Here is a 528,191-nt window from a genome sequence, read left to right on the forward strand (position 1 = left end):
AATAAAAATCCTTAGATAAATAAATAAATAAATATTTTTTAAAAATTACATATTTAGAACTTATGTGCAGGAAAGCTTGTTAAAGCATTATTTAAAAAGCTTTTGCCATAAAGAGAGTGGGGAAGATATTTGCCACATATGTAGCCAACAAAGGACTGGTATTCAGAATTTATAAAGAATTCCTACAAATGATGAGAGAGAGAGAGAGAGAGAGAGAGAGAGAGAGAGAGAGAGAGAGAAATGAATAGACAAAAATGGGCAAAGAGTTTGAACAGACACTTCCAAAAAAGGGGGGAAAATGACTGATAAACATGTGACAAGATGCTGACAAGATAATCAACCTCACCTGACAGGGAAATGAGAACGAGAACTTGTATTCGAGACCCTTATTCACCACCAGTGTGGCAGAATTTACAAAGCCTGGCCTGTAGCAAATCCTGGGAGGGAAGGAGACTCGCCTCCCAGAAACCCCCTGAACTCACAGACATTGCTTGCTGGTGGGCGTGCACACGTTTCAGCTGCTTTGGAAGGCACATCTGTCAACCCGGCACTTCGACTCATGCACATTTGCATTGGCATAGGTTCCAGAATGTTCTCTGCAGCATTATTCTTAATAGCGCCAAGAGGAAGCACGCTAACTCAAATGTCCATTGACTAGATGAGGGATAAACCAGATACAATGTTTTGGTACGATGGACTAACAGCAATGAAAACGAATGAGGCAGAATTAGCTGGATGGTCTGTACAAACAAGGAGGTGGAATGAAAGACAACAGAACACACGTAGCCAGATTCTAGTCTTAAAAATGTAAAACCAGGCAAAAATCAACTATGTAGCCTAAGGATGTACGCTCTGGTGGCAGAGTCCCAAAATTCAGAACCCTCAATGCTGTGATCTTGGTCTCCAATATGAGGTATTAGGACTCCTTGGAGACATGGCTGATTCTGGGAGGGGCAGGGAAGATACAAGATAAGCCTGGAGCGTCTTGGGGAACCAAAAAGTAAGAAAGGGGCCGAATATCAAACCAGTGGGGACACATATGTCAAAGGAAGATTTTTCACTGCTTTGGTTCTGTGTAGGGTCAGGCAGCTTCTCACCATCGTTTGTTCTTTGCAGCGAAATCTCAGCCTGTTCCAAAGGCATCCTTAATCCCGTGGCCCTTCAGGACAATTACAGCTACATCATCGAGAAGTAAGCCAGAGATTTTCCTTCGCCCCTCCCTCCCATGACCACCCACCTTACAGACCCTCCCCAGCCTGTGGCCGGCTCTTGGAGCTGGGCCACCTGCTTATCTCAGCTACCAGAGTTGGCCAGATGCTGTCAGCCAAGGCAGGAGCAGGTGGCGGGCCAAGGTGACCCTCTATGCCCTGTGGCTGGTCCCACATGCCACCAGTGGGCATGGGGTGGAGCTTAGCCCTTCTTGGCACCAGGCACGGGGAGCCCCTCCCACACTGGTGTGTATCCTCCCCCTCCCGTGGGAAGACAAATGTGTGTTTTATACATGGCCCCTTGGATACAAGCCAAGAATCAGCCAGCTGTCCAGGGCCACAACCAAGGCCAAAATTGGAGCTGCTGGGCTTACTGACCAGTGAGGCTACAGTCAGACCCATGGGGGCATAAAGTGTATGAGTCAGGAGTTTCCAGGGAAAGAGAAGTGACAGGATGTGTGTGAGAGAGAGCCAGAGGGACAGAGAGAGAAAGGGAGAGAAAGAAAAATAGAAAGAGGGAGAGAAACAGAGACACAGAGAGAGGGAGAGAGAGAGAGAGAGAGAGAGAGAGAGAGGTCATACTTTTTTCTGTTAAGGCCTCCGACTGCACCTACATTAGGGAGGCACTCTGGTTTTACTCAAAGCTCACTGACTTAAATGCTAATCTCATCCCCCCAAAAACACCCTCACGGAAACATCCAGAATAATGTCTGACCATCCAGGTACCGTGGCTCAATCAAGTGGACTCAAAACTAACCATCACAAGGGGCCCCAGGGTCATTTTGACCATGGGTCTGGACTCCCCCCCTCAGATGCCCCTCCACGGGAAGCAGCCGAGGCTGGGAGGTGTGTGTTGTGAGCCCTTCCAGGCCGTCCGTTGGGGCCTCATGCCCTGCCCCCCTCCCTGCTCAGGGAAGCCTACGACCCCAATTTTCGGCGGCAAAGGGCTACCAAGGACCTGGTGGTGTACTACCCTTATGAGAAGCTGGGCTGTCCCCTCCTCGTCTACTACGACACCCCGTGGAAGCCTGTGGTGGAACTGTAAGCTCCCTGTGGGGCTGTTGGGGTGGCAGCCTGGTCCTGCTCTCTGCTCTCCAGCTCCCAGCCCTGCCCGTCAAGGCCCCCCCCTCAGATAATGCCCTCTCCACCCAGTCTCTCCACACCTCCGACCCTCCCCAGTCCCTACCAGCCCTTTGCCACGCTGTACCCTCCCCTGCGATACTCGTTCTTGCCTTTTCCCTACTTAGCTCTCAGCTCCCACTGTCTTAGCTCAGACAGCCATCAAAACATATCGTGGACTGGGGGACTGAGACAACAGACGTGCATGGTTTCATAGTCCTGGAGGCCTAAAGTCCAAGGTCAACGTGTCAGCAGGGCTGGTTTTCCCCAGGCTCCCTCCTTGGCCTGCTGACGGTCACCTTCTAGCTGTGTCCTCTGGCATCTCCTCTTCCTGTGGGATTGGGGCCCACCCTCATGACCTCATTCAACCTTAATTACCTCTTTAAAGAGCCTACCCTCAAATACAGTCGAAGTGGGGGTTAGGGCTCCAACATTGGAATTTGGGGGGACCCGTTTCAGTGTTGTTTCTACATTTTCATGGTTGGTTGATGTAGGTCCACTTCACATGGGCCCTTGGGGGCTGGAAGCATGGCCCCTGACCCCACTGTAGCCCCAGACCACTGGGGCTACCACTGGGCACTGCCTAGAACTTTCTGTAGTGGTGGAAATGTTCTGCCACTAACAGAATTATGGGACATTTCCATAATTCTGGCTTTTGCATTTTACTTAACGCGAATTCATTTAAATGAGCACATATAGGCCGGTGGCTCAGCTTAGCGCTTGGCATATCGTCTGACGAAATGGTTGTTGACTGACTGAGTGTGGCAGGAATCAGCTTATACCTGTAAACATGTATGTTACGTCTTAGTTCCACCTGGCCTCAATGCCATGCCCTGGTAAAATCACGGGCCAGGCACACAGCACTGAGGTTGGGTCCAATGGCCAACCCCCTCATTTGGAGCTGCCATGTGGGGGATGCATGCCGAGCTGGAGTGAGGAAAGAGGAGAGGGTCCCATCGGAGAAGGGGTGTAAGCTCCAACCTGGCAGGAGACAACAGAACATGAATCACAACAGTATGGATTTAGAACATCCCTAATTACCAGCCCTAAATGTACACCTTTTGCATGTTTGCAAATGTCATCAGAAAAATATTAGAGGGAAGGTGTGGAGGGTTAATTTGTTTATTAGTTTATTTGCTTATTCATTATGTCTGTGAGTGACATTATTCAGTTATAGGACATCACATCAGTTTTACCCAACCTCTGCTCTTTTGTCCCCTTCTCGGAGAGGCCGCCCCATAGAAAAACTCAAGGTCCAGTCCCGCACCCCTCCTCCTCTTCTCCCGCTCTGTCCCCGCCTGCCACTGCTGCATGTCCACGTATTGACCATCCGTGAAGTGTCAGCCTGGTGAGGACAGGAGGTCTCTGCTTTGCTCTGCTGCTCTTACCGCCCCAGAATGGTCTCCTAACACATCAGGGCTGCCGTGTCTCTGCCCAAAGCTACATCCTGTGTGTGTGTCATAGGTGGCGGGGAGGAAAGTTCCAGGAGGTTATCGAGGCGGAGTATGTCTTGCTGGAGGTGAACGGGCTGTTCACATACACGTACTCCCTGACAGCCCGCTCCGCGCTCTGCACTTCGCAGCCACAGAACTGGACCACTGTCATAGAGAACGCCAGTGACAATGGGCCCTTCACCTGGGACCGAGAGGTAACAACACTCTTCGATCATTTCCAAAACAGGTCACCAGTCAGACGGTGACGACAGTGTTTGTGTTTGCGGCTGTTTCAGTTTGTTTGGGCTGCTCTCACAGAATACCAGAGACTGGGAGCTTATAAACAACAGATTCTTATTTCTCACGGTCCTGGGGGCTGGAAGTCCCAGACCAAGGTGCTGGCAGATCTGATGTCTTGTGAGAACCGCTTCCTGGTTCATAGATGACTATCTTCTCACTGTCCTCACGTGGCAGAAGGGGAGCGGGGGCTCTCTGGGGTCCCTTATGGGCACATCTTCACAATCTAATCACCTCTCAAAGGCCCCACCTCCTAATACCATCCCTTTGGGTAACACAAATTTGGGGTGCGGGGGAGGGGGACATCAACATGCAGGCCACAGCAGGGTGTCAGGGGATAGGAGTACACTAGGACACCGCGGGCCAGGTGGCCGCATCTGGGAAGGTAAGACGTGTGAATCCTTTGGGAATGTCCCCCAAGGGAGATGGCCAAATGTTCGCAGCTGTGGGCTTTGCTGATAAAGGGCCAAATTCTAGAACCATCCAAATGCTCATTTCTAAGGGAAGGATTAAATTCACTGTCTGTTCTGCTTAGCGAGCGTTGCTATCATGAGCATTGGTTTGGACACCAATGCCAGTAAAAGGAAGAAATTGCGTTAGTCCTCTTGGGAGCCTCTGTGCACGTTAGTAATTTCCATCAACTGCCACTCAACTTCGAAGGCACGAACGCGGCGCAATGCCGCAACTCCGTCAGCAGGTGGCGCTCGCTCCCCGAACCTGAGCCCATTCGAGCTGCAGACTCTTGGCTGCTATTCTTTTTTCAGATTCCCTGCAATCGGGCGAGTTTGATCATCTATTTGGCTGATGACATTGGTTTTACTTGTTTTTAAGCCGAGGTGAAATTCACATAACATACACTTAACCGTTTTAAAGAGTACAACTCCCTTCTGCATCTCCTACATTCACAATGTCGCAGGAGTGCCAGGAAGGAGGAGGGAGGGATGAAGGCCCAGGGGTGTCCAAGGCCTCCTTCACAGTCATCACGAACGGGCCTATCCAGCGGGCACTGAGTCCTGACCCGCACCCAAAGATGTTTGGTGAGCGGGTGGGGCGGTGCTCGTGGTGGAGGGCATCTATGGGTGCTGGCACGGCCCTCCCCAGCCCCAGGGCTAGTGGGCATACCTCTGTCCCTTCCCCAGAACTACATGAGCTGCCATGACCCCAACAACGACGCTCCCTTGAAATGGCCAAATGTCCCATATCAGATCTTGGGAGGCCGAACGGCAAACAAGGTCACTTTCGAGCAAAGGAACGGAATCTATGTCTTCTTCATTTCTATTGTGGACCCGTACTACAGGTGAGCAGGGGCCTCTGTGGGGACAGCCCACTCTCCCAGGGCACATCGCACACGTGTGGGGGACCCACTTCCCTCCTGGCCTCAGCAGATCCTACATAAACCAGAATTCTCCCAACAGCCCAGAGCATCCCTGGAAAGAGAGATTTTAAGTCCTGGATGACATTGGTTCACTCGCTAAATAAATCCTAATTGGAACCCATGATGGGTGCTGCAGGAGCAGAAGTGACCAGCAGCCACATGCCTGCCCTCTGGTACCAGAGTCACCCTCTCATACCACGTCTGATTGATGCTGTGCAGGAGCCAACTTGGAAATATTCAGGGATCCTGCAAGCCAGTTAATCACGGCAGGAGTATTTACACCAGGGGAATTGACACACGCTACAAACCAGGCTCCCCTTGCTCCTGCCCTGAGAGCTGCTTTTTAAATATTTACCACCCACGCGCACTGAGAGGTTCTTAGGTCACGTCCAGTGTGCTGGTCTAGAATATCAGCGTCTCCCATTGGGAGGAGAAACATGGGGGAGCCATACTCTCCCCCATCATCTATCCCCTTCAGATGGGTACAAAGTCCACCGTCAAAGGCACATGGAGACCCTGCCTTCTCAGAGGTCCCAGACCCTGGACTACAGGGACTAGCTCTGGGATGGCCCTGGGTAGAAGGCACAGGAATGGGGACATCCAGAGAAGAGAGGGGACTGCCTGTGAGACTTGTCTGTCACCCCCTCTCCCTGTATGCTACTACCAGCAGAACCTCCAATGAGTTCTCCCATTTCCTTTGTCCCCTCTCCCCAGAGGCCCTTCCTGCCCATCCTGCTACACCTCCCGCTGGCTGCCCGCCTCATAGGTGCCTGTGGCTGTTGCCCTGCCCCCACTTTGTTTCCACGCTGTGATGGAGCCTAAACATGGAGGGGGGAACCCCTTGTCCCCACAGGAGGGGACCCTAGGAGTCCTGGGGAAAAAATATGACCGCTGCCAAAATACACAAAGTAGAAGGCACATTCAGAATGGATGAAAGTTGAAGTGGGTATAAATGGAACTCGGTATCCTGAGTCACGGGCCTGGGTCCCTGATCTCTGTTTTAACCTGTTTGCTGGGTGAATGTGAGGCCCCCAAAGGGGGTGCCCCATGGCCTCTCCCCTCCTGTCCCTTGCAGCTACTGTCTCCTACAGACCACGTTCAGCATCTATGTGTACGGGGCCTTCCCGCTGCCCCTCATCCCACCGGAGATCACCATTCTCCTGCTGACGGTTGCCATCCTGCTGTCCGTGTGGCTGGCCTACATCATCCCCCAGGTGCTACGCACAGAGCAGGGCCACAGGATCCAGGGCTTCTGGTCCAGCCTGTGCAGGAGGTACAGAGAGCGCTGTGCATGCTTCCGGCGCAGGAGCTGAGCGTGCACTGGAGGGGCCTGGAGTTTTTAAAATAAAGTGTATGTGAAACAAGCGGGTGGCCGTGTGCTTCAGTCGCGGGCTCGGCCTCCCTTGACGTGCTGGTGTCAGAGGGCCTCTGAATGACAGCACCCCCAGCGGCTGTAACAGAAAGCAGTGGCCGAAGCACTACTTAATAGGAGATGGTGACACAGACCAGCAGACAGTGGAGTGACAGGCAGTCCTTGGAAAAGGGTAAGACAGTGACGTGTGCTGTTAGAGAAGGTTAAGACCTGAGGAAAAGCGGGGGAGTCTGTAGAAGACACATTGGTGGGATCCCATCTCTGTGTTTATAAACCCTAACACATGTGCAAATGAACACATACATATGTGTTTGCTATGCACATGAATAAAAGTTTGGAAGCATATATTTTCCGTGCATACATGTTATTCATAAATGTGCATATAGATAATATGTATACATGTCTGTATACACATGTATACACATGTATACGCATGTGTGTATGCTATGTAGGCATGTGTGTATACATATATGCACATGGCTAATGGGCACACATGTACATGACGTGTATACATGTGTGTGTACCTGTGTGTAATGTGTACATACACATGTATATATAGTATGCACACACAAGTGCAGGCATATGTATACACACATATCTGTGTATGCATGTGTATGTGTATATATACACATGCACATGTTTATGCCTGTGATATAGATATATATATACATAGGTAAGTAATGTGTACATATGTGTACACATGTGCATGTGTATAGATCATGTGTGTATGAGAATACACATGCATGTATACATATGTATATAAAGTTTGCGTATCTACATGCATGCATGTGTATAGGTCGTATGTATACATATATACAATGAATATGGATATTCTTTCCGTCCATCCATCAGGAGGACTTCATTCTAAATCCAGGTGGCATGGAGGCAGCCATCTACCTCATCCTAAGTGAAAACTTGGGGGGGGTCCCACGACTTTCCTGATTACTCTTAGGTTAAAAAAATAAATACCCTGCCATCATTTAAAATTGTCCAGTGCAGTCTCAATCCAGTCCTTGAAACTTCTACCCCCAAGTACAGTGCGGTGACCAGTTTCCCCACCCGTCAGGGCTGAGCTGGCTGGGCCCCACCGACCCTCCAGCCTCTTAGGTTGTTATCTAACACTGGCTTCCTGACCTTCGTCTGCAATCATCTTCAAAAAAATGAGCTCATCCTCCTGGGTCCTCCCCCTCCTTTGCCAGGGCCTTCCCTTCATCAGGGACATTTGATTTTCACCTCAAAATACCCCAATGTTACTTCAGGGAGAGGGGCTGAGAGGGAAGCCTAGGGAAATGGGCTCCAGGCTTCTCCAGGCCATGCGCGGTTCAGAACAGAGATGTGTGGGGACAAATGTAAGCGATGCCTGGGATGGAGAGATCACTGCCTGGACAGCACACGCATCTCCACACCGCTTTGGAATAAGGGTTCAGGGAGATAAGCCACGTAGGCCAGTGGCACCATAGGCTTGTGGCTTGGTGCCGGGCACATGGGAGGCACCAGGTTTCAGCTCCCGACTCTGCCCTCCCCACGTCCAGCCACCTCCAACCCAGCCCAGGGCCTGGGGCAGGAGGGCTCCTTCCTCCCCTGCAGGAGGAGAGGCGGGGAGGCCTCCTTCCATCTCTTTTTGATTCCTGATTCCTTACATGTTACCTGGGAAACCAAGTTGCCCCTTCAGAGTCACCTTGAGCATTTCAGGGTAGGCCATAGCCGGCAGCTGCCCCCGGAGCCCTCCCTCCAGAAATGTCGAAGAGAGGCTGGACCAGACACGACCCCTGGAAAGAGGAGCTGTGTGGGCCTGAGGGGGAGGAGACAGGGCAGGAAGCAGCAGGTGTGAGCAATGATGGACACCCACACTGGGGACTGTCCTGTGCCTGCCACCTGAATGCAGAACTCCTGCGTGGGGCCCAACGGAGAGAACTGGTGCTCGGGGCCCAGCTGGATGCCCTCACTTGGTGCACTCTGCACACCCCCATCACAGGTGGGCCTGTTTCAGGTCACCTGTGTGCCAGGTGGGACCTGCCTCCCACCTCCCTGGCCAGCCCCCACCCTCAGGCCATCAGGTGCCTCCACCTCCATCCAGTACCTGCCCCCATGGCCCCCATGTCTGCCTGAATCCATGTGGTCTTGCCTATTCACCATGGCAACCCCTCCCTACTAAGCCTCCCCCACCCCCTCCACTAGGGGGCAGTGGCTGAGGCAGAGCCCAGGCCACAGGCCCCTCAAAGGCCTCCCCCTCCCTCAGCCAGTGGTGGTTTGGACTGGAGAAGTGGAGGTGGGGGCCACTCCCAGGGCCCACCCTGCTTGCTGTGTCTCTAGGAAAGTTCCTGCCGTCTCTGGGCAGCCTGACTTTCCTCACCAAATATTGAGGAAACCCTTCCAGTGCTGGAGTCTGGGTGGTCTCCCCACTTTCCAAAAGCGCCTTCCCTGCTGGCCGACTGATTTTCCAGAGCTAAGACACGTGGGATTTAGAATCCCATGAGTGGAGGGCTCCCAGCCTCAGACTGGTAGCCTGGCAGCCAGGAGGCACTGGGGTCCTGTGGGGCCTCCCCACATGGCCCTGGGCCCACTGGACAATGCGGTGAGTGTCCCCAGCCCACTGCCCCCCAATGCACCGAGTGGACAATGAGCTGAAGTCAAATCCGCTTTAATGGGGGGGTGGCTTCCAGGTCCTGCCTGGGTCCCGAAGGGGTGGCGCTGGCCAGGCCCAAGGCCTGCCTGCTCTTGCCTCCCTGCCTCCCCTTCTTGGTGGCTGAGGCACCAGCCTTTCTCTTTCTCTCAGGCTCAGCCGGAGGGGCTGTGGTGGTGGCGGCGGGGGGCCCTGGGCGGGGCGGCGGCTCCTCATCCAGCGCCTTGAAGTTGAAAAGGGAGTCCACGTGGGACACAGTGTCCAGGATCTCGGGCACGCTGTAGTCGAAGGACAGCAGCTCATCCGGCAGGCACAGCGAGCGGATGTCGCCCAAGGAGTCGTCCCCGCCGCCCCGGTTATTGGGTAGGGCCGGCCCGAGGGCCTTGTACAGGGACCCCTCAGGCTCGGCGACCCCTGGCAGGCAGTCGAACAACTTCATGGCATCTTCCAGCAGCACCTTCTCAGGCAACATGAAGGTCCTGGCTGCCTCGGGGTGTCTGGCCTCGCCCGCCCCCAGTGGGGCTGTCTCTGCCTCAGCCGCCTTGGGCTCCCCGGGGCCCGGCCCAGTGCCACTGCCCTGCAGCTCCTTGGCAGGGAAGGCCAGGGGCTCCCCGGGCCCGTGGAACTGGCTCAGGCGGCCCTTGAGGTGGCCATAGGTGACAGGGGGCAGCACAGCCTCAGCAGGCAATGTGATGTGCAGAGGGGGCAGCTTGTTCTCCTTGGGGGGCAGCAGTGGTGGCAGGGGCACCAGGCTTTCCTTGAGCAGGGGTGGGGGCAGCTCTATGAAGGCGGGGGCCCCCCCATCCCCCACGAAGCCCAGGGCCTCAGGCCCGGGCCCCTCGGGCGGGAAGTAGGGCATGAGGTACTGGGGGCCCCCAGGTGCTGGCTGGAAGTGGGGGTACGGTGGGGGCAGTGGGGGTGGCACCGAGGCCTTGAGGTAGTGCTGGGGCTCTAGGAGGTAGGTGCCTGTCAAGGCAGGGCTCCCTGCTGTCCCCCTACCACCTACTGCTGCCAGCTTATACAGGGACGACTGGCTGAAGTCGGTGGTAGCCCACTCAATGCGGTAAATGCGGGGGTCAAAGAAGCAGCCGCAGGGTGCCATCTGGAAACCTGTGGGCCGGGGAGGGGCAGCCCTGAGAAGGGCATGGCTAGGACCCGCCTGCCTGGGGAAGGCAACGTGGGACATGGTGATGGTGGGGACACAGCCAAACCATGGGAGCCCAGGGACACAGGCCTGGTTTTGGGGGACCTGTGTGGGAGACAAGAGCATGGGCCTTGTCTGGATGGGGGACACAGGCCCCTTTGGGTGAGAGACACAAGCCCTGCTTTTAGGGGACTGTTGAGGATGGGGTGGAGGCACGATGGCCCTGCCCACTCCAACCAACTCCCAGGTCCTCATCAAGGGTTGGGCAGAGGCTGGTACCTGCCGGAGGGGCTGGAAACACCTCTTTCTCTGGGTTTGGGGGGTGGTACAGGTTGGAGGAACCTGTGAACAAAGGCAGGTGGGTAGGTGGGGTCCTGAGGCTGGTGGGCAAAGCCCTGGTCCCCCACCCCATCAGGTGCCCCCAACCACTGCTCCCCGACTCATACCCACAGTGGGAAGAGGCTCCATGCAGGTGGGAGTGGGTTGGCTGCCCAGCCCCTCGGTGCCATCCAGGCCCCGTGGGCTGAAGCCTTCTTGGGAAACTGTAGGAGCGTAGAAGGGTTTGGGGTGCTGCATGGGGAGGTGGGGGGCCCAGCCCAGGCAGGCCAGGAGGGTGGCAGATGGGAGCACAGGCAGTCCACCTGGAGAACAGGCTCAGAGTCCCAGAGTTCTGTTTGCCTGGTTACTCCGGGTGGCAGATTCCAGCCTGTAGCCCACCCACTGGTCAGGGTTCCGGGGGTGGGGAGTGAGCAAAGACAGAATGGGAAACCAAGGCAGCCAAAGACAGATGTCACAAAGGGTGGGGTGGACCCTGGGCCTAATCTGCTGCTCTGAGGCCCCTTCCTCCAGGCAGCCTGCCCTGAACCACACCCACACAGGCTGAAGACCATGCCCCTCATGAGGCCTGGTGGCTTCTTTGTGGTCAAGGCCTATCTGGGTACCAGCAGCGGTCAGCATGGGGCTAGGACCTTGGAGGTGAATGAATCAGGAGGGAGGAAGGGAGCTGTCGGGGACAGGGTGTCCAGGGAAAGCTCCCAGGAGTAGGAAGGGGCAACCTCAGAATCACAGGCCTGGATTTTAAAAAGAATAAAATTTATTGTCTTCTCAAGCACTAGGGCCCCCCCCCCCCCGATACCCCTCCTACCCCCACAGCTACTTGTATGCATTGGCCTTGTGTTTTGGCAGGAAGACGAAATTGGGCGGCACGGGTCCCAGCAGCATCTCACTGTGAGGAGGGGGCGGGGGGCAGAGTCAGGCCTGAATCCCGGGCCACCCTGCCCAGAGCGCCCCCGCCCCCAGTGCCTCGGTTCCTGGTACCTGATGCGAATCCAGTCGGCAGCCTTCTGGCTGGCCATGAGCGTCTCCAGGTAGTCTCGGCCCAGGTAGTAGGGGGGCCGTTCGTTGATCCTCTGCGGCAGCCGTTCCAGCAGGCCCACTGGCACATACCTGTGGGCAGGTGGGGGACAGTGTTGGGCCAGGCTGGCCTGCCACTGACACCCCTACAGCAGACGCCCCGTACCTACCTGCACAGGAAGGAGAGCCATTCGAGGAGGAAGCGGCGGGTCTTCTCCACGCCCTGTGTGTCCGAGCCCCAGTGCTCCAGGCCGTAGTGGGTGAAGTCCCGCAGGATGTCCAGGCGCTCAGAGGACGAGATGTCCCAGTGTCGCTGCTCCTTGATCTCCGTGAACAGCCACGGCTTGAGCAGGGCGCCACTGTGGGGCGGGGGCAGTCAGTGGCCCCCAAACCCATAGTCCCAGACTCTCCAGCTGTGTTCGTACAACCTTTGAAGCCAGAGCTCCAACCCCCAACTCCAATCCCACAGCTGTAGAAATTTCCAGTCCTCCTGGCCCCTGCCATCTCCGTGTATCCCTTCCTGACAGAGCCACCCACTGGGGACAAATGGACCAGGGGGTGAGGCAGTTGGGCTGGGGGGTAGCACGACAAAAGTGACAAAGCTCAGACACACCTCACCCTCCCTGAACTGCAGGCTACACGCTCAGGGGCAGCTCCAGACAGTTCTCTGTAGCCCCCCAGGCACTGGGCACACTCACCGGGCAATCATGACCCCAGCGACACCAGTCTGCAGGGCACGGTTAGTGTCCTCATACGACAAGATGTCCCCATTTCCTGAAGGACAGAGATGGGGCCTCAGGGAGCTGCATGCAGGCAGCTTGGGGAGTTCTGCCAGCCCAGTGCTCCCCACGGGGGCAGGGAGGGGTGCCAGATGGGAGGTGGGCCCAGGTGTGCGTGGCCTTTGACGGCAGGGCTGGCAGGTAGGTCTGAGCTGAGTGGCAGGGGACCCACCAAATAGGGGCATGGGGCTGGCCGCCGTCACACACTGCTCGATGTACTGCCAGTCGGCCAGCTTGGTGTAGCGCTGCTCTCGAGAGCGACCGTGGAGCTGGAAATGTGGCCACATGGGGAAGGCAGGCAGGTCCGGGGAGGGGGAGCATCAGACAGAGAGAGAGAGAGAGCGAGACCCAGAGAAACCCAGGCTGAGACAGACAGAGACAGACAGAAAGAGAGACGAAAGGAGGCAGAGACGGAGAAAGAGCCAACATGGACAAGGAGGGGTAGACAGAGACCATTAGAATGGGTCGCCGAAGTGCCCCCGAAGTCCCAACACCCGCTGTGCCCCGAGACCCACCGTGACCAGGGCTGCCCCCCAGTCCCGAAGCTTGGGCAGCAGCTTGTGTGCCAGGTTCACACGTTCCTGGACACCTGTGCGGATCTTCACGGTCAGGGGCACGTCCAGCACCTGCAGGAGTGGTTGTGGTCAGCACGGCCCAAGGTCAGGCAGGGAAGGCGGGGACATTGTGGGGCGTACCTGGTTCATGCAGCGGACAATCTGCTGGAACTTGGCCGAGCGGTTCATGAGGGCACAGCCCCCACCCTGGGAGAGACAGGCAGCTGGAACGAGGAAATGTAGGACCCAGCCTGGGCCCGACACCCCTAGCTGCCCTTGCTGTATATGTGGGGAAACTGCGGCACGGAGAGCACGTAGGTCCGCAGTGACTCGGGCAGGAGCAAGTCCGGGTCCCAGGCTTCCACCCCACCCACACCCTGCCCACTCTGGGGTTCTGGAGCCAAGTGGCTGCTACCTTCTTGTACACGAGGTCGATGGGGCAGCCAACATTGATATCCACAAAATCCACCTCAACGGTGCGGTTCAGCAGCTCGGCACACTTGGTCATGGTGTCGGGGAAGGCGCCCTCCAGCTGTGGCAGGTGGCGGGGGGGGGGGGGTGAGGGCCAGTGCTGGCCGCCATGCCTGGCCCCATGCCAAGGCCATCAGCCCTTGGAAGTGCATCAGGCTGGTGCCCCGGCCCATGGCTGAGGCAAGAGGGCCTTGGAGGAGACTGAGCCAGCCCTGGGAGCCAAGAGAGAGGATCCCGAACCTTGCTCCGAATCTTGGCAGCCGAAAGCCCCTCCTCCCTCTTCCTCCCTCCCTCTAGGCGGCACCAACCTGGACACCAAAGATATCCTCACACGGGTGGCGTTTGAGCAGGGCCCACTCAGATGTCTGGCCCTGCAGCAGGTTGGTGCAGACGGCCATCTCCCCACACGTCACATCGGCCCCAAAGCGTTTACAGATCCGCCGGAAGGGCAGGTTCCCACACTAGGAACAGCGGGGACAGACACACTTGAGGGTGGGACAGGCAGGGACCCCAGGCACCCGCCCCAACCCCAAGACCAGCAGACACTGGGCACTGTTTGGGTGATCACACTGCCACCACCCAGCCCACCCCACGTGGGTCCTACCGTGGTGAGGGGCGCCAGGTACAGTTTGCCACCAATGTCAAGCTGGAGAGAAGGAACACGCAACAGTGAAGCTCTACCCTTCAATCTGACTTTCGGGGCCTCCCTTCTCACCACATTATAGAACATGTTTTGCCCTGCCCCACCAGCCTACCACCTTTTTACATCTGGGCCTCTGCACACGTCAACCAACCCTCTACGAGAAATGTTCTTTTCTCCATGGTCTCTATTAGAGAACTTCTAGTCAACTATCAAAACCCCAGTTCTAAAGCCCCCTCTTCCAGGAAGCCTTTCCCACTGCCTTCCTCCGCCCCAGTCCTGACTCTGCGACTGGGAGTGTGTCCAGCTCCTTCTGCCCCCCACACTACTAGTGTCAACAGGAAGCCTGTGACACGTACCCGCCTCTTCTCACAGGGCCGCAGCCTGACTATGTCCTCATCGGTCAGGGGCCCGCAGGTTTGCTCAGGGATGCTGGGAGGGGTGCCGGCGCTGGGCCCCCGGGGGGCCTGCTGGGCATCACAGTTGTCCTGTCTTGGCGTACCCTCAGCCCCCGTGACCTCGGGGACAGTGGCAGGCGGGGTGGAGCCTGGCTGGTGGCCCTTTCCTAGCTGGTGCAGGGCCTGCTCTGCACGCTCAAAGTGGATCTCGCGCTTTCGCAGCTGCTGCTGGAGGGCCTTGTCCAGACTGTTGCGGATAGGCAGGGCCGGGACCACCTCCTTTTGTACCAGATTCTGGCCCTCAGGCCCCAGATGGGCCCCGGCAAAGCGGCAGGTCACACCATATGGGCACCTGCCGTAAGTCTCAAATAGTACACAGCAGGGACCCAGGTCAGCTGGCTTGGTCTCCAGGTAGAGGCCCACATCATGCAAGAAGCGGCAGCGATCACCAAAAAAGCACTTAGCAGCTGATTCCTGCAAGGAAACAGGGACGCAATGAGGGAAGACAGGGAGAGGCTGGGGTGGTCAGGCTCTGAACCTCAGATCCCTCCCTTCCTGGTTGCGTGTCCGTGAGCAAGTCAGTAACCTCACTGTGCCTCAGTTTCTTCATCTGGAAGATCAGAATGATGATGATATTTATATCATAACATCATTAGGATTAAATGGGGGACAGAGAGGCTCAGACTGAAGACCTCTGGGACTTGCTTGTGACAGTGACACTCACCTGGACCAGGGAGGGGCAGAGCCTGTTCTTGTCATAGTGGTTAGGCTTCAGGTGGGGCCGGCCCTTGTTCTGGCCCCGGGCTCTCTTCTGAGCCTGAGGCTGCTCCGTGTACTCAGCTGCCTCCTCCGTCTGCCCGTCTCCATCCTCCAGGCGGATCCGCTTGGCCTCAGACCCAGCAGGGTCATGGCCACCAGGGTCTCCTGCCTTGGTTTTCCGGCTGGACTTTTCCTGCCCTCTGGCTTCCAGGAATTCGTGGAACTGCTCCTTGGTGGTAAGGTATCTGCCCGCAGAGAAGGGAGGGAAAGGTGGGCTTGTCTGAGCTCCACTGGGCTCAGACTCAGTGAACACTGGGAAAAAGGACTAAGAACACTTTTCTCTGCTTACATGCTTCTGCTGATATGGAACTCACTACTTACAACTGGCCAGGTGCCAGCCTGGGAGCACCTCAAGGCCACAGACAGGACATATTTTGTCCCTGCTGAACGTTGAGCCAAATTGCAGGTTATCGTATGAATACCTCTGGCCACATTAGGCTAAAAAGAACTACATGACCCAGCATGCCTTACAGTGAAGACCACAGCTGCCACATTTCCCAGCATGCCTTTCAGCCCTACAAGTCCCAGCCTGCATCGCGGTACTCGCTTCAGACACAAGTCTCAGCCTGTGTAACTGGCAGCTTGGAGTTCAACATGCACTATTCCCGCCATACACGGGGACTACAGACCCCAGCATGCACTATGCCCCTCGTCTTAAACCTCGCCCACGCTAGCATGCCCATATGCATGTGACAGCCCCCAACATGCGCTATCTCAGGTACCGCCGCTGAGAAATGGCCCAGATTGAAGAACATGGGAGATTCCCGTCCGTAGACTGCCCCATCTCCCGGCATGCACCGCTCGAGCCACGCCACGAGTTCCCCGTGCGGTTCTCCAACTGTCCCGGCGACTCACCGAGATTTAATGGGCGCCACTCCTCGTTCCAGCGTGCCGGCTCCTGAGTCGCCACCGCCACCATTCTCTCCTGAGGCCTCCGCTGCACCCTCCGCCATCGGCCACTCTCACTCCCGCTTGGGACTGTGGCGGGAAGGCCTTCCGGGTCGCGTGTGTGTCTTACCGGCTCGTACTAGGAAAATGCGCATGGCCAGGTCCCTCCAAGTGACGCCATTGTACGCGCGTCGACGTAACGGGGGCGGAGCCTGCGTGGGGGTGGGGAGTCGGGTTCCGTTTACTACTGATCCCTCTTCTGGGAAGCCGGAAATGTTCAATGATTATCCAGGCGTTTGCCAACTGTTTTCCCGCGGATCCCAATCGGCCCACAGAGATGTTTTGTTTTCCTGCTGGGTTTCTTTTTTCTAATTCCACTACATTTATGCGGTGCATTCATTCAACAAATAATTTGTTGAGCTCCTGTGTGGTAGACGCAGCCCTAGATGCCAGGGATGCAGCAATGTATAAAACAAACAATCCGTGCACGTAAGAGCTTGCATAGGAGAGCGGAAGGCAGGCAGTGAACATAATACCTAAGTAAATGGTACCGTATGTTGAATTGTAATGCAGCAAGGAAGGGGAAGTGGGAATGCCACTTGGTTGGTTGCAATTTGAGAGAATGGTCAGGGAAAGCTTCACTGAGAAAGTGACATTTGAGTATTTTTTAAAGAAGTGAGAGAGAAGCATACGAGGTGTTATCAAAGAATATGGTGGATGTTTAAAAAATTGTTACAGTAAAAGACACATTGCCATTAGCTCCTCAAAATATTCCCCCTCGCTTCAAACACGTCCCATCCTTCTTGCCACTTTCTTTTCTTTAATTTTTATTTGGGAATATTGGGGAACAGTATTTTTCCAGGACCCATCAGCTCCAACTCAAGTCATTGTTTTCAATCTAGTTGTGGAGGGCGCAGCTCACTGGCCCATGTGGGAATCGAACCAGCAACCCTGTTGTTCAGAGCTCACGCTCTAACCAACTGAGCCATCCGGCCACCCCATAATGTTTTTATTTGACAGAAATCGCCATACTAGAAGCAATGTGTGACATGGAGCCTTTGCAATGAGTGACACGGAGCCTTTCCGTTGATCACAAAATACAGTGAATGCTGCTGCCAAGTGCCATCCAAAGGAAAGGCAGGGAAGCAGCGAATCGAACCTTAGTAGCAGTGCGTGACAAGTTTCAACTTGTTAGCTGCAGTCAGTCAGGTGTGAGCTATGGTTGAGAGAAGGTGTGTTTTAAAGTGTGCCATAAATCATCCTCCATTATGTCAACGCTCCGTGTCCACATCACTTCTGGTATAAGGCAATTTCCGTCAAATAAAAACATTATGAGGCGACCCGGTTGGCTCAGTTGGTTAGAATGCAGTGCTCATAACACCCAGGTCGCCGGTTTGATTCCCACATGGGCCAGTGAGCTGTACCCTCCACAACTAGATTGAAAACGGTGACTGGACTTGCAGCTGAGCTGCACCCTCCACAACTAGATTGAAGGACAACTTCTTGACTTGAAGCTGATGGGTCCTGGAGAAACAATATTCCCCAATAAAAAACAAACAAACAAAAAAAACATTATGGTGTGTTCTCATTCACCTTACTCACTGGATCTGGCCCCGTGTGACTTCTGGCTCTTCCCCAAAGTCAAAATGATTCAGGACATCGAGGCAGCCACCATAGCATGACTAAAGACACTCAGGAAAGACTTCCAGAACTGCTTCAGAAAGTGGCAAGAAAGATGGGATAAGTGTGTTCAAAGTGAGGGGGATGGTAATGTGTCTTTTATTGTAATACCATTTTTTTTAATTTAAACATTCACTGTATTATTTGATCACACCTCATAGGGATAGTCATGCCATGCAGGGTGTCAGGCGGGGTCTCAGCTACCGCTCCCCACATGAACGCAGAACATGGTGAGGCCAAAAAGGAACACCCACGGAGCCATAGATAGGGGACTCATACCACTATAGTCTCGCTGGCAGCTGGGTTGGAGACACAGGAAGCAGGAGCCACACTGTTGCAACCCGCCATACTAACTGCAATCTGCGCTTGCCAGCCACCATCTTCTTGCTAGCCCCCATTTTCTGCTAGCGTAGCCACAGCAGTTATATTAGTGGCCAATGGCTCACTGGTTACAGCTGACGGCCAACTAGCCACAGCTGATGGCCATCCAATCACAGTTGATGGCCATTTACTACCTGAGCCAGCACCCTTTAACGTGAGGCCGAGAGCCTGGAAACTGCACTCCTGGCTCTGTCCCCACAGGGATATAGGGGGCAAAAGTGTTCCAGGTGGAGGGAACAGCCAGTGCAAAGATCATGACTGGCGTGTTGGAGAAACAGCGGGCTCTATGTGCCTGGAGCAGAGGGAGGGAGAAGGAGAGAGGGAGGAGGGGGCAGGAAGCGGATGGGGAGCAGGTCATACTGGGGCTTGTGGGCTGCCAGGAGGACTTGGGATTTTACCCTGAGGGAGGTGGGAGAGATATGAACCATGAATCTATTCACTATTTGTGACGGTCCCCACCATACCCTGCTGTGCCCCCCTTAAAACTGTTCCCGGACAAGGCCTCATGCAGCTCGGGGACATCAGGGCTCTGGACAGCCTGTCAGGTTTGAATCCCAGTCCTTCCACTTGACAGCTGGGAATATTGTTTCGCTTCTCTCTGCCTTGGTCTCCTCATCAGAAAAATGGGGCTGATAAAAATATCTCTTGTAGGTACGGCCGGTTAGCTCAGTGGGTTAGAGCACAGTGCTCTTAACAACAAGGTTGGCGGTTCGATCCCCACATGGGCCACTGTGAGCTGCACCCTCCACAATTAGATTGAACCAACTACTTGACTTGGAGCTGATGGGTCCTGGAAAAATACACTTAAAATAAATTAAAGTTTTAAAAAACATTTTTTCAAAAAATATATATATATCTCTTTTGGAAGGAAAGAATTTAATGAAAAACAATAAATGTTAACAACTAGTGTCGTTATTACTTTATTACTGTTATTTGCCGGACTTACATAAGCATAGTGCTGGATGGGAGCAACCAATCCCTTAGGTGTCCTTGCATATCACTGCTAAACTTGACAAAGCTTTCCCTGGGGAGGAACATGAGGTGAGGAGTGTGCTCCTTGTATAACAGATGGGGAAACTGAGGCCCAAGGAGGGAAAGGATTTGTCTGAGGCCACAATAGGATCAGAACTAGTTTTTCCAAGGCCTGGGAGAAAATGGAAGTGGGCGGGGTTGGGGTGGGAGGTGGAGAGCAGTTTACTTCCATGTCTCTGGCTTCGGCTGCCCTCTGTAGGATAATCTGGGAATAAAATGGTGGAATCCGGGAATCTAAAACTGGAAGGAACTGCTACAGTTCTTGTGAAACTTCTTGCCCAGCCCCCCTTAACCCACCTCCAGGGACAGGAGCTCACTTCTTCCCGAGATGCCCATCCCATTGCCCTCTGAGGTTGTCCTAGTAGTCTCCCCCTGTCATCCCACAGGCACCCCAACCAGTCTGGGGAGACAGTTGGACAGGTGGGGAAACAGGCCCACAGAGGGCCACCTCAGGAATATGGCCTCCTGTCTCTGGGCCTCAGCCTCCAAGGGGAGCTCTCCCAGGGCTCTGGGGTGCTGCCCTGTGCTCTGTGCTGTTTGTGTAAGGCAATCAGGAAGGCTTCCTGTAGGAGGGGGAGCTGTGGACTGGCCCTTGATAACTGTGCTATTAACATTAACGACTATATATATTTAAGATTTTATTGGGGAAGGGGAACAGGACTTTATTGGGGAACAGTGTGTACTTCCAGGACTTTCTTCCAAGTCAAGTTGTTGTCCTTTCAATCTTAGTTGTGGAGAGCACAGCTCAGCTCCAGGTCCAGTTGCCGTTGCTAGCTGCAGGGGGTGCAGCCCACCATCCCTTGCGGGAGTCAAGGAATCGAACTGGCAACCTTGTGGTTGAGAGCCCGTGTTCCAACCAACTGAGCCATCCAGGAGCCCAGTGGCAGCTCAGCTCAAGGTGCCGTGTTTGATCTTAGTTGCAGGGGGCGCTGCCCACCATCCCTTGAGGGAGTCGAGGAGTTGAACTGGCAACCTTGTGGTTGAGAGCCCACTGGCCCCTGTGGGAATCGAACCGGCAGCCTTCAGCGTTAGAAGCATGGAGCTCCAACCGCCTGAGCCACCTGGCCCTATTAATGACAATATTAATTGCTTATTATGTATTATATTTTAACAGTATAATATTAATTTTTACCAGTAGTTGAGCCATTATGGAGTGCTTACTGTGTACCAGTGAGCCTTTTTCAGGCATTAACTCACTTATTCTCTCTCTGACCTTGCATGAGGGAACAGGCATTCATCACACCTGCACCTGAATCCACAGGCTGCAGGGATCCCTTGTCCAGGGACTGCCACACCATCCTGAACAGAGAGCAGGCTCTCAGTCTCTCCTCCTGACTATTCCCCCCCCCCCCCCCCGCAGCCTGTCAGTCTGCACGTCCTGCCTACTTTCCCTCCAGTCTCTCCAGGCAGTCCCCTCTCTCGTCATCCTGCCTTCCAGGACTCCTCCCATTCTGCCCCCAACACCCCGCCTCACACAGCTCCTTCTAAAACACAGATCTGACCATGGCCCTCCCCTGCTCCCATGGCTCCCTACTGCCCCAGCCCTGGACCATGGTCCCCAAGTTCCTGTATGACCCAGCCCCTGCTGTCTTCCCCAGCTTCACCCCTCATCACTCCCTAACTCCCTAAACTCAAACACCAAATTCATTCCAGACTTCCTATGAGACAGTCTGATCTCCTAGCCTTTGCATATGCTGTTCCCTCTTCCAGAAAGTTTATTCCCTATTCCCAGTCACCTTGCTCATTCCACTCACACTTTGGTTCTCACCTCCTCTTCCTCTGGAAGCCTCTCTGAGGGCCCCTTGCTGGGGATGGGTGCAGTGCCCCCTACAGGCTCTGCAGCTGCCTGAGTGTCCCCAGTCACCACCCTGATCATTCTGAAGCGACCTAGCCACACACCTGGCTTCCCCACTAAACTGTGAACCCAGGGAGGTGGGAGTTGGGTCTGCCTTGGTCACTCTGTGTCCTCGGCACCCAACACAGGGCCTGGCACACAGTGGGTGCTCAACGAACATTTCCTGAGTGAATACATCTTATCATGGCTGGGGAAACTGAGGCACAGAGGGGGCACTGTTCTAGGGGTTCCACCTTCATTGAGGCTGTGGTAGGGACCTGAAGCCTTCCCGGGGTCACACTGGAGAGTGTGGGGACATTGAGGAAGGTGTCCTACCGCCCTGAACCAGGCCTGAATCATTCTCCAAAGCAGGAAGGTAGCAGGTGGCACTGGGGCCCCTGAGCAGATGGGATGACTGAGGCACCCAAGTGGGGGTGGGGCAGGGCCTGGGGAAGGCGCAGCTGGCGCTCTGCTTTGTCACTAGTTCTTTCTCCACCTGTCTCTTTTATTCTTCCTGTTTCTGTACCAGAATGTGTGTGGGGGGGTACTCTTTCTGTATTTTGTTCTCTGTGTGTTCTGCTGTCTCTTTCATACCGTTTCCCTGAAAATAAGACCTAGCCGGACAATCAGCTCTAATGCGTCTTTTGGAGCAAAAATTAATATAAGACCCGGTCTTATTTTAATATAAGACCTGGTATAATATAATATAATATAATATAATATAATATAATATAATATAATATAATATAATATAATACCAGGTCTTATATTAATTTTTGCTCCAAAAGACGCATTAGAGCTGATTGTCCGGCTGGGTCTTATTTCCGGGGAAACGCGGTGTGTGTCTCTACATTTCTCTTTCCCTCTATGTCGCGTCTCATCTCTCTCCACATTTCTCTTCCTCTATGTGTGTCTCTCTCTGCATCTCTCTGTCTCTCTCCCCCTGTGTTGCCCCTTCCCCCTCGCCCTCTCTCCGTCCCTCTCAGCCATGCGGGATGGGGTTGGCAGCAACGAGGCAGGTGTGGCCCGGGCTCAGTGCCCACTGCTGCTGGGGCCGCCCCGGATTTGTGGCTGTGCCTCCTTTATCTGGGGCTGCAGCTGCCCCTTATCTTCTGGCTTCAGGACACGAGATCGGGATTAGGGCAGCCCAGGGCCAAGGACATGAGATGGCAGGGCGGGCGGGCGGGCGGGTGACGAGAGCCAGGTGCCAGGGTGGATGTGCTGCAGGGCTGCTGTGTGTGTGTGCGTGTGTGTGTGTGTGTGATGGTGTATACACATTTATAGCTGTGACTGCTCAGTATGAATGACTTTGGGGGGGTGTCTGTGTATAACTGTGTCTGTATGAATGTGTGTCTGTGAGTGTGTTTATGTGCCTATGAGTTTGTGTGTCTACTGTATGTCTGTGTGTGTGACTGTGTACATATCTGTGGCTTTTGTATGTGTGTCTGTGAGTGTGTGATGGGGTATGCATATTTGCCTCTGTCACTGCTGAGTATGAGTGACTTTGGGGTGTGCCTATGTGTCTTTCATATGTCTGTGTGTGTGACAGTGTACACATTTGTGGCTTTTGTGTGTGTGTGTGGGGGGGGGGTCTGTGCCTCTGTGAGCTGGGGAAGCTCCTCACCCCAGCCCCCACAGGTGCCCGCACAACCCCAGGCCCAGCCCCCACCTGGGTCCCTCTGGCCAGCCTGACCCAAGGACAGGACCCTCAACCTGTGACCTGTGGCTGTAAATGGCCCTGTAGGGACAGCCAGTCCTGCTTTTCCCATCCTCGCCTGGAACCAGCTGGCTCCTTCCTGCCGCCTACATGCCTCGAGGGCCCCATCCCAGCTGAGGCCAGCCAGCTCCTCCTGTGGCCCCTGAGACCCTTGCTCTGACCCCGGTCGGGAGTGTGTGTCTAGCTGCGTCCCCTGTCAGCATGCTGAGGCTTCTCTCCCTGCTTTTAGCATGGTCCAGCTCAGGGCAAGGATGACGGCCACATCAATAGCCCGACACCTAGTTAGGGGGAGTCTCTTGTAGAGTGATGCTACCCACCGCCGAGGCCCTGTGCTGGGCACGAAACTAATGTGGGAGCCATTTCACGGATGGGGAAACTGAGGTCTAATGAGCTTGGCTACTAGCATGTTGGGGGATAAGGCAATGTTTGGTGTGTGGAGATGGGCAATGCTCCAGCTGGGGATAGCTGGAAGGATAGAGGACACAGAGGGCCACCTCCACCGCTGCAGGGCTGGTCCCTGCAGGTCCTGAGGTGCAGCCTTGGGTCCATGGGGTCTGGACCAGCTCCTGGCACTAAGATGGAAACTTCTGCACCGGCCAAGTCCATGTGTTGGCCAGCAGCCGCCAGCCTCCCACAACCTCCGCCTGGGCCTTCACTCTCGAACAGAACACTTCCCTTGGGAGCAGCGACTGGCCAGGGAGGTCAAGGGGCTAGCCCTGGGGGACAGGGGTGGAGGAGTGGCCAGGGGCAGTGGCTGAACATTATAGAGTCATCCAGCCCCAGGTTTGAGCCTCTTCCTTACTGTGTGACCTTGGGCCAGCATCTTGACCTCTCTGGTCCTCGAGTTTCACAACTGCCAAGTGGGCACAGAGCAGGCTGGGGAGGAGGAGACGTTGCTTGGAGTTACCTGGGGGCGACATCACAGGAGGCCGTGAAGGAGTGGAACTAATTCCTGGGCAAACACCACGGACAGGTGGCAGAGACTGGGATCCAGCCACCCCGGCACTGTCCCACCCCTGTCTCGGCCTTGACCCCGGGGCCAGCAGGCTCGAATCAGCCAGAGGAGCCAGGTGTCTGTGGGTGCTCCCTGCTCCTCTCCTCATTTTCTGCACGTTGGTGCTCAGGAGAGACCACAGCCCCGACCCATGGGCTGCACTCAGTGTGGGAGGCTCAAGGCTCAGTTCTGCCCATCCTGCCCCACAGCAGCCTGTTTGGGACAAGGAAGGTTTAAAAATAAACTATTGTAAATACTTGTGTTTCCTGCATATAGAACCAACCCCTGAGTCCCCTCGGCCTCCTGGGCGGCAGGGCACAGATAGTTCCTTTAGGGGGGTGGGGCTGGAGGCGGGATTGCCCACGTGTTCCCCAGTTTCTGGTGGCAGTGTGAGTCAGCTGGTGTGACAGGGTAACTGTCTGTCACTGCCTGTCCAGGGGGTGACAAAGTGTGTGTGTTGGTGACAGAGAGTGGCTGTTGGTGCTGGGCTGTGTGAGGTGACACACTGGTGTGTGAAGGCATCACACCTGTGTCTCATGTGGCCATATGGGGCTTGCCCTGAGTCGGGCTGGGTCTCTGGGGGCCTGAGAGTGGTGTGTTGTCGTCCACATGTGTTTGTATTCGTGTGTGTATCCCTGAGTATGACACATACGCCCGCGGTGGAAGGTGGGCACGAGTCTCACCTGTGATGGAAGGTGGGCGTGGGTCTTGGTGTCTCCACCTCCTGTCTGCTTTCCCACCCACCCTAGAAGAAGAACCAAGCCTTTCAAGTCGCTGTTGTCAGGGCAACCGTTTTATGAGCGTTCACATGGTGGGCACATGTGCCTGTCCTGCTCCCCATGTGTCTGCATGGCCCCGCCCTCAAAGCCCCCAGCCATAGGGGGAGGGGGCATAGGCTGTGTGGGTGAGCAGGAGGCAGCCGAGGGGCAGCTGGTGACAGCTTAATGTGGCTGGCCCGGTGGGGGTGGACTCCCGGCAGGGCTTCGTGTGTGCAGGGGGCTGTGCCTCCCAGATCAGCCCCGTGTGTGTGCACACATGACAGTGTCTCCGTGTTTCCTGTGCGTGTGTGGCTGTGGTGCTCTGAAGAGGGTTTGTGTGAGCACTGTGTGTGTGGTAGCGTGTGTACCAGCACGAAGCAGCTTGGGGGAGTGTAACGATGTGCCAAGTGTGCATGCGTGTGCACCAGCAGCCCTACTCCGCAGCCTGTAGCTACTCTGAGGGGCAGTGGGCTGGCTGATAAGCGTGTGAAGGTCATGTGTGTCTGTGTCTCTACAGAAAACTGTGTGTGTGCGCGTGTATCAGAGGCAGTGTGAGTTTCGTGTCTGTGTGCATGAGTGTGTCTGAATGGGAGGGAAGTTACGGACACCTGTATGAATGTGAGTGTCAGCACGGGGGAGGGAGTGGGTGGCTGTGACCGATGTGTGTAAGAATAGGGCTTATCTCATAAGGGTGTCCTGGTGTGAGAATGCGCTTGGTGGTAGATGTGACCCTGCCTGAAACAAAAGTTTGGGGATCTGTGTGTGAATGGCCATCAGTGCCATGCCATTCCCTCCCTGAGGGTGTGCGTGTCACTGGGAGTGAGCACGTGGCAACACCAATGATGAAGGACACGTGAACATTGCTCACCACGTGCCTGGCACACGTCCTTATGCTCACTCTCAGTCCTCAGTACAACCCTGTGAGGACCTGCTGATAATACAGATGCAGAAGCTAAGGAACGGAGAGATGAAGTATTGGTCCAAAGCCACACAGAGCACAAACCCCTGTCCTTTCTATTCTGGACTGAAACCCCACAGCTGGGGCGCTGCTACTTCTCTGACCCACGCTCACTCTCATACCCCCCCAAACAAAGTCGCATTCCCGCCTACACCCAGCTTGCAAGTGCACCGCGCCGAGCACACATCCAGCCATTCCACACCCGCATGAGCCGGCATACAGCGGGTGAGGCTGCCCAATTGTCCCCCATCACCGTGAACACTGCACAGTAGTGCAAACTGTACAGGTCACAGGGATGTGCGTGTGTGTGTGTGTGTGTGTGTGTGTGTGTGTGTTTGGGGTGGAGAGTAGGGTTCTAGGAGAGCGCAGTGCTCATATAAACCCCCGGGCTGCTGGGATCATTTGAGTGCAGACAGGCAGCCTGGGCTAGAGTGAGGAGGCTTCAAGAAATCAGGCGGCGGGAGTGATAAACGCGGGCAACCGGCCTCAGGAACGTAGGCGGCGGCTGGGACTGCGCAGGGAGGAGCCTGAGTGCGGGGGCCGAGGGCGGGGCTACAAGGAGATGTTTCTCAGTAACTAGGCCGGGGTGGGGCGGGGCCACCGCGGTTCCAGCCCCACCCACCCAGCCCCTCCATCCACCCCATTCAGCTGGGGCCGCCAGGGGGCGCTTTGGGAACGCCTAGCCCTCCGTAGTGGTCCCAGGGGGTTTAGGCTCACTTGCTGTTAGGGAGCAGCGCGGGGTCGTGGTGCCGAGGAGGATGCCTTCGGGAGCCATGGGTGGGAAAGGGATCCCCTGCAGGGCTCTGAAGCCAGATTGGTGTGAGCTGCCATTTGATGGGACCATTGTGGACAGCGGGTATGGTCGTTAGTCTTAGGGTGTCACTTGCTGTCTTAGGGAAAATCTTCGCATCTCAGGTCTCCGGAATGGCTTTCTCAGGAGGGGTTTCTTTAGCTTTCTGGAAAGAGGACCTGGAGCGGGACTAGGGAGACCCCAAGTCCTCAGTGGGGTGGGGAGATTGTGGGCCGCTGTCACCGTCGTCGGGGGGAGTATTGTGACTCTCAATTGCACGGTGGGTCTGGGGGGGGGCCGTCTTGGGGCCCTGGATTTACGGTAAGATGAGCCGTCTGAGTTCCTGGAGTGGGGATGGGAAACAGCTAATTGAGGGGGTGCTGCTCTGGGAGTTTCCTTAAAGGGCTTCCTCGATGAGGGAACTTCTTGGGGCCTTGCTTTCCGAAAGGGGACCAGGCAGGACCCGGGGGTCTGACAGTAAGGCCAGATCCTCAGTGCAGTGGTGGGCGCTGAGTGGCGCTGAGTGGCGTCGGGGCGCTGTGGCTCTGATCCTAGGAGGGGCTCTTGGGGAGGAGGAGTCTTGGGGCCCCTGCTTTCCCACTGGAGCGCCGCCGGCTTCTCCCGGCCCGGGGAGATCGCCGTCTAGGGGGGCGCTGTGGCCCCGGCACCCCTGCCACCTGCGCTTCTCCTACCCCCTCGGGCGGGGGCGGGGCGGGGGCGGCTCCCGTCCCGGGAAACCCGAGCCACTGCCCTTGGCTCCGCCCCCGGCCCCGCCCCCGGCCCCTAGCCGGCCGAGCTGTCTGCGGCGGGAGCGGCCGAGGCGGCGGGAGAGCGCGCCGTGGAGCCGCTCCGAGACCCGGGACCCTCGCACTACCGCTCCGGAGACCCGCGCCGCGCGCCGAGGCCGCCCGCGCCGTCCGTTGCCCTCCGCGCCCTCCGAGTCGCCGGCCGTCCAGGGCACCCCCAGCCCCCGACCCCGCCCGACAGGCATGGCCACAGCCCGCCGCTGAGCGAACCCCGGGGGACCCCATGGGCCGGCCCGCGCCGCGTCCCCACCGCGGCCGCCCCCTCCGGCCCGGGCTCCCCCGGGTGCCGCCGGCCCAGGCGGCCCGGATGGCGGTCGCGGCGGCAGGGGCAGGGGCTGGGGCCGGCGCGGGTGGTAGGCGCCACCGCCACTGACGGGTAGTCGGGCGCCCTAGCAGGTAAGCAAGGGCGAGTGGAGGGGCCCACAGGGTTTGGGGTGGGGGCAGGATCAGCCCCATGTACGGAGGCCTGGGGGCATTCCAGGGACTCGGGGTAGACCAGATTTTCTCCTTGAGCTGAGAACCGGCGCGCGTATGGGATCAACTGGCGACAGGTCCGCGTGTGTCGGGGAGCGGGGTGGGGAGGGCGATCTTAAACTCCCTTTCAAGTCAGGATCTGTAATGGGGGGGGTTCCCTGTCCGACGGGGCGGGCGCGCCTCTGACTCTTCCGACCGCCATGTGTGCGTCTGAAGAGGGGTGGGAGCGAGGGAGGGCAGCCGGAATCTTCTCCGCAGCCTCTAGGAGGGCGAGCCCCAGAGACCCCTTTTGCCTTGTGGTCTACGAGGGGCCTTGGGGGGCATCCGGATCCCGCAGACCCCGGGCGGGGAGCTGCCGTCGCGGCCCAGCTGCGCGCAGAAGTAAACATCTGTCAGTGGCGCGTTCCAGCCGCGTTCCCTGCGCGCCGCCGCCGCCGCCACCGGGGACACGGTGTCCTCCGGTAAGGGCCTGGCTCTCTTGGCTCCTGGAGCCGCCTGTTCAGCCACAAGAGGGCGCGAAACCCTTTTCTTTGGGGGGGTCCCTTAAGGGCAAAACCCGGATTTGAAGGAGTGGGGGCTGTGCCTCACTTTCTTGCTTTGAAAAAGAGGCATTCTCTTGCTCAGGATAGTCTCAAAATTCTTCCAGTTGGTGCGGTTTGGGGATTAGAGGTCATCAGGCTGAGGGGCTTGCAAACAGTGGGCATATTTGGCCTGGGATTGGGGAGGGAAATGGCCCCTCTAGGGACTGTTGTCACTGTTGCCCCCTCCCCAGGAAGCACCTGTATGTACTGTGGTGCCACTGGCCCTGGTCAGTGGGCCTGTGGTTACCTTCAAGGCTGGGCCACCAGCCCAGATCCAGGGAGCAGGGCCAGGGACCTGGGTTGGGGCGCCAGAGGCTGGACCCCTGACTTTCCTCATTCCTGCCTGCCCTCCCTGCCCTCTCCCTGCCCAACATCCTTCTCTCTGTGTTCCATGACACTCTTTGTCTGTCTCCAAGCGCCCGGGGCTGAGGAAGCCCCAATGGGGCGTGACTGGTCTAGGCGGATGTCAGCAGAGGGAAGACTCCTGGCTTTGCCAGCTTCTCCCCACCCCCCAGCCCCTTGCTTTGGGGCCCTTTGGACACCCCTCCCAAACCTTGGACGCCTGAGATTCAGGTTTCCAAAGCCACTGCTGGGCCTTCCAGCCCATCCTCAATGAGCTGCAAAGAGCTGGTTCTAGGGGTGCGGAGAAGAAAACCAAACATTGCCCCTCTGCAGCAGGGCACTGTCTGAAATTCCATTAGCGCTTGTCCCTCAAATTTCAGGCCTCAGTTTTCAGGGAGGAAACAGAGGCTATAAAGAGTCCAGGGCAGGAGAAGGAACCAGTTTATAGCCAGGCACAAGCACACAATCAAAAGATTGTTTCAACAAATGTTTGTTGGATAGCAATGGTAGTACTGCCTGTTTGGTATCAAGGCTACTGTCCTTCAAGGGCGACAGACTTAGACCCAGGGTGGAGGCCAGGGTGAACAAAGGCTCTACCTCAGGGTACGGTGGTCAAGGAAAACTTCCTGGGGAGGCTCATTGGAGCTAGGGCTGTGAAGGATGAGTAGGAGTTTTCTGAGTGGGAAAAGAAAGGGCATTCCAGGTGGCAGAAAATGCACAGGCAAAGATCTGGAAGCAGGAAAGAGTAGGATGGCTGGCTGTGGTAAATCCAGGGTGCCAAGGTGAGTATAGGTAGGAGAGACTGTTCTGAAAGGTTGTCAGAGGGAGCAATGGGCTGGGGCATTCAAGGGCAGATTCCTGTAGGTGGAAACTGGAAATACAGAGGAGAGAGGAATGGGTCTTTAACTCATCTGGTGTCACTTGTCCTGGCCGTCTTTGCTGAGGGACTATGGGAGTCCTCTGCAGATAGATTTTTCCTGGTCCCAAAAGGTGGGGCAGAGGACCTTGAGCAAGTAAGAAATTAGAGGAGGGGCCCCCGCTGGCAGCAGGGGGATGTCACTTCCCAGTTGGCGAAACAGGCCCAGAGGGAGGACACCATTGGTACCTAAATAGCTCAATGTTTCTGGGACCTGAGGCAACATTTGAACTTGGGGAGATGGAAGAGGTGACTCAGGTACCCTGGTTCCCAGGAAACCACTGTTAAGGTTTGAGTTGGACCTGGGGTCTGTGCCTTGGTTTCCCTTTCTGTCAACTGGCCAGCTTTGTGTGGTGTCGTCCTGGCAACTCCCAGAGGACCCACATCCCTCACACCACCCGCTGGGCCCCACACCAGCTGCTCAGCTATGCCAGGCCTCATTAGGCTGATCCTGTTATCCCACCCCAGGGAGCCCTCTCCCGCCCACCCAGATGCCTGCAGGACCAGGCCCAGACCAGCCTTGTGTGGTCAAGGTGGGAATTTTACAGGCCAGCAGCAGAGAGCCGGGCCAGAAACTGTGGCTCCGAAAAGCTGGTGGACCTGCCACACACACACACTCCCCGCCGCAGCCTCCCCAAGACTACGACTGTGCAGTGGCAGGTGCAGGAAGAGGGCTCCAGGCACCGATGGGGAATGGAGGACTGACCCTGCAGGTGACCTTTCCTACCTCTCCTCGTACTGTCCCTGGCTCTGTTGCTCCCGTCACACGTCACACGGGTCACCTTGAACAGGCACAGTCCTGCCTCCTAGCCTTTGCTCCTGCAGTTCCCTCCACCTAGAATGCCCTCTCCAGAGCTTCCCTTGGTCTCAGCTCAAATGCTGCCTCCTCTGAGAAGCACTCCTTGGCCACTCAACCTCAAAACAGCCCCAGTCACTATTGCTTCACCTCATTTTATTTTGTTGTTGTTTTTGCACTGTCAACATCTAAATTACCATATTCATTTCTTATTTATCATCCCTTTCCCTGATTGGGCAATGAGTTGGCAAGGGCGGGGCCCAGGTTGACCTTGCCATCCTGAGTTCTGTGCCTGGCCCAGCACACAGTAGGTGCTCAGTAAGTATTTGCTGAGTTAATGTGTTGGGGGCAGAGCCCAGCCTGCTGTCTGGGCTTTCTGCCATCTGGCCCTTTATTTACCTGCTAGTTCTGCTCTGCTGTATTGTCTTTGAGGAAACCTCTTACTTCCCTGGAGCTTAGCCCCACTTTCCCCGCAAACAGCAGAGCCTATCACACCCTCCCTGGACCTCTCCTCCCCCTTGGCATTACTCAGAATCCAAGGGTTGTGGAGACATTTAGAAAAACCCAGTTTCAGACCCAGGTTCAACCACAGCTCAGCCACTTGTTTGAGCATGTCACTCTACCTCTCCAAGCCTCAATTTCCCTGTGTGGAAAACGGGGCTAATAATAATAACATCTTCCCAGGAACTGGGGGGAGAATTAAACATGCAGAAAGCACTTAGCACAGTGCTTGGCACTAAGTAAATGGAATAGCCAATATTTCCAGGTGTTAAAGTTACTGTTGTTATTGTTACAGAGGCCATATGGTACAGTGGTTAATAATGTGGAGGGGGGGGTGTTGGGGCTGGGGTTTTGAGGGATGAGTAGGCGTTTGCCAAATCACTTGAATTCAAATCCCAGCTTGGCCATTTATGCTCTGTTTGACCCTGAGCAAGTCACTTCACTTCTTTGGACCTCAGTTTTCCCATCTACAAAATGGGGATAAAATAGTCCATAGCTTGCTATGAGTCATACACCAGTGGTGTTATTCGCTAGGGTTAGTATTAGCTATTATTATTTTACTATTATAACCAGCACAGTTGTCCCCAGAAGTCACTCTGTCTGTTCAGCCCTCAGCTGCACTTTGATGAAGACAGACCCAGTGCCGCTTAAGACAAGCTCGGGAGCTGAGAGACTCGCTTCTCAGAGTATCAGGGAGCCAGCGATGGTGCTACTGGTTGGGCAGCAGGCAGCTTCTGGGTTGGGGGAAGAAGAGGAGAGGATAGGCCCCCACTTCTGGCCAGACCTGGAAGGGTCGGAGAGGGGTGTCTTTGTGACCCGCCATGAGGCTGTCCCACAGGCTGGCCCCTGGCCCATGCAGATGTGGCATCAGAACCAGCTGTGCTAGCCAGATGTTCCTGATTTACCCCCAGATGTGCGTCGCCAGCTTACGGCTGCCCTGGTCTCCCCGTCCCCACCATGGGGTGGGGCTGGGTTCTGGGGCCCTCCAACGGAGGGGGCACATTTTTGTGGGCTGTGGAATTTGTTTCTTGTTTTGCAGAACCATTGAATCTTTCCTTGAGAGAGGCCCAGGTCCCGCCTGTCATGGGGCCTCAGTTTCCCCCATCAGTGGAACCCCAGGAAACCCCCATCAGTGGAAGCCCAGGGAGCCCCTGGGGGAAAGGAGACAAGTAGGGCTGCCCTAGGAACAGGCCCAGCTATCAGCCCTGGGGCTCTCAGCACTGATGGGTGAAACAGAGGCATGGGTGTGCAAGCACATGTGTCTGAGGGCCGGGCTCAGCAGCTACCATCAGCCGGCTCTGAAGGACTTTACTGAATTAAATGGCCCTGCAAATGAGGGAGGGTATCCTGGGCAGTCTGTTGTACAGATGGGGAAACTGAGGCTCAGAGAAGTGGAGGAGCACATGTTACCCCACCAGGAAGAGGCAGGGCAGGAACTCAAACTCAGTTGTTTGGAACCCACGTGCTGCAGCATTCACAGACACACGCCCTTCCTCGAGTGTGCAGGCCACCCCCACGTCTCCCCATGTGGCTTCACAGTCTGGCTCGCTCTGCCCATGGGCAGTGATGACAGCCCCACCAGCCACCCAGTCAAGCTGTCCCGTGCCCTCCCTAGCATTCCCACGGTGCTGGGCGGCCCCTTTCAGAGACTTCCTGAAGGTGGGTAGACCAGGTGACAGGACCAGGACATGTTGAGTGAGGTGGAGAGGAAGGAGAAGGGTACACGGGCAGGAAGGCACCACACAGCAAAAGTGTGGAGACTGGGGAGCTGCAGCCAGCTCAGGCCTCTCTGAACAGAATGATTGCGATAATCCAGCCCAACCTGCCTCTCCAGAAACCCACAGTCCAGAAAAGACAGACGTGGACATAGACACCATGCTGCAGGGCTCGGCAAGAAAGAAGGACCTGTGGCCAGGGTGCTAAGATAGGGAGCAGTGAACGCTTCCTAAAGGAGAGGCTTTAGGGGCTTTGAAGGATGAGTAGGAGTTTGCCCAATGGGCAGGCCCCAATTCCAGACCTCCCCCCACTAGAGGGATGAATGGATCGAGGGAGGAGGAGTCCCCTCTTGTTTTTCCTCTCCCTGGGAACAAGAATGCAGCAGGTGCCTTCCTGAGGCCAGGAGCTCTTCAGGACAGAGGTTGTTCATCCTGGGAACAGGTATGCCTGGTAGGTGTCCCCTGGGAAGCTCTGTGGAAAGGTGGAGCCCCAGGGCGTTTCCTGGGTACCAAGATAATGAGCAGTATTTCTTGGCACCACCAAGGAAGCTGCCAGAAACACCTACACACCCTCACCCTGACTGTCTGCTCTTTGGATGATTGGAAAAATCTGCCTGGCTGTGTGACTTCAAGCTATTCATCACCCCTTTCTGAGCCTCAGTTTCCCCTCCCTCTCCGCCCTAGCCCTGGGGATTCTGTGGCCTCTAGCTAGAGGTGGAGGTCTACCCTTGATCCCTCTTGCTGCAATTCAGACTGGCATGGCCTCCAAGAAGGGAGAGTGCTCCCTTGCCCCGGCAGTGAGGACTCTCCAGGGTCTGGACATTGTTTGAGGGCTGGGAAGGGACCCCTGGCCAGGCCCTGTCTGAGATGCCAGCAGGTGTGGACCTGGGCCAGACACCAGTGGTCAGGGTAGGGCAGTTCTCTCCTGGGTCATTCTGCCTCCTCTGCTTCCACGTGCCTTGCTCTCAGCCCACCGTGTCTATGCCGTTCGCTGTTCCTCCGGGGTCTTTGCAGCCAAGGGCCCTACAGCACTTGGGGTGTGTTCACATGTGTGCCCCCGTGTGTGTGAACATGTAGCCAAAATGTGGGTGTCACACCAGTGTGTGAACATGGTTGTGTTCAAACGGGATCGTGTTTGAGTACAGTGTAAAATGCCCAAGTATGAAAGTGTGTGAGTGTGTGAAACACACTAGCATAGGCACGTGGTAGTGTTCAAGTGTGCAAGTGTCAAATGCATGAGTATAAACATGCTCAAGTGTGTGAGTACAAATCGCTGGTGTGTGGTAATGTTCAAGTTGGTGGGTGTGAGTGTGTGGGTGTAATCATGTTTGTGTGAGAACTCCCAAGTGTGTGTCATAGTGTTCAAGAGGGTGACTGTGAGGGTTTCAGTGTGTGTGAAAACGTCCAAATGCATGATTATATGAAAATACTTAGTATAAATGGGATAGTGTTTGAGCGTGTGAGTGTGAAAACACCCAAGTGTGTGAATGGGGTACAGTGTGTGCAAGCGTGAGAATGCTGGGTGTGAGTGAGTGTGAGCCCCAAGTGCACTGGGAGAGAACCCACTTCCCCAAGTCTAGAGTCCTCCGTGACACAAGCACACCTGGTCCCTCCCCTGTGCCCTCCGCCACACCCTCATCACCCCCTCCCGGTCAGGTCTGTGCCAGAGACAAACCAGTTGGGTGACCCCCTAACAGAAAGGCCCATTGTTAACCAACAAGCTTATCAGCTGGCTTGCTGGGCCCCCTCCACTGTCAGCCCCTCTGCTTTCCTGCCCCCCATCAGAGCTGGAGGGGGGGGTCTGCTGTTCCAAGGCCACCGGGAGCTCCTGTGGCCAGGCCATCTCTGGGCTGGTGTCTCATCCACACTGTCAGACCCCTCTTAAGCCCTTAGCAGAGACAGAGGGCCACAGCCTGGTACCGTGCAGGGGCCCTGTTCCAGCCTATGAGGGAAACCGAGGCACTTGGGTGAGGGCAAGCAGGGTGCTGGGGTCCAGAGAAAGCCATGCCCTATGAGTCTTGGGCCTGGGTGGATTTCCCTGCCCATCTCCCCCTCTCGGGTTGAGGCTACCAGAGTTTCAATCTCAGCTCGGTGACCTTGGGCAAGTCATGTCACTACTCTGGGCCTGTTTCCCCATCTGTAAAATGAGAATAAGGACTCCTGTGAGGTTGAAATGACTTAATATGTGTTGAGTTTGTAGAAGGGGATCTGGCATAAAGTAGGTGCTCACTAAGAATAAAGGGTGTGGGTTTGGGCACCTGCAAAATGTAGGGCTGACCTCTGTTTGTTTCACAAACTTGAGAATGAAATATTCTCCCTGCAGCCCACGAGGCCCTGCACGACCTGCCCCAATCACCTCCTTGCCCTCACCTCTTCCTTCTCTTCCCCTCCCTCACTCCGCTCCAGCCCTTTCCTTCAACAAGCCAGGCCTTTGCACACACTGTGCTCTCAGATGTCCAGGCCAGCCCAGTGTTTGATTACAGGCCCCTAAGTCCAGGAGCTCATTCTCTACCACCACCACCACCACCAGTAATAAAAATTGTGATATCGAAGAGTGGCAAGTGCTCTGGGTGACTCCACAGCATTTGCTCCCAAGCACAGCCCAGGTGTGCAGCGTGTGTCGTGTCAAAAAACCCAGGCTCGAATCCCACGTCCTTGTCTAGCTAAGTGCCCTTGAACAAGCCCCTCCCTATCCGTTTTGTGCCTCGGTTTTCCCAGCTGTAAAATGGAGATATTGTGCCTCTCTTGTGGGCTTAGCACCGGGTCTGGTACACAGCAGGCGCTTAATAAATGCCCAATGTTACTGTTTGGTGGGTGTCGGTCCTGTGCCAGCGCATTCATGGGCATTCATGGGCGAGGGAGAGACGCTACGACTAATCCACACAGGGTCTGGCCTATGCAAATCGCAGGCAAATAACTGCTCTGCGTAGCCGCAAGCAGCCTGCTCCGCCCGAGTAGCGCGCCTGGGGGCGCCAGGCACCCCGCGGACGAGCCCAGGCGCTGACCCACGTCCAGCCCGGCTTTCAGCGCTCCGTGTAAATGTTTACACCGGGCGGGTCGCCAGGCCCCGCGCGCAGGCCGACACCAGGCAGCCGGTTGGGGGAATGTAAACGCGGGCTGGGGGCCGCCCAGCGGTAGGGAGCTGCTTGGACACGGTGGGGGTGGGAGTGCGCGTGGGTTATTAAACACCTACTGTATGCACTGAGCACGAAGCTCCCAAGCAGTCACAGCACCTAATGGGGGATGCTTAGGGCCTGGGGTGGGGGTGGGGGCGGGCAGTCAGTGAAGGCTTCCTGGGGGAGGCGCCTTCCAAGCTGAGACTGAAGGGGGAATGGGAGTGGGGAGGGAGAGAAGAGTGTTCTGGGTGGTAGGACCGGCTTATGCAAAGGCCTGGAAGTGGATCGAGCGCAGCTTTGGTTCATCGCTGCCCATTTCTGGGCATCGGTTTACTTGTCTGGAGAGAAAACCCAGGCTCTGAGAGAGGCAGGAACTCACTCCCAAGGACCTGGATATATAGGGAACAAAGTCTCAACCCGAGTTCCTGCCTCCCAGACTGTATTCTACCGTGTTTTCCCTAAAATAAGACCTAGCCGGACAGCCAGCTCAAATGCATCTTTTGGAGCAAAAATGAATATAAGATCCGGTCTTATATTACATTATATTACATAAGACCGGATCTTATAGTAAAATAAGACAGGGTCTTATATTCATTTTTTGCTCCAAAAGATGCATTAGAGCTGGTTGTCCGGGGAGGTCTTATTTTAGGAAAAACACAGTAAGCACCAGCTCATTCACTACCCTCGTCCCACAGTGCCCCCTGCTGGCAATGCCCTCATCTTTCACTCTTCCCCTAAAATCACTGGGCTGCAGTCACCCAGGCTGGAATTGCCAAGCTTGGTTCAGCCTCAGTACTTTTGCACTGTCTGTTCCCCCTGCCTGTGATGCTGTTCTTTTCTGCCTGGCCAACTCCTACGTTTGTTTAAGTCTCATTCAAGTCTCAACTTTTCTCAATCCTCAGGAAAGCACTCTGGGACCCCCCAGATGAGGGCGGTTCCCCTGTTACCCCTGGCACAGTGCCCACCCCCTTTTGGCAGCATTTTTCACAACCATGTTCGGTGGTTCCTTGATGAATCATGTCTGTTATTATTGACCATTAAGCAGGAGTGGTTCAAAATCAGGGGCCCCACTGTGTCCCCAGTGCCTGGCCCAGTGCCCCATGCCCGTTTGTTGCCTGACAGAGGGAGGCCCTGTGGCTGACCATCCCGTGCCAGCAGGCCAAGGATGCAGCGCTGGAAGGCGGCGGCCTTGGCCTCCGTGCTCTGCAGCTCCGTGCTCTCCATCTGGATGTGTCGGGAAGGCCTGCTCCTCAGCCACCGCCTCGGACCCGCGTTAGCCCCGCTGCGCCGGCCACCTCGCACCCTGGACGCCCGGATCGCCCGCCTGGCCCAGTGTAAGCCCTTTCCCCAGTCTTGGGTCAGATACCCCCGACACAGGGGCGGCCATACTGGTGGAATTTCAGGCAGTGGAGCTGGGCCACAGAGGCTTTTTTTAGATGGGGTGAGGGGAGGGTGCAAATCCCCCCAACAGGCTGGCAGGGTGGGGCGCATAGCTCCTGGGAACTGGGGTGTCTCGGCTCAGCTGTCACAAGGAATTAGGCTCTGACCCTCAAGGGCCAGATGGAGATTAGACTTGGGAACTCTGCCCGGCCCGGTGGCCCTCGCATCCTGGCAGGGGGTGGGGGGAGAAGGAGGCTGGACCTGAGGTCCCAGTGACCTGCCCGGGTAGACAGGGTCCAAGAAGAGGAGGAGACAGAGACCTAGAAACCGTTAGATAAAGGCACAGAGACAGAGACAAGAGTGGGAGAGACGTGTGGTGGGGGGAGGGCAGGGAAGTAGAGAAGTGCAAACGCTCATGGGGGCGTGGCTACCCGGTCCAACTCCCCACTCGCCCCTGGAGCCTGCCCTCTGCAGGTTCTGCTTGGGCCCCGACATCGTGTGCGTGCTCACGTGTCCACGCGTGCGCCAGCGCGGGTGGCTGAGGTGTAGGCGCACGCGGGGTGTGTGCATGGCGCCCGCGGGTGGGGGCATGCGTGCTGACCCACACAATCCTTCTTTCTTGTCTTCACAATGGACAAGGGTGGCCTCCGGCATGGGCTTCACTTCCGCCCCCACTGCTTCCCCTAGTAGGCGGCAGTCCTTCCCAGGACACTGGGTCCTAGAAACCTGGGTGGGGCCCCCAAAAGTCAGTGCTCCAGGACCTGGGGGCAAGGCACCAACAGGGTAATTCACCAGGGTGGGTCCCGGCCTATGGCCCATGGGCGGGTGCCTGCTTGCCCTGTATCCTGTCCCTGGGCCCAGTGATACTGGGGGAAGGGAGTGGCCCCTGATCCTCCAAAGGCCTAATGTTCTAGGCCCCGGGACTAATGTGCTGATGGTAGAATTTCAGGCTTGGGAAGGTGGGGGTGGGGAGCAGATCTCATCTCTTTGCGTTCCAGACCCTGTGCACGTGGCCAGGCCTGCTGGAGGGAGGCAGGGACAGATACACTAAAAGATTATTCACTGTTTATCTGAAATTCAAATTTAACTGGGCATCTGTATTTCATCTGGCAACCCCCGGAATAACTCTCTAGATGCACATCTTTGGGGTGGGCACACTAAATGGTAGAATTTTAGGCACCAGAAGTGAGCTAGGCTCGAACCTAACCCCAGAGCAGAGACAGAGTTGGCCATCCCAGTCCTGCCCTGGGCTGTAAGAACTCAAAGGAGGCTGGTCAGTCTCCTCCCACTTCGCACCCTCCTAGCCTCAGCCCCAGCCCCAGCAGGGACTCTGCAAACTGCATGGAGCATACAGGGAAACTGAGCCACAGAGCAGGGCCATCACCTGCCTGAAGTTGTACAAGGCTGACAGTGGCAGAACTAGGAACAGATGTTGCGTTTGTCTGCTTTTTGAGACCCCCTACCGGAACAGACAACCCCCAGGGTGACACACAGCCCCACCCCGTTGGGCCTCCCAGTAAGTTATTTGACAGCCAGGTGCGCCAGCCTTGGGGGCAGGTGGGGGCTAAACTCAGGATTTCCTCTCCCCACTACAAGGGTGACTGCAACCTTTCAGGGGCTGGGAGCCCCCTGCCTGCCATTCCAATGTGTGCACCTCTCTCCTGGGATTGCTGAATGCAACAGGTCCTTAAATAAAATCATTCGTTTCCTTGAACATGTTGATGAGATGCTGTAGGAACCTAACTCTTGTTTGTATCAGTTAGCCTTTGGTAAAATTGGTTTTGTTATTCGTCGTCTCGCCGCAGTTCCAAGAATCTATGGACAATGTTAAATGAGGACTTATTGTACTGGGGCAGGGCCAGCCTCTTGGGAAATGAACTTAGGCTATGGGACCCTGGGAACCTGTGACTCCAGGCACCTCCTGGCAACTGTGGGAGAAGAGGGCTGGACTTGGGCCAAACTTGGGCGCTCAATGGAGGCGAGAAGAATGCTGTCTGGGTTTGTCTCTCTTGTTGCCTCCTGCTACTAGTGTGCTCTTGGCCCAGTCTCTGATCTTTTGGGTGCCCAGTTTCCTTACCTGTAACATGGAGATGGCCCTGACAATAGCTGCTGCCACCCCATGTGTTGGGTTCCCCACACAGGCCTCACACGTGGCCTCAGTGCCTGCTGCTCCTCTTCTGAAAAGTACAAACACCCCGATTTGGGTCTCTGGATGGAGAAACTTGAGTCCCACTGCACAGTGGAGTAGGAGGGTGGGGCCTTATGACAAGCCTAGAAGCTCAGACAAGATGTGGGGACTTTGGGTGGGGACCTCAGCGTGAGCTAGACACCATATTGCCCAGCTAAAGAGTGAGGGAAGCAGCCCTCCAACATTGCTCAGAGTGAGCAGCACAGTAGAGGGGCAGGGTCCAGAGAGGGGTGTTGGTAGTAGCGTTGGGGGTCTTGCATGGGGGGGTCTGGATATGCACTCTCCCAACACCAACCAGAGAGGGTGCATGGGCGGAAATATGGTAGATGCTCTAGCGCCCCAGCTAACCGGCAAGGGGCACTTTTTGCAGCGAAACAGCGAGGGGAGGGGACTCCCACCCACCCACTCACTGATCCCCACCCCGTTCTTTCCCTCCCCTCGCAGACCGTGCACTGCTGCAGGGAGCCCCAGACGCGGTGGAGCTGCGCCAGCTAACGCCCTGGACCGGACGGTCGCCGGGTCTGCGCCGTCGGGCGGGGCCCAGACGGCGGCGCGCGCGTGCGCGGTCAGGGACGCGGCCATGCGGGCTGCACGAACTCGAGGTGCGCGTGAGCGAGCTGGGCCTGGGCTACACGTCGGACGAGACGGTGCTGTTCCGCTACTGCGCAGGCGCGTGCGAGGCGGCCGCGCGCGTCTACGACCTGGGCCTGCGGCGCCTGCGCCAGCGGCGGCGCGTGCGGCGGGAGCGGGTGCGCGCTCAGCCCTGCTGCCGCCCGACGGCCTACGAGGACGAAGTGTCCTTCTTGGACGTGCACAGCCGCTACCACACAGTGCACGAGCTGTCGGCGCGCGAGTGCGCCTGCGTGTGACCCTACCTCACCCGACCCTGGCCAGACGGCGGCCACGCCCCACGCCCCGACGGCACCCCTCCCCCCGTGCCGCCAGACAAACCGCGTGACAGACTGCCCTTGCGCAGAAGATGCCGTCGAAGCCTCGGGACTCTCGCGATAACTGTACAGAGATAAAGTGTGGAAAATCGAGCTGGGTTGTGATTCTGGGCACCGGGCAGTATCTACGTATTGGTGAGGCATGAGGGCGTGTGGGGAAGTGGCACCATCTCCACTGCGAAAAGGGGGATGGATTAGGGTACCACCTGCAGGATGGTGGGAAGATCCCGTTTGCTATGGGGGAAAAGGAAAGTAGATGCAGAGAGGGTCCTGTTTCCCAGGTACAAAACGGAAAGTGGGGTGAATGGGGGCAATGTCCGCAGGGACCGTCCTCCTGTTCCCCCTCCCTGCAGGTCCCTGCGCTCATCCCCAGCGTGTCCCATCCCAACTCCCAGCAAGATGTGCTTCTGGGGAGGGAAAGTGGAGCCACAATGTAGATAAGGAGACCGAGGTCCAGGTGGTCCCGGGCTTCCCTCACCCTCGGGCCCCCACCAGAGTGAACTCTGAGCCACTGTCTTGTTTCACTAGCTAAAAATACACGCGCGCTGTCCATCTCCCTGTGGGGATAGGTCTGGGGCGGGCGCCAGCGCCGTCCAGCCTTGAAACCGGCGCCTGTTGGGGCAGAGCCCGTCCCGAGGGATCTAGGTCCTGGGCCCATAAAAGCCCTGGCCGGAGCTCCAAGGGGGGATTTACGACGAGCCCCCGCGGAGGATGGAAAAAGCGCGGCTCGGTGTTTAGATTTGCCCGCGGTGTCACCTTGATGCTTGGCAGGCCCAGTACTGCCAGGGGTGTTGAGTTCCCAGAGCGAGGGATCAGCGGGTCCCACGGTCTGAGGAGGGCCGGGGGTGGGAGCGGCGCTGGGCTGGCATATGAAAGAAAGACCAGAGGCATGGACCCCTCCCTTCCCGCCCCTCATACTGGGGGCTCCCAAGGGAACATCCTTTACGGTTCCCCTAGATTGGCCCCTCCCCGCTTTCCCACACATCTGAGTTCAGGACCACCCTCTAACTACCACATCCTTTCCAGACCCAGTCTACGTCCAGAAGCTAGAGGGCTTGAATCAGAAGCTGCCCCCAGGGAGGATCACCTAGCCAGGCAGGAATGTCCCCCAGCTCCCTGCTCCCCAGGCCCCAAGTTGCAGCCAGAGAAACTCAAGGCCGCTAACAGGCAGGACTTCCAGGGAGCCCTGAGAGCAGGGCTTGGTAACCAGGCCACAGCCAGTGAGTGGTCTGTTTGGAAGGGGTCCCCCTCCCACTCCTGCAGTATTCTGACTCTGAAATTTGGGGTGGTGGAGTCCTCCACTGTTTGGGCTGACAGCGCAGTCATGGTCCGAGTCCCCAGACACTGCTGAAGCCGAGCCTCAGTTTACCCATCCTAGATGGCCCTGAGCCTCAAACAGGGAAGTTGCTGAGCCCAAGACACACAGTAGGAAAATTGGCTTTGAAGCCTGGGTTTGTGGCCCCTGAAGCTTGGCTGCCTCTGTGTGTGTGTGTGCCCTCCCTGGGCCTTCTGGGGCCTCGGTCTCCCCCAGATCCAATATCCCAACCACAGGGCTCTGGCTTAGCCCGCCAAAGAATTGAAACGTAAACAGAGCTGTCCCCGCAGACTCCAGGGCCTGGGGTTCTCAGCAGCACATGCCCCCCCCCACACCCACACACACACAGGGCACAGAGACTGCCACCCACATGGGGCTTAGACAGGGTCACACACAGACCCACATCCCACATTTCACATGCTCAGCCATCTTTCACACTTGGAACTGCACCCTCCGAGAGGGGCACCCTCAAAGTCACCACTCCTGCAAAAACAAAAGGACACAGGGTCACACATTCCGTCACACACAGCGACGCACATCCACGCTGATGGTCACGCTCCAAGCTCCACATGATCACCTGTCACACAACATCACACGCTCCCCCTCTCACCTTCCTTTGTGGGGCAGTCCCTGCCCTCCCTCTCTGTCCCCCGCGCTGCGTGGAAAGTCCCCCTACCCCACATTGACCCCAAGACAGCCTGGTCCCCACTTTCCAGCCCCTCAGGACCATGCCTTACTCACTCTGCCTGAGGGGCTTGACTTTGAGGGGTTTTCTCCTTGACATTTGGGGCCAGGCCATTCTGGGTTTGGGGGGCCATCCTGGACACTGCACACTGCTGAGCAGCATTCCTGAATGCGCCCACCACTTGATGCTATCAGCCTACCTACAGTTGTGATGATAACAAATGTCCCCAGACATCACCAAATGTCCCCTAGAGAGAAGAGTCACTCTGGGGTGAGAACCACTCTTCTAGAGTAAGGACAGACACATCCGTTTTCATTAGCACCTTCTCATCCAGAAAATAGTGCCACTATTGCCTTCCTGCCTGCCCCACACAGTTACACCAGCAATAAAAATTGTACGCAAATCCACCAGAACTATCCCCAGTGGGTGGGACCCTGAAGCCAATTCCCCACGGGTGAGTGCCTTGGTGGGTGAGTGCCCCACTGGCCAAGGTCCCCAGCAGGTGAGACGCCTCCCCCCAGTAGGTGAGGCCCCTGGCAGGTAAAGTCCCCAGAGCCCAGATTCCTGACAGCAGAGGTGCCCAGATAGTAAAGTCCAGGTAAGTGAGATCTCCTGCAACCTAGGTCCCCAGAAGGTGAGATTCCTGAAAGCAGAGGTGGCTGGCAGGGGCGGCCCGAGGCTGCTGGCTCACGTGAAGCCAGAGGCTATGCTGGGCACCCTCTGGTAGCTGGATTCCTGTGGCAGCTGCCAGCAGGTGTTGCAGAACATCAGGGCCCCGCTGGACCAAGGCCGCAGTGCCTCCCTCCAGCAAAGTAACTCAGATAGCGGGCATGGTCCTTGTCCAGCACCAGCACATACAGGGCCAGCTCCTTGCAGCTCTGGAAGTTGTGGAGGTGGATGAAGGTGTGGGGAGGTAGGAATTGTTTGTAGTTCCTCCCTTGGGGCCCAGGCCTGCACAGCCCAGCACCATGGCGTTCTCCCACAGCTTCTCTGTGAGCTAGTCTGGGTGTAAGGAATTCTCAAAAGCCAGTTCTCGAAAACTTGTACTGGGACAGCCCCTCGGTCATGACTGTGCAGGGTGGCAGCTTGTGGGAGCACTGGGACACATCCACTGTGAGATGAACGTGAAGCATCTGGCAGTACCGCACTCTGACCGAATCCTCCTTTCCGTTGGACACCACCCAGGCCTCCAGCTCGGTCTTGGCCGGCAGGTTGCCAGTGCATTGGCTGGCTGGCTGGGCCATGGCTCAAGCCAGCATACGGTATGAAGATGTCTGAGTCTCTGTGGTAGGACATGGTGAGATTGAAGTACCCATCCAGGGCTTGCAGCTATGGGGAGTGGCCAGGTGGTTCCATGTTGAACCAGACGCAGTGCTGGCTGAGCGGCCTCAGGGATGGCGGGTAGCTGACCTCTCAGTGATGCATGAGGACTGCATCTGCCCGAGGGTACACGCTGCGACATGCTGCAATTGATGGTCAGCTGGCACTCAGCTGTGCCGGGACACAGCTCTGAGCAGCGGGACAGAGCCACAGGGGTGTTGAATGGCCACATCCACAGCAGGAGAAGCAGGGGCAAGTGGGCAGGGGCCTCACGATGGCCTGGCAGGGGGCCCCCTAGAAGACACCGGCCCTGCCCACCCATTGGGAACTGTGGTGAGAGAGTCCACTGCAGTGGCCCCCCGACTTAGGGGACCACATGGGCTTGACGTGGGACACACAGAGATAGGAGAAGAAGCACAGAGCCAAAAGCAGTTGCAACAGAAGCCCAGGGAGATAATGGAGCCAGGGACATCGTGTCTTGGCCCACCCTTTGGTCAGAGTAGCTGGGAGGAGGGAGAGTGGAGACAGTGTTTTTGATAAAAATAGTAATAACCCACACCTGGGGACACACATGGGTTACCAAAGTTAGCATTCATGAGTTCCTGAGGTAGGCACTGTTTTCATTCCTGTTTTACAGATGAGAAAACTGAGGCTAAGTGACTCAGAGAGAGAAAACAGCAGAACTGGAATTCCAACAAGGACAGTCTTTCTCCTAGCCACTAGGCAACATGACCTCTTTACCTGGGGAGGGGTCCCCAGGGAAGGTGGGATAGATCACAACAGCTCTCAGGTCCCACCTTGACCCTGCCCTTTCCCAACTTACCCAGACTGTTCCCCAGTACCCTGGAGTTGAGGCTGAAATCCGGGGCTCCGTCTCAGAAGGGTATAATGAGATTGGGTTTTGAAGGTTGTGTAAGAGCTCACCAGATGGAGTAGGAGTCAGAGGAAAGGGTGTTTCTGGCAGATGCAATGCAAAGCCCTGGAGGTGAAAGAGAGCCTGGTCTGTTTGCTGGGCGAGCAAAGGAAGTGCTTGGGGATGCCACTGTGAACTTGAGTTTATATTTACTCAGTGTTTCACACTCACTAAGTACTCAAAGATAACCCCTCTGGTTCTGCATGGGGGGATCCTGGATATTTAGAGGTCTGACTGATTTCCCTCCATTCTGGGTCCTTCTTGTCCCCGTAGGTGGTCCCAAAGTCCTCCCAGACCCCAGACCCAAACCACTGAGTGGAAATCTACAACCTTGGCTCTGCTTCTCTATACTTCCTGCATCCCTGGAGCCCCCCCATTTCACATATGAGAAAACTGAGGCCCAGAGACATGTCTGTCTCTTGCCCAAGTCCACACACCTCAAACCATTATGATCCAGAACCTCAACTCTCCCTCTTAATGTAACCCTGAACTTCTCTCCCACTTTGCAGGTGGAGCTCAGATCTACAGCCCAGCACTGTCCACTAGAACCTTCTGCAATCAGGGAACTGTTCTACCTCTGCAACCCCAATTCAGGGGCCACTAGCCTGGCATGACTACTGAGCCCTTGAAATGTGGCTGTTGTGTCTGAGGAATGGACTTGTTAATACTCATTTAAATTTAAAAACGAATACTCTCTTCTGTAAATTGAAAACAACGTCAAAAGGAAACCAAACCAAAGACGAAGGCTGATTCTCAGTTCAACGAGTGGAAAACTTGTAAGTACACTTGGAATGCCTTGGACGTGCAGGTCTGCTTCTTCCACTGCATGTTCTATGGCGATGAAAACTGACCATCCTTATTGGGTTGCTGCCATAAAACACATCAGATTTCCAAGGCTTAGGATGAAAAGGAGAGTGTAAAGTATCTCCATAATTTTTATATTGCTCACACATCGAGCAATACTAGTTTGGATCTATTGGGTTAAAGAAAGTATATTATTAAAATTAATTTCACCTGTGTCTTTTACATTTTTTAAAATGTGGCTACTAGAAAAATATTAACTATATGTGTGGCTTGCATTGTATTTCTATTGGACAGCATGTGTTGCTCTAGAATTTCTATGAAAGGGAAACTAGTGATATGAATTGTAATTTAAATACACCGACCCTCAGAACATACCCCCGACGTTAAGAGGCGCATGACTATAGTTTGGTCTAAACCTACGCTGTCCAATATGGGAGCCCTAGCCTCACGCGGCTACTGACACTTGTCATGTGACTAATACAACAGAGGAACTGAAGTGTAAATGTTACTAAATTTCAAATGTAAGTTTTAAAACTGGACCGCATAAAGATTTTTTAAATTAAGTACAACTTCACTGTTCGGGTAGGAAGCCATTTCACTGTAGCCGTTGAAAGTCCAGCGTCCAAACAGATGTGCTTAAAGTAAAAAATATACTCCCGATTGCCAAGACTTCATATGAAAAAAAAAAGTAAAATATCTCATAAGTAATCTTCTATATTGATTATATATTGAGATAATGCTTTGGATGTATTAGGTGAAATAAAATAGATCATTAATTTTACCGGTAACTTTCTATACTTTTTAATGTGGCTGCTAGAAAATCGAAATTACATACGTGTCAGAAAACAGTTTGACAGGCTCCTCAAAAAACTAAACATAGAATGACCATTTTGCCCAGCAGCTCCGCTCCGAGCTATGCACCCAGGGGCACTTCTATACATACTGACACACCCGTGCTCACAGCAGCGTTGTTCACAGGGGTCAAAAGTTGCAAACACCGCAGAGATGGATAAATGTAATGTGGTCCATCCAGACACTGGAAGATTACTCAGCCTTAAAGAGGAAGGACATCCTGACACCGGCTACAACGCGGATGAACCCTGAGGACATGATGCTCAGTGAGACAAGCCAGACACAGGAGGACAAACATGGTGTGATTCCCTTATATGAATAGGTGGATTCACAGAGACAGGCAGTGGATTAGAGGTTATGGGGCTGGGGAGGGTCGAAAGGTGAATGAGGAGGTTTTGCTTACTGAGTACAGAGCTTCTGTTTGGGGTGATGAAAAAGCTTTTGGAAATAGATAGCAGTGATGGTGGCACACCACTGTGAATTACTTAACGCTATTGAACTGCATACGTAAACATGGTTAAAACGGCAAATTTTGTGTCATATATATTTGGCCACAATTAAAAAAATAATATAATATGGCAAAAGCCATTGAATTGTATGATTTAAACGGGTGAACGGTGTGGGATGTGAATTATATCTCAATGAAGTTGTTTTCAAACCTGACGTCTGAGGCTGGCAATGTCCTATTGGGCACAGCTGGTGTGACCCTCCAAGTGCAGAGTGGAGGACGTGGCATGTGGCCTTGTGTGGTAAAAAGGGAGCAGAATGTGGAATGACATGTTCACAGCAACGTTTCTGGAAAGAGACCCAAAAGACAGTCCTTTGGGGAGACAGCTCGAGGCAGGAGGAAGAAGACTGAACTCAGAGCACCTGCTACACAGCACAGCCGGGCTTTTGGGCTGGCACATAGAAATGGAATTAAAATAAATATAGTTTCTCCTTTTTAGTATGGGTCCTGGGTTCATGGCAGCTCCTCCTAGGAGACATAGAAGCCCTTGGCAGTGACCTTGAGGAGCGCAGATTTGGGGTGGGAGGAGGCCAGCGCTGAGATCCCACCCAAGTTGAACCCAAAATATTTGTTTCTAGAAAAGGCCTGAAAAATGCCATGGTGGTGAGGCACCACAAATGTCAGATTAAAAAAAAACAAAAAACCAAAAACCCCACTGCATCCCAAGTCTTCTTTTCCCACCGGACACTGGTGGGGAGAACCCAAACTTGGGAAAGATGAGGGTCTAGGCTGCTGGTGAGGGCCAGGAAGCAGTGGGGTTCCTAGTCCACGACTTTGCCAGAGAAATGCTCAGTTCCTCCTGGTTTGGCAAGTGAGTCGAAATTTCCCACACCCCACTCCACCTCTGCTCTACCTGGGACCCAGAAAGACCCTGGGAGTACAGCCAGGAGCCCTTTCCCAGGGGGCATCCAGTGCGTTTGCCCCAAGAGCCTTACCTGGGGGACAGCATGTGGGGGCAGCGGGCTGCTGACCAGGAGGTTTAGGACGGAGCACAGCTGGTCTCCCAGGGTGTGGATAAGGTGACACCAGGGAGGAGAAAGAAATACACCTGTAGCTGCAGCGCACAGCTCAGTCCAGCCTTTATACCTGTCATCAGGTGACTTAGGGTGTCTTGTTCCAGGAGCCAGGCTATCAACCAAAAGCAAACTGGGGGGCTCCCCTTAATCTCCACTGTAAGACCCGATGGTGTGTTGCAGGAAGTTGGGTACTGGAGTCACTGCCCTGGCCTCACCTGTGGCCTCAAGTCTTGCGTGACTTTGGGCAGATGCTGGACTCAGCCATAAGGTGAAAAGGCTGACCTAAGTCACTGGTTCTCAAAGTGGGGTCCATGTGGTGGTGGTGGGGACACTAGGGGTCCCTTGGGCGGGGGAAGGGCAGGTGAGCCAAATTTCAAGCTTCCCCACCTCTTCCCCATCGTCACTTCCACCAAATCCCACCCCTTCGTTCAGTCTGTCAGTCAACAAACACTCCTTGAGTCCATGCCACATGCCAGACCCAGGGATAGTGATGGAGCAAATGGGTGAGACAGACACAACACGTACAGAGCTCATAAGTGGAAATAAAATTATAATTTGGATAAAGTCAAGAGAGTATGACCTGGTCTGGACTCCTGGACCTGTGAGCTGTGAGCTAAAGCCCCGTAGAGTTCTCCAAGTAAAAGGAAGAAGGGAAGAGCTTTCCAGGCAGAGGGATCAACCTACATGCAAAGGCCCTGAGGCAGCAAGAAATGGGGGAATTGGAGGAAATTCAGTGATGTGTTCATGCAGGAGATGAGGTCCAAACTGGCGCCAAGGCCAAGCCACAGCAAGCCACGTCTGGGGTATTTAGAACAAGGGCAACAGGGAGCCATGCGAAGCTTTAAACTGAGCAGTCTAGTGGGGGCAGAGCAGAGGCCGGGAGGCCGGCAAGGAGAAGGCTGCTGCAGGTGGGCTAAAGCCCAGGGTCCAGGGCCCAGGTATCCCCACTTCCCTGTTCCCAAACAAGAAATCATGTCTGTGAGGCTGCTGCACGCTGCCAGAGTCCCACCATCTGCACGTCCAGCTAGTTCCAGGACGGCGGAGGTCCCAAGGGGCTGGGAGTCTTTCGGGGCAGGGGCGTTCACAGCAGATGCTGACCCAGATCTCCTCGTGGCTCCCTCCTTGGCAGGTGGATATCTGGTGACTTACTAAAATCTAACTCATGGAGCCGTCAGTCTTCATGTCACTGTGTCCTAGGCCTTCAGCCTTCCCCCAGCCACCCCGCTGATATGGAAACTGAGGTGTAAAGACAAGGTCCTTGCCACAAATCATTTGGAGTTTCAAATACATTAAGGGGTCTCTAGCGACACAAGCTGCTCTGCCAGGAACGCTCTTTGCCCCCTGCCACCTTGGTAATTCCCTGTCATCCTTCAGGGCTCAGTAGAGACCCCTCCCCCCCAATACCCTCCTCCCAGCGGGATCAGATCCTTCCTCAGGCCCCTTCATAGCTTTGGCCACACTCTGTCACGTCCCCTGCTGGGCTGTCAGCCCCTGTGGACAGAAAAGCTGGAAGAGCAAGAGAGCCAGGAAGAACTAGGAATCAGATTGCATCTCAAGGATTTCAACACTCCCCCCAGCCCCCGCTGGCCGGTCTCTAGTTGGGGGCCACAGGGCTCTGCCTAGTCCACATTTGTGATCAAAGTTTTGCTGGTTATGTCCGGAAGTGTGTTTGGTTGGGATCCCAGTCCTGCCTTTTACTGAGGGATCTGAGGCTAAGGACTGCCCTTCTCAGAGCCTCAGTTTCTCCTCTCTGTAACAATGGGCTTGTGCTAGCACCACTGGGAGCACTCACTGCTACTGTCCTCAGAGGGAAAGAGCTTCCTGTGAAGGGGAGGATTCAAGCAGGATGGCTCTGCTGTGGAAAGAGTCGCCGCTCAACACCATTTTGAGATGCCCCAGAGGAGTCAGGAGGGGCTTTATCTGCCCTGGGGCCAGGCCAGGAAGGTCCCAGGAGGCCTCTGCCTGAGCTTCCGATGGGCCAGGACTGCAGCCAGAGGGAAGGCCCCAGTACCGCCCACGTGCTTCTGGGCCCTCTGGGTCAGATCCACTGATCCCCATATGGCCAGATGGGTGGTGCTGTCCACAGGGAGTCCCCACACACAACTGTACCCCTGTGGTCCCTGGGAGCTCTAGCCATCTGTCTCCAGGTCACGGGTGGGGTGTGGGCTGCGACAGGAGCAGCCAGGCCGGGGGCACTGATGGGGATTTTCCATATACCAACCTCCAACCCAGCCTGACTGGGCCTCTTACAGGCCTGCTGCGGCCTGAACTCAGGCAACGGGGCTGGATGACGTGGCTGGCCCTGGGATGGTACTCCTGGGGTTAGTGACGGCTTCCAGGCTGAGCCCTGACTGCAAGTGAACCCCTGACCCTGGAGGAGCCCCAATCCCAGCTGTGCTCTGATCCTGGGCTGAGGCCTCCGCTGCTGAGAAAGGGAAGTTAGTGAGCGGGGGTCCATGGGGGGCCTTGAGGCTTCTACCCACCCAGATCCCTGTTAGCAAATCCTGCCCCTCCACAGGGACCGGAAATGAAATCATGTGTGTAACAGGGATTAGGGAAGTTAGGCCTCCTTCACACCAAAACAGCCCAACAGGCCCCGTGGCCAAGCAAGCGGTCGGCACCAGCCCAGTTCTGCCACTGAGCACGCCCCTCCCGGCCAGCCGCAGACTCCTGCCCCACGCCCTTTGCACTGGCACGTCATGCCCGCATTCGGAGCCCTACCCTGCCCCTAAGCTCCCCCTTCCAAGTGCCACCTTCTTCAGGCGTCCTCCTGCCACGGTCCCTCCCATCATTTAGTTTTATGGCCTCAAACGACCTACAGTTTTATTTCAGACCTTATTGACATTTTTATTGTCTGGTCACACAGTCAGGAAGTAAGGAGAAGGTGGGGGTGGGGGTTTGGGATTTGAACAGAGGCCTCCTGGCCTCAGGATGTGCCGCTGGACCAACCGCCAGCCTCTGGGGTTCAGCTTTTGGGAGTCAGAGGACACCTCCCCGCCACCTCACCCAAAGCCAGAGGGAGCCGGTGCTGAATTTGCTGTGTGACGCGAGAGTTTCCTGACCCTCTCTGGGTCAGGCTTGCCTAGAGATGCCAGGTGGGACCTCCCTGGAAAGGTGCTGGTCCCAGAACGCAGAACGGGGGACCCTGGGGATCCCTGCCCACAGGCTGAGGAGGAGCTGGGACCAGTGCAGGGTGAGATGGCTCTCTGTGCCCCCCAGCCAGGGTCTCTGCCTACACCAGACCCTCAGAGCCTTGTTCGGCCTGGGCTGGGTGGTTGATAGAGCAGCCAGCCCACTGGAAATTTCATTCCCCTTGGAGCCTCAGGGCTTCAAGTCAAGGGGTGCTGGCAGCTCAGGAGGAGGGCAGGGGCCCCTGCCTGGAGTGGGTGAGAAATTAACCACACATGCAGTCTGGGGTATATGAGAAGGGGATGGGGGTGGGGGGATGGTGCTTGGGTATAGATGGGGTGGCACCCTAGCATCTCTCGAAGTTAACCCAGGTGGCCAGGGCTCAAGGAGGGTTCCCATTCCCTTCTGACCCTTAGAGAAACTTCCAGAAAGCGGGAGAAAAAGAGAGGGAGAAAGGATGAGAGGTTCATCTGTCAGATGTTATTAATTCAGTTGGAGGCCGTGACCACAGGAACAAAGGAACTCTAGTCTCCACCTTATGTCTTCTCCTGAAGACTGGCCCTGCCCCAGCCTGCAAGGAGCCCTGGCCTGGCCTCTTGAAGGCTCCTGCCTGCTTCCCAAGACCCCTGGCTTGCAGCCAGCTGGTTAGGGAAGGGTCCCCAGGTGTGTAGTGTGGGAGACAGGTGAGTGATGGGCTCAGCAAGACTGGCTCAGGCCTGGGGTCACTGGCGGGTTTGGCAGAGACACTCCAGGTCCCCCACACCCTCACCCACTGGTACCTTCTCCATCCTCAGTCAACTCCAGTCAAAGGCATCATAGGGGTCCCCAATGTTCACTGCGTAAATAGGGAACCAGGCTCAGAGAGTGCCTGGAATTCACTGTCACCCCCAACTCAGTCTCCTTTGGCATTCTCCAGAGACCAGCAATTTCCCCCAACTCCAGAATGTTCTGGAATGTTCAACAACTCCTAATTTAATGTCAGAATCCACCTGGAGCCCCTAAGGAGTGGAGCTGGGATGGAACCTGGGCCTGTCTGACCTCAGAGCTCTTGATTGCAAGAGCTTCAGAGAACAGACTTTGACCTCTGGCAGCTGTGTGACCTTGGGTGAGTTATGTCACTTCTCTGGGCCTCAGTCATCTTGTCTGCAAAACAGAGGCAATGTCGGCACCCTCTTCAGGGGAACTGGCACATCATGATGATTCTCCCAGAGCCCTCGAGGGTCTCTGTACACCCTCTCTACAGGGCAGAATTGTGGGCAGAGGCTGGAAACCCACAGGCTTGGGCCCCTGGCCCTCTCTGGGCTTCAGTTTTTCCTCCTATGGTATTTCAAAGAAGGCAACCTCTCCCTGCCCAGGAGGTGGTGCGGGGGCTGCTGTGTGGAGAAGCGGGAGGTGACAGAAAACTGGCACCCTTATGCTGCCTGTCCCCCACCTTTCTTCACCCCGGGCGCCTGGCAGGTTGGGGTCTGCCCGCCCCTGGCACCCCAGCCCAGCTGGGTTCACGTGGCTTAAATTTCAGCTCAAGGTAGGTGAGGAGGCGGGCGCAGGACACGCTTCATTTTCCAATTTCTGGAAATAAAAGCTGTGTGGGGCCATCTATTGTCGAGTGGAAAAAAGCCTGTTGCAAAACCGTGTGTGAAAAAACAACACAGCGTCTAGGTGCATGGCTGCTGCTGGGAGACAGAGAATTCCCGGGAATACTGGGGCCAGGGAACAAAGGGCCCTTTCTCTCTCTCTCTGGAGAGGTTTTGTGGCGCACGCACGCATGTGGCAGCTTTGGAATCAGAAAAGCCAGTGAAGGTATTTTGCATGAAAGAAAATGGTTCGGAGAAGATCTGTTGGGACAAGGAGATAGGAAAGCAGAGGTTTTGTTGGTTTGTTGTTGGAGGATGTCTTCCAGTTCTCTGACACACCTGTCCCTCCACTGGCAAAAATCTGAGCCAGACTGCAGGGGAGCTGGGCACCAGCCTGGCCCTGCAGGGAGCCTATGGAGATGCCAGGTGCGGAAGACATGCCCCGATTTTTGTTCCCCGCCAGCCCTATTGGCATTCTCCAGAGAGCAGCAATTTCCCTATACAGACTCTCCGAGTGTCTCGGAAGTCCTTATTTACAGTTGGAATCCACCTGCAGCCACTCAGATCCCCAGCCCAGCTGCAGTCCCTAGCCTGGCCCTTGGCCTGAAGAGTGACAGTTCCGGGGATTGACCTTGGAACAGGGGAGAGAGCCAGATGGGAGAATTTCTCACCCATCCTCTGCTCAAGACCCTCCCAGAGCTGCCATCAATCTCAGAAGCAAAGGTCCCTCTGGGCCTCCTCAGGATTGTACCCTAGGACCTTTGCACATGCTATTCCCTCTGCCTGGAACTTTCTCCCCCAATACCTGCATGGCTCCCTCAAATATCTCCCTCCTGAAGCACTTCCCACCTCCTTTCCTACTTTATGTTTCTCCATAGCAATTACTACCATTTAACCAGACCACATAGTTGACTTCTTGGTATCATTTATTGTCTCTGTCCCCCACCAGAATGTCAGCTCCACGAGGGATCTTGGTCTGCTTTGTTCCCTCCTGAGTCCCGAGCACCTTAAACAATGCCCGACCACAGGAGGGGCTCAAGAACCATACCTCGAATGAATGAATGAATGTACTAACGAACAAATAAATGAACAGTACCAAGCACACTGGACAATTCTCCTGTTTCTTGGCTTGCCATTGCCTTCCCCCAAGACAGGGAGCACCATGGAGCAGGGCCTGGGTCCCCAGTAGGACCTGGCACCAAGTAGGTGCTCAGTAAACAGGTGCTGAATGAGTCACCACAGACAGCAGTTGAGAATCTTACTTGGAGAATTATAAATGAAGATTCTGGGGGCCTCTGGACTTTGGGGCAACCATGACCCTCTTCCATCCTTGCCTCTGCTCCCACCCTGCCTGGCCTGGTCAGGGGCTGTCTCTGAGGGGCCTACAGGTGAGGGGGTCCTGACCCTGGGTGACACAGGGCAGGTGACAGGGGCTTGGCAGGCGTGCGGTGGCAGGCGCAGGCAGGCGAGGAATGCTCCCCGCACAGGAATGAATAAACAGGCTCCTTGGATGTCAGAGGTTGGGGGGGCGGGGGACGCTTTGAACCTCATGCTTGGCTGAGGATGTTTGGACAAGGCAGGAGGCCAGGGGGTGTCATCAGGGCTAAAATTAGCCTCTGGTTCCCGCTCAGCCCCTCCCTCCGGGGCTAGGGGGAGGCCGAATGGACCAGCCGTCACTTAAGTGAGCACTAACTTTGCGCCAGGCCAAGCTCCTCGAATGTATTAATGCATTTGATCCTCTCAATGACCCCGAAATTTCGGTACTATTATTATTAGTCGTATTATCCCCATTTTACAGGTGAGGAACTGAGGCACACAGGAAGCACTTAACTCAAAATTACACAAGGGGCAGGATTCGAACCCTGAGCTCAGGAGACTGTGTCCTCGCCATCGGGGTCTTGCTGAAGGCCAAAGACATAACAGACCCCATGCAGTGGGTACTTGAGGGAGGCAGGCACGTTGCCCTTCCTTTGCTCTCTTGCAGGGACCCCTTCAAAGTTACAGCATCAGCACCAAATTAACTTATGTCCACTGCAGTTGGCAGACAGATGCGACCTCAGCTTCCCTTGCGTACATCCCCGGGTCCCCCAGGAGCCCTGAGGTGCAGCACCTAAGGGGGTCACAGGTGACAGGGAGGCAGGCCCCCAGCATCCCGTGGGGACAGGGCCCCTGATGGGTTAATGTGGATCAGGATCCGGTCATCTGCCCACAACACAGGAAGGACAGCTGAGGCCCACCGTTCATCTGGCAGGATTAGAAAAGGGTGCCAGAGAGAATCCCGCTGCATCTGAACTTCACAAAAATAATGAGTCATGTCTTAGTTCAAGTATGTCCCACGTGTTGGATGGGTGTCATGTGGGGTGTCATGAAGGGTCTCTGGTCCTGCTCCCCACATAAGAATGCAGGACATGGTGAGGAAAAAAGGGAACACCAACATAGCCATAGATAGAGGAGTCATACCACTATATTCTCTCTGGCATCTGGGTTGGAGACACAGGGAGCAAACATCCGCCAGTACCCCAACAAGGATTCTTCCTGCACCCCAGTCTCGCTGGGGGCCGGGCGAGACACACGAAGTAGGATCCACACGATCCGCAATCCACCGTCCACTTTTCTGCCGGCCAACGAACCAACAAACCAACCCAGCTGTGACAGTTATATCAGTGGCTAATTGGCTAACTGGTTACAGCTGATGGCCAACTAGTCACAGCTGATGGCCAACTAGTCACAGCTGATAGCCAACTAGTCACAGCTGATGGCCAACTAGTCACAGCTGATGGCCATCTACTACTCCAGCCAGCACCTTTCCATGTGAGGCCAAGAGCCTAGAAACCGCTCTCGGGGACTCTGTCCTCACAATGGGACATATAATAAAATGTGGTTCATTGTTCATCTGAAGTGCAAATGTAACTGGCTGTCTGTATTTTTATTTGCTTAATCTGACAACTTTAGCTGGGGGAGGGGAGCCCCCGGGAGGGCAGGCAGGAGATGATGGCCTGCCAGCAAGGTGACTCCTAATGAGCTTCCCAGGGGCTGGACTGGAGGGCCGGGTGGTCTGAGGGCTGGGGAGGGATCGAGGGCCTGTCTGTCCTCACTCCACCGCCTCCAGGTCCCGCCTGCTCCAGCTCATTATTCATTTTTAATGGTGGTCACTGGGCCAGAGCGTGGGCCGGGACACCTGGGACTGAAGCTCTGCAGCAGGAGGCCTTGCTAATGGGGGTGGGAGAGCGAGTGTGGGGGGAGTGTCAGCCCACCAGGGAGCCGGTGCAGGGCAGGAAGTGTCCAGTTTGGGTCAGGGGTGGGAAGACCCCCACCTACACCTGACATTTACTTTCATGTTGAGACAGGCGGCCCCGGACGGCACCTCTGGACACCTTCATTAGTCCTCACTGCCACCTGTGCTTACTCCTCCTGGGCCCCCAGAGCCCCAGATGCGGGGTGGGGACTGCTCCGCCACCCCTGGCCTTCTCCCACCTTCTGGCTCCCCACATGCCAGCCTTGGCCTGAATATGTTAGCCTCAGGAGCTTACTGAAGCCTTACAGCCACACTGAGGAGTGGAAACTGAGGCCCAGAAAAGAGGCTGACTGGTTTACCAGTGGCAGAGCGAGGACTCTGGGCCATCCCCCATATTTACCTTTTAGCCATCCTCCATGCTGTTCCTCATGCCTGGGTCATTCATTCCCTCTTCTCCTGGAAAGCTCCTATACATACTTCAGCACCCAGTTATCCAGGAACCTCCCTGGCCAACCAGACCAGGTCAGGTGCCTCCTCTGGGTCCCCCTCTGCCTGTGTGACCCCACTGCAGCCCTGGTCAGCCTGAGTTGTAACTGCCTGATCATGTGTCTGTCTCCCCCACTGGACTGTGAGTCTTGGGAGGGTGGACTGGGTTTGTCTTGGTCACCACTATGTCTGTCTTGGTCACCACTGTGACTCCAGAGCCTAGCACAGGGCCCAGGATATGAATACAAAAGTGCTCTGGAGTCAGTCACAAGGCCCTGGCTCTACCCCCATTTGCTGTGTGACCCTGGGCAAGTAGCTATCCCTCTCTGAACCTTGTTTCCCCATCTGTAAAATGGGATACTAGCACCTCCTTCCTAGCCTAAATTACCAAGAAATCACGTTGTATGAAAGGTGTTGGAACCATGCTTGACTCCCTGGAGAGAGGCTCAACAAATATTGAAACATTTAAGCAAATTAAAACCACAGTGAGCTACTGCGGGGACAGAGTCCCAGAGGGCAATTTCCAGGCCCTTGGCCTCATGTGGAGGGGTGCTGGCTCAGGTGGTGGATGGCCGTCAACTGTGGCTAGTTAGCTGTCAGCTGTAACCAGTTAGCCAATTAGCCACTGATATAACTGCCATGGCTGCGCTGGTTGGTCAGTCGGTTGGTTGGCAGGCAGAGAAGCGGACAGCAGGTTGCAGGTTGTGTGGATCCAACCTCCAGTGAGACTATAGTGGTATGACTCCCCTACCTATGGCTCTGTGGGTGTTCCTTTTTGGCCTCACCATATCCTGTGTTCTTATGTGGGGAGCGGGACTAGAGACCCCGCAGGCTGCCTCGCACGACAAATGGCGCAACGAGCAGGGTCTCCCGCACGACAGCTACCGCTACACATTTAGTGGAATGGCCAATATCCGGAACAATGACAACCCCAAATGCTGGCAAGGATGTGGGGCCACAGGAACTGTCACTCACGGTTGGTGGGAATGCAAAATGGTGCAGCCACTTTGGAAGACAGTCTGGCAGTTTCTTACAAAACTAAGCGTACTATTACCATAGGCTCCAGCAACTATGCACCTTGGTATTTATTCAAAGGAGATGAAAACTTAAGTCCACACAAACACCTGCACATAAATGTTGGTGGCAGCTTTACTCATAATTGCCAAAACCTGGAAGCAACCCAGGTGTCTTTCAGCAGGTGATGGAAAAACACACTGTGGGGCATCCAGACAATGGAATATTATTTAGTGCTAAAAAGAAATGAGCTCTCTAGCCGTGAAAGAATCTTAAATGAATCTTAAGTAAAAGAAGCTGATCTGAAAAGTCTACAAACTGTGTGACTCCAACTGTATGACATTCTGGAAAAGGTAACTATGGAGACGGCGAAGGGATCAGTGGTTGTCAGTGCTTTCCAGAGGGAGGGGGGATGAACAGGTGGGGCACAGGGTTCTTAGGGCAGTGAAACTACTCTGTACGACACTGGATACGTGTCATTATACGTTTGTCCAAATCCATGGAAGGTATGACACCAAGAGTGACCCCCAATGTCAACTGCAGACTTCAGTTTATAACAATCATCAACATCAGTTCATCGATTGTAATAAATGTAACCATAAATGTAAGCTCTCGATGCAGTAATTGGGGAAACTATATGCGTACCTGTGGGGGGCAAGGTGGTATATGGGAACTCTACATGTCCTACTCAATTTTTCTATAAATCTGAAACTGCTCTAAAAATAGTTTACTAATTAAACATTTTTTTTCAGGAAGTTTGTGGGTATACTCACCCATATGCAAAATGACAATTTGATGCACTATTTATAATAGTAAAAAGATGGGAATAAGGGAAGGTATTTTGATGTGGGACAATCCCATCGCAGGATAGAATATTATGCAGCTGTTAAAAAGCAAGAGAAAGTTCTTTACAGGAAGAGATCCGAGATGTATTCTTATGAGGGAACCAGACTATGGTTTGCAAACAACCAGCAGAGACAGTGTGGTATGTTTCTGTAGGGGAAAAAGAAAATACACAGACATGTTTGTTTCTGCATGGAACATTGCTGGAAGAAGAAACTAGAAACCTGGCTGGTGGCCTCTGGGGAGGGCGGCAGGATGGGGGTGGCTAGGGAGGGCCGGTGGCTGAGAGTTCTTCTGAATACCCTTGGTATATTTTAAATTCTGTGGCCTGAGTCTGTTTTACCTATTGAAAAAAATCAACTGTACAGTATATTTTAGAGAGACGGCTGTGCAAAAAACAATGGGCAAAAGTGAAACATCTGGACAGGTTTTAAAAAAAGGAGAAAAGAGTTTAGGCCAGGACATAGGTCTGCCTCAGTCCCTCTGTTTGGGCTGAAAGCCCTCCCTGGCTCACTCACACCTTCCTTGCTCTGGTTCAGCGAATGTTCAGAGCCCAGCGGGGCCCCCTGGAGGTGAGACATGGTCTGGGCTGGGGCCAGGCCTGACTGAGCGAGCCCCTCACTGCTCCGCCGACCACCCAGTATTCCGGGAAGCCACCAGGAGGCTTGGCGGGCTGGGAGGAGGGACCTGTGAGCGCCAATATGGGGCTGGGGGCGGAGCCAGGCTTTGCTCTACGCCCAAACCCAAGGAGACCTGAGGGAAGGGAGGGAGGGAGGGTGACTGGAGGAGAGCTTGGCGGGAGTTGGGTGCGGGTGTGTGTGTGTGTGTGGGGGGGGGGCTGTTCTGTGCCTCAGTTTCTCCACAGGCAAAGTCCTCTCTGGCTGGGGATACCCGAGATGACCTGCATCCAAGGGACGGGGGACTTCTCTGGGTTCTGAGCTCTGAATGTCAAGTCAGACAGGGCGGGGGGGAGGGGGGGGCAAAGCTCCAACCCCCACACTTCCAGACCCTTGAAGTGACAACAAACATTCCACGCCCCCACTTTGGGCTTTGAGGGTCAGGTGAGAGGGTGGACTGGGGCCCCCACCCGAATCCAGCCAGAAGACCCATCAGTGCTCCTTTCCTCAGACGCCCTCCCCTCCCCTCTAGGATGGAGACCCTCTCCTCTAGGATAGCTTAGTGGTATGGTACCCCCAAGGCATTCTGGCCCTGGTTCCCTCCTGGAGCAGCCCTTCTGAGGGCGCCCAGGTGGGCTGGCACCGCTCCAGGGGATCTTTGCCAGGACAGGGAAATGTTTTCACCCAGAAGTGCCCACTACGGTGGAAGCAGGATGGATTTTGTGGTATCTGGCAGCTAGTGGTCCCCACAGCAGCAAATCCTGTCCTGATTTGCTGTGTCCACCTGGGCGAGATGCCCGAGTTGACCTCTCCTCTCACCCTGTGGTCCACTCACCCCACCGCATGGCCTCCTAACTGTTATGGGGCTACAGCCAGCTCGCTCCAGCCCCAAGGCCTCCATACTCTGTGATCTCTCTGCCTGGAACACCCTTCCTTCACAGTACCCCGAGGCTGGCTTCTTCTGGCCGCTCCCTGACCACCCCCAGCTAAGGAGAACCCCACCACCTCACCTGTGTCTTTCCTGTCACCTTGGTTTCTCTCTCAAGCACAGTGCTGTGTAAAACACTCTCGCCTGTTTACATGTTTGCTCTCTCTCTTTCTTTTCTTTTCTTTTTTTTAAAATTACTATTCTACTCTTTCTCCCTCCAGACCAGACTTTGAGCTCCAGGAAGGTGCGGATCTTGGTATCTGATGTGATTCCAGGCCCTACTATGCCTGGTCCAGGGAGGTGTTCAGTAAAACTAGTGTCGGGGAGTTTCGAGTCTTGACTTCAGGACTTGGGTATGGATGGTTTCTCTCCCCTGACCCCTCCCTGTAGCCGTCATCGGATGCGATGGTGAGGGGGACCCTGCCCAGAGCTGGCACCCAGGAAGCAGGGCTGGGTCACATATTGACGGAGCACTACTGTGTTCCTAGGCTGGGTGCTGACCTGAGGATGTAATAGCCAGGATATGGCCCAGCCTTCAAGGAGACGCACGTCCCATTAAACAATACATGCGAGGGTGACGTGGGATTTGGAAGCTAGTAAGTGCTTATGGGCAAGTGGAAGAGGGTAGAGGAGGTGTAGGGTACTGCTGGCCAGGGGCATGGCATGTCAATGGGGTGTCAGGGGGGCCTCAATGAGGTGACATTTGAGCTGAGAACTGAAGGAGGTGACAGGCAGGGACGGGGAGTGGGGTGGGAGCTGTGGGGACATTTAGGGGAAGAGCAGTCCAGGCAGAGTACACAGCCTGTGCAAAGTTACTGGGGCAGGACCATGCCCGGTGTGTTGGAATAACAGTGAGCAGGCCCGTGTGGCTGGAGCAGAGTGAGTGAGGGGGCGAGAGGGAGGAGGTGAGGGCGGGGGGGGCAGGTCGTGCAGGGTCGTGTGGGCATCAGGGAGGACGGGGTTTTATTCTGAGGCAGGTGGGAGCCCTGGAGGGCTGTGGGCAGAGGAGAAACCAAAATTACTCGTGTTCACAGGCGCCCGCTGGCCACTGAGGGAACAGATTGTGGGGGGCAAGGATGGCAGCTGAGGACTGGGGTGGTGAGCACGCTGGTCCAGGTGGGTCATGACAGGGGCTGGACTCGGGTGCAGCCATGGAGAGAGTGAGAAGTGGGCAGATCTGGGATAGACTAGTCATAAGGGCTCACAAGAACGTGAGACCTTGTCAAAGGACCAGACCCTTGGACCTGGTGGCAGGGGCAAGCCCCAACCCCAAGGGGCCTTATTGGCAGCCTCCTGTATCCTCACTGGATCAACAGACACCCCAGTCCACATCCAACATAACTTTGTAAAGGAATCTGTGGGGGATATAATTTTGCTTTTGAGATTTTGTCCTATTGGGTTGCTTTTGTTCCAATCACAGGACCACTTGGAAAGTCTTTCAGAGACAATTTACATGTGGTGTCCCAACAATAGCTAATAACAAAAGAACAATGCCAAATGCCAACTGTGATCCTGGCCCTCTGAAGTCACCTCTCTGGGCCTCAGTTTCCAAATCTGTAAAACAGGACTATGAATAGCTGGCAGGTGGGAAAGGCTCCAGGGTTTTTCTCCTTGTGTCTTACTTGAATTGCTCACATTTTCTTGGCCCACAAAGAGCTCAGAGACCCCCTGGCCGAACAGCCCTGGGAGCCTTGTCCGCACTGGGAAGTGTGTCTCCAGGGCTGGGATCCTAGGTGAGTGCCTGCTGGAGCAGGAATTGGAGGCCCTCTCCCCCACACCAGGCCTGTGAGCTCGCCTGGTCCTCTGCTCGTGCCCTTCCCCCTCACGCACATCTGGAAAGACCTCTTCATCCTCACCTGGGGGTGGGGGAGCTCTGAAAAGGTCCTGCACTGCCCCATGTGGGGGCTGCTGGGGCAGGAGGTGGGGTTACAGGCAACAGGGTGGGGGGACACAACACTCTGGACAGGGTCCTGCATGTGGGGTGGGGATGACGTCAGCTTCACAGCCTAGTAAATGTTTATGGGAAAGGGGGCCTGGGTTTTGGGGCTCCCTGGAGCCCGGGAGGCAGCTGCTCCCTCCTGCCCCATTCTGGGGGGCCTGGCAGGTCTGCTGCAACACTGGCGGCCAGCCCGGAGAGGGTTGGGTGGGCAGTGAGCGCAGACCCTCGCCTGAGCCAGCAAGAGGGGAAACTGAGGCTGGGGGAGAAGGAGCTGTGAACCTTCCCTTCCGCTTCATGGAGAGGTAGTGGGAGGCTGAGGGAGGGTCTGCAGGAGGGTGAGGTCTGGCTCTGGAAGTGGCTGTGCTGGGGGGACTGAGAAGTGACCCGGTGCAGGTCCTCGGACGGCTCCCTCCCTGCCCCAGCCCTGGGAATGGAATGCTCGGTGATCATAGGCCCTACTTCCAGGTCCGTTACCTACTCTTAGAATTTGTCACCCCTGCTGCCGCGGGCAGGGTGGACAGGAGAGGAAGGAGGAAGCGGGCAGTGGCTTGGTCAGGGATGCAGGGATGAAATGTGGCTCCTCTGCGGACGCCACAGGGCCAGTTGGCCAATCTGCTGAGCATGGTGCGCTCTGCCCCCTGCCGGCTGCTGCAGGGACAGACCAGGCTGGTGCGGGAGCAGAGGGCCCTGGTTCCCCCAGGGTGGGGGGAGGGTGCTACCCCCACCCCCAGGGGTGCACTTGTTTGCCCTCTTCACCGAACATCTGAGGGACCCTGTTACCCCCACTTGCCAGGTGAGGAAACTGAGGACAGAGTCAGGAGCGAACCAAGTGCTGGGGCTGGAACGAAGCCTGGGAGCCCACACCCTCAGGGTCCCTCCTAGCCCACAGGCACAGGAGTGGGTGGGTGGGGTGCTCTGCATCCTTTCTCAGGGAACCCCATCCAGGATCAGGGGCCCTGACCCCATGCGACGCCAGGGAGTGTGTTCTGGGCAAGGGTCCCATGTTGGCGTGGTGGGTGGGGAAGCTACGGGGGGGGGGGGGGCAGGGTGGAATAGATCTGGAGTTGCCTACAGGGGCAATAAAAAAACCCAGCCAGTGGCAGGCCAGCCAGGCGACAGCAGCAGGATCTGGGCTCTGTGCTCTGCACAGGTTTAAATTTAGCGGCTCAACACCCAGCTGAATTATTACCTGGGGTGGACTGAAGAGGAAAGAAAGCAAGGCTCCAAGTTTGGCTTTCAACCATGTATAGGCCCCAGGGCAGGCTAAACTCTAGAGAAAAGGGACTGGCTGAACACAGGTAAGGAGGGGGCCATGTCTTGCTCTTGCAGCCCCAGGGCCACCTGCAGAGCCCAGACCCCGCCAGGGCACAGCCCTGCTCCCCAGGGTGGGGCCCAGAGAGCCCTAATTTATGGCCCATCACGGCATGTTGGAGCAAGCCAGCCTTCCTCTTCAGCTGCCAGGAAGCACTGAGCCAGTTCTGCAGAAAGCCTGGGGGCCGGGCGGCCAGCATTCCGGGGCTGCCTAAATCACTGGGCCTGACAGGCAGCGCGGGTGAATCTCTCCTCTTGGTGCTGCCATGGCCATGCCCTGCAGGCTCCTGGTGGCCTGTCACTTACCTGTCGGAGGGGGACAAGGCTCTGGGGCCAGGCCATTTCGGGCTCTCCGCTCCAATGGCCAGGAATTTGGAGTCAGGCTGTGCGTGGGCTCTGGGTGTATTTTCCTCAAGCTGTTGGCTTTGGGGGGAGGCCCAGATAGGGGATGGCCTGTGACCTGCAGGGGGGTGGCAGGAAGGGCTGTGGGTTCCCACTTGCTGGCTGGCCACTGGCAAGCTCAACACACTCCCTGCGTCAAGGTTCCACTGGTGCCTCTGGCTCAGTAGGGGAATCAACCCAGATGCTTTATCTCCTGCTCCCTCCCCAAACCACCGAGCCGCCTTCACTGGCACTGGCCTGTCACAGGTCACTGTCACCCCCAAGAGCAGGGGAGGAGGAAAGGAAGACATGCACAAAAATATACACAGAATTTATTTTTAGGCGCATTTCCACCTGCCCAAGGGTGCGGGAGGCGGCGGGGCTCACACCTTGGGTTCTGCGAACACCTTCCAACCCTCCAGCTGGCCCATCTTGACCAGGGCAGCCATCATGCCCATGTACGCGCAGGCAGCAGCTCCGATCCCGTAACTGTGAGCTGTGGGGGTGGGGAGGGTGGCATTAGGCACTGTGGGGCTTGCCCATGCCCACTGTGGGCACTGGGCTTTGACCCCAAGACGGTGCCCCACCCTCAAGGGATTAAGTCATTGGACCCTCTGACTCTGAAAATGTGTGTAGAAACTGAGGCACAGAGGGAAGCAGGAATCTAGGCTGTCAGGTCTGGGGGTGGGAGGACACACTGGTGTCTCAGCCTGTGCCCAGGTCATAGGAACCAGGCCCCATACCTGCCTCGTGGTCCGTTAACCAAGGAGCACAGACTGTCCCTGACCACCTGAGAGCTGCCACCGGGGATGGTGGTCTGTGTGCAGGACACACTCCAGTCACAGGCTCAGGGGCGTGTGTCAAACCCAGACTTCACCCACTTGCCCAAGATCTCACAGCAAAGGAGCCCTCCCTCTCTGCCCGGCTGGCACCTTCCAGACACTTCCAGTCTTCTGGACCAGGGTGGGTTATCTGTGTGTGGCAGCCCTCCCTCCTCTCACTGGCCCCGAGGCTGGATGCGTGGCATCTGCTCCCTGTGCCAGGCTGGCCCGGCACGGCCCTTCCCACCAGGGAGCATGCTCTGCTTGGTCCCAGGTGACCTCAGGCCACCTCAGCCCCGTTTCTGAGCAGCTATAAAGTGAGAACGGTGAGAACAGCAGCCCTGCAGGGCCCTGTGTTCAGTCAACTAGGGCTCTGGGCGCTGGGAGACAGACAGCAGTGAAAACAACCAGCACTTTCTTTTCCGAGCTCATGGGCTGGCGGCAGAAACTGGCAGTGAAATCGAATTCTCTGACAAAGCGCACGAATATGGAGTGAGGGCGGCGGGGGTCCTAGATCCCACATAGCGGGGTTGGTGAGAGGAAGCTGTGCTGATATCTGGGGGAAGGACATTCAAGCAGAAAGAACAGTATGTGCAAAAGTCCTGAGGCAAGACGGTGCTGTTAGAGGAGGAGAGAGTGAGCAAGGGGGAGAGGGAGGAGGGGAGGGCTTGGTGAGGAGGGCGCGCAGTGGGTGCTTTAGCAGTAGCACCTGTTACTATTATTGAACTAGCTGGTGGTCGAGGTTCAAAAGCACTGGGAGCTGTCATGGTGACTGCCCGTCCTCTGCTGGAGCGAGCATCCTGCACACAGGCCCCGGGATGGAACCGAGAGGGAGGAGGTCAGCGGAGGTCGGAGTAGGGGCTCACTCACTTCGTGCTCCCAGGGTCAGGCCTCCAGCGCAGCCTCCGATGAAATAGTTTAGGGGGTCATCAGGCTTCTCTCGGACCTGGGCACTGACGCAAGATGTGATGCCAAATACGGCGCCGATGGCGGCTGTGGGGGCAGGCAGGGCGGTGTGGGCTCCGAGTCAGGGGCCGGGGGGCATGACAGCCAGGCCAGTGCCAGGAGGGACCCTGAGGAGAAGCAAGACACCCCCAGGCTCACTCACCTGCAGTAAATGTGTACCGTCCTGTCCTGGCCACTCCTTCCAGGAAGGAGCCGGGGGGGTTGAGTGCAACGCTGTAGGCAGAGGTGATCAGGCCTGCGGGACGAGAGGGGTACACGGTGGCTCAGACGTAGGCCTCCGCACCAAGGAGCGGCCCTGATAAACGCCCTCTCCCTTCGTCCCCAAGGCAGCTCAGCTGGGATGTGAACCTGGGTCTGCTGCTCCGAAGACTGGGCTCTCACCCTGCCTCCAGCACCCAGGCTGCCCTCCTAAGTCCTGGCCATGACAGCTCCTGCAGAAGGCCTGCCCTGTCTGCGTTACCTTCCAGGGCCCTGGCCCAGTATGCAGCAGCCATGAGGACGGGCCTGGAGCCTTGGTGGCCAGGCTGCTCCCCAGCTGAGCACAGGCCACCATAGCTGTGCCCCAGAGGCACTGGCACCCAGGCCCCGCTCCCATCAAAGGCTCCATTCTCATGTGGGGCCCGGGGCTCCCTGGCCTAGTCATCCTTGGCAGAGGTTTGGCTCCGAGGGCTGCCAACATCTCCCCGATGGCAGCTCTGGCCTGGCCCATCCCTCACACCTGGTTGGCTGAGTGACCGTCCACGCCTGCTCGGCCCACCATGGCAGTCAGCTTTTCCATCTCTGCCGTGGGCCTGACCCCCCTGCCCCTGCCATTGTTTTACACATGAGGGGCAGGGGTGGGGGCTGGGCCTGGAGCTGAGTGCCACGGGGGTGGCGAGGACCAAGGTTCTATACTGGAGCATCCTGAGCGAGCCCTGATCTGGGCCGTGTGGGTTTGGGGTGAGGCCGGGGCTGGCCCTCAGTCAGCCTCCCCCGCCAGACCCTCCTCAGTGGGAGGGCAGACCAGGGTGCACCGGAACCGCCCAACATGGGACTGCCCATCCTCCAGCTGACGCTGCTCAGGGCGCCAACACACCCATCTCCCCACAGACCCCCCGCGTGCCTATTGTAGGCAGGGACCTCCCTGGGCCAGACCATTCCATCCACCGTGCCGTCGACCAGGTGGCAAGCACAGCCATTGCCCCACTCACCCTCCTCAGGGCCCAAGGAGCTCAGTTCTCTTACATCTGTCGCTTCATGGGAGGGGAGGGGGCCTCAGAGAGGCAGAGGGACTTCTCCGAGGTCACCCAGCAGTCTGGAAGCCAGGCAGGTCTGACCCAAAGGCCAGGCTCCACCCCTCACTGTGGCCCCAGGGAGAGGGCTTCACCCCAGTCCCCAGGTCTCCAGCTTCTTAGGACCCACTCATGGGACCTTCTAGGTTGAGCAGTGCCTCCCACCCCAGCCTGGGCGTGGATTCAGCTCACTGGAGCTGCCGTGGGGCACTTTTCACACTGGACAGTGGGGTTAATCTTCACAGCAACTGTGAGGAGGGCCAAGACTGCCACCTCATTTCCCAGATGGGTAAACTGAGGCCCAGGGAGGGAAAAAGAGCCACATATAAAGCGGGCTTTAGTACACCTTGAATTCATACAATGCTACACGTCAAATGTATCCACTAAAACAACAACAACAACGAAGCAGGACTCCCATGTACAAGCACTGGTCTGAGGGTCCTCCAGGTCTTAGTTCTCCCAAGCCCACGACAGACAAACTCTAGTGTCTCCGCTCGACCTCGGAGAGGCTGGAGGCTGGAAGGGGGAAGTGGGGACAGACTGTTCCAGCCCAGCAAACATCCCCCCACCCCCCGCTTCCCAGCACTCTCGCACACACATACTCCCCTCATCCTTATAAAGAATTAATCAGAGGGGGTTCCCAGCCCTACCTGGGACCTGGTGAGTCTTGATCTGCGAAGTTGGGCCAGTAACGAGGGTCTTAGGATCCCCCTGACGGGGAAGCACTGACGAGATTCAGTGATGGCCCCCAAGCCCAGTCGTGCCGTGAGACCTGGGGGGCATCTTATCAACCCAACCCCCCATATGCCTGTGGTCCTGGCCACGCTGGACACAGAGTGCCCCCACCACCTACGTTTCCTCAGAAGTCCTTGAACTGGGAGAGGATGATCTGGGAGCCCCCTGATTATCCCAGGGTCAAGATGCCCGCCCCCCAACTCTCTTCCAGTCATTATCCAGTATGGTGACCTGCCACAGCCGACCCCTCCAGGAGCCCTCCTAACTCCTCAGATGCTGCAACCCCCAGCACATGGGGATCTCTGCTAACTCGGGTCTCTCTAGAGCCTCCTACCTACCACCCCCTCAAAAGGCCCCCTCCCCAACCCCTCTCAGCCTCCCATAGTGACCTTCAGACACAGAGCACAGAGTAACAAACAGTTACTGTGTGCCCTCATTCATTCATTCATTCACAAATTCATTCACTCACAAAGTTACTGTGTGCCCTGATTCTTCCCTCCCTCCCTCCCTTCCTTCCCAAACAGTTATGGTGCGCCTACAAGGTGCTGGGTTCTGCTGGCAGTAGGGCTCCCAGCCCTCCAGGGCCTCACCAGCTCAGGGAAAACAAACATTAAATTAATTGTCTTGGGTGAGGACTGAGGGGAGGCAGGGAATGAAGGAGGGGGGAGGTGAGGGAGGATGTAGGTACAGGTTTAAGCCAAGTCCTATATGTTGAATAGCACTGGCCAGTGAGAAAATGCAGGCAGGCAAAGTGAGCAACACATACACACACACACAGTGACATGCTCAAGACCCCTGGGCACCCTGGAGGGCTCACGGAAGCCAGTGACCACCCCCAAATCTGAGTATTCCAGCGACTGCCTGACATGGCATCTCTGTCAAAGTGTCCCACCCATGCCCCCTCAAATACCCTCCGGCAAGCTGCTCCCCACCCCGGCTCCTCACTCACTCGGTAGCACCCCACTCCTGAGACATACCTGGTCTCCCCCAAGAGCTTCCCGAGACTTCAGGCCACACCTACGGCGCATGCATTTGGGAGCTCACATGCACACTCCCACTGACAAACACCAACGTTAATGTCCTTCTCAGCTTCAAAAGTTAATGTCCTTCTAAAGCATCCACTTCTCCAAATCTTCTCCCTGAAGGTCCCACACACCACTCAGGCAACCCCCTCCGGCTTTAATTCCCCCTGAGACACAACCACCATCCTCCAGTTATTCGCCAATGTCAGCATCCCCCAGAAGAATCCACCAGAATAACTACAGTGACTGGTGACTGAACCTCACACTGAACAGCCCTCCCCGGTTCTCATAGACACCACCACACACCCTGAACTGTACTTCAGCCCTTTCTCCTGAAGACCCTCCTTCAGCCCTTTCTCCTGAAGACCCTCCTTAAGGACCCTGTGTGCACATTCCTTGCCCCAGGAACCCCCAGGATTAGACCAGCAGACCTGGATTTGCAGCCTCGCTTCAAAAGACCCTGGGGTAGTTAATACATCTCTCCGACCTTCAGTTTCCACCTCTCAGAAATGGAAATGACAATGGTGATCTTACTAAATATGTAGATAATAGTGATTATTAGGTCTACTCTAATGCAAATGCCTCCCTCTGCAGATTCAACTTCTGCCAGGCTGTTTCAGGAGCTGGATATGGAGGTGGCCAAAAACACCATGTCTACTTCTCAAGGAGACTGGAAGGGACAAGATTCTGGGGTCTCCCTTACACCCCCAAGGCTATCCTTAAGTAGCCCCTGACTCACTTCACCTACAATCTCCTCAGCACCCCAAGGATTCCTCTGGTGGCCCCAATAAAAACTGCATATGTCCCTGACCACCCAACTCTCCTGGACCCTAAAGAGACCTCATCCCACTCCAGAACTTTATCAAACTTCTGTATCCCCCTCAGAAACTCCAATAACCCATGATCCCCAAGTAACCTCAAGTTACCTGGCCAGAAAGTCTCATAACCCCCTTCTCTTTTGACCCCGATGATGGCCCTGTCCCACTCCACGTCTTCCCCATTTCCTAGCGATCGTTTCAACAATAACCCCCAAACTCCAGCATCCAGGGACCGCTTCTGACAACCTCAGTGATCAGCTTGTCACATGTGCCACGACCTCCCGGTGCCCTCCAACCCTGCCAGCCCCCCGCCCCACATCTATCTCATACAAGTTTCCCATGATCGCCCCAGATCCCCGTAGACGACGACCACGTACCACGCCGCGAAATTCCGACCCCATGTGCCCCCCCAGATAGCTCCCACTGATCCTATGACCACCCTGCACCCTCTGAATTAATCCGACACCCCACCAAGTTTATCTCGTACAAGAGCTCTCCAGAGTTCCAGGGCCGCTAAAGACACCCCGACGACAACCATATACCACCCCGCGAGATTCTCAGTCCAACAGGACACCCTCGGACATCCCCCAGTGACCCTATGACCTCCCTGCACCCTCTGCTCTCCGGGCCCAGCCAGTCGGGGCTCACCAACGGCACCACTGATACTGGTGCTGGCGTACGCCTTGCGGTGACACTCAGTGCCCTCGGGGATGTCCCAGTACCGGTGAAGAAGCATCCGCGCCATGGCTGCCCACCCCGAGCCCAGCACAGAACACCCCGCCGGCTTCCTGCGCGCAAGGGCAGAGGCCTGTAGCTCTCGCGAGATTTCTTGGTCGCGCGCAGCGCCCCTTGCGGACGGGCCGGCAACAAGCGTGCAACTTTATTGAGCTCCACGGATATGAACACGGGCTGTGGGCACACACGGATGTCTCGGGACTGGCGTAAAGGAAGAGCGCGTGCATCCCCAGCCGATTTCTGGAGGGGAAAACAGGCCAACCAGGATCAGAAAAGACAGATCTCACTAGCTCCAGCTCAGAAGGTCCTAGGTAAGGAATGGTTTGACTCCGGAGGTGGGGCCTAACCTAGGGGCGGGAGTATAATGGGTAGTCGGCCTATCCTCGTGCAGATTATGGCGCGGGCGGGACGCGACGGCACTTGACAGGAGCAAGATGTAATACGAGGCGGGGCATAATGGGGTGTGTGGCCACTTCTAGCGCTAGAATCTGTGTGGGGGCGTGGTCATGCGCTGTAGCCAGTCCCAAAACTGGTTAGAACCGCGTGCGACTATTTTGGGGCGTGGCCAGGACCGGGGGCGGGGCAACAGCAAAGGGGACCAATCCTAGTGCTAGGATCTTAGAGGGACCTGGCCTGTGCCCAATTTGTGGCTTGTCCAAGCCCTGGGTGGGATGAAGTACATGCTACGCTTGGGGGCGTGGCCAGAACCAGAGACACACCCTGAAGGGGACTTGACCAATCCGGAGCTGTACGATTGCCTCAGGGCGTGGGCGCAGCAAATTCCGGAGGCGTGGTCAAGATTGTTCGGTCGCGTGATCCAGGCCAATCCTGGTGTTAGTTTCTGAGCAAGGGTAGGGCCTATCTCCAAAGAGTGACCAATCCTATTGCTACAGCCTGAACGGGGCGTGCCACCAGAGGACAAGGCCCGGCTCAGAGGCGGAGTTTCGAGGTGCCGGAACCAGTCAGGGTGTTTGGGTTTGTGGAGGGCCGCGCGGAGGTCCTCAGAGGGCCTTTGGGGGCGTGGCTCGTTTCGGGGGTGGAGCCGGGGCTGGTTCCGGGCCGCCCGGGGGCGTGGCCGGGCCTGGACCGCCGCAGGGGCCATGTCCGCCCCGCCACCCCTGCAGATCCGCGAGGCGAACGCACATCTGGCGGCAGTGCACCGGCGCGCCGCTGAACTGGAGGCACGGCTGGACGCGGCGGAGTGTACGGTGCGCGCCCAGGCCGAACGCCTGGCCCGTCACGACCAGCAGCTGCGCGCAGCCCTGGACGAGTTGGGCCGCACCAAGGATCGGTGAGGCCCGGGGCCCACACGGTCGACTTCTCGGAGGTGGGCGAAGGCGGAGCGGAGATTGGAAAGGGAACATCAGCAGGGGGAACGGAGTGCATTCACATGGGGTCTGGATTACTGGAGAGATTGAAAAAACAAACACCAAAAAACTTGAATTAGTCATCAGCATGTAAAATTAAGAGATGTCACACAAGTGTGGATTTTTAAAAGTTAAAATCAGCTGGTACTGAGTGGTGCAAGGAGCACCGACCTGGTGTAGGTATTGGGAGCCATGTCAGGTTCTTGTGCAGAGGATGAGATCTATCAGCAATTTTGAAAAGTCCCTCTAGCAGCTGAGAGTTGCAAGGGATGAGACAAGTGCCCAAGGAGGTGGTAGGGCTCAGGTGGGAAACAATTCCGAGCCGGCTGGATTCATTCATTTACCTTTACTGAGCACCTACTATGTGCCAGGCACTGTGTTGGGTACTAAGACACATCTGTAAGACCTGCCCTTAGGCAGGCACATCACTATGCAGTTACAACATGGGGTAATCAAGGTTGTAATGGAGGTGTACACAGGGTTCTGAGGGGACCCAGAGGAAGTCTTCCTGGAGGAGCCATCTAAGCTGAACAAATAGGAAAAGGAGAAGAGGAAACTGCAGGAAGAGCTAGGGGGAGCGATGAGTCTGCTCAGGCTGCCATAACAAAATATCACAGGCTGGGTAGCTTAAACAACAGACATTTATGTCTCACCGTTTTGGAGGTGGGTAAATCCATGATCAAGGTACTGGCAGATTCAGTTGCTGGCGAGGACTCCTCCTGACTTGCAGATGGCCACCTTATCACTGTGTCCTCACACAGTGAGGGCAGAGAGAGCTTCTTGTAAGGGCACTAATCTTATCATGAGGACCCCAACCTCATGACCTTATCTAACCTTACCTCCCAAAGGCCCCACCTTCAAATATCACTCACGGATGTTGGGATGCAACGTATGAGTTTGGGGAGAACAAAAGCGTTCAGTTAGTAACACGGGGAGGCTTGAAGCAGTGGTGAGGAGCATGGCTTGTATCCTGACGGTGATGGGGAGCCTCAGAGGTGGGGAGTAGGGAGAGAACCTCTGGTCCTCCAGTACCATAACTGCCATGTCTTGCGTCCCTGCCAGCGAGATTGCCGCTCTCCAGGAGCAGCTGCTGACCTCTGAGGCCACTGTCCACAGCCTGCAGGCTGCTGTCCACCAGAGGGACAAGCTCATCGGGCAGCTGCAGCCCCGGGCAGAGTTGCTGCAGGACATCTGCCGCCGCCGGTCACCCCTGGCTGGACTGCTGGCTGCCCTGGCTGAGGCCGAGCGCCTGGGGCCCCTGCCAGCCAGTGACCCTGGCCACCCACTCGCTCGCGGGCCCAGTTCACCCCTTGCCAACAGCACTGGGGAGAAGGGGGACAGGGTCCACCTCAAGCCAGCAGTATTTGGAACCACTGTGTGAGCCCCAGAGTAGATTCCAGAATGGAGACAGAGGGTCCCTGTGGGGACTTTTTCCACTGCTGCGGGTGTCCTCAGGGCAGGGTGGGGGTGTCTCCAGTGTCCCAGCGGGGACCCCATGGCAGAGCCATAATCCTTTTCAAGCATTAGAACCTGCTAAAAAAGTCATAGGTTTCAAATGGATAGCATGCAGCCCAAATGTTTAGCCCAGTCAGAATTTTTTTAAAACAAAACTTTGAACCCATCACCTTTGTTGAAAAATTGGCAATGTTTACACACAAAATCTGGATTTCTGGCTTCAGACTTGGCCATGCTTGCCTGGATCTGAGCCCAGAATACCCTCTTTAGCCAGGGTGTGAGTTTTAATTAGCCCCCCTATTTGTATTACTGTCAGATGCCTGGTCCCCGAAGCATCTGAGTTTGAGACCTCTTTCTCTGATGGGGGCAGATGGCATCAAGTTCCACGTTATTTGGTTTTTTCTCCTTCCTTTCCCCCGGCTCTGATTTTCACTCCTGAAGCATCCTCCATCCCAGGCTAACGCTTTTTCTTACTCTTCATCCCAGACCAGAATTAAGAGCTTCAAGCTTCATGCTGTTTTACATTGGTTATTTGAAGATAAAATTTTAATCCTAGGTACTTTTTTCCTAACTCCATCCTTCCCTCAACCTTTAACCCAGAAGGAAGAGCATGTGTGTGGGACATACTGAGATGCTGGCAGCAGGCTGAGCTGCCCAGGAAAACTCAGGCATCCCTTAACCTTGATAATGTCCTGCCCCAGGACCTTTACATTGGCTGTTCCCTCTGCCTAGACTGCGCTTCCCTCAGATGTCACATGATTGGTTCCTTGTCACTCAGGTCTTTGCTCAAATGTCACCTCCTCAGACAGAGGTCTTCCCTGACCACCTTATCTAAAGTAATTCCTCCCCACCCTGCCATTACCCTGTTCATTATTTTTCTTCTTTGTGGAACTACTTACCATCAGAATGTAAGCTCCATGAAGGCAGGGTTTTTGTTCTGTCACCAGCACCTAGCACACCCTGAGACCCCAGCAGGAACACGATGGGTCTGTGGGCCTTGCAGGGAGCCAGAGATCCCCAGCACTTCTGACGACCCCCACCCCATCAGCCAGTCCAGCTTTTGTAGTAAGCAGCTGGCTCCTTTTCTATATTCCCTAGAGAATCTATTTTTTAACTCCTTATTTCTATGCTGCCCTTCTTGGCCCGAGACTGTCAGGACACTTTGCTTTTTATCAAACCAGAGAAACACCGTGCCCTTCTCTGTCCAGTTGAAGTGCCCAGCCTGGTACCATGGCAGCCATTTCCTGGCCTCCTTACTCAGGGAATTGTCATACCAGGAACTGCAGAGGGCAGGGCCCATTTCAGCCTGGAAAGGTTGGCACCCAGCCCCAGCTCTCAGGATGGTGCCGTCTGCCTGACTGCCTGCTGTCCAGCAGTGACCCCCAGTATAGCAACAATAGCGCGTTTTCTCCTCTGGATGAATAAGGAGGGGCTGTTTGTACGAGGGAAGGCAGGCTGGGGCCTGTCTGAGCTCAAGAATAAACCGGATGATTTCTCAGCCTTGGTCCTTCCTTTCTTCCTGGTGTGGCAGCTGGAGAGGTGGCCCCTGTGCTGTTCCTGGTCCAGGGAGGGGCTCTGCTGGGCAGGGAGACACAGGTTACAACCATGGGAGCTTGTGCTGGGCACTCTATACACACAACGGTGTCTCATTTTCCCAGCTGCCTACTGACACAGGCTGGGAAAGTGAGCTGAGAGGTCTGGGAGGGCCGGGCCACTACCCATTTTTGGAGGCGTGACTGCTGAAATTCTGATTCTCTTAAAGATGAGATGCCAAACAGCTACGCTAATTGTGGTTAGATTTTACGTTTTCTGTAGGAAAAAAATTCATTGTAACGCTCACAAAAAACCACAAGGGAGTATTTCTCTTCCTACCTGAAGACTTGAACTGCAGCAAGCCACCAGAATTTGTGCAGCAGAATGTCACTGCAGCTTCTCAAAGCTGACAGTGTGACATCAGCTTTGGCTTGAAGCTCAGCACTGGGTCAGTGGTGTCCCATGGGTTAGTTTCCCGAAGCAGCCATCTCCTGACCACAGCATCGTGCTGTGTCCAAGCCCAAGCTTTGAGAAGCCTCTGCCTATCTCTGGGTCTGTGCAGGCGGAGGAGGGGTCAACAAATGAGGCCCAAGTTTTAAGTCCTGGGAAATCCACTGTTCTTTTCTATCCTGCTGGTTGGCATAACACTGTTGGCAAAAATGTCCAAAGTCTCGATCGAAGGCCTGTGACAGCAGCCTCATTTCCTCTTAGATTATGTCAGAGGTCAGGGCCGCTTCTCTGTTCAGTACTGCAGCCCTGGATCACCAGCTTGTCACCAGTGAGCCCACCAAATGATGTTGAGAACTGAGAACCAGCCACCGAAAGACCCACATGACAAAAATACCACGACTGGCGCCTAAATAACTACCAGGAATTGCTTTGTCTGACTTAACGTTGAAACGTGTGTAGGGCTCTGCTGTGTCCTGGCTCAGCTAGCACCTGTCCCAGGCCTCTCAGTGGGCGTGGCGGGGCTACCTCCAGCCCTTCTGAACATAGTCCCTCAGCAGCTGTGACTGCTGCCCTGTGAAAAAGAGCAGGGAGCCAGTGAAACTCAGAGGGGAGAGGACCACGTCACGCAGGAATTGGGCCTTAAGCCTCCTTGGCCACAGCCGTGCCTCCTTCCATCTCTGCAGGGCTGTGGCCCACCCTCCTCCTCGTGGCCAGGAAGAGACCCCCAGCCCCACCCAGGTCTGGGCCTGGCTCTATCCCAGGCCTGGGCACTGCAGGGCTGGGAGTGAGCGAGCAGGAGAGTGGGTGGTGGTGCCAGCAACAGGCTGCCCTGTTCCTCTTGCCCGGCCCTGTCACCCGCCCGGCACAGTCAGGGTTACAGCTGGGGCCCCTCCCCGTCTCCAGAGCCACCGTCCCTTAGCAACAGTGTGCCAGGCAGGACGCACTGCCAACACAGGACAAAGCAGGCAGGAGCCAGCAGAGTGGCTGTCTGGAGGACTCTAGGACAAAGGCCAGGTGAGTAGGGGCGCTCAGCCTGTAATCTGGCCAGCTGAGCAAGAGACCTCTGTGACCTCTCTCCCATTCAGCTGCCCAGAGCACCCTGACCCAGCATGGACGCTGTGGACGCCACTGTGGAGAAGCTCCGGGCGCAGTGCCTGTCCCGAGGGGCGTCTGGCATCCAGGGCCTGGCCAGGTGAGCTGTACCCTCACACCTGTCTGACCACTCAGCCCCAGGGACCTCTCCAACTGCACCCCTTGCCCTCCAGGTTTTTCCGCCGCCTGGACCGGGACAGGAGCCGATCCCTGGATGCGAGGGAGCTCCAGGGGGGCCTGGCTGAGCTGGGGCTGGCGCTGGACATGGCCGAGGCGGAGGGCGTGTGCAAGCGCTGGGACCGCGACGGCAGTGGGACACTGGACCTGGAGGAGTTCCTGAGGGCGCTGCGGGTGAGGCCCAGCTACGACTACGACTGTGGGCGAGTCCCTTCAGCACTATCTGGGGGGTGCTGAGCTCAGTACGCTTGTGTGTCAGCATGGAGACATGGGACACCCAAGAACTCATCACTATGAGGCACCTGCTCAGGGATCCCCTGTGTTCTGCACTCTATGCCTGGAGGGGTTGGGGTCCCCCAGTTACCACTCCCCCTCCCCAGCCCCCCATGTCCCAGGCCCGGGAAGAAGTCATTGCAGCTGCGTTCGCCAAGCTGGACCGAAATGGGGACGGCGTGGTGACCGTGGATGACCTCCAGGGGGTTTACAGTGGCCGCGCCCACCCCAAGGTGCGGAGCGGGCAGTGGACCGAGGAGGAGGTGCTCCGCCGCTTCCTGGACAACTTTGACTCCTCCGAGAAGGATGGGCAGGTGGGTGCCCATGGCGTGCCCCACCTCCTCCCACCCTGGCCTCCGTCCCCACTGAGAGCCTGCCTGCCCCCAGGTCACGCTGGCTGAATTCCAGGACTACTACAGCGGTGTGAGCGCCTCCGTGGACACGGACGAGGAGTTCGTGGCCATGATGACCAGTGCCTGGCGGCTGTGAGCAGGCCCTCACTCAGCTCGCACACCGGAGTGTAGGACCCCCACCGTAGCACCCCTGGGCCTGGGCAGCCCTGGGGGTGGGGGCTGGAGGGGAGTGTGGGAGGATTTAGGCTGCAGAACCAGTTGGACCAGGTCTCCCAGGACCCTCTTGTCCACCAGGCCCAAGGAGGACAAAGGACCCCTGGGAGAAAGGTCCTACCTGACCGCACCGTGCTGTCCCTAGGGCTCATGAAGCCACTGCAGATGCCCCCACTACACCTCCTCCAGGCCTCCTGTTCTGCTCAGTGAATCCTTGGCCCTGCCAGCACTCCCCGCACCCTTTCCCTCCTGGTCCCAGGGAAGCCAAGACGCCCTGGGGGCAGGGAGCAAATGGCTCTTCCCGGAAGCCAGGCTCTGCATGGAGGGGCAGGTCTTAGAAGGCAGCCAAGTTGGGTGGCCTGTCCAGACGGAGAGTGTGGGGCAGGCGCCCAGGGCAGCAGGCAAGCCAGCTGCCGCGGAGCCTTCCCCCGGGAGGTAGAGGCCATTCCTGGCTAGGCCCACGGGCTTCCTGAGGCCCGTGGGGGCACACAGGAGGCCAGGGGTTTAGTTAAAAGTTTTAATGTAGTTCCCAAATACATTTCATATGACAATCTTACATAAATGTTCCAAAACACATGGGTGTTATCTGGTTTTACTTGTCACTAGTTGGCTAAGGCGTCTAAGCAGAGAAGTGTGACCGGATCTGCCAGGGAGCCTTGGGTGTCTTCCCATGGCTTGGGCTCAGGCCGCACACAGCCGACCCACGGTGTGGGCGGCACAGCTGCAGAGACCAGGCCTTCTCCTCCCCGTGAGGGTGGGCTGGGCAGCTTCCTCTGAACGCCTCAGAGCCCTGTGCTCAGGGACCTTCTCTGCAGCGGGGTGGTACCCGGCTGGCTCTCGGCCCTGCTCTGCGGTGGGGTGGGCAGTGCCCGCTCCTGTGCGTGCTGCATGTTGGGACCGCTTGTTGTCTGGAACTAGTCCCCTGCCCCCTCTTCGAGGGCCTTGCTAGGCTCCCCCTGTGCCTCTCCTGGAGGCCCCGACCCTGGACAGTCTTGGGGGCGGTGACGTCCAGGGCTGGGCAAGGAATAGCCAACAGCAGGAAGCAGGTTTGAGCTCGGGTGCCTGATGATGGGTGACCCACATAATGGGGACAAGCCAGAGGGAGATGGGGACTCCCAGGTCCAGTGACCCTTTTCAGATGAGCACGCTACAGGCATGGGCTCACGCTTCAACAACCCATGACTTGGCCTGGTGGAACCCCAGGGGGGGAACAAGTGGGGGACTGTCCCCCAGTGTCCGTTAGAACACCTGCACACCCCAGTAAGGCCCCAGCATAGAGGCTGGGACCACAGGGAGAATGAGGACGCTGGACCTGTGCCTGCTCAACACACAGGAGCGTCTTAACCTAAAACAAAAACAGCCTTGAGGAGAAAATCTAAAAATACACACTCCAAGTCAGAATGTGGGAAATGGGAGATGATAAAGATAGGAGTTAGCAGAACATCCAGGAAGCCCAGTGTTTACACTTATGGGGACAGACCTGGCGGCCTGGGTGGGTGGCGGGGACCCGTGAGGGTGGTGGCGGCGGTGGGGGAGGCCGGCGACACGAGAAGGGAGGGGTGAAGAAACCAGGCGTCCCAGTCCCAGTGAGAAGCCGTGACAAGTCTTAATGTGCCATTTCAATTCAAAGGGGAGAGGAAAGAAATGTTCTTTTTGTTTTGCTCATCAATATGATGAGGTCTCGTGTCCCAAACCACATTCAGGCAGCTCCCGAGTCTGCTTCTGAACGGGCCGTGCAGATCCAGACTGTGGCCAACCCAGCGGGGAGTGTGGTTCCCGAGCCCCTCGACGCTGCCGGGGAGGGGCGGGTGGGCGGGCGGACAGACGGAAAAAGCAGCAGGCTCGCGGGCAGCCGGCTCCCGGCGCTATGTGCTCCCGGCCGTCTGCCCATCCCCTTCGTCGCCAGTGCCTGTGGGAAGCAGCAGCCTCGCCATCAGGTCTCCAACCTGGATGGCACCCCATTCCCCAAGGTCAGGCCCCAACCCCAGAGGTCAGCCTTGGGCCGAAGGCAGGCGGGGAGAGGGGATCTAGGAAACCAGCCCCTGTGTGCCTTCCAGGGCAGGGACCTCTGGCTCACCGCCTGCAGTGGCCCCCGACGGAGCCAGGACGTCGTCGTCGTCACTGTAGTCCTCATTGGACGGGGCCACCCCAGGCTCGGGGACGGGCATCTTGGCCTCCTGCTCCTGCTCCACGCGGCTGCGCAGGGCCAGGATGCGGTGGTGCAGGGCCGCGTACAGCTGGCCCGTGTCCTTGGAGCTGGCCTGGGGAGGCAGAGGAAGTGCCGGTTATAGGCCTCGTGGGGCGGAGCCCCTGGGTGGTGTGGCTGCTGCCCTGCCTCGATGGAATGCCATGACCGCTGGCTTGGACTGGAGAGGAGCCCGACCCTTTCTTCTCACCAACCTGGGGACCACAGACCAAAGCTCCCATGACCCAGGGCCTGGCCCTCCAAGGGGCTCCCAGAACCCACAGCTGGAATGGCCCTCGGTGACACGGTGGCCTCTCGTTTGACTTCTGCCTCTCGTTTGAGGGACTGGCCCGCCTAGTGGCCTCCCTGCTCTCCCCGGCCCACACCCTCAGCACAGGGTGCCCAGTGCCCGTGGGGTGTGCCGAGGAGCCCCCCTCACCGATATCAGGAAGACCTTCACGCCCTGGTCCTCGGTATCCATGGCTGTGATGCGGATGCTCTTCTCACTGGCCTTGTCGATCTGCATCTGGGCCCACAGCTTGGTGTTGAGGATCAGCCTCAGGCTGCCCTGGGTCCGCATCACTGCAACCAACAAGGCCACTCAGCCCTGGTCCCGGCCCCGCCCAACAAGCAGCTGGGAGAAGACACAACAAGGGCGAAATCCCCTCTCTCTCCCAAGGTCTGTGAAAGCCGTCCACATGCTGGAGCCAGCCCGACACCATGTTCCCTGGCCCAGAATCACCAAGGCCACTGACAGGGTCAGAGGCCACATCTAAGTGGGATTTGTGGGTCCATGCAGCGTGAGCCAGGACGGCGGTTCCCTTGGGGGCATTCGTGAGCTGCATACTAAGGACATGCACACTTTCTTTAGGCAACACATCAACATGTCAGGGAAGTTGACATTCCCTGACTGTCCCCCACTCACAGGCCAAGACCCAGTGCCTGCTCTGTGGTATGTTTCAGAAAAAAGGTCAAGGCCAAGCAGTGCTCAGAGCTTCCATCAGGGGGAGACAAGGATAGACTGAGGGAGGTGTACAGTGGATAAAAACTGGGCATTGACCTTCCCTCTGGACGTGCACGTGACACCCCCAGTTCCACCCACAGTGGGCCCAGGGCCACAGTCAGCCTGCCCGATTTGTCAGAGCCCACACAGTGCACCTGTCCCCTGATCCCGTGGACACGGGTGACCCCTCACCTGCCTGCCAACCCAGCTTTCCCCACTGGAATGTGCCTGGAGAGGATTAGAAGGTGTCACTCCAACCCAGGGCCCCAAACGGCCACACACGACGGGGAGCAACCGGGCCAGCTTGGGGAAGCCTTTGGGGTCCTGGCCCCCAACCAACTGGATCTCCCCAAGTCCTCTGAGCCCAGTGAGACCACCTCCGAGGTAGTGGAGCAGCTTGGACAGGCTCGGAGAGAAGGTCTGTGACAAGCACAGAAGACTGTGTGGGGTGAAAGGCTAGGGTGCCTTGGATGGATCTCAACAAGGGAGGAGAGGGAGGAATGCACCAAGGTGGCCAGGCTGCCGACTGGAAGCGGGCAACGAGCTGCGGGCCGGAAAGATGTGCTCTCTGTCTGCATTCGCGTGAACATTTCCACAGAAAAACTGGAAGGAATAGAGGGGATGTCCATGGAAGAAAAAGAATGGTTCCTGAACAGAAGGGACCTTTTCATCTCTGTTCAACTCAGGGACAATTTTGAAGGATGCAATGTGAGCTACTACTACTGGGCCAGGAATTGCTGTTTCTGTAAAGGCTAGAGGACAATTTTAGTTTGGGAAGATTGAAAAAAAGTGAACATACATGTTTCACAATACAGACACGCACACGCTGGTTTTCTTCAAACATGTATATAATGTGTATACACACACACACACCACACATACACCCATTTTTGTAACGAGCATACTTCTTGGAGTAAGATTTACGTACAGGCGGCCCAGGAGCATCACTTATGAAAGGGAACAAAATGCGGAACAACCTACGTGTCCATCAATAGGAAAATGGTGACATACATTCATTGTCAACAGACTAATATAAAAGTTTTTCCAAAAAGTCATGTTTTTAAGAAAATTTAATGACATAGGAACACGTTCACAAAATAGTGAGTGAAAAGAGCAAGATACAAAATCACCCTTTTCCTTAAAAAAGAGCTACAGAACAGGAATGGGTCACCAAAACATTATTAGCAGAGATTTCTCTCTTTATAAAGAGGTTGCAGCTGATGTTTGATTTCTTCTTTTCCCTTTCTACCACGTAACAATTGGCACTTTCATTATCAGAAAGTAAGTTTAAAAATTATTAAGTGCTTTTATCTATTTTCACATTTAGAAAGAGGGGAGTCATGGAAGGGAAGGGCTGGCAGCTGGAGCCTCTGGGCCAGGCCGAGGTGTGGGTGCTGGGAGCTCTCCCGTGGGGACCCGTTTCCTGGCTCCTGGGGTCGAAGGTCAAGCCGGGAAGTCGCGCTTCTCTGCCTTAGGGAGCTGCACCATCCCAGGCCCTCCCCACAGGGGCCCACGCATCTCACCCAGTCGGGACTGTAATGTCCCATCGTCAGTCGATGCCATGTCGTTGAGCCTCAGCAGCCCCCGGCCTCTCTCCACCCACGACTGCGAGGTCTTGTCAAACACAAACAGCTTACACTGGATCTGGAACACAGGTGGCCCTCTGGGTGAGCAGGAATCCTGGCTGGGTGGACACCACTGCAGAGGGACCCCCTGGGAGCCTCCATGTAACTCCAGTGAACTACCAGGGTCAGCAAACTGTGGCCTGGGGCCCACATCTGGCCCTTAACCAGTTTTCTGTCCTATCCTCGAGCTAGAATGGATTTTACACTTTAAAAAGAGGGACATTTAAAAATGAAGGAAATGGAAATCAAAACCACAGTGAGATACCACTTCACACCCACTAGATTGGCTACAACCTAAAACACTGATAATAGGTATCGGAGAGGATATGGAGAAATCATAGGTGGCTGCTACAGATAACAGTTCCTCAAAATGTGAAACATGGAGCGACCACATGGCCTAGCAATGCCACTCCTCGGTATCCACCCAAGAGAACTGAAAGAGATGTGCACACGGAAACCTGTACACGAATGTTATAGCAGCATAATTCACAACAGCTAAAGAGTGGAAACAACCGAAATGTCCATCCACAGACTAGAATCTTACTCAGCCATGAAAAGGAGGGAGGCGCTGACACTCGCCACAACGTGGACGGACCTTGAACACACGGTGCTCATGAGAAGCCGGACACACAAGGCTACACAGTGTGTGGTTCCACTTATGGGAAATGTCCAGAACAGGCACATCCACAAGGACAGGAGGTGGTTAGTGGTTGCCAGGGGCTGGGGAATGACTGCTAATGAGTACAAAGTTTCTTTTTTGGGGACAAAAACATTCTAAATGAGATAGTAGTGATAGTTGTACATCTCCATGAATATACTAAAACCCACTAAATTGTACGCTTTAAAAGGGTGAATTTCACAGTGTGTGCAATGTATCTCAATAAGGCTACTATATATGTTTTAAAAAAACACATCCCACAGAGATCGTATGTGGTCCTTTACAGAAAAAGACTAAGATCTTTGTAAGTCGATCTCTGTTAACATGGACAGATTAAAAAAAAGGTGTTGCATGAGGAAAAGAAATACCACTAAAACCCCCCACTACAAACTCCCCTACACTACGTGTACGTGGTTTACAGACACACGTATGTGTGAGAGAATGAAAGCAGATGAATGGCACACGGAACTGGACGTGCTGCCCCAGGATGGGGAGGCAGACGGGGCCAGGAAGGAACAGGCCGAAGTCTGGGCTGCATCTGTGATTTTTTTCACCTAATAAACAACACTGAGGTGCCAGTGTGACCAAGGAACTACAGCTGTTAACTCTGGGGGGTAGAGAAGGTGTTTGTTACAAGTCCCTGAACTATGAGAACGTCTCAAAACAGATCATTTTGTTGGAAAACAAAGCAATATAAGAAGTTCCTTAGCACTGGCTAAGTTCTCAACAAAAGCCCCACCAACAAGGCCGCAAAGGGTGGGACGCAGGCCCCTCTGTCATTCCCAAGAGAGGTCTGAGCGCCTGGAGGATGTGGGTCGAGCCCTTGGGTGCTGGACCCCCAGATGCACAGAAGCTTCGGGATCTATGGCCCTCACACCTCCACCTCAGGGCCAAGAGCCCCACCTGTGGGCCACCTCACCTGTAACACGTTGCTCTCGGCCTCCTCCCCGGTGATGACTTCCACTTTTTCCAACAAACACTTCCGTGCTGTCGCCTTGGTGTAGGCAGCTGCCGATTCGGCCAGGGACTCTGCAATGTTATTAGCTAAACGACATCGACTATTTACTTGGTGGGGGGAGAGTGTGGACCTCACAGGAGACAAAAGGGTTGGCTTGGCCAACCTATGCCAGCTACCCTATGCCTGGGACTTGGCGTGGACCCCGAAACACGCCAAGTAATTTGGCCTCGGAATCTGCAGGGAGACCAGCTGTGAGCTGCCAGTGTGGCTCCAGCCCTCCCGCTTCCCACCCAGTGGAGGACAGACCTCCAAAGACACAGGGGCGAAAGTCCTTCTGCTGCCTCCGGGTGTGGAAGAGGCGACAACCACCTTGACTACCCTATCTCGTCACAACACAGCGCTACGTGCCGGCTGTTTTCAGATGAACACACCCCCTTTCTGCTCACTGAAAACCAGCGCCCAGAGCTTTCTGGCTCTGGCCCAGTGGCTTGCTCATGAGGTTATTACTGCCGTGCTGAGCTGGTCCCCACATGCCTCCCAGGCAGGGCCGTGGACAGTGTTCCTGTCCCGTGGTGCCCCCATCCACGCAGTAGCAGGACTGCAATATACCTTTCTCAGGGGTGGCCTCCTGGGACGAGGACTCGGACCCGGACTCGGCTGCCGAGTTCTCCCTGTTGACATCCGCAGTGACCTCATTTAATTTGGGGGGGCTCTGCAGGGAAACGAAGGCACACAAGGAGGGGATTGTTTGGGGGTCCTGGTGGACCAACTGCTGCGGAATGGAAACCCCTCAGCCAGGGCGGCTTAGCCAGGAGGAAGTATGGCCGGTGACTGAATGGAAACCTGTCTCAGGATGAGAAGAGACGAGGAGCGGAACCCTGATTTTAAGGAACCCCGACGTTAGGCTGTGTCCATGTTGGCTCTTACTTGCAAGTGGAAGCACCCTAACTTTATAGGAGACAACATGGCAGCCACACCATGCCCCTCTGACTGGGAGAGGGGGCTCTAAAAGCCTTCTGGGCCCCAGGAAGAAGTCCCCACAGGAGCCACTCACCAACACACGCTCGCTCATGTTCTGGCCAAATACGAATTTGTTGGTGGCGGCGTCGGCATTGTTGGTCGAGTTCTCTAAGCTGAAAAGGAGATGGGCTGTGAGTTTGAGGACAGAATCCGGTGGGTAACAGGAGGTGGCCACACTGCCCCTGGCTCACTGGGTTCTGCTTTGGACACAAGCTCTGGGTGACAAAGGTCACTCTGAGGGCCAGGCTGAACAAGCCCACTGAACTCAGGTCCTGCCTGGGGTGTCCACCTAAATCCACCGACCTAAGCGTTCTACAGCTGTGCCCAGAGTGGGAAACAAGGGAGGGGCTGGAGGGCAACCGGGACCCTGGAGCCTTACGCTCCCTCCCCTCTAGCCTGACCCTGAGGAAGGACCGGGCTAGGTCTTGGTCCAGGTGCTGCCTCCCCTCTGGGCCTGAGTCAGGGCTGATGGATGACCAGGCCCCTTGGAGGCTGAAGCTCTCCCTACATGACGCTGGGTACTGGGCCCGAGACACATACCTGGAGCTGATATACTGAAGGAAATAGTTGGTCGCGGTTGGCGTTTCTGAACTGGGGTGTCCGGCATTCTCCATGTCAGCTGCTTCAGTGTTCTCATTTATTAACTGGGAAAGAGACAGGAAACGCTTACACTCAAGAGAACGGTACACTCTGGACCTCTACAGCTCAGTCTGGCTGCACAACCCCTCTGCCATGTGGCATGGCTCCAACACACGGGTGTATGTGCACGCGCTGTAATCAACCCCACAACTTCTTGCTTAACGGTTAGGGTACAAAAACAATTTAAAAGGCTCCCTAATGGGAGCTTTTTCTACCTTGTTTAAAAAAAACGCAGTCAGCCTGGCATGTTGTTGGCATCTTCATCAATGCTTCTGCACCGAGACCACAGAACGCTTACAAATTTGCTATTTAAGGAGTTTATTATAAACATAACAAAAGCATCGCTTCTCGAAGGCTTCTCTGATGCCAACAGCCGTGCCTGCTCCGTGATCTAATGCACTACTCCCGGGAACCCTGAGAGGTGGGAATGAAGGACCTGGTCCTGCGAGCTCAGAGGGGCTAGGAGACCATGGCCTGCAGCTGCCCCCTACAGAAGTTCAGCTGTGACAGACCTCGAGATCACAAGAGCCCTGGACATGTAGGAGACACTGCCCCCGCTCCAATGGCAAGGCAGCATTCCCCTAAACTAGAGGAGCAGACTCAACCTGATGCTCAGCCAGGCCCTGCCCCCAGTGCAGGTGGATTTCAAGGCCCTCCCTTTGTTTGCATCCTCCTGCCAGGAGGGAACAGCCACCAAGGGCCTCATTATTTGGGCTAAAGTCGTGCAACATCAACACGTTTTTCATCTCTTGAGGCATCTGTGCTTCTCTTGGACAGCGACAGCACAGGAGAATACAGACAGCCCCAGCTGCTGTTTTCTGTACACCCAGAGACTTTTGTTTCCTTATTTCAGGGTCTGTCACCCTGAGCACCACTGACCCATATGGGGGCCGGACTATCCTGGGCACTGTGGGGTGCGGACAGCACCCCTGGCCCCTACGCACTTGATGCCAGGAGTACCCTCCCCCAGTGTGACAACCACACATGTCCCCAGACACAGCCACTGATCCTGCCTCAGGGCTCTAAAGGAGTTTCTTGCCAGATGAGCCGCTGGAAATGGCACAGGGGAGCATTCTGGCCTGGGGGCTGTGAAAGGCAGTGCCGCCTACTTTGGTGTTCCCGGGGCACCAGCACCTGGGGTGCACAGCCGAGAATCCCTGCCACTGCCAAATGCCTCCCACCCAGACTCAAAGTCCCCAGACTGGGCCCACCACCTGGGGGGGCAGCCAGAATGTGACAGATACTGCTGCTCCTGAGGGAGAGCAAATGGTAACTTTCCACTTGCCCTACTTTTGAAAAATGGGTGATGGCTCTCATTCAGGAGCGATTTGGTTGTCCCTAGGGGAACATTTGAGCACTATTTGGAGGCATGTGTGGTTGTCACAACCGGGTGTGCGCCTGGTATCCAGAGGGCGGGCCCGGGGATGCTGCTCAACCCCCCCCCCCAAGTGTGCAGGTCGGGCTCCACCTCAACACCATGGGTCTGAGTGCTGCTGGTGCTGAGACAGGGAGCCCTGCCGGAAACAGAAACCTCTCGCTGCTTGCCTCGCTGGCCCCCGCCGCCCGAAGCCACTGAAGAGTCCCACACTTGGGATGGAGAGATGGCCAGCGGGCAGTGTGCCAGGGCGAGCAGCGGAGTACGGGGTGTGCACAACAAGCAGAGGCCGGCTGTGTTGTGCCGGGAGTCACAGGACCACCCCACGACCGTCTCCGCCCCCCGCCCAGCCCTCGGAGCACATACCTTGACTCTGTCCCTCAAGTTCTGCCCGAACACAAACGCTTGCTGTGCAACCTGCTCTTTCTTCTCCCGGCTGTCCTCCTCAGACGCATTGCTACACTCATTTTGCTGGGGCTCTTTCTCCTAGTTAGAAACAACAACAACAACTGAAAAGGGACCTGTCAGCTGTGATGAGCAAACGGAGCCATCTCACGGCATCTCATTCCCTCACTGTGCCTCCCCTGGGACGTCCGAGGAGGTTAGAACCAACAGGAGGAGCACGCAGGCAGACCCGGGCCTGGACGGGGCACTGGGGACATGGGGAGGACGGGATGGCTGCGTCCCTTCTGGGTCTCCCTCCGGCGCAGAGCTGCGCAGATGACTGACTGCCCCAAGATCCAGGCATCAAAGTCTCCAAGAAGCATATGCTACAGAAACGATTTCTATTTCTAATTCCACTGACTGGTTTGAAGGTGGGGGGCTCAGGGAGGTTTCAAAAGGGAATGGCGGATGATCGTTTTCACCATCTGCGCCTGTACAACCACTGGAGGGTGGGGAAGGCGGAGGGTGGAGAAGCCCTGGCAGCAACTTAGCTACTGGAGTGGAAAGACACACAGATGCAGTCAGGCTTGTGCATGAAGCTTGTTGCATTACTGCCGCTCGGATTCCACACGTGCCTCTGCCAACTGCAAGAGCAGGCTCTTTAGCCAGTGCCCCTTATTTTCCAGCTGCTCTGCAACACTACTGGAAAACATATGCTTCTGGCCTGTATAATTCCAGAACCCCAAAGGACTGTTCTTTTAAAAAAACAGCAGACGAGTTCTGGGCTGACCCCCCCCTCCCCCCGACCCCGGCAAACTTCTTCAACTAGAAAGGGCACACGTATGAATCCCCGAGGCATCATTGGGGTGTGGAGCCAGGGAGGGGAGACATTTCTCCACGTAAAATAGTACAAGGCCCTCATCAATGAAAGCCATTTCTCCGGCCCCAGTGGCTCCCCAGGGCTCAGCGGTCAGTGTGCCACTGGCGGGAATCCTACCCTGGAACACGTGGAAATGATATGTTAGACTCGGGCAACGCAGGACTCTACGGCAGAGCTCTGCTCCTGGCACCTTTCCCTCAGAACCACAGAAAGACCCCCAGCCGCCCCAGTGCCAGCGTTCGCCAGCTGTGGTCCTGCACTGACACTGAGGAGCAGGTCCAGAGGCTGTGACGGGCCAACACTGACACTGCAGAGCAGGTCCCAGCCTCCTGCTCAGCGCGCTCCCTGCCCGGGCACACGGACCTCGGGTGCTGGCGCCTCATCAGAGGGACTTCTCCGTGCAGGGTTGTCGGGCAATGTCGATGTCGCTGCTCCTGTGCAGTCTGCTGGGACACTGAGCCCATTGGTGCCACTGCTCGGGACTGTGGGGACAAAAGGACAGTGGGGGATGGGAGTTCATTGTTGGACCACCTCCTGTGCTCCCTCCCACCACCGTCTGGACCAATAGCATAATCTCTCTTTTTTAAGAAAGGATCTGGCATCACTACTAAAAGTCGTAAATTCTTAGATTCTAAGACCAAAACCAAAACCAAAACCTCACAGAAATGAGACTATTTTATTTCTTACTCCACAAAGAACTGTGTGAATTTTCAGTGTATTTAGAAGCAATATTGCTAATGAAGAGAAAAAAATACTGGGGGTGCCAAAAAAATGTACACACATGACTTGTATTCATGTTTTGTTATCGGTATATGTTGAGTACTAGTTTTTTTCTTTCTTAAAATGTATATACATTTTTTTTGGCACCCTCTGTATATTGGGGAACAATTATGGGTTTTATAAAACAAGTTTCATAAACACCATCTTTATTCTATGCGTTTTTTCCTTTCAATAGTTGAGCTTACACGACATGCACAGTTCTAAACCTGGTTGTGACTGCTGAGCATTATATTAAAAAATTTCCCAATTAAAAACTCTTCAGAAATATTAACTATCTCCCTCATGTGGGATGTTGCGTTGCATCTGATGAAAAGTCTTGAATTACAGGGAAAGATCAAGACGAAGACAAGAAGAGCTCATTAGTACTAAGAAAATTAAAGATTAACTGAGAACCAGTGCCTGTGTGGATGTAATGGAAATAGAGTGTGAGAGTTATGTCTTCGGGCTGGCGACTGAAATGAAGATGCACGTGCAAACCCCCCTTGGAGTCTGACACGCAGGGCTGAGTCTCGCCTGCCAACACGCAGAGACGAATCTGAACCGCTCAAGGAGCGGGGGCAGTGTTTATGACGCCAGTGTGTGCACAAAGCACATGGGCTTCAGCAGTCATACTGGGCTCCCCAGGGATGCAGTGGGTTGTTTTCCCAGCGCTCTACTTCCGAGTGCATTCAGCAGATGTGACCAAAGCCACCTGTGCTGAAACATGGCTGTTCCACGCGTGACTTCAGAAATACTTGGCCCTGCCATAGAGGCCAGGCTCCAGGACCAACCACGTTTCTTACCGGTTGGTGAAAGTGCCTTTGGCTGTGGGGCTTGTAACACTGCGGGGCGAAGCACGCTCCGCTGCTGCTCCTTGGGCTTCTGGCTTGGCAGACCTGGGAACAGAGGTTGGTTTACTTGGGGTCCTTTGGGCCTCGGGCAGAAACACAACAGCTCAGGCTCTCGGGCATTTTATAGACAAATTAACCCCAGGAACCCATCTGATGTCCCTCATAGGCTGGACTCTGCAGGGAAGCACGTTTAACAAAAGAGAAAACCCAAGATATTTTCGTTATAGCTAGACATGCAGAGTCCGGCTATTGTTACTCTTATATGTGATCAGACGACATTCCCATGAAGCTGATCATGGCTGTGAACTAATCCAGGGAGCACAGTAATGCTACGGGGAGTCAAGGGATAGCCGTTCTCGGCTGCTGGCCCCCAGGGTCAAGCACAGCCGTGAGGGGAAAGCAGCGAAGCCACAGGTGACCCCCCTACCCCGAGTTTAGGACACTGCTTGAGGTCACAGAAAAGCACCCTTTGCACCTGCTTTTTAAAATGCCATATTGAGAAAATCCCTCTGCTAAACAGCTCGGGCAAGGACAAGAGAACACTTCTGGCCCTGCCTGGTCAGACAGCACCATCGCTAGGCCCTGCTCACTGGCAGCGTGCCACTGGATTGAGGCCACTCTGCAAATCAGGATTAATACCGTGGCATGCTGGGGCCGGAATGCCCTGGAGACACAGCCTCAGCCAACTGAGCCATCGCTTTGCTGGGCACAGAGCCTAATGTGCCACACCAAGCCAAGCCTGCTCCCCCGCTGCTGTCTCCACCTCTGCGCCATGGAAAGATGACAGGTGGGAGAACCACCCTGGTCTGACAGGCTCTTTAAAGCATCTTTCCAGGGCTCATGTGTCAGGGAACTGAACCCTGAGGGCACTGCTGGGGCTGCCTCAGGTGCCCATAAACAGACGCTGCCAGAGGCTTGGAAGGGTGTGAGAAAGCCATTCTACTCGCTCCTCCAAGGCGGCACCTACCTGCGCTGGGTGCCTGGCCATGGATCAGTGTGGGCGGCTTCAACCGGAATCCACTGCTCTTTTCCTCTACAAGAACAAGACAAACAATAAAGGCAGGACGGCCTGTGGTGGGTGGCGAGGCTAGGAGGGGGCATGTGCAGGAGAAGGCTGGACTGGGCCTCAGTGGCCGGGGGCCTGGACAACCAGGAAAATGTTTCCAGATGGAAACAAATGCAGAAGCCCCCTCAACCACCAAGGCTGTAAGCCCGCCCTGGTGAGGAGGAGGCAGGGGGCTGTAGGAAGTGCTGGCCCGGGGGCAAAGCGCTGACAATGGATGACCACAGGGCACTGAAGGTGCGAGACAGAGTGACGTAACCACTTCGCCAAGGAGCCTTCCAGCTGGAGGGTGAGTGCAAGACTGGTCAGCCCATGAACCACCTCACCCAGCAGCCTGCCAAGAATGTGGACGCCATGCTGCCCTCGGATCCTGGGGAATGTCAGGGGACCACCACATAAAGGTCCCCGGGACCTGACTCCCTTTCCTAGAGGACTTGTCAGAGATGCATCTGTAACTGGGAAACGCCTCTGTACTACCAGCAGATGTCTGGGAAATGAGACATGTTTTCTGTGGTGAGAGATCAAGGGTGGCAGACAGCGGGCTTGCTGTCTCTCCAGATGTGCCTGGGGAGCTGTGCCTCATGGCTTAATGAGCTCACCGGACGGAAGGCCTGGGAGAAGGAAAAGAGCTGTTTGTCCTGGCCGCACGTGAGGAGGTGGGGCCTCCGCCGGGACTTGAGTTTGGGTTGACAAATACAGGGCCTCCTGGTATGCTCAAAACCTGATTTCAGCTCAGCCACTAGTTCACCCAGATCCCTTAATCCGTGCATCTTGGTGACTCAATTGCAGAAGGGGGCATGGGGAACAGTGTACTGCAATCCTTGGTGGGAAGGATCAGCATAAAAAGCCTGTGACTCCAACAGGCCAGGACTGTCCCCGGGGAAGCACAGGGACAGCAGCATTTTGGGCCAACAGAGGCAGCCCGGCTTTTGTGCTAAGGTTCAACCCATCGGATAAAACCCTTGTCAGGTTGGCAGGGAACAGGATCACTATACACAAATTAGTTGTGCATTTCTATACACTAGCAATGAACAACCCAAAAATGAAGTCAAGAAAACAATTCCATTTACAATAGCACAAAAGAGAATAACACCCTTGGGAATAAATTTAACAGATGAAAACTACAACACATCATTGGAAGAGACTAAAGGCTTAAAATAAATGGAAGGATACCTCAAAAGGTCACATAGTGTGTGATTCCATGTATATGAAATGTCCAAAACAGGCACATCCAGAGATGGAAAGTGGACTCCTGGTTGCCAGGGGCTGGGGGAGGGGGATGGGGAATGACTACCAAAGGGCATAGAGTTTTTTTGGGGGTGATGAAAATGTTACAAAAAATTATGGTGATGTTTGCACAACTTTGTGGATATACTAAAACCCAACAACTGTACACTGAAACGACAACACAAATGCTTTGTTTGACCAGATTTTCAGGTAGGAAAGAAAATCAGAGCATACTTCCAGATGAAACAGAAGGGCCCTCTCCCTGCTGCCTACATGGTGGTGAGCCAAACTGCTCTCCTTGGGCAAAAACAGAACTGCAGAAACTCACTGCTGGTCTGTGAAAAGGAGTCGAGGCTCCTGAGAGTCTGCGTCCGTGGGCTGCTGTCTCTCCTGTAAGAGAGCTCTGGGGCATAAAACCACACTCAGGAGAATCAGACACCACAGGATGTAGAGGAAGACATGCTGTCAGATGTTCCTTTCAGAAGGAAAATACTGAATTACACTTCCAAAGCTCAGGGTTATGCAGAAGATGACTGGCAATTTAAAAACAAAAAAACTGAGCTACAGTCACAATTTAGATAGTTTTGCAAAGCCCTTCGAGCGGCTTGGCAATGCTCACACTGTCGCTCCAGACTGACGCCCACCACTGTGCCAACAGCCAGTGACAGAGGGGCCGGTCGAGGCTGAGCAGGGCAGTGGGCCCACATAATCGTTGGCACTGACCATCTACTAGCATTGGGCCTGGTGCCAGGCCCACCCTGCAGATGCCCAGGAAATCCACGCGGAGGCTGCAGTGAATAGATGGACAGATAGACAAGGTACGCCGTACTGCTAATGGCAACTGGGACTCAGGACAGAAGGGGCCCAAAGAGGCAGGGAGGGGTGCTTAGGGGGCAGTCAAACCCGAAACAGGCCTCCCCTTCCCTAAAACAAGTGAGGTGCCTTCTCATGGCCTCCAGAAACTCACTGTCCTGCAACATGGTCAGAGTACAACAAAGAGGCGCTGCCTGGAGGTCAGAGCCCCGCCACACACGCCAGGGTCCCGGGGGTACACAGACGGCTGCACTGCTGTCTTCTCGGCACACGCATGCCCCTCTGTGAGCTCGCTGGGGGAAGAGGTCACTCCCTCAGAGACCCTGAGTGATGTCTGACGGAGCAACGCTCACCCCCCAGGGAACACCAGATTTAACCAGGAAAATATATCAGAATTTAACCCGATATATACCAGATGGTGAAAAGATTCCAAGAGAAGGCAGCCCAGTGGGGACTAGGGCCTGCGCAAGGGTGGAGCTGGTGCAGGGTGGACAGGGGCCTCGGCCACGTACAGGGAGATGGAGCGATGAGTAAGTGCACTGAGGACAGAGGGAGCCAGGCTTCTCAGTTAGAAAAGAGGTAGAACCGCGAAGGGGGAGACTAAGATGAACTCTGCTGGTGCTGACTTGGAAGTACCCACGTGAACCTAGAGTTACCCACGTGTGCAGCTAGACAGAGCTATAGAAATACGTGTGCACAGCAGCACAGGTATGCACACAGGTGCGTGTGTGTGTGTGTTCCCAGCTCTGGGCACGGAGCGGGCCTGCGAGCAGTGACCGCCCAATGGCGGTGAGCACACCGAGCAGCCAGACCTTGGTCTCGAGACCACTGTCCACTAAGCAGAACCAGGACCGTCTGAGAAAAGGGGAGAGAAGGTGATAAGCCTGCAACCTCTTGTTATGACAGAAAGAAAGTGCTTAAAATGATGGGGACTTGGCAAAAGGACATAGGAACCTGGCTTGATGGGGCCCATTGGCCAAATCTGGGACAATGAAAATAAATTGGTGATTAAAATGAAATCTGAATGTGAAAATAAATACTAATAACAACAGATTATAACCCACTGACTAAATGGGGCAATGATGGGGCAGAAAACCTTCACCTGGCCACCATCAGAGTAATGATTACCTCAAACAAGAAAACACCAGTGGTCGCCAACACGGGAGGGCAGTGAGAGGAGCAATGAGATGTCCTCGTGTCGCGCCAAGTATCTCTCCAGAACACATTAATCACAAAGGGAAGAAATGATTACACAGTGGGGAGACCAGGCAGGTCCCCCCGAATGAGCGATCAGCCAACCCCCCAGCAGCGCACACCTCAGCGGGGTGCACCGGGACCGCATGGCCGCACTTCTGTGGTGCTCTAGCCCCACGCATGTGGGATCTGGGGGGCAGCGCCAGGAAACACTGACACATCAAATGACTTCTCTAAAATAACTGCCCTATAATTTTCAAGGTCAGAAAAGTCAAGGAAAGACTGAGGAACTACTCCAGATGGAAAGAGAGACATGGGCTGTGTGACTGGGATCTGATGCCTTTGCTCTGTGGAATGTCACTGGGATGACAGGGGAAATTACATGGGGTTTCTAGGTAAAAGGATCGAGAAGTGCTTTATAAAACTCTACTGTATGTTTTAAGTTTTTTTTCAAAATTAAAGCTAAAAAATAAAAGACAGGCAGGCAGACAAGGATATAAGATGGTCACTTTGCAGAGTTGAGATGCAAGTCTAATATGACTGCACGCTGTATCGGGGACCAGGGCTGTGTCAGGGCCTCTGGGGCAAGACCAGGCTGCCCCCCTTTACTCAGGGCTGCTCTGCTCTCAGTGCTGCTGGATAAAGGTTTTGGGGGCAAAGAAGAGGGGAGCGAGGCCATCACTCACAGACCTCAGAGGTGATTGTGAGATTCAGAAAAGAATCTGACAGCACAAAGGGATTGACACTTGGCTTTACTGACTGTCCCTAGACCAGAACTGGCACCCCACGGCTAACAACAACCCCACAGCTCAGAACACCACTTGCTAATCCAGTGCCTAGGTAAAACCAAAAACCACGCTCCTCTTCAGATGGGGGAGAGTCAGTGCCAAATAGTTTGCTTTTAGAGTCAGAATGAATTCATTCAACTGTTTGAAATGGTGCCATCAAATCAATCCTCAAAGTTATAAAAACTCGCCTGTTCCCTCTACATTGCCCTCATGCCAGAGTATGACTTCTCTCACAATGCTTTTGAAGTAGGCAATGAATTTATATAAGGTAGGTTGGGTTACAGGATTCGGGTGGTTAAACTTGCTCATTAAATCTTTTATGAGGAGAAACTTTCAGGAAATATTGGAGTTGGTTCTCAAGCGAAAGACCAAAAAAGGCAGGTTCCATATTCTTCAGAGGGGAGCAAGCTGTTTTCTTTAAAGTTTTAAAGCTGTGATTAAATATATTTATCTGACCACATCTAAGCAGTATTAATTAATGTGAGAATTTAATACACAGAAAAGGGGTCTGGAAAATTATAATTCACATTAGTTACCTTTGGGATGGTAGAGTGGGAAAGGGACAGGCATATTCTTTAACTCTGTATTTCTAATTTGCCTCTTTTTCATGATATGAACATATTAATTGCATAAAATTTTGAAAAATGAGTAACACACCCCTCCCTCCCTTCCTTCGTTCCTTCTATTTCCCTCCCAAAGGACGTAAAACTGCTTGTCACCAGGCCTTGCTCACAGAAGCAGAAGGGCTTATGAAGCCTATCCCACACGATTCCAAACGTACAAGCTGAAGCACAGGGAAAACACTGGGGCACTGAGAAAGACTCCTGATTTCAAATTGCCCGTTCCTGTTAAGACGTAATTTTACAATATCAACTGCTTTTCAGCCTAGGAAAACCCCCAGCGACTGGCTTTGAGAGGCAGAGGGGCATGAGGGCTCACCTGGTTCTGAGTCAGAATTGCCTGCAGATGGCTCGCAGAAGGTTGATGGCATAAAAACATTGTTTTTTGATACTGTCAGCAAGGAGGTGCAGGCAGGAGAGGGAACAAGAGGAAAAACAGAGTGAGTAGGCGGGGCCGCCCTGCCCTGGATCACCTCTCCCACCTGAGGGGTTGATCTCCGAGCTCCACTGTGGTGCGGGAGGTGGGGTGAGCGTTCTGAATGAGGCCTTTGGATACCCGAGACTCTCTACAGCAGAAGGGGGTCTCCAGCCCAACGGCTTCTCTCTGACATCTAGCAGTCAACTCAGGTCTATGGTGCCACTTCTCTCGTCCTCGTGCCCCTGGCCTTTCCTGCTGGGGCAGCCAAGAGGGAAGTAGAACACACCAGATGTTCCAAGTCTCACCTGGGGCCGAGCCGCAGCCCTGCTCCTTGTCACCAGTTGGGGCTTGAAGGTTGGCTGCACCCCCTCCCCTCACTTGTTTAGGACCTCACTGGTACCGCTCATCTTTCCATTCCCCCTGACGACTGGGAGCTGAGTATCTCCTAGGCCAATGCAGTAGAGAGGGAAAATGTTCGGTGGTCCTTTGCCCCTTCAGCCCAGGGCCAAAGCACAAATCACCTCATCTCTTCTCTGCTGCATCTTCCTGATGCAGAAAGTGGGGTTCAGCAGTAGACACTGAACGGGAGGAACACCATCATAGCCAGGAAGCGGACGCTCCCTCATTCCGTAGGAACACCTATGCAACAAGCGGGCAGAGACCCTTAAAAAAAGGCTGTCCACTGCAGCCTGGACTGCAAACCGACCGGACGGCTCTGGTGCCTGGTTAGCAAACGACAGTGTGCCATTCAGGGGGTCTTAGGCAGTCGTGAGAAAGGATGTGGCCATGTCCAAAAAAGGCGTGAAGGGAAACTGGCAGGAAATCAAGTGTATAATAGGGACAACCGTGAAAGGACGCCCCTATTTGCACAGGCCATTTCTGTAATGTTTGCATCACTTTTCTAAGCAGACAAACCTCTCAAGAATGTCTTTTTCCCTTAAAGTGATATCCTTAAGGTCCATATTTGTAAAATATTTTATATGAACTTCTCAAGAATGAACTTCAACTTGGGTAACTAGAAATCGTCTCCCAACACCCGTACATCTCTAAGTCAGCGCTCCAGAGACCAAGACAGAGAACATGGGACGATGCCAGAGTGGACAAGTCCAGATGAGCTGGAGGCAAGGGGGCCGCCCTGCGGCAGCGTTTACCCTCCAATCTGCAGGGGCATCCTTAGGCTTGCGAAGCCCCCACTAAGTAGCCCCAGCGTCTCTCTATCCCAGAACCTGCCCCTTCCCTGCACCAGCCTTGTATAAGCGCTGGCTGGACTGCTGGCCACCGTGCATGTACTCAGATCATGCCCCATCTAGTCACCTCCACAGAGTCCCAGGCTTCAAGGCTCCAAGTCCCCTCCTTCTAGGAGCTCATGGCATTTCACCACCAAATTGTCTGTTGGAGCCACTCAGCTCACTATGTACCGTGTGCGCGCGCGCGCGCTTCTTAACTGGACCACCAAGGTCTAGGCACATGGCAGAATGGTCAGAACACCCCACTTTGTACTTCCTACACCTTCAGTCTACAGACACAGCCAGCAGCCTTTGGAAGGTGGCATGTAATTAATGGTTAGAGCCCCAACAGGGCTCTGACAGTCCTTTTCCTCTCGTCCAGGGGGACGTTTTTCTTGGTGTGTTCCTTATCAGTGAACTAGGTCACACCCCTCTGTAAGTGTCACTGATCTCAGACTGGGGTACCCGGTGCTACACCTCAGGCAAGCTCCAACCTTATGTGACAGAGACCAAGTCTCAGATTGATTCTACCTGGATCTGGGCAGAAGATGACAACAGGTGTGAGACACTGGAGGGAAACAGTGGGCTTATCAACATGGATGCTTTTACCATGCAATACAGGTCTGTAACTGTTACCTGACTGTGAAGGTGGGAATTGGGTTAAAGAGGACGTCCTTTCTCGCTTGACAGGAGGGCAGTAATTTCCATCTTCTCGGTCAGAATCTACAGAAAATAATGAGGAGGAAAAAAAAAAATCAGGCTGCTTCCACGTTTACAATCCAAGATGGAGAAACGTTTTAGAGATTTCCTCACCTTCTCCACCTTCGGGGCTGGAGCCTCCAGCAGACCTCTGAAACGAGAGCACAATCAGGGTGGAAGAGCGGGCCAAGCTGGCCTCTCACCTACAGCTCCTGAGATCCTTCATAAACGGATCCTGAAACGCAGCGCTGAGGGCGAACTCCCTGAGCTCAGCCACCCGAGTGACTTTCAACCTAATGCTCAAAATGCCTCTGAAGAACCTTCCACATCTGGCTGACCAGGCCACGAGCCAAGGAATCCTCTTAACGACAGAGCGCAATTACAGCACAGGAACCGGTTTCTTTGTTTCTGCACAGGTTACAGCCAACTGGCGTGCCACTCCTCGATTCAAGCACAGTGAAACTTTATCTGACCCCAACTCGTTTTGCCAAGAGCTGGAAAGCGACCCTGTCTCCCCTCGGATGGGCAGCAGGACTGTTTAAAATGGTCACATGACACTGGCTCGTGGCAGTTTCCATTCCTTGCCCTGGCACACCCCACGGTTTGGAACCCTATTTCCAGCTGGGCTACCGTTTGCAGAGCAAGTCAGAGCTCTGACGCCTTGGACAAAAGTCTGCCGCAAAGCGCTCAGAACAGGACTGTCAAATGCAACAATTCAGCAGACTACAGACCCCATGGAACGGCACATGCGGAGAGAAGGCGGCTGGAATCATCCCCTTAACCTCGTTTTAGAATGTGAACAACTAACAATTAAGACGCCTTTGAGAGCCAAATGGGGCCCCTCCTACCCTGGGACAACACACAATCCCTCAGGTCCCTTTCTCAGGGCCTTGTCACCAAAAGCAAACATGGAGGTGTGAACAGCACTCCTCCCAGGGTGCTTTTTTAGAGCCAGCAGAGGAGCCCATTTTTTTAATTTTTTTTTTTTTTAGTTTCAGAAGAGCCCCAGGGTTCAAGTTCAGCCAAATGACGACCACCTGCCTGGAGGAGCGATTAGGGATAAAATGAGATGGGACATGTGAAAGTGCTTTGCGAGCCCAGAGCAAAGCCCAGAGTGTGTGGAGGCAGGAACTGTACGCAATAACAGAGCTGCTGAGGAGGGAGCTGGAGGGAACCTGGCGGCAGGACTCTGGCCAGTGACCCGGAATCCGCTCTCGGCTCTCCTGACGTCTGGGGCCTCACTGGTGAGAACTCCCTGAAACCAGGGGTGGCATACTGTTTCATAAAGGGCCAGAAAGTATTTTCAGCTTCACAAGCCACGTTATACATTGTTTGTTTTTTATAATCTTTTAAAAATAGAAATACCATCTTAGCTTGTGAATCCGTGTGTGCACAGCCCTGTCCTGAAGGCTGGCGAGAGCCTGGACAGAAAGAAAATGATCCCAACCTGGACTCTGCATCCCGTGCGAGCCGACGACTCAGGTCTGAGTCAGAAAAGCCAGCCTGGGTCTCCAGCTCCAAGCCTGCGATTTAAGAGCTCCCTGGAAGCGTCTGTGAAGGGGAGAGGAGGCCACTGTCCTCAGGTGTGTCTTGGGGAATTGGGAGGCTCAGAGGAGACCATCTATCCAAGTGCTTGGGAAACACAAACCCTCGTAACCACGGGGGTTCAATAGTCCTCGGGGCAGCTGTGAACATACCATGGGGCAGAGTGTGAGGCAGCTCGATGCCCCTCTCAAAGGCTTGTAGATCTAGTCAGTTTCTCCCCGACTGCCATTGTTTACACGGGAAACCTTGGGCAAACTATCTCATTTGGAGAATTAGGGTGCCAGCATCTCCCTCAGAGGGAGGTGGCAAGGGGTCAGTGGGATAAGGAGGTGACTTCTGCTTAGCCCAGCACCCAGCCTTGTTATAACTGTTCATGCCTCACCCCTCACCATGGCCACCCTCTCCCAGCAAGCTCACTTCCGCAGGACTTTACACCCTTGGGCAGGGCTCGAGCTCCGGGACAGGCATGAACAGGAGAGTCGGGATGTGGGGTAATGTCCTGGGGGCAGCTGGGAGGTGAGGGGCCAGATCTGGAGACACTCAGCGGGGGTTAAGAGGAGGGGCCTAAGACTCAGCATGGGGATGCTGAGAGACGCACTCCTGCAGGGCTGACTCTGCAGAGGTCAGGCCCTGGGGTGACACGTGATAAGGCAGAGCTGTCACCAGGGCGCCACACCTCCGCTCTGGGATCACAGCCTTCCTTGGGTGACATCGAGGTGCAGGCTCCAGGCACCGCTCCTATTCCTTCCCAGTGGGTCCGGCCCACCCTCCCCCATCCTCAAGTCCTGTGGCCCTGCAGGTCCTGCCACTTCCTGGATTGACTTCTGGAACCTGGAAATGGCCACCCTCTCTGGCCTCTGTCCACACTGCTCCCTCATCCACTGACATCCTCATGTCTGTTCCTTGACTTTGCCTGTGAAGACACACCCCTCGGTCCACTGGCCTCACTGCTCCCTCTTACCCCGATTGTGTGATCTGTGTCAGGGTCCCCCGCTAGCCTCTGAGTTCCAGGAGGGGACTGGCCCGGGGCACCCCACAGTAGGAGCTTGCGCGGTATTTGCTCAGCGAAGGACCATGTCCATCGAGTTATGCCAAGAGCAGCGGCCCATGTCCTAGTCAGCAGCCCTGAAAGCTGTTAGGCTCACGTTTCCTCATGTTTCCTCTGCTGCTGGGGAGGAAATTCCTCTAGCACCTCAATCTCAAGAGGCCTCCACACTGAGCTTTCCTTTGCCCCGCAGGCCACTCAGGTTAATTTCCACGTGTGTGAATCTCCTAAGGCTCCTTCTGCTATGGGTTTCTAATTTCATTCCACTGTGGTCGGAGAAGACTGCATGACTTCAGTCCTTTCAGATGTACTGAGACTGGTTTTGTGGCCTAGCACATGGTCTACCCTGGAGAATGTTCCACGTGCCCATGAGGGGAACCTGCGCTCTGCAGCTGTCGGGTGGAGTGGTCTGCAGACCTGCGAGGTCTGCGTGGTTCTGTGCTCTGGGAGTCCCCAGGGTCCTCATGCGTCTGTCTGGATGTTCCACTGACAACTGAAGGTGCAGTACCGAGGTCTCCAACTGTTACGATTGAATTGTCTTTCTCCCTTCAGTCCTGCCAGTTTTTGTTTCGTGTATTTTAGGGGCTTTTTTAACGACACCTAACTTTCTCACCTCTCCTAATGACACCGCAAAACTTCAGGCATCTGGATCTCCTTCAGAATTTGATGGGTGCTAGGAGACTCTCCCCACACCAGGAGCTGGGCCTCTGGGTCTCTCGGGGTCCAGGACTGCTGACCAGGACGCTTGGTCTGTTCCATACCGCCCCTCCTGCTGTCCTACTCCACGCTCTCTGGCTCCTTCCTGTTTTCTGAGCATGTCAGCACTCTTCCCACCTCAGTGTTTCCTCTCCATGTGCTACTCCCAAGGCCTGGGATGCCTTTCCTGCAGGTTCACTCGCTGCGGCCTCCCTGTCCACCTCCAGGGTAAACCAGTGCTCATGCCTCCCTCACTGCCCAGAAAGAGGAAGCAGCTCCTCTCCACCCTCCAGCCTCTCAGGCCTCTACCCTGTTTTGTGTATCACAGTCAGCAATGACCTAATGTGTCTGTCCCCTGCTTCAATGAGGCCCTACCCTGTCTGTTCTGCTCACAGCTCATATTCACAACATCCAGGACACGGTGCACAAGATGCTCGACAAATGTTTCCTTTACGAATGGAGACTGCATCCTCCACTACATCCCCTTGGGTGATCCGGAGAAGAAAGGGTGCCCTGCCAGACAGTATTCAGATACTCCTAAACCCCTGACTCCAGAGACCCTCAAATCCCACCCCAAGTCTCTTATAAGAACCATCCCACAGGCATGTGGTAGGCCTCTTGCTCCTGGAAAAGCTGGGACGCCAAAGCCTGGGAGGGACAACACAGGAAGACTCCCTCACTGGGAGAACCTTCCAGAAACTGCTGGAACCTCCTATGGGGTCTGAAATAGCTGACTCAGAAGCAATGAGGAAACTGACACTGGCAACTCTCTTCACGAGTACAGGGGCGGCTGGATGGCTCAGTTGGTTAGAGCGTGAGCTCTGAACAACAGGGTTGCTGGTTTGATTCCCACATGGCCCAGTGAGCTGCACCCTCCACAACTAGATTGAAGAGAAGGAGCTGCTGCTGAGCTTCCGGAGGGGCGGCTGGATGGCTCAGTTGGTTAGAGCGCAAGCTCTCAACAACACGGTTGCCAGTTCAATTCCCGCGTGGGATGGTGGGCTGCGCCCCCTACAACTAAACACTGAAAACGGTAACTGGACTTGGAGCTGAGCTGCGCCCTCCACAACAAGATTGATGGACAGCTACTTGGAGCTGATGGGCCCTGGAGAAACACACTCTTCCCCAATAAAATTTAAAAAAAAATAAAAAGACTCATACAAGGAAGCAGGAAGACAGGATATAAGATGAAGCCATTTCTGCGTGCCTTTGGATATGCTGACTCTTCTAGAAATCCTGTTACCCCACGTGAGGAGCAGCCTGCACCCCACACGCTGCTGGGGAAGGGCTAAGTTTGCTGTCCGGCTGCCTCATGCTGTCTTCTCGGGAAGCAGAAAAAGGTCTGGGGTGCAACTCCCTTCAAGCCTCCTTCCCCCTGTCCCACCCAAGGCCAATGCCAGCTCCACCAACACTTTCCTTACCCATGGCAGCTTGGTAGTCAGGATCTCTTCCTTGTCAAAACAGTCTGGGCCCCACCCCACCCCACTAAGGGAGCAGCTATTGATTAGCTATTCAGGAGTCAGTTGAGAACAATACTGGGGACTCCAGCTCCTCAGGTGCCACTCACGTGAGGAGGTTCTAAGAGCAGACTTTCAGGATCCATGCTTCTACTGAGGACAGACGCAGGGTGTGGGCGCCCTGTCCTCCTCCGTCTCTTCCCACACTAGAATCCACCCCAGCAAGGATGACACCCAGGGTCAGCACCCATTTGGGACACCAAGACGAAAGTATCCCCAACAGTGACATAAGGAGGCACAAGGGAAAGAAGAGCAAAGATACCCTTCCACTGATTTCTCTGGCATCAGGGCAGTGTACGAATGAAGCAGGCTCATGAAAGACGGAAAAGTCCTCTGAGATGGCGGCGGGGGGCGCAGACTGGGAGGCAGGCTCGCCTGCAGCGAGAATAAAGGAGCTGTTCCCCACGTGCTTCAGGGCGGCACTAGCAGCCCTGGCATTGGGGCAGGACAGGCAGCAGCCGTCTTCTCCCTCAGAAGCCACTGGATCCTTGGGGAAAGCAGCTCATTCTGGGAGGCGTGCAAGTTCCTGTCGTCAAGTACAACATCGGGGGTAATGTCTAACCCAGGACGGCACTGCAGGTGTGGGAAGCTGCTGTTCTTTGTATGAAGCATGAAATGATGAGAATTAACTATTGTTACATTCATCGAGGAGCCCCCTCTTCCAAAACAACATGGCTCTCGTGAGGCTGTCTGGCGTGGCCTTGAGCGGGAAGACGTGCCAGTCCAGGGAAGGGGATGGAGCTAGAGACTGTGTCTCAGGAGGTGACACAGGCACAGACACATAGCTAAGTATGCAGGAATGAAGGGCACTGCCTTCCTGATCTCCCAGAAAAGAGCAGAAAGCAAGACCAAGTCAGATAAATTCCTTACAGAAAACACTGGCTACCACTGGCCTGCCTGGACGGACCAGTTAGAAAGCTCGGCTGGCTGTGGGATGAAAAATCAATTAGGAGCGGAACCTGCTGACACGTCCTTGTCTTCATACGGACTATGGGCCAATTCGATGTTGTTTACAGAAATTCTTACCAAAAAGGCAGATACTGAAAAACCAGAGGTGGCCTCCAGAGACGTGAAGCTGGGTGGGGGTGGGGGTGGAACCAGGGTCGGCTCCCACACAGAAGCTGGAAGACGAGGGAAGCTGTCCAGCCAGGGGCTCGTTCCAGAATCTTTCTAAGCTTCCTGGTGGGTCTCATAAATGTATCTTAGGCTCATCAGTGCCTTGGCGCGGAGCTTCAGTCAGCAGACTTCAGCCAGGCTCGGGGTAAGCACTGAGCTGCTTGCTTTCTCCGGAGCAGAGAAATGAATCTGAATGTGTTTTGGTCTTCAAACTGCCTTCTGAAAGCCAGGAAGTCTGATATATAGACGTTTTCCTGGTACTGCGTCTTCAATGGCCAGAGTGCTGATGAGAATGAAAGACGATCAGGGCCCTTTATAAGCAACAACGCAGCAAACCACTATTTATTATAAAGAGCTGGTGCTTACGGTTGGGTCCCCGAGGGCTTGGATCGCAGCACAGAGCAAGACACTGAATGTGATGGATGAGACCTGCTGAATAACATGTGGGCGGTTTCCTGAACTCCGATGTCACACAGAGTAAGATCCAAATTTGTTCTGATGCAAAAGCAATGAGTTAACCAAGGAAAAATCTCAGCCTGAGGAGCTGGGATCGGGTTCTGTCCGCCGTGATTTATGCCCTACCTGACCTAAAAACAAAAGTGTACTTTGCCTTAAACATGCCCAATCAGTGGGAAAGCCAACTGACTGGAGCCATTAGCAACCAGCCAGGGTTTTCTCTGCTGAGAGCCCCTTGAACGAGCCCTGGGTGGGCCCTCGATGGCGCTGCTGGGACTTCTGACGAAACTGGGGAGTCCTAGTTATGAATGCTGAAACTGAACTGTGCACGTGTGTATGTCACACGCATGGCCTTTGTTGCTGTGCTGCCACACTCATAAACTGCTGCCCCAGTCCTGGCTCTCTCCCATGGCGACTTCACAACCCATCAGGTTCCCTGCCAGAACACTTGACCTTGCCAGTCCGAGGACTGAATTTCTCCAGATTAGAGCCTCCAACACAAAGTCCACAAGAACAGAGAAGCCGAGTTCCACTGGCTGGGCCTCAGGCGAAAGGTGAGGCCCCTCAGGGCACTTCCTGCACCAGCCTCTTGTGGGGTGGGGGCTACCAGTCTCACCAAGTGGACACTCGAAGCAAGAGGGCCCGAAACAGCCTGTGTGCCTCTGGAAGAGTAGCTGCCGTGACACAAGCTCTGTAACCCAGCCATCTGCCACTGTTGGTTGAAAACCCTCAACCACCCCAGTCGGAGACGTCTCCGTAAGTTGTGCTTTCAAGCTAGACAGCAGCAGGAGGCCGCAGGGCCTGGCAGGCAGCTCCACGTGAAGGTTGTCTGTTCTCAGGGCACCGAGACCACCGTGTCTTCTGCACGTGAAGGTCAAAGGCACAATAACTCACAACACCTGACTCAGGACAAGGTTCCAGGAGCTGCTCTGCCCCCAACCAAAGAGGTGTCACCTCCTCATTCTTGCTTTGTAGGCTCTTGTGTGAGGGCTGTGATGACAGAACAATCTGGTGTAGGTGTCTCCTGCCGGGAATCTGTATGGAGCTTCTGAGTATATTTAATTACCCAAACCCACTTCTACGCCCTGAACGACCACCTCCACGCCACCCCCCCCACCCATGGTGAAGGCTGGTTCTTTTCCCGCCACACACGGATTCCTCTGAAGTGTTAAAATGTGACTCTAACCTCACCTCGCCTGAACATGCTCTCTTCTTGCGTATCCTAGGGTTGGGGGTTGTAACTGAATTGTGTAATAGGCTCCTTCAGAACACAGGTGATGTGACAGAGGAACCACTGGGGTTGTGACACCCTGGAAGGCTGTCTGGTGTTCTGTGTGGCTGAGCGGGCTCCTATTTTAAGAGTCATTTTTCCAGGTCATGAGAATGGGGGACTCTGTCATGAGGTACCTAGAAGACGGAGTTTTCAATCCTGAATGTATGATAGTGTTTACTTTTCCCAATTTATCAAACTCCAAACACTCAAGACATTTAATGTCCTTGAGAGTTCACTCTTCTCCATCTATAATCTTCAAAAGTCTTCTTAATACAAAACTGAAGGACTCAGGCGTTCCTTCTGGTTTCAAAGAAGAGTCTTCTCTTCTTCCTGCTTTGATTGAAGACATGCAGTTCACAGCCTAAGCACAGTCCAGACACAATGGGCCTTGCAAAGGATCTGCGTTAGACACCTCCTCCTCCTACAGATGAAGGAAGCCGGAGCTACGTGTCTTTCTAAGACACTGCACTTGAAGGCCCAGATTCAGGGAGAGGAGGAAAAAAATGGAATGAGGGAGAAGGGATCGAATTTGATTTGGAAGATTCTACCCACTACTCAATTCCTCTTGTGACCCCTTGCGTCTCTTTCAGGAAACAGGATTAGCTTCTTGCTGTGGGTATATACTCCCTCAAGTAGAGAAGTCTCAGTTAAAAGGGGACCTAATCTTCCCTGACTTTTCCACAGAAGGAATTAAAGGGAGGTGGAGAGACCCTGGTCATCTTTTCAGTTGTCATCAGCTGCTTATGATCTAGGGTGTGGATCTGAGGGACCCGGAGGGAAAGGGGCCGGTTGGGGTGGGACCCCTGGGCCGTGGAATGCCAGGTGGAGGTGGACTTACCCCTGCCAGTTCTTGCGGAAAAGGAGGAAGCTGGGCTTCAGGAGCGCTGGCTGAAGCACTAGCAGGGGCAGGAGGCTCTAGGGCATGCTCACCAGCTGACTTGGGGTGACCTGTGCCATGGTGGGGGGCCTCAGCCTCCCCCTGAGGTTCCTCTCCCGAATCCGACAAGTCTTTTTGCTCTGCAGAAGACTGGGAGCAAAAAAGACAATTTTCCTTCAATGTAAGTAAAGGCTGCAACACGGGGCAGGGGACAGGGGCGGGGATTGAAGGGCTAGAGATGGCTGAACCTTCAGCAGCTCCTGCCCAGGAGGGCGGCCCGAGAGCCGGTACAAAGCGAAATGAATGTGGACTTGCTACTGTTTGAACTTGCAGGGAGCTTTGAGGAGTGCAGGAAGTCCAGACCTGCATTTTCAAAACTGCATGGTGGCCTGGCATGGAGCCACTCTGCTTAAGGCCCGTGAGGGAGGAAAAATACTCCTAGTGACCAAAATGGGGGTGGTGCCTCTATTAGAGGGGATCAGGGACGATGATGGTAAATTAGGTTAATAGCACACCCCCTCACAGACACTGATGCGGGAGCTGTTCTCAGCACCACTTCTGTCCACGAGGAAAGGTGGGGAAGCAGGCCTGGGCCACTACACAGCTGCAAAATGGGGCGTCCAGGGTCAAAGGCTTCTGCATCTGGCTCTAGTTCTTCCAGCATCTTGCAACTTGTGCTGCTTAAACCTGAGATGAAGGAAGCACTTTCTCATCTCAGTGAGTGCAGGTGTGGGGTGACCCAACGAGCTGGCAGAGACACGGAGAATTGGTTTTGTATCAATGGGCGGGCGGGTGGGTGGGTGGGAATTCAGCTGGAGGAGGGAGCCCCTTGGCCTGGATTCCCCCAGGCTCACCCCAAAGACCTCGGGCAGGGGCTTATTTGGAAAATAGCCAGGGTAAGAAAAAGCCGGCTCCGGGGGTCTTCATTCTCGAAAGTAAGACACCCCTGCCATTTCTTGAGGTGGTTCTTGGGCTTCCGGGGTTGGGGGTGGGGGTGGGGTTTCCATGGGCCGAGAGCTCTGTGCTCTAGACTCTTTTCTTGAGAAATGGGTTATACGGCTGGTGTCTTGGAACAGATGGCTCAGGTCCCCAGACCTCCCACTTGGCGTCATCGACAACCAGAGCCATTTCTCAGTTTGTGAACTAAATGACCAAGAGGTTGCATTTCTTCTGATTGTGAAATGACTGAGACCTTTTTAGATAAGGGGTGGGGCCTATTTTTTAAACATGTGAGCCTGTTGGATGACAGGAACTATATAAGGAAGATCTGAGAGAACTTGCAAACATTCTCAGGAAAGCAATAGCAATACAACGTTAACTCATCTGTACGTCTAAAGAGTCACCGAAATCGACTCTTCCTATCGAGGGCAGATCGGCCGACACAAAGGCTTTCTTTTCCAGGCTGTTCCTCAAACCTGTGCGGGGCACCGGGTCAGTCTGCACCCGTCTGCTGCTACTTTATGGCGAGAGATTTAACACCCAATGAGAGAGAGTGAAACCCAAAGCTCTATGGGAAACTGCCTACCTCTCTAATTGGAACCACTTGGATTTCTTTTTCAAAGCCCTGCTTTTAGAACATAAATGTTCAAATGCCCTCATAACATGGCAGACTCAAGATGAAGCCTAAATCAGACGACCAAAAAAGAAATACAAGAGCTATTCCAGTATTTTTTACTTGGGTCCAAGTGTTTCTGCTGGACAAGAAAAAGAAAAGTAAGCTCTAAAGACCCAAGACAGGGCCTGTAATTTTTCAACATGTTTGCTAAAACCAAACATCAAGATTTCGGCAGCCTCTGACGTCATCCTAAAATATATGTGGCCGACCAAAACAAACAAACAAAAATGTGCATACAGGATACACTTGTTACACTAATAAGCTTTAAGACCTAAACATACTCTACAGTGTTTTCAGCGACACCTGACTTTCATCAGTATTTCTGTAACTACTTTCATCAGTATTTCTGTAACTACTTTCTGTCTTTTTACCCAATGGGCATTATCCTGCCAGTGCAACCTCAAAGCCACCCCCTTCATATTAACAAACGTCTGGAAGATAAACTGACTGCAAGAAAGTCATCACAAACAATAAGACACCTACATGGGCGGCCGGATGTATCAGGTGGTCAGAGCGTGAGCTTTTAACAACAGGGTTGCCGGTTCAATTCCTGCATGGGATGGAGGGCTGCGCCGCCTGCAACTAAAATTGAAAACGGCGACTGGATTTGGAGCTGAGCTGCACCTTCCACAACTAGATTGAAGGACAACGACTTGACTTGGAGCTGATGGGCCGTGGAAAAACACTGTTCCCCAGTATTCACAAATTAAAAAAAAAAAAAGGCTCCCTAGATCTAAATGTATTTGTAAAAAAAAAAAAAAAAGACACCTACAAAAGGAGATTCAAATTCTCTTCACATTAAAGAGAAAAACAAAAAACAACCCTATCTCCATTCAAGCCAGTTAATAAAAAAAAGTTTCGTTTTTTGCCTCTAAAACAAATGTATGTAGTAAATGTGAGAATTTCATGAAGAGCGCCACCTTGAGGAAGCCTGGGACATGGGCGGAAGTAAAGACAATTCTGAGCTGTCTGTCAGTCGAGGCGTTAGGACCAGAACTCAGACTGTCCGAAGTTTTCTCTGACATGGGAGGAGAGGAGAATTTGAGAACTCATCCTGAGACTAGGTGACACCACAGGCTGTCACGTGGCTGGCCACGACCACCAATTTGTAGGTTGCTGAAAAAGAACGGCTGGTTAATGGGATTGACAGAAAATGCCACATGGCGAAGCTTAATTTTTTTTCCTTTTGTTTTTAGATCCTTTATCTCAATCGTGATTCAGTAATAACAGCTGGGGCTGTTGTGCACTCTCCCTTGAAGAGGGGACACGGGCTCTCTGAAGTACCTCTCACTGGGTGTTTTACTGACAATGAAGTTAATGGTCTGACAGTGACAATGGGACTTCTTGATCTTTGTGGATCAAGAAGTACCTCAAAATATAGCTATAAGGGACATTTTGGTGACATTTAGGACAATTAAATATGGACTATATATTGGAGGAGATTTCTGAATTAATGATCATTTTCTTAAGGGTGACAATGGCAGTGGGCCATGGAGAGGAACGGCCCTATTCCTAGCAGACACCTGCGGGCGTATTTAGAGAACCGTATTTAGAGAACCGTCCGATGGGTGCCACTTATACTCGAGTGCTTCCAGCATGTAAGACAAAAACAGTAACACTGAAGTCAGGTGAAGGACACCTGAGGGTCCGCACTACCATTTTCCTAACTTTTCTGAGGACTTGAAATTTTCCAAATAAAAAGCTGAAGAGAAAAAGGAGGAAAAAAAGTTCACTCGGAATAAAAAACGACAGCAGCCCGAACAGCCATTTCCCAATTCTGCTTCTGCAGCGTGAGGAGAGAATGAAACTGGCAGGGTTTCAAACTCGCACTTTTGTCAGAAGTACTGGGGCTGCTTCCTGAGAGTCTGCTCTCCCGTCCTGGTGGAGATGAGAAACCACGGGAAACCAGGCAGTGGTCTGAGTTACTGTTTACTTCCCGCCTCACTCTGGAGCTGTCATAAGCAACAGAGAAAGATTCTGTGTCCATTTGGCCACTGTCCACTGGCAGCGCAGAAAGCGGCGCTAAAGGACAGTTGCCGAGACTCCTTTGGCTTCTGCTGTTCAGCACGCAGGTTTTCCGTCCCCTTTGTGATCCTGTGGCAGAAGTGGAGAGCTGCACTCTGGAAAGCTGGAGAGCAGTTATTTGTAGCAGCCCATTTCGAGTTGGCTCCGAGTCAGTGCTGTGATAAGAATGACACTCGCACATCTGTAAGACGATCAGGACGTCTTCAAGCCGGTCTTTTGGTTCAATGTCACCTGCTTACGTAATGTGCATGGACTTTGTAAAGGTCATACACAAAAGTCAGCCTTTGAATTACAAACCAACAGAACTGTGAAAACAGTACTCAAATAGGAAATAGTAATTTTAAAAGCATTTTCAAATCAGCCAAGCAAATATTATATTTTAGTTTTTCATCCAGCTGGTTGTCTGAAAGTCTTTAATTTTAAAGAATCATTAATGCTTATTACTCATTTGAAATCTGGGGTTGGCAAACTTTTTGTGTAAAGGGCCAAATACTAAGTATTTCTGACTTTGAAGGTCATATGGTCTCGGTCCACATGACCTGCAAAAACAAAAAAACACTTCATTTCACTCTGCTGTTACAACCTGAACGCAGCCTCAGCTACTGTGAAGGAGAGGGGCATGGCTGTGCGCCAATAAAACTTTATTTACAAGAACAGGCAATGGTGGCGGGTCTTAGTTTGCTGACACCTGTTTTAAACTAAGAGTGGTTCAAAAGATGATGATGATAAAACTGAAAAATCTAATTGAACAGAAAACCTGAGAAGAAACTTTGACATCTACAAGAGAAGTCGCATACATCCATTTCTAACAGCTCGAGGCGCTGCATAGCCCTTCAGTGACTGGCCCTCTGGAGGAGGGCGGACACTGGGCTGCATGTATGTGTCAGGGCCTCAGGTAAAGGAGATGGCAGAGGCTGATGTACCTTGAAAGTACCACCTGGAAATCCAAAACAAAATGGGAAAAAAGTTTCCTCAGGCTTTGTGTTTCTTTCTTCAGCAAAGAAGCAACAACGGGAAAGTTTAATGTGAGAACAAGCCTAGTAGATAAGTCCCTGCCAGCACAGAAGGCTCCCTGCGACGGGGTTGGGGGTCGGAGTTGGGGCAGCTCCTTCTCCCTCCCGCCCCCCTTCACGCGCACGCACGCACACACGCTCCTCCTGGCACAGTACTTGAACGTTGCCCAAGAAAACTGGGCCGCACAGACAGGAAAGTCTCGGCTCTCTTCTCAGGCCAAGGGATGGAATCTACAAGCAGGAGCTGGGCTGCCAGCGTCCCAAATCACCAGACCAACAGCCGCCAACCTTGGAGCTGGCCACCCTGCACCCGGCCACCCTGCCGGGGACCGGGATCCACCAGAGCACCTCGCCTGTGGACCTCGAGCCCTGAGCCGCTTCTCAAATGCTGTTCTCATCAACCAGACTGCAAACAGATTTTGGAATACACCAAGTCCAGCGCAGCATGTGGTCACTCTGAAGCCTTTTGCGGGCACGAAATGACACCTGCTGTCCTGGGGCATGGGTGGCGAGGACCTATCCTTTTTTTTTTTTAACAAATAGAGGGAGTCCTCACACAAGCTTGGGAGACATCGCCACAGAACACCAACTAACTCTGGACACAGCCCCAAGCTTCCACACTGTTTTGTCAGGGAGGGAGACAAATATAAAACCGGTGACTTCAAGAAAAACAACACGCGGCATCGGAATGTTGCGGTGGCACGGATCAGGCTCGTCTATGAAGGCGTGCCTATGAAGTAGGCAAGGTATTTCCAACAACTGTGCCCAAGACATTTAAAATCCAAGAGAGGGAAGCAACCCGACAAAGATGGATGGTAAATATACAATGCAAGCCAACTAATAATTATTCTACTCATTTATGCCAAGTTGGTTAGGGCCAAAAAATCCCCATAAAAATCTTTAATTAAAGGTTCTGTTTTTCCCTCTTAACCACCATTGCTCTCTCCTCTCCCTACCCACCTTTTCTCTCCCTCCTGTCCCTCCTCCTTCCTTTTACCTTTTTTCTCCAACTCTTCTCTCCTACCAGTTTTCCTAATGTCCAGCAGTATTTCTAAATTGAATCATTAGGAATTAGAAGGAAGCTTTCCACCATCATTTTTTAAAGCAGGGTGTCTGAGCCCTTTCCAAACACCCAACTTAATCTTGCGCCGTGGTCACCTAAAGCCACTGGACCTTTTTTCTCTAAGCTCAATGTGAAGGCTTAAAGGGCAGAAGCATCCTTGGCCATGTGACCTGGGAGAGAGACCTCTTGGAGAAAACAAATGTGAAGAGAGAACACGCCGGCCCCTTACCTTTTGTCCTTTATCCTTCTGAAACACAAAGACGGGAGGAGCAATGGCAGGCTTTTCTGCAAAAAGAAAAATTGGAGTTTTTGCCCCCAACACTATATTCATACAGTAAACAAAGCTACATTTGTTTGTAAAAAGTTAAAAACAAACCCAATATGAAACTAGTAACTCCAAAGAAACATCAAATTATTTAGAAAATAGTTGCATGACGTGGGACCGTGGGGTGTTCAGTTTGTGACAACGCGACACTTAACGGGAGGATACGTGTACATGTTACACACCAACAAAAAGGCTTCAAGACTCACTTAGAACAGGCCGTGTCACTGACCAAGGGACGTGGTGAGGAATGCGGCGAGCTGCGGGTGTCCGAGCTGGCTGCTGTTCAGCAGCACCAATGGTGGCTTTGTAGAAACTTGGCCCTGAGCAGTCAGATCTTAACGTGGCACCTCCCCAATTTCAAATGTTGAAGACCAGTTTAGGTTTTTCATTTTTCTCAAATTTGTAGGCCAGTTGAGGCCAGGGGGCAACCAGGTGGCAACCTCTGCTCACACAGCCCTTTGGAGAGCTTACCCCGGCCGAGTCAGCCCAACGTTCCCCTGGGTCTCTAAGTGATCACCAGTTACTGCAAAAATAATTTATGGGGTTGCAAGTCTGAGAGTCCATCTTGCATGGCTGCTGCTGAAGAAGAAACCCTTTGGGGTGTCCTGTTACATGATGGGACCAGGGCGATGCTGCCTGTTGTTTTCAGGCAACACCATTTGTCTCCTATCCAGGGATAGCCCAGGATAGGAGATTCTGGACGAGGACCACTTTAACCCCCAGGGGGGCCCCTCATTGCCTCAGGCCTGGGCACAGTGGCTCTGGGTGCACTCAGGGACCCTGTGGGGTGTGCCCAAGGTCTCCTTCAGCATTCAGGGGAAGAGTGGACGGGAAGCCAGTGGAGTCATGAACTTGGGGAGCCCCTAGTCGTGGAAGGCTGAGATTACCCAGGAACCTGCACACACACACACACAGCAGTGCCCCAGCAGGACGCGCGGCATGGTTCATGTGGGGAGCTGCTCAGTGTCTGGTCTGGTGTGTCAGGGAACCGTCCTTGAGAAGAGGTGGCTGTGCTGAAGTCTCAAGGACAAGAGCCCGGCAGGGACAGTGGCAGGTGTGAAGGCATGCAGCCCAACAGCAGACGGTGGCCATGCTGAGGATTTGGGGAGTGTTGTAAAAGGAGTGGGGGAAGCATGGAGGTTGGTTTAAGTTTAAAGAGAGATCAGTTTGGGGAAGAGGGTGACATGGGCAGACTAGCTAGGAGGCCACAGCGATTACCCACAATAAAGATGGGGTGAAGACAAATTTTGAGGTGGAAAAGGGACAAGACTGAGATGATCAAATGGATCCTATCCTACTCCACCTCCCAAAACTCCTACTCCTTGGAGAAGCGGGACAGATGCCAGTCTTGACCTTGGGGCAATGGCCCCTGGTGGTGACCATTCCCTCCGCTGTGCTCACTGAGGCTATACCACACCCGGTTCAGTCACCTCAATGGTCCTCAGCACGTACAGTAAACACAGGTGAACAACACGTGTGAGACCAAAGTGCTAAAGGAAGAAGGGGGAAGGGTTGCCAGTGAGGCTTCTGTGCGTCCCTAAGCAGCCATCTCCCTGCACAGTGTGTAACTGCTGCCCGACAAACCACGACGAATGAACGAACGAACGAACAAACGAATGTGCCTATACCAGGCAATACATGACAGCCAAGGAACGCAGGATGGACTCGGGACAACAGCAGTTTATCCACACCACATCTACCACGGGGAAGCCCAGAGACCTTCTCACGCTGCCTTTACCCCACAAGCCCAGCAGCAGGGGCTGAAGGTCTGGGCCTCAGCCTCACTTCTGCGTTCGACTCCTGGCCAGCTGCACGGCGCTGAGGCACACAGGGAGGAGCCAGGGTTTTGGCAAGCCCGGCCCCCACCCAGCCCCCCTATTTTCTTTAGAGAACCATCCCTCCCCCACCTCCACATTTCAGATGGAACCCAGCCCTGGCTCCAGACCCGAGGAGGAGAGTCCTGCGTGGGGATACTGTGGCATGTGAATGAGGCCAGGCCACTGACTGTGAATGCGACTTGGGTCCAGGACTTTTGTGGGAGCTACTGGGGAAGAGGAGCTCTCTCTGCTGGGGTGGCTGAGCTGGTGGGAGGTAACCCTGGGGCTGCCAGCAACCATGTGTCATCACAAGGGACCTTGGACTGGCTGGAGACAGAAGAGAAAATGGAATCCTGGAGACACAGCTGGAGGCGCTGGGTCCGGCAGGCCCAAGGCTGACCCCGTCCCCACGACTTTTGAGAAAGTCATCAGATACTGACTTTTGCTTAAGGCACTGAGCTGGATTTACGCCCCTTGTCTCTAAGCCTCCAGCCTGAGAGGGGGAGACTTCATTAAACACACACTCTGTTCCCTAGAAGAAACCTTGGACGGGCCTCCCAGGGAAGCGGAGATGCTTTTTTCTCTTCACCACTTGATAAACTATGTATTTATGGGTTTATGGTCTTTCTCCCCTACTAAGATGTCAACTCCAGGAGATGGGAGACTGCCTGGTTTCCCTCTCTGCCCTGTAGGCTGAGAACAGTACTTGGCACCCTGCAGGAATTCAACAAACATTTGATGGAGGGATGAGCAAGGGGAAGGGGCACTGGAGAAAATGACTGCCAGGCTAGTAAGGAAGGACTAAATGGACTGGGAACCATTTGGATGGGAGAGGAAGAGCTTTCTGATCTGCAGGCACACAAGAGGGGCTGCATCTGTGGGAGGCCTGGCTGCCTGTGGGCGCCTGAGACAGAACAGGACCACATGGCATGAGTGGGGAGAGGTCCCATCTGAGGGAGAAACAATTCTGCACTACAAGTGAGCACGTTGTTCAGCTGGGGGCAGAGGGAGGCTACAGAGGGGACATGGCGGTCTGGATTCTGGAAGCAGCCACCCGAAGAACAGGAACACAGGGTGAGATGCAAGCAGATCCAACCTTACTAACTCCCGGCTCCCGCCCCCCCCCCCCCCCCCCAGTTCACACTTGCCTTCGTTCTCTGCACAGCAGCCAGAACACTGGTGCTGAACGCACGCTTAAAACTCGGCAATGCTCTCCCAGACTAGGGTTGTAGCTCCTTCAGCAGACAGGCCACCGCCACCTGACCAGTACTGTGCTGTGGCTCTGTCCCCCACACACCCAAGGCTTCTGTCACTCTTCTAGACCTCTGCCTGGTTTAGTCCCTCTGCCTAGAACACATTCTCACCTCATCTTTTATGGTCAACACTCACTCATGTATTGACCGTCTCCTTCAGGAAGCCCCCAAAGCATGCTCTGGCTTATATTCTGTATGGGTCACATGGAGGCCACCTGTCAGGGAGGCCGGGGGCCCACAGATAGGGCATTGAAAACAGCTCTTGCCCCAGCCTGTTTGCCACCCGGTGCGTCCCACTTAAGAATCATTCAGTAAATGTTTGAACTAAACCCCTCTGAGCTTTTTTTATTTTTAGGTATTTATTTATATTAATTTCAGGTACTCTCTGTACTTATTCACATGTGTAACACCAGCTGTTACGTAATCACATAAATATTTATTAGGCCCTTACTCTGTGCAAGGCATCACGGGAAAAATGGGACCAGGAAGCCACGGGACAGAAAACCTTAGGGCAAAACATCTGGTTAGAAGGGAGGGATGCGTTTGTATATAGCTCGTAATGGGCTTGTGTATCTGCTCAGTGGCAGCATCCGCCCCTGGAATATAAGCTCCGGGCGAGGCCTCTGTTGTATTCACCTCTATCTTTAGAGCCAACATGAAACACGGCTCAACAAGCAGTTACAGAGTGAATGAAAGGTCTTCCATTGCCAGGGCGCTGACTGAGGAGGCAAGGGCTCTGGCCGACCACCTCAGGTCCCACTGGGACCCCCACTGCGGGCAGGTTTAGCAGCTATGACAAACCCAGCCACTACACTAAAATGCAACAATGACCTTCAGTCAGCGTTCCACCAAAACCACAAAGCACCAGAGTTACACACAATTCATTTCCACTCAGCTCCAGACGGGCCAGAAGTCCATAAATTGCAAATTAGTGTCGGTATTACAAAATGACAACACGTACCCCCTTCCAAGTAGGATGGGCTTGCATTTACTGGAGTGGCCACAGATGGTTTTTTTTAACTATTTCCCACCACCAAACTGTTTCTGGTTGTCACTGAAGACCAGCATTTGCTCAGCTAACTGAAACCCAAGTTTGGGGAACGAACATGGGATAGAAGCAATGAGGCTCCTGTATGAACTGCTTGACGTCCCAGCTCAGCCTTCCTTTCACAAAGAGGGGAAAACCATCACCCGAAATTTCTAAAAACCCAGACCATCACAAAGACCTAAAATATTACAACGTTAATCAAATGTAGACTATTTGATCCAGGTTCTGCCAACCAGTGTTTTTTTGTTTTCTGGTTCTATGCAATGCTCTCTGATCAAATCAGTTTGTAAAAAACCAGCCAGCCTGGAGCGTTGGCTCACACTTCAGCATAGGAAGGGTTAAGGAAACCAACAGTATAGTAACCTGTTTCACCAACTGTTCCCCTAAGTTATCTAACCAGAGAGCCCCCTTTTCAGAACACCCGGGCTGAGGCCTGAGAACTGTGTTCTGTGGGTGACTGTGACCCACACTGGTGTGAAGCAGGGGGGATTCAGAGCCCCTAAGTCGCCTCTCACACGGCCCCACCTGCGGGGGGGGGACGACACATCAGGTGCTTTGATCTCACTGCAGCTTCCCAAGGTGCCACGTCCGAGTCAGCTACTGCCCGATCCGAGCCCTCCCCACACCCTCCCCCACAGGCTTCTCTTCAGCTCCTGCGCTCTGGACAGCACCCAGCCTGAGCCCAGCCATGATCCCAAATAAGGACCCAAAGTCCCAGCCTCCCGACCCCCGAGGCAAACTGTGTTGGGGGCGGGGCCACTGGCCAGAAGCTGAAAGGAGTGAGCCACTGATGACATCCCGGCCCAGAGCGCAGCCCCGCCCCTCCCCGTTCTCCTCCAACTAACTGTGAGGTTCAGATGCAAAACAGGACGGGACGGCCCAGCTGAGGGCAGGGCCTGTGTCAGGGATCTGGTCTTTGCAGCCCCAGTGACTAGCACGGACAGGTACCCCGGGCACGGAAGCTGCAAATCCCACACCTCTGCCAGATGTCTGGGTACCCCCCCCCAGCCCACACACACACCTGATCCCCCTTGCGGGCCCAGCTCCCAGAGGCACTGCTGGCATGGCCGTGACTGGCAGGGTGCCCTGCCCAGCCAGCTGAGCCTGGGACCCACTCCCCAGCTGCACCTCTTGCTACCTGGGCAGATTCAATCATAACATTCATTCAGCAACTACCACTGTCAGTAATTCCACACACCAAGTGTCCACTGTGCACCAGACATCATACTGGCTTCTAGGGTGTGGGGGGTGACACGGAGAGACATGTCCCCTGCCTTCCAGGGCAGGACCTCAGTCTTGAGTTGAACATTATAACACAGGGGAGGCACAGAGGGACCCAGTGTGGAGCTGGGCACCCAGCCTGGTGAGCCTGTGGAAAAGGAGTGAGCTGGGGAGTTTCTTGGAGGAAGTACCACTTAAGATGAGCAGCATTTAACCAGGTGACCAGGAGCAGGGAGGAGTCATCAGAGAGCAAGCATTGGAGGAACTCCACACGGCGTCCTCCAGACCCGTGAGGACAGAGAAGGAGCAGACCACCCCAGCCCAAGGAGACAGAAGTAGAGTGTACCCCTCCCCTCATGTTCACATCTGCATGGTCCAGTGTACCTGTTCCTGGAATGTAAACACCAAACACACTCAGGCAGTTCCTTTGTTGAGAAAATGAACCAAAGTTGGCACAAAAGAAGGCGGGGGAGCCTGAGACGCAGGCTCCCTCCTGACCCAAGGGGTCGCAGACCATTCTCCCCGCAGAGAGTGTAGGTCTCTGGGTGGGAAGGGGGTCTGGTCTCCAAGGTGACGGTCCGTTTTCCTAAAGCAGAAATTACTGACCTGGGGCCCTGGGTCCTAGAGAAAGTCCGCAGTTGGATTGGGTGCAAGTGTGGGAAGTTCTAAAAGCCCCACCCTGAAGTCATGCCCATAATTTGGTGTACAATGTCTCCGTCAGGTCAAAAGGAGGAGTTTTAAATGGCCCTGTGCTTGAGAGAATTAAAACAGTGGGCTTCTAGGTACCACGCCTACCAGGGTTTTATCTGTGTCTTTTCTGCTCAGAGACTGACTAGTGGCAAAACCTTTAAGACAAAATGAATTATGTGTTTATTTCAGAGGCCACAAGGAAGGGGGATGAAGAGAGGCAATGCCCGAAGTGAGTCTAAGAAGGAACTAAGAAGGAAGAGTTCCCAGGGAGAAGGTGGGTGAGGAAAGGAGGTGGAGTCCCTGCTGCAAGCAAGGGCAGGAGAACAGAGAGCTGGCCTGGACCCCACAGCTGGCCCAGGGGTAGAAGAGTGTTTCCCAGCCTCCAGGGTAACAGGTCTTGGGATTCCGTCTTTAGACTTCTTCCAGTCGCTTCCATGTTATTCACAGCAAGGACATTCCCACACCCGGGATGGAGTCCCCCCGGGGTCCCCCACACCCGGGATGGAGTCCCACATAGGCCAGCAGTCATCGGGCTCGCAGCATTTAGGGGACAGGCAGGTGCTCGGCACTGCATCTGCATCATCTTCCAGAATCTTCCTTCACAGTCACCTTAGGAGGTAGGTCATCCCAACATCTTTACTTTACAGAACAGGGGATGGAGACTCAAGAGAGGCTGTCTAAGCTGGGGCCGGGTCTCTAAACCAGGCGGGCCTGGCACCTGAGCCATCCATGCACCACAAGTGCAAAAGGAAGAAGTCATGACCCGTTTGCTTCTTCCCGTCTTTTCTGCTCAGGTGGGCCTGGGAGCTAAGAAACAGACACACTTTTCTTTCAAGAAATAACATCAGGAATAAAGCAGCTGTCAGTTACCATTCTAAACATCCGTGGAAGAGTATAAACGAGACTGGAGGGCGAGCAAAGGGCTTTGGGGTGGCCCGAAGCTTTCAACAAGGCGTGTGGTCATCTGCCTCGCTCAAGTGTGCACTTAAGCCGATAGCCGATCCTTTGGGTCCTCAAGGAAAAAATCCAGACACATTCCAAGGTGCATACTCAACGCAGAAACACACTGCGCTGTCCTCATTTGTCAAATGTTTAACCACATAGTGTACTGTGTAACACATTTAGGATCTAAGCTGAAAACATTCTCTCCACTGCCCCCTTTCACATAAACTTTCCTTCTTCACGCTGCGGAGGGAGTAATGTACACAAATACCAAAGGCAGGCCCTGTCTTGCAGCAAGCTTTGGCACCCCCCTGTGGCTGCCTCCAACCTTTGTCCCTGAGCAGCTCTGTTAAAATGAAATATGCAGACCTAGAAAAACACACAAAGAAGGGAATCTGGATTATCTTTCCTGTTCTGTTTATTCCCCTCCTAAGTGAGGACTCAAACACCTGCCAGGAAACGTCCCTCTTCTGGAAAGCCACTTGGAATTCCTGTCTAAAATGTCAGCAAGGTACTTGTGTAAAATGAGCTTTAATCCTGGGCTGATGTGTCTTCATCTTCTTATCTGTGTAAAAAATATGGAAAGCATCTTGCCAACACAAATAACAGTATTAATACATGGCAACTGCTTTAATCCTGCGACACCATCTCAGCCCTGAAGTTTTTCCTCAGGAATTATTATAAACAGTCCTGTGCAGCAACATAAAGGCGGATTCGTCAGTAATGTGTCAACTCTGTTAGCAAACGAATTCTTTGCTGAAGAATGACCCTGATCGCAGTCATGCTGTTGCTAGGTGACAACGCTCTGGATGCTAGTGTGTCACACACTCAGTGGCCGCCCAGCCCAGCTGGCGGAGGGTGACGGGCCCCTGAATTCTTTTTTTGGTACTCAAATATATTTCTCCTCAGGCAACTCTCAACTGGTCTCATGGACATCACAGGGGGCACAGTTTTGGGAGATGATGTTCTCTTTTATTTTATGCACGTTTTTTCCCTGGAATGCTCTTCATCCTGTTATCTTCACCTACTGAAATCCATGACAGTTTTCAATTATTTCTTCAATTTTCAATTATTATCTTACCACTGGACCCCTTATACTTCTCACAACACCGAGAGCGAGCAACGCACACTTGATTTGGTGGTGGATACTTCACACACCCAATCCCATTGAATGCCACGCAACTCCCACGGCAGATGTCACTTATCATCTCTAATCTGCAAATCATGAAACAACACTGACAGGCCTTTGGCAGATGGGTGCCTTGCCCAAAGTCACACAGCTGGTAAGTGGGAGAGGTGGGGACCAGAACCCTAAGTCTGCCTGTCCGAGCTGGGCACCTCATACCCCCACTCCCCCCCCCCCCCACCCGTTATCTCCCTAAGGCCAAGCAGCAGTCTGCCTTCTACTTATTGGCCCTGCAGCCAAACCCTCCACTCTGCCCACCCACCCAGACTATGCTTCTGGGGGAACTCTGTGCCGTGAATCCAAGAGAAACCCCATAAACCTATTCAATAGATCATACAAAGTCGGCGACTTCACCTAAAACTACTGAGAAATTTGGGGATCCAGCTTTGACAGCATTTTTCTACTCTGCTACCAGAGGGCGCAACCCCAGCACAGCCAAGGTGAAGTACAAGAGGCTAAAGACTGGAGAAAAATTCCAGTCAAGGCTACAGACATCCCCTCACGGGAAGGAAATCTAAGGACTACATAACTTTTGCTGAGGCTGCAGACCGAAAGTGATGAAATTCAGGAATGCGGGCTCTGGTTTTTGTGTGCATTCAAACTGGCCTCAACCACTGTGGCTGGGCCCCTGGGCAAGTTAACTCCCGTTCTCCATACACTGTCCTCGTCTGTTCAACAGGGATGGTTTGTCCCAGGCAGTTTTGGGAAGGACTGAATGAAGTGATGCATATAAAGTGGTTGGCACAAAATATGAATTCTACACTGGTGTCATCATTATTGTAACTACACGTAGAAAACTGCAAATACTTTGATGCCGCCTTAAAGTATGGGGCTTGGATTCAAAGACTGTCCCCAGCCCCTGGGCTCTCGACAGTGACAAATGCCTCATGTTTGAAGGAGGGTTTGGCCCTTCCAAGAGCTGCTTGGACGCTGGGACACCGCAACACAAACACTCAGCAGCTCAGCACCTCGCAAGACCTTCTGAGGCTGAGGGATTCACTGGGGCGAGATGTGATGGGGCCAACTAGACAAGCCTTGCTCCCCGCAGCACGATTTACTGAGCACCTACTATGTGCCAGGCACCCTGCTCAGCACTGCAGACAAAAGGCCCACGAGGGCACAGCTTTCTAGTGGGAAAAGAAAACAAACAAGTTCCCAGAGGCATGGGAGACAATCAGACAATTCTGGAGATGGGTGCTATAAGGAAGCTACAGCAAGAGGTGGGAGTGACAGGTAGACGGCACTGCAGGGAGAGGGGGAGGTAAGGCCTCTCCAAGGTGACAGCTGAACCTCAGACATAAAGGAGTGAGCGGGTAAAGGCCAAATATACTGGACAGAGGGAACCCCAGGTACGAAAGTCCTAAGGACAGAAAGAACCTGGAGGCCAACATGGCTGAGAGTTTCCACAGGAAAGGTGGGAGGTGAGGTTGGGGAGGGGGTGCCGTGATGAGGAGTCTGGCCCGCTCCTGTGTAAGCGAGACCAGGGGAGGAGGACAAGTGGGGGAGCGACGCGATCTGATTACATTTCTAACAGACCCACTGGCCATGGTCCTCGTGTGCTTCTTCCTCTTCGTGTGTGTTAGGAAAGTTCCGGAACAAAATGTTGGCGATTACCACCCTGGGAGAGGTGAGGAGACTGATGCCAGGGAGGCAGGAACAGAGGCAAGGGGACCAGGGAGTCTGTCCCGGTGAGAAGTGGCAGTGACAGTGATGGCTCAGGCGAGGCTTGTGGCCTTGGAGACAGGCCAGAGTGGATGGAGTGGAGGATTTTGGAGACAGAGCCTGTTGGCCCCTCAGGTGTGGGGATCGAGATGACCGTCATGAGGCTGTGAAGGTCTGTCAGTGGCAGATGCTGGCAGCTGAAATAATTCTCACTCCTCTGCCAAGAAGACTCCACAAGCAGGGTGCCCTCTGCCGTGGCACTGATGCTGAGTAACCCAGGCGCAGCCACCACTGTGAACGCTGTACAAGTCTTTCTCCTCCGAGCAAAGGGGAGTCTGTTTGCTCGCTCTTGCCACCTGAGAAAGCCAAACTTGCAAGAACTGTTTTTCCCACTCCCATGCTGCTGTGACAGATGCAACACAGGTATTAATTTTGGGTCCAAAATCTTCCAAAATTCTGAGTGGCAAACTCGGCCAAGGCATTTTAAACTTACTGCAGAAGCAAGGTCTGCTTTCTAAACACATGCATGGAGTACTTACTCCCTTCTCTGCAAGTCCCTATTTTTCTGTGCCACAGTGAGAGCAGACGTAGTGCCCTACATGGGTCAGTTTTCAGGAGGACAAGTGCCCATTAAGTTGACAGTACTGATCCACTAGAAAGGATGACCACAAGCTCTTCGACCCAATGGCTGGCGGTAGGCACGCTGGTACCGGCCGACTGTCCCTGCTTACATGGCCTTGGGCCCCAGCTGGCCCCCTCCCTCCACCCCTCGTGAAATAAAACAGCCTGGACCCGGAGCACCTCTGAAGGTGCTTTCCAGCTCCGACATTCGGTCAGGACCTCACCTTGGACCTGAAAGGTCAGGGAAAACACTGTTCCTCCTTAGTAACAGGGCTATGAAGCCCACGAAGCCTACTTAGTGGCCAAAAGGCCACAATGGAAAAGAAACGTCAGAAGGGTGAGTCCTAAGCTCTAGTTGGCAAACAATTTATTCCTGGATAGTTTTATTTAATCTTACAGCTCAGGAGTTCTCACTAGGGGTGATTTTGTCGCCCCCCCCCCCCGGGGCAATGGACAATGTCTGGAGACATTTCTGGTTATCACCAGGGGCAGCAATTGCTAATGGCATCGAGGAAACGGAGCCCAGGGATGCTGACTAACATCCTGTGATGCGCACGATGGTCCTCCAATCACAGAGAACGATCAACCCCAAATACCAGTGGTGCCGGGGTTGAGGAACCCTGCATTCATTCTCTGGAAGAAGACCGAGTCAGAGCAGTAACTCGCATCATACACCAGAATCAGTTCCCGATGTGTCAGATGGCACAAACCAGGGAGATCCCAGCTTCTCAGTTACCTCCTTTCTCCCTCCCCACTCAGTGTGCGTATTTAAATGTATGCAGGACTAGGATTTAGTAGATCAGATAATTACAGAACCCAGAATCTCCTGCGGTGGGGGTGGGGGTGGGGGCAATGGAATACCCTAAGCCAGGGCTAGGGAGTCTCAAATGGGGGTGATTCTGCCCCTGAGGAGACAGCTGACAATTATCTGGAGATATTTTTCCTTGTCATGACGGGGGTAGGTGGGTGCCATGGTGTCATTTGGTAGAAGTCAGGGATACTGCTAAACACGCCACAATGCCCAGGACAGCCCCCACTAGCACCCCTGTCAGTACTGCTGAGGTGGAGAAACGCGGCTACAACCCCAAAGGAGCTTTTTCTCTGCCCAGGCACCCAAGCAGAAGAGGAACAGCAGTCGTAACTGACATGGCCCACATGCCGGTGTCAATGACCCGACCTGTTTTCTCTCATACAACCCTCAGACTTGATCAGCTTCATTCCCGTTCCACAGATGCAGGAACTGAGGTCAAACAAGTAAGTGGCTGAGGCAAGAAACAAACCGAGGACAGTCAATCCAGGCACTTCCCACTGGGCCACAAATTATCTACCACGGCCTGCCACTCACTCCTCCCAGTTTAAAATTCCCCTGGAGCTGGAGAGACAGGGAAGAAACCCACGTGGGTCTCCCTGCAGGCCCCACTCAGGCCCTCTGCACTGGGGCTCCGCTATCACATGCCAGCAGTTCTCAAACTTGTGAATTATTGAGGATCTCTAAGAGCTTTTGTAAATGTGGGATACAGCTTCTGATACTTACCACATTAGAAATTAAAACTAAGAAAATGTCAACACTAGTTAACTTATTTAAGTCAGTAAAGGATTACCTAAATAATAGTTTTATGAGAAGTAACTATTTTTTGGGGAAAAAAGTGAGAAAAGGGGCATTATTTTACATTCTGACAAACCTGTCTAATGTCTGGCTTAATAGAAGACAGCTAGATTCTCTTATCTGCTTCTCCAGTCCATCTGTCGCTATTATAATCTCCGGAAAAAACTCCACGGCCCATTCACAAGAGAATGAGAGTGAAAAGGGCAAATGATGGCCTTGTATTGTTAGGAAAATAGTTTTGAACTCACAGTCCCCTGGAAAAGGTGGGGACACCTGGGGATCCTGGGCCATGCTGGAGAACCGCCACCACACGCTGCGCTGAGTACTAGTACTCGAGGCCACTGACTCCTGCATTAACTGCAGGTTGTCAGCTCTCTGCTTGGGTTCTTTGGTAAAACGTACCCTGAGTGGGAAGAACTACGTCTAGAGGAGTCCAACGGGGTGGAAACCCAAACGCCAACCCAGGTCAGGCAGGCAGGCCCCACACTCGGCAGGGACTGGGGGTCGGCGGCACACAGTGTACCTTAGGGGTAGCGGCTGCTCCTCAGCCCTGGCAAGTCATATTGTGCAGGGATGCAGGCCGGGGCTGGCCCTGGTTTTTCAAGAGAAGTCAGAAACCTGGTTTATTTTCCCCCCCAGAAACCTCAGAATTCTTAAGTGTTGGCTCCTAATTAAAAACAAAGAAAAACCTAAATGGGCCAAATTAAGCATGTCTGCTCACCCCTGAAACAACTTGGTAAGTTCTGCCTGAAGTTTTCGACTCTGGCTTCATGTCATAAAACACCTGTGGGGCTTTTTAAAACGACAGACCCCCTGGACCCCACAACAACCTCTGAGGGTGCGGCCCAGGCATCAGTTTCCAGTTTCCTCCACAACCTCCTTAAATAAGTGTGACGCGCAACCAGGGTTAAGACCCACAGTGAATGCTGTGCAATAGCATCACGTGCCAAGACAACCAAGTAAACTGTGCCCACGTGGGGCTGCCCTCGGAGGCACTGTGCATCTAGTTTGCTACCCAGCAGTACTGCAGTCACACTAAACGGGACTCCACGGGACCACAGGAAGGTTACTGCCCACAGGTGGCAGAAACAAGTCCCGTTCAAACAAAGAACTGCTTGCCGCCCACACTGCCACTAGGTCCTGAATAGATAACGACACAAACGCATCTGCCTCCTGACTGCTTCAAAGTACCATGGAGAGCTACCAAAGCTCTGCCAAGTCAGTACCAGCCACCTTTGCCATCAACAACATGAAAACTGAGGAAAGCCAAACCAGCCTTGAAAAATCTCTAGACGGACACTTGGTCAAGCTAGATCAGTGGTTCTCAACTGGGGACAACTGTGTCCCCCTAGGGGATACTGGGCAATGTCTGGAGATGTTTTTGGTTGTCATAACTGGGGGAGTGGGGAGGGTGCTATTGGCATATAGTGGGTCAGGGCCAGAGCAGCCCCACAACACAGACTGATCTGGTCCCAAAGGTCTAGTGACAAGGCTCAGAACCCACAGCTAGATGATTATGCAACGAAAGGCAAGAAGGAAAACTTGGGAGGTCCGCCGGCCCAGCTCCCGCTGACCTCCCATTATAAGCTCCCCCAAGGGCTAGCTCATTCAGTGGGGTAGACTCACCCACACTATTCAGACTCACTTTTTAACAATTTCTGCTGAGCTGAGCACTTAAGCTAAATGTGTCTACAATATGAGGCCACTGTAGTGAAAATACTACCATTTACTGTTTATTACTGTGTGTGGACACAGGCGCTAAATAATTTACGTGCATTAATCCATCCAATGCTCACAGCAACCATGAGATAGATGTGATCATCATTATTCCCATTCTACTGGTGAGGAAACTGAGGCTCAAAAGGGCTAAGAATTTGCCTTTTATAAGGCAGAGTCAAAACAAATCCTGTTTATAAGGCAAAGCCTGTGCCCCACCACTGCTTTATACCAGTGGGTCTCAAGTGCCGGTGGTTCTCCTCACTCCCTGTCCCCCTCACTCCCTGTCCCCAGACATTTCACTGTCTGAAGACATTTTTGGCTGTTATGATTGCTGGGGTAGGAGTGCAGGAGACGGTGGGTGCTACTGGCATCTTATGGGTGGAGTCAGGGATGCCGCTACGCTGCTAAAAATCCTATAAGGCACCAGGCAGCCTCATGACAGAGAATCACCGGCCCCAGATGTCAACAGGGCTAAAGTTTTTACCTGCTTTTACCATCTCTGATTTCTACCACGCATGTCCATAGGTCAGCAAGGCTTCATGTGGATGTGGTGCCTTTTAATGCTGGAATCTAGAGTCCAAGAATCCCTACAGCTCAAATACACTCTGCTCAAATACATTTTATTCACCCCCTTCCCATTCTTCTTTACTTTACCAGGGTCAAAATGCTGCCTTCAAATCCTGATGTTGGTCTACAATGCAGAATAACTCCAGAGATAGGATGAGTAATGAGTGTGGGATGTATCAACAGCGACATTTCAAGCAGAAGAGAATATCCAAAAAACTACAAGTGTAAATCTCTCTCTCTCTCTCTCTCTCTCTCTCTCTCTCCTAGGGGAGAAGCATTTCAACTGGACTTTAAAAGTCATGGGCTGCAGGGCTACCAAGGAAGGGCTGTGGGAGTTGCCGTCACCATCCCTGAAGAGATCACCAAGGCAATGAGGGCCATCAAGATGCTGCATTGGATACACCACTGGAAATGTTTCTTTGTACGAAAGAACTCCTAACCTTTCCCACTCAAACCAGTGGTTCTCAACCCTGGCTGCATATCAGGGTCACCTGTTCTGCTTTTTAACTGTACAGATGCCCAGGGCCCACCCAATGCCTCACAGAATCAGAACAGGTGGCTGTGAGGACTGAGCATTTGTGATTTTAAGGAAGCTCTCCAGGACATCCTAATGTCCAGCCCTGGTGGCCAGCTACTGCTTCGGACTCACACAGAGGTGGCAATAGCCCAGAGAAGAGAGGCCGAGGGTGTGAGGAGGGACCAGCTTAGGATCCCACTCTGGAAAGACATTAGCCAAGAGGGCGTCTGGAGCTTAAATAGCAAGCGGGAAAGCACACTGATGGGGTAGTCTCTAAAGCTTCAAAAGGCATGGCAAGGAATCTTAGCTTACACAGTGGATAAGAAATTAAACATCCAAGCCAAATCCACAAATGGAGTCAAGAAATGACCAATTAAAGGATGGCAGGGATATGTGAGGCACAAACATTTCCTGAGGACAACTATGCCACAACTAGTATCAAAGGCAAAGTACTACTGTGTTTCCCTGAAAATAAGACCAGACCTTATATTACTTTTTGCTCCAAAAGACACACTAGGGCTTATGTTCAGGGGATGTCATCCTGAAAAATCATGCTAGGGCTTATTTTCCAGTTAGGTCTTATTTTCAGAGAAACACGGTAGGTGAGTGAGGCCTTTATTAGGCAAAAATTTTAAGTACAAAGCATTCCATTATCTATTTTACACTTACTCTACAACTATGCAGTTTACAATTGACAGCTCATGTGTCAGTGTATATGCTAGAAATGGTATCCCTGGAAAATAGGAATCCGTAATTTTCCCTTTATGCTCAAAGTATACCTCACAATAAAGGTCCTCACTGATGAATTCATTCATTCATTCATTCATTCATTCATTCATTCATTCGACAAACATTTCTTGGATACTTATTCTGTGCCAGGAACTGTTTAGGTGTAAGGGATCCATCAGTGATCATGACAGACGGAAGGTTTTGCCCTCATGGAGCTTATATTCTAACAGAAGGGTAGTAGTTGAACAAACAAGTAAACTTAGCATGCCAGATGGTAATAAGTGCTGTGAAGTAAAATAAAGAAGGATAAAGGGGATAGGGAATGTGGATACAATTTAAAATAGGTGGCCAGAGAAAGTCTCAATAATAAAGTAATATTATTAAATATTATAAAGTGAAGGAGTGGGCCATGGGGATAAATGTCGTAAAACTGATTCAGGCAGAGGAACCAGCAGGTCCAAAGGCATAAAGGAGGGAGTATAGAGACCACTCAAGGGACAGTGAGAAAGCCAGAGTCAGCGAGAGAGTGGTGGGAAAAGAGGACAGGGAGGCTTGGAGGGGCCACTCTGGTTTTTGGGTTGAGCAATTGATAGGTGTTAAGGGTGGAAGGGAAGCCCAAGGGGCAGCAGTGTTGGTGGTAAGTGGTCACCCTCTGGAAATGTTTTGAAGGAAGAACTGACAAGATTTGCTGTGGTATGTAAGAGAAAGAGAGGAGTCAAGGGTGACTTCAAGGTGTTGGCCTGATTCAAAGAACGGACTTACCATTTACTACACTGGGGGAAAGACTGTGGAATGGACAGGTTCTGGAGGAAAGACAGGGATTTTGTTTGATATGCCTATTAGACATCCAAATGGAGATGCTGAATATGATGCTGGATATCTGAGCCTTGAGATCAAGAAACTGAATGGGTCGAAGATGTAAATATACACAGTTATGTCATACTGATTCCCATTCGTCCAGTCCCTCTTCTGCCTTTAAATGGATCTTATGAATGGAATGCTCAATCCTCTATGGGCTCCTTTATCTTACAAAAGATATGTGCATAAAATGACATATTTTATGCGCATATCTTTTGTAAGATAAAGAGGGTAGAAGGTTCTGACCTCATTGATTCACATCCCTGCGCCTTACTGTGTGGTCTGCCTTGGACAAGTAACCTAGTCACTCAGTTTTCTCACCAAGTGCACGGAACTACACTACCTACCTACTTCATGGAGTTTCTGAGGATGAGTATTAACCAAGGTAACATACCGTGATCAAGACTTGAACAATATTTGGTACCATCCCAAAAGCTCCACCAGGGTGAGCATTTATCACTATCATTCATGCATTCGTGCAGTTCAGTCTGGAAACCTCAGGATACCCTTGGATAGCTGGGAGCATGGTATAGGGAGGGAATCAGGACCAGGCAGGGAAATAGCGCGCCTGTCGCTGTGCACCTAGAAACGGAGGGAACTAAAAATAGGCCTCGGAAGTCCCGAAGCTACAGCGATACCAACACCACTGTTGATTTAAGCAGACATCGGCTTATGGAGTGCTTTCTATGAGGGATTCTAACTGTAACCTTGTCAAAAACGCTCAGGTGGGATGTCAGCGCTCCGCAGAGGAGGGAATCGCACAGTCTCTGTGTTTGTCTCTCTCTGCAAGCGCAGCAAAAAGGGCCAAAGAGAAACCAGGGCTTTCAGCGGCCCACATCCTGCGGCCGGGCCTAAAACGCAGGGAGGTGAGGAGCGACTCTCAGGTCACTACGACGGAACCGGGAGAACTGGGGGCCGAGTTCGGCGTGGGGGGTGAAAACAAACCTGGCGTCCTCCGTTTTGGAGTTGGGCAGGCCCGGAGAGGATGAGAACCCACAGGACTAGGGGGTGGGCCTGCTCGGCAGCCAGGCCAGGAAAGGGGGAAAGCCCCGGTCCCTGGGAACGAGGGGGCGGGGAGGGAGTGTGGCGTGCAGGGCCCACCACCAGGCCCAGAAGTCTATTTACATCGGAGACCGAGGCGCTGGCGCCGCGCCTCCCACCCCCTTCAGCCTACGGCCTGGTCCGCAAGGCGGAAGGGCCTCAGAGCCGCGGCCCCAGCGGCCTCCCCGGCTCTCTGGCCGGACCGTGGCAGGGTCGGGGCTGCCGGGAGTGATGGGCCGGGCTGGTGAGCCCGGCCTGAAGGGACGCAATGGGGGGCGGCTGCGAGGCCCGCTGCGCCACTATCCCAGAGCAGATGGGTCCCCAGCACTCCGGGGTGCTCACCCGTCGCACCTGTGGCCCCTGGACCTCCCTCCGCCCGTTCCCTGACCGCCAGCTGGCCCCCGACGGCGCCTCCCCTACCTTCGTTCGCCAGGTCCGCCATTTTACTTCCTTAAGCCCTCCCACAAGGCCCCGCGCCGGCCCGGGCTCGCTTGCTTTCTGCCAGAAACTCCCGCGCGTGCGCACTTCCCTAGCCGACTCCGAGCGAAGCGGACAGCTCGCGCCTGCGTGCTGAGTCGGGTGCGGAGTCGAGCTCCCGATCGCGGTCAGGCCTGGCCAAGCTTTGAGCACGCGCCTGCGCCCTAACCGTCCCCGCCTCCTTTTCCCGCCGATCGAGGGGTATGGACAGGGCAGGACGCATGCGCAGTGGCTCTCCCGCGCGTCGCGGGCAATACGGAACGAGCGTTCTGTGAGCGTGCACGGCGGGCACTGGGTCTTGACGCCCCTGCTTTTTGCTTGTTTACCGTGGGATCCCCGTGGTGGGAGAGTGAGCCATCTAGGGCGCTGCGATCGAGGCCTTTTTCTAGGTAAATCCCTGGGTCTGCGGAGGGGGTACTTTCCACACACGCAGGCTGGAGGCCAGAGGGGCAGGCCTGCCGGACAGTTTTGGGGCTCCCTGTCACCTCAGGCTTAAGCTTCCCCTTCTAAGGGGCAAGTACATTGGGCAAATGCTTTCTTGAGGCCACATGGGGGAGGTGGCTGTGGTTGAGGGGGAAGCAGAGGTCAGAGGTTAAACATTACTGACCAAAGGGGTTTGTGTCAGTGGGGGTAGTGGGGCACAGGAAGGGAGACCCAGCGCAAGGGACTTGATCTCTCTGACCCACCAGAATGAGAGTTCCAGGACCTCCAGACCCTGACGCTCTGAAGGGAACAACGCCTGCCACGGAGCAGGGCCTCGAGTTTTTTCTGTAAAATGGGCTGATGAATCCCACAGGCAGATGTGAGAATGTTGGACACCCTGGACTCTTTCTTGACTCAACCTGCTATGACTCTCTCAGAACACCCTGTGGGCTCTGCCTCATCTCCACAATCCAGCCCAGATCCACCCGTTCACCAGCTGGACTGTCTTCACCCCAGGCCAGACCATCCTCATCTTTATCCGGGAAGATTGGATGGCTCCCTCTCTCCTTCCGTTCATGCTTCCAGAGGTCCAGTCTCTGTTCTGCACACAGCAGCACGCAGAGGAATCTTTAAAAAATGTAAATTAGATGAAGAGCACATCTTAAGGCTTCCAAGGGGCTTTCTGCTAAGAATCAATCCTAAACCTCTTATTGAGGCTACACAGCCCCCTGGCTGTGCTTTGCCCTGGTGCTTCCCTTTGCTCATTGCGGTTCAGCCACATGGGTCTTTCCATCCTTGGAGCACACCAAACTCCTTCCAGCCTCAGGATCTTTGCCTTCGTTGATCCCTCTGTTTGGAACTGTGTCCCATGTCTCACCTAGATTTGAGTCCCAGTTCCACGCCTCCTCCAGAGTGATCTAAACCAGGAGATCCTATAGCTTATGGGCCACATCTGGTTTGTGAATGAAGAATGGTATTTTTAATTGTTGGAAAAAAAAGAAGAGTAATATCTCATAACATGTGAAAATTGTATGAAATTTAAATTGCGGTGTCCATAAAGTTTTATTTGAAAACAGCCATACTTAACTCAATTTACATATTGTGTGTGGCCGATTTCCAGCGGCAACAGCAAAGCTAAGTCCTTTTAATAGCCTCTGGCCAACAAAACTTAAAATTTTACTATCTGGGTCTTTATAGAAGTTTGCCAACCTCTAATCTAGGACACATGTATCTACATTGTTGTCCTGTAGAGATCTGTACAATCAGTGTGTGTGGGGGTGGTAAATGTTAAACAACTGCTCTGAGAGAGAATGTGTGTGCAGTATGTATGTATGTATATGTGTCTCTGTGTGTATAGTTTATTATAAATCTTACTGATATTCTCCTATCTCTTAAGTCTACAAGACAATAAAACAATAAATTGAACCCTGGTTTGTAGTGCTGATTTTCTTGGTATTGTTGGGGATGGGGGTATATTTAATAACTATTAAAATTCCCCTCAACTTTATTTAATAGACACCCGAATTCTGCTACCCTAGATTTCTCCACCAGGCTAGAAACACAAGCCACAGACCTTGAGTTAGAAATTCTCCAGGAATAGCTAGAAGGTCAATGCTGGAAAGGTCCCCGGGGATCGTCAAGTCCATCTGGTGGCCCGCAGTGCATGGACTTAGGTTTTCTCATTTCTAACTTGTTGGTTTCATTATATTCATTATATTTCATTACATGTAACTTCTCTTGGGTAAGTCTCCTTGGCCTTTGCTAAATCTGAACCCTCTGACCTTGAATGAACTTAATATTTTTCTTTGTCTTTTTATCGGTTTAAATTTACATTAAATAGATACTGTATGTCACCATTTAAAATAGAAAACCACACACAAAAAATAGGAAACCACAAAGCCATGAATAAGAAATCATTGTAGAAATAAACAGGAAAACAAAATAAGGTTTTTAAATTCTGGGTAGATACTGTATCTGCCAAGGTGCTGAGCCCCAAGCCTGCTTTTTCCTTGATGTAAAGAGAGATTAGCAAAAGTATTAGAGAGGGATTTAGGTATATTAGCAGTCAACTGAACTTTCTCCTTGACATGATGAGAAGGCGTGAAAGAGAATTGGAAATGGGATAACTATAATCCATGTGATCTGGTGTCATTTAATGCCATGTCTACATGTCTCCTAAAGTCATTTCATACGCCACAGTCATCCCACACTTTGGGGAACTCCCAGCAACATGTCATCACTTGCTAAATATAACCTAGTTGTGGTTTTTCAAGGCACATTAAGGGATGCTAGCAGGCCAACTGAATTTCCACTGGTTTCACAATTCTCGTCACAGTGCCAGCGGCGGCCAACATTGGGCCCCTTTGGCCTCCTTTGCTTTTTAAATCTGGTCTGTAACAATTTAGTCAATGTTTATTTATTAAGCAAATATTTATTGATCACCTGCTGTGGTGGTTTTAAAATATGGCCCCAAATTCTTTGACCCACTTCCCAGCAGGAGGTGAGGTCTCTGTTCCCTTCCCTTTGAGGCTGTGCTTGTTACAGGCCCATCAATAACAATACTGGAGAAATGACACTAACCTACAAGGTGAGGTCATAACAGGGACAGAGGATGTGACTTCTGCCTGCTTTGCCGGAACACATGCTCTTAAAGCCTTCAGCTGTCTTGTAAGCAGTCCAACTGTCCTGAGGCTGCCATGCTGTAAGGAAGCTGAGACCACAAATCCCGAGAGAACTGGCCAGCCTAGTACATCCCTTTCCTCACCCACAGGGACCATGAAAGATAAATGATGGCTGCTGTTATAAGCCACTAGGTTTGGGGGGGTATTTGTTATGCAGCAATATATCGAGCAGACCTGCTCTGCATCAGAAACTGCTTTACAGGTTGGGGCCCAGGACAAACCAGACAGCCTTCCCAGAGCTTTGCATTCTGCTGTGGGGAGACTGACAATAGACAGGTAAGCAAAATAATTAGATAGTGACTAGTGCTACAAAGAAAACAGCATTAGTGTGACAGTGACAGAAACGGGACACTTTCGATTGGCTGGTCAGGGAAGTTCCCTTGGGTGGTGACATTTTAGTAGATCTGCAGGAGAAACTTTCCAGACAACAGTGAGTGCAGAGGTCCTGGTGCAGGAAGCAGGTTGGTGAGCTGGAGGAGCTCAGTGTAGCCAGGGCAGAGTGAGGAGATGAGGTGAGGAAGGGGTGGGCAGGGTCTTGTAGGCCACCGCGAGGAGTCTGGAGTCTGTCCTAGGACAAGGATCACCAGTGGGAAGCGGAGGGATCTAAGTGGTTTACCTTACACTGCTGAGCGGCCTCTCCGCTGCCTGCTGTTTCCTTGCTGGGTTACCAGGAGACAAGTCTGAGAGCCCCTCAGCCTGAGCTGAGCTTTAAGAACTGTGAACTTTCTTTTCCACAGCCAAGGTGGAAAATGACTTCTGCAGTCAGGCTCCAGGAAAAAGGGCCCTCAGAGCTGTAATTCAGTTCTCATCTCCCCTCGTGGGCAGGGAGCCAGCATGTGAAGTATCTGCTCTGTGCCACACGGAGGTGGAGGACCCAGAGATGAATCAGATACAGTTCCCTCCCTCAGAAGCTCAGAGTCAGGCGGGGATGGAGGGAAGCCATGCTGGTTGCCTCCTCAGCTCAGCACTCTCCCCTGCCCTGCCCTCCCTCAGTCCTGACGGCTGAATGTCCAAGGTGGTCAGGGCTGGCACAGAGGGGGACCCCTGACTCCCTGGTTTCACCAGCTTCCCTCCCATATTTTGCAGCAGTTAAATATAGTATGGAATTGTGAGGAAATACTGTATATTTTGTAATTAAAAAAATTTTCAACTTTCAGTTTAAAATAATTTCAGACATACCAAAACGTTGCAAAAATAGTACCAAGCATTTCATATAGCCTTCACCCAGCTTCTCCCAATATTAACAGCTTACGTAAACAGCGCAATGATCAAAACCAGGAATCCACACCGATGCAATACCGTTCGTTCACTAATATACGACCCTTATTCAAATTTCATCCATTCATCACTAATGTTTTTTTCCTATTCCAGGAACCAGGCCAGGATCCCCCGTTGCATTTAGATGTTGTTTCTCAGTCTCCTTTAGTCGAGCTCAATTTCTCAGTCTTATTTTTTCTTGACCATGATACTGGTAATGAGTACTGCCCCGGTTATTTTGTCGAAGGCCCTCGATTTGGGGTTTGTTTGATGATTCCTCCTGATTAAATTCACATAATGCATGTTGGGCAGGAATAAGTTGCGATTGGTGTGTTTTTCTCTGTGCACCCTAGCAGGAGGCACGTGATGTCACTTTGTGCCATTACTGATGAGAGCTGAGCTCACTTGATTTTAGATGGTGTCCGCCAGGTTACTACTTTTCCTTTTGTAATTATTAGCCAGCAGCGAGACAAATAAACAGGGAATATTTGAGAAGGAGGAGGAGAGGCAGAGGGAAGGAAGAGGAAGCTAGCTTTTTCACTCTGTTTCTGGTGGTCTTTCCAGGCATTGCTGCAATTTAATAAACAAAACCACCTTAATTCTAGACAAAATCGGAGCCCGCGGTGTCCGCGCGCTGAGAGGAAGAGGCAGTATCACACAGGGACCACTGGGGGGCGGCAGAGGATTGGATGAGTTGAAACTGGCTCCAGAAGCAGCAGTTCATTCTTTCTCAGTAACTACACTTAACGGGGACTCAAAAGGCTCGGCATCAGTTGAAGTCTGGCATCCTCTGGGAACCAGGTCAGTAGGTGCTGGCTGCACCAACAGAGGTGCAGCGTGCGTCGGTTGCACGGCGCCTGCCCCGCTGAGGATCACGCTCCCAGCGGGACGGTTGCGCCGCCTCTAAAACGGGGTGTGGGTCCCAGGAGGGCTTCAGGGCGTTTGAGGATCCCCTCTGAACCTGCCTGCAAAACTCATGGATCCTGAAGGTGACCAAGAAGGATCCATGAAGGTTTGGAAACTGGTTGCAAACTCCAAAAACCACCTCTGGCAAATGTAAGCAAAGGGGGAATTTGCTGGAAAGTTAAGAGGGTGCTGAAAAGATCAAAGAGAAAAGAGGAGAAACTGGGCAGTCCTAGAGGGTCTTGGCAACAGAATCCATTAGCAGTATCAGCGGGGCACCTCCCCAGAGAAAGCCCAAACTTCAATTGCTTTCAGTCACTCAGCTCGCCTCCCAGAATCCAAGGAGAGTGTAAGATGGATCCAGCAAGGCAGGGCAGGGCAGGTATTTTCCTGCCTCTGTGTGTTCAGGCCTCCATCAGGTTCAGATGTTGATTGAGCAAGTGACTCCAGGTGCCCAGCTGTTGTTCTGATGCCATTTGAGACACCCAGTGGACATTTGAGGGATGAGGAAAGTAAGTTCTCAATCCATTTTGAGGTCATGGCCTCTCACTCATGGGCCACCAATCCTGGAATGAAACCCCAAGTCCTCTCCAGGACTCAGGAAGCCCTCCTTGTCTTGCCCCCAGTTGTTCCTCCAGCCCCATTCTACCTCCTGCCCCCTTGCTCACCTGTCTCCTCCACCTGGAACAGTCTCCTTTAGTACGTGAGACCACCCACATAGAGATGGTGTTTAACACCATGGGAGAAAGGTTATTTCAAAAGAAGGTGGAATGGATGCTGGATAGCAAAACCCCACAGACGGTCCTCACAGAGGATTCTAGAAGGGACCCATGACCTCAAAATAGGGTGAGAACTACTCTCTGGTATTGTGCTGTTTGATACATACGGGATCTGACAATTAAGTTCGGAAACTCACCTGGAAAAAGTGCCATATACCTCATTGCTGAATATCACTTCGGTCACCTTCTAAGTACTCCCCTACGGAAGCTATGCACCGATGCCAGTGCCTAGTCCACCCTTCAAAGCAATTTTGGAACCCTTTTCTGGAATGGCCATCAGCGCTGTCATCGTATTACCCTTGATGTCCTGTATGTCATCAAAATAGCTTCCTTTCAATATTTCCTTTGTCTTCGGTAAAGAAAGAAGTCATTGGGGGCCAGATCAGGTGAGTAGGGAGGGTGTTCTAATACTGTTATTTGTTTACTGGCTAAAAACTCCCTCACAGACAGTGCCGTGTGAGCTGGTGCATTGTCGTGATGCAAGAGCCATGAATTGTTGGCAAAATGTTCAGGTCGTCTAACTTTTTCACACAGCCTTTTCAGCACTTCCAAATAGTCAACTTGGTTAACTGTTTGTCCAGTTGGTACAAATTCATAATGAATAATCCCTCTGATAATAAAAGAAAGGTAAGCAACATCTTTGCAACAAGTTCGTGAACTTGTCACACCAAGTATGCATATTCACTACATTTCACATTACAGCCCAATACCATATATGTATGTATCATACATACATATATCCTGAAATTAAGAGTATACAAAGCCATGTTTATTTTTATTACATCAACACTCCTGGTATTTTCTATTTCTATCCTGGTCCATTAAAAAGAAAACTAAACTGGTTATAAGCCACCAACATGATTTCATAACCCTCTTGGCCTGCCTTTGGGCATACGGCTTTAGCAGGCCTCTCACCCCCTTCTCCACCTCACTACCACTTCAGTTCCACTCCCACTGTCCCCACTCACCTGATCTTAACAAGTACCTAATTGACCCCCTTGCTTCCGGTTCCTTCACCCACCTGCCAGAATCAGTCTTTCTAAAGTCCAGCTCGATGGTATCAAAAAATTCTGGTGGTGGCCTCCTGAATGAGTTTGATTTTCTTTACTCTGCCTGCTCCTCCTCATTCCTCCACGTTTTCTCTCCTCCTTCCCAGACCATTTCCCAGAAGTCTTTCTCATTCATTCACTCACTCATTCACTAGATTTTTGCCGAGTGTACACTGCGATAGGTTTGGGAAACATGGACTTGAGCAAGGCAGACGAGAGTTACGTCTGCAGCTGCTGTGTGTGTGTGTGTGTGTACACCTCATATTTTGCTTCCAGAGTCTGTGGAGGCAGGAACATCTATAGGTCCCCTTGCATATCGCCCCTCCTCCCCAACTGTGCCTATTGAACTCTGACAGGGGGCCAATAGGACTGTAATATCAGCAGGGACCCAGGCTTCTGTCTCATTGCTTCACCATCCTTATTATATGACATCTACCTCGAAGTCGAGGATGGCTGTTGGTGCTCCAGCCATCATGTCCGCATTCCAGCCAGCAGCTTCAATTTTTCCATGTGTACAATGGAGGTGACACCTATCTTGGAAGATCATCAAAAAAGAGGAGATGGGACCAAAATGTCTATCATGGAGCTCCTGTGATTAGGCAGAAACTCCCAGAGGCTCTTGGTGGGACTGCGCCCGTTGTGCGGTGCCTGTGCCCTGGGGGTCACCCAGTGGCCCCACTGAGGGACTTGACGGCCGTGGGCCTTCAGCAGGCTCCCCTCCTCATCTCCTCTCTGGCTCCTGGGACAGTAATCACGTAGATATTGCCCTGCTCACTCCCTCACCAGCCACTCAGGCCCCATGGGCAGGGCCTGGCTCTGTCCTCCAGGATCCTGCCTCCCTGACACAGGCCTGGCTCTCTGAGGGGGAGGGCTGCTGTTCAGAGCGAGGGCTGGTGCTGCTCAGGGGCTGCAGGGGACTGACATGTGAACCACCAGAGGGTGGGAGAGTCTGAGTTCCGAGAGCCTGGCAGGGAGTCAGTACAGAGTCAGGCCTGGAAGGGCAGGGAGTTCCCCAGGAGTGGCCACAGAATTTGTGGGGCCCAGTGGAAAATGAAAATTTCAAGATGGTGACAGCAGAGCATTAAGCCAAGCACAGGCCCTGGATTGCCCAGGCCAAGGAAGTGAGGTGATTTTAGTGTCACCTGGGGGTCCCAAGGCCTCTTCCTGGGACAGAGGGTCCTATGCTGGGGCTGAGGCTGAGCATCTCTGGGGGCATGTGGGGCAACGGCCTGGCAGCAAGAAGCAGCGTTTAGGAGCGGCTGACCAGGAACCGCATTGCTCTCCTCAGCAGGGTTTATTCAAAGTCCTATGAGTCTGTGTCACAGTCCCCTAGAAGGGGGTGGTCACAGCAATATGGATTCCTGGCTCCTACAATCCCACGAGGCAGGCTCTCTGCAGATGGGGCTCAGGGATTGGCGATTTTGGAACAAACTCAAGCCCTGCTTTTTAGGGGACTCTGGAGTTTGGCCCCACAGCCCTACAGAATAAACCCAAGAACTGGTGGGTTGCATCAGCGTCGGAGCGTGGCTTCATTCTGTCATGTCTGAATGAGCCTAGTCTCTTTACAAATGGCCTTGACCATCCTGGCTGAGGATTGTTTCTTGCCACTTCCGGCCCAGGGCTAGCCTTGCTAAATGAAGCTTGAAGAACCTGCTCCTTCTGGGATTCTCTGCAGAGAGTTGGGAGGGCAGTGCTGGGGGCCAGGCTGGGAAGGGGGGCCACATCCTGCAGAGCCACTGTGGGGGGGGTGTGGAGGCTGGAGTGTGGACTGTGACCCCCAAATGGGTACATTAAATGTGTTTATTGCAATGAAAAATGAGAACAGGCTTGGAAGGCTCGTGTCTTTACTGTCATTTGTAGTCCTCCTCATGGAATCGTGCAAAGGACCAGACAGAGCGTAAGGCAGAACCCAGCTGGTACTGGTTACCACATGTGGAAGCAAAGGCAGGCCATTACAATCCAAGAACGTCAATGCCTCCCCGTGGAGGAGATGGGTATTTAAAGACATTCTTTCTGTCTGATTTCATTTAAGTCTTGAACTCTAAGAGCAGACAGACACTGATCACCATGGACTTCTGGTTTCTAGAATCAGTGTATCTCCTGGTCCTCCCCCCAGCTGCCCCTGCACACCTGGCGAGGGCTGAGGCCTGCACAGCACTCCTGCTTGACGGGAAGTAAGGTTTTTAAAGGCCACGTGACTTTCCATCAGTACCTTCTGTGTGAACGAGAAAACAATATTGGGGACCGAATATACTGCAATATACACATTCATAAGAAACGTTCTAATAACAATTGGAGCACGAAACTATTCGTATAAACATATTTCCAAAAAGAGAAACTATTGCATTTCATAAGATGGCGCTTCCTAGACCAGAGGTTTGTCTTTCTTCTTTGCAGTTGTTTTGGGGACATAAGTCTTGCACTGAGCTAAACTAAGCAAGTGCACGTGTTATGATAGCCACAGATCTGGAGTTTGAAGGTCAGGTTTGTGCCAGTCCTTGGGATGTTTGTCCCCAGAGAAGACTCTCGACTTTGAGCAGTTCAAGATGGGACCTGTCCGGGGTTACACTGCCTCAGGATCACCAATTGCAAGGCAGGTGTTCTGGAAGATTCTGTGGAGCTGGCCGCAGGAACGGCTGTTTGTTCAGCTTGGTGGGTGGCTGCCCTCTGAAGGCGCTGCTGAAATGCTGACCGCCCTCCCGGCCCCCTCAGAACAGACACGTTCCAGACCCAGCTGTTTGGCTTCATGTTGGCTGTGACCTTGGATTGACCACAGTCCTTCCCATTGCTGATAACACGTCTGGTGTTGACTCTTAAAAGACACGAGTGGGCCTGTTTCTGTGACTTGTTTCATGAGCCACGTTGGGCCGTGGGCTGCCTGCCCACACTCTGGGGACCTTTGGCATCTGGAGCTGGGGCCCCTGTGGGGCGGCCTCCCTGTCTCAGCGCAGGGCAGGAGGTGCGGACTGGTTGTCTCCCAGGGGCCACGGGGTGCACAGAGTGTCCCTTCCCACCACAGGGGCAGCAGGGCGGGGGCTCCGTGGACGAGGCCAGCTCGGGACTGCCCAGCAGCTGCCCACACCCTTCCTTTACGGCCTCCGCCTGAATTTTAAACATCACGGTGAAAACTGGACCAAGCTGAATGGAGGAGAAGCCTAGTGCCCAAGTGCCGACCCACCCCGCACGGCCCTTCCAGCTCTTGGCGGGACGTGGGGACTCCATGGAAGGTCCCAGTGCAGCAGACGGGAGGACGAGGTCAGGACGAAAAGACAACCCGGGCACTCGGAATCAGGCGTGGCCTGTGGCAAGGTGAACAAGTTTTTCTTCCGGAGGAACAGCGTGACCTTCCAGGGCGTGCTGGGCCTCTGACAGCAGGAGTCAGAGGCAAGGTCACTTCACGGAGGAGGCACGATTGCGGTGGAGTCTCAGGGGGCTGGGCGGGGCCTGGGGAAGGGCGCCCCCTAGAGGCCCTGCAGGGCGTGGTTCGGGTCACTGCGCTCGCGCTTCACCAGGGGCTCGCCAAGGCTGCGGGCGTCCACATTGGCCTCACTGCCCCGGTCTTCACTGATGTCATCTGCGGGGTCAGCGGTGGGGATAAGGGGGTTGGGGGTCCACAGGACGGAGAGAAAGAGAAACACGTCTTCAGAGAGGTGCCCAAGCATGAACAGGCCTGGGCTCCGGTCTGGGTTAACCTGGTTCTCCCTGACCAACGCCCATTGCCTGGGTCACATGCCGGGCAGGTTCCCCCTTGGTGCTTCATCCTCCCAAACTGTGGGGCAGGGAATGGGCTGGGGGTGGAGGCCCTCTGCCCTGCCTGCCCCATGCCCCGGCAAATCCCCCCTCCTACCCCATTGCTGGCTGTGGCCCTGCTGCTCGGGGCCCCCATGGGGGAGCCCAGGATCAGGAGGTGCCACATGTGAGCAGGAGGGGCCAGTCCTGCAGAAGTACTACTGGGCCACCTGCTGCCACCCGGGTGTCACCCGCCATCTTGATGCCAGCTCCTGAGGCTCTCAACCTGCCCAAGAGCTAGGCCAACGGCAGGAGAAACAGACCCTGGGAGGCTCATGGGAAAGCCCCGGCCACACCCACCTTTGTCCAGCAGCGTCAGTGACAGAGAGGCGAGATCGTTGAACTGAAAGAGAGAAGCCCAGAGTCAGGGGCCTTTGCGGAGGGGGTCCTGGTGAACGTTAGCAATGTCCACCAAGTTACAACGGGCTTCTGCTTTGTAAGTGAGGGGTTCTGATACGAGAAGTGGCTCGGATGCTGTGTCCCCTCGGACACTGTCTGGGCTGTATCTGTGAGCTGCTGGAGGGTTGAGGGGGTGCTGACTGCTCAGACCAGCAAGGGGACACAGGCTGTGGCCTCTGAATAATGACAAGGAATAGTTGGCATTTATCAGGGGCTTATTATGTACCAAAAGCTATATAAGCATCAACTAATTTCTTCCTCAAAACAACCCCACGTGGCCCAGCAATTCCGCTCCTGGGGAGATACCCAAAATAATTGAAAACAGGTGTTCCAACAAAAACTGGTGCACAAATGTCACCGCAGCATGATTCACAACCACCAAAAGGTGGAAACAACCCAAATACTCATCCATGGATGAGTGAATAAACAAAATGTGGTCCCTCCACACACTGGGTTATCATTCAGCCATCAAAAGAAGGGAGGTGCTGACATTCGCCACAACATGGATGGACCTTGAACACACGGTGCTTGGTGAGAGAAGCCAGACACACAAGGCCACATAGTGATTCATTTTAGGTGAAATGTCCAGACCAGGCACGTCCACAGAGACATGAAGAGGATTCGTGGTTGCCAGGAACTGGGGTAGGGGATGGGGAATGACTGTTGAAGACAAGGTTTCCCTTTGGGGTGATGGAATATTCTGGAATTAGATACAGGTAGTCATTGCACAACACTGCAAATATACTAAATGCCACTGAATTATTCACTTCAGAATGGTTAAAATTGTAAATTTTATATGTATTTTACCACAATAAATAAGGTGTTTGAGGCCTCATTTTAGAGGCAGGAACAGATACCTAGGGTCGCAGTGGCAGAGGACCCAGAATCTGCACCTAGGTCTGTGGGCTCCCACCCTAAGCCCCCTGCAAAATGCTTGCTCTTTGGGGATCCACCGTCCACTGTGTCAAGCTCAGCGTTCCTCACTCTCATCCCTGCAGGCTGCCCCATGGCCCCCCACTCCCCTCCCTCCCCTGCAAAGTCCCACAGCCTGGGCCTTGCTGACACCCTCCCAAGGTCCTTGTGGTGGGGGCGGGGTGGTGGGGGCTCACCTCTCCCATCACAGCAATGGGTGTCTCTCCGGTTGCCTCAGCGACGCGGTGCTCCACCAGGTAGAACATATACTCATCATACAGCAGGCGGATCAGGTGGAAGGAGCCGAAGCTGGCGGCACTGCGCAGGGTGAGGTCGCGAATCACCATGGAGCTGGGGGATGGGCAGACAGATGCTGGGCACCTTCCAGAGAGCAAGGAGTCCCAGGCGAGCCAGGCTTTTCTTCAGCTTTGAGGTTGTCTGGGGACCCCTTAGACCTATAAGGGGCCTGCCAGCTGCCAAGACTACCCCCGCGTCCAGGTGGGACAGGCAGATGGGAGGTGGGCAGGAGCAGTAGCTCTAAGAAGAGGCCGCTGAAAACATAAACGTGATGGTCTCTGACACAGCCTTAGAGACCACCTTTGGTAAGGGTCTTTCAGTGCCATTACTGAGTCCCCCCCAGTGGGCTGCCTTTCCCAGCCTTCCCATATCCTTCCCTCCTCCTGCCACTCCTCCGTCAGTGATTTAGGCACCGAAAAACAACACAGAATTACAGGGTGCTTTCGCCTCTTTCATCTAAAGCGGGAGTTGGTAAACTACAGCTCAAAGCAGACCAAAACCCAGCTTACCACCAGTTTTTGTACAACCTGCGAGGTAAGAATGGTTTTTACATTTTAAATGGTTGAGAAAAAAGTCAAAAGAAGAATTTTATTTTATGACCCATGAAAAGTACCTGCAATTCACCTGTCAGTGTCTATAGTTTTATTGGCACACAGCCATGTTTCATTTACATGTTGTGTGCCATGTGCCAATAAAAGTATTACTCGAAAATACTTACTGATTCTTTTTAAAAAGGAAGTATATAACATGGCTCCCAACCAGAAACCCTGGCCTACAAACACAACTAAGATGTAGCCCCAAACACCCAAATGCCCCATCTCAGAGCTCACCTACTCTGTGCCATTCAATCACTATTGTAGCAAAAAAAGAAACAGGCAGGGGCAAGAGAGGAAAGGAGACACAATGTAAATACAAACCATTACAGTAATTAAATAAGGGGGTCATCACACTGGGGTAGCACTGGGGTAGCCTTGAGCCTAGTAAGCAAACCAAAATCTAAACTGGAGTCAATGCACTTGACTCTGAGAGTGAAACTTACAACCAGTCACAAACAGCGGGTTCTCAAATAAAGCTGCTGGAGCTGTAGCCAATCAAATTATGTCCCTGCTTTGCTCAGCTAATCAAATCATGTCCCTGCTTTTCTTAGCCAATCAAATTATGTCCCTGCTTTGCTCAGCTAATCAAATCATGTCCCTGCTTTGCTTCCTCATCTTCTCTATAAACACTTCTCCCTCTCCTGTGGGTGGAGGCCCCAACCACTTTGGGTTTGATGCTGCCGAATCTGAATTGCTGTTTGCTCAAATAAACGTTTGGAAATTTTAATGTGCCTCAGGTTAGCTTTTAGTAGGCTGAAAAATGTCTATAGTTTGTGTATTAACTGAGGCTGCAGGTGAGCCAGTAAAGACAGCTGATTACACATCAGTTCATTTAATTTTTTTCACATCTTCCTGGACCAGCATGTAGATGCACTCTGAAGGCACTTTTGTTCAGCTGTGGAAAAAGAGCTGGCTTTAGCTGGCTGTGACTTTGAGATAGCTTAGGAAGGGTAACCAAGGAGGGAACCCAGGAGGTGGCTGTTCAAATTGGCACTTTCAAAAGCAAAGGTCACTTGAAGAACATTCATGAATGCAAAGGCTGTGCTCATAAGTGGACAGAGTGAAAAGGCTCGGGATATGTGATACTTTCTCTTTAGCATCTTCTTTGGCTCTGCATGGGAACCCCCGCCCCCCAAAAGTAAATGGGAGAACATGGACTGTGGGTCCCTGGGAGGAGGCCCTCACTCCCTGCCCACCTCTCACTGTCCCTCTCCCCACCTTCCTTTCCCCACTCCCAGGAAGCTTGCTTGGTTTGACATTTCACCAGCTCCTTTCTCCTGAACATTGTCTGTCAGCCACAGGGTAACACAGGTGTGGACGCTGCTGACATCTCAGGCTGTTCAACCACTGTGTTTGCTGCTGCTCTGTTAGGGGACCCCAGGTCCACATGCTTTGGGTCTCATTGCCCCTCCGTGGCCCACCCAGCTCAGTCTCAACCCCCCTTTCCCTGAAGCCCCCCACTTCCTGTGGATCAGGCCCTGGTACTCTGCACCCCCCACCCCCAGCCTTGGTGTCTGGTGCGATGCTTCAGCTCAGGTAGCTTTTCTGAATGTCTCCGTGGTCGCTTGGTATATTTTGGGTCCTCCACATGGGCTTGTAGCTTCCTGCGGTAGGAACATCAGCGGGATTCTACTAGGAGAAGCTCATCCCGAGCGTGGCAATCCTCCACCAAGCCCCGGCCCACCTGTTTACCGTTTTCTGGTGGATGCTACAGAAATAAGTCCCTGAAACCTAATAAAAGGAAACTGGGTAGTGTTTCAGTCCTTGTAGAGAAAAGCACCCCGATCTCACAAGGCGACAACCCCCTGAGACTCTTAGCCATGTCTTTGTTTCCGCATTTCCACCACTCTTGATCTTGTTTCCCTGCAACCTCCTACCATGGGCATGGGATCGCACCCCTGTATGCTGTCTCTGTACCCACAGAATCAGAGGTGTACCCCCTTCCTCGTTTATCATCTCAATGTTGCTTTATCACACTTTTGGGCTAAATTAGTGTTCTCTCATGTGGCGATGGGGGGTTAAGTGTCCAGCTGAGCCACACAGAATATTAGGCTTACATTTCCTTCCTTGTTCATTCACTCAACCAACACTTAGGTGCTGGGGACAGAGCAGTGCACAGAAGCAACGTCCTGGCTCTTGGGGAGTGTGAGGCGAGGAGACATACAACAGATAGGCAGATAGAGAACGAAGTGACAGGTGACCATGGGAAAAAGCAGGGCCTGGGGGACAGGATGAGAAGGGGCATGCTATCACTTAGAGAGGTCTGGGAGCGCTTCTCTGATGATGATCAAGCCACGGCAGGGAGAGGGCAGTGCAAAGGCCCTGAGGTGGCGAGGCCAGGGTGGAGAATGAGGAGGGAGCTGGGAACATGGAGTTACTGGGCAGCTGGCTGAGGGGCCAGCAAACTTCTTTTCTTTCTTGATATGACCCAGAGAGTAAATATTTTCAGCTTTGTGGCCACCTACTCACACTTCTCTGTTTGAAACTGCTCAACCCTGCTAAGGATCCACAAACGAATGAGTGTGGGTGAGTGCCAATGAAATTGTATTTGTGCGGTCAGGTGGAGGGTGACCTGATTCACTGGCCATAGCTCACCGATGGCCTGGATCACACACGGCCTGAAAGCCTTGGAACAGCTTTCATTTTCCTGGGGTTAATTGCCTCCTTAAAACATGCTCAATTTTCCACGTGTTTGTCACTAATTAAAGGAGCACAGTCCGTGTCTTCTGGAAGGTCCCGTCTGCACAGGTTACAATCTCAGTGTGGACACTGTTTTCCTTCAGAATTCTGAAGACACTGCTTAGCTGCTGTCTAGATTCTGCGTAGTGGTTCAGTCAGGACATACTGTTCTGATTCCTAGGGCTTCAATGTGGCCTGTGGCTTTCTCGTGGAAGCTTTTCCAACCATCTCCTAACCTCGCTGCTCTGAAATTTCACAGGGAGGCTCCGTGGGGAGGGTCTCAATCATTGTGCTGGGAACTTGGTGGCTTCTTCAGTTTGGAGACTGGTGCTCTGCAGTTCTGGGATAGCTTCTTGATTATGTTTTTATTATTTTCTTTCCCTCCGTTTTCTCTCTCTTAAAGAAAAATTCGTATCAGCTGGATATTGAACCTTTTGGATCTTTCACTTTTTGTTCATGCGTTCTCTTTCTCCCTCTTTTCCTTCTTTCTCCTTATTGTTTTCTTTCTCATGTTTACTTTCTGTGATGATTAGTTTTATGTGTCAACTGGTTAGGCTATAGCACCCAGTTATTCAATCAAACACTGGTCTAGGTGTTACTGTTTAGTGGCTGTGGTTCACATCTACCTTCTGTTGACATTAAGTGAAAATCACCCTCCCTAACATGGATGGGCCTTATCTAATCAGTTGAAAGGCCTTCAGAGCAAAGCTGAGGTGTCCCCCAGGAAGAAGTCCCACCTGTGGCCTGCAGTGTCAGTTCCTGCCTGAGAGTTTCCAACCTGCTGGCCTGCCCTGCAGATCGCAGACTTTCCAGGCCCCACAGCTGCGTGAGCCCGTTCCTTGAAATAAATCTTGTTATACATATTAATACATAATAATAATTATTTCTATATTTATATGTAATTATGATTAACTATAATATATTTACTTACATACTTAAAAAATGTATGCCCCTGACACACCTGGCCCTTGCCCAACTCCATTCCATGGTAATACATGGACCGCAGGGGCACCGACGCCCATTTCTGCTTCCTGCTGCACTTGGCAGTGAACAAAGGCTGATGGCTGCTTCCCGTTTGGCTCACTGCCCTAACTGACCACCTCACACCATCTCCCAAACTCTTGCTCGCATCTGCCATCTGCCATCATCTGTTCTCCTGTGCTCCTTGTTCTGGGGGTTTATGCCTTTTAACCACTTTCTTTAAACCACTTTGTGGGGTGTTGCTAGGGAGCAGAAATAAATGCATGGGCTGAAGTTGCTTGGTTTTCCAGAAGGCCCGATGGCGATGATTCCTGGCTGTGGAAGCCCGCCACCTTCTTTTAGGCCCGGGGAGCCGCTCTGCCCCCCTCAAGCCAGGATGAAGCCCACCACTGATGGCAGGACAATCTCTGGAGCCCCCACCTTGCCCTCCCAGAGTTCCCTCGGTGATCAGATCAGGGGCACTTACCTATAAAAAGACCATTTTAGCAGGAACTGCCGGGCGGCCTTGGGGAAGCTGGGGCTGCCCGCATGCTGCTTCAGGACCTGGGTGACCACGTTGTCGAGCCAGCGGGCCCACTGGTCCAGGGAGCTCTGCTGCTGCAGGGTCAGCTTGAAGTCCTGCTCTAGCCGCTGCACAACGCTCTCCTCACACTGGCACACCCACGAGGCCTGCTCCTGAGGGTGCAGGGGGCAGTGGGTCAGGATGGAGTGTCAGCGACAGCCCTCCATACCAACGCTGTGGGTGAGCGCACAGGGACCCAAGCACGAGCTCAGGACCGGGTCTCATCCCGGCGTGCACACCATCTTGCCTTTGGCCTTTCCGACTATGGCCAACTACTGTTAGTACCACCCCACCCGGCAGGGATGGAAGGACCAGAGCCTGTCCGGCTTCTATGGACTTGAATCCAGGTCCTAGATCCAGAGCTCAGAGTACACAGCCATGTCTCTGTGTTGTTTTATTTTTTATTTTATTTTTTAATTCTTTTTTTTTTCTGTTTTCTTTTTTTATTGGGGAACAGTGTGTTTTTCCAGGGCCCATCAGCTCCAAGTCAAGTCATTGTCTTTCAATCTAGTTGTGGAGGCACAGCTCAGCTCCAGGTCTAGTCACTGTTTTCGATCTTAGTTGCAGGAGGCACAGCCTACCACCCCATGTGGGAATTGAACCGGCAACCTTGTTGTTGAGAGCTCGCGCTCTAACCAACTGAGCCATCTGGCCGCCCCTGTGTTGTTTTATTTTTGAGTGGTCACTCTTGCGAATGTGTTTTAGTGGATAAACTCAGGGCAGCACGACCCCATTTGCTGATGGCCTGCACTCTTCTAAGCCCAAAGAGAGAACTGTGAACATGGCAACAGGAAGGTCCTTTTTTTTTTTTTTAAGGAGGGCGCAGCTCACAGTGGCCCATACCGGGATCGAACGGGCAACCTTGGTTTTATTTTTTTATTTTTATTTTATTTTTATTTTAGTAGATTGGAAATATAATTTAACTTATTTACTAGTTGTGGCTAGTTAGGGTGGGAATACTAATTTTATTTGCATATAAAGGAGCACAAATTGCTATAACCAGAATCTAAAGTTACATTTTCTTTTTTTGCAACCTTGGTTTTATTAGCACCACACTCTAACCAACTGAGCTAACCGGCCACCCCAAGAAGGTATATTTTTAAAGGAAAAGAATCAAGGTGATGGTCCCACCACCTGGATGCCAGGGGGACCTGAGAGATCACGGAGTGGAAACATGGGGTCCCTTGGTGGGCCCACCCTGAAGCTGGTTCATGCGACACAAACGTGCATGCTGGCTCTGCTGTTGGATGAATTTGGGGGGTTTGCACATTTTTCTAGGCCAGTGGAGTGGGGGTCGCAGCTCGTCGCCCCTGCTCTGCAGCTCTGCTCTGCAGCCCTGCCCCGAGCCCCGGCCCAGGCGGTGGGGAGGGGAGCCTGCTTGGGAAAGTCACCTGCACGTTGGCGAAATCCACGCGGTTGAGGTCGCTGAGCATCTGGTTGATCTGGGAAGCGTTCTGAAGCACTGCCCGCGCGGCCTGCGCCAGGTGGTTGAGGGACGTGTACCTCCGCAGGGTCTGCGCGAAGGCGCTGACCACGCCCACCTGTGACGGAGGGTGGCAGGGGAGGATGAGGCTCGCGCATGCAGAAAGCTTGTGTTCTCTTCTTGGAGGGAGCAACTCAGGGACGGGGCAGGGGCCGGGAAGCGGGACCCACCGCTTCCGGTGACAATCTCAAGGACCCGAAGAAGGAGAATCAGTGAAGGACACAGACGTCACCAGGGCATCACGTGGCATCTATAGCAGACGCTGTGGGACGGGTGGGTTAGAACGCAACCCCTTTGGCCCTCTGGAGGGGTGGGTGAAAATACAGGGTGCCACTGGATCAGACTCTGTGGGGGTGGCCTGGGAATCTGAGATTTTTAACAACTGCGGTTCTCTGGCACCCTGAAGTTTCAGTCTCATCGGCCTAAAAGCGATTCCAGGATGTAGGCAGGTAAACCAGACGCCCAGAATCTGGCCTCGTCTGTACTTGGCCGCTCCTTAAGAAATGCTGGTGAGAACAGTCACAGAAGCTCATTCTTTTCTTTTCTTTCTTTTTTTTTTTTGCATGAGGACCTAATCTCCACATTTAAATTCTGATTTGTGGCTAAAACTATAGTAATAAGGGTAGATAGAGCAAGATTAAATTCCTCCTCTTTCATGAGCATAGAAACATTCAATCTGTGGTGAGTTGACCCAAATGGGTCCCATCAAATGGCCTCCTCTGTCGCATTTCCTCAGGCCCCCTGAAGGGACACAGAGGAGCAGGCTCCTGGTCCCCTCCCTTCACAGCACAGCAGGGCCCGAGGGGTCCCCAGCCCACGGCCTCTGCTCCCTCAGGGTGACCAGTGTGGTCTGGAGACCCAGACTCCAACCCCAACAGTTACCTTGGTCTGGATGACCTGCTGTGGGAAGTCGCTCATGGCGTTCGTCAGCCAGCCTTCCAAGCTCTTGGCAAAGTTGCGGATGGCCTGTGTCAGGGTGCCTGCGGGATCAAAGCACGACATTACCAGTGAGAAGGGCAGCGTCTCGCCCGTCAGGATGTGCACAGGGTGTGACAGGCAAGCGCAATGCAAGGTATCACCCCACACGCAACACAGGAAAAGCAGTGGACGGAGCGACACAAGGGGGGGGGAGAATTCAGGACACTCAGTGAGGGAGGCCTGCAGTATAAGTCGGCCTGTGCAGACTGTCCATGTCTCTTCATCTGTCTACACTAGTGGGTCTCACCCAGGGCCTTCCTGCCCCAGGGACACTGGGCAATGTTGGGACATCTGTGGTTGTCACGACTGGGGGGGTGGGGGGTCCTGGCATCAAGTGGGTGGGGCCAGGGATGCTGCTCAGCCCCCCACAGTGCCCAGGTGGCCACCCCCAGAGTCATCCAGCCCCACTGTCAGCACTGCCGAGGCTGAGAGCCCGATACACATGTATGTATGGAAATATGTTCTACCAACTTCCAAAATGTATTGAGATGGCTTACAATAAGAAAAAATTAAGACTCTTATAAAAGTCCCCAAAATGTAAAAGTAAATGCACCTGAAACTCAAACCTTAATATAGACACTCAGTTGCACACTACACGGAATAGTTGTCTGGCAGGTAAGGCCAGAGGAGAAATGCAGCCATCAACACTGTTTCCCATTTTCTGGCACAAAAGCAGCAGACCAGTTCATTAAGACAGACGGGGACTTCCGAGCGCTGACACAGGTATTTACAGTCACCTGCCAGGTGTAACCCGTGGAGCACACTGCAGTCATTGATGAAGAGCGAGGCCTCAGTGCCCAGCTTCCTCCCCCTTTACTAGGTCCACGCAGGAGGGCCTGGAAGTTAGGGCGCCGGCACCGCGGGCGCCCCCTGGTGGTGGTGGTTGTCACACCACGAGAGACCCTGGGAAGCTCCCCCAGCCGGTGTAGCCATCAAGGCCCACGATTTTGTTTTTTTCCCCTCCTTTGATCAATTAAGGTCGCTGGAATCTGGACAAAGTTCTGTAGAATCCACCCTTTGGCGCTAAAGAGTCGCAGGGTTGGGAGGAAGCGGAGCTCAGCATCAGATCAACCCCAGGGGAAGTGGGTTAAAACCCAATTCAGGGCTTACAGCAAATGCAGCCCCGAGGGGGAGGGACGTCCTGTGACCTTGACCCCACCCTCTAGAATCTCCTCTGGGGACATCTGAGACGGGATGTGACCTGGAACCCCACAGCTTTGGGCAGCAGCACCCACCTCTGAGCCCAGCCAGAGCCACTGCCTGGGCCCCTCCTAGTCTCCCAGGGTCAGTGAAAAAGGGTGAGCACCTTCCAGGGGTGCCTGAGCCGCTGCTCTCACTGGACTCTTGGTGCCCCAAGTCTGAGACGCCCCGATGAGATGGCTGCAGGGGCGCAGGAACAGGAAGCGGGGAGGCGGGAGGGGAGTGCTTACTGGGCACTGGCCGCAGCACGTCGGGGATGAGGACCTCCACCAGGGCCTGGTAGAGGATGTGGTCGCAGCTCCTCATCCACTTGAGGATGGGGTCACATTTACACAGAGACACCAGCTTGTCCTTCGGGAGGACGGCGACTTCGGGGTTCTCGTCACTGTGGGGGGTGGGCGAGATGAAGTGAGCTGCAGCCCCACAACTGCCTGAGGCCTGTGGAGTCATCAGTGCCTGTATTCCCCATGCGGGTCCACACGGTCCCTCCCCTGTGGCTACAGCCGAGGTGATTTCTCTTTGGCACATGGTCACCTCCAAAATCACTCACTCGAACCAAGGGACTGGGCAATGCGAATTACAATCAACCATCAGAGGTACAAAAAACAACATATGCTCAAGGTGGGGGCCAGCGCTATTTCTTGAAAAGTTGACGCGTTTGCCTGTGGGTCACAGTGGGGTGTCATTGGGCCTGTCTGGTGGGACAGCAGGTACCTGGCCGGTAGAGAGGCAGGGCCATCACTGGAGGAGGGTTTAGAATTCCAGAAGGAAAGCCACAGCTTTTCAATGTAGTGGAACTGGAGGTTCATCACGACATCTAAAGTTGCCTGGGAGTAAAAACAGCCGGTTAAATGCACGAATGTGTATGTTAAAAAGTTTACAGATCAAGTGTCATCAGGACCTGCCAAGCAAGCAGCCATGACACAGGCTATGGGGGGGGGGGGCTTTTGAAATCCAGAGACCACAGAGAGGATAGAAATGGACAGAGGGACACCGTCCAGGGGGGACATTTTATCTACTGCTTGGCCAGAGTGAGCCGGGGCTGCTGTGTCATCGGGGACAATTGGGGATGTCTGAGCGCTTGGTGGGTCAGCTGATGGGCCCGGGGAAGCATGCTTGGCTCTGCAGCCAGCGCCTGGGGGGCCCCGAAGCACCCGCTGAAGCCCCATGGCCCAGGCACGGGCTCTTTCCGGGGCTGCCCTGAAGGGTGTGGTCACCTCGCAGTGCCGCCGGTAGACCAGCTGCAGGGCCTTGACGTCATGTAGTGTGACACTCTCCTGCAGCAAGACGCTGCCCAGGTCAGGTGCTGGAAACTCCGGGAACACGTGGGAGACATCTGGGGGATGGAAACAGGGTTACCAGCGGCCCTGCAGAAGTTCTCCCCACAGAAGCCGGGTCGGGAGCCCCATGTGCTGTGGGACGCTGGCCAGACATATCAGCGACTGCTCCACAGCCCTGGGGCGGTGTCCTGGCTCTGCTGAGCAGTCACACGGCTTCTGTAAGCTTTGGTTTTCTCAGGTACAGATGGGGACAGCATTGAACATTGTCCCCTCCCCCCCCACACACACATACACACATGAAATATGCTGAGAGACAAAGTATAGAGCCCAGGGCCAAGGACACAGCAAGTGCTCTCATCACCCCAGATCACCCCAGCATGGGTGCCACCCAGGGCAGTGCATCTGGGGACAAGGCCAGCCCAGTGGTGACCTCCTGGGCTTGACAATCTCTCCAGAAGAGCCATCACAGGAGGGCTCTATTTAGGCTCTAAAAATACACCAAGGCCACTGCTGTCTCAATGTGTGCATGTTTCTGACACGGGTCCCAATAAGTCTCCCTGGGCGTGTCCAAGTGGCAGTCTCTGGGTGAGGACGCAATCCTGGAGCAGTGGGGTCATCTGGGATGGGACTCTCCAGAGCAGCACCCAGGGAACAGGGCCCGGCTGGCCTGTGTGGGAGCTCTGGGAGAGGAGAGACCCAGTTTTAGGGGTCCTGAGCATCTTGAATGTTCCAGTAAGCAAGGAAGACAACCCAGGAGGGCAGCCGACTCCTGCTGCTGCCCTCGGCCAACAGGTTTGAAAATAGGACATCTATCCTCTCTCTGATGGGCATTCCATTTTATTCACTTATTTTTCTGGTGGACTCTTTATCCACGAATTTGGGGGGCAGACGCTGATCTCAGGGATGTGGCATCTCAGGGATGCCACAAAGAAGTGGCGTGTGATTGAACTTTCTATGTCATTCAAAAAGTGTCATACAAGGAGACTCTTTAGAGCACCCATTTCAGTGCTGCTGGTGTTGAAACCCACAAGCACCCAGAAGGGCCGAGCAGACCCCGGGCTTTCACAGCGGGCCCTGCACCCAGGTGGGGATGCTCCCCGCTCACCTATGTACTGCTGGTGCTGCTGGCTCTGTGCGGCCATGGCCTGCTCCGGCGTGCTGTGGAGACTGCTGTGTGAGCCACTGTCCCCAGGGCTGTCTGTCTTCTGGGCCGGCCGGTACCTGGGCAGGGGACACATGTGCCACAATGAGGACGCAGCAACACTGCCCAGAATGGGCCTAAGGAGCAGAAGGCTGAGCAGGATGTGCTTTAGTGTGTGCGTGTGTATAATTTGTAAATGATTATGGTGAAATACACATAACAAAATTGATCATTTGAACCATTTTTAAGTGTTCGGTTCAGTGGCATTAAGCATATTCACCTTGTCATACAACCATCCCCACCATCCATCTCCAGAACATTCCCATCTTCCCAAACTCACACTCTGTCCCCATTAAACACTCACTCCCCTCCCCTCCCCCAGCCCCTGGCACCACCATCTACTTCCTGTCTCTGTGGATTTGACTCCTCTGGGGGACCTCCTGTGAATGGAATCACACAGTATTTGTCCTTTTGTGTCTGGCTGATGTCACTGAACTCAATGCCCTCAAGGTTCACCTATGATACGTTGTCACATGTGTCAGAATGTCCTTTCTCTTTATGGCTGGATCCTATCCCACTTCATGTATATGCTACATTTTTATCCATTCATCATCTGCTGTTGGATACTCGGGTGGCTTGAATGTGTATATACAGAGGGTGCCAAACAAATGTATACAAATTTTAAGAAAGGAGAAAACCTGTATTAAAATTATAATCCTCAATATACACCAATAACAAAAGATGAATACTAGTCACGTTTGACTTCTGCAATTACAAGAGGTGCTCAAAGTGGTTCCCATCAGCGTAATTTTAATACAGTTTTTTCCTTGCTTAAAACGTGTACACATATTTTTGGCCCCCTCTGTATATATCTGAATGCTTCTTCTTAGAAGACAAGTGAACTTCTTTACACAGAATCCCAAATACCTTACCATTATATGGTCTCGAAGGGAATTCTGAGACTGTCCCTTTCCCTGAGCAAGAAAGCAGTGGACAGTGTGTGTGGGCAGCAAACTGGGGGACATGAACAGAGAAGTCCTTCCGGGGCAGCATGTCTCTCAGAGCCCAGAGGGACGCTGCCAGGTGGAGTGTGCAGCAGGAAGGGTGGAGTGGGGGGCCCCTGTCTGAGCTGGGGGTGCCTTTCTTTGTGGAAAGGGGGGTCAGGCTCACTGTGAGGAGGAAGAAATGCCTCAGATGTGCACGGGCCACCTGACCTGGGGGGTGGTTCCATGTACAGGGTACCAGCCTGTTGCTATGAAATATGTGTACGTGCTCCTAAAATAATACGCTGCCTGGCATATAGATCCATAGGTGTTTGCAGGGGCCGAAACCAAACAAGAAGAAGCTGTCGAGTCCATGTCTGTGGAACAACCAGGGTCAGAGTGGACTGTTGGTTCCATTCTGATGTGTTGGCTCCGGGAGAACATTCCAGAGACTCTTCTGTGACCGCCACTCCTGTGATTGCCATGTGGTTAGAAGTCACTGGGACACTTTGGAGCAGCGGAAATGGGGTTTTCAGCCTCACAGATTGGCTGAGGCATGAAGGTGCCATGTGGGGGTTAAGGGGGCACAGTCCCTGCCCTGGAATAGCCTGGACTCTGGAGAGGGAGCCCGGGACACTGGGAGGCTGACATTCCAGTGGGAACCTCAATGGGATAAACTATGGCTTAGAGGGCTAGTTCTGTTGCTCGTTTTGTAAATAAAGTTTTGTTGGCACGCAGCCATGTCCACTTGTTGGCCGATTACCCCTGGTGGCCCTCGGCTACAGCAGCAGACCGAGCAGTCATTACACAGACACTCTGGCTTGCAAAGCCCAAGGTATTTGCTCTCCGGCCCTTTACAGAAAAGTTTGCTGACTGCTGCCTTAAAAGATGAGTAGGTTTGTGAGGGATAGAGAACATTCCAGAAAGTGCCCAGGCCTTTCCAGCCCTCAGAACAAAATGTCAGGAAGAAGCAACAACTTAAATCTATAGGCTTCTTTCTCCTGGCTTCTTGTGTTATTTTCAGTGCTCTCTCTCTTTTGTTCTTGGTAGTTGAAAAATTAAAGATCTGTGATACCAACTCTATGACACTCTGGAAAAGGCGAAACTATGGGGACAGTCAAAAGCTCAGGAATGCCAAGGGTTAGGAGAGGGAGGGATGCGTAGGTGGGGCACAGGGGCTTTTTAGGGCAGTGAAATAGTCTATGATACCATTCTGAGGGACATGTCATGATACATTTGTCCGAACCCCCAGAATGTAACCAGGATGAACCCTAGTGTAAACCATTGACTTGGGGTGACGTCGACGACGTGTCAACAATGCAGGTTCAATTGTAACAAATGCACTGCTCTGGTCAGGGATGTTGACAGTTGGGGGAGGCTGTGCGTGTGTATAGTGGGGAGGGGTCTATGGGGAGTCTTTGTACTTTTTACTCAATTTTGCTGTGACCTAAAAGTGCTCTAAAAAATAATGTGTATATTCTTTAAAAAACAGAACACTCTGGAAGCTGTTAGCTGGGTGAGGCTACATCCTCAGCCCCGAGTCCTGATGCCCTCTCTTCAGGCCAGTGGAGGTGAATGCCTTGGTTCTCCCAGGATGCTGGAGACCGAGGTTCATTGGTCTCCACTGTAGGATAGGAGTCCCCTCGCATGGATGACTTTAATGTTTGAGAAACCTCTCCCTGCATTCTCCCTAGGGAAACCCCTCCTCAGGCCGGCCTCAGCCCTGGTCACTCACCTGGGCTTCTGGTGCACAGGCTGTTGCCGCATGGCCATGTACTGGGTGTCCTCCTGCAGCCGGTTCAGGGGTGAGTCTGGCTTCAGACGGATCCCATAGTAATGATACTTGGAGTTTCCCCTAGAAACCAAACATCCGGGTCAGTGCTCTCTGCAGACATCCTGAAGGACAGGAGGTGCTGTCTGGGTCCTTCCTGTACGTTGGGCCCCAGGGTTCAGTATTCCCTGCACCATGTGGGAAATGTTCATGGGCTGCTTCATGTCCAGAGGGATTGAAGAAATTCTGCACACAACCTCCTGCTCTGGGAGGTTCTCCTCTTGCATTTTAGTATGATAAAGGCTCTGAAAAGTCCTGCAGTAAGAAAACCAGTCCCACGTCTATGTGCTGTAAGGACGGTCTCTGTCAAGGATCAAAGGTGGCAGAGTTAAGGAGGAGACCCACACATTCTCTCGGCCAGGATGCTGGCTTCTGAGTGTGCACAAATGAACCCTGACCCCTACTTCTGTGTGACCTCACTGAGCGTAGGCACCGAGCCTGGCCTGCCGCAGGTCACGGCCACATGCACTCCAGGCTACCCACTTTGAATAGAGTGTGACCACCTTTTTCTAGCGAGAGAGGTGTTCACATTCTTGCCTGGGATAAGTTTGTGGCACATGATGTTGCCTGGCTGCGGCAGGCCAATGGCAGGCCATGGCGGGGTGTCCAGGAATAGCAAAAAGCAGCAAGAAATAATAAATCCAACTGTCCTACACAATCCAGAGGCGGCTTTTTAAAAACCCATTATTATGGAAAATTTCAAACAAGGAGAGGGAGCTGGAGCGAACCCCCATGTGCCGTCACCAGGAGAGAACCGGACCACAGCCCACGCCCCGGCCCAGGCCAGGACCATGCTGCTGCCAATTCAGGGCAATTCCAAGTTCACCGGAGGCGTGCCAGCCGGGATGTGTGGGGAGGAGGAGGAAGCTGGCTTTCTGTACAAAGGGAGAAGAAGGACAGATGGGTGTGGGGGGCTGCTGGACACACCCCGCTACCCACCTGGTGCCCAGTCTCCGCGTCCTCAGGCCCATAAACACGGAGCGGATCAGTTTCCCAAAGGAGGCGGCGTTCACAGGGTCCAGCTTGTGCTCCTGGCAGTGTCGAAGGTAATGGTTGTACAGAGAGCTTCGGGGGAGACTGACACCTTCGGCAGTTTCATAATTATCTAGTAGCCACTGGAGCTAGAGAAAGAAAGACACGTTTCCGTTCGTCAAAATGCCCCCAAACACCAAAATGCTGACATTGGACTCATTAAGAGCATCACATGCTTCCCCTCCACTAACATGACGAGGAAATTCATTGCTATTGTCACCGATTTGGATCCAAGAGATTCTGGACATGTTACTTAGCTTCCTTTCACCTGCTTCTTTATTCTTTCAGTTTTCAGCCTGGTCTTCAGGCTCCTTGACTTAATTGAGAAAAACCTGCATAGATGGAGACTTCGTAGAATCTGTCTTTATATTCATGTAAACACCCACACGCCCTGCACGCTGTTGAAACGCCAAATGTCTCCTAAACCTATGGGAATGGAGATCAATTCTGATGACGAGTCAAGAAAACTCACGGGCCGTGAGCCCTGTGTCGTGCATCAGCATGGTGGTCTACGGAGACAGGCCACTACTTATCTCCTGCAGGCCTGGACCGAGCAGAGCACAGACAGAAACTGAGTACAATCCTTAAGAGGCTAATGTGCCAAGTTTTGTGCTCAGGCCAAGGCAGGAAAAAGAACTGAAGGCCAAATGTGCTGTTCCCAGAGGTTGGCACTGAGTTGGAAGGCCAGGAGCTGGCCTCGTAGAAAGCTAAGTCCCCACCCACGTGGGGCAGCGTGCAGATGGAGGCCCCCCGCCTGGGAACCCCTGAGCACAGTGCCCTGAAGGCTGTGGTTTGATTCTGGCTTCTGCTCTGTTGTGTGAGCACACAAAGCCTGACCCGTGCATCGGCTTTGGGGACAGGCAGGAGCCATGTGCACAGGATCCCAACTGGGGCAGGATCGCTGAGGGAGGCGGGTTGTCGAAGCCCCCCCCACACCCCACACCCCCGTCAAGAGCACTGCGGGGCTCCCTGCTGGCCCTGACCACCTCTGCGGTCCTGGCACGCAGGGCTCCTGCATGGCCCCATGCCCTTTGCATCCTTCCAGATCCAGAGTGAGCGTCTCCCCTGGGACATTGAGACCCCCCACCCCCACCCCCACCTATGGCCTGTACCCCACTGCACTCCACGCCCCTTTGTGGCCCCAACCAGGCAGCATGCTAGCTGAAAAGTCAGCCTACGCATCCCTTTGAAAAAAGTTTTATTATGGAAAGTCTCTATCATGCACAGAGGTAGTGAGAATAATTTAAGGAACTCCTGCCTCAACAGGCATCAGCCTGTGGCCATTTTATTTCATCTAAGCCCCGCCCACAGCCTTCTGCCTGTCCTAAGCCATTTTAAAATGAACCCAACGACCCTTCATTTCATCCCTGGGGCCTCGACGCTCCCACGTGGGCCTGAGTGACAGGTGGGTGGTGGGGCCACCTGGGGGTGGGGATGCCAGAATGAGGGAGGTTTCAGAGGCAGGGGGTGGGCACGCTGGACGTGCAGGATGAAGCCGTGGGAGCAGAGCAAAGATCCAGGACTGACAGAGCAGAAGGTCCTTTAATAGAAAGACAGGCATCGGGCACCAACAAGGGCTAGGTAGTGGGTTCTGTTTGGGGAGGAGGAGGTCTGGGCTGGTGTTTGGGGCAGAGGTGGGGACCAGATGTGTAACCCTGGCACCACGCAGCTGAGGACAGGGTCTCGGTGAGGCGTGCAGAGATTTGTCGCGCGTGGGCACTGCCCTGTGCAGGGGCCGAGGAGGGAGCGTGTGGCCAGGCCTGAAATGAAGACCCAATACGTGCTGCCTTGATACCCGGGGAAACCTCCCCACACTGCTCCTGCAGGGAAGTCTTTGAGCCACACAGCCATCCTCACTGCGGGACCGGGCACAGCTCCTGCGGATCCCTGAGGAGCAGGAGTGAAGCAGGGGCCATGCCACCCTCTTGTCACCACAAAGCCTCCCATAGTCCATTGCTCACTCTGTTCCTCAGTATACCCATGTGACCCCTGTGGTCGGCGCTGTCCTCCTCCCGTGGGCTGTGAGTCTGTGTGACTAATAACAAACAGCTGTCCACTCCGTCTGGTGCCAGGTGTCATGCGTTCAGCCATCCCTGTAACCCTAGGGTGGGAACAGCCCTCACAGACAGGCTGACGCGACACAATGACAACAGGGATACAAGAAGGAAGATGCAAAGCGACATGCAGGAGGGTGGCAGCCATCAAGGGCAGGGGGCTCTGGGCAGAGCAGCTAGCTGCGTGACACGGGCCCGAGCTCATGGGAAACCAGAAAGGCCCCTGAAAAAAACTGTCCCTTAAGGAAAAGAACATCACATTTTCTACTTTCCATCAAGTCATTCAGGCCTTTCATGTTCACACTTCCTGTAAACGTGCTTTTCTGCCATAGGCAGCACAAACCTCCCTCTCCTTCCAGTTTCGCTCTGACCCAGGCCTTGGAGCTTTAGGAGCCATCTCCTTGGGCCTCCCTTGTCCCTGACCTCTGTCTCCACATTTGCACCCCCAGGATCTTAAAGATGCCCCAAGAAACACTGACCAGAGAAGATGGGGTCCCAAAGAGCAAATGGGACCCCAGGGTGCCACTCCTTATGGAACCCTCCATGGGTGGGAGAAGCCAGGACCCACATGGGGACACTGACTGTGGTCCCCGGAGGAGAGGCGGATTCTGTCGGGGGGGTGCTGAGTGATGGCGGCTCATATCTGGCCCACCGCTTGACACGACCGGCTCCTATGTAAAAAGAAAGGTTTGGGAAAGGCAATTCCTTTCCCCCAACCTCGTGGTATTTAAATTAAAAGTAGCCATCTCTGTCTGGGTGAATCTGTTGAGTTGACATCAAGGTCATCATGACAGCAAGGACACATGGTCACCTTCCTCCTAAGTAGAAGTGACTACAGAGAGAATGGACACCACTAGCAGCCTCCAAAAGAATAACTTCCTCTTTTTTGCCTTGAGGAGTTACTAGGAAGGAAAACTGATTGAAGAAGCTGGGGGAAGGAGCCATTGGAGAAGTGTTTCAGGCAGACGGCACAGCCTGTGCAAAGGCCCTGGGGCAGGACCGTGCCTGGTGTGTTGAAGGAACAGTGAGGAGGCCCGTGTGGCTGGAGCAGTGATGAGGGGGAGAGAGGGAGGTGGTGAGGGCAGGGAGGGGGCGGGGGAAGTCATGCAGGGACCTGTGGGTCGTTTCCATGACACTGGCTACTACTTGGAGGGAAATGGGGGCCCTGGAGGCTTCTGAGAAGACAGGTGCCAGGATCTGTCTTAGGTTCTAGTAGGATCACTCTGGAGGCTGAGGGCTGGTTAGTAGGTGGACTCGACAATCCACGGGAGAGATGGGAAGGGTGGTGAAAGGTGGCCATGGTGGTGAAGGTAGGACAAGTGGTCTGATTCTAGGTTGTTCTGAAAGTGAAGTCAAAGAGCATGGGGAGGTGAGGAGCAGGAGGGGGCAGGAAGCAAGGATGAGAAGGGAAGATGGCAGGTGTGGAGTTGGGGGCGGGGTCCAGGCAGCCATGCCCTTGAGGAAACAGCTGCCCTGCCAGGGGAGGGCAAGGTAGTGAGGGGAGAGGGGATACTGAAGAAATAGCGGTCCAGCCAAGGCCACTGCTAGAGGCATTTGCCACGTAATTTGGAGCAACATCTGGGCAAGTGACCCATCCTGTAAGCTGCCGCTCTGTGCAAGCCCCAGCTGGTCTGCAAGTAACACCTTTGTCATCATGCCTGCCTATGGTGGGCCACCAACTGAAGGATAAAGGATCTTTGACAATTTGTGTTTCTTGATTAAAAAGCCATATAACCTGAATATAATTTAAAATCAGGGCATCCTCCCAGGGTTTGGAAATAATGAGTTTGTTTTAGTAGACAGTGGCCACCTCCCTGTGACAGTGACTCAGTGAACCACTGTGGGGTCCCTGAGTCTGCCAGGGTCGAGGGGAGGCTTCTGCAGCTGGGATCTGGGGACAGCAGGGAGGCAGCGCTGGGAGGAGCCCAGGCACCTCCAATGAGTGTAGTTGGGGACCTTGACGGAGGCTTCCCCAGGCGGGGCAGCATGGCTGCTACACCCAAGCGGAGGCCACAGCGACAGCCCGGTGGGGAAGGAGTTTTCACCCCCAGAACCAGTTTCTTTACCTCCTTTCTCTGAAATAACTATCCCTCGTTTTCATGCCACCAGATCACACCTGTTCCCATTTGGAAGACCACTTGAGGCCTCCTTCCTTCAGCGGGGGTTTCCACATCAGGCTGGAAGTTTCCTTCAACCTGCAGACCCCCTGGGTCTGAGCTCCCCAACTTGAGGGCAGCACGGGAAGCACCTGGGGGACCCCAACATCAGCTGGCTCTGGAGGGCACCATCCAGCCTTCCTGGGCTTTGGACATCACGCCACCTGCGCCCACCCCAAGAGAAAACAAGCCTCACAGGAGGCAGTAACGGATCCAGAGGTAACCTCTGTGCTGGGTTCCTGGGCAGACAGGTTTGCTCTGCGCGGCTTTTCTCATGCCTGTCAAACTCCTCACCACCCAGCTCCCCAGAGTGATTTCTTCTCGTTCCTTTTGTCTCCATGCTCAGCACAGCCCAGGGCTGGGAGGACACTGTGACTAGGGCCTGGGACGCCACCAGGAGAACCAGCCCTCAGGGCGCCCCCGAGTCAGACTCGTCTGCCCTGACGTTGGGCTGACAAAGAAGCCGGACTATGGCTGGCTGTCCGACACTAGAGCATCTCAGCTGGGGACAGCTCCAGTGACAACTGTCATGTGTGCGTATGGCCAGCTGGCCACAGGGTAAGCTCAGTCAGCTGTGACGGTGACAAGTGTCAGCAGGACACACTGCCCACCTGTGAGGCAGGTCACACGCTTTCTCTCTCCCCTTCCTCCCACTCGGTGTGCATGGTTGACTCTCTATAGAAAGATTCTCTTCCACTCCCTTTGACTCCAAATCACCAAGCCCCGCTCCTCCTCCTCAGCTCCTGATGGAAGGAGGAGACCCAACCACAGATCCGCAGGGAGAAAACTGACGCGGAGGTTTTCTGCTCGGAGAGTCAAGTCAGGAATGTAAACGGGCAGGGAAGCAGCCAAGGCTGCCTGCCTCCCAGAGCAAGTGTGAGAACACCAGAAGCAGCCCTGCAGCCATACACCAGCAGCTCATGCGTTTCCCAGACATTTCAAATGAGCCGGACATGCACGCTGCCTGCCTGGGGCGTGCGCCCCCATCCTGCCTTCCTTATACGCCTCTCCTCAGGGCTGACCAAGCGCCAGGCCACAGGCTGTGACATGTCCACGTGTGTCTGCTGACTGCCGAAGAACGCCTGTCCCTGTAGAAGAGACTGTCATTCTGCAGCTGTCCCTACCCAGTGCACTCTGAGTTTAAGACTGAGAAGGGGTGTCTTCCCTCTAAGCACTCACTGAAAACTTTTCCTCCCCAGATGGGCCATTTGGGGTGGCCACGATCCATCTAGCCTGGGCGTGAGGGGGGCACCTGATGTAGTTTTGTTTTTTCCCTCAGACAGGTGTGAGCCTGCGACCCCTAGTGAGAGCCTCTGAGGCTGAGAAGCGTACGGCCCGCATACATGTGCCTGGAGCAGCCAGCCATACCTGTGTCCAACCATAAACCCAGAAGTTTCTGGGCCTTTCCCTAGCTGGGCTGCTGCCCCAGAACCTCTGCCTTTTGAGCAACACTCCACTTTGAACATCAACCAGCACAAAAGTCTTCATGGGGTCACGGGATTGTGATTGACTAAAGGGGACTTCTTTTTCTTTTGTGTTTTAACTCTCAAGAGAATTGAAAAGATTTGGGATCAAATCACAACCTAAGTAGCTGCTTGAGAAGCATTCTGGCATCAGTGGCCTGTCCTCTTTTTAAAATGCCGAACAAATTTCCAGTTACATGTAAAGTTGAATTGAAAGTGTTTGGAGAAGGGAAAATGGAGGAGTGTGAGGAGACCAGAACTTTCCTTGTTAACTATTCCAGGAAATAGACTCTTAGACGGTTACCTCCTCCAGTGCGCTCCTGCCCCACAAAGCTGCTCAGAGACAAAGACGTTTGTCACCTCCTGGCATGGAACCCATGATCACAGTTTCCCCAGAAGGGGAAGGAGAGAGATCTCACACAACCCACATCAGTAGGAATGAGTTGCTTTGCACGTTTCTCAAGTTACCTTCCCCCCTTCCCCCCCAAATGCCGATCACAGTAAACTTCGCTAAGACTCTTTATGGTATCCCCAATCCTGCATCATCTTTTGTTATTGTTGCTTGTTTTAGTATTAATTTTGTTTATAATGCTTGTGATCCGCCAGGCATTGCTGGAAGTGTGTCATGTACGTTCAATAATCTCATCCCCGTAACACGCCCTGAAGGGGTAGGTGCTATGAGCATCTGTCTGCCTCCAAAGAGGCCCTCATGTCCCCTACACTGCACAAGGGCATTTTGCTGGATGCAGACCTCTGGCTGGGCTTCTCCCCCATTTTCAGCACTTCAGAAGTGTCATTTCATTGCCTTCGCTTGTTTTTATAAAATGCCTGTGAAGGGACACGCACAGCAGGGCAGACCACCGGGCCAACACACACTTACATGGCTGTTGAGTAAACCGCTTTTGTGTGATGTAATCCCTTCGCTTTTTTGGAGGTTTTCAATCGCCATTTCAAGCTAAAGAAAATGTGTGCAGAAACAAAACAAAACAAAATGAAAAAAAAAAAAAAAAGGAAATCAGATGGTTAGCATCAGCCAAGGTTTGTTTTTATTAATATCCAAATAATGATTCAAGCGCCTACAAAATAAAAACAAGGCTTGACACAGGCAGGGGGCGGGTTAAGTGGGAGGTGAAGCAGCAGCCGGGTGTGAGGTAGTTACATGCAGGTGAGCCCAGAGCTGAGGGACACGAGAAGCGGGAGGAAGCTGGACTCTGAACCCTGGCTGTTGAATTGAGCACGATGCCTGCACGCGCACGTGTACAACATCCACACTTAGTCGCTGCAGAAGTTCAAGTGTAAGCAGAGCCAGCAGAATAATCGCCCGCTGCTCCCCACACCTGTCGTCTGTTGCTAGGGACAATCAGCCGACCAAAAGACACCATGGACAGTTGGTGGCACTGACTTCCTGGCCAGCCTGTATCCTCCTGGATGCTTCGGGAATACACCAACAAGGCTAAAGACCCAGGTCCTGCCATCAGAGGTGTAAGACCATGGGGCCATTGCACATGTCACAGAGATAAGTTCCTGAATGTGTATGAAGCACGAGCAGTGCAAAGAGGGTTATAGAGAAATGAGAATGTAGTCACAGAGGAAAAGTCATGTGGCAGGCCTACCAGCGAGGCCTTCTTGGGGGAAGGGGCTTCTGAGTTGGATTTTAAGGACCTCATGGAGGTGGGGAACTGAGGTGGTGCCACAGGTCTACGCAAAAGAACAAACACCCAATTATGTGTGGCTACCATCACATTTGTATGTGCTGAATTTGACCCTGATTTGTACTTAGAAAATGGAAATTTAAACTCTGCTGCATTCCACCATGACAGAGAACTGCAATGGAAGGAAATGAATCTAAAGTATACGCCATTTGTCCTCAAACACACAAGGACTTCAGTGATGCTTCTGCAAAAAGCAGGCTGAACATGTATTCTAGAAAGCGCAGCTGGACTGGCTTCCCGGAGCTGAGTTCAGAAATGAGAGGGTTACTGCTTCACCCATCACCCTTCTGATTACTGTTGTATATGTCCACTCTCACTACTTCTATTCAACATTATACTGGAAATTCTGGCCAGGGCACTTAGGCAACAATAACAAATAAAAGGTACATGAATAGGAAAAGAAGAAGTAAATGACCTCTCTTTGCAGATGGCATGATCTTAAAGAAAATACTGAAGAGCAACAGAAAAATCAATTAGCACTCATAAATGAATTCACAAAAGTTGCAGGCTACAAGATCAACATACAAAAATAAGTTATATTTCTAAGCAATGAACAATGTGAAAAGGAAAGTAAGGAAACAATCCCATTGACAATAGCATCAAAGAGAATAAAATACCTAGGAATAAATTTAATCAAGGAGGTGAAGTACTTGTACACGGAAAACTATAAAACATTGTTGAAAGAAACTAAAGATGACCTAAATATACAGAAAGACATCCTATGTTCATGGATTGGAAGACTTAATATTATTAACACGGCAATACGCTCCAAATTGATCCCTATCAAAATTCTCTATTGAACTTCCAACTGCTTTTTCAGAAATGGACAAGTTGATCCTAAAATTGGTATGACATTGCAAGGGACCCCGGTGCCAAAACAATCTTGAAAAAGAAGAACAAAGTTGAAAACTCACCCTTCCTGATTTCAAAACTTACTACCAAGTTATAGTAACTGAAATGGTGCAGTACTGGGATAAGAACAGATATGTAGATCAATGAACTGAGAGTCTAGAACTAGTCCCATCCATCAATATGGTCAATTGATTTTTGACAAGCATGTCAAGACCATTCAATAGAGAAAAAGTAAACTTTTCAACAAACAGTGTTGGGATAATTGGACAGCCACATGCAAAAGAATAAAGCTGGATCCTTATCTTATACCATATTCAAAAATCAACTCAAAATGCATCAAAGAACTAAATGTAAGAGCTAAAACTATAAAGTTTCTAGAGGAAAACATGAGGTAATCATGTAAAACGAGGTTATCTTCGTGAACTTAGACGTGGCAATGGATTCTTAGAAATGGCACCAAAAGCACAAAAAACATAACAAAAGAAAAAAATTGAGATAAATTGGACTTTATCAAAATTAAACTTCATTGCAACAAAGGACACTATCAAGAGAGTGAAAAGAATCCCACAGAATGGTAGAACATATTTGTAAATAATATATGTGAAAAGGGTCTTGTATCCAGAATATATAAATAACACTCATAACTCAACAACAAAAAGACGAATGACCCAATTAAAAAACGGATGAAGGACTTAAATAGATATGTCCCCAATAAGCACATGAAAAGATGTTCAACATCATTAGTCATTAGGGAAATAGAAACTAAAACTACAGTGAGATACCATTTCATACCCACGAGTATGGCTGAGAAAGAAAGAAAGAAAGAGACGGAGGGAGGGAGGAAAAGAAGGGAGAGAGGGAGGAAGGAAGGAAGGAAGGAAGGAAGGAAGGAAATAACAAGTGCTGGTGAGGATGTGGAGAAATTGTAAGTAATCCTCATACACTGTTGGTGAAATGTAAAGTGATTCAGCTGCTGTGGAGTCTAGCAGTTCCTCAAAAAGTTAAATGTAAACCCAGTTAAACCATATGATCCAGCAATTCCACTCTTAGGTATATACCCAAGATAACTGAAAACGGGTGTTCAAACAAAACTGGTACACACATGTTTATAGTAGCATTATTCATAATGGCAAAAAAGTGGAAAAATCCAAATATCAATCACAGACAAACGGATAACACAACACGGTCCAGCCACACAATGGAATATTGTTCATTCACAGAAAGGAGTGAGGCACTGACAATTGCTACAATATGGATGGACCTTGAAAACATGCTTGGTGAGAGAAGCCAGACACACAAGACCACAGTGTGTGATTCCATTTATGGGAAATGTCCAGAACAGGCACATCCACAGGGACAGGACGTGGGTTAGTTGTTGCCAGGCGCTGGGGGAGGGGGGCATGAAGGGCGACTGCTAACTGGTATAGGGTTTCTTTCTTTCTTTTTCTTTCTTCCTTTTTCCCCCCTCAAATTGGGGAATATTGGGGAACAGTGTGTTTCTCCAGGGCCCATCAGCTCCAAGTCATCCTTCAATCTAGTTGTGGAGGGCGCAGCCCACCCTGCCATGTGGGAATCGAACCGGCAACCTTGTTGTTAAGAGCTCCCGCTCTAACCAACTGAGCCATCTGGCCACCCCCAGGGTTTCTTTTTAGGATAATGAAAATGTTGTGGAATTAGATAGGGTAACGGTTGTATAACATTGTGGATGTACTTGATGCCATTGAACTGTACACTTTTAAATGCTTAAAATGGTGAATTTTATGTTATGTGAATTTTACCTCAATAAAAAACATAACTAATTAAAAAACCATTAGTGTCTCTCACAATCTCACAAAAAGAATGGATCTTTTACTCACACGCATGGTTTTAACATCATGCACTGGTCACTTGGAAAATATTAGTTCACTGAGTTTGCAGATCTTCCAAATGTTGCCACATTTCATTACACAGTATTGAAAAATCACATTTGTTAATATCACTACCAACCTCATTGGAAAGATACCAGTTTCTCAAAATTCTTTTTTTTTTTGGTTGAAAATGTACTGGCAACAAAATCTGTCAGTTGTTTTCCTGGATACATCCGGCTCCCCCGTTCATTTCTGAGAAAGTGCCTGCCCCCTTTCCAAGTCTGAATAATCATAATTTGTCTGTTATTCCTTCAAGCAAGAACAGCGTTTGAAGAAAAACATGGCTAGTTCTGCTCACAGCTCACTTGTACAGAATCTTCTCCTCAAGATGGGCAGGCCGCTAAAGAGCTGTTTGTCACATGGAATATTATAAAGATGTGCACTCAGAGACTGAGATTTCATAAAATTAATAGTTTTTACGGCTTCACCAAGGACCTTCTTACGTGGAACAGGTGTTTGATTTCTCTGTTCTTTTTCGTTTTACTGTGAGCACATGCTGGTGAAGGATACAGTGACTTCCAGGAGAGCGTGATGCCTCTGCTTTGATTCCTGCCTTGACATGTGCCCACCTGTTTCAGTGATGCTCATTTTGCACAATCAGTGCAAGTGTTGATACTGGGAAAATGGCAACTAAAGGCTTAGTGTTATTATGAAAACAGTTTTGAGCTTGTGCAACCCCTGAAAGGGTCCTGGGGACACCCAGACGTTTGCTGGACATATTGAAGACTGCTAAAAATCATGGAGTTATGAATATTGAGAAAAAGAATACAAATTTGCTGTATAAGACCATCCTTAAAAACCCATAGCTATTAAATAGGATCTGAACAAAACCACTGATACAGAAAATTAACTTAATGTAAAGTGGAACCTCGGAAGGTGTTCATTGTGTTTTCAAATTAAAATATCACTTAAACATCTGAAAGCGACGAAGGTCAGGAAACCACCACCAACACCTTAAGGCCAGATGGGAAGGTTGATGCCCACAAGTCAGGACTGAAGGTGCACTGCGCACGCGCCTCCAGCAGAGGGCGCTGCGGCACCATCTCCCAACACGACTTGGAGGGCAAGCCCAACATCCTTGGAAAAAGGGGTATCTTGCACTTGAACTTGAAGTTTGGGGGCTTCCTTTCAGATCTGACAAAGGGATTCTTATTGTACAAGTACAAACGTCTTGCTCAGTCTTCTTGGTGGCTGGAGAAGTTAGGGTTAAATCGTTAAATATGCTTAAAATTAAAACTAATTTTGTATTTCACTAGAGTTTTTCTAATATTTAAAATTTTTTATCTAAGTGCTACATGCATGCGCACATGTCAAACAGCATGGAAGAGCCAAGGATGGACTCAGTGGTGCCCCATCCCCACCCCAGGCCCAGGCTGCTTTCCATAAAATAATTTCTGTCTCCTTCACATCTTGGTATTACGTATATGCTTGTGCACCTATTTCTTGACTCATAAGGCACTTAATTTTTCTTTTTGACTTGCTGCAATGCAGCATGTATTCCTTTTTATTTGGCCATTTAATATCATGTGTTTCTGCTACATGAATTAACAGAATGCCTGCTTTAAGAGCTCAGTTGGACGGAGGACAGAAAATGAATAAGGACTCTCTATCAAAGATACAGTGTCTCAAGAACCTAATGTAGTAACAGATAGCAGGTGAGTTTTAATAGCTACCAAGTATATTAAAATTAGCCAATTATTTTAAAAATTTTTAATAAAATTTTAAAATTTCTTTCATGTATAATCCTAGCAAGATTCTATCTGGCATAAGGATTACATTCATGCCTCTTAAGAGAGGGTGGAGGTTACTTCTCCTCCAAGTTCATTAGCATCTACCCAAATGGCCATCCCATATATAGCATAATAACCTTGTTAAAAGGACGTGCCAGACAGGGTTTGTCCCTGCAAAGGGCCAGGAATAAACACCCAACACCCGCATCTCCAGGCTGAGTCTGCCCTAATTGGATATCGGGACCATGTCTCCTGGGGCTAGAAGTGTGAAGGGGTGGGGGATATTCCCTGGAAAGCAGCGGGAGAAGTGGGGACAAGGGCAGAAACCTACGATAGCTAACCCTCTGTCCTAAAACACAGCTTAGTTATGATACCATAGAACAAGGAAGTAAAAGTTTAAATGTTGTATGAGCAACCCTTTTGGATCTTTAAAGAAAATGGAGAGTATTTTAAAAGAAGGGAAGCAGCCCATCTGGAATTCTGAAGGTAGGGACATAAATCATAGAATTACATCTGGAGAAAGGGCCAGGTAGGAAGGGCCACAGTTAAGGGCCAAACAGGAAGACGGGAAGAACAGTGGGCTCATTGCTGGGGCAAGGGGGAGGCTGGCTTGAGTAAAGGGGGCATTTTTAATGTTTGTCCATTTTTATTTTTGCTAATGAAACATTTTAAAATTATGTAAGTAATATTATATGTGGCTGCTGTACAAAAATCTGATTAGGTCAAAGGCATATAAGCCTCCGTCCTGGGCCAGGACTGGGATGTGGCTAAAGAGGCACGCAGGGCAGAAAACTTAAGGAGACGCTCTGCTCAAAGTTGGGCCAAGGCAGGATCGGCCCCTGAGATATGGCACCCTGGGCACGTTGTCCCCTGGGTTGTGTCAAGGAGGTTCAATCTGGGCTGAAATGACAAGAGGAAACGTCTCAGTTTAGTATCTCTGCTCCATGTAGTCCAAAAAAAAGTTCAACAAAAAAAGTTTTTATCAAAAACTCACCATTTGGGCAATTCACTTTTAAGATTTAGAATACTGATGAAAATTTAGCCACAAATAAAGACTCAAGAAAATCTGTCACCCAGTCTGAAATCACTCATTGAGGTTGTAAATGGCGATTCGCACTGGTCTTTATGCTTTCTTTTCAGGATTAACTTCAAGTCCCAAAACTCTGACATAAAAGAATTGGCAGATGTCAAATGTCAGATCCAGGAGCGATATTTTATTTCTGTTGCAGCCTCCGGACCGTTTCTGTTCTTGGCTCCTGGAAAGTCCCTCGGATCTCTGCTGCATCCTTGTGAGATGTTCCCACGCCAAAAACAAGCCGATAAACACCAACAGAGCGGATGGAGTCAGGGATCAGATTCTCATCCAAGATAACCATTCCCCAGGGGCTTTCATGGGTGCGTGTGTGTGTGCGTGCGTGTGTGTGTGCGCGTATGTGTGCATGTGCGTGTGTGCATGTGTGCGTGTGTATGTGGAAACACATCCCATTAATGGATTTCCAATTGATTCCAACACTTGATTCTTCAGAAGCATCCCAGATGACAAATCACAGTAGCCAGGGGGCCTGGGGTCTGAGCTGCACATTTGCCTGCAACCAAGATGGTGTGGACCAGAGAGAACACTGCTGTTTGTCAGTAAACTTGTTACCTGCAATCTTAGTATTTTCTACTAAGATTTGCTTGCATCAAACCTGTCATATTCATAAAAGTTAATGTAGTCTGTGAAAAACACTTTCTGATCAACAACAGCTCTAAACTTAGGTCGACCCAGCCAGTCCTCTGAGGGAGAAGCACGTCTGGTCCCTGTGGCACCTCAATCTGGCAAAACATCGCAACCTCTAGAAAGTAACTGATTTCTCTCCAGGCCTGTTCTTGGAGGCAGATCCTGGGGAATGAGTACTCTGGACACAGAAAGAGAGAGAATAGCAAGGCTTAGGGACCTCTCTGATGTCAGGGTGATGCCAAAACGCACCCAAAAGAACAGGGATGAGACTACAACATCACCTTCTATTTCAGGAGACTAACCCCACGCCAAAAGAGGAAGTTATTTTCTAACTGAAAATCAATCAATTAATCCATCATATTAACAGTCTAAGAAGCAAAAACTCATGATCATATCAACGAAGAAGAAGCACTTGAAAAAACTTAACATCCAAATGATAAAGACTCAGAAAACTAGGACTAGAAGGAACTTCCTCAACTGGAAGAAGGGCATGTATGAAAACCTACAGCTAACATCATACTTAGCAGCAAAAATCTGAAACATTTCCCCCTAAGCCTGGGAACAAGTCAAGGAGGTCCACACTCACCCCTCCTATTCAACATAGTATGGGAGGTCCAGCCAGTGCAAAAACAAGAAAGAGAAATAAAAGTCACCCAGATTGGAAAGGAAGAAATAAAATTATTCCTATTTGCAGACAACATAAAACTCCTAGAACTAAAAAGGGCATTCCACAAGGTTGCAGGATGCAAGGTCAACAGCAAAAAATCAACCGTAGTTTCACATACTAGCAATGAACAGTTAGAAACAGAAATTAAAACTCAATACCATTTACAATAGCTCCAAAACCATGAGATACTTAGGTATAAATCTAACAGAATATGTATAGGTTCTGCATGCTGAAAAATTACAAAATGAAAGAAATCACAAAAGATCTAAATAAATGGGACAGCATACCATGTTCATGGATTGGAAGACCCAAGTCAATTTTCCCCAAATTGATCTACAGGTTCAATGCTATTTTATCAAAATCTTACTATGAATTTTTTTTGTAGACATAGATAAACTGAGCTACAACTTACATAGAAAATTCTACATTTATAGAAATAGCTTCAACAATACTGAAGAAGAATAAAGTTGGAAGAACCACTCACTATAAAGCTACAGTAATTAAGACCATGGTACTGGCAAAGGGACAGGCACATAGATCAATGGCACAGAACAGAATGTCCTGAAATAGACCCACACGTAGCCAACTGATTTTTGACAAAGGCACGGAAGCAATCCAATGGTGGAAGGATAGTCTTTGTAACAAATGATGCTGGAACAACTGGCAGTTTAAATGCATAAAAGTAAACCTCGACCTAAAACTTGCATCTTATTCAAAAGTTAACTCAAAATGAAGCATATCCAAATGTAAAATGTAAAACTATAAAACCTTTCCCAGAAAACGTAGGAGAAAATCTTCATGAGCTGGGGATAAGCAGAGTTCTCCGGCATGACTGCAAAGTATAATCTTGTCAAAAAAGAAAAATCAACAAATGATTTGATCAAAATAAAAAATAAAAATTTCTCTGCAAAAGACACTCTTAAGAGAATGAAAAGCCATTATCAAGACTGGGAGAAAATATTTGCAAATCACATATCTGACAGGGGACTTGTATCCAGATACATAAATAATTCTCAAAATTCAACAGTAAGAACACAAACAACACAGTTGAAAAATAGGCAAACGACTTGAACTGACACATCACCAAAGAGCATGTACAAAAGGCAAATAAGCACATGAAAAGCTGCTTACCATTGTTAGCGATTAAGAAAATGCAAATTATAACCACAATGAGATACGACTTGCACACCTACTGAAATGGCTCAAATGGAAAATGCTGACAACACTGAGTGCTGGTGATGGGGAACAACATGAACTCCTATGCATCGCTGGGGGGACGTCACATGGTAGGACCACTAGGGAAACTGTCAGTGATTTCTGATAAAGTGCAACACACACTTACCGTAGGAGCCAGCAATCCGCTCGTAGGTATTTACCCAAAAGAAAGGAAAAGGTATGTCCATACAAGAACCTGGATGTGAGGACTTGAGCTGCTTTATTCATAATTGCCCCAAACTGCAAACCGCCCCAATGGCCCCCGACTGGTGAATGGATAGGCAGTGTGACGGAATCCTATTCAGACACGGAGGAGGTTCACGCTACAACTTTACTGGTTCTCAAAGACGCCACACTGACTGAAAGAAGCCGGTGTAAGAAGGTCACTACTTACATGACAGTCCGAGAAAGACAGAATTACAGTGATGGGAAAGGATCAGCAGTTGCCAGGATTGTGGGTGAGGACACGTGGTGATGGCAAAGAAACTCCAGTCGGGAGTTTGGGGTGAGGCAACCATCTGGATCCTGACCTCGGCGGTGGTTACCGGAACTCGCATGTGCACCCAAACCCAGCCCAAACTCAGGGCTGTGCACCCCCAAAAGTCAATTTTACTCTATGTTAATTTAAAAAATGAACGTAAATATGGAAACTAGAGTTTTGAAAGTGAAGTTTTTTAACCGGGTAAGGAACTGTTCTGGATGGAAGCATGCAGTAACAGTGTGGTATAGCTCTTAAGAGAAACTTCCTTTTAGTTCAGTCCCGCTTTCATAGGGATGGGCTGACCTAGGCCTCTAACAGCCTGAGGATGCAGCTGACGGCCATGACACCACCAATAGCAGCAGCAGCATCTACCAGTAGGGAGGTCTTTTTTTTTTTTTTTTACTCATAGGTAATGTTCACAATAGCCCGTGATGGAGAATTTATCCTTTTTCATCAACGAAGGAATGGAGGTCCAAAGAGGCCGAGACTTGCCCAGGTACAGCTGGCAGCGCTCGGGCTCCAGTGCCCCAGGCTGCCTTCTACTCACCGTCCCTCTGCTGCTGCCAGTCTAGTCGGGGTCTAACCTGCTGGCCCTGGGAGCCGAGTACCTACCGTAGCTGGCGACGACCGGGAGGTGTGGGCCAGCGTGTGTCTCGTGCTGTCCATCCCGCCGTGGATGAGATAGGCTCCCGCACTGGAGACGATGGAGCTCCCGCCGACATCCATGGTGATGCCCACCATGCTGTGTGAAGGGACCACGGGTGGGGAGGAGCCGGCCACGGTCACCTGGGCACCACCCGGGGCCTCGAAGTAAGACGCTGCGCTGCTTGGGGCGTACATTGGAGGCTCGGGGTTGTAGGCATAGGCCGCCCGCCTGTCAGAAAGAGAGAAGATGCCTCCTCTGAGTCTCCACGGAATCCAGGACAACTTCACAGAAAAGCCGGAGCCCCACGAGACTGAGCATATGCGCTAAGTCAGACACGAAACGGCCACGCAGCGCAAGGTTCAAGGTGATCGCCTCTGAAAATATTCAGGACCACAGGCTGACTCATCGAAAACTAATCATTTAAAAATTTTAAGTGTATAAAGGGGTCGTATAAGGGAGTTCCTTTGTGGAGATGGCACCATTCTGTATTTTATTGTGGTTATGCGAAATCTAGACACCAGATAAAACTGCATAGAATTAGGCAGGCACGTGCACAGATGCTTAAAGACTGGTGAAACTCAGGAAGGCCCACAGGCTAGTTAATGGTGCCACCCCAGTGTCACTTTCCTGGTATTGCCCTATAGTCACAAAGGATGTCACCACTAGGGAGGCTGGGGAAACGGTACATGAGACTCTTTTGTACTAATTTTTACTAACCCGTACTAGCCTCCTGCAAGTCTACGATTCTTTCAAAACAAAAAGTTTAAGAAAATGAAATTGCATAATAAAAAGAATTTCTAAGTAACACCAATAATTTGTCTAATATTCCTTTAACATCTGGATCAAATGATTAATCATATATGTTGACACTTAAATTTTTAGGTTCCACTCAAGTAACACCCACCGCCATAGTAAAAGGCAGTTGGTAACAGTTTTTCCTTGGTGGTGACTAAAGGTTAGTGATGTGCCTCTGGGTTCCTCTGGGTGGCAGGGCAACCCCCACCTCTGGGAGGCATGAACTCCAGTTCTGTTCCCCAGGGGACAGCCTCTATAACTGCAGTACAGTCAAACCCAGGAAGTTGACGCTGGTACAACCTACACACTTGCTCAGATGTCATGGGTTTTACACGTGTTCGTTTGGGTCTGTATCTAACGGAATCTTCAGTGTAGGGCTGTAGAAGCTCACACAACTCAATAAGCACCACCACACCCTCACACTCCATCCCTGAATTTTCAAAGGGGAGTTGTTGAAATCAAATGAGCAAAAGGACTTGTGTTTCGAACATAATGAGCTTCCCGGGAAATGTGTCCTTTTCTGCCCCAAGCATCACATAGTTTGCAAGCAGAAAACCCTAGTCCCTGATAAATGGAAAATCAAGGTGTATCAACATCATAAAAAGCTACAGGTGAACAAAGGCCAGGATGAAAAAGCAGAGATGAAATGGTTTCCAGATTGTGAATACTGAATCTTCAGACTTAGAAGTTGGATTAGGATTTGTTTGTTTGTTTAAGACTGCCTTTTCTAGAAGTAAACACTACAAAGGTCTGTGATTTCTGAAATCTTCACAGGCCTCTGGTGTTCTAACACCACTGTAATGGTTGCAACCTATCATCCAAAGGATAAGGGAGAGGAATTTGTGCAAACCCATCCCCAAACGGACAAAGGTGGGAGAGCTGTGAAGAAAGGTTCCGGACGTGGCCTAAGGTTCTCTGGGAAGACCCTTCCCAGGGGAGACGAAAGCACGTACAAGGCTCCATTCGTGTAGACAGTGTCTCCGCCCTCCACGTACTGCACTTGGGGGTACACGTGCTGCACGGGCTGGACCTGAAACATCAGACATTTTGAGTTACGCACAGTGGGCTTCTTGTTTGTGCTTCCATGTTATTCAAGGTGAAAGTAACTTCTATTGCCTTTTATAAACAGTGAGTACTACATTACAGTTTTCCCACCCACAGTTGGCACTTCTAGAAAGAAACTAGGAGAGACAGTCCCAGAAAGGCCATGTAGGAGGTGGCAGTGTATAGGGAAGCAAGGTCAGTGGCGCCTGTTCTGTGGGGGGAGGGCCCGGCCAACAGCCAGAGCAAAGCTGGGTAGGTCCCTGGGGCCCGCCAGCCACTGGGCAGAAGGTCGGTCCTGCTGGACAGCGGATGCCAGAGTTAACGGACAGAACGCCAGCCTCTGAGTGCCGGACCTGTGTCCCCTCCACTCAAGGGCAGGGCAGAGGGCTCAAGCTTGTCACACTCTACACTGTCCGATGATGCTCCCTTCAGGTGGCTCTAGTGCCCCTCCCTGGCAGAGGGGTCTTGGGAGCCACACCAGGGAGAGACTGTGAAGGTCTGAAGGGAGGACCCCAGCACAGCCTTCCCTGGTCCCCATCCATCAGTGCCCCAGCTAATGGCCGCTGAGGGACACTGGGCTGGGTGGGGAGGCCCAGAATCTGAGCCTCACTGCAGAAGGAACCTTAACGAATGCCTAATCCAACCTCATTTTGAGTGAAAAAATCGAGGGCGGGGTCCCATCGTGACCCCTCGGTAGGGCTTTGTGTGGAGCTGAGTCCCACCTCTAAGGACAACACAACACAGTGTATACGTGCACACGCTCAACCCCTGGGACAACAAGCGTATCGTGAGGAGTTCAGGGCTTACCAAGCCGAATGGGCTTTGCCTCAGGGGACCAGATGAAATGCACAAGTCTCACCCCACAAGTCCAAGTTACCCAGAGAGAAAGAGGTGGGGCAGGCCCAGCCCCACCAAGGAGGGGGTGTTTTGAAATCACGATATTGGTCTTGGCCTCCCCTCCCTCGAGGAGCTAAGATAGCTGCTCCTGCCGGCCCCGCAAGCCTCCTCCAGTTCTCACTGACACAGCCACCAGACAAACCCCTCTAAATATGCTACTCATCTGAGCAGGATTCCTTGAAGAGAGAGGCATGTCCTCTGGGGTCTCAGTCATCTCCACATATTTCTCGCAGTCCCTTTCAGGCAGGAGTCTGAACTATTTTTAATTTAAATTCAGCACCTTACAGAGCACGAGTCGGCAAACTCCAGCCCGTGGGCCAGATCTGGCCTGCCCATTTTTGTAAATAAAGTTTTACTGGCATACAGCCACGCCCCTTCTTTTATATCTATGGCTGCTTTTGGAGATAAGGCAGAGTTGAGTTGAGTGGTTGTGCCAGAGACTGTCGGGCCTGCAAAGCCAAAAAAATGCACCATTTGGCCTTTTCCAAAAAAGGTTTGCTGACTGCTGTCCTAGATCTCTCTGACTGAGCTGGTGGTGATCTGTGCTGCTGTTTGGCAGTGAGCCCATGCTTTCAAGCTTTGTTCCCAGATAATTTAATTTCATAAGAGGCGCTTCCTCGGTCATGACGCTCGTCTGCGGGTACAGCACCTGCCTGCAGAGAGGTGTGCCTCCCCAGGAGGTTCTGTGTTCCTCCAATCCAGAACCTTCGCGTCTGTCTGCCTGTCTACTTCAGCACCCATCGCTCTATGGAGGGCTTGCACCCCAAACCTGAATTTCTTGGTGTGCTGCAAAACTATCTGCAGTAAAAGATTTTTTTAAAACATAGCTTCAAAAGAACCTTCTGGTAAGGAACTGAAGACATCAAAGAAAAAGGAACAGCAATGACAGAAAAGAAAGCCAGTTCAGAGAGGGCTCCAGATCGCTAAGTGCTAATGTGTCCCGTGTCACCTGTGCTGTGGTTACCTGCTGTGGCACCTGCTGGACTCTGGGGAGCGAGATTTGCTGCATCTGAGCCCCTTTGGGAGCCGAGCCCGCTGCCTGGACCAGCACCCTCTAAAAGGGAAGGAGAGAAGGACATTCAGACTTGTCAGAGGTTAGGCCCGGAAGCAAACACAGATTACAACCTGAGCTACTGGGCCTGGGCTACTGTTGCTTTATGAAAATATAGGTGGGACTGATAGAAAAGGAGGGGAGGATGCACATATCACATGCAGGCTTACTCAGACACAGCAGATGCTGCTCCTGTGCACACAGGCACGTGCACACACACACACACACACACACACACACACAGACACACACACAGACACAGACACACACACAGACACACACACAGACACAGACTCACACACACAGACACACACACAGACACACACACAGACACAGACTCACACACAGACACACACACAGACACAGACTCACACACACAGACACACACACAGACACACACAGACACAGACTCACACACAGACTCACACACAGACACACACACAGACAGACTCACACACACAGACACACACACAGACACACACAGACACAGACTCACACACACAGACTCACACACAGACACACACACAGACAGACTCACACACACAGACACACACACAGACACACACACAGACACAGACTCACACACACAGACAACACACACACAGACACACACACAGACTCACACACACAGACACACACAGACACAGACTCACACACACAGACACACACACACAGACACAGATTCACACACACAGACACACACACACACACAGACACACACACACAGGCATGCACACACACACACAGACTCAGACACAGACACACAGACACACACACGCACTCACACACACAGACACACACAGACACACACATAGACACACACACACAGACTCACACACAGACACACAGACATAGACACACACAGACACACACACAGACTCACACACACAGACACACACACACAGGCACACACACGCAGACACACACACAGACACACACACAGACACACACACACACGGACACACACACACAGACACAGACTCACACACACACACACACACACACAGGAGCACATGCATCGCCACCCGCGCCCAGTGGCTTTGTCTCCTTGGGATCTGTAGTCAGCAAGGTGACGTGGGCTGTCCCTGGCACTGAGCCAAGAGCTGGGTGCCGCGGAACCGTCTGGACAGCCGTCCACACCACCTGCCCCTGGAAGAGTGCTAGGTATCACGTACACATTGGACTTGTCCCCATGTAATACATGAGGGGACAAATGAAGCCTGGAGTGGTCAAGCAATGTCTCTGGGCCTCAGCACAGTACATTCTAGAACCAAGACTCAGTCCAGGTTTCTGCCTCCAGGTCCCGCTCCTGCACTCCACGGCTCTCTGGGTTCCTGGGCCGAGTCTTCACAGTGTGGCTTTGTCATTGTGCTGTCAGAGTACTGATCGGACACAAAGAACTATGAAAATATGAAGGCTCAAATGTACTCCAGAGTCAAGAGAGAAATAGGAGAGTTTTGTTTACGTAAAGCTGGGGCTTTAGAAGTCATTGACTTTAATTCTGTGGTTTTCCGATATGGACCCTAAATGTCATGGGTTGTGGGGATTCTGCAGTGCTTTGCCCTGTAAACATCACTGTATAAAATGAATTCAACAGGGACCTGGCCCTCCATGAGTGCATGACCAAAAAAACAAAAAGCACGTAGATGGTACAAAATCAATAGGATGAATAGATAACACAGTGTGCCCATCCACACACTGGACTATTACTCAGCCGTGAAAAGGAGGAAGTGCTGACACTCGCCACAACGTGGATGGACCCTGAACACACGGTGCTCATGAGAAAAGCCGGATATACAAGGCCACACAGTGTGTGATTCCATTTATGTGAAATGTCCAGAACAGGCACAGTCACAGGCAGAGTGGGTTCGTGGGTGTCAGGGGCTGGGGGAGGGGGAATGACTGCTAATGAGAATGGGGTTTCTTTCTTGGCTGATGAAAATGTCCTGGAACTAGAGACGTGAAGGTTGCACAAAGTTGGGAATGTACGAATCATGCCACTGATTTATTTTCTTTCAAATGGTGAATTTTATGTTATGTGAATTTCACCTCAAATAAATAAATACATAAATAAATAAATAAATAAATAAACAAATAACAATATTAAGGATTTACACAAGCTGAGCTGTGAGATACAGTAGCTACTTGCTAAATAGCCGTGTGGCCATGTAAATTTCATTTGATTTAAATAAACTGCACAACTCAGTTCCTCAGGCGCACGGACCACATTTCCCCTGTGCAGAGGCATGTGGGGCTCGTGGCAGAGCACACCCGCAGGAGTGGGAAGCTCTGTTGGGCGGTGCAGGGCTGAGAAGGGCAACAACGGCACTGCAGCATGGGAACTGAGCCAGCTAGAATTCCTCTTTTTGGCAAGGAACCGGTCAGGAGGCCTGGGGAACACGGTACAGCCTGGGGCCAGGGCACTCAAGGAAAGGGAGTTTCCTGGACAGGCAGCGAGCAGGGCTGGGGGCAGACGTGCACCTGCCATGTGGGAGTGGGGTGCACCGGGATGGGGACACTGCCATCGAGGCTGTTTGGGGGGGGGGTTCTGGACTCATTTCTATCTAGCAGGGATGGGAGCCCAGGAACCTGGGAGGGACACAGTGGCCACAGCAAGACCCATTTCACTACCCCACCCCCACTCTGACAACCACCAATCTGTTCTCTGTACTCACAGGCTCGTTTTATTTCTTTAAGATTCCACATATAAGACAGATCATACACTATTTGTCTCTGTCTGACTTATCACACTTAGCATAATGCCCTCTAGGTCCATCCATTTTGTCGCAAATGGCAGGATTTCATTCTTTCTTATGGCTGAGTAATATATATGTACTGCTTCTTTTTTATCCAGTCATTTACTGATGGACACCTAGCTTGTTTCCGTATCTTGGCTAATGTAAATAATGCTGCAATGAATATTTCAGTTCCTCTTTTCGAGCTATTGTTTTCATTTTGAGAGAGCCTCAATATGAAAATTGTCTCTCCACAAATTTTAAAGACTATATCCATTCTAATGCTAGACTCAAGTTTTAACCAAATGCTAAAAATTCTCACTTATCTTTTGCCTTATCCATAAAGTCTTCCTGTGTAAAAGGGCCATTCCCAAGGTAGAAGAAAAGGTCCCTTGAAAGATAAGAAAAGACTACATGGGACTCGGATCTGACTTCGGATTTCTTTCTGACTTCAGATCATTGATTCCTTGGGTGGGGGTGGGGTGGGGGTGGGCAGAGGGCTTTTCAATTAGTGAAAAAGCCAAATAATGTGACATGGGGCAGACAGAGAAGGTGTGGCTATTTCAACAGCTGCAGCCTTGGGCCTGAGAAGGCAATTCAGGAACACACAGATTCCTCTCTCTACTGATTCAAGTGTTGTCCAAAACCACAGTTGGTGTGCGGCCACATTGGCCACACTGGTCTTTGGGGCTGGTCCGTTACCTGCGGGGAGGCTGGCACTGCCTGGGCCACGGGCGCCTGCGCAGCTGCCGACGAACACAGAGCCACAGACGCCGGCGAATCCGGTCCACCCTCTGAACTCTGCATGCTCAGTTCTGAAGAGAGGCGGAGAGAGGGCGAGCGGGCAGGGCTGCAACCGCCAAACCCAAGGAGGCAGCTTCAGACACAGGCAGGACAGGCGAGCGGGAATTCCCTACAGTCCTCAACGTTCAGAGGCAGGGACCCAGCCAGACGGGGTAAGGAAGAGGGGACCAGTTTGTACGGCTGTTTCCAAGAAAGGGAGAGGGGAGGTGGGAGGGGCTCTTCTTCCAAATAGAAAACCAAAAAGTAGTTCTGCAGGAATGCCTCAATGGCAGGCAGGGGACAATGGCTTGTCCCTGTTCCAGGCCAATCAGGCTGAACTATTTTCAAGGGCTCATAGAACTGTTTGCTCATTTACCCAGCAAGTCAAAAGCTCTTGATGGATGCCTGCTGTTTGGGGAACTGGGCAAGAGCATTCTAGAGCAGGTTTCTCCTCCTCAGCACTACTGACATTGGGCCTGGGTCATTCTCTTGGGAGGGGGGGAATGTCCTGGACATTGTGGGGGGTTGAGCAGCACCCCTGGCCCCACCCGCTCAATGCCAGAGCACGCACCCCCAAGTTGTGACAACCAAACCAACAATGTCTTCAGACATTGCCCAATGTCCCATGGGGGCAAAATCGCACCCCAGTTGACAACTGCTGGCCTAGGCAGAAAAAAGGTGATACACAGTGAGAGGAAAAAAAACATTTTCTCCTAGGCTGCAAAAAAGTCTTCAGGAATTTTAGCAGCAAGTCAAAACTACCTTCTGTTCCTAGGATGTTAACCCATGAGAAAGCACAAAAGTGTATTTCTTAGTGCCAAATGCATAGATCTTTCAAACAGGTACTTTTAAAATTCTCTACAAAAAGACTCGCTTAATATTAGAACAAAGTGGCAGATGATACAAAATCATTCTATGAAAATGCAGAAAGTCAAGCTGTCTTCACTTTAAGCAAACCACCAGCTACCTTAAGCATTTGGGAGGCAATGAAATACACACACTGCAAAGAGGAGGTGCTTTGTGGCCAGGCACATCCCTCCCTATCTGTCCTGTCCTGGCCCCACGCTGAGCATGTCACCCTAGCTTCTGCCTCACTGGGAGGCCCGAGGCACACACCAGAGTCCGCAGGACATCGTGCCAGAACGTTTCTATGTATATGCTTCTCTATCACCCTAAGAGTTCCCACCTGTATGAATGAGTGAAGAACTTTTTTAAAAAGCTTTTTTTTCAATGCAAAGAAAAACTGATAACTGGTTAAAATAATTTGCCTAAGGGAAGCAGAAAGGTTTGTGTGTGTTTGAACCTGAGTGTGTTCGTTTAATCCCATCTTCATTGATGGGGACAATTTCATGACCTCCCCCAGTCACCTCCCAAATGCCTTTGGAGCCTGACTCAGGTCTTACCACTAGATGTCCCCAGTGCCCCATGGTGACTGACACCTCCAACTTTCTTTGCCTCTGAGAGGAGATTGTGGATTTCCAATTGTGTATTTCCTGGGTCTCCAATTCTCTCTGCCTTCCTGTCAGAACCGACCTTTGGAATTTTCTCTTGGAAGTTGCTTAATCGAGGTCTCTTATACACAGTTTTCTCTAATGTTTAAATCAGTCATTTGCATACTAGACACCACTTTGGTCCCATTTGAAGCTAAGAAGTGGGTAACTTCAGTGACACTAGGAGCAAGTGGACTAGAACTCTTCGTGAAAAGAATCCACTAGCAATAAAATGAGAAAGCTGACTTCACTGAGACCAGTTCCTTGTTCCATGGGCAGAAATAATTTTGCTCCAAAGTCTAAGCCTTATTGAAGCAAGGAGAGCGGTGAGAGTGTTGGTGATAGACGTTGAGCCCATGATCAGCTTAGTGTGGCCAGATCGCACCTTCCAGAATGCAAGTTATTCAATATCACATGGAGTTTTCAAGCTAACATGTTCCCTGGTTTAACACATTATTTATCATGCACTGTCTGTGTTTATCGCACTATTTAGCTTATATTGTTTAAGGATCAGCAAACCTTTTCTGTAAAGGACCAGAGAGTTTTTGACCATCCAGTCTCTGGTGCAACTACTAGACTTTGCCATTGTGGCACAAGAGCAGCCTTTGCTGATATGTAGGTGAATGATCTTGGCTGTGCACTAATAAAACTATTTATAAAAACAGGCGACAGGCCAGGTTTGGCCCATGGGCCATAGTTGCTGGTGCTGGTTCATACAATCTAGGTTTAAATAATGATGTGGTTTTGGAAGGTGGGTAGAAAAATTACACTGTGTGGATTCAAAACCTTGAGGTCCGCAGGCCCTTAATCCAGTGCATAGTTCTTGGGGTCACTTCTCACTAACATGACAGGACTGGAGGGGGAAGCTGGGGGTGACTCAAATTGTTAGGAGGATGGAGGTGCTAACTGTTAAAGACAAATGGAAATGAGAACAATGGGCTCCTGAAGCTGATGAAGTCGTGAATACAAGTGGCTCACCAAATCCTGGACCCCGGAAGCCAGGTGTAACCCTTACAATGTAAGACAGGCATTGGGCACAAGGGAGAGATCACTTTGGGGAGATGAAGTGGGTTGAACAGTGTCCCGCCAAAATTCATGTCCACCCAGAATCTCATATGAATCTTATCTGGAAATACAGTCTTTGCAGATGTAATCACGTACGGATGAGATGAGACCATACTGGATTAGGGTGGATCCTAAATCAAGTGACAGTGTTCTTATAAGAGACAGAAAGCACACACATGGAAGAAGGCCACGTGAAGACAGAGGCAGAGACTGGAGCGATGCAGCTACAAGCCAAGGAAAGCCAAGGACTGCTGCTGCGAGCCTCTAGACCAGGGGTGTCCAAACTTTTTTCAACGTTTTTTACCAAGGGCCATATGCGGTAAAATACACAAACAGCCGGGCCACTCACTGGAGGTGAAGTACGTATTGCCTCACCTGGTTTATTTAAGTAAACTAAATATATTTTTGGAATTTGCTGCGGGCCAATTAACAATGGATCGCGGTCTGCAGTTTGGACACCCCTGCTCTAGAAGCTGCAAGAGGCAGGAAGGACCCGCCCCTAAAGGGATCACAGCCCTGCTGACACTTTCTAGTCTCCAGAACTCTGAAAGGATACATTTCAGTTGTTTCAAACCACCCAGTTTGTAGTACTTTGAATGGCAGCCCCAGAAACTCAAACAGGGTCCTTATGAGGGGCATGGGGACAAGTAGGGACCAGGGCATGCCACGAGTGGGTTTTGGTGCAGGGCTTCAGTGCCATGCACAACTCAGGCGGTGGATACATGTTTATCAAATGAATGAATATTTTAATAACTCTTTAGTATTAGAGCTGATACTGAATTATATAAAATTATCTGTAGCATTTCAGATAGCGAGACTCTCTGACAGTACTTTATAAAACAGATAATATATGGAATTTGAATTTCAAGAGTACAGATGAAAAATATAAATAGGTTTATAAAGGTTTCAGAAAATTTAAAATCTACCTGGTTATTTTAGGATATCTGAGACTATTCTGGGAAATGTAGAGACTAACTCTCTACTCCACCTAGAAACATCCCCTGATGTTGGTAGCAGACAGGCAGACTGACAGGCAATGTGTGGGCCAGCCTGGCTGGTCCGATATATTAACACGTAACTGCCTGTCTGCAGAGAGCATGGAATCCTTCCTTACCCATTTGAGATAATCGAGGTTGTAGGATACACAACCTGATCCAGTTTTCTGAATTTTTTTAAAAAATTCGGGTCCATTCATCAAGGGCTCTTAGCACATCAAAGTTTACGATTTAAAAAAAAGTTTTCTGAAAGGCATGCAACAGAGCACTGGCTTTCAGTAATGGTGGAGCAGATTGGTTGGACTAACCCTCCTGTAGATAAAAATTACAAAATTGGGAAAAATATTTTTTAATAACACAACTATCTGAAGTCACTGGAGGGAGACAAAAGCAGGCAGACACTGCCAGGAGTCCATCCTTGGAAGGCCACTGCCACAGGCAAGGCCAGTGACTCTGTGGCTTTGGGCCCTAGGTACACCCCAATCCACAAATACTCGGGTGGCAGAAAGCAGCAGCTTGTGTGTGAAGTGTCAGGAGAGAGTTTGGAATGTTAAGGGGGAAATCCTGGAAGAGAGAGCCACAGAGGGGGTGAGCCCCCAGATCTGCCTACAGAGTCCACCCAAATCTTTAAACCATGCATGTGTGGGGGAGACAACGGGTCTTGGAGAAAAACCATCAGGTTGAACATAAAAAAAACTAAGGTGATTTCAGTGGCTGCCCACTGTAGGAGGGACAGAGTTTGAGTCTAGCCAAGTTAAATGCCATCAGGGGAACACAGCAGACTCCAGAGATTCTATAACATCATTCATGAAGTCCAGGACCCAATAAAGACCATGAGCTTGAGAAGAAATGGGAAAGTGTCACCCATACTCGAGAAAAAGAAAAAGGGAGTTAATTACAACCAAATCAATCTAGGTGATACAGATAAAGCAACTACTAAAAATATGCTTAAGAACTTAAGGGACGTTGTGTGCACAATGAATGAATTATATAGGAAACTCAACCGAGTAAGAGAAACTATAAAGAGAACCGAATAGAAATTCTGGAGCTGAAAAGTACAATAACTGAAATGGAAATTTCACTGAATGTGCTCAACAACTGATTAGAGATGGCAGAAGGAAGAGTCAATGAACTTCAAGATAGAGCAGCGGAATTTACCCAACCCAAAGAACCGAGGGAAAAATTGAAGAGAATAAGCAGTCTAACATGAGTTCCAGAAGAAAAGGAAAGAATAAGATAGAAAAAAGATATATTTGAAGAATGAACAAACATCTCTTCAATTTGATGAAAGAAATCAACGTATAGGTCTAAAAAGCTCAGTGAACCCAAAGAAGGATAAACCAGTTTAGGTGTGTCATGGTTATACTAGTAAAATGAGAGAGAGAGAGAGAGAGAATTGAAAGCAGTCAGAGAAAAACTACACACATTCAGGGCAACAATGGCATGGATGACAACCAACTTCTCATCAGTAACAATAGTGACCAGAGGACAATGGAATGACATCTTTAACATGGTGGGGGAAAAAAACACTATTGCTCAGAATTCCATACCCAGCAAAACTATTCTTAAAAGGAAGGTGAAATAAAGATATTTTATGATAAACATAACCTGAAAAATTTTGCTGCTTACACTATGAGAAATGCAAAAGGAAGTTCTTAAGGATGAAGGGAATTAACACCAGATAGTAAACTTGGATCTACAAGAAGGAATAAAGATCACTTGAAATGATAAATATGTAGATGTAATCTACATAACAATAATAGCACAAAGGAAAGGAAGTAAATGGAATTACACATGCAAGGTATTTTATATCATACAGTAACATATTATTAATAACTCCTATCTAGTTTGTGATAAATTAAAACATATTACAATTCCTAAGCTAACCTCTAAAAATACAAAGAGATATAGTTAAAAATTAAAGAGGATTAAAATTAAATACTAAACATATTTGCATATCCCAAAAGAGAGCTGGGAATGAAGAACAGAAGAACAAAAAGACAGATGAAACAAATAGCAAAATGGCTTTCCTAAATCCAGACATATTAACAATTACATTAAATGTAAACAGATTAAACACTTGAATGAAAAAGCAGAAATGATTAGCCTGGATTAAAAAAAAAAGATCCTGTTGCCTAAAAAAATCCCTAAAGGCACACACAGATGTAAAATAATAAGATGGAAAAGGATATACCATGCAAATTTTAATCTTAAGAAAATTGGAGTGGCTACAATAATCAGACAAAATAGACTTCAAGACAGAAAATATTTCTAGAGATGAGGGACATTACAACATGATAAAATTATCAATTTATCAGGATGACATAATCATTATAAATGTGTATGAACCCAGTAAAACAGCTTCAAAATAAATGAAGAAAAAAAATCAACAGAACTAAGGAAGAAATAGATAAATAATCATAGTTGGAGATTTTAAACACCCTTCCCTCCCCTCAGTAATTTTGATAGAAACTAAACACAAATATCAGTAAGGATATAGAATATCTGACTGACACTATCAACCACATTGATCTAATTGACATTTATAGAACACAACAACCAAATCCTATATATTCTTTTCAGATGTACATGAAATATTCACGAAGATGAATCATATTCTGGGTCATAAAGCAAGTCTCAATACATTTCAAAATACTACAATTATACAGAGCATATTTGTATTTTGGCCACATGTACATCAATAAGATATCTAGAAAAATGCCAAATATTTAGAAAATTTACAATACACTTCTAAGATAACCTATGGGTCAAAGAATAAACCATAAGAGAAATTAGGAAATATTTTGAACTGAATGATAATGAAAATACCATGTATCAAAAATCGGGGGAGGGCCGGCCCGGTGGCTCAGGCAGTTAGAGCTCCATGCTCCTAACTCCGAAGGCTGCCGGTTCGATTCCCACATGGGCCAGTGGGCTCTCAACCACAAGGTTGCCAGTTGGATTCCTCGACTCCCGCAAGGGATGGTGGGCAGCGCCCCCTGCAACTAAAATTGAACACAGCACCTTGAGCTGAGCTGCCGCTGAGCTCCCGGATGGCTCAGTTGGTTGGAGCGCATCCTCTCAACCACAACATTGCCGGTTTCGACTCCCGCAAGGGATGGTAGGCTGTGCCCCCTGCAACTAGCAATGGCAACTGGACCTGGAGCTGAGCTGTGCCCTCCACAACTAAGACTGAAAGGACAACAACCTGAAGCTGAATGGCACCCTCCACAACTAAAATTGAAAGGACAACAACTTGACTTGGAAAAAAGTCCTGGAAGTACACATTGTTCCCCAATAAAGTCCTGTTCCCCTTCCCAAATTAAAAATAAAATAAAATTATGGGATGCATCTAAAGCAGTGTCTAGAGGGAAATGTTTAGCTTTATAAGCTTATATTAGAAAGAAAGGCTTAAAAATCAATCATTTATATTTTCAACCTGAGGAAGCTATAAAAAGATGAGCAAATTAAACTTAAGAAAATAATAAAGAAAAACAATGAGATAAAAAATTCCACAAACAATAGAGAAAATAAACAAAACCTAAATTTCTTCAAAATTGTTTAATTTCTTCCAAAAAGAAATGAGCTATCTAGCCATGAAAAGACATGGAGGAAACAAATAAAGACGCATTAGAGCCGATTGTCTGGCTAGGTCTTATTTTCGGGGAAACAGGGTAGGTGGAACACAGAGCATTTTTAGGGCAGTGAAAATACTCTGTATGATAATATACATTTTTCCAAACTCATAGAAAGTACAACACCAAGGATGAATCCTAATGTACAGTATGGACTTTGGGTGATTATGACATGTCAGTGTAGGTTTCATCAATTGTAACAAATGTCCCATCTGGTGGGGATGTTGATAACGGGAGGCTGTGCCTGTGTGAGGGCAGGGAGATATGGGAAATCTCTGTACCTTCCTCTCAACTTTGCTATGAACCTAAAACTACTCTGAAAAAAAAAAAAAACTCTTAGGGGGAAAAAGACAACAACACTGACAACCCCTTAAAAAAACACTGATAAGAAAGAGAAAAGAAAAAAAATCACAAATTGCCAATATCACTGAATGAAACAAGATATATCACTACAAATCTTACAGAAATCAAAATGATAATAAGGAACTATTATGAACAATTTTAGCTAATAAATTCAACAACTTGGATTGAATGAACACTGTTTTGAAAAACACAGCATACCAAAACAGATACAACATGAAACAAAAAATGTGAATGTCATATCTAACAAAGAAATTGAATATTATCAAACAACTCCCTACAAGGAAAACTGCAGGTATAGACAGTTTCCCTGGTGAATGCTACCAAACACTGAAAAAGAAATTAATACACAAATTCCATCAGGAAATAGAGAAAAGAATACCTCATGCCTCATTTTACGAGGTCAGCGAAACCCTGACACCAAAACTTGATAGTGATACTACAAGAAAACTATTTAGCCCAACATCTCTCATGAACACACACGCAAAAATCCTAATAAAATACTAATAAATAAAATCCAGCAATATACAACCAATATAACCCATACTTACGTTGTCAGTCAATTTTTTTTTTCCAATAAAGACTCAGCTCTTTTCCTCCTCAACTGATTTTTGATAAAGGTGTCAAGACAATTCAACAGAGGAAGAAAAGTTATTTAAACAAATTGTATACCATACGGAAAGAAAAAAAAAGAAACCCACCTCAATCCCTACCTCACACCATATAAAATATGGTTTCAAGTTAGACCACAGACTTACACATAAAAGCTAAAACTATAAAACTTCTAAGAGAAAACACAGAGGTGTAGGCAAAGGTTTCTTAGACAGGATGCAGAAAGTCATAAGCATAAAAGAAAAACTTGATAAATTAGATTTCATCCAAATTTAAATCTTCTGCTCATTAAAAGATTTCATTAAAGAACACAAATCCGTAAGCCACAGTCTGGGAGCAACTATTTGCAAAACATGAATCTGACAAAGGTCTTTTATTCACACTATATGGAAAGGTCTTACAACTCAGTAATAGGAAGACAAATAACCCAGTGGGCAGAAGACTTGAACAGGCACTTCCTGAAGATACAGACACTCAAAATGGATGTAAACTGGTGCGTAACACTGTCAGTCGCTAGGGAAATGCAAACCAAACCACAGGGACCATTAAACACTCACTAGAAAGGTTAAAATAAAATAATCTGACAACAGCCAATGTTGTCAGCACATGGAGAAATCGTGACCCTCACACACTCATGATGATGTAAAATGATACAACCACACTGGAAAAAGCGGTTTGGCAGTTTTCTAGAAAGTTCAACCTACCCCTTAACCCAGAATTCCTCCCCTAGATGTTTATCTAAAAGAAATGGAAATATATGTCTTCAAAAATACTTGTAAGAGCATGTTCATAGCTGTTTTATTCACAATTGCCAAAAAGCAGAAATAACCCAAATATCCATGATCAGGAGAATGGACGAGAAACTAGATTGTGGTAAACTACAAAGGCATATGGTAATTCCTAAAACAACTACTAAAAAATACAAACAGATAACGCTACAAAGCTAATAGGGGAATACTATCCGTTAATACAAAGGAGTGAACTCTGATAGATGCAACACCCGGCGGAATCTCAGTCACCAAGCTGAGTGAAAGAAACTGGACCCAAGAGTGCATTGTGTAGAATGGAGAAAACTAATCTCAGGTTTAACTAAAAATCAGAGCAGTGTGGGGGCGGGGATGGCTGGGAGGGACAGGCGGGAAATTCCCAGGGAGGATGAGAGTGTGCGAGTGACACAGAATATCCATTTGTCAATATTAGACAGCCAAGATTTGTGCATTTCCTGTGTATAAATTTGAGGCTGAAAAATCCCACAAACACAATGGAATGGCTGTGGATATAAGTGGTACAAGAAAGGCAGAAGCCTGGTAACTGCAGAGGCCAGTGTAGCTGAGGGCCACATGGGGCTCATTATCTGTGTGCTGATTCTGTTGATGTGTGAAATTTACATAATAAAAAGTTAAACAAACAAACCAATCTGGCTATTAGCTTTCCACCAAAAAGAGTAAGTACAAGTATGTTTCATTGCTGGTTTGCCATGCTAGCAATGCCACCTTGAAGGGTGGCAGTTCCTGAGATCCTTCCAGAAGGTGAGAGGCTGGATGCCAGTGACTCCTCCGTCTGGCAGAACAGGGATCGTCAGCAGGGAAAGGAGGTAGCCGGCCCGGGTCCAGGGCCTGGATCAGCCACATTCAGCGTGAAGTGTGGGATCCCTGAATTCAACACACATCCCCCTGCCTCCCCACCCTTCCCAACCCCCTCCACCTGCTCAGCTGGGGTCAGGTCTCTGGCGATCACAGTCACCTTAGATGCATTTCATAGGTATGAGTGCAGGTCTGTGCTTCTGCTCTGAGCTTGAACTTGCTATATGAACTGGGAACCATTCAGTCTCTGTCTGTCATATTCATTTGTCCTCTCTCCTGTTTTTCTTCCCGATGCTAGGCCCCATGCGTTCTTTCTCTGACTCCCTTCATCTGTGGCCCCTCTAGAGTGGGGTCCAGGGGCCTTAGCTGGCCAATACAAAGAAGAGGGGCCTCCAACACAACTCAGCCCGGCCAGGTCGGCCAAAAGCTCCCGGTAGCTCAGAAACTCGCCTGGTGTGTTGTTTATAAGCCAAGTACGTTTCATTTGCCATCTGATGCAAGGCAAGGGCAGACTGGAGAAATAAATAGGAAAGGACAGCGTCATTGCTGCGCCTTCCCCTTCTTGGCCAGCAGCAGTGCCTAGAAGGCACATGTGACCTTGTGGAGATGCTGCCAAGGACACTCAGCAGTGGGACATCTGCCGAGGCTCCTGAGTACATGTGCGAGGACACTGTGAGACCGCTGGTCAGCAGCCCTGGGTTATAGCCTCAGTGAATGAATCTGCCCAGGCACCAAGGGAAGACGCAGCTGTTTATAGGAAAATACTCTGGTTACCTGGTAACCAGTAATGACAGGAAAGGAAATGCAGGAAATGCTGAGGGCAATTTCTGGGCCTGCTCCTGGCCCTGCGCTGACTCACCAGGACTGAAGCATCTCCTTTCTATTTCTTCCTCCATATGCCAAGTGCAGGGGTCACCTGCCTAATAGAGGTCTGATCAATACTTAGAAAACATGTGGTCATCTCTGGGAAATTAGGAAAGGGCACACAAAATGTTATTAGCTCCCTTCATTGTGATTGGCTAATTACCTTCCACTTTGGGGAGACACACAGCCTTTTACTTTTACTTTGGGAGGAGACAGGGGCCTCAGGCCGTTGGCTCACGCTCTCCTGGTACTTGGTGGCATCTGGATGGCACCAGGGTTCATGTGCCCCAAGAAAGCAATGAATTTCTTCCACATGAACAAGAAGCAACAAGTCCAGAACACTCTCAAGAGTTCTTTCAAACCCTGGCTTCTGCCTGATGCTTGTGTTGCCATTCTGAGTGTTATTATGGTGCCCAGAAAAATGAGGTCCATTTCCTTCTCTTGGATCCCCTTCAATCTGAGGCCAGATCTAAGGAGGAGGTGATGGTCCAGTGGTTCAGGTTCTGTCTTAACTGTCCCTGTTGTGTGTGGCCCCCGCCTGGCCCTCACCACAGCCCTGCTCAGCTCCACGCTCCAAGAGGAGATCCGTATATTTGGAGAACTAAGTGTCCATATTTCCCATTGCCGAAAAGTGGAGCCTTTTACGTGGGAGCCATGGCAGAAACTACGTCCTTTCTCGCACTTGGATCACTCCCGACACCCAGTAGACACAAACGCAGGGATCTCAGCCCAGGCACTGCAGACATTCTGTGTCCTGGGCAATGTGGGGGGCTGAGCAGCATCCTTGGCCTCTGGGAGCACCCCCTCCCCCTGCCCACAGTCTCCAGACACTGCCGAATGTCGCCTGGGGAGCAGGGTCACCCGATTGAGAACCACTGTTCTAAGCAAACGTGCGATGTCTGAGAAATGAGCTGGATAAACAGCTGAGAGTGAAATGAACTTGCTGACAGGTTAAGAATAACAAAGAGGGTACTATAGTGACCTGGACACAAAATTGTCACAATTCTGTCAAACAAGGAGTGTGGAATTAGAGGGGGAAAAACAAGGGACCCTTTAGAGGCTCTCCGCTATTTCCAAAAGTATCAAATTCCAATTTATATTAAGGGAGACCCATTAGACTTTCTTTGCCTAAATTTTTTGAGCAACACGTTACTCCTCAAGCAGTTCTTAAATGTTTTCTTTTGCAGCAATGGACTTTGAAGGACCAGGGCTGGCTCGGAGTTTCTCTGGAATAAAGTATCTTCAGAGTTCAAATTCCTTTTTCTTTTGGTAAGAACTGGGCATCTGTTCCTGTTTCCTTTTCAGTAGCCAAACTCTCCCTCTTTCTCCAGCACAGGATCAGGCCTGAGCCCTGGAAACTGGCCGTCTATCCAAAGCGCTCTAGGCAGGACACAGGGGGCGGGAGGCACAGCCAGGCCCCAGTTGGCCCCTGAAGTCACAGGCTCTTGTCCTTGGTGGCATAGGACTGGCTACTCTGAACTCAAAAGACAGCAGCCTTTCCCTGTCCGAATGGGAGCACTCACTTACTTCCCTCTTTAAGAGACATGACTTCATTATCAATTTAAAAATTGTCCAAGCTAAGGTCTGGTTACCTTGTTTTGGATGTAAACTGATTTTAGTTGCAACTGACATCATGGATTCAGGGGAAAATGAGAATTAAAAAACCCTCCAGCCTTCCCCAACATTTTCACCCAGTAATTGTCTTAGGCAGGCTCCCAATTCCATAGCCTGAAGCATCACAAGACTTGGTTTCCAGGAAATGGCAATTCTCCCCAGGTTGAGGGGCAGGTGCCCCAAAGTTCACCACATCAGAGGGAATAGAAACTAGGTGCTGAGCAGTGCTGAGCGGGAGACCAACCGTTAGCACTTTTCTGCGAAGGGACAGTGGGCACGAGAAGTGTTGTACACGCACACATATACACACACGTACAAACACATGCACAAGTGCCCACACAAAAACCCACATGCACATATATGTACACACATGCATACGCTCACAAATACACACGTATACACAAACACACCCACCTACACAGGGCACAAAAACGTACATACGTGCCCACAGAGAAACATGCATATACACAAACACATATACACAAAACACACATGAATGTACATACACACAAAACACAGGCTAATTAGAGAAAAATGGCCCAAGCCACTCAGAAGACCCCACAGCCATGATCTTACTCCAGATAGTTTCTATTAAACTGAATGTTGACTAGTCCGGATAGGGAAAAATCAATGATTCTTAAAAGTAAACGGAGGCAGGGGGAGGGAGGGACCTATGTTTACATATTTGCACATATGCATATCGGAGAAAATCGCACAACACAGGTTTTTCGCCACAGATAACTTTCTCATCCTGGGTTTTGGCTCTGAAATTGTAACCCCATCACCCACTTTCTGACACAGCTTCTCCCCAGCTCTCAGCCCTGCACCCCACTGCATAATCCACCCCATGTCCTCTGCCCCTTGCCCTTAGCCCACCCGTCCTGGCCCAGGTCTCCCTCTGTCTGCCCAGATTCTGGTCCCCACCTTTCCACTCTTCTCTTCCTAGCATTCTCAGCGCCCATCACGCATTTTCTATGGCAGATTTCTTGCTACAATCGCAGGGCTGAGTGGCTGTGACAGAGACAGTCACCGGTTACTCTCGGGTTCTTTCCAGAGCCCTGACCCAGGTGTGGTGTGTGTCCCAGAGACTCCGTCTCCACAGAGGACCTGCATAGCAGGCTGTCCTCTGCCTTTTGCTTGCGTTTCATTCTTGCAGCTCACAGCTCATTCTGTCACGCCGGCTTCGAGTCACGCCCATCACCACCATGACCCCCCTGCCTTAGTTCCTTTGCTAGGCCAGGATCTGGGGAGGCAGCCTGTGTTATCTGGCATCTTAGCCTCTCTCTGGTCTCACAACAGCCCCACGTCTTCAGGGCCAGTTTTCAGGCTCATCTGAACTTCCTCTCCGTAGTGTTTGCTGTTGCTCGTTGTGATTCTATCCCCATTTCTGGTCTCTTCCTCAATCTGATGGTGGCTTCTCAGTTCCTGCTCTGGCCCTTCTGCATCCCATGCTGCACCGTCGGGCCTCCCCTTCCCGGGCTCTGTCACCTTGGCATGGGTGACGTCCCTACACCACGACTTCCAACACTGCCCACTTGCCCAGCTCCAGGCTCCATTTCCTGTTGCTTCCCACACCTGGGCGTCCCTCAGGTGCCACAATAAATCCAAAAGGGAACTTTTCCCGCCAAACTTGCCATTTGTGTGTTTCCTCAGCCACTGAGCTGTTCCAAATCGTCAGGGATCTCCTTCTGCCTCGGGGCCACATCTACCTGGTGACCAGCCCTGCTGTCTCTGCCAGGTGCCACCTCTCAGGGACCTAGTGCAGTCCCTGCCTCCTGGTCACACACCTGGAAGTCTGATCTGCCTCCAGAGTGGATGCATATTCTATGTCCATCAAAGGTGACTACCCAGGTGGGGGCCAGGACATTCTGAGGCCAAGGGCCTTGAGAAGCCTGAGTGCCCGGCGCCAGCCAGTTCCCGGCGTGCCCTTCACATTCACGGGGCAGCGCAGCCTCTGGGCGACCCAGACCTGCTGACCGTCGACGCCCAGCCAGCCTGACAGCCCTGCTCTGAGGAGCGCAGCAAAGAAAGGGACAGCTGGCTCCCTTCCTACCTCTCAACCCGCCCGTGGATCTTAGTTCTATCAGGGAAAAGACTTAACAGCCTTCCTTCCTCGTATGAATAAGAAACTCGACTTTTGAACACACGCTGAGGTGAGTGTCCAGCTGAGCGGGGGAGGGGCAGAATGGACTTTGGACTCAGATACAACCAAGTTCAGATCTCAGTTGTCACTCGCTGTGGCCTCAGTTTCTTTATCTGCAAAAGGGGTGGGGAGGACGTAGTGGAATGATGTACTGGACATGCCCGCCTCGAGCCTGGATCCCAGCCAGTGCTTGATAAATAAGATATAGCCAACCCTTGAACAACACGGTTTGAACTACACAGGTCCACTTATATGTGGAGCTTTTACAGTAAGTATGTTGGAAAAATATTTTGGAGATATGCGATAATCTGAAAAAACTCGTAGATGAGCCATATGATTTTCTTAATAACATTTTTCCTCAAGCTGACTTTGTTGTAAGAATCCAGTATCTAATACATGTAACTTACAAAATATGTGTTACTCAACTGTTTATGTTATCGGTAAGGCTTCCGGTCCACAGTAGGCTATTAGTAGTTAAGTTTTGGGGGGAGTCAAAAGTTATATGTAGATTTTCAACTGTGTGGGCGTTGGCACCCCTAACCCGTGTTGATCAAGGGTCAACTGTATGACCTAGTAGAAAGGAAGGGGGCGAGAACCCCAAAGACAGTCAGCATGGTGGAAGCAGTGCTTGTGCACCAGACTGTGGGTCAAGCATGTTCTCACTTAGTTCTGAGGAAGCTACTCCGATAGCACCCCCGTTTTAGAAACAACACACACGCTGAGGCTCAGAGAGTTCAAGCGACGTGCCAAAGGCCACACAGCATGAAGGGGCAAGCTGGATTTGCACCAGGTATTCCTCCTTTAACAGCGGGAGGCACAGGTTTGTAAGACCCCCCACCCCAACGTCTCCTGCATCTGTATCACGCAGAGCGCTGTTTCCTTCCCATATAAATTGCTCCTCAAACCCACGACCACGAGAACTCAAAATAATAGCAGGAGCTCAGTGTTTTGCTTGGAGTCTCCGCATGTAGTGTATGTCACTAGAGCTACGAACTGACTCCTAGGATTCATGTGAACGAAGGTTGGACTTGCACGTTCCGCCCTGTCTGGTTCACATTAAGAAATGGCTCTATCCATTCTCATAACTGGAGGGAGCGTGTAAATAAGGATGCCAACAGCCACTGTCCCCGTGCTTTCCCATAGGAGTTGTCCGCACAGATGAAGTCCAGGCTGGCCCCCTGACCAACCATGCACATGCCACACCTGCTTTTACTCCCCCCCACTGGAGGCTGGCGCCATCTGTTTCCCACGTCCCTCTCTGTCTTCTTCGAACCTCACAAGCTCATGTGCTCACATCCGCTCTCCATCAGGGCGTGGTGCATCTTCTACAACCTCTCCCCTGCTCTGTAAAGGCTTTCACTGTCACTGTAGGAAAGCCAGGCGTCCTCTGATTCCTGACACAGTGCTGAACTGGGGCGGGCACGCAGCCTCCAGGCTTGGCGCCGGGCCTGTGGGGTCCGCGCGTGGGCCTCCACACCGCCCTGTGCTGCTTCCACACACAAGCCAACATCTTGCAGAATCGAAGGTGGCCAGTGTGGCTCCAGAGGTCCAGGCCCGCAGTGACAAGGTGGGTGGCAGCCACTTAGCAGGGAGGGCCAGTGGAGGCTGGCCAGGAGTCTCCATCAGCCCTGCAGCCACCATGGCACCAGTCAGGATGAGGCGGATGGGCCCCCAAGGAGCAGGGCCGAGGCCAGGCTGGAGAGACCCCTGTCCCTCGTGACAGCTAAGAACAGAAGGGCTGCTCAGTTCACAGGGTGGGGGGCAGTAGGAAACCCACCTGCAGGATCAAAGTGGACAGATGCATGGCGGTGAGCATGTTACACCCTCCGTTAAATCACCTCAGCATCCAGGGCGTTTTTCCTGACCTGGGCACTGCTGACATGGGGGCAGGGTCATTCTCAGCTCTGGGGTCTGTCCTGGGCGCTGCAGGGGCTGCAGCGGCATCCCTGGCCTCCACCGGGGATGGCAGGTACCTCCGTCCTCCAGCTGTGACAAGCACAAACATCTTGAGACATCACCCAGTGTCCCTACTGAGACCCACTGGTCTAAGGTCAAGGCCTTAGACACAGGGCGTTTCTAATGAACAAAACTGTTCCCGTTGCTCGGTGCCCCCAGTTCTGCTCCATCACACAGGTGTCCTGGACTAGCCAGGCCTCCTTGAGAAAACCAAGTCTGGGTCTCAGTCACCCTGGGGTCCCCTCCCACTCCCTCTCCTCACTCCAGGCCCCTGGCCACGTTCCTCGTAACGACTCTCCAGACATGTTTTGAAGTGAATGGCGGTACAAGGGCCCTGCTGCCCTGTGCTGCCCGCCTGCACTGCCCACCTGTATCGAGCCAGCCTCCAGCCTCTGTCTCCAGTTGGTTACGGGTCCCTGACCCCACGTTCTGAGGCCCAATGTCACAGGTGTGTTGTTTTTGGATTATACCTCCTCCTCTTACCAGCCTTTCTTTTCCCTCACTTGCACCCTGGTTTCTGCCTTTTTTCCTCCTTTCTGCACCCTCTCCAGCAGGTGGGGAATGTGTGAGGCCAGTGAAAATGTGGACAGCTGGAGAGGCTGTCTGAGGCCAGGCTGGAGGCTGACTTAACTTTCCCCCTCTTATCCCACCTTCTGAGTCTTCAGAGTGCCCCAGAGAGCCAGAGGGTGGAGGAGGAGCAAGGCAGGACGACAAAGGATGGGCCAGGAGCTCCTTCCTCAACAGCATCTCCTGGGTGACAACCTGGCACAGGACAGGGTGGCCCAGTGTCAGGGGTCTCCTGTCCCGTCCCCCAGGGACAGCCAACAACTTCGGGCCATGGGCAGTACCTCCACTACTGACTCAGGCAAAGAGGAGGCTGGCTTTCCTCATCCTGCCAGCATCACACACGGGACCTTTCCAATTTACACGCTCTCTCCCTTCCTATCACCACTTCACTCTGGAATTTAAAAGCAGAGACATAGCCCCCTAAAAATCAAGAACTTCCACTTGAAATCACAGCCCAGGGGGGGCCCTTAAAAATCACTTAGCTCAGTTCTCTTACCGGACAGATGAAGGATTTACCAAGATGCTAAGTGGCTGACCCAAGCTGCAAAGCCTGATATGGGGTAAAGTATTTCCACGGGAAATTTTAAAAAGTAATAATCCATTTAAAAGAAAATATAATTCCTGAAAAACGACTTGCCCACACTGGGACTGGGTATAAAATAATTCCCTGGAACACAGGATAGCATTTCTTCTGGAAGAATTTATCTTTTTCAGTACTTAGCGACTATCTACCATCCCTCTGCAACAGGCTGCAGGAAGAATCATGAATTCGAATGAACCTCTGGGGAACCTTCGTGTAAATCAGAACTTATGTTGATTCCAGCAACACTCACTGTAATTGGATCTTAATTACTGCATCTAACAGGGCTGGTGGCTAATGAGTTTGCTTATTTTTTTTTTTAAAAACACAAGCTTGCTTTTACTTGTTTTAGAACACAAATGACACCCCATTATAAGATTTGGCTGCAAAAGTAAAGCTGGGAAACTTGTTCAGATACTTTAAATCATCCTAAGACATCAGGGGGAATGTTGGCACGAAAGTGCAATGAACATTTTCTTGGGGCTACAGGATGAACGCCCTTAAAAGATAAAAAAAAAAAAAGAATGCCCACCATACAAATAAAGCAAGTCTGACCAATGGGCTGTTTTACTGACCACGGGCTGTGGTGTTCTGACACGGGTGGCACTTTTGCGGCTGTGGCTGCGTTAGTCAGACACTGCACTCGAGGTGAATGAGGCAGAGTCAAGTCTCCACCAAAAAACCCTGCACTGCCTAATATTTCTCAATTTATAGCCCTGCTTGGTGGGCGGGGGCGGGGGGCGGTGCAGAGAGGAGGGAAAGTAATGTGTCACCACTGCCTTTGCATGACGTTCAGGCCGTGTTTACCTCAGCAACCAGCCCTGGTAAACAGCCCTACCTCTGGCTACCCCGGAGGAGGCGGGGAGTGACACTGTTTTGATCACAATCCACGCGGTGGCTGCAAAGTGCTCATCAATAGCTGAGGGTTTTCCACGCTCCTTTTAGTGGGAGCGCCCTTCTTCCCCTGATATAACATACACGTTCCCCTCAGGGTCACCAACTTCTCAACAGGAATACTGAAGAACGGGAAGGTTCTGGGTTCGGTCAGCCTTGCATGTGGATGTCTTTCCGTGTGAGCCATCGGGGTTCAGCTGTTGGCTTTTCCAATACTCTCGGGCAGCAGGATGAAAGCTTCATGCTGAGAAGCCTCCAGAAGTTGCAGCTCCTCAGGGACATACGGTAGTAGGTTGGCCGGTAGTAGGTTGGCCGGGTAATGATTTTACAAACACGAGAAATTAGATCAAGAAAGAAATTCCACTTAAGACTGAAATAAGTCTCCAGTTGAGAGCAGTGTAGGACAGATTCAAAAGACTAAAAGTTATTTTTCCAACATCCCTTCTTGGTGTGTATACAGGGTGAGATGTCAACATGACAATATGCTTTCTTCTAAGTAGACCCCAAGTGGACCCAGCTCTACCTGTCATTGCAGATCAAACTCAAACATAATTTCATCAGGGAAAAATATATGCAGATGTTCAATTAAAGCCTGGAGTCTGCAGTCCTGGCGCTGCTTGCTGGCCCTCATTGTTTGCTGAGTAACAACGGTTGCCAGGGACAACGCAGTCCACTCCCGTCTCCAAGAGCCTGTTGCTGGGCAACCGGGAGAATACTTCCCAAACCAAACAATGTCATCCTGGGAGCAATCCTCTCTATCTCACATTAACCAGATCTAAAAAAAACCCTCCCAAATATGTAATCTATTATTTTCAGAAGCCCTAAGAGAAAGGCAAATAATCTCTTCTCTATAGTAACCAAGGGGAAAACAGTTTACCATATTTGTTCTGAAATAACAAAACCCAAGAAGGACCAACTCTGTCCACATAAGCATCACAGGAGGGACGTCTTCAGTCTTTCCTAGTGTCTGGAGGAGAAAGTGCCTTTTTCTCCAAGAGGAAAGAATTTATTTATTATCCAGCAAACAGTGTGGGATAAATCATAGCCACACACGGGGTTTCTGGGCACTGATTAGACAAACTAAATAAAACAACCTGGAGATTAAGCTATTTGGGAAAAAAATGTAAGAAAAGAGAAATGGATCCTTATTTTGAAAACGTCATGTACATATGAAATAGGTGCAAACTGAATCGTTGACTCAGCATTAGAAATGCCTCCTGGGGCTTTGCCGGAAGGAACTTACAGCATCTGGTGTCCCCTTGCCTGCTTTTCCTGCCCCACTCAGAGAGGGGAGGACTCTTGGAAGAGGAAGTCAGGCCACATCAGAGAAGCCCAGATGGCAGGACGCACAGGGACACACAGCCCCAAAAGAGGCTGCAGAAAAAACAACCACAATTAAACTGAAAGCACACAGCCTTGGCTCTGTCTGGAGCAATGCAGGCTGAGTGGGTTCCTTATGGCTTTGGAACTGACACAGGGAGCGGGCAGCACCCCATTATATAAGGGGAGTGTAGAGTTCTAAGTGGATGGTCTCATTTGGGGGGGGGGGGCGCACGCATGTCCAAGGATCAGAAAACATTTTCATAGAATGGGAAGTGTGTGGCTCCAGCTGCAAGGGGTCCACGAGGGGTCCAGCTGCAAGGGGTCCACATCTTAGATGATAAAAGCACGTGACAAAAGATCGACAGGATCGGGCACGGAACTTTGTTTTCTTAAGACAGCCTCCAGGAGTTGCTCCTAGAATAAACAGGAAGGCTCAGGATGTGGCCCTGAGAACACAAGAGGTGGATGCCCTGCTGTTAGAATCTGAACCTGGACTCCAAGGAGATGAGGAATTGGAAGCCAGAGGCCATTATTTGAGGCCATTAACCCACGGTGAAGCAGTAATGTGGAAGGTGACATGTCTCTAGTCCTGGCGTTGAGATCACCGGCAGCCATAACCCTGGGAGTCGCTGCTCAGGCAATGACCTGGGGACACTGCTGATTTGGCTTGGACTCCCCATCAAATGGAGGCTCTGACATGCAGTAAAGACCCCAAACTCCGTCTCCAAAAAGAAGACTGACACGGGGGGTCCTAATTGCGTTATTCATTGATTCCAATACAAAAATATGTACTGACTGCCTAGCATGGGCCAGGCACTGGCTACCATGGTAATCAAAACAGATAAAATTCCTTCCCTCATGGAGGTTATATTCTAGTAGGTAGTGGGGGTGGCGGTTATAAACAGTAGGTAAAATAAATAAGAAAAATATGTAACATGTCAGATGGTGATAGACGCCAAGGGGGAAAGTGGAGCAGAGAGGGAGTGCTGGGGGTGTGTGCAATTTTTAAAGGCTTGTCACATGCCGCCCGGAGAAGACTCATTATAGTATAGACATGAAAAAAGTGAGGGACAGAGCCATTCAAATGTCTAGGGGATGAGAGTCCCGGTGGGGGAAACACCGTTCCTGTGGAGGGAACAGCTAGTGAAAAGGCCCTGAAGTGGGACTGTGCCTGGCTGGTGGCCCACGCAGACCCTCAGACGGACTCTGGCTTTTGCTCACAGTCAGACGGCAGTGATTAGAGGGTTTGAGCCCAGGACTGACCTGATTTGACTTGAGTTTTAACCAGGTCCCTCTGGCTGCTGGGTTGAGAACAGGCGAAGAAAGAAAAGGGTGGAAGCAGAGAGAGCAATTAAGAGGCTAATGTGATCATCCAGATGACACATGGCCTGGCCTGGGTGACAGCGGTGGGGGGAGCACAGTGGTCAGATTCTGGATAAATACTGGTGGTAAAGTCACAGGACTTGCTGTGGGTTAGATGTGGCGCATCAGAGAAAGGAGTCAAGAGTGTCTCAAAAGTTTTTGGCAACTTTTGATGTGGACCCCTTGCAGCTGGAGCTACTATGTTTCCCTTGGAAGATGGGGTGCTGCCCACTCCCTGTGTCACCACATCGTAGCTGGGTTACCCAACACCCAAAAGGCCCTTCAGGGAGCTTCCGGTCTCCAATCCCATTCCTCAGCCATGGGATCACTCCATCACAATTCCAAGGTCGCCCCGAGTCTGCTCCAGCCCCCAACAGCTGGCCCCTGTAGGGTTGCTGGAGGGCGCCCACCTCAGGGAAGTGCAAGGCTTGAAGCCACGGAGGAGCTGGGCACCACGCATGATGACGACGCAGGGCTGCAGGCCTCACACTGGTGTCTCCAGCAGACTCTGGGCTCCGAAGGCGAGCTGCAGCTGGGGACGCGCCCACACAAGGCCTCCCTGGGCACCATGACATATGGAGGCTTCAGGCTCCCTATAACCGAGCTAGGGCCGGAATGTCTGTGTTCCCCCTCCCCAAAGTCACATGACATGTGGAACACCTAATGCCCAAGGTGATGGTATTAGGAGGCGGGGCCTTTGGGAGGTGCTTAGGTCGTGAGGGTGGAGCCCCTGTGAAGGGGATCAGTGCCCTTGTAAAAGAGGCTCCAGGGAGCTCCCTGCCCCTTCTGCCATGCGATGACACAGCGAGAAGTCTGCCGCCCAGAAGAGGGCCCTCGCTGACCCTGCTGGCCCCCTGATCTCAGACTCCCAGCCTCCAGAACTAGGAGCAATACATTTCTGTTATTTATAAGCCACCCCGTGTGGTATTTTGTCAAAGCAGCTCACATGGACTAAGACAGACCAGGATCGCCCCCCCACCGCAGGATTCTCCCTCAACAGCCTACAGAAGCCCCGTCCTTCACGTTTATGCCCGCACACAATTTGCTCCTTTTACTGCTTTCTTTATGGTTACTATACACCTCTTTTACAATCCACCTATGTGTCTAACCTTTCCATGTTCAAGTATTACTAGAAATTAGTTCTAATACACCCATTTTTCCTGCCATATCAACGAACAAACACAACGTTAAATAAGAAAATGTTCTAGGGTCACATAGAAAAATAAAAGTGTATCTCTTGCTAAGTCATGCTTGAACTACGCAAGATTACCAAAAATTTACTGTAAGATAAACAGGGAGGCCAGGGACCTTGCTGTGCGCGTGTCAGAGGCAGTTCCCCTGTGCTGGCCAATGAAGGGACGCAGGGCCCTGTGTGCCTGTCTCAGGGAGGGAAGGAAGCTTTGGTTGCTTTAAGTGTTATCAGTCTCTGCAGTACAGATATATCTCGACTGGCCCAGGATGGAAAATCTAGTTAAAGACCCTTCCTTCAGCAAGACCCAGGGAGCTCTGAAGACATGAAAAGGAAGCAACGAAAGGCAAAATTAGAAATACTTATCCCATCATCTCCCCTCTGCTCATCTCATCTCAACCCCCGTCCAATCCTATGAGAACAAAAAGACATTTTTTCCCCTGTCTCTGTGAAAGTTTCAACCCCAAAGCAAAACCTCAGGATGCTCTGACAAAATGGTTTTAGCTGTTGTTGTTGAACTAATTATTCTAACTAAACACTAAGAGTGAAATTTTGGAGGTATTTTAGTTTTTAAACTAATTAATCCTAATTAATTCTTAGAAGATACACTGAAATTGATTCCATTTTAGGAAGGCATTCAAATCAAGAGCTAGGGGGAAAATGTAATTTTTTAAAATTTAAAAGGGTGCCAGAAAACATTGAAAATATTTTAAATGAATTTCCTATTCCATCAAGATTAAGATGAGTCTTCATTTTTCTCAGCAAACGCTTCCCACCAGCATAGGGTGGGGAGGACCCCAGAGTGTGAAACCGGTAAGCAGCTCACAATGTTCGGACAAATACCCAGCTTCATCCGGTTCTGTTTTTGGTGTCTCCGTTCCCAACTCCGTATTAAGCCACCCCCCAAAGCAGAGCAAAAGACTATTTTGGGAAAAAAAAGCAAATTGGAATAAAATGTTCTAGCTCTGTTTCAAAGGTGGAAAGAACAGCAGAGGCAAGGGCTGTGAGACCTAATTCAAGGAACTGTGAACGGCCTTCCCATCGGGCCTCCCTCTGCGCTCTCAGTCAGAATATCCACCTGGACAAGCAGCCACCTCTCAAACCCTCCTGGGTGTAGTACCGGTTCCAGGTCTCCTTGCTGCTAGAGGCCCCAGTGGGTGACATAACCTAGCTACCAGGTGATCGTGACCAGTGCGACATTTAACAGCATTTATTACTACCTCAGCATGGTTCTCAAGATACATATTTGAAAGATATCCATCCAAATGGAATTTGAAATGATTTCAATAAGGAAAAAGTAAGGTTGAACCGGTAAAAAGCCCACTAAAGCTTACTACAGCTTGGAATAATGAACAGACAATTGCATTTCTGGGTAAGTCAAATCCTCTATTTACAACACCAATTTCATGCTTAAGATTAGATTGAATGTGGATGGCTGATCTCAGTAATTTGGGCTAAACACTTCTCTTTAGGAAGTGAAGGCATCTCTCTGCCCAGGCTATCTGCCCACACTGTGTAGGAGAACATCTGTGAGGCTACAGGACACCGACAGAAAGCCATCAGAATCTTCTCTCCTCAGCAAATACAATGTGTATGTTTCATCCTTACACATGAATGACTGTGGACAACCACAGGACAGGCCTGCCCTCGGGCAGCAGGGGCTCTGGGCAACGCCCTGGTCAAGGTCAACTCTTGGAAAGATGGAAGATGAGTGAGGGGCAGCCCACCCAAAGAGGCTGACCTTGACCGGCAAACATGGATTTCCATTTCTTCATCCATAAATGGAGAAAATAAATTCTGTCTGCCTCTGTGGGTCATTGTGTTAAATAAAAGGAAGCCTCCCACGCATGGGGTTTGTGAGCCCAGCACACAGTAGGTACTCAGTGAATGCTAATTAGTGTCATGGTTGTAACCCACTCCAGTATAACGGAACCAAGATCACCTGCTGGTTTTTGCCTATTTAAACATTTGAAACTCTAAAAGCAGTTATGTGCTTTGCTAGTTGTGATTTCAGAAACAAATAAGCGTGATAAGTTCTTTGGGGAGTGCCTCATGCTCTGTGCTATATTCATTCCAGGGCATATTTGTGGGGTTTGTCATTTGGGCCAAATACTTAATACTCATTTCTCTCCCAGCATCACGCCAAATGTAGCAGCTCTCCTTCCAAATTAAAATTGCTGCATTACTGTCAGAGAGATTACATTTTATCACCAGCCCTGCATTTCCCATCTCAGAAATGCATGTGCAGTACACTTTCCATGGCCCAGCGTCTCATAAATGGCTTGACAAATGGTGACGGATGCACACTGTTTATTGCCGCCCTTCCCGGTGAGAGAGCTGGTGAGTTTAATTCCCCATAAGGAGATCCTTTTTGTTTCTCTCCTTTGCTCCAAGTTTCTGGGTTTTGCATCACTAAACTGCCGGCTTTGCCAATGCCTTCTTCAGTGCTAATTCAAAGGCAGGTGATGGTGGCTGCAATGTTCTGCCTGAGCGTGTGCAAGGGAGGCAAGCACAGTCACACAGCACTGGCCTCTGGCTCTTGCCTGGAGAGGGGGGATGCTCGAGACTCAGGATAGGTCTGAACCCACACAGTCAGAAGATGAAGAGCTGGCTAAACGAAGTGTCTTCCCCCCGTCCTCAGAATTTATCTTATAGAAATACACCTACCCAGAAGGGTGCACGGCCACACAAACACTGTATACCAGTGTTCACAACAGCATGGTTCACAATAGCCCAAAGTAGAAACAACCCAGATGTCTATCAGCTGATTAAACAAAATATGGCCCACCCACACACCGGAGTATTACTCAGCCATGAAAAAGAGGGAGGCGCTGACACTCGCCACAACGTGGATGGACCTGGAACACATGGGGCTCATGAGAGAAGCCACACACACAAGGCCACACAGTGTGTGATTCCATTCATGTAAAATATCCAGAACAGGCACATCCACAGACAGGAAGTAGGTTAGTGGTTGTCAGGGGCAAGGGGAGAAAGATGGGGAGTGACTGCTGAGGGGGACGGAATTTCTTTTTGGGGTGATGGAATGTTCTGGAATTAAGAGGTGATGGTTGCAAGGAGATAAAAGATAGTGGAGTAGATAAATCCTGTGCTTACCTCATCCCACGAACACATCAAAATTACAACTAAATTATAGAACAATCAACCTGGAGAATCATCTGAAGTTTAGCTGAACAGAAGTTTTATAACTAAGTATATAAAGAAGAAGCCATGTTGAAACTGACAGGAGGGGCAGAGATACGAAATGGACTGGTCCCACACTCACATGTGGTGGTTGAAAATCAGGAGAGATATCTCAACTACAGCAGTTCCCCATGAAGGAGCGAGGGACCCCAACCCCCACAACAGGCTCCCCAGCCCGGAGTACTGATGCTGGGAAGAGGAGCCCCCACAACTTCTCGCTGTGAAAATCAGTGGGGATTCTGACCATCTGGGTGGCACAGAAGGCTTCGGGAAACCCAGACATCCTCTTAAAGGGCCTGTACAGGTACTCACCCTGGGCTCCGCTGGAGGGACGGTGACTCTGGGAGCATCAGAGACATATGGGGAGAGACTGAGTTCTGTAACTTCAGGGCGAGGAGTGGAAGGACAGTCCCCATTTTCTCTGTGTGAAATCCTCCTCCAGTGTGGTCAGCAGGCAGCGCCATCTTTTCTGTGTTGAGCCTGCCCCCACCAGCCAAATCTGAATCTGATTGGCCTGGTGAGTTCCGCTGCTCCACACTGCTGACTCACTGAGACCCCCTCTCACCCAACTTTCAAACTGAAGGAGGCTTTATTAGCAGCTGAACCTTATGGGAGCCAGCAGGGGGCAGCAGGCGTTAGAGTGTCCTGGCTTTTTGCAGAGCTACCCCAGACCCAGTACTGGTGGCAGCCAGCCTCGGTTTGCAGCACAGCCTCTCTGACGCACCTCCAGGTTCAGCACAGGCAGCAACCAACCGTGGATCACTTTGTAGCTCCTACCAGGTAGTCCCCAGACAATCACAGGCAGTGGGTGACCTGGGCCTGCACTGGAGTCCCTCCCAAGAGACCCTGGAACCAACATACTTGAAGGGCGGCTTCAGACCATAGCAGAGCACAACCTAATTAGCCCCACAAGTGGCACACCCAAAGGGTGGTCTCAATAGGCACCAGAGTCCACTGGGGATAACCATGCTCCATGGGGCAAAGCCCCACACAGCAGCCCATAAGCTGTGGACGTGGCCAAATTCTACAGCCAGTCAGCCTGAAGGTCTATACCACTGCCTGACATGCCAACAGCAATCAAGGCTCAACTATAACAGGAGGGCACACACAACCCACACAGGGGACACTCCTGGAGCACCCAGCTCAGGTGACCAGGGAGACTGTGCTACTGGGCTCCACAGGGCAGCTACTACATAAGGCCACCCATCAAGAATGGGAGACATAGCAGCCTTACTTAATACATAGAAACAAACACAGAGAGGCAGCCAAAATGAGGAAACAAAGAAACATATCCCAAATGAAAGAACAGGAGAAAACTCCAGAAAAAGAACTATACAAAAGGGAGATGAGCAACCCACCAGATAAAGTTTAAAACAATGGTTATAAGGATGTTCAAGGAACTTAGTGATAATGTAAAAAAAGAGATAGCAAGCACCAAAAAAGACATAGAAACCATAAAAAACAACCAGTCAGAAGTGAAGAATACAATAACTGAAATGAAGAATGCACTAGAAGGAATCACCAGATGGATCGAATCAGGGATTGGAAGATAAGGTAGCAGAAGAAACCCAATCAGAACAGCAAAAAGAAAAAAAAAAATGAGGATAGTTTAAGAGACCTCTTGGACAACATCAAGCATAACAACATTCACATCATAGGGGTATCAGAAGGAGAAGAGAAAGCAACGGATTGGGAACCTATCTGAAGAAATAATGACTGAAAATTATTCTAACCTGGCAAAGGACATAGACATACAAGCCAAGGAAGCACAGTCCCAAACAGGTTGAATCCAAACAAGCCCACATCAAGACACATCATAATTAAAATGGCAAAGGTTAAAAACAAAGAGAGAATCCTAAAAGCAGCAGAGGAAAAGCAGTTAGTTACCTATAAGGGAACTCCCATAAGACAGTCATCTGATATTGCAACAGAAACTTTGCAGGCCAGAAGGAATTGGCATGAAATATTCAAAGTGATGAAAAACCAGGACCTACAACCAAGGGTACTCTACCCAGCAAGGCTATCATTTAAAATCGAAGGACAGATAAAAGCGCTTCCCAGACAAGAAAAAGATAAAGGAGTTCATCATCATCAGACCTGTATTATAAGGAATGTTAGAGGGACTTCTTTAAGATGGAAAAAAAAAAGATAAAAAATATGAATAATAAAATGACAATAACTACACATCTATCAACAATAGCTTTCAATGTAAGTGGACTAAATGCTACAATCAAAAACATAGGGTGGCTGAATGGATAAGAAAACAAAACCCGTACATATGCTGCCTACACTTCAGATTGAGAGACACACACAGACTGAAAGTAAAGGGATGGAAAAAGTTATTGGAAACAACAATAACAAAAAATCTGGGGTAGCAATACTTATACTAAACAAAAGAGACTTTAAAACAAAGGCTATAACAGGAGACAATGAAAGACCCAGTAATCCCACTTCCTGGTATTTAACCAAAGAAACCCAAAACGCTACTTTGAGGAAATGTGTGCATCCATATGTTCATTGCAGCATTGTTTACAATGGCCAAGATGTGGAGGCAGCCTGGGTGTCCATCGATGGAAGAATGGATAAAGAGGAGGTGGTACATGTATACAATGGAATATGCTCGGCTGTGAAAGGGAATGGGTTCTTGCCATCTGTGGCGGTATGGATGGACCTGGAGGGTATTATGCTGAGTGGAGTATGTCAGACAGTGAAAGACAGATGCAATGTATTTTGTTTATATGTGGGATGTAAAGAACAAAATAAACAAACAAAACAGAAACAGACTCATAGATACAGAGAACGTTTTGATGGTTGCCAGGTGGGAGGGGGTTTGAGCAGGTAGATGAAAAAGGGGAAGGGATTAAGAAGTACAAATTGGTTGTTACAAACTAGTCATGGGGATGGAGGGTACAGCATAAGGAATACAGTCAATAATATTGTAATAACTATGTATGGTGTCCGATAGGTACTAGATTTATCAGGATGATGGATGGGAGAGGGGTTGGGTGGCAGGGTGACAAAGGTGAAGTGATTAGGAAATACAAATTGGTAGTTACAAAACAGTCATGGGGAAGTAAAGCAAAGTATAGGGAATATAGTCAATAATATGGTGATAATTATGTACAGTGCCAGGTGGGTACTAGTCTAGTCAGGGGGATCACTTCTTAAATCATACAAATGTCTACCCACTATGCTGTACACCTGAAGTTAATATAAAGTAATACTGAATGTGAACTGTAACTGAAAAATTAAAAAGGAGGGAGAAGGTGAAGGGCAAGAAGTTGTCCAAATCTCCAGGTATAAAAAAAGTAAGTCGTGGGGATATAATTTACAGCATGGGGAAGATAGTTAGTAATATTGTGATAGCTGGTACAGTGTCAGATGGTTGCTGGACTTATCATGGTGATCACTACTTTAAGTATATAAATGTTGAATAACTATTGTGTATACCTGAAACGAATATAATAATATCATATGCTAACTATATTTTTAATATAAATCTTTAAAAATAAAAAATAAAAAAAGGTGAGGGTTGCACACCTCTGTGGATATATACTAAAACCCACTGAACTGCACACTTTAAATGGATCAATTTTATGGTACATAAAACATATCTCAATAAAGTTGTAAAAAAAAAAAAAAAGAGGTATATGGGCAACATGTCCATTGGGGCATTATTTGAAGTCACAAAAAACTGGAAACAACTTAAATGTTCATCAATAGGGAAATTGTTCAATAAATTATGGTACATCGTTGCTGTAATACTATGATGCCATTAAAAAGAATGAGGTACATTCTCCAGAAAGATCTCCAAGATATGCAGTGCTTGACACAGCAGGCTCTCAAATATTTGCAAAATTTATGCATGTGTGAAAACTAATACACCTCAAAAGGTGAACATGATTGTAGGTAAACTTAAACTAGAAATAAAAAAAAGGGAACAAAGTGAATTTACTGAGTGCCAGGCACTAGTCTAGACTCTGAGCATTCAAAGGTTAACAAGTCGGACGAAAGTCCTGATCTTGCTTCTCTGACATCCTCATGCAGAGGAGTCAGACAAATGACCAGTCACCAGACACATAAGGTGATTGTAGAGTGATCTGGGCCAGGATAAAAGGAGGCAGAGGGACAGAGCCAGAGAGGTGGTGGACAGGCCAGCTGAGACCTGACCCGAGCAGGGGCCAACCTGGGTAGATGTGGAAAAGAGCCTCCAGGCACAGGGAATAGCAAGTGCAAAGGCCCTGGGGCTGGGAGGGCTGGAAGGCTGGAGAGCTCAGCAGAGGCCCCGATGTCACGGTCACAAGTCTGGATTTTACTCTAGCTCCTGAGGGAAGCCCCGGGTCAAAGCATAAAATCATCTGACTTATGTTTTCAAAATAGCACTTTTTAGACTATTGGGAGAAAGAATGAAAGCAGGAAAACCAGAGAGGAAGCTCCCTTGGCATCTACTATTTTACAATTTTAATAATAATTAATACTTCTTAAGTTCTTAATTGACTTTCTTAAATGTATCATTTTATAAAAGAAGCCAAGGATAACAGGCATCGTAGTAAATGAAGGGTTAACTAATTAAGTATTTAGTTAACAGGAAAGTATTGACGGCCTCTGCAATTTTAATGCAGGTAATTATACAGTCAATCACCACAGCCTACAAGCATCGGCTTGCTTCCTAATTCAGTGTGAATTGTTCCTATTGACCTATAAATGTCATTATCCAAAAATTAAATAATTTACGAGTATACACTCATTTTTTAAGAGGGCACCTAAAAAAGTAGACAGAGGAAACAGACAGGATGTTGAATTCGTACTTTGGTTACACTTACTCGCTGTTAGGGATTAATACAGTAATTGATTTCAATCAGGGGCTGGCAAACTTTTTCTATAAAGGGCCAGAGGATATTTTTCACTCCATGGGCCATAGAGTCTGTCACGATTACTCTGTCACTATTTCTAGAAAGTCAGTATGGATGGTAAATAAGGAATGAGTGTGGCTGTCTTCATGCCCTTCAGAGCCTTACTGGAGCATGGGGCAAAGGAAAAAAGTCAGCAATACTGAATTTGTCTTTATTTAAAATTTTGACATTTAAAAAATGTTTTCATATTTTGCTTATAGTGGATTTTTTGGCATTTATTTTGATTTTTAAAAATACTGCATTAAAATATTATTTATCTCAACGGTTGAGTGTTTTTTGGCCCCACCCTCCTTAAATTTGTGCCCAAGGTGAGTATCTCACTTGCCTCACCCTAGTCCCAGCCCTAGAGCTGTTCCAAAAAAGCTTTATGTATGGGCACTGAAATTTGGTTTTCATGCAATTTTCATGCATCACACAATATTCTTTTGATGTTTTTTCAACCACTTGAAAATGCAAATAATATTCTCAGCTTATAGGACTTACACAAAAACAGGCATCATGCCAGATTTGGCCCCCAGGGTGTATTTTGCTGACCTCTGGGTTAGAAAGCCGTTTAGGAAGCATGTCTTATTCATCTTTATATTTGCAGAAAAATACCTGCTATCAAGTGGGCACTAAAAGGACTCTGAACAAATTAGTTCTATTGTCTCCTTTCTGAAACCCCTGCTAAGGTTGCTTCTCGTTCTTTGCTCACCCCCAGGTCCCAAAACGCAGCAGCACACATGAGAACATGACTACGTATAGAGAGATTTTTAAGGTTGATCTTATGACTCAACAGGAGAGGTGGCACTTACAAGAGCTAAACTATGAAAGAATATGCCTTCTTTAATATAACACTGGGAAATACAATCAGAATGTGATACTGAACTTGTAATTTTTAATTGCGGTAAAACATATATAACATAAATTTACCACTGACCATTTTTAAGTGTACAGTCACACTGTTTGGCAACCATCGCCACCATCCACCTCCAGAACTTCTTTCATCTTGCAAAACTTAAACTCTATCCCCACTAAAGAACAACTCACTAGCCCCTGGCACCATCATCTACTTCCTGTCTCTATGGAGTTGACTACTCTAGGGTCCTCCTGCGAGTGGAATCACACAGTATTTTTCCCTTTGTGACTGGATTATTTCACTTAACATAATGTCTTCAAGGTTCATCTATGTTGTAGAATGTGTCAGTATCTCCTTCCTTTTTAAAGGTTGAATACTATTCCATTGTCTGGCTGGACCGCACTGTGTTTATCCATCATCTGTCAGTGGACACTTGGGTCGCTTCCACCTTTTTGCCATTGTGAATAATGCTGCTGCGAACATGGGTGTGCAAGTATCTGTTTAAGTCTTACGACACCTAGAAGTGAACTGCAGGATCATATGGTTATTAATTCTACGTTTAATTTTTTGAGGAACCGCCAGACTGTTTTCCACAGCAGGTGCACCACTTTATATTCCCACGGGTGGTGCACAAGGGTTCCAACTTCTCCACGTCATTGCCAACACTGTTCTTTTCTCCTCTTTGGTTTTAATGATAGCCATTCCTAATGATATAAACTGCATCTCCCTGTGGTTTGGATATGTATTTCTTAATGACTAATGATGTTGAGCATCTCTTCATGTGCTCATTGGCCATTTGTATATCTTCTTTGGAGAAATGTCTATACAAATATTTGCCTATTGCTTAATTGAGTTGTTTGTTTCTTTGTTGTTTAGTTGTAGGAGTTCTCCATATATTCTGGATATTAACCCTTTATCAGATCTATACTCTGCAAACATTTTTTCCCATCCCATGGGTTCCCTTTTCATTCTGTTGACAGTGTCCTATGATGCACAAAAATTTTTAACTTTCATGAAGTCCAATTTATCTATTTTTTCTTTTGTTGACTCTGCTTTTGGTGTCATAGCCAAGGAATCACTGCTGACTCCAATGTCGTGAAGATTTCCCCCTATGTTTTCTTCAAGGAGGTTTATAGTTTTAGCTCTGATTATACATTGCGGTCTTTGATCCATTTTGAGCTCATCTTTGTATACGGTGTAAGACAAGGGTCCAACTTCACTCCACTGCATGTGGGTGTCCAGTTTCCCAATATCATCTGTTGAAAGACTGTCCTTTCCCCATTGAATGGTCTTGGCACCCTTGTTGGAGTAAAATATTATAAACAAGTAATTAAAGGTAAGTAACAATACACGAAGATCTAATCTTGCCAGAAGGGGCACTGAAAAGTGAATTTGTGAAAGCAGCTGACATAAATGACATGAATTCTACTTTTCCCCTCCAGTGGTAATGGCCACTGTACGTAACTTATTCCTGTTTTCAGTGGTGACTCCTTCCTATTAGCATCAAAGGGAATGTGTGCAGCTGACTCACACCATTCTACAGAGATACAAACATCATACAAGGACCCTGTTTAAGACAAAGCATTAGGTTTTCACCTAGTTTTTGCCCTTCTATTTTTAAAAACCTAGAGACTACTTGGAAAGTGGTTTAAACTCTGCAATTTTTCTGTTCAAATGTCTATAGCAGGATCCTATAACTGGGTCTGTGGATTCACGTGGGTGTACTTCTGAGTCTGTGAACCTGAACTTGAACATGAAATTCAAGGGGGGGGGGGTGCATGTGTCTATGCCTGCTCTTCTGGGAAGAAATTCCCAACTTTTAGGAGACTCTGAAAGAGGTCTGGACTGAAGAATGGTTAAGAAACACTGGGCTATAGTGCTATATTTTTGTAGGGATCTATTTTTAACTTAAGTTCACAAATTCAAGGATTCCAGTTTAGATGAGCCTCATTGTATCATCCAGGCCAGGTCAGTAAGCTTTAGAAGAAAGTGACACAATTAATTCATTTCCTGGAGGAAGGGTGCAATGGCAGCAGTGGACACCAGTCACACATGGCAGAGATGTGAGGCCAGGCAGACAGTCACAGGAGTGGAGTGGAGGCACACCCCGTCTCTAGTGGGAAGCCACCGTCCAAAGGCTTCTTTCCCACACCCCATGATTAGGAACTCAAACAGTTCAGGAAGGGATTATGCTGGTAATTAGCTATACCTTCAATGACCACCTCGGTGATAATTCACATACAGGCCACCAAGCCCAGGAATGCCGCAGATTTAAAGAAACCTGAGAGAGAAACATCTGCCAGTGGGGAGAAGGGAGAGGTCATGGTTTTTTCTTAAAAAATCCAGCTACAACAAACGATTTTGAAGTCACCGAGAATTCATTTCAAGTGGGGTTTTACCTCTATAAGAAAAAGACTGAAATGTGGAAGGAGTTCACTTTTTTGATCTCTAAACACTGATTTTTTTCTTCATGGATTAGCCAGTGAACATTTGTACTTCTTATGTGTCACTGCTACAGTGTGCTCCCACATGAAGCCAACTGGTTACAGATGTTGGTTTTCCCACACGGGAGCCTGTCTCCTTGCACCATCTGGAGCAGTAATTCATTTCTGAAATCACTGCTGGTGCCATGATTTGCACACCAAATTCCAGAGCTGGTACAACCTGCCCAGAGAAAGTGACAGACACCCGGAGCTGACTGTTGGTGAGCCGGGGACCACCTTCCCACCCCGGAGTGTTGGTCTAAACCTTACCCAGGTCTCAGGGGCGTGAAAGACAAAGAGGAAAGCCATGGAGTGGAAGGCCAGAGTGAGCAGAACAAAAATTCTGCCAGGGGCACAGGCTTACAGACATAAAAAGGCAAGGGGATTTCAGCCTGCGAGATGCATGTGGCCAGATGCAAACTCTTCTTCAATCACAGCAAACAAGAGAATAAAGTAAATTTCATTCCTCTTGCCCTTAACGGACGTGAAAATAATGTAAAGCGCTACTGAAGATTCCAAGGGGTTTCATAAACCTCTAAATCAGCACGGTATTCAACACGTGATGTTGTGCCAGGTACTAGTCACATGGCCAGTGTGTTCGACCAGCACTCAGCAAGCTCATTCTGTAAAGGCCCCAACAGCAATTATTTTAGACTTTATGGGTCAGACGGTCTCTGTTGAGACTACTCAACTCCTCCACTGCAGGACACCAGCCACCACAGATGACATGTAGACAAATAAGCGTGAGCATGTGCCAATAAAACTTTATTGATGGACACTCAGATGTGAATTTCATATAATTTCATGTGTTCCAAAACATTATTCTTTCATTGATTCTTTTTTAACTATTTAACATTGCAAAAAAAATTCTTAGCTCTTGGTCGTACAAAATCAAGCGGTGGGATGGATTCAGCCCATGCACTAGTTTGTGGACGCCATCCTAGATTCAAATGTATGATATCGCTAAACTAGAGTCCTAAAATAATTATGGAGAAATAAACAGACAGCTATTAAACAGCCCATATAATTACAGTTGACCCTTCGTATCTGCAGGTTTCATATCCACAGACTCAACCAACCATGGATCAGAAATATTTGAAGGAGAAAAAAAATCCCAGAAGGTTCCAAAAAGCAAAACTTGAATTTGCCACGCATGGAGCACTGCGCTGAGTCCACAAGAATAAAATGATGTGTGGGCAGCCTTAATGCAAATACAGGTTATATACAAATTCATCACTTTATATAAGGGACTTCAACATCCGAGAATTTTGGTGTCCATGGGGGTCCTGGAACCAGTCTCCTTTGGCTACTGAGGGAGAACTGTACAAAGAACATTCTAGAAATCTCCGTGTCCAGAGGGTCAAGGACACTCTGAGGGTGAGGACTGACATCCCTGCCATGTCTCCCTACTGCAGAGGAGGATGCAGGATTTCAGGAACTGTCTGAAAAAGGGGTGCCCACAGACCAGAGCTGGAGCCATGTCACAAGGGAGAGAGAGAGAAGACAGCCCTCACGTCCTATTGATTCTTACCCTCCCTTCCCTCCGCCCCCCACATAGCTGTGCTGTGTATGCCATGCACCTTCCTGATTCAGCATCTTTGGACATTTTACAGAGAAAGAGAAACTTGTGGATCCAAGAAAATTGTAAAAGATGACACCTTTGGATAGATACCTCTCTAGAGAAGACACACAGGTGGCCAAGAAGCACATGCAAAGATATTCAACATCATTAGTCGTTTGGAAAATGAAATGAAAAACTACAACAAGATGCCACTTCACACCTACTAGGACGGCTATAATAAAAACAAGGGAAAATAACAAGTGTTGGTGAGCATGTAGAGAAATTGGAGCCCTCCTATGCGGCTGGTGAGAAGGAAACATGGGGCAGCTGCCATGGGAAACATTTGGCAGTCATGGAGTTACCATGTGACCCGGCGATTCCACTCTAGGTATCTACCCAAGAGAAAGGAAAATCTATGTTCACGCAAAAACTTGTCCACAAGTGTTCATGGCAGCATTACTTATACTAGCCAAAAAGGAGAAACACCCCAAATGTCTATCAACAGATGAATGGATAAACAAATTGTGGTGTATACACACTGGACTATTATTCAGCCATAAAAAAGAATGCAGTGCTGACACAGACAACAACATGGGTGGACTTCAACACATGCTCAGTGGAAGAGGCCAGTTGCCAAAGGCCACGTACTATATGATTCCATTGATAGGAAATGTCCAGAACAGGAGAATCCATAGAGACAGAAAGTATAGATTAGTGGTTGCTGGGAGTTGAAGGAGGGGCATGGGGAGTGACTGCTAATGGGCACAGGCTTTGTTTGGGGCAATGGAAATGTTCTAGAACTAGATAATGGTGACAGTTGCATAACATTTTAGATATCCTATAAAACACTGAATATACTTTTAAATGGTGAATTTTATGTTATGCAAATCATTATGCAAAAAAAGACGATACAACAAGCATTGGCAAATGCCAGACAAGAAGAAAAACAGATGATATATAACCTAAAATGCTTCCTATATTCCTTACCTTGGAAGAAGTGAAACGTGACATTGATGGAAATAATAAAGGAGTTAGGCCAGAACTTACAAGGTCAAAATTCTTTTTAACATCTTCAGAAACAAATTTTGTTAACAAACAAAACACCCCTTACACACTATCCCTGAGACTTTCTGTTTGAAAACTTCCAGTGATGGGGGTGGGGGGGCAGGTGTAAGGAAGGTAAGGAAGTCTGTTTTAGAAATGCCCACACATTTGGTTAGACATGTCCCGGAAATAGAACCCACCAAGGACAATGAATGAGAAATGAACAGCTAGAGGCAGGCATTTCACCATCAGCAATTTGAAACCAGAATATGTTCTAGTTCGGGAGTCGCCAGAATTGTAGACTTTCTGGCTCAAGCCCTAAGTGAACATTACCACTGCAGAATAAAGAAGCAGGCAGTTTCTAGAAGATTCTACATTCGTGAAGCACTAAGAAGGAAAACTAGATTAGGTTAGTGTTTCAGAAGTCTTAAAGGATGCTAAAAAGAAAAATGTGATCCTTTGAATTTAAAGAGGGAGAAAAGTTCAGCTTAAGGACAGATGACTTTAGGTCATCGGAATTCTGGTTTTAAATTATTTAAGAGAAAGGATCTACACTGTAACAAGAAGGCATCTATGTGAGAGACAAAGGTTCGAGAACAGGATCAAGAGATGGCATGAGGGGGCTCCCTACTCGAGCTGGGGACAGCAGACACTGCAACCGGAGCTCGGGTCCCTTAGCTGGCATATGGAGGAAAATGACCCTATTTGGCAGGTTATGGACAGAGAGTGGCCAGATGTTGCATGCTGAACTGCCGGACAGGTTTTCTGGGAAGACAGCGGAATGAATGTTTTGGTGGAGTAGCAAGGTAGCAGAGTCGAGAGCCATATATCAACGCGAATTGAACGGGGTAGGAAATGCCATTGCTATGTGAGGATAGGCTCAGAGTCAAGGCAACAAGCTTGTACTTGTGTGGGCACAAACCGGCCGAGGGGCCGAGGCTGAGTCAGCCGTATATGGGCTGTGAAACAGGCAGAGCAGAGTTGTCAGGGTACAAGTAGGGGCTGGTCCATGGACACGACACAGGGGGTCCAAGAACCTGCAAACCCACAGGCAGAATCCGATGGATGCGTTTCTCATGCATTTTCTGGGGGGAAGAACGCACGTTTTCACCAGGTGTCGAAAGGTGTGACTCGCTATTCTATGAGTGAGACTGGGAGTTAAAGGTAAAAGACTGGCATATGCTAACAGTCCCATGGCACGGGTGGGAGTGGGAGGAGGTGGCAGCAGCTGGTCATGCTGGAGATGGTGTGGGTGCATCTAAGGACACGGATGGACAGTAACCCTCACTGCAGGCACAGAATGTGAGTGTGAGTGAGAGATCCAACACAGAGGCAACTCTCCTTCCGGGAACTTGCAAACATCTCATACACACGCAGATATGTTTGGATAAGGCGGTTGATAAAAGTGAAAAAGGATCAACGAAATGCCCTTCAATAAGGAGCTATTTAATGACCTCAGGGGTGGAACCTCATGCAGTTACATAGAGACAATGAAGTGGACATATGAATAGTGGTAAGAAAAGATGTGGACTTGAGCAGGTTGCAGGAAAGTGGGTGGAATATGATCATTTTTATACCAAAAAAAAATTACTCAGCCATGAAAAGGAGTGAAGCGCTGACACTCGCTACAATGGGACGGACCTTGAACACACGGTGCCCATGAGAGAAGCCAGACACACAGGCCACACAGTGTGTGATTCCACTTACGGGAAATGTCCAGAATAGGCATGTGCACAGAGACAGGAAGTGGGTTCGTGGTTGCCAGGGGCTGGGGGAGGGGGTAGGGACTGACTGCTGATGGGGGCAGCGTGCCTTTTTGGGGTGATGGAATATTCTGGAACTAGATAGTGGTGATGGTTGTATCACCTTGTGAATACACTAAAAACCGCTAAATTGTACACTTTAAAAGGGTGAATTTTATGACATGTGAATTATATCTCAACTGAAAAGATAATAAAGTATCAGTGTGTATATTTTATCTGCATTCAACATATTCTAAAGATTCCAGAGATCTTTACTAGTGGTGAGAGGGGCGGGAGGAGAAAGTCAGAGGCTCTTTTTTCCCTTTATATTTTTTGATACTGCAGTATTTGGAGTTGTTCCAATGAAAAGACGACTCCCGTGATGTAAAGAGGAAGTAAACAGATGCACCGGGCCGCCCAGAAAGATCCCAAAGTTCTGAAATGGTCACTGTGGCATTCTGGGATCAAACTGCTCAGGGGCCCAGAGTGCAAAGTCCAATCGGGATCGCTTTAGAAAATGGAAAACATTTGAGTCAGGGGGACCTGTGCTACTCACACCCTGTGAGTGACCTCCAACTGCAGTGGCTGTGCGGTACCTGCACACCAGTAAGTAGCTCAAATAGTGCCGGTGTTCTTACAAGAATAGGGACAACGGAAAAGTCATGCCTGTCTGCATTTTAACACTTTATCTGTGCTGTCCAACTCAGTGGTGCCGGCCCCCCATGTGGCTGGTCCAAACGAAGACGTGCTGTGCGTGTAAAATACACACAGGACTTCAAAGTCCTAGCAGACCAAAAAGAATGTGAAATCGCTCAATAAAATTTTTTTCATATGGATTCCGTGTTAAAATAACAATGTTTTGGATATATTGGATTAAATAAAATATGTTATACAAATTAATTTCACCCATCTGTTTTCACTTTTAAAAATATGGCTACTGGGAAATTTTAAATTACACAGGCAGCTCACATTATGTTTCTATTGGACAATCGTGACCTAGGAGAGTCCTAGAATAAATCAAACTGTGAATTCACAACTATCTTACCAGGCTCTATTTTACTAGAAAGTCAGGGACATGGTTTTTAGAGCTGGGTAAGGTCTCAATCTAATAAGAACTCGAGTCAATTCAACAAATAATTACTCTATTTGTTGTCCCACAAAGACAGTTAGACATGGTCTCTGTCATCAAGGGTTTTACATTGTGTGAGAGAAAAGGAGACACAAATAACTCCTTATGTGGCAAAGGTGACAGGTGCAGAATCGAGGTGGAACATGGTACCATGAACCATAAGATAGGGAATCTGGGAAGGCACCATCCTGGACAGGCAGGATCTTGGGGTGGGTGGTGGGGACAGAGAGAATGAACTAATTGAAGAGCAGGAGCTGGCACCATCAGGGGTGTGTGTGTGTGTGTGTGTGTGTTTGTGATTGGGGGTGGCAAGAGAAGGGCAAAGCTGGTTGGTACAGAGGGCCTGGGTTAGGGGCTCTCTGGGAAAACAGGCTGGGCCACTCAGAGAAAGGCTGCGAATCCCGGGGAACCCCTGGACTCCATCCTATAGGGCAGAGGTCAGTTAACCATGGCCCACGGGCCACGTCTGGCCTAGTTTGCCACCTGGTTGTGTATGGCCCACAAGCTGGGAATGGCTTTTACATTTTTGAATGGTTAAGAAAAATCAGTCAAAATATTCTGTGACACATGAAAATTATATGAAATTCACATTTCAGTTCCCATAAATAAAGTTTTATTGGCACAGGGCCACAGCCATTCATGCACGTGTTGTCATCAGCACAGTTGAGTAGTTGTAGTAGAGACCGTCTGGCCGGGAAAGACTAAAATATTTACTATCTGGTCCTTTATAGAGAATGTTTGCCAAACCCAAACCACCCCACCCCATCCCCTCCCCCCGACCACTACCCCACTTCCTTGGAATATTAAAACATTCTTCAGGCTTTTTTTGCCCAAATAAAATAATGGCACTTTTGCCTATTTTTAGAAAAATATGCAATAAATATGTTTCTCAAATTAAAAACAATTTGCCCTACAAAGATTCCTTAAACCCTTGGTACAGGTTCCCTCTTCTCTGTTGGTGAACAGCAGTGAGCAACAAAACAAATTCTCTGCAATTTTTGCAGAATTTGGGAAACCCTGGAGGAGCCCATCATGCCTGATTCAACAGCAGTTTATTCCACTATCATAGTTTATGATTTAATCGTTTTATTAATAAAAACATGATGAGTTCGCATGACCTAATTAAATGCCCTGGTATTCCGGAGTGTTCCACAAAGACGTCATGTGTCACCCCCCGGGCCCCCTCCCTCAACAGCTTAAGACCACTGTTGAAGGCAATGGAAACATCAAAGATTCATAAAGAGAAGGCAGAACGACGGCTCTGAGCCATACCCTTCCTGCAAGGGGAGAACCCCAAGGTTACGCCCACAGTCCTGAATAGAGGATCTGAACCAGAACAGCACATGCGGAGATGGGACAGACAGGATCAACACAGGCGACTTCTGGGTAGCGAGACCTATGGGAACTGGGGAGCAGTGGTTTATGGGGTGAAGGAGGGAGGACCTAACAGTGGCTACAGCTGAGAGCTGCTCTCCCCACCACACACCTGCTGTATTTAATTCCCTATATACAGTTCCCCACCTTTCTCGAAAAACCCTCCTTCCTTGGTCTGAAGCAGAAGCGGAACAAGCCTTTGTCAGAACTGCTGGGCCCGGCCCTTCCCACTCGGTGGAGAAGACAGTCTCTATTTACCCTTGAGACTCGTCGGGTCCACGTAAGACATTTTCACAGGAGCTTACTAATCACAGCCAATTGACCTTATGTTTCCACATTCAAATATCTCCAGTTCCTTCAAAGGAATCCCTACAGCACTGGACAGTCTTACATGGCTCAGAGACAGTGACTGGCTCCATAAATGATGGCACACATCATTCTAGATAAGAGCTGTGTAACAAGGCAACCGGACACACAATGATCTCAGTTTCTACTGGGAAACAACAGGGAACTTTACTACCCGTGAAGTTCATCTTAGCTTGTCTAACTGGTTTCTATTTTGACTGACATTGCCTCTATTCCCAATAAGAGTCATGACGGTTTAATTAGAAATCGGGGCTCACTGGAGGAACTTCAGAAATGGGGCTTTCCCTAGCCTTTGCAGTGCAGTGGTGCTTGGCTAATACGAACATTTCTAAAGAGCAAAGGGAAAGAGGTCAAGGGGAGATGAGCTTCCCTCAGAGCCTACCCCACACAAGTCCACCAGGACCCCCCAGGCCAGGACCTTGAACCAGCGTCTCCTTACTCTCCTTACGGGAGAGGCTCCTGAGCTGGGGAATAGCACTGGGGAAATGGATCTTTCAGGAAGGGAGCCAGGATGAGAAACATTTACCTACAAAGTGAGTAAATTTTACACAACTCTGTTGATCCTCTGTAACGACTTTCTGCAGCACTGTGGGCTTTCAAAACCTTTCACCAATTACAAAAGCTAAGGTTCTAAATACTGACAAGTTGCCCTATCACTTTGCAAAAAGAATTTGTTCACTCAACAAATTTCAAGTGCCATGTTTTGTTGATGAAACGATTCTAATAGACACAACTATACTTGTTTCAAATCTTTTTAACAGTGAAATCTTGGCAAAGTTCCAAAGCAAAACAAATATGAATCAAGCTGTTGTAACTGGCTCAGACACAGAATCAGGCATTTAATATTCTCCCCTGTGTCCACGGATCCTGGCAAGGGGACCCCGCAGCAGTTTGGTTACGAGACTTCATCTCAGACCCCTGTGCTTTCTGGAAAAGAACTTGATGTGCAATTTTGGCCAAAAGGGAAGTCAATTAACAGTAGAGGACTTTGATTAAAATTTCTTTTGGGATTTGGTAAAGGAAAATTACGTATTTGAAAGGGATGGAATGTTAATCTAGACTGAATCAAAACCATGGGGTTTTTAAGGCTATCAGGTCTCAGGAAAGGGTTTCATGATTTTTGCTTTTCGCTAAAACCAAAGGCTGCCATTACTGGCCGTGGGCTGCACCCTCTGGAGAGCACTCTGGTTGGCGTTCTATTCAGTCGTGTATTACATATTTAGCCCTGTGGGAAGTGTGGTATCCCTGCCCTCGAGGAGCTTACAATTCATAACAAGAAATAAGAGACATAAATCACTAGGGTAAGTCCACGTAGACTTGCGATGCTACATCTTCAGGATGTGCCAACTCAGGAGTCACTGCCACCTCTGGCTGATTAGTCGCACGGTCCCTACCTAGGAGGTGATTCAGACCCCCAGGGGGCATTTGGCCATGTCTGGAGACATAGTTATTGTTCCAACTTGGGGGGTGCTACTGGAAGGTGAAGGTCGGGGATGCCGCTCAACACCCCACAGGGCCCAGGACGGCCTCCCGCCCCTCCCCCCACCAAGACTGTTCTGGTCCCAAATGTCAATAGTGCTGAGGAGAAACCCCGCCCCAGTCTTACATTTGCCCACTCAGCTCGCCAACTAAAGTCTCAAGGCTCCATGGCCAGAGCGCACTGGAGAAGGGTTTTCAGAGAAGAGTAGGACTGTCATCGGTAGCAACGACATTCCAGAGAGAGGGGAGACAAGAGTATAAGGCCTGTTTAGGGGATGGCAAGCCCATTCGGAAAAGTAATGAAAGCCGAGGCAATGGAAAGGAAGATGGAGCAGGAAGGAGACAAGCCTTCAACACTGAGCTAAGTACAATGTGGTTACAAAAAAGGGGAGGGGCCAGTCCATCCCTTTGGCTAACAAAGCAGGTAAAGGTGTCCATCCCTTCCTCCTCCAGGAGAGACGAGGTGAGGTGGGTGGGAGATGAAGAGATAAGTAAGAATCCTGAAGCGAAGCAAGCCCCATCTATGCAGCACATGGAAGTGATACGGGGAGCACTACTTAGTGCTGAGCTGAGGCTGGGGAAATATTGCTCCTAGGACAGGAGAGCAAGGCTGGGCCCCTTGCTGGGAGGACAAAGGACTCTGGCTGCCACTGGGGCTACAATAAAGAGAGAAGCTAGGCTTGTGCAGACCCCACAAAAGGGAGGCGGGAGCAGCTTCCAACCCAGTCTGGATGTGGGGGAACCACCTGGTTACCTTGTGGCCACTTGTAACTCCACCATCCTGCAGTTTCTTAAATTAAATAACTGCTAACTGGTGACTCTTTTCTGTTGCCCCCTGGGGTCTCCCCAGTGATCACAGCCCAGTGGATGAATACGCCCAGTTGTGACCTAAGGCCAGCAATGAACCAAGTCACATGGGGTTTCCAGAAATAATTTCTACTTACTCCTGGTTGTATAACCATACCATGATTTACACGATTGACAAGCTCCTAAAATAATACACCCAGTTTATACTTTAACATCAGATCTGAATGTCAGTGGCCAATTGCTGTTAACAATTTTAAAATTTTCTAGCATCTTCTCTCCTCTTAACTTTCCACATGGTGATAGATTAATACACTTAATTATTCGACTAATTATAAGCTCCTCATCTGTTTGAGATTTGGGGCCCATAAATATTTGCTAAATAGATGGAAGCCCCAGAGAGCAACTCACATCAAGAAGTCCCTAATAAAGTGAATTCTAGAAAATGAAGAATTCTTTGAAAAATCGAAAGCACATCCTCTAAGCTGTTTTTTGTGTGTCTGCAGTTCCAATCCTATTTCTTCTCAAAGCGGGCTACATGTGCCTGTACATATGCTGAGAAGAATAGCAGAGGTGGGAACGCGCTGCCTGTTTTCTTTGGGTTCTCCCTGGCCTGGGTGGGGCTGGAACATATTTGTGGGCTTCTCATTTTTTTTGGACACTGCTTCCAAGGCCTTACCCCACGGGTCACCTTTTGGATAAAAACGTATCCTGGAAACACAGCGCCATTTCTAAAAAATAAAGTTTGCATTTTTTAAATGTAAGCATAATGAAGTGCTGTTGTGACTTTAGGAATGGACTTTGATATCATTGATTTCAACACATTTCTGGGGGGACAGGCGCTTGTGAGCCAAGCCTTCTGCCTTCTGCCTTTCTGTGGGGACTCGTCCTTCTCCCTCCTTCCCATGGGACTGCTCCCCGTCTAATCGTTCTGGCCCATCAGGCCTCACGCTTCCTGTACAGTCCCTGAGTTACTTCCCCTTTGCCTACAGAGCCCATTTCCACTTTCTCCTTCCACCTAAGAATCCCTTCAGGATCTCCTCTGTCCAGCATGGCCAAAAGGTGGCCCATCGAGGGATGAATGGATAAACATAGTGGTTCATCCAGACAATGAAAGATTACTCAGCCTTAAAAAGGAAGGACATTCTGACACCTGCTACAACGTGGATGAACCCTGAAGGCATGATGCTCAGTGACATAAGCCAGACACAGAAGGACAAATACTGTGTGCTTCCCCTTATACGAGGTCCCAAGAAGAGTCAGATTCATAGAGACAGAGAGTAGATGGTGGTGCCAGGGGCTGGGGCAGGAGGGTAGGGGGTTACTATTTAATGGGGACAGAGTGTCAGTTTGGGAAGATGAGAAAGTTCTGGAGATGATGGTGGGGACAGCTGTATGACAGTGTGAATGTACTTAATACCACTAAACTGTGTGCTTTAAATGGCTAAAATAGTAAATTTTATGTTTCAAAATTTTATATTTTACCATAGTTTAAAACAACCCACTTTCCTGTGATTTTTCATTGGTTTCCTGCTCCTTAAATGTTGACAGCCCTGCCCTTGGCCTTATCTGCTCACTCCCCACCCTCTCCTTGGGTGATCTCATCCATTTTCATGACTAAAATGACCAACTGTACTCTGACAGCTCCTAGACTCTGACCTCCAACCTGGCCTGCCCCCTCAGCTCCAGACCCCGAAATCCAGCTACCTACTGGGAAATGACCCCATTCAGATGTCCCAAGATGTCTAAAGCTGGCCAAGCCCACAAATGAATTCATGACTTCCCCGCCCAAAAGCAGCTTCTCCCCGGTCCCTGACTCACTGAAGTGACATGCCACCTGATTCTCGGACACCTGGGAATTGCTCTTGGCTCCTCCTGCCCACTGTCCCACAGCAAGTCACCAGGTCCCTGAAGCCCCTGAGAGCCCCATGGCTGTTTCCAGCACCCCCCAGCTGGGGCTGTGAGGCAGGCCCTTGTCACCTTTTGCCTGGACTATGGCAACAGGAATACTCCACTGCCAACCTCCAGACACCAAGCGTTCTGCCGCATCCTCTGTGCTCTCATTCACTGGGCCATCCACTGACATCCAGCATAGCCCTTTTCTGAAGCTGCCTTCCTCTCCTAGTCGATTTTGGTCTTGGTAACCTCATAGGATAGGGCTTGACTCAGGGAGGAATGAATGAATGAATGAATGAATGAATGAATGACAAATGTCAGAGGCCCAGAAAGCAGGTCTTCCAGCAAATGACTAGATACCGTGGCTCTGACAACTGTGGGTAGAGGAGAAGTCTACCAACAATCTAATTTATACTTAGAACAGCATCCAGACTCTTCTCCATGGCCTCTGAGGCCCTCTGCCTCTCCTTTTGCTCACCAAGCATTAGACACACAACAGGCTTTCTCTGCCTTGACCGGGCCTGGCTGATTCCTCTTGCCCCAGGACCTTTGCACCTGCTGCCCCTCTTCCTGGAAGGCTCTTCCCTCTGAACTCCACAGGGCTGCTCCCTCTCTTCATTTCAGTCTCAGCTCAGCTGTCACCTCCTCTGGACACCAGTCACCCAGTTCTGAAATTCTCTTTCACACACTCACAAGCTCAAAATAACTGCAAAGATCTTAGTAGAAATAGGCTTACTGTATATAGCACATCTGGGCTTCATTGCATAGTAAATAGCACATAGTCACCACATTGGGCCATTACACGTTCTACATATTTTTAATGGCTTTATAATTTTTTTTTCCATTTTTTAAAACATGGACTATGGCAGGTCTAATCTGTTTGGATCATCCGAAATCCACTTGCTGTATGTATCATTTACAGGTCTGGGACGTCAACTATATTTTTCAGAAAGTCATAGCAATCTCAAAAATTAAAAATAAGAATAAGGAGTTGCCAGGGCATAAAACAAGGTTTTGAAACATACCAAAACCTATGTATCATCAAACAGGAATGCACTTCAGGAAAAAAGAAGTGAGGTGCAGCAAGGAGCCCGGCCAGGCTGCCTGCCCCTGAGGGCCTAACTCAAGTCCTGGCACGAGGACCAGGCCAGGTCTCACCTCCAAGTGGCTGATTTCCAGACTTCGACCAGTTGGCACGATGACAGAGAAGGGAAACCAGTTTTTAAATGTTCTCACCTGGAAGTTCTGCTTGCTGGGCTGGCCACTGGGCAAAACCCACCCAAAAGTGTCACGCTTGGGGAGTAATTTCAGAAGCATCTATAGCAAAACCAAGATGTGGGACTGCGAGTGAGTTTTTTTGTTTTGTTGTTTGCCAAGCACTTACACTTGCAGGGTGACATATTTGTACCAGTAAATTTCTACGCTAATTGAAGGGCATTTCGCACCTAAAATAGACAACTTAAGGCTCACCTGCTCAATCAAGAATGCATGACATGTTCACGCAATGTCTCCTCAGCTTCTGGTACTGGGCAGGAAACCAAAATAAAAAACAAATAATCCCAGGCCACTTCTGCTTATTTACTTACTAGTAATAATAATAATTACTCTTTGCTCAGCACCTATTATGTGGTAGGCCCTGTGCAAACCAGTTTATAGGTATTATTTCTAATACTGCAACCGTACAAGCACAATTATCTATTTCACAGATGCCAAACCTTACCTGGAGTCACTGAGCTAATAAATGGAAACAGAGACGCCACACTTTACTTCCTCTGCCAGGCCCCAAAGCCCCAATCTGCAGCACCCAGTATTACGATACGTAAGTTTTCCTTTCCTCTTCCCTCTGCCCTGTTCATCCAGTCTGAGCTGTACCGAGTCACACAGATGGTGGCATGTGCCACACAGGAGCAACTCTTAGTTTCTACATATGCTTTCCCGCAGCTGTGCAGAAAACCATTTATTTATTCACTTAACAAATATTTATCGAGGGCCTACTCAGTGCCAGAATTATTCTCAGTCCCGGGGATATAGAATTTAACAAAATACAAAGAGCTTCTTCCCCACACCGTGCTGACATTCGAAGAGGGGACAGCGATAATAAAAATATACACATAATATACAGCCCTTTAAAGAGTGATAAATGCTAAAAGCAGGGAAGGAGGCTAAGAATGCATCACTTTCGAGTGGTGGTCTGGGAAGGTGACATCTGAAAAAAGGCCTGAAGGCAGTGAGGGAGCAGCCCCTCAAATGCCTGGGCCAAGTGCTTTCAGGGCAGAGGGTTTGGGGGAACTTCCGAGTGGCTAGAGGGGATGCAGTGGAGTGAGCACAAGGGATCGTGGCTGGAGATGAGACCAGAGAAATATTGGGGTGGGGGCCAGGGTGGGGTGGGAAGAGGCTTTGGCTTCTGCTCCAAGCGAGATGGGAGTCATTGGAGGGTTCTGAGTTGAGGAATAGACCACAGTATGATCCCCAGGTTAACAGGCTGGAATCACCTAGGCCACGGGTGATGGTGGCTTGGAGCAGGGGGCTGGCAGTGGAGGTGGCCAGGCGTGCTCAGAGTCTAGGTCCCCGCCAAAGGTGAGTGGGCAGGATTTGCTGGTGACTTGAGAGCAAGAGAGGAGTGGGGGACAATGCCCAAGTGTTGGCCTGAGCAGTGGGCAGAACACAGCTGGTACTGATTGTACTAAGTGAGGATGCAGCCTGGGAAGAGCAGATTTGGGGGGACTATCTTGAGCTCAACTTGGCCACCTCACGTTTAAATGGCCTGTCAGAATCCACCTGGATATGTCTAGTGACAGCTGGCGACTTTTCTGCTAGGAAGCTCTTAGAATCCTGTCTCCTCACACATCATCTTAGCCAGCCCAAGCTGCCCGGGCACGACTTCACTCCAGACTGTACCCACTCCTTACTCCATACCCCAGCCCTTGATTCTGTGACTTCCTCTCCTAAAGTTCTCCCTCTTGTGTTTTCCTTTAAGAATTACTTTGCTGATCTTGGGGTTTACAAGAAGCGTGTAGGTAGTTTTCCGTTTTTACGCTAATTCTCAATGCATATTTCTTCCTTTCTTCCATCCATTCATTCATTCATTGGACAAATTAAGCACACTCTGTGCCAGGCATATGTCTAAGAGAACATGGCCTGTGGTGGAGCTAATTGCCATTTACATTCCAGAAAGGTCAAAATGCCCCTTTTTATAACTTAAGTCCACAATTCCTTATAATAATGCCAAAATCTAAGAGGCTCTGAAAACTGGAAGTTTTGGTAAATTTGGCATGGATTCACTTGGTGACAAAAGCTGACCTGCACCGGCACGAGGTCGGCGATGTCCTTATCTACCCCGTTTAGTGGGACTACACACACAGTTCAGCCCAGAGACACAGCTGTGTGTGCTAGGCGTGCCCGGGGCCTTTCAGACACTGGATAAGAACTTGTATGTCCCTCTCCCTGGGTTCATGAGAGTCCCCACAGCGAGACAGTTTCTCTGACAACTTCCCTTGCTTTTTAAATAGTTTCACATTTTACAAATAAGTAGGTGTGTACAGGGGGATCATTTTTTAAATAAGGGGTCAACCTGGAGTTAATTAAAAAGAGCCAAATATATTACAAGATATGGCTCCTTCAGGCCCTGGAATTTTATGAGCAAAACAACCACATGTGACTATAAAAATCCCATAAGAACATCCAAAACTTTGGCTCAATTATAATATTAAAGTTAAATTAATTAAATATTGATTAACATTAATTATAACTCGAATCTGAAACTACAAATTATATCTAAGGAATAAGAGCCAGATAATTTCCCATCATCTCCATTTCTGGTAAATGGCTCCATGCCAGCAGCTTTTCTGTGGTTGAAAGATAAATTTTAAGGTAATATATACTCTTCACCCAGAAAGCAAATATCAATTGAATTTCAAAGGACTTACTCTGTTACTTGAGGATAATTAATAACTCTGTCCCTGTCCTCCTGATTCCCCTTCTAAGTGACTCATCAGTTTATCTGGAACAAGAGAGGAATGCACGGAAGGGCTAAATAATTCAATACTGCTTTCCCTGCAGGGGCAAACCATTTCTGAATTCACTTCCAACCCAAATCAGCTGGAATATCACAGGATCACAGAACCACAGAACCAGTTAACATTTCCATCCTTTATTATGGGAAGTCTTTTTAATAAAAACTACCAAGTCCCCTCCCATATTTTATCAAGCCTGTGAGAGGACTGCTGGTCATTAAGAAAATTAAATTCCTTTTCTGGGGAGGGCTTACCATAGACTCATTTCTCTGGTCAGAGCAGGTGAGTAGCCATTTCTAACGGTAATTTAGAGTCAATTCAAGTCTTTAAATTTGAATGGGTAAGTAACCCCCCCTACGCCCCAGAGCAGAGGATAAGGGTCTTTATATAAGCAAACATATTTCAGAGCATTAAGCAAAAAGATAAAAACACGTTGACAATATGTGGTCATAAAAAACTGTTTCGTTGTTAATGTTTTGTGTTATTATTATCATTAGTATTATTTTGTTGGAGGAATCAGTTGAAACTGAGTCTTGTAGAGTTTTGATATTTTGGATTCACAGAGCTAAAGCTGATCGGGAGGGAAAAAAACTCACGAAAGTCAGCACTGACAGTTTATTGCACAAAGCAGGAAATAATTGGAGGGGGCCGTAATAAAAACAGGCAGAAGCAGGAATGAGGTCTATAGGGGAGCGCAGCCCTGGACTCCTGCGCTGCATCCTGCCCTGTCTCTCATTCCTGCGGGGCAACCAGGAGGTTAAAATTAGGACGATGAACCACCCCCGCCGCCACCGCCCGAATGGCAGGGGCAGCTCACCCCGGGAGGCCCTTGAAATAGCCAGTAGGATCTGGAAACCCAACTTTCCAAGCGCAGCAGCAAGAAAAACCCACAGGGACGCCGCCGGGAGGAAGCGCCGCGGCTTCTCCCCGAGCGAAAAGGAAAAGAATAAAGAGCTTTTTTTTTTTTTTTTGGGGGGGGGGAGGTGCTGGTGGAGTATTTAAGGGGGTGGGGTTTGGATTTAGAAACACACACACGCACTCGCACAACCGCAGGAGAAAATACCACCGAGGAGTTTGGGCCACAAGTTAGGCTCTCTAACAAAATAAGAAATTTTAAAAAAAAGAAAAGCCCTTTGGTGAAACTTTTCTCGCTTAGCGATCAGTCCAAATGCCGGAGCTGCAGGGTGCGAAGGAGCTTCCTGGGGGACGTGTAAGGACTGGCAGACCCAGGGTCGCCCAAACTCAGGAATATGGGGTTAAGAGTGAGGTAGGTGGGGGAGAGTGTCGGAGAAGCTATAAATGCAAGGATTTCAGGGGAAAGGGTGAGAAACGGGTCCCCAGGAAGCCGGATTCTCGGGGAGGTTGTGGTGAAAAGTGAGAAGGGGGAGGGGTTCTCCCCAAGACAACCGCACCGACTTTTAGTTAATGAGTAAGAAAAGGGTTCCCAGGGGTGCCCTCAAATTCAGTATGTTTGGGGGTCAAAACGAAAAGAGGGTACCCATGACACCCCAAATCCGGGAATTTGGGGTAAAGGTGAGAAGAGTTTTCGAGGCCCTCTCAATTAGAAGTTTGAGGTTAAGAGTGAGAGAAGGGTCCCAGGGGGAGCCCCAATCAGAGATTTGGGGAGTAAAAGGGAGAAGAGGGGTCCACAGGGGTCCCCAATTCAGGTAGTTTAAAGGTAAGTTTGAGAGGGGTTACCGGGGCTCCCCTAATTCCGGGATTTTCAGGTTAAGAGTGAGAGGGGGTCCCCGGGCGTCCCTAACCAGGAAGTTTTATAAAAAGTGAGACGACGGGTCCCTACCTCTCCTCGAGTTTGGTTAAAAGGAGGGAGGGGGTCTCAGGGAGCCCCTAAACTCAACCGTGCCAGCGGGGTTGGGGGTGCGAAGTTGGGTCCCGCGGGCGCGCCGTCCCGGACATTCAGGATGAACGGCGGGGGCTGTGCTGCTCACCCCCGGACCTCCCGTCTGGGGTCCCCGCCGCCCCCCGCACTTCCCGGCCGGGCCGGGCCCCGGGCGGTCGCATCGGTCACCTGGAGTTCGGGCCGGGAGTTCGGGCAGCGGCTCCCGCGGCGGCGGCGGCGGCGGCTGCTGCGTGTTGGTCCCCGTTGGTAAGTAACAGTCTCCACGGCTACAGTCTCTATGGCGGCGGCGGTGGCGGCGGCGGCCGCTCCTCCTCGCGCTCCTGCTGCCCGCCTCGCACCGCCCTCCCGCCCGCAGCGACGGGGCGGGGCGTTGTTACCGGCAACGGTTACCAGGCTCCACGCCCCACCCCTTTAACGGCCCGCCCATGCCCGCCTCCAACGGGCACGTTGAGGGCAGAGTACAAGGCCCTGCGGCGTTCTATTGGTTAAACGTGGTGCCTGTCAGAGAGGGCGTTTCCCGGCGAGGAAGAGGGCGAGGCCCGACCAATCGCAGCGAAGGAGGGCCGGGCTTGGCGGGAGGCGCGCGCGGCTTGGAGGGTTGGCGAGCGGGAGGCGCGCGGAGGCCTGAGCCTGTTGGTGTGGCTCCCGGAAGGCCGAGTTTCGGAAACCTACGGGTTTTCGTTTATTCCATAGACGACTGAGGGACGTCCAGGCACAGTGTGGGCACCGCGTCAGCAAACTCTGACCCGCCTGCTGCCTATTTTTCATGGCCCACAAGCTGAGAATTTAAAAATATATTTTACTTAAATGGTTTAAAAAAAAATCAAAAGCACTTTTTGTGGCATGTGTAAAAACACATGAAACTTTGTTTTATTTGCTTGAATCCAGTATTTTCAGCTCCTTTAAGGATTGGTAAGCTATGGCCAACTTCTGCCTTCCTGTGTTTGTAAATAAAGTTTTATTGGAACACAGCCTGTCCCATTCCTTAAAGGGCAGTGGAAGTCTGCTTTCACACTACAGGGACAGAGTTGGGTAGTGGAGAGTTTAGTAACTGCACTAAGCCTGAATGGCATAAGCAGAGGCAAAAATACTATCTGGCCTGCCACAGAAAATGTTTGCCAACCCTCTTCCCTCCCTTCACTTCCTGATGGTAGGTTCAACTATGAGTAGGACATATGCACGAAGGTCGTAATAATGAGGAAGGGAAGAAAATTTCAGGAATTCAAAATCCCTGGGGTGGAAACTCCTGTTGAAGAAACAGAAAGCAGGTCCTTGGGCGTGGCTGGAGTAGAGAAAATGGGGAGGGCAGGTGTGGGTGTAGGGTGGTGAGTCAGAGGTTGGAGGGGGTCATTCCATTTGCGGTCTCATAAGCTATGGGGAAGGGTCCTCTTCTAATCGGGAAGCCATTGGAGGGTTTTAAGCAGGGGGGAGATGTAATCCAATTTGTGATTTTGAAAGCTTACTGTGTGGAGAACAGATTGTAGGAGACAAGAAAGAGAAAGAACTGGGAGTCTGTTACAGTTCTCCTGGACTAAAAAGTATGGTGGCTTAGATAGATAAAGGACCTGATAGTGGAGGTGGACATGAGTGGGTGGATCGGAAGTACATTATGGAGAACATGCTAATGGACTGGATGCGAGCAGGTGAGAACTAAAGTTTTAGGGTGTGAGGGGAGGTGCTTTGTAGCCACCTTGTACACTCCATTCTGCTATAATTTTTGTTCTGAAAATGTGAACTTGTCCCAATATGGTGTAATTTTACAGTAGTATTTAAGTGTTTCTTAACCATTTAACATGTGTAAAACTGCTATTAAAGAAGATATCATGAGGGAGACTAGAAAATACTTTGAGATGAATGAAAATGAAACACAACATACCAAAATTTATAGGATGCAGCTAGTAGAGGAAAATGTATAGCTGTAATTACCTATGTTTTAAAAGGAGAGAAAGATCTCAAATGAATAATCTCACCGTCCACTTAAGAAACTGGAAAAGAAGAGTAAATTACACTGGAAGTTAGCAGAAGAAATAAAATAATAAAGGTTAGGGTAGGAATAAATGAAACAAAATAGAAAATCAACAGAGATCATTAACAAAACCACAAGTTAGTTTGAAATATCGACAAAGTGGACAAACCTTTAACTTGACTGGCTGACCAAGATGAAAAGAGAGAAGATTCAAATTACTAAAATCATGGATGAAAGAGGGGACATATAACCAACCTTACAGAAATAGAAAAGATGATAAAACAGTACGATGAACAGTTGTATGCCAACAAATTAGATATCCTAAATGAAATGGGCAAATTCCTAGAAAAACACAAACTACTGAAACTGAATCAAGAATAAACAGAAAATCTGAATGAATCTGTAACAAATAAAGAAATTACATTAGTTAAAAGTAAAATCAACAACAACAGCAACAATACTTCCCACAAAGAAAAGCCCAAGACCATATGACTTCACTGGTGAATTCTACCAAATGTTTTGAGAAGAATTAACCCTAATCTTTCACAAACTTTATTTAAAAATAGAAGAGGAGGGAATACTCTATGTGGCTATTCTAACATTCTATGAAGCCAGTGTTATCCTGATGCCAAAATCACATAAAGACATCACAAGAAGAGAAAACCATAGATCAATATCCCTGATGAACATAGATGCAAAAATCTTCAACAAAATACTAGCAAACCAAATCCAGCAACATATAAAAAAGGATTATACACCAGGACCAAGTGGAATTTATCCCAAGAATGCAAGTTTGGTTGATTCAACATAAAAAATAAAAATTCATTTTCGCAGAATAAAGGACAAAAAATACACGATCATCTCAACAGATGCAGAAAAAGAATTTGACCAAATTCAACACTCTTTCATGATAAAAAACACTCAACAAGCTAGGAGTAGAGGAGAACTTCCTTAACCTGATAAAGGGCATCTACAAAAATGCCACAGACAGACAATGATACTTAATGGTGAAAGACTGGATGTTGTCCCCCTAAGATCAGGCACAAGACAAAGATGTCTGCTGTCACCATTTCTATTCAACATTGGACTGGAGGTTCTAGCCAGGCTAAGTAGGCAAGAAAAATAAAAGGCACCCATATTGTAAAGGAAGCAAGAAAACTGCCTTTATTTGCAGATGACAGGACCTTGTATGTGGAAAATCCTAAGGAACCCATTTAAAAGCTATTAGAATCAATAAAGTAATTCAGCAAGGTTGCAGAGTATACGTAAATACTACATAAAACTCAACTTTTTCTATGCATGAGCAATGAATGAACAATTTGAAAATGAAATTAGGAAAAGAATTCCAATTACAATAACACCACAAATAATAAAAGACTTTGAAATGAGTTTAATAAAAGAAGCCAAGACTGTACAAGGAAAACTAAAAAAAAAAAAAAAAAAAAATTCATTGAAAGAAATTAAAGACCTAAATAAATGGCATGACATCCCATGTTGTCCAGATTTTTTTTTGTAGAAATTGACAAACTGATCCTAAATTCATATAGAAGTGCAAGGAACCCAGCATAGCCCAATCAATCTTGAAAAAGAAGAACAAAATTGGAAGATTCACACTTCTAGATTTAAAATCTTACTACGAAGCTATAGTGTGGTATTGGGATAAAGCTAGACATATAGATAAATGGAACAGCACTGAGAGTTCAAAAATAAACGTGCACATTTATAATCAATTGATTTTTGACAAGGGCGTTGGTGTCAAGACCATTTAATGGGGAAAGAATAGTATCTTCAACAAATGGTGCTGGGAAAACTGGATACCCACATCCAAAAGGATGTAATTGGACCCCTATCTCACACCATATGTAACGTTAATTTAAATTAGATCAGAGACCTAAATGTAAGAAATAAAACTATAAAACTCTTGGAAGAAAATATAGGAGAAAATCTTCATGGCCTTGGTTTGGCAATGGTTTCTTAAATATGACACCAAAGGCACAAGTGAAAAAAGGAAAACAATAGATAAATTGGACTTCATCGAAATGAAAGCTTTCGTGCTCCATCAAGAAAGTGGGAAACACAGCCCACAAAATGGGAGAAAATATGTGCAAATCATATATTCAATAAGGGACTTGTATCTAGAATACATAAAGAACTCTTACAGCTCAACAACAAAAAGAAAAATAACCCAATTTAAAAATGGGCAAATATTTCTCCAAAGAAGATATGCAAATGGGAAATAAACACGTGAAAAGATACTCAAAAATCACTGCTCATCAGAGAAATACAAATCAAAACCACAATGAGATACTGCTTCACACCCACTAGGATGGCTAGAATAAAAAAGACAGATAATAACAAGAGTTGACGAGGGGGTGGAGAAATCAGAACCCTCATACACTGCTGGTGGGACTGAAAAATGATGCAGCCGCTCTGGAAAACAGTCTGGCAATTTCTCAAAAAGTTAAACATAGAATTGCTATGTGACCCAGCAATTTTACTCCTAAGTACATATATCCAACAGAAATGAAAACATATGTCCACACAAAAGCTTGTACACAAATTTTCATAGTGGTACTATCCATAGTAGCCAAAAGAAGAAACAATCAGATCTCCATCACAGGATGGATGGATAAATAACACATGGTAAATACAGATAATGGAATATTACTGGGCAATAAAAAGGAATGAAGCACTAGACACTCTACAACATGGATAAACCTTCAGAACATTATGCTAAGTGAAAGATGTCAGTCACAAAAGGTCTGACACATTGTATGATTCCATTTATATGAAATGTCCAGAAAAGGCAAATCCATTGAGACAGAAAATATATAAGTGGGTATCAGGGGCTGGGGGAGGGGTAGTGACTGCTACAGGACATGGGGTGTCTTTCTGGGGCGATGAAAGTGCTATGAAATTGTGGTGACAGTTGCACAACTCTGTGCATATTCTAAAAACCGCCAAATTACATGCTTTAAAAGATGAATTTCATCGTGTATGAATTATATCTCAATACAGTTGTTATTAAATAGCTCTGCTACCCAGGTGGCCGGATGGCTCAGTTGGTTAGAGCGCGAGCTATGAGCAACAGGGTTGCCGGTTCGATTCCCACGTGGGCCAGTGGGCTGCACCCTCCACAACTAGATTGAAGACAATGAGCTGCCACTGAGCTTCCAGAGGGGTGGCTGGATGGCTCAGTTGGTTAGAGCGTGAGCTCCCAACAGCAAGGTTGCCGATTCAATGCCCTCATGGGATGGTGGGCTGCGCCCCCTGCAACTAAAGATTGAAAACGGCAACTGGATGTGGAGCTGAGCTGCGCCCTCCACAACTAGATTGAAGAACAACGACTTGGAGCTGATGAGCCCTGGAGAAACACACTGTTCCCCAATATTCCCCAATAAAATTAAAAACAAAACAAAACATTAAATGGCTCTGCTACCATATTAGTTTTTGGGTTTTTTTAAATTGTGCAACTCACTGACCAAGTTTTTGGGTATTGTTACTCTAATCCAATTACAAGCCCTGTGGTTTTTATTGTGTAATTTTTCCCAGGGTAGTGATTTTTTTAGGAACACATATATCACGTTATAGCAGAACTGACTATGTAGTAAATTATTTCAGTTCCATGTTAGTAAGCGGCGGGCTTAGGCTAGTCAAGTGACAGTTGTCCCCCGCCCAATCAGTTCTCAAGAAAACCCGATTACTCTTAGCCATTAGTTAAAGGGGAACCTCTCAGAAGTTTAGCAACAACTCATCTGGTAACATCAAGGCTCTTGCCTCCATGACCAGCTTTTCACTGAGGTCTAACACTACTGCACCACTCTCTTCCTGCTCAGCCCCTGGAAGAAGGAGAAGATGAAAGTTCTTGGGTGGTGGAGAAGGCTTCTTGTGCAGAATCATTAAGAATTTCAAGGCAGCAGAACATTAAACCAAGCACAGGGGACCTTGTAAAGCTGGCCCTGGATACACGCCACCACCACCTCCACTTGGGTGGGTTGTCACCCGTGATTCCTTTTACCCAGCCAAATTCTATACTGACCACCACTTCCTCTCTCCCCAGTCCCTGGGGACTCAGGAACCACCTCTTGCTTCTGTTCTTTGTGGGGAAGCCAGGACAGGCTTAAGGATAGATCTAAGATGCCCCCACGTCAGTGCTCCCTTGTTCACCAGCGCATCTAGTTCCTCAGAAACACACACCTCTTCCCAAACAAACCCTGCGTTTGCAAGCCCGTCCCGATTTAGCAGCAAGCTGCCTTTGCTCAGCTGCCAAAACAGACAAGCAGCCCATCCCTCGTCCTCCAGTTTCTGGCAGGAAGCAGTCAGCAGTCCAGCCTCCCTCCCTGTGACCGGGCATCCCACACTCCCTGCTCCTTGGGGCTCTGCTTTGAGTCAAAGTGCGCCCTTCAAGTCACCCTCACCGGGATGAGGGCAAAGGGCACTCAGGCCCTCCTCACAGCACCCCGGAAACCTCCACTAAGACATCCTTTTAATAGGTTCCCGTTCAGTGTCCCCTCTTACGCTTCTCACTGATCCTGCTAGGTGAGCAGGCTTTCGAGTTGGGAGCCTCTTTCTCAGCTATTTCCTCTGAAAACCTGCGTCACTGGGGAATTCCATAATCTTTATGTCTTGGTGGCCCCATTGAGTGGGTTAAACTGTATAAAATAGGGTGACCCCCAGCATTTGTGAATTACCTCCTCTCTCTGTCCCACTCAGGTTGTATATTTCAATGTGTGCAGCATTCTAGGACCTCAGTGGGTCAAATGATTATAGAATGCAGTGTCGCCTAGTGTGTGTGGGGGGTCGATGGACTCCCCTAACCCAGGGGGTCTCACCTGGGGTAAGTCTGTCCTCCAGGAGACACTGGCAATGTCTGGGGTCATTTCTGTTGTCATAACTGGGGGGAGGGGTGCTCCTGGAATCTAGTTGGTAGAAGCTGGGGATGGTGCTCAGCATCCTACAATGGATAGGGTGCCACCACCACAGAGAGCAAGCCAGCCCCAAAGTGGAATCCATGCCTACAGGCACAAACTTCTTGCCCAAATCTATCTTGAATGTTTTTTTAAATTTGAGATAATGTATACATAAAATTTCCCATTTGAACCATTTGTAACTGTCCAGCTCAGTGGCATTAAGTACATTCACACTGCTGTGCAACCATCCCCACCATCCATCTCCAGAACTTTCTCACCTTCCCAAACTGACACTCTGTTTCCATTAAACACACACTCCCCACCCCCCTCCCCAAGCCCCTGGTGCTCACCATCTACTCGCTGTCTCTATGAATCTAACTCCTCTGGGGACCTCCTATGAGTGGAATCACACAGTGTTTGTCCTTCTGTGTCTGGCTCATGTCCTCCAGGTTCATCCACATTGTAGCAGGTGTCAGAATATCCTTCCTCTTTAAGACTGAGTAATATTCCAGTGTCTGGATGGACCACACTGTGTTTATCCAGTGAACTATCAGTGGACACTTGGGTTGCTTCCACCTCTTAGCTATTGTGAAGAATGCTGCTGTGAACTGGGGTGTGGAAATCTCTCCTCAAGACTGGGTTCTCAATTCTTTTGCTGCCCAAATCTCTTACAGCTAGATGGGCAGAAACATCGAAGAAACACTTCCATTAGGGAAATGTAGATGAAAGAATGCAATTCTGTAAGTATAGGAAAGGTTTTAAGCCTCTGATTATAACCCAGGAAAGGTATGAAAGCATTGCTCTGAGATTCATCCTTGGCGTTTCGTTACAATTCCACGGTTTCCCACTCAAACGGTGGTTATATTTTATATTAGGAGGAAACAGATGTGAATTTTCCACAGGAAATTGCAGCTCGGGACTTACATTCTGTTTCGTCCCTCTTAGCACCCCAGTATCTCTATTCTGGCCCAAGAAACCAAAGAAGTGCCTGGTCCCTGCTGACACAGGACACCCAAGGCAGACAGGGCGGGAGGGAGGAAAGGCTGACGTTTCCCCCTAGTGGACTCTGCTTCCAGTCCATTCCAGAGAGAAAGCTTTGCCTGCCTAAAGAAGCCACTCTAAGCATACAGCAGTTTTTGGAGGGCACAGTTTGGAGGGAAAATGGCACAGCCAAAGTCTGAAGTCCGCAGCAGAGGAAGCCACAGAACCAGAAAAGTTGGAGAGTGGTGGAGGAAAAGGGGTACACTTGCTTTGCCCTCTTATCTAAAGCTCGAGGGCAAATGACATTGGGAGGAATCACTTGTAGGGTGTGACCAACTCGCCCCAGTTTCCCTGGGACTTTCCAACTTTGAAAACTGAAAGTCCCAGCTCCTGAAAAAGTTACATAGAGTTACTGTATGACCCAGCAGTTCTGCCAGGTATGTAACTAAAGTAATTGTCCACACAAAACTTGTCCATAAATGTTCACAGCAGCATTATTCATAACAGCCCCAAAGTGGAAATGATTCAAATGTCCGTCAAAGGATGAATGGATAAACAAAATGCGCTCCATTTACACACTGGTATATTACTCAGCCATAAAAAGGAAGCACTGACACTCGCTACAACGTGGATGGACCTTGAACACACGGTGCTCAGTGAGAGAAGCCAGACACACAAGGTCACACAGTGTGTGATTCCACTTATGTCAATGTCCAGAACAGGCACGTCCACAGACAGGAAGTGGGTTCGTGGTTGCTAGGGGCTGGGGAGTGCTTAAGGAGTACAGGGGTACAGGGTTTCCATTTGGGCTAGTGAAAATGTTCTGGAATTGAATAGTGGGGATGCTTGCACACACTTTAAATATACTAAAACCATTGAATTGTACTCTTTAATGTGATGGAAGTTCATGTTACATGAATTGTACCTGAATAATAATTTTTTAAAATGTTTGTTAAAAAACCTGAAAGTTCCATGTTCCTGGGACAACCTCAGCCCAGGGCAAACAAGACGGCTGGTCACTCCAGCTGCTGCAATTTGTAGGTTTGGTCACGGACAGGCAGACACCGAGTCCCTGCTACAGTTTGCTGCCCGACAGTCTTACTATAGCCAGATGCTCTATGAAGAAAGGTCTCTGTGATCAATAATGACAGTGCCCAACAGCTTCTTAAAGGCCCTGAAAAGTCCTGCAATCAGTCAGCTGTGGTCACAGCCTTGGAAACTGTTCAGACTCAATTTGAATTCTGTATCTGCTGTGTGCTAGCTGCGTGCTCTTGGGAAAGTCAACTGTAAAGGTACAGGTAACCTTGTAAACCATAGTTTCCTCTTATGAAGACTCCCTCATGGGGTTGTCATGAGGATTAACTGGAATGAACTCGGTAATGTACCTGGGATATATTGCAAATGCCCCCAAATTGTTACTATTGTTAGTAAATGAACCTGGTTAATCCTGTCCAATTCAGCATTTCCCAAACCCATTTACCCACATGCCCTATTTTCCCCCTCATCACATCTCCTAACCCTCCTAACCTGGGGAGAAGCATTTTACTATTAGGACTCATACGAATGAATTCCCCAGCCTCAGGTCACCCCATCATAAAGCTGCAGCTCCGTTCCCATGGAAGGCTTGGGAGGTGCGGAGCAAACACTGGATTTGGTGTCTGGGGACCTGTGTTTGTAGTCAGACAGGTGAAAAGGGAGAGGCGTGGATCGAAGGCAGGGGGCACCACAGGGCACTTGGTCTCCCAGAAGCAGTTTGAAACCTTGGCACCAAATGGTTCCAAAGATGGGTCTCTTCCACCTCAAACATTCCGTGACCAGAAACATCACAATTTAAAATGGGACACTGAGACAAAATGAATGACAAAAACCTGGGGACATCCTAAACTGCCACCAATAAAAGACTGTTTAAAGTGGCATTCAGCTAAACAGTGGAATATTATGCAGCAGTGAAAAAGAAAGAAATGAATATGTGGGCAGATGTAGGAGAATGGCTATCATCTACGTATTAAACAACAAAAAAGTAAGTGCAGAACACTGTTTATAGTGTTTTCCTATTAATATTTGTATTTTTACAGGACTTTTTTTCAATGGTGGATGAGCTTACAAATATACTACCTTTTAAAGTAAATATGTAAACATTTATTGAGTGCTTACTATGTACCAGGTAATTTTCCCATAATTTTGCCAATTTTACTTCATTTCATCTTCACACTAATTCTTGGTGTTATTAGTCCCATTTTACATATGACAGACCTGGGTATATTAGGTATCTATTGCCCTACAACAAATTGCCCCCAAATTTAGCAGCTTAAGCAACAAGTATTCATTGTTTCAGATAGTTTCTGTAGGTCAGGAATCCAGGTGCAGCTTAGCTAGGTGGTTCTCGCTCAAGGCTCCTCACGAGGTTGTGGGTAAGTTGTCAGCTGGGGCTGCAGTCTCATCTGAAGGTTCGACTGGAGAAAGATTCATGAATCTTTTCTTTCTTCTCCTTTTAATTATTTTTTATTTTTTTATTTTTTTAAAGAGTTTATTGGGGAAGGGGAACAGGACTTTATTGGGGAACAGTGTGTACTTCCAGGACTTTTTTTCCGAGTCAAGTTGTTGTCCTTTCAACTTTAGTTGTGGAGGGTGCCGTTCAGCTTCAAGTTGTTGTCCTTTCAGTCATTTGTGGAGGGCGCAGCTCAGCTCCAGGTTCAGTTGCTGTTGCTAGTTGCAGAGGGCACAGCCCACCATCCCTTGTGGGAGTCGAGGAATTGAACTGGCAACCTTGTGGTTGAGAGCCCGCACTCCAACCGAGCCATCTGGGAGGCAGCTCAGCTCAAGGTGCCGTGTTCAATCTTAGTTGCAGGGGGTGGAGCCCACCATCCCTTGCGGGACTCGAGGAGTTGAACTGGCAACCTTGTGGTTGAGAGCCCACTGGCCCATGTGGGAATCGAACCAGCAGCCTTCGGAGTTAGGAGCACAGCTCCAACCGCCTGAGCCACCGGGCCGGCCCTTCTCCTTTTTAAATTGTGGTAAGAACATCTAACATGAGATGTACTCTTTTAAAAGTGCCGGAAAAATGGCAGTGTGAGGTGAGCCTCTGTAAAGCTCCCCTGGAATTTACAACGAATCGAACAACAGAAACTCCACAAAGGACTCCCTGCACAGCAGACAGGCAACACGAAGAGGCCCACTACCGACTGAAATCACCTACAGGTGGGAGATTCGCGTGAGTGGAGGGAGGAGGAAAGGGAGAAGTGCGGAGACGGAGCTGCGCGGGCGCAGGACGCAGACCTAGCTCAGTGCTCTGAGCTCGCTGCTTCCTGAAACTACCGCAGCTGCGAGTGAGGGAAGAACTCGGACTGCTAGGGCTCCGCTTATGGCCCACAGGGCTGAGGGGACAGCATATACCACGGCTGAGCCCAGCGCTCACGGCAGAGACCTCGGGGAAGGGACTGAGGGAGGAAGGCTGAGAACGGTGGTTTGGGCCCTCACTGCCGAGCAGAGAGCGGAGCCTTGGGCGCTGAGACCAGCCGCCCCCTCCCACCCCTCCCAGGGCTCGCCCCGCCCCCACCTGCCCAGTGCTGGAGGCGAGACAGTGGCAGTGTCAGATCAAAACAACAGAGGGTTTGCTGTTTTGAGAACTGTGGGCCGCAGACACGGATTCGCAGCCCAACTGGTTCCGGCAGGGGGGAGGGAGCCGTGGAGGCAGGACCGGCTGTGGTGGTGGTTGCCGCCATTGCTCTGGGCCACCTCTCACAACTCACCCCGCCCTGACCCCACCTATGTGGGCGGATCCCTGCAGGAGTAAACAGAACTGCTGAAACATACGGGCTCTGAATCTGGAGCTGGAAGAGCTTTGGAACATCAAAAGCTCTCCACATACCCACCGGGACACTGCGCTCTGTGACCTAGACGAACTATTAACAGAGGAGAAGCCCATCTCCCAGGGAATCCCCCCATTGTGTGAGAAGCAGGAATAGTGCAGAGAAAACAGCACTACCGTGTGGGAGAAGAAAAATAAATTGCAGTTGGAGAAATAATAAGACATTCTACCAACAAGTACTGGAAAACAACCTGTTGCAGAAGTCACTCCTGTAGATGTCTAGGAAGAGAAATAGTAAACCAGTAATCGCCAGGAATAACCAAGGCAACAAGATAGCTCAGAAAGAAAGTGAAAAATCTCCAGACAAGGCACTTAAAGATACAGAAATATGTGACTTAAGTGACAGAGAATTCAAGATTGCAGTTCTGAAAAAACTCAACGAGATACAAGAAAACACAGATAGGCAGTTAAATGAACTCAGAAACTCAATCAAAGAACAGCATGAGCATTTTACGAAAGAGATTGAAATTTTAAAAAAGAACCAAATAGAATTTCTGGAGATTAAGAACTCAATAGAAGAAATTAAGAATGAAATAACCAGCTTAGGTAGTAGAGTTGACCAGATGGAGGAAAGAATCAGTGACATCGAAGATAGAAACCTGAAAATGACACAGATAGAAGAAGAAAGAGACTTGAGACTTAAAAGAAATGAAAGAACTCTACAAGAACTTTCTGACTCCATCAGAAAGAGCAATATAAGAATAATGGGCATACCAGAAGGAGAAGAAAGAGAGAAGGAACAGAGAATATATTCAAACAAATTGTCGATGAGAACTTCCCAAATTTGTGGACAGAACTGGACCCTCGAATCCAAGAAGCAAATAGAACACCTAGTTACCTCAATCCCAACAGGCCTTCTCCAAGGAACATTGTATTGAAGCTGTCTAATATCAACGACAAAGAAAGAATCCTCAAAGCAGCCACGGAAAAGAAGACGGTAACTTACAAAGGAAAGCCATTTAGATTGTCATTAGATTTTCCAGCAGAAACTCTAAAAGTCAGGAGGGAGTGGAACCAAATATTCAAACTACTGAAAGAGAGAAATCATGAGCCAAGAATAATATATCCAGCAAAGATATCCTTTAGATATGAAGGAGGAATAAAGACCTTTCCAGACATACAGAAGCTGAGGGAATTTTCTAATACACGACCTGCACTACAAGAAATACTAAAGGAGGCTATTCGACCACCATCAACAGGGACAATTTGTGGCAACCAAAACTCAAAAAGGGGGAGAGTAAAGGCCTGAACCGGAATAAGGGAATGGAGAAAGTAAGCGTGCTGAAGAAAATGGAATACTCTAAATATCAAACTTTCTTTTACATAAACTTAAGGGTAACCACTCAAAATAAATCCAGAATTGAAATATATACTGAAATAAAAGAAGAAACAGAGGGAAACATCATAGAATACCACCACACAGAAATAATAGACAACAACAAAAAGGCAAAGAAACAATGGAGACACAGCCTTACCAGAAAACTAAAGATAGAATGACAGGAAATCCTCACATATCAATAATCACCCTAAATGTAAATGGACTGAACTCACCAATAAAAAGGCACAGAGTAGCAGATTGGATCAAAAACTAAACCCAACCATATGCTGTCTCCAAGAGACACATCTCAGCTACAAGGACAAGCATAGACTCAAAGTGAAAGGGTGGAAATTGACACTCCAAGCAAATGGTACCCAGAGAAAATCAGGTGTAGCCATAATGATATCAGATGAAACAGACTTCAAGGTGAAAAAGATAACAAGAGACAAAGATGGACATTTCATAATGGTGAAGGGCACTGTACAACAAGAAGACATAACAGTCATCAATATTTATGCCCCCAATCAGGGAGCACCGAAATACACCAAGCAACTACTAACAGAACTAAAGGGAGAAATTGACCAAAACACAATTATACTAGGGGACTTAAATACATCATTGACAGCTATGGATAGATCATCCAAACAGAAAATAAATAACGAAATAGTAGCCCTAAATGACACATTAGATGAAATGGACATAATTGACATTTATAGAGCACTTCATCCTAAAACATCAGACTATACATTCTTTTCTAGTGTACATGGAACATTCTCAAGGATAGACCATATATTGGGACATAAAATCAGTCTCAACAAATTTAAGAAGATTGAAATCATACCATGCATATTCTCTGATCACAAGGCTTTGAAATTGGATATCAACTGTAAAAAGAAAGCGGAAAAACACAAATACATGGAGATTAAACAACATACTTTTAAAGAAGGACTGGGTCAAAGAAGAAATTAGAGGAGAGATCAAAAGATACATAGAAACAAATGACAATGAAAATACATCCTACCAAAATTTTTGGGATGCAGCGAAAGCAGTTTTAAGAGGGAAATTTATCTCATTACAGGCCTATCTCAAGAAACAAGAAAACTCCCAAATAAATAACCTCATGTTACACCTTAAAGAACTAGAAAAAGAAGAACAAGTAAAACCCAAGGTCAGCAGAAGAAAGGAAATAACAAAAATTAGAGCAGAACTAAATGAAATAGAGAACAAAAAGACAATAGAAAAAATTAATGTGACAAAGAGCTGGTTCTTTGAAAAGATTAACAAAATTGACAAACCCTTGGCTAGACTTACTAAGATAAAAGGAGAGAAGACACTGATTAGCAAAATCAGAAACGTAAAAGGGGAAGTTATCACGGACACCACAGAAATACAAAGGATCATCCAAGAATACTATGAAGGACTATATGCCACCAAATTCAACAACCTAGAAGAAATGGACAAGTTCTTAGAAACATATAGCCTTCCAAGGCTGAACCATGAAGAACTGGAAAATCTAAACAGACCGATCACCAGTAACGAAATTGAATCAGTCATCCAAAACCTTCCCAAAAGCAAAAGTCCGGGACCAGATGGCTTCACTAGTGAATTCTACCAAACCTTCAAAGAGGATCTAATACCAATTCTGCACAAACTCTTCCAAAAAATTGAAGAAGAGACAGTACTCCCTAACTCATTTTATGAGGCCAACATTACCCTGATACCAAAACCTGGTAAGGACAGCACAAAAAAGAAAACTACAGACCAATATCTCTGATGAATACCGATGCAAAAATCCTAACTAAAATTCTAGCAAATCGAATACAACAATGCATTAAAAAGATTATTCATCACGACCAAGTGGGGTTCATCCCCGGAGCACAAGGATGGTTCAACATACGCAAATCCATCAATGTGATACATCACATAAACAAAATAAAGGACAAAAATCATATGATTATATCAATTGATGCAGACAATAGCATTTGACAAGATACAACATCTATTTATGATTAAAACACTTAATAAAATGGGTATAGAAGGAAAACACCTTAACATAATAAAGGCCATATATGACAAGCCCTCTGCTAATCTCATAATTAATGGAGAAAAACTGAAGCCCTTTGCTCTACGTTCAGGAACACGACAGGGATGTCCCCTATCACCTCTGCTTTTCAACATAGTGTTGAAAGTCCTTGCCAGAGCAATCAGGCAAGAGAAAGAAATAAAAGGCATCCAAATTGGGAATGAAGAAGTTAAATTATCATCTCTTGCAGATGACATGATGCTATATATAGAAAACCCTAAAGACTCCACCAAAAAGCTATTAGAAACAATCAACGAATACAGTAAAGTTGCTGGCTACAAAATCAACGCACAAAAGTCCATTGCCTTCCTATATACTAACAATGAAATCTCAGAAAAGAAATAGAAAAAACAATTCCTTTTGCAATTGGAGCAAAAAGAATAAAATACCTAGGAATAAACTTAACCAAGGATGTGAAAGACCTATATGCTGAAAACTATAAGACATTTTTGAAAGAAATTGAAGAAGACACAAAGAAATGGAAAGACATTCCGTGCTCATGGATTGGAAGAATCAACATAGTTAAAATGGCCATATTACCCAAAGCAATATACAGATTCAATGCAATCCCCATCAAAATCCCAATGGCATATTTTAAAGAAATAGAACAAAAAATCATCAGATTTGTTTGGTACCACAAAAGACCCCGAATAGCCAAAGCAATCTTAAGAAAAAAGAACAATAATGGAGGTATCACACTTCCTGACTTTGGCTTGTACTACAGGGCTACAATAATCAAAACAGCATGGTATTGGCAGAAAAACAGACACATAGACCAATGGAATAGAATTGAGAACCCAGAAATAAAACCACATAAATATGGACAGATAATTTTTGACAAAGAAGCTAAAAACATACAATGGAGCAAAGACAGCCTCTTCAATAAATGGTGCTGGGAGAATTGGATAGCCACGTGCAAAAGAATGAAACTGGACTGCTATTTGTCACCATGTACCAAAGTTAATTCAAAATGGATCAAAGACTTAAGCATAAGACCTGACACAATAAACTGCATAGAAGAAAACATAGGTACTAAACTTATGGACCTTGGGTTCAAAGAGCATTTTATGAACTTGACTCCAAAGGCAATGGAAGTAAAAGCTAAAATAAACGAATGGGACTATATGAAACTTAAAAGCTTCTGCACAGCAAAAGAAACCATTGACAAAATAAAGAGGCCACCAACTGAATGGGAGAAGATTTTTGCAAACAGTGCCTCCGATAAGGGGCTAGTATCCAGAATATACAAGGAACTCATGCAACTCAACAACAAAAAATCAAACAACCCAATTGAAAAATGGGCAGAGGACTTGAAGAGACATTTCTCCAAAGAGGACATACAAATGGCAAATAGACATATGAAAAATGCTCAACATCACTAATCATCAGAGAAATGCAAATCAAAACCACAATGAGATATCACCTCACCCAAGTCAGAATGGCTATCATCAACAAGACAAATAGTAACAAATGTTGGAGAGGCTGTGGAGAAAAAGGAACCCTCATACACTGTTGGTGGGAATGCAGACTGGTGCAGCCGTTATGCAAGGCAGTGTGGAGGTTCCTCAAAAAATTACGAATAGAATTGCCATATGACCCAGCAATCCCTCTCCTGGGTATCTACCCAAAAATCTGAAAACATTTAGAGATAAAGACACGTGTGCTCCAATGTTCATTGCAGCTTTGTTTACGGTGGCCAAGACATGGAAACAACCAAAATGTCCTTCGATAGATGAATGGATAAAGAAGTTGTGGTATATATACACAATGGAATACTATTCGCAGTAAGAAAAGATGATATAGGAACATTTGTGACAACATGGATGGATCTTGAGAGTGTAATGCTGAGCGAAATAAGTCAGACAGAAAAAGCAGAGAACCATGTGATTTCACTGATATGTGGTATATAAACCAAAAACAACAAAAGAACAAGACAAACAAATGAGAAACAGAAACTCATAGACACAGATAATAGTTTAGTGGTTGCCAGAGGGTAAGGGGGTGGGGGGTGGGGGGTGGGAGATGAGGGTAAGGGGGATCGAATATATGGTGATGGAAGGAGAACTGACTCTGGGTGATGAACACACAATGGGATTTATAGATGATGTAATACAGAATTGTACACCTGAAATCTATGTAATTTTACTAACAATTGTCACCCCAATAAATTTAATAAAATAAAATTTAAAAAAACCAAAAAAAACCCAAAAGTAAAATTGGGAAATAAATATACGTTAAAGAAAAAAAAAAAAAAAGATGTACTCTTTTAACAAAATTGTAAGTATACAATGCAGTGTTGTTAACTAGAGCAGAACGTTGTACAGCAGAGCTCTAGAACTTACTCATCTTAAATACCCTAAACTTCATATCCTCTGGACAGCAACTCCCCATAAGGGAGAATTCATTTCTAAGCTCACTCATGTGGTTGTTGGAAAACCTGTTCCTCACTGCCCGCTGGCTGGAGAGTTTCATTTCTCACCACGTGGGCTTTTCAACAAGCTGCTTGAGTATCCTTATGACATGGCAGCAGGGACCTGGCAGCGTGCACCCCCATGCACTGAAGACAGAAGCCACCACCTTTTTATAACCTAATCTCAGTAGTGAAGACATCGCATCAATTCTGACATATTTGTTAGAAGCCGGTCAGCAAGTGTGAAGGACCATCCTTGGGGACCCTCTTATGTGGGGGGGCATCTTAGAGGCTGATGATGCTTTGTGGGTACACAAGGGTCCCGTCACTTGCCCAAGTTCACAGATTGCAGAGCTGGGATTGGAAGCCAGGCAGTCTGGCCTATGCTTGACCTCTACCCAGTACTCCATCTCCTCCCTGCTCTTTTGCAGCATTCTTGAACATGCAGAGGCTACTCCTGGAAAAATAACAAATATAAACCTGGAATATACCTAACCATAGGAGGGGGGCTTGGCTTTTCATTGTAGACCCTTTCATACGGTTGAGGCCGTCTGTATGTCTTTGAATGTATTTGCCAAGTGCAAACCTTACTTTTTCAGTCAATTTTGAGGGTGTCAAAAAGCCCCAAAGGCATGATAAAATGAAAAGATATCTTCTGCTAAAATATAAAATAAAAGTCGAACAAGAAAATTTAAACCACATGTTTATGAGAAAAGAATTAGCCAGTAAAACCACAGGGCCACTAAAAATGAGTCTGAGTACAAGAACAGTAGGAAAATGCATCCGCCTGGGACCTTTCCAAATCTCCTGGAGGACTTGCCCTCAGAGGTTAAAACTTTTTTTTTTCCTCCCTCAGATGGGCTCCTTCCTAATTGACTCTTTTTTATTCAACTAATGACTGTTAATTAACCAGTGCTACTAAGACTTTAAAGGCCATTTATGCATTTGGTGGGTGGTTTTAAGAGCCACTTACTTGGCGCAGACCTGAGTATGAGCATCTGATCCTTTCTAGGGTGGCATAAAAGGACAATTTCCATAATGATGGGGCTTCTGAATAGTGGATTTTGTGTGGAAAGCACCTGTGTGCCATCAAGTTCTTTATGTCTTGCCTGGCTTTGTCACCATCCGAAGCCACATTTCTCCGCAACACAGAATCATTTCCACAGCAAACTGCCCTGACCTCGAACAGCCGCTGGAGGAGCAGACTGAATACACGTCAAACACATTTTTCCCCTAAATCCCATGTTTTCAGCCAACTGTATTAACCACTTCCAGGCAACCAGGGAGCAGGGGAATACAATGACCCTGCCTGTGCTCCCTGTTGACTGCGAATGAAAGGAAAAAGGAAAGGAAAGGGGAAAAAGAGAAACGGGAGAATTGGAGACAAATAAAAGCGGAGAGGAATGAGAAGGCAAGAGGTTAAAAAAAAAAAAAAAAAAATCAGGAACAGAAACAATTCAGTGACAAAAGCGGTCAAGAATTTTTATAGCCCACTTCACAAAAATGAAGCTAAGAATGTTTGATTCTTAATTGCAACAGCTCCAGTTGTAATGGGAACAGCTGACTAGTCAGGAGTCCATGAAAAGAGTGACTTTTAAAAAATTATACAAGGGCCTGCCTAACATTTTGACACAACAGTCTAATGGGGGTGGGGAGTTCTTTGAAGCTTACTCACATCTTTATAAAGGACACTGGTTATCCATGTTATTTTTGGGGATGTCTCCATGTGAATTCTGCCCTGTTCATTATTAATTGGAGGAAATCGCAAATAGGAAAAAGAATATGGAATATCATAAACGATGAGAAAGGGTTTCTGGAAGGAGTTAAATGTGTGGGTTTGGCAATCTTCTGCATTTTCTGGTGGACAACCTTGTGTGTGTGTGTTTTTTTTCCAGACCACTGCTGTTTCAGAACATTCAATTCTTTTTCCTAAGAGAAGTCCAGCATGCATAAGGGAAGTTAAGAAACACGAGTTCCTTCCCCGGCCACCAGGCGTCTAACAGAGCCACATTAGGGACCTTGAACACGTGCACTGGGCTTTAAACACAGACAGAATAAAATTAGGTGTTTATGTTATGGTGATTCTGGTTTCATCCCTCACTTTTGGTTTATGGAGTGGTCAAATAGAGGGGAAAGAAGCTGATTTTTCAATTCATATTGGGATGTATTTATTTTATCCTGTTAGGAGGACAGGCAATAAAGAGATTAATAAATGTAAAAATACAGATTAAAATGTGCAACTCTGAATTCTGAAAATTCTAAATTGTAAAAATCCTTCCTTCTGTTACCTCATCGTCTGGTGCTTTTCAATTGTTCTTCCTGCAAAGAGAATGTATAAAATGATATTTATGTATTTGTATACAACTTCCTCATGAAATCTTTTTCAAGCTTTTAATTAAAAAACTGAACTTCCTTGCACGAATGTAACTTTTTACATTAACCTCTATGCTTATCATCACTATATACAATTACTGATTGGAAAATTTTGCTACTGGTCTCTTGAAATTCTTTTTAATGTTATGAAATGTGTTTAACCGTTTTATGACATTTTTCTTTTTTACTGTGCTATAACTGACATATGTCAAAGTGAACACTTTTTAAGTTTTTACATATGTGTGACTTTTTACACGTGTGGACCTTTGTCAGCAGCACCTAGGTCATGGCACAGAACATTTCCAGCCCCACAAAGCGCTCCTTGATATCCTTTTTCAGATAATAGCTCCACCCATTTATTCTGACGTCTATCACCCTAGTTATTTTGCTTGTTCTTGAACTTCACATTGATGAAATTATACATGTACTCTTACGTGTCTGGTTCCTTTTGCGTAATATTATGCCTGTGAGATTCATCCGTCTTGTTAAGTGGATCACTTGTTCATTCTTTTTAAAAAATTGTTAGTAGTATTCTATTGTATGAGTATTCCACTATTTAGCTATTCGTTTTCCTGTTGATGGACATGGACATTTGGTTTGTTTCCAATTTCCAAATTCTTGACAGGCACAGTTGGCAAGAAAATTTGGGTGTATAAACGGGTGATAAGAAACTAAAAACAAGCAAGTTTTACAAATCTTTCAAAAATCACAACAGGTACAATTATACTTGGCGGGTGATAGGAAATTTGCAAATGCTTTTTACAAGTCATTCACAAATGACAACAAGTGAAATTATACTGGAAGACCCCAGCTGCTCTTCCTCTTTGTTCACTGACAATTTCTTGTAATGATGTGAATGGATTTTAAATCCAGTTGAATGTTTTTCTACCAGGAATTTTTTAAATGATGATGACGCTCTCATTTTCGGGACGTGCTTGCGTTGTTAAAGTAGTCACCACCCAGCTGCAAGCTTAGTCCCCACTAAAAGGACATGCAGGCTGCAAACTGATATACATGTGAAGATGGAAACTGGGGGCTTTTGCCTGGACCTGTCTCCACCGGGATCCCCCTTCTTTCTGGCTCCCTGTGTGTCTCTCTCTTATAAGGACACCAGGCATTGAATTTAGAACCTACCCTATTCCAGTATGACCTCGTTTTAACTCATCTAATTCCATCTGCAAAGGGGTGTCACCTATTTCCAAATGAGGTGACACTCCGAGGTTCCAAGTGGGCATGAATTGGGGGGTGAGCACTATTCAACCCAGTGCAGCATCTTTGCAAATTGTAGAGTGCTGTACAATATGAGGAGGCCAAAGCAGGACACAGGAGAACATGATGATTCTCATGGTTAGAGCATGAACAGCCAGACTGGAAGATTGGAACTTGTAGGCTTAGAGAGCAAGATTCCCAGACGGAAAAAAAGGAAACTGATAGATTATCCTACATCAGGGGTTGGCAAACTTTTTCTGTAAAGTGCCAGGTAGTAAACATATTTAGCTTTGTGGATCATATGGTCTCTGTTGCAGCTACATAGCTCTGTTGATAGAGCGCAAAAGCAGCCAGAGACAATACATACATGAATGGGCGTGGCTATGTGCCAATAAAACTTTATTTATAAAAACAGGCGGTGAGCCACATTTGGCCAACAGGCTGTAGTCCCCCAATCCTTGTCCTATATGTTTGTGTACGTTGGAAAAAATAAACTATTGGTGGGCCTATGGCAGTTGTAATAAAATATATATATACATCAGAACACATAGGAAACTGTCAGTGAGCAAGTCCACAACAGAAAGTCAAAAGATGTCTGATGCTGAGGTTAACACCAAAAGAAAAAGTTGATCATGGTTGGCTACTGGGGGTAGGGTATTTGTGGGATTTGAGGGGGCAGAGGTGGAACAGAGGATTGTTACTTTGTTATAAATCTTTCTGATCTTTCTTATAAACCTTTTCTGATACTCAAACAACAAAGGCGACTAAACAATGTATTACCTTAATAAAAAAACTTGAAAAAACAGCCGACTAATGTCATGGTCAGGGCCCGTCATCTTTGCTACCTGTATTGTACCAGATTCTATGGTATATTCTCTCCAGGCTTGTGTCCGGGAGATGAAAGCTCCCACCAGGGGGAGCTGTGAGAAAAGTTACACTTTTTCTCTGGGAAAATAAAAATGAGAATCACCCTGCTTAATCTATACAGTAAACCTCACCAATCTACACTCCCGTGGGCCAAATCCAGTCTTCTGCCTGAATTTGTTTTCTTCTTTGCTATTTTATTTTATTTTTCTTGAGGTATAATTGATATATTAGTTTCAGGTGTACAACATGATGATTCAATATTTGCATATATTGTGAAATGCTCAGCACAGTCTAGTTACCATCTGTCACCACACAGTTACAGAATTTTTTCTTGTGAGCAATTTTAAGATCTACTCTCTTACCAACTTTCAAACATATAATACAGTATTGTTAACTATATCACTATGCTGTATATTACATCCCCAGGACTCATATATTTTATAACTGGAAGTTTGTATCTTTTGACCACTTTCACTCATTTTTCCCATCTCCACCTCTGCCTCTGGCAACTGCCAATATGTTCTCTGTATCCATGAGTTCATTTTTTAAAATTTATTTGTTCGTTTTTGTTTTTAGAGTCCACGTACAAGTGAGATCATATTTGTCTTTCTCTGTTTGACTTATTCACTTAGCATAATGCCCTCTAGGTCCATCCATGTTACCAAAAATGGTAATATTTCATTCTTTTTCATGGCTGAATAATATTCTATTGCATATATACCACATTTTCTTTATCCATTTATCCATCATTGAATACCTAGGTTGTTTCTATGTCTTGGCAGTATGAATAATGCTGTAATGAACATAAGGGTGCAGATGTCTTTTTGAATTAGTATTTTGGGTTTCTTTAGGTAAACAGAAGTGGAATTGCTGGGTCATAAGGTAGTTCTATTTTTAATTTTCTGAGGCACCCCCATACTGTTTTCCATAGTGGCTGCACTGATTTGCAATCCCACCAACAATGCACAAGGGTTCCCTTTTCTCCACATCCTTGCCAGCACTTATCTCTTGTCTTGTTGGTAATAGAAATCCTGACAGGTGTGAGGTGGTATCTCATTGTGGTTTTGATTTGCATTTCCCTAATGATTAGTGATATTGAGCACATTTTCAGGTGCCTGTTGGCTATTTGGATGTCTTCTTTAGAAAAATGTCTATTCAGGTCCTCTGCTCATTTTTAATTGGGTTGTTTCTTTCAAATTTTTAAAAACCTTATACATGTATCACAAAGTATACATGTATATGTTATTTTAAAATTTAAATTTCTAAAAAAGAAATTCGTTAAAATATGAAAAAATAATGGGTTAGCCCTATAGAATAATGAATTGACACAATATAGGGGAAGGGGAAAAAAAGGATATATGTTTTAAGTTTTTGACAAATACAGTCAAGTTGTTCTTCAATGGAGCTGTACTAAAGCACTCCTAGCTACAATATATGAGCGTCATCAGTGGGTTTTAAGACTTTTATCTGGAGGAATTTGGCGTTAATCACTTAGATAACATATGCTCATCACAAACTATTAACTTCTAAAATCAGCCCAGAAGTGTCATTTCAAGATTGTAGTCGTGAGCATTTGAGTGAATCTAAAAGAAAACATAACCAAAGCGTTGTGAAACATGGGCTCATCGTTCTCACCAGGTGAGGGAGGCTGACTGAAGGCACACAAAGCAGGGCAGTGTGACGGGAGGTGGTGAGATCAGGGTCCTCTACGTCTCAGCTCAAGGAACCTCTCCTAACCTCCCTCCCTCTGTCAGATCGCCCATCAAGCCCTTTCAACACACGTTGGGACTCTCCGCACAAGTGTAAGTTTGCATTTGTTTGTACAATTCTAGGTTTCCCTGCTGTCTCCCTAAACAAACCTCATCTGAATTTGCTCATTTTTGTGCCCCCCCACCAGCATGTAGCACAATGCACAACATCAAGGCTGTGGATTCATACCGTGTTTCCTCGAAAATAACACCTCGCCGGACAATCAGCTCTAATGCGTCTTTTGGAGCAAAAATTAATATAAGACCTGGTCTTATTTTACTATAATATAAGACCGGGTCTTATATAATATAACATATAATAAATATAACATAGCATAACAAAATAATATAACATCGGATCTTATATAAGACTGGGTCTTATATTAATTTTTGCTCTAAAAGATGCATGAACGCTGATTGCCCAGCTAGGTCTTATTTTCAGGGAGACATGGTATAAATGTCATGAACACATGCAGGAGTGCAATGAATGAATGAGTGAAACGAGAACCACAATCCTCCTGTCCAGGAAGCAGTTTCCTCCAGGGGTGGGGGTGGCATGGGGAGGCAGGGACAGCCAGTGATGTCACAAGAGGTGGCTGGGACAGAAGATTCTGGAAGGTTGAATAGGGTAAAGGCTGTCAGGGAGGGAACGTGCCTACCTTCCTGACTCTTGTCACCACAACTATCCTTGCTGGACCCAGACAGCAACGAGGCCTGGGAAGAGAGAGCATATGTTCAGGTTTCTAGGAGGGTCACCTAGTTTATCACCTTTGTGGAAGAAGAAAACACCATGAGTGCCCAGATGTCTCAAGAACCAATGCCTTGCTGTGATGGCCAGAACCACATCTTGTGAAGAGTGGCAGGTGACAGTGCTATGGGAAAGGGGCATGTGGGGGTCCTTTGGGATTCAGCATCTGACTGTCATTCAGCAACATATTTCATTAGGACTTGGTCTCACCACAGACACACACATTTTAGCCTTGAGTCAGACCCACAGTACCTTTTTTTATTGCATTTTTTCATCAGTTGCTGCTGGCACACAAGAAAGCTATTGAGTTTTGAATATTGATCTTTTGCCTAAAAAGTGTCTTACAGAACTTTTATTTCTAATAGCGTTTCAGTTCATTGGATAGTCTAGATAGTCAATCATATTATTTGCAAAATGACAATGTTGCCTGTTTGTCAACTTTATTCCTCTCATTTTTTCTTATCCTATTGCATTGGCTAAGAACCTCCAGGTCAACACTGGACAGTATCAGGTGACAGTTGATGTCTTTGTCTTTTACTGACTTCATGGAAATTCTTCCAGTGCTTTTGTTGCTACTAAGTATAATATTTATTGTATATTTCAGGTAGATAATCTTTTATCAAGTTAAGAAAATGTCTTCCATTTCTTATTTGCTAAGGGATTTTCATAAAAAATGATAGTTCATCAAATTCTATCTTGTGATGATCATGTGGTTTTTCACCCTTTGCCCCTTAAATGCAGTAACTCACGTTGACAGATTTGTAATGTTGAATAATTTTTGCACTGTTACAATTAACCAAGATAGCTTTTTAAAGTTGTGAAACATATCTTGCACATAAAATATTAATAACATGTAAAACATATCTGTACAATTTATGAATAGCAATAAATGTCTATGTACCTACTTCACTTTATGAAATAGAGTATTACTAGTAACTAAGAAGTCCTCTGTGTGTCCTACCTTTTTCTCCCTCCTCTGAAAGAGGTAACCACTATCCTGAATTTCCTGCAGAACTTTCTCTTATAGTTTTCTCACCTAAACAAGTACTAATTAATGTTGCCTGTTTATGAACTTTATGTAAATAGAATGATACAGCAACCTGCTTCTTTATCAGCATCATGGCTGGGAGATGCATCCAGGATTTTCTGCGTCTGTTCCTACATTTTCATCATGGCATAGTATTCCATAATGGATGTATCGATTCTCCTGTTGATGGACATTTGGGCTGTTTCCAGGGTGGGGCTCTCATGAATGCTGCTGCTGTGAACATTTTTGCCCATGTCTCCTGGGGCAGATGTGCAAGAATCTCCCTTGGGTAAATACCTGGGAGTGAAAATGCCAAGTCAGGGATACACAAGTTCACTTTTTTTTCCCAATTTTTATTGGGGAATATTGGGGAACAGTGTGTTTTTCCAGGACTCATCAGCTCCAAGTTAAGTCGTTGTTTTCAATCTAGTTGTGGAAGGAGCAGCTCGACTCCCAAGTCAAGTCGCTGTTTTTCACTCTAGTTGTGGAGGGTGCAGCTCACTCGCCCATGTGGGGATCGAACCGGCAACCTTGGTGTTATGAGCTTTGTGCTCTAACCAACTGAGCCAACCGGCTGCCCCCACAAGTTCACTTTTAACGCTTAATGCCACAGTGTCTTCCCAATTGGGTGTGCAGCCTTCAGCTCCCACCAGCAGTGGAGGACAGCTCCCATTCTTTAGCCTCTCCAGCATTTGGTGCATTTTTGCACAATGATATCTCATTGTGGTTTTAATTTGCATTTCCCTGATGATTAGTGACGTTGAGTATCTTTTTATATGTCTATTGGCCATCTGTATGTCCTCTTTGGAGAAATGTCTCTTCATGTCCTCTGCCCATTTTTTAATTGGGTTGTTTTTTTTTTGGTGTTGAGTTGTATGAGGTTTTTTTTTATAAATTTTCGATATTAACCCCTTACTAGATGTATCAATGGCAAACATCTTCTCCCGTTCAATAGGATGTCTTTTTGTTTTGTTAATGGTTTCCTTTGCTGTGAAAAAGCTTTGTAGTTTGATGTGGTCCCATTTGTTTATTTTTTACTTTTTGCTTCCCTTGACTGAAGGGATATATCAGTAAAAATATTACTAAGGGTAATGTCTGCCAGTTTACTTCCCATGTTTTTTCTAGGAGGTTTATTGTTTCAGGTCTTACATTTCAGTCTTTAATCCATTTTGAGTTTATTCTTTTTTTTTTAAGTTTTTTTCTTTTTTTAATTTTTGTTTTTGTTGGGGAATATTGAGGAACAGTGTGTTTCTCCAGGGCCCATCAGCTCCAAGTCGTTCAATCTAGTAGTGGAGGGCGCAGCTCAGCTCCATGTCCCGTTGCTGTTTTCAATCTTAGTTGCAGGGGGTACAGCCCACCATCCCATGTGGGAATTGAACCAGCAACCTTGTTGTTGAGAGCTCACGCTCTAACCAACTGAGCCATCCGGCAACCTGCATTTTGAGTTTATTGTTGTATGTGGTGTAAGAAAGTGTCCTGGTTCATTTTTTTGCATATATCTGTCCAGTTTTCCTAGAACCATTTATTAAATAGACTGTTTTTACCCACTTTTTTTCTTTTTCAGTTTGCCAAAATAAACCTTCACTTATAAAACTTTAATTGACTGCAGCAAATTTTACTCTTTATGCTGATAGAATTCTACCAACATGTAACACATATTTGGAAAACTGATGAAGATGTTTTAACAACTAATATACGAGAATAATGGACATAATATGAATAAGACCTACGTCTATATAGCCAATGGGAAGCTATTTGCTAATAAGTTATTTCCTTCTTATATTTTATCTTTAGTTATACCTGAAAACTCAATGAATTAGCCACAGAATATTTTTAAATTGTCCATTTTAAGAAGTATAGTACACTTTTCCCGCATGCGTTAGAGTTCACTTTATAGTTCTACCAAGTTTTGATGAATGCAGAGTCATGTAACCACCAACATGGTCAGATACAGTACGTTTCCATCACCCCTCAAATTCCCTCATGTTTTCTCTTCATAGTCAACCCCGTCCATCACGACAGATTTGCCTTTTTCAGAAATTATAAAGCATGTAGTCTTTCGAGTCTGGCTTCTTTCACTCAGCGTAATGCCTTTGAGACTTGCTCAAATTATTGTATCAATAATTCATTCCTCTTTGTCGCTGAGTTCCAGTGTATGGACGTACTGCAGGTGGGTGAGGGGAGAGGAGGTGAGTTTCTTTCCCTCAGGAGACTTAAAAATGTTTTCTCACCTACAGTATCATATATAGACTTGGCCTCTATATTCCAACCATTTAAGAGACTCTTCTGGAAATTCACAGATGAATACTCTCTGAACTTGACCAGTGCTCCATGATCTGGCATACGGATCACTCTCTTCTCCTCCTAGGCCCTAAACAAGCATGAGTAATCAATCCTGGGATTCTAGGCAGACATGACCAATGTATGGGAGTTGGCCTCAGCCCTGCAGCCCCTTTGCCAGTCCTGCTAAGTTCCCTGCTTTGTATCTTGCAGTACTGTGAAGAATGGTCTCTGCAGACCTGGAAGGGCTGAAACCCCGACGACTCAAGAAAAGGCTGAGGACCTTAAAGTAGACATGAATAAAAAAAAAGGTACTTTCCTGGGGCCGCCATAACAAAGCACCCCAGACTGTGTGGATGGAACAACAGAAACTTAATGCCTCCCAGTTCTGGAAGCCAGAGATTTGAGATTTAGGTGTCGGCCAGTTGGTTCCTCCTGGAGGCTGTGATGGAGAATCTCTTCCATGCTCCTGGTGGCTGCGTTATCCTTGGCCTTCGTGGGTCTGTACCCTCCTCACTCCAGTCTCTGCCTCTGTCCTCACATGGCCTTCCACTCTGTGCATTTCTGTGTCCTCTCCTCTTCTAAGGACACTAGTCATTGGACTTAGGGCCCACCCTCAATCCAGCATGATTTCATCTTGAAATCCTCTACCGAGTTCACCTGCAAAGACCCTATTTCCAAGTAAGGTCACATTCTGAGATTCTGTACATGAATTTGAGGGGAAACTGTTCAACCCACCGCAGTCATTAAAATATCCTCACCAGTATCCAGGTGACACCCCTCCACATTTTTGTCCAATTTAAGGCTCCTTCCATCCCGCAGGCTTCAGGCTGGACGCCTGGAGCCACGGGGGCAAGGGAGGCGTGATGAGCTGCTCTTCGATTTCCTTGATGGTGCTCTCCTCATGATGCCCCCATCGCCACTAGGTGATTTTGTTGTAAGCTGATGTGACTCCCACAGCTGATTCTTCTTGGGGGGGGGGGGCTCTATGAACTAGCTTTCTCTGGATGTAGGTCGTTATGGGTTGAATTATGTTCCTTTGCTACGGTCTCAATATTTGTGTCTCCCCCATTCATAGGTTGAAATGTACCCCCCTCAATGTGATGGCATTTGGAGGTGGAACCTTGGGAGGTGATTAGGTTATGAGGGTGGAGCCCCTATGAATGGGATCAGTGCCCTTATAAAAGGGCCCCAGAGAGCTCCCTCACCCCTTCCGTCATGTGAGGACACTGAGAAGATCTCTATGAACCAGGAGGCGAGGACACCAGATCTGTTGGCAATTTGATCTTTGACTTCCCATCTTCCAGAACTCTGAGAAACAAATGTCTGTTGTTTCTAAGCCACCCAGTCTATGGTATTTTGCTATAGCAGCCCGAATAGACTAAGACATCCCCTCAAATTCATATGTTGCAGTCCTAACAGTTGCCCAGTACCTCAGAATGTGACCTAACTTGTAAATAGGGTCATTGCTGATAGGATGGGTCTTAATCCAGCATGACTGGTGTCCTTATGAAAAGGGGAAATTTGGACAGACACACACATGGGGAGAATATCATGTGAAGAAAAAGCAGTGATACTTCTACAAGTCACGGCACGCCACAGATTGCCAGAAAATCACCAGAAGGTAGGGGAGACGCCTGGCATAGATTCTCCATCACAGCCTCAGAAGGAACCAACCGGCTGACACCTTGACCCTGGACTTTTCGTCTCCAGCACTGGGAGAGAGTAAATTTCTGTTGTTTTAGCCACCCACTCTAGGGTACAGACATACCTCATTTTATTGTGCCTGGCTTTAGTGGGCTTCGCAGATACTGCAATTTTTACAAATTGAAAGTTTGTGGCAACCCTGCTTCGAGCAAGTCTACCCGCACCATGTTTCCAATAGGCTCAGATGATAGTTAGCATTTTTTTTAGCAATAAAGAATTTTTAAATTAAGTATGTGCATTGTTATTTTTAGACATAAAACCATTTACTTGCGGGCTGTGGACCATTCACCCACATGGAGAAGTCCTTCTGAGGCTATCAAAACATGGGCCAGGCCATGAGACCCCAATAACCATCCCCGAATTTTTTCGGGAGTCAGTTAACCGATTTGGGACTTATCCAGCCCTCGCATCAAAGAACAGAGGAGAATGGAAAGTTCTGAATTTCATCCAGTACTACGAGGATTGTCGGAGGGCTGCGAGAGCCTTGATCAAGGTAAATGAGTCATTCATTCCTTCTTCCTTTCTTCATTCATTCATTACCATTCAATCATTCATTCATAATAGGAAATACATATACATACATATGACACACACGTATGATGCACAAGGCACCACAAGATACAAAGGGTAACTGGTGAAAAATTTCCCTCCAGCCCTTGACCCCTCCCTTATGGAGGCAGCCACTATTGTCAGTTTTTTGTACATCTTTTTTGGGAATAACTTATGTGTATATATTATACAATTTCTCTCTACGCAAATTTTTACACACATAATATACCATACCCATGATTCTGTATCTTGCCTTTTTCCCCTCAGTATAGTTTCTCTGTGTATAATATTAGTTAGCTACTGCTGCGTAACAAATCAATCCTAAATTTAGTGATTTAAAATGGCAAACACTTATTACCTCACAGTTCCTGTGGGTCACAAATCCAAGAGTGGCTTAGTTGGATATTTCTGGCTCAGGGTCTCTTATGAGGCTGTAGTCAAGTTGTCAGCCGGGGCTGCATCATCTGAAGGCTTAACTAGAGTTGAAAGCTTCACTTCTACGCTATTTACATGCCCAGCTATTGGCAGGAGGCCTCAGTTCCTTTCTCCATGGCCTTTCCCAAGGGGTTTTCTTGGAGTAGCGTCACAATATGGCAGCCAGCTTCCCTGAGAACAAGTGATCCAAAAAGAGAGTGTGCACAGGATGGGAACCGTGATATCTTTTATAACCTAATCTCAGCAATGACATGCTATCACTTCTTCCACACACAGACCAACCTCGATACAATAGCAGGGGGATTATGAAAGAACACAAATACCAGGACAGGAGAGGCACTGGGGGTCAGCTTGGAGGCTGGCTCCCACACTCTGAGACCCTTCCATATTGATTCATGTAAACAAATCCACATTCTTTACAATAACTGCAACTGTGTACGTAACAGCATTGACTTAACCAGTCCCCAACTTGGGGGCATTTAAGTTGTTTCTAGCCTTTTGCTAACATACATGGTGCCACAGTGAACCACCTTTGTACAATCAATTCTTACAAAGAAGTGCCTCTATATGCCCACTCACAACGTATGAGACAATCTGCTTACCAACTGGATACGTCATATTATCAAAAATGTTCATCTTGGCCAGTCTGATGGACATGTGAGGCAGAATTCTAAGATGACCCTGCAATTCCCAGCCCCTGGACAGTCATGCTGTGTAGTCTCCTCCCATTGATGATGGGCAGGACTCGTGACTACGACGGAATTTCCTTCCTGTGGTGGCAAAGGTGAAGAAAGAGATTTAGCAGATGTCGTTAAAAGCCCTAATCGGTTGACGTTGAGCTCCTCAAAAGGGCAAATGATCTGGGTGGGCCTGACCTAATCAGGCAAGGCACTAAATGAGCGACTCTCCTGCGGGTCTTGCAGAAGCAAACTGCCATGTTGTGGAGAGGGCCACGGGGCAGCAGATGGCAGGCAGCCTCTAGAGGTTGAGAGCCATCCCCAGCTGACAGCTACCAAGAAAACAGGACCTCAGTCATTCAGCCACCAGGAAACGAATTCTGCCATCACTGTGTGAGTACAGGAGAGGATTCCATGCTTCCAAGAGGGCACAGTCCCCACTGATGCCTTCCTTGCGGTTTCGGGAGAGCGTAAGCAGAGGATCCAGTTAGGTTGCCCCGAATTCCCGACCTGTGGGCATTGAGATAATAAGTGTGTGTTGTCTTAAGCTGCTAAGTTTGTGCTGCTGTGTGACGCAGCAACAGAAAGTGAATATAACAGGTATTTACTACTGTGAAAGTGTATCTGCTGCTGGTTTCGACCCACAGGAAATCTGATCACGTCTTGACCTAGACCCCAGGGCCTCCCTCCCCTCCTCCGATGCCTATGTGTCTTCACCGAGAGACTGAGAAGCCACAATTCAGAACCATCTGCTTTGGGTGGCTTTCCTCTTGGCTGCCCCCCACCAACACCTCAGTGCTGTGGTTGGTTCACCCTTCTTTAGCTATGCCCTTAGTTCTGGAGCTCACGGACCCACCACTCTCCACACCGGAGGGGTCCAATCAGAAACACATCAGTTTATCCACACACTAAGAGAGACACACGTGTACAATGAAGACATCCTGTTTGTCAGTAAGCACCAACACTCGGCATCACGTTCGGAGGCATCAGCAGGCAGATGCCTGCCAATTGCTTACTCTTTCACCAAGACCAGGGCGTCACTGCCAGCCTTGCTTCATGTGACTGAAAGAGCCAACAAAGTTGGAGTTAGCCCCACCCAAAGGGGTGTCTCCCAAGGATAGTCAAGTTACCTTCAAGCCCAGGATTTCTGGTTCATCCACAACCACGTTCAAACCAAGGTCACACTTTTAAAAGTGCAATTTATCACCACTATAGGATATCCCTCCTTGAGTACTTTGGTTATTAAAAATAAAAATAAATTCACACCCATTAGGATGGTTATTATTTTGAAAGGGAACAGAAAATAACAAGTATTGGTGCGGATGTAAAGAAATTGGAACCCTCATGCACTGCTGCCGGGAATGGAGAAGGACGTAGCCGCTGTGGGAAACCGTGTGCAGGCTCCTCAAAACAAGCAAACAGAATTCCCCCTGACCCAGCCATTCCACCTCTGGGTACATACCCCAAAGATTTCAAAGCAAGGACTCGGACAGATATGTGCATGCCCACGTTCACAGCAGCATTATTCACAATAGCCAAAGCCAAAAGGGGAAACAACCCACGTAGCCATTGGCAGATGATGGGTAAACAAAATGTGGTCCATCCAGACAATGGAATAGTACTCAGCTTTAAAAAGGAAGGACATTCTGACACCGGCTACAACGAGGATGAACCTGGAGGACATGATGCTCAGTGAGATAAGCCAGACACAGAGGGACAAACACTGTGTGATCCCACTCACAGGAGGTCCCCAGAGGAGTCAGATTCATAGAGACAGGAAGTAGATGGTGGTGCCAGGGGCTGGGGGACGGGAGGGGATGGGAGTGAGTGTTTAATGGGGACAGAGTGTCAGTTTGGGAAGATGGGAAGTTCTGAGATGGATGGTGGGGATGGTCACACAACAATGTGAGTGCACTTAATGCCACCGAGCTTTACACTTAAAATTGGCTAAAATGGTACATTTATGCTGCAAATAGTTTACTACGATAAAAATAAGAATGTAGAGGGGGTGGCCGGATGGCTCAGTCGGTTAGAGTGCGAGCTCTCAACAAGGTTGCTGGTTTGATTCCTACATGGGATGGTGGGCTGCACCCCCTGCAACTAAAGATTGAAAACAGTGACTGGACTTGGAGCTGAACTGCGCCCTCCACAACTAGATTGAAGGACAGCGACTTGACTTGGAGCTGATGGGCCCTGGAGAAACACACTGTTCCTCATTATTCCCCAATAAATTTTTTTTTTTTTTTTAAAAAGAAAGAATATAGAGGGGGCAAACCAATCTCCCAATAGTCACAAAAATATCATCCCACAGATATTAGCCTCCACACTGGCTTTCCCCCATGTGACTCGGTGGGCTTGGAAAGGTACTCTCCCACATCGCAACAAGCAGATCCCACCAGAAGCGAAACATCCCTGTGTTTCCATTTTCTGTTTGTCTCTTTGCCTCCCCAGCTGGGCTTGCAGCGGTTCCACGGAGTTGGCATCCTGGGATTTAACTCCGCTGAGTGGTTTATTGCTTCTCTTGGCGCCATCTTAGCAGGGTAAGACTAAGAACTAGTTCATGTCAGGGTGGGTGAGCTGCTATTCTGGGCCCGCTGCCCTGGGCTACTTTCCACTGAGGTGTGAACGCAGAGGTCAGACAGCCCCAGGTTGGCAGGAGTGAGACACACAAACCAATCAACCTGACAAAGGACTGGTATCTTGAATATATAAGGTACTTCTAGAAATCAGTAATAAGAAGACAAAAAGATTTTAAATGGGCAAAAGACTTGAATACGAAAGCACTCAAGGCAAAGTAGGCAATAAGGATTTGAAAAGATGCTCAATGTCATTAGCCATCGGGGAAACGCAAATGAAAACCACGGCAGAATGGTTAAAAGCAAGAACCAAGACTGTGAGGAGGGGACCGGGTGGGCTGGGCTGAGTGGGGGTCTGAACCCCACCTCTGGCATTTATTTGCCATGGCACCCTGAACAAGTGACTTCACTGCCCTGTGCCTCAGTTTCCTCATTTATAAAATGGGGTGCTTCCAAGGGTTCCATGATCCAATGTCATAATGGCACCGTAGGAGTTGTCACTTTCATCATGATCATTTTTGGTTTTGTCATTGTTACATTGTGGAAAGAGGGAAGCTCCAGCCAAGGCTGCAAACTCAGAACTTGTCTGCAGATCTTTCCCCTCCCCACCACCTTCCAGGGCATAACCCCCTTAAGGTGTGTGTGTGTGTGCGCGCGCCTGCACGCATGAGCACGTATCACATGCACACGTGTTTTCTTTTCCCAGGGGCTTTTGTGTTGGCATTTATGCCACCAACTCTGCGGAGGCCTGTCAGTACGTCATTACTCGCGCCAAAGTAAACATCCTGCTGGTTGAAAACGACCTACAGTTACAGAAAATCCTTTCGGTAAAAACCGGTCACCCAGGGGGACCTCAGGGCTCTGGCCCAAGGTGTCTTTTTGTTCCCAGGTAGATGCTAATGATCAGGTGGGGTAGGGACTTGCCGCAGGCACGGGTTCAGTAAGGACTTGGGTGTAACCGGCAAAGCTACTTTTGGGGGCAGCAAGGTGGGGTAGCAGAGCTGAATTTCCAATCCATATTAACTTCATTTCCTACTCAGCTTCCATTTTAAAAATGTGTTACGTATTACTTTATATACAGTCCACTGTTATTTTTTTATTTTAGAAGTGTGATTATTTCAAGCCTTGTCATTTTCTTTACTTCTTATAACTGCCTGCATTTCTGCAATGCTTTTGCCTTTCTCTTCTAGTTCTTTCCTGAGTTCTACCGCCTCCTGTTTCACTTCTTTCAGGTATCTGGCCCTCTCTTCCCTCAGTGCTTGTATGTTTGCTTTGTGTTCTTCCTTACCAGCTGAATTTACTTCATACCATTTAAAATTTTATGCTGGAATGTTGAGTGGCAATTTTCCTTTCTTTGCGGTGACTTTCTTTGTGCACAATGAAATTTAGCTCCTCTCTTATTTCTTTTTTTTTTCCCTTAGTGTCTTTGTATGGATATTGTAGGAACTTTTCCAATTACGTTTGAATGAGCTGCAGTTGCCTGAACAAGCTTTTAGCAGGAAGATCTTAAGGGGAGGGGTGTCCTGGGGAGAGGTGAGGCTAGATGACCAGATTCAGGCCCGGCCTAAGGGCCACTGTGACTGTTTCTTTACTGTTTCATGACTTCTGAGTATTTCTCCACTTTTTCACATCTCTGGAGTTGAGATGGGCCTTGCCATTGACAGTATTCTCAGATCACCATTGCCCACATGTCTTCCCACATTTTCACACCTTTGAAATTAGGGTCCATTTTCCAGACTCAGTGAAGTCCTACCCAGACTCAGTGAAATAGAACACATTGTGCCATCAGGCCTCGTTCCACACCTAATTCCTGACCTGGCTCAGGAAGGACAGATGTCTACCTCTAGCTCTGAGCTTTTTTGAAACTGCTTTCTTCCATGATGGCTCTGTGGTCCCTGGTATTCATGTCATGACCTGTTACCTCTGCTCATAGCAGAACACACTGGGGGGGCAGAGGATGAGTGACGAGTGGGGTGCTTCTTCTTGTCATGAATACTAGCCTATGACTTGGGTTTTTCCACTGTTAGAAAAAGTCGTGTACCCCATCCTTCCTCCTGTACCAACCTCACTGCTATGGCTTCCTGTCCTGCTTCCTGTATATTTGACCTCACATGTATAAAGCAATATCTGAATTATTTCTCTCATAGTGTCACTGAAAGTACTTTTTCTGGGGGATGTGTGGTTCTGGTGGCTCTGTATGGAAGATGCAAAGCCAGGCTCCTGATATGCTCCTCCCAAACCAGATATTCAGCTCCACTTGCAAACCTGATTCTGGGCGATACTCGTGGCTTATTATCCTCCAACTCTCCAATGCTTCCTGTCTCCTTCAGAATAAACATCACACTCCTCACCGTTGCCTCCAAGGTAGCCGACCAGGCCCTGACCTGCCTCCTGCACTATCCCTCTCCCTTCCATCCTGGACTTTTTCTATTCCTCAAACATCCCCAGCTACTGCCAGCTCCAGGCTCTTGGGATGTGTGTTCCCTCTCTCTGGAAAACTCTTATCTGCTGTTATAAGCACAGCTGTCATCTTTTCTCTCCAAACTACACCAGATATTATAACTTGGTTATAATCATAATAATGGATGTGGGAAGTGACTTTCTCATGGGATTGACTAGCAATGTTGTAGAGGTCCACTCCTTGCTTTTCATGAACAGGGTACAAGCATCCCGCAGCCCTGGTCACCTGAACCTTCAAGTTCTAGGTATAAGTAGAGAGTTCTGGACCTGCCCAGGTTCCAGCTACCTTCACAGAGGATTTTTGTGGCCTGACTCCAACTAGAAGGCGTCTAGTGGCTGCATAGTGCAAGACGCCAGCTAAACAACTGTGTGCAGCAGAATGTGGGCTGAGACATGTTGTCCCAGGGAGACTTGTCTTCATCCACCTCTAATTCTTGGAGGCTACTGATACTTGCCACAAAGAACCAAGGAGTTCTAAAACCAGGTTGTTTCGTGTCAGCCAAGACAAGGAAAAGAAGGGAATAAAAAGAGGCTGGGGTTGCAGTAGGAGAGAACTTAGGCCTTGCATCCAGCTTGTCTTTCCCAGGACTGGGTTGCCATGAGGCCCATGCTGAACTTTCTTTCAGATTCCACAGAATAGAGTGGAGACCCTAAGAGCAATCATCCAGTACAAGCTGCCAATGACCAAGAGCAATAAAAACAACGTGTACTCTGTAAGTACAGGAGGAGGCTGAGCAAAAGGGAGGGTGGAGTCTCTAAAGGGAAGTGGGTGGGCTTCTCAAAGGAGGTGGGAGGTGAGCAAAGGGGAGGGTGGAGCCTAAAAGGGGAAGTGGGAGGTGAGCAAGAGAGAAGACAGGGATTCACAAGGGAAGTCGGCAGGCCTTTGAGAGGCTTTTTTTTTGGCATGAAGGGTATGACTTAAGTGAAAAATATAATTTATTGGCTCATGTAACTACTACCTAGCGTGTGGATTTCAGGCTTGGCTAGAACTATGGGCTCAAATGTGACCCAAGCTCCATTTTGTCCTCCTGGTTCCTTGACTCCACTCTAGCCTTGCTTTCCCCCATAGTTCTGAGATGGTCCAGCAGCTCTACATTTTGATTCATTCAAAATGAATCATTTTGATTCATTCAGAATGAATCACTTTGATTCATTCAGAATGATTCATTTGGTTCATTCAAAATGAATCATTTTGATTCATTCATGTCCAGACAGCACGTCCAGCAAAAGCCTGACCTTCACTGTGATTGGACCACTTGAGGTCACAGACCCAATCCAATCACTGTGGCCCAGATAGAACCCTCTTCCTTAAACCAATCAGGGTTGACTTCTGGATTTGGGGGTGGAGTCAGCCCCATCAATCTGGTCACCAAGAAGTTTGGGTGCAGAGTGAAATCTGGGAAGGGAGAGATCAAATAATATCGAACTCTACTGTTCTAAGCACTTTACATATATTAATTCACATACTGCTTAGAACAACCCAAGGAGCTGGGTCGTGATATCATTCCCATCTTGCAAATGAGGAAAGTGAGGTACAGGGAGCTTAACTGGCCTGCCCAGGAGAGGAGAAGCCAGAAGCAAACAGTCATGCGTTGTAGGACACTGAACAGCATCCGTGGTGACCACCTACTAGATGCCAGTAACACCCTCCCAGTTGAAACAACAGCTTTTGGAAGAGGAACCTGGACTGGCAATCCTAAGCGTTTCCTCTTGCTGAAAAATCACGCTTTAGGAGAAGCTGATGGGACAAGATCTGACTGGGGAAGGGAACCCCTGGCGCTTTGAGGCCACTTCTCACACCCCAAGTCCCCATCCTCTGCTTGTCTCTTCTTTCCATAGTGGGATGATTTCATGAAACTTGGCAATAGCATCCTTGACTGCCAGCTGGACCAGATCATTGCAAGCCAGAAGGCCAATCAGTGCGCTGTGCTCATCTACACTTCCGGGACCCAGGGCAACCCCAAGGGAGTGATGCTCAGCCATGACAATGTAAGTGCTTTCTCCACCGACAGTGACCAGTTTGGTTGCATCCAGAGTCCCTTCACTCTGGGGCAGTGGCCTACAGGATGTTTTTGGTCTTGACCCACAAGGGTGGGGTGGTGTTTAGGGGTCTAGAATGCAGCCCTTAACCAGTGGTGGGTATAGAGTCATGCGGACTCTTCCAAGGACGCAGCAGGGGTTGAGATCAAGGACTCTGGAGCAGACCTGGGTTGAAATTCTGGCTCTGTGATATTGGGCAAGACATCTCACATCTCCAAGCCTCAGCTGCCTCATCTTAAAATGGGCGTGATGTAACAGTCCAAAAGTTTTACACTTAGTAAATTCTCACAGCGATTCTATTGATTCCATCAGATGCTATTTTTACAGATGAGAAAACTGAAACCCAGAGAGGTTATGTTACTTGGCCCAGGTCACACAGCAGCAACATGGCAGAGCTGGGATTTTGGCTTCACAGGGAGGTTGGCTTCACAGTCCACACTTTTAACTACACTATAGGATCTATGTGACTAATGTGTAAAGATGTCCAAAGATGCAATGTCAACATTTAATGTAAACAAAGCAGAACACTATTCAGAACACAGTGCGATTTCTGTTAATAACCTTAAAAAGGCACCAAGCAATATGCACCTGTGTAAGTTTTAAAAACAGAAAAATGAGTTTCGGACAACCAAGATGACGCAGTAGGTAAACGCTTGGCTTACCTTCTCTTACAACCACATCAAAATTACAACTAACCTACAAAACCACCATTACTGAGAATCGCCTAAAATCAAGCTGAACTGAAACCTTTCAACTAAGGACTTGCAGAAGAAACCACCTCCAGACTCGTAGGAAGGTCAGAGACGTGGCACGGGCTGGTCCCACACCTGCGTGTGACCATTAAAGATCGGGAGGGTTATTTTGGCTGTGGGGGTCCCCCATCCCTCAGAGGAGTGAGAGGTCCCAGCCCCACCCCAGCTCAAGGTTCCAGTGCCAGGGAGAGAAGTCCCCATAATTTCTGGTTGTGAAAACCAGCAGAGATTGTGACTGAGTGAGACAGGGCAGCTGCACTCACAGGCGCTCCTCTTAAGGGGACTGTGCACAGACTCACCCACCAACAGACTCACTTGCTCTGAGCCCCAGCGCTGGGGCAGCAGCTGGAAAGGCAGCAGAGACAACGGGTGGGGAATTTAGTTACCTGGCTTGGGACGGGGGCTAGAGGGGCAGCTTTCTCTTGGATGGGGGAGCTGGTGGAGGCCGTTGTTTCTTTGCTGAGCCCGCCCCCTTCCCAGCGTGCGAACACAGGCAGCCGCCATTTCTGAGTCTCCGCCGGTCGTTTGCCCTACATTGGCGATTTGAGACCTGGCCCCGACCAACTTTTGGGCACACCCAGGCTGCTTTCAGTGGCTTTTTTGTGCAGCCCACCGGCCTTGGCTCAAGCTGCAGACTTTCCTAGGGTCTCTCAAAGGTTCGCAGAACCCAGACAAGCAGTATCTGGCTTGAGCGTGTCCTGTTCCTCTGGCTGAGCAGCCCTAAGCCAGCACTAGTGGCAGCCGGCCTTGGTTTGCAGCTTGACCTCTGAAAGCGCTTCCAAGCACAGCACGGGCCGCAGCCATCTGCGGATTTCTTTCTGGCTCCCGCTGGGTGGCCCCGGATAGGGCATGGGCTGTGGCTGAACTTGACCTGCAGTGGATCCCCTCTAAGGTGGTCCTGGTGCTAGCGCCCCCAGTGGCCAGCTTCAAAACGAGCTGGAGCATCACCCAGCTGCCTCCATGTACCACACACCCAAAGGGTGGATTGGGCAGGCACCAGAGTCCTGCTGAGGCAGATCCTGCACTGTAGGGGCAGCCCCTGCATAACAACTCTTCCACTATAGTCAAGGTCAGTCCTCACAACCAGTGAGCCCAAGGGTCAGTCCCTCACGTTGATGTGCAATTATCAACCAAGGCTCAACTACAAGAGGAGGGGACACAAAACCCACACTAGGGACACACCTGGAGCATGTGGCTCAGGTGACCAGAAAGACTGCACCACTGAACCCCACAGCACACCTATTACATAAGGCCATTCTACTAAGACCAGAAGACATAGCAGCTCTACCTAATACATAGAAACAAACACAGGGAGGCAGCCAAAATGGGGAGACAAAGAAATGTCTCAAATAAAAGAACAGAACAAAGCTCCAGAAAAAGAACTAAGCAAAATGGAGATAAGCAAACTACCAGACGCAGAGTTCCAAACACTGGTTATAAGGATGCTCAGTGATCTCAGGGAGAACTTCAACAGAGAGATGAAAACCATAAAAAAGAACAAGTCAGAAATAAAGGATACAATAATGGAAACAAAGAATATATTACAGGGAATCAACAGTAGATTAGATGAAGCAGAGGATCCAACCAGCAATGTAGAAGATAAGGCAGCAGAAAACACCCAACCAGAACAGCAAAAAGAAAAAAGAATCCAAAAAATTGAGGAGAGTTTAAGGGGCCTCCGGGATGATATCAAGCATACCGACATTCGCATTATAGGGGTACCAGAAGGAGAAGAAAGAGAGCAAGGAATTGAAAATCTATTTAAAGAAATAATGACAGAAAACTTCCCTGACCTGGTGAAGAAAATGGACATACAAGCCCACGAAACACAGAGAGTCCCAAACAAGATAAACCCAAAGAGGCCAACATCAATACACATCATAATTAAAATGCCAAAGACAAAGAGAAAAGCTGTTAGTTACCTACAAGGGAGCCCCCATAAGACTGGCAGCTGATTTCTCAACAGAAACTTTGCAGGCCAGAAGGGATTGGCAGGAAATATTCCAAGTGATGAAAAGCAATGACATACAACCAGGATTGCTCTACCCAGCAAGGCTGTCATTTAGAATTGAAGGACAGATAAGGAGCTTCCCAGTCAAGAAAAAGCCAAAGGAATTCATCACCACCAAACCAGTGTTACAAGGAATCTTAGAGGGACTTTTTTAAGATGGGAGGGGATTTAACGATGGGTGAAAGGGCAAGGGATTAAGAAGTACAAATTGGTTGTTATACACTAGTCATGGGGACGTAGGGTACAGCATAAGGAATGTAGTCAATAATATTATAATAACTAGGTATGGTGCCAGACAGGTACTAGATCAGTCAGGGTGATAGATGGGAATGGGGTTGGGGGCAGGGTGGAAAAGGTGAAGGCATTAAGAAATACAAATTGGTAGTTAATACAAATTTACAAATTGTTTACAAATTGGCTGTAAAGATCATGAAAGATGCCAGATGGGCACGGGACTTATCAGGGGGATCACGTCACAGACTGTGTAGATGCCTGACCAATGTGCTATACACCTGAAGCTGAAGTAGAATAATACTGAATGTCAACTATAACTAAATATATAGGTGAATATAGTCACGGGATGTGGAGCACAACATAGGGAAGAGAGTCGATGGTATTGTAACAGTTGTGTAAGATGTCAGGGGGGTAGTGGCTTGGGGGGCGGTTACATCCAGCCGGTCCCCCGGGCTAGGCAGGAAGGTCCGAGAAAGACTTCACTCACATGTCTCACATGGCTTCAGCTTCCTCACAGCTTGGTGGCTCCAGGTTGTCAAACTTCTTCACATGGCAACTGGCTGCCCTTCAGAGCACATTCCCTGATTCAAAGGCAGAAGACGTATCTTTGAAGGCTCAACATCAGAAGTTACAGTGTCACTCTGCTCCATTCTGTAGGTCAACAAGTCACTGGGAAAGAAAAGGAAAACAGACTCCAGCTGTGGATGGGAGGGGTGGCAGAGAATTTGCTGCTGTATTTAATCTACCACACATACGTAAAGTGCTTTGAACTATGCCTGGCGCATAGTGAGCCATAGCAGTGTTAGTTTAGCTACTGTTATTTTTCATATCATCATCCTCTTTATAGCAAGAAGTTAAAGCTAACCCAATATTCTCGACATATGTCAACAGCTCAAAGTTTCTCCCATTTATAGGGTACTAACTATGTACCACGCTCAGATAAACATGTTAACCCCTCACAAAAACCCCATGAGGTAAGGTTTGCCATTAACACCTTTCACAGATGGGGAAAGTGAGGCTCGGAAAAGGGAAATGACTCGCTCAAGGTCACAGAACAAAGAAAGGTCTGAGCCAGGACCTGAACCCAGGAGCGCCTACAATACTGTACATCACAGTCCACACACACCAAGCCCCGTCCCTCAACAAAGGGTGCAGGGGCCCCTGGAGCACAGGCGTGAGAGACAGTACTTCTGGGACAGAAGTAAAATCCCTCCATCCTAAGGCTCAGAGAGGGAAGTGGGACCCATCTCGTGGGCTTACTATGGGCCAAGTGTTTTGCGTCCATCACTGCACTTCATTCCTTCTATCTCCTCATTCAGTCAACAAAAGTTGATTGAGCACATACTATGTGCTGGGGATACAGCATTGAATAAAATAGATCCAATCATGGCCTCGGTAAGACAGAGAGGGAATGAACAAATAAAACCATTCATTCTCCAAAGAGGACATGCAGATGGCCAACAGACACATGAAAAGATGTTCAGCGTCACAATCAGAGAAATGCAAATCAAAACTACAACGAGACATCACCTCACACCTGTCAGAATGGCTATCATCAATAAATCAACAAACAAGTGCTGACGAGGGTTTGGAGAAAAGGGAACCCTCATACAGTGCTGGTGGAATTGCAAATTGGTGCAGTCACTATGGAAAACAGTATGGAGGTGCCTCAAAAAATTAAAAATAGAACTACCTTATGACCTAGCAATTCCACTTCTTTATTTATCTAAAGCAAACAAAAACACTAATTCAAAAATATATATACACCCCTATGTTCATTGCAGCATTATGTACAATAGCCAAGATACGGAAGCAACCTAAGTGCCCATCGATAGAGGAATGGATAAAGAAGATGTGAAATATATATATAATACTACTTGGCCATAAAAATGAATGAAATCTTGCCATTTACGACAACATGGATGGACCTAGAAGGCATTATGCTGAGTGAAATAAGTCAGACAGAGAAAGACAAATACCATATGATTTCACTTGTATGTGGAATCTAAAATAAACCAACCAAACAAACAAAAAACACAAATGAATCAACAAAATAAAACAGAAACAGACCCACAGATACAGAAAATAAGCTGATGGTTGCCAAAGGGGAGGTGGGTGTGGGAATAGGAATAAAGAAAAAAAAAATTTAATGAAATAAAATAACACCATTTGGGTTGTGGTGAGTGATACCCAGAGAATTAGATGGAAACTTCAGTTTGGTGGCATGACATTTAAGTGGAAATTTAACATGCAAGACGGTGTCAGTCACGTGGAAAGGTGGAGGAACAGCATTCCAGGCATAGGGAAAAGCCAGTGCAATGGCCCTGAGGCTGGACCCTGCCTGATGCAGAGGCCCGTGTAGCTGGTTTAACGTGGTAACTGCTCACCAGAGATTTATGACACCAATGAGAAATACAGATAGCAAAATTATAGACGTGCTAAAACTTTACATCAAGGTGAAAGAAAAACATTAATATGCTAATTGTTGGTGTTTATAGGATGGGACTATGGGCAGCCTTTTTGTTTGTTGGACAATGTTGGTTCCTTAGTTTTAGACTGGACATGAGACACCTCTGCCCATTTAAAAGATAAGGAAATAGAGGTGACGGCAAGGGATTTTAAGCAAATAGCCCAGGGTCACCCAGCTAGCAAACAGTAGAGGCAGGATTTGATTCTGGGACACTTACAGCATCCTTCAGATTTCTGACTTCCCAAGTTGACATTCTGACCCTAGGATCTGTTGTTGAACCCATGAGGGTCTGTTTAACCTCCCAAAGCTGCCGCTGAATTTTACATCTCCTTTCAGCCTCAGGCAAGTTAGTTAACCCTCTGTGCAACTATTTCCTGTCCATAAAATAGGGAAATAACCCTAGCATGTTACGATGAGGATTAAACAACTTAATGTTTGTAAAGGCCGAGAATAGTGCCTAGCACCTAGTAGGAACTTTGTATTTGTTAAAGAATTGCTCCAGCAAGGACGAGGTGCTGGATCATAACCCCCACTTGTGTTCCAGGTCACGTGGACTGCCGGGGCAGTGGCAAGGGACTGTGGCCTGTCCCACGCCGGAGAAAAGCAGGAGGTAGTGGTCAGCTACCTTCCCCTGAGCCACATTGCAGCTCAGATGATGGATATCTGGGTGCCCATGAAGATCGGGGCGTTCATCTACTTCGCTCAGCCAGACGCGCTCAAGGTAAGGCTGAGGGCAGCCCGGGGTGAGTGGATGGTTTCGTGAAGCCTCAGTCCCAGGGGTTCCTTTTTTGTCCTCACCTTATGCTCCATTTAGCAGCATTAGAAACAGTTGACCACATCCTTTTAGTTTTAATCTTTACCCAAGTCAGGGCATCCACATACGGTTGTGTAGACTGTACACTGAACAACCCAAGACTAAGATATGAATGGTATTGAAAGCAGAATGTGTGCGTGTCAGTGGTTTTTTCTTTTTTTTTTTTTAAAGTCAGTATTCCCAACTCCACAAAGCTCCAAAAACCAAATCCATCTCCAGACCCTTAACTTAGTCACACCCACAAAATCTCTTTTGCCATAAATGATAATATAGTCACAGGTTCGGGGGTTCTATCATGCAGGCTGTCTGAGGGCCTTTGTAATTCCTTCTAGAAGGTTCATTCTCTTGTTCTTTGTATGGCAGAGGACTCCTTGTCATTTAGTTCTCTGTTTACATTTCTCCTTGGCCCTTCTCACATCCCCTAAGCTCAGTGTATGAGATGTAGTAGCTATCAATAAATAATTTTTGGCTGAATATATAATGTATATATATATACATACTCTCACCTACAGGACCGAGAAGTTCCCATCCTCCCACATGCTTATTAAGCCCATAATATTGTCAAAACATTTAAAATAAGTAGCCTGAAAGGTGATAAAGCTGTCTTTCACAGTTTAAGGAGCTGCCAGACTGTTTTCCAAAGTGGTTGCACCATTTTATATTCCCACCAGAAGTGTATGAGGGCTCTGATTTCTCCTCCTCCATTATATTGTCATCATCATCGTCATCACCATCGCCATCCCAGGAGATTTGAAGTCATATCTTGTCATTTTAATTGGCATTTCCCTAATGACTAATTATGTTTAGTTTTCATGTACTTTTTGCTCATTTGTGTATCTTCTCTGGAGAAATGTCTGTTCAAATCTTCTGTCCATTTAAAAATGTGGTTGCATATCTTCTTTTTATTGAGTTTTAAGGGTTCTTTATACATTCTGGATATAAATCCTTTATCAAATATATGATTCACAAATCCTTTCTCCCAGCTTGGTGACTTTTCATTTTGATTCTGCTGAAGTCCAATTTCTTTCTTTTTTTCTTGCATGCCTTTGGTGTCCTATATAAGAAACCTTTGCCTACACCAAGGTCACGGCAATTTCTTCTATGTGTTCTTCTAGAGGCTTTTCGTTTCAGCTCTTACATTTAGGTCTGTGATCCATTTTGAGTTGATTTTTGTGTTTGGCGAGAAGTAAGGCTCTAAGCTCAGCTCTTCTTTTTAATTTTTTGGGGTATGGATATCCTTTACACCATTCAATTGCCTCAGCACTTTTATTGAATGTCAACTGGTTGCCAATGTAAAGATCCATCTCTGGGCTTTCTGTTCTGTCCCACTGAGCTCTGTGTCTATCCTTACACCTAAACTGCACGGACTTAGTATTACTGGCTTTATGGTAAGATGACTACCTTGTCCCAGGCTGCCTGGGACGTCCCCAGTTTTATAACTGAAAATCCCACATTCCAGGAACTCCTTCACTTCTGGGCAAACTGGGACAGTTGATCACCCTACTTAATAATAAATTTCAAAATCACATAGTAATTCTTCTGATTTTACTATTTTCCAAAATTGCTTTAGCTATTCTCTGCATTTTCATATAAATTTTAATTTAAGATCAGCTGTCAATTTGTATGAATAAGGCTGCCTGAATTTTGATCAGGATCATATCAAACCTATAGATCAATTCTGGGGGAGAATCTTGCATCCTTTTTAACAGTTGCATAATATTCTACCGCATGCTTGGGCCACAGGGTTTTTTTTTACCAGCCTGCTGCTTTCCACCCTAGAGTAAGAAGATCTGATTGGCTGCCAACCGGTCAATGGCTTGGTTCTCTTGGGTGGGGAGCTCACCCTGGTCCATCCAATCAGCCAAGGAGAAATTTCGCCTGGGCTGAGTTGGGTGGCTGGGGAGAGATGGACATCTGGGGTTCATGGAAGGTGCAGGTGTGTCTAACTGAGCTCTGTCCCATGCAGGGAACTTTGATCAACACTCTGCAGGAGACAAATCCTACCATCTTCCTGGGGGTGCCCCGAATTTGGGAGAAGTTGCAGGAGAAGATAAGGGACAGTAATGCCAAAGCCCCAAACTTGAGGAAGAAGGTGTTTTTATGGGCAAGAACTATTGGCTTAAAGATCAATACAAAAAAGATGTTGGGATTGGGGTAGGTGGCGGGTCCAGCGGTGCGGGCAGGGAGGGTGGTGGGTGAGGGGCTCAGCTTTCTCCACCTGGGACCTATCAGCCCCTTTTGGATCCATGGCCAGAGAGCTCTCCTTGGCATTGTTCACAGGACAAATGACACTTCCATGAGCTACCACATAGCGAAGAAACTCGTGTTCAACAAAATCAGGAGTGCCCTTGGCCTTGATTACTGCCACTCTTGTATCAGTGGGGCCGGGCCCCTCAGGCCAGAGACCTCTGAGTTCTTTCTAAGCCTGGACATACCTATAGGCGAGATGTATGGTATGAGTGAAAGCTCAGGACCTCACACTGTATCCAACCAGGATAACTACAGGATTCTAAGGTACCGGTCTCCTAGACAGATTCCCCCCAACCCCCCCCAGTCCTCCAGCAACACAGGGTCAGGGGGAGAGAGTTGGGAAGGTGGGTGGGGCTCCAGGCTAAGACGAATCCTGACTTGGTGTCTGCAGAATAATCCCTGTTCTCCATCTCCCAAGCCCCAAATTTGCACGACTGTGGGAAGCCCAATTTGTTGGGAGTCCACCAACAAGGGGAATGGCTCTCAGAACGTTCCATGGTCTCCTGCCAATTGTCACTAGTGAGCTCTGCCTCCAGGCAGCCCAGCCCAGGCCCGCCCATCCCAGGTGCACCTCCTGGGACCTCAGGACCCTTCACCTCCATGATGCTCTATCTCATGGGCCCCCTCTGTCTTCCTCCCAAGTTCACTTCACTCCAGGCTGCAGCACTGAACTCAATAATACTGAAACAGTGACAATGCCACAGGCAAGTTCCACACGGAGTCTGAGAGCCCTGTTCCTACAAGTTCAGCTTGTCTCTCAAGCTTGGCCAGGTTCCAACGGCCTTTGAACTTAGCAAAAACTAAGTTCACTCTTCCTAGCCTGGCAAAACCATCTCTTGCCTCTTACTTGACCTTTCAGGGGAGATTTCCACCGCAATATCTCCCCCTCATGCATAATCCTATCAGATCTGTTTTGTGCAGAATGCAAATGCCCACTCGAGTTTTTCCAAAACCAAAGGGTGGTCCTTCCCTAAAATGAACCTGGAGGAAAGGGTTGGGACAAATTCCAGCCTCTATCTTTACCTTTTTCTTCCCCAATGGGGTATACACGCACATATCAAAAACAATCAGAAGGTCTGAAATGACAGAGTGGAAGGCTTCCTCCGTCCCACTCCAAACCTCCATCTCACTGCGGTGAGTTTGCTAGGACACAGTTCCATACAAAGTTCCATACAATTAAACAACAGAAATCTATTTCCTCACAATTCTGGACACTACAAGTCCAAGATCAAGGTGCGGGCAGGGCTGGTTCCTTCTGAGGCCCTGAGGGACAATGTGTTCCGGTCTCTCCCGACTTCTGGCGCTCGCTGGCCATCTCTGGTGTTCCCTGGCTTGTAGAAGCATCACCCCCATCTCTGCCTTATCTTCACATGCTGTTCTCCCTATGTGTGTGTCTGCGTCCAAATGTCCTTCTTTATAAAGACACCAGTCATCCTGGATTAGGGGTCATCCCACTCCAGGGTGACCTCATCAATTTAACCAACTACATCTGCAATAACCCTATTTCCAAATAAACCCACATTCTGCAGTCTTAGGGCTTAGGGCTGCAAAATATGAATTGGCGGTGGGAGGGGGGACAAAATTCATCCCATAACCCCCTGCCAGAGGCAAAACAACCACATCATGTCCCTTTAAATTAACCAGGCATAAGCAGTGCATTGACACATATTTTTATCCCAAATGGAAGCATTTCCATGTAAAAATGGATGTGAAACTCATCCTCTTTGAACTATTGCCTGCCACTTGGAGCTCAGGCACCAAAAAAGCTCAAATAACATGCTATCCCTCACTACCTGGATTCGTAATCCACACTTGCGCTCAGTCTTGGCTCACACCATCCAAGATCAGGAACCAGATTTGGTTAGTAAGAGCTTCTTCTAGAAAATGTTCCCTGTCGGTGCATAGAGCTGCCACATTTTTAACAGCTGCATAGTATCCCACCAGGTGGATATACCATAATTTAAGTGGTCCCTTTTTCGTTGGATATTTAGTGCTTTTTTTCTCCATCATTTGTCACCACAAACAATGCTAACATGAATGTTTTCTATGTACACCATATATTTTGCTAAACCAATTGGTGGAAAGTGATATCTCATCATAATTTTCATTTACATTCCTTTAAAGTTGAAAAAATCCTTTCATACATTTCAAAGCCATTTGTATTTTCTTTTCTCTGAACTATGGGTCCATATATCTGCCAGTTTTTAAAACTAGACTATCAGTCCCTTTATTATTGGTTTGCTGGCACTCTTTACATATTAGGAAAATCAGCCCTTTGTTTCTGAGTTGCAACTATTTTGCCCCTAAGTTTATCATTGGTATTTAGTTTTAGTTAAGGTGTTTTTGCTGTGCAGAAATCTTTTTTTCTCTTTACGTGGTTGAATTCACTAATCTTTCCTTTATGGCTTCTCCAGGTGTTTCTCCACATTCCTAGAAAGGCCTTCAATGGGGAAGTCATAAGGAGGCTTTTTGTAAACTTTGAGCTTCTTGGATGTGCCTTCTTTTTTCTCTTGCTATCTAGTGGAACCCCTACAATTAGCCCTAAAACCCGTGACCCTTCTAACTACCAATGAAAGAGATCTCAGCAAAGCAACAGAAAATAACTTTCTTTTCTGCATGCTGAAATAGCCCTCCCAAATGTTATCTCTAGGAAAAGAAGTCTTACAAGAATCCAGTTTCGGATACTGCTCTTCTGTCCTACGGAAGTAACTTTAACCTCTAAGGAGATGCCGGCTGGGTGTCTTACTTAACAGCAGCTTTCCCTGGTCATTGCACGCAGGTCTATATATCTGCTTCCTAAAAGATGAGGGATTTTGCTGTTCTTAAGCCAGAAGCACTCTATCCTTCTCCCATGTACGTGGAGATTAAAACTTACAACTCTGCTGGGTGTCCCAGTTTACAAAGTGTTTGGGAATTTGCCTCACTGGATTGAACACTCCCTCTCCCCTCCATTCAGCAAACACCTCCTATTCCCACCACTCACCTACTCCACCCCCTACCACCCACCCCCAGGTCCTGGAGAGGCTGAAAGAAGCAGATCCAGCCTGGGGCCAGCTAGGTAGTGTCAGGAGCCCGGGCTGCAGACCCAGGCTGACCTGTGTGGGTGACCTTGTCTCTCTGAGCCTCACTTTCCCCTTCCCATTCCCTGGCAGCTGTGGAAAAATCCTAACTGGGTGTAAAACCATGCTGTACCAGCAGACCAGTGACGGCATTGGGGAGGTCTGCATGTGGGGCCGGCATGTCTTCATGGGCTACCTGGAAAGGGAGGAAGAGACCAAGGACGTCATTGACGAGGAAGGCTGGCTACACACCGGGGACCTGGGCCGCATGGACAAGGAGGATTTCCTCTACATCACCGGGCATATCAAAGGTAAGGGGACTGGGCTCTGCAGGGACCTCCTGCAAGCACGCCCACCATGAACACTTATGGGCACAGGCCTCACATGAACGTGCAGGGTCAACCTGGTCCACACATCCCAGCTCTGTCCTTGTGCCCAGCATTTGGCCCTCGGCAGGATGGACCTGGGAAAGACACCCACCCCAGCCCTGGGCCCTCCTTCCTACCCTGTAAATGAGGATAATAACTATAATGGTTAAATAAGGATTAAATGAAATGACGTAGAACAGGCATCAGCCAACTTTTCCTGTAATGGTCCCGATCGCAAATATTTTTGGATTTGCAGGACATAAGGTCTCTGTCACAGCTACTCAGCTTGGCAGCTGTGGTATAAAAGCAGCTACAGACAATATATAGATGAGTGGATGTGACCGCGTGCCAATATAATTTTCATGTGTCACAAATATTCTTCTCTGGATTGCCTTCCAACCATTTAAAATGCAAAAACCACTTGGCTTGTGGCCATACGCAAACAGGCAGAAGGCTAAAGTTGGCTCGCAGGCTGCACTTTACCAACCTCTGATGTAAACAGAGCATTTGGCACTGGGCCTTACATAGGGAGTAACTACGCAATAAGTGAGCTCTCTTAGCATTATTTCCATGATAAGCAACAGAAAACCCTTTGTAAACAGGTTTGAGTGAAAAACGGAAACGTTTCAAAAACTGAAAAGTTCAAATGGTCTTGCTTCAGGCTTGGCTGGATCCAGGTGCCAAACAATGTCACAGAAGTCTCTCTAACCTTCTCATACTGAGCTGTCTCTTGTGTTGGAGCCATTCTTGAAGAGGCTTTTCCCATTTGATGACAGGATAGCTGCCAACAGTCTAGGCTTACTCTAACTCCCAAAGGACAAGAGTGTATTCTTCCCAATCATTTCAGCAAAAGTTTTAGTCTTGACTCTCATTGGCTCACATGCGCACCCTGCAGTTCACCTGCCCAAACCACATAAAGATGGAAAGGAATTCCCTAAGGAAATTTCAGGGCGCATTTATCCTGAGGAGTCACTGGGCTGACAACACCACAAATGTCCATTATATGATCATATTATTACTACTGTTATAACGACCTAAGTAAAGGTGACTGCAACGTCATGGGATGAGATAGAGAGAGTTTGGGTGGATGGGACAGGAAGTGGCAAGCATCCCAGGATGAAAGAAGAAGTGAAGAATATGTCTGGGGCAGGAGGAGGAGTTCGAGAAGAATTTTAGAGGCTCAGGGGAGAAAGTGACACAATTCTTTAGACTTTGCTGAAATGAGGGATGCGACACACCACCTCAGGGTAAGACTGGACTTAGGTTCTTTTGGGGTTGCCAAGTGATGGAAAAATCAGGGGACAGACAGACATGGTGTGCCCAGAGCATTTCACTATCTTCCAAGCAAGACATATTGGAGGGAGTGGACCAGGGTATGGGAAACTGAGAAATAGGCAATGAATTAATAAGACATTATCCAAATGGAATGCACAAGACGTGAACACTTGATAGAAATTTGAAGAAGACGAGGTGAGGGTGGTGGAGTGACTTTGGGTATGTGGCTTGGAGAAGAGCATGGTGGGAGTCCTGGCCATGGGCTGGGGTGCTCCTCTGCTTCTGGGGTTTCCTAGGTGAGTGGCTGTCCATGCCAACATCTGTCCCCTCTGATCCTCGAGAGGGCGGAGGTTTCGAATTGTTGTGCTTGAACCCATCGAGCCCTGCTTTGTTTCAGAAATCCTCATCACGGCTAGCGGTGAGAAGGTGCCCCCCGTTCCCATCGAAAACATGGTTAAGGAGAAGATCCCCATCGTCAGTAATGCCGTGCTGGTGGGAGATAAGGCCAAGTTTCTGAGCATCCTGCTGACGCTGAAGGTGACATGGGTGTCCTGCGGGGTCTGTGCCCCAGGGTCCGGAGGGTGCGTCCAAGGGTTCAAGGCCTGTTTCGTGGTCCTCGGGCTGGCCAGGCAGTGTGTGTGGGTGTTGGGTGTGGTGACATGGGTGTCCTGGGGCAGTGCGAGATGGACAAGATGAGCGGAGAGCCACTGAACAGACTAAGCTTGGAGGCCATCAAGTTCTGCCGGAACCTGGGCAGCCATGCGTCTACCGTGACTGAGATCGTGCAACTCCAGGACCCCCTGGTCTACACGGCCATCCAGAAAGGTATTGACGCCGTGAATCAGGAAGCCACCACCAAAGCACAGAAGATTCAGAAGTGGGTCATCTTGGAGAAGGATTTTTCCTTCAATGGCGGAGAGCTAGGTGAGTGGCCTGGATAGCCGGTGGCTTTGGCACTTGGAGGCTGGTCTCTTGCTAGTGTCCAGGGCCACGTGGCTCTGAGGAGACATGCCCCTTTCTGGGGGGTCAGAGGGTCCGTGGGACCAGTGGGGGGGCGGGAGAGGGACGCTGCCACCTCCAGCCGACTGGTGCCCAGCTCCTCCTGACCACACACACACACACCCTGACATACACACAGAACCCCAGGGCAGCCACATCCCCCACTCTGGGAATAGAAGCCAAACTCCTTACTGTGGCTCGGTGTGCTCTCTTCCCTCTGACTTCTGCTTGTCAGTTACTCCATCCCACTGATGGGAAAGGTGGTGCACCCAGGAAATGGGCCCCAGCCAGCCCCAGCCACAGGACCCTGTTGCCTGCTCATGCCCAGGATGTGTGGACTTTTCCCCACCAGTGAACTGGTTTCTTCTTTCTTGAAAGGTCCATCGGCAAAAATTAAAAGGCATTTCATAACCCAGAAATACAAACAGCAAATTGAAAACTTCTACCACTGACGTCACTGGTGGAGCTGCTATTGGCCGTCCCCATGGTGAGAACGGGCTTTGCTGGACTGCCTCAAATGAGTCCAACAGAGGTGGTTTCTCATGTGGCAGGCAGGTCTGTGAGCAGAACTGCAGAGGCCACATACATACACACATACACGTTCAGCTGTCATGGGTGCCTAGGTGTCCAGCCTCAACTCATGCTCTACCAGGGTCATGGTAGGGCATGCAAACTCCTTCACGGGTGGCCACCCAAGTTGTTAGCTGTTCTTCTGGCCTCTCCCACTTGCGGGAGCAGCGTAATCTCCCCATCTAGGACCAGAGTTTTTCGTGAAACACCCAAATGTTTCATTGTGGCTTATCTGGAGAAGGCCTTTTGTCAGAAACTTTGGTGGGGGAAGTTCTACTTGCCAGGAAGCCAAGGAATGAGGTGTATTGACCCATCACAGATGTTAAGGGATGGAGACCTGAACTGCTCCTACCATCCCTTTCCTCTCCTTCCCCCCAAGTCCTGTCCACAGGGAGCCCTCACGACACCGCAAGTCACTAAATGCAAGGTGCACACAGAGAGAAGGCATGGTCAGTTGTCCTAAGGGCTACCTGTAACCCCTTGATGTCAAGTCTTTCTCTCCTGACGCCCCCAGCCAACACACCAGTGTTCATTTACTAGAGCTGCTGTACCCAAGCACCACAGGCTGGGGACTTCAACAGGAATGTTTTTCCTCCCAGTTCTGAGACCAGACATCTGAGATCAAGGTGTCAGCTGAGCTGGTTCCTTCTGGGGCCTCACTCCTTGGCTTGTAGATGCCATGTTCTCCCTGTGTCTCTGTGTCCAAATTTGCCCTTTTGATAAGGACACCAGTCACATGGATGTCACCCTGATGACCTCTGTGAAGACCCTATCTCCAAATAAAGCCACATTCGGAGGTCCTGGGGGTTGGACTTCACCATATGAATTGGGGGGAGGGGGATATAATGTAGCCATAAGATCACCGTATTCATTTTCTTTTTCTTTATCATTAACTGGTTTAACTCCTCCACACCTTCATTTTCAAAGTCCTGTGGTGAGTCCAGCAGTTAAATACATTCATCATTCCACATCTTTTGAAAGATTTCCAGTTTCACTTTGCAGATGGGTGAGAGACAACTGACACTGGTGAGGGGGTAGGAGATGGAACCTCTATGCCCGTGTTGTCATGTGGCAGCCACTGGCTGCAATGTGGCACGTCCGAACTGAGATGTGCTGTACGTGTAAAATACACACGGGGTTTTGAAGGCTTGGTACCAAACAGAATAAAAATGTCTCATTAATATTTTAAAATATTCACTACATGTTGAAATGATCATATTTTGGATATCCTGGGTCACACAAAATATATTATTTAAATCAATTTCACCAGTTCCTCTTTTGTGACTACTAGAAAATGTTTAAGTATATAGGTGGTTCCCGTGATATTTTTCTTGGACAGCACTGTCTAAAGTTCACTTCAGAGGAATTCAAATTTTTCTAATTTATAAATGGATCTATTCATTCTGGAATATTTTCATCTTATGGTAATTGCAGAGTCTCGGAGAATAAATACACATATTTTAAGAATCCCCATGTGACAATTTGTCTTTCTCCTCTCTCCAGCCTCCAACCAGAAGACTCCATCCTGACATACGATTTACTGCTCTGGGCAGGGACTTTTGCTCCTATTTTTAAGAAGCCAGATTCCCTGTGGATCCGTCTTTCAATTATTCACCATTTGAAGTGGTGACCCCATTGGGACCTGCGATGCCTTTCAAAGCAATAGGATCAGCATAGATCTTTGAATTCCGATGAACCTTCAAGGTGTGGTCCCCCTCCAGGGGAAGCTTCCGGAGACATCTCTGAAGAACTGCCTGGTTTAGAAGATGAGACCTTGTGGGTTCCAATTGGATATTTTTTCTCCCCAGAGGACTGAATGAGACATCAGAAAGAAAGGCATTCACAAGTTTGAAGAACTGGGCCCCCAGACCGACTCACCTTCTGGGAAGCAATTTGGAAACCCTTCCAATAAGTTCTGATAATAAAGCACATTAGCATCCCGTGCTCTGAGTTTTGGCCAGACACAAACATTTTGTCCTTTGTTGAGAAGCTCAGACTCTGAAATCACCTCTGGGTTGAAATTCTGGCTAGCTGTGTGTGAGTTCAACCTCTGAGTCCTGGGTTGTTGTTGTTTTTTTTTTACCTGAATAAATAGACCCCCATCTCACAGGGTGGCTATGAAGGTTCATTGGGATGACAAACGGAGTGTGGCATCTGACGCCCCAAAGCCCTTGATACATCTAAAGGATTACCATCAAAGCACCCAAGCAGTTTTGGTTAACAGCTGTGATTCTTGATGAATTCCATCTTTTGGGGTGAGTTTTTGCTGTTGTCATAAGGTCCAAAATACTAGCAACTTAAAGAAGACAGAAGTTTATTCCTCTCTCATCTAAAGTCCATGTATAAGCAGACCAAAGCTGGTAGGGCATATCCATGGTCTTGGTCTCTGAAAGAATATCAGTGGAGGAAGCAGGGGAGGGGACATCTTCCAGGCCAGAGAAGGACAGCCCATCATGACAGGAGACAGAAAACTTCTAAGCCCTTAAGGTTCTAGATACCCAGACGCAACCCGGAGCCCCTTTTCTTTTTAAAATATAAAACTGTAAATAGATGAGGACTGTATTAAGCCATTTTCCTTGAAGAAAAAAATTAATTCGACGCAGGTAAGGCTTAAGTCATATTTTATGGCCCTCCTTATCTATCTGGCTGATTTTTATTTTTTTAAATATGTAAGTACAGTTAATCCTCTTTGTTTGCCAATTCCATATTTGCAAGCTTGCCTGCTTATTAAAATTTATCTGTAACCCCAAAATCAATGCTCCAGGCACTTTTGTGGTCATTTGTGGACACGCACAGAGTGTGTTGGCTTCTAAAAAATCTGAATGGCCCGACATACACATTCCCAGCTGAGCTAAAACAAAGCAATGCTCTGCCCTCGTCCTTCAGCTCATACCGTAAATGCATGTCCTCTGGGGGGAGTGGGTCTATTTAGCACTTTTCTGTCCCTGCATTTTTGTTGGTGATTTTGCTGTTGAAATGGCTGCTGAGTAGTGCTAAAGTGCTGTCCAGTGTTCCTGAGTGCAAGAAGGCTGTGATGTGCCTTATGGAAAAAGTACATGTTAGGTAAGTTTCGTTCAAGCATGCGTTATAGTGCTGTTGGCCATGAATTCAATGGTAAGGAATCAACACTGTATATTAAATAAGGTGTCCTTGAACAGAAACACATGTAACACAGGCTGTGTATTGATCAGTTGATAAAAATATTGTGACCAGAGTCTGCCAGGAACCTAATCTCTCCTAAGAGCAATGGTTCAGCGTTTGCTGGCTGAGTGTTCATAGCAACTTTATAGAAAATCACTTCCGCAAATAACAAGAACTGACTGTACACAAATACACGTGTCACTATAGGAAAAAAATATACGTGCGCGCATGTGTGCGAGAGGGAGGGAAGAATTTATTTTTACATATAAAATATATAAAAGACGTATCTTCCCTTCCGGGCAGGCGGGACTTAGCACAATGGTTGGGAATGTGGGGTGGGGATGGGGAGGGCAGTTGCAGGAAGGAGCAGGCAGCAGGCTTGGAGGCCAAGGGCGTGGAGCAGTGCGCGGAACATGAACACGGAGGGCAGGCTCGGACGGACAGTGTGGCTGCGAGAGTGGATACATTGAGCAAATAAGTAAATATACTGAAGATAGTAGAAGCCGAGAAGAAGTCTAGGAAAATTAGATTGGAATTGAAGGTAGTGGTACAAATTCAGTTTTATAATACAGAAATAGTAACAGAGATGTGTGATACGTAGATATGTCTATATATTTGCGTGCATACACTCCCACACACGTGCATGTATAGGCACATATATATGAGGTGTGAGAAAAAAATGCGGTGAATGTTTAAATTAAAAAAGAATTATTACAGTAAAAGACACACTGCCATTAATCCCCCTCAAATTACTCCCCCTCACTTCAAACACACTTATCCCATTGTTCTAGCCACTTTCTGAAGCAGTTCCGGAAGTCCTCTTTCATGAGTGTCTTTACTTGCACTGTCATGGCTGCCTTGATGTACTAAATCATTTTGACTTTGGGGAAGAGCCAGAAATCTCACAGTGCCAGATCTGGTGAATAAAGTGGATGAGGACACACCGTCATGTTTTTATTTGAGAGAAATTGCCGTACCAGAAGAGATGTGAGACACAGAGCATTGTCATGATGGAGGATAAAACCGCTTGCCCATTTCAGGTTAATGCGTTGTTGGTGATCCATGATTTATGGCACACTTTAAAACATACCTTCTCTCAACCGTAGCTCACATCCAACTGACCATACAAGTTGAAACTTGTCACACACTATTCCTAAGTTTCGACGCACTGCTTCCCATAATGAAGATCCCTGCCTTTCCGTTGGATGGCACTTGGCAGCAGCATTCATTGTATTTTTCTATCACACTTCGTACATTTCCCAGCTCTGTCTGCTCAGAGGGCCTAGAAGCAGTGACACCCAGTGGCAGTGAGCACACTGAACAGCCAGACCTTGGCTTCTAAACACCAACCAACCACTAAAAGGAACCAGTGCTGTTTGGGAAAATGTCTGACTCCAGGGCTGGGGCAGGGAAAGTATAAGATAAGCCTGGGATATCTTGTGCCAAAAACTAAGGAAATGAACAGAAAATCTGGGGGAACTGTTAAAAAGCCAGAGGAGCCAGCTCGAAGGGCTTTCCACTGGCCAAATCTGGGGAAATTTGAGCATAAAGAGAAATAATGGGGTGGCTGGATGGCTCAGTTGGTTACAGCATGAGCTCTGAACAACAGGGTTGCCAGTTCGATTCCCACATGGGCCAGTGAGCTGTGCCCTCCACAACTAGAATGATGACAATGAGCTGCCGCTGAGCTGCCGTAGGGGCTGCCGGATGGCTCAGTTGGTTAGAGTGTGAGCTCTCAGCAGCAAGGTTGCCAGTTCAATTCCCACATGAGATGGTGCGCTGTGCCCCCTGCAACTAAAGATTGAAAATAGTGACTAGACTTGGAGCTGAGCTGAGCCCTCTACAACTAGATTGAAGGACAATGACTTGGAGCTGATGGGCCCTGGAGAAGCACACTGTTCCTCAATATTCCCCAATAAAATTTATTTAAAAAAAGAGAGAGAAATGATAGTAACGGATTATAGCCCACTGTATAACTCACTGAATAATGGGACTTATTGAAAATATGAATCCAAGCAAATAGAAGTTAATGAATGAATGGAGGCAGGAAGGAGGAAGCTCTCCCTTACTCAGGAAGCCAACTAATGCAGAAGGAATGATGGAATTAGAGAATCTCCATTTGCCAACCATATGGAAGTGGCTGACGCAAGAGGGAGTCATCAGAGGATGCTAAGGTTGGTGCTTGGAGGTTGATAAGAGAGGATATTGCTGTAATCTCAGAACACCTCCCCATGAAATTCTGGTTAATTGTAAAGGGGGGGAGGTGATTTTAAGGTGGGGGAACCTGAGAGACACCAACTTGACCAGGTGATCAAGGTTGCCATCACCAAAGGCGAGACAGGTCAGCATTGATGCCTCCTGATACACTGCACTAAAAAGAACGTAGCCTGGTTTTTGTCATGTTCCTACTGAGAAAGCCGTATGAGTTCAGGGGATTTAGGGGCCAAGCACGAAAAACTATATGACCACAAGGCAGCAATAGCACAGATGAGTTTTAAGTAGCACTGTAATAGGGGAAGCCCCTCACAGCACAAGACCTTCCAGAAGCAAAGGCACAGGTGATACCACCCAGAGGGGAGGAGGGCAAGGGGACTCCCCAGGGGAAAGAAGGATGGGGGAGAGGGCTTATGTGTCCGGGAGCTATTGCTCAGCAGCCGGGCAGGGGGTCTTTGGGTCAGAGAGCTCCGAAGGGCAGTGGTGGCCTGGACCTATTACAGCTCTGGGCTTTATCTTGTCTGTGACACACTGGTTGCTGTTTCTCCTGGTATATAAAGCAGACAGGCTCTAAATGGCCCCAAATCTGCTTATTTAGGCTCTATTTCAAACAACTAGAGGAGTAAGAATTTGAGTTTGCTACCATCTTTCCCTTCCAATGGTGTATGGTGCTACAATATAACTTAATGCTCATATGCCCTGTGGACCAGGAAATGTTTTTTGTTTTTTTTTTAAGACTTTATTGGGGAAGGGGAACAGGACTTTATTGGGGAACAGTGTGTACTTCCAGGATTATTTTCCAAGTCACGTTGGTGTCCTTTCAATCGCATTTGTGGAGGGTGAAGTTCAGCTCTAGGTTCAGTTGCCGTTGTTAGTTGCAGGGGGCAGAGAGTCGAACTGGCAACCTTGTGGTTGAGAGGACACACTCCAACCCACTGAGCTATCTGGGAGCTCAGCGGCAGCTCAGCTCAAGGTGCCATGTTCAATCTTAGTTGCAAGGGGCGGAGCCCACCATTCCTTGTGGGACTCGAGGAATCAAACCGGCAACCTTGTGGTTGAGAGCTCACTGGCCCATGTGGGAATCGAACCGGCAGCCTTCGGCATTAGGAGCACAGAGCTCCAACCACCTGAGCCACCAGGCCAACCCAGGAAATCATTTTTTCCAAGCTAAAAAAACAAAAAAAACAAAATGAGTTTGGCACCAGAGGGCTTTTGAGCTAACAGGTCCCAGACTGCAGTGAAGAAGTAAACAGGGGCCAATTACAGGGGTCCTCTTTGGCTCATTTATATGAGAAAAGCATGGCCTGAGTCTGGTCATAAGGAAACACCAGAGGAAGCCACGTTGAGGGTTATCCTACGGAATTTAAGGCCTGTGCTCTTCGAGACCGACCAGGAATGAAAGACAGAGAACGAGTGGAGAAGTGTTCCTGACTGAAGGGAGTAGGGCAACTGAGTGCAATACGTGGTCCGGGACCAGAAAGGAAGAAGACATCACAGGGGCAGCTGGGGAAATGTGAACGGGATGGGACGCCTGGGTGGGGACGCCTAGGTGGGAATGCAGCGGTGTTGATTTCCTGACCTGGAGGGTTCTGTGCTGGGTGTACAGGAAAGTGTCGTTGTTTGGGGAACGTACACATTGGATGCTTGCGACTCCCAGGAGTAGGTGACTCTCAGAAAAAGAAAATGATCATCTGAGGGGGGTGGATGATGCAGGAGGAAATGCTAAATGTTAATAATTGGTGAGTCTGCATCAAAGGAGAGTTCTTTGTACTGTTTTTGGAAACTTTTCTGTAACCCTGACATTCATTATTTCAAAATAAATTATTTAAAGGATATATTAAAAGACTCATACTTGATTTTTCTTCCACTTAAAAAATAAGCTGCAAACATCTTCCTCTGTAAGAACAAATACGGCCACCTCGTTCTGTCTAATACCACTTAGCATTCCAGAGTAATGGGTTTGCACGGCACTCACTCATTTCCCTGACACTCCAGCTGTTCACTAACAAAAGCCAGGCTACAGGTAGCACCTGCATATGTTGCCCTGTGCATAGAGTACATCTCTTCAGATTCCTTCTTTACTTCACCGGATAGTCTTCTGGCATCTCAGCTGGAGTCACGAAGGCCAGTACGGAGCTCAGCTTTCAGCCCGTCAACCACACTTACAGCTACAACACCTCCCAGCTGCTTGGGTTAGTCTAACGAATCCACAATCTCAGCACACCTCCCCTGACAAATTCCGTCCAATTGCATACCGTCCCTCCCTCCTTGGTGTAGCACCCTTAGAGTCTAAGCCCATATAGGGGACCCAAGTCTTTCGCCCTATATATATTAGGCAAGTCTTGTGAGACATTTGCAGGTCTTTATCTCTAAGGTCTGACGTTGTAATTGGCCTTCTGGACCCTCTGATATTTGACTCCATTTTAGGTGTGGAGGCAAGGTGGTGGCGGGTGTGGGAGAGAGGATAACTGGCTCCTACCTGCAAGGTAACCGCCTCATTAGATGGGAGGAAGGGCTGCCATTACTGGCAAGGGAAGCAGAGTGGGCTTTGGAAGTTCAGGACACTCAAAGTCATCTACGAGGCATGGTAGAAAAATATGGTGAATGTTTAAATCAAAAAAATTATTACAGTAAAAGACACATTGCCATTAATCCCTCTCAAAATACTCCCCCTCATTTTGAACAAACTTGTCCCATCATTCTTGCCACTTTCTGAAGCAGTTCTGGAAGTCCCCTTTTGTGAGTGTCTTTACTTCATCCTCCATCATGACAACGCTCCCTGTCACACATCACTTCTGGTATATGACAATTTCTGTCAAATAAAAACATTGCAGGCTGTCCTCATCCACCTTATTCACCAGATCTGGCACTGTGAGGCTTCTGGCTCTTCCCCAAAGTCAAAATAACCATGAAAGATAAAAGTTTCGAATCAATTCAGGACATCAAGGCAGCCACGACAGTGCAACTAAAGACACTCACAAAAGAGGACTTCCAGAACTGCTTCAGAAAGTGGCAAGAATGATGGGACAAGTTTGTTCAAAACGAGGGGGAGTATTTTGAGAGGGGTTAATGGCAATGTGTCTTTTACTGTAATAATTTTTTTATAATTTAAACATTCACTGCATTTTTATCATACCTCGTAAATTCTCCCAAATTACTCCATTCCAATACTCGGGGTACCACTTTTCTCAAATAATGCCCTTGGTCTCACCCAAAGGTCTGGCAAGGCTGTGAATTCACTGCACATTATAATTCAGCTACCTGCAGCTGGAAGAGGTAAAAGGTCATGGAAGGCAACCACAGAAACAGGTTCTCTGAATATGCTTTCAGGTGAGAACTTGAACTCAGAGCCTGTCATCCTCTAAGCCCTCCCATGTTGTCCTAAATAGCCTGCCTACTCCAACTCCTGGGATTCTGGCGTCTCCCACAGAGGTCTACTCTTCCGGTCCCGAGGCCCACCAGATCCTCGTGGTTAATGAAAGAACAGAGGTGGCAGACTTTCTATTTAACAACGTACTGTAAAGCTATGCAGCCAAGACAGTGTGGTGCTAGTGCAGGGACAAACATTGTATATCAATAAAACACAACAGAGAGTCCAGAAACAAAAGTGCACATTTAAGGTCAACTGATTTTAGGTAAAGGTGCCAAGGCAGTTCAATGGGAAAAAGACGGTCTTTTCAACAAATAATGCTGAAATGATACGCAAAAACAAGTAAATAAATAACTTATGAGAATTTACGCCTTTACTCACACCATCCACAACAATTAACTCAAACTGTACCAAAGACCTAACTATAAAAGTGGAAACTATAAAACTTCTAGGGAAAAAAATAGAAGTAAGTTTTCGTACCCTTAGTTTAGGTAAAGATTTCTTAGCTCCTGGACATGATACCAAGGCACAAACCATATTTGGAAAAAAAACACAAAACTTCATCAGAATACTCTTGCCCTTCAGAAGATACTGTCAAGTAAATGTCAACTTTGAAAATGAAAAGACAAACGTATTTAAGAATTATTTATCTGCTCAAGGACTTGTAGCCAGGATATATAAAGAACTCTTACAACTCAACAATTAAAAGACAAATGACCCAATTTTAAAACGGCAAAGGATTGGAATGAACACTGCTCTACAGATATACAAATGGCCAGTAAGCACATGAAAAGATGCCGAATACAATGAGTCATCAGGGAAATGCAACTCAAACCCACAATGAGACACCACTTCACACCCACCAGGATGGGGAAAATACAAATCTGATACAACCGAGGGTTGCTGAGGATGTGGGGAAACTGACACCCTCACACATCACTGCTGGAAATGGAAAATGGCACAGCCACTTTGGGAAGCAATTCAGATGTTTCTTAAATTGTTAAACATGAAGTTACTATACAACCCAGCAGTTCAGCTTCTAGGTATATGCCCAAGAAATGAAAACCTACGTTTGCACAAAAACTTGTACATGAATGTTCATAGCAGCAATATTCATAATCAGTAAATGTGGGGGTCGGGGAGCCCAAATGTCCATCAACTGATGAATGAGAAACAAAACATGGTCCCTCCAAATAATGGAACATTACTCAACTGTACAAATGAATGAACTAGTGAAACATGCAGCTGAATGTAGGCAACGTGGAAGAAGCCAGAAACAGAAGACTTACACATGGTATTCTTCCACTTACCTGACGTATCTAGTAAAGGAAACACTGTGGAGACAAAGCAGGTCAGTGGTGCCGAGGCTGAGACCAGGAGAAGAACTGACCTCACACAGGCACAAGGGAGCTTTGCGAGGCGATGCAAAGTGTCCTAAAACTAGGTTGTGGTGATGGCTTCACAACTGTATGTGTTTATTAAAAACTGTTGTACTGCACTCTCCCAATGGATGGATTTTATGGTTTGTAAATTATAGCTCAAAAAAAATCCAGGGGAAAAAAAATCATTGGTGGGGCTGGAAGAGCATGCTCCAGGAATAACCCCTACCTACTTCATAGGTGAGAAGGAGTGTCATCTCTATGGCAGCCAACAGGGGACTCACACTGCTCCTAACTGTGCTCAGGAAAACTGCGCATGCCCAAGAAGCTGCTGAGTCAGCAAACTGCCTGCCAAAGCAGAGAGGCGATGCTACCACTGCTGGCCCCAGGGCGACGTCATTTCTGCCAGGAAGTGCCTTGGCTCTCTCCATCACGACTCACTTCTTTTTTTATTTTTTTTAATTAAATTTATTGAGGTGACAATTGCTAGTAAAAGTACATAGATTTCAGGTGTACAATTCTGTATTACATCATCTATAAATTCCATTGTGTGTTCATCACCCAGAGTCAGTTCTCCTTCCATCACCATATATTCGATCCCCCTTACCCTCATCTCCCACCCCCCACCCCCCACCCCCCTTACCCTCTGGCAACCACCAAACCATTGTCTGTGTCTATGAGTTTCTGTTTCTCATTTGTTTGTCTTGTTCTTTTGTTGTTTTGGTTTATATACCACATATCAGTGAAATCACATGGTTCTCTGCTTTTTCTGTCTGACTTATTTCGCTCAGCATTACACTCTCAAGATCCATCCATGTTGTCACAAATGTTCCTATATCATCTTTTCTTACCGCTGAATAGTATTCCATTGTGTATATATACCACAACTTCTTTATCCATTCATCTATCGAAGGACATTTTGGTTGTTTCCATGTCTTGGCCACCGTAAACAAAGCTGCAATGAACATTGGAGCACACGTGTCTTTATCTCTAAATGTTTTCAGATTTTTTGGGTAGATACCCAGGAGAGGGATTGCTGGGTCATATGGCAATTCTATTCGTAATTTCTTGAGGAACCTCCACACCGCCTTCCATAACGGCTGCACCAGTCTGCATTCCCACCAACAGTGTATGAGGGTTCCTTTTTCTCCACAGCCTCTCCAACATTTGTTACTATTTGTCTTGTTGATGATAGCCATTCTGACTGGGGTGAGGTGATATCTCATTGTGGTTTTGATTTGCATTTCTCTGATGATTAGTGATGTTGAGCATTTTTCATATGTCTATTTGCCATTTGTATGTCCTCTTTGGAGAAATGTCTCTTCAAGTCCTCTGCCCATTTTTCAATTGGGTTGTTTGTTTTTTTGTTGTTGAGTTGCATGAGTTCCTTGTATATTCTGGATACTAGCCCCTTATCGGAGGCACTGTTTGCAAAAATCTTCTCCCATTCAGTTGGTGGCCTCTTTATTTTGTCAATGGTTTCTTTTGCTGTGCAGAAGCTTTTAAGTTTCATATAGTCCCATTCGTTTATTTTAGCTTTTACTTCCATTGCCTTTGGAGTCAAATTCATAAAATGCTCTTTGAACCCAAGGTCCATAAGTTTAGTACCTATGTTTTCTTCTATGCAGTTTATTGTGTCAGGTCTTATGCTTAAGTCTTTGATCCATTTTGAATTAACTTTGGTACATGGTGACAAATAGCAGTCCAGTTTCATTCTTTTGCACGTGGCTATCCAATTCTCCCAGCACCATTTATTGAAGAGGCTGTCTTTGCTCCATTGTATGGTTTTAGCTTCTTTGTCAAAAATTATCTGTCCATATTTATGTGGTTTTATTTCTGGGTTCTCAATTCTATTCCATTGGTCTATGTGTCTGTTTTTCTGCCAATACCATGCTGTTTTGATTATTGTAGCCCTGTAGTACAAGCCAAAGTCAGGAAGTGTGATACCTCCATTATTGTTCTTTTTCTTAAGATTGCTTTGGCTATTCGGGGTCTTTTGTGGTTCCAAACAAATCTGATGATTTTTGTTCTATTTCTTTAAAATATGCCATTGGGATTTTGATGGGGATTGCATTGAATCTGTATATTGCTTTGGGTAATATGGCCATTTTAACTATGTTGATTCTTCCAATCCATGAGCACGGAATGTCTTTCCATTTCTTTGTGTCTTCTTCAATTTCTTTCAAAAATGTCTTATAGTTTTCAGCATATAGGTCTTTCACATCCTTGGTTAAGTTTATTCCTAGGTATTTTATTCTTTTTGCTGCAATTGCAAAAGGAATTGTTTTTTGTATTTCTTTTCTGAGATTTCATTGTTAGTATATAGGAAGGCAATGGACTTTTGTGCGTTGATTTTGTAGCCAGCAACTTTACTGTATTCGTTGATTGTTTCTAATAGCTTTTTGGTGGAGTCTTTAGGGTTTTCTATATATAGCATCATGTCATCTGCAAAGAGTGATAATTTAACTTCTTCATTCCCAATTTGGATGCCTTTTATTTCTTTCTCTTGCCTGATTGCTCTGGCAAGGACTTCCAACACTATGTTGAAAAGCAGAGGTGATAGGGGACATCCCTGTCGTGTTCCTGAACGTAGAGCAAAGGGCTTAAGTTTTTCTCCATTAATTATGAGATTAGCAGAGGGCTTGTCATATATGGCCTTTATTATGTTAAGGTATTTTCCTTGTATACCCATTTTATTAAGTGTTTTAATCATAAATGGATGTTGTATCTTGTCAAATGCTTTTCTGCATCAATTGATATAATCATATGATTTTTGTCCTTTATTTTGTTTATGTGATGTATCACATTGATGGATTTGCGTATGTTGAACCATCCTTGTGCCCCGGGGATGAACCCCACTTGGTCGTGATGAATAATCTTTTTAATGCATTGTTGTATTCGATTTGCTAGAATTTTATTTAGGATTTTTGCATCGGTATTCATCAGAGATATTGGTCTGTAGTTTTCTTTTTTTGTGCTGTCCTTACCAGGTTTTGGTATCAGGGTAATGTTGGCCTCATAAAATGAGTTGGGGAGTACTGTTTCTTCTTCAATTTTTTGGAAGAGTTTGTGCAGAATTGATATTAGATCCTCTTTGAAGGTTTGGTAGAATTCACTAGTGAAGCCATCTGGTCGTGGACTTTTGCTTTTGGGAAGGTATTGGATGACTGATTCAATTTCATTATTGGTGATCGGTCTGTTTAGATTTTCCAGTTCTTCATGGTTCAGCCTTGGAAGGCTATATGTTTCTAAGAACTTATCCATTTCTTCTAGGTTGTTGAATTTGGTTGCATATAGTCCTTCATAGTATTCTTGGATGATCCTTTGTATTTCTGTGGTGTCCGTGATAACTTCCCCTTTTACGTTTCTGATTTTGTTAATCAGTGTCTTCTCTCTTTTTATCTTAGTAAGTCTAGCCAAGGGTTTGTCAATTTTGTTAATCTTTTCAAAGAACCAGCTCTTTGTCACATTAATTTTTTCTATTGTCTTTTTGTTCTCTATTTCATTTAGTTCTGCTCTAATTTTTGTTATTTCCTTTCTTCTGCTGACCTTGGGTTTTACTTGTTCTTCTTTTTCTAGTTCTTTAAGGTGTAACATGAGGTTATTTATTTGGGAGTTTTCTTGTTTCTTGAGATAGGCCTGTAATGAGATAAATTTCCCTCTTAAAACTGCTTTCGCTGCATCCCAAAAATTTTGGTAGGATGTATTTTCATTGTCATTTGTTTCTATGTATCTTTTGATCTCTCCTCTAATTTCTTCTTTGACCCAGTCCTTCTTTAAAAGTATGTTGTTTAGTCTCCATGTATTTGTGTTTTTTCCCGCTTTCTTTTTACCGTTGATATCCAATTTCAAAGCCTTGTGATCAGAGAATATGCATGGTATGATTTCAATCTTCTTAAATTTGTTGAGACTGATTTTATGTCCCAATATATGGTCTATCCTTGAGAATGTTCCGTGTACACTAGAAAAGAATGTATAGTCTGATGTTTTAGGATGAAGTGCTCTATAAATGTCAATTATGTCCATTTCATCTAATGTGTCATTTAGGGCTACTATTTCGTTATTTATTTTCTGTTTGGATGATCTATCCATAGCTGTCAATGATGTATTTAAGTCCCCTAGTATAATTGTGTTTTGGTCAATTTCTCCCTTTAGTTCTGTTAGTAGTTGCTTGGTGTATTTGGTGCTCCCTGATTGGGGGCATAAATATTGATGACTGTTATGTCTTCTTGTTGTACAGTCCCCTTCACCATTATGAAATGTCCATCTTTGTCTCTTGTTATCTTTTTCACCTTGAAGTCTGTTTCATCTAATATCATTATGGCTACACCTGATTTTCTCTGGGTACCATTTGCTTGGAGTATCAATTTCCACCCTTTCACTTTGAGTCTATGCTTGTCCTTGTAGCTGAGATGTGTCTCTTGGAGACAGCACATGGTTGGGTTTAGTTTTTTGATCCAGTCTGCTACTCTGTGCCTTTTTATTGGTGAGTTCAGTCCATTTACATTTAGGGTGATTATTGATATGTGAGGATTTCCTGTCATTCTATCTTTAGTTTTCTGGTAAGGCTGTGTCTCCATTGTTTCTTTGCCTTTTTGTTGTTGTCTATTATTTCTGTGTGGTGGTATTCTATGATGTTTACCTCTTTTTCTTCTTTTATTACAGTATATATTTCAGTTCTGGATTTTTTTGAGTAGTTGCCCTTAAGTTTATGTAAAAGAAAGTTTGATATTTAGAGTATTCCATTATCTTCAGCACGCTTACTTTCTCCATTCCCGTATTCGGTTCAGGCCTTTACTCTCCCCTTTTTGAGTTTTGGTTGCCACAAATTGTCCCTGTTGATGGTGGTCGAATAGCCTCCTTTAGTATTTCTTGTAGTGCAGGTCGTGTATTAGAAAATTCCCTCAGCTTCTGTATGTCTGGAAAGGTCTTTATTCCTCCTTCATATCTAAAGGATATCTTTGCTGGATATATTATTCTTGGCTCATGATTTCTCTCTTTCAATAGTTTGAATATTTGGTTCCACTTCCTCCTGGCTTGTAGAGTTTCTGCTGAAAAATCTGATGATAATCTAATGGGCTTTCCTTTGTAAGTTACCGTCTTCTTTTCCCTGGCTGCCTTGAGGATTCTTTCTTTGTCGTTGATTTTAGACAGCTTCAATACAATGTGCCTTGGAGAAGGCCTGTTGGGATTGAGGTAACTAGGTGTTCTATTTGCTTCTTGGATTCGAGGGTCCAGTTCTGTCCACAAATTTGGGAAGTTCTCATCGACAATTTGTTTGAATATATTCTCTGTTCCTTCTCTCTTTCTTCTCCTTCTGGTATGCCCATTATTCTTATATTGCTCTTTCTGATGGAGTCAGAAAGTTCTTGTAGAGTTCTTTCATTTCTTTTAAGTCTCAAGTCTCTTTCTTCTTCTATCTGTGTCATTTCCAGGTTTCTATCTTCGATGTCACTGATTCTTTCCTCCATCTGGTCAACTCTACTACCTAAGCTGGTTATTTCATTCTTAATTTCTTCTATTGAGTTCTTAATCTCCAGAAATTCTATTTGGTTCTTTTTAAAATTTCAATCTCTTTCGTAAAATGCTCATGCTGTTCTTTGATTGAGTTTCTGAGTTCATTTAACTGCCTATCTGTGTTTTCTTGTATCTCGTTGAGTTTTTCAGAACTGCAATCTTGAATTCTCTGTCATTTAAGTCACATATTTCTGTATCTTTAAGTGCCTTTTCTGGAGATTTTTCACTTTCTTTCTGAGCTATCTTGTTGCCTTGGTTATTCATGGCGATTACTGGTTTACTATTTCTCTTCCTAGACATCTACAGGAGTGGCTTCTGCAACAAGTTGATAGGAAGAGGTCTTTCTTTTGTTTTCCAGTACTTGTTGGTAGAACGTTTTACTTTTTCTCTGACTGCAGGCTTTTTTTTTTCCTCTCTCACAAGGTAGTGCTATGTTTTCTCTGCACTATTCCAGCTTCTCACACACTGGGAGGATTCCCTGGGAAACGGGCTTCTCCTCTGTTAATAGTTCGTCTAGGTCACAGGGCGCAGTGTCCCGGTGGGTATGCGGAGAGTTTTTGATGTTCCAAAGCTCTTCCAGCTCCTGATTCAGAGCCCCTATGTTTCAGCAGTTCTGTTTACTCCTGCAGGGATCCGCCCAGATAGGTGGGGCCAGGGGCGGGGTGAGCTGTGAGAGGTGGCCCAGAGCAATGGCGGCGACCACCACCACAGCCGGTCCTGCTTCCACAGCTCTCTCCCCTTTGCCAGAACTAGTTGGGCTGTGAATTTGTGTTTGTGGGCCACAGTTCTCAAATATAGCAAATTATCTGTTGTTTTGATCTGACACTGCTACTGTTTCGCTTCTAGCACCGGGCAGGTGGGGGCGGGGCGAGCTCTGGGAGGGGAGGGAGGGGGCGGCTAGTCTCAGTGCCTAAGGCTCCGTTCTCTGCTCGGCAGTGCGGGCTTACACCACCGTTTTCAGCCTTTTTCCCTCAGTCTTTTCTCCGAGGTCTCTGCCGTGAGCGTTGGGTTCAGCCGTGTTATATGCTGTCCCCTCAGCCCTGTGGAGCCCTGGCGGAGCCCTAGCAGTCCGATCTCCCGCAGCTGCGGTGGTTCCAGGAAGCAGCGAGCTCGGCGCACTGAGCTGGGTCTGCGTCCTGCGCCCGCGTGGCTCGGTCTCCGCGCACTTCTCCCTTTCCTCCTCCCTCCACTCGCGCGAATCTCCCACCTGTAGGTGATTTCAGTCGGTAGTGGGCCTCTTCATCTTGCCTGTCTGCTGTGCAAGGAGTCCTTTGTGGAGTTTTTGTTGTTCGATTCTTTGTAAATTCCAGGGGAGCTTTACAGAGGCTCACCTCACTCCGCCATTTTTCCGGAACTCACGACTCACTTCTAAATCCATCATGATTAGAGGAAACTGAGTCATGTCCAGAAGCTTCCCTGCATGGGATTCTGGGGAACAGTGTTTAGCTTTCTAAACTTCTGCTTATTAGAATGGGGATGGGGTTGCTCCTCTATCAGGCCACTGTTCACAGGCCTGAGCCCAGAATTTGCATTCTACGCCACTGAACTACATACAACACGAGGTGTGACGATTAAGTTCATGAACATTGGCAGCACTGTACAAACAGCTCGGTAAGGTTTCATAACCTTGGTATATCAGTGTCTCACAGCTGTGTTCGTGTCGATGTGTGGCAGTGTCTTGCTGAGTGGCGTTCATTATTGTTGCATGTTTTTGTGTGCCATCATGAGAATGTCTGAGCTTGAGTTAGAGCAATGAACAAACATTAGCTTTCTTGTTAAACTTGGCAAGAATGGAAATGAAATCGGGGACATGTTAGTCCAAGTTTATGGGGATAACGCCATGAAGAAAACGGCAGTGCACAAATGGGTTAAATGTTTCTCCGAGGGGAGAGAATGCGTCACTGATGAAGGGAGGTCAGGGCGGCCAGTAATGAGCAGAACTGACAAAAACACTGAAAATTCATCAAGTGGTGCATCAAAATCGTCAGCTGACTGTGAGAAGCATAGCAGACCAAGTAAACATCTATAGAGAAACAGGAAAATCTTAACTGAAAAGTTTGGCATGAGAAAGGTGTGAGCAAAAACGGTCCCGAAAGAGCTCAACGATGATCAAAAGCAAAGGAGAGTCGAAGTTTGCCAAGACCTTTTGGAGAAGAAGCAAGATGATGTTTTGGGTCATATTATCACTGGTGATGAAACACGGGTGTACCAATACGACCCTGAAACAAAGCCTCAAAGTGCACAATGGAAGTCAGCCAATTCTCCACCACCAAAAAAAGTTAGATCAGTCCAAATCCAGAGTCAAAACAATGTTGCTAACCTTTTTTTTTATATCAGAGGGATTATTCATTATGAATTTATACCAACTGGACAGTTAACCAAGTTTATTATTTGGAAGTGCTGAAAAGGCTGCAGGAAAAAGACGACCCGAACTTTTCGCCAACAATTCATGGCTCTTGCATCACGACAATGTACCAGCTGACATGGCACTGTCTGTGAGGAAGTTCCAATAACTGTATTGGAACACCCTCTCTACTCACCTGATCTGGCCCTCAATGACTTCTTTCTTTACTTGAAGATAAAGGAAATATTGAAAGGAAGACATTTTGGTGACCTTCAGGACATCGAGGGTAATACGACAACAGCTCTGATGGCCATTCCAGAAAGAGTTCCAAAATTGCTTTGAAGGGTGGATTAGGTGCTGGCATCGGTGCATAGCTTCCCAAGGGGAGTACTTCAAAGGTGACCGAAGTAGTGATATTCAGCAATGAGGTATGTAGCACTTTTTCTAGGATGAGTTCGCAAACTGAATTGCAGACCTCGTACTTACTCTTCTGTGTCTGGCTTCTTCCACTTAGTGTAAGTCCATCCACAATAGTTCCTTCATTTTCATGTTTATATTGTATTTCATGGTAGTATTCCACTCTTTGGATGTACCACATATATCCACATGTGTATCTTCTTTGAAGAAATGTCTATTCAAATTTTTTGCCAATTTTGAACTGAGTTATCTGTCTTTTTATTGGTGAGTCATGAGAGTGCTTTATATATTCTGGTTACAAGTCCTTTATGCTGTCTTAATTACTATAGCTTTATACTATGTTTTGATTAGGCAGGACAAATCCTCTCTTTATATAATTTTTATCTTTCATTTTATCTACATAAACGTGAAAACCAACTTCTCAAATTCCATAAAAATTCCTGTTGGGATTTGGACTGAAATTGCATTTTTACTGATTAATCTGGAGAAAAATAACTTTTACAATACTTAGCCTTCCCATTAGGTAAGACGGTGTCTTTTTCAATTTATTCATGTCTTTTCTTTAGTAAACCTTGATAATTTTATCTATAACTGTCTTGTATAATTTTTGGTGAATTTAATTCTGGTTTATAATCTGTTTACTTTGTGGATGTGATTTTCCCCTTTTTCTAGGTGATTAATGATGATATATGGGAACACTGTCAATTTCTGCATGTTACTACTATATCTAGACACTTCCCAGCCAAACTATTTCTCAAAATGTATAGGCTTTTTACACAGATGAGCATACCTCTGGCAAATATTTTTCACTTCCTTTTCAATATTTATTCAGCATCAAGGAAATAGAAATAGTTGATTAGATTTTTTAAATGCTCAAACTCTGTAGAGAAATACATATATTTCCTCAGTGATTCTCACCCTCGCCTCTTAATAGCTGTTCTCTCTTTTTTTTTTAATAGCTGTTCTCTTAATAGCTGTTCCTCAAGAAAAGACAAGAAACTACTAAATTCAGAAAGACTTTTTAACATTTACTTTTTAAAATTGCAGTAAACACAAAATTTATCATTTTATGTTAATTTACCACTTTCACCAATTTTAAATATATAGTTCAGTGGCATTATGTACATTACATTGTCGTGCATGTTGCAAAACTGAAACCCTGTACATTAAACAACTCCCCGCAGCCCACCTCCCCTGGCAGACCATTCTACGTTGCCTCTGTGGATCCGACTACCTCATATGAGGGAATCATAAAAATGTTTGTCTTTTGTTACTCGCTTGTTTCAACAAGCATGATGTCCTCCAGGTTCATCCACATTGTAGTAGCAGGTGTCAGAATGTCCTTTTTAAGGCTGAACGACATTCCCTGTGTGGCTGGACCATATTTTGTTAACCCGTCATCTGTCGATGGACAATGGGTTGCTTCCTTTTGGCCAGTGAATCATGCTGCTCTGAACATGGGTGTGTGAATATCTCTTCCAGGGCCTGCTTTCCATTCTCTTGGCTATGTACCCAGAAATGGGGTTGCTGGGTCACACAGTCATTTTATGTTTAATTTTTTGAGGAACCAGAGAGGCTTTTAAATGATTTGTTTATCCATCTCAGCAACATCCAACAATATTTGAAAATGCAGCTGTGCACACATCTGGAAGACTTCTATCTATAGACCATGCCTGGTGGGCAAATGAGTTCGTGACCCCCAGGCACAACAACTCAAAGTTCTTCGCGAGTTCTGCTGGCCTGGCCTTGCTTTTTGAAACACTGTGCTCCCCTGGCCTCCATGCCGTCAGAGCTTCTGAGTCTGCCTCTTCCATCTCACTATTTTGTCAGGCTCCCTTCTGGACTCTTTCACTCAAAGCCAACGGTGCTGAGTAGTAACTATAGAATCCCTCCAGCTGCCAGATTTGAACCCAAGACTTTATTGCTGGCTCCTCCCTGGGGACTGTCACTTTGGGAACCACTGGATGTGGGGACAGACAGTGAAGGGCCTTAAGTGGAACCCTGCCCCCAAGACTGGCCTCTGCAAAGGGGCAGCAGGCCATGTTGCCATCATGGCTCCAGGCTACAGAACCACACTGCTGTCCCAAGGGCCGGCCACAGGCAGGAATGTCCCGGACAAGCAGCCTGGAGACTGCTGCCCCCGTGGCTAGAGCAGGGCGGTGACGAAAGCTGATAAAAAGCAGCTGGAGACAGGAGTAGGCACTGCTTCCTGACAACAGAGAGGGGTAAAAATATGCTGTGGGTAGAAGGGGGGCTGGGAACCCAGATATTTCAGCTTTTTTTTTTTACCAGTTGGCACACTGGGTTAGCAGAAGGTAACAGAAAGCAATTTTTTACTAATACGCAAGACCCCACGGGATATGTCTCTCACCACCAGTCTTGTTTCATTTCCTTCTATGCCCCCCACTTTGCTTTATACTCCAGCCCCAACGGCCTTTATCACATTACTCTTTTCAAATGCTTTTGCCTCCTTTCTTTGCCTGGTCAACTCCTACCCATTGTGCAGAAGCCTTCCCTGGCCGCCCCCTTGACTAGTTGGGACCCCCGTACCTCCCCACCACTGGACACTCGCAGCCCTCCACTCAGTTGTAATTGTGTTTGTATGAATATCTGTCTGCCCAGTCCCAAGAGGCCCGACATTCCCCCGACAGTGGAAATGGAGGCAAAGGTACTCTGGACACCATGTCCTCAAACAAGACACTGAGGCCAGCCAAGGAGAGAGCTCACCCACCAGAAATGAAAGCTAGAGGTCGGGGCCACATTGGGCCCTAGGTGTGGCTGCTGGGGTTCCCAGAGAGGCCAGTTTGGGGGTCTTGCCCCTCAGGGATGGTCAAGGCAGGGGCTGAGCCAGCGTTGGGATCCTTGAGGTCTCGCCAGGACTGTGTATAAACAGGGGTGGAGGTTGGGGGATGAGGGCGGGGAAGGGCTGTCCTTCTGCCTGGATGCTGGACTGGGAGTCCAGGTGTGCAGGTGGTCAGCCGTTGTCAGAGGCGCCTGTCCCTTGGCGGGTCCACACAAGGGCCTGTGGGCCTGCTGCTGAGCTGTCTGCTCGCGGGTGGGTTTGCGCTATTCCCTCTCTGGGCCAGGGCACCTCTCTGGACACCTGTCATGCAGGGACTCTGGTCCCAGTCCCTTCACCAGAACGCAGGATATGGTGAGGCCAAAAAGAAACACCAATGGAGCCATGGATAGGGGGTTCATACCACTACAGTCTCATGGCGGCTGGTCGAGACACAAAAGCAAACATCCGCCAGTACTCCAACGAGGGGTCTTCCTGCACCCCAGTCTCGCTGGCGGTGGGTGAGACATAGGAAGTAGGATCCACACGATCCGCAGTCCACAATCCACTTGCTAACCACACTTGCTAGCTGCAATCCGCCGTCCACTTCTCTGCCAGCCAACGAACCAACCCCTTGCTAACTGCAATCCACGCTTGCCTGCGAAGCCACAGCAGTTATATTAGCGGCTAATGGCTCACTGGTCACAGCTGATGGCCATCTGTTTACAGCTGACGGCCACCTAATAACCGAGCCAGCACCTTTCCACGTGAGGCCGAGAGCCTGGAAACTGCTCTCTGGGCCTCTGTCCCCACAGCACCTGTCCCTGAATCCTCCTCTGCGTCTCCCTGCTCACCTCGCCCTTTCTCCTTTGGCGCCCGTTTTTTCTCACCCTCGTGCCTCTTCCTCAGCCCGCCTGTACCCCCGTCAGTACCACACCTCTGCCTCTGTGCCCCGCTCCCCCATGTCTCCCCCTTCCTTCTTTCCCTCTCTCATCAGTCTGAAGTCAGGGCCGCCCATGAGTCCCGCCCGACCACAGGCCACCACTACCGGACGACACAGCGTGACGGCAAGGTGCGCCTGCCGCAAGAGGCCTCCTTCCGTAGCAAAACGCCCCTCACCATGCACAACATGATCATGGGCACAGCCATCGAGTATGCCAGCTACATCGCACTCAGCTCCAAGCACAAGGAAGGCTGGCACCTACTCATCCGCATCGAGTACTACGACGAGCGTCGGCAAGCCATCAAGGCCTCCTCAAGGCACTGTGTGCTCGCCTGCGCCTGCGCACTGCCCCCCCATTTTTCCTCCTGCGCCTGCGCATTGCTCTGCTCCTGCCCTTCTGCTCTGCTCCTTCCGTACTGCACTTGTGCACCTCTGTTTGCTCAGGCTCAGGCCCACGCTCCCTACACATCCCGGCTTGACTGGTTTCCTTGAAATTGCCTGAGTTCGTGGGTTCGAGTCCCAGCCCCGCCATTACCCGTGTGTTTTTGTTAAAATTACTTAGCCTCACTCATCAAGATGTATACATTAAATGCGTGCTATTTTTTGTTAAAAAAAATTACTTAGCATCACTGTGCCTCAGTTTCTTGATCTTTAAAATGGGGCATTCTATATATTGTTTACATGTACAATATTAAAAATATGAAATTTATATGTGAACATATCTATACTTTATTTTATATCAAAGTTTATATTGATTTATATTAGCATTTTATATATAAATATATAAAATAGAATAGCACTTAGCACAAAGTTTTGCTACAAGGACTCAGTGAGTTTTCACATATCCACTAGCTCCTGATACACAGTGAGCATTGCATCAGCATTAGCTATTATTCTTGGGTTGCTATTGAGTCTCTTCTTCAATGTGTCTCATTTCCTTAGCGAGGTCTTCCTGATCAGCCTGGCTATGTAGACTCACCACCACCACCCTGTCTCTATCACAGCCCCTTTTCAAATGTCCTGCCCAGTTCTCGCGGCCACCTGGTATCGTGGTTGTGTCGTTTGTTTAGTTGGTCAGTTCCATGACAGCAAGGGGCCAGACTGCTAGTTCAGTGTGGGTCCCCAAGATCTAGAACTGCAATGGTTCCTCGGGTGTGTGTTCCATGAACACACACCCACTTTTCAGATTAGGAAAGGGGGTAAGAGACCAGAAGGGACTTGTCCAGCCAACGTTATAAACAAGTAAATTATGCAGTAGGTATACAGTGATTCGGTGATTTGGAGACACCTAAATCAGGGAAGAGGGTAGACAAGTCGGGGGTGGGGGGTGAAATTTTAACATACTGTGGCCAAGGACAGTCTCTCTGAGAGTGAGTGATATTGCGACAAAGGCTTAAATGAGGAGGGGAGGGAGCTATGTGAATATCTGGGGAAAGATGGTCCTGGCAGAGGTATCAGCCTGTGCAAAAGTCCCTGGGGCAGAATCATACTTGGCACGTGGAGGAACAGGGAGAAGGCCCACATGGCCGGAGCAGAATGAGTGAGGGGGAAAGAGGGAGGAATTGAGGGCAGAGAGAGGACAGGGTGGGGGTGGAGCAGCTCGTACAAGGTCTTGTGGGCTAAGGGGAGGATTTGGGCTTTAACCTTGAGAAAGATGAGAGCCCTGGAGGTCTGTGGGCAGAGAGCAGTGGAATCTGACTCAGGTACTCACAGGTGCCCTCTGGCTGCTGTAGGAAGAAGATTCGTTAGAAACAAGTTGAGGTTGAATGAAGCTGGGTTGGATCTGAATAGTAACAGGAGAGAGAATGAGAAGTGGTCATATTCTGAAGGCAGAACTAACAGAATTACTTGATGGACTGGATGCCTGAGAGAATGAAGGGTGCCGAGGATGACCAGTATCTCAGGCCTGTGCAACTTGAAGGATGGAGCTACTGTTAACTGAGATTGTGGAAGGCTGGGGTGGGGATAGCATCAGCAATTCTATTTGGGCCAGGTCGAGTTTGAGATGCCTGTTAGATGAGGACACAAGGAGTGGACACTTGTATCCAGGAGTCTGGAGTGGAGGGGAGAAAGGTCCCACCTGAATCAGATGGAATCACCTGGTTCTGCCAGGACAAATGAGTGGTGCGCCATCTTGACTTTTCAAGTCAATCCAGATGTAGCACAAATAATCATGCACGTAGGTAGAGCCTGAGCTATGGAGATAGATGTTCACCCCAACATTTTATCTAATAAAAATGGAGGGGAAAAAACAGAACCCACCTAAATATCAACCAATAAGGGAGATCATTAAATTCTCACATTTTTATACTACACAATATCATAGAGGTGTTATATTTGATACCACAGAGAAATAAAGACTGGGGAAAATAGTCAAGCTGTACGGTTTTGTGAACAGCAAGTTATGATCACAAATGCATGGTACTGCCTTGATTTTGTCAAATATTTATACGTAAAAGTGTCAGGGGGCATTTTGCTTGGATTTTCTCAATCTAGTAGATATTGACATTTGGGGCTGGTCATTTTTTATAGAGGGGTCTGTTCTGTGCATTGGAAATGATTTCTGAGCTTCTCGGGTGCCCTTGCACTGATGTCAGCGGCATTACCTCCCCCAAAATGTCTCCAGATGTTGCCAAATGTCAGAGCAAAGGGAGCCCCAGCTTCTTAGCCTGAGGCCCCTGGGCAGGTGGGGGTGGGCCTTTCTGTACCTCACAAGAGCCTCCTCCCCCAGCTGGGCCTGGAGTACCTCCACAGCATGGGGATCGTGGGGTTCAACTCGGAGGAGTGGGTCATTGCCAGCACTGGTGCCATCATGGCTGGGTAAGAGGTACCTGGTCTCTCCTGGGGATATGCTGAAGCAGGCATCCACCAGTCCAGCGGAGGCCCATCCCCCTTCCTGAGACCACTGGGAAATTCTCGGGGTATTCTGGGACAGGCCCACTACCCCCTCATTTTTGGGCTCCTCAATCAAAGCTTTAGTGTTCCAACACCACTCACCCCTCTGCATCTTTAGAACAAACTCGGCCGCTAACACCTTGTCTGGTGGTGCTGGGGGCTCCTGTTAGGGGTAGAGGGAAGGCCCCACCTTGGACTTGACTCTGTTACATGAGCAACCACAGAGTGGAAGAGGACCACAGTGGCCAAGACATACCACGCTGAAACTGAACGTTTGTACGAGGGCGAATACTAGCAGCTGGGAGAGCCCATGGGCTCCTTTCTTCATGCCTGAGGTCCCACTTTCGCCTCTCCTGTTAGCCATCATCCAAGAGCCGCTTTCTAGAGAGAGGGAAATTGCTCCCAGTGAGAGGCCTGGTTTTAACTAAGAGGCCACTCTCTGGGGAAGCATTTTAAATTTAAATGTAAAAGAATAAAATTGGTTTCACTAAAGCAGTGTTTCTTATGTGTGGTCTCTCTATCCCCCAGGGGACACTGGATGATGTCTGGAGACAGCTGTGGTTGTCACGACTGGGGGTGCTCCTGGCATTTGGTGGGTGGGGGCCAGGAATGCTGCTCAAACCCCACAGTGCCCAGGACTACCTTCCACAGCATGAATTGCTGGGCCCCGAAGTGTCAGTGGTGCCGAGTGGGTGAGGAGTTTTGTACTGAGGGCTCTGGAAGAGTCAAAAACTGACAGGGTGAAGTTCACGAGCTGCTTTTACTCTGAGACATGTGCACAGTCTTTAAGTGCGAAGTTGTGGCTGCACAGGCGTGGTTTCCTCTGGGAACGGTGCACGAACAGCTCCGGGCTGTAGGTTGTCACCCTGAGGGAAGGGCTGCGACCAGCACCGGTTTATACATCAGGGGCTAGGTTCAGGGATTCACAGCGGGCTGCTCAGAACCACCTGGGAGGCTGGTGGTTCAAATGGTCCCTATTACAGCACCCTGCACCCAGCCCATAGGAAAGATGAGAATCAACTCGTGGACACGATCGAGCTGCACCGCAGGGCCTCTGGCTCAAACAGGGAGCATGGCCATAAGCAAGGCTCAGATGGGGCCTGAAGAGGTCGTCATGGCCCAGGACATGCTCAAGGGAACCCTCCTTCAAGGTCATGTACACAAATAAGAACCCCGAATCAGGGGAAGGCCAACATCAGAAGAGGCTGTACACAGGACTTACACCCAAGGAAATAGAGCTTTTTCCTTGGAGAAATACTAGGAAATCGCACCTGAGAAATAAACACAGGGAGGTGGTCGGAGCGGTTTGCCGTCCGACAGGAAAGGAGCTTGGTAACTGAAAATCGACAATTCTTCTTAGATCCAGCAGCGAATGGAAGTCCCAGAGCAAACCCCAGCCCCAGGAACAGGAGAGGCAGATGTGGAGAATCCCAGCTTACCCTGAGCAGAAGCCACTGCTGGAGTCAGCATCTGATGGGAACACGGAGGGGACGTGACTAATTGCGGGAGACTAAGCATGAACGAGCTGGAGAGAGAAAAGCTCCCGGAGACCCAGCCTTGGGTGGGGCGGGGTTAGCTGCACATTCATGAGTATTACCTCCAGGATCTGGTGCTCCCTGCAGGAGGGGAAAGTAGCCATTTTGAAGTATGTCCAGAGGATTCTGTTCTCCTTAACATAGGCCTGCCCTCCAGAAACTGTTTTACGACAGCCTGACAAATGTGGATTTTACCAGAGCCTACCCGAGCTGGGAGAAGGGAAACACCTAACTCCAGCCTTGTCTATCCTTCCTCTCAGCTAAGGATGGAAAAAAAGAAAAAAGCTGAGAAGAATCTGTGAAGGTCACAGTCCCAGGGCACAAGCTTATCAGACTAAGATGACAGAACGTTTCCCCACCCTCCGTATTTTACCATCACATCAATAGGGCTCTTATATAATAACAGGATTTCAGACGAAAAGAACTACAAGGCTCAGATCTGATTTTAAAAGGAGTATCTAGGGAAACCCATGAGGGCATAGGAGATAAAAACAAGGACACCTGAAGGAACTTCAGCTTATGACACCTACAGCTACAGCCCATAGTGAACACAGCCTAACTCCTAGACCGAGAAGTACGAAACTACACCCTAAAAGCCGATTTACCTCCATTCCTTTCACCCCTGTAAATCATGTCCAACTTCCAACAAAAGACTACCAGACATGCTAAACAGCAAAAAACACAAGAGACAGGGCAAGGATCAGAACTGGACTCAGATGTGCCAGAGATTTTGGAATTATCAGACTGTGAAACAACCACAATTAAGATGCTATGAATTCTGGCCAATGTGCAAGAACAGATGAGTAATTACGCATCTGTTAGCTGGAAGCTCCAAGAAAGAATCAAAAGGAAATGCTAGAAATTAAGAACATTGTAACAGAAACCAAGAGGCCTTGGATGGTCTCATCAGTAGACTGGACCCAGCCAAGGAAATAACTGCTGGGGAGCTGAAAGCTATGTCAGTAGAAACTTCCCGAACATGAAGTCAGAGGAAAAAAGAATGAAAGAAGGGGCGGTGGGGAGAACCAGAATATCCAAAAACTGTGGTATAATTCCAAAAGGTATAGCGTACACACAATGGGAGATGGTTAGAGATCTGACAGGTGAATCCTGAAGGTTCCAACCTGTATCATAGGAGGAGGGAAAAAGAGGGGAGGCAGCATCTGAAGAGATGATGGCTGGGAATTATCCAAAGGCCCAGCAAATGCCAGCGAGAATCTTTTGAAAAATTAGAATTAAAAACAGCATATAAATATGAGTTTCAAAATCAGACAAAAATATCTTAAACTTATGCTGATTAGGTCATATGGAAAAACAAACATGCAAGAATATCTGGGAAAATTCTAAAAGAAGAATGAAGGGGGGACTAGCCCTACCAGACACTAAAGAAGTCATAAAGCATCAGTAATTAAAAGCTCAGTGATAGGGCATTATTAAACATGCAGAAAATAGAAACCAAGAACAGACACAAATATATGCAGGAAGGGAGGGAGGGAGGGAAGGGAGGGAGGAAGGGAGGGAGAAATAATCAAATTCCAGGGAGAAACCATGAGAGAACTGTTTTGTTTTATTTTTTTACGTTATCCTAGACAAGGAATAACAACCCAAACACCATTTAAGGAAAAGCTTGATGTGGATATGTCTCTTTGGGCAAGGGAAACCAAAGGAAAAATAAATGGGACTACATCAAATGAAAAAGTTTTGGCACAGCAAAGGAAACCATCAACAAAATGAAAAGACAACCTACTGAATGGGAGAAAATATTCAACAATGATACATCCAATAAGGGGTTAGTATCCAAAATACATAAAGAACTCATACAACTTAACACCAAAAAGACAATCTGATTAAAAAATGGGCAGAGAACCTGAATAGATATTTCTCTAAAGATGACATACAGATCAAATACATGGTGATGGAAGGAGAACTGACTCTGGGTGGTGAACACACAATGGGATTTATAGATGATGTAATACAGAATTGTACACCTGAAATCTATGTAATTTTACTAACAATTGTCACCCCAATAAATTTAACAAAAAAAAGATGACATACAGATAGCCCTCAGACATATGAAAAGATGCTCAAACCACTAATCAGAGAAATGCAAATAAAAACCACAATGAGATATCACCTCACACCTGTCAGAATGGCTATCATCAATAAATCAACAAACAACAAATGTTGGCGAGGATGTGGAGAAAAGGGAACCCTCATGCACTGTAGGTGGGATTGCAAATTGGTGCAGCCACTATGGAAAACAGTATGGAGGTTCCACAAGACTTAAAAATAGAACTATCTTATGATCCAGCAATTCCATTTCTGAGTATTTAGATGAAGAAATCCAAAACACTAACTTCAAAAGATATATGCACCCCTATGTTCACAGCAGCGCTATTTACAATAGATAAGATATGGAAGCAACTGTGATGCCCATCAATAGACGATTGGATAAAGAAATCGTGGTACATATATAAAATGGAATATGACTCAGCCATAAAAAGAATGAAAACTTATCATTTATAACAATATGGATGCACCTAGAGGGTATTATGTTAAGTGAAATAAGTCAGACAGAGAAAAACAAATACCATGTAATCTCACTTACATGTGGAATCTAAACAAAATAAACGAACAAACAAAACAAACTCATAGATATGGAGAACAAACTGATGGTTGTCAGATGGGAGGGGGTTTGGGGAATGGTTAAAAAAGGTGAAGGGATTAAGAAGTACAAATTGGTAGTTATAAGACAGTCACAGGGATGTAAAGTACAGCACAGGGAGTATAGTCAGTACCATAATAACTATGTATGGTGCCAGGTGGGTACTAGACTTATTGGGCGGATAACTTCGTAAGTTATATAAATGTCTAACCACTATGCTGTACACCTGAAACTAATATACTATTGAAAGTCCACTGTAATTGAAAAAAGTTTTTAATTAAAAAAAAAAAGCTTAGTCATAAAAATATAAGACTTCAGCATGAGGGGAAATGCCATAAGCAAAAATTAAAGCAAACTGGGAGAATACAATACATTGAAAAGAGCTACATTTCATATTCTATAAGCTCATAAAAATACACACAAGTATACAAACACACGCATACACACAAATGCCAAGAAACCCAGCAGAAAAAAATAGAAGTCCACTGCCAAAGCCATTGCTTACAGATCCAGTCACACACCTCCACATGTGTATTTATGGGCAGTCATGGAAGTAAACGAGAAAAAAAAGTCTAAATGACGACCAGCAGGACTAGTTATGTAAGTTATGGTGCATTTACTGAACATGCTAATTTGCAATTAACTCTAAGATATATTAAGAAAAAAGTGTGCTACCATTTGTAAAAGGAAGCATGTCTTGTTCATGCACAGATGTCTCTCAAAGGAAGCGTAAGAAACTGAAAAAGGGAAAGAAGCAGGATAAGGATCGTCGCTCACTGTGCACATGCCCTGGGAACTTTCAGACTTGTGCCTGCATCAGCAAAATATAAATTTAAAATGTAAGATTTGATAAAAATTCTAAACAACATTTAAAAGGGACAGAGGTGTCATACTGATAAAAGAAACAAGTCACCAAAATGTACAAAACTGTTTCTGACTAAAACACAAAAAGAAAATCTTAAGAGTACCAGCATGAAGGAAGTGATAACAGAAGTAGGGGTCACAGAGAGATTTGCAGATGGAGGAAAGGGCCACAAGCCAAGGATTGTAGCAGCCTTTGCAATCTGTGAAAGGCAAGGAAATGAATTGTCTCCTACACCTTCCAGAAGGAACACAGGCCTGCCAACACCTTGATTTTAGCCCCGTGAAACTGATTTCAGACTTTTGAACCCCAGAACTGTATGAGAATAAATTGATGCTGTAAACAAACAAACAAAAAGCACCAGAGACAAAAGACACATTATCCTCAAAGGGGCAACAATGAGACTTAACCACTCACTCCTCAACAGGAACAATGGAAGACAAAAGGGTGACGTTTTGAAGGTAAACATCTGCCAACCTTGAATTCTATACCTAGCAAAAATATCCTCATAAAGGTGAGATGAAAATGTTTTTGGATGAACAGCTGAGAGAATTCATCACTGCACTAAACGAAATGCTACTAAGAATTCTTCAGGCTTAAGGGACGAGATCGCAGAGGGAACCACTGAAAGACAGAAGAGTGACACAAGGGGCAATTATGCAAATAAATACAAAAAAAGTATGGACTGTCATAAGCAACAACACATGCTTGGGCTTGAGTCTCAGAAATGCACCTACAGTGCTCATTTCAGCAGCACATATACTAAAATTAGAAATGCACCTACTAGCTGTATATTGTCATAGGCAAGTCAGCTCTTAGATGCTGTTTCATCTGCCAATGGGGATCCTGAGGGCAGTAGTACCAACCTCGAGTGGTTGTGAAGCATCCGTGACGTAATTCTTAGCACAGGCCCTGGCCTGCAGCGAGCCCTACTGTATTTCTAAGTAGTCCTTCCACTGTGTCTTGTGGGTCTGGGAACCATGAGAACCACTCTGGACCCTCTTTCATTATGTATCCCTACTGTAGGAGCTCAGATCAGACACTCCCAAAAGGCCTGCAGGGTCTTTTGCTGGTAGGAAAGACATCAGCAGGGAAGGCCACAGCCCTGATGCTGAAAATGGAATTTTTGGCTGCCAACTAGAAGGGATAGGAACCATTCCTGTCTCCCCAGCTGCTGTCTGCAGGGTGGCAGGGGTATTAGCCTGCAATGTTAACCACTTAAGAATAGATTTTCTGGCTCCTCTGGTGAGAGTGGAGCCCACACAGTGCACAGAGCTGCTTCAATGGGGCCTGCAAGAGCTTTGTCCCCTTGGGGTCACTCAGCTCTGCCATACTTGAGTCCAGAGCATCACACACCATGGACAAACCCCAGCCTCCACAAAGGATGTCTTTGCCCACATTTTTTTATCTAGCTTTCTACCATCCACCCACCAATCCTCCCATCCTCCCATGGACCCATCCATTCTTTCACCCAACCATCTAACCATCTTCCGAATGACAGGCTTGCTTTTCAACCCAAACCTTGCTGCCAGTCACCAAGGAAAGAACATATCATCAAAAGCAAGACCTGAGATCAAGTTCTCCACCATATTGCCTCTCTCTGATCTCGTCGCACTATCTCTATTCTTCCAGGGGGACAACCTTGCTCACACTCCCTGTCCCCACTGCTGCCCCCCAGGCTTGGTCCTAACCGTCTCATCTCTTCCTGGTCACTGATCTGGAATCACTGGAACAGGGAGAGAGGGCAGGGGGCCCATGGTACTGAGTGTCCCCCCTCCAACTCCATAACAGGAGGAACCAAGCAGATGCACGAGGCTCTACACATAGGTCTGCTTTCCCATCTGACTTTATTTCACTTTTTTTTCTATAAAATTCATCCATAATTTCACAATTTAACAAAAAGTTTAAAATCCAGGACAGAAACAATCCTGTAACTTATTACAAACACGGTTCTCCTTATTCCTTTTATCCAGGAGTTGGTCTCGGGCTGATGAGTGTCCTAGTTCCTAGTGAGACACATTCTTTGTAAAAACCCTTATGGGTAAGAAAGGTATTCGATACCTTTTGCTTTCAGGCGTTGGTTTACATTTTGTTCAGGAGATAGCAAAACACAGGGATTTGCACTGGGGGCAGGGGGCTTAACACTAAACACGTGGCAATCACAAAGTGCTGGCCCCTTCCTATGGAAGCGTCCCCAGAGCCCTAGTGGGCCCAGCTGCCGGGCAGCTGGGGGTGGGGAAGGGGAGCAGCTGGGAATGCTGCCATCGGGGCCCTGGCTGCCTGGCACGTCCATCAGGTTGTCACAGGCCAGCACTGGGCCCAGAGCAGCTCCAGAGGACAGCACTGGAGGCCTTCTGGCCAGAGGAGGTAACTGAAAAACGGGCCGGTACTTCCTAAGGCCCTGGAAACAGCACAAAGGGTGGGCCCAGAAGCCTTTCTCCAGCTGCCTCCAGGGAGAGCCCGGCTCCAGAGCAGGCCGCTGCCTGTGTTGCTGTGTGGAGCCTGATGCCCTTTCCAGGAGGTCCTCGTGAAGGAGAAAGGCCTGTGCTCTTGACTGGCTGGGCTCCGCATGTGACGCCCGGCAGCCTCTGTGCAGAGAGGGCCGGGCAGCTGCTGCCTTCTGGAGCAGCCTGTGTCAGGCCAGTTCCTTCCGTCCAATGTCTTGGAGATTTTCCAAAGAAAGGTGCCCATTTTGGAGTATTGCTGGCCTGGAGTACTGGTGACAGCACAGGGCCTGTCACACAGGCCTGACCTTTTCCTAATACCTCAAGGCAGCGGGGTAAGGAGAGAATCCCAATGGTGGCAAGGAGACATGGTGGTTTCCTCTGAAAATTCTCGGGCCTTCCCCAAGAGCTGTAGGGAGGCTGGAGTTCAGGGAAGCGTTGGAGGAGGGGCTCCCCAGAGAGTGACAGACAGAATCAGAACACGGACATGAGAGTCGGGGACCACAGGGAAGGGGAGCATGGCGCTCCCCATGTTGGAACTCTGGAACTGGGGGGACAAGGGGCTGACTGACAGTGGGTTAGAGAGAGGAGGTGAGCCCCCTCTGGGGCTTCCACTCCTTTTTCCCCCACATGTCATTCAGGGCAAAAGTCGGGGTGGGGGCAGACGACTAGAGGAACCTTGAGTCGAGGTCTGGGGAGAACAGAGGCTGAGTAAACAGGCCTCCAGCCCCCAGGAGCCCCACCCAAAGGGGGCTGACTCCACGAGGGCATTCTGGCCCTGGAAGGTGGGCCGGAAGGGAGGAGAAACGGTCTGGCCCTTGGAGAATCTCGGGCATGCGAGGAATTGAGTCTCCGGGTTCTGGACCAGTGTGAATGGCAGAGGTGAGGGCCGGGCCCAAACCAGAGAGGCAGGCATGCCTGGGAGGGCCTGCTGCTGGCAGGGGGCCAGGCATGAGGGGCTGGCTGAGTCCTGGCACTCCTCACTCCTCGCAAAACTACACAAACTATCCCGTCTTATTTGGCAAAAGCTCATTTTTTTTTCAAAGTTCGAAGACTCGATCAACAGAAGGAAGAGGATCCTATGGAAGGAGGGAGAGGCCGAGCCCCGGGCTGCCACTCCGAGTGGCGGCCTGTAGCTGGCTGGAGCCCGGGAGGTCTGCTCCTGGAGATGGCCGCCACACTGACCAGGTGCCTGAAGACCTCCTGCTCCATCGTAGTGTTCACGGGCCCTGGGCTATGCCTTCCACGTCCCGGGAGGAGGACGAGGCGTCCTCGTACCACTGAGGGAGGATTCCTCCCTGCACCTGGAAAGGGCCAGCGGGCGCTCCGGCTCGGCCTCCAGCCCAACGACAAGACCAGTGGAGACATCTTAACCTAAAAGTCCCGCCTTACTCACCCCCCACCCCCCACGTGCACCGCTGCCACGGAAATGCACACCCGGAAACCGCTCAGGTACCTACAGTGCATACATACATATATAATAGAGAGAGAACTATACAGCACGGAGTCCCAGCACAGCGAGAGCCGACAGAGGGGCTGCGTCTGGCTCACTCGGCCGACAAGCCGAGGCCCGGCCTGGCGCAGCTGGACCCTGAGGTCCTGGGGTGCGGTGGGTGTGTCGGAACCGTTTGGGGGGGCTGGACGTGGTCTCCTGGCCGCTCAGAAAGGCCTGGGCAGTGACACTGTGCCATGAGCTCCACCACAGAGCGAGGCTCCCACCGCTGGGCACGTCTCTTCCCCTCTGGGAATGAGGCCCAGTGCTGCCTTCAACACAAGCCGCTTTCCAAGGGGGGCCCAGGTGACAGACCCTAAGTGTCGGGGAGCAGCAGTGGCACCAGCCTGACCCCCCTCGGCCCCAGGGCTCCCGGTGAGCTGGTGGGGAGGACAGGCCGGGAGCCAATGAGGAAAGTGCAGCTGGCCGTGTGGGCCGAGGACAGGGCGGTCACTAAGGCAGTGCTGCAGGCGGGAGAGTCGAGAGAGAGGAAGGCAGGCGGGGCCCGGACGTGGCCTCCCAGGACCCCGGCGACAGGGGCCGGCCACCCGGCCCAGGGTCATGTGGCCACGGCCTCCAGATAGCTCTGCAGCTTACGCACGGTGGTCTCATCCAGGGAAAAGAGGTCAAAGTCGAAGGTGGTATTGGTGACATTGAAGTGGCCAGTCTCCTCGATCAGGTTCACGATCTGGAAGGTGGTGGCAGGACCACTTCAGGGGACAGGAGGTTGAGCTGGGGTGGCCCCGCCCCCCACAGGGCCCCGAGGAGGAAGTGGCAGCTCCTAGGGCTGCAGTAAGGGGGTCCAGCAGCCCGCAGGCCTTACAGGCAGCCTGTCCCAGGGACTCCCGAGACAATCTGTTCTCAGTCAGGACCGCGAGGGGCAGGGCGGGCTGCGTCCCAGTACCTGCTGTAGCACGTTGCGCTCGCGCAGGGCCATCAGCCTCCGGTGCAGCTCAACAAGTTCGTCCGTGTAGGCCTGAGGGTGACAGATGGGCACTCAGTGGGTGGCCTCAGCCCTGTGGGACCCCACCCATGGTCCTGCCCATGTCAGCTTGGGGCTTGGGATAGAAAAGGGCCTGATACCCTGGGGCCAGCACTCTGGCACGCCTGGGCTGGCCTGTCCAGTCCTGGGGTCCCAGGGTTTCCCCCCACTCCCACCACACCTGAGCCCCCCCACCTTGTCATAGGTACCCCTCTTCAGGATCTTCTCAGGCTTGCTGCAGGACTCGGGGCTCCTCCGGCCTGAAGCCTGCAGGGTGAATCCGGGTCTGCTATCAGCTCTTACCTGTGCCCCTCCCTAGCCCCCCACAGGCTCTCTGACCCCGACCCCTGGCCATAGTTGACTGTTCAGAGCCAGCTTGGGACCCCAGGACCTGCCAGTCCTCCCTCCCCTGGCCCCCAAATCTAAGGGAAGCCCATCGTGAGGAGAAGATATACCCCTGGGATCTGGGGGTGAACCAAGCTGACCTCTGCACCCTCCACCCTCAGCCTGGGACCCCTGGAGAACCCCAGGCCTAGGCCCAGCAAAGGCCCAGCCATCAGCCCTGCCTCCAGGACGTGACAGAGACCTGACCCCCAGGAAGACCTCCTCCGCTGTGCTCACCTTGCTGTTGGGTGGGGGTGGCTTCTTCGGGGGAGGGGGTTCACGGCTGGGCAGGCAGGAGTCGGCACTGTTGTCGCTGTCACTGTCACTGAAGCTCAACCTGAACAATGACAAGGAGCCCTGTCAGGCCTCTACCAGCCAAGCCTGACCCAGACTCGCTCAACAGTGGGCGGCCCCTCCCTGTGGGCCAAGCGTGCGCCCAACAGTCTGGGCTCCCTGCTTCCCCTACACCTCAGAAAACCAACCTCATTTGGCTCTGGGCGGCCACTGCCGACTTAAAAAATGAAAGTGCCTGAGCTGCTTTCAAAGAGCAAAGCACCCAGAGGTGAAGGCACACACTCTAAGAGGCTGCGCCTCCCTGGCACGTGTCTCCTGGGGCCAGCACTCCAGGCAGGGTGCCCCAGGAAGCCTGATGGACGGGGGTCTGCTGAGTCCTGCTCCCTTCACGAGGTCCTGCAGGTGGGGCTGCCAGTAAGCTTCCCTCTGGCCAGACGGCTTCCTCAGTGACATCGGCGTCCCTGTCTGCACGGGGCCATGAACACAGTGTGTCTGGTGGTGGCTCAACCTCGAAGCTCCTGAGGGGCAGGGCCCTGAAAGGCTCCTCGACCTCTGCCTCGATTTCCTCACCAGTAAAAGGTCTCCGAGGAGTGCACTGGGGAGGGCTGGCTCACAGTGACAAACGGCGTGTTTACTCACTACGCAAGCTTCCCTGCCGGCCTGAATCGGAACGCCTCCCCTCAGGGTCATGTTTCTCTCTTATGATCTCAGTCTGGATCTCAATCTGGATAACATGGGCTAGTGCCTAGGTCCTTTTAGCTTTGTCCAGAATCTCTCGAAGCACGAGAGGGATGTAGAGAGCAAATTCCCTCTAGCCCCCCAGGCGGAGAATGGCCCTGCCCTCCTCCCTCTTCCTCTGGGGGCTGCCCTTGTGAGAGGCTCTGTCTGGGGTCCCCAGTCCCTCAGGGACATTTTGGGCTTGATCCAGTGAGGGGGAGCCTGATAACCACTCCTCCACAGCACATCGCAACGCGGTAAACCCTGCCTGCCTCCTGCACCCTCTGCCTAAACAGGCCTCACTATGAGTGCAGTGCCAGGAAACACAAGGGAGTGCGGTGGGAGCCTGAGCCTTGGGGGTCCTGTCTTTCTCCCTGCAAGGTCAAGGTGGTTCATTTCCTCAGGTAAACTTCTCCCATCATAAGCATCGGGCTCCGGAGCCCCTGCCCTCCTGGAGGCTCAGAGCTCTCTCCGCCTAACCAGCTACAGATCACTCCAGGGGGAAAGGCAGGCGGTGTCTCCTCGTTGCCCAGGCAACACTATCAAGTCAGCCAGACCCAGGCATTGCCTCACTGCCCTGTGCACCCCTCGCTTCCCCCTCTTCGCCGGGCCCACCAGGAAGCAGCTGGAGGCCATGGCAGACTGCGGGCTGCCCCAGGGAACAGACCAGGAGGAGACGGGGCTTTGCCAGCTCATCCCAAGCAGCTGCAGAGTCAACATCAGGGTCTTATTGGCCCCTTGCCTGACAATGGATGTGGCTTCCACCGGTGCCCAGGAAAGCCCCAGGCCTTCCACGTCTGCCCCTAGAAGAAGACACTCCAGGTGCTTCTGCACATTTGGTCCCTGTACCACTGTGGGAGCCCCTCAAGAAGGTGACCACGTCTATGAGCCCTCTCCGCTCCCTGTTCCTTGCGTCCAGCCCCAAGCGGGCAGGAGCCGCTGCTGGTAACCCCACCCTAGGAGACTGCCGGTACTCCCTGGGCCCCTGCCCGCCAAGTGGCCATTCCGGAGCCTCCCACATCCACTCTCAGGATGGTGAGTGGGTTTGATCCGCTATACTGGCAGACTACCACCAACAAGCCCCGGGTGCAGACCCGGGGACCAGCCCGGCTTAAAGAGCCACTGAGGCCCAGAGGCCTCAGCCTCCTGGGGAGAGGGGCTGGATCTGGGCCTACTGGGCCGCTGTGACCCCTGAGTCTGCCCCTTCTGCAGGCCTGGGGCCAAGCCTGGCGTTTGCTCTGGGCTGGAGGCTGAGAACACATAGCCATCCCGAGTGAGCTCACTCTGGGGGCCTGGGGGTGTCCCCAGGACAGTTCTCAGAGTCTGTCCTCACCCCATGCCACACACGCGGGGAAGGAGGAAAAGGTCCCCAGGCCCGAGAGCAGAAGAGCCAACCGCCCGCCCCTGCCCCGCCTCAGACCAGGACTGCCTCTCGGTCTGCTGTGCACTGCCTCTCCCCACTTCTGAGATGGTGACTGGACTTCTGTCCCTCAACATCTCACCCCTTCCTGCCAGGCAGCCCACACCTTCCAGTGTCAGAAGGAAGGATGCCACCTAAGGACCCCCCCACTTCATGAAACAGGCAACCTTGGGGCAGTGGCCCCCAGGCAGAGCGCCCTCTAGCAGGCTCGGATGCACCCCTTACCCCAAACCCAGGGACACCTTTGTCCTGGCCCCGCCTCCTTGAAGCCCCTCAACCTCAGAAGAGCCACCCGGGTCCCCCAGCCCCACTCGCCCCTCACCGGCCCGGGCACCTGGAATCCCTCCCTGCGTTCGCCTTGCCGGAGGCCTCCTCGCCTGATGAAGAGTCGTCCTCATCGGACTCCTCCGACTGCAGGTCCTCCACCATGGAGCGCAGTGGTCCTGGGAGGGCGGCAAGGAAGGGGAGGAGGGGGGGGGGTCAGGGCTCTGCCAGGGCCCTGCAGTGTGCCATCTCCTCCACCCCCAGGGCCACATGGAGCTTGACACCATGATTCCCAAAACCACCCACGCAAACCCTCCGAGGAAGTCCCTCTGCCAGGTGGGGCCTGCCTCCCATCTCTCCAAGTACTGCCCCAAGGTCGCCCCTGCCTAAGGGATCCTCTGGCTCCCCGCATCCCCTACCTTCCGGGCGCTGCTCACAGGCCTCTGGCCCCTGGCCCGAGGCAGGACCACAGGGCCCTTCCATTGCCAAAGCCAAAGGAGCAGCCCTCCTCTGCTGCAGATGCTGAGATCAGAGCCTCAGCCCGGAGCCAGGACCAGCCAGCCTTGCCAGGAGGGTGAGGAGACAGGATCCCCTGACCGGCCTGGGCCCCTACTCAGGCCTGCCCAGACCCTCAGCAACCCTCTCTGCTGCTCCCAGCCCACCGTCCTCCCCTTTCTCCAGAGGCACCCGGTTCCAGGCCCCTACAGACGGCATCTTGGTTTATATTCCTGTTACCAAGGCAACAGAGGGACACAAAGCCCTCAATTACCTTGGTCACATGATCCCGCTTCAGCAGGTTCCCCCTCCCTTCCCTGTAGATAAGAACCCTTGGAGAGAGTGTGGGCTTTGAGCACCCCATCCCCCAGGGCCCTCAGTGACTGTGTGTCTGAGTTCCAGGTCAGATACCACCCCCCCATACACTCCCCTCCCCCAGCTCTCCATAATCCTGAAAAAAGGATTCCAGGCGGGGGGGGGGAAGGACTGTTGGTCCAATCCCCCAGAAGAACCGCTTCCGGTTTGAGGGCGGGTGGTGGTGTAGGCTAAGCTGGTGGGCACATCACCCTCTCACACCCACAGCCTTCAGGCTGGGAGCACCCAGGCCCACCCTGCACCTGAGGAAGGCCCTTCTCACTCTGGGGCAGCCCTTATGCCCTCTTCTCCCAGCCCCCACCCCTCGGATTCTGCAGGGAAAAGGCAGAAATGCAGACTGCTGGGGGCCTAGGCCAGAGTGCCAGCCAGCCCCACTGCGCCCTGATCCAGGACAGCAGGGCTGGGTGGCACAGGGTTGGAGTGTGGGCAGAGGAGCTGACGCCGCCTCGGTCTGGGAGGAGCTGATGAGGAGGGTATCTGGCCACGGGTAGGGCCCGAATCAGACAGGGGTCCTTCTCTGCCAGCCCCAATGCCGGCACCTCCTCAGCACAGCCTAAAGTCCTGGTCATACAAACGGGGACGGCCCAGGGATGGGGGACAGAAGGAGCAGACTCCCCACACCTGGTGGTCAGGTGACCCATTTCTGCTTTTCTTTTTAATACAGACTGCCTGCGCTTCCCAAACCTATGGACAGGGATCTCTGAGAGCCCAGAGTGGGCAAGCAGTTGTTTACTAAAAAATGCCGAGGGTAATTCAGCCCAGGCAGGAAGCTCCTGCATCTCCCCATCACGCTAGCCCCCTCCCACCCTTCCCCCATCCGCCCCTCATCACTCTGAGCCTTCCCCCATCACTCCCTGCCCTAGGAGAAGGTGTCAGTGGGTTTTTCTGGTAGTGGCCGCGGCTGAAACTGAGGCATGGAGTGAGCCCCCAAGCAAAAGTCAATCACTTCAGGAAACTGCTCATGAACCTTTCAAATTCGATAGCAAACTCAGTATCCCACCAACCTCTGACCTGTGGGGAGAGCCAGGGGCGACTCCCATAGCAGGAAGCCACAGAAACCTTCCGTCTCTTTCCTTTTTCATCACCCACCTTGACTGTGGTTCTGAGACGGCTCGAAATCCGAATCTGAACTTGAGTCCGAGCTGGAGCTGGAGTTGGACGGGCTCGACTGGGCAGACTTCACCCCACATGGGGTGGGACAGGACAGCACGCAGGGAAGACAAGAACAATCTCAGTCCAAGGAAAAGGAGGAGGCAAGAAAGCTGCTCTGGCAGAGGCGACACACAGCCGGGTCCCCCCAGAAACTCACTCAGAAGGTCCCAGAGGCGCCAGGTCCCAAGCACCCGTGGCCCAAGGCCGACAACAGGACCGTGCACACACCCCTTCAGTCCACGGCACCCAGCCCCACGACACCACCAGTTTTCACGGGAAATGCAATGGCCTTTCTTCTCCCACTGAGGAACCTGAGCTTTCTAGCCATTCCAGGAGCTCAGATCACATCTCCATTTCCCCAGCGCCTGGGCAGGAGGACAGGGAACTGGGCTCTCCGTGAAAGGGAGGGCAGCACATCTGTGACTGCTCGTCTGTGGGCCCTGCCTTCTTCTAGTGAGAGCTGGCTGTGGTGCCTCGGGAACAGTGGAAAGGTCTGGAACAGGAAAGGCAGGTACAGAGACCCAGCTTCGCCTTCTGCCCCTTGTTTCCTCACAGCCTGTCCCAAGGCTGAGTGATGAAAAAAGCCATCTCCCTGCCACCTGCTGCTGTCACCCACCAGGTTGCCCTGAGGTGACGATGAGTGTGTATACATGTGACAAGCAGCTGAGTACACAGTGGACTACAGCCTGGCCCCACAGTACCCGGTGCAGGTCACACCCCCCTCTTCTTTCTGCAGGGTCCCCGCTCCCCAACACAGCCACCAGGGGGCAGTAAAAGCCAAAACTAAGCCACTCGAAGGTAGGATACCCGGGGCAAGATGACTGGGGGTTGCACCTCCCCAATGGACAGGAACCGGTCACTTCTGACCCCTTCGTGAGGAAGGGGCCTCTGGCCTGGCTGAAGAGAGCACTGAGCCAGAATGGGGCCATGGTGTCTGCCAACAGGCTGTTCGGGAGGTGTGTGTGGCTGAGTGGGCAACAGGCTTGTGGCATAGCACCGGCTCTGAAGGGCAGAAGGGCAAAGCCCACGGTTTAGAAAGTCTGCCTGGCCTGGAACACCCCAGTCTCCCGGGAGGCCGCCTCAGGGAGCCATGTGAAGGAATGGAGCAGCGTGAGCACTTGGGACCAGCCACCTCCCCTTGTTGAGAGGAAAGAGGGGACCAGGAGGCAGGCAAGGGGTACCCAGCAGTGTCTGCCCAGTCGTGGCACATGCCATGTGAGAGGAGACCCTGACCCTCCCAATGGTTTGTGGGCCAAGGGCAGCCCCCAGCACACAGAGGGGACCCAGGAAGGCACAAGTCTGCTCACTCAATAGACCCAGCCAGAGACTGACCCGGCCACCGGGGAACAGACTCGTCACATAGCTAAGGGGCCTCTTCTCTAGGATTTGCCATGGCCTAACCCACCTGCTCCAGGCCCTCCCAACAGACCCCTGCTGATGCCCCCCTACTCACATACCTTCAGGCTGGCAAACGTGTTCCCTTGGGAGCCGTCCCCCGGAAACCTGACCATCACCTACTGCCCACTGTGGGGGTGCTAGAGAGACCAGTGTGACCCCCACAGCCCCCAACAGGCCTTGAGCCAGGTGGCCCCTCTTGTATGAAGACCCCTGAGTTCTTATTCTGGTTCAGGGGTTCTGGTTCTGACCCTGGCTTTCTCACCAACTGGCCAAAGCCATCCCCAGTTTTAAGCTTCAGTTACCCATCTGTGAAAGCTTCCCCGGGGCCTCTGCTGAGCATGTGAGTGTGCCAGCCGCCAGCACATGCAGGTTGAGGTCCATAGTGCCTCTGACATCTGGGGCAGAGAATTCAGACCTCCTGGGCTGGGGTCATGGGTGGCAGGGTCCGTGAACCTGACAGAAAATAGCAGGGCCAGGCCAGGAGCTGGACCCAGGGTGGTGGCCGCCCAGTGTGCAGGCAGCAGGCTCGGAAAGCAGGAGCCATAAGAGGCCACTCTGGACCCTGTGCTGCCTGTGTGTTGGCGGGGAGGTGGTGGAGGGGAGCAAGTCAGTCAAGCTTTTCAGGTGCACTTGCCCCTTTTCCTTCAATACAAATCCAAGGGGTGGAATTGGTTTCAGCCAAACAGCATAGACGTTTGGATCCGAATGCCCACAAGGGGTCGCTGAGACTGCTGCCAAGGCATCTCGGTGCTCGGCCACACAGTGTCCAGAAGGAGGCCAGAGAAGAGGGGCCTAATGCTCCCAGCCTTCCTGGGCCCATGACTGAACTAGACCCCATGGGCCAAAGAGACCACAGAGAAGCAGCTGGAGGAGCTGGGGGCTCGACCCAGGGACTCAGATGAGGAGCCATGCGACCACATCTCAGGAGCAAGCAGGAGGAGGTGACTCAGGTTCCATGCCATGGCCAAAGCGGCCCAGTGGTGGCGCCACCCAGCCTCCAGGGTGGGATGGACTGACAGTCAAGAGAGGCTGGGAGGCCTGGATCTGGAAGGCTGTCTCATCTCCTCCGCCACAGACATCTGTGCCTCGCCAAGGTCCCAGGGTTGGGAAATGTCACTGAGTCACCGTCCTACAGCCCTAGAGAACCACGGGCATCCTGTTGGTGGCCTGTGTCTCACACCTGCATGGACCTCAAGTGGCTAAGTCCTGTCATTCAGCAGTTTCAAAGGCTGAGCCGTGAAGTTCTGCTGGGAAACTGCCCCGCCCCCCCGCCCCAGGCTTCCACGAGAGGTTCGAGGTGCCCAAGGCCACAGATGCCAGACACGCAGCCCACTCTGAGCAGCAGCGCCTGGGGAAGAGCCTTCCCAGTGTCCCAAGTGCTCACGACAATCACAGCCAATGCCAGCATGGACACCCAGGGCCCTGGTGGAGGCCTCCATCTCTTCCCAATGTAGGTACACCAGCCTCGGGAGCCGCAAGGCCTCACCTGGAAGCCTCTAGGGTCGAAAGAGGAAAAGGCACTTGCCCAGAGCTCAGGGCGCTGAGCAGACATGAGACAGATGACAGACTGGGGCACTGTTTAGTGCCCAAAGAACCTGCAACAGCCCAGTGGGCTACTGAGATGGCCCTGACGGCTAGGAGCCTTCCCAATAAGAGACATTCTAGGGTCTTGCCCCCCTGGGTTCCCTGGCAGACAGTGTCTCCAAGCCATGAGAAGCCCTGGGCACACAGCACCACCAACCCTGTGTGCTCCTAAGCCGGTGGGCGCAGTTACCTCTGGGCTGAATCATCGCTCCCAGTGGTGTCGCCTCCAACGGGGCACTCTGAGAAGCGACACACTCATGACATCCTTTTTGCTAACACAAGAGCTCTGGCTTTGTCTCTGGGGATCACTTTCAAAGTCCCAAGAGAGCCTGAGCAGCAATTCCACCTTTGAGAGCAAATGAGGGTTCAGAAAGAGCAAAAGGCCACTGAGTGCCAAGATGGTGCTCCAGGAGAGGGGATCGCTCAACTCATTCACTCATCCAGCCAGGCACCTGGTCGCTGACCACCAATGCCAAACACAGCCCTGAGAGATGACAGCACCACCCGCGGCCCCAGCGAGTGTGGCCACCCAGGCCACTGGCTCCTTTGTGGCTCAGGCTGTCTCTGATGGTGATCTTCAGCGTGCCACCTGGAAATGCCACCGCAGGAGCAGCCTCTCCCAGTGACAGGACACCGCTCTTGGACAGGGGCTCTGACCCATGCTTAGAAAATAAACCTTGCTGATGACGGATTCCTGTGTATGGACTGTGTGTGCAGGAGCGAATGGCTGGACGGCGTGGTGAGGTCACAGACCCCACCAGCCATTGGGGAACGGAGCCGGGCAAGGCTCAGTGGCCAGGATGAATCTTCCAGACCAGGACAGCTGGATGAGGACACGCAGGGGTTTCCCACTGGCGGAGGGAGCCAGGGAAGGGGTAAGACATGATCGCCCACCCCGGCCACCAAGACCGTGGCCCTTACAAGGGGCTCCCACGGAGAAGTGCTTGGCCCAGGCACCAGATTACCGTGCTTTACCAGAACCAGCCTTCCCTAAGCACCACCTCCAGGGTGCTCACAAGGCAGGTTTTATCACACCCGACAGAAGGGGAAACTGAGGCTTGGCAAGGTACGTGGGTGTGCCTAACGCTTCCAGGATCAAGTGGGAGACCAGGGCCCGGGTCCCAGCCTTCCCAACAGGTTTCCCACGGCTCAGAGCCGGGACACAGGACAAGGACAGGGGTAGCGGGTGGATGGGTTGGGGCAGGCACCTCACCTCAGTCTTGAAGGAGGCCTCATCCTCTGAGTTGGACTCCTCCACCTCCAGGGGCTTTTTGATCTCCCGGGGCTCGCTCTCGGCCTTGATCTTCTCCCCTTTGGTGCTGCCCTTGTCCTTGGCCGGCTTTTTATCTGAGAATGAGGAAGACGAGGTGCGGGGCGAGGTGCTGGGGGCGCTCCTGGACCCCTTGGAGCTGCTCTTCTTCTGCTTTTTGGCGCTGGGCTTCGGTGAGTCAGCGGCGGCCGGCCGCTTGCTGGAAGACTTGGGCGGGGGCGGCGGCGGGGGGCCACCTTTGGGGGACAGACTCTCCAGTTTGGTCTCCTTCAAGGCCATCTTGGGCTCTTTGAACGCAGCCTTGGGTGGCGGGGCCTTCTCCTCCTTGGGTGGCCGGCCCTCGCCCAGCTTCCGGGCAGCATCCTTGGCACTCCGGGCTTGCTCACGCTCTGGCTCCTTGGAGGCCCCCTTGCTCTCAGAGTCCTTACGCGGCCGCTCCCGGTGCTCCTTGGCCGCCTTGTGGGCCTTGCAGGCCTTGCCGCTCTCCCTGCTGGCGTCCTGAAATGCCGGGAGGGAAGGAAGAGAGACACAGTCAAACGGCATCTCGGGGTCGCCCTGCTCCGCCTCCCCCGACCCCTACAAAGTATAATCCACCTGATTCAGACTCAGCTAGAGAAAATCTTCCAAAAAGCGAAAAAGTAAGGCAGCAGGTGAGAGTTTTAAATGGAGCTGTCCCTTTAAACTACTAGGAAGTGTCAGCAGGTCCCGGGCGACTGCAGGCTAAGACTCCCCTCTGAATTGAACTGACATTCCCTGAGGGATTCAAGAAGAGCACACGGTGAGTCAGACAGAGAAAGGCAGCCACACAGACCCGCTCCCACTCCGACACCTCGCAGCTCCCCGCTGGGGGGCGCTAGCGGGGGGCCCCCCTCTCTGTCCCCACCACAGAGCCTGCGTGCCTCCTGCCTGGCGCCCCCACCCCGCCTGCCTGGCCCAGCTCTGGCTCCAGTGCACAGCCAGGCACAGCGCCATGTGACCCCATGGCTAGCACCGAGTGCCCGCTGGGTTCCCAGGTGCTGTGCAGGACCAACAGCTCCTAGTCCTCTAGGAATCCAAGCTGCCCGGGCAGCTTTTCTACAACACGTACAGTTCCTGGGAAATGCAGAGGCATGAGGGCGGGTCAGGCAGGTTGTGCAGCTCCAGCTGGGGTCAGCGGCAGCGAGCGACCCTGCTCCGGGCTGCTGGGAAGGCCAGGCCGGGTGCCACCAACCCCGTGTGCCTGTGCTTCCGCTCAACAAGGGCAAGACCACCTACCTCACCGGTGACGGTGCAGGGCCTGGCCGACAGCAAGCGCTCAATCAAGGGGGCTGCAGCCACCCCCACACAGCCAGCACACCGTGAGGGTGGGAGCCCCGTCTGGCACCTTGTTTGCCTTCTCCCTACCAATACCCCTTCATTACCACACACATCCAGGCGAGCTTGACAGGTGCCCGCTGCTGCCAGCTGCTTAGGGCTCCTTCCCGATTCGGTCAGCCAGGTGCCCGGCTGGGCCCAGAGGCCCTCAGATCAAAGCTCACCAGAATACCCACAGCAGCCCGACCCCGAGGGTGGCCCGCACTACCTGAGGCAGCCACACTTTGCCAGCTCACCCCAAGTGCCGAGGGGATGGGTAAGCCAGCTAAATACCTAACAGAGAGGCCTCTGCTTCCTCCCAGCCCAGCTGAGGACCCAATGACAGAACTCCCCAGTAAAGAGCCGCAGGAACAGACAGCACAGTCTCGACAACCTCGGATCTACTCTGCGGCCATCTTGCAAATCCACAACCCACAGCATGGCCAAAGGGTCAGGGACAGCCTGCATGGCCTTAGGCTCCTGCCACCTCCCTGGAGAAATGACTCTCCGTCATCAGGGAAGTGGGAAGGGGTACTCACACCACAAGCCCCCAGGTGACCATCTAACGGGGCATCCCCTTCAGGGCTAGCACACGGAATGGGGCCAGTCTCGGGGTTCTCTGCTCCCCAGCAAGCTGCTCCCCCGAGGGAGGCAGGAAGCAGGAACCCCACATGCAATTCCAGCCTCTTCTCACAGTGTCAGGGAACCCGCCTGGGCTGAAAGAGCTGGTCCCAGCCCCAAGGGGCAGGGCGAGAGCACACCTGGCGGACATATCCACCAAAGGCCTCGGCGCAGCTCCTGCCGTGCCCCCCAGCCCTGGGGTCGGCAGAGCCCCCACTGCCGCCCAGGGCCACCTGGAAAACAGGGGCCTTCCGAGCAGCAGTTCTTCACCCCGGGAGTCTGTCTGCACGTGGCTCTCTGCAGTCCCACACTAAGTTCTGCGTGTCATGTGTATGTTCCCAGGGGCGAGGGCCCCTTGCAGTCATATTCCCAAAGCCATCAATGACACGAAAATGGCTAAGAACCAAGTTCTTGAGAAAGGTCACCCAGGACAACTGGCTGACGTCGGACAGGGGAAGCTACAGGGACACGTCCAGGGCTGTCGTGGGGCCTGAACCGAAGGAAACAGCATCCGCAGAGTATGAGCCTTCGGAGGTCAGGCTCCTCTTTCAGGAGCCTCCAACTCCTGTCTGCCATGCTACCCTCTGAGGAGCCCTGAGGTGAAGACAGACCACCAGGGACCAACCCCCCTAGGGCAACAAGAGCCAGACCTTCCAGTGGCCCCCAAGCTGGGGATCCTGTATGACCCACCCCGTCCCTCCCAGCCCTCTCTGCCTGGAGCCACGTGGTCTGGCTATCACTCTTCGGGTCCAGGCAGTGGAGAACCAATCTGGGGCGGGGGAGGGATGGGGACACAGCCAGCGCCCAAAGGAAGGTCCTCAGCTGGAGGAAGAGGCTGGCGCGCAGGCCCTGACTTCCTAGAAGAGCAGAGTGAGACTGGCAGCCTAGAAGCCAGGACTACGTAACAGACAGAGGGGGTTTCCTGGAAAGCCACCAGTAGAGAAGAACCTGCTGTGCGCTGCCTGAGAAACATACGCAGGCACCTTCTAAGCCACACTGCCCAGGTAGATGGAGAGAGACGCTGGGACAGGGTGGGGTGGAGACCAAGGACCCTGCCTATAGGCCTCTGGGCCTGACAGATACACCCATCTGGCCCCGGGACTCCCCTGGGGGGGGGTCGCAAAAACACTCTGGTGAGAGATGCCAGGAGCAACCCCACCGGCCACTGGAGTGTCCTTGCCACCTGGAGGGCATCTCTTCATAGGGTTTTGGGTGACTTGCAAGTGACATGTACAGAAGAAATGACAATTCCTACCCTTCCTATTTTGCACAGACTTCTGGAAAACTGTGAGTGGCTGAGAGAGAAGCTGCCAAGATCTCTAGCAAGAATGTCTCTTCCATTTGACCTCCATGAGGCTCAGGAAAGATGGGCCTGGGAGGCTGGCGTGGGGAAGACCCCCCAGAGCTGTATTCCAGACTTAAGACTCTGGCCTCATATGTCTTCAGGGCTCAAGTCAGACGAATCTGAGGATTTCCGAGACTAACTGGCCTTGTGGAAAGTGCCAGAAAGAGCTTGCCTGGGTGATATGGCTCTCCTGCAGCATTGCTAATGAGTAAGGCTGTAAGATGGCCTGAGAGCTCAGCCTGTCCTACCTGGGGTGCCCCAGGCCCACAATATCCAGCAGGTGAGTGAAGCAAGAAAAATGCAAAGATGAGAAGCAGATAAACTTGTGAGGTCGGTGACGCGAAGACAAGCAGCTGTCCTGAGAGCCAGATGGAGCCCGGCCTCCGGAACACAGAGCTATGTAGGTGGTGGCAGGGGAACGACGTGCACACTTAGGAGATTATGTGCACATTGTGACACTATCAGAAGGGCCTTGGTGGCCACTCCAGGGTGGTTCACAGAGAATGCTCTCAAGAAGGCAGAGAGCCATCTGCCTGACGGGTCTGAGAAAAGACGATAAAATGTTTCTTCTTGGGGAAATCAGCTTGCTCACCACAGGCTTCCACCTGGCCATTCCCCCAAGTAAGCTTTCTCTGCCAGGAGCTGCTACCAGAGAAAAAAGCCAAGCCTGGAACAGCCCAGGCAGGAAGCACCCAGCCCTGGTAGACAGGGTGTCCTGGCTGAGCTGGGGGGGCCTGAGAAGGGGGGCCGTGGCAGCTGCGGTGGACACACTCCGTCCATGGCTCCCAACCACGTGACACTGTCTCGGGGGTGTGCCTGAGTGGTCAGCGGGAGGAAGGACATCAGGGCGGGCTGTCTGGCCTCAAGAGGAACGGGGCGAAGAGCCTGTGATTACCAGGCTGCTCCGTGCAACCCAGGAAGGGCTGACCCTTCTGACTAAGTGGCAGAAAGCAGCCGGGGGAGCATGGATCGCTCCAAGAGGAAGATGCCAAGGGAAGGAATCCAGGGACAGAAGGCCCAGCTCAGCAGAGGGGGTGCCTGAGCCCAGGACCCTCCGCTGGGCCTCAGTGCTCCCACATAACTGGGCCTTCCACCTCACTAACCTTGGAGCCGTGGGATGGTTTGGTCTTCTTGGGGTCAGAGAAGGCAGAGAGTGGAATTGTGGGTAACATGGGGTAGTCAGGACTGGGCCTGGACACCGTTTCTGCTCCTTCGGGCATTACCATCACCTAGTGATAAAGAAGAGACAGATGTTATCAACGAGCAAGGAGGCAGGCTGGAAATCCGATGGGCAAGAGGAATTCGGCTTGTGGGAGTGTGGCTAGAGGTGTAGGAGCTTCCTTTTGGGCGAGGGGCCACGGAGAGCTGGGCATCACTTTCCCAAGAGAGTCAAAGGCATCTCCTCCATGAGGGGCTGGGTGCTGAGTGCTTGGAGAGAAGCAGGCTCGTGGTAGAGAGCGAAGAGAAGCAGAGTCCCAGGATGGCTGGGCCCGGGTGCAGCTGGTGCGACCTCGGGGGGGAGAGCTCTGGGCCAAGAAGACTGGCGGAGGGTGCGAGAAGCACGAGGAGGCAGCTGTGGCCAAAGCTGACCTGAGCGCTGCGGTTACGAAAGACCAGAAGCAGAAAGGCGAGAAGCCAGGCAGACACGGAGGAAGCAACTTCTGCTGGACGTGCGCGTGTGTGACGTCGCCAGGTCCCACATCTCCTGGAGGACCAGCCCTCCTCCACTCTCAGGTGGGTCAAGTTGACTGAAACAGGGCGCCAGCAGCGAGGCCGAGCAGCAGGGAACTGCACAGGGGCGGGCCCAGCTCTCTGCAAAAGCCACCTCACTGGAGCCTGCAGGGGAGGAAGTGCGCTCTGCCTCTTGTTAACTACTAGGAGGAAGGGCCTGGGCTCCTGCCAGGAGATGCTCCCAGAAACACCTGCCCGGGTCCAGCAAGGCTCCCGTGGCACCTGCTGAAGGGAGAGAAGACTCGGGGGCAAGTTCTCAAAATACCGACACTGGAAGTTCACACTATTAGCGGGCAGCCACTCAGAGGGAGCCTTCCAGATGGCAATGAGACAGAACAAAAGAATAAAGCGCACATTAAAAAAAGAAAGAAAAAAGCCCTTAGCTTGGTAGAACACACATCATTAACAACCTCGAGCTCCTGGGTCCTTCAGGAGCTGCACCTTTCATCTGAGGAGGCTGATGTAATGCCCGGTCACGGTCATGGGGACACCAGGTTGAAAGGAGAGCAGTGGAGCCCTTTGTGCCACCCCCACCCCCGACTCCGAGGCAGTGAAGCCAGAAGCCGAGTTGCTCAGCAGCCTGTCTGACCACAACTCTCTTAACCTAAAACCCAGCTGCCCCTGGCCGGTGTGGCTAAGGTTCCCTAGGCCTCAGGAAATCACCACTCACTCAGGCCAGCAAGGACAAGCACAGGGTTAGAGAAGCGACTGATGTCCGAGGAGAGCAGACAGGTCCTCTCGGAGGCCTGCGCCCATTCATTCATTTCCTTCATTGCCCTTTCTCTTCTCTCCTTCACAGGAACATCCTAGACTGACACTATTCAGAACAATGCAGCGTGCCTTGTCTCTCTCTCTTCTCTCCTTCTAACAGCCCTTTAAGAAAAGGTTAAGTAAATAAATGGACCCACTTCCACCTCCAGCGCGGGGCTGCCTAAGGATACGCCTCACCCAATGGAAATACTGACCTTCAGCCGCAGAAGGGGCAAAGGACGAGACACAACGCTGTGAGGGAACAGGCAGCCGCCTGCCCCAGGGCTGGCCTCTGACCGTCCAGAAAACCAGCCCGGCCACTCTGCTCACCGCTGAGGAGGTGTCTGAACCTCACACGAGGAATTACAGAACCCAAGTGCCCAGCAGCCAGGGGCGGTGCAGAAAGCACTTCTCAGCCCTCACAGATGCTGAGCTCCTCCAGTTCTAGCACCGCCATCAGCACGGCGGGCTCTGCGGTCATCTGCCACTAGATGGCCAATGCCAGCCCCACTGGGGACGCTCACAACTCCAGAGACTGGCTAACACAAGGGCCTCAACTCAAGTCTTGGGTGACACTGTCCCATAAAGGTCCCAGGTTGCTCCTAGACCAGACAGCAATGCTTTGCCATCAGCCCAGGGCAAGCCCCGAAGGCCCATAACCCCAAAGGGCGAGAAAGTTCCTGATGAGCCAACCAGCTCTCTGGGCAGCTCTCACTGAGGGTGAAGAGCCCAGCAGAGACCACCCGCCACAGCTGTCAGGCCTCACTCTACCTTCCTCCCTGCCAGGCTGGCCCTCCCCAAACAGCAGGCTGCCCTGCCCTGCCCGCCCCCCCCCGCCCCGCCCTCTGGCTTATGTGCTTAGATGCCGCACACTGAGCCTTCATCTCGTCAGAGAAAAGAAAACCCGACGACAAGGAGCACAGGGACGGGGCCCTGGTCGTGGAGCTCCGAGAGGCCCGTGGAGTGCTGACTATCTGTCTCCGAGATGGGACGGTGGAGCCTCTAGGTGACACCTCAGGAAAGTATTTCGGAAAGTAAGGTGGAGAAGCAGAGCTGGGCAGGATTGTGGGACCTGGCAACCCCCCACTTCTCTCTCTCTCTCTTCCCCGGTTCTTCAACAACTCGCGGGCGAACTTCAGAATAAACGTCTGTGTCACTCAATTCCAACGCCTCCCTGTTCTGTCCGCAGACTCCATCAGCCACCATGTGCGAGGTCGGAGCCCCAGACTAATCCTTTATTAGGGACACAGCAAAACTCACTCAAATTATCTGCAATGAATAAATGACTGCTTTTCTTTTTTTAAAAAGTTAATTAAAGACCCAACTAAATTAAATGAAGAGTAAGGACAGCTCCCTAGGCCCAAAGAAACTCAACCCAAACTCCCTGTATTCACTGGGGAGGTGGGCCCGCCCACACACACTCGTGACCCTGACCAAGTCCACCATCGCAGGCACCTCTGGCTGCTAGGCAAATGCTTAGCGCGACTTTGGGTCACCACCAGGTGGCTGTGGGATGTGCCGTCCTCAGCCGCACCTCCCGTGGCAAACAGTACAGCCTCCTCCACAACCAAACCACCACCCATCAGCACCAAGCACCCCAAACACATCTTCCATGAGCCCTGACACACGCTCCTGGTACTCTGCCACCATACTGGGATCACTGGCTCGGGGCAGAGACCCAGGTCGAGAGAGCAGACGCCTTCATTTGGCCTCGTAAGGACAAAAGTGCCAGGCGGCGTGCATCCTCAGGGAACCCCGCAGAGCCGGTGCTCTCTCCCCAGATGACGCGGCGCCGGCACAGCCTTGCCAACCCAGTTAAGAGCTGGCTCCAGTGCCTCGCCACGCTGACACACTGCCTCACGCCCGTTCCTCCCCCGCCTGCCCTTATGGAGGAAGACGCTAATTAACCACAGCCAACCAGGAAGCGACAGGGACAACGAGCGACTAGTCAGTCATTCCAAGCTGACAATACCCCAGCACAGACTCGGGACACCTGGGTGCCATCCAGCGCTGCCAGGTGCTACCTGTGAAACCTGCCCCTCGGGTATCCAGTACCCAATCATAAGCTGCAGAGATGCACCCGCAAGATCCCAAGGCACGCCCAGCACCACGGCTCCCAGCACAGGGAAAGGAGCTGCCACCTCCATGAAGCCACGATGGAGCAGGTGGAGCAGCCAGGTCCGTCGGCGCCGGGCAGGGCGCCCGCTCGGGGCACACTCACCCCGCCAGCCATCAGGAGCTTGTACCGGAACTCAATGGTGGGGTTGTTGAAGGTGAGCTTCTCGCAGCGCAGGTGGTTGACAGGCGGGTTGCCCTCCAGGTTCAGGAACAGGTCATAGGTGAAGCAAACCTTCCTCGGCTCCTCCTTAAACAAAGAAAACAAGGAAGTCGGTTTCAGAGGGGCAGGTGGGAGGCTGCAGGGACAGCCACCGGATGGAGGTGGACGTGCACGCCCACTGCCGGCCCCTGCCCTTCCTCCCCTCTGCTTGGCCTCCACTTCTCTCCCCCTCAGACCCTCATTCGCTTCTCTCTGTACGCCACCTCCTCATCCGTCCGGTTACCCGAAATGAATGACCGCGTTTCCCCGAAAATAACACCTCGCCAGACAAGGAGCTCTAATGTGTCTTTTGGAGCAAAAATGGATATAAGATCTGGTCTTACTTTACTATAATATTAGACAGGGTCTTTGTGATATGATATGATATGATATGATATGATATGATATGATATGATATGATATATGATATGATATGATATGATATGATGATATGATGTAAGACCGGGTCTTACAGTAACTTTCGCTCCAAAAGACGCATTAGAGCTGATGGTCCGGCTAGGTCTTATTTTCAGGGAAACACGGTAACTTACGATGTGCAGAGGGCCTGGCAAAGCAGGCTCCACGACAGGAGCAAAGAACATGAAGACTGTCATTCTCGGATGCTAAGTGGCAACATTCCTCCCCATGGGGTGGACAGCCCCGCGCACACATTCCCCCCGGAAGCCTCCCAGTACCAGCCAGCAAATGGAGAAACCAAGGCTCAGAGACACATGGCTGCTAAGTGCCAGTGCTGAGGCCTGACCCCAGGCTCCAAGGCCCAGGATCCTAGAGCCTCCTCTCCCTTTCCTCTTTCCTAGGAAAATGTCTCCACAGATTTACATATGGCCAATAAGCACATGAAAAAAATGTTCAACATCACTAATCATTGGGGAAGTGAAAATCAAAACCAGGACATAATGCCTCACACCCACTAGGGATGGCAATTATTAAAAAAATGGAAAATAACAATTGTTGGTAAGGATGTGGAGAAAATGGGGCTCTTGTGCATAGCTAGTGGGAATGGGAAATGGGGCAGTCACTTTGGAAACCTGTCTGGGAGTTCCTCAAAATGTTAAAAATTGAATACTTATATGACTCATATGTCTCTCCTAGATACCTATATACCCAAGAGAAATGAAAACATACATGCACACAAAAATGTGTACATCTACGTCCATAGCAGCATGATTTACAATTGTCAAAAGTGGAAACAACCCAAGTGCCCATCAACTGACAAATGGATAAACACATATAGCCCATCCAGACAATGGAATATCATTCTGTTAGAAAAAGGAGTGAAGTGCTGCCACTCGCCACAGCGTGGACGGACCTTGAACACACGGTGCTCATGAGAGAAGCCGGACACACAAGGCCACACAGTGTGTGATTCCATTTAGGTGAAATGTCCAGAACAGGCACATCCACAGCGACAGGAGGTGAGCTCGTGGGTGCCAGGGGCTGGGTGGGGGGTTGGGAGAATAGTGACAGCTGTGGGCACTGGGTTTCTTTCTGGGGTGATGAAAATATTAACACTATGAAGATTGCACAACACTGAATATACTAAAACCCACCAAATTTGTACACTTTAAAAGGGTGAATTTTCTGGAATATGAATTACACCCCAATTTTTTAAATGTTCTCCATTGGGAGAGAAAAAATTGGGAGCATGGGAGCCAGGGAAGATTCCCCAGCAATTAAAGGAGACTTTACAACAGGTCAGTGAGGGGAAGGAAGGGAGAGCGAAGCAGCGGAAGCGCTCACACTGGCATTGAGACGCCCCCTTCTCTTCACCCCTGCCTCCTGGAGCCTGAGCCTGCAGGTTGCCAGTCCTGCGGGAGCAGAGCCGGGGCTTGGCGGCTTGGCCACTCCTCCTCAGCCTCCCCAGCAAGGCCCCTGCGGTATATATGAGCAACGTCAGACTTTTTGAACCCTGCTGAATGGGCGACACCCATTCAGAGAACAGGAACCAGCTGGCCATGTGCCCACTTCTGAACAAAGGGGACAGGAGCAGGGTCCTGCAGTCCACGTGGATGACGCTGCCCCCCCACCCCCACCCCGTCCAGGCCACAAAGGTAGAAGGTGCACCTGTCACATGAAAGCCACAGACCCTGCCCCCTGGGAGCCCCGAGTCCGGTGGTGAGGAGACAAGTAAACAGGCCTTGTCGAGCCACTGCCAGCTAATGAGGTGACAATGATCTTGCCCCTCCCCACAGAGCCTCGTCCCAAGTAGCGTGGGTTTAGACCCCAGCCTAATTAAACCAGACTTGGAAACATTCCCCTGTCCGAGGTGGACATGTGATCTAGTTTGGGGTGATGAAATATAAAGATGGAGGCAGTCAGCCTAGAGAGGGCTTTCCTTGCCAAATTGAAAATATACATGCAAGGAGAACGTCTCAGCACCTCTTCCTCCTGCCTAACCATGTGGCACAATGCCTGGCGGTGCAGTGTCAACCACGGGAGAACCGTGGAGGAAGCCAGGAGGCAGACCTGGCACCACGGAGCCGCTGCCCCAAGGCCCTCAGCTGCCTGCCTGTCTTGTCAAGGAGAAAGACTCCTGTAGTGAGACTCTCCTGTTATGCCCCTAAACACAGCCAAGTGCCCCTCCGTGCCTGCACTGCCCCATGCCCACCCTGACGGAGGCACTGTCAGTGGGTGTGTCTCCCCACCAAATGGAAAGCTTGTGAAGGCAGGGCTCTGGGGACTCCTGCCCCGCACTTCCCCAGGTGCTGGCACAGGGGAAGCACTCCATATTTGCCAAAAGAACGAAATATGAGGATAGATGAGGGGCAGGGAAGGGGTCAAGAAGGCCTCCTGGACAGTGTGACAGGTTTGGAGAACAGCTGTGACTCAGTCAACTCAAGGAGGGTCAGGGAGAAGCGCATCCTCTCTGGGAGCCCCAAGGGCCCACACGGCGGCAGCTGGAAGGGGGGTAGAGGGTGGTGGCAGCAGGCGGCCCAGAGAGAAGGGCCTTGGCCATCATTGGGAGGGTGAGCTGCTTCCTGGGGCAGAGGGATGTGGGCTCAGGAAGAAACAATCCAGACCCGTGTCCTGGGAAACGAACACCCTCCAGCCTGCAGGACGTGGTGACCGGGAGCAGGGTCTGAAGCTGGCAAATAAAGGAAGGAGAAACAAGCACCTGTCCTGCCTTCCCACAGGTGAGCACACAGGACTACGCGTGGCGCGGGAGGACATCCTCAGCGCTCTGTCACTCTCAGGCACCACGCACATCACACACAGCCCAGCAGATGAGCACGAGCGCCACCTTCCCAGGCAGACCTCCCCTCCAGAATCAAGTTCAAATTGACGGGGAATACGCAAACCAGAGGGCTGTTCTAAATAAACACCGCATGGACTGAAGCAGCAAAAAGCCAGATGGTACCAAACTCTACAGGACAAATGACCCAGTTTCTTCAACAAACTGCAAAGAAAAAAATGGTAGAGGGAGAATCTACAGATTAAAAAGGATTTAAGATTCAAACCCATGTGGATTTTACCTAGACCCTGATTCAGACAGAAAAAAAACTTTAAACGCTGACTATTAAGGGACTCTTATTGTAGATATGATACTGGAATTATTACAGTATTATTACTATTAAAAAGCAGTCCTTAGCTTTTGGAGAATATTCTAGAATACTGTCACATGAAATGTTGACGTCTGGGATTTGCTCCAAAATGACATGTGGGCAGTAGTGGGCCAGGGACAGACCAGACGTGGCCACATGTGATGACATTGGAATCATTGCTTCTGCAGATGTTTCACACTTTCCCTGGTAACCTTTGGAGCGTCCGAGGCCGAGGCCTGCGAGGCTGCATGTTGGAGGAGGAGTCGGCTCAGGGAACGTGTCAGGGAGGCAGGGGAGGCAGGGTGCCCTGGGGCCTCAGGGACACCGTGGGAGGGCAGCCGGCAGCTGGACAGAGTTGAGAGGCTGGGGCCTGTCCTTGGTCACAGGCCTGTCCTGAGCCTCAGTCTCGTCACCTGTCAATTGGGGAGGATTCGTTGAGATAATGCAGCTCAACTCGGTGCCATCAATAAATGGAAAGTACTGTTTTTACCAGAAAGACCTGGGCTAGAGGAGGGCACCTGGGAGATGCTGCAGACAGATGGTACCTGAAGCCATAGGATTCCCCAGGGGGCTAAGAGGGGGCTTCGCAAGGACATTGAGAGGATACTCTCCAGCTCTGCCAAATACAGGAGCGCCCCGAGCCTCTCCTCTGCACCCTTCCTGCTGCCCCTCACTCAGCTGCAGCTTTCCGCTCCGACTACACGGCAGGTCCAGCCGCTTCTCCCTGGCCCCTCAGCCAGCCCCTCCACCTCGCCTCCCTGAACCACTCATCACCTCCTAAATGTCCACCTGCTTCCACTATGGCCCCCTTTTTAATCCACAGAGTTTAAAGCAGCTCCTGCTCACCCCCAACCCCCTCCTTCAAAACCTGCCAATGGCCTCCGTGAGCCTGGAGCAAGAGAGATGTGGCCATGGCAGGCCCATGCCCTCCTGTCCTCGGCCACCTTCCACTCCCCAGCCCAGCTCTCCTTGGCTGGCACTCATCCCTTGGTAGACCTTTTTGGGCCACTGTCCCCAGTCAGTGTGCGATTCACTCTCGTAAGTAGGACTCATCAAGGTCCACAGGACAGATGTCTGTTTTCTGTCCACCCACCCCACCAGACTGTGAGCATTATGGAGACTGGGACCCTTTTTTGTTCCCGATGAGCCTGACACTGACTAAGCACCTGCGTCTGTTCAACATGCCCATAGTTGTTTATCCTACAAAAACGTAAAGGGTGCCTGCCGTGTGTTCCCACAGGGACTGAGATTGAGGAGGGGTCTCTACCCTCATGGATCCTCGGCGTCTGCAGGTGAGGCGGTTGCCGCAGCAGCAATACTGACGTTACTAGTAAAGTCACATTCGTGGAGCATGTACTGTGGCCATGCACTTGTCCAAGCACTGAACACGTATGAACGCTTCACAGCGCAGAGCACAGGTGCTCTTACTGTTCCCATTTCACAGATGAGGAAACTGACAGACACAATGACCTGCCTGGTGCCACGCACCTTAGTCAGAGGGAACTAAGAGTCCCTCTGAGCAGGTGGCATTCTCTGGAAGCCCCGGGGAGGTTCTCATGCCCACATAAACCCAACAGTGCAAGGCAACAGCCCGCAAACAGACCAGGAAGAGTTCTGGACGACTCCCCAGAGATGGGTGGTGCAGGGCAAAGCCGGGGCAGCATCCAGGCCAGGCAGCGGCCTCCCTGAGGGACCACTGTGTGCCCTGCAGCTGACGTGTGTGTCAGAGCACCCTGAGGATGGCTGATGGGAACTCCTTCTGGACAAGACCTCAGGCCTGAGAAGCTTCGGAACTTCCAGGAGGGCAAGAGACCACTTCCTGCCCAGCCCCCGGGGAAATCAGCCTCCAAAAACAGCGGAGGCACAGCCCATGCCCCAGGAGCCAGCAGCACCATTGGTGAGGAGTGGCCACACCACGTGCAAGGCCAGCATTCCCAAGAGCAACATCCACGGCCAGTCCAGCCGGACCCCACACGTGCGCCGCTCTCCGTAAATGCAGCTGAGACCAGCCTCAAGTATTCTCAGGCCAGGCTGTGGGCAGACCCCCACTCCCCAGGCCACTGGCCACAGGCCAGCATCTCCCTTCAGCCTCAGCAAACTAATATGCAGAGGAACTGGTTAAACTGGTGCCAGCGCCCAAAGCCAGCACCGTGTGCACGCGTCTTCAGTGCGTGGGGAGACCGAGGCACAGGAGCCCAAGTGGGCACACCAAGGCAAATGGGGCGAGCTGGCCACCTTGGGAGCTCCCGATGCTGCCCCTCCACCACCTCAGGCCACCCCCAACCCCCTCGGCCATCTCCAGGGCCCTGCCCTCTCATGCAGCTAGCAGGGCTAGCCATGGAGGTCCCCCTAGGTTTACTGCCCACTTCGTACAAATGGAAGAGTGACCAATCCTCAGGCTCCCAGCAGTCGGGATGTCACCTGGCTCCTCAGAAGCCCAGCTGTCACCTTGCCATCTCTGCTCTGCCCATGCGTACCTGGGGCCTGTTTGACTCTCCCCTATCAGACGCCCTGGGTTCACATATGCTGGGCTGAAAAAAAGGTCAAACCTGAGTCTGACCGTGGCCCTACAGCGAAGTGCCAGTTCACAGGCTGCCGCCAACAACATCCCTACGGGACAAATGATACAGCACCTCAAAATGCTTTGCAAGGAGGGAAAAAAAGAGAAAGGGAAAGAGAGGTGGAGGGAGAAAAAAGATTCAAAGAAACTTAAGAGATACAGCAATTAATAGCAATGCACTGGCCTCATATGAATCCTGATTTAAACAAACAAATTATATACATACGACAATTAGGGAAACTTAGATGTTTTGGGAGAATTATTAAAGAATTATTAATTTATTGGTTTCTAGATAAGATATTGTCATTAGGTATTTTGTTTGTTTGTTTTTTGAGAGACTTATCTTTTACAGACACAGTCTGAAATATTTAGATTACAAGACAGGATGTGTAGGGCCTGATTCCAAATGTCCTGGGGTGCAGATGACAGCGCCACTGTGCCAAGCCAGCACCTGCTGAAGCTTCTGGGGTGCTGCCAGGGTGATGGTTCGCCTGCTTCTCTCTGTACGTATTTTATGTATTTTTAGGCTTTCTACATTATGTATTCTACATTTAGGTATTCTACATTTTATGTATTCTACATTAAATAAATTCACCCCAGCCTTCCTCACGGTGTTGCATCTGAGCACCTACCACCGATCTGCTGTGAGCCAGCTCTATCCTGGAACTGGGGACGAGGGAGCAGACACAGCACAGCACCCAGGCGAGGCCCGACGGGACCCTCTGTCCCCAGGGGTCTGGGTCCTCCTAGGCCACCCGGAGACTGCCCCCCTTGGCTTCTAGTGGCTGCCCGCAGCCAACACCACTTAGCCAGCCCTCCCAGGGCAGAAGCTGCGGTACAGGGTACCTAGCACCTTATTTCATCCTCACGTGCTCAGTGAGTCACTGTTCTCACCATCTGTCAGCAGAGGAAACTGAGGTTTAGTGCCATTTAATCATTTGCCAAGGCTACAGGGAACCAATCGGGGCCAGGTCCTGGGACCCGTGCACTGCAGTCTGGCAGACGCAGCTTGAACCCACCCTGCCCTCCGGTTCCCCAGCCCACGCTGAACTGCTACAACCTGGCGGCTCCAGGGCAGCAGGAGGTCACTGCTGACCGCCTGGGGGAGAGATCAAGGGAAGCAAACACTACCAAACCTGAAATTCCACTTTCAGGATCCTACGGACAGAGCTTGGGAACAAATGTTGGAGGGTCACCGAGGCAGCGCTGCAATGCTGAGAGGCATAGAGATGGAACAGAAGTTCACAGGGACAGTGGGGGATTACAGCTGGTCTAAGCTAAGGGGGGCATTATGCAGACATCACAAAGAACGAGGCAGAGTTATGTGTGCTGGCACGGGAGGGTCCACAGCTATTTAGTTTTAAAATGTGCACATACGCCCACATATGCCACAGAACCAATGCTTCTGGAAGGACTTACAACTAATGCTGATAATGGTTACATGGAAGTAAGCGAGAAAGGACTGCAATTCCTTGTAACCAATACAGGAGTGTATCACTTTTATAGCTAGAAGCACAAGAAAAGCTTTTAAAGAGTGTAAGAAAAATGGTGCAATGTGGGCTAGAAACTGTGGGGTTTGGGGTTCCGGACCTCCTGGGTACCAAAGCAGCTCTGCCACCATCTTGCTGTGTGACTCTGGACAAGCCAGCCCCACTCTCTGAGCCTCAGTGAAAGGAGGCAATAACATCGCACAGTTCTGGGTGCACAGTGGAAGCAGGGAGAAACGCTGGCTGGAGGGCCAGCGTGCGCAGCATCAGTCAGGCCCGCCCCACATCCAACTGACTGCTCTGCTGAGAAGGCCAGGGCACCCTCCTGCAGACGTGCCGGGGGCCTGCCAGGTGCAGTAAGGGCAGTCACCGCAGCACTGTGGGCAACAGCAAGAGGCAGGTCACTGCAACACTTGTCAATAAGGAGCTGTCCCTGGAGGTCAGGGGTGTAAGGAACATAGAATTCTGAACAAAACTGTGCACGCCCACCAAGGGTACCCTCATTGCAAAGTGACCAAGGGGGCCGACTCTGGAGCTCAGCTGCCTCCTGCACTTACTGGGTCACCTAGAGCAGGTTATGTCACTTGTTTGTGCCTCGGCTCCCTCACCTGTGAAATGGAAATAACAGAACCCACCCATATACGAGCACTCAAAATCGCTGGTCGTATTACGCACGGGTGTGCAAAGAGCTCCAAGACAGACTGCTCATGGGAAAGCAACTGCACAACTGTGAGTGTAACAGAATCCCACCACTTTCAGATTAGAGACTTTACTTATACGTGACTGTAAAACACAGGGAAACGTCCTGAATAACAGACATTCAACTCGTCACCTCTTGAGAGAGCAAAAAGATTGGGGGGGGGGGGGGAATGTAAAGAAATATAAAGGAACTCTGCATGATTCATTATTACCTGAATTTATGGTAACTTGAATATATGCGGTCTGACAATTAAGTTCGCGAACTTACCACTGTGCGCTTACGTTGGCAGCCCTGTACAAACGGCTCAGTAAGGTTTCCTAACCTTAGTATATCAGTGTCTCACAGCTGTGTTCATGTTGATGCATGGTGGTGTCTTGCTGAGTGGCATTCATTATTGTGTGTTTTTGTGTGCTATCGCGAGAATGTCTGAGCTTGAATTGGAGCAACGAACAAGCATTAAATATCTTGTTAAACTTGGCAAGAGTGGAAGTGAAATCAGGGACATGTTAGTCCAAGTTTCTGGGGATAACGTCATGAAGAAAACGACAGTGTACAAATGGATAAAATGTTTTTCTGAGGGGAGAGAACGCGTCACTGATGAAGAGAGGTCAGGGCGGCCAGTAACGAGCAGAACTGACGAAAACATTGCAAAACATCGTCAAATTGTGTGTTAAAATTGCCGGCTGCCTGTGAGAAGCACAGCAGACCAAGTAAACATCGACATGGATACAGGGAAATCTTAACTAAAAATCTTGGCATGAGAAAGGTGTGAGCAAAAATGGTCGCAAAGGAGCTCACCGATGAACAAAAGCAAAGGAGAGTCGAAGTTTGCCAAGACCTTTCGGGCCATGTTATCACTGGTGACGAAACATGGGTGTACCAATATGATCCCGAAACAAAGCGTCAAAGTGCACAATGGAAGTCAGCCAATTCTCCACAAAAAAGTTCCGTCCAAATCAAGAGTCAAAATGATGTTGCTAAACTTTTTTTATATCAGAGGGATTATTCATTATGAATTTGTACCAACTGGACAAACAGTTAAGAAAGTTTACTATTTGGAAGTGCTGAAAAAGCTGCGTGAAAAAGTTAGACGAAAACGACCTAAACTTTTCGCCAACAATTCATGGCTCTTGCATCATGACAATGCACCAGCTCACACGGTGCTGTGTGAGGGAGTTTTTAGTCAGTAAACAACTGTATTGGAACACCCTCCCTACTCACCTGATCTGGCCTCCAATGACTTCTTTCTGCATCCAAAGATAAAGGAAATACTGAAAGCTCTAATGAGTCTTTTGGAGCAAAAATTAATATAAGACTCGGTATTCTATTCTATTCTATTCTATTCTATTCTATTCTATTCGACCCAGTCTTATAGGAAAATAAGACCCGGTATTATATTATATATTATTATTATGTTATATTATAATACCCAGTCTTATAGTAAAATTAGACCGGGTCTTATATTAATTTTTGCTCCAAAAGACGCATTAGAGCTGATGGTCTGGCTCGGTCTTATTTTCGGGGAAACACGGTAGCTTTCCAAGGGAGTACTTCGAAGGTGATAGTAATGATACTCAGCAATGAGGTATGTAAGACTTTTTTTAGGAGGAGTTTGCAAACTTAATTTTCAGACCTCATATTCACATACTGGTAAGAATTACAAATTAAAACAAGAAGGCAGAAAGGCACATACTACATTTTAAAGACCTTGCCGTATAAATAGTTAAATGCTTTTATGCTTAAAGTAATCTTCTGCTATCTGGATCCCTAACTTAATGATTCGTCCCCAATGTAACACCAGAAAGAGTGAGAAAATAGCCTGCAATATAAACACACACGTGAAATGACAATCTGACAAAGAAACCTGGACCAAAACAAACAAAAAGGAGGAAAGGATGTGGTGTCCCCAGGATGAGCCCATGAAAGCTTGAAGCCCGGAGGGCCCACCAATCATCGGTCTCCTGAACCTCACTGCTCCCCTGTCCAAGAGAGATCACCACTCCCACACCCACAGAGGCTGTAAAACAAAGACACAAGAGCCAGTTATGCAAGGCATGGGACAACCTCTCGCAAATGGTGAGCTGAGGCTGCCTGAAGCTGCAGCCCCGACCTCCGCAGAGCGAGGGGTTGAGCTGTTGCTGCCAAGCACCCCCACGTTACACCCTGCCCCAGCCCTACTCAACTGCACCCTCCCTCACTTTGGGTGGTGACAGTGCAAATGACTCAGTTACACGATTCCTATTTGTATAGGAAAACACATAGGTCAGTCAGGAAGCTGACGCCACGCCCATGCTTCCCGCCCTTTATAGAGAAGGCAGACCAGCCCTCCCGGATCCTGGGGTGACAGCGATCAGCCTCGGCTCTTCTCGCACACACTCGCTCTTTCGAGGCACTTCTCTAGGCAGCTCCAGACACTGACTGCCCTCGAGGAAATACAGATGCTTCTGGGGTCCCGCGTCCAGGGACAGAACGATGCCCCAGGGAAAGACAAACCGAGCCGCACAGCTGGCTGCATTCATGCAGCTTGTCACAACTCAGCAGCCCCCTGACCTTTCCCTGGGTCTCCTCGCACAATGTCCCTTCTGTTCTGGCTCGGTGGTAATCCACCAGTGAGGGCGGCCCCCTCAGCCACATGAACCAGCCAATTGTCCCTGCGCAGGGCACCCGGCTGCCCGCCTCTTGAACTCTGGGAAGCCCCAGAGAGCCTGGGAGCCACAGGGGGTGTGTGGCGTGGGCAGCTCCTCCACCCGCCAACCGGGGTGAGGGCAAAGGGAGGAAACAATGGCAACCCAAGAAGAGGTGTGCTGAATGGGGGGGGGGGCGCGGAGGGGTAGAAATCTGCGTTCCCCGCTTAATCACTCAAAACCAGCGATTTTCAATTTAAACTAAGGACGGGTGGGAAAAGCCCACCCAGGACCCACATAAGCCGGTTTTCGCAGCCCAGGCCACTTCCACTCTAGAGTGTGGGCAGGGGTGGAAGACTCAGTGGCCCTGGGACCTCGACAGCATGTCGTTGGGCCTGCCATACCCTACATGGCTGTCTCCCCACAGCCAAACAAAAGTCTGTCAGGATGTGTCCAAGAAGATTCCTCCGAGGGCTTAAGGCTCAGAAACCACCGTTTTAAAAAACCCTGTCCGTAAAAAAAATTCACGTCAACTTCCTAATAAGATGTACCAAAATGCCCCTTCTGGGACTTTCAGATAGCAGCCTTTGAGTAAAGCCATGGGAAGTCAGTGATGGTTGCGGCTCCCTGCCCAATAACAGCTTGTTGTGGGGGGCCGGGGGGATGTCTAATATTGGCGGCGAATAACCAAAGTAAACTTCCTATGTTATCTTTTGTGAAAATCGGGCTGTCTCTTAAAGTCAGAGTGCACACTTGGTGTGTTTCCTTTTCTCCTCCCAATAAAGTGTGTTATTAAATTGACAGCACCTCTCTAAATGAAGGAAGTACAGGCTAGAGGAAACTGGGTCAAGGTCAGTTGCAGGGTATGTTTTTGTGCCCCAAATGACAGAGCTGCCGGTCTGATACCAAAATGTGCCCAGGCCAGCGTTCATACCCTAACAAATACCCACAGAGCACAGGCGATGTGAGAAACGAGACAGCAGGTTTCTTTAAACTTAAACTTGCGTCTCCATCCTACACCTGATTCTCTCCTCTCCTCTCAGTGTCACCAGCCACAACAAGCCAGAAACTCAGAACTAAGGGGCATGCAGCTTTAATCTGAAAAATTAAGAATTAGATCAACTCCCCGCACCTGCTCACACCAAGACCAAGCCCTCCGGGTCCCCCGCCCCCCCCCCCCCCCCCCCGGAGGTACCGACCCTGCTTCCTAACAGAATTCAGACAAGTATTTCCTGTTTGGCAGCCACTGAATTACTTCCTGGAAAGGCTGCTTCCCAATGTGACCGTGCTACCACAAAACAATCTGGGACGTCTGGGCAGAAGACAACGACTCCCTGAGGATTCTGAAGGAGCGGCCAGAGACCTCATGCCCGAAGAGGTAGAGCCCACAGGGGTCAGAGGGATCGCCCCTTCATGGAGGGTCTAGCAGCACATCCCCGCGCCACACACAGGCCAAGAGGCCCTTTTATAAAGCAAGTCTGATCACGTCATTCTTCCCCAGCATAACCCTCCGATGGCTCCCCAACGTGCTGGGATGAGTGGCCCTGCCCACCTCACCTGCCTAGCCCAGCCTCCCTTCTAAACCCAAATGTCCTGACACTTCGCAGCTTTCACTGGGAAAGGGGGGTTTCCTGTCCTCTCTGCCCAGCTGCCTCTTCCCTACCCACAAGTCTCTGAGTAAAGCTCGCTTCCTAAGGGAAACCTGCCAGACAGCACCCCAGCCCTTTGTAACTAGGTGGCTGTGCAACACTGGCAGCCCCCACCGCGCGTCAGCACACGGACGCCTTGTTCTGAGGCAGCCACTTCACTGCCGTGTGATTCGCATCTCTCGCCCCCGTCGCTCTGGGAGCTCCTCAGGACGTGAGACCGTGTCCACTTGGGTCCCAGTGTGTCCTAGACTCAGTAAATCCCTGCTTCGTGAATCAATCAATGAAACTGCAACAAAGAACAGAGGAAAAGCAATTCCTCCTCCTCATTGTAAATACACAAATTTTTCTAAAAAAAAAACAAACCCTCAACTGCAAAGAATCAATGATGGTGGCATCCCCTTACTCAACGCCATCATGCTATTGGCAATTTCCTTCTGCCTCTTTAAACAGGGGTTTGGTGCCAACTGCCAGTGGGTGGCAAAAGGAAACTCATGGGACTGGGGTGTGACAAAGAGTTTTTAGACACAACACCAGAAGCACAATCCATAAAAGAATAAACAATGATAAACTGGGTTACCAAAATTCAAAACTTTTGCTGGGCAAAAGATACAGTTGAGAAAACAAAAAGACAAGCCATGGACCTGAACAGAATATTTGTAAATCATATACCGGATAAACCACTTGTATCCAAATTATATAAAGAATTATTTAAACTTAACAATAAGAAAACGATTACCCTAATTTAAAAAAAAGGCAAAAATTCTGAAAAGGTACTTCACCAAAGAAAATACATGAATTGCAAAAAACCCACGAAAAGATGCTCAGTGCCATCAGCCATCAGGGAAACGCAAAACAAAACCTAATGACACTACCTCACGCCCACCAGGATGGCTATAATCAGACAAAGTGTTGTTGGCGAGGACATGGAGAAATCAGAACCCTCCTGCGCTGTGGAAAACCGTCTGGAGGTTCTTTAAAAAGTTAATCACAGCATTACCAAAAGACCCAGCAATTCCACTCCTAGGCATATGCCCAAAAGAAATAAAAACACATATCCACAGAACAAAACGTGTACGCAAACTAGCTAATAGCTGAAAACAACCCAAATACCCATCAACTGAACAGATGAAAAGACACAATATGGTTCCTCCACACAAAGGACTATGACTCAGCCATGAAAAGGAGTGAAGCACTGACACTCGCTACAATGTGGAAGGACCCTGAACACATCACACTGAATAAAACAAGCCAGTCACAAAAGGTCACATAGGATGTGACTCCGTTCATATGAAATGTTGAGAACAGGCAAGTCCACGGAGACAGGAAGTAGATTAGTGCTTGCCCAGGGCTGGGGGAGGGGGTGGGGAGTGACTGCTAATGGGGATGGGGTCTCTTTTTAGGGTGACGAAAATGTTCTAGAGTTAGTAGTGATAGTTGTACAGCTCTGAGAATACTAAAAACTAACGAAATGTACACTTTAAATGGATGAATTACATGGTGTATAAATTATATCTCAATAAAGCTATTTTTAAAAAGAGAGAGTAACTACACACCCATCAGCAAGACAGAAAGAAAATCACCGACCTTCTCAAGTGCTGGCGAGAATGCAGAGCCACAAGAACCCTCATCTGCTGCTGGGGACGGTCAAAGGGGTACAGCCACTTTAGACAAGTGTCACGCAGTTTCTTGTGAAGGTAAACATACAAGCCTGTCCCAAAGATCCAGCAGTCCCACACCTGGTGTTTACCCAGGTGAACTGAAAACGTACGTACACACAAAAACCTGTGTGCAAACGTTTAGGGCAACTTTCCTCTTACCCTGGAACGTACCCAGGTGTCCTTGCACCAGTGAATGGACAAACAGCAGCACGACTACACAATCATGAGGAACGAACTCTTCATTCACGCCAATGACACAGGTGCATCTTAAGTGCGTCTAGCTAAGTAAGAAAAACCAGACACAAAGGCCGCATGCTGTGTGCGTCTATTTATATGACATTCTGGAAAAGGCACAACTACAGGGACAGAAAACAGCTGAGTGGTTTCTAGAGCCCGAGGGTTGTGGTTAGAGCTGGCTTCAAGGGGACAGCGGAAAGGGGCGTGGGGCATGGGTCAGTTCTGTGTGGAACCATCATGGTGCGAGCGTGACTCCACGCACGTCAAAACCCAGAGTGAATTTCACTGAACACAAACAAAAATAAGAATAATAATAACCAGATGGGCTGGGGCAGGGGACCCAAGATGGGGTGCAGGCTGTGACTAATGCATCTAATGATACCACAAATGTATGACACAACCACGCTGACACAGATGGACGAAGAGAGTGTCACAATAAGTCAGTCAAGCAAGGTTCTAACTGGACACTGGTAGGGCAAAGACAGGAAGAATGACATCCAGACACTGTTCTCTGGCTGGTAAACTTACTTCTCACAGGAGCAATGGTGAGCAGCAGCAATCCTGAACTACCAATCCTGAAACTAGCAATCCTGAAACTACCTTCCAGGTAGACTAGGGTTAAACCAATAAGCAAATATATTGTAAATCATGAGAGCCAGGTTTCTTCCTTCAGAGAAAGAACTTAAAACAAGCAACAGAGCTCGAATGACCTCAGTGGTGCTGGATGGCAGTTGGAGGCATGGGCACGAACTGATGCCTATTTTAATATACAGACAGATAGGTACAGAAATAAACGTGGGAGTGGGGGTCAGTGTGCACGCATACATTTCCCAGCTCTGTCAAATGAGGGGCTAAACACAATGCCACCCCAGGAGCAATGAACACACTTCACTCACAGATCTTGGCTTTTAAATACCATTCTCCAATAAAAGGGACCAGGGCTCCTTCGAGAAATGGCAGATTCTAGGGCTGGGGCAGAGGAAAACCAAGATGAGCCTGGAGTACTCCGGGTGCCAGAAAGTGAGGAAGCACCCAAAAACCCATGGGAACACGATGAAAAGGCACAGGGGCCAACCTGTGGAAGTTCCTGCCCACCCCAGGAGCACAATTTGAACAAAATAAATAACAGCGGGACTGGATTATAACCCAAAGGGAAAAAAACCCAAATGTCCATGAATGCATATTGATATAAATAACTGACTGAACAGCAGTTAAATAAATGGGGTAGAAGGGACAACCCTTCCTTCCAGGAAAATCCCAATTAATAAATGTAGAAGGAATGAAGGAAATAGAAATCACCACCAAACACCGCTGATGGACGAATGTTAAAACTATGGATAAAACATGAAAAAGAAACAGGAGATCTGTATAGTTTCAAAGCATCTGCCCCCAAAAGGGCATCAGCTACAGTGGTGACTTTAAGTATGTTCCCTGGGATGTGGAGCTTACTTTCTCACCCCGTGAGAGTGGGCTGCCCTTGAGGGACTCACTTCTGAGCATGGAAAGGGTCAGACAGTAACTTTACAGAGGAGCGACCTGGCAGACAGCACCTTAGCCTTGGGTCAAGGTTAACACCCCCAGGAATATCAAATCTGCCCTACTGTGATATGACAAGGGGGGCTTTTAATCTCTGTGGTTGTCTTTCCAAAATTTACAACCCCTGTCTAATCATGAGAAAACACCAGACAATCCCAAAGTGGGGGGCATTCTATAAAATGTCTCACTGGCACATTTCAAAAACTCCACGGCCATGAAAGACAAGAGAGGTGAAAGAGACATGACAGCCAGATGCAACTGAGGATCCTGGAGTGGATTGTAGAACAGAAAACCAACATTAGTAGGAAACGGGGAAATCCAAGGAACATCTGTTGGCAGCAAGCGTAAGTTAATTTCTTCATTTTGATCACATACAGTGGTCAGGTAAGGTGTTAAGTTTAGGGAAGCAGGATGTGAAGTATAAGGGAACTCGGTACGATCTATGCAACTCTTCTGTTTGTAAAATTATTGCAAAATTCAAAGTTAAAAAGCCCATACTCAGTTGAGTTACTAGAAGATCTTTATACACATTTGGAGCAATTTGGGTCTGTGAATCTACATCTCTCTTTGACTCTGAATTTTGCAGAACCTAAGCGCACACCAAGTCTTTCTGATAAAACCTAGTGGCCAAACTGAGATGTGCAATAGCATTGCAAAGACTTAGTATGAAAAAAAGAATGTAAAATAGCTTGGCAATTTTAAAATACTGACCACATATTGAAATGATAATATTTTGATATTTTGGGTTAAATAAGTTACATTATTAAAATTAGTTTCCCTGTTTCTTTTGGCCTTTTTTAATGTGGCTACTGAAAAATTTTAAATTGCATGTGTGGCTTGCATATTTCTAGTGGACAGCCCAGGTGCAACAGGTACTTCACTGATTGGAACAAGACAGGCTTCAAATACCACTGGCCAACTCCAGGACAGTGAGCAGGTATAACGGGAGCATGTCAGCAAGACTCCTCACTGATCAGTCCTAGGACACCTAGGAACCAATTTACGCGTCCAGGACACGGGGCCTGTCCCAGGGCAGCACCAGCATGCTCTCCCAGGCCACAGCCCACGCCCAGTTCACTTTCCAAAGGAACGACTCAGCCACAACATACAGAGGCTTCTGGGTCGACATGTGCCCAGAGGGCGACAACCTGGCTCTCCCTCAATGAGCTGGCTCCCAACTCAAGGAAGTGCACGTCACACGTTCATCCTGCCCCGCAACGTGCTTTCCTGTCAGAACTGAAAAACGGGCACCTATCCAGAGCTCATAAGGAACTCTTACCACTCAACAACAGAAAGAGAAACTATGCACCTCAAACATGGGCGAAGGACTGGAACAGACGTGTCTTCAAAGAAGACATACACGTGACCAACAGGCATGAAAAGATGCTCGGGACCATTAGTCACTAGGAAATGCAAATCAAAACCACATTTCATATGCCCAGTAAGACGGCTGTAATTTAAAAAATGAGTATAAATAGGAAATAACATGTGTTGGCAAAGAAGTGGAAAAATGGAACCTTTATAACACTGCTGGTAGGAATGTAAAATGGTTCTGCCATTGTGGAAAACAGTCTGGCGGTCCCTGAAATAGTTAAGCATAGAATTACCATATGACACAGCAATTCTACTTCTAGGTGTGTGTATATATATATATACACCCAAAGGAACTGAAAGTGGTACTCAGACATGTACACACGTGTTCACAGCAGCACGTGATTCATGACGGCCAAAGGTGGAAACAGCCCAAGTGTCCATCAGTAGATGAATGGAAAGGCAAACTGATATAGGCACAGCAGAACATTATTCAGTCATGAAAAAGAATGAAGTTCTGATACATGCCACAACATAGACGAACTCATAAACAGTTATACTAAGTGAAAGAAGCCAGACAAAAAAGGTCACATGAGGAACAACTGCTTAATGGGTACAAGGTTTCCTTTTGGGGTGAAGAAAATGTTTGAACTAGACAGAGGTGGTCAGAGGTGCAACACTGTGGATGCATTAAATGCCACTGAATTGTTCACTTAAAAATGATTAATTTTAATTTCACTGAAAAAAAGAAAAAGAAAAAAAATGATTAATTTTATGTTATGTGTATTTCACCTCAATTTTTAAAAGGTGGGGGTGCACTTACACACTAGTTGTGTCATAAGGTTTCCCGACAGACAATAGATGTCCCCTCTAGAATCAATCTGGTTCATCCATTTAGTCATTCGTTCAACAAATATTTACCAAGTACCATCTTTGTGCTAAAGGTACTTGACAGGCCCTGCCCTCGAGATCTTACATTCTAGTGGTAGTGCAGACATTAGACAAGTAAACACATGTTCACTTAAGGACTATGGAAAAGGAGAGAAAGTACACCAGGAGGAAGAACAGAAGACCAAATTCAGATGGAAGATCAGAGCAGATCACTCTGGGCTCTCCCACGTCATGACCGTGAACCGTGAGCAGGTTAACTTCTCTAATCTTTCATTTTTCCACCTGTAAAATGGGTTCCAATTTCTCCAACCCCTTTGTGGAGCTGTGTGAGGATTATGGGAACTATTGTGTAAAATGCCTAACACAGCCCCTGGCCTACATTGTATTAAACAGTTTTTTCCTAAGTTTAAAATTATCTGAGGGATAGCAATATTACCCCAAAAAATCAAAAATTTTCAAAAAAATCACGTGATCATCTCAATAAAAGCAGAGAAAACATTTGACAAAATTCAACACTCTTTCGGGATAAAAACACTCAACAAACTAGAAACAGAAGAAAACTACCTCAACATAATAAAAGCCACATATGAAAAACCCACAGCAACATTACACTCAATGGTGAAAAACTAAAAGTTTTTCCTCTAAGATCAGGAACAAGGCAAGAATGCCCACTCTCACCACTTCTACACAATACTGGAAGTCTTAGCTAGTGCATTAGGCAAGAAAAAATAAAATAAAAAAGGCAAGCAAATTGGAAAGGAGGAAATTACATTATCTCTGTCCACAGATGATATGCTCTTATATGTAGAAAACCCTAAGAGTACACACACACACAGTTAGAATAAACAAATTAGCAAACTTGCAGGATACAAAATCAACACACACAAAAAGTCAGTTCCATTTTTATATACCTACATGAACAATGTGAAAAAAAATTAAGAAAACAATTCTTTCACAATAGCACTGAAAAAAATAAAATACTTAGGAATTAACTAAACCAAGAAGATAAAAGATTTGTAAAAGGAAAACTACAAAATGCTGCTGAAATTAAAGAAGACATAAGTGGAAAACTATCCCATGTTCATGGACTGGAAAACTTCAGATTGTTTAAATGTCAATACTATGCAAAGTGACCTATAGACTCAATGCAATCTCTATCAAAATCCCCATGACATTTTCTGTAGAAATAGAAAAACCTATCCTAAAATTCATATGGAATCTCAAGGATCTCAAATAGCCAAAATAATTCTGCAAAAGTTGGAAGACTCACACTTCCTGATTTCAAGACTTACTATAAAACTATGGTAACTGAAACACTGTAGTACTGGCATAAAGCCCCAAAATAAACCCTCATATACATGGTCAAATGATTTTCAACAAGGGCGCCAAGACCATTCAATGGGGAGAGAACAGTCTGCTCAACAAATGGTGCTGGGAAACTGGACACCCACATCTAAAAGACTGAAATTCAACCCTTACCTAACGCCATATCCAAAAATTAACTCAAAATGGACCAAATACCCAAATGTAAGAGCTGAAACTATAAAACTCTTAGAAGGAGACATAGGGCAAAAGCTTCATGACACTGAATTTGGTAATGATTTCCTGGATATGATATAGGCAAGGCACAGGTAAGAAAATGAAAAATAGACAAATTGGACTTATGAAAATGAAAAACTTTTATGCATCAAAGGACGTGATCAACAGAGTGAAAAAGCAACTGACAAAATGGGAAAAAATATTTACAAATCATATATCTGATAAGGGATTAATAGCTAGACTATATAGAGAATGCCTAAAATTCAACAACCAAAAAAACAAACAACCCAATTCAAAAACAGGCAAAGGACTCAAACAGGTATTTCTCCAAAGAAGACACACAAATGCCCAATGAGCACATGAAAAGACGTTAACCAATCACTGGAGAAATGCAAATCAAAACCAGGAGATATCATCTCACACCCATTATTATGGATTGTATCAAAAAAAGAGAAAACACGTGTTGAAGCATTTGGAGAAACTGGACTCCTGTGCACTGTTAGTAACAATGAAAAATGGGACAGCTGCAGTGGAAAACAGCCTGGTGGTTCCTCAAAAAATTAAAAATAGATTTCCCATACTATCCAGCAATTGCACCATTCAGTATATACTCAAAAGAATTGAAAGCAGGGTCTCAAAGAGATATTTAAATACTCATGTTCATAGCAGCATTATTCACAGCATCTAAAATGTGGAAGCAACCCAAGTGTGGACGGGTGACACGTGTGGTCCATGAACACAGCAGAATATTACTCCTTAGAAAGCAGTGAAACGCTGCCATACGCTACAGCACGGATGGGCCTCCATACCACCAGGACGGCTGTAACAAAAGACAGGAGAATGACAAGTACTGCAGAGGACGTGGAGAAATTGGACCCCTCGTGCACTGCTAGCGGGAACATAAACTGGCGCAGCCGCTGTGGAACACAGTTCAGCAGCTCCTCAAAAAGCTAAACACGAATCACCATAAGACCCAGCAATTCCACGCCTAGGTAGCCACCCAAGGAACTGAAAACTGGTACTCAAACATGTCCACGTACAGGGACATTCACAGAGGAGTGGGCAGAAATGACCAAAATGCATCCAACAGATGGACAGGTGAACAACTCCTGGTAAGTAGATCTCCATTATTCGTGGGTGCCATGCTTACAAATTCACTTTTACACTAGAACTTATTTATAATCCAAACCAGCACTCGTGGTTTTCACACTCATTTACAGACACGCATCGTGGTGAAAACTAAGCTGCCGAACGTGCTCAGTGCCAGCTGACGTCGAACAAGGCGACGCGCTGTCTCCTTATTTCCGCTCAGACAGTAAACAGTGTCTTCCTCGTATAGTGAGTGCCCTGCTTTTTGCATTTTTGTGCTTTTTGCTGGAGATTCTGCAGTTTGAAATGGCCCCAAGCATAGCGCTGCAGTGCTGTGTAGAGGGCCTGTGAGGCGCCTTCCAGAGAAAACAGTTTTCAGATAAGCGTGGTTGGGGCATGAGTTACAGCGCTGCTGGCTTGTGAATCCAATTTTAATGAATCAACAGCGTATGTTAGCTACAGCTCGGCTTGTGTACTGATCAGCAGCTGCAAGCATCATGGCCCGAGGCTTGCGGGAACCTAACCCTCTATTCCCCCTCGCGGCAATGCCCGTGGTGACAGGACATCACCATTGCGAGTAACGAGAACGGACTGTTTGTACCACAGCATTACTCAGCCATAGAAAGGAGAGACGCACTAACACATACATGGATGACCCTGGGAAGCGTACACTAAGTAAAAGAACAGACACAAGAGAACACAGTGGGTTACTCCTTTTATAGGAAATGTCTAGCATAGAACACAAAGCAAGCTAGAGGTTGCAGAAGGTGGGGGTAGGGAAAATGCGGAATTAAAAAATTTGAACTAGAGAGGTAGTGGCTGCACATTGTGAATGCACTAAATGCCAATGAATTGTGCACTTAAAACAGTTAATTGTATGTTGAATCAATTTCACCTCATCAATTATTTTTATTAATTGTGGTCTCATAGAAAGATATTTGGTCTTTGTCCCCATTTCGTCCCACAGATTTCCTAAAACCCTTGGAATTTCCTGAGTCACGGATGACAGAAGTATCTTTTATTCTAATGAGGTAATTTGGTGGGTCCCCACATAGCTTTGGCATGGGGCTGGTCCCAGAAAGACCAAGCTTTAAATAGAAGCTTGGAACTTTCAGCCCCACTTTCAACCTCCAGGGAGGGGAGAGGGGCTGGCCACTGCGTCAATCACTAATGGCCAATGAGCTGACTGAGTTCGCCCACATAGTGAAGCCTCCACAGAAACCCCAAACAACGTGGTTTGGAGAGCTTCCGGGTACTTGAACACGTGGAGGTGCTGGGCGGGAGCACCGGGAAACGGCACACGCCTGCCCCCCACATTGCCCCATGCAGGCATCTCTTCTACCCAGCTGTTTCTGAGTTGTGTCCCCTATAATCAACGAGTAACAATAAGTAAAATGTTTATCAGAACTTTGTGAGCTGTTCTAGCAAATTAGGGAACCTGAGGAGAGGGTCACGGAAACCCCTCATTTATAGAAGTGGGGGCAGTCCTGTGGGGCTGAGCCCCTAACCTGTGGGATCTGCGATAACTCCAGGCAGATCATATCAGAACGGAATGAACTGCTGGGCACTCCGCTGATGTCTGGAGAATCAGAAAGTTGGAGAAGTCATATTGGAAAAGACCGTTTGGTATGTTTGGTTTCAGAAAGGAAAAAAACAAAAACCCTCTCATTTGGCATCAGCAGTGGCACTGAGCAAAAACAGCTCAGTGATGTACAAATACCACTTTTGTAATCAGACACAGCCCACCCTCCACCCCATTTTTTTTACTCGGGGGAAAAGGAGTCGTTTATCTGTAAAAGAGCATCCTGCCAACAGGTCAAACGGAAGGCGGCCTCAGATAAGTTCTAGTGCCAAACACCACATAAAACAGAATTCCTTCATTTCAAAGGCAATGTCATACTTAGGGTCAAGCGCAGCTCAAAACACCGCTGGTCACACAAGAAAACGTCTGGTGTCTAAGAAAGTGTCCTTTCTGCTCTGGATGTACATCCACCCCATGTACCAGAGAAGCCAAAATCGTCTTTCTTCGCCTCTGAGAACTTGACCTCTGGACCTGAAGCATCCGAGGCCACGTGGCCCCTCACCTCTTACCCAGATTAACTGGAAAGAGGCACCCCGCCTCAGCAGCAACAGTAACAACACACACTTACGGAATGCCTCATCTGTGCCGGTACTGGGCCCGGAGCTTTAGCGTCCATCTCTCCGTGAGTCTCCAAACAGCCCGGAGAAGCGGACACAACAAGGAAGCCCATCTATGGACAGGGCGACTGAGGCCCAGAGAAGTAATCCGAGCAGTCACTGCCCCCTCCGCTTCCTACCTCACAAATCCACTGACCCTACCTGCAGCGAAGGAGTAAGTCATGGCTGAAAACCAAATGCAACCCTTGCCTACCCCTGGGTAGGAAAGCTGTCAGCGGGTCCATTCCTGGTGACCCTTTTTCACCCTATTGCAAACCCGTATAAGCTGCTTTCAATGAACCAGCACTCACTTCTCCACAACTGTCTGATCTTTACAAAACTTCTAAGCAGGGACCCACATTTAGACAACATTTGCAGAACACAATACATAAAATAACCGTCCATGTCACCCAGACAGCAGCAAAAGCCAGAACTCAGGAGAAGCTGTTGTTCCAGCTCGAGCCTGTCTAGGGTGTGCACATAGGACAGACCACAGGCTCTGCTGGTTCAAATCCCAGCACCACCCTTACTGGGTGGCCTTGAGCACACGACTGAGCACCCAGGAGCGCCTTCATCCACACACCGTGGACATGACCTTCCTCTGGGGCCTGTGTAGAGACTAGGCACCCGCTCAGCAGAGGAGGCTGAGGACCCACAGAACCTGTGACTGCACTTGTACCCCAGGCCCTTCCCGTGGTGGCCTCACCTCCCACAGACGCTCAGTGCAGGCCCCCCTTCCAGCTCTGAGAGCAAAACCAGCACCAGGAGCAGAAGACTCCAGCGACCAGGGAAAGAGCACAGCGCCCAGCATTTGTCCTGAGCGAGAGAACACGCTGCAGCTCTGAGCATGGGCTCACGGCGGCACTCTGGGCCCTGCCACACAGCCTCTGTAGGAACTGGTCACACAAGTACCCCATGGAACGTGACCATGTTTTGCTATGGAAAAGCCAGCCATCCTCCAACAGCATTCATATGAAAACACGTTCTGAAACGTGAAAAACCTACTACACCTACAATGGGAAAATTTTACTGTAGTCAATTATATCTCAAGAAACTGGATCAGAATAAAACCCCTTAACATAAAACCAGTTGCTGCCATGACGGCGGGGTGCTCACACGGGTGAAGCGCACCATGCTCCCTCTAAAGGGGCACCTGGGGTAGTGGCGACAGCTGGGGACAGCACCTCAGGGCCTTGCCAAGGAACTAGGAGCACAGGGTCCTGCACTGCCTGCGAAAGACACACACAGGCACAGGCACACCCTGAACCCCCACACCCCAAGTAGGCAAGTCCAGAGGTCCTGAAATCGCACACAGGGATTCAGGACATGCAGAGAGAGGCCCTCTCAGCCCTCTCAAGGCCCCACAGGGGCATGATTCCAATGGTCAGAGAGTCGCCCGTTCCCTTCCCTACCAGGGCCAGGACCTGGGAGAGCGTCAGGGACTCCGTACCAAGGCCCAGGTCAGCATGCTCAGGTGAGCGTTGAGAGGTGCTGCCCCAAGGAGCCACCACTTCCCTTTGTGCCCTTTAGAGCAAGCACCTGTGCACCTCACCACCATCCCTGAGAAGTCTGAGGCACTAACAGAGGCCGCAGAGGCCACCACAGGGAAAGGCCCGAGCTGAAGCACAGGCACCAAGGACCCCTGCCTCTCCCCAACCTGGAGACCAGCAAAGATCCCCTGGGCCAGGAGAGACGGCGCTAAGACCCATTTGCCACCTCTGTGTTACCGTCCATCCTCAGCGTGATGCCCCCTCCACCTGGGTCAGCTGGAGCCTCCAGGCAGAGCCTGGGGACAACGGGAAGTTCAGTGGGCACCACCGCAGGGAGGGAGAGGAAGGTCTGCATGTCAGGGACCAGACAGGTCTCGAAACACAAAAGCTCGCTGACCCGTGGGATCCAAAACCACTTCTGAACCTCAAAAGAATTTATTCGAAACCCAGAGATGAGCTTCACTGGCCACCAGGATTCCGTGACCACCGCCCGCCCCCTAGAATACCAGTGCCCAGGGCCACTGGTGCCTTCTGCAAAGGGGCTGTCTCCCCAACCGCCCAAGGGGCCACTTTCACTATCTCCTCTCCACAGGCTCCGCACAGGGAGCTGGACAGGCTGGGACAGCTGCCCGGACAGTCCCCAGCATGGGTCCCTGGACCGCTCCACTCCCCACCCCCTTCTCCACTCTCCCCAGGCCCAGAGGTGGCCCTGGCCTGGCCTCCCTAAGCAGGCAGTGGGAAGACTGCCCCCCACAGGGCAGCGTCTCCCCTGCTGAAAGGATGGACAGAGCCTTTGCCTGCGCAGACAGGCTGGGCTCCGCTCTAAAGGGCGCCGGTCAGCAGGACCCTCAGGCCTCAGTTCCATGAAAGCCTCAGGCGATCCAGGCTTCTGAGAACGAGGCTCTCGGAGGCCCCAGAGCCAAACCCCGCTGCGCGGCACTTGCTGAAATGTCACTCAGCCCCCAGTGTGGCAGCACACCTGAGCTCCATTCCCACAGGTCCTTGACACCAGGTGGTCTGCGGCGGAGTCAGGTGGAAACAAGGGACTCATTAAGTGAGTGGTGGCATCTGCAGGCCCCAGGGAGAGCTCCTTCCTGAAAGACAGCAGAGCTGCCTGCAGCCAGTCTAACTGCACTTGGGAAAAAGCACCCGCCACGGCCAAGCCACCTCCGAGCCAGTAAAGGTCACCATGGCCTCTTGGTGGCGCCTGTGAGAAGGAGCAGAGGCAGGCTACCAAGAAGGCATTTTTACTTTAATTAGGCTTAACAAAAAAAAGACAAAAGCTATGATCTCAATGTGTATCCCCCAAAATTCACATGTTGAAATCCTAAGCCCCAAAGGTGATGGTGTTAGGAGGTGGTCCTTTGGGAGGTGATTACACCCTGAGGGGGAGGCCCCCATGAATGGGATCAGTGCCCTTGTAAGAGACCCCAGAGACGTCTCGTCCCTTCGTCCGTGTTAGGACCCAGCAAGGACTCGGTCACAGGAAGGGGGGCTGGCACCTTGACCTTGGCCTTCCAGCTTCCAGAACTGTCAGCAATACATTTCCATTGTTTATGAGCCACCTAGTCTATGGTATTTTGTTATGCACCCCGAATGGACTGATACAATAGAAACCCATATATATTCACTGTAAATGTTTAGAAAATATACATGGAGGAAAATAAAAGACCACTTGTAATCCTACCACCCAGGTCACCCATTAATATTTTTAATATATACAGTAATTCCTTTTTCCTATAAACAGTACACATATAACCTGCTTTTTCATTCATTAATATTAAAAACTTTGTCCCACACCAGGTCATCAAAGATTCTATTCGGAAGACGCACCATAAATTTATCTAACCCATCACCTACTGTGGGGCATTTAGAGAATTTCCAGATCTGCACTCCTCCTCACGGCCCAGGGACTAACCCTCTAGGACCCGTCAAGGAATCGGGCCCTGTCACAGCATGTCGACGCTGACAGGGACCCTGCATACTTTCAGGACCACCGACTAGGATGTGGGCCGGGTGATCCCCAGAGAGGCCACACCCACTGCCACTCCCACCTGTCGCCACAGCGTGCCCATTTTCCTGGCCCCCACCTTCCGCGGGAGACGTAGACGCAACACTTGGCCCACCAGGGCTCTAGCACAGACGTCTCTGCCACCAGTGATCCCAGAATTCTGTCACCGTGCGTCACCGGTTCTACTTCCTCTTTGGTGAACTGTGCGTCCTTCCTGTTGCTACTCAAGGATCCTACCTTGTTTTTGAAGTACACCTCGATGGGCATGATGAAACCAGCATAACCCGACTCCTCCACTTTGTAGGGGGGCTCCTTGCACACTAAAAAGAAAGGGAAAATGCATCCGTCAGCTTCCTGCCTGTTCAAAAGCCCAGTCACCAGCAGCAGGAAGACCGCCACCCTCTGCTCCTGCTCTCTGGGACTCCCTGTCTTCACAGGAGCACAGCTTTCCAGGAGGCCAACTCCCCATGTGAGCACTGAATCATGTGCTGAATTCCATGCAAAGGGGTCACAGGGAATCAAAGGAGCAGAGCAGGAGAAAGGAGACCCCAACACGCGATGGTGGGACAGCTATCAGGAAGGGACAGGAGACTAGCTAAGGCAGAGCAGCCACTGGCTGCTCAAGTTCAACCAATTCAGAGCAGTGAGCGTGACACAGGGGAGGGGCCAGACCCAGTGGGCCTCGGTCTCCCAGGCAGGGCGGTGCACACTACAGCGTCCACCTCCTTCAATCCCTCGCTCAAACACGTGTGCTAATACCAGGAGACGGAGATGGCCTCGTCTCAGCTGGGACTCTCCCCTGGGTCCAGTTTAGCACCTAACAAAAGCGTTCCCAAGTGACACTAACAGACTGATTAGCCCAGTGATTAAAAAAAAGTTGAAACTAAGAACAGCAAAGTACAGGTAAAATAATCTTCCGCAATCTCACCCTCCAAAATGCATTGTCAATGTTTTGACACGTAACACTTCCATTACGTCAGTAACATAAAAATACTGTTTGCCCACTTTGAAGAAAAAGCCAGAACAGTAATCCTCCTTGACCTCCACCCCACCCTCTCCAGAGGCAGCCACTATTGAGACAAACAAAATCCTGCCAATTGTTCAAATCTTAATGCACATGTCTCTACCGGTCAGATAATTGCTGAAAAACAGTCCATGGAACATAATGAAACGTGACTTTTTAAAATTAAAACACTATAAGATTCTTCTTTAAAAATAACCTTTTCAGCTCTCAAAAATCTCATCAAATATCATATATCTCAAATATCTCGTATCTCATCTATCCAAACAAAACTGCCGTGCAGGGTGGACTTGCAGACATGAGCAACCCTCCAGAGCAGGGCTGGCTGGACAGCCTTGTGTGGGCCCCAGTGTGCAAACCCCAGGGGAGCAGGGGAGGGCTATGGCTCAGGCTTGGGGAACCCCCGCTGGCCCCACAGATAGGAGCTGTTGCGGGTGACCTCGGCCCCAAATCTCTATTCCAGCCAATCTCCTGCTCCTCGGACATCCTCCCGGGATCTGGATGGGCACCTCGGAGGCAGCCCGCCCCAAACCACCTCCTCAGCCCTCCTAAACCTGCACCTCTCCCAGGGTCCCAGCTTGGGACCCAGGCCACCCACCACTCGCCCAAAAACTAAGGACACCAACTCCTCCCTCCCACAGCTCACCTGTCACCAAGCACTACCAGGTCCACCTCCAAACTGCCCTGGAATGCACCCCACTGCCCGGCCCCGTGGCTCTCGTGTGGGTCACTGCCCAGAGCCTCGCTGGCTGTCCTGCCTCAGGCTCACTCCTGGGCATCTTCTGCATGGGCAGCAGGAAGGACAGCTCTGAACTGCAAACCTGACTGTGTCCCCTGATGGCTCCTGACTACCCTCAGGACCAACTCTGAGCCCCTCCAGGGGTCCCTCAGGGCGCTGCATCCCCTCCAGCCCCATCCCTCACCAGCCTGACCTCAGGTCCTAAGATCCAGGCTCAATGAACCTCTCAGATCACAGATCTCTTCCTCCTGGACCCTGCTCGGAGCATCTCCATTTCCAGGTCACGGCCCCCTCCCACAGGCCTCCAGCACCTTGTGTCATTCAGTCACAGGACGCCAGTACTCACTCAGGCCATCTTTCTCAGCTGTCTATCAGCTCCGTCTCACTCAGGGTCACATTCCCAGGACGAGATCTTTCAAAAACATTCACTGAGTATCTGTCCAATACTGCTGAGCGGTCACATGCCACGCCTCCCTCAGGTCCTACACCAAGTGAGGGGATGGACCAGGAGCAGGAAGTAACGTGGCCTGGGAGGCCGGTCATGGCCCAGCTCTCCCGGAGCCCCTCGCTCCTGTCTGAACAGACCATGGAGGAAGTGGGGTCTCTCCAGCTGCAGGAAAGCTGCCTGCCTGGTGCTCTGCCCCCTCTCACCCTGCAGTCGGCCTCTGCGCCCGAGTCTAGCACAGAGCCGGGCACCTGGCAGACACAAGAATGCTTGTTGAATTAATCTGAATCCAGGATGGAACATGGAAGTGGAGCAGACAGGAAGGGTGGCCCGTCCTCACTGCAAAATCCCCCATAGAGGAGGGTCATCTGAGAGGCCTGCAGACTTGCCCCCAACTCCGCCCCCTGCCCATGTCCTCCCCACCCACCCCCAGCCTAAATCCCAAGAGCCACCAAGGCCCAAGTCAGGGCCAACCTCCTAGCACCAACAGACCTGGCTTCCCTTGGCCTCTGACTGTCAGGTCACTTTTTTCCCCTGCTGAGGGAAGTTATCTTTCCAAGAGTATATACAGGTCACACCTGATCTCCAAGTCCCTACCAGACTACAAACCCTTTGAAGGAAGAGATCTGCTGTGTGTTTCTCAATCTCTCTCCAAAGGCCTATCACGTGACAGGCACTCCAAGGCTAAAAAATGTCTATCTGTTTAGAGATGGGAAAGAGGGACCACAGAGTACTGGCTTCCAAACCCACACAGGAGACCAAGTGGATGCCCCGGCCTGCCATCCCACCTGAGAGCCCACAGAAACCAAAGTGAGTCAAACACGATAGGAAATAAAGCCAGGAGAGTGAAAGGGGAGGGAGGTGATATGAGCAGTGGAGAAATTTCTGGAAGGCAAAAAGTGAACGAGAGCATGCTGGGCAAGGAAACAGGAAAAGGAAGCTGCAGCCCAGAACATGCCATGGGGCGCTGCAAGGCAGGCAAGCGCCCAGCTGGTGCCAGAACCCTGAAAGGCCAGGGGTGTGGCATCTACAGGCTCAGTGGAGGGCAGAAGCGATCAGGAAGAAGACAGGGAGTGACTGCTAACGCTGGGCAAGGAGCTTGCTTATTTGTGGGCTGATGAAAATGTTCTGGAATCAGAGTGGTGACGGCTGCACAACTTAATACGCTAAAAACACTGAATTGTACACATGAAAAGGGTGAGTTTTATCATGTGTCACTTTTATCTCAGTAAAACAGTTATAAAAAAACAAACAAACAAAAAAACAAACGGAGAGGCTGTATTTGAACAACAGCCCTGGGATTCCTGCCGCCACCAACCGCCACCCTCACCCCCAACCCCAGGCACAAGCATTTTCAAGCTTCCCTCTGGGGAAATCCAGGTGGTTCCATGTCTCGGGAGAAAAGGCAACTGTCTGGACGAAGCTAATGCCTACAATATGAAAGCTGGACCCAGAGTAAAGCCCTCCTCATTTAGGAAATTGGGGGGCCCATCTCCCTAGCCAGGAACCTACTGGTTAACAACCCATCCTGACCCAAACAGCGCTCAATAAGAGTTCCCACCTGCAGGAAAGAGCCCAAGGAAACAGGAATCATTAAAGACCACAAGAGAACTTGGGAAAAGACAAAACAAAAGGGAAACTGGAGTCATTGTCCTTAAATCCAAGATATGACCAACAAATAAAAATAAAATACTTTCAGAAAGGAAAATGAGAGAATAAGGAAGGACTCTTCAGTATTACAAATACAGTACTTACAATTTTTCATTTCAGTGTAAAGACTGGAAAATAAAGCCAATGAAATGTCCCAGAATGTAGAGCAAAAATACTTTTATTTTAAAAAGGTGAGACATGAAGAAACAATTCAGCAGATGAAACAAACGCTACCAACGGCTCGTATTTATGTGCCAGGCACTGGTGTCAGCACTTGATACATATTCATTCATTTAATCCTTAGAACCAACCCAGAGGCAGATAAACATGTTCCCACTTTACAGATACAAGGTTTAGACATAGAGAAGTTAAGTAATAAGCATCTGAGGAAGAGAAAACTGAGATAATAAACAGATGGAAAGAACCTGTCAAAGAAATAGAAGAAAACTTTCCAGAGCTAAGTGGAGGACACCAAGCACCCAACACAAGGACGAGTCAAAAAAAAGACCCAGAAACAATACCCTAAAAAACATCATTAAAAAATATCTTAAATATCTCTAGAGGGGGGAAAAAAGCTCATCTGCAATGGAACGAGAACTCAGACTTCTCTGAAAACAAAGCAGCAAATTCTTTCACAGCCTAAGTGATAGTAATTCTCAAACTAGAATATTATGCCCAACCAAACTATCATTCCAGTGTGAGAACAGAGCGACGGCACTTTCAAATAAATACTAGGTATCAAAAGAGTTCATTTACCACACACCTTTCTTGGGAAATTTCCTAAATAATTAATTTCTTGGGACAATACTTGAGAAATTACTTCAGAAAAACAAGAAAAAAACAATAAAACATAGGGTAACAAATCCCCCCAGGAGAAGGAACCCCCCGGGTTCATAGCTAAGGAGGTAGCCTCAAGAGGAGTCAGTCCTGATTAGAGAAAAAGACAAAAACAAGAGAACCAGAATGAAATATGCAGGGGGCAGAAATCCAATATCTAAATGAAATGATTGAGGATGGGGAAAAAAGGGAAGGTACGATGAACACACAATGCAATGAGAGAAAAAGGAGAAGTAAAAGACATTCACAAAGTCAGGGCACAAACATGAAGCAAAGTAAACAGGGCTAAATTTTAACCAAGAATGATAACAACCCATATGACCTTGACATGACCTTGAGTGTCCTTTGAGTGGCCCTGAGTTCACAGGGAGGATGAATGAAATCCTGGCATCCTAACCAGCCGGACAGTAAACAGAGACAATAAAGTCAATACCACTTACTGGTTTCCAACTTTTAGCCAATTTCTGATCTGGGCGTGGAAGTCTCAGTTTTAGTTCAACAACCTTAACAATGTCAAGTGTAGCTCCCAAAAGGAGGGGTGAAAGGTTCAAGGAAAGACAGTGTTGCTCATGTCCTTTCAGCACCAATGATATAAAAGCAAACAATAGCAAGACCCAAATCTCTCACTTGAAGGAGGTGGGGAGATGAACAAGGTAAGTAAGTAACACGTATATATACATATATGTATATGTTAAGATGGTGCTAAGGAGAAAAATAATAGCGAAAAAAAGGCTAGAAGCTTGAGGCTGTTTAGGTGTTTTGAGCAAAGAAACTGCGAGCTAGACCCCTGGGGGCCAGAGGACTTCCTAAAAACAGGGTGACAGGGAGCCTTTGTGGGGGATCCAAAAAGTAAGGCGGCTTGCTCATCATTCAAAGCCATCAAGACAATCGCCACAAAGACGAATCACTTAACTTATAGAACGTTTAGGGCAGACAGTGGATAAAGGGGGTTGTGGTTTAGTATAACGTCTAGCCTTTCAAGCTGGCAAGTTAATCTTTTTTTTTTTAATTTGAAAAATCAAGAACTAAGAAGCAAATTCACTCCCACTAATTTAAGGTGTTAAGGAAGGACATAATCCAGAAAGGGCCAGAAAGATTGCCCCTGGGGTAGTCTGACCAATGATGAGACAGGACATGGAAACTTCCCACCCAGCACATTTCTGTTGGATTTGTTATGTGCATATATTTGATTTTAAAGATTCTTTTCAAGGACATAATGTATAATTTCAGAGGCGGGAGTCCTGGAAGAAACTCATTCATTCTTTAACCTGATCCATTCTTCATTGACAACGGCAAAGTGTAACCCAACTGAGCTTTGTTCAACACAACAAATAGCTAACCTGCCATTTACTATTTGATACATCTTGGGCAGACTTTGCACCAAGTACCATTCAAATATACTAACTTAAACTCCGCCCACAAACTGACACTTGAAGAAAGTGGGCCTCACTCATCACCCATTTCTCAGGTACTTAGAGCTCCAAGACCGTGCCTGTGCCGCTTCCATGAGACCACAAGTAGGTTACTAACCGGGTCTCTCTGAACCTGTCTCTGTATCTACCTGGCAGGGATTCTGCGAGGTCCCATGTCACAGGGCTGTCATGAGCACAGCACACAGAATAGCGAGTATGGGATAAATGCAGACTGCTAGGAGTATTACTTCTAGTCGCTGCTTGGTTACTGACCCTGTGGGGACGAAGAAGAAATCAACAGTGTAAAGGTAAATGGAAATCATCATACTGGGCCCATGCAGCAAGAAGGGAACAGGACAAGTGAGGGAGATGGTGAAGGAACCAGAGGGAAAGCTGCCAGAGAAACAAGGAGGGCCCAGCCCAAGAGAAAGACAGCCACAGCTTCTACTCTGCTGTCAGTTTGACAGCAAGTACAGATGCTCCCTGAATGAATGGGCATGTCCAGTGCCAACAAAAACAGGCAGCGCTACCAGATCCCCTGGGCCCAGCGTGCAGACTCCTGCTTTAAAGCTCAGGCAGCTTACCTGGCCCCGTTGCGCCTGCTCCCCCATCTGCAAAAGAGGGTTGTGAGGAGAACAGAGACCTTGCAGGAAGTGCTTGATAAGGGGCAAGTACTATTATCACTCATTATTATAGATATTTGCTGTTGTCAGTAACCCTATCTGCTCTCCTCCAAGAGGCTCAGGGAGGAAAGAAGGAAGGAAAAGGAGAGAAGGGGAAGACTCGCAAAGGACAAATGAGGGAAAGGAACAGCTGAAAGCTGACGGAAGAAACCAGAAGAAAAAGAAATAGCTACCATGCCACTAGGAATCTCAAGTTGCCTTCCCTCTGAACCAAAAGGTCCTGCTTCTGTAACATGGCTCACTCACTTCCCCACTAGGCTGTAAGCCATTTGCTGGCCCAGGCCCCAGTGGGTCCCACGAGGTGCTGTTGCTTGTGCCGGAGACCATCCATCTGGCTACGGCTCAGCCCCCGGTGCCCCGAAACCTGTACTGCTGGCAGCGTGGTCAGCAGCCCAGCAGCAGAAAGACCTTCGCGCCTTTATCTACATACCCATTCAAGAAATATTTAATGGCGTCAACTACCCATCTCAAATGTTAACTCCTAGCAAATCCAGTTTCATCTTTCTATTGATGTTATCGGTAAGGTACATTGCATTGCGTAATACACACACACACACACACACACACACACACACACACACACACACGATCCCTATGACGTGCCAGGCTTCATATTGGGGACTCAATGGTGAGAAGGACATGGCCCTCACAGAGCTCACAAGATGGCCACCAACTTTGTTCCCAAATTCCCCGTCCAATTCCCCAGGAAGTGGTCTCCAATGCCCATAAACTGGGTGAGTTCCTCTCTCTCAACCCAGTCAGACTGCCAGGTCACAGGAAATCAAGGTCTTTGTGGAAAATGTGAATGAGGCACTTGTGCTTACCAAACGTCAGTCTGAGGGGTGACACAGAGAAGGAAGACGTAAGAAACAAGACAGTGGTGAAACGAGTGACTTTTATAAAAGCTTTTTGCCCCAAATATCATGACTTCTTAAAATGGCATCTGTCATCAAACGTAGGCCCAATAAGCGATTTCCTGATTACTCACCACGTAGGTGTACATCACCCTTCCCACCCCCTGGTCACTGACTACGTTCTCTGGAGGCTTCTCAGAGCCTGAGTCTAAATAATGACATGAGACACAGTCACCAGCTCCTATGGGTTTTCCCTGCAATGAACTGAACAGCTGAAGGAGAAGCAGAAGGGAGGGAGAGGGACCTTCATAGGATCAGAGAAGGGCCGCATCCAGGCCGGGCAACTTCTCACTGGCATGCTGGCATGCTGAGGGGTGCCAGCCAGAAGCTCACAACATAGGCCCCCCCAGGAAGAAAGTGGTTATCAAATGGGTAGTGTCGAAGGTGCTCAGCCCTGCCGGGCTGCCCAACTGGGAGGACGGGGCACTCACCACGCTTGGGCTTGGGAAAGCTGTCGTGCAGCCGGAAGACCACCTTCTCCACGAAGTGCTGGATTTCACATTGCTCGGGGCCGCGGACGAACACCATCCAATCGTGCGTGAACCCCTCCGTGGTGGGCTTCTTGCGCAGTTGGGCCCGGTGTCCCAGCTCTAACTTGACCTGGACAGTGCACTGGTGGAAGAAAAAGGAAGGCACAGGGTCAGCACAGAGCCCAGAGGAGGGACTGCCAGCTGTCTGTCCTGCCTCGTCACTTCCCAGCACGGTCAGCACTGGCCACGGCAAATCGAAACCCTGAGCAGGACCATGGCTTCCGAATTCCCCTGCAGCAGGCCCTGAGCACATGCTCTGTGTGTCTCCTGTCCCCAGCTCACCCAGGCCAGGCCAGGCCCCACATCTCCTCTCTGTCCTCCCCCTCGGCCTCTCAGCCTGCCTCGGGGCCTGGGCACCTGGGGCTCCTTCTGTCTCGGGTACTCTGCCCTAGGCCTTCTCATGGCAGGCTTCTTCCCGTCACTGAGGTCTCGGCTGGACTGTCACCTCCTCAGGGAAGCCTTCTCTAACCATCCAATATGGAAGCGCCCCCCACCACATCATCTGTCTTCTTAGCATTTTTCACTATCAGAACTCATCTTGCTAGTGGTTCATCTGCTCTGTTCTAACGTCGACTCATCAGGAGTGGCTCCTTCCAGGGCTGGACTCCCAGCAAGCTCTTCCATGACACAACAGTGCAACCGCAATTATCCCCTTGTACAGAGGAGGAGCCCGAGGCTTCAAGAGTGAGCTGTCAATGGCCCACGACAGGGGGTTAAGCTGGGAGGGAGCAGGGCCGAGACTCCAACCCAGGTGTGTCCCCCAAGGGCCTGCTCCCGTAGCCACTCTGCCAGCTTGCCTCCCTGCTCACGCCACCCATATTCCTTGATGAAAGCATTTTTCCTTCTCCTTCATCCTACAGAATGCCTCCTAGAGAACAGACACCCTCAAGGTCACCTTAGTCATCCGCACAAACGCTGGCTGTTTGAAAAGTAGAAAGGTGAGAACAGAGGAGCGAGCATGAAGCCAGCTGGGGACCGATCCCAGGGGGACCCGCAGCCCCAAGTCAGGCTCCCTGCATCACACACACGTCTGACGCTCTGCCCTGAAACGAGGCAACTCATGCCAGTTCCACTCCACTGGACGCAAAGCCCCAAAACTTCAAAGCACTGGCAACACCCAGGGGGGTCAAAACACCGGGCCAGGGAACCTACTGTAAACAGCCACTCTCCTGGTTAAGATCCTCCAGGGACTTCCAACAGATCCAGCTTGACACCTAGTATCAACTGCAAGAATGATACAAAGAAAGCAGAGGCCAAGCGGACACTTGTTCCTAAGTGCTGAGATAACCAGGAGCAAGTCGTGGGTGGTGTGGATGCCTCACTTCCCAAAGGACGCTCCCCAGTGCTGGGCTCCCCAGCCCTCCCTCGAGGGAACCGACAGAACCACCACCCCAGGTCCAGACCAGATCTCGCCCACTCTGCGCTTTCCACCCTCTTTCTCACCCGACCCAATGACTGAGTGTGTCCCTAGAGGCCATCCCTCCGGACCCTCCTCTTCTCTGTGCTTCAGCACGCTGCTAGGTCCCTGCCACCAGTGTCCTCCTTCCCTCTGCCCTCCCTCATGCTGCTCAGTCACTGCAATGAAAGCAGGGCACACAGATTTTATCTCTTGCCCTGTTTCACAGCTTTCCATGTCTTGCCACGCCCTCAGAATAAAGTCCAAACACCTCAGCACACCACCTGTCTCCCACTTCTGTTTCCTCAAGTCTGAGATGCTCATTATTTTTCACTTTTTAACCCTTTTGAGGTGGGTGTGTATCTTATAGTTCACGTGTAAGTTTCCTGTGCGGAGGGTACCACCAATGCGTGCGCATGCACAAAGAAGCTTCCCTAGGCAGACGGTGGGCCTGAGAGGGTCAGAGCTGAGGAAGCACAGGAAACGCACACACCTCCACGCCAGCTCAGCTGGACACCAGCCATACCGAAACACACCGGGAGTGCCCACTGCTGTCTGCCTGCGTGCCTTCTGGCCCCAGCCTGCGTGGCCCTGCTCTCCTTTCTCTGCTGATTGAATTCCACCCGTCCCTTAAGCCTCAGCTTAAGTGCTACTTTCTCCAGAGCCCTTTCCAGTCGCCACACTGGACATCAACCTGCCTCAGTCTCCACAGCAATCTGTGTACAAATATCTCCATGCTGCCCACTTCATCCTGCCACTGTTCTCTGCTGCCTCCCCAGGGGCCATGTCTCCATTGTCCTTGCAACCTCTATCTTGGAACCATAGTACATGAGGTATCAACAATACTCGATGAGTCAAACTAGAGGACTCTGCTACATCAACAAGTTCTAAGTGGTGTTTTCCAAGAGGAAGAACCAATAAGGACGGCAATGAGCACAGTGTGGCCTGATGTATGCAGAGCTGATGGGAGCGCTGGGGACCTGGGAAACAGCTGTGAAAACGGGGCAGGAGTTCCCCCGCCCAGGACAGTCCCCGAGGGGCTCCTCGGGAAAGAGCAGGGACTTGCTGGGGCTGGGGCCCCTGGAGGGAGGGGCAGGCACCGCAGGGATGGAGCGTTTAGATTCAACACAACAGAAATGACAGCCAATTGTAAATAGAGGACGCGAGGCCACAGGACACGAGTAAAAGGGCTCAGGCAATCTGTGCAGTCTGGGCTGAAGGCAGAAAAGGACAAACAAGCAAGCAAGCCTGCACGGAGGCAACCAGAGGGTACGGCTGGAAGAGGAGACTGAGTCAAGTCTGAAATGGGGGAACTTGCAGGACCTCAGGGTGGATGGAGGAGAAGAGCTGGGGAGACCCAGGTAGCTGAGATGCTGCGATGCCAAGAACGGTGGGAAGGGGACTGGGGACACTCCAGGGGAAATACCCCACCCAAAGCTAGAGACGAGGCACTAAACGTCTGGATAAACACGTAATGCTCAAATCAACCACAAGCCTCTTTCTGCAGAGCACTGCACATGGACAACGTTCAACATAAACAAACCCAAGCGTTATTTACATTATCCCAAAAGGCGTGATCACCATACACACGTCCGTGTATATTAAAGAAACTCTGCCTCTCTCCAACCTTTTCACACTGAGAAATCAGGAGACAATCCCTGGACTGCTGGGTGGGTTACAGGTGGGAAACTAAATACCTATAATTATAACAATAATACACTGGCAAATGACTTTTCGTTCTTTGGAGTTAACTCCCTCGTAATGAGACCCTCCTCAGATTCTGTTATTCACCAATCCAGCTGCCTTCCAGCATTTCTGATTATGTGGGCTTCCTACCCAAGGCACACGAGCGGCCAAGCTATATTGTGAAAGAATGGAGACCACAGTCCCATCAGAGAGGGGAAAATGGAAGCGCCAAAAATACATTCCAAAGGCCAAAGTAAACAGGAAGGTTCGGAAGCAGCAGCGGGTCATCTCTGCAGCTGGCAGGCCATGCCCAAAGCTCACTGGGCGGCATCTATGCCCTGGGGGCTGGCATCAACTCAGCCTCCACACCCCAGGTTCAAGGTGCCAATGACTTCTGTATACACTGGTGCACTCAGGAGATTACTCCTCCCCTGAATGCTGGAATCTTCTAAGAAATAAAGATGGTAGAATAACAGACTCTGGGCCACTGTATTAGAAGTCACTGATTCAGGAAGACGTTCAATCTACTCTGAACTAGAGGCAAGCAAGAAGCTGAGCTCTGGCCAACTACTCTGACTTGTCCTGGTAATTTATTAGCACAGCTAAGCCAATTCCACTCCAGGGGTCCCACCCCACCCCCCTTTTCTTACTCGACCTGGACTCCTTCCCTGTCCCTTAGAACCAAAGAATTGAAGCCAGTCAGTTAGCTCCGTCTTCAAGAAGGGTGCCTGGCTAAAAGGGCTCACGTCGGGCAGGTGAAGCTCAAGCTGCTTTAGCCTCTGAATGAAGACTCTGACCATCCTGGATGCACGGAGGCCCTTTGTGGAACCTCCAGAGTGGGTGCCTGGAAGTGGCCCTGGGGCCACTATGCCACCCACTCCCTCAACAAAAGCCTGGAACAAAGGGGCGCGTCCCAGGCCTGCCCTGGGAAGGGTTAACTGTTTTATGTTTTACTTCTGGGACATCATCCCAAAGACCTGCGGACAGAGATGGAGCAGCACACGGCCTCCGAGGGCCATATGGGGACAGTTAACCTTGGGCAGAGGGCCTCCGCTGGGCACTGCCTTCTCTCCAGGCCAACTGGCAGAGGGCACTTGGAACCCAAGGGCCGGACTCCTGAGTCCTGCAGGCCAGACAAACAGATCCTGGAGGGCAGTTCTCCAGGCACCTCTTCACTAAATCACAGAGCCCCAGTGTGGACTCAAAGAGCCCCCACCTGGCAAAGAGAGTCAGCCTGGTCCCAACAGCTGCACCCTTTCAATGCCCTGTCTTCATCAGATCCCTTTCGCACCCCGTGAACCCTGCCCTCAGCCTGGTCCACAGAAGGCAGATCTTCAACCACAAGTTTATCTTTAAGATTTCCTGATTTTCTGGTGGGAATTCTCTTCAACAGATTGACCTTTCCTCTGGGAATTCACACTTTACCAAGTGGTATAATTATGCCTGGAGTCTGGCTACTGCATCTAATTCCCTCAGATGTGACAATTCCCTCCCTTGCCAGGAGAAGAAAGAACCCAAGAGCCTTTTCCCTTGTCACATGGGATTGAGACTGCTTGCACCGTGGTCCACACACGAAAATGGGAAAAGGTACTGGCCCCATGGAGCAACAGCAACACGAGACCAAATAAAATACTTTGAAGAACTTTCTCCCTCCAGACCCAGTGGGGGGCTCTCAAGAGCAGCCACTGAATGAGAATGTGAGAAAGACAGGAAATGATGTACCTCTGCGACAAACCTCTCAAGAGAGCAGCCTGGCCAGAGGTGGGGACAGAACCCAGGGCAGGAACCTCTCAGTCACAGCGGAATGAGGCCCTGGTCTTCTAACCGCTGGCACACAGGGGGTGGCGGCTGGCACCTGCCCTCTTCTGGCTCCATCTGGCCTGGTCCGTTTCACCCAGGGCACAAATTAATGACAAAGGGATGAGAAGGGACTCAATGACTACTCTCCGGAAACTCTCTAAGGATAAGCGTGCAGACCATGTGGATACGCAAACAAACCTACAATCCTTAATTTTCAGGTTCCTGGGAAGGCAGACCCTCACTAGCCTGCCAGGAAGGCCTGGGACAGGGAATATATTATATGTGCACAGGATGCCCGAAGACGGGTAGTCGGTGCGCCGAGTGTCTCCAAAGTTCTCCAAGGAGCAGTCTGCGGAGACTTCGGAACGTGCACCACACCAATGAAGGCATCTGTGGCCAGCCCCTGCTTACAAGGGGTTGATTCCTAGTTACTTTCATTTAACCAACAGTTGGTGAAGCTCATGCCACACTGTGCTACAAATGACGGCAGACACAAAGGGACTCGGGTCCCTGCTCTCAAGTACTTTACAACATATTAACTCCAGGACAAAAAAACTTGGCAGCTCGACTTTCCAAGTAATAGCTTCTGAGCTGGTTGGGGAGAATGTGGCCACCCTCACATCAGTGCTCTGTGCAGTTCCCAGCACTTCTCCGCAAGGTATCGATCGGGCTTTGAAAGAGCAGAGCTACCTAAGAATCCTCTAGGCCTGGGCTCCTCTTGGGACCTTCCGGGTCTGCACTTCCACATCTGTAAAATGGGCCATCACAGTTAGGAAAAAAGCTTCCCTTCCAGAACAACAGAGTACAGTCACAAGCAGCTGTTCCCAAATTCAAACTCAGGAGAGCCTTTTGAGGAACTGGCATCAATTCAACTGTGTGATTCGCTGGGTCATCCGCCCCCGAGGTGCCAGGCGCGTGCTTCTCTGAAGGGAGGACTCCCTGGTCTTTTGGAGAACATGACCACCCAGATGCTGACACCACTTTTAGCTCCCCAGGTACCCCTTTACATCCTCTTTCCCTGGTATTTTCAGCATCTACTCAGCCTTTAACTATGCCCATTCCCTGGAGACTCATCACACACCTCCCAGAAATGATCCCAAAGTAAACGAAGACCTGTCCCCCAAAGTAATCACCGCCTCACCCCAAAAATACAAATCCCACAGACAATGGACTTGTAAGTACAGACTTGGGGGGTCAGGGCAGAGGGAACCAGAAAGATTTTTCCTATCCATGGGGAAAGATTTCAACACTGAGAAGTTGGGAGCCCAGAGCAATATGCAGAATCCCTCTTCTTAGCTGGGCTGAAAGTTCTAGAGAACATAACAGGAAGTTAAAGGGAAGCAAAGCCTCCCAAAGTCAGCAAGCATTTTAAGGGAAAGTCCTGTTGTTCCCCATCAGACTGGGACATTTACAGGTTTAGGGCAGCCTGGGGGAGAAAGGGAAGGCTGAGATTCTGCAGGATTCAAAATTTTTGCCATGCACCAGAACTCATTCTGGAACACTTACAGCCAACCCGCCTATTGGGGTACAAGACACAACTCTCTCCCATCTCCCCGGGGGCTGCTGTCCCTGTCAGGAAGGGACAGAGCTCCTGGGCCTCGCCCAAATTTGCATGAAAACACAGCCAAGGATGGAGAAGCAGTCTATGCAGTGACACATACCTTCCTTTGGGACCAGTTTCACTTGCTGATACTTCTGCAAGGACCTAGACCAGCACTGTCCAATGGAACTTCCTGCCATCTTTCTGCACTGCCCAATCAGGTGCCCAACAGCTCGGCAGGGGTGGGTACTGAACACTTAACACGTGGCTGGTGTGACTAAGGAGAGGCTTTTTCATCGTGGTTTGTTTCCATTTAAAGAGCCACAGGCGCTAGTGGCCCGTGTGTTCACCAATCCATCCAAGCGAGGCTGCTATCTCTGTCACAGACCAAGAATGCCACCTATTCTCACCATTCCATTTACATAAATGACAACCATCCAGGCAGCCAGGGCTCAGCACATCACAAGGGGAATGGACACTGTTGGGCCTGAGACATCTCCCGGGGGACTAACGGGCAGGGTGAGAGGCAGGAGCGACATTCCATGACTGAGTGGTGCCCACCAAGCCTTACTTTCAGGGTCTCCCACCTCTCCCAGAGGTGGGCCTTGTTGAAAGGGGACACCGAAGGTATGTTTTGTTTTGTTTTAGCTCAATATGAACTGGAGACAACAAGCTCTGTCCCTTCAAGGGAAATGAACTCACACCACATTGTAGAAATCCACCATTCAACTGTGATAAATTCTTCCTTACCCCTCAAGAAAAAGATAGTAACACCAAAGCCACAAGGGAAATCATGGTGAGAGGGTGCCATAAACACAAGTCTCAATGATCCTGTGCCAACCCTGGCGGCTGGGATGGGTAAGGGGAGGTCTCCTGCCCCAACCCCCTGAAGCCTCACAGTCACACAGTGCCTTACTAGGCAGAGCCGCCTCCGTGGCGCCAGCAGCCAGGGACGCCCCAACCTGCCCTCGCTAATGGCGGAGATTTCAGCTGCCACCCCCACAGCCCCACAACGCCTTTCCTGGCCTCACGCCCCTGGAAGCCAGGGCAGCAGGGGAGCATGAAGAAATAAATGATCCTCTGTTGGGGGCTGCAGTGGTCCTGGGCTTGAGAAGGGGACAGAGCCTGGGTACTGAAGGGGAGACTGCACAGAGCTGGTGAAGGGGCACCGGAGGCCAGAAAGGCCTTGGGTTTCCCAGAACTGACAGGATTGGCTCCGTTTCCAGAAGGAAAGGAGAGGGGCTATGGGGAGAGTTTATGGAGGTTGGGGAACCACCAGGTGTTTGGAGCAAGGCTCCCGGTGGAGGCTCTAAGATGCTGGGGAAGGCAGGAAAAACGGTGTGCTGGGAGGAGAGGGCAGTGGCTGAAAGTCACAGCATCAGGCTGGGGGCAGTGGAATGAAATGGGAGACCCTGAAAGTAAGAAGAGGCACTAGAGTTCTGGGGAGATTGCAGGTCTGTGAAGGGAGGCCCACCCAGGTTGGAGGAAGCGGACTGAGAGACTCGGATTGTGGAGAAAGAAACGTGCGGATGTGTAAAGCAAGGTCCCAGGGGCAAAGAGGGTCCAAGCTGAGGAGAGTGAAGCATTTGGTGTCTGAAGGGTGCGGGGGCCCCAGGTCAGAGCAGAAACTGCCCCTGGGCCAGATCTGAAGGTGAAAGATACAGCACCCTCGGACACCAGGATGGCAGGGAAGGTGACTCGGGCCTCATACCAAAGGAGGCTGAGGCAGCAGCGTGGGTCAAAGAAGTCTGAAGAAGCAAGCCCAGGTCCAAAGATGGGGGGCGCTCAACACAGGCCTGGGTCCTTGTCAGGAAAGATCCAGGACCCAGCCAGGGTTTGAGGGGGAAGCGACACCCAGGCTGAGGCAGGGGCAGGATGAGAGGGCTCAGGCCTAGAGAAGGATGAGAGGTAAGAAGGCTTAGGGTTCGAGGAAGGAGAGGGCTGCAGACCAAGGTCCCAGGGGTTCTGGGGGGACTCAAATCCCAACCAAGGTTTAAGAAAGAGAAGACGCAGCAGGTTGGGAACTCAGGGAGTTTGAAGGGACTCAGGGACAAGGGTCCAGGGGGAAAAGAAGACACAGACCAGCCCTGGATCCAAGGGGGAAAGGGTGTACGGGCCCCTGAGGAATCTGAGGGGTCCCCAGGGGTGCCTGTGGGGACGCTGGGCCGGGGTCCCAAGGGATGTCCCAGGGAGCACTGGGTCGGACTGGGGTCCCAAAAGGCGTCCCGGAAGGTCTGGGCCGCCTGTGGGGACTCTGGGCTGGGCCGGGCTGCCGAGGGGTGTCCCAGAGGATTCTGGGCCGGACTAGGAGCACCAGCGGCGTCCCAGCCAGGTCTGGGTCGGACTGAGGTACAGAGGTGCGTCCCAGGGGTCTCCGGTCTGGGCCGGCCCGGGGTCCTCAGAAAGGTCCGAGGTGGTCAGGCCCGCCAGGGTCGCGGATGGGGGAGGGGCGCCCCCGCCCCACATAAAGGCCGGGGGAGCGGCGGGAGCGCACAAAGCGGGGCGGGCGGGCGCCGAGCGGGGGCGGGGAGGCCGGGACCGAGGAGGGCCGGGCGGAGGGAGGGAGGGAGGGAGGGAAGGAGGGAGGGGGGCCGGGCGGGCGGTGCGGGCTGCGCTGGGGCGGCGCGGCCGCTCCTCACCTGATTGTCCATGGCTGGCGCCCAGCCCCGCCCCCGGGCCCCGCGTCGCTCGCCGCCGCCGCCGCCGCCGCTCAGCGCCGCCCCGCCGCCCTCATTGTCTGTCAGGCGCCGCCGCCGCCGCCGCCGCTCCCGGCTGCCCGCCCGCCCGCCAGCCCCGCGGAACCGGAAACCACCGCCAGTCCGGGTCGCGCACCGACCCTGGGCCCCCGCCGCCGAGTCGGGCCCGCCGCCCCAACTGACAGCCACATGGGCCAATCAACAGCACGGAAGGCCACTTGTGGGGCGGGACTTCCTTCCTGGCGCGGGCCGGCTGGGCCGCTCTCGGAGGGACGAAGTCCTCAGCCAATGGGACACTCGGACCGAAGGGGCGGGAGGAGGGAGGGAGGGAGGCGCGAGGCGAGCCCCGCGCAGGGAGCGCGAGGTGTGCGCCGCACGTGGAGGGGGGCGGGGGCGGGACAGGCGCGCCGCGCGGCGCCGCGCCTGTGCACTGCGGCCCGTAGGGGGCACTGCTTGGTGGCTGGAGCCTCCCCGGCCGAACCTTCCCCGGCTGGAGCTGAGGTGGCGGGTTCGAGCTCTTGAGGGAGACCCAGGGACACTTGTTTTCTGGCCGCGTTCTGCTACCGTGTGATTGCAGCACGGGCTCTGGAACTTCAGGTTAATTTTCCAATCCTGGATCTGCCCCATGGCAAGCCTGGTCAACTGTTTCTCCCCGAGTCTTATTTTGTGCATCTGTAAAATAGGGACAGTCACAGTAGGGTGTGATGCTAGCTGATGATAATTTGAATGATATAAATTTGAAATCATGCTACATTTAAACCATCGAGAGGATCTCATTTTATCCACGAAATTTATCATAGTAAGCCCTCCCAAAAGCAATTTTTTAATGTACCTATGATCTTATAATTTCACACTTACTTATAAACTATTTAGATGGATATAGACACATCCCTCCATCTTTTTCAGGATCTTGTAAGCCACCTGTCTCTCGGACATTAGGACTTCTGCCTATGATTTGGCGACCCTTGTACAGTTATTAAAATTATTTCTGATAATTAAAAATCAGTTTTTGTTCTTGTTGTTTGGGTGGGGTTTTTTTCCCTTCCACTTCGCATTTAAGTGTCAGGCAAGTATTCATTAGGTGGTGGGGTTGGCACTTTGCGCCGAAGAACAACGCGGGAAAATCAGTAACTTTGGATTGTCAGTAAGTCCAGACAAAAACTCTGAAGGTCAGATCGCTATCATACATACACTGTACTTTTTAATCTAGGTCAAGACGTGGGGAGTGGGGGGTGGAGGGGTGGGAATGGAGATCATGCTATGAAAATAGCCGCAACTTTAATGTCCATACAACTCTAGTATTTTTTTAATCCTGTAACTGGATATCAGTAGATCAGTGGGTCTATGTGGTCCTTGAACCAGTAGGCTCAGCATCACCTGGGAACTTTGTTAGAAATGCCAATTCTTTTGTCCCTATGTTTATGGAATCAGAAACTCTGGGTGCGTGGGTAGCACCCAGAGTTTTGGTTTAACCAGTTCTGCACATGGTTCTGTGACTTACTCTATTTTCAAAACCACTGCCCCAGGTAAAAGGACAAAAATGGGGGTGAATAGCAATTTGTCTCTTAAGAAAGCTTGCAGTGAAGAACTTTTAAGCTACAATTGTTGTGAAGAGCCCCTTTTCTTAAAGTTCTGCTGGGGATTGTAATGGGAAAACTGGGTTAGGAATCCCTGAGCTGCAGTTAATAACACTTTTCGTTTGTTACTGTAACTAGTTTTATGATTTTTTTTAATCTCTGGCAAATGAGTTATTGAAGTGACACAATGTTGCCTATTTAAACACATCAGTGTGAGCAAAGAGAGTAGAGTTAAAGAAAAACATAAAGCAAGTAATAATTTGAGCGTTTGGCAGAGTGTATGATTGATACATGTTATTTTGGTGTTACAAACAATGAAATTGATACATAGAGGGAATATAAGTGGACCCAAGTCCTACAGCTAGAAAGTAACATTTCGAACAGAGGGAGTGTAACTTCCTGTCTGAACTGAACTGCTACTACATTAGCTCTCTATCGCTCTCTAGCGGTCGGGTTTGTTTGCACCCAAAGGGAGGACTTGGTGTTTATTCACCTTTCACCCTGTAGATAGCTCAGCCCTTCAAGATGTGTTTTTGGAATCCTTTTTCTGGCCTCCAGCATGTTTCCTGTACCTCCCAGTTTGCTGCCAGCAACAAATGTACTCAGCACAGTTTCCTGCTAGCTACAAATGTACATACAGCCACTCATGGCAATACTGAATATGACCAAGCAGGAGCAGAGCCCAGGGGCCAGTTGGAGACATACCCCAGATTAACTTCTACTCAGAGCATACCTTAACTGTTACACTGGGCCTTGGACCCTTATCCAATAGGCAGTGAGGAGCCATGAATGGGTTTGGAGCCAACTAAAACTACCGTGTTTCCCCGAAAATAATATCTAGCCGGACCATCAGCTCTAATGAGTCTTTTGGAGCAAAAATTAATATAAGACCCAGTCTTATGTTAATATAAGACCCGGTATAATATAATACCAGGTCTTATTTTAATTTTTGCTCCAAAAGACGCATTAGAGCTGATGGTCTGGCTAGCTCTTATTTTCGGGTAAACACAGTAGTGCAACAAGGTATTTCCCCAGAAAATGTCATTACACTGGGCACTGAAATTTTCTCTCTCTTAGCATAATTTACCCCTCCCCTCTTTTTTTCCTGGCAACAGTCCCCAATCTTGGGGCTCCTCCCAAGGCCAATATGAGCCTGTAAGACACCTTTGTATGAATTTTAAAATGGCAGCCCTTCTGGGAGAATGTCAACTCATGACAGGAGCACAGGGCTTGAGGGAAGGCTTCAGCCCTCACCTGCCCATTCCTACCCCCTCTCAAACCACAGTCAGAGTGGGGCTCCTGCGGGGTCACCCCTTCACCTCCCAAACCCCAGGAAACACATGACCGGGCCTGACCAATCAAAGGACTATGGCATCCCTCTGGCTACTGGGATTGGTTGAGGGAGAAGGGGGCATGACCTAAGACCAGCAGAGAGTAACTCTGGGAGCTTTATTAAATTTTAACTGAGGTAAAATTCACATAACATAAAATTAACCATTAACCATATCAAAGTGTACAATTCAGTGGCATTTAGAACGTTCACAATGTTGTGCAACCTCCACCTGTATCTAGTTTCAGAACATTTGCATCACCACAAAAGGAAACCGTGTACCTCTTAGCAGTCACTCATCATCCCCTCCTCTCAGCTCCTATCACTAATCTGCTTCCTCTCTCTATGAATTTGCCTATTCCTAGACATTTCATGTGGATGGAATCACACATTGTGTGCCCTTTTTTGTCTGGCTTCTCTCACTGAGCACTGTTTTCAAGGTCCATCCATGTTGTAGCTAGTATCAGAGCCTCACTCCTTTTTATAGCAGAATAATATTCCATTGTATGTTACACCACATTTTTTTCTCTCCATTAATCCGTTGTTGGACATTTATGTTGTTTCCACCCTTTGGTTTTTGTCACTAGTGCTTCTATGAACATTTCTGTACAAGTGTTTGTCTGAATATCTGTTTTCAATTCTTTGGGGTATATACCTATGAGTGGAATTGCTGGATCATATCAGGCTGTGGGTTCCTGGGCACACTGCTTGCCCTCTTTGAGCTGTCTCTATAAAATGAGAATATTCATGTCTGTCTGAAGGGGTGTGTGTGGGGAGGTATTAGGTTCAATAACATGTCATGGACATAGAGCACATGGTAGTCACTCAGTAAATATGAGTGGTCCCTCCCCTTTAATTTCCCCCATCTCTCCAGTGGGCCAGAGGGCTTGCCTCTACTCCTTTTGGAGTGAGGCACTCCTGGGACACCGATAACATCCCTCAACACCTATCTTTTGCAGAGAATATCAAATGGTGCATGGGTACTAAAACCCATCCAGGACCCCTAGGTTAAGAACCTCTTACTCTGCGCTCTCCCTTGGTTACTAAGCTCCAGCGACAGCTTTTTTTTCAGTTGTTCCACTGCATTCGCACCCCAGGAGTTGCACATCTGCCATTTCTCTGCCCAGAATGGTCTTCCCCAGTTCTGACACGTCCAGTTTCCTCTTTCATTGAGGTCTCAGCTGGAAAGTGCAATCCCCACTCACCTTCCATGTAAAGGGGCTGCTCCAACCCCCCGTGGCTCTCCAGAACACCATGCTTCATCTTTTTTTTTTTATTATTATTATTTTTTTTATTTTTTTTGCTTCATCTTTTAGGAAGCACTCATCAGTGCCTGGAATGACCTTTGTCTGACCTATGTTCCTCATTAGGGCAGAGACTTTGCATGTCTTTGTTGTCTTGCATCCCCATGGGCTGGTGGAAGACATATAGTAGACTCTCAATGTATATTTGTTGAAGAGATAAATGAATGAATAGGTGGAATGAATGGAAGAATGATGATATGATTTGGATGGATAAATGGATAGCTAAATATAGATGGGTGGATTAGTTGAGGATGAGGGATAAATAGCAGTCAGTTGAATGGATGGACGGAAGGATACTAGGTGATAGATGATGGATGGATAGATGGATGGACGGATGGATGAACAGATGGACGGACAGACAGATGGACATATGGATAAATTAAAAAACGACTGGATGGATGGATGTTTGCCAGACTCCATGCTAAGCATTTTACACACATCCTCTTGTTTTATTCACATAGAAATCCCATGAAAGAAGGAATATTTCCATTTTACAGACAAGGTACTTGAGCTTCAGAGGTAGGAAAAATCACTTCCCCAGATTATACAACTAGGAAATGATGGAGCAGGATTCAAACTTAAGTCTCTTGACTCCAAGCCCTGTGCTTTTAACCACCATGAAAAATATCTTCCCCTCTTCCCCGCCTCTCTTCCTCCCCTCCTCCCTCACTTTGAGAGCCTGTACTGGTCACCCCAGCTCCCTTTCTGATGCCCATGTCTCAACTGCACCCAGACTGCACCTCCAGCACCCAGGTGTCCATATCGCTCAGCTGTCAACCAGTGAGATGGCCAGATAAGTCCATGTGTGAGTGTGTGTGAGGGCCTGCAGAGACTCTGCAGGCACGAGTGAGGGTAGAACGAGGTGACTGGAAAACACGTCCCTTCTCTGGGTGGGCCCCCAAGTACCAGGGACGGTGCACAGCCAAAGACAGGTCCAAAGAGTCTGGTAGTGACCGCCACTATCAGTAAGGTACCCATGGACGAAGCCTCAGCCCTGAGGTCATTCCCAGTAGGTGCCACAGAATCACAGCACCTGGTGACTCGGCTCCACCAGGTCAGGAGCCAATGAGGAGGCAGTGAACACAGGAGGAATGGAAGAGAACGGGCAGGTCATGAAGGGGAGCTATGATCGCAGCCCCCAGGGCCATCAGACTGCTGCACAGAGAGGCTGTGGTCCATGCCCTGCCTTGGGGAGAGGCCATGCAGGACATGGAGGATGGGAAAAGGCAGCTGGAGGAAGGAACTGTGAGCATCTTTCAGATTCCTCATCCAGGCCTCTCTCCTCAAGACACAGGTGAGTTGGCAGGTGGTTGGGTAGTCAAGAAATAGGCAGACTTCAACAGTTCTTGTGGTCACCAATGATTTCCACGTAGGGCAGCCCCACGGGCCAAGTGTCCCGAGGCCAGTAGCGGACTTTGAGGGTTTGGTCTGGCATCTCATACCTCGCGTCCACCAAGGCCATGGTGACCATGCCATATGGGAAAGTGATGCTGATAAGCACATGCCTGTGGGTGCAAGGAGAGGGCAGTGAGGGCACAGCAGGCCCTACAGCCAGCTGGGTGCCCCGGCCCCACCCAGGTCCTCTGCTTACTGCTCACGGATCCTGACCATCCAAAGGAACTTTCTGGAATTGTCCCCAGGATTACAGTCAGTCACCCCACATACACACACACACACACACCCCAGTATCTGTGCCTACACTCTCTGTCCCCAGGCTGCTGCTCCAAGCTCTGGCATTCTGGTCTGGGGCCCCAGACTATAGGATAGGTGCTTACCAGATGCTATGCAGGTAGAAGAAATTAATCTGCTGCCAGAAACTGCAAAGGAAGCGGTCGCTGATCCAGCTCGTCAATGCGAAAGCCCACAAAACCACAGAGACCTCAATGAGATGCCGAAGCTCCTTATTGCTGGTCCTAGAGAGGGAAGAAGGGAGATGAGAACCTGACTCCAAGAGTAGAGCCTGCAGGGGCTGATGGGAAATTCCTCCATCATGGAGATGAGGCTGGGAGGAGGGAAGGACCAGGGTGCCAGGCGTATGGGGCCTCATCTGTGCTTATCACTAACATTTACTGAGCACTTACAGGTTGCCCAGTGCAGTTCTAAAAGTGCTTCAGATAGAAACTCAGTCCTCACACCAACACTAATATTCCCATTTTGTAAATGAGAAAACTGAGGCCCATGACATTGTCACGCCCCAACCCCACCCCATGTTTACAGAGCTAGTAAGGGGCAGAGCTGGGGTCTGAACAAGCGTTGTCAGGTTGCAGAATTTTTAACCTACAAGCCCTTCTGTGTGTGTGTGTGTGTGTGTGTGTGTGTGTGTGTGTGTGTGTGTGTGGTGGGGGAGGGAGGGTGCCTGTGAGTCAGTGTGTGAAAATCCCTGTCTGTGTGCTATGAAAATGTGCATATCTGTGTGTGGCAGGGTGATTCTCAGATGGCCATGCCTTGGGATGACTCGGGATCAGACTCTGTTTCCCTGACAGAAGAGCTTACCCAGTGTCCCTTAGGAGAAAGAGCATATCTGGGATTAATAAGGCACTAACTCCCTTCTGGTTAAAAGCACAGGCCCTGCCCGCTAACCTAAAATGAGACAATCTCCACATCAAAAAGTAAACATAATGAGTAAGAACCAGTGAAATTTGAATAAACTCTGCATTCTAGTTAACAATATTGTCCCATTGTCAATTTCTTCCTTTTGAGTCTGTGTTATTGTCACATAAGATGCTGCCACTGGGGGGATCTTAACCACAAGGCTGCCAGTTCAATTCCTCGACTCCCGCAAGGGATGGTGGGCTGCGCCCCCTGCAACTAGCAACAGCAACTGGACCTGGAGCTGAGCTGCACCCTCCACAACTAAGATTGAAAGGACAACAACTTGACTTGGAAAAAAGGCCTGGAAGTACACACTGTTCCCCAATAAAGTCCTGTTCCCCTTCTCCAATAAAATCTTTTTTAAAAAATTAAAAATAGATCTATATGATCTAGTAGTTCCACTTCTGGGTATATATCCAAAGGAAATAAAAACTGGATTTTGGAGAGAGAAAAAACACAGATGCTGCCACTGGGGAGGCCGGGGAAAGGGCACACAGGCAGCTGTACTGTTTGTGCAACTTGTTATGAGTCTGTAATTAGTTCAAAACGAAAAGTTAAAAATATAGCACAGTGACTGAAATGGATTAAAACACTTAAGAGATGTAAACATTCTTGAGTTCATAATAACACTTAAAAACAAAACCAACTTCAGTGGTCCCTACAAGAGACGACTGAGGCACTAACTCATTACTCTGGAAATTGATAAATAAGGAGAAAGAATCAATGATGTCACCTGTTTTTCCTGTTCAAACTGTATTTCAAGGTCGGTGAGTGAAAGTCCTTCTTGATGGAAGAACTCCAGCTAATCGATGCAGAAGGAATAACAGAACCTGCAAATCACCCTTTCACAATCCCTAATGAGCTCGTGAATGGAGGCAGGGGCATCCGTGGCTGCTGAAGTCATTAGTTGAAAGGTCGGTGGAAAACTTTATAGTGAAGGTATGGGGTGACACCTTCCAAATCCCCTGATCCACCTTAACGGCACTAAACGTGGGACAGCCATTCATTCTGGGGTCCTAATGGGATAAAACAAGAAGCACCCAGCACCACACATGAAATATTCTGGCCTCAAAGAAATCAAAACCTAAATCTAGATTGAATTATTCATGTGCAGAAAATACAAAAATAAGGAAACACACCACAGGAAGCAGTAAGTCAAATCCAGAAGGCGGGATGTTCTACAGGACAAATGACCAAGTGTCTGTTACCAAATCAGAGGCATGAGCCAAGGGGGAGGAAGGGACTGTCATGAAATAAAGGCCTAAGAGTCTGTGTTTGCATCCTGACTTAAATGAGACCAGGTGTAAGAAGGCATCTTTGAGAAACTGAGCAAACATCGATAAGACCTGGGTATTGGATACTATTTTAAGGAAGTGTGTTAACTTCGTTAGAAGTGTGTGTGCCATAGCTTTCATTTGTCCCTCAAGATTCTTCCCTACCATTCTTCACTCTGCCCTCTGCCCTGGGGAAGGGGGACTGAGCTGTGTGGACCAAATCCAAGGGCTCCCTTGATCTTGGGCTTCCAATTGGGTTGGCCAATGGTTTCCTGTTGGGTTGGCCAATGGTTTCCTGTTGGGTTGGCCAATGGTTTCCTGTTGGGTTGGCCAATGGGGGCACCAGCAGGAAACCAAAGGGTGGGAGCAGGGGATGTTAGATTTATTTCCAGTGCTTCCTTTCGGTGGAGTTGGCTCAGGTTGACTGCAACCAGTACAACTGGAGGTCACAGCTCTTGCCAAGGAGACCCTCCCTCTATGTAGGCTCTCTCCTTCCATTCTTGTAATCACTCCCCCCATCACCCCTCACCCCAGGTCTCTGATGTCACAGAAGCCCATTCTTATTAGCAGAGATTCTAAATGATCCCTAATGATTTTCCTACACCCTGCCCTCTCCTTTGTAAATAACCCTTTTATTCAACTCTCCTCAAATGGCCTCATTTGAGAGTTCCTCTTTTTCCTGCTAAGATCTAGTATGGGTTAAAAAAATAATTCTTTATTGGGAGACTAAAAACCTGAAAAATTAATTGGTGTCATGATATGAAATCTAGAATGTATAATGCAGGTTGGTAAAATGTGGATGGCTGTTGGGGCTGGTTAGTGGGTACATGGAGGTTTGGGATACAACACTCTGTATACATATGGAGGGTTCATAATAAAGAAGGACAAGCTCTGCAGTCAGACAGCCCTCCGTTCAGACCCTGGCCCCGCCCCTCATTCATGGATGATCTTGAACACGGGCAGGCCAGCACGGGGGAGGGGACAGGGGGTCTAGGAGCCACCTTCCCAGCGCCTGCAGCCACCACCCACTTCTTGTACTCCTGGAACACGATGTAGAGAATGTGCACGGCGATACTGTTGAGGGCGTACGCGTTGACCGTGGGCTTCAGGAAGGACAGGAAGGTACTGACCAGGGTGGTAACGACGACCAGGCAGACGAACTGGGGCCTGGAAGGAGAAGGGCTCAGCTGTAGGGGTTGGGGATCGGGGTGGGGAGGGTTCTGGGGGGCTAGGCAGAGTCACATGGAGACCTTGTGGCCGAGGTGGAGGAGAAAAGGGAAGGGGTTCCAAGGAACCCAAAGGGACTCAGAAAAAGGTCTTGAAGCTCCCAGGTGGGCTCAACAGAGTCTCAAGGCCCAGGAGTCAGTGAAGGTTGTCAGGGGCCCAGGTGAGGCCAGACAAGGGATTCGGGGGAGCCCAGGTGAGATTAAGGGAGGAAATACAGTGGTCCCAGGGGCTTTCAGGAGAGGGGTTTTTGAAGGCTGGGTTGGGTTGAGCAGGGTCAGGAGAGAGTTGCAGATGGGTCTTGAGCACAAGGTGGGCCCAGGAGGATCAGATAAAAAGATTCCAGGAAGCTCAGTTGATAGGTTCAGGGGAGAGGTCTGGGGGTCCAGGTAAGCTTAGGCATGGGGTCCCAGAACCCCCAGGTGGGCTCAGACAAGGTCTGGAGAAGGTCCTAGGCTATCCAGCTGGCTTCAGGGGAGGAATTCTGGGAGGAATTCCAGAAGTTCCAAGTACATTCAGTGGCGGGGTCCCTAGGAACCCAATTAAGTTAGGCAGGGTCAGAAGAAATTCCTGGGGTGGTCAGGGGAGGGATTCCAAGGACCCCAAGAGTGCTCAGGGAGGCAACCCAGGCACCTAGCCGGGCTCCGATAGGATCCCCAGATGGCCAGGCCCACCCCCCGCCCCACCTGTTCTCCCCTAGGAAGGTGGGAAAGTAGCAGCGGGGCATCCATATGCTGTAACCACTGGCCAGCAGCCAGAGAATGGAGATCTCATCCAGCAGTTGGCCCAGGAAGCTGAGTGTCATATGGAAGTACATGGAGAACAGGCCTGCAGCAGGAGACAAAGGGAGGGGGTCAAGGGGTGGCCCTGCCCACCACCGCCGCCCCACGGTCACAGACTCCCACCTACCTACGACCATGAAGAGGACACTGACACTGTAAATGTAGCGGGAGCGTTTCTGGGCATAGGGGTGCATCAGGAACATCATGAGAGGCCCGAAGATGAAGAAGGTGACATTGCTGAACTGGAGAAGAAGAGGACACAGAAAGAGGGTGTCAGACAGGGGAGGCAAAGGGGAGCTGCCCCTAAGTCCGAACTCCCAGTCATTCACCAATCGGTCACCTGCCTTCCTTCAGGCAATGAATCATCCCAGAGTTCGTCACTCTTTCATCTGACCTTGACAGTCAACGAGTCATCAGCAATCATCAACCTATGACTCCATCCATTATCCTAGGGCTTCATTCACTCAATGAGTGTGGCAAAGACTAGCTACTCATCTTCTAAATACATTCTCCCCCTTTCCCTTATAGAAATAGTATCCTCCAAGTTTTAGCTGGGCACACAGTTACTCAGCTAAAGACTACATTTCCCAGCCGTCCTTGCAATGTACTGTGCCCTTGTGACCTGGTCTGGTCAATGGGATAGGAATGTAAATGAATCTATTACTTCTAGGACTGTTCTTAATAAGCAGTTTAAGGCTTGCCTTTCACTTCCTGTGAACCAAAATGCAGCTGAACCTACATCTTAAATTATATATATCCCCTTTCTTCCTTGCTATATAAATCTGAATTGTGTTCAAGCATCAGTAGGACATGGCCTTCAGGGAAGCAAGATTTAGCCCCAGGGCATGAATCATTACAATCACCAACGACTGGTTGAGGAATAAATGTGTGATAGAATTCTGGCCATGAAACATGATGGAAGATCTGATGAGGGACTTCTGGGAAAATTCTCTTTACTGAAATCAGGCCCAGTGAAAAGAAGTTTGGACAGTATTGTGATGTTTAAGATGAGGCAGCCATTTTGCATCCGGGAGGAAACTAGGCTGAGGGCAAAAACAAATATTTGAGAACAGTGGTTCTCAAACTTTTTGATCTCAAGACCCTCTTATATTCTTAAACATTACCGAGGACCTCAAAGACCTTTTGCTTATATGAGTTACATCAACCAAGATTGACTGTATTAGAAATTGAATCCAAGAAATTTTCAAAACACAAGACTACACCAGCACACATTCCCTTGGCCACCAGAGAGATCGATTCATCACATGTCACGTAGCCACTGGAAGATTCCATGGTATCCTCATGAGATAATCAGATTGAAAAAAGGCAAATAATATCTTCATTATTATGAAAATAAGTTAGGCCTCGAGGAACCTCTGACAAGGCCTCAGGGATCCCAGGAGGTCCCTGGACAATATTGTGAGAACCACTTCTCCAGGGATAGCACAGCAGAAAGACAGAAAGAGCCAAGTATTTTGATGATGTTGAGCTGCTCAGTTAACCTATTCCAAAACCATTTAGGTCCAGACTTCTATTTTTTAAAATAAGATATTGTCCTTCCTATTTAATCAGGTTTTAGTTGGGTGTTTCCTTTGAAACCAAATCTTTCCAATGAATGGGCTTCGGGATCCAAGTGATGTGGGATTGGATCCATGCTCCCTTAATGGCTGTGGGGCCTTGAGAAGATAACTTCAATGCCCTAACCCTTTTAATGCACTTGTGACATATGAATAACGTCACCTGCCTCTTCGTGCTGTTGATCCAAAGGTCTCCAGCCCTCATGGGTACAATTAAGGTCACAAGAACGTTTGCACCAGAATTTCAATGGCTCAGAGTCCTTAAGTGCTGATGCAGCACTGCAAGGCCCCTCACAGGTTCCCCCATGTATGTCGGGGCCACAGTGAGTATCTCATGTGTTCATTGTCAAGTGTCCTCGTGGTCTTGTTGACCTGCCAACTTGAGGTCAACCAGCTGGTTCGCTCAATTACCCCCTTTCCTCCCCAATAAAATCCTCCCCTTGTAAAGGTCTCCTCAACTACCTATGTCTCATCTTGGTGAAGGAACCATGCTCTGTTAACTAGGTCGCTCTGTTATTTCTTGGAACCTGGGTCTTAAGGATACTGACTCAAAAATACAGAGCACAGTAGTGGGTGTGGGTAAATCATTCACCTGATACAATGTCATCATCTCTGAGCCTGGGGACCTGTGCAAGTTCCCAAGGCAGGTGTCCTCCTGATTCTCGGGAAGCCCATGGCTCTCCTTGGCTCATGGTGGAAACAGCTCAAAAGTAACAATTGGAGGACCCAGCCTTGGCAAACTGGTTTCCCAGCCCATGGTCTCACCCACATCCTTCTTTTCCATGCCAACGTCTCTGGTTTCTACCAATGGACAAGGTCAAACACATCTCTGGGACAGCCACCAGTTCATAATAGCTATTCCAGAACAGACAGGTACCGCCCACACTTGACCTGTCTGTATCACAAGACCCACCCCCACCCAAGTGGAGTACACACCTATCTCAAACAGGACCAATCAGATTTTCTCTTTTGGGAATTTGAAACTTGAAGAAGACACAGCCTGGGATTCACCAAAATTGAGTCTCATTGTTGACAACTCTCTAATAGAGATGCCCTGGGATATTGTCGTAATGTTTAAGATATGGCAGCTATCTTGCCACCACGAGGAGATGAGGCTGAGAATAGAAGCCAACACTCAAGGGCAGTATTTCCCCTTCCGCTGAATCCTCCAGACCTGCACTAGGCCCCAATCTTCCCAAGCAACTCATCTTTCCATTTTCTAAAATATTCCAGTATTTTTATAATGCATTTTTTTGGGTTTGTGAGGTTGGTTTTGTTTTTTGCTTAAGCTAGCTTTCTACTGCTTAAATCCATCACTATTCACATATTAGCTAGAGCTCTTTGGTAGCACGCAACAGAAAATGATTCTGGTGAACTTACACTGTAAATATAAATATATGTGAGTATGTATGTGTGTACAGTTAATTAATTTATTCATTAGTTAATTTATTGTGGGGAGTTCATTAATCAAAGGAACTGCAGAGACAAGGAAAACCAGAAACCAGAACAGCTCTGGCCCTCAAATGGACAATCTCTTTAGGGGGAAACTTTGGATGTGAATGAAAACAACTATGTTCCATCTTCATGTTCAAGCCCAAGATTCAAATTCTGGACAGTGCAGCCTGGACCACATCGCACCCCTGGTCAGAGGAGGGGAAACACCTTGACTGACCATCCCATCGAGACCATGCCCAGTAGGGGAGGAGCAGTCGGTTGTCTAAGGGAAAATGGAGCCATAGAGACTGAATGGGCAAAATCCCCTCTGCCTTCAACCAAACACCAGCCCTTGGGCACATCAACACACACCCGAAGATGCTGAACCAACCAGTCTCCCAAACTCTAAAGCTTCCATTTAAAACACACACCCGTGACTCCCATAAGTAAAATCCAAACTCTTAAACTTGGCTTATAAACTCCTTCCATTACACGCATCTCTCAACTCGACTTTATAATCCAGGTGGAAAAAATAACTCAGTTTTCTGAATGAGCCATGCTTCTTACTCTAACCTTTTACCTCCAGGAGTTTGCACATGCTGTTCCCACTGCCTGGAACACTCTCCCTCTCTACTACCCTTCTTTGCCAGGCCAACTACGACTCCATCTCTCACCTGGGTATCACCTCCTAAAGACTTCCAAATCCCCCAAGGCAGGGTCAGGTGGCCTTCCTTTGTGCCCAATGCCATCCCATTTTCCCAGTACTTATCCAGCTGCTCTGGGACTGTCTGGCTCTCCCGCTAAACCTGACTTTGAGAACACAGGCTGTGTCTTCTCCATTCTCCATTGTAACCTCAGGAACCAGAATACAGTAGCTACTCAATCAATGTTTCTTGTGGACCAGACTTCAAAACAGATTCAGGTGGATCACCCATCACATGCGTGAAAACATTTGACAGAGAATCTTGCATCTAGAAAGTTCTGGGTAAAAGGAGCTATGAGTGTTCCTCTCTCAACTTTTGCCCACACTCCCTTGCAGAGATTGTTTTTAATTCCGCACACCCCCAGCTTTCTAGTTCTTGTTTGTCGATGAGAAAACTGAATCTCGGAGAGGTGGAGTAACTTCTCTGAGGTTTCAAAGCTCCAGGGGACTCAGAGGTTGGTTTACTTCTGTTTTGAAAGACAGGGCTAGATAGGTGGTGATGGTAAGAGGGGACCCCCTGCTTCAATAAATAGTAAGAGCTGCTGCTGTTGTTACTGAGGGCAGTAATAATAACAGGCTTATCAGTGTGTAGCTGCTCCAAGCTCAGGGGCCAGAACCGAGACAGGAATTTTCGATGATGCCCAAATGTGCAAAATGAGGGCAGAGCAACAGGCGGAGCGTGTGACTAATGGGCTGCACTGGCTCCAGAGCCTCTGATAGCATCAGAAAGGATGCCAGGGTCTCCTCCCTGCCTCCAGGGCTGGGTCCCCACGTTTCCCAACCGCTGGCCCCACCCAGACTCAGCAAGGCAGGAAAGGCACCATTTGAGATCATGTCCAGAGTCAGCCCGGCCCTCAATCTCTGGACTCACGGGGTCCCTTCTCATTCATTCATTCATTCATTTGTTCATTCATTTGCTCAACAACTAATCCTTCAATGCCTACTATGTGCTCAAGGACCTTAGAAGTGCCTGAAAACAAAGTCCCTGCTTTCATAAGGTGTGTCCAGTCAGGGTTTGGGGGACATTCTGTGCCCCAATTTCCTCCTCTACCTCTGAGCACCACATTGAGGATTAGAGAACCAAGTGCCATGGGGCCAGGAGTTTGGCTGTTTTGTTTTACTGCTGCGAACACTCCAGTGTCTAGAATGGTGCCTGGCACACAGTAGGTGCTCAGTAAATTTTTGTAGAGAATAACACATGCCAAGATACATGTGAATAATGCATGTGTGTGCCTGGCACAGGTGCTGAACCATCTGTTTACAATGGCGTTGCTGTTACTGTAGAATGTCTGCTTTTTTATCACAAGCAGGGCATCTGATAAACAGATGTAGCTGAATACCTTAGGGCTGGAAGAAAGGAAGGAAAGGTGGAGGGAAGGATGCAAGGAGACAAGGAGGGAAAGAGAAAAGGAAGAAGGAGGGGGAAAAGATGTTGGAGAAGAAGGGAAGAAAAAGAAAGAGGGAGAAAGATTGACCTGAACTGACTCCCCACCTCAGCCATGGGAAGAGGCAGAGGGGGCACCCCTTTCTCATTTACTCCAACCACTGGGGCTGAGACTTCACCCCTCAACACCCCCCACTGTCTCCCTGCTGACCCACTGGTTCCCTGGAGGATCCCACTGCCTCATTCTTGATGCCTGTGCCCTCCCCCACTAGGCTGCGACTTCCCTGAGGACCAGAAACAACTTGTTTTATCCTTAGCTGTGTCCCCAACACCTATTGTGCTGGGTAGCCAGTAGGCACTCAAGAAGAGTTTGCTGAATCAATGAAATCAATGAACATGGCCGAAACCCCCTGGCTCTTTCTCCCCACTGCCCATGCTGAACTCCTACCACTCACACCTGGCCCTGTCACCTGCCCAGGGCCCCAGTCTGCATCCATTCAACGTCAGCACTGGGCGGGGGGCATGGAGCAACAGCACCAGCCACAGCCGCTCCCTGCAGGGGACCTACTTGCATGGCTTAAGAAGCACACACTCATTGTTAATCACTCAGTAACTGCGTGGCCTCACAGCGCTGTGGGGAAGTGAGACACTCTGGGACCAGGTGGCCTGGGTTTCACTCTGGAACTTCCAGCGCTTACAGTTTTTGTGCACTTGCAATTTACATGCTGTGCAACTCTGGGAAGGAAACATAACCTCTCTGAGCTTTCATCTACCCATCTGCAAAATGGGGAAAATAAGAGTACCTACTTCATAGAATTGTTATGAGGATTAAATAAAATTAATAAATGTCAAACAAAATTAACACTTTTGCGTCTCTCTGTGCTATGTTTACTTAATAATGGTAAAAGCTTTGATTTATTCATTGCTTAGGATGTGCCAGGAACTGTGAGTTTTTTCAATACCTCTATTTTTTTTAATTGAGATAGAATTCACATACTATCCAAATCACTCTTTTAAAGTGTACAAGTCAGTGGGTCTCCATTCATTCACAAGATTGTGCAAACATCACCACTATATAATTCCAGAACATTTCCATTACCCCAAAAAGGAACTGTACGACCCTCAGCCCCTGGCAACCACTAACCCACTCTCTGTCTCTGTGGATGTGCCTGTTCTGGACATTTCACATAAATGGAATCACACACGGTGTGGTCTTGTGTTTCTGGCTTTTGTCACGAGCACCGTGTGTTCAAGGTCCATCTACATTGAAACGAGCATCAGCACCTCCCTCTTCCTCGTGGCCGAGTAATAGTCCAGTATGTGGACGGGCACATTGTGTTACCCATTCATTTGTCAATGGACATTTGGGTTGTCCGGTAGCTGTTTCGTCCTCTCCATGGTCCTATGAATGACTTACTCACTTACTATTAGCACCCTACAGTTGCCCCCTTTTTGAATGTGCACCCCGTAAATATTTGCTGAGTGAATTAGTTTTTCTTCCCTATCACCTCCCACCATCCTGTACCCCTATCGTCTGTCTCCTCCCTGCCCAGGACACCAGCCTTGCGAGGGCAGGCATTATTGTCTGCTTCCATCACCGCAGTGTTCCCTGAGCCTGAAACACTGCCTGGCTCAATCAATTCTTGTTGAATGACAAGCCAAATGGAGGGTCATTTTCCACTCCAATCAGACCCCTCTGTCAACCCCAGGAGACCAGCAGAGTGGGAATCACCAAATGCCTGTTTTTCCAAAGGAAAAAAGAGGTCCAGAGGGACCTATTGAGTCTGACCCTGAGTTGTGTCTTGGGCTTGATCACCAGTTTCGTGTGTGTAATCATTCAATTAATGGCATCTGTCCTCCCTGAGGGCAGGCACCATGCCCTCCTGGCTTCTGCTGGGCCTGGCAGACCGGAAGTGCCTGAAATTAATTGCTTTTATGTGAATGTTGATGAGGAAAGAGGCAGAGGATGGAGGTGTGGTTTAGAGCTCCCTGGGCCTCCCAGTCACAGCCAGGGGCACAGAGAGGGGCAGGTCTCCTACCTGAGTCACACAGCATTCAGGGGAGACAGGTAGGAGCCTTCACGCTGCAGCGGCCAGCTGCAGAGAAGGCTCCATTGGAAGAGGAGGTGGGAAGGCCGCTGGAGGGGCGGGCACTGCAGCCTGCACTCCCTCCTCCCCGCCTGTGCCTGTGCAGTTCCCACACTAGGCATGCCACCCCTGTGTTCTGTGCCCAAGCATCTGAGAGGGGGCTTTCTGGAGAGGATGAGATGTGGAGCTTCTGAAGCTTTAGCAGGGTCCCAGGGAAAAATTCAACAGCACAGCTGCCTCTGGGAGCCGGGGGCAGGGGACTTGAAACTCCTTCCCACACCACTTGGAACTCTCCTAAGAGGTCAGCAGCCTAGGCCAAAGCAAGCAGGTGCAAAGTGGAACAGCCCACACCTTGCCTTCTCCCCTGCCCCTCCCGATCCAGCTGCTCCCACACCCTGACCTCTGTTCCTCTTAGATATCCTTTCTTGGCTCTCCTGACTGTCTCTGAAGTCAACCAGGTGCCCCAGCTGCCCCCACATCACTGATTCTCCCCTGGGTCCCCAGTGCCCTCACAAGGGAACACAAACTCCTCTGCTTGGCATACCTCGTTTGGCCCCTGGAAACCTAGCCAGCCTTTTCTGTTGCCCTCAGTCCCTCCCCCAAAGGCAGCCTGGGCCCGGGCTCAAGCCACCAGCTCATTGTCCCTCACCTCAAGGCCTCTGCAGACGCCGTCCCCACTGCCCATATACCTTAGAGAACATGTACTCATTCTTTCAGCAAGCGGAGGCCTCAAGCCCCATCCTCATGGCTCCCCACCACCTCACTTCTGGCTCCTGTGTCTCCCTTTTATGGGACAAATTATGGGACTGGGGGACCTAGTTCTAATTCTAAAGCGCCTTACACATCCTGGGATGCTGAGCCTCTCTGGGATCCCAGGATCTCCCAGCACAGCTTGGTTCCCAGCATTTTTGTTGAATGAATGAGTCCATCAATGATTACGGGATACATTTCAAACACTCCAACCAAGCACTCAAAACTTTTCATCTTCATCTCTACCCAGAGTCTAGCCACAAACATATTATTTCCTCTTTCCCAAACTGGCCAGCCCCTCTTTTACTTCCACGACTTAGTACATTCTTTTTCTCTGCTCCTGCTCTTTTCCTGGCTCCTATCCCACTTGGTGAGCTCCTATTCAGCTTTCAAAACCCAACTCTTAGGTGCCCTCTTCTGAAGTCTCCTATCACCTGTGCTGAGTCCTCTCATGCTTCCTTCCTCCTTACCCTGACCCTGTGGGGCTGGGCTCTCCCCCACCCCAGGCTCAGAGCTTCTTGCAAGCTGAGCAGTGAGAAAACCAAAGATTCTCCAGAGAACAGTGCTTTCCAACTACGAGTTGTGACTCCTAAGTGGATCATGATGAAATCCACATGAATAGGTTTTTTAAATTTCTGCTACATATTTTGTCTTTCATTTACATACTTGATCAAAACTGTGCTTTTAAATACTGCGTAGTGTTTCAGCAGGATATAGTCACCCTACACAAAGTGGTGAAAATGTTATGGCTTCTTTTTTATTTATCTGTTTTTCTTGCAGTTACAAATGACTCAGTATATAAATGACTGTGTATAAATCTTGCCATCTATTGGGATTGCCTCTTTGGTGAAAGTTCCTACAGGTACAATGAGTCAAGGGGGGGGCAGGTTATTTGTAAATCCATGTCTCAATAAAGGTTGTCAAATCGCCCACTGCAAAATGTGAGTGTGCCCACATTCACTATGAAATAAACTCATTTTTAATTCCTGATTTGAGAAATCGGAAAGAAAATTTCTTATTTTTACTATTTGACTAGTTATTTATATATATATATATGTGTGTGTGTGTGTGTGTGTGTGTGTGTGTGTGTGTGTGGTATATAGCTATATCAGAGGCTAGGAAACCATAGGCCCTGTGCCAAGTCCAGCCCACTGTTTTGTTTTGTGTGGCCAATGAACTACAAATGATGTTGACATGTGTAAAGAGGTCGAAAAAATGAAAAGATGGCAGCCGGCGAGAGCTGCCGTGAGCTGCTGTGAGCTGCCAACCAACGACCGGCAACCGACTCCCTCAGCCGGGGGAGCGCAAGGCTCATAACACCAGCATGGGCCAGGGAGCTGTGTCCTACACAACTAGACTAAGAAACAACAGCTTGAACCAGAGTGGGGGGGGGGAGGTGGAAGAAAGGGGGGGGGTAAAAATGAAAACAGCAATAAATATCTTGTGACGCATGAAAATTACATGAAATTTATATTTTGGTGTCCACAAATAAAGTTTTATTGGCACATGGCCACACTCATTTGTTTACCTGTCACCTGTAGCTGCTTCCCAGCTATAGTGGCAGAGCTGAGTCACTTCTATAGAGATCATACAGTCCAAAAAGCCATCTGGCCAACCCCTATGGTGATGGGTTTGGGATACTCAGAAGTGTTTGGAAGGAGGACATCGTGGGGAGAGGCTTTATAATACAACATAGTTCCTTGTGCCCTAACCTGTCTGCCACAGCCTTTTTGATAGAAGAGAAAATACCCAAGTGTGGTCCCACCAGGGAAAGGTAAGTATTGCTTTGTAAAACGTTTGTTTCTGTTTGGTGAGTATCTGGAAATGCGGGTACTAGGTGATGATGGTGTAGAAATCTCAGATGTGTCATGAGCAGAAAACATGTGAGACCCGCAGCCTCGGAGACTGTCTGCGGGTTGTTCAGTGCACTGCATTTAGAGACGGGCTGAAGGATGGGACGGGGAGAATTTCACATGAGAGCGTGAGCGTGCGGCTAGACCTGGGCAGAACCCACACCTGAGCCAGCCCTCTCTCTGTGCCTTCTGTGAGGTGGGATGAACAGAGAACGTTCTGGACCACAGGGCTGCCAGGGAATTCAGAGAGGAAGGTTCCAAAACTTGAAACCCTCTTCTCAACCCCCAAGGATCAGCAGGGTCAGCCCCTCCCACTTTTCAGGTGAGGGTGCTGAGGGCCAGAAAGAGTCAGGGTCTGGTCAGGGGGAACAAGAACCGAGAAGACCACAGATTACCCTTGAATCTCAAACTCCTGCCTCCCGGTCTGGGGAGCAGTGAGGTCAAAGCTCACAGGGTCAGAGCAACCTGACCCGCCTGGCTCGGCTTGGAGCTTCCCCACCCCACTCACCAAAAGCCTCTCCTGGACCCTCCACCTCCATACCCCGGCTCTAAGTGCCAGTGTGGCCCTGGACATTTCCTCAAACTCCCTGAAGGCCTGTTTCCTCACCTGGAAAATGGGATTAACTCTGTACAATAACAGGGTGCCGAACCCCCAATGTCATTGCGAAGATTAAATGAGATTTTCCCTATCAAACGTTTAGTACATTGCCTGGCACACAGTAAGCACTCAATAAAGGCAATTCTTCACAAAATTCCATTGCTCACCATTTACTGATCACCTACTATGTGCAGGGCACAGAGCAAAGCATGCTGCCTGCGTTACCCACCATCCTAGGAGCTCCAGGAAGGCAAGAACCCTGCCTTGTTCCCCGCGGTGGCCACAGAACCCTGCACAAGGAGCACAGCCACATGTGTCTTTGGCTGCTTGCATCTTTCAAGCTTTGGTTAAATGTTATTGCCATGTAGGCATCCAAGATTTGGGGGCCCGGCTAGTGTGGCCACCACCATAGCAGGGGCTGGGGCAAGGATGACCAACTGCCCTGGTGTGGCTGGAACTGAGGGGTCTCCTGGGACATGAGACTTACAATGCTGAAAACAGAACAGTCCCCAGCAAACTGGGATGAGTTGGTCACCCTGGGCTGGGGGTACAGCTGAGAACAAAGCAGACACAGTCATCTCCTCCAGGAAGCCCTCCCTGACCCATCTCTCCCTGCTGGCTCAGGGGCCACCTCTGGGCCCCCCAAAGCTGCCTGTGTGTCCCCCATTACAGCACCATTACCCTGGGCTGTGAATGCCTGGAGTCGCTCTTTCCCTGGTCACTGCTGCCTTTCCAAAACCTACTGCAGAGCTTGATGCCAAATAAAGACAAATAATGAATGAAAGCCAGCACTCCTTGCCTGCAGATGAGCCGACTGAGGCTCAGAGAGGCAAACCACTCAAACAGGATTCCCCAGCAGGGACGTGGAAGAGCCTGGCTTTGAACCCAAGTGTAGCGAGACTCCATCACCACCCAGCCCTCCTGCCCGGCCGGCCCTCACCGGCCCTCACCGTGTTGTAGAACTCGGCCACCTGCTCCGAGTGCTGGAAGTTGCTCTCGCACCAGTCCACCTCGGAGCTCTGGTAGGCGAAGATGCTGGGCATGGTGACGCAGTGCCCGCTGCCCGCTGGCTGTATCTGGCAGAGAGCAACTTGCGAGCCTAGTAGGGCTGGGCTTAGGTGAGGCGGGGAGAGGACAGCTTAGTGCCCCATGGCGCGCTGAGAGGAAAAACCTGCTGAGCGGCTCCCCAGTTGCACCAGGGCCGCCTGGCAGTGTGGTGGCAACCGCCCTGGGCATAAGTGGAGGGGCTGGCACCATCCAGACAGGGAGGGAGTGGGTCCATGGGGGGCCTCCCATCCCTGCCCACTAGGAGCGGGAGTCAGAGGCACTGTGTTAGAACACAGTGTAGCTTATAATAATAATAGTGAGCTCACTGAGATGAGTGTCCTTGCTATCCCCACTGTACAAATGAGCAAACTGAGGCAGAGAGCGCAAAGTCACTTGCTGAGGGCATGCAAGGTGGTAAGGCTGAATCCACACTCCACGCTCTTAACCATTCGGAGGTTTTACTACCATTTGGAGGTTTTACTCCCTCCATACCATGAAAGTGCCATGCTGCTGCTTCCCATATCAGGGACAAACAGCTGCACTCCCACCCCACTGGGCTCAGCTCAGCTCCCTTAGAGTCCTCCAATATGTAACCTTGCCCAGTCAGTTCTTCTGGGAGCCTCAGTCTTCCTGTCTGTGCTATGGGAGGTTGGACTAGATTGAAGCCATTTTCTTGGGCAGTCTAGACCTCATATACCTTCAGTGTCCCAAATTCCACCAGGGGCCACTTTCAAAGCCTCCACGAGGAGATGAATCTGCAGAGTTCCAGGTCTGAGGTCCCTGGTTCTGGCTTCCAAGGGCGGTGGAAAGCTCTGGTTTTAGTCAGACAAGGCTTGAGTTTGAAATCTGAGTTCCTCCCCTCCCTAAGTTGTGTGATCTTGGGCAAGTGAATCCACCTTTCTGTGCCTCAGTTTGTTCATCTGTAATATGGGGGGAGTAATGTGATAAATCTCACTGTTACAAAAGCACACAGAGATAAAACAAGATAAGGGCTTAGCTCACTGCCTGACTCAGAGTGGGCCCTGTGATAAATGGTAATAGGTTTTCTTATTGTAGCTGACTTTAAATTTTAAGACAACATTATAGGAATAATAAAAATAATGGCAAACTTTTACCAACTACCTACCAGTGCCAGGCTCTTTTCTAAGTGCTCAACATACAATATTATATCATTTAATGTTCTTCACAACCCTAAGGGAGAAGAACTACAGTTATCTCCAGGTCACTAGGAGGAAACTGAAGTCCAGAGAAGTTAAGCAATTTACCCAAGGTCACAGAGCTGGAAAGTGAGAATGGGGAAAGTCACTTTGCCACTCCGAGCTTTGGTTTTCTCACCTGTAACATGGGAATAATAATAGTACTTCCTTCTTAGGGTTTCTGTGAAGATTTAATGGGTTGATACAGTGTTTCCCTAGAAAGATAATTTTGGGTGATTCGTGGACCTGCATTCGGAATCACTGAACTGTGTGGCAAGTAATTCACTCCCTTTCCTATTTTCAATAGTTGGAGGAGAGGGCTCAGTTAATGCTAATATCTGTTTATGCCTTTTAACACTTAACCCCTGTCCTTGATAAAAGGCTCTGCAACAGTATCCAGCTGAACGTTGTGACATTGTTTACATTGTATTTGGTTTTTAATAACCCTTGTCTTAAGGCTGGCCATGTGCACTTGTCATTCATGGCAGGGCTACAAAGTTTCTTTTTAAAAATAAATGGATTCTGCCATTACTGCAGGAAAAGGTCCGGCAGAGCTGAGCAGTCAAGATGTGTGACTTCACCGAGGACCAGACCACAGAGTTCAAGGAGGCTTTCCAGCTGTTTGACCGAACAGGAGATGGCAAGATCCTGTACAGCCAGTGTGGGGACATGATGAGGGCCCTGGGCCAGAACCCCACCAACGCCGAGGTGCTCAAAGTCCTGGGGAACCCCAAGAGTGATGAGATGAATGTGAAGGTGTTGGACTTTGACGGTGACCAAGAACAAGGACCAGGGCACCTATGAGGACTATGTCGAAGGCCTTAGGGTATTTGACAAGGAAGGGAACGGCACTGTCATGGGTGCCGAGATCCGGCATGTTCTCGTCACACTGGGTGAGAAGATGACAGAGGAAGAAGTAGAGATGCTGGTGGCAGGGCACGAGGACAGCAATGGTTGAATCAACTACGAAGAGCTCGTCCGCATGGTGCTGAACGGCTGAAGACATTCCTGGTGTACCCAGCGCCCTGTGCCTTCCCCTGTGTGAGACTGTACGTAGCCCTGAAGGCTTCCTAGCTTCTCTTGTCACAGCACTTTCCCCAGCTTGTCTCTTAAGGTTTGCCATTAGCAATCACCAAATAAACTTGCTCTCTGTGCCCTAAATAAATAAATAAATAAATAAATAAATAAATGGATTCAAGCTTTATAATTCTAGAGGTGGTTACATAAATCTACAGATGTGAAGAAACTGCAGACACACACGAACCAATGTAAAAAGTGTTGAAATCTGAATAAGGTCTGTAGATCATATCAATGTAAATTTGCTGGTTTTGAAATTGCATAGTTACATAAGATGTATCATTGGAGAAAACAGTAAAATATACACAAGATCTCTCTGTACAATTTTGGCAACTTACTGTGAGTGTACAATTATTCCAAAATAAATAGTTTTTGAAGAAATGGATTTAGGTTTTTGATTGGCAGATGAATATATCAACAAAGTGTGGTCCATCCATACACTGCAATATTAACCAGCATTCAATTCAAAAGGAAGGAAATTTTGACACACATGGTACAATACAGATGAACCCTGAGGGCATGATGCTCAGTGAAATAAGTCAGACACAGAAGGACAAATACTGTGTGATTCCACTCAGAGGAGGTCCCCAGAGGAGTCAGATTCATAGAGACAAGAAGTAGATGGTGGTGCCGGAGGCTGCGGGAGGGTTTAAAGAGGACAGATTTCAGTTTGGAAAGATAAGAGAGTTCTGGAGATGGACAGTGGGGATGGTCACACAACAATGTGAGCGCACTTGATGCCCGTGAGCTGTGCACTTACAAATAGTGAAAACGGTATATTTCACTTTATGTATATTTTACCACAATTTCAAAAAGTAATTGGTTTATGTTCTTAAAGGGAGTTTTATGTGACAAAATATCTGAAGTCATTAAAGTCCAGGCAGGAGGTGAACATAGGAAAATCCTGATGGTGGTCTGTGAAGGTCCAAAACTTGGGGGCTATTGAGGCTGGGCTGCTGCAGTGGCACTGAATGAAAACACTCTAATGCTGTTGTTATTGTTATTATTATCTATGAAGTGTCAAATGATTCCATGTCCACACTCTGCCAGGTGCCTAGAGAACCATCCTGGAGATCCTCTCTAGAGAGATGAGAAAAACGTCAGGTTTGGAGAGAAGTTCCCAGAGCCTGAATTAAAAGCTTGGACTGACTCTCCATTCCCCCAGCGCAACAACCGCCTCACCATTTAGCCATAGCTCTGGCCTCCCAACCCCCTGCCCAGGTGGGCCAGGAGAGCAAACATATACCACACCCACAGACCAGCTTCTCCCAGCCCAGCTGAAAGCAGGGGGCCTGACTCCTTCCCCGTGGAGGGGCCATGAGGGAACCAGATGGCCTCTGAGGTCCTTCCCTGCTCAAATCTAGGGCAGGGCACAATTGCTAGGATCTGGCCCTCCTGGGCCTCTGTGAAGGGTTAAGCAGCGGGAAGCAAGGTAGTCTCAGGTACCCATGCCCAGCCCAGCCTGGAGAGCTTGGGAAATCACCCTGCATAGAGCTGACTAGGGAACTAGGACAGCCAAACAGGTGCGTAGGTGCTGAGGCGACGCTCTCCCTCTGCTAGGGAGAGAAAGGAGGCTAGAGAGCAGGTGTGGAGAGCCAGAGCCTGGGAGGGTTTATGAGTTTCCATGGCTGATGAAGCCAATTAGCACAAACAGTGGCTTAACTCAACACACATTTATCACCTTACAGTTCTGGGGATCAGGAGTTCAAAATTAGTTTTATAGGGCTAAAATCAAGGTGTCAACAGGGCTGGTTCCTGCTGGAGGCTCTAGGGGAGAATCTGTTCCTCGCTTTTTCCCACTTCCGGAGCTTGCCTGCATTCCTTAGCACACAGCCCCTTCATTTTCAAAGTGCATCATTCCCTCTTCTAATTCCAGCACCACACCTCCATTTTTCCTGATGTTGACCTTCTTCAAAAGACTCTTGTGATGATGTCGGGCCCAGATAATCCAGGATAGTCTCTTCCTCTAGAGATCATTAATTCAATCACAGCTGCAAAGTCTCTTTTGCCATGGAGGGTAATAACATATTCCCAAGCTTCAGGAATGAGAACATGGGCATTTGTGGGGAACCATGGGTCTCCTTCCCGCAGGAGGAAAGAGGTGGGCCTGCGGCAGTGGGGCTGGGGGCTGAGAATGTGGATGAAATAAATTGGGGTTGAGCTAGACTTGAAGGTGGAATTGGGAGTGAGGCAGGGGGTGAGGATGGAGGTGAGCCCGGAGACACAGAGGGAATGGGGCTTGGGGTGGGATGTGGGAGTGGGAAGGAGGGAGAGTTGGGGAGGAGGAGAGTTTGGGAAGAGGCTAGGAAAGACATGATTGGGCAACTGGTGAGATTTGAACATGGACTTTATAATCCATAATAGTATCATATCAGTGTACGTAAGATTTTTTAATTTGATAAATGAATTGTATTATGTAAGAGAGTATCCTAGTTCTTAGGAGATACATGCCTAGATATTTAAGGGTGAAGGGACATGATGTCTGCAACTTGCTTTGAGAAAGAGAGAGAGAGAATGGCAAAATGTTAGTGACTGGTAAATTTGAGTGAAAGGTACATGGCAGTTCATTGTACTCTTCTTGAAACTTTTCTGTTGTAATTGAAGTATTTCAAAATGAAAAGTAAAAACAAACAAACAAACAAAATAAAGTTGGCTAATAAGAAGTATTGGCGAGGAAACTTTCATCCCTAACTGGTGGAAATATGAAATTGTAAAGGGAGAGGATTTGGGAAACAAGCTGACAGTATCTAGTATATTCCTGGGCAAGGTAGGTCAATTGCTATGATAGGAAAACACAGCAAATCTCAGTGTCTTAAGAGTAAAAGAGTAAAAGGCTGTCTGTCAAGTGGTCCACGCTCCATCTATCTTGTGATGCCTCCATTTTCAACATGTGACCTCCTCCCCCAAATTGTAGCTTCTACCCCAACATGAAGCTTTCAGATGGCCCTCATAGGAAACAAAGGCAAATGGAAGGCACACTGGATCCTTAATCACCTCAGTTCAGAAGGCCGCGCCTCACTTTGGCATACTTTCTATTGGTCAAAATGAGTTACTTGACCTCGACTAGATAAAAGGGGAGCTGGAAAATGTACGCTCTGGCAAAGTAGCTGCTCCTCAGCTATTCCCCACAGAAAGGGAACGAGAATCTTTATGACAGACTGGGCTGCCCCTGCCACATACAGTAAAGTTGCAAATGACCATATCCTGTAGTCAAGAACTCTCCTCCCAGATTTACACCCGAATGAGAAACTCTCACAGGTGGACTCAGGATTCATGTACAAAATTACTTAGAGCAGCCCTGCTAGCCATAGCAAAACCCTGGCGTTACCCTGAATATTCCTGAATTGTAGATTTGATAAATAAATGGTGGTGTATTCATTCAATGGAATACACGTAAATAAATGAACAGCAGGGACATACATTCGTGTGAATGACTCTCAACAAGATAACGCTGGACAAAAATAATTTCAACATGCCACAGAACAGTACACCTGTTTATAGAATGATAAAAAATCAGGCTACATTCAACAAAGAACATTTAGGGCAGGGCTGCTACTCAGCAGTAACACACCTGTATGAATGTATCAGTTTCTTAAAATATGGCAATGGTGGTTGGTAACTAGCTGCTGCTACAAGCCTCTCCCACTCCAGGGTGATCCCCGCCCACCCTGCCTTGTCCTTGGGACTTCACAACCCATCAGTTAAAGGGTTAAGATCTGGTAAAACATTTTCATATTGCCTTAGGTTTAGGAAAACATACAGAGGTGATAAAATGCTTAAAAAAAAAAAAAAAAAAAGGAGTGGTAAACACCAAATCCAGAAGAGTGGTCATCTTGGTGAGAGGATCAGGAGGAAGGACGCAGCTAGAAGAGTCACACAGGTGTTTTCACTGGGCTCAGTTTGCTCCCTTCCCATTTACCTCCTGATACGCCAGGCGAGCAGAGGGAACATATCATTAAATATCCATTTGGAGCCGTGGGAACTGCTTCTGCTTCAGCCCATCCCCCAGAGGCTTCAAGGTTTCGAGAAGTTCATCACAGTCGCCTTCTAACGTGGCTTAACTCCATTACTCATTGGGAGAAGCAGTGCCAGATAAAATATAGGATGCCCAGTGAAATTTGACTTTCGAGTCAGACAAGCAATTAATAATTTTTTAGCATGAGTGTATCCTCAATATTGCATGGGATCGACTTACACTAAAAAATAATTGCTTGTGTATCTAAAATTCAACTTTCAATGGGCACCCTGTATTTTCGTTTGCTCAATCTGGCAATCCTTGTTTGGAAGCATCTCTTTAACCGAACTCCTGTCCCATTCCTCTCTCCAAGAGAGTTCCATAATATGTATCTTTCATTGCCTCCTCTTCTGAAATCGAATAACTCCCAATGGTTATTCTGAGGTTCACCTTTGTTGCCCTCTTTCTATTATTAATCTGTAGGGGAATGGTGACAATTTGGGAGACATATAACCAGCTGGGATTTCTGCCAGATTTTAAAGTTCACAGCATTTAGGCTTATAAATCTAACCCCGAAGTCCAACGTTTCTCTTCCATGTTACAGCTGAGATCACCGTGATCCAAAGGGAAAGACTCTGCCTGTCCCTTCCTAGCCCCCTTCTCAAAGGCTGGGTTATGGGTTGAATTGTTTCCCACCACCACCACCAAAAACAGAAATGTTGAAGTTCTAACCACCGGGACGTGTGAATGTGACCTTATTTGGAAATAGGTCTTTGCAGAGGTCATCAAGATAAGATGAGGTCATTAGGGTGGGCCCTAATCCATATGGCTGGTGTCCTTCGAAAAAGAGGAAATTTGGACACCGACGAGCACAGAGGAAAGATGATGTGAAGACACAGGATAGCAGTGATGCATCTACAAGCCAGGCAACACCAAAGATTGCCAGAAAACCACAAGAAGCTGGGAGAGGCAGGAAAAATGCTCCCCTACAGGTTCCAGAGGGAGCGCAGCCCTGCCGACACCTTGATGTCGGACATCCAGCCTCCAGAACTGGGAGACAATGAACTTCTGTTGCTTAAGCCCCCAGGTCTGTGCTCCTTTGTCACAGCAGCTGTAGGACACACATATAGATTTAGTTTCTCCATCTGACTTGGTGGATTGAGCTGCAGTTGCCCAGAGTGTGGAACAGGACCAAGTAAGAGCTGCTGGTAGGGTGACCAACTCATACCAGTTTGCCCAGGAGTTTCCCGGTTTGAGCACCGAAAATCCCACGTGCTGAGAAAAGTCCCGGGAAAGCCGGGAGGGCTGCTCGTCCTCGTTCCTGAAATGATGCGCGGGAGCATCTGGACACAGCCTCAAATGACCTCAACTCGCCTGGGGAGAAAGTTCTTCCCTTTTCAGTTGCTCAATTCTTCTGACGAAAAAGGCTCAGTCTGATGAGGCCTGTCTTTCACATCTCACTAGCACTTCCTAATTTCCCTTCTAACAAAGTTCAGCTTCAAGGCTAGGGCAGGGAAAACTGTGGTGGTTCCTCAAAAAGCTAAAAACAGAATCACCATGTGATGCAGTCGGTTCACTCCCAGGTATCTCCCCGAAAGAACTGAATGCAGGAACTCCAACAGATACTCATACACCCATGTTCACAGCAGCACAATGTCCAAAAGGTGGAAGCAACCCAAGAGTCCATGGATGAATAAATGGATAAACACAGTGGTCCATCCAGACAATAGAAGGTTATTCAGCCTTAAAAGGGGAGGACATCCTGACACCTGCTACAACGTGGATGAACCTGGAGGGCATGATGCTCAGTGAGATAAGCCAGTCACAGACGGACAAATACTGTGTGATTCCCTTATAGGAGGTCCCCAGAGGAGTCAGATTCATAGAGACAGAGAGTAGATGGTGGTTGGGGGAGAGAATGGGGAGTGAGTGTTTAATGGGGACAGAGAGTCAGTTTGGGAAGATGAGAACATTCTGGAGGTGGATGGTGGGGATGGTTGCACAACAATGTGAATGTACTTGATGCCACTGAGCTGTATATTTAAAACTGGTAAAAATGATAAAATTCATGTTATGTATATTTTACAGCAATTAAAAAAGAGGAAGTGATAAACTGTGTCAACGCTGCTAACAGGACTAACTACATAAGGAATTGACAATTGCCCACTGAATTTGTTGTAATTTCAGGTCATTTACTTGAGATCTTCCTTCTGTTTTAACATACGCATTTATAGCTATTAATTTCCTTCTAAGAACCACTTTAGTTACATCCCACACATTTTGATGTTGCATCTTCATTTTCACTCATCTCAAAGAATAGCCTAGTTTCCTTCATGTGACCACTGGATTTGCCCATCTCAAAGTCACTGGGGATCTTGACAGGTGTCTCAGTGGAGTTGTGGGGGGAAAGCCTGATTAGAGTTGGGTTGAAGAAACAATGAAAAGGGACAGAGTGGAAACCAAGAGGAGATCCAACTCTTAAAAGGACCTTTTTTCTGTAAAGGAGAATAAAGAAATGGGCAGTAGCTGGAGGAGTGTGAAATCACATGTCTAAGCTTTCTTTTTAAGATTGGGAGAAGTTATTACACGTTTATACGCTAATGAAAATAATGGAGAAGAGAGGGAACATACGATGTTGTAAGAGAAAGCAGAGACTTGATAGAGTGATGACCTTGAGTGGAATAGAATCCAGGGCGAGCTGGACAGAGACAGGTGGCCTTGGCTGGCAGCATGATAGCTCTGTCATGATAACAAGAAAGAAGGCAACGTTGACGGCTCAAATGCAGGGAGATGGGTAGACATGGTGGGACGCCGTAGACATTGTCTTCTGTGGCTGTGTTTCCGCAGAAGACAGGAGGCAAGGTCGAAAGCTGAGAGTTAGAAGAAAGGGGGAGGCCTGAGGGGAGAAGGAGCGGTAGGACATTCCCATGTGAGAGTGGGTGAGTGAAGGGACCAGGGGCTGTCGTAGGAGGGGCAATAGATGGCTGGGCAAGAATCGCAAGGGAAACCAGTCGCCATGGCTGTGTATGAGGATGCCCAAGGGTAGGGGAGGAGGGATGGGGGTTGGCTTTAACCAAGCTAGGTTTGGCCAGGTAAATGTGACTAGGGAAGAGGCAGATGAGGGGGTAGAGGATGTCTGTCAAGGAGTTATTGTAATGACATACCATGGCTCTAAACTGGGTGAGGGGACAGAGAAAAGGGGGAAGGAGCCATGGATTACAGGTGCAGGCAGAGCTGTCTGAATAGGAATACCCAACGGAGTAAGCTGGAAAGAAAAAAATGTAGGTCAGGGAGTAGGGTGTTTGAGAATATGGAAAGGGATATGGTTTTTGGAAATGACAAGGTCCGAGGTGAGATCGTGAGAGCTGGGAGCTTAGGGACACTGGAGGGCAAGCTCACTAGGAGAGAAGAGTTCAAGGAACTGAGGGCTCCATTTCTGGAAGGATCATCAGGCTCGGTGATTCTCAGCCAAGGGCAGTTTTGCCTCCCAGGGACACTTGGTGACATTTGGGGACATTTTCGGTTGTCACAACGCGGGGCTGAGAGTGATACAGCATTGAGTGGGTACAGGGCTCAGATGCTGCTCGACACCCTATAATGCACAGGACAGTCCCCCAGGAGCAAGAATGATCTGGCCCCAATGTCAACAGTGCTGGGACTGGTAAACCCTGTTCTAGGTGGATAGTGATGTCTCTAAGAATAACGACCAGAGTTTTCAAAAAAGGAAAAATGAACCAGGAGGTAAAATAGTGAAGGAATGAGAGGGCATGACCTGAGGTTTGATAGATGAAGCAGAGACGGCAGCAGAGTCTGAGAACTCAGGTGCAAAGCTGCAGAGTTTTAAGGAAGAGGAAGAAGCAAAGACACCCACCTCACCCCAAGAGGCACAGAGTGTGGGGAATTAGAAGGAAAAATAGCCACGACGTAAGAGCTTAAGGTCCTAGGGTCCTAGGGGAGAGCCAGGCTTCTGTTGGGGAAAGAAGGTAAAGAGGACGTTCTTAGAAGGGGCTGAGAATGTGGGAAATTTTACTCAGGAAGGACCATGACTTCCTGAGGGCACAACTGAAGCATTTCAAGATTTGAGGAGGACCATTAAGAAATGAAAAGATGGGGTGGCCAGATGGCTTAGTTGGTTAGAGCACGAGCTCTTAGCAACAAGGTTGCCGGTTCGGTTCCCACATGGGCCAGTGAGCTGCACCCCCCACAACTAGAATGAAACCAAAGGCGTGAGCTTGGAGGTAGGCCATTAGTGGGCAACCGGTTGGCTCAGTGGCTGGAGTGAAACGTCGCCAGTTCAATTCCCACATGGGCCAGTGAGAGATAACAGCTTGAGCTTGGAGCTGAGCTACCGATGGACGGCCGGTTAGCTCAGTGGTTGGAGCGCAGTGCTCATAACACCAAGGTCGCCGGTTCCAGTCCCACATGGGCCAGTGAGCTGTGCCCTCCACAGCTAGATTGAAGAAACAATGACTTGACATCCTGGAAAAACACACTGTTCCCTAATATTCCCCAATTAAAAAAAAAAAAAAAGAAATGAAAAGAGATGCCATTAACTGGAAGAAGATATCCGCAATACATGTCTGACAGGAGGCTTATTGCCAGAGTATATAAAGAGCACGTACAAGTCAATAAGAAGTCAAACAAAATGACAGAGGGTTTAGAATAGACATTTTGCAAAAGAAAATACAGAGATGACCAAAAGGCCCATGAAAAGATGCTTAAAATCATTAGTCATCAGGGAATGGAACATTAAAACCACTGAGACACCACTATACACCCACCGGAAGAACTGAGATTTTAAAACAACAACCTGTCTTTACAAAGTGATGGTGAGAATGCGGAGCAACTAGAACCATCACACGCTGCTGGTGGGCGTGTAAGGTGGTGCGGCCACTGTGGGAAATACACATCTTCCGTAGGATCCAGCCAGTCAACATTTGGTATTTACCCGACAGAAGCAACAATGTATGCTCTCACCAAGGCTGTACACAAACCTTCAGAGCTGCTTTATTTGTAGTAACCCCAAAGGGAAACAACCCAAATAGCCATCAGCTGATGAATGGAGAAACGCTGGTACATCCATGCACTGGAATATTATTCGGCAATGAAAAGGAACAAATCAAAGAATACGCACACAACGCGGGTGAATCTCAAAAACGTTATGCTGCGTGAAAGAAGCCAGTCACAAAAAATTACATACTACATGATTCCATTTATATGAAATTCTAGTAAAGGGAATCTAGGTTGTTTGGGGAGGAGGATGGGATGGGGGTTCACTGCAGAGGGACCCAAGGGACCTTGTGGGGTGATGAAAATGTTCTTTATCTTGATTGGGGTAGTGGTTACATGGATTTGTTGAAATTCATCAAACTGTACATTTAAACTGGATATATTTTATTATCTGAATGCTGGACTTTGATAGAGTTGACTTTAAAACAAGTTGGACAGGGGAGAGAGAAGCAAAAAATAAGGGTGCACAGAGTTGTGGTTTTTTGGTGACGTGGGCTCCTTGAGAAACTGGCAGAAATGGGTGAGGGGTCCCACGGGCTTAGCTGATGATTCCATAGGCAGTCAGATTGAGTGTCTAGGGAATCTTCCCAGGAGTATATGGAAAAGTGGGGCTCCTCTCCCCGCACTTAAAAACAGTGCTGTGCTTTCATTGTATTTATTTATTCAATTTCTAATATGTGATACCAATTTTATATATGTAAATGGGAGACATTTAAAATAAATACTATATTTAAATATTTTTAATAAAGGGATTTGAAGTAAAACATTTGTGACTAGTACACACACTTGAATGACGAAAGTGTAGAAAACCTCATGGTTTTGCAACACTTTTTATTGTGTTCTTTCCATAAACACTGAGTTTTAAGAGGCTTGGCCTACCAGATGGACTGCATTTTTTGAGTGTGCACACAAGCATGTGGTGGGGGAGGTGGGGGAGTGACAGAGATTTTTATGAAGCACCTAATCACTTGCCCAGAAGGGGATTCTCCCCGTTCAACAGGTGAGGAGACTGTGGCTATGAGAGGTTCAGATTGTCATGCAAGGTCCCAGGAACTAAGAAGTGGGCTTGAGATTGAATCCAGGACCCTCTCCCCTTCTCCACTATCCTATAACTATTCACAATCATCACTAAATAATAATTTAATACTTTCCAGTGTAAAAGACTGAAACCATCTTTATTCCTATGATAAACACAAGACATTCTCAATGTCCATCAACAAATGAATGGATAAACAAAATGTGATACAGACATACACTGGAATATTACTCAGCCATAAAAGGAGTGAAGCACTGACACTCGCTACAGTAGGGATAGACCTTCAAACCAAGCACAGTGACAAGCCAGACACAAAAAGTCACATATGATATGGTTGCACTTATAGGAAATACCCAGGAAATGTAAATCTATAGAGACAGAAAGTGGATTAGTGGTTGCAGGGGTTGGGGGGGAGTGATTACTAAAGGATACATCATTTCCTTTTGGGGGTTAGAAAAAATGTTTTGGAACTAGATAGAGGTGGTGGTCATACAACATTGGGAATGCACCAAATGTCACTGAATTATGTACTTCAAAATGGTTAATTTTATGTTCTGTGAATTTGACTTCAATTTTAAAATAAACAAGATATAATTATGATGTCACACACACACACACACACACACACACACACACACACACACACGGAGAAAATAAAAATTACCCATATCTAACCATTCACAGACTCTTAGCATCTAGCAGCGTATGCTCCCAACCCACACATATATTTGCAATAATGAGACAGTGGTGTCAACATTATCTTCCTACCTGCTTGTTTTTCCCCTTAGAAAATACATCAAGGGAATCAACACAGAAGTATCTTGGGGTGTTCAGGGTGTACTGACTGAGAAGGGGCATGAAGGAACTTTCTAGATCTTGGACAGGGAGATGGTTACACAGGTGTACACCCACATAAAAAAAATTCATCGAGCTGTACAGTTAAGACATGTCCACTTTACTGAGCGTATGTTATATTCCAATATATTTTTTAATTATATCATGGGACTCTTCCCATGCCAATAAAAATGTAGAACATCAATTTTATTGCTGACACCCCACTTATATGCCCTCCTCCTCCCCACTCAAATGGTTCCTCAAAGCGTTTGATGCTTCCGAAACTGACAGGCGATCTCAACGTCTTATGCCTCTGCCAGACTCACTCTTCTGCCTGATCCACTCTCTTCCTTTGACCTATGACACCCCCACATACTTTTGGTTCCCCTCCTGCTTCTCTGACAGGCCCTTCTTGATTTCCTCTCACTCCAACCCATTCCCAGAAATCTCCACTTGGCTATCCACAAGCTGCCCAAACCTACCAGATCCTAATCCAGTGGTTCTCAACTGGAAACACTAGGCAGTGTCTAGAGACATTCTTTGTTGACACAATCGGGGGATGCTCCTGGCATCTAATGGGCAGAGGCCAGATGCTGCTCAGCATCCTACAATGAACAGGGCAGCCCCACAACAAATTGGGGTATTGACCCCAATGTCAATACTGCCAAGGTTGAGAAACCCTGCCCTAAATTAACTCCTCATCTTCACCCCAAACCTACATCCCCATCTCAGTAAGACATCTCCATGCTCCCAGTGGCTCCAGTCAGAAACCTTTGAACCTCCCCTTTCCATCACCCTCCATATTCAATCCATTCCTGAATTAGATAATACTAGGTGCCACAATGAACAAACCCCAAAATGTTTGATGACTCAAGTATGATGGAAGTTTGTTGCTCACTCATCTAAAATCCAAAATGAGTGTTCCTAATTGGCTCTTCACAGGGTTCCCCAGATTCAAGGGATGCTGGGAAATGTAGTCCCTGAATGGAAGGATGTGGTGACCACCCTCCAAGATGGCTTCCAATGATGCATCCCTCTTGGTACTCACCCCCTTGTGTAGTCCCCTACCCCACAGCGAATCACAGTTAGCCTGTGTGACCACTAGAACAGTGGGGAAGTGACAGTGTGTGACTTCCAAAGCTGGGTCATATAAGACATTACAGCTTCCACTCTATTGTCTTGAATCACTTCCTCTAGAGGGAAGGAAGCCACCTCACTTGCTCTAAGGCAGGGGTGTCCAAACTTTTTTCAACATTTTTCACCAAGGGCCATATGCGGTAAAATACACAAACAGGGGCTGGCCCGGTGGCTCAGGCGGTTAGAGCTCCATGCTCCTAACTCTGAAGGCTGCCAGTTCGATTCCCACATGGGCCAGTGGGCTCTCAACCACAAGGTTGCCAGTCGATTCCTCGAGTCCCACAAGGGATAGTGGGCTTTGCCCCCTGCAACTAAGATTGAACACGGCACCTTGAGCTGAGCTGCCGCTGAGCTCCCGAATGGCTCAGTTGGTTGGAGCGCATCCTCTCAACCACAAGGTTGCCGGTTCGACTCCCGCAAGGGATGGTGGGCTGTGCCCCCTGCAACTAGCAACGGCAACTGGACCTGGAGCTCAGCTGCGCCTTCCACAATTAAGACTGAAAGGAAAACAACTTGAAGCTGAAAGGCACCCTCCACAACTAAGATTGAAAGGACAACAAGTTGACTTGGAAAAAAGTCCTGGAAGTACACACTGTTCCCCCATAAAGTCCTGTCCCCTTCCCCAATAAAATCTTTAATAATAAAAAAATACACAAACAGCCGGGCCACTCACTCAAGGTGAAGTACGTATTGCCTCACCTGGTTTATTTAAGTAAACTAAATATAATTTTGGAATTTGCTGCAGGCCAGTTAAAAATGGATTGCGGGCCACAGTTCGGACACCCCTGCTCTAAGGGGAAATCAGATGCCATGTGGTGAGGATAATTAATCAAGAGTTGCACATGGGGAAGAACTGAAGCCTCCTGACAATAGCGAGCCATCCAACTTGTCCCACCTCCAACTTGCTAGCCATGTGAGTGAGCCATCCTGGAAGTGGATCCTTCAACTCTAGTTAAGCCTTTAGATAGAACTACAGCCCTGGCTGACATTTTGACTCCAACTTTATGAAAGACCCCAAGTCAGAAAGCCTCACTAAGCTGCCCCTGGATTCCAGACCCACAGAAACTATGTGACATATATTGTTATTGATGTTTAAAGTTATTGTTTTAAGCCACTAAATTATGGGGTAATTTGTTATGCAGCAACAGATAGCTGCTACAAAGGAGAAACATGACTTTTAGAGAATTTGTCCTGCAATCTGCAAACTCTATTTGTTCTACCTTCTAACCATTTCACAAATCCATCTCCTCCTCTAGATTCCCCCTCACACTAGCTGCCTCCACATTTCTCTTCCAAATGGCTACACCTGCCCTATCACTGGTCTCCCTTTGTAGGAGATATCTGCCATATTTTGTTGTTGTTGTTGTTGTTGTTGTTGGCTTTCCAATACTCAACTCATTTATTTTGGGGGTGGGGACTTCATTGCCTGTACCAGCGTCCATCATGGTGGTAGTGCTGTCCAGGGGTGGCTGTGACCACCAAGCCAAATTGTCCCTAATGCTCAGTCTCTAGAGCTTTCTGCCTATTTTCCAAGGCAGGTCTTCCAGACTCCCACCCAAGCTGGGGAGCCTCTAGTGTCTACAAGATTCTCTTTCTGCTTAAGAAAATTTCTGTTGCTTTGAATCAACAACCCTGATTGTCACACTCTGCTCCACCATTGCCTCACATAACCCATTCTCCACCCATTAGCCGTTCCTTCATTGATTGAATAAGTGTTTACTGAGGGCCTACACTGTGCCGAACACCATTCTAGGTGCTGAAGTATAGCAGTGAAAAGAATAGAGAACTCTTACTCTGGGGAGCTTACACTTCAGTAGGGGAGACAGTAAACAAAATAAACAGTGAGTGTATCGTACGGGAGAGTCAGAGGAGGTGAAGTCAGATCACCCTGGAGCAAGAAGAGACATCTTATCAGATTGTGTAGAGCACTGTAGGCTATTATTAGGACTTTGAGTTGAGTGTGGTAGGGAGCTACAGGAGGGTTCTAAGAAGAATGACATGAACTCAGTTAAGTTTTAAAAGTGTTCCTTTGGCCACTGCAAGGAGAACAGGGGAGCAGGAGTGGACACTGGGACAAATGGGAAGAGGTGACTGCAATTGTCCAGACAAGAGATAATGGTGGCTTGAGTCAGAGAGGCAGTGTGGTGAAAAGAAGCTGAGTTCTGGCTAAACTTGGAAAGTTGAGCCAACTGGATTATCCAACAGATTGCATTTGAAGTGTTATGAAAAGAGAGAAATCAAGGCTGACTCCCATGTTTTTCAGTATGAGCAAGTGAGAGGGTGAAGAAGGGCTAGGCGATAAGATCACTAATTCGTTTCTAACATGTTCACATTTATGTGCCTAATTAGACATCCAAGGGGAGACACGAGGGAGGGAGGTCTGGAGGTCAGGAGAGACATCTGGGTGGGGAGATGAACCTGGGAAGCATCTGGGTACACAGGTATTTCAAGCCAGCAGACCAGATGAAATTACTAAGGGGGTGTGGGTAAAGAAGACCAAGGACTCTTCAAGGCAGAGGGATCCCTTTAAAAGACAATTTTGATAAGAGAAAAACATCTTTCATCACAACGAAGACATCCACCAAAAGGGACTGCTTAAATAAATTATGGGGTTTCTATATAATGGATGCTATGCAGCCATAAAAAAGAATGATGACGTTGATCATAGGCTGGGTGCTCCAGAAGCAGATGGTCAGACGGAATTTAGGGTCCATGATATTTGTTAAGGATTAACAGCTATGAAAGGAAGAAGGAATGGGCAAAGGGAACTGTGAAGTTGAACTGTGATTCAGGCTGGACAAAGCCTGGTCAACTGGTGAGGGACTCTAGAGTGAATACTGACCATCCAAGTGTCACATATCAAGTCAGAATGACCAGGCACTATTCCTCTGCCTAGCTCAGTCACTGGGTGTGGGCTGCCTGCGACCTTGAGCACGGTGGCTCACTGAACTGAGACTGACCCTAAATATGGAAGCTGGAGATTCCTGTTGACCATACTTCCCTTATCCGGGTGGCAAATCCTTCCTTGAAGAGAGTTATGGAGATGCAAGGTAAGCTCTGCAAAGGCACGGAGTTTTGTCTTTTTTTCTTTGTATTTGCTTGTTTGTTTTGTTTTAGTCCTGCTGTATCCCAGTGCTGTGCACATAGTAGGTGCTCAGTAAATATCACTTCTGTGAACAAATTTTCCAGCCTCTGTTGCAGCAAGGTGTGGCCATATGACTAAGCTCTGGCCAATGGGATGTAGGCAGAGGGGTGGGCAGCAGCCTTCCGCCCTCAAGATTGGCCAGGATGAACCCTTTGCCTTCTTTCCTACCTTCCTCCATCTACTTTTTGGAATGGGAACATACCACCTGAAACTCCATTTTGGATCTTGAAGACAAGAAGCACTCTACCCTAGGGATGGCTGAGGGTAAGCTGGAAGGAGAAGGTCCCCAGAGACTTCCTGGTACACAGCCACTCTACCCACCCTGGATACCAACCTCCAGACTGTTACTTGGAGAGAAAGACCCTAGTACCTTGTCTAAGACACTGGTACTTAGGCTTCCCTCTCTCAGAGTCCTGCCAAACTAATAAACCTTGGACCAGAGTAGGCACTCAATAAATATCAGTTATATAGACACTTGGTAATGTTTTTCATTTTAAAATTTAAATGATTCCATCAGTTCCCCTTTACTGGACACTTATTTACAATTTTTTGCTAATGTGAGTGTGGGACACGGTCTCCAAAGACAGCCACCATCAATTCTTTCCTTCTAGTATGCCCCCGCCAAGAGTCTATCTCCCTTTTCCCTCCCCTTAAATCTGGGTTTGGCCCTGTGACTTGCGGGGCAAGATTTTAGAAAGACAGGTAGCTTCCATTGCCTCCCTTTGGGAAGCCAGTTGCTATGTGAGAAGTAAAGACCACCATACTGTGAGGAAGCCCAAGCTGCCACGTGGAGAGAGAGAAGCCCAGCCCACCCAGCTGAGGTTCCAGATGTGTGACTGAAGAATGTTTTTCACAGATATTCCAGCCCTAGCAAACCCCACATGGAAAACAACCACTTTGCTGAGCCCAGTCCAGATTCCCGAATTCTGGGAAGTAATAAGTTGTGGTTGTTTTAAACCTCTAAGCATAGGGGTGCTTTGTAACGCAGCAATAGCTAACCAAAACAACAGGTGTATAAACAATTCTGCCATTAACAGCCTTGTGGCCAAATATTGGTGCTCATCTTTGATCATTTCCTTAAAATGAGTAACTAGAAGTGGACTGTGCGAATTTGAAATTTGGTGTCAGGTTAGTTTCCAGAGAAGTTGTAGCAATGTCATGAGCCATTTACGGGATTATCCATTTACCCACAGCCTCTTCAATCCTCAGTGTTTCCATTTCTTTATTTTTAACTTTCAGTTTCTATCAATTCAATAGGCCAGTTTTACATTCATCTTAGAAAAGGTAACAGTGATCAGAGCTCCTCTCTGATCACGGAGTGATAACCTAAAACCGGTGGGATTTGCGGCCAAGAGCCAAAACAGTCATTAATTCATTCATTGAGAATTTACTGAGCAAAGTTTGGAGGAATAAACAAACATCAAATATTAATGGAGTACTTACAATGTGTCAGGCACTGTTCAAATATTGCTTTTTTTCATTTCAGGTCATTGCCCACTTTAAGTGAGTGATTTTCAACTGGGAGCCATTCTGCCCTCTTGGGGGCGGGGAGGGACATTTGGCAAAGTCTGAGGCATTTCTGGTTATTATGATGGAGGGAGGAATGCTGCTGGCATCTAGTGGGTGGCAGCCAGGGATGCTGCCCACATCGGACGATACACAGGACAGCCTCCCCGCCCCAACAAGGAATTATTCTGTGCAGAATGTCAACAGTGCCAAGGTTGAGAAACCCAAACACAAATGAAATGGAATAAAACAGGATAAAATAGAATAGAAAATATCAGAAGACACTGCTCAAAGTAAGGCTATAAACATCATTTCATAAAACTTTTGTAGTTTTGTGTACTTGGACACCATATGAGATGTATTTCTCCTTTTGAGTCCTCGTCAAAAAGTTTTGATAAACTGTGTTCCAAGGGGCACAGAGTTGAATAAGACCACAGAGCCTCTGACCTCACGGAGGTCACGTCTACAGACAATAAAGAAGAAACAAATGAATTGATGGAATTGTTTTGGATAGCCAATTAAACAAGGCAAATGTTCCAGAGCATGCCTGGGATAGCAAGGGAGATCAGGGAACGCTTCTCTAGGGAGGTGACATTGGAGTGGAGACTCAGGAGCTCGATTCAGGAAGAGGACACAGCAAAGCTAGGTGACTGGATGGAGCTTGGCATCTTTGAGGAACAGAAAGCTGGCCAGTGTCACTGCTGGAGTAGAGCAGGGAAGGGAGGTGGGAGAAGATGAAGTTAGAAGTCAGCAGGCTGACAGCAAGCCAAGGAGAGGGTTTTAGGCAAAGAAGGGACATCGTTCAGTTAGCTTTTATGAGGATCACTCAGGCTACTGAATGAAGAAATAGCAGCGAGGTAAGGGACAGGGTAAAGCTGGAAGACGGAAGAGGGTGCTACTGCGGGTAGTGACAAGGCAGAGGTGAAAAGTAGTTGAACTTTGGATAGAGCAGGTATCTAGGAGGCAGAGTGGGCAGGGGTTGTGAGGAAATGTCGAAGGGAGGGATGCAGGAGTGGTGACAGCTGATGGCCCTTCTCCCTAGGGTAGGGCGGGAGCTCAGGCCCTGAGGGAACCGGCTGGGCAGGGCCGCCCACCTGACTCACAGTAGAAACTAGGACAGCCCTAGTTGCCCACCTACTTCCTCAGTCTTCGCTGGTGAAACACCACTCCCAGTGCCCAAATGCCAGCTCAACTACCAACCCCTGCCAAGGAGGCCTAGATTTGGGCCTTCTGCCAGGGGTATCACCAAACTCTTCCACTTCCATGTCCTGCCTTCTGTCTTGCCCCAGATTCCATAGAGTGGGAAATGTGTGTGCCCTGCTCTATCTCCCCATCAGACTAGGATCCCCTATGGGCATGGAGGATTACAAAACTATCCTTATCTAGGGCACTCAGCATTGAGTTTAGAGTCCAGCCCTCTGGCAGTCTGCCTGTGAACTCCTACATATGCATCAAAACTCACTTTAAATGGACCCTTATTTGGGAGGACTTCTTGGAATCCCGTGGTTCCTGATCTAAAGCATCAGTAACTAATACACATCAATATGAGTAGCTAATACAAACTGAGCACTTACTGCATTCCAGGCCCCATTTTGAGGATCTTAGGCACAACAACCCTAGAACTAGGTTATTATCATAATCCCCGTTTCACAGATGGGAAACTGAGGCTCAAGGACACACAATTAGTTAAGTAATGGAACCAAGATTTGAACTCAAATTACTTCAATATGCTGCCTCAGCAACAGGTATCCTTAAATCCTTCCCTGTGAGACTGCTTTGATCATTGCCATCTTCTAGATGAGAAACTTCAGGTCCAAGGGGTTAGGTAATGCACTTAAGATCACACAGTAAGTCAGTGCTTGAGCCCACACTTGGGCTCCCACAGCCTGGGGTCCCTCCCTCCATCCCACACATGACCATAGATGAATAGAAAGGTCTCGGTAGGAGTTGGTCCTATCAGGCGGGAAGCTCTCCGAGACCAGGTCCCAGTGAGCACAATGAAATTGATTTTTAAAATAAGTAATAAAGAGCAGAAAATCATGACGAATTTGTCGGGAAAGGGATTTGAACTAGACGTTCTGAAAGTTCTCCAGCTCCGCCTGACTTACACTTCCTTCCTGGCCCCGCCCCCTCCAGGCTCCGCCCCGCCCCTAAACGTCCCCCGCCCTGTTTCCGGAATGGGTGACCCGATGAGCAAGCTCCGTGGGCGCAAAGCTCGCCGGGAGTTGTAGTTCGGCCATCGGACGGAAGCCGGGACGGACAAGCGGCGGGATGTGGCCCAGAATATTGGTGGGGGGGGCCCGGGTGGCGGCTGGCAGGTTCCCCGCGTTGGGGCCTAGCCTCGCTGCCCCCTTCCCCCCGCAGCGGACGCCCAACACCAGTTTAGCCCTGCAGCGGAGCCTGCACGCGACCGCGGCCCGGGCTCTCCCGCTCATTCCCATCGTGGTGGAGCAGACGGTACTGCGGCCGACCCGGGACACGGCCTGAGGGCTCGGGGCTGGGGGCACGGCCAACTCCTGACCCTCACCCATATCTTTCTCTCCCAGGGTCGTGGCGAGCGCGCCTATGACATCTACTCGAGGCTGCTACGGGAGCGCATTGTGTGCGTCATGGGTCCGGTGAGCGCCCCGCGCCCGGATCCTCCCCTGCGCCTACCTGGACCCCATGCGACCCTCCTTGTGGAACCCTCTAGGCCCCCTGATCTCTGCCCCTTGACTTTCCTCCCCAGGTTCCGCTCTGGTCCCAATCTGACATTCCACTTTCTGGTCACAGAAGCCTTCTGACCCTCCTCCTGGCCCCCACTACCCTCCACTCCCGCCATTCCCTCTAGTGACTAGAGTCTAGTCCTTCCTGATTTCTGACTCCCTCCCTCACCTATGATCTCCTCCCCATTCCTGGGTTCCAACCCTCCTGACCACTTCCCTTCCTGTGCTCTGAGCCCACTGACTCCCCCCTTCCCGTGAGCCAAACTCCTTGGATCCCAACCACCCCCCACATCTCCTGGATCCTGAATTCTTCCCGACCCGTCTTACTCACTCGGGCTCTGACCCCCATCCTGGTTTCCTGACTCATCCCCAGCCACCCCATCAGCCTTCTCCCCACCCCCATCTGAGGACACCCCCGCCATCCCCACTTGCAGATCGACGACAGCGTCGCCAGCCTGGTTATTGCGCAGCTGTTGTTCCTGCAGTCCGAGAGCAACAAGAAGCCCATCCACATGTACATCAACAGCCCTGGTGAGCAAAGCCTCCCTGGGCACCGGGAGCGCTCCTTGGACACACTGGGTGATTCAAGGGGCCAAGACTCCCACCCCCAACCTACCCCATCAGGGATGTTCTCTCTCTCGAGACAGAAAGGGCTCGGAGCTTCCTTCAGAATCCCAAAAGAGTATGAAACCCAAAAGCTGCTTGTTCTTTGCTTTTAAGTCTAGGTTCACAAAACTTCAGCTGAACTTGACTCTGATCATACACATAACATTTTACCAATCTGACCTAGTTGTCAACATTTTAAAATTGGTAGATTACACCACCACCAACACCACTCTGAAAAAGAATAGTGAATCTTGGTTGAGCACTTACTGTGTCAAGTGCTTTTCTAAGCAATGTACCATATACACATTCAACTTGTTTGGTCCTCATGGCAACCTCACGTGCTAGGTACTATTTAGTTACCACAATCCACGAGGAGACACTGTGGCTCCGAGAAGCTGAGTAATTTGCCCAAGGCCACACAGATGAGAAGTTGCCCAGCCAGGGCTCATACCCAGGCAGGCTACCTCTAGAGCTTCACTCTTAGCTACCACATCTCCCAATTTTAGCTACCACATCTCTTAAAAGTTTGGCAGATCTGGTCCCCCTGGGCCCATGTGCACATGTGGCAACAATCAGGTCACTCTGGAGCACTCTTCATTTTGCTCCTACCTGGCCCATGTTACCTGTTTTGTCACCTCCCAACTCCCAGAGGTATTTGCAGATCCCTGCTTTAAAGGGCTACCTCCACATCAGCCCTCCCTGGAACAAGGGCTGCAATACTGAAAGGATGGTGGAAGGAGCCGTCACAGTCACTCACTCGCACCCCTGCCTACAGGTGGCATGGTGACCTCGGGCCTGGCCATCTATGACACGATGCAGTACATCCTGAACCCCATCTGCACGTGGTGCGTAGGCCAGGCTGCCAGCATGGGCTCCCTGCTTCTGGCTGCTGGCACCCCAGGCATGCGCCACTCACTCCCCAACTCTCGCATCATGATTCACCAGCCCTCTGGGGGCGCCCGGGTGAGTGCCAGGCCCTGCGATCTGCTTCGGGGATGGGGGACAGGGATCTAGACAGAGCAATGACAGTGGAAGTCATGTGGGGGTGTCAGTGTTTTAAAATGTAGGGTTTGTTATTGTGCAGGTATGGTGAGGTCAACTGAAGACGATTGCCATTGAAAAGACTGTTACTCACAGTTTCCAGGAGGAGGGGGCACACAGACAATGGCAGGGCCACACAAGGAATCACCAGGGTCGGTCGGGAGGCAGAGGGAGCAGAAGGAAAACTTGGCAAGAACCTTTATTGTAGTTTCTATGGGGAAAATTGGCAAGTCAAGATAAAGAGGCTTACGACTGGCTAATTTGAATAACTGCAACAAGCTCTGGGATGTAGGAGCTGTCCCTAGTTATCTGGCACCTGGTCCTGGGGTGATCGAGGCAAGGGGACAGTGGCCCAGAGTCCCCAGAGGAGGTGGTAGGAATATGGGCCCTGGATTGGCTGATTTGCACATGAAAGGTGTGCTTGTGGGAGAGCTGTTTGCTGTCTTTAAGAATTAGCTAGCCCTGGGATGGACCATTCCTCTGGGTCAATGAGGCCCAGACACAGAAAATAAGAAACTATATTTAATCCTGGGAGCCTTCCTGGTGGTGGTCAGGAGGAAGTAGAATGTGGAGGGACTCACAAAGCCCTGTCCCACCTGCCTGAGCACTGGTGGTCTGAAGTTCAGAGGGGGCTCCCAAGACCCATCTCCAGCCTCCCCGTGAGTGGCTGACGCTGGCTGCAACCTTCTCCCTCTTGGGATGTTCCCCCAGGGCCAAGCTACAGACATCGCCATTCAGGCAGAGGAGATCGTGAAACTCAAGAAGCAGCTGTACAACATCTACGCCAAGCACACCAAACAGAGCCTGCAGGTGATTGGTGAGTGCCCCTCCCCAGGCAGGCCCCCAGCTGCTTCCCTGTATGTGAACCAACACAAGTGACAGACCTTGCGCTAGGCCAGGGCCTCTTGACCTCAGTACTATTGACACTTGGGACCGGATCATTCTCTGGTGGGGGCTGTCACGGGCATTGTCAGATGTTGAGCAGCATCCCTAGCTGCCACACTTGGTGCCAGGAGCACCCTGCAATTTTGACAACCAAAACTGTCTCTAGACATTGCCCAGTGTCCCCTGGGGGATATAATCACCCTCAGTTGAGAACCCCTGTTATAAGCACTTAAAAAAGACCAATTTACAGAATCCTCACAGAAACGTCATTGAGATAGGTCAAAAGGTTTGAGCAGGATCTTCAACAAAGAATATTCCGAGTGGCCAAGAAACATAAGATGAGATGCTCACCATCTTTAGTGATGATGTTTCATCATGACATCGTGAGTTATGAGGGAAAGGCACGTTTAGGCCACAAAGAGATGCCATTTCAATCCACTAGAACAACTGAAATAGAAAATACTGACAATACTGAATGCTGACGAGAACACGGAGCAACTGGGACGCTGATAAACTGCTGGCCAGAGTGAAAATGGTACAGCCACTGAGACACTGACCTGCAGCTCCCTGACTTCAGCTGTTTGGCACTACTGGCTAAGGCTGAATATGCGAAAAGATGCAGGGTTTCTCTGCTCAGCATGTAATTGAGAGAACTGAGTGCTATGTCCACCAAAGATGCTGACAGCAGTCCTGTTCATACAAACAGCAAATGGGAAAATACCCTGATGCCCATAGCAATAGAGTGAGTGAGTGCATTAGTGGAGGGTTATTCACACAGCGGAATCCTACACAGCAATGAGGGAATGGTCCACAATGACACACGGCAGGCTGCATGAACCTCGGAAACCTAGAGCTGAGTGGAAAAGAGTAACACTGTGATTCCACGTATGTAAAGAACAAAAATAGGCATAATTAATCTATGCTGATAGACCACTGTTAGGATACTGGTTACTCTTGGGCAGGAGGAATTAGTGACAGGAAGTGTGCCTAAGCGGGGTTTCAGGGGGGTCTGGCAACATCCCATTTCTTGATCTGGATGCTGGCCATGTGCGTTATGTTCAGTCTGAAATTCATCATATTATCCACTTCCGATCCATGCCCTCTCCTGGCTGTGTATTATCCAACAATAACAAGTAAAAAAATAAAAATTTCAATAGGTATTTTAGCAATGGGGAAATTGAGGCACAAAGGGGGAAGTCAGGGTCACACAGGGAAGAAGTGGCAGAAAGGGATCCAAACCCAGCCCCAGGTCTCTGCTCTTAACCACTCGTCCTGCCTCCCCCTCCCCACCCTCTGCAGAGTCAGCCATGGAGAGAGACCGCTACATGAGCCCCATGGAGGCCCAGGAGTTTGGCATCTTAGACAAGGTTCTGGTGCACCCACCCCAGGATGGTGAGGACGAGCCTGAGCTGGTGCAGAAGGAGCCTGTGGTGGCGGCGACAGCAGCAGAACCTGCCCCAGCGAGCATCTGAGTGGACTTCACCCTCTGGAGGAAAGTTGAGGGGTCATATGCTGGGACTGTAGCCCTGCCCGCCCCTCACTGCCAAGCCTGGACAAGCCCCTTGAGGACCTCTGGATTTGGGGGTGCCCCTAAGGGCAGGTATCCTGGCTGAGACACTGTGATTTTAAATTAAATCTTTGTAGTCTTTGCTCCCTTCCTGTGGCACCTGGCCTCCCTGCTCCACAACCATGCATGCACTTCACAAGGTCCCTTCTGCTTTCATCCTGACCTGGAGGCTCTGACCGCCATCTCCCTAACTTCAGCAACCTCAACTGAGCATGTACGCCATTCCAGGCACTGTTCTAGAGGCTGCGACACATTGTAAAGAAAACACAAAAATCCCTGTCCTCAAAGAACGTATTCTTGTGGGGGTAGATCATTTGAAAAACAAAATCAGGGAAAGAAGTATGTAGAGAGACTCTGTGTGTGTGTGCGTGTACCAGTTTTAGATGGGGTGGGCAGCGAAGGCCTTGCTAAGAAGGTGACACTTGAGCAAAGACCTGAAGGAGGTGAGGGAGGGAGGCATTTGCTATCCTGGGACAGAGCAGTCCCGACAGAGGGCATAGCAAGTGCAAAGGCTCTGAGGCAGGAAGGGCCTGGCACCTGGGAGGAGCCTCGAGGCTGGAGTAGAGTGAGTGATGGGGAGAGTGGAGAAGAATGGGGCAAAGTGGAGGATTACAGATCTCCAAACACTGGTAGGCCTTAGCAAGGAGGGGGTGAGCCACAGGGTTTTGAGAAGAGGAACAGAAAGGATAACTATGGCTCCCATGCGGAGGTGGGATGAGTACAGCAAGCTCAGAAACCGGGAAGCCAGTTAGGAGACTGTTGGAATGATCCAGATGAAGGCTGACAGCGCGGCCAGTAGTGAGAAGAGGTCAAATCCCTGCCAGGTTTTAAAGGCAGGGCAGATGGGATGTGAGATTTGAGAGAGAAAGTAATCATAAATTTCAAGGGATTGGCTCAAAACAGCTAGGAAAATGGAGACATTAACAGACAGGAAGGCTGGGGGGTTGAGCAGTTTCATGGGCAAGGATCAGAAGCTGATTTGGGACATTTTCAATGTCATATGTGCCTCAGACATCTCAAGGGCTGGGTACATCTGGGATCAGGGTTGGAAATAAAAATGTAGGAGACATGCGTGGCAATGAATTAGCAGTCAGGCTGAGAACTGGCAAGTAGATTTGGCACGACGGAAGTCACTAGTGGCAAATAAGAGCACTTTTTGATGCTGGGGAGTCCAAATGCCAGTTTGGAGTGAACCCAGGAAGAATGGGCCAGAAAATACTGGAACTAAACAAGTCGTTCAAGGAATGACTAAAGGAAAGCAGAGAACACGGGGCTGGGGCTGGAGGGAGAACTGGGGTGAATTTTTAAATTTTTTGAAGTCAAAGGACTTTTTAATTTGCCTTCATTGGTTACATTTGACTGAATTTTCATTCTGGACAATTTTATACACACAAATAGAAAATACAGGATGAGGCCTCGTGTACCCATCACACCAACAATTACCAGTTCACAGCCAATTGTGATAAGTCCCTCCCTGTCCCCCAAGGCCCTGGATTTTTGAAGTAAATCTCAGTTCTCATTACATCTGTAAATATTTCAGTATGTATTTCTAAAAAGACAAGTAATCTTTAAAAAGACAACCACAATACCATTTTCAAACCTAAAAAGTTTACAGTACTTACTATGGTCAAATAACCAACCAGTGTCCAGATTTTCCAGTTTTTTTTGTTAGTTTATTCAAATCAGGATTCAAGTAAAGCGCATACATTGCAACTATTTGATCTCTAAATCTCCCAATCGCCCCCTCTTCAGTCTCTTTCCTTGAAATATACTTGTTGGTGAAACGGTCGTTTGTCTTGTAGACTTTCAGTCTGGATTTTGATGACTGGGTCAGGAAAGGTGGTGACATCCGTCCTTGGAATTTCCCGTAACTTGGTGTATAAATCTAGAGAAATCTGATTGGACTCAGGTTCCACTTTTTGGCAAATAACCTCTTAGTTTGGGTTGTGTACTGCCATCAGGAGGCACAGAAAGTTCAGTTGTCCCACTTTTGGTGTTCGGGAGCCGATGAGAATCCTTATCTAGATCCACCATATATTCCAGCAAGGGCTGCAAAATGGTGATATGCCAATTTTACCAAGAAGAAAAGAATTGGGTTTGTTTTTTGTTTGTTTATAAGCTGCAAACCAGCCTGTTTGTATGCCAGTGGGAATAATCCCATAGAGAAAGTGGATGATGCCTTGCTTTGAACTTTGGCCACAACCCCTAACTCTGAAAACTTGGCCCTATCCCATAATCCTGCCTTAACATCACTCCCCTGAGCTCTGTGCCTCTGACCCCTTCATCTCAGACTGAATGTACTCGACCTTTAACCTCCAGTCCTAAGGCCCAAATTCTATGACCCCAGACCCGGGACCCCAGATCAGGTCCTGCCTTTGCGCCCTGGAGGATGGACTTGCCGAACAGCCAATAGTCTAAACTACTGAAGTAATGACGCCCAATAGTGCGGGAGAGGAGGCGGGCTCTAGCAGGAGCCAATAGCTTGAGAGGGCAAGCTGTCGCCTCGAGCGAGAGGCGGGACGCTAAGGAAAGCCAATCCGTGGAGGGGCACGGTGCAGCCGCAGCCAATGGTTCTGCGGCGGAGGCGTTGCCCTGAACCCCGTCGGTTCCACTCCCTGGCTCGGGGGCTATGGCCGGCAGCGGGCAGCTGGCGCGGCGGACGTTGTCCGGGCCGAGTTGGGTGCGAGGCTCGGGCCCCGCCGTGCTGAACCGCCTGCGAGACGCAGCTGTGGTGCAGCCCGGCTTCCTGACGACGGCCGAGGAGGAGACGCTGAGCCGCGAGCTGGAGCCCGACCTACGTCGCCGCCGCTACGAATACGACCACTGGGACGCGGTGAGGCGGGCAATGCTGGAGGCGTGGCCCCGTAGGGGGCGTTGGAAGGGGCGTTGGGGGCGGGGACAGGGGAGTGGAGCTCTGGGATGGGATGGCGCTACGTCTGGGGGCAGGACCTTGGGGATAGGGGCGGAGTCTTGAAGCATTGGAGTCATTGGGGGCAGGGAGAACACTTTGGAGACAAGAGCAGGGCCATAACTGGAGGCAGGACCTGAAACTGAGGGGTGTTTTTGAGAGACAGGAGCAGGGTTAGGGGCAGAAACGGGTGTGGAGCGAGATGAGGAAGGGTCACGGGTTGGAGGCGGAGACTGACACCGAATTGAATATTGGGGCAAAGTCAGTACTAGGGAGGGATTTGGGACTGAATCCAGCCTCAGGGTGGGTACCAAGTACTGAGGACAGACTAGATGGGGCAGGAGTTTGAGACCCAGGATCATAGCTTAGATAGGACCAAGTCTATGAATTGAGGGCGAGGTCAAGGGTCATGCTGGGAAAACCAGCCCCTTGCTCTGCACTCTGTCCCTCCACACCTCAGCTTCCCAGTTCCCCCCCGGGAGTTGCCATATTTGACCTGAGCTCTCTGTGCAGGCCATCCATGGCTTCCGAGAGACAGAAAAGTCGCGCTGGTCAGAGGCAAGCCAGGCCATCCTGCAGCGTGTGAAGGCAGCTGCCTTTGGCCCTAGCCAGACCCTGCTGTCTTCAGTGCATGTGCTAGACCTGGAACCTCGGGGCTACATCAAGCCACACGTGGACAGCATCAAGGTGGGCAGAGGCCAGAACCTTCCACCTCCCCGGGGGAGGGCCAGGTGGGGGTGGCCAGGCCAGAGCAAGACCCACCACCATGCTGCCTCTTCCAGTTCTGCGGAGCCACCATCGCCGGGCTGTCCCTGCTGTCTCCCAGTGTCATGCGCCTGGTGCACACCCAGGAGCCGGGAGAGTGGCTAGAACTCTTGCTGGAGCCACGCTCCTTGTACATCCTCAGGTACTGTCCAGCCAAGGAATCCCCATCCCACCACTTGTCAGACACCCACCCAGCACTTCATTCAGCCCTCACAGCAAACACTACCGTCCCCCACACAGCAGAATCTCGGCCTGAAATAGGGGTGCCCTCACCCTACTCAGCCACAGCCTGTTTTCTTTTACAGAGATTCAGCCCGTTATGACTTCTCCCATGAGATCCTTCGAGACGAAGAGTCCTTTTTCGGGGAGCGTCGGGTGCCCCGGGGCCGACGCATCTCAGTGATCTGCCGCTCCCTCCCTGAGGGGGTGAGCCCAGGAGAGCTTGGGCAGCCACCCCCAGCCTGCTGACCCCCAGCTCCTCAGAGACACTGTGTTTGTGAATAAAATTGGAGAGTGGACAAGCCGGCATTCTTTGCACTGGCTCTTTGCTGGGGCTGGGATCTTTAGGGAAAGCCGAGGGCCCCACTTGCCCACCCACCGGGAGCTAAGGTGGCAGGGGCAGGGTGCACCCCACTGAACACAGAGTCGCAAGGCTCCAGGAGCAGTTTCCTTTATTGTGTTGCTTGCTGGTTGCCCCAGCCCATCCCCTTCTCTTCTCGTCATCCCAGTCTCCAATAAATAAGTCAGCAAACTCCTGGTGTGGTTGTAGGTCCCCAGGTTGGGCACCCTCAGCCGCCACAGCCACAGGCAGCCGCTGAGAGCTGGGGCAGCCGCTGCCAGTGGTGGCGGTCATCGAGGAAGGCCACATCAGCATAGCGGGTGGGCCGGCAGCAGGGGCCACCGTGTGCTCGGCCCTGGCCCCGCAGCCGGGCCAAGGTCAAGCCGTGCTGGGTGCGGGCACCTCGGGGACAGCTGCCAGCGCAGTAGCGGAAGATGACTGTTTCCTCCGAAGCATAGCCCAGGCCCAGCTCTGCCACCGGCAGGGGCAGGCTCCACAGCTGGCACGGACCAGGCGGGGCTCTGCGCAGACGGGCACCTGGGGGGAAACAAGGGGCTACTGATAGTGGGCATGGGCTGGCCAGGAAGGAGCTGGGCAATCAGGCGGGGTCCTGGGGATCCTTACCCAGCTGTGGCCTCCAGGTTTCTCTGTCTGCTGCTGGTTCAGGTGAGAGCGCTCCCTCCACCACCGGAACCCCTGGAGCACCAGGGCCCCCGCCAAAGCCCAGCTGCAGTGACAGGAGCAGCAGAGAGCTGAGCAGGACTCTTCCTGTGGCCATTGTGAGGGCAGGTCCTGAGGGGGGATGCCCTGCGCCCTCAATTTATCCCCAGCTCGGCTGGGGAATAACCTCTTCACTGCCAGCTGCTGCACAGGCACGAAAACCCCCATGTCCCCCACCAGCTCTCCCTCCACATCCTCAGATACAAGCAGGCGGGCTCCCTCTGCCCCACATCCTGTCCTTCTAAGCGTTAAGGGCTCACCCCCCATCCAGACATTCCACAGACCCATGTCTGACACCCTCTCCACCCTGATTGACGATTTACGAGAGTTGTGGAGACTGCCAGGGCCCAGCCCAAGGCTAGCAACCAGGGTCCCCACCAACCTGCTGTTTGGAGGGAGAGGTGGGGGGAGCTCCGTGGGACCCCTTCCCACTCAGGCAGGGAGCTGAGGCTTTGGAGCCCCTGTGTTAGGCACCATGTGGAATGGGTGTCTGTTGAAGAGGTGGGTTGGCAGGTGGATTAGCTAATGGGGACTCCTCCATCACGATTCCTGCCTGGAGGATTAAGACATCATGCCCCTGTCTCCGGGCCTGGACGAGCCAGCGTCAAAACAGGAAAAGGGAGAGGCCTGGGGACAGCCAAGAACTGGGACACAAGGGGCAGGAAGTTCACCCTGAAGGGACTCCTAGAAGGCCCACCTAAGGACTCTGGGGCCTCATTGCCATCCCAGTGTCCAGGGCACCAGAGCGCAGGTTGACTCCCACTGGGTCTCAGCGGCAGCTGCACGTCACAATGATTTCCATACCCAGCCCAGAGTGACGCCTGGGAAGTGAGCTTTTGTCACTCACTAGTGAAAGGGGGCCTCCCACGCAGGGTTCTGAGACTAGATGGCACATTTCATGTTTAATACACTGGTAAGAGCTTTTGAGGCAAAGGCTATTCAAATAGCTTGTGCATGTTTGAAAGGTGCTTGACCTCACACAGGTGACACTGCACCTAACATTGGCAAAAATCAAAGTTTGCTTCCACATGGCTGGCATGCATGTGTGACCCAGGCAAACCCCTGCACTGTAAGTAGGAGTGTAAGTTGGTAGCAGTTGAGCATTTGCTACTGAAACTGTAAATCCCATCCCTTTGACCATAGAAACCCACTTCCAGAATTTGTCCTCCACAGATGAGTAAAGACAAAAGCTCAGAGCTATTTGTTGCCTTGCTTGTATCAGCAAAAGATTGGAAATGCCTGCAACTCCAGCTAAAGTGGATTGCTTCAATCATTTTGGTGAGGTTGTTCTTACTGCAGTGCTTTTTGAGACTTTCAGACTCAATAAAGGGGTGGGGGGGAAACTCGTCCAGTCACCCAGAATTTAGAAACACAGATAGGACTTGAAACCAGGTCCTGCTGCATGCCAGGCCTGTTTCCAACCACTGGGGCATAGCCTGGCCTGGTAGGGAGGTCTTAGACTGCAGTCCACGTGGCAGACAGTGCAGGGTGAAACTGCCAGGGCAAGGGGTGAGGGCTTCTTTCCTGCTGCCCCAAAAAAGGCCTAGCGGAAGCATGGGGAAGGAGGTTGGACCGACCTGGGACATTCCTAGGAGTTAGCCTGACATCTCAGGCATTCGCGATTGGCAGCCAAGAGCCTGTGGAAAGAATTTTCCACCTGCAGTTTCCAGTCTCAGGCGAGATGGAAGCCTGATGTCCTGTCTCCAGCTGCATCACTCAGGACAAAGGTTCAAAATTCCATTTCCAGCAGCATTAATGTCTGTGAACTTGAAAAGTCCGCCCACTATAGAACACCAATGCTACAAAGAACAGCAATGCTACAAAAAACAAATGCATAACCAACTTGTAAGAAAATAAGGGAAGCCCCAGAAACATCACTGGAAAGCTGAAAAATAGGGCCCAGATGCCAACATTAGCAATAAAAGGGCTTTGGGTTTTTGCCAACACATAAGGAGAGCCCCAGAGCTAAGAACTACCCAAAATGGGCTGTGGGGGCGGAGCCCCGGAGAGTAGTTTCCAGGCTCTCGGCCTCACATAGACAGGTGCTGGCTCAGGTAGTAAATGGCCAACTGTGATTGCATGGCCATCAGCTGTGGCTACTTGGCCATCAGCTGTAACCAGTGAGCCATTGGCCACAATATAACTGCTGTGGCTACGAGGAGGAAGAGGAGAGAGAATGGTGCTAGCAAGAAGATGGCGGCTGGGCTGGCAAGCGTGGATTGCAGTTAGGATGGCTGGTTGCGGACAGTGTGGATCCAGCCTCCAGTGAGAGTATAGTGCCGCCAGAGAGAATATAGTGATATGACTCCCCTACCTATGGCTCCGTGGGTGTTCCTTTTTGGCCTAGCCATATCCTGCGTTCTTGTATGGGGAGCGGGAGCAGAGACCCCCAAGGCCGCCCCGCACGACAAATGGCGCAGCGAGCAGGGTCTCCAGCATGACACATGGCGTAGTCGGCAGGATACGGTGCCGGCCAAAGCTCTCCAAAGGGCGGTGGAGCAGTTTGTGCGTGTGAACACCCAGTCTGAGGAAGACCAGGAGGAGCAGCTGCCGGAGAGCTGGACCCCCGTGGAGGGGTGGGAGGACATGGACGGTTCTCCCACCAGCACAGGAAAAGCCATGCAGCTGCTGGAGAGATGGAGCCCCGTGGAGAGGTGGAAAGATGTGGACGGTTCCCCAACCAGCACAGGCCGGAGAAAGCGAAGGTCGTTGCGGCCCTGTGGGCCGGGGAAGTTCCTGCTCAGGCAGCCCGGATGCAGGACTTATAGTCCCAGGAGGTAACGCTTGCTGAGTCCTCCGTGGGAGATGAGGGTGAGGTCAAGGTCGTCCCTCACCCCAGGACAGCCCTGGTGAATGACTATGGACTATGGGGAATTGCCTTCCATCCCTAATTTAATGGACCGCTTGACTGTTTGTTTGGGAACTGTTGTTAGTGGAACTGGGGGATATTTGCTTTTGTCTTTTGACTGGCCGCCATTGAGAATATGTAAGCACCTTGATTGTGAGTCGCTGTTGTTCCAGCAGGGTACCCTGAGAGGCACAGAGAGAGTGGCAGTGCCCTGAGAGCCCTGGCTGAGTCCAGGAAGTCTGGCTGAGCCCTGAAGATACCCTGGCTGTGCCCAGGAAGTCGGGCTGTTCCCAGAGAGAGTGGCAGTGCCCTGAGAGCCCTGGCTGAGTCCAGGAAGTTTGGCTGAGCCCTGAAGATACCCTGGCTGTGCCCAGGAAGTCGGGCTATTCCCAGAGAGAGTGGCAGTGCCCTGAGAGCCCTGGCTGAGTCCAGGAAGTCTGGCTGAGCCCTGAAGGTACCCTGGCTGTGCCCAGGAAGTCGGGCTGTTCCCAGAGAGAGTGGCAGTGCCCTGAGAGCCCTGGCTGTGTCCAGGAAGTGTGGCTGTTCCCAGAGAAAGTGGCAGTGCCCTGAGAAATCCTAGCTGTGCCCGGGGAAACTAGTGGTACCCTAAGAAGTCCAGGAAGTCTGGCTGTGCCCAGGAGTACTGGTGGTGCCCTGAGAAACCCTGGCTGTGTCCGGGAAGACAGGTGGTACCCTAAGAAGTCCAGGAAGTCTGGCTGTGCCCAGGAGTACTGGTGGTGCCCTGAGAAACCCTGGCTGTGTCCGGGAAGACAGGTGGTACCCTAAGAAGTCCAGGAAGTCTGGCAGTGCCCAGGAGTACTGGTGGTGCCCTGAGAAACCCTGGCTGTGTCCGGGAAGACAGGTGGTACCCTAAGAAGTCCAGGAAGTCTGGCCGTGCCCAGAAGCACTGGTGGTGCCCTGAGAAACCCTGGCTGTGCCCAGAGAGCCTGGCTGTGTCCAGGATATTGCATTCACCCCCAGGCTCCTCGCACAGGTCCCCTCGCGGAAGACGCTTGTCGCGTAGATTGTGAGGCGAGAGCCTGTAGGGGTGGAGTGTGGGGGCGGAGCCCCAGAGAGTAGTTTCCAGGCTCTCGGCCTCACATAGACAGGTGCTGGCTCAGGTAGTAAATGGCCAACTGTGATTGCATGGCCATCAGCTGTGGCTACTTGGCCGTCAGCTGTAACCAGTGAGCCATTGGCCACAATATAACTGCTGTGGCTACGAGGAGGAAGAGGAGAGAGAATGGTGCTAGCAAGAAGATGGCGGCTGGGCTGGCAAGCGTGGATTGCAGTTAGGATGGCTGGTTGCGGACAGTGTGGATCCAGCCTCCAGTGAGAGTATAGTGCCGCCAGAGAGAATATAGTGATATGACTCCCCTACCTATGGCTCCGTGGGTGTTCCTTTTTGGCCTAGCCATATCCTGCGTTCTTGTATGGGGAGCGGGAGCAGAGACCCCCAAGGCCGCCCCGCACGACAAATGGCGCAGCGAGCAGGGTCTCCAGCATGACATGGGCTCAGGCTGGGACTCCTGGCAGGAGCAAAGGCAAAAACCATCTGGAAGGACTTCCCTGCAAAGTAGACCACTCAGGAGTCCCACAGATAGAGCTCTAAGCTGGTCACCAGCCCCTCTTTTGAGATTACAAAACACAAGAGTTGATCACAGTCAGAAGATAGAACAGGATGGCCATGAGCTTCAGGTACTGACCTGTCTGACAGAGACTATAAGACAAGGATGCATAAAATAAAAATATGAAAGAAGGAATCAAAAACATTAGGGGCAAAACACTCAAAACAGACCAGCTGATCTGAAAAAGGAACTAAGTACTTAATGGGTTAGTGGTGGGTAAGCCACAGCTAAAGAGAGAACTGTGGTAAAGTGGAAGGCAGACCTGAATAAATTACCCAGAATTTGAAATAGGTTCTAAGAGGCACCTAAAAGTTCCGGAAGAAGGTGCGGGAGACAATGGGCGAAGTAAATTGAGGTTTTTCCAGACTTATCAATGCCAGGTCCTGGGAATCAGGAAGCAGGTGACAGATGGGGAGTGGGACCCACGACAGTGAGTGTGTGGAATTCAAGAGCCCCTGAAGTGGGGCAGCCGGATGGCTCAGTTGGTTAGAGTGCGAGCTCTTAACAAGGTTGCCGGTTCAATTCCCGCATGGGATGGTGGGCTGCACCCCCTGCAACTAAAGATTGAAAACCATGGCAACGGGACTTGGAGCTGAGCTGCGCCCTCCACAACTAGCTTGAAGGACAATGACTTGGAGCTGATGGGCCCTGGAGAAACACACTGTTCCCCAATATTCCCCTATCAAATAAAATTTTTCAAGAAAAAAAAAGAGCCCCTGAAGTTCTGGAGACTAGAGTTTATTTACTGGGCAGACGGGGAGGAGCCAGCCCCTCACTCCTTGAGGGAGAAGTGCATCTTGTCGTTGATCATCTTGCGCTCGGGGTTGAGGCGCTTGAGGATCTGCGCCAGCACGTTCACCGTCTGCTCACTGCTCAGCCCCGTCTTCTTGGTCTGGAACTTTTTCAGCAGGTCCTTGGTGGTCATGGGCTTCCGCGTCAGGTAGCGGCGCACGGCGTCCTCGGTCACCTGCACATCGCTGAGGAGCCAGTGGAAAGGGGGGAAGTGAGTGGAAAGCACCCCCTCCCTGCAGCCCCCGCCCTGCCCCTGCCATCCTCAGCCAACTTACCCGCTGCTGGGAGTTGACTTCCCGGACTGGGGCTGAGGAGTCGACTTCCCAGACAGGCTCTGGGGCCCTGTGTCAAGGCGTAACCGCTTGGCTGTTGTGGTCTCATTGGTCCGCTTCCCTGTGTGAGCAGAGGAAGAGCTGAGTATTAGAACTGGGAGGCTGGACCCGTGGGGAAAACGCCAGGCGAAGTAGTGCCAGGACTATGTGCCCACGAGGCTCAGGGGTAGACAGGCGTCTGCCCTAGATCTGGGCTCAGATCCTGCTGCTCAGTGGGGAGAACGAGGACAGAGGTCAAGAGGTCACAGTAGGTGGGTTGGGGCTGGAAGGCCACTCACCCTGCTCCAGCTTGCTGGCAGCCGCCCGCAGGGTGGAGGAAGTGTTGCCACCATCTGTGCTGGGTGTGCCTGGCCGGCTGTTGCCCCTAGAGCTGCCCCCTGATGGCTTCCGCTCCCTCTTGGGGGGCGTCTTCTTTTTCTATGAATTTTGGGATTGGGGACGTGAACTGGAAAACAGGCACCAAGTCCACCCCACCCCACCCCCACCCCAGGGCTGGGCCTTACTGCCATGAAGAGGGCCGAGGAGGCCTCGCTGTCGATGTCACTCTCCTCCGAGCTGTCTGACTCGTCACTGCTGTCTGTAAAGACCAGAGGAGGGGTGTCAGGCCCAGAAACCCCTGCGCCCACCCTTAGCTCTGTCTCAGAGAAGGGGTCCGAGAGGCAGGGGGCAGGGACCAATTGCCGAGCCCACCTCTCCTCCGCTTCTTCTCCTGTGGCGTAGGTGCCTTCTTCTCCTCCTCCTCCTCTTTCTCCTCCTCAGGCGGCTTCTCCTCCTCGCTCTCACTGCTCTCACTCTGCTCATCCACACCCTTGGGTCCCTCTTCCTGCTGGATGACCTTGGGCTTGCCCTCCAGCTCGTCCTCAGAACTGCTGTAAGAGCCGGCAGAAGGTGAATGCATCCGTCAGGCTGGCCCGGGCTCTCACAGCCACCTCCCACCTGCCTCACCTGGACCCATCAGACATGTAGTCCACCTCCTGGCCCTCAAAGTCCCCATCGTCACTGTCCTCAAAGGCCTCATCGTCCGAACCCTTCTTCTTCTTCTTCTTCCGGCCCGCCTTGGTCATCGGCGCCTTCTTCTTGGCCTTGGGGGCTTTGGCACCTGGGGAAGTGGAGGAGGGCTAAGCACTCATCATGTTGGGACATTGTGGGGACCTCGCCAATGGGGGAGAGATGCCCAGAAGTAGCCACTTCTTAGAGAAAGGAAAGAGCTTGCTGAGAGCGCATCTCTTATACGCAAACCAACCAATCCCAGGTCTATACCTCCAGCCAGCCCCTTTCTCTAATCACACACTCAGGGATTCCCTGCCCTAAATCACCCCTGGAACCCAGAGCCCATTGGAATTATTCCAACTGGCCAATCCTAAGTGTTCATCCTGCCCTGCCTTGTCTTTCCCTCAGAAGCCCCGATAAAGGCTGTGGCCGAGTCCTTCCCATCACTCCTTTCTGCCTCCTGCCAACTCTGGTGCCTCACCCAAGTGGCCCTGTGGTGTGCTGTGCCTGCCTATCATTTCCCAGAGGATGGTGACTCAACTTTTCTTTCAATGGCCTTAACCTCTCCATGCTGTACTGGGCCACCTTTATAAATTAAGCCCCAGGTAGAACTCAGGCGGCTGTCCTGACCACCCCAGCCACCAGGGGGCTCCACCCAGCTCACCCTCCTCGCCGCTCGCCTCGCTGTCATCAGAGGACATCTCCAGGTCATCCTCCAGGTCGTGGATGCGCAGCTCACTGGGCTTTTTGCGGCCACGCTTCTCCTTCTCCTCATCCTCCTCGTCCTGGTCCTGGTCCTTGAGGCGTCGCTGCTGCATGATGCTGAAGTGGTTCAGGACCTTGTTCCTCCTGTGGGCAGGGGTGGGGGTACAGTGAGATCTGATACCTCACTGGGTATCCCCAGAGGGGACCCACAGACATGACCAAGGTGACGTGAGGGATGATCTGACTCCAGGGGACTCACATCCTAACATCACACAGGGAGAGCTGGCCCTTCAGTTCCCTCTGCCCCAGGACCCTCCAGGAAACGGTCTGGGGGTGGTGGTGGCATCCCAGCACTTCTCGGGCTCAAGACCAATCTCAGGCAATAGACACCAGCCTGGGAGAACACAAGGCACCCAGGGACACCCTGCCCTGCTCTGCCAATTTGTGCTCCAGGGCTCAGCCCAGCCACCACCTCCTTAGCTCTCACAGGACCCTGTGTCCTGATGGTTTGATGTCCTCACTGGACTGGGAGCTCCCTGAGGGATGCTGGGGTCTGACTTGGTCGCCATGGAGTCCCCAGCTCCCAGCCAGGCACACAGCTATGGTGATGGACCCCATTTACAGTCATTGTGGGCCCCTGCTGGTGAAGCTGGGAATGACGTTTCTGCATCCTGCCTCTGTCCCAGCCCTGCCCAGGCTCACCCACCTCTCCCACTCCTCCTCGGCCTCCTCAGCGGTGAGCGTGCGGTGCCGGGCCAGCGGCGTGAAGTTGTACCAGTTGTGCACGGGGAAAGCCTCAAAGGCCCCGTCAGGGCACTGAGTGAAGATGTAGTAGGACGTGTTCTCTGTTACGCCTCCCTTCTTTATGCCCTTGAACCTGCAGAGGGACATACATGGTCACGGCCTGGCCAGAGGGACCAGCCCCGGCCCACCCATTTCCCCCTCTACAGAGCCATCTCAGTTCTCCAAGCAAAATCAGAGGCTGGAAGGACTGAACCATGGCAACCTCCTGTCCTCCACCCTCATACTCTTCCCCCGCAAAAGTTCAGACGATTTTACAGAGTGTCCCTACTCTGCCTATAAGGACCAAGGCAGGTGCCGGGCTTCCTGCATCCTGGCCCTTAGAGCTCCTGCACCAGCACCAAGTCAGTTCATCTTCAAAAATAAAACCCCACGTGAGAGGACATGCTGTCACCCCAGCTGTGCATATGGGACACAGAAGTTCACAGAGAGCCCCCAGCAGAGGGCAGGCACCTGCCGCCATCACCACTTACTTCCTCCCTGATTTGCCATTGACACGGAGCAGCCAGGGCTGGTCCTCCGGCCGGAACTCCTTGAGGATGATGCCATATTTCTTCCTCCGAGCCTCCTCCCGCAGCTTGCGATTGAACTCGCTGCCCGCGCCTGACTCAGGCATCTCCTCCTCTTGGTAAATCTTCTTGTTGCTCAGGTCACGCTCCAGCCGGGCCTAGTGGGACAGGGCAGGGAGCAGGAAGCAAAACCTCTTATCAGGGTGTCTGCCTTTGCTTGAGATGTGTCCGCACCCCCAAGAACACCCTATACTCCCCCCAGACTGAGCTGCAGACACTCCAAGCCAACTTCCTGCTTGGCAAACAAGGGTAGAAAGTTGGCACTCAGTGAATGTGAGTGAAGGGATTCAGGCAAGCCTTCCTTATACTACGTCTATTTTTGCAGCTTTTGAGAGTTTGAAATTATTTCCAAATAAGTTAAAAAAAAACAACCAGTAAGACCATTGTGGTGGTCAGGAAAAACAACCTGCTTGGAACTGGCCCTCTTCTCTCTCTGCATTCGATTCTGGACCGCCCCGTGAATTCAGATGCCATTAAAGGCTGAGGTTTTCTAAATTTCGATCTCTGGGCAATTTAGCAGTAGAAATTATTTTGAAATGCACGTAATTCTGCCCTGGCCCTCACCCCTCCATATCCAATCCATCAACAAACCCTGTTGGCTCCACTTCCAAAACACACCATCATTCAATCACTTCTCATCTTGTTTGCCTCAAGACCATCATTGCTCACCATGACCAGAGCTGTCGCCTCAACCCTGCTTCATCTGCCTCAACCCCACAGAGATCACTTTACAACACCCTGTTTAAAACCCTTAGTGGTTTTTGCTGCAGACTGAATGTTTGTGTCTCCGCCACAAAATGCATATGTTGAAACCTAACTCTCGAGTGGGATGGTATCTGAAGGTGGGGCCTTTGGGAGGTGACTAGGTCATGAGGGTGGAGACCTGGTGAATTAGATGAGTGTCCTTAAAAAAAAAAAAAAAAGACCCCAGAGTTCTCTTGCCCCTTCTGAGAGGACAGTGAGCGAGAAGACTGCTGTCTATCAACCAGAAAGTGGGGCTCACCAGACACCGAATATGCTGGGGCCTTGATCTTGGACTTCCAGTCTCCAGAACTGTGAGTAATAAATGTCTATTATTATTTATAAGCCACCCAGTCTATGGTGTTCTGTCAGAGAGGCCCCAATGGACTGAGACAGCTTCCAAAGCCCTTTCCAGAGCCTCTGACAATGGGGGCTCTGAGCTCAACTACAGGTTGTCTCCCCCTCCCTTGCCCAGATAAATCTAGGTCCAAAATGCCCATCAGTGGGCACAACCCCTAAATATTCTCCTTTCAGAACGCCTCCTGCAGGGCCTAACAAATCTTATTCAAAGGGATGCCCAGCAGCTCAGCCGGGGCCCTAATCATCATTTATCTGCACTGGGGGAGTGCTGAGAAAACTAAGCCTTAGATACTATTACAACTAAGCAACGATTATAACCACGGAGTCCAGGATCAAATTCTAACCCCTTTTGGAACAGGCACTTACTTGATTCCAAGTAGCGAAGTTGACTTTATCGGCTGCATTGAAGGCCATGATGTTGTATTTTTTGGTTGTATTTCTGGAATGGGCAAAAAGAAGCAGTGCTCAGTCAATCAATCCAACAAACTCCCCAGTTCAGCCCTTAGTGCCAGGCAATGATGGGAGCCTTTAATACACCCCAGAGGTTCCCAGTCAGTCAGCGGAGCCAGAGCCATACTCCCAATCCCATGTAGAAGAAGGGACAATGATTTAAGGGAACCCAAGATGTGGGGATAATTTGGAACTCAGCCCTGGAGAGAAGGGAGGGCAAGCAGGGAATGCTTCCTGGCGGAGGAAAATACTGGAACTGGATTTTTGGGATCAACAAGAATCCAGCAGCATTGTCAGCTGGGGAAAACGTATTCCTGGCAGAGGAAATACTAGGCCAGGGGCTGCATCCTACTGCATATTAACGCACTAAGAATTCATTCATTCCTTCCAGCATTCTGTTCAAAAAACAATGATGCCATGGATAGGCCTCAGCTCAAACCCAGCCCCGCCCTCAGGTCACTGCCACTCAGGAGGTGGACTCACCAGCAGCGCCGAGAACGCCTAGAGGCTGGGAAGGTTTTAATCCCTTTTTTGGGGGGTAGGGGGGTGGGAGGTGGGATTTGGGACTTACTTGGGAACTCGAACGACATACTCAGTGATATTATGGCTGCCGGGGCCCTGCGGACAGAGAAAGCGAGATGCCGAGGGGCTGCAGAAGCCGCCGCCGGGTCTCCTGAAACCCGCCTCATACTTACGAAGGCCGCCATGGGCAAGGGTCAGCGGTTAGGGTCTGATCCGATCCGGGTCCTTTTCGTCTCTCCTAGGATCCGCGACCCTCTGTCCGGGGGAAGTTGCCCTCGTGGTGTCGGGTCACTGGCCAGGATCGAGGACCCCAAGTCAGTGGTGCCACCGATCCAGGGAAAAGCTACCCGAAAGCGGCGCTCAGGCAGCTTTCCGCCTCAGTGGCCGCTGCTAACACGTCTGCGCCTGCGCCGCCGACTAACCTGAAAGCGAAACTCTCCCGCAGGCCGCGTCACGACGGCAACTTCCCCTGTGCCCCGGGCCCTTCAACGCGCTGTCACCTAGTTTCCCGGTCCCTTTCAGAGCGGCGAGGCAGTCCGCGTCTGATTTAAGTGCCCCCCAGCGCCTGCACACCAGAGAACCGCTTTATATAGTACGGCTAATCTAATCATGACATATGGGCACGCCCTCCCCGCGAGATCGTCACGCGAGGGCAGCGGGGCATACTGGGAGGGGAGAAAACCTATCCACCCTCGCTGGCTGTCGGCGCTTTGCGCTTGCGCTGCTCCATTCCGGAAGTGAGTCCTAGGAGGCCGCGTCACCATAGCAACCGAGGCCCTCTCTGACGCGTCGAGACGCCGCGACTCCATCTGAACCTTTTTGGGGTTCATTTGCTCCCCCTGCTCCGCGGACACCCCATGATCTTGCTAAATGGTTGGGACAGGTGCCCTTGTGACGTTGAGCCGAGCCAGGAGGGATCAGGGCCTGAGCGGGGATAGGGCGCGACCACCCCACGGGCCGTTGGCAGGATGGGTCTGTTCAAGTCCAAGCTGCCCAAAATGGGCAGGCCCCTGAGGCCCAAGGAGAAGGGTAATATCGCGGGATGGCTGGCTTACTGGGGGAAAGGGAAAGAGGCTGTAGAGGGCAAGAGGAAGGTCCAAGTACCCCATCCCACTTGTCCAGGTGTGGCCCCCAATAGTAGTAATACAACTGGGCATGCTCACAGATTAGCCATTGATTAATCGACTTGAGCGCTCGCTGTGCTGGATTCTGGGCACTCCATGGTGACTGTGCCAAACCAGCTCCCTGTCCCCTTGGAGATTACAGTATAGTGCAGGAGAGTGTCTCAGAAAACGGTGTCTACAATCCAGGAAATACTACAGGAAAAGCACAGCTGGCTCTAAGGGCTCAAGGAAGAGGGGAAATTTAAGCTGGGCCCAGCAGGATGCATACAAGTTGGCTAAGCAAAGGCGGAGGGAAGCAAGACACCAAAATTCCACCATAAACTACAGCACCCCATAGACATATCCAGTAGCCGTGGACACTCACTTAGTCCTCACCCTCTACTATATGTCAGGAACTAAATTACTAGAAATATAGGCACAAGTGAGACAGAAATAGTCCTTGCCCTCATGGAGTACAGTCTGGCAGGGAGACAAGAAAAAGTACACAAAGTCATTACTGATCGTGGCCTTTGCTGTGAAGGAAATTGGGTTCTGACACAGGGAATGATGATGGGTGAGCTGCAACCTGAAGGCACTGGGGCAGGGATTTCCTAGAAGGAGAGAAAAGTTGAGGGGGGACTGAGCTTGGCAAGTTTAAGGGACAAAAAGTCCAGGCCACCACTGGAGGCTGGACCGGAGTGAAGGAAGGGAAGGGTGGTATGAGATGAGTCTGGGGGATGGACCTGCCCCTGTCTGAGCCTCAGTTTCTTGAACTGTAAATTGGGTTGTTAGAGTCATTGTGACACTTCCAGGAGATGCTGTGTACAAAGGGCCTAGCCTGCTCAGGTTTATATCACCCACAGAACCTACAGCAGCACTAATGCATGCCATGCCTGGATACACCAATGGGCCAGGACACACCCTCAGATGCCACCCTAAGGCAAAAGTGGGTATGCCAGCAGGCCTGTGTCCAGGACATGCACTAAGCTGTGGACACAATCGCATCAGTGCCCACTGACCCCTACCGGCACCAACCCCTCTCCCTCTTTCTTCCTTGGTCACCGCAGACATGCTCAAGTCCCCCCTGATCATCTTTGTGATGGGCGGGCCAGGCTGTGGCAAAGGCACGCAGTGCAGGAACATGGCAACAAAGTATGGCTTCTGCCATGTGGGGCTGGGCCAGCTGCTGCGGCAGGAGGCCCAACGTGGTACCCGGCGGGGCCAGAAGATTCGTGAAATCATGCTACAGGGACTCCTGGTGCCCACGGTGAGAGCTCATAGGTGCAGGGGCGGACGGAAGAAGAGGCTACGTGGGGACGAACTTCCCAGAAAGGCCCCATGGAAGCTGATGGGCCTGGAAGGCTGTGGCTCCCCTCCTTGCCACTGTTTGGCTGTCCTGAGCCTCTGTGTCCCCATCTGTAAAATGGGAGAGCAGCTAGGCCCACAGCAAGAGTCTGTGGTGAGCTTTGGATGACATCATTCCTATAAAACACTTGGCAGAGTTCCTGGTACTTCTGAAGCACTCAATAAAATTAGCTAGTATTTATTCCCTTTGTGACCCTGGGCACATATATCATTGGCTCCTTCTGTACCTATTTCCTCACCCACAGAATCAAGGTCACTCCAGTACCTACCTGTAAGGTGGCTGTGATGAGCAAATGAGCCCCAGCCAGCCTGGCACACAGTAGATGCCTGCCCAGTAGACAGTCGCTGTACCTACTTCTTCGAAGTGCTTGTGGAGGCCCCAGGGCATTGGGCAGACTCGGAATCTTGGGTGGTTGGTGGAGCAGGTGTTTCCCAAATTCATCAGCGGTCCAGACTGAGAAAGACAACTTGCCAAGGTGACCTCATAGGTGAGGGCCTATGGACAATGACCCATCACCCCTTTCCTTCCAGGGTATCATCCTAGATATGATCAATGACAACATGCTGTCCTGCCCAGAGAGCCGAGGCTTCCTCATCGACGGCTTCCCTCGGGAGCTGATTCAAGCTAAGGAGTTCGAGCGCATTGTGAGTGACCCAAAAGTGTGTGAGGGTGTTAGGGTGTAAGGTGTGAAGCCGTTCCTCCCTCCCTACCTGCGATGGAGATCAGAAGGGGTGAGACTCAGGGGAGAGGAGATGAACAGAGGGAAATGGAGTTTTGTATTATCAAGGAAGAGTCAGGTTGTTGGAAGCTTCTAGAACCCAGGTGAAGAGCTAGAGAGTTCTCTGAGGGCAAAGACAAAGTCATTTTAGTAGCTCCCTGCACAGTTCCTGCCCACTGAGTAGCACGGATGTTTAGCAGCATCTCTGGGCCATAAAAATGGAATATAATTCTTCGTCCATCTATTTATTCCCCAAAGAGTCCTTGAAGACAGACTCTGAACTCGGGCATTTGTGAGATAGGCTTGGGCTTTGCTCTTAGGATGCCAAGAAACAGAGAGATACATCATGTTTAAAACTAAACAGAAATTTCTCCTAGTGGTAAGTGCAGTGAAGAACAGAAGACAGAATGACACCCTGGAGGGACACTACTTCGATGGCCCCTTGAAAGGGGGATATTGGAGAGCTAGCTGAGAGATGAGGGAGGAGCCAGCTGGTGCTGGACAAGTTGGAATGAATTTCTTCAGGTTATTTTTACACGTCAGCCACGCTGACGTTATGAAAAGGCGCATCCGGGCACCTGAACAGCAAGGACTGGAGCATTTGGAAATGGCTGAGCAGGAAAAGAGAAACTGAGGCAGGCTGTAGGCCTCCAGGCTTTTCTGGAACTTGCTAGATTCCAGAAGAAGAATCTAGCAAAGAAGTCCAGGTGAGAATCAAACAAAGGTCACCCAGCCTGGGACAGCTGTCTCCTGTTGGGTGGGGCCCTGCCCTTTGTTTGCACTTCCATTGAAGCATTTCTGTGGGGCTCATTGTGATGAAGTTAAAGGGTAAGTGATGGGCTCCCTCTCCCGGCCTGGGAGCTCTGAGGGCAAAGGCTGGGCTAATGGACTCCTCTGACCTCGCCAGCCCTGGGCCAGTGCCTGCCCTAAAGTAAGCGCCCAGTCATAAATGCTGGCTGAATGGACTCCACAAATGGCCACAGTCTCAGAACGGAGGCTACAAACTCCCAGCCCTCGGGCCCTATTTGATCCACCGATGTGTTCAGTTTTTTCTCTAAAATGTTTGTCCCTTTTTTTATTTTAAATGAGTGGCCCACTTTCAAAACTCGGGAGATGCCACAACAAAACTCCCAGCTTTTCTTGATAATTGCCTGGGGCGGCCGGATGGCTCAGTTGGTTAGAGCGTGAGCTCTTAACAACAGTGTTGCCTGTTCAATTCCCACATGGGATGGTGGGCTTCACCCCCTGTAACTAAAGACTGAAAATGGGGACTGGACTTGGAGCCGAGCTGTGCCCTCCACAACTAGATTGAAAGACAAAGACTACATTGAGGGACCGCGACTTGGAGCTGATGGGCCCTGGAGAAACACTGCTCCCCAATATTCCCTAATAAAAAAAAAAAAATTTAAATTGCCTGACTTGGCAACACAGGGCCTGCATGTGCCCATGGTAACGGCAACATGAACTCATCCTGAGCTTCTTACTGAGCCCAGCACTGTTCTCCACACTCTGCATAGGTTGACTGTGATCTTCCAGACATTCTAGAAGAACGGTTCTCGCACTGTTGGCATCCTGCTTTCTCACAGAGGGATTGGGGAACTTGCCTCGGGTCACACAATATAGGTAGTGAGGGCAGGACTGTTTGTTCAGACTCTGGCCTGCCCTTGGTGGGCAGCATATGTCAAATGAATACACAGGAAGCCCGCCAGGAAGCCATCTGCTCAAGGGGCAGTGGGCAGAGCCAGGCAAAGCCTGTGGAGCTCTGATCATTGTAATCAGGTTGAACTAAAATGAACGCCCAGGGTTAGGAGGCCCACTTATCTGGGCCGATATTTCTCCCACAGTGTCACCTGCAAAAAATGATTTTAGGGGGCTCACGGAAGAACATTTATTATTTTTAAAACTGTTTTAGCCTTACAGGACGTTGCCAGAATGGTACAAAGGTCCTGTTGTATCCTTCACCCAGCTGCCCCCAAGGCGCCATCTTATTTGACCATCATTCCATATCAAAACCAGGCTATTAGTATTCGTATGTATTTGTTTTACAGTTACTTCCACAGCAAGTAACATTCACTCTCCTTTTGCCTCAGTGCTATCATTGCCTTAAAACAAAAAAGTTAAGTAGAAAAAGGAAGTTTATGGAATTCAAAGTTAAAATAACAAGGTTGGCAGTGAACCACGAATGAACGTTTATCCCGCACAGCCTCAGGCAAACTCAGAAGCTTGGGGGAGAGGCACCCACGTCACAGCCGCTGTCCTCACCAGGAGAGAGAAGGGTTTGTGGCATTTGTGGGTACTCATGCTCCCTTAAGTGGAAAAGCCAGCAAGGAAATCTTTGGTATTTTTGTGATGCCAGATTTCAAACACACAGAATCGGAATGATCTAATAACCCCACGTACCAAGATCATTATGGAGGTTTGGCCACCCTTGCTTTTTAAAAAAAAAACAAAAAACTTTTATTTATTTTAAGTGTGTTTTCCCAGGACCTATCAGCTCCAAGTCAAGTAGTTGTTTCAATCAGTTGTGGAGGGTGCAGCTCACAGTGGCCCATGTGGGGATTGAACCAGCAATCTTGTTAAGAGCATCATGCTCTAACCAACTGAGCTACTGTGTTTCCCCGAAAATAAGACCTAGCCGGACAATCAGCTCTAATGCATCTTTTGGAGCAAAAATTAATATAAGACCCTGTCTTATTTTATTATAATATTAGACCCTGTCTTATATAATAATATAATATAATACCGGGTCTTATATTAACTTTTGCTCCAAAAGATGCATTAGCGCTGATTGTCCGGCTAGGTCTTATTTTCGGGGAAACAGGGTAGCTGGCCGCCCCAAAGCCACCCTTGGTCATGATTGCCGATTTATGCATTTTGAAGCATATCCCAGATCCCGTTATGGGCACTTCCTCACCCAAGCGATGCCAAGACAATTAATGTGAATCCCTTGGGACCATTTGATGCCCAGTCCATATTCGAATTTCCTCAATGTCTGAAAAATGTCACTTTGATTTCCAGCTGGTTAGATTTAGGAGTAAAACCAGGTCCACACTTGCTAGGTCTCCCCTAATCCAGGGCAGGCCGTCCTCCCTGCTGGCTGCCCTTGACCCGCTGAAAATCTGGGGCAGTTAGTGGTCCTGCACAATGTCTCATGTTTGGATTTGTCCCTGTGCTTCCTTCTTTATGGCACTGTTTAACTTGTCTCCTTCCATCCCTCGTTTGCCCTGCACACTGAAAGGTAACAACAGGTGTACTTAGATTCAGGTTCGATACGTTTTGTGCATTTTTAAATTCATAAATATCTCAGTTTATATTTTCTAAACGATGAAGACTTTTGTAAAATCGCAACACGGCTGTTATCCCACCTTAATGTCATCAGATACCTGATCAATATTCACATTTCCATGAACGTCTCAAAAGCTTTTTGTTTTCGCATCTTGTTTTAATCAGGATTTAAGTAAAGTTGACCCACTGCAATGATTGCTGTGTCTCTGAGGTCCCTTTTCATCTATAGGTGCTCCTGCCATCTCTGTTGCTTTTGATTTCTTGCAATTTTATTGAAGAAGTCGAGTCTCTGGTTCTAATATCTCATAGTGTGGGTTTTGCTGACTGCAAAGTTCGTTTTGTTTTGACCATGTTCCTCTCTCCTCTATTTTTTCTGGAAGTTGGTAGTGTGTCTGGAGTCTGGTTCAGGAGTCAGATTGGTTTTGCCAGCGCACGTCATAAGCGTGCATGCGCACTTCCCTTGGGTGGCGTGCGATGCTCAGCTGTCTCTCTGCCACGGCTGGTTTCTTGTTTAAAGGTGTCCGCGTGTGTTCAGATGAGTCAGGCCCCTGAGTGTTCACCGGGACCCAGGGGGCAGGCTTGAGAAAGTGCGAAAAACAGAGGCTGCGTTGTGCTTGCAGAGCTCTTTTTCTGTCCAGGGCTGATGCTGGCAGGGTTGTGATCGTCTCTATTCCTCAGTGGTCGGCTTCTTCCCCTGCTTGGTACTACCTGAATCAGTTGCAAGTTCGGTGTAGAGCATTGAATTTGAACGTTGTTTGTACTGTATTATTTCTGGAGGCTCCTACAGGCCTGGTTGCCACACTTTTAGCAGGGGGCCTGTTAGGGGCAGAATTTTGTCCCCCCAATTTCATATGTTGAGGTCCTAACCCCCATGACCGCAGAATGTGACTATTGGGAGATAGGGTCTTTAAAGAGGTGACTAAGTTAAAAGGGTTTATTAAGATGGTCGCTAATGTAATCTGACTGGTGTCCTTATAAGAGATTAGGACAGAGACATGCACAGAGGGAAGACGATGTGAGGACACAGGGAGAAGACGGCATCTACAGGCCAAGGACAGCGGCCTCAGGAGGAACCTTGGTTTTGGCCTCCAGTCTGCAGGACTGGGAGAAAACAGAATTTCTGTGGAGTCACTAACCAGCCTGTGCTGTTTTGTTGTGGCACCCTAAACAGTCCACAGTGTCAGCTATATACTCCCATCAATTTCTTATCTCGTGGTAACTATCTTTTCTGGTCACTTTCCCCACGTTGATTAGCTGGAATTCTTCCCTAAGGAAGAAATGTCCTTCCTCAACGAGGGCCATTTGGTTATCCTGAAATACAGTTCCTACCATACAGGGGGTATAAATGCTTCCCTTTCCCTTTAATGGCCAATTTTCGTACCAAAGAGTTGGTGTCCTACTTACCTCCAATGGTGGCAATGAGGTTCATTATTTTGTTTTCCTTTGTTTTGTTCTCTCTCTCATCATGATGAACTCATGGGTCTTCTTCATATGTTTAATGTGTGTCAGTCAACTGCTGTCTTTTTTTGTTGGTGGTGCTCAAGCTGTCACATCTTTGGGCAACTGGAGCCCTTTCACACTGTCACTTGTGTCCTTTTCAGCAAAAGGACAAAAGTTATTTTTAAAATTGCTTTCTGACACAAGACTTCTCGCCCCCACCTTTCACATTTCCTGCCCAGTTTTGGAACCAGATATTTCTCCAATGAGATCTTTTCTAGTGGTGTGTCCAATCTGGGTGCCAGAGGTACTCACTGCTACATTGTTTCCAGGCTTTTCCAGTGGCCAGAGCTAGGAAACACACACTTTTGAAAGGAAAAAAAAATCGGAAGTTGATAATGGTATTTCCAGCTCACAATTAACATCAGTGTTTTTACTTCTTTTTCCCTAAAAATATTGGTTCCTAATACCATTAACGAACTCACTTGCATAATCTCACTAAATGCAAATAGTTTCCAAATAACATAGCTATATTAACAACTAAGAATAAAACTCCCGAAGGAAGTTGAAGATTTCTTTGCTGCACTGGTTTTCTTGAGTCTTACTATGGATGTACTATAAAATATAGGGTCGCTTGAAAAAATTGACACCCAATTGGATACATTCATTCATTTGGGTTTTGATATTTAGGGATTGCTTTTTAAAAATTTTGAATTTGTAAATTATTGAATGATTCCAAAGTTAAAAGCCACATAAGAAGGTATATCCAGAGTTTGTTTCCATTCATCCCTGTCCACTCCCCACCCCAAACTGTGTCCTCCCTTCCTCACGAGTTTTTGGTTTGTCCTTCTGGTGTTTCTTTTTGCAAATACAAAGGTTTTGTGTCTGTGTGTGTGTGTCCCTCTGTCTCACACAAAAACCAACATTCTATATATACACTAGTCTTCAGTTTTTAAAAAACTTTACAATATACTAGTATTCCATTGTGTGGCAGTGCCATTTTTATTCTCCTGATCGCCCAAGGGCAATAAGTTGTTGAACAACTTAATGGTAGACAATAAGTTGTTTGCAATCTTTTGTCACTACAGACAATTCCACACTACATAATCTTTGTGTGTCGTTTTGTTTTTTTGCTAGTATCTTTAGGATGGGTTTTTAGGAGTGGCATTGCTGGATTAAAAAGAAATGCATAGAACATTTTACTACATATCACCTCACTCCTCATTCTGCACTGCCACCAGCAGCAGGCAAAAGTGCCCATTTCCTCCCAGCCACACCAACACAGGCTGCTGCCAAACTTCTGTATGTTTGTCAACCTGCTTTGGTGTGAAATGGTATTTCGGTGGTTTTAAATGGGCATTACGCACCCTTACTATGAGTGAGGTTGACCATCTTTTCCAAAATTTGAAGTTTCATTTCTTCTATGCACTCTTGTCTCCTTTGCTTTTTTTACCCTAACACAATGTTGGTCTTCTTGATTTCCAGGAACTCTCTCTATAGTAGGGTTACCACCCCCTTGTGATGAAATGTTGCAAATATTTCCCCACCCCCAATTTGTCAATTATCTTTTGACTTTGCTTTCTTTATTCTTTTGCCATGTATAAGTTATTTTACCTTTTTTTGGTCAAATTTATCAATATTTTGTTATTTCTTCTGAATTTTGAATCATATTACAGTTATTGGTTGTTGTTGTTTTTTTCCTTTTTTTCTCCAATCCTAGGTTTATAAGGGAATTCTTCCATGGTTTACTTAGTTCTTGTGTGATCTTATTTCTTACATTTGTATCTCTGATCCATCTGGAACTTATCCTAGTTTTTGGAATGAGGTAAGGATTCAATTTGATCTTTTTCCAAATTGCGATCCAGTTGCTCCAGCATCATTTAGTTAAAAGTCTGTCTTTTTTTCCCTTGATTTGAGATGCCAGTCTAGCCATATACCAACTTTCACTTAGGTCTATTTCTGGACTTTCTATTCTGTTCCAGGGGTGTTTGTCCCCTTGTGCACTGCTGTTTTAATTATGTGGCTTTATTAGGTTTTAATATCTGGTAGGGTAGGGTGCCTCCGCCCCCACCCCAAACACCCGTTGCTTTTTCTTTGCCCAGCTTCTCCCGGCCATTCCTGCTTGATTTTGTAGATGAATGTTAGAAGCAACCCAACTCAACTGAAAAAATATATCTTATCATATAGGGATCACATTAAAATTATAAACTAATTTAAGAACTCTCAGATCCTTTGTAACATTGAGTCTTCCTATCCAAGAACATTTCTATCTTCCTTTTGTTCCAAGTCTTCTTTGAGTCACTTAGGAATGTTTTATTCAAGTTTTCCTTGAAGATTTTTCTTAAGACTTTGCACATGTTTGGAAGAGTTTAGCTTGTTATATTGAAATTTTGTTGCTGTTTTAAAGGGGGCCTTCTTTTCTGATTTTTGAATACATGTTCGATTTGACTTCTGTATGTTAATGTTACATCCCATTACTTTATCACATTTTCTTAAGTCTGTACTAGTTTATCTATTGATTTTCTTGAGTTTTCCAGAAATATAATCACATCATCTGCAAACAGACATGGTTTTATCTACTTTCCAATTCAGAGCTCTCAAATTGCTTTACCTCATTGCTTTAGCTAATCCTCTCATACCTTACCAAATCACAGTGGCAAGATGGGGCCATTTTGCCTTGTTTCTGACTTCAGTGGGAAAGCAAGTTTCCATTAAGATGCTGGCTGAGGATACTTTTATCAATTCTTTTTTTTTAATCGAGAATGTGTGCTGGATTTTGTCACTGCCCTTTCTGTGTTTATGAGGATGATCATGATTTTTTCTTAAGATGTTAATACAGTAAGTTGTATCGAACCATCCTTGCTTTCCTGGAATGAACCCCACTTGGTTGTGAATTTTAAATATGTTCTGTTGGATTCTATTTTACAAGCAAATTCTGGAGGAACTAGGAGGTGAACTTCCAGTGGAAAGCCATTGTGATCCAGGAGGGTGTCCCTGAGGTGAGGCCAGTCAGAGGGCAGACTAGTGCTGTGGGCAGCAGGGAGCTGGGTACCTTCCCTAGTGAAAGTTTCTGGGCAAGAGGCAGGCAAGTGAAGACCACTTAAATCCTATCTTAAAAGGCATATTTCAATGTAAATACCCATTAACAAGGACTAGTTAAGTAAATTATGGAACAAGGACTAGTTAAGAAAATTATGGTACACCCATACAGCAGAATACTACATAGTGGTTAAAAAGAATCAGGAACCTCATGTGCCAATATGGAGTCACCTCCAGTTATACAGAGCGAATAGAAGTCAAGGGCAAATCAGTGTCTTCACTACTTGTATAAAAAAGAAAAAAGTGTATCAGAACTGGATTGGCTTGCACATTATATGCCTAAAATAGCTCCAGAAGGAGACACAAGAAAACAATAGTTGGTTGCCTCCAAGGAGGGTGAAACTGGGTGGCTGAGGATATTCAGGCACTCTTTACTCTTTCCTGACAGTGTTGTTTGACTTAACAAAGGTCTGCCCATGTCTTACTCATCCAAAAACCAAGTACGCAAGACAGAAACTTGGAACTAAAAAAGGACCCAAGGGGCCTAATTGTTCTTTGTTGGGCCCACAATCCTAGACTCCTGATCTCTGGGGGAGCAAGGGGCCATCGAGCCCATCTTCTTCCTCACCCAGCCTCTCTCCCGGTTGCGTAGGTGGGCCGGGCCCCCGACGTCGTTATGGTGTTTGACTGCTCCATGGAGACGATGGTCCGCAGAGCGCTGCGCCGAGGCCAGGTGGAGCACCGGGCGGATGACTGTGAGCCAGCCATCCGCCAGCGCCTGGAGACGCACTACACCCTGTGTGAGCCTGTCTTCACCTTCTACCAGCAAAAGAACCTGCTCCGAAACGTAGGTATTCCCTGCTCACCACCCACCCGCCCTGGTTCCCAGGGGAACAGATCCAGCATGACCCCAGGTCTCTCCAGGCCTCCGTTGCTCCACCGTATCCACCGGGGAATTCCAGTCCCTCTGTTAGGCAGTACTGGTGCAGTCTGTGGCCTCTCAGCTATGACAATGTTCAAGGTCTAAACAGAATGGCTCCCAAACTGAAAAATTCAATACATTTTAGATCCTATCTACAAAACATAAGATTATGACAACTGGCCAACCACAGTTCAACACAAATGCAGCCAGATAGATTCCCAAGATAGGAAGTAGGGATAACTTCATTCTCCAAGTGACCCACACAATTCCTGTCCTTTTCATTGTTATGAACATCGGGAACGTTGGTGATGTTCCCTCCCACCGACCGAAGGTGGGAACGTGAGATGAAGCTAAAGGGACAGCAACGCCTGTGGACTAGCTCTGACCAAGGACTGGATGGGAGGGCTAGTGGGCGATTCCCCCACCTCCTCCCCTCCTATGGCCTGTTTGGAGGGACAGCATCTTTATACAGCCTGTGTCGCCAAGTGGCCAGCCATAACATGTGACCTTGTCCCATCTCCCTCCTCCCTCACCTGTATGGCCCTGGGACTCTACCTGTTGATTCGTTACCAGCAATTAATGGAGGCCTGTGAACCCATTTCGCCCTAGTTGTTGGGGTGGACGGCAATAACCCCACTGTGACTGGGAACCAACCCTTTCGTTCCCCCTCTAGATCTTGGCAGAAGAAGCTCCAGAAAACATTTTTGCTAAGTGCTGCTCTGTCATCGAAAGCCTGCAGTGAGACTGGAGGGGGTTGGGGGCTGATGCTTCCCTTACCCCCAAACCCACACAGGGCTCAGAAGGGGGCACAGTGCCTGCAAGGTATGGCATCTGAGGGGAGCCTGAGGTTCTCAGCTAACCACATGACCCCAGAGCAACAGCACCCCCCTTCCTGGCCCCCAGTGCCACAGGGTGGGCTGAGGGCGACCAACACACTTAGACAGGGGCAGCTTCCTAGAGGCATGGAAGGTCTCGAGCTGTGAAGTGCCCCACCTAGAGGCAACCCTGTTGCTGGCTCCAGCTTGGTGCTGCCATTTAAGCCCCTGGGCCCAAGCACCGATTCTGAATGTGCGACGTGATTTTTAAGTGTTGGTATTCAAATGTAAATCCAAAAGAAGTGTTGCCAGTGTGCCCCAAGGTGACCGTCCCTGGGCCAGACAGTTCAAGTGGCCCCTCAGTTCACCCTCCCATCTCATCCTTGGGAGGCCACCGCTTGCCAGCAAGCACTGGGACTGGCACCATTTCCTTATCAGGCCCGGTTTCCACGTCAGCGCTCACTAATGAACCAGGCCCCAGCTAGGCATGTAGTAAGGCTGGGCTGGCTCCCGGGAGGCAGGGCCCGGGTTTGCTGCGGTGGCAGGCTGCATCCATGGGAACGCCTGCCCCCAAGGACCATCCTAGGTGGGGAGGGGGCCTGCTTCTCCTTTCCTGCAAGGCAAAACCCCAGGCTTTGGAGGCCTGTACCCCATTCTCTTTGGCCAAGTCTTGTTCTTCTATAAACACACTGCGGCCAGCACGCAGTTTTAGACAAAAAGCACTTTATTTAACAAAAACAAAAACAAAAAAAATGGGAGGTGGGGGAAAAAGTTATAGGAAAGCACAACGCGCCTGCAGAAAACTATTTTCTCTTGTAATTCTGTTTTCTTAAAAACAAAGAAAAAACACAACACAAAGCTTGTAACTTCCAATCACTGTTATCAGGCTTTTACAACATCTATAAAGAACAAACATCTGCTTCAAAACTCTACGGGGTGGAGAGACAGAGAGAAATAGAGACGGCACCCAGCAGACGTGGGGAGGTTTTGTTATCATTTATTTGTGAAGTTAAAAACGAGCGATAAAAAGTAAAAACTGCCATACAATTTTTTTGTTTTGTTCTCAATTTGTTTTCAGTTTCAATGTCCTCTTGAACAGATGAAACACGACAGACCAGTCCTGGGAGTGGGGGCACGGGAGGGGCCAGGGAAGCCAAGCTAGGAAGGAAGGAGGAGCGAGAGGAGGAGCAGAGAGGCTGAGGGGCTGGACTGATGGAGGGGTGGGGGCGGGGTCCCGCAATATCAACACCTGGTCCAAGGAATGTTCCAACTCTAACTAAAAAAAAAGAGATAGCAAGAGTGACTTTTTTTCCTTTTTAAACGTTTATTTTAAAAACATGAAGAGGGCCAAGGGTGGTAGGGAGAAAATGAATTGCTTTCCCCTGAAAGAGGCAGTTTCAGGAAGGCCGAGGGGAGGTGGTATAGAGATTTTATATATATATATATATGTATATATATATAATTTTATAGGTTTTGTTTTGTTTTTTTGTGTTTATCTTAAAAAAATTTTATTTTTTGGCAGAGATTTAGTTCTCGCTATCTTCTATGGCTGGCTCAACATGAAGGATCCCAATTTTGAAAGAAAAAAAAAAAGAGCATGTGAGACACACAGTAAGTGAAAGAGCAAGAGCCGGGCACTGACCTCCGAGCCACTCACAGAGAGGGCTCCCCTGCACCCCCCCATGGTAGCCATCGCTTTCTCACCAAACAAACAGAAAAAAAACAAAACAAAACAAAGCCCCCAAACAAAACAAAATGAAAAAAAAAAATAATAGAATTTTCACAGATGAAGAAGTTCACATTCATTCGATTCATTGAGCCTGCGGAGAGGGAAGAGATAGGAATTGGTCACTACGAGGAGGGGTGGCAGGGGCGGGAGTCAGGGAGCTGGCAAGGAGGGGGCCAGGAAGCCCCTCTCCCGAGCCGGTGGGTGGCCAGCAGGATGTGTCTGTAACTGTCTAGTCAAGTGCTCCAGGGACTCGGCTGAAGTCAGACTGGCTCCTTGATGGAAGAGGAGAAAGAGGGACACAAAAGCGAGGAGGACAGAAGCAGGGGCCGCAGAGACAGAGACAGAGAGAGAGAGAGAGAGAGAGAGAGAAGCCAATTCGGGGTTTGGAGGGGAAGGTAGGCGGCTCCCGGCGCATCACAACATGAACAATCTCAGAGATCACGGTGTCCCCACAACACCCCTGTGAGGTAGGTTGGAAGGTGGCAGCGATCGTCATGCCCACTTCACAGACAAAACTGGGACACAGAGACAGGCGCCAGAACAGAGGCCCAGCCCAGGCGGAGTAGATGGGGGGCCCCAGGGCCGTCCCCTTGGCAGGCTCCCCGAGTCCCCACCGGAGCCAGGACCACCCCGTGCTGGGGCCACCTACACAGTCACTTGGACTCCGGGATGGGGAAAGATGGTGGGTTTAAAAATAAAAAGAACAAAAACCAAAAAAGTAATGCAGAGAGGGGAAAAATGATCCGTTTTCTTCCCAAGTGGCCAGATTCTGAGTTAGCAGCCAGGATGGTGCCCAACGTTTCAGCGGCCGGCCGGCCTGCCCCACCCCCAGGACTACCCACCAGTTCAACAGTTCCACCTTTTATCTGTCTCGCGCTCTCCCCCAGCATCACGACAGACAGCGTTACACAGGAACAAGCGGGCCGGCGGAGGGAGGCCTCTTCTTTAACCTCTGGACCCAGCGCACACTTCCCCCGGCTCCTGGGGACTCCCGGAGACCTCCGGCCACATGGCCCCCGCTGCAGGCATCAAGGACACACCCCGCAGGGGAAGGGATTTCCGGCGCTACCCACTAAGGCAGGATGGACGGTGGCCGGGGGTTGGAAAGAAAAAGGAGGAGGAGGAGGGTGGCAATTCCCACTTGCCTGCTGCTGTCCCTGCTGTGTGGGTGGAGGCTGGGGGCCGCCAGGACCTGGAGTCTGTCCGTAGTAAGCGGCTTGCTGTCTGTAATATTCAGCCCAAGCGGCGCTGTAGTCTGGCTGGGAGCCCGGGGGTGCTCCTGGACCCCCACCTGTGGCCACTTGAGCTGTGGAAGAGAGAGTGAGTGTGGCTGGGCGCAAGAGTGGGCCTGGCCCTGTCCCCCCCAGGCCCTACCGGCTCAGCCTGCTTTTTAAAATGTTACATTAAGTACGGATGACATCCAATATTGCTAGTTTTCGGCGTACATCCAGCACTCGCCAGTTGTTCCTCAGCACGTGAGCACTGAGCCTGTAAGCGCGCGTCTGGCAGTTACGACGACGCCACCAGCCCCATTCCGTGCTGCACACTACATGCCACGACTTATTTTTGTGTGGAGCTCACCCTGCTTCTTGTAGTACTCCTCCCAGGCTTTCGTGTAGTCCTGCTGCGGGGGAGCTCCAGGCTGCTGGGGCTGCTGGCCTGCAGGAGGCGGGCACTGAGAGGTCAGAGGACAGCACGGCGTGCAGCTGCCCGCTCGCCCCCCAAGGCGGCGCTCACACTCACCGATCTTTTTGTAATACTCTTCCCAGGCCTTAGTATAGTCCGACTGGCCGGCGGGTGGGGGCTGCGGGGGCTCGCCCTGCGAGGGTGGGGCTGCGGGGGCCGGTGCGGGGCCAGGCACGGGCCCTGGGGGCTGCTGGTAGTAGTGTGAATAGTAGGCGGCCCAGGCTGCATTGGGGTCTGCGGCGGCCGCGGCAGCTTTACCTGCAGGAGGAGAGCAACGCGGGCTGAGGGGAGGCACAGGAAGCCGGCCTCGTGCCCAGGCCCCAAGCTGCCCCCAAGCAGGTGGCCTTACTTACTCGGGTCATGAGGAGCAGGTGGTTGCCACTGGGGGTAGGTATTGCCCCAGCCCTGGGGGGGGTACTGGTGAGGAGGGGGGCCCCCAGCACTGCGGGATGAAAAAGAAAGGGAACACATGAGCCAGGGCTGCTCTTCTAAAGGGGCAGGGAAGGCTGGTAGGAAGAGGGCCCAGAGAAAGATGTGAGACAACTAACAAGGCAGAAGAAGATGCAGGCTACGAAACCACACCCCCCAATTCAACATGCACGGATTTACGCATGGGCTGGAGACTGAGAGCGACCCCTATCACATTCTGTAACAAAATGGTATCTGTAAAACACAGGGCTGGATTGGATCCTGTTTGGGGCCTGAAAACTCAGCATTTCTGAAAGGCAGGGATGGACCTCTTGGTGGTGAATCAAAATGGAGATGGGGCCTGTCACTCTTCTTGCCAGCATAACGACCCCCGTGTCCCAAATCCCAGGCAGCTGACAGAAATACTCACTGAGGGGGAGCTCCCGGTGGCCCCTGATTGAAGGGCCCAGGATTGAAGGGCCCCATGGGTCCAGCAGGGCCTGGTCCCCCAGGGCCTGGTCCGACTGGGCAGAGGGGACCCTGGAGGAAGGAGAATGGGACGAAGTCAGTGGGCAGGAGATAGGAGCCAGGTCCAGCCTCCCAGAACCCTCCCCGAGCCCACCTCAATCTTCTCCTCAATGAGCTGTTTGGCATGGTCAATCTGCTGGGGTGAGCCCCGGATGATGAACAGTTTGAAGTTGGGGTCTCCATTGGGCGGCAGCTGCCGGGAGATCTCTACAAAGGCGCCCGTCTGCTGGTTTATGGCTTTCACATTCTCACCACCTGCAGGGGACACAGGCAGTGAAGAGAGGGCAGGAGGAGCAGAAGAGTAGGGGAGAGATGGAGGGCAGGGTGGTACCTACTCACCCCGTCCGATGACCAGCCCACACTTGTGAGTGGGGATGGAGAAGGTCATCTCCCCACCAGGAGGGCCCCAGTTGCCTTGGCCCCTTCCTCGGCCCCTTCCCCCAGGGGGCATGCCAGGACCCCCTGGTGGGCCTGGGGGACCACTCTGCAAGACAGGAAGGAGATGGAGAATGAAGGTAGGAAGCCAGGCCCCTCTGCTCCCACCAGCCCTTCTCACCTACCACGCGCCACTTACCCGGAGGCTCTGGAGGAGGTCATTGATAATCCGGGCTGCGTGCTCGCATCGGTCTGGGGGCCCCATTATGTGAGCTATCTTCTCAGGACCTGTCCCATCATCTGCGGCCAGCACCCAGAGAACAGACACAAAATTCAAAAGAGAAGCACAACTCCCAACCAATGCCTCCTGAGGGCAGACACTGTGCCAAGACAAGAGTCTCAGACTCGGCCATTCGCCACGCTCTGTGTATTCAGGAGCGAGGAAGGAGGCAGGCGGACGGGCCCACATCCTCAGAGAAGAAAACCCACCAGCTAGGGAGGGCGGTTGCTGAGGCTTCTTTCTGCAATTGAAACCCCCAGAACTAAGGATCCATTTTACAGAACTAAGAACCTCTGAAAAGTAAGAGAGGTCTCTCCTCCCCACAGACCTGCCCTCAGGGACTCACAGGCTTGGTAGGAGCCCAGAGTCAGGGCAGTGATCTGAGCCAGCCCAGGATGCCCAGGTTACCCAAGATGCCCCGTCAGAATGGGCCACTGGTGGGGAAGAGGGAAGGGCTAGATTCGTAGGAGGAAAAAAACGCTCCCTTTGGACCTGGAAAGTGTGCCCATGACCAACTCTCACAGGCTGTCCCAAGGTCTAGAAGAAATGAGGCACCGAGAGGCTCAGCAGGCTAACTATGGTGCCAAGCTGCCCGAAGTGGACCTCAGGGTGAGCTGAAGAGAACAGGACCAGCTGGCACATCACGTGGCTCGACCCTGACCTTGTTTAAACTGGATCCGTACACCAGCATCATTCTGGATCTTTTTGATCATCTCTCCGCTCCGGCCGATGACCACGCCAACAGAATGCCTGGGCACTGGCACCTGAGGGGGGGGGGAGCGAGGGAGGGCAGCAGAAATGTCAGCCAGGTTCTGCCCCCACAACTGAGCTGCCCACCGGCCACGAGTAGCCCACAACCCACGGCCCTCCATTCCTGGGGAGGCCCACACTCACATCAATGCCCCCACCAATCCGGGACCCATACTCGTTCCGGTCCCCAAATCCGCCCTGGTCACGCTCTCGGAGAATGTCCATCACCATCTCGCAAGCTTGCTGCAAACACAGGCACGGTACACACATGGCAGCCCTGCTGCCCAATGCGATCCGCAGCCTCCCGCAAACCGAGGATCTCAGGCCTAACTAAGCTACGGAAGGACCAACACGAAGGTGCTGAGAGCTCTTTACTGCCACCCTGAGAGGCAGGCATGGCCAGCACCCCCATTTTCCAGACAGGAAAACAGAGGATCAGAGTTTAGGCCACTTGCTTACATACAGACCATTGGGAGGGAGAATCTGACATAAGAACACTGAGTCCTGGGCTGACTTCAAAGCCAGTATTCTTGAAAACATCTCCACTTTCATTCAAATCCCCAACCTGCCTGCAGCCTCACTCCTCCAGAACGCCCACCCCCCCGCAGGGTGCACTCACCTGCACTTTATAAGGATCCCCAATGATCCGAAGAGGTTTGTCCACGTTCGTGTTCTGGGAACCATCTTGAATTAAAATCATCTTCACTCCAGCTCGTTCCTTTAAAACCAATGTTGACTGTCACTGTAGGGCTTTCAAAGGACTTTCTGGCGACTCGTGCGCTCAGGGTGGTGGCGGCGGGAGAGTGGGGTGGGTTCCATGATCAAAAAGGGTAAAACGGTGGCAGAGCAGCTGGTGGGCTGTGGGCCCTCAGCCGCCCAAACCAGCCAGCCCTCACCTGCAGCTGCTTGATGGTCTCCCCGCCCTTGCCGATGACCAGGCCAGCCTTTCCTGCAGGGATCATGATCTCCTGCACTGTGCCGTTCTGGCCCCCATTGGCGTTGTCATGGAACTGTCCCGGGGGGCCCCCACGACCCCGAGACACGATGTCATCCAGCATCATCTTCGCTTTCCTGGGAAAGGGAAGAATGGGGTGCTGTCACTTGAAAGGGCATTGGCCTGGCGCCCCCTCTCCCCCCAGCTAAAAGGGAAGGTGACTCCAACATCTGCATCTGACAGATGACGAGGAAGAAAGTACAGTCCCTGGGGCCGGGGTGCAAGGACACGGCGTGGGAGTCTTCTCCAACTTTCAATGGGATAGACAGGGCTTCTGCCCACTCCCATCACAATGACTGGCCCAGCCAGGCACTTACTGGACAGATTCTGGGGCTCCTGTTAAGGACACACTGCGCTCAGGGAGGCCACCACTGTCTGGAGAGAAGAGGAGATAGGCTCATTGCCTTCCCGTGTCTGCAGACCCTGGAAAGGCCTTCGGTGGAGAGGAGGAAGCTTCCAGAACAATCAACCGCCACTTCTGCCACCATTCAGCAGCCCGACAATTTACCTCCCCAAACACCTAGGAGGCTGCTTTATAAAGGCCACAGTCAGGAAGCTTAAAGTCCAACAACGGAAGCAGAGCTTTTAGGAAATGAGGTGGAAGACGAGGCAGATTCTACAGGGTCCAATCCCAGGGCCACTCCCGCCACCACTGACAATTACATGCACACCCTCTAGTCAATAAACTCCTCTGCTAGAGCAAGTCCTCAGAAAACCCAGCAAAGCAACCACCTGCAGACGAGCAGGCAGAGCTGGGATTCAAACCCAGGCCCCACCTCAAAGCTATTCTTTCTAATACACCTCCCAGCCTCTTGTTTAGTTTAGGTGGCAACTTAATGTAACGGTTCAGAGCAGGTCTGGAACAAGGCTCATTGTGATCAAGTCTAGATCCCCCTAAGCCCTCCCCTCAAATGTAAAATGAAAGAAAACGAAACTTGCAGCTATGCCTCGAGGTGCTGCACTAGTGGATACTGCACTGAGCCTGACACATAGAAGGTACTCAATAAACCAACAACACAATAAACAAATGCCAGCCCATTTCACATCTATCCAGTCAAGGCAAAAGTTAGGGGATTATTGAAGTGCAAAGAGCCAGCCCCAACCCAGCGCGTGTTCAGGTACAAATCGAGCTCACTCATACCTGGCGAGATCTGGACTTTGCAGCCCGAATCCTGCTGAATTTTGTTAATCTGCTCGCCTCCTCTGCCAATGACTAGGTGGAGAAGAAAGGAGAAAATCAGAGGACGGAGGAGCCGGCACTGAGAAGACTGGGTGGTGGGGTCCACGGCCCCACTGACGCTCTGGGGGCAGCAGTCATGTCAAGAGCTCCACTGTCCTCCCTGCCCAGAGAGGACAGGGGAGAGCAGGACACAGGAGGCCCTTTCAGGCCAAAGCTCCTGGGCTGGCAGGGGTTCCCAGGACACTATCCCAGAGTGGGGGACAATGGGTGCTCCTGACCACAGTGACCCACACTCACTTAGTCCCACCATGCCGTCTGGGACCCTGTACTCCTCTGTCATTGAAGTCCTGCCAAGAAAAACAAGGACAGTCAGTCTCAAACAGGAAAGAAGCAGAGGAGGGATAAAGACCCAGGGGGTCTCCCTGGGGAAGAGGCCCCCCGATGTTTCTGGCCTCTGACCCTGCTTCCTATGATGGAACCGAGACCCCTAAGCCAAATCTAACAGCTTGGGGGCCAGGGCTCCCTCTCTTCACAGTGGGTTACTTTACCTCTCGAGGCCTTAGTTTCCCCACCTGGGCCACGAGAGGCTTGTTCTGGGAGAGCATGGTCCCTGAGCCAGTCCTGCCCCACTGACTCCGGGAGGGAGACACAAGACACTTTCACAGCAATCTGATGGAGTCATTTTACATCTGTTGACTTTTTAAAAAAAATGAATTTTGTATCTTTTTCATTTCATTTTCCTCACAATCATTTTTATTGTATTTTATAAAACTTCTGGTCCATTAAGGAAAAAAACAAAAACAATGTGGCCCTTTGCAAAGGATTCTATGTCAGATCCACTGAGGTCATTCTAGCGGGCAAAAAAGCAGGAAAGACTACCCCCCCCCCCCACCGTCTCCACCACCTCTCAGGGGAACAATTATTTGTAGAAAACATGAAAAACCAAAGACCAAAAAACCAGCCTTTTCTAGGAAGACAGATGTTTGTGTTTCTCAGCATCCTCACTCCAACCCAGAAAGCACCTGGGTGCAGAGACCACCCTTCCAAGATTACAGCCGACTGCACAACCCTCTCCTCCCGCCAGCCCTGCAGACAGGTAAGTACAGGGATGAAGGCAGTGCCTTCTGCCCCCAGCCAGAGCTCTCCCCCAGGGCAGTAAGAAAGGCCAGAGACAGCTGACAGACAAGGAAAGGGCATGTTTGCCAAATCACAACTTACCTGGGAGGAGGATGGATGGGTCCAAGTTGAGAACTGATGGCTGCAGAGAAAAAATCCAAAGAAAGATTGGCCTGGCTCCTGTCTGGGACCCCAAACACCACTGGCTCCCAGGGCTCCTGTCCGCAGGGGGCCAACTAGCATTACTACAGGCTGAGCCCTCCTCCTAGGAGCACAGGCAGCGGGCACCCTGAAGCTCATAGATCCCACATGATGAATACCCGGAGCCTCCACAAAGGACAGGGGCTCAGTTCTCCTAGCTCCTGACTCCTAACAACCTCTTAAGACCCTGAAGCGGCCCTCTGCCTGCTGCCTGTGTCACCCAATGGACTTACAGTCTCCCTGAGAAGCCAGTTTCTTGCTCTCCGGTTGGTCTGTGAAAGAGAGAGGATGTCAGATGCAGCACCCACCCACCCACAGCTGCCTCAAATCTGATGCTGGTGCCACATGTCCGGGCAAACGATCCCCCTTCCTCCCCCCCCCCCCAACATGAGAGCTGAGACAGGAGTAGCAGAGACCAACCCCAGAGGGAGGCAGACTCCATCAATCCCACCACCAGCACTCAGGGTAAAAAAGCCTTTTATAATGGGGGAACAATGATGTCTGCACTCGAGTCCTTCCAGTTTAGGACGAGACCTGAGGCAGTGGGGTCCTAGTTGAAAAAAGTCGGCTGGCCACCCAGTTGAGCATTTTGGCTACTGTGGGTAATGCCACATGCCCCAGGGCCAGCCAATTGTGACTTACACGGAGCCTCAATAAAAGTGCAAGCATTTCCCCAGCCTACCAGAAGGGGAGGAACGATCTTGAGAACTTACAACTTGGACCTAGTCACAGTCAATCTACCCTCCTCAGCCACCTGATACCTCAGGATGGCGGCCCAACAAAAAGAATGAACAAAGCTGGAATTGCTGAGGTTTTAAAAGACCGAACGGCAGCGGGCTTCCCCCCCACTCTGAACCACATTCAAACAAAGGCACCTCACTCTCTACCCCCAGCCCTTCCTTCCAGCAGGTTGTTACCTCCATCTTCCAACTGCCGCTTTTGGCCCCCAAAACCAAAATCAGGAGTGCTGTTATTCACTGTTGTAGCAGCGTCGCCTCCAATTTTGGCTGCAATCTAGAAATGAAATTGTAAGGACAGAAGAATTACCACCAAAGAACCCTCCATGGTGCTCAGATCAACTTCTCAGCCTCTCCAGTTATCCTGTCTTGCTGTCTAGCCTGGGAGTGGTTACTTCCTAATTTAGGAAAGAGCCTGTTAAGACATTCTAGAAGGAGTTTTCACTTAAGGCCTCAGAGTACAAGAGTTATCTAGGAATTTCAAAACTCCCCTTCTCAATGGGATTTGGGCCTAAATTGTTTGTGGCCAGACTGTAACCCACACCAACTTGTTCTAAGGGTGAAAAGAACAGATGCTTGGTGCCATGGAGGGTCCTCAGGTCTCCACAAGGGAGGGCTGCAGAGAACTAGAACATTCTTCTGGGATACTGAAAGGTACAACTTTCCTTTATCTCCCTCACCCTCAGAATCTTTGCATTTGTGGAACAAATCTCAGGAAGTGTTTGCTTCAGGGCATCTGAAATCTACATTTGAACAAAAACAAAAGACCCTTTTGGAACACATGTTACAATTTAGCCACATGAACAGCAACTTCAAATAAACCCAACACAACAAAGTTAACACTATAGAGCCCATCTGTGGAACTACTACAAGTTTTCCAAAGAAACACAAACCGGGAACTAAGGAGCTACGTTTTCACCTCTCAATATTTTTAAAACACTTTCAGCAAAGCTCTTGGGCTGCCAGATGGGTATCTTATCCCACCCCAACAGATCCCACCAATTCCCCCAGTTATAGCTGCTTCTCAATGAAGACAGTTCAGTGGGCAAACAAAATGCACATCAGAACACTAGCCCACCCCACAGGTGAGAAAGCCACAGACCACACAGGGCAGGAACAGGGCGTTCACCTAACGGGACTTCCCACCATTCCCTGGAGGCACTGGGACAAACCCGGTCCACTGGGGTCTGTTTCCCAAAAGGGCGGCAAAGTCCTCCTGTTCTGAAGGCCTCCTCCCCTCCAGGACGCCAGGGAGGACGCAAATGGAGCTGGGGAGGTCAGTCCCACCAGCATGTGACACCTCCATGTTGTCATCAAGACTCCTAACACTGCGGTGGGACCTTCCCCTCTTTCCCAAAAAGAAACAGAACACGCTTAAGAGCCACCGGAAGTACCAAAAAGAGCCAGCCCCTACACCCACCCTCCCCATTTCGCCTTAGTGCTTGGCCGCTCTGGCAGCAAACGGGTCCTCTTTCCACGCTCAAGAAGGATATTTTCCCCCAAAGTCCCTTCTTCCTGAGGGGCGGGCTTAAATGGGAATGGGTTTGGGGCAAACAGGGCTTTCCCCTGATGGAGAGGTTCGGGCAAAGCAAGCCCTTCCCCGGGAAAGGTGGACCCTCTCCTTCCTGGAGAGTGGAGCATGCTTTCGTGTTTTAAGATGGGGGGGACCCCCAAAGTGACTGGCCGCGCTCCAGAGCCCCTACACAGTCAGGGGCCGCCCTTGGGGACCCCCAGACGCCCTTTCCCCAGCAGGGGGTCACCCGTGAGGGACCCCACTCGAGGCGCCAGGGGCTGCCCAAGCCCCAGCCTACCGGCCCACGTGACCCCGCGGCGGTCCCGGCGCCCCCCCCCGCGACCCTACGCGCGCGCACGTGACCCCGCCCCCTCCCCCGCCCGCGCGCGCGCCCCCCTCAGGCCGGCGGCCTCCTCACCTGGCGGGCCCGCTGCACGGCGTCGGCGAAGGCGTCCTTGCGGATCCCCGGGCCGCCCCCGCCAGGGGGCTGAGAGGGACCACCAGCCGACCCCCCGCCCGGGCCGCCGCCGCCTGGGCCACCGCCGCCGCCGCGGTCCCCCGCGCCCGGCGGGCCCGGTGGAGGGCCTCCCCCGGCGCCACCGGCTCCCCCGGCTCCCCCGCCCCCGCCTGCGGGCGGGGGCGGCCCGGGCGGGGGTCCTCCCGTGCTGTAGTCCGACATGGCGCGGCGGGGCCGGGCCTGGCGCGGAGGCTGAAGCTGAGGAGGAGGAGGCGGTGGCGGCGGCTCAACGCGGGAACAAGGCCTCGCTCCACACGGCCGCGGAGCACTCTGGGAACCCAGCGGCTGGGAAGACTACGAGGGGGGAGAGGGACGCCCCCTCCCGCCGCCCCACGGCGCCGCCTCGCCAATGGGAAGCCGCCGCCGCTCCACGGACACCAATCGCGGGCTCTGCAGGCGAGCGGCCAATCGGAGTGCCGCGAGAGGCAATGGGCGGGAGGCGCCGTGTGACTGAAAGCTCTCGGAGGCAGTGGGCTGCGGGCTGCAGGCGCTGGGCGGGCAAATCAAGGCGATCCGAGAAGGCGGAAGGCCCAATAAAGCTGGACTTACAGAATCGCGGGGCGACGTCAGAAATGGACAGGAAGGAGGGGCCTAGCGAAAGGCCCCTTTTAACGGGCTGGGCTGGCACCCGGTGAGATAGTCGTGTACGCAAGCCAATGAGTACAAGCGGAAGGCGGTGCTTGTAAGGATTGATAGTCAATTTAATCCAATCCCTGACGAGTTCTGGTTGACGTGCTTGGGTTTGGCCGGGATTACTTTCCATGTTAATCAGAATCGTTTTCTAGCCTTGACTTCTAAGCCAATGGCTGAGCGACGGGGGCGGGTGTTAAGTGATTGACACCGCTCCGGACAAGTAGCAATAAGTTAAAGTGCCCAGTTTTGGTGGGAGCCAGTGGAAGCGCCGCTGCATTGGGGCAGAGCCGACCACTAGACGGCTATAGGGGATTAGCTGGAGCGGGAAGTGAGTGGCAGCCGCCGTAGGCAGTGGCTACGGACTACCGGAATTCAGGCCTGACGTCAGGGTTAGCGCCCGTGGAGCCTGGCTGGGTGGGCCATGCACGTGGCCTGCTTGAGGCCTTGGAGTTCGGGTGCTTGCGGGGGTGAAGTGATCCGAGAGCAGGCGGAAACCCAGGGATCCCCTGTATCCCCGTTCTTCTCTCCACCCAGGGATCTTCTCTTCCAGGATTCATGGAACCAGCTCCCCTCCTGAACTCAAGGGTCTTAGACCGTTGGCTCCCTCCCAGGACTGAGGGATCCCAAACCTTAATTCCATACCCCATACCTGCTTCACTTAAGGCTGTAGAATCTGAACTGCAAGCTCCGACCCTAGGCCCTCGACCTCTCTCCTAGATAACAGGCATCATCAAGGCTTCCCATTCAGGACCGAGGGCCCAAAGTACCCAGCCCCTCTCCAGGATCCAGGGAGCCCAGATATATAGCTCCTCCTTGGACCCAAGTATCCAGGTCCCCATTTCCTCTCCTGGACCCAAGTAGCAGAAATCATCTCTTTATTCCTAATTTGTTTATTCCACATTCACCATTTCACCCTGGAGCCAGGACAGACCACTAGGAGTCCAAACTTGTCCCGGGCTGCATCCTGGGGAGGGGGCCCCAGGCATCTTCTGACCCAGGCCCCCAGCCTGCTGTTACTGACAAAAACTGCCCTGGAGCCAAAGCCTGGGGGGCTCCTGTCCATTGCTGCCCCAGATGTGTTGCTTAGCTCACTGCCTATATTCCCAGGGTCTTCTTCATGGCTTCGTATACCATGTAGCTGATGCCTCCAGCCGGCAACACCTTCAGTAAGGTGGGGGTCATGCCTCGGTATAGCCCCCTCCAGCCCTGCTGGGCCAGGATCCCCCGGAAGACTCCACACATGGTGGGGTTCAAACACTCCACGGTGTCTGTGGGGACAGGGGCAAGCTCAGGGCTTCAGTCAGAGATGACGCAGCCTCCTGGAGGGCTGGAATGTTGGGAGGTAGTGGGGTGAAGCCAGGCGTGGGGATCTGGGGAGTTGGTTGGAAAGGAGTTTGGAAGACTTTTAGAGGAAATTGGTCAGTTTGGGGAGAGTAAGGAGATCAATTCTGGCAGGAATTTTCAGGGTTTGTTTTCGGGAACATCTTAGAAAACATTCGAGCTTATTTGGGGGGGAATTTCTAAGATGTATTAAAGATTTTGAGGAGTGTGTTGAGTAGTTTGGGGACATTTTCAAGATCGAGGTGGTTGGCTAAGGACCCGTTTGGATGTTTGAAGATTTGTTTAGGGGCTGAGAGTCCATTTGAGGGAGTCACATTTGGGGAATTTCCAGGGTTGGGGGAAATATATGAGTTTTGGATATCTAAGGGTCAGATTTGGTGAATTTAGGGGCCATTTCGATTTTTGGAGCCAACTGAGGGTTGGATTTGATTTGGAGAAGTTGGGAGGTCATTTGGGATGTCTTGAGGTCAGTATGGGGGCCTGGATCACATTTGGGGGGGAGTCATTTGGGAGATGGATGTTCATTTTAGTAATTTGCAGTGTTCATATGAGGGCTGGGATCAGATTTGGGGGTGAATATAAGTCTTGGTGAGTTCAAGGGTCAGCAAAGGAGGCCAGAATCAGATGTGGAGAGTTTGGGGATATGAGAAAGGTCAGAGAGGGGGAGTGAAGGGGGAAGGGGCATACACGGTGGCCCCTAGGGCCAGGCTGACCTTGAGCCTGCATCCTGGTGCGCACCAAAGTCAGAGGGTAACTGGCCATCTGGCCACAGGTCGTGGACAGCGTCACAGATGACAGACTGACCAGGCCACTCGGGTCCTCCATGTCCCTGCCTGACTTCAGCCAGAAACACCTGAGCATCTGCAAGAGAAAAGGGGAGAGGAGGAAGTTCGCTAGGTCCTAGGTTCCCACCGCTCCCGCCACTCCCTCTGCAAGACCCACACCTCATAGACGGCCAGGTCGGTGCAGGCGTAAGGGATAATGCCAAGCATATTGGGCAGGTAGCCACGGTAAAGGGCGCGGGTGCCCTCCCGCTCCAGGATCTGCCTGGCACAGTCCAGCAGCCCCTTGTACTGGCCCGTCCGGCGCAGGGTCAGCCGTGTCTTCAGCACCTGGGGAGGGTGAGGAGTGAGGCAGCTCATTAGATTTAATCCTCTCAACGACCCTCAGGAGTGGTCATTGTCCCCATCTACAAATGAGGAAACTACTCAGGAATGTTCAGAGCTGGTGTCAAACCCAGAAGCCCCTGTGTGCCATCTCTTAGCCTGTGTGTGCTCTCAACCCAGGGTTCACAAGCTCAAGTGCTGACAGAGGCCAAGAGGGGAAGGGAAGTGACGTGAGCTGAGTGGGGTCTGTGGAAGCTTCCACCTAACATGAGCCAAATGTAGCACCCTGAGAGTGTAAGCCCCAGGTGGCCAGATATGCCAATTTTCTGAAAGAGCCAGAAATCAGAATTTTTATCAAAATGCCTCAATATAAAAATATTGGCAACTCTACAATTGTGCAAAAGACAGAACAGCAAGTGTGGTAGGCAAGATTCTAAGGTGGTCCCCAAGATTCCTGCCCCTCTGATATACATACTCTGTATAGTGTCCTTCCCCCACCCTGAGCATGGGCTAGACCTGTGAAGATGATGAGATGTCACTCCCCTGATCAGGTTACATGATAATGACAAAGTTGACAGGATTTTGCAGGCGTAATAGAGGCCCCCAAAGCAGTTGACTTTAAGAGAAATTGTCCTGGGTGGGCCTGACCTAATCAGGAGGGCCATTTAGAAGAGGTCTATTGCCAGAGACAGAAGTAATGAGATTGGAAACATCAGAGACAATGTCCATTTGGGCTGAAACAAGCATACTCTGTGGAGAGGACCATGTGGCAGGAACAGTGGATGGCTTCTAGAAACTGAGGCCACCCGTCCTACAACCATAAACAACTGAATCCTGCCAATGACCAGGAAGCTTGGCAGATGACCCAAGCCTCAGGTGGATTCATTGGTAGTCTAGCTGACACCTTGATTTCTGCCTGATGAAACCCTGAGCAGACAACCCGACTAGCCAGTGCCCAGACATGACCCACAGACAATGAGATAAAAAACTATCATTTTAAGCTACTTGAGTTTGTGGTGATTTGTTATGCAGCTGATGAAAACAAATACACTTTGGAAGAAACTTAACCAGACCAGGGCAAGAATTATATGAAGAAAACTTTAAAAGACCATGAAAGAACATAAATGGAGACTTGAACGAATGAATAAGTTCCTGGCTACATGGATTCAGCATCATATGGATGGCAATTGTTTCTAACTTATTTATTAACTGAACACCATCCCAGTTCAAAACAAATACCAATAGGTGAATTTGTCTTCTGAACTAGACAAGTTGCTTCTAAAGTTTATATGGAAAAAGCAACAGAGGATAATAGCCTGGAAAACTGGTAAAGGAGAGAGGGATGGAGAATGATAAAACATAATACCAAGCCTCAAAAATGAAAGACAGAGGCAGAATTATAGAGACAGTAAAATGGTCAGTGCTTGCCAGGGATTCAAGGGGAAGGAAGGAGGGTGAACAGGTAGAGTGGCTTTTTAGGGCAGCGGAACTATTCTGTATGATACTGCAATGGTGGGCACACATCATTACACGTGTGTTAAAACCTATGGGATGTACAACCCTACTTAATGTCAACTGTGGGCTTTAGTTAATAATAATGCATCTATATTGGCTCGTCAATTGTAGCAAATATCCAACCCAATGCAAGATGTGAATAATAGTGGACACTTTGTATATGTGGGGAGAATTATATGAGAACTTTCTGTACTTTCTGCCCAAATTTTCTGTGACCCTAGAAATGCTCTACAAAATAGGCTATTCTTTAAAAAAATAAAATAAAAGCTAGTAGCGCAAGAACAGACACCAGAGAGACAAGAGGAGAAAGGCCAGATATAAACCCAAATATATATACAGGAATTTTCTACATTACAAAGGTGGCTTGTTGGATCATTGGGGAAGAAAGAATGGCACCCACTCAGTAAATAGTGTTGTGGTGGCTGGATAGCCATCTGAAATAAAAGTTTGATGTATATCTTACATGAAGGAGGAGGGAGAAGGAAGCAGTAGCAGCCCGGCCCACAACTAATTTTCATCTTGTTTCATCTTCTATGAGGTGTTATCTTACCTCCATGGGGTTGATGAGCGTCTGGGAGGTGGCCACAGCCAGGGAGCCAGCAATGAGCCGTTCTTGAAAGGGTGGGGACCCATGCGCTCCAAAGAAGTAATTCTTACACTAGGACAGGAAGAGGAACATGAGAGAATAACCATCTTCCTACCTGAAACCCATCCAAGGGGAGAAGTCTGAGACCTGGAGGGTGAACGTGTGTCTTGGAGAATGAGCTGCGCTTTTTTGGGGGAAGGGGGAAAGGGGGTTATGGGAGAGGTGAGGGCTTGAGGATGGGGCTGGGGAAAGCAGACCATTCCTTACCTGTTCAAAGACGGAGAACTTGATGGCATACTCGGGGGCGATCTTGAGTACATTGATACCATTGCCCCGCCATAGGGAGCGGAAGCCCCCCTCTTGGACCATACTCCGTAGCCCCCCCAGCAGGTTCATGAAGTTCGACTTGGAGGAGTAGACCTGGGGGTAGGGAGGCCCCGGCCCTGTGAGAGCCCTCCACCCTTTTTCCATCTCTGTCCCATCCTGGAGCTCAAGCCCATCCTGTCCCCAGCCACCCATCCCCAACCCCTCCAATCCCCATTCCTTTTCCAGCTCCCTCCCTGGCTAGTCCTAGAATTACCTAACCCAATGCAGACCTAAACCCAACAACAAGCCACATTCCTATCTATCCCTCATCTTCCTCTCCTCTCCAGTCCTACTTTGTCTTCAAAGCCATCCAAAGACCCCTAGGCCCAATTCCTTGATCCCCACCCAACCCTGTCCCTGGTACAATTCTTTCAACTCCTTCCCCAACTCTTCTCCATGCCCCACCCACATCAGCTCCATCGTCATCTCCAACTCAAACCCCCACTCTGTCTCTATTCAGCCCGTGTCCCAATCCCACCCTCCTACCTGATTCCAATCAAACCCACCACTCCCATACTGAACTCTATCTGCTCCACTTCTGTCCATCCGCACACCAGTGGCCCCAGCACTGTGCCCCTCCCCCACACACACACCTGCATGTACACCTTGGCACGGTCCAGAGGGGCTGTGCCAGTGCGAGACACTGCCCCAGCCATGGCTCCTGAGAGCAGGAACTTCCACCAGGCTCCCTCGTTTCCCTCTTCCAGAACGTCCATGGGGACCATCAGCTGCTCTCCAGTGTCCAGCACCTGCAGGGCAGACCCAGCTCTTGCCCATGCTCAGCCAGGCTGGGGCAGCTTCCCCAGACACAGCTCCAGAGCCCCCTCCTGGTGCAAGGTCTACCCTGGTCTTCACTGCTTCAAGATGAAATTCTAGGAGTGGGCCATGCAGAGGGGCTATGGCTTCCTCCTCCTGCAGTCCTCGCTAGAGATACTGCGTGACCTGTGATTCCCCACTTACCTGCTGTGATGAGAGGTGCTGCAGGCCATTTTCATGCACATGCCCAAACACATGTGTACAGCCCAGGTTCTGAGAGATGGGTGGGAGGGGTGGGGGTGGGTCTGGGGGTGGAGCTTTGGTGAATAAGGCATTGACCCTCTTAAACAGGGTCTGGACCCTTGAGCAAGGCTTCTGAGCTTCCTCAGGTTTGACTCCCATGGCAGCTAGAGAGTCAGCACACTGAGACTCAAATGCCTGATGAGAGGTTTGCCTACCATGTGGGAGGGGCGCCTTGCAAATTTGACTCCCAGGGGATGATGAGGTCACAGAGGCCCTTGTGACCTAGCTGGATATGATGGGCAGAGTGACGGTCTCCCCCTAAAATCTCTACATCCTAATTCCTCTAAACCTGTGAAGGTGTTATATGAGAAAGGGGGGATTAAGTTTGCAGGTGGAACTTAGGTTACTGTCCAGCTGATGAGGACATGGAGAGATTATTCTGGATTAACCAAATGGGCCCAATGTAATCTCATGAATCCTTAGACAGGGCAGAGGGAGTCAGAACAGTTGGCATTGGAATGAGATGATATAAGAAAGACTTTAAGGTCATTTCTGGCTTCGCGGGTGGAGGAAGGGGCCACCAGCCACAGAATGCAGGCAGCCTTTAGAAGGTGGAAAAGGCCAGGAAACAGATTCTCCCCCGGAGCCTCCAGAAGGAGCCAGCTCTGCTGACAGCTTAATTTTAGTCCAGTGAGACCCATATCAGGCTTCTGCCCTTTAGAATAAAACATCTGTGTTGTTTTAAGCAACCAGTTTTGGGGTCATTTGTTACAGCAGCCATAGGAAACTAATACACTGTGTTTCATTGTCATGGCAATAAGAGATGGAAGTGAGAATGGAAAGGCTTTGGAGCGTTGGGGGAAAGAGACACAATTGGTTCCCAAAGAAGACAGGCATAGGTTTGGAGTCAGAAAGACCTGGGTTGGAATCTTATCTCAGGCACTTCTTGCTGTGTGTGATGGTGGGGTACCCGCTTTACTTCTTTACGCTTCAGTTTCCCCATCTGGACATCGGAAGTAATGCAAAGCTCTACTGCATAGTGCTGTCAATAGGATCCAACAATAGTTCGTTGAGGGCACCTCCATTCTCCAAGGTCTTTGGATCAAAAACCTTGATGTCATCCCTGATTCCTCCCTTTCTCTATGTCCACACTCTGTCGTCAAATCCTATGGGTTTAACCTTCAAAAAACGAGGTCTGATAATTAAGTTCGCAAACTTGCCAACATTTGCACTTACATTGGCAGCACTGTACAAACAGCTCGGTGAGGTTTCATAACCTTGGTATATCAGTGTCTCACAGCTGTGTTTGTGTCGACATGTGGCGGTGTCTTGCTGAGTGGCGTTCATTATTATTGTTGCGTGTTTTTGTGTGCTGTTGCGAGAATGTCTGAGCTTGAATTAGAGCAATGAACAAACATTAAATTTCTTGTTAAACTTGGCAAGAGTGGAAATGAAATTGGGGACATGTTAGTCCAAGTTTATGGGGATAATACCATAAAGAAAACTACAGTGTACAAATGGATTAAACGTTTTTCTGAGGGGAGAGAACGTGTCATTGATGAAAAGAGGTCAGGGAGGCCAGTAATGAGCAGAACTGACAAAAACACTGTGAAAATTTGTCGAATTGTGTGTCAAAATCATCGGCTGACTGTGAGAAGCACAGCAGACCAAGTAAACATCGATAGAGAAACAGGAAAATCTTAACTGAAAATCTTGGCATGAGAAAGGTGTGAGCAAAAATGGTCCCAAAGGAGCTCACCAATGAACAAAAGCAAAGGAGAGTCGAAGTTTGCCAAGACCTTTTGGGCCGTGTTATCACTGGTGACGAAACACGGGTGTACCAATACGACCCCGAAACAAAGCGTCAAAGTGCACAATGGAAGTCAGCCAATTCTCCACGACCAAAAAGGTTAGATCAGTCCAAATCAAGGGTCAAAACAATGTTGCTAAACTTTTTTGATATCAGAGGGATTATTCATTATGAATTTGTACCAACTGGACAAACAATTAACCAAGTTTACTATTTGGAAGTGCTGGAAAGGCCGTGGGAGAAAGTTAGATGAGGGGGCGGATGGGTGTCTCAGTTGGTTAGAGCTCGGGCTCTGGGCAATGGGACTGACAGTTCGATTCCCACATGGGCCAGCGAGCTGCACCCTCCGCAACTAGAATGAAGTCAATGAGCTGTCACTCAGCTCCCAGGTGGCCAGATGGTTCAGTTGGTTGGAGCGTGTGCTCTTAACCACAAGGTTGATGGTTCGACTCCCACAAGGGATGGTGGGTTGCGCCCCCTGCAACTAACAATGGCAACTGGACCTGGAGCTGAGCTGCACCCTCCACAACTAAGATTGAAAGGACAACAAATTGACTTGGAAAAGTCCCGGAAATACACACTCTTCCCCAATAAAATCCTATTTCCCTTAAAAAAAAAAGATGAAAACGACCTGAACTTTTCGCCAACAATCCATGGCTCTTGCATCACGACAATGCACCAGCTCACAGGGCACAGTCTGTGAGGGAGTTTTCAGCCAGAAAACAAATAACTGTATTGGAACACCCTCTCTACTCACCTGATCTGGCCCCCAATGACTTCTTTCTTTACCCGAAGATAAAGGAAATATTGAAAGGAAGACATTTTGATGACATTCAGGAAATCAAGGATAATATGACAACAGCTCTAATGGCCATTCCAGAAAAAGAGTTCCAAAATTGCTTTGAAGGGTGGACTAGGCGCTGGCATTGGTGCATAGCTTCCCAAGGGGAGTGCTTCCAAGGTGACCATAGTGATATTCATCAATGAGGTGTGTAGCACTTTTTCTAGGATGAGGTTGTGAACTTAATTGCCAGACCTCACATAGCCAGAATCTGGCTGCTTCTTACCATGTTCAGGGCCACCACCCTGGTCCAGCCCCATCATTGCTCACCTGAACCAGTGCAGTCACCTCCACCCTAGTCACACCTGTCACCGCTCCTGAATTGCTTCCCCCCAGTCTGTCCTCCCCATTATAGCCATCAGAAGACACCTGTGAGCACCTGAGTCGGGTCCCAGCCCTCCTCTGCCCACAGCCCTCCAGGGCTCCTACCTCCCTCGGGGTAAAAGCTCAAGTCCTCCCTGTTGCCCACAAGGCCCTGCATGACCTGCCCCATCCCCTCTCTGCCCTCACCTCATCCCTTTCTTCCCCTCGATCACTCTGCTCCAGCCACATGGGCCTTCTCCCTCTTCCTCCAAAATGGCAGGCCCAGTCCTGCTCCAGGACCTTTGCACTGACTGTTCCCTCTGCCTGGGATACGGTTTCCCTACACATCCCCATGCGTCCCTCCTTCACCATCTTTAAATCTGTATTGAGATGTCATCTTCTCAAGGTCTTCCCTGACCACCCTGTTTAACATTTAAACTCCAACCTGCGATATTCCTTATCCCCTTCCCTCCTTTATTTTTCTCCATAGCACCTTTGCTTTCTACATTACTATTTGCTTTCTCAATTACACTATGTATTTTTTTTTATTTTTTATTTTAATTAGTTTCAGGTGCACAAGACAAAGCAAAACTTAGATGTTTATCATTTATATCCCTCTACACTATGTATTGTTTGTCTCTCCCGACTGGAATGTGGGGTCAATGTCTCTTTAGTCACTTCCGTATCCCGTGTCCAGAGTTGGATCTGGCCCAAAGTAATTGTTCAATAAATATATGATGAGTAAATGAATGAGATAATACATTAAAGGGCTTAGCATAGAGCCAGGGTACATAGTACTTGCTCAATAAATGCAAGTTGTTTTCCTTGAAAGATGTCAGTGGAAACATCCTTTATTTTTCAGGTGAGGAAACTGAGGCTTAGAGAAAAGCAGCCTGTCTGGTGTCACACTACATGTCAGTTAGCAGGACCTCCTAAATCCTAGCCATAAAGTCATGGGGTATAAGAATGCAGACAAGAAGATGGACGTTAGCTGGTCCAATTAAATAAAATTAAAATGCCAATGCTTGATGCCAGTGTGGTGACAGTGAAATTGGTAATGCTAATTCCTTGTTGGTAGTTGTGTATATTACCGTGTTTCCCCAAGAATAAGACCTAGCCAGACAATCAGCTCTAATGCGTCTTTTGGAGCAAAAATTAATTTAAGACCCGGTCTTATGTTGTAATATTATATGTTATGTTATATTATGTTGTATTATATAAGACCCAATCTTATAGTAAAATAAGACTGGGTCTTATACTAATTTTTGCTCCAAAAGACGAATTAAAGCTGATGGTCTGGCTAGATCTTATTTTCAGGGAAACACGGTACATACAATTTTCCTGGTGCCACGACTCTGAGATAGCCATATCCTTTGACACAGCACACCCCTCCTGGGAATTGATGCTAAGGACAAAATTCAAATGAAGTAAAAATACAAAATAGTTAACAAAGCTTGATCCCTTATTTGTGGGAAATATATCTATGGATGTGTATATGTATCAGTTAGTTATTGCTGCATAACAAATTATCCTCCCACATACACCACAGCAGCTTAAAACACAAAAATGGTATCTGCAGTGTCTCTTATAACCTAATCTTGTCAGTAATGTACCATCACTTCTGCTGTATTCTCTTGGTCATACAGACCCACCTAATAATCCCCTTGAGACAGGGGATTACATAAGAATGTGAATACTAAAAGGCACAAGTCACTAGGGGACATCTTGAAGAGTGACCATCATGGTCCACACAGGAAAATGTTTGGACATATAAAGACAGGGAGAAATTGGAGTGATGTGTCTACAAGCCAAAGAGTACCAAGGATTGCTGGCAGCCACCAGAAGCTGAAGAGGCAGAAAGGACCCTCTCCTGGAGCCTTCAGAGGGAGCACGATTGTGCTGTCACTTTGATTTCAGACTTCTGCCCTCCAAAACTGTGAGAAAATACACTTCTGTTGTTTTTTATTCATGATAGCCAAAAGGTGGGAACAACCCAAGTATCCACTGATAGACGAATGGATAAACACAGTGGTGCATCCAGACAATGAAAGATTACTCAGCCTTAAAAAGGAAGAACATTCTGACACCTGCTACAATATGGACGAACCTGGAGGACATGATGCTCAGTGAAATAAGCCAGACACAGAAGGACAAACACTGTGTGATTCCACTCACAGGAGGTCCCCAGAGGAGTCAGATTCATAGAGACAGGAAGTAGATGGTGGTGCCATGGGCTGGGGGAGGGGAGTGGAGTGAATGTTTAATGGGGACAGAGTTCCAGTTTGGGAAGATGAGAAAGTTCTGGAGATGGATGGTGGGGAATGTTGTACAACAATTTGAATGCACTTAATGCCACTAAGCTGTGCACTTAAAATGGTTAAGATGGTACATTTTATGCCATGTGTATTTTGCCACAACAAAAAAAATATCAATCTAAAATTTGTTGTTTTAAGCCCCATTTGTGGTAACTTATTATGACAGCACCAGGAAATGAATACACTTGTTCAATTAGAAACAATACAGGAAAATTAGAAGAGCTCTTGAATATGGACTTCTCCCTGCCTCCACTTTACAGATGTGAAAACTGAGGCTCAAAGAGGGAGTCATTTCTTGGTCTCCTCAACTGTGAGTGATGGAAGGTGGTCCATGTCCCTTCCCTGTGGGTAGTTTGAAGGGGTCCCACAGCTACCCATCCCCTTTTAGTAAAAACCACAATGAAAAGAGCTTAGAAAATGTATTCCTTTTGTTCTTTTCCTTTGAAATAACACACACAGGCAGGGAGGTGGGGTATGGTGTAGGTGGGGGGAGGTGGAAGCCTTGGGGGGGTCCTCCACCCACTACAAACATCCCAGTTCCTCTTCTGAAGTCTTTTAATGGGTTCCCCAAATACTTGCGAGGAGTGGAGGGAGGGTCCCCCAGTTATCCTAAGCTCAGGATCCAACTATAAAGTGAAGAATGTATGAGGGGGTCTTGGGGGTTTGGGTTAGTTGTGAGAGTGGGGGTTTGGAAGATGTCTGCTCCTCTCCATAGAAAAATAGACCTGGAATGAGTTCTGGGGATTTGGTCCATTTTGCATAATTGGATGCTTGGGTTTAGGGAAGGGTGGTCTGTGTCCATTTGCCCCTGGCTTCCACCTTTGAAGATTGAGAAGAGGCTGGCAGTGCTGGGGTTGGGGGGAGGTCCCCTTAATGTGTCCCCTACCTCAGATTACTTCCTTGCCAGTCTCCAGGAAAGAGCAGCTGGCTCTTCCAGAGGGACCCAGGCTCTGAGGGTTATCAGCCTACAAGTTTGGAAGGGAGTGGAAGACACTGCAGAGGGTTGGGGGAACCATTGGAGGGAGCACTGTGCCCATAGGGCCCAAGGGTGTGGCCATGCAAGGAAGGCGGGGGGTGGACCCAGTGTCGGTGCGAGCCATTTCAGGAAACTGGACAAGTCTCATGGGTTTTCAGGAGGCCAGGACCTGGGGTTTCCACAGTCTCCCTACACTACGGGGGTTCATGTTATGGGGGAGGTCTCTGGGCACTGGCGTGTCTGAGACGGGGGACACGTGAGATCCAGGATGCTGCGATCAGCCTATTGGGATCTAGCCATGGGATCTGAGTGTTCAGGAGCCAGTGCCTGGGAGGATTGGGGTCAGAAACCAGGGGCTAAGGGATGGGGATCCAGTGCCTGGAAGTGCCAGAGTCCATTTCCTATGAGTGAGGTTTCAGTATTCAGGGCCTGCGGCGAAGGGATTGGGGATCCAATAGCTGCAATAGCCAGGACCCCCTTGCTCTGCCGCTGGGCTCTTGTGATTGTGGTTTTACGAGTCAGGTTCCAGCGGGTCGAGGCTTGGGATCTGAGACCGGTGGGTTGAGGGTTGCGGGTGTAGTAGTAGAAATGTAGGGATCCAGTAGTCGAAGCAGAGGGATTTGGGACTCAGGGTGGAGGTAAAGGAATTCAGGAATCCAGTGGCTGGGGCGAGGGGATCTGGTATCCAGTGTGGGGACCCCAGGATTGGGGCAGTGCACTGTCAGGATGTGGTGGCTGAGGTTTCTTGATACCAAGAATCCAGTGGCCAAACTTGGAGATCCAGGGCTTAAAGCATGGGGTCTGGGAACCACCAGTGGAGTTGGGGATCAGGGATCCAGTGTGGTATGAGGACACTAGACCTGGTGCCTGAGGGAGCTGGGGTCTGAGTGCTTAGATATAGCGATATGTGCTCCTGTGGTTGGGGTTTCAGGTCGGTTGGCTGGGTTGGGGGGACCCAGTGGTGAAGACATTGAGGTCCAGGTCCTAGTGTTTGCGTGGGACAGGGCAACATGAGATCCAATAGCCTGATGTGGGACGCAGGACCCAGTAGACGAAGCACGGGGATCTGGTGGTTTGTGTGGGGGTGTCCCTGGCATCCATTGGCTGGGCCATCAGTCTCCAGTGGCTGAGGTATGGGGGACGTCATGACTGAGGTGAGGGATCTTAGTGGGGGTGGCTCTGGGTCCCTCACCTGGACGTCACCCCCAAGGCCTGCTTCATGTTCTCGTAGACCACATAGGAGATGCTCACAGCCGGGATAACCTTCATGAAGTTGGGGGCAATGCCCCGGTAGAGGCCCAGCACGCCCTCCTGGGACAGGATGTGACGGAGCAGACCCAGCATGGAGAGCTGGGGGGTGCCCTCGATGGAGGCTGGGAGGGGGCAGGGGGCCAGGTCAGGCAAAGGTCCCCCTCTCCCTTCCCCCTCCTACTTCCCAGGGCTGGGCCAGGTGGCCATTGTAGCAGGAGGGAGGAGGGTTAGACTAACAGCAGGACCTACCACTCCTCAGAGTCAGGACTTCTACTGGCCTTGGAGTGGGCGGTCCACCTTTTCACTTCAATCTGGATGACCCAAGTTTGGGGAATGATTCAAAACAGAGCAGGGGTGTGTGTGTGTGTGGTGGGGAAGGGCACAGAAGTGTCCTTTTCCTGAAACTGGAGTCCCACTCTCTTCTCCCAGCTAGCTCTTACTCGTCCTTGTCATGCTTGCAACTTCCATTCCAAAGCCAGATCTTCAGGGAAGCCCTCCTGGGCACCCCAGTCTAATGGGCTCCTTCTCCCCTTTATTCAGCCCTAAATCCATGTTCAATTGTGAAAAGATTTATTCAGCATCTTTCTTCCTCTCCAGTCTGTGAGCTCTTTGAGGGTGGGGGACCATATCTGTCTTATGTACTGATAACCCTCCAGAGAAATTTACAGAATACAAATGCTAAAATTCCAGAGGAAATTCCCAAAATAGATTCAGGGATAGTAGATGGGAGGCTGGGAAAGAACCCGTAAAAGAAAAAAAAAGAGATACACAATAAAACAAAACCAGCCTGGCCCCGCTCCTCCTTAACCTGGTTCCTTGCCTTCCCCTCACTATAACCCAGCCTTACAAATTAGATACCAAGTTACCAGCCCAGAAATGCTAACGTCTACCAAGTGGCCTCCGGGCTAAGATTGCTAGGGCGCTCTTCCACCACTCGCTGCATCTGTTGTCCTAGTCAGGGTTAAGGGCTCTCAGTCCAGTGTCACAAATAGGTACACTGAGTCCCAGAGAATGGTTGGGATAAGTCAAGGCCATCCAAATCCAGGAGGATTCCAGCCTGGGATTCTACCAACCCAGGAGGAGGAGCTGGGGAAGGGGAGGTGGGACCCAAGTTGTGAGACCTTCCCTGCCCCATCCTCCCACCCAGGCCTCACCTTGGACCTGCATACGGGTCCGGACCAGGGCCAGGGGGTAACTGGCTATCTGGCCACAGGTGCTGGAGATGGTGCCGCAGGCCAGGAGCACGAGGATGCCTGGGTCTGCCGAGTCGTGGCTATATTGCTGGAGCCATCGGTTCTTCAGGGTCTGGCAGGGGTGAAGAGGGGAATGGGGTGGGTTGGAGGTGGCTGACACCAGGACCCTGGCTGGCTTCTGTATCCCATGACGGCTGGTACTAGCTGAGCAGTCTTTACCACTAGGTGCCACATAAACATTGTACCTGCACCGTCTCACTCAGTCCCTGCCTCAGCTCTCTATGATATGTGATAATGATGTCCCCCCCCCATTGTCCATGCCCTAATCCCTGAAACCTGTGAATAGGGAACCTTATGTGGCAAAAGGGACTTTGCAGGTAGGATTAAATTAAGCACCTGGAGATGAGAGATGATCCTAGAGTATCCTAGGTTGGTTGAATGTCATCAGGAGGCTCCTTGTAAGAGTCAAAGAAGAAGATGTGATGATGGAAGCAGAGGGGAGGGGGAGAGGGGGAGGGGAGGGGAGGGAGGGGGAGGGGAGGGGAGAGGAGAGGAGAGGAGAGGAGAGGAGAGAGAAAAAGAGAGAGAGAGGCAAGTTGGAAGATGCTAGGCTGGCTTTGAAGACAGAGGAAGGGCCCGCGGGCCAAGGAATGCAGGCGGTCATTAGAAACTGGATAAGGTAAGGAAACAGATTCGCCCCCGGAGCTTCCAGAAGGACCGCGGCCCTGCCAACACCTTGATTTTAGCCCAGTTAGACCCATTTCAGACTTCAGTGCTGTGATGGATTAGTGATATCTGGCCTGGGCATGGAATGGGCAAAGGAGAAGCAAGTGTTTTACCATTATTGCCTTCATGATTTTAAATAGCCTTCTCTTGAGTCTGGACCAATATTTGCCAAATAGCTGTTTAATATGTTTTTAAAAACTGTTCTGTTGAAAAACAGGTTCTGATGCCTGGATAAGTGGGGCCAACACTGGGCTAAAAAACAGTTCTTACTTTTCTGCAGGACTTCTCAGAGTCTTTAATGGACTAACATAGATTTTGAAACTATGAGGGTGATCAAACAATACAGTGAATGCTTAAATTTAAAAAAATTGTAGGTATTACAGTAAAAGACACATTGCCATTAATCCCCTCAAAATACTCCCCCTCGCTTCGAACATACTTATCCCACTGTTCTTGCCACTTTCTGAAGCAGTTCCGTAAGTCTTCTTTCTTGAGTGTCTTTAGTTGTGCTGTTGTGGCTGCCTCCATGTCCTGAATCCTTTTAACTTTAGGGAAGCGCCAGAAGTCGAATGGTGCCAGATCCAGTGAATAAGGTCAAGAGGACACACTGTAATGTTTTTATTGGACAGAAATTGCTGTACCAGAAGCGATGTGTGACACGGAACCTTTCCACTGTGATAAAAAAAATACGGTAAGTGCTGCTGCCGAGTACCATCCAATGAAAAAGCAGGGATCTTCATTATGGGAAGCAGCACATCGAACCTTAGTAACAGTGAGTGACAAGTTTCAACTTGTTAGGTGCAGTCAGTCAGGTGTGAGCTACGGTTGAGAGAAGGTGTGTTTTAAAGTGCGTTGTAAATCATCATCATGACAATGCTCCGTGTCACATATATCTTCTGGTACAGCAATTTCTGTCAAATAAAAGCATTACAGTGTGTCCTCAACCACCTTATTCACCGGATCTGGAACAGTGCAACTTCTGGCTCTTCCCCAAAGTCAAAATGATTCATGACATTGAGGCAGCCATGACAGCACAACTGAAGACACTCACAAAAGAGGACTTCCAAAACTGCTTCAGAAAAATGGCAGGAACGATCTGATTAGTGTGTTCAAAGTGAGGGAATTAATGGCAATGTGTCTTTTACTGTAATAATTTTTTTTTTTAATTTAAACATTCACCGTATTGTTTGATCACACCTCATATTAGAGGGCAAAGTGTTTCTCAAACTACTTTGACCTCCAAACTCTCTTTTCTGGTAAAGAATGGATGAAATAAGTTTCATCCATGTCTTACTTCTGCTCATGACCCTCAATGGCTTCCTGTTGCACTAGGAATAAATCCAAACTCTTTCTCATTGAGTCCTTGCCGACTTTTCAGTTCCCTCCAGCCACTCAAGACTTCCACTCCACCAACAGGCCAAATTCTTTCCTGCTTCCGGACCTTGGCATTCACCGTACCCTCTGTCATGTTCACACTCCTTCCCAATATATGTTTAACTCATGGCTGCTCCAAGGTCACCTCTCAGAGTCATTCCTAGATCCACTCTCCTGTCCACTATTACTTTCGATTACATATCCTGTTTTATCAACTTCTGAGAACATAGCAGGATCTGAAAGTACTTATTTACTGGTTGACTGGCTTCCTTGATCATTGATGTGAATCCCAGGGGGCAAGGACTGTGTTGCTCTCATTTAATGCTGTATCCGCAGCAGTCAGCCCAGCGACCAACACATACGGATGCTTAAGCAATTGGGTGAATGAATGAATGAATGAATGATGGCCAGCTCTCATGTCTTAGTTGGCTGCTAGATGCTAGATGCTGGGAGGGCAGGTAGGGATGGCAGGTATGGAGGATCTTAGATCAGGACCAGCTATGTAATTTGCGGGGCCCAGTGCAAAATAAAAATATGTGCAGTCCCTCATTCAATGATTATTAGGAATTAGCAGGGCTTTAAACCAAGTGAGGGGTCCTTCTGAGTGCAGGGCCCTTGGCAAGTGCACAGGTCGTCTGCCCATAAAGTTGGCTCTGTCCTAGATACAAAAATTTCGGGGGCTGCCTGCTGACACAGGGGCTGTGCTAACTGGACAACCTGGTGATCCCAGCAGGCGTAGGTAAAAGCAATGGCCAAAGTTCCTAGAAGAGAAACAGCCAGAATCCCCTGTTCTTCCCTTTTCTGATAAAGGCCCCAAGATGCTGGTCACAGGATGTGGTTTTCATGGTGACACAGATGCCGAAATGGGCAGGCTCTGAAGACATTGGCCTGGAGATACAGGCGGGTGTGATACACGCTGTGGGGCAAACTGGGCATCTTTGAAGCTCATCTTCACCTGCTCTCATGATTCTGTGAACTGGAGTGGGCCCTGACTTCCTGTATCCTGAGACCCAGGGAGGCCAAACTGCAGTGGTAAGTGGAAGAATGGGGAAGTCTAATATCTGAAGGGGTTCCCCAGGGTCCCTAGGCCCATGGTGCTTCTCCAGCCCAGGATTATCTCCCCTTGCCATGAAGGACAACTGAGTCAGCCCCACAGGAAGGGGATGGCCTTTCAGCAGACCCCAGAGAGAAGAAAGGAGAGAGGATGGGCTGCCCACAGACCTCATAGACGGCCAGGTCGATGCCGGCGTAGGGGATGATGCCCAGCACGTTGGGCAGGTAGCCGCGGTAGAAGGCGCGGGGCCCTTCTCGCTCCAGGATCTGCCATGCGCAGTCCAACAGCCCTTTGTACTGGCCGGTCCGGCGAAGCGTCAATCGCGTCTTCAGCACCTGGAGAGAACCCAGTTATCCCTCGAAAGCTGACTCCAGAATCACTACATCCAGGAAGGAAGGAAGACACCTAGAAATAGCTACTCCTAGAAGGAGATGCCCTGAGAATAACTGAATTTGAAAACAAAAAATAAAAAACACTTTCTCTATCTAGAATGCTCTGCTATCCCTAATTTCTATACTTAGAAATGGTTATGCCCCTCAGAGTTGCATGTGGCAGCCACTGCCTGAACTGCTCACCTCCAGACTTCACTTATGTGATTTGAGTTTTCCATCACTCAGAATCCTAACTAATGCACTACACAACCTGAAGTGATTTTTCTGAAAACAGTTTCACCTAGAAACAATTCCCCTGGGAACAAGCATCCTTAGAAGAGGCATAACCATAAACAGCTGGCCGCCCCAATGGCTGTCTAAACAGTTATAACCAATACCACTGTCCCCAGAAGTCACATCTCCAATTGTGATACACAGTCAGACTACACATGAAACAGTATTGCTGTAATAAGCTACAGTCTGAATCAGGGAGAGGCAAAGTTATAACCCCAATGTTTATCACACCGTGGACTGAAACAGTCATTGCAGGCTTCCCGTTCTGCAATGGAGCCTCTGCCGGGGTCCCTCCTTCTCACCTCCATCGGGTAAATGATGGTCTGGGCTGTGGCACCAGCCAAGGATCCAGCCACAAATCGCTCCTGCACATGCAGTGTTTCCTGCTGCCCCCGGATGGCCTGCTTGATCTGAGAATGGAACACAGAGTGGTGGGCAGGACCTCAGGTTTGGAGCCTTCCACGCACTTGGACCTCCCCTCTACTGTCCTCCTGCTATGGGCATCATGCAGGACAGCAGATGCACACTCCTGCAGACATTCCTCACCCCCAAGCCAATCCTGCAAATCCTAGCCCACACCTCCCCACACCTGCCCCACCTGTTCATAAGCCATGAATTTGATAGCTGACTCAGGTGCAATCTTGAGCACATTGATCCCGTTGCCATGCCACAGGGAGCGCACACCCCCTTCTCGGATCATGCTCTGTAGGCCCCCCAGGATGTTCAGTCTGTTGGTCTTGGAGGCGTGGACCTGGGCAGGGAGACAAGGTGACTTTGGGGTGCCCTCTAGGGGCCCAGGTCTGGGGGGGGGCGTGGGTCTCTCCAGGGACCCTCACCTGCATGAAGACCTTTAGGCGGTCCAGGGGGGCTGTGCCTGTCCTCGACACAGCGCCTGCCACCGCACCGGCCACCAACTGCTTCCACCACATGCCGGTCAGCTTCTCCTTCTCCGAGAACTCATCAGGGACAGTCAGGCACTCGCCAATGTCCAGGACCTGCGGATGCAGGGGCTGGGGTGTCATGCCACGGTGGGGGCAGAGAGATGTAACTCAGCTCTAAATGGGGGTGTCTCCATGAATCCCAGGACATCCAGACAGTCCTCCAGTGAATCTTGCTTGGAGAGCCCAGGAGATGCCTCTTGGATCCCTACCGATCCCACCAAAATATCCAAGCCATTGGTCCCCCACATAAGATCCTAACATCCCTCCCTGGGGACCTCTACCAAATCCAGTTGAGGGATTTGCCACATAAAGATCCCTCCAGAGCCAATCAGATCCCTATGAAGGATCCCATTCAAGGGTCTCCTACATAAGAATCCCAAAAGATACTTCCAGGACCACACAAGATCCTACCAGGGACATTCCATATAAGGAGCCCAGCAGATTCCTCCCGGAGCTTCAAATGGAGGAAAAAAGGAGCAGGATCTCATCCCTTGAGTGCTCTCAGTGGCTTCTCCTTCTAGAGCATCCTGACCAGCCCCTCCATGCCCTGGGGAGACCAGATCTAGGCCCCCAGGGCAGGGGGAAGAGGACCTCGCTACCAGGCTAGGAAAGCCACTCCCACCTCACCGTGGAATGCTTCCAGAAATAGAGTACGTCTTCCATATTCTCCAGAGAATGCAACAGGAAGTGGTCACGCCATTCCTGCCAGTCGATGGTCATGGTGCCATCACGGTCCATGCTAGGGGTGGGACAAAATCAGTGCCTGAGGCTGGGGGTGGGTTGGAGTGAGGTTCTGGTCATATTTAGGGGTAGACCATGCTCCTCTGCACCTAGAGTTCACCATTTTACAGTGGGGGAAACTGAGGCTCAGAGAGGCGAAATGACTGGCCCAAAATGGACCTGACTCCAAAGCTCAACTTCTCAGTTCCACCCACATGAGACTGGGTTTGGGACCCAGAGGCTCGAGGTGGCTGAAGGGTCCCAAGGACCAGAGTTACTTGAGATTCCAGACCCCAACTCCTCACCTGTGTAGAATTTTCTCTGCCTGCTCCAGGGAGATGGAAATGCCCAGAGCTCGGAAACTCTGTTGGATCTCAGAGACATCGATATGACCTGGAAGGGGACCCGAGATAGGGAACGGTGTGTGTGTGAGGGCCCCTGGGACCGAGGAGCAGGACAGCTTGGAATGGGAGTGGTCTAGTAAGACCAGGGAGTCCAGAAACCCAGGGTGAGGTTTGCAGCAGTCTTGGGGGTGATCCCTGACTAATTGTGATCAGAGAAGTGGAACTGGGAAATGTTGGGGGGGTCCTCTGTTTCGTGAATGAAAGTGTAAATGCAGGGGTAATTATGGGGTCCCCTATGCCATGGGGGATCAAGAGGTGATATTGGAGACCTAGAAGATGTTATGGGGAGCGGGGGTTTCTGTCTCATAGGGAATCCAGGAGCAATAGAGGGGAATCTTTATCCCTTCGAAAAATCTAAGGGTCCCAAGCCAAAAGGGAAAGGAAGTAGGATGGGCTGGCTGGGCCCCGAACCACCTAGCTGGGGGTGATGAGAGTTCCCAAAATAGTCTGTGAGTCATCAGGGAGAAGCAGCCTCACTCCTCCTGGCATCGTCAGTTCTAACCCCACTGGCGTCTCCTGGGTCCCCACAGCCCCATCCTCGGGCCTTACCGTCCTGATTCCGGTCCAGACTGTGGAACAGAAGCAGCAGGCGCTGTTCCCGCTCCCGCAAGTATTGGGTAAACTCTTCCAGGTCCAGCCCGCCATCTGGGTCAGCACCACCCTCCGGGGAGAGGCCCTGGCAAAGGGAAAGTGACAGAGGGAGCTCCAGGAGGCTGCTCCCCATCTGGAGTAGGCCCAACAAGCTTATGCCCCAGGAACCCAGGGCCCCAGAGCACAGAGGACAGGGGAAGTCACCCCCTCCCTCCATCAGCTCGCTGCTCAGCAAGATGTCCAAGGCCACAGTAGGGCTGTGAGGTGGATAGTGATTGTCCAGTTTTCCTGGAGAGCAAACTGAGGCTCTCCAAGGTCAAGTAACCCGTTCAAGGTTATAGAGATGGTAAGTGGGAGGTAGCCTTGGGCTCTTGTCTCTGAAAGCCTGTCCTCCCAGCTGTCTCTTATAAAAACCTGTTCTATGGCAGTTTCAGGAGCTCCCTTTAGAGACTGGGCAACCTGAGGCAATGACAGATCCAAGCTGAGCAGCCATGGGGTCTCCGTTTTCCCACCTGGAAAGTGGGTCATTGGACTGGAGGTGTCAGGATGCTGTGGAGACACTCTAGTGGCCTCTGGGGCTACAGGTGTGGGGAATATCTGTGTATGGGGGGAGGGGCAAGTTCCTGCTTTGATAGGTTCATCCCCAGCTGAGGATGGCCTCAGACAGGATTGGGTCCCTGGCTGGGGCAGCCTGGGGCATTGAGCCAAGCCCAGGAAAGGACAGGAATGTAAACACAGAGGCTGGGGCAGCTGGCTGGAAGGGCAGTGGGGTGCCCAGAGAAGGGGGAGAAGGGGGAGAAGGGGGAGAAGGGTGTGTCTTCGGGAGGTGAAAGCAGGGTATGTCTTGGGCTGTGCAAAGAGTTCTGAGGAGGGTGTGTCCAGGGCAGTGGGCAGGATAGGACCAGACTCCATTCTCAGGCAGACATCCCCTACGGGGGGGGGGGGGGGGGGGATGAGGGGGGTGGGGACCGCAGTCCAACTGCAGGCCCGGGGACCTCCGTGGCCCTGTCATGAAAGAACCTGTTAGGCTCAGACACGGGTGGGCTGGGGGAAGGGGACAGAGCAGCCTAGGCTGGGCACAGTTGCTGGAGTCCAGCCACAGGCAGTTCCTGACGGCTCCCGGCACTCCATTCAGGGACTCAGGTTACCGGGCGCAGGCAGGGCCCGAGCGCGACTCGCCAAGCTGGGGTTCCGGCGTGGGTACCTGTTGGGCGCCGCGGTCCGGGTCGCCCCCTCCCAGCCGGGCCAGTCCCTGGCGCAACTCGTGCACGTCCACGCGGCCGTCCTTGTTACTGTCCAGCTCCTCGAAGAGGCGACCCCATCGCTGCCGCCGCTCCGCTTCGCCCGGACCCCCCCGCATGGCGCCCGTCCGGGGGGAAGGGGAGGCCCAGCAGCAGCGGCCTCAGCGGGGGCTTTGCGGCTCCCCCTCCCCCCCGGGGCCCCGCAGGTCCGCTACTGCCACCGCAGCCTCGGCGCTGCCGGACTAGCTCTGGCACTTGCAGGAGGCGGTGACTGCTAGCCGTTGCCGCCCGCGCCAGACTTGCGTCTCCTCCCCCGATCCTCTGAGGAAAGGGGGCTGGGGGCGGAGCTGGGGTGTGGGGAGGGACGTCAGCGATGTTCGGGTATGGCACAGCCTAGGGAGCACCAAGGTTCATTCTGGGATGAGGATCTAGAAAGATTAATGGTCTCAGTTCTGGTTTCAGTGTTCCGCGTCTGCGTGCCTCAGTTTACCCTCTGCCCAAGGGGGCAAATAGGGAGAGGTCAGGGATTGGGTTTTTTAATCCTTTTCTTCTTGACCTCCCTCCCCTACTAATCTTCAGGAACTAAAGTTCTCGTTTTTCCCGGAGATATTCAAGAACCAACCTAACGCCATCTGCCCGCCAGGTCATTTCACATTTTCCCCTCTGCCACAGAAACAGAAGAGCACGACGCAGCTCTCCCTCGGTCCCTACGTTCCGCCCGCGCGCCTCTTTTCTCGGCCCCACCTAGACCAGGAAACGGAAGATCAACCCGCAGCGCGGTTGCAAACTCAGTTTCCTATTGGCCAGAGCCGCCTGGGAGGTGCCCGCCTGTACCGCCTCGTCCACCCACCTGGGTGGGGCCTCCGGCTGACCCTGGGCAGCCTTGGGCCCCGCAGCTCTGGGCTTGCTTGGCAGTCTTAAAGGGGCTGACGCCGCATCCAGACGCCGGGCTGACTGCTCTCTCTTGATCGGCCTGGGGTGGGGGGGAGGCGGTCTCAGTGTGACAGGCGCGGCTGGAGACAAGGACCCGGTAACCAAGCGCAGGAGGCGGGGCCTCAGCTTGTCGCGCTTGTTGCACCTGCCGAATGTCCCTCCCACTAGTTTAGAGCGCAGTTTCTCGATTCACCATTAGGGGGAGGGGCGCCCAGATCACTAGACGGCGAATAATAACAATAGCTATTAAGGATTCAGTGCGTTGCACGTGCCAGGCCTTTTATTGGACTCTCGCATAAACCCTATAAAGTAGGTGGGACTGGCTTTCCAGCTTCACGGATGAGGAAGCAGGAGATTAAGGCGCTGTCCCCAGTCCACGTGCCCAGAAGGGGCAAAGCAGGAATTTAACGAGACCTGGGATTCTTACCCATCACTCTATACCCTAAAAGGGATTAATTTCTCCTTAACCATCACTTTCACTCTGGAGTCACCAGGAGGGAGGTCATCTTATTATCGTCGTCTTTTATCCAAAGATACAGACAGTCCCGAGGGCACATTTGGTTCCCACTCAGCTTCTGCCCAGACAGGTGTGCTCAAACAGACGTGTGCCAGACAAACGTGCCTCTTATAGAAGACCCCCGCACAGATGTTTTCATTTGCAGGTGCCCTCCAGCATGGGGTATACAGATGTTGTCTCGTGGAGATTCCCCAAACAGGTGTTTTCTCAGATACTTCCCTGACGAGTGGGCCTCTATACACATGAGCTACTTTCCTGCTGCCCAGCCACCAGATGTGCTTCAATGTAAATGTAGTTCATACAGATGGTTTCAGGTCTTTCTCTCATTTGAGCTCAATTCTATGCAGATGGTCCTCATACAAGACTACTTGCTTCACCTCACAGGTGTGCTCCTCAACAGAAATCTACCCAGGAATGTATTATATAGCGTCCCCTCACTCCATAGGTGTGTTCCAGTTAAGTATATACTCATATGGGTCTGTTTCCATACAACTGGGTCCCATACAGGTGTACTATAAATGTAGATGTGTCTCATAAAGGTATGGCCAATACATTCCACACAGGAATTTCTCATACAAGTCTTGTTCATTTCATAGGTGATGGATGCAAATACGTTTTCAAAACCCTACACCAGAGTGCCTCAGTCACGTGTTTGTTATAACTCAAGTGTGTTCTATACAGCTATTTTCCACACAGGTAAGCTTCCATTCGGCTATACTCCAAATAGATGTGATTCAATGCAGATGTCTTCCACAGGTGTGTTTCTTACATATTCGTGCAGATGTCTTCTTTACAGGTTTGCTCCTATGCAGGTATGTACCACACAGGTATTTTTTCATTAGGGACTCCCCATCTGAATCCCCCAGACAGGAGTGCCTGATACCCGGGTGTCTCTATCACCCGTGTGTCTCCACACCTGTGCGATCCTACCAATGTCCCCGTAATACAGGTGAAAATTTACGTTTGCACCTGCGCGCTTCCGCCCCTTTTTACTCCTCCCCATTATAGGATTGGGTTCCCGTTACAGGTGCGCCCTGGGCGCGGCCCCGCCTCCCGCTAGGCCCCGCCCTCTCATCTAGGCTCAGGTGCACAAGCCGGAAGTGCGCTCCTCTCCCAGGTGAGTGACTAAACTTTCCGGGTCACGTGAGCGGGAGGAGCCGGTGGATTCCGACCGAGAGACAGGGACGCACCGAGAATTCCAACAAGGGAATTGAACCGGGAACCTGAGCGAGATCGAAGACGCGCGGGCCAGGTAGGGAGGCAGGTCGCGCTTGCTGGCCTGCTGACCTCTTTCCCCTTCTCCTTCGGTTTCCCGAGCCCAGGAACGTGCCTCCTCGAGTTAATTTTTAATCTCTGACCTCTGGCGCCGGGGCGGGGCGGGACTCCGGGGTGCCCTGGCGCGGGTCGCCCCTCCCCTGGGCCTGCGCCTGGGTCCAGCTTCCTCCCCCACGCCCTGGCCTTTCTCCTCCAGCCCTCAGGTGCCAGGTCGCAGGTACCCTCAGCCCGAGATGCGGTAGGAACGGCACGCGCGAGAAACCCGGTACCTGGTGCCACCAGCCGGTCGCCCGACCCATGGCGAGCCCCAGCCTGGGGCTGCTCCTAGCGCTCGGCCTGCCGCTGCTGCAGGCCCGCTGGGGCCGGGCCTGGGGGGAAAGTAGGTACCGGAGGGAGCTCTGGGGACCTGAGACACTGAGAGGTCAAGAACTGGGGAGCGGGCATGGAGTGCCTTGGGGGCAGGAGTCTGCAAGGTCAGGGCTGGGGATTTAGAATTCCTGAGTCCTTCCTTGGTTAGTCGGAGTGGGTCTAGCATTCCTGAGTTCTTTACTGGGGCAGAATTATGAGTTGGGGGGAGAGGAAGCCTGCCTGCATATCCGAGTCAATATGGCTGAGGTGTTTGGGGCAGGCTGGGAGCCAGGACAAGGCCTGCCTGGGGCTCTGAGCGCAGGTTGACCACCGTGCTGGCCATAGGTGCTGACCCAGACAGTCCGCTTCCAGTTTCAAGAGCCTGGGGGGGAGGGTGGTATGAGTCAGATACTCCAAGGAAAAGCAAGATCTGCCTTGATCCTTAAAGGCCGAGGGAGGACCAAGGAGGTGGGGGAGGGGAAAGGAGGGTTGGGCTTCTGGACACCGTCCACTATCAGAGCCCCCAACTTAGTGCAAACTTCAAACTACTGTGGGCTGATTACTCACTGCTGGGCTCAGCTGGGCTGGGGGTGGCCAGAGGAGCAAATGCAGCTAAGTCGGTCCCTTGGTGCAAGGCGACAGTCTCTGTGAGAATGTAAGACCCAGAAGAGTGAAGTTCTGGGGGTGGGGGTGGGGGTTGCTCAAGGAAGGTGCAGCTGTGCCAAGATGGAAGAGATAGATGGGACTTCATTTTTCCTCTCTACCCACCTCCCCACAGCATCGACACCCACTGCATATGGGAACAGCACCATTACCCCCGGCCCCAGCTCCAATGGGGCCCTGGTGAGTCGAGGGTATAAGTGGGAGGAGGGCAGCAGGATGTTATTCAGGAGTCCACATGTAGTGTGTGGAGGGGCCCTAGATCCCCAGAGGTGACAGGTCAGGGTGGGGGAGGGGTGGCACTGGAGCACCCTAAGTGGGAGAGGCCAGAATATCAACATGGCAATTGGGGAGACCCAGGGCCCCAGACTAAGGAGAGCCAAAAGCACCGGAAGGGGGTGGGTGGTGGTGCGTGTTAGGGAGCCAGGAGCCCCATAGCCCTCTCAGGAGGAGGGAGATGGAGCTAGGAGCCAAGATGTGGCCGGTGCTTGTGAGGAGGACCCCGGATGTGGTAGGTGTACTGGGAGCTCCAGATGTGCTAGATAGGGATCAGGGTGGAGGGACCAGATCACCAAAAGTGGCAGGTGTGGGGTGGGGGTATTAGGAACCCTGGATACTTCTAAGATGGGAGTGGCCAGGATTCTCAGATTCAGGGAAGTCACACCTGTCCCCTCTCTGGCAGTCTACGGAGGCCACCACTGCCATCATTGTGGTCTTCTCCCTCTTGGCCGCCCTGCTCCTGGCTGTGGGGCTGGTGCTGCTGGTGCGGAAACTGCGGGAGAAGCGGCAAACAGAAGGCACCTACCGGCCCAGCAGTGAGGAGCAGGTGGGTGCCCGTGCGCCACCGCCCCCCAACCTCAAGCTGCCACCCGAGGAGCGGCTCATCTGAATGCTGGGGTCCGCCACAGACACCTCCACTATCCAGAACTGCCTGGCGCTTGCTTCCATACAGCAGCTGCCATCAAGACACCAGCCTCTGATGGCTCAGAAGGACTTGGGGGGCCACAGGGCACCTGCTGGGCTGGCTCCGCGAAGCATGTCACCTCTGCTTGACTCTGCCTGCAGTTGGGGGTGCCGGGGCTGGGGACCCGCCTCCCTGCTTGCTGCACCATCTCCACACAGGCCCGACAACTCCCCTCTCCTTTCCTTTCAGTTCTCCCACGCAGCTGAGGCCCGGGCTCCCCAGGACTCCAAGGAGACAGTGCGGGGCTGCCTGCCCATCTAGTTCCCCTTCCTCTGTCCAAATCCCTCCCTTGCTGTGTGACTTTGGGGGAAGGCAGATCCCTCTCTGGGCCTTCAAACCCATCCAGCTTCATATTTAAGAATAGAAGGGACAAAGGTGCTTCAGAGACTGCCCCTGAGGGCAAGGGAGGGTGGGGCTGCTCACTTTTTATATATATACATATGTAAAATTGCTAATGACAAATAATAAAACCTTTTTTTGAGCTGGTGGGGGCAGGAATTAGATTAGGTGGAGGAGACAAATTAAGAGCTCTTAGGCTGTGGAGGGATGAATTGTAAGCTTGCAAGGATCCTAGGGCTACTAGGGCTATGAAGGCTTCCTGGAAGGGAGGGCTTTTTGCTCCACCTAGAAGCCAGCTGGAGGCTATCCCAGCAGGGAAGGTGGTGGATGGATGGGGTGGGTTTCTGAGCAGAGAGAGGGCCCCAAGTAAACTCACCAGGAAAAACTGGCTTTGGGCTCTTGTGGCTTTATTGAGGGACTGGTGTCTTCTCCAGACACCTGATCCTTAACCTTCAAAACACTTTTTAAGTTCAGCAACTCTGGGCCGGCTCCTGGCCAGGGGCTCCTGCTGGTTGCTAGAAGGTGCAGCAGGGGATCTGGGAGCTCCCAGCCCCTTGGGGGACTGGAGGTGAGCGTGCTCTGCTAGCAGGCCCTCAGAAGGCTGGGATCTGGGGTTCTTTGGGGAGCCAGGATCTGAGGAAGAGTCAAGGGGTTGGGATGTCTGGGTGATATCCGAGTTAGGCTCTGTGGGGACCTGAAGTTGGCTTTCTGGAGGGCTGGGCTGGGTAGGTGCTGTCAAGAGCTGGGAGCAGGGGCTCTCCTGGGCTCTGGGATCTCCGGCTGCTTCATGAGGAGGGGAGAGATGTTGGATTCGATGATAGGGCTCTGTGAGAGAGGATTCAGGGGCCCTTTGGTAGCTTGGGTCTGTAGCTGTTGAAGACTGGGATGGAGAAGTGATTTCTTGACTGGCCTCTGAGGGTGGCTGGGGAGGGAGGTTCTCTGAGGAGCTCTTGGTATCTGAAGGCTGGAGTGTTTGCAGATATGGCATGCTGGCCGGCAGGAACTGGGGCTGGGGCTCTGGGGGGTCCTCCTCGTCTGGCTGCCATCTTGGTCTTCCTGGTATGTTGGGCTGGGTGGGGGTGGGGAGATGAGCAAGTTGCTAGACTTTAGATGGGGGATGGGCTGGCGGGTAATGGACAAGTGGGGGAGGACTGGGGGGCTCACCAGGCTGAGGCAGCTGTCGAGGTCCCCTCTGTGGCAGCAGTCTAAGCTCTGGCTGGGCCGCAGGCTGCCTGTCCTTGTGGGTCCTGTGCTCAGACTGTCCAGAATCTCACTCAGCAAATCCAATTCTTCCCCAGACCCCAGGAAGCTGCTGTCCAGAGCTTCTTCTGCCCATGGGTCCTGGGTATCCTCAGGGCTCAGAGGGGGTGTCCTGAGAGAGGATGGGTAGCCTCGAATATCTGCCCAAGACCCCCAGTCCCAGTCCAGGGGCTCTGGCAGGTTTGGAATTTGGGGACTGTTTTCCCCATCAGCCTTGGCCTCCCACTTCCAACATTGCCCCTCCCCCTGCCTTAGAGCCTTACCCCTCCCCCAGGGACTCAGAAGGTCCTTCTTCCAGCCGGAGTCTCCTGTTGGGGCGAAGGGGCCGGTTCTGCAAAGGACAGATTTGGGGGGTGGGCCTCAGGAGCTATGGGGTCGGGGCTGTGTGAAGGGGGGTGAGTGTGGACACCAGCTACTGGGGTACACAAGGAAGGAGGCAAGATATCTAGATGGAGACTAGGGATGGGAGGAGGACTTGGTGATAATTCCAGGTGTGTGCGTTGGGGTGGTGGTGGGGGCATCTTACCTGTCCAAAGTGCTGGGTAATAGGCAGGCGCTGCTGCAGGCGATCTGAGCGGCTGGTGAGGGACAGGGCCCTCAGGGAGCCTCCCCTCTGCAGGCCAGAGTCCCCATCCTAGGAAGAGGGTGGGTGAATCAGGAACCCTGTTTCCCCAGTCCTCCTTTGGCTATTGGCCATTAGCCTTACCTTGTATAGCAGAAGGCTCTGCATCCCCTTCAAGCCGCTCTTGGCCTATGGAGGAGCCAAAAGAGAATCAGACTCAAGGTGATTTGACCCTGGGCATTTGAGAACTCAGCCCTCTGACTCCTGACAGCTGCATCTTGCCATCTATTCATGTGTGTGTCTCACAAATATATTCAGTTTCCCATGTACCACCTAAAGAGTTATTACAAGCTCTCGCCCCTTTGACTATACAAAAGGACTATTCCTGGGGGAAATAAACTCCAAATGAAACAGAGGGTGGCAAAAATAGAACATCATAAAAATGTGTTCATGTTCAAAAGCCAAGCGAAGAATAACATTGAATGGACAATTCAGAGCTGCAAAAGTTGGTCCCAGGAAACTTGGGCTTGGGAGAAAAAACCCCACAAGGGCAAAAGTGGGGGTTTGCAGTGTTTGAGAAAGACAAAAGAAAAAAAATGAATCTTGGCCATTAATTTTAAATAGGAAAGAAATTATCCCAACAAAAATTAGAATGGTGAATGGAAAATAAAAGTGGGAAGAAGAATCGTTAATGGTTTAACTGCTGGTTCAGTTCTGATAAAAATGTTTGCACTTTAAATGTGGGGTTAAAATACCCTGTCACCCCAGTGGCCTGTCAAGCCCAGCCTTACCGAGCGGTACATGTTTTTGACGGCTGGTTGAGTCTTGGCCTTGACCGAATGCAGGAGGGCACCACCACCTTTCTGAGGGAGAGAACGCCAAGGGAGAGAGGTTTGGGCATCAGGGATTACCCCAGACCCCACATCACCCCAGGGCTGTGTGATGTCGGACACGTCTCTCTCCTCTGAGCCTCTATGTCTTCACCTGTATAAATGAACAAAATGACCCTACCTACGGATTGTGGTGGGATTAAATTAATCCAATAATAAACTGTAAACAAGTGTTTGGTTGTTAATACCTTTAGGTTGTCTGCCCAGAGCTGGTAGGAGCGAAGGGTGCCTAGAACGAGGAGAGAGTGTGGTCATGGCAGGCAGGCTCAGGCTGGGGTGCTGCTGGTGGGCTGGGGACTCGGGCTAGGTGCAGGGCTCACCTGAGGAGTCCCCAATGCAGGTGATCTCCTGCTCAAAGAGATCTGAGAAGCCCTCTCCTGTGTTAAGCTTCTCCAGTCGACCTTCGATGAACTGGGGGAGGGAGGGTCAGAGAGTTAGACACAGGGCCACCATCAACACATATGAATGCGAGGACTAGGAGTCCTGTAGTCCTCAAGATGTAAAAGTCATCCCTGGCTCCTCTAGCGACACACCCCCAGGACCCAGGAATTCTGGAGCCCACCTCAGGAAGCCAGAAGTCCAACAGTCTACCCTCCCCCAGGTCAGGACCTGTCCTCAGGGACCAGATCCCGCCCCTCACAGGGACCCGGAAGTCAGACTCTACAACTCCAGACCTCCCAGCTCCTCTCAGTGACCCTGGACGAGGTCAACCCCACCGTCAGGGACTCTAGAACCCAGGCCTTCACTGAAGTACCCTGGAGTCCAGCCCACCTTCCTTCAGGAAGCCAGGAGTCTAGCCAGCTTACACCCCTCCACCCCGCACTGGAGTCTCGGTCAGCCTTCTCCCACCAAAGCGAGTGCGCACTCAGGACACGCCCCTTCCATAAACCTGCACGGACCCACAAGCCGGAAACAGGAATTTGGTCCCATCCATATCTCCCCAGGGACCTAGGAGTAGTTCTTAATCCTCAGGAACTCAGGTTAGGGGTTCCCATCTTTAGGAACCCGAGTTCAGTCCTACCCCCCTAACCTGGGACCCACGGGTAGGAGATCCTGCTAGAGCCCCGCCTGCCCCAGCCCTGCCGTCAGGGCTCTGGCGCACCTGTTTGAATAGCTGCAGGTGCACAGCCCGCCGGTGGAAGGCCTGCAGGGGAGACCCCGGCTTCTGGGCCAAGAAGGCTTCTTCACTGAAAGTTACTGGCTGGCCCTGGAAGAAGGACACGGGTCCTGAATTCCCCAGGCTCTCCTGGACTCCAGCTGCCTCACTATACCATATTATCGATGTAGCAAACGTTGATTGAGCGACTGCTGTATGCCTGAACTTGTGCAGAGCCTTGTGGGGAGGACTTGGGTTTTTACCTCGAGGGAGGTGGGAGTCTTGGAGGGCTGTGGGAAGAGGTGGGACGTGACCTCACTCAGGTGCCACTTCTGGGAAGACAGACTATGGGAGGGGAGGGTGGGAGCCCGGGAGAGACTTGTCTGGGAGGCGAGTGTGCTGATCCAAGCGAGCAGTAGTGGGAACTAGACGAAGGTGGAGACAGAGGACAGGGAGAAATGGGCAGATTCCAGACGTTTTGTAAAGGTAGAGCCCACAGGAACGACAGATGCTCACGATAGAACCCTCTACTCAAATGTTTATAGAATAGTTGAAAACTGAGGGTGTGGTGAGTTGAAAGTCAGCAGATCAAAGTCCTAGCTTCAACACTCACCCACTGTGGGTCTTCTCCAAGCCTCAGTTTCCTCATATGTGAAATGGGACCATAATGGCATATATCTCATAATACACTGTAGTCAGCATTAAAAGAGATAATAGTAATGGTAAAATCTAGCATTTGAGCACTCACTATCGAAACATTTTGGATATGTCCATTCATTGACTCATTGGGTGTGTACTATCTGGATCCCATTTTACAGATGAGCAAATGGAGGCAAAGAGTAACCACTCTATAATTGCTAGGTATCAATATTATTCTGAATCCTTCGGGGCCCACGGGGCCTCTCCCTCGGCGTCCCCGCTGCTCACCGGGCTGCAGACGAGCGCATCGCGGTAGCCCCCAAAGAGCAGAGCCTGGGCTTTGAGGAAGAGACGGGACACCCCTTCCCCCGGGGCTAGCGCGACCTTCCTTAGGCGCAGCCTCAGCAGGGACACCTAGAGGACAGGAAAGCAGAGCTGAGCAGGCGGGTATGGGGCCTCCGCCTCTTGGACACGGCAGGGAGGGTGGGAGGGGGTGACACTGACCACGTCTGGGGGCAGCGCCTGCATGTCGTCAAAGGGCGTCTCTAAGATATTGGAGTCCACATTCATCATCACTACGTCCTCTAGGCCTTTCTCCCTCACTCTCTGCAATGAGGGGTGGGAGGGGGGGACCGCCGCTCAGAGTTCGAGGATCCCTGGCAGGGGAGGGTACCTGGGGATGCAGAGGGTAGGGGGATTCCGCCGCCCTCGAAGTCCAGTTCCGCTCCCACTCACCTCAGCGAGACTGGCGTGGACTCCAATGAGGTAGGGCATGGGGGCACTGCAGACGACCGAGGGGGCAGGGTCATGCAGGCACCACCCCCGGGTCCCCAGAACCCCACGCCTCTTCCCCAGACCCTGCCCCTCCCAAGTCCCGGCCCCTCACCAACTGTAGTCCAGCAGGTGCGGCGGCAGCGTGGGGATCAGTACGTGCTCCCAGCTCATGGGGTACAGGAGGGCGCAGGACGCGTGGACGCACGAGGTCAGCTAGGGACGGGTAGGGGGCCGTGGAGTCAGACCTGGACCCCCGACTCCAAAAACCCTTTCTGGGACGGTGGCTTTCCCAGCTTCATTTCCCACCCACCCCACCTCCTTCCCACCAGCTACTGGGTAAAAGGTGAAAACTCAGACCCCTCAGGGATCAAGTGGACACCAAGAATTCGGTCAATTACGGTGCTTGGAGCAGGTGGAGCCAGGACGTAGCACTAGCTTGCCTCTAGGGGGCGGAGCTAATATGCAACCTCCGCGATTCCAATTTCTTTGGGGCAGAGGTACGACTCAGCCTGCTGGCTCCATCCCGAAAGAGGCGGAGCTAGTACTGAGCCCGCCCTAGTCCCGCCCCTAGGGATGGAGTCACGATTCAGCTTCACTGACCCCCACCTTTAAAGAGGCGGAACTAGAATTCAACTCATTTGGACCCGCCCTTAGAGATGGAGCCAGCATTTAGCCTCCACCCTCTACCTCCCTCCTTCCCCCGTAGGGGCGGAGATAGGATTTAGCGCTTCCTGATCTTACTCTCCAGAGGGGCGGAGCCAGTCTTGTTATGGCCCCCTAGTAGGTGGAATCTGGACTCGGCGCTTCCAATGAGGAGGAGCTACAGCGCAGCCCACTCTGACAACCCCCCATAAGGGCGAAGCCAGGCTTCAACTCAACCCTGACCTTGAAAAGGGCAGAGCCCTCGGGTGTTGCCCGATGGGGTTAGAGTAGGAATGCGCCCCCGTCGTCCCGCCCCCATGGGAGAAGCCAGGGCTCGGCCCCTCCCCTGCCCGGCTGGCCTCGCCTCACCGTGCTTAGCTTGCTGGCGGTGAGCAGGACCCTTCGCTCCGCTAGGAGAGCCGCGAACAGCCCCAAGATGTTCTCGTCGGTCACTGCCACCACCAACTCCGTTAAGTTTCTCTGAGGGACAGAGAGAAGCGCTAGGCGCGAGGGACCACAGGATCTGGCGGCCCCTGTGGGTTTCGGGACCTCGCGCCCCCAGAGCCCCCTCCCAGATGTCCACTCACGTTCTCAGGAATCGATGGCAGGCGGCCTGGGTCAGGGGCCACGAAGCAGGAAAGCTGGTGGAGGATTTGGCGGGGGGTGGAACCGATCAATCAAGGGTTGGCCTTACCTGAGTGCCCTCCCTCCCAGGGTCCCCAGTCCTGCTCACCGGCCTGCTGTTCCCGGGAGCAGGGGGGGGAATGCCGTGCGCTCTGGAGATCGTCACTCCGCTGACCTGGGGGAGAGGTATAGCTGTATGGTCCTCAAGGCTGGGGCGCAGCCTCCCCGTTCACCTGGGGTCGGACGCCCAGGGGTTGGGGACTACTCACCAGCTCCACTGAGGCCTGGGTCCCCGGCAGCGGATGCTGCAGCAGATTTAGAAGAAGTTCCTCGACCTCCGAGACCTGTATGGGGTTGGGGTGTCTGAGCCAAAACGTGGATTGGGGATTCTGAAGGCCTTGACTCAGGCTGGGTGGTCTGGGAGGACCCAAGGGGCTCAGATAAGGCCTTGGAGTTCTAAGCAGGGCTGGGGGTGTGGTGGGGTGAGGGCTGGGACTCCCGAGAATGAGAGGGGGGCTGGTCTCACTTGGTCCTGGGCTAGGAGGTCCCCTACTGTGTTCAACAGCTTGTAGAACATCTCAAACCAGGGAAGGTGGCTGTGGAGAGAGGATACAGGTTCTATGAAGCGCCTCTAGGTCGAGACTTCCTCACCCTCTCCCCCCATATTCCACACCTGAGGATGCAGAGACAACTGTGAGCACCAGCCCGGAGGCGACAGAAACCGAATCTACGGTTGCCGGTCAGGTCGGTGAGGGCGAACGTGAAATGCTGTACCGCGGGGTTGGGGGGCTCCCTGGAGGTGGGAGAGGCTCTCAGAGACCCGGGAATCACAGCTCCCCAAGCACCCACCCTCCCCTTATAATTCTCCTAGTACTGAGTCCACCAGACTGGGGCCCTAGGTGTATAGGTCTCTAGTTGTTAGGGTCCCTGAGTGCCTGAGTCCCTGGGTCCCTAAGCCCCTGGATGTGTGAATCCCTGAGTCCTTGGGTCTCTGGTCCCTGTTGTCTGTTTCCTTCCGTACCTTTCCACATCAAAAGGGAAGCAGAATTTAGGCACCATCTGCATAGCTTCCTGGGGATGGAGAAAAGCGCACAGTTTGGCCACTCAGGTTGGGCCCCATCCCTGAGCTCCGGGTCCAAGACAAAGTCCCCTCCTCCAAGGGGACTGGCCTTGGCCCAGGGGAGCAAGGAGACAGCCTGCATACCTGGTCCCTGAAGTCTGGGGGGAACTGCCGCAGGATGGGGGGATCTGCAGGAAGAGCAGGCCTCTAAATTCAGGGTCCCAGGCCCACCCTCCATCTTCCCCTTCACCCAATGCCCCCAACTCACCCTCCTGTAGGGAGGCAGGGCAGGCTGCTTCAAAGAACCAATCAAACACGGCAGGGGTATCCCCTCTGTGGGACAAGAAACGGTGTCCAAGGTCCATGGACTTGCTTCTGTGTGTCGTTGTGTCTATGTGGGTTTTGTATGTGTGTGATTGTGTGTGACTGGTGCAACTGTGTGTGCATGACCCACAGTTTTGATTGTGTAGGATTTGATTGTGTAGGTTGTGTGAGGCTGTGCATGTGATGGTACTGATTGTGTGTGACTGGGAGTATGAAGCAGAGTGAGAGTGTGACTCTGTATGTGTGTGCATGACTTGTGTGAGCATGCAGGTGTGTGTGTATTTGTGATTTTATCCCAAATTTGTGTCAGCCTGAAAGAATGAGGCTGCTCAGTGTATGTGTCAGGTAGGACTGTGAGTCTGTGTGACCAAGCCAGTGTAAAGGTAAATAAGTCCACGTTTTCTTGTGTGGCTGTGACTATGATTGAGTAAATGTGCGAGCGTCTCTGTGGTCTTGAGAGCAAGAGGCTCTGCCCGTGCATCTCTGTATGTGAGGCTTTATGGGGCCCCAGGGGCTGACCCCAAATTTCGCATCAGAGAAAGGAGAGCAGTGTGCCCTGGTACTTCTGTAAACCCTGCAATCTCTGACTTCCTCCCTTATCCCCCCTTCTGCCCACCACGCAGAGGGTGCTGGGACTTGCTCTCAGGAAGAGAGACAGCAAGACCTGGAGGGCAACAGAGAAAGAGGATGGGGTCTGACTGAGATGCACTGTCCCTGACATGGGGAGACCTACCACTTCGCCCTCATGCTGACACAAATATCACACAAGCACTTACACACAGGGACACACAAAGTCCTCCCTCCCACCCGGCTGACAACCAGAAGCCATGCTCCCTGTCACTCAGATATACCAAAAGGTATATGCTCTGAGTTACAAACTTAGCTACACAGAGCTGGGGAGGTGCCGGAGGGGGAGGGGCCGAGAGTGGCCTGAGTGTGTCTGAGAGTGGAGTCCATATTGTAAGCCAGCTGAGAGTCCTGCCCTGATTCCAATTCTGGCCACCTGCCCCTGTGACTCTTAGTCCCTCCCGGGCCTGCGCCAGCCCCCCTCCCGTTGGCCCCAGCCCAGGCCTAGTCTGGGAATCTTGGTTCAGAGGATGGGGGAAGGGCCACTCTTACTCAGCTCTGGATCCCATGGTCCCTGCAGGGCCGGCCTGGTGGGGCCCTTTCCCTAGGGGTCCTGGGGGCCGTGCTTGCGCAGGGCTGGGCCCTGAGCCGGCTGAGCTTCCTGTGTGGCTGAGAGAGGAAGTTTAGTGGGTGACGTCTACAGAGGGAGGCCCCTGCCCCCACCCACTGTGAAAAACCCAAGCATCCTTTCTCTTAGCCCTTTCCCGGGATCGGTGGGCAATTGGTGGCTCAGAGACCAGACCCCCAGTTCCATCCTGCCAGACCAAGTCATGTCTGGTTCCCACCATTACACCCAAGCCTTTCCCTCTCTGTGCAGCCCAGGATTCACAATTTGCCTAAAATGCTTCCTCTTCCTTCAACTCTTCCTCTTTCCTTTGGTCCATCTGTACTGGCCATTCCTTATAGGGCCACCAGAGGGAGCTGGACCAGAGAGTGGGCACTGGATCACCAGAGAAGTGGACAGCCAACAGCAGTCAGAACACAGGTACAGACAGACAGACAGACAAACAGACACACACACACACACACACACACACACACACACACAGAACCAGGAAGTGACTGACAGACAAATAGGCTGGAACAGCCATAGATAGCAGACAGACACAGAGAAATACTAAGTCATACAGGCAGGATACAGTCATAAACACAAACTGACAAATACAGAAGGATGGCGCACACAGGAGCAGTCTTTGACCAGCCAGGTGATAGATGCAGACAGATGATAATAGACAGATGCAGCTACAAATAGGTTTACACAGAGACGACAGACAGACAGATGGACATACAAACAAGATAACAGAGAACTATACACAGACAAAAGATAGAAAGGCATAGAGCACAGGCATAGCTAGAGCAGTAACAAAGGGATAGACCACAAGTCTTAAGCCCCAGCTGCAAGTCATATTCACAACCAGACATAGTCACATGCATGGAGAGAGACGCAGCTGGACACAGAATTGCAGACTAAGAAAGAGATGGACACAGGCAGACAGATGTCATATTGAAACACAAGGATACATAGACATACTTGCAGGCCTGATTCAAGTTTCTGCTATGTTCTGTCTGTTCTTATGAGAGGCAGATCAGGTAAGTGGTTAAGAGAATGACCTTGGAGTCAGAGAGACCTGGGTTCAAGACCTAACTCAGTTCTGTGGTGTCTGTGTGACCTTAGGCAAGTCATTTGAGCTCTCTGTATTAGTTACTATTGCTGTATCTCAAATAGCTGTAATTTATGGCTTAAAAGAATACACATTTAGGATCTGACAGTTTCTGTGGGGGCCAGGACTCTGGGTCCTGGCTTAGCTGAGTCCTCTACTGCAGGGTGTCTCAGCTGTAATAAGGTATATCGCTGGGCTATGGCCTTATCTGAAGGCTTGACTGGAGAAAGATCTGCTTTTAATCTCACTGTGTGACTGCTGGCAGGGTTCAGTTCATTGTGGGTTGTTGGACTGAGAGCCTCAGTTCCTTGCTGGCTGTTGGCCAGAGGCAGCCCTCAGTTCTTGCCACGTAAACCTTCCTAATATGCTGCTTGCTTTATCAACTTAAACAAGCTGAGAAGGCAATAGTGTTCATCAAGACAGAAGTCACAACCTTTTGTAATCCGATCTCAGAAGTGACATCTCATCACCTTGCCATAAGTTGTTGGTAAGAAGCCATCACCAGGGCCAGCCCACACTCAAGGGGAGATCACACAAGAGCATGAGTGGGAGAAATAGGGATCATTGGAGCCATCTTAAAAACTGCCTCCCACTCCCCACCCCCACCCCTACCACACTCTCTACATCTTTCTTTTCTCACTTTAAGATGAGAAAACAAGACATTTGCTTCCCAGTGTGGCATGAAGTCATTCATTCACTTGCTCATTCATTCAACAAATAATTACTGAGGGCCTGTGTTGTATCAAGCTGTTCTAGATAGACTAAGATTCTTTTCCTCTTGAAGCTTACATTCTAGTGGGTGACAGTAGGGGACAGACAAAAGGAACAAGTATACAAATCGATAAGTGATGGAGAGCTGCTGGGTGCTAATTTAGAGTTGCCAGGGAATACTGCTTAGAGAAGGTACCATTTGAACTTAAACCTGTAGATGAGAAGGGGCCAGCCATGCACACATCTGGGAAAAGAGGTAGCAGAAACAGCATGTACAAAGGCCCTAAGGTTGAATCAAGTGTGATATGATTGAACACATAAAGAAGGCCACTGTAGTTTCAGTTTAATGAGAGAGGGTGAGGGTGATGGGATGTAGTCAGCAGTGGGTAGAGACCAAGGCAAGACTTTGGGTTTCAATCTGCGTGAGATGGGAGTCATAGGACAGTTTTGAGCAGGGGAGGGACAGGCTCTTATTTGCATATAAAGGCTCCTGTCTGGTTTCTGTGGAAGGATACACTGCAGGGGGCAAGGATGGCAGAAGGGAGCTCAGGGAAGTGACTGGAGGGGTTGTCTGGGCGAACAATAATGGTGGCTTAGACCAGAGTAAAGACAGATGGAAAACAGAGGTTGGATTTGGGATATATTTCAGAGACAGAGACAACTGGATTCAGCAAAAGACAGGAAGAGTATGCTAGGTGTGAGAAATGATGAATCAAGGCTGACTCCTAGATTTGGGGTAAGCAATGAGGTGGTGCCTCTTATTGGGGAAAGGGATGTTTTAGGGTTAGAATAGGGAGTTCTTTTGTGGCCACATTAGGTTTGAGACGATAGACAGCGAAGTTCACTGCCTAGTCCATTGTCTTCCTGCTCCATCACCCAACACTGTGCTGGCCCAGCTCAAATGAGGGTTGCTGCTGGCTGTGTATCCAGGCTTCCATCCTCACACTTCTTCCTGGCTGCAATGGGACCCAGTGAGGAGACTGGGGTCCCAGTCAGGGTCCAGTGGTCCAGCATAGAGTGTGGAGGGAATAGTTGATGGGCTCTCAGCATCCCTCCCTTCCTCCTCACCCTCCTGGATTGCCTTCCTTTGTACTGCAGAAGCTGGGGGGGAAAACTACATTTCCCAGACTTCTTTGCAGCTCTGGCTCTGGTTGCAGAACTGATTCTACCAATTAAAAGTGCTTGTGAAAGATTTGGAAGGTAGAAGTGAGGTGACCCCACCCCCCACCGTGTGTGTGTGTGTGTGTGTGTGTGTGTGTGTGTGTGTGTGTGTGTGTGTGTCCTGCTGTATAATATTCATTTTAATTAATTTTATTTTATATTCGTTTTAGTTAATTTTGTGTTCAGCACTCTAGTGGACCTGTCTCCAGCTTTGTGGGTGTTGGGAGGTGTTCTTGAACTTGATAGTTCTGATGGCAGCCTGTTGAATCTCCACCTTTCTCATCGAACAGAGGAAGTAGCTCCTTGGCGGCTCAGCTTTGTGTAGTTTCAGCCTATTTCAGGGCTACCAAAATGTGGTCTCATAGGCCGAATCATCAGCATCACGTGAGAACTTGTTAAAAATGCAATCTTGGGTCCCACCTCCCCCACCCTGCTGAATCAAAAACTCTAGGGTGAGGCCCAGGAAGCTGTGTGTTAGCTAGCTGTGTTCCTGGTGATCTTTTTGCACACTGAAGTTTAAGAAGCCCTGGCCTACAGCCCACTATCTCAGCCCCTCTAACGGTTATAAACTGCTAAATCCTTATATTAAATCCCTTTCTGCTTAATATGCCTAGAGTGGTCTCCACACTGGACTCTGGCTGACAAACTAGAATCAGAGTTCTAGACTTAAACTGTCAGGCTTTCAAACCCAGCTCACTGCTTCACAGTCATGGGGCCAAATTGTAATTTCCAAAGATGGCCACAGTGAGAACTCCCATCCCACATGCTCTTCTGGTATTTTGCCTCTCTACCCTCCAGAGGTGGAGTCTATATCCCATCTCCTTGAACTGGGACAGATCTTTGTGATGGCCTCGATTAGGAGTCCAGAGGATACCAGTGACTTCTGAAGCCTGGTCAGAAAAATGCAATGCATTTTGCTTGCTCTCCTGGGATACTTGCTCTTGGGGAATTTGGCCACCATGCTGTGAGGAAGCCCAAGCAGACTGTGGAGAGGTACTGATGCCCTCCTACCTGTCCCTGCTGAATCCCCAGCCAACAGTTGGCATCAAGTTGGCAACCAGGTGAGTGAGCCACCTTGAAAGTAGATTCCTCAACCTCCAGCTGAGATTCCATAGCTGATGCCACAGGGAGCAGAGATGAGCCGCCTTGCCAAGCCCTGCCCAAATTACAGATTTGGAAACAAAATAAATAACTGCTGTTTTAAGCTCCTAACATTTTGGATAGTTTGTTACACAGAAAAAGCTGATACACCTTGTCTGTCATAACCTTTGTTTGAAAGAAGATAAAAGCTCAGACATTACAGGGTTGGTGTGAGACTTACAGGAGATGAGACATGTGCCAGGACATTGAAGTGCTCCATCCATGTTAGTGACTGTTATTCTGGCAGGACTGTCCCTGGGGTGCTAGCCCCAGGATGCCATCTCCTCAGCATCCTTCCCTAGAGATTCCCTCCTCTGTTTTCCATACTTGCAAGATGCCCCACAGAAAATGGCAGCAGTTCCATCGGCAAGCACCCACTGTGCCAGGCACTGTGCTCACAAGATCTCGAATCCTCAAAAACATCCCTTCCGTGGGTGGGTGGGATCATGGAAGGGGGAAGCACATGATCCCATTACAAGTGAGAGAATTGAGAATCAGAGAGGGCAAGTGGCTTATTCAACACCACACAGTTAATTAGTGGCATAGCCTGGTCTGTCTGACTCCAAAACTTCTGACCCCCTACCCCTGACTCCCAGATTAGATGTCCCTTCGGTGCCCACCTCCATCCTGTAGGAGGGAGCCCTTGCTTGTTGGCCGTCCCACAGAGAGATAAAAAATGCACTTGGCAGAAACATGGCAGGACAATTTATTTATTGTGGGTCAGGCAGAGGGGAGAAGCGTGGGGAGGGGTGGGGGCACAGCTTCTCGTCCACATGCTCCAGGGCTTCCTTCTCCCCCTGTGGCACTCCTTTACCACCTCATGGAAAGCCAAGGTCAGTTGGAGCTGAGGGGAGTGAGTTCAGAGACCAAACAGAGTTATAGGAGCCAGAGAGAAGGCAGGGTCAGAGGGCAAGTGGGCTTGTGGGAGCAAAGGTGAGGGAAAGTCAGAGGTGAAGGGAGGCTCTAAGGTAGGGGGTCAAAAGTAAACTGGGGCTTATTGGCCTGGGGTGCGTTGGGTTCGTGGGTAAAGTCAAAGGCGAGGTGAAGGAGGGCTCATGGAGGTAAAGGTGAGGATTGTGGGGTCAAAGGTGAAGCAGGGCTCTTGGCCAGAGTTGAAGTTGGAAGAGCTCAAGGGGGTAGGAGACAAAGTGGGGTTCAAGGGTCAAAGGTTACAGGTTAGGTGTGAAGTGAAGGTAGTAGGGTCAAAGGACCAGAGGTAAGTCAGGCTTGGAGGTGATGCGGGGTTCTTGGGGACCCAAGGAGGGCTCTAAGGGGTCAAAGTAAGCAGCCTGGGGGGGTAGGGGCAGACATAAAGTGAATGAGGTGACCCTAGGCCACCTCCTCCTCGGCCTCTTCCTCGAATTCTCCTTCCTCGGCTGTGGCGTCCTGGTACTGCTGGTACTCGGACACCAGGTCGTTCATGTTGCTCTCGGCCTCGGTGAACTCCATCTCGTCCATGCCCTCGCCCGTGTACCAGTGCAGGAAGGCCTTGCGCCGGAACATGGCCGTGAACTGCTCCGAGATGCGCTTGAACAGCTCCTGGATGGCCGTGCTGTTGCCGATGAAGGTCGCGGCCATCTTCAGGCCGCGCGGCGGGATGTCGCACACGGCCGTCTTCACGTTGTTGGGGATCCACTCCACGAAGTAGCTGCTGTTCTTGCTCTGCACGCTCAGCATCTGCTCGTCCACCTCCTTCATGGACATGCGGCCCCGGAACACGGCCGCCACCGTCAGGTAGCGGCCGTGGCGGGGGTCACAGGCGGCCATCATGTTCTTGGCGTCGAACATCTGCTGGGTGAGCTCGGGCACCGTCAGGGCGCGGTACTGCTGGCTGCCCCGGCTGGTCAGCGGGGCGAAGCCGGGCATGAAGAAGTGCAGGCGCGGGAAGGGCACCATGTTCACGGCCAGCTTGCGCAGGTCGGCGTTGAGCTGGCCCGGGAAGCGCAGGCAGGTGGTGACCCCGCTCATGGTGGCTGACACCAGGTGGTTGAGGTCGCCGTAGGTGGGAGTGGTCAGCTTGAGGGTGCGGAAGCAGATGTCGTAAAGGGCCTCGTTGTCAATGCAGTAGGTCTCGTCGGTGTTCTCCACCAGCTGGTGCACGGACAGCGTGGCGTTGTAGGGCTCCACCACGGTGTCCGACACCTTGGGCGAGGGCACCACGCTGAAGGTGTTCATGATCCTGTCGGGGAACTCCTCTCGGATCTTGCTGATGAGCAGCGTGCCCATCCCGGACCCTGTACCACCGCCCAGCGAGTGGGTCAGCTGGAAGCCCTGCAGGCAGTCACAGCTCTCAGCCTCCTTCCGGACCACGTCCAGGACAGCGTCCACCAGCTCCGCGCCCTCTGTGTAGTGGCCTTTGGCCCAGTTGTTGCCGGCTCCGGACTGGCCTGAAAAGGGAAGGGGACACATAGGCAGTTGTGGGGAGAGCCCATCCCCAGCCATCCAAGTAGATGAATAATAATCATAGAATTATTATTACATATAATATACATTATTATAATTTTGTTATTATTAATCATTCTGTTTGCTTCCATCTTTGACTCCTTCACCCAGCAGCTGTTCCCTCCACCTTGCACATCTTTCCTCCCTTCAATGCCCTTTGGTCAGTTCAAGTCCTACTCATCATTTAGGCTACAGATATTAATAATAACAATGATAATGAAAACAACAACAAATGCTTATTTACCTTTTCTTCTGTGCTAGGGATTGTTCTAAATTTTTTACACATATTAATGGCTTTAAGCTTCACAATCCTGCAAAACAGACCTTATTATAATCCCTGTTTTAAAGATGAGGAGACAGGTACAGAGAGACTCAGGAGCTCACCCAAAGTCACCTAGCTGAGAGGATCAGTGCCTGAGTTTTACTTATTTATATTCTCATCCCACCTCCCTCCACCTGGATATCAGGTTGGTGGGGGGAGGGGGTGCAGAAAGCTTTGTCTGTTTTGTTCTCAGCTGTATCCCCAGGGGATACAGTAGGGCCTGGAATGCAGTAGGTGCTCAATAAATATTTGTCCAATGCATGAAGTGGAAGAACTAGGATTTGCATTAAAGCAGTCTGGCTTTGGTCAATACTGTTAAATTAAAATGCCACCTCCTTCAGGAAGGCTTCCCTACCTACACCCACCCTGCTGTATCAGATGCATCTCCCATCACAATGCTGACTGCCCTGCCGGCCTTCCCCACTGGGCTGTGGGGCCCCACCGTCACCATTGAGTTTCTGATGATAGGTGGAAAAATTTTGCCAAGCGCTTGGAAGTGAAAGGAATGAGGGGCCTTCCCTGATTGTGCTTTCTACCCAGGACTCACCAAACACGAAGTTGTCAGGCCGAAAGATTTGGCCAAAGGGGCCAGAGCGGACTGAGTCCATGGTGCCTGGCTCCAGGTCCACCAGCACAGCTCTGGGTACATAATTTCCTCCTGCAGGGAAGCAGATGGAGGGCAGCTGGGGTAAGAGCCAGGAACCAGCATGCTGTCCCCTCCCACTGCCTCTCCATCCCCACTCCCGCAGGCACCCCTATGCCTACCTGTGGCCTCATTGTAGTATACGTTGATTCTCTCCAGCTGCAGGTCACTGTCCCCATGGTATGTTCCCGTGGGGTCTATGCCATGCTCATCACTGATCACCTCCCAGAACTAGAGGGATGGTGGTGGTAGTGGTAAGAACCAAGAGAGGGGGAGCAGGGGTCCAGGCCTGCCCCGGGCTTCCATCTTCTGGACTCAGGACCCCCAATCACTTCCCTGGCTGCCACCTATACCCCAGCAAGGTGAATGGGGTACCTAGAGGCATGGTGTGGAGGCAAGGATGAAACAGCAAGAAGGGAGAGGTGGGGGCGGGGTGAAGCAGTCATCACCCCAGGCAACTGTCACTTCGGTGGGGCTGCAGCCGGTGGGGAGGGGCTGGGTCTCTTTGTGCGTGTGCAGGGGACAGTGGGCCAGCTGTGAAGCCAGCTGTGGCCAGCGGACAAAAAACTGGGCCCCAACCCCCATCAGCCTCTTTGTTCCCAACCTGGCCCGGCCCCGGCGTCCCCTTCCCCACCGTCCCTGGGGCGCTCGCCTCCTGACGACCCCGTCCCCCAAAAGGCCCAAGATCGGGTAACTCTGCGGAGCTCTAGGACCTGCTCCGCTCCTCTCGGCCGCCTCCCGGGGCCCCGTCCCCCGCGCACCTTGGCCCCGATCTGGTTGCCGCACTGGCCCGCCTGCAGGTGCACGATCTCGCGCATGGCAGAGGCACTGCGTGGACGCGGCGGCAGTGTCTCTGAAGCTGGGAGCTGCGGTGGCGGGGCAGGAGGTGGACGCAGTGGCGGTGGCAGCGACGAAGCAAGGTCCCTGCGCCCCCGGGGCGCCTCTATAAAAGCGGGCGGGTCCGCGTCACCGCGGTCACCGCCCGCTCCGCCCCCTGGTCCCGCCCCAGCACGGAGGGGGCCGCGGTGGAGGGAGCTCCCTCCCCAGCGGCCTGGGGACCTCCCGGGACACGCGCTGGGGTTCGCCAGGGCCCCTTGCGCCCCCACCTCGGACCGTGGCGGGGAGGCTCATTAGGCACTATCAGCACCATTTCCCCCGGGTTTTGCAGAGATTGGGCGGGGGAAGGAAGAGGCCCGGTAAACTCGCAGCGAGGAAATCCTGCATCCCCACTCCCGGGCGGCCCTGTCTCAGTTTATTTGCCCACAGCCTCCCTCTACATTCCGTCTATGTACCATTCGCCAGAACCCTTGTATTACCGGGAGGGCTCCCAGTAGGGTCGAGCTGGGGGCTCTGGAGTTGCGATCTGTTTCTTTGGGGGGGGGGGGCGATCCGTTCCTGGAGGACTTGTCTTGAAGCTGTGCAGTCAGTAAAACCACAATGTTCCTTCCAGGTTTCACTGGGGGATGCTTTGGAAGCTGATGGAGGTTTGGGAGATCCATGCGCTCCCCCTGGACACTCCTTTTGGGCTTTGGGTTCGTCGCAGGTGGGGTCACCCCAGCCTTGCCTGGGTGGAACATCAAGATTTAAGATTTATAGCCAGATTTCACATTAGGGGGGATAGTGAGCATCCAAGAGCTGCATTGCTCCCCCCACATCAGCACCTCTCTGCTCTAATGTTACGATTTATTGCAAGCCATCACCCTACCTTCCCATTTCTTATTGGCCATATGACTTTGCACTGGCAGCTTTGTCTCTCTGTGGCTGAATTTACCCATTGGCGAGAAGGGGCAGTCAGGAATGCCCACCCTCCAGTCCGGTTGGGAGGGTACAATAAGGTGGCCCAGTTAACAATGAGGTAGCCCCAATTTCCCCTCGCACAGAGTAAACAATAAATTGTAGCTATTTGTATTACAATTATTATCAAGGGCTGAACAAGACTTCCTGTCCTGTCCCTCAAGTCAAGGCCAGACCTCTTGGGATCACTTTCAGCTGGCAGCCTCCAGTTCTGCCATCTCAGAAAACTCCTCCTCACCTCCAGGGCTTCTGGCTATTGTGGGGTGGGACCTCAGCTGTATGGCTGGGACCTCACATTCGACACTGGCCTCTAGTTTTGACCAGTGGTCTCAACCAGGGGCGATTCTGCCCTCCAGGGGCCACTTGGCAATATCTGGAGACAGTTTGGTTGTCATGCCTGGATGGAGATGGTGTATGCGCTAATGGCATGCCGTGGGTGGATGGTGCTCAATATTCTACAGTGCACAGGACAGTCCTCCCCCACCACAAAGACTTATATGGCCCCAAGTGTCAGTAGTGCTGAGGGCTGATAAGCCCTGTGTTAATTATTTGGGGACAAAATTTGAGTGAGACCCCCTAGCTCACACTGGACTCCAGAATAAGTTCCTGATGGGTCAGATGGTATAAGCCAGAGTGACCCTCAGCGTTGGAGTCACCTCCTCTCTCTGTCCCACTCAGGTTGTGTATGTAAATGAGTGCAGGACCAGGATCTCAGTGTCAGATGGCTATGGAATGCAGAGCCCTTGCAGCCAAGAATTATCGGACCCCAGATGTCAATGCCAGCGCCCAGGTAGAGAAACCCTGATTTGGACTTGGGAGAATTGTTAGACATTGACTGATTTCCCAAGCAGTCAGATGAGGCCCTATTGGCCCCGCACTCCCACCTCCTGCCAGTGTCAGATCTGCAATCGAGTCAGGTTGGCCTCAGCAGAAAGGCCTCAAAAAGCAGGGGTTGGGCTCCTGATTTTGAAATGGAAAACAGAAAACAAAAAAAAAACAAAAAAGCAACCAATAACCCATTATTAAATACCAGGTTAAATTTACTTCCTTGATACGAGCAGGAAGAATGAGAAAGTGGCTGTTGTGTGTTTCAGAGAGAAATCAGGCATCAGCACTTGGGGAACACTCGAGGCGAGGGAATTCATGGAGACTCAGAACATCCTCCTCATGAAATTGACAGGCTTATCTTTATGAGATCCACAAAATGAGGGCAAAGCTTGCTTCCTACTTGTGTGTGATCTGTCTGCCATGTGGGGTCCACACTGCCACCCCACCTGTGCTGATATACACCTCAACCCTCAGTTTCCCCCAGAGGGCAGAGGGAGTCTGTTTTGCCTATTATTAAAGATATTATAGTCACATTTAGGCCACATTCTATGCTAAGTGCTTTGAGTATATCTGCTTGTTTATGTCTTATCTCATAAAACCACAACCCTAGGAGGCAGGTGCTGTTTACATGCCCATTTTACAGATGAGAAAATGGAGGCCCCAGGAGTATCTCACCCAGTGTCACACACAGTTGAGGCTGGGATAGAGCCATTACACTGCAGCCTCAAGGACCCTGTTCCTTTATCACAACAGAAGCTGTAGTTACTTTGTTATTTAGTCTTAAAAAAAAAAATAAAGGCTGGCAGTCAAATGGGTTGTCTTTCAGGAAACAGTGTTGCTGGGTTGCTGGTGTGAAAGCAGCTGTGTGACTGTCACGTGCTCCATGGCCTTGGCCTCTGTGTCATTGTCTGTCCACCCTGGTGCCCAGTGCTCTGGGCTGGCTTCCATGTGTGTGAGCCAATTTCACCATCAGAGTCTGTGCTCTCTTTGTCCATTGGGCCTGTGGGTCATTGGCTCCTTCCCAGAGGGTCCCCTGGTCATCAGCTCTTCCTGACACTTCACTGCCCACTGACTTAAGACCTACACCTCAGCTGGGTATGATTTCCCTTCCCCCAGCCCCGGGTGGAACCCAGCCCTGGGCATGGACCCAGCCTGGCACAGGCCCTCTCCAGCTGCAGGGAGGGGGAGACAGAGGGTTCTGGAAGCTGTCATTCTGGGACAGGGATGCTGAATGAGCCTTAAGAGGAGACAGGCCCTCCCCATTCTTGTCCTCCCAACTCCAGGGGCACACACACAAGCTCAATGGAAGTCGTGCTTGGCACTGCTGGCACCAAGCATGGGATGGGGAATGGGGGACAATGGAGCGTTCTCCAACTGCTGGGTGTGTGGCCCACCTCCAGCCAACACTCACCATCAGATACACCATGGTGTACATCCCAAAAGAGGTGTGCTCAGGATAGAAGGATTTCGTGAGAGATGGGCAGGGGTACGGCTGACATCAGCTGGGGCTAGTGCGGGGAAGGAACACTTCCTGGGTTCCCCTCACCACGCACTCACTCGCCTGGCATCAAGGATGTCTTCAGGGTGTCTGGTGCAGGTGTAGTTGGTGACATAGCTGCTCTCACAGTTGAAGGAGGAAGCCAGGTTGGGCAGGCACATGGCCAGGAAGTGGGGGCTCAGGTGACTGGTGATCTTCTTGGCCATGCTGGTCAGGGAGAAGCTGGCTATGCCGCCAAACATGAAGTCGCCCAGTTGCTTAGAGACCATGACCATGTAGGTGCTGCTCATGAAGGCCTGTGAGCGCAGCTGCAGGGCCTGGACATACATCCTCTCTCCCAGGTTGATCTGCGGGGTGGGAGTGGAGCAGGCAGGGATTACTGCTGGGGGCAGGGGGCAATAAGAGTAGGAAATCTTCAACACCTTTTCCCAAACAGTTCACATAACATTTCATATGGAAAGGAGGGTGTGGTTTCCCACTAAACCAGGTAAAAAGGTGGGGCTTCTCATTTCATCTCACACACACACACACACACACACACACACACACACACACACACTCGTGCATGGGGGCTTGTCTCACAACTGTGCCTGAAATGGGCAGGATTTCCTATTTCACTGAAGCAAGGGGTATGGCTTAACATTTCACCAAGAAAAAAGGTGGGATATCTCCCTATTGTATGTCAGACGCGAGCAGGAGTCCCACATCTGAAAGGGGTGGGACTTCCTGTTACACCAGGCAAAGGGATAGAGTGGCACCTATTTTATGTTAGACATCGGCAGGATTTCCTGTCCCATATCTGAAAGGGGCAGGATTTCCTGTTATACCAGGAAAAGAGGTGGGACATCTTCCTAATTTATGTCAGACATTGGCAGGATTTTCTTGCATATGTGAAAGGGACAGGATTTCCCATTCTACCAGGAAAAAAAAGATAGACTTCCTCCCGAATGCCTGAAAATGGTGGGACTTCCCTTTTCAGCAGAAAAATGAGGCAGGGTGTTTCCTCTGTGTTTGAAAGGGGGAGATGTCCCAACTACCCCAAAAGGGGCAGGACTGCTACCGGCTTTATGCATATAAGGGATGGGGCTTCCCTCTTCACTGTGGGAAACGGGATGAACTTCCTTTGTTCCATGCCTACATTAAAGAGGCTGATGTTTCCTCTATTCAATGTCAACAAGCTGTGAGCCTTACCTTTCCTCAAGGAAAGAATTTCCTCTATGCCATCGAGTAGTGAGATTTCCCATTTTACTAGGAATGGGGGGGGTCCCCACTTTGCCAGAAAAGATGGTGAAGTCTGCCCGTGGCGGGTCATCGCTGCATGGGGTGAAAGTGACCCGCCCATTACTGTGAAGATGGAGATGAAGAAGGCCATAGTGATGAGTGCTCAGTCCTCAGTGATGCAACGAGTCACCAAGTGTATTTGATGATGGTGTCATTGCAAAAGAAGCTCCAGATGTGGGGCACTAGTGGCCCATTCTCACTTAGCACAGTGGGGGTGCTGACTGCAGGGGGTGGAGGAGACCCCACTCAAGGATGGCTCACCTGTGGCTTATTCTCCTTTGGCCTTCTGGGAAGTCTATCTTCCCTGTGTCTCCACAACGTGGACATGGTGGGAGGGTGGGAAAGAGGATGGTCTGGCCAGAAGTCCAGAGGAGGACAGAGCCCCAGGGACCCATTATGGGAGGGGGTACTGTGAATGAGGCGGGTAAAGTGTTAGGATATTGAGGATATATACAAAGGTGTGAGGGTTCACTTTTTCTGTACGTGTATGTGTCCTAATATATGAATATATGTGTGGGTGATTGTGGCTGTGCATGTCTTTGCATCTGTGAATGTGTATGTGTGCTTATGGCTATCTATATCTATGTCACCTGCTACATGAGTGTGTCTCTGAGCATGTACGTTTCCTGGTTTGGACATATGAATGTATGTAGATGTATGTTTCCTGGTGTATTTCTATGTAGCTGTGAGTTGGTGTGAATCTTCTCGTGTGTCTCTTTTGGTGTGTATGAGTCTCGATGTCTTTACTGTACCAGGTATGATCAAACAACATGGTGAATGTTTAAATTTAAAAAATTTATTACAGTAAAATACACATTGCCATTAATCTCCCTCAAAATACTCTCCCTCACTTCGAACACATTTATCCCATGGTTCTTACCACTTTCGGAAGTGATTCTGGAAATCCTCTTTTGTGAGTGTCTTTACTTGTGCTGTCATGGCTGCCTCGATGTCTTGAATCAATTCAAAATGTTTACCTTTCATGGTCATTTTCAGTTTGGGGAAGAGCCAGAACTCGCACAGTGCCAGATCCGATGAATAAGGTGGATGAGGACACACTGTAAAGTTTTTGTTGAACATAAATTGCTGCATTAAAAGTTATGTATGATACAGAGCCTTTCCGTTTTTATCACAAAATATGGTGAATGCTGCTGCCGAGTGCCATCCAATGGAGAGTCAGGGATCTTCAATAAAGGAAGCAGCGCATTGAACCTTAGTAACAGTGTGTGACAAGTTTCAACTTGTTCAGTGTAGTCAGTCGAGTGTGAGCTATGGTTAAAAGGAGGTGTGTTTTAAAGTGTGCTATAAATCATCCTCCATCATGACAATGCTCCATGTTACACATCGCTTCAGTTATATGACAATTTCTGTCAAATAAAAACATTACAGTGTGTTCTCATCCACCTTATTCACTGGATCTGGTACCGTGCGACTTCTGGCTCTTCCTCAAAGTCAAAATGATTCAGGATATCGAAGTAGCCACGACAGCACAACTAAATACACTCACGAAAGAGGACTTCCAGAACTGCTTCAGAAAGTGGCAAGAACGATGGGATAAGTATGTTTGAAATGAGGGGGAGTATTTTGAGGGGGATTAATGGCAATGTGGTTTTTACCGTAATATATTAAAAAAATTTAAACATTCACCGTATTGTTTGATCACACCTCGTATGTGACTATGTGTTTTTGGAGGCATATGTATGTGGTATGTCTTGGCATGTGTGCCTGTGTGCTTGGGGAGTACATGAATGCAGATGTGTGTGTCTTGGGATGTGCACATATCATGCATCATATATATGTGTAGTGTGAATAGGTGTGAATAGGTGTTGTGGTGCATATGGGTGCCTGTGTGGGTGTGTGTGATCCTGTCTAGAGTCTGTGTGTGTGAGAGGATGCATGTGTATCCATGGATGTGTGTGTTTGTGTGTGTGTATGTGTGTGTGTGTCTATATCTGGGTTCTCTGTGTGTTTTCATGCCTATGGCTCTGTAACCGACTGAGCTAGGAGATATTGGTGTGGGTGTTGTGTGCGAGCAGGACCTAGAGCCCCTCATCTAGCACTGCCTGAATTCAGGAAGGGCAGGGGGGTCTATCTCCAGTAGGTGCCAGGCTCTCTGTCAGGCCTGCCCACTCTATGAACATGCCTCCAGGCCTCCCACCCTTCTTTTGACCCTGTCATTCTGTTGCCCACTGAAGTCTGGTGGAGCTAGGTAGCTGGAACGCAGCCTCCCAGAGCCCCCACTTCCCTTCCTGGGCTGGGAGGGCAAAGCTAATGTCCCAGCCTGGCCCAATGAGGGGGCTCTAGTCACTGGCTTTGCCCACTAGGGAGTTGGGGGGCTGGCATATGCACAGATATATGCATACACAGAGTCTGATATACATAATACAACCACAGAGTCTAACCCAGACATATGAGTACAGATTCTGATATACACACATAGACACAATATAACAATATATTCACAATATACATAGGCCCATATGGACCCAGACACACGCCTGGATACACAAATACCATTGGATCCACCCCCCCAACCCAGATGAATAGTCACAGGTCCCAAGCGCATGCGTGGAAGTCACTCATAATAAGCACACCTTCCCCAACACAATACAACACAACACACAACACAGAGACCCAAGAGACACAAACATACAATACACAGTCGCAGATACGCTCTACACCCAGAATCCAGTACAGATACAGACAGACACACACACAGGCACACACATAGAAACACATGCACACACAGATATAAATACAACACAGACACTCCCAGACACACAGATAGACCCATATGCACAACTCAAAGACATACAGCAAATAAAATCATATAAAAGGCTGAAAAAATAAATGGTTGAAGGGAGAAGATAAAGTCATGAAAGACTGAAAAAATAAAAAATAAAAAAACGAAAAACAGAAAAAAAACGCATACAGCCAGATACTGACTCCAGCATCCAGAGTCAGGAAGACAGGTAAATACACAAGTCACACTTGTGGAGAGTCCCTTTCTCCCTATTCATATAGACAGATATTGACCCAGACATCCCAGAAATACGCTGATGAACACACGGATGTGAAGATACACGGGCCAACTACACTCACTAGGGCCCCCAGTCTAACCACCCTCAGATAAAGGCAGACAGGCAGACATACCCCTCCACCGCCTCTTGGGTGTCTGGATGTGAGGCTCAAGACTGGTGGGAAGGGTGCTCACCCAGCAGCAGACAGAACATGTCCAAAGCCACCAACATTTTGGCGGTGCAGGAGTGCGTCAGCGGATGGGACAGGAATGACCTGCGTGGGGCCCGCGCCACAGACACTGGTACGGGACAACCAGCTTGGGCAAGGCCATGATGATATGTAGTAAATTTATTGAGTCCATGGGGGGTCGACAGGGTGGGCGCGCCCACCCGGACCGGTATTAGAGCTCGTGAGCCTGGGGGGTCACAGCGGGGAGAGGCAGGCCTGGTTGATGAAGACCACAGCGCGCAGGGACAGGGTCCCATTGTAGGGCGACCTTAGACGGCCAAGCGGGGGAGGGCATCCCGAGGAAGGACGGTGCCGGGGAAACTGAGGCTTCTCTTGCTCCTTAGGGAGGAGTCCCCATCCCCCACCAGGGACTTGACAGTGTTGAGGTAGGGTCTTTATAGTGTGGGTGGGGCCTGGACGAAGATAGGGCGGCACAAAAGGGGCGGGGCCTAAAGGAATAAGACAAAATGGTCAGACCCACAGGCCTCAAAGTCCCCAGGGAGGTCAGACTACGGATGGGGATGCACTGAATGCTTGGACTAGGAAGGGGCGCAGAGCTATGGAAAGGTGGAACCCAAGAAAGGAGCGAGGATTTTAGATAGGAGACAATAGAAGGGCGTAGCGTGGGGAGAAGGTGGTGTTGGATTAAGAAAGGTAGAAAAGTGGGTGGGGCGGGAGAGTGGGCAAGACCTGAGGCTGATGGCTGGGGAGTGGGCAAGACCTGGGCAGGTAATTGCAGGGAAGTGGGTGTGGCCTAGGGAGAATGACAGGGAAGTGGGCAGCTTTGGGTGGCTGATGGCTGGGGAACTGGGCGGGACCCAGGGAGAAAGTCCCGGGAAGTGAGCGGGACCTGGAGTGGGTGGGGCCTGGGAAGCTGATGGTAGGGAGTGGGCGGGGTCTAGGGAGATTGACGGGGGTGTGGTTGGGGCTGGGGAGCTAGCAGGGTTTGAGAGACCCGGGTCAGCCCTGGAAGGGGCGGACCCACCTTTTTCAAGGTTCTGAGGGTCACAGTCTCGTGATAATCCTGCTGGTCCCGCAGTCTCCTTGAATAGGCATTCCACATCTTGGGCCATTCCCTGGTGGTCATCTGCTGGCTGAGAGCCATGGATAAGCGGGCGAGAACCTTTCCCTCTGTCAACAGTCGCCCCGCCGGGTGCCCTCGCCGCGTTTCATTGGTCGGGCATCGACCAATGGGAATCCGTCTCCGGGTTCACCGTCTTCCGCGGTCCCAGCAGCATCCGCCAGGACCCGCTTGGGCGCGGAGCTGCTTGGAGTGGGGGCTGGTGAGGGTTTTCCATCCCACTCCTGCTAAGGCCCTACCTGATCCGGCTTCCGCCGACTGTCTCCCCACTCCCTCGTCGCCATACTCTTTCCTCTGCGGGCTTTGCTTTTGAGGTGGAAGACCTAAAGCACCTTTTCCTTTCAGCTCCTCTCTCCACTAACTCTGTGTAGCTCTGTACTGAGATGTTTGGTCCACCAGGTGGCGCCCGCGGCCTACACCCAGAGCTTCCTCGAGGGAGGGACAGGCCCCCAGAAGGAGAGCCTCGGTCCCCTCTCGGAGGTGGTGGGGTTTTGAGCAGTTTGAAGGATGGAGACTGGGTCTCCACTGGGGGAGAGGCCTGGGCTCGTTTGGTTGTAGTGCCTTGTGTTTTGTTTCAAGTGTGTCTTGCTGGTCTCTCCAGGTCTGCCTGCATACGAGTGTGATTTCTATGCCTTTGGTTGTCTCAGGGTGTCTGATATTATGTGTCCCTGATTGCCTACCCCAGAGTATTTGAGTCTCTCTGAGGCTGTGTGTTAGTGGGTATGTGTGACCATGGCCACGGGTGTGTCCTTCTGTGTGCTGGTGGCTAGCTTGGGTGACAGATCTTGTGTATCTGATTGTGTCTCTGGGCGTCTGTCTCAGTGCGTGACTGCGTATGTCTGTGTGGTGTATCCCCAAGTCTGTTTTGGTATGTGTGTCTTTGTGTGTGTGACTGTTCTGTTCTCCGTGTGCTTGATGGTATATGCCTTAAATGAAAAGAAACATCTATTGTGTCCCTCTGTGTGTCCTTGTGTGTGCCTTTGGTATGTGTCTCAATGTGTGTGTGTGTGTGAGAGAGAGAGAGAGACAGACAGACAGAGAGACAGAGAGAGAGAGAAAGAGAGAGAGAATGTGTATGTCTGTGTGGTGTGTCTGCTTCGGTTTGTATAATTGTGTATTGCCTGCATAGGGGTGTCTTGTACCTGTCTATGTGGCAGCTGCCTCCCGGGCAAGTTGGAGAGTCCCTTCCAGGTGGTAGCCCCCGCTGAGACTTCCTTCTTGGGGCAGGCTGGCTTGCTTCCCAGCAGAATGAGCTGGCTTCTCAAATGGGGCCCCTTTGAGCTGCCTGGGCCCTACCTTGGTCTGCTGGGTGTTCCCCATCTCTATATTACTCTGCTGTCCTTTGCAGGGAAACACGATTTCCTGTCTTTGATGTCACCGGTACTAAATTTTCCCTTCCAAACAGCTCAGGCCACTGGTTTCTTTCTTTGTGTGTGTGTACTTGACCACGATTTTGCGCTAAAAAAAAAAAAAAGGAATAAGCAAAGCAAAACAGTAACACGTGGAAAATGCAAATGGGTAAAAGCACTTAGAGTGGAAGGCCCAAATTAACTCAGACCCAAATCCCCCACTGTTCGTGTACCTTCCAGAAATGCATTGTGTAATGTCTCTGCTCTGAAACAAACCCTGAATGTAGCACCCTGAACCTATTTCTTCAACCCTTAGAGATTTCTATGGAATCCAGAGATGACTCAACTTTCACACCTGTGATTAGAGAACCAATTCTATAAACAATCTGACCATTTTGCTTTTTATGACCATTTTCACTCTTTTCATTGAATACTTTTGCAACAGATGTCTGCACTAGTCTTTGGACCCTGGGTGTTTGTTCACAAGTTCAACAACTGCATACAGTCACACAGAGATGCCAGACTATCAGCTCCATCCGCAGCCATGACGGCTAACCCTACAGAGCACCTACTGTATGCCAGGTGCTGTCCTGGACACCAATCCTACAAGGCGGTCACTGGTGTTAGTCACATTTCCCAGACTGGAAAGTGAGGCACAGAGAGGTGAAGGAATTTGCTCAAGGTTATACAACTAGCAAGAGACACAGCTGGGATTTGAAGCCAACTAATTTGGACCTTGTGCTATTTGCTGTTCCTCAACTAGGAACACACCCGTGAATGCATGGACTCCACCACCCCGTCTCTGAGAATGCATTATCACATTGGAAATACAAGTCCATTAGCCGGCTGTGCACTCTAACTCCACAAAGCTCCCTTGCTTTGCACCACCATGTTTGGCGCATTTACCCAACACTATAGGTGCACACACTCACATGCTGCACCCATCCAGGACCCAGCTTTTTCAGAGATGTGGCTAATGTGGGCAACGAAATTCCCCTCTCTGTGCCTGTTTCTTCCTTCAACACGTGTTAACACTCCCATAGACCTCACTCCATGCTTTCCTTCCCCCTTTTGTTTTTCCCTCAATTCACATCACAACCTCCCTGCCCCCCCCCCCATTTTGTCTTTTCTCACTTGCTTGTGCTCTTACTCAGCAAACATCACTAACATTTCTGTTAGGCTTTGCCCTGCCCTGAGGGAGACAGAGGATCCAGGCCAGCTAAAGCTGACACTGGGAGGGCCATATGCAGGGGATGGCGGTCAACGGAGAACCTAGAGAAACAAAGATGAGTTTTTCTAGGAAAAATCAAGGCATACCTCCTGGAGGAGGTGCCTGTTCATTGCGCCTCCGAGGTGGAAGAGGTGCTTTCCCCTCCAACTGCTTCCTGCCCAATTGCTCCCTTGAGCCCTATGATGGTGAGCATGAGAATTCAGGTCCTTCCCCTAAAGATGAGGAAAATGGGCCCACGCTCACCTCAGGGAGACAACTGAACACAGAGGTGCTAGGAGGTGATGCTGACAGCTCCACGGTGGGCGGGGCTTCCTGGCTCAGATGTCCCAACCACAGCTACACGTCATGGTGCTCCTTGGCTGTGGCCTGAGCCTTCCTCAGGCTGCCAGACTTTGTTTGCCCTCCCTGAAGTGGGTATACAGAACTGTGCCAAGCCCCTCGGCATGGAGAGGAATTCAGAACACTCATTGTGAGCCCTTGGCTAAAAGATTTCAACTTGTGAAGCCTTGGTTTCTGTATCCATGCATTGGGGATGATGGTGTACCAGAGTTGTAGAAAAGATGCTGCGATCATGCCAGTTCACTTTTTCTGAGCCTTTACAATGTGCCTTGCACTGCTCACAGAAACGCTCAGCTGCCCTTGGAGATTTACTATTCCCATTTTCACAGATGTGAAAAATGAGGCTCATAGAGGTAAAGTTGCTTGCCCAAGATCACATAGCAAGAAATTTGAGAGCTGAAATTCAAGACTCTAGAGCAGAGGCAGTAATTTTTTTTCTGAAATTGACCAGAGAGAGTAAATATTTTGGGTTTTGTGGGCCAGTCTCTGTCACAACTACTCAGCTCTGCTGTAGTATTGCAAAAGCCACCATAGACAATATGCACGTGAATAAGCATGGCTATGTGCCAAAAAACTTTATTTGTGGACACTGAAATTTGAATTTGTATAATTTGCGCATGTTAGGAAGTATTCTCCTTCTTTTGACTTTTTCCAGCCACTGAAAAACAAAAACAATCAAACAAAAATTTCATAGTTTGCAGACTGTAGTTTATGGACCTCGGAGGGCCCATGCTATTAATTGTTATGCTATAATTCATTCATTCATTCACTCATTTAATAAATATTATTGAGGCCTGCAGTTTTCTAGGTACTGGAGGTAGAATGGAAACAAAGCAGATAAAGATACTCCTCTTCAGAAGATAACAATTTTATGGAGAAAAATAATTGTAAGCAACTAAACAAACAAGAATATTCTAGATGGCTGAACTGGCTAGTAAGGAAATTTGATGGGTGACGTAATCAGGCCTGAGAAAGAGAACTTTCATTTGGGTTGTTTGAGATGGTGAACTTTGGAGTATTCTGACTTCCTCTTTTTGTTCTTTTTGGCTGTCACCTGCTATGGGCTAGGGCTAGGCCCACAGTGGCTGGTGAGCTCCTTGGCAGGGCGATGATATGGAAGAGGGCCCTTTGGCCTCAGCATCTTTAAATCTTTCTTCCTTGTTGGTCATATTCCTCAGAGATGGGTATTTCACCATCCTATCTTCTGGGTCCCGGATGCTGAGTAGGGGCGAGGGTTGAGGGTGGGGAAGTTTCAGCTCCCACATTCAAATTCACAGGTTTGCTTAATATTCCTGTGTTCAGAGTGATTTTTTTTACAGTTGACTGCCGTTCCGTTCCTTTGACTAGAAACTCTGCCATTTCCGTTCTCTGGAGGAAAAAAACCCAGCTACTTTTCCACCCTGATGGGTAGTGTCAAAAAAAAAAGAAAAACTATATATACGTATAAATAAATGGAGCCATTTTAAAATGGAGTTTTGGAGCTTCCATCCCAGAGGAACTGCCCTGCATGTCTGGTGCCTCAAACCATTGGAGTGTTAAAACATGGCAAAATATCCTTTGGACTGGGCCTAAATCAATATTGTGTCCCAAACAACTGTTTGCAAGGATAACAAGAAAGCAGATACAATGACTACAGAATGAGGACTCCTGAACTGAAAATTAAAATCATTATTTAGAATTAACATCACTCTGTTATGTTATCTGCACCAATAGAAACACCTTCCTTCTATTGATGTAATTATTCCCTTCCCCTTTTCATAAATACCCTTTGTCTTTGTCTCCGAATTGGAGACACTATTTGGGCTTCTGCCTGAATCAGTTAACGCTTGCTGAAGAGCTATTCTTATCGATCTTAAATAAACATTTGTTGCTTCTTGCTTTGAAAAGCCTTTTATTTTCAAATAAAAGGAGAAAAGTGGATGTCTCTTCTAGGAAATTTACTTTCATGAAACTTCTATTTTACGTGCACACTCTCTTTCAGAGTTGTCAGGAGTCCTCAATAACAACAGCCTTGGCAGATGGTGACGATGAAATTCTGTGAGGGAAATTATATTTAGCTTTCCACCTGCTGGCTTACAAGTTTGTTTCAGGTTTAAAACAGTCACTGAACGGCCATTGCACTGGGGTTTTAGGAGAGTGAAAGTAGAGGCTGGTGTTCCATGTGTCATCTTTACCCAGGACAATTGGAAACGGGGCTTAAATGGCAAGAAGATGTCTGCTGGCTGAAGATCTGGGGAAAGAACATTCCAGGCAGAGGGACTGCAGGTGAAGAGGAACAACCTGGGTTCTCCAGCTTGGGCAAGCATCAGAATTTTCTGGAGGGCTCATTAAGACACTGATTGCCAGCTTCGTCCTGTCCCACAGTATCAACAGATTGAGGTGCTAGAATTTTGCATAGTTACAAATCCCCAGGTGACGCTGCTGTTGTTTGTTTGGACATCACACTTTATAAACCACTCACATAACGGAAGCATTTAGCACCTGTGCATCAACACCGCCAGTATCGTTATGGTTTTCTAC

At 50.1% G+C, this 528,191-nt stretch overlaps 23 protein-coding genes, 1 long non-coding RNA gene and 2 pseudogenes across 54 annotated transcripts in view; 11 read left to right on the plus strand and 15 right to left on the minus strand.

The window, feature by feature from the left end:
• The window catches only part of CATSPERD (cation channel sperm associated auxiliary subunit delta), a 43,074-nt gene extending 36,329 nt beyond the window's left edge, over positions 1-6,745 (plus strand). Inside the window, exons 18-22 of the mRNA XM_019710749.2 lie at positions 1,117-1,191; positions 2,121-2,249; positions 3,792-3,975; positions 5,197-5,354; positions 6,508-6,745. Coding sequence (XP_019566308.2) covers positions 1,117-1,191; positions 2,121-2,249; positions 3,792-3,975; positions 5,197-5,354; positions 6,508-6,745 — 784 coding nt within the window. The remainder of the gene's footprint in view (positions 1-1,116; positions 1,192-2,120; positions 2,250-3,791; positions 3,976-5,196; positions 5,355-6,507) is intronic.
• Positions 6,746-9,429: 2,684 nt separating this feature from the next.
• PRR22 (proline rich 22) lies at positions 9,430-11,687 on the minus strand. The gene is made up of 3 exons (XM_019710752.2): positions 11,018-11,687; positions 10,851-10,913; positions 9,430-10,537 (listed from the first exon to the last, which is right to left on the minus strand). The coding sequence occupies exons 1-3, from the start codon at positions 11,145-11,147 to the stop codon at positions 9,435-9,437; spliced, it is 1,296 nt and encodes a 431-aa protein (XP_019566311.2). The 5' UTR covers positions 11,148-11,687; the 3' UTR covers positions 9,430-9,434.
• Positions 11,688-11,715: 28 nt separating this feature from the next.
• DUS3L (dihydrouridine synthase 3 like) lies at positions 11,716-16,660 on the minus strand. 2 transcript variants are annotated; one of them, XM_019710825.2, is made up of 13 exons: positions 16,441-16,660; positions 15,491-15,770; positions 14,728-15,240; positions 14,333-14,374; positions 14,037-14,189; positions 13,673-13,789; positions 13,399-13,464; positions 13,219-13,329; positions 12,876-12,972; positions 12,623-12,698; positions 12,095-12,283; positions 11,889-12,017; positions 11,716-11,796 (listed from the first exon to the last, which is right to left on the minus strand). In XM_019710825.2, exons 1-13 carry the CDS (start codon positions 16,536-16,538, stop codon positions 11,724-11,726), a joined length of 1,944 nt encoding a protein of 647 aa, XP_019566384.2. In that variant the 5' UTR covers positions 16,539-16,660; the 3' UTR covers positions 11,716-11,723. The 2 variants fall into 2 exon arrangements, 1 of the variants encoding a protein (XP_019566384.2); XR_012498032.1 differs by lacking the exons at positions 11,716-11,796; positions 11,889-12,017 and having other exon boundaries at positions 12,144-12,283; positions 12,876-13,066.
• A 10,734-nt stretch (positions 16,661-27,394) lies between these two features.
• Positions 27,395-40,472, plus strand: NRTN (neurturin). 2 transcript variants are annotated; one of them, XM_074337660.1, is made up of 3 exons: positions 27,395-27,819; positions 36,987-37,198; positions 39,877-40,472. In XM_074337660.1, the coding sequence occupies exons 2-3, from the start codon at positions 37,030-37,032 to the stop codon at positions 40,299-40,301; spliced, it is 594 nt and encodes a 197-aa protein (XP_074193761.1). In that variant the 5' UTR covers positions 27,395-27,819; positions 36,987-37,029; the 3' UTR covers positions 40,302-40,472. The 2 variants fall into 2 exon arrangements, with proteins under 2 accessions (XP_074193761.1, XP_074193762.1); XM_074337661.1 differs by having other exon boundaries at positions 37,023-37,198.
• A 2,542-nt stretch (positions 40,473-43,014) lies between these two features.
• LOC141572849 (3-galactosyl-N-acetylglucosaminide 4-alpha-L-fucosyltransferase FUT3-like) lies at positions 43,015-44,021 on the minus strand (annotated as a pseudogene).
• A 19,544-nt stretch (positions 44,022-63,565) lies between these two features.
• NDUFA11 (NADH:ubiquinone oxidoreductase subunit A11) lies at positions 63,566-69,731 on the minus strand. Its single transcript, XM_019710786.2, has 4 exons — positions 69,531-69,731; positions 65,179-65,271; positions 64,941-65,063; positions 63,566-63,745 (listed from the first exon to the last, which is right to left on the minus strand). The coding sequence occupies exons 1-4, from the start codon at positions 69,625-69,627 to the stop codon at positions 63,633-63,635; spliced, it is 426 nt and encodes a 141-aa protein (XP_019566345.1). The 5' UTR covers positions 69,628-69,731; the 3' UTR covers positions 63,566-63,632.
• Positions 69,732-70,694: 963 nt separating this feature from the next.
• VMAC (vimentin type intermediate filament associated coiled-coil protein) lies at positions 70,695-73,937 on the plus strand. Its single transcript, XM_019710785.2, has 2 exons — positions 70,695-70,908; positions 72,047-73,937. Exons 1-2 carry the CDS (start codon positions 70,718-70,720, stop codon positions 72,363-72,365), a joined length of 510 nt encoding a protein of 169 aa, XP_019566344.2. The 5' UTR covers positions 70,695-70,717; the 3' UTR covers positions 72,366-73,937.
• Positions 73,938-74,055: 118 nt separating this feature from the next.
• Positions 74,056-77,106, plus strand: CAPS (calcyphosine). 3 transcript variants are annotated; one of them, XM_074337665.1, is made up of 6 exons: positions 74,056-75,436; positions 75,508-75,614; positions 75,688-75,865; positions 76,072-76,278; positions 76,352-76,484; positions 76,612-77,106. In XM_074337665.1, the coding sequence occupies exons 2-5, from the start codon at positions 75,532-75,534 to the stop codon at positions 76,451-76,453; spliced, it is 570 nt and encodes a 189-aa protein (XP_074193766.1). In that variant the 5' UTR covers positions 74,056-75,436; positions 75,508-75,531; the 3' UTR covers positions 76,454-76,484; positions 76,612-77,106. The 3 variants fall into 3 exon arrangements, with proteins under 3 accessions (XP_074193766.1, XP_019566342.2, XP_074193767.1); XM_019710783.2 differs by having other exon boundaries at positions 76,352-77,106; XM_074337666.1 differs by having other exon boundaries at positions 76,198-76,278; positions 76,352-77,106.
• Positions 77,107-78,117: 1,011 nt separating this feature from the next.
• Positions 78,118-129,510, minus strand: RANBP3 (RAN binding protein 3). 8 transcript variants are annotated; one of them, XM_019710777.2, is made up of 18 exons: positions 129,379-129,510; positions 111,386-111,441; positions 105,402-105,590; positions 97,030-97,066; positions 96,853-96,939; positions 94,892-94,963; positions 89,835-89,900; positions 88,820-88,912; positions 87,621-87,739; positions 86,360-86,479; positions 84,520-84,623; positions 84,014-84,092; positions 83,569-83,671; positions 82,921-83,030; positions 81,242-81,362; positions 79,155-79,297; positions 78,608-78,791; positions 78,118-78,439 (listed from the first exon to the last, which is right to left on the minus strand). In XM_019710777.2, the coding sequence occupies exons 1-18, from the start codon at positions 129,398-129,400 to the stop codon at positions 78,396-78,398; spliced, it is 1,749 nt and encodes a 582-aa protein (XP_019566336.2). In that variant the 5' UTR covers positions 129,401-129,510; the 3' UTR covers positions 78,118-78,395. The 8 variants fall into 8 exon arrangements, with proteins under 8 accessions (XP_019566336.2, XP_019566335.2, XP_019566337.2 ...); XM_019710776.2 differs by having other exon boundaries at positions 82,921-83,045; XM_019710778.2 differs by lacking the exon at positions 94,892-94,963 and having other exon boundaries at positions 82,921-83,045.
• Positions 129,511-129,684: 174 nt separating this feature from the next.
• Positions 129,685-131,288, plus strand: LOC109434067 (uncharacterized). Its single transcript, XR_002135770.2, has 2 exons — positions 129,685-129,824; positions 130,125-131,288. It is a non-coding gene; the product is annotated as an uncharacterized LOC109434067 (long non-coding RNA).
• Positions 131,289-138,354: 7,066 nt separating this feature from the next.
• On the minus strand, positions 138,355-231,853 carry RFX2 (regulatory factor X2). 6 transcript variants are annotated; one of them, XM_074337667.1, is made up of 19 exons: positions 231,686-231,827; positions 186,958-187,133; positions 180,498-180,645; positions 176,974-177,063; positions 175,022-175,098; positions 173,240-173,501; positions 163,224-163,298; positions 156,578-156,759; positions 155,543-155,662; positions 152,789-152,904; positions 151,621-151,739; positions 151,118-151,230; positions 150,634-150,788; positions 149,108-149,205; positions 148,134-148,283; positions 146,647-146,855; positions 141,825-141,978; positions 140,617-140,659; positions 138,355-140,101 (listed from the first exon to the last, which is right to left on the minus strand). In XM_074337667.1, exons 2-19 carry the CDS (start codon positions 187,050-187,052, stop codon positions 139,989-139,991), a joined length of 2,319 nt encoding a protein of 772 aa, XP_074193768.1. In that variant the 5' UTR covers positions 187,053-187,133; positions 231,686-231,827; the 3' UTR covers positions 138,355-139,988. The 6 variants fall into 6 exon arrangements, with proteins under 6 accessions (XP_074193768.1, XP_019566383.2, XP_019566382.2 ...); XM_019710824.2 differs by lacking the exon at positions 186,958-187,133 and having other exon boundaries at positions 231,686-231,853; XM_019710823.2 differs by lacking the exon at positions 186,958-187,133 and having other exon boundaries at positions 180,498-180,610; positions 231,686-231,830.
• On the plus strand, positions 231,579-286,664 carry ACSBG2 (acyl-CoA synthetase bubblegum family member 2). The gene is made up of 15 exons (XM_074338705.1): positions 231,579-231,763; positions 231,873-232,114; positions 261,264-261,505; positions 265,125-265,213; positions 265,956-266,076; positions 268,336-268,422; positions 269,549-269,698; positions 275,761-275,937; positions 277,997-278,184; positions 278,311-278,544; positions 281,433-281,650; positions 283,380-283,519; positions 283,660-283,906; positions 284,360-284,468; positions 286,055-286,664. Exons 1-14 carry the CDS (start codon positions 231,579-231,581, stop codon positions 284,431-284,433), a joined length of 2,394 nt encoding a protein of 797 aa, XP_074194806.1. The 3' UTR covers positions 284,434-284,468; positions 286,055-286,664.
• A 29,776-nt stretch (positions 286,665-316,440) lies between these two features.
• MLLT1 (MLLT1 super elongation complex subunit) lies at positions 316,441-381,003 on the minus strand. 5 transcript variants are annotated; one of them, XM_074337671.1, is made up of 12 exons: positions 380,795-381,000; positions 371,635-371,815; positions 363,740-363,822; positions 336,884-337,027; positions 333,285-333,410; positions 328,827-329,381; positions 324,569-324,656; positions 322,668-322,788; positions 320,152-320,251; positions 319,726-319,797; positions 319,453-319,524; positions 316,441-319,236 (listed from the first exon to the last, which is right to left on the minus strand). In XM_074337671.1, the coding sequence occupies exons 1-12, from the start codon at positions 380,804-380,806 to the stop codon at positions 319,108-319,110; spliced, it is 1,683 nt and encodes a 560-aa protein (XP_074193772.1). In that variant the 5' UTR covers positions 380,807-381,000; the 3' UTR covers positions 316,441-319,107. The 5 variants fall into 5 exon arrangements, with proteins under 5 accessions (XP_074193772.1, XP_074193773.1, XP_074193774.1 ...); XM_074337672.1 differs by having other exon boundaries at positions 322,680-322,788; positions 380,795-380,997; XM_074337673.1 differs by lacking the exon at positions 319,726-319,797 and having other exon boundaries at positions 380,795-381,003.
• Positions 381,004-385,490: 4,487 nt separating this feature from the next.
• On the minus strand, positions 385,491-402,450 carry ACER1 (alkaline ceramidase 1). The gene is made up of 6 exons (XM_019710754.2): positions 402,271-402,450; positions 391,062-391,176; positions 390,839-390,980; positions 389,958-390,095; positions 386,838-386,975; positions 385,491-386,567 (listed from the first exon to the last, which is right to left on the minus strand). The coding sequence occupies exons 1-6, from the start codon at positions 402,361-402,363 to the stop codon at positions 386,399-386,401; spliced, it is 795 nt and encodes a 264-aa protein (XP_019566313.1). The 5' UTR covers positions 402,364-402,450; the 3' UTR covers positions 385,491-386,398.
• Positions 402,451-404,122: 1,672 nt separating this feature from the next.
• Positions 404,123-404,726, plus strand: LOC141572676 (myosin light polypeptide 6-like; annotated as a pseudogene).
• An 18,760-nt stretch (positions 404,727-423,486) lies between these two features.
• On the plus strand, positions 423,487-428,154 carry CLPP (caseinolytic mitochondrial matrix peptidase proteolytic subunit). The gene is made up of 6 exons (XM_019710804.2): positions 423,487-423,720; positions 423,810-423,881; positions 424,403-424,499; positions 425,350-425,537; positions 426,327-426,432; positions 427,800-428,154. The coding sequence occupies exons 1-6, from the start codon at positions 423,535-423,537 to the stop codon at positions 427,970-427,972; spliced, it is 822 nt and encodes a 273-aa protein (XP_019566363.1). The 5' UTR covers positions 423,487-423,534; the 3' UTR covers positions 427,973-428,154.
• A 2,481-nt stretch (positions 428,155-430,635) lies between these two features.
• On the plus strand, positions 430,636-432,266 carry ALKBH7 (alkB homolog 7). Its single transcript, XM_019710805.2, has 4 exons — positions 430,636-430,900; positions 431,489-431,662; positions 431,758-431,882; positions 432,046-432,266. Exons 1-4 carry the CDS (start codon positions 430,697-430,699, stop codon positions 432,206-432,208), a joined length of 666 nt encoding a protein of 221 aa, XP_019566364.2. The 5' UTR covers positions 430,636-430,696; the 3' UTR covers positions 432,209-432,266.
• A 51-nt stretch (positions 432,267-432,317) lies between these two features.
• On the minus strand, positions 432,318-433,813 carry PSPN (persephin). Of its 2 annotated transcripts, XM_019710806.2 has the most exons (3): positions 433,402-433,813; positions 432,924-433,091; positions 432,318-432,854 (listed from the first exon to the last, which is right to left on the minus strand). In XM_019710806.2, exons 2-3 carry the CDS (start codon positions 433,075-433,077, stop codon positions 432,529-432,531), a joined length of 480 nt encoding a protein of 159 aa, XP_019566365.2. In that variant the 5' UTR covers positions 433,078-433,091; positions 433,402-433,813; the 3' UTR covers positions 432,318-432,528. The 2 variants fall into 2 exon arrangements, with proteins under 2 accessions (XP_019566365.2, XP_019566366.2); XM_019710807.2 differs by having other exon boundaries at positions 432,318-432,836; positions 432,924-433,806.
• A 4,404-nt stretch (positions 433,814-438,217) lies between these two features.
• On the minus strand, positions 438,218-444,428 carry GTF2F1 (general transcription factor IIF subunit 1). Of its 3 annotated transcripts, XM_019710802.2 has the most exons (13): positions 444,180-444,426; positions 443,931-444,048; positions 443,807-443,853; positions 443,152-443,224; positions 441,589-441,782; positions 441,021-441,191; positions 440,274-440,458; positions 439,565-439,718; positions 439,310-439,488; positions 439,123-439,196; positions 438,898-439,036; positions 438,563-438,680; positions 438,218-438,472 (listed from the first exon to the last, which is right to left on the minus strand). In XM_019710802.2, the coding sequence occupies exons 2-13, from the start codon at positions 443,940-443,942 to the stop codon at positions 438,268-438,270; spliced, it is 1,551 nt and encodes a 516-aa protein (XP_019566361.1). In that variant the 5' UTR covers positions 443,943-444,048; positions 444,180-444,426; the 3' UTR covers positions 438,218-438,267. The 3 variants fall into 3 exon arrangements, with proteins under 3 accessions (XP_019566361.1, XP_019566362.1, XP_074193783.1); XM_019710803.2 differs by having other exon boundaries at positions 439,310-439,485; positions 443,931-444,428; XM_074337682.1 differs by lacking the exon at positions 443,807-443,853 and having other exon boundaries at positions 443,931-444,426.
• Positions 444,429-444,458: 30 nt separating this feature from the next.
• LOC109434080 (adenylate kinase isoenzyme 1) lies at positions 444,459-457,399 on the plus strand. 2 transcript variants are annotated; one of them, XM_019710774.2, is made up of 5 exons: positions 444,459-444,786; positions 445,928-446,127; positions 446,757-446,870; positions 455,358-455,552; positions 456,301-457,399. In XM_019710774.2, exons 1-5 carry the CDS (start codon positions 444,726-444,728, stop codon positions 456,367-456,369), a joined length of 639 nt encoding a protein of 212 aa, XP_019566333.2. In that variant the 5' UTR covers positions 444,459-444,725; the 3' UTR covers positions 456,370-457,399. The 2 variants fall into 2 exon arrangements, with proteins under 2 accessions (XP_019566333.2, XP_074193784.1); XM_074337683.1 differs by having other exon boundaries at positions 444,459-444,630.
• A 24-nt stretch (positions 457,400-457,423) lies between these two features.
• On the minus strand, positions 457,424-468,758 carry KHSRP (KH-type splicing regulatory protein). 3 transcript variants are annotated; one of them, XM_074337677.1, is made up of 20 exons: positions 468,358-468,758; positions 466,607-466,703; positions 465,923-465,961; positions 465,591-465,630; positions 464,670-464,719; positions 464,334-464,405; positions 463,510-463,567; positions 463,095-463,269; positions 462,818-462,916; positions 462,343-462,441; positions 462,110-462,212; positions 461,368-461,468; positions 461,133-461,277; positions 460,888-461,048; positions 460,696-460,805; positions 460,211-460,299; positions 459,915-460,115; positions 459,753-459,830; positions 459,317-459,477; positions 457,424-458,262 (listed from the first exon to the last, which is right to left on the minus strand). In XM_074337677.1, exons 1-20 carry the CDS (start codon positions 468,616-468,618, stop codon positions 458,254-458,256), a joined length of 2,148 nt encoding a protein of 715 aa, XP_074193778.1. In that variant the 5' UTR covers positions 468,619-468,758; the 3' UTR covers positions 457,424-458,253. The 3 variants fall into 3 exon arrangements, with proteins under 3 accessions (XP_074193778.1, XP_074193779.1, XP_074193777.1); XM_074337678.1 differs by having other exon boundaries at positions 457,424-459,477; positions 468,358-468,454; positions 468,599-468,746; XM_074337676.1 differs by having other exon boundaries at positions 457,424-459,477; positions 468,358-468,748.
• Positions 468,759-468,906: 148 nt separating this feature from the next.
• On the minus strand, positions 468,907-491,671 carry SLC25A23 (solute carrier family 25 member 23). 5 transcript variants are annotated; one of them, XM_019710767.2, is made up of 14 exons: positions 491,371-491,670; positions 490,125-490,251; positions 489,477-489,564; positions 489,079-489,190; positions 488,347-488,505; positions 488,109-488,261; positions 487,813-487,920; positions 487,013-487,180; positions 474,597-474,752; positions 473,905-474,057; positions 473,602-473,709; positions 471,375-471,542; positions 471,144-471,291; positions 469,997-470,357 (listed from the first exon to the last, which is right to left on the minus strand). In XM_019710767.2, exons 1-14 carry the CDS (start codon positions 491,524-491,526, stop codon positions 470,185-470,187), a joined length of 1,977 nt encoding a protein of 658 aa, XP_019566326.1. In that variant the 5' UTR covers positions 491,527-491,670; the 3' UTR covers positions 469,997-470,184. The 5 variants fall into 5 exon arrangements, with proteins under 5 accessions (XP_074193782.1, XP_019566326.1, XP_074193780.1 ...); XM_074337680.1 differs by having other exon boundaries at positions 470,325-470,357; positions 471,169-471,291; positions 491,371-491,669; XM_074337679.1 differs by lacking the exon at positions 473,905-474,057 and having other exon boundaries at positions 470,001-470,357; positions 491,371-491,669.
• Positions 491,672-492,377: 706 nt separating this feature from the next.
• On the plus strand, positions 492,378-496,832 carry CRB3 (crumbs cell polarity complex component 3). Its single transcript, XM_019710775.2, has 5 exons — positions 492,378-494,109; positions 494,329-494,511; positions 495,259-495,323; positions 495,823-495,966; positions 496,294-496,832. The coding sequence occupies exons 2-5, from the start codon at positions 494,430-494,432 to the stop codon at positions 496,363-496,365; spliced, it is 363 nt and encodes a 120-aa protein (XP_019566334.1). The 5' UTR covers positions 492,378-494,109; positions 494,329-494,429; the 3' UTR covers positions 496,366-496,832.
• A 1-nt stretch (position 496,833) lies between these two features.
• Positions 496,834-505,563, minus strand: DENND1C (DENN domain containing 1C). The gene is made up of 23 exons (XM_019710766.2): positions 505,434-505,563; positions 504,259-504,323; positions 504,135-504,178; positions 503,952-504,001; positions 503,604-503,723; positions 503,457-503,526; positions 503,200-503,274; positions 503,040-503,105; positions 502,894-502,947; positions 502,676-502,786; positions 501,777-501,877; positions 501,626-501,671; positions 501,395-501,496; positions 501,179-501,304; positions 500,258-500,362; positions 499,476-499,566; positions 499,344-499,384; positions 499,057-499,128; positions 498,410-498,454; positions 498,230-498,337; positions 497,967-498,034; positions 497,608-497,815; positions 496,834-497,512 (listed from the first exon to the last, which is right to left on the minus strand). The coding sequence occupies exons 1-23, from the start codon at positions 505,448-505,450 to the stop codon at positions 496,889-496,891; spliced, it is 2,409 nt and encodes an 802-aa protein (XP_019566325.2). The 5' UTR covers positions 505,451-505,563; the 3' UTR covers positions 496,834-496,888.
• Positions 505,564-510,304: 4,741 nt separating this feature from the next.
• On the minus strand, positions 510,305-514,435 carry TUBB4A (tubulin beta 4A class IVa). Its single transcript, XM_019710773.2, has 5 exons — positions 514,338-514,435; positions 513,783-513,964; positions 513,144-513,252; positions 512,926-513,036; positions 510,305-512,001 (listed from the first exon to the last, which is right to left on the minus strand). The coding sequence occupies exons 2-5, from the start codon at positions 513,837-513,839 to the stop codon at positions 510,944-510,946; spliced, it is 1,335 nt and encodes a 444-aa protein (XP_019566332.1). The 5' UTR covers positions 513,840-513,964; positions 514,338-514,435; the 3' UTR covers positions 510,305-510,943.
• Positions 514,436-515,849: 1,414 nt separating this feature from the next.
• Positions 515,850-523,095, minus strand: LOC109434075 (phospholipid phosphatase 1). Its single transcript, XM_019710763.2, has 2 exons — positions 522,657-523,095; positions 515,850-517,488 (listed from the first exon to the last, which is right to left on the minus strand). The coding sequence occupies exons 1-2, from the start codon at positions 522,774-522,776 to the stop codon at positions 517,186-517,188; spliced, it is 423 nt and encodes a 140-aa protein (XP_019566322.2). The 5' UTR covers positions 522,777-523,095; the 3' UTR covers positions 515,850-517,185.
• Positions 523,096-528,191: the final 5,096 nt, after the last annotated feature.

The sequence above is a fragment of the Rhinolophus sinicus genome, linkage group LG07, assembly GCF_036562045.2.
Source record: "Rhinolophus sinicus isolate RSC01 linkage group LG07, ASM3656204v1, whole genome shotgun sequence".
In the NCBI taxonomy this organism is placed as follows: Eukaryota; Metazoa; Chordata; class Mammalia; order Chiroptera; family Rhinolophidae; genus Rhinolophus; species Rhinolophus sinicus.

Bases quoted from the DNA above. Each gene is read 5' to 3' on its own strand.
- NRTN (XM_074337660.1), top strand. From the start codon at position 37,030: ATGCAGCGCTGGAAGGCGGCGGCCTTGGCCTCCGTGCTCTGCAGCTCC. The intron at 37,199-39,876 runs GTAAGCCCTTTC...CTCCCCTCGCAG, and splicing joins GATCGCCCGCCTGGCCCAGT to ACCGTGCACTGCTGCAGGGA.
- DENND1C (XM_019710766.2), bottom strand. The intron at 504,002-504,134 runs GTATGCAGGCTG...CTCCATCCCCAG, and splicing joins CCCCAGACTTCAGGGACCAG to GAAGCTATGCAGATGGTGCC. The intron at 499,385-499,475 runs GTGAGCCCTGCA...TCCTCGTTCTAG, and splicing joins CTGCATTGGGGACTCCTCAG to GCACCCTTCGCTCCTACCAG.
- TUBB4A (XM_019710773.2), bottom strand. From the start codon at position 513,839: ATGCGCGAGATCGTGCACCTGCAGGCGGGCCAGTGCGGCAACCAGATC. The intron at 513,253-513,782 runs GTGCGCGGGGGA...CCATCCCTCTAG, and splicing joins GCAACCAGATCGGGGCCAAG to TTCTGGGAGGTGATCAGTGA. The intron at 512,002-512,925 runs GTGAGTCCTGGG...TTCCCTTTTCAG, and splicing joins GCCTGACAACTTCGTGTTTG to GCCAGTCCGGAGCCGGCAAC.
- LOC109434080 (XM_019710774.2), top strand. From the start codon at position 444,726: ATGGGTCTGTTCAAGTCCAAGCTGCCCAAAATGGGCAGGCCCCTGAGG. The intron at 444,787-445,927 runs GTAATATCGCGG...TGGTCACCGCAG, and splicing joins CCTGAGGCCCAAGGAGAAGG to ACATGCTCAAGTCCCCCCTG. The intron at 446,871-455,357 runs GTGAGTGACCCA...CCGGTTGCGTAG, and splicing joins CTAAGGAGTTCGAGCGCATT to GTGGGCCGGGCCCCCGACGT.
- DUS3L (XM_019710825.2), bottom strand. From the start codon at position 16,538: ATGGCGGAGGGTGCAGCGGAGGCCTCAGGAGAGAATGGTGGCGGTGGC. The intron at 15,771-16,440 runs GTGAGTCGCCGG...CTCTGCGGGCAG, and splicing joins GTGGCGCCCATTAAATCTCG to ATACCTTACCACCAAGGAGC. The intron at 13,790-14,036 runs GTTGGTGCCGCC...CACCTGCCACAG, and splicing joins AGGATATCTTTGGTGTCCAG to CTGGAGGGCGCCTTCCCCGA.
- RANBP3 (XM_019710776.2), bottom strand. From the start codon at position 129,400: ATGGCGGACCTGGCGAACGAAG. The intron at 89,901-94,891 runs GTGAGCCCTCAT...TTGTTCTTGTAG, and splicing joins CAATTCTGACTCAGAACCAG to AGGAAAAGAGCAGTGGATTC. The intron at 87,740-88,819 runs GTAAGAAACGTG...TTGTCCCCACAG, and splicing joins AAAGGCACTTTCACCAACCG to TCCCGAGCAGTGGCACCAAT.
- CRB3 (XM_019710775.2), top strand. From the start codon at position 494,430: ATGGCGAGCCCCAGCCTGGGGCTGCTCCTAGCGCTCGGCCTGCCGCTG. The intron at 495,324-495,822 runs GTGAGTCGAGGG...CCTCTCTGGCAG, and splicing joins CCAGCTCCAATGGGGCCCTG to TCTACGGAGGCCACCACTGC. The intron at 495,967-496,293 runs GTGGGTGCCCGT...CTTTCCTTTCAG, and splicing joins GGCCCAGCAGTGAGGAGCAG to TTCTCCCACGCAGCTGAGGC.
- PRR22 (XM_019710752.2), bottom strand. From the start codon at position 11,147: ATGCAGCACCCCAAACCCTTCTACGCTCCTACAGTTTCCCAAGAAGGC. The intron at 10,914-11,017 runs GTATGAGTCGGG...CTTTGTTCACAG, and splicing joins GGAGCCTCTTCCCACTGTGG to GTTCCTCCAACCTGTACCAC. The intron at 10,538-10,850 runs GTACCAGCCTCT...CCCGGCCCACAG, and splicing joins GTTTCCAGCCCCTCCGGCAG to GTTTCCAGATGGCACCCTGC.
- CLPP (XM_019710804.2), top strand. From the start codon at position 423,535: ATGTGGCCCAGAATATTGGTGGGGGGGGCCCGGGTGGCGGCTGGCAGG. The intron at 425,538-426,326 runs GTGAGTGCCAGG...ATGTTCCCCCAG, and splicing joins AGCCCTCTGGGGGCGCCCGG to GGCCAAGCTACAGACATCGC. The intron at 426,433-427,799 runs GTGAGTGCCCCT...CACCCTCTGCAG, and splicing joins ACAGAGCCTGCAGGTGATTG to AGTCAGCCATGGAGAGAGAC.
- MLLT1 (XM_074337671.1), bottom strand. The intron at 324,657-328,826 runs GTGAGGTGCCTG...TGTGGGGTGAAG, and splicing joins AGGCCTCCTTCAAGACTGAG to TCTGCCCAGTCGAGCCCGTC. The intron at 322,789-324,568 runs GTGGGTGATGAA...CCGCCCTCCCAG, and splicing joins GTCTCAGAACCACAGTCAAG to GACCACTGCGCTCCATGGTG.
- KHSRP (XM_074337676.1), bottom strand. From the start codon at position 468,618: ATGTCGGACTACAGCACGGGAGGACCCCCGCCCGGGCCGCCCCCGCCC. The intron at 465,631-465,922 runs GTAAGTCCATTG...TTTTCTCTGCAG, and splicing joins ACTGGCTTCTCAGGGAGACT to CCATCAGTTCTCAACTTGGA. The intron at 463,568-464,333 runs GTATGAGTGAGC...TCTTCTCTCCAG, and splicing joins CAAAGTCCAGATCTCGCCAG to ACAGTGGTGGCCTCCCTGAG.
- NDUFA11 (XM_019710786.2), bottom strand. From the start codon at position 69,627: ATGGCGCGGATGCTTCTTCACCGGTACTGGGACATCCCCGAGGGCACT. The intron at 65,272-69,530 runs GTGAGCCCCGAC...CTCGTCCCGCAG, and splicing joins CAGTATCAGTGGTGCCGTTG to GCCTGATCACCTCTGCCTAC. The intron at 63,746-64,940 runs GTGAGTGAGCCC...CCACCCCCACAG, and splicing joins CCTGACCCTGGGAGCACGAA to CTCACAGTTACGGGATCGGA.
- LOC109434075 (XM_019710763.2), bottom strand. From the start codon at position 522,776: ATGGCTCTCAGCCAGCAGATGACCACCAGGGAATGGCCCAAGATGTGG. The intron at 517,489-522,656 runs GTGGGTCCGCCC...CCCACCCCGCAG, and splicing joins CCCTCAGAACCTTGAAAAAG to ATCAACCTGGGAGAGAGGAT.
- RFX2 (XM_074337667.1), bottom strand. From the start codon at position 187,052: ATGTGGGAATCGAACCGGCAGCCTTCGGAGTTAGGAGCATGGAGCTCT. The intron at 180,646-186,957 runs GTATTTTCATTA...TGGCGGTTGCAG, and splicing joins CCCCCGATTTTTGATACATG to CCCTGCCCGCTCGCCCTCTC. The intron at 155,663-156,577 runs GTGGGTAGCGGG...TTTGGTTTCTAG, and splicing joins ACGCGGAGACTGGGCACCAG to GGGAAACTCCAAGTATCATT.
- ACER1 (XM_019710754.2), bottom strand. From the start codon at position 402,363: ATGCCCAGCATCTTCGCCTACCAGAGCTCCGAGGTGGACTGGTGCGAG. The intron at 390,981-391,061 runs GTAGGTGGGAGT...CTCCTGCTGCAG, and splicing joins TGTCCTCTTCATGGTCGTAG to GCCTGTTCTCCATGTACTTC. The intron at 390,096-390,838 runs GTGGGGCGGGGG...TTCTCCTTCCAG, and splicing joins ACCTTCCTAGGGGAGAACAG to GCCCCAGTTCGTCTGCCTGG.
- CAPS (XM_019710783.2), top strand. From the start codon at position 75,532: ATGGACGCTGTGGACGCCACTGTGGAGAAGCTCCGGGCGCAGTGCCTG. The intron at 75,615-75,687 runs GTGAGCTGTACC...CTTGCCCTCCAG, and splicing joins GGCATCCAGGGCCTGGCCAG to GTTTTTCCGCCGCCTGGACC. The intron at 75,866-76,071 runs GTGAGGCCCAGC...CCCCCTCCCCAG, and splicing joins AGTTCCTGAGGGCGCTGCGG to CCCCCCATGTCCCAGGCCCG.
- VMAC (XM_019710785.2), top strand. From the start codon at position 70,718: ATGTCCGCCCCGCCACCCCTGCAGATCCGCGAGGCGAACGCACATCTG. The intron at 70,909-72,046 runs GTGAGGCCCGGG...CGTCCCTGCCAG, and splicing joins TTGGGCCGCACCAAGGATCG to CGAGATTGCCGCTCTCCAGG.
- PSPN (XM_019710806.2), bottom strand. From the start codon at position 433,077: ATGGCCACAGGAAGAGTCCTGCTCAGCTCTCTGCTGCTCCTGTCACTG. The intron at 432,855-432,923 runs GTAAGGATCCCC...CACTATCAGTAG, and splicing joins AACCTGGAGGCCACAGCTGG to CCCCTTGTTTCCCCCCAGGT.
- SLC25A23 (XM_019710767.2), bottom strand. From the start codon at position 491,526: ATGCGGGGGGGTCCGGGCGAAGCGGAGCGGCGGCAGCGATGGGGTCGC. The intron at 487,181-487,812 runs GTGAGAAGGAGG...GGTTCTCTCCAG, and splicing joins CCATCATTTACCCGATGGAG to GTGCTGAAGACGCGATTGAC. The intron at 471,292-471,374 runs GTGTGGGTCTTG...TTTCTCTTGCAG, and splicing joins CCGACCTGGCCGTCTATGAG to ATGCTCAGGTGTTTCTGGCT.
- GTF2F1 (XM_019710802.2), bottom strand. The intron at 441,783-443,151 runs GTAAGTGCCTGT...CTGTCCCACTAG, and splicing joins ACTTCGCTACTTGGAATCAA to GCCCGGCTGGAGCGTGACCT. The intron at 439,037-439,122 runs GTAAGGCCCAGC...CAAAATTCATAG, and splicing joins CCTCGGCCCTCTTCATGGCA to AAAAAGAAGACGCCCCCCAA.
- ACSBG2 (XM_074338705.1), top strand. From the start codon at position 231,579: ATGAACGGCGGGGGCTGTGCTGCTCACCCCCGGACCTCCCGTCTGGGG. The intron at 269,699-275,760 runs GTAAGTGCTTTC...CTTGTGTTCCAG, and splicing joins TGATGCTCAGCCATGACAAT to GTCACGTGGACTGCCGGGGC. The intron at 278,545-281,432 runs GTACCGGTCTCC...ATTCCCTGGCAG, and splicing joins GATAACTACAGGATTCTAAG to CTGTGGAAAAATCCTAACTG.
- ALKBH7 (XM_019710805.2), top strand. From the start codon at position 430,697: ATGGCCGGCAGCGGGCAGCTGGCGCGGCGGACGTTGTCCGGGCCGAGT. The intron at 431,663-431,757 runs GTGGGCAGAGGC...TGCCTCTTCCAG, and splicing joins CACACGTGGACAGCATCAAG to TTCTGCGGAGCCACCATCGC. The intron at 431,883-432,045 runs GTACTGTCCAGC...TTTCTTTTACAG, and splicing joins CGCTCCTTGTACATCCTCAG to AGATTCAGCCCGTTATGACT.